This window comes from Bubalus bubalis, chromosome X, assembly GCF_019923935.1.
Source record: "Bubalus bubalis isolate 160015118507 breed Murrah chromosome X, NDDB_SH_1, whole genome shotgun sequence".
NCBI lineage: Eukaryota > Metazoa > Chordata > Mammalia > Artiodactyla > Bovidae > Bubalus > Bubalus bubalis.
This window is the reverse complement of record NC_059181.1, coordinates 66229078-66805793: the sequence shown is the minus strand read 5'-3', so window position 1 is coordinate 66805793 and position 576716 is coordinate 66229078. Positions and strand designations below refer to the sequence as shown.

At 38.4% G+C, this 576716-nt stretch overlaps 3 protein-coding genes, 1 non-coding gene and 2 pseudogenes across 8 annotated transcripts; 3 read left to right on the top strand and 3 right to left on the bottom strand.

Moving 5' to 3' along the window:
- The first annotated feature begins 4934 nt into the window (after positions 1–4934).
- On the top strand, positions 4935–167233 carry ABCB7 (ATP binding cassette subfamily B member 7). Of its 2 annotated transcripts, XM_025276884.2 has the most exons (17): positions 4935–5143; positions 100693–100770; positions 102813–102899; positions 115892–116011; positions 134657–134789; positions 136128–136396; positions 136950–137038; positions 137131–137218; positions 138035–138209; positions 139121–139278; positions 140397–140560; positions 140719–140848; positions 144116–144287; positions 146421–146524; positions 155695–155802; positions 165559–165571; positions 166849–166973. In XM_025276884.2, the coding sequence occupies exons 1-17, from the start codon at positions 4976–4978 to the stop codon at positions 166851–166853; spliced, it is 2061 nt and encodes a 686-aa protein (XP_025132669.1). In that variant the 5' UTR covers positions 4935–4975; the 3' UTR covers positions 166854–166973. The 2 variants fall into 2 exon arrangements, with proteins under 2 accessions (XP_025132669.1, XP_006068330.1); XM_006068268.3 differs by lacking the exon at positions 165559–165571 and having other exon boundaries at positions 166849–167233.
- On the bottom strand, positions 156589–156854 carry LOC112582277 (annotated as a pseudogene).
- A 92375-nt stretch (positions 167234–259608) lies between the features above and the next one.
- NEXMIF (neurite extension and migration factor) lies at positions 259609–476329 on the top strand. Its single transcript, XM_025275865.3, has 4 exons — positions 259609–260164; positions 464844–464969; positions 465668–470039; positions 470638–476329. The coding sequence occupies exons 2-4, from the start codon at positions 464891–464893 to the stop codon at positions 470729–470731; spliced, it is 4545 nt and encodes a 1514-aa protein (XP_025131650.2). The 5' UTR covers positions 259609–260164; positions 464844–464890; the 3' UTR covers positions 470732–476329.
- Positions 307605–308106, bottom strand: LOC123331718 (annotated as a pseudogene).
- Positions 476330–502907: 26578 nt separating the features above from the next.
- LOC112582458 lies at positions 502908–503013 on the bottom strand. The gene has a single exon (XR_003106988.1). It is a non-coding gene; the product is annotated as a U6 spliceosomal RNA (small nuclear RNA).
- Positions 503014–546490: 43477 nt separating this feature from the next.
- On the top strand, positions 546491–571049 carry RLIM (ring finger protein, LIM domain interacting). 4 transcript variants are annotated; one of them, XM_006043099.3, is made up of 6 exons: positions 546491–546675; positions 548479–548541; positions 548922–549035; positions 561820–562012; positions 562861–562944; positions 564157–571049. In XM_006043099.3, exons 4-6 carry the CDS (start codon positions 561844–561846, stop codon positions 565737–565739), a joined length of 1836 nt encoding a protein of 611 aa, XP_006043161.1. In that variant the 5' UTR covers positions 546491–546675; positions 548479–548541; positions 548922–549035; positions 561820–561843; the 3' UTR covers positions 565740–571049. The 4 variants fall into 4 exon arrangements, with proteins under 4 accessions (XP_006043161.1, XP_006043162.1, XP_006043163.1 ...); XM_006043100.3 differs by lacking the exon at positions 548922–549035; XM_006043101.3 differs by lacking the exons at positions 548479–548541; positions 548922–549035 and having other exon boundaries at positions 546492–546675.
- Positions 571050–576716: the final 5667 nt, after the last annotated feature.

The following is a 576716-nucleotide window of genomic DNA, read 5'->3' as shown; positions in this document are numbered from 1 at the left end:
TCGAACCTGCATCTGCTGTGTCTCCTGCATTGCAGGCGATTCTTTATGCACTGAGCCATCAGGGAAGCCACTGCAGAGGGCTCCCGTTCAATCTCTGGTGGGGGAACTAAGATCTAGTCTTAAAACTGACATATAATTTTCTTGTACAATCCTTGTCCATGGTAAAGGGGCTTGTATTTCATTCTAAGAAGTTAATGCTTGATCCTATAGCAAGTGAATGGTTTTAATCAGGAAAGAAACATGATTAGATTTGTATGTTCATTAAACCACTGTATTAAGTATATACACACTTCATAAAAAATGTAAGACATCATGATAATCATGGTGAATTATTCAAATCTATTTGTCTCCTTCTTTCCAAACTACATCAAAGTAACATAAAGGAATAAAACAGGAATAAATCTACATGGACAAAGAGACTAGGGCTAGAGAGGGCTAACACAGGCGTCTTCACTAAACTATTCTTTTCAAAATATAAAGCAAATATAGTAAAATGTTAGTATATGACTAAGCCAGGTTACAGGTATGTGGGTGTCCATTATCTTTCCCTTCACAATCTTCAGTTATGATGAAATATTTCTTAACATTAAAAATTCACAAAATCAAGTTAGTTTCAGAAAGTGATATGTGCTTCTCAAATTTTAATGTGCATATGAATAAACTGGGGAATTCTTATTAAAATGCAGATTCTGAATCATTAGTCTGGGGGGGGGACGGCTGAGATTCGGCATTTCTTACTGACATCCTGGATGATGCCAATGCTAGTGGTCTGTGGAACACTCTTAGAATAGCAAGATTTTAGAGCAAAAAAACCCCAAAAAACCACAAAACCAAAGCAATGATAGAGAGTGGTAGGATCAGGGGGTGACTTCTTTAGATAAGATGCTTTTGAAAAGCTTCTCTAAACAGGTGATATTTGAGTCATTAAAAAGCCTCCAGGAAGGAAAAAGTTCCAGGTAGAGGGGAAAGTTCCAGGTAGATCAGATCAGATCAGATCAGTTGCTCAGTCGTGTCCGACTCTTTGCGACCCCATGACAGCACGCCAGGCCTCCCTGTCCATCACCAACTCCCGGAGTTCACTGAGACTCATGTCCATCGAGTCAGCGATGCCATCCAGCCATTTCATCCTCTGTCGTCCCCTTCTCCTCCTGCCCCCAATCCCTCCCAGCACCAGAGTCTTTTCCATGAGTCAACTCTTCACATGAGGTGGACAAAGTACTGGAGCTTCAGCTTTAGCATCATTCCTTCCAAAGAAATCCCAGGGCTGATCTCCTTCAGAATGGACTGGTTGGATCTCCTTGCAGTCCAAGGGACTCTCAAGAGTCTTCTCCAACACTACAGTTCAAAACCATCAATTCTTCGGCACTCAGCCTTCTTCACAGTCCAACTCTCACATCTATACATGACCACAGTGGGAAAGCAAATGCAAAGGCACTGAGGTAGGAATAAGTTTTGGCATTTTCTAGAACTAGAAAAGACTACTGTGGCGTTCTTGAAGTACTCAAGTGTTTCTTCCACATTTCAGGTGTAATTAAGTGAAAAGAGCACCGTATTCAGAGTCATGAAACCTAGGTTTGGTCTTTGTCCCATTAACTCTGTGACCTCTATCAAATTACAACCTGACCCAGCCTGTTTCCTCATAAATATGGGAATATGAATAACTAATACATATTCTGCAGGCTTGATGTGAGAATTAATAAGGTATGAATTTCAACAGCTATTTATAGTGAGTTTTATTGTGTATTCCTCTCTCTAGTTTATTTCCAACACATATGTGTCAAGTTGCTGCAGGCCAAGTTGGCCTATTGCTGCAGTTCTCCCCAGTGCACAACTCTTGTTATGCTTCATGTTCTATTTCTGGGTGCACTGGAAATTTTCTTTGGTTTATTTGGCTCATATTTGATTCACTTTAGCTCATCAGAGAGTAACTACTTTCTTATTTCAATGTTATTTACATTTCTTAATCAGAGGAGTTGACTTACAATAAAACTACTTTGATAAAAATGTTGTGACTCCAGTCAAAAACCTTACAACTGTTGCTCCATGACAATAATGCCTTAGGTGATTGTAATGAAACATCTCAACACTCCTGAGAAATCATCTGTAGGATCAGATGTTTCAGACTTCTGAGATTATGCCTTATTTAAAATCTGAGAATTCTATATGGCCCATAGAGACTTTCAATTAAATCTTGCATTTGAGTGTGGGTAACATCTTTAGTGTAAAAAACAGTGGAATAGTAGTTTGAATACCACGGTTCTAGTTCTGACTCTAACACAACATGGCCCTGGTGTTCTTTATCTACTAGCAACAAGAAATACCCACAAAAATGTTACTAAGATCCAGAAAGATAATGTGTGTGAGTGTTTCCAAAAGTACATAAATTTAAGATATTATCTTGTCACATTATATCTGACAGACTATCACAAAATATATATTGTATAGGTTCGCACAGTTTTAATTTTTTTTTGCCTCCACCCTGAAGCATGCCTGATCTTAATTCCCTGACCAGAGATCAAACCCATGCCCTTTGAAGTAGAAGCACAGAGCCCTAACAACTGAACCACCAGGGAATGTCTAGGTTCCTGAATTTTTTTTTTTTTTTAAATTAGAGCATTATTGGACAATACTTTACTTGGGTAGAAATATTCAGTAACAATACTCAGCTATTATAGAAATCATTGGTAGAATCTAGGGCTTCTCTAGTGTACAGTGTTGTTAACACAGAATGCTGCTGCTAAGTCGCTTCAGTCGTGTCCGACTCTGCGTGACCCCATAGACGGCCTCCTACCAGGCTCCTCTGTCCCTGGGATTCTCCAGGCAAGAACACTGGAGTGGGTTGCCATTTCCTTCTCCAATGCAGGAAAGTGAAAAGTGAAAGTGAAGTCACTCAGTCGTGCCCAACTCTTCACGACCCCATGGACTGCAGCCCACCAGGCTCCTCCGTCCATGGGATTTTCCAGGCAAGAGTACTGGAGTGGGTTGCCATTGCCTTCTCCGGTTAACCCAGAATAGATGCTGAATAAATGTTTATTAATTATGATTTAGGTAGACATTAATGAAAGAAGCCACTGTTGATTTGTCAACTAGACAACGAGCAGCCAGAAATATCAAATTAGTCACTAAGTTCTGTCAATTCTATCTCCATAATATCTCTGGAATTGACCTACTGCCCTTGCTACTGCCAGGTTCAGGCCTTTATTTTATGACAATTGCCTTAAATTCATGACTCCAGTTTGAACTCCCTCCAGTACAACCTTACTAAGCCAGAGTGGTTTAATGAACATATAAATCTAATCATGTTACATTCCCAATTAAGGGCTTCCCTTGTGGCTCAGCTGGTAAAGAATATGCCTGCAATGTTGGAAACCTGGGTTCAATCCCTGGGTTGGGAAGATCCCCTGGAGAAGGGAAAGGCTACCCACTCCAGTATTCTGGGCCGGAGAATTCCATGGGCTATATAGTCCATGGAGTCGGAAAGAGTCAGACAGGACTGAGCACCTTTCACTTTCTTACTGATTAAAACCATTCACTCATATAGAATCAAGCATTAACTTCTTAGAATGAAATACAAGCCCCTTTACCATCTCTGCTCACCCAGGCCCATCTCTTACTACTCTGCCACATACTCCCTAGACTCCCAAACCTGGAGATGTTTTCTCATGCCTTCTTGCTGTTAAACATGCTATTTCCTTCACATGGAATTCCTTTCAACTGGAAACTTCAGTCTTAAACAATTCCTTTAGTCTGTAAATAATTCCTTTCAAGCATCTTCTTCTCTGGAAACCTGGAGTGTAATATGAATCCTGAAACAAAGTAAAGCTAACTGCACGGGTCATGCATATTTTTTGTCTTTATCAGACTTACCATTAGTCCACGGTGCCTCTTCATAGCTAGTTCATAATTATTTGCCTGTCTTGTGCGAAAGTTTGAGAATGCAGCAGTGAATAGAATATTGCAAACCACACTACCGTCTCCAGGGTTTCAGGTAGCATTTATGCTTAGAAATATAGTTTCCTAGATAACCATAAACATATTTCAACATCATTTTGTGGATGATAGTGGTGACAAAAGAATATAAATGCGTCTTTAAACATGAACTTCTCTGCATACATTTTCATTTTACCATCCTTCAGCAAATCTAGCTGCTTCACAATAATTAGATACTGCAGAAACCAAAAGGAAGAGGCACAGAGGCAAATTAGCAGAGTAAAGGGGTGTGTGTGTTCGTGCGTATAAAACCCTCCCAAGAGCAACAGAAAACCAACGGAAAACTGCTCCAAAGTTTGTGCGAACAACGATCAGCCAAATGAAAGCGCTTACAACACCGCAGGGAGAAAGAAACGGCAACCCACTCCAGTATTATTGCTTGGAAAATCCCATGGACAGAGGAGCCTGGCGAACTACAGTCCATGGGGTCACAAAAGAGTCGGACACGACTTAGCGACTAAACAACAACAACACAGCAAGTGAATCTCACAGTGTATCTCACAGATGAAGCTTCTCCCTGGGGACATCAATATCTGTAGTTTAATCTGCCCTAAGCAGTAGTACACAGGAGAGTGATGAGACTATTTAGAGGGAAAATGGAGAGAGGGGATCTCGGCACCGAGTTGGAGTCGGCAGAAGAGTGAGATGACTGACAAGATATGGTTGCTGGATTTAGCAAATACGGTTTTGGGACCTAACTATACTAAGAAATGATCCACTGTTTATCTGAAACTCAAATTTAACTGCGCATCCTGTGTTTTATCTGACAAATCGAAGCTAAGAAAAGCAATGTTATTCCGATATTCCCGGCTGCGTAAGAAAAACACTCGAAAACCTTACGCTAAAGTGGCTGAATCTTCACAGAGAAGCTATTTCCTGTCTCCGCCTGGGAGGGAGAGAGGGAGGGGGAGAAGGATGAAGGTAGCGAGTTCCGACCGCCAGAGTCCCACAATCCTCTACTTCGGTTCCTCTTTCCTCGCTCAAGATGGCGCTGCTCGCGATACATTCCTGGCGCTGGGCAGCTGCGGCGGTTGCTTTCGAAAAGCGCCGGCACGCCGTCAATCGGATTCGGCCTCTAGTCTCTTTCCGGAGCCCAGGTCCGCAGTGGGGGTCACATCAGCTCCACGGCTCGGGAACTGCTGGAATCTCTCAGGTGAGATGCCCTTCACTTGGAATGTGTAGGGTGAAGGACAAGGGGACCTATAGGGAAAAGATTGCTCTTGTATCTTTGAGTCAGAGACAGTACAAAGAAGAAAGGTCAGGGCTGACTTGGAGCAGCATTAGTGAAGGAAATTAGGGTTAGAAATGTGAGGAGAGGGTGAAGAAAATCTTTAGGGTACAGTAAGTGGGAACGGGACATAAGGTTTCGGGCAGAGGGCACCTGGAGCACTAGTGACGCTCATAATTTCCAGTTTTTCCTCTGAATTTAAGAGGCAGGGTAAACACCATCATAGTCTTCCCTAGTGCCTCAGACGGTAAAGAGTCTGCCTGCAATGCGGGAGACCAGGGTTTAATTCCTGGGTGGGGAAGATACCCAGGAGAAGCGAAATGGCTACCCACTCCAGTATTCTGGCCTGGACAGTCCCACGGACGGAGGAGCCTGGCTGGCCCCAATCCATGGGGTCGCAAAGAGTCGGACATGGTTGAGCGACTACCACACACACACTGAGACACCACTCCCAGGCAGCTTACTTTTCTAAATGCAAGGAAAACTGGGCTACTTTCCAAAGTTAGTAATAGAGTTTGGGACCAATTTGCCAATGGTTGAGATTTTACTCAGCGGGAAGTAGTAATTTGGAAGGCGCTGGAAGATTACAAGCTACCTATAAACAAGCGGCAAATTGAATTAGCTCCAGTTAGCTCCCTTGCTGACAGTGCTCCTTGATAGGCTCAAACCGTAATTATCTCTGTCTCCAAAACATAGACCGCCCTAAATTTATATGTAAACACCTTTATCCTTTGATCTGAAAATGGTGTTCCTATGTGTACACAGGTCATTTTGGAAGCCATAATCTTATCTTTAGCTAATGAATGTAGCTGTGGCTACAGTGCTTCTTAATATTTGTATTCATTATTATCTCTCATTTTAGAATAGTTTTTTAAATTGTTATTTTTATAAGCTTGTACTTCAGTATATCTTTTTATTGCCTATAATTGACAAAAGCTTAATTGGCACCCCTTGTTCATCTGGATCATGAACAGTCTTATGGACTCTGTGGGAGAGGGAGAGGGTGAGAAGATTTGGGAGAATGGCATTGAAACATGTAAAATATCATGTATGAAACGAGGTGCCAGTCCAGGTTCGATGCAGGATACTGGATGCTTGGGGCTGGTGCACTGGGACGACCCAGAGGGATGGTATGGGGAGGGAGGAGGGAGGAGTGTTCAGGATGGGGAACACATGTATACCTGTGGCAGATTCATTTTGATGTTTGGCAAAACTAATATAATTATGTAAAGTTTAAAAATAAAATAAAATTTAAAAAAATGTTGTCAGCTTTATATGATAAGCAACCTCTTAAGTTTTTATTCTTTGTCAATAAATATTTAAAACAGTTATAATACAGTAGTGCAATGATGGGGAAGGTACAAAGTACTGGAAGAATATACATGAGAGGCATCAAAACTAATCTTGAGGTGGAGAAAATTGCCTTGAGTAACTGATATCTAAGCCAAGATCTGAAAAATTAGAAGTTAGTTAAAGAGGGAATAGCATGTGCAAAGGCCCACAGGTGAGAGAGCATGAACCGGAGTTCATAATAGGAGATGGCAGATTGGGCTAGAGAAGCAAATCACATCCTTTTAGTAAAGTTTTTTTAAAAGCATTTTGTAGTTGAAATGTGTAACATGTGATCTCTTGGGAACCAGTCTTGTTCTCTAGTCCTCTAATAAGCCAGATGAAGTTAAGATTAAATTTGTAGGACTTTCAGGCTCCCAGAATGAGGGGGAAGGAGAAGTCATTAAGAATTTCAGAGGAAGTAATGGCAATAAAAAAGTTAGCTTTCTCTTTACGTGAACACTATCCCCACAGTTTCCTCCACTCTCTCCTCTATATCCTGCCATTTCCTTTGGTTACCATTTCTGAAGTGTAAAAAGCAAGGAAAAGATGTTATCATTGTTTTCTACTTAAAGGCATGCAACTCTTGCCTCTTGTTTGAAAATGTGGGTTTAACAGGGAAATGAATGATAATAAGGCTTTTAAAGTGGACCCTGATAGAACCTGAGGCAAATTTTCAGATTAATTAGTTACTTGTGGTTAAGATTACAAAATAAACACTGAGTGCATAATTTTAGAACAAATCATTAGTATGTATAGTGTATTTTAGAGCTGAAAGGAACCTTAGTGCTGTGTTATGAAGTCATATTAGTGGTTGGATCAGCACTGTTTTTAAATGAAATTTAGTAGAATAGGAAAGAAAATATCAATGCTTTATATGTATTTAGGAAAGTATTGTTTTATGAGTGTATGTGTGTCATTCCTGGGGCTTAGTAGGTGGTGCTAGTGGTAAAGAACCCACCTGCCAGTGCAGAAGACTTAAGAGATGCGGGTTTGATCCTTGGGTGGGGAAGATCCCTTGGAGGAGTGCATGGCTACCCACTTCAGTGTTCTTGCCTGGAGAATCCCATGGACAGAGGAACCTGGCAGGCTACAGTCGATAGGGTTACAAAGCTTCAGACACGACTGAAGTAACTTAGCACACATGCATGCATGATCTCATAGCTTTGTCCATTCATCCATTGATGGACACTTAGGTTGTTTCCATGTCTTGGCTATTGTAAGTGATGCTACTATGAACATGGGGGTGCAGATATTTTTGGAGTTAGTATTTACATTTCCTTTGTATATATTCCCAGAAATGGAATTGCTAGATCATATGGGAGTTCTTTTTTTTTTTTTTAAGCCGAGCCATGCACACTCATGCATATTCCCACCTGTATGTGGTTACAGTGATGTATTGGGAAACATATTTTTCACACAGGATTATGCCCTAGAGCTGTGCTGTATAGTGTGGTAGTTGCTAGCTTCATGTGGCTGTTTAAATTAAAAATCTAATTCCTCAGTTGCATTAGTTACATTTTAAAGACTGAGTAGCCATATAGATATGGAATGTTTCCATTGTAGAAATTTCTATTGAATGGTACTACTATAGAAAAGATCATATCCAGGCCTTCTAATTTTGCAGATGAGGAGACTAAGTTCTAGTATAGATAAATGACAGCCATTAAGGCCATTCATTTGTTTATTGCCTTTTGTGTGTTAGATATTTATATAAGGGTAATTAAGACTGTGACAGACACTACTCACACAGTGAATGTGTGTTGAGTCATAAAGATACTTATCTAATAATTGTTTAGTCACTGAGTTGTTTCCAACTCTTTCAGTCCCATGGACTGTAGCCCACGAAGCTCCTCTGTCCATGGAATTCTCCAGGCAAGAATACTGGAGTGGGTTGCCATTTCCTTTACCAGGGGATCTTTCTGACCCAGGGATTGAACCTGCATCTCCTGCTTGGCAGGCAGATTCTTTACCACCAAGCCACCTGGGAAACCCATTATCTAATTATTATACTAGACCACTATTCATAGAGGGAAATGCTTAAAAGTTTTTTCTTAAAATGGGAACATTTCATATGATAAGACCTAAATTATAATGATTATTATACACTTGCCTCTCTACTATACTAATTAATATTAAAGAACTTAAGAATTTTGAATGATAGAATTTTATATTTATTTCATTAATATTGATATGTTAGAAATTGCATCATATACTTAATTTATAGTGCCTTTTTTCTGTTTAACGAGTCCTTGACTCTCGGTCCTGACACTGATACTTTCTTCATTTTTAAAAAATAGTTTTTTATTGAAGTATAGTTGATTTACAATGTTGTGTTAGTTTCTGCTGTACAACAAAGTGAATCAGTTATACATATACATATATCTATTATTTTTAGATTCTATTCCCATATAGGTCATTACAATATTGAGTAGAGTTCCCTGTACTATATAATAGGTTATTAGTTGTCTATTTTATTTTTTTAAGCTTTTTATTTTATATTGGAGTATAGCTGATTAACAGTGTTGTGATAGTTTCAAGTGGACTGCAAAGGGATTCAGCCATGCATATATGTATCCATTCTTCCCCAAATTCCCTTCCTATCCAGGATGCCATATAACATTGAGCAGAGTTCCCTGTGCTATACAGTAGGTCCTTGTTGGTTATCCATTTTAAATATAGCAGTTTGTACATGTCAGTCCCAATCTCCCAGTTTATGCCTACCTTCTTCTCCCCTAGTAACCATAAGTTTGCTTTCTACATCTGTGACTCTATTTCCTTTTCGTAAATAGGTTCATTTGTATCATTTTTTTAGATTCCACATATAAGCAGTATCACATGGTATTTGTCTTTCTCTGACTTCCTTCACTCAGTATGACAGTGTCTAGGTCTATCCATGTTGCTGCAAATGGCATTATTTTGTTCTTTTTTATGGATGAGTAATAGTCCCTTGTATATATGTACCACATCTTCTTTATTCATTCCTTTGTTGATGGACCTTTAGGTTGCTTCCATGTCCTGGCTATTGTAAATAGTGCTGCAATGAATATTGGGGTACATGTATCTTTTTGAATTATGTTTTTTCCTGAATATTTGCCCAGGAGCAGGACTGAAGGGTCATATAGTAGCTTTTTTTAAGTTAAGGAACCTCCATACTGTTCTCCACAGCAGCTGTTAACAATTTACATTCCCAGTTAATTTAATTAATTTTAATTTTAATTATTTTAATTATTAATTTAATTAATTTTAATTAGTTAATTAAAATTAATTAATTTTTGGTTGAGCTGGGTCTTTGTTGCTGCGTGCAGGCTTTCTCTAGTTGTGGCGAGTGGGGGCTACTCTTTGTTGCAGTGGCTTCTCATTGCAGTGGCTTCTCTTGCTGCAGAGCACAGACTCTACGTGCAAGGGCTTCAGTAGTTGTGGCGTGTGGACTCAGTAGTTGTGGCTCGTGGACCCCAGAGCATACAGGCTTCAGTAGTTGTGGTGCTGGCTTGCAGGCTCTAGTGCGTGGGCTCAGTAGTTGTGGTGCATGGGCTTGGTTGCTCCACTGCATGTGGAATCTTCCCATACAAGGAATTGAACTCGTGTCTCCTGCATTGGCAGGCAGACTCCCATCCACTGTACCACAAGGGAAGTCCTCTCCAGCATTTATTGTTTGTAGATCTTTTGATAATGGCCATTCTGACTGATGTGAGGTGAAACCTCATTGTAGTTTTGATTCTCCTTTCTCTAATAATTAGTGATGTTGAATATTTTTTCATGTGCCTCTTAGCCATCTGTATGTCTTCTTTGGAGAAATGTCTATTTAGGTCTTCCACCCATATTTTCATTGTTTTTTTTTTTCTATTGAGCTGCATGAGCTGTTTGTATATTTTGGAGATTAATTCCTTGTCTGTCACATCTCATTCTGTGTTTTGTTCATGGTTTCTGTTCCTGTGCAAAAAGCTTTTAACTAGGTCCCGTTTGTTAATTTTTATTCTCATTACTCTAGGAAGTGTATCAAAAAAGATCTTGCTGTGATTTATGTCAGAGTGTTCTGGCTATCCTATCCTCTAAGATAAGAGTTTTAGCGTGTCTGGCCTTACATTTAGGTATTTAATCCATTTTGAGTTTATTATTATTTATTTGAGTTTATTTATTAAGAAAAAGTTTTTTCTTAAAATGGAAAGATTTCATATGATAAGACCTAAATTATAATGATTATTATACAGTTGCCTCTCTATTATACTAATTCATATTAAAAAGACTTAACAAGTTTTGAAAGAATTTTGGATTTATTTCATTAATATTGATGTGGTAGAAACTGAGGCATCATATACGTAATCCATAGTGCTTTTTAAATCTATGTTTAATGAGTTCTTAACTCTTGATCCTGACACTGATAATGTACTTTCTTCATTTTTTTTAAAACATCTTTATTGGGATTAGTTCACACATCTAAAAGTCACCCACTTAAAGTGTACAATTCAATGGGTTTATTATATTCAATGGGTTTTAGTATATTCAGCAATACATACCACCATCACCACAGTCAGTTTTACATTTTCATTACCTCAGAAAGAAACCTTTTGGCTATCACCCTCATTCCCCCTTCCCCACCAGGCCTATACAACATTAATCTATGTTCAGTCTCTATAGATTTGTCCATTCTGGACATTTCACATAAATGGAATCTTTTAATATTTGGTCTTGAGACTGGCTTCTTAGCATTATGTTTTCAAGGTTCATCCATGTTATGGCATTCATTAAATACTTCATTTCTTTTTATAGCTGAATAATATTTGATGATATGGATGTAAGATTATTCATTCATCAGTTGATAGTCATTCAGGTTGTTTCCATCTTTTGTCTGATATGAATAATGGTGCTTAATATTTATGTACAAGTTTTATATGGACATAATATTTTCATTTCTCTTGGGTGTATACATAAGAGTAGATTTGTAGGGTCATATGGTAATTCTATGTTTAATTCTTTATGAAGCTGCCAAACTGGTTTTCAGAGTGACTACAGGATTTTACATTATTGTCAGAAGTGTCTGAGGGTACCAATTTTTCTATATCCTAGCTATTAGTTGTTATCTGACTTTTTTAGTCTAGCCATTTTGGTGGGTGTGAAGTCATGTCTCCTTGTGGTTTTGATTTGTATTTCTTTGATAACTAAAGATGTTGAACAACTATCCATGTGCTTATTGGCCATTTGTATGTATTCTTTGGAGAAATGTCAATTCATGTCCTTTACCCAATGTTTAATTGGATTATTGTTCTTTTTATTATTGAGATATGAGAGTCCTTATTCTATATTCAAGTCCCTTATCAGATAGATGACTTGCAAATATTTTCTCTCATTGTGTAGATTGTCTCTTTCTTCCTTGATAGTGTACTTTGAAGCACAGAAGTTTTTCATTTTGTTGAAGTCAAATTTATCTATTTTTTTTCTTTTATTGCTCATACTTTTCGTGTTATAGCTAAAAATCCATTGCCAAATCTGAGGTAATGAAGATTTACCCTTAGGTTTTCTTCTAAGTATTTTATAACTTAATTCTAGGAGAAGGCAATGGCACCCCACTCCAGTACTCTTGCCTGGAAAATCCCATGGATGAAGGACCCTGGTAGGCTGTAGTCCACAGGGTCGCTAAGAGTCGGACACGACTGAGTGACTTCACTTTCACTTTTCACTTTCATGCACCAGAGAAGGAAATGGCAACCCACTCCAGTGTTCTTGCCTGGAGAATCCTAGGGACCAGGGAGCCTGGTGGGCTTCCGTTTATGGGGTCGCACAGAGTTGGACATGACTGAAGAGACTTAGCAGCAGCAGCAGCAGTGAGTTATAGAAACATTACTTTTGCATAGTTCTGGTTCCTTCCCCCACTTTGTTGCTTTACTTCTCTATATATTACATCTATAAATGTTACGGTCCTAACAATATATTGTGATAATTGTGACTTTATAAAATTTTATGACTTTTAAAGAAGTTGAGATAAGAAAGGAGGGTAAATAAATATTTATGGCGTTTGTTATTTTAACCTTCATATTTATCATTTCTGGTTCCTTTCATTTGTTCTCTTGTGTTTGAGTTATTTGGATTCATTCCTTAGCCCAATACAGCTATGCTGCCACCCATTTCCTTTGTGCTGTTATTGGCAAGTGTATTGCATCTCTCTATGTGATAGGCTCAAAGGCAATGGCACCCCACTCCAGTACTCTTGCCTGGAAAATCCATGGACAGAGGAGCCTGGTAGGCTGCAGTCCATGGGGTCGCTAAGAGTTGGACATGACTGAGCGACTTCACTTTCACTTTTCTCTTTCATGCATTGGAGAAGGAAATGGCACCCCACTCCAGTATTCTTGCCTGGAGAATCCCAGGGACAGCGGAGCCTGGTGGGCTGCCGTCTATGGGGTCGCACAGAGTCAGACACGACTGAAGCGACTTAGCATAGCATAGCAAACATTATATAAATATTTTTGTATGATTGCTTTTTAAATCAGTACAAAGAAGAAAATAGAAAAAATGTACATTTATATAGTGTAATGATACAATGAACCATGCCATGTAAGGCCAGCCAAGATGGACAGGGCATGGTGGAGAGTTCTGACAAAATGTGGTCTGCTGGATAAGGGAATGGCAAATCATTTCAGTATTCTTGCCTTGAGAACCCCATGAACAGTATGAAAAGGCAAAAAGATAGGACACTGAAAGATGAACTCCCCAGGTCAGTAAGTGCCGAATATGCTACTGGAAATCAGTGGAGAACTAACTCCAGAAAGAATGAAGGGATGGAGCCAAAGCAAAAACAATACCCAGTTGTGGATGTGACTGGTGATGGAAGCAGGGTCCGATGCTGCAAAGAGCAGTATTGTATAGGAACCTGGAATGTCAGGTCCATGAATCAAGGCAAATTGGAAGTGATCAAACAGGAGATGGCAAGAGTGAACATCCACATTCTAGGAATCAGTGAACTAAGATGGACTGGAATGGGTGGATTTAACTCAGATAACCATTATATCTACTACAGTGGGCAAGAATCCCTTAGAAGAAATGGAGTAGCCATCATAGTCAACAAAGAGTCCAAAATGCAGTACTTGGCTGCAATCTCAAAAACGACAGAATGATCTCTGTTTGTTTCCAAGGCAAACCATTCAATATCATGGTTATCCAAGTCTGTGCCCCTACCAGTAATGCTGAAGAAGCTGAAGTTGAATGGTTCTGTGAAGACCTACAAGACCTTCTAGAACTAACACCCCCCAAAAGATGTCCTTTTCATTATAGCGGACTGGAATGCAAAAGTAGGAAGTCAAATACCTGGAGTAACAGGCAAATTTGGCCTTGGAACACAGAATGAAGCAGGGCAAAGGCTAATAGAGTTTTGCCAATACAATGCATAGCAAACACCCTCTTCCAACAACACAAGAGAAGACTCTACATACGGACATCACCAGATGTTCAACACCAATATCAGACTGATTATATTCTTTGCAGCCAAAGATGGAGAAGCTCTATACAGTCAGCAAAAACAAGAACAGGAGCTGACTGTGGCTCAGATCATGAACTGCTTATTGCCAAATTCAGACTGAAGAAAGTGGGGGAAACCACTAGACCATTCAGGTATGACCTAAATCAAATCCCTTATGATTATACAGTGGAAGTGAGAAATAGATTTAAGGGCCTAGATCTGATAGATAGAGTGCCTGATGAACTATGAATGGAGGTTTGTGACACTGTACAGGACACAGGGAGCAAGACCATCCCCAAGAAAAAGAAATGCATAAAAGCAAAATGGCTGTCTGGGGAGGCCTTACAAATGGCTGTGAAAAGAAGAGAAGTGAAAAGCAAAGGAGAAAAGGAAAGATATACCCATTTGAATGCAGGGTTCCAAAGAATAGCAAGGAAAGACAAAAAAAGCCTTCCTCAGTGATCAATGCAAAGAAATAGAGGAAAACAATAGAATGGGAAAGACTGGGGATCTCTTCAAGAAAATTAGAGATACCAAGAGAACATTTCATGCAAAGTTGGGCTCAATAAAGGACAGAAATGGTATGGACCTAACAGAAGTTAGAAGATATTAAGAAGAGGTGGCAAGAAAACAGAAGAACTGTACAAAAAAGGTCTTCACGACCAAGATAATCACGATGGTGTGATTGCTCACCTAGAGCCATACATCCTGGAATGTGAAGTCAAGTGGGCCTTAGAAAACATCACTACAAACAAAGCTAGTGGAGGTGATGGAATTCCAGTTGATCTATTTCAAATCCTGGAAGATGATGCTGTGAAAGTGCTGCACTCAATATGCCAGCAAATTTGGAAAACTCAGCAGTGCCCACAGGACTGGAAAAAGTCAGCTTTCATTCCAATCCCAAAGAAAGGCAATGCCAAAGAATGCTCAAACTACTGAACAATTGCACTCATCTCACACACTATTAAAATAATGCTCAAAATTCTCCAAGCCAGGCTTCAACAATACGTGAACCGTGAACTTCCAGATGTTCAAGCTGGTTTTAGAAAAGGCAGAGGAACCAGAGATCAAATTGCCAACATCCACTGGATCATTGAAAAAGCAAGAAAGTTCCAGAAAAACATCTATTTCTGCTTTATTGACTATGCCAAAGCCTTTGACTGTGTGGATCACAAGAAACTGTGGGAAATTCTGAAAGATATGGGAATACCAGACCACCTGACCTGCCTCTTGAGAAACCTATATGCAGGTCAGGAAGCAAGAGTTAGAACTGGACATGGAACAATGGACTGTTTCCAGATAGGAAAAGGAGTATGTCAAGGCTGTATCGGAGAAGGCAATGACAACCCACTCCAGTACTCTTCCCTGGAAAATCCCATGGGTGGAGGAACCTGGTAGGCTGCAGTCCATGGGGTCGCGAAGAGTTGGACACAACTGAGCAATTTCACTTTTCACTTTCATGCATTGGAGAAGGCAATGGCAACCCACTCCAGTGTTCTTGCCTGGAGAATTCCAGGGACGGGGGAGCCTGGTGGGCTGCCATCTATGAGGTCGCAGAGTCGGACACGACTGAAGCGACTTAGCAGCAGCAAGGCTGTATATTGTCACACCCTGTTTATTTAACTTATATGCAGAATACATCATGTGAAAACGCTTGGCTTGAGGAAGCACAATCTGGAATCAGGATTGCCGGGAGAAATATCAATAACCTCAGATATGCAGATGACACCACCCTTATGGCAGAAAGTGAAGAAGAACTAAAGAGCCTCTTGATGAAAGTGAAAGAGGAGAGTGAAAAAGTTGGCTTAAAGCTCAACACTCAGAAAACTAAGATCATGGCATCCAATCCCATCACTTCTTGGGAAATAGATGGGGAAACAGTGGCTGACTTTATTTTTCCGGGCTCCAAAATCACTGCAAATGGTGACTACAGCCATGAGATTAAAAGACACTTACTCCTTGGAAGGAAAGTTATGACCAACCTATACAGCATATTAAACAGCGGAGACATTACTTTGCCAACAAAGGTCCGTCTAGTCAAGGCTATGGTTTTTCCAGTGGTCATGTATGGATGTGAGAGTTGGACTATAAAGAAAGCTGAGCACAGAAGAATTGATGCTTTTGAACTGTGGTGTTGGAGAAGACTCTTAAGAGTCCCTTGGACTGAAAGGAGATCCAATCATTCCATCCTAAAGGAGATCAGTCCTGGGTATGCATTGGAAGGACTGATATTGAGGCTGAAACTCCGATACTTTGGCCACCTGATGTAAAGAACTGGCTCATTTGAGAAGACCCTGATGCTGCGAAAGATTGAGGGCAGAAGGAGAAGGGGACAACAGGATAAGATGGTTGGATGGCATCACCAACTCAATGGACATGAGTTTGAGTAAACTCTGGGAATTGCTGATGGACAGGGACTCCTGGTATGCTGCAGTTCATGGGGTCACAAAGAATCGGACTCAACTGAGCAACTGTACTGAACTGAACTTTCAAGATTTTCCTCCTTTTTTTTGACTTTCATTATTTTTACTGTAATGTGTCTATGGATCTCTTTGCAGGTTTCTGTTGACTAAAAAAGATGCAGTCATGGGAATTGCCAGTTAAGTTTTATTTGGGGCAAAATGAGGACTGCAGATGGCGAGTAAGCACCGCAGATAGCTCTGAGAGACTTCTCGAGTGAGGCAGAGAGGAAAGGTAAATATATAAGATTTTTCTGAAGGGGGAGTTCAGTGCAATCACGCACTCATTTTGCAAAAGGTTTTCTGCTAGTCACGAGGAGCTGATGTCATCATGAAGGGATTTAGTGCTTTTCTAGATATGAGGAGATGCAAAGATTGGGGTCTTGAAACCAGTTCCTGAAAATATCTGTCTATAGAGACGTTCTACCGGTTTTCCTGGAGGACAGCGTGCCTCACTCTCCACCCTGAATTCTCTTCAGGGAGTGTCAGAGGTCAGAAGCTGCAGCAGCACAGGTGGATGGCAAATGTCCTTCTTCTTGTTCATTTGATGGTGAATGCACTTGGCAAGTGCCAATTTGTAGTTGACAGGCAAATGCTAATTTGTAGTTGACAAGGCCTCCTGATGGTAATAAATTTGACCATACTTTGGGAGGCATTTCATGACCATTTTGTCCCGCATTTCTAGCAAGGCTCATTCCTAGTTCTCGAGAAGATTTTGCTGATAGGTCACTCAATGTGGTATTACTGGACTAGGTTTTAATAGTCAAAGATCTCTGGACACCTGTCTTCTAGTTATGGTTCAGGAAAATAGTCCCTCTCATTACATCCTCCCATATCTAAAGCTACACTGTTACAGTCATTGATCACATATTGGGCTAAACATTTGATCGACTGCCTCAAGTCTAGTCATCATCATTTTTGTTAGAGGCTCAATTATACACTTGGTAATACAAGAATCAGTATATATATTATCTTGTAAAACAGGCAAGATACAAATAATATAATTAATAACATTAATGGAATTATAAGTAAATGTTTCAGTCATGAGCCTCCCACACCAAATCAGTTTTTTTTAAAAGATGATCAAGACTAGGGAAAGGGTCACTCAAGGCAGAGGTCTGATTTTTTGTGTGGTTCATCAGATGTGTTACATTTGAATCCTAGAGGATTCATCAGGTATGAAAACACAGCATTCAGTTTGAACTATGGCACAGGTGCCTCCCTAAGATGCTGTAAGGATGTCAAGGGCCATGCAGTTTTGTAGCATTGCCTTCATTATCATAGAGACCTCAGAGTTCAGTAGGCTAATAGCCTGGTTGCTATTGTTTAAAGCTTGTTGAGTGAAAGTTGTTAAGGCTTCAGTGTGGTCAATTACATTTTCCAGTCCTATTGAAGGCACAAAAAATAGCTGCTAAATGGTCATACCGGTAGAATACAGATCTCTTGACTCATCAGACTCGTATCAATGGTAGATTATCTGAGGTTACCTCTAATTTGTTTTGTATATAACTTTGAGTTCAGGGGAATCCCAGACTACACCTTCCTATCCATCCCAGTCGAAGCCAAGGCCATAAATTAGTACCACAATCCACCAAGTTCCATTAGATGCAATCCAGTGAATTCCTGATCGCCTGACCTTGTCAGTTCCATACCGATCACTGTCTCTAAGGTAATAAGGCACCAGCCTAGTTTCATAATGTTACTAACTTGATCATTCTTAGTATGATTTAATTGTTTCCAACATAGAAGAGCTTTTAAACTTAAATGACCATAGCCTGGTGTTAACTATGTAGATTCATCCTATAATTGTGAGTGTTTTCCTTTTAGTAGGTGAGAGGTTACAGTTTTTGATTGAGACTTAGCTTGTTGCTCTGATTGACTTTGACTGACCCTAAGAGAAAACTTAAATCTATGGCCAGGGTCAGAGCAGATATTATTAATTGGCCAGGTGACAGGATGCTATCTAGTAATATCATAAGTAGACAGAACAGGACTGAACTGTCTTCTGAAATAAATTTCCTAGGGGCAATCCAGTCAGAGCTTTGAAGAGGGGAAATCCACCAAGGTAACCCAGAAGTACTAGACATATATAATTGGCCATAAACCCAGTAATTGGATTGAGTTTTAAAATTAGCATAGTCTTATGTCCAAGAGAAGGTAATGGCACCCCACTCCAATACCTTGCCTGGAACATCCCATGAATGGAGGAGCCTGGTAGGCTGCAGTCCATTGGGTCACTAAGAGTAGGACATGACTGAGCGATTTCACTTTCACTTTTCACTTACATGCATTGGAGAAGGAAATGGCAACCCACTCCAGTGTTCTTGCCTAGAGAATCCCAGGGATGGGGGAGCCTGGTGGGCTGTCGTCTGTGGGGTCACATAGAGTCGGACACGACTGAAGTGACTTAGCAGCAGCAGCAGCAGCAGCAGCAGTCTCATGTCCATGATAGAAAAGATTTGATTTATAAGCAAAGGTTCAAGAAGTCAAGAAAACATTATAAATGATCATATGAATCAAGGCCAGCATTTTGGGCAAGCTCTCTCCTTCTGATATTGTTGTCTTCTTGTCCTGGTGTAAGTGTAGCTCCTCCTCTATTCAAGTGTGATTTTAAAGTGAGTTTGAGATCAGCAGGCCTCTCTACAGTCCAGTTTTGTGTCTGGGCCCTTTTAAAGTGTGAAATATGAACCCAAGAATCCGTTTCCCTTCAGTTTCACTGTGCATGAGGTAGTTAAGAGTACTTGATAAAAAGTCTTTCCATCCGGGTTGGAGACAGTCCCTTAAATTATGTCATTTTCTAGTCCTAGTTGCAGGTTGTGAGGCATTTGATCTTCATCCAAAGATAGATTGCTGAGATAAGCTTCAAAAACAAACTTAGGATGTCCTTTAATAAGTCAATTAAGTGTTATGTTAGTATACCATAACAGCAAAGAAATGTCCAGGAAATGAGTCTTAGCAGATACAGACCTCCATTAATTGGAATTTAATGCTAATTGAAACAGCTTTTTCCACCTAAAATTATCATTGTTTTTACCAAATATAACCAAATTAAAACTAGTTTGTTTGTGAAATAAATCTGGGTTCAGTAAACTTTGCCTAATGATTTTATAACCATAATTGATCACAGACTTCCTTTTTTTGCTTTGCTAAAACTTTTATAGTTTGTGGATACCTTATCTTTGACAAAGGAGGCAAAAATATACAATGGAGAAAAGACAGTCTCTTTAACAAGTGGTGCTGGGAAAACTGGTCAACCATGTGTAAAAGAATGAAATTAGAACACTTTCTAACGCCGTACACAAAAACAAACTCAAAATGGATTAAAGATCTAAATGTAGGAACAGAAACTATAAAACTCTTAGAGGGAAACATAGGCAGAACACTCTCTGACATAAATCACAGCAAGATCCTCTATAACTCTCCTCCCAGAGTAATGGAAATAAAAACAAAAATAAACAAATGGAACCTAATTAAACTTAAAAGCTTTTACACAACAAAGGAAACTATAAGCAAGATGAAAAGGTAGCCTTATAGGATGGGACAAGATAATAGCAAATGAAGCAACTGACAAAGACTTAGTATCCAAAATATTCAGGCAGCTCATGCAGCTCAATACCAGAATAATGAACAGCCCAATCAAAAAGTGTGCCAAAGAAGGAAACAAACGTTTCTCCAAAAAAGACATACAGATGGCTAATAAACACGAGAAGATGCTCAACAACACTCATTATTAGAGAAATGCAAATCAAACCACAATGAAGTATCATCTCATGCTGATCAGAATGGCTGCCATCAAAAAGTCTACAAACAATAAATGCTGGAGAGGGTGTGGAGAAAAGGAAACTCTCTACACTGCTGATGGGAATGCAAATTGGTACTGCCACAAGGGAGTACAGTGTGGAGATTCTTTAAAAAACTGGAAATAGAACTGCCGTACAACACAGCAATCCCACTGCTGAGCATACATGCCGAGAAAACCAGAATTGAAAGAGACACACGTACTCCAATGTTCATTGCAATACCGTTTACAATAGCTAGGACATAGAAGCAACTTAGATGTCCACTGGCCAACAAATGGATAAGGAAGTTGTGGTACATATACACAATGGAATATTACTCAGCTATAAAAAGAAACGCATTTGAGTCTGTTCTAATGAGGTGGATGAAATGAGCCTATTATACAATCAGAAAGAGAAACACCAATACAGTATATTAACGCATATATATGGAATTAGAAAAATGGTAATGATCCTATATGCAAGGCAGCAAAAGAGACAGATATAAAGAACAGACTTTTGGACTCTGTGGGAGAAGGTGAGGGTGGGATGATTCGAGAGAGTAGCATTGAAACGTGTATTACCATATGTAAAATAGATGACCAGTGCAAGCATGAAGCAGGGCACTCAAAGCTGGTGCTCTGGGACAACCCAGAGGGATGGGGTGGGGAGGGAGATGGGAGGGGCGTTCAGGATGGGGGGACACATAGGCACGCATGGTTGATTCATGTTGGTCGATGTATAGTAAAAACCATCACAATATTGTAAAGTAATTATCCTCCAATTAAATTAATTAAGAAAAAGAATCTCAGACTGAACTTGTTTTTTTTTTTTTTTAAATCCTCTCAGGGCTAGGAAAGTCACACCAAAGGCTTATCACAGATTTTGCTTGACAGATCTAGGTGAATTCCTCCCTTCTCAAGGTCTCCAAAGTTTCTTGAGCTTTCTGTACCTGTTAGTGAGATAGCCTTCCTAAGTTATCTGATAAAGGTACAGGAAACCTAAGAGTTTCCAATCTCTGGAGGGATCAGATAGAGAGAAAATATAATGTTTCAATTTTGCTTACAAAAATGTCATTTTACCAAATTGCTGTAAGTCATAATCAGTTTGAGGGGAAGGTTTCCTTATACCTGGAAAACACAGATTCAAATCAGTAACTTTTCAGGTAGAAGCCATAAAAGTTATAAGCATATTCACCAGTTCATTCAGTCCTTTTGTTAATCTTTGTGAAGCCATCAGGTTTCCCGTGAGAATCCTTTAATGTCTTACCCAGTTCAGAAACTTGAATTTATCCAAAAGTCCTTTCTGTAAATCTTCTTGAAAGGAAGCAGTATTTTGAAAGTTGGTTAGTGCTGTGACAAAACTTTAAGATATAACTAGAATTATGACTGATAATATTTTACCGGACATATCAGAATTTTAGGAACTCCATATAATTTCTAGGATATCAGTAACATTTACTATCTAATATAACCTGAGATTTATTACTCATTTGACAATACTTCCCATGTAATTCAACATACCAAATGAACCTAATTGGTTTAATCTCTCTGGGATGTTTCAGGGGCCCTCTGAAACATCCCAAAGTTAGCTAGAATTCAAAAGTGCTTCATTAGAATTTGATTTAGGAAGTTTTGTCAATAAATATCCAAAGCGTTTAGAACACTCAGTCAGATAGGATCATAGGTCATTCTGAAACAATAGCTATTCACTTAGCCAACGTAACAATAAAGGATTGCAAAAGTAAATACAGAACAGATCATTTAAGAGGAAAAGAAATGTAAATTTATTATCAAAGGCAGTTCACCATCTGAAGAAAGTGTGTACTCTTAACAGGTAGAAAAGCCAAATTCAAGTTTTTACACCAGCTTACTTTTAAATTCATTTAAAAGTAAACTTAATTACATTTATTTTTTCAGAGTTTTAAATTTTCATTTATTTTTTAAAACAACAGAGGTCAACCACAGATGTGGACCTCCAGCAATAAAAACAGGATTTCAAGTGCCAGATACTGAGCATATTAGGTGTCCTACATAAATCACAGGATAATAGTTCTAAATATCTATAATGTGATCCAAAACCCTAAAAACAGCTGGCACAAAACCATCATGAATAACGTCCTCTCTGGATATAAATTTAAAAAAATACTATTACAGTATCATAGCCCCAACTAACAACAACTGGGGTATATATTACCATGTCTTGTGAAATTAAGTGTATTTATTCTCTTGACCAGTAGCAAATGCTATTAAACTTAATACTGACCATGCACGGAACTCTTTTCTCAGGGTCCACTTTCCACAAAAATTATTACTTTCTGTACCCATTACTCCATTAGTTTGCTTTCCCCTCCTGAAACAGCCAAGTGTAAGTCACACCTACTTCCTTTTCCCTTCATAAAATGCAATTCCATTCCTCATGCCATACTGAAAAGACACATTCTACTTTCCTTAAGCAACCATGAATTGTCATTTATATTAGCATTCTGTAGATTGGTGAACATAAATATCAGTGATAATTTATTATTATTTTTTTTGTTTGTTTGTTTTTTTAATTTTATTTTATTTTTAAACTTTACATAATTGTATTAGTTTTGCCAAATATCAAAGAAGACACTAACAGATGGAGAAGTATACCATGTTCATGGATTGGAAGAATCAATATAGTGAAAATCAGTATACTACCCAAAGCAATCTATAGATTCAATGCAATCCCTATCAAGCTACCAACAGCATTCTTCACAGAGCTAGAACAAATAATTTCACAATTTGTATGGAAATACAAAAAACCTCGAATAGCCAAAGCAATCTTGAGAAAAAAGAATGGAACTGGAGGAATCAACCTACCTGACTTCAGGCTCTACTACAAAGCCACAGTCATCAAGACAGTATGGTACTGGCACAAAGACAGAAATATAGATCAATGGAACAAAATAGAAAGCCCAGAGATAAATCCACGCACATATGGACACCTTATCTTTGATAATTTATTTTTTAAAACATTTATTTAATTGGAGGATAATTGCTTTACAATATTGTAAAGCATAGGTTTTTGTCATACATCAATATGGTTGATGTTGGTACCAACTTTATAGATTCTGTATATATGCATTAATATATGGTATTTGTCTTTTTCTTACTTCACTCTGTATAATAGGCTCTAGGTTCATCCACCTCATTAGAGCTGACTCAAATGCATTCCCTTTTATAGCTGAGTAATATTCCATTGTGTATAGGTATAAAAACTTTCTTATCCATTCATTCGCTGATGGACATCTAGGTTGCTTCCATGTCCTAGCTATTGATAGAGCTGCAATAAACTTTGGGGTGCGTGTGTCTTTTTCAGTTGTTGTTTCCTCAGGTTATATGCCCAGTAGTGGGATTTCTGGGTCATAAGATTTTTTTTATTCCTAGCGTTTTAAGGAATCTCCATACTGTTCTCCATAGTGGCTATATCAATTTGCATTCTCACCAACAGTGCTAAAGGGTTCCCTTTTCTCCACACCTTCTCCAGGATTTATTGTTTGTAGACTTTTTGATGATGACGGTTCTTACCAGTGTGAGATGATACCTCATTGTGGTTTTGATTTCCATTTCTCTAATAAGTGATTTTGAGCATCTTTTCATGTGATTATTAGCCATCTGGATGTCGTCTTTAGTGAAATGTCTGTTTAGATCTTCTGGCCCCTTTTTGATTGGGTTCTTTGCTGCTGCTGCTGCTAAGTCGCTTCAGTCGTGTCCGACTCTGCGACCCCGTAGACGGCAGCCCACCAGGCTCCGCCGTCCTTGGGATTCTCCAGGCAAGAACACTGGAGTGAGTTGCCATTTCCTTCTCCGATGCATGAAAGTGAAAAGTGAAAGTGAAGTTGCTCAGTCGTGTCCAACTCTCAGCAACCCCATGGACTGCAGCCCACCAGTCTCCTCTGTCCATGGGATTTTCCAGGCAAGAGTACTGGAGTGGGGTGCCATCGCCTTCTCTGGATTGGGTTCTTTACTTTACTGGTATTGAGCTGCATGAGCTGCTTGAATATTTTGGAGATTAATTCTCAGTTGTGCTCTGGAGAGGGAGGGGCACTGCAAACACTACTGGCGTATGTGTGGAGCACTCGCAGTGACTGAAGCACATGGGCGTTGCCACAGCCCAAGGTGAGCATGCACCTCCCAGTGAAAAGCCACTTGGGCTCCCGGGTGAGCTGCAAGGGCATAGTCCCAGGTGGACCATGTGTCTCCTCAGAGGAGCTGGTCTTAGGTTGTGACATTCCTGACTCCTGGTAGATCTGAGCTGTCCAAGATCCCGGGAAGACATGGGTAGCAACTAACGATCTGCTTACAGCTTGGTGGCAGATGCCATCTCTGGGGCTGAGATTGCAGCCACCCTTTGCCTTCTGCCTCTGGCTGTTGTGCGCCTGCCTCTCTGCCTCTGAGGCCGTAAATGGCAGCCAGCTTTCCCCCCTTCAGTATTGACTAGGGTGCGATCCTTTGTTCTGTGAGCGTGCCAGGAGTCAGAGTGTGGTGTTAGAGCCTTCCTTTGGTAGTGGTCCTTTGTTTCTCTGGCGATCCCACAGTTTTCCCCTTTCTGTCTGTGGTATGTCACATTAGCCCCCTCTGAGTGTTCTCATGGCATTCAACCCTGGTCCTTTCCCTGAGGACCGACGATGCAGCCCACTCCTCCACACGCAGACCCCACTTGATATGGGTGGACATGAGTGTGTGAGCCACTTTTCAACTGTTAATTGCCATTTGGCACAATTTCTGTGGTGAAGTTTCTCAGTTATGCTTCCCTCTGTGGTTACTAAGTTCCCCACTGACCCTGCCTGTGAAAGGGTTTCCTATTGTTTGGAAACTTCTCCTTCATGACTCCCTCCCCAGGATGGACCTCCGTCCTGAAATCCTTTGTCTCCCTTTCTGTCTTTATCCTTTGCCCTACCTCATTCTGAGGAGATTGGTTTGCCTTTCTGGGATCCTCTGCCAGCATTTAGAAGTTGTCCTGTGGGAGTTGCTGCACATGCAATGATCTTTTGATGTATTTGTGGGGGAAAAAGTGGTCTCCCTGACCTATTCCTCTGCCATCTTGGGACTGCCCTGCCAGTGATAATTTCTAAAACAAACAAACAAACAAAAAATCTCATTTTCTTTCTTATAGGAAACATCTCAGGATGGCACCAAACATTATTCATTAATAGTCCAAAATCTCTTTAGTTTCTCTGTAAGAGGAAATTAGTTTTCAGTAGTCACTGTTTCAGAATCTTATTTTGTTTGGAAATAACCTAGCTATTCAATAAACTTTCATCACTTAGTTTAGCACACCACTAGAAATTGAGGCTACCAAAATCTGGACAGAGTATTTTAGACAAACATTCCTAAAGTGTAATTATTCTTAATAGAGTTTATCTCAAAGCTCTTATATCATTTACATTTTCTTTCCTTGGATAAGAAAGCTGTGGTACATGTACACAATGGAGTACTACTCAGCCATTAAAAAGAACACATTTGAATCAGTTCTAATGAGGTGGATGAAACTGGAGCCTATTATACAGAGTGAAGTAAGCCAGAAAGAAAAACACCAATACAGTATACTAACACATATATATGGAATTTAGAAAGATGGTAACAATAACCCTGTGTACGAGACAGCAAAAGAGACACGGATGTATAGAACAGTCTTATGGACTCTGTGGGAGAGGGAGAGGGTGGGAAGATTTGGGAGAATGGCATTGAAACATGTGTAATATCATGTATGAAACGAGTTGCTAGTCCAGGTTCGATGCACGATACTGGATGCTTAGGGCTGGGGCACTGGGACGACCCGGAGGGATGGTGTAGGGAGGGAGGAGGGAGGAGGGTTTGGGATGGGGAGCGTATGTATACCTGTGGTGGATTCGTTTTGATGTTTGGCAAAACTAATACAGTGTTTCAGGTTTAAAAATAAAATTAAATTAAATTAAAAAAAAAAAGTTTCTTCACTTGAGTTACTTTCCTTGCTGACATATTTGTATATTAAACCTAGGCACAATGAAAATATTGTGCTTAAAATGTTAATAATTCTTAGACCTGTCTATATTAGTTAGATCAGCAAATAAACATTAATAAGTTATTCATTTAATACTGAATATTTCCCAGTTCACGTGAATCTAAAACTCATTTACGTTGGTTTCTCTTGTATTAAGAGTTGTTTGGTTTGTAACTGCTTACTTTTCTTTAGGCCAATAATATTATTAGAACTCATTTACAAATTAACCTCAGCAATATTATCCAAAGACAAAAACACATACTGAGACATACACATATCCTGGCAAGCACACTGCAAGATTGAGCTTCATCTTGTAAACTTAGTCATAAATCAGGTATCACAATATAAAACCCACTAATTGTAAATAATGAGACGGTTGGATGGCATCACTGACTTGATGGACATGCGTTTGAGCAAGCTCTGGGAGTTGGTGATGGACAGGGAAGCCTGGCATGCTGTAGTCCATGGGGTTGCAAAGAGTTGGGCATGACTGAGCAACTGAGCTGAATTGTAAATAACAGCTGGAATAGGAAAATTTTAAAAAGGCTTTGTTCCCTTTTTTCCCTTCAGTCTAAGGAATTCAGAGATGGTCTAAATAAGCTAAGTGATTCAGAGAGCTCTGGTCCTCAAGGTATAATAGGAGTTATTCTCTTAGGGCAGGAGTTTTAAAGAGATAATTTTTCCTTCAAGCTTTCTCTGGAGTCTAAAGAATATTGTGACCACACTGTCAAAAATCATCTTTATTTTTCTGTAGTCATAGGTTCATAACCAAAATTTAGGCCAGATAGTGCTCAAATTGTCCTTGAGAGTAAGGGTGGACTGGTCCCAGCAGGGATTGCCCCTATGGGCAAGTGGAAGTCTTAGTTTGAGCAGCCCTAGACTGTTGACTATAGGAGAAGAGTCCTGGACATAAGGGAACTTTAGTCCATTTTCCCATCCTGTGGCAATAAAGATCTGATAATTTTAGGTGATTTTTCTTAGTCATGCGATCATAGCTATAGGTTGACCAGTCATTTAAATTTTTTCCCAAAGAGGTCCGGGGTGTGGCGTGGAACCTTACAGGAAGTGCTTCCATTTTATCTCGAGCAATTTGTACCTGATATCTGTACAGTAACCAAACCAAACCAAACCAGAACCTTACCACCGGAAGTCACACTCTGTCGAGACCAGCTCAACAAACAGGTGAAAGTGCAGTATGGTGAGAGAATGAGAAACGAGACACAAGAATTCAGAGAAAAGCGAGGATCAGGGGAGCAACACTGCTCCAAGGTGAAGGTGCTGAAACTGAATCCAAGCCAGCTTTATTATACTTTCAGCCATGAATGAAAGAATATATGGGGAGTTAAACTATAACTCATGTGGCTTTCAGGGCCAAAGAACAAAATGATCATTAACCATTGAGCAATTAGGAAACAGTAACAAATCAGTAACTAAGACTGATATTCTTATCTATAGATTTTCCACCAGATACGTAAAACATGTGACTCTGAGATGCCAGTTTAGAAACAGTCAGGGGTAGGTTTTCCGACTCCAGAATCATATCTTGTTTTCAAGATAATGAACTGTTCCCTCTGGACTTGTTCCGAGAGTCTCATGCCATATAACATCCAGCTTATCAATAATTATAAATTTCTTTTGTGGCCCTTGCTGTGGCCTGCTTTTCTTTTATTCCTCCTGTCTCCTGCTGCTGCTGCTGCTAAGTCACTTCAGTCATGTCTGACTCTGTGCGACCCCATAGACGGAAGCCCACCCAGGCTCCCCCGTCCCTAGGATTCTCCAGGCAAGAACAATGGAGTGGGTTGCCATTTCCTTCTTCAATGCATGAAAGTGAAAAGTGAAAGTGAAGTTGCTCAGTCGTCTCCGACTCTTCGTGACCCCATGGACTGCAGCCTACCAGGCTCCTCCGTCCATGGGATTTTCCAGGCAAGAGTACTGGAGTGGGGTGCTATTGCCTTCTCCGTCCTGTCTCCAATTAGAACAAAAGGCAAAGAGATGCCCCAAAGTCAAAAGCCTAACAGAACAAACAGCAAAGTGATGTTCAGAAACCAAAAGCCAAATGACAATTCCCCAAGAGGATGGCAAAGAGATGCCCAGAAGTCAAAAACCAAATGGCATAAATTCCCCAAATGTGAGTTCCCAGTCCCACTACACCTGTGACCTGGCAGAGTTAGTGATAGTGGCCTTTTTTAGCTCCAGTGTAGTTTCAAGCAATTTCTTCTTGGTTTCCTGAAAAGAAGTTACTCTGTTGTTTCCTCTTTCAGAACCTTCTAGATAGCAAAGTAAGCAATCCATTCAGTATGTTTGATCTTACAGCTGGCTTTTTCTAATGGTGCCTGTAAAAATAGCAATTGTGGAATATCCTGCTGCTGCTGCTAAGTCGCGTCAGTTGTGTCCAACTCCATGCGACCCCATAGACGGCAGCCTACCAGGCTCCTCTGTCCCTGGGATTCTCCAGGCAAGAACACTGGAGTGGGTTGCCATTTCCTTCTCCTTGGAATATCATAAGAATCCCAATTTGGACATTTTAGGTTGAGATTTCCTTTAGTATAATTTCCCCAATTAACTAGGTACTTGCAAGTATAAGTTTTGTATGCACATAATGCTGGGATTCCCTGATAGCTCAGTTGGTAAAGAATTTGCCTTCAATGCAGGAGACCCCGGTTTTATTCCTGGGTCAGGAAGATCCCCTGAAGAAGGGAAAGGCTACCCACTCCAGTATTCTGGCCTGGAGAATTCCATGAACTTAGAACTAAGTTCTAAGTCCGTGGGGTCACAAAGAGTTGGACACGACTGAGCAACTTTCACTTCATTAACCCTGGCTGGAGTGTTAGAAGCTGCTTTCTGATGCCCCTTGTTTCTGTATTTGAGAGGATCTATTTCCCATTTTAAATTGGATTTGTCATGGATAAAATTCACCTTTCACTTTTATCCTGACAAATTATATTAATGCAGCCAAACTGAGGAAAAGCATTACATCAGTCTGTTACCTGGCATGCAAACTACTCAGCATAGACCATTCAGTCTCCTCCAACTGAGCAACCTTGGTATCTTTCAACTAGCGCCTCCCCCTCAGTACCTTTCCACTGGGTGGGTATTCCCTGGTATCTTTCAACCAGCACTCCCCCAGCCCCGTGGTGTCTTTCATCCCGACCCTCCCCACCAAGTATCTTTCAGCTACACAGGTATTTCTCAGTATATTTCAACTGATCCCCACTCCGAGCCCCACTTTGCATGTGGACCTTGAGTAGGTATGCCCTGGTATATTTCAACTGCCCTTCCCCTGCAAGTATCTTTTGCCTGGGAGGGGACAGGTAACCTGCTCCACCACCAAGTAAAATTAAGGATCTCAACTAATATGGGAGATACGAGAACCAGGCAAGTCTTACCCAAATTCGTCTGCACTCCCTGGGGCATCAGATGGGTGCAAGAGGCTGCTGGTGGTACCAATGCTCTGATTCCTCATGGAGTTCAGGTGAAAGAGGAAAGTCCACTCTGGGTCCCTTCATCAGTCGCCATAACTGTCGACTAAAAAGATGCACAAATGAGGACAAGAGCTTGGGAGACAGCACCTCAGATAGCTCTGAGAAACTGCTCCAAAGAGGCAACAGAGGAAGGTCAATACGTAAGATTGGTGAAGAGGGAGTTTAATGCAGTCAAACACTCATTTTACAAAAGGTTTTCTGCTGGTGACAAGGAGCTGATGAGCGACTGAACTGACTGACTGATCCCTTTGAATATATACTACCTTTACTTTGTGAGCCCAGTTTATTACTGGTAGTAGTTTTCTAGGAACAACATAGGCTATATTGAAGTTCACATGAATTTTTAATGGGGTAAAACTGTATTCTTCTGATACTACTTATTGATCTAAGTATAGGAGTAGGAGAACTGAGATTGATGCTGAGTGTAGTATTTTCCAGTGTTGGGGAGATGGAATTAGAGTGGAGGAAAAGTCAGCTAGGTTCTAAAATCATCTGGGAAGGTAGAAAAGGTTCTAAGGAAGTGGTGGAGAATAGCAGCATTTCTATAAAAATTTTTATAAAATAACGCATATATATGGAATTTAGAAAGATGGTAATGACAACACTGTATGCGAGACAGCAGAAAGAGACACAGATGTATTGAACAGTCTTTTGGACTCTGTGGGAGAGGGAGTGGGGGATGATTTGGGAGAATGGCATTAAAACATGTATAATATCATATAAGAAGCGAATCGCCAGTCCAGGTTCGATGCAAGATAAGAGGATGCTTGGGGCTGGTGCACTGGGATGACCCAGAGGGATGGTATGGGGAGGGAGGTGGGAGGAGGGTTCAGGATGGGGAACACGTGTACACCCGTGGTGGATGCATGTTGATGTATGGCAAAACCAGTACAGTATTGTAAAGTAAAAAAAAAATAATAATAATAAAAAATTTAAAAAATAAAAAAAATATTTTTTTTTGAACTACACACACACACACAAAGATGAAGCTTAAACATGGACTGTGAATGATAGGAGTGGAAATAAAAACGTCTTAAAACCTTACTAGGTCTAAAGGTCTTCTGCCACTTGCAGAAGTGGCACTGGGGATTGAGAAGAGGAATTCAGAGGACCCCTCATTTTGAAATAGTTGAATAAATAACATTGTCTAAACCATTGACATAATGATTTGAATTGGTAATTAATAGTAGGGGGGATAAAAGTTCATAATAGTGGTTCTTTGAGAATCTAATAGGTCCTTTGAGAATCTAATAAAGGCTATGAACTTCCCCTCTAGGAAAATGCACAGATGCATAAAATCCTGTTTTTATTAAATGGAAGATACAGTAATACATTGATATTCAGTGTTGTGATCTTTTTTTTTAAAAAAAACTTTACAATATTGTATTGGTTCTGCCATATATCGAAATGAATCCGCCACAGGCATACATGTGTTCCCCATCCTGAACCCTCCTCCCTCCTCCCTCCCCATACCATCCCTCTGGGTCGTCCCAGTGTGCCAGCCCCAAGCATCCAGTATCGTGCATCGAACCTGGACTGGCGACTCGTTTCATATATGATATACATATTTCAATGCCTTTCTCCCAAATCATCCCACCCTCTCCCTCTACCACAGAGTCCAAAAGTCTCTCTTTTCTGTCTCATATACAGGGTTTTTGTTACCATCTTTCTAAATTCCATATATATGCATTAGTATACTGTATTGTTGTTTTTCTTTCTGGCATACTTCACTCTGTATAATAGGCTCCAGTTTCATCCACCTCATTAGAACTGATTCAAATGTATTCTTTTTAATGGCTGAGTAATACTCCATTGTGTATATGTACCACAGCTTTCTTATCCATTCATCTGCTGATGGACATCTAGGTTGCTTCCATGTCCTGGCTATTATAAACAGTGCTGCGATGAACATTGGGGTACATGTGTCTTTCAATTCTGGTTTCCTTAGTGTGTATGCCCAGTAGTGGGATTGCTGGGTCATAAGGCAGTTCTATTTCCAGTTTTTTAAGGAATCTCCACACTCTTCTCCATAGTGGCTGTACTAGTTTGCAGTCCCACCAACAATGTAAGAGGGTTCTCTTTTCTCCACACCCTCTCCAGCATTTATTACTTGTAGACTTTTGGATTGCAGCCATTCTGACTGGTGTGAAATGGTACCTCACAGTGGTTTTGATTTGCATTTCTCTGATAATGAGTGATGTTGAGCATCTTTTCATGTGTTTGTTAGCCATCTGTATGTCTTTGGAGAAATGTCTATTTAGTTCTTTGGCTCATTTTTTGATTGGGTCATTTATTTTTCTGGAATTGAGCTGTAGGAGTTGCTTGTATATTTTTGAGATTAGTTGTTTGTCTGTTGCTTCATTTGCTATTATTTTCTCCCATTCTGAAGGCTGTCTTTTCACCTTGCTTATAGTTTCCTTTGTTGTGCAGAAGCTTTTAAGTTTAATTAGGTCCCATTTGTTTATTTTTACTTTTATTTCCAATATTCTGGGAGGTGGGTCACAGAGGATCCTGCTGTGATGTATGTCAGAGACTGTTTTGCCTATGTTCTCCTCTAGGAGTTTTATAGTTTCTGGTCTTATGTTTAGATCTTTAATCCATTTTGAGTTTATTTTTGTCTATGGTGTTAGAAAGTGTTTCTAGTTTCATTCTTTTACAAGTGGTTGACCAGTTTTCCCAGCACCACTTGTTAAAGAGATTGTCTTTAATCCATTGTATATTCTTGCCTCCTTTGTCAAAGATAAGGTGTCCATATGTGCGTGGACTTATCTCTGGGCTTTCTATTTTGTTCCATTGATCTATATTCCTGTCTTTGTGCCAGTACCATACTGTCTTGATGACTGTGGCTTTGTAGTAGAGCCTGAAGTCAGGCAGGTTGATTCCTCCAGTTCCATTCTTCTTTCTCAAGATAGTTTGGCTATTCGAGGTTTTCTGTATTTCCATACAAATTGTGAAATTATTTGTTCTAGCTCTGAAGAATACCATTGGTAGCTTGATAGGGATCGCATTGAATCTATAAATTGCTTTGGGTAGTATACTCATTTTCACTATATTGATTCTTCCAATCCATGAACATGGTATATTTCTCCATCTATTTGTGACCTCTTTGATTTCTTTAATCAGTGTTTTATAGTTTTCTATATATAGGTCTTTTGTTTCCTTAGGTAGATATATTCCTAAATATTTTATTCTTTTCGTTGCAATGGAGAATGGAGTTGTTTCCTTAATTTCTCTTTCTGTTTTCTCATTGTTAGTGTATAGGAATGCAAGGGATTTCTGTGTGTTGATTTTATATCCTGCCACTTTACTATATTCATTGATTACCTCTAGTATTTTTCTGGTGGCGTCTTTAGGGTTTTCTATGTAGAGGATCATGTCATCTGCAAACAGTGAGAGTTTTATTCTTCTTTTCCAATCTGGATTCCTTTTATTTCTTTTTCTGCTCTGATTGCTGTGGCCAAAACTTCCAAAACTATGTTGAATAGTAGTGGTGAGAGTATGCACCCTTGTCTTGTTCCTGACTTTAGGGGAAATGCTTTCAATTTTTCACCATTGAGGATAATGTTTCCTCTTGGTTTCTCATATATAGCTTCTATTATGTTGAGGTGTATTCCTTATTTTCCTGCTTTCTGGAGGGTTTTTATCAAAAATAAATGTTGAATTTTGTCAAAGACTTTCTCTGCATCTATTGAGATAATCATATGGTTTTTATCTTTCAATGTGTTCATCTGGTGTATTATGTTGATTGATTTGCAGATATTGAATCCTGCATCCCTGGGATAAAGATATATGATCTTTTTAATGTGTTTTTGGATTCTGTTTGCTAGAATTTTGTTAAGGATTTTGGCATCTATGTTCATCAGTGATATTGGCCTGTAGTTTTCTCTTTTTGTGGGATCTTTGTCACGTTTTGGTATTAGGGTGATGGTGGCCTCATAGAATGAGTTTGGAAGTTTACCATCCTCTGCAATTTTCTGGAAGAGTTTGAGCAGGATAGGTGTTAGCTCTTCTCTAAATTTTTGGTAGAATTCAGCTGTGAAGCCGTCTGGTCCTGGGCTTTTGTTTGCTGGAAGATTTCTGATTACTCATTCAATTTCCATGCTTGTGATGGGTCTGTTAAGATTTTCTATTTCTTCCTGGTTCAGTTTTGGAAACTTGTACTTTTCTAAGAATTTGTCCGTTTCTTCCAAGTTGTCCATTTTATTGACATATAATTGCTGATAGTAGTCTCTTATGATCCTTTGTATTTCTGTGTTGTTTGTTGTGATCTCTCCATTTTCATTTCTAATTCTCTTGATTTGATTTTTCTCCCTTTGTTTCTTGATGAGTCTGGCTAATGGTTTGACAATTTTATTTATCCTTTCAAAGAACCAGCTTTTGGCTTTGTTGATTTTTCTATGGTCTCTTTTGTTTCTTTTGCATTTATTTCTGCCCAAATTTTTAAGATTTCTTTCTTTCTAATAACACTGGGGTTCTTCATTTCTGCCTTTTCTAGTTGCTTTAGGTGTAGAGTTAGGTTATTTATTTGGCTTTTTTCTTGTTTCTTGAGGTATGCCTGTATTGCTATGAACTTTCCCCTGAGGACTGCTTTTACAGTGTCCCACAGGTTTTGGGTTGTTGTGTTTTCATTTTCATTCGTTTCTATGCAAATTTTGATTTCTTTTTTGATTTCTTCTGTGATTTGTTGGTTATTCAGCAGCGTGTTGTTCAGCCTCCATATGTTGGAACTTTTAATAGTTTTTCTCCTGTAATTGAGATCTAATCTTACTGCATTGTGGTCAGAAAAGATGCTTGGAATGATTTCAATTTTTTTGAATTTACCAAGGCTAGATTTATGGCCCAGGATGTGATCTATCCTGGAGAAGGTTCCATGTACGCTTGAGAAAAAGGTGAAATTCATTGTTTTGGGATGAAATGTCCTATAGATATCAATTAGGTCTAACTGGTCTATTGTATTGTTTAAAGTTTGTGTTTCCTTGTTAATTTTCTGTTTAGTTGATCTATCCATAGGTGTGAGTGGGGTATTAAAGTCTCCCACTATTATTGTGTTATTGTTAATTTCTCCTTTCATACTTGGTAGCATTTGCCTTACATATTGCGGTGCTCCCGTGTTGGGTGCATATATATTTATAATTGTTATATCTTCTTCTTGGATTGATCCTTTGATCATTATGTAGTTACCGTCTTTGTCTCTTTTCACAGCCTTTGTTTTAAAGTCTGTTTTGTCTGATATGAGTATTGCTACTCCTGCTTTCTTTTGGTCCCTATTTGCATGGAAAATCTTTTTCCAGCCCTTCACTTTCAGTCTGTATGTATCCCCTGTTTTGAGGTGGGTCTCTTGTAGACAGCATACGTAGGGGTCTTGTTTTTGTATCCATTCAGCCAGTCTTTGTGTTTTGGTTGGGGCATTCAACCCATTTACGTTTAAGGTAATTACTGATAAGTATGATCCCGTTGCCATTTATTGTTTTGGGTTCGAATTTATACACTGTTTTTGTGTTTCCTGTCTAGAGAATATCCTTTAATATTTGTTGGAGAGCTGGTTTGGTGGTGCTGAATTCTCTCAGCTTTTGCTTGTCTGTAAAGCTTTTGATTTCTCCTTCATACTTGAATGAGATCCTTGCTGGGTACAATAATCTGGGCTGTAGGTTATTTTCTTGCATCACTTTAAGTACGTCTTGCCATTCCCTCCTGGCTTGGAGAGTTTCTGTTGAACGATCAGCTGTTATCCTTATGGGAATTCCCTTGTGTGTTATTGGTGGTTTTTCCCTTGCTGCTTTTAATATTTGTTCTTTGTGTTTGATCTTTGTTAATTTGATTACTATGTGTCTTGGGGTGTTTCGCCTTGGGTTTATCCTGTTTGGGACTCTCTGGGTTTCTTGGGCTTGAGTGATTATTTCCTTCCCCATTTTAGGGAAGTTTTCAACTATTATCTCCTCAAGTATTTTCTCATGGTCTTTCTTTTTGTCTTCTTCTTCTGGGACCCTTATGATTCGAATGTTGTAGCATTTAATATTGTCCTGGAGGTCTCTGAGATTGTCCTCATTTCTTTTAATTCGTTTTTCTTTTATCCTCTCTGATTCATTTATTTCTACCATTCTATCTTCTAATTCACTAATCCTATCTTCTGCCTCTGTTATTCTACTATTTGTTGCCTCCAGGGTGTTTTTGATTTCATTTATTGCATTATTCATTATATATTGACTCTTTTTTATTTCTTCTAGGTCTTTGTTAAACCTTTCTTGCATCTTCTCAATCCTTGTCTCCAGGCTATTAATCTGTGATTCCATTTTGATTTCAAGATTTTGGATCAATTTCACTATCATTATTCGGAATTCTTTATCAGGTAGATTCCCTATCTCTTCCTCTTTGGTTTGGTTTGGTGGCATTTATCCTGTTCCTTTATCTGCTGGCTATTCTTCTGTCTCTTTATCTTGTTTAAATTGCTGAGTTTGGGGTGTCTTTTCTGTATTCTGGCAGTTTGTGGAGTTGTCTTTATTGTGGCATTTCCTCGCTGTGTGTGGGTTTGTACACATGGCTTGTCAAGGTTTCTTTGTTAGGGAAGCTTGTGTCGGTGTTCTGGTGGGTGGAGCTGTATTTCTTCTCTCTGGAGTGCAATGAAGTGTCCAGTAATGAGTTATGAGATGTCTATGGTTTGGGGTGACTTTGGGCAGCCTGTATCTTGGAGCTCAGGGCTGTGTTCCTTTGTTGCTGGAGAATTTTCTTGGTATGTCTTGCCCTGGAACTTGTTGGCCCTTATGTGGTTCTTGGTTTCAGTGTAGGTATGGAGGTGTTTGATGAGCTTCTATCAATTAATGTTCCCTGGAGTCAGGAGTTCCCTGGAGTCAGGGTTTGGACTTAAGCCTCCTGCTTCCAGTTATAGGTCTTATTTTTACAGTAGTTTCAAAACTTCTCCTTCTATACAGCACCATTGATAAAACATCTACGTTAAAAATGATAAGTTTCTGAACCGTGAGGGTCACCCAGAGAGGTTCACAGCATTACATGGAGAAGAGAAGAGGGAGGAGGGAGTTAGAGGTGACCCAAATGAGATGAGGTGGAATCAATAGAGGAGAGAGCGGGCTAGCCAGTAATCACTTCCTTATGTGCACTCCACAATTGGACCACTCAGAGATGTTCACGGAGTTATACAGAGAAAAGAAGGAGGAAGGAGATAGAGGTGGCCAGGAGGATAAAAGGGGGGGATGAAAAGGAGGAAGACAGTTCCAGCCAGTAATCAGTTCCCTAAGTGTTCTCCACCATCTGGAACATACAGAAATTCACAGAGTTGGGTAGAGTAGAGAGGGGTTAGGGAGGAGACACAGGTGACCTGGTGGATAAAAAGGAGAGTCCAAAGTGGGAGAGAGCAGCCAAGCCAGTAATCTCGCTCCCTAGTGAAAAATGGGTCCTGAAGATTGGGTTCTTAAAGGTACAAAATTGGTCACAAATACATAAAAGCAAAATATTAAAAATCTAGAGTAGAGTTTGGAATTTCAAAAATACAATGTTCAAGAAAAGAAGAAGGAAAAGAAATAGAAAAAAAACAAAGTCACAAAAAGTATAAAGAAAATATAGGTATAAAATTGATAACAAATACCAATAATCAAAAGTTAAAAATCTAGAGTAGAATCTGGAATTTCAAAAATACAATGTTAAAAAGAAGAAGAAGAAATAGAAAGAGAGAAAAAACAAAAACAAACCAAGTCACAAAAATTATAAAGAAAATATAGGTAGAAAATTGATAACAAATACTAAAAAGCATAAATTAAAAATGTAGAGTAGAGTTTGGAATTGCAGATATACAATGTTATATAAAAGAAGAGAAGGAAATAGAGAGAGAAAAAAAAGTCACAAAAATTATTAAAAAAAATATAGGTACAAAATTGATAACAAATACCAAAAAGCTAAAATTAAAAATCTAGATAGAGTTTGGAATTTCAAAAATACAATGTTAAAGAAAAGAAGAAAATAAAAACAAGGTCACAAAAATTAAAAAAATATATATATATGAAGTTTGCTTTTAAAAAAAATAGGGTCTTTTTTTTTTTTCAAAGTAATAGTAGGTTATAAAAGTGAAAATTAAAGGAATAAAAGAGGACTTAAAATTTTTTAAAAAAATTAAAAAAAAGAAAGAAAGAATGATCATAAAAATAGTAAAAATATATCTAGGACTTTCTCTGATTTTGTAGTGGGTATTGTGGGGTCAGTTCATTTTCGGCTAGTTCCGTGGTCTGACTTACATTTCTCAAGATCTATAGGCCCCTTCCTATGTATTCAGTACTAACCACAGGGTTTTAATCTATTGCCTGTAGCTTCCAAGGCGGTTCCCTCTGTTATAGCTTCTTCTGTTTGCTGGTCTCTTCAGTGTCTGGTTTCCGCCCTGACACAAAGGGGACAGTGGTGGACACTTTTTTTTTTTTTTTTTTTTTTAGGCTCACTTGTTCAGTCGTGCTGTGGGGAGGGAGGGACGCTGCAAACAAATAACACTGGCGTGTGCTCGCAGTGCCTCAACCACACTGGGCCTGTCCCTGCTCACCGCCCGTGTAGCCTCCCTGCCCACACTGTTCAGGCTCTAGGTTGCTCCACCGGGAACCATCTGCAGCCGGCCCTGGGCTGCTTGCAACTCCCATGTCTAAGCCGCTCAGGTTCAGGCACTCAGGTAGTCCTCAGAGGCGCAGACTTGGTTGGGCCTGCGTTTTGTGCCCTTCCCAGGTCCGAGCAGCTCAGGCGGTTATCTAGGTGTTCAACCAGCGACCTTCTCAGGCGGATGTTGACCGTCCAGACCCCCAAGAAGTCTTTGTTAGCAAAGAAGCCTGCTTTCAGTTTTGTAGATAATGTCTCTGGGGCAGCGATTGCCCCCTTCCAGTTCTGGCTGCCTGTCACCAGAGGGGGACAGTCTGCAGCAGGCTATCTCTGTACAGTCCTTTGTTCCGTGCATGGGCCTGGCGGTGTCTTAGGTTAGGGCTGGCTTTTCACGTGGTAGATATCCCACAGTCTGGTTTGCTAGCCCAAATTATTTTGCTCAGATAGCGCTTGGGGTATTCAGTCCAGATCCTTACTCTAAGCGATGCAGCCCGCGCCGCGCCTCCCTGGCCAGGCCCCACTTGCTAGTGGCGTGTGCATGCGTCTGCGCTGGGGGAGTTACCGTAGGGCTTGTAATCTGCGGGTTTTAATTGTTTATTTATTTTTCCTCCCTGTTATGTTGCCCTCTGTGCTTCCAAGGCTCAGCACAGATTCGGCAGTGAGAAGGTTTCCTGGTGTTTGGAAACTTCTCTCTTTTTAAGACTCCCTTCCCCGGACGGAGCTCCGTCCGTCCCTCTTTTATCTCTTTTTTTGTCTTATATCTTTTTTCCTACCTCCTTTCGAAGACAATGGGTTGCTTTTCTGGGTGCCTGATGTCCTCTGCCGGCATTCAGAAGTTGTTTTGTGGAATTTACTCGGCGTTTAAATTTTCTTTTGATGAATTTGTGGGGGAGAAAGTGTTCTCCCCATCCTACTCGTCCGCCATCCTAGCTCCTCCCCCTCCAGTGTTGTGATCTTAAAGTTGTTGGTTTTTCAAAGGAGTGTGGAGTGTGTTCTTGCCGTGTTATAAAATAGACTATATAATAGAGGCAATGTTGTCTGTTCTGTATGTGATTCTTATAATTTTCCTTTTTTATTTTATTTATACATTTCTGTTTTTAACTGTATAAAATCACATCTAATAGAAACATGAGAAAAATACCCACAGTCTCTCTTCTTATTTTCCATTTTCCCCTCGAATTCCAGTTCTTACATGTATATAATTTATATATTGCTGAGACAACAAATTTTAGATCCTGTTTCTTTTTACTTATAGGCATTATTTTCCTTAGTACTCAGTCTTTACCAAAATTAAGTCTTTTAATCATTTTTTTCCCTCCTCCTTTTTCTAAAATCTCCCTAAAGTCTTCTTTTCTTCTCTCCACACCATTGTAAGGTTTGTCACTAGTGAGCAAATAAACTTTTCAAATATTTTATTATATCCTTTGGTCTTCGCAGTAGCCCTGTGAGGTAGGTGAATACTTCATTGTAGTAGCAATGGCCTATTCTGTCCTTTTCAGTCTCTCAACTTCTGCCCTAGTTTTAGGTCTGTGTAAGTTTATGCATGACTTTCCTCACTACCTATAGGCATTCATCCTTTCATCCCATCCCACATAAAAAACATCCAGATTATTCTTTCTGAAACATGACTCTGTTAAGTATCACGTCCCTGCTTGTGGACTTCAGTGGACTGTACACCTTAGCCTGCTCTTCAAGGCCCTAAAGAATTTTCACCTAACTAGCTTGCTGGCCATATTATTAACTATTTCCCTATAAATACCCTGCCCCTCCAACCACCCTGGATTGTTCACTGTTCCTTGAACCTTGTGCTCTTTTGTTTTTGTTCCTTCATTTATATCATACCCTCTGTCTGAAATGTCCTCTCTCTAACTCCTTTCTTTTGTTCAAATCTTAGCTCAAGGACCAATTTATGCCAATAGAACCATTCCTTATAAGCTTGTAAGACATTGATTTTTTCCTTCTCTGAATTCCTATAACACCTTTTTCTACTAATACAGTTATCATGTGTGTCTTGTGGAGAAGATAAGATTTTATGCACCTAAAAGACAGGTACATTCCAATCACCTTGTTTTATCTTCCTCACAACAGGGCATAGTGTCTCACATGTAGCAAGCACTCAGAGAATACTAATGAAATGAGTGATTAAACCCTATAACCAAATCAAAACGAAGTCTAACATGGAATAAATAATGTTTGCTTTAGTACCATACATTGGAACAGAAGGCTCATTTCTATGTAAAGGGTATATTTCAGCACCATGCATCAGAATAGAAGGCTCATTTCTACATAAAGTGTATATTTCAGCAAAATTGTAATCAGATTGTGAAATTATTAAACTTGAGGGCAACCTATTAAGTTTGTCCATTGCATTTCTGTCACTAGGTGGTACTGTGGTACGGTAGCATCACTGAATGTTAGTGTTTGCTTGATAACCAAAGCATATATGCTTTTTAAATTTTTGAGTTACTTTTGCTTAAAAAATGACTTACAAGATGGAGTTCTTTGAGGGATAAGATATATAAGATTTTACTGCTTGGAGTAATTTTAACTGCAGGCTATTTATTAGTTTATTGGTTCTTTAAGTTTTCTTTACCACATCCAGGGATGAGAGATGTTAAAGTAGAGAAACTATATCCTAAGAGTGTAGGCTTTTTAAAATTAACTTATCATGCTTTTAATTTTTTTTTCATGCTTTTAAAAGCATACTAGAAAAGAGAAGTTGAAGCTTCTATTGGTTTACTTATCAAATTACTTTTAACTGATCTTGAGTAACTTGTCATTGTAATATATACATATTTTTAAGTATACAAATATCTGCCAAGTGTGAACTCTTTCTTCAGCCTCTCTTAACTGTGGTGGCTTAACAGCTGTCTGTATGCATGTGTTTGCTAGGGCTGCTGTAACAAAGTGATCTCGGGTGGCCTCAGCTTGCCATGGCTTGGAGCGGGGCTGGATTACTAGCCAGAGATTGGGCTGGGTCAAGGAAGTGAAAGCACCAGATCCTAGCCACAAGACTGGTGGTCAGTGACAAGGGCCCTGGATCTTCGGCTTTTAAAAAAAATAATTCCCATGAAGATGGAAAGCAGTGAAGCAAGTTAAGTATTTATTAAGAGGAAAAGAGTACAATCTGTGTGGATAGGCACATGGGCACTCAGAGGGGGAGTCCCTTAGTCGTGCCCTGATGGCAGTTTGAATTACTTTTATGGGGTATTTTTTCCAGGTTTCCTTTGGCCAATCATTTTGATTTGCCTGGTTCACAGTCCATATGTGGTGTATCTCAGGATCCTGTGTGGTTGGGATCACATCTTTTAGCCAAGAGGGATTTTACCGAAAAGGCATATGGGTAGGGAACATCCCTTGACATAACTCCCCTTTGGCCTCCAAGGAACTTTTCTGTGGTTGGGGAGGGCTCCTGACTTTGAGAATGAGAAATACGTGGTCTGGGCAGGGCCCAGCCTTCTCCCTTAATTGTCCTGCTATTGTCTTGGAGTTTTGATCCATAGGGAATGAATCTCTAGTTGCTTTACCCTAGGGCGATCCATGTGCCTCCTGCCTCAAAAGTACCATAGACTAGGTGGCTCAAACAATAGAAATTTATTTTCTCACAATTCTGGAGGCTAGAAGTCTGAGATAAGGTGTTGGTGGGGTTGATTTCTTCTGAGACGTTTCTCCTTGCTGTGTTAGATGGCTGCCTTCTATTTCCTCACAAGGTCTTTCTTCTGTGCATGTCTGTGTCTTAATCTCTTCTCATAAGTATACCAGTCATATATTAGGGTCCACCCTAATGACTCTGTTTAATCTTAATTAACCTCTTTAAAGGTCCTATTTCCATATACAGTCACATTTGAGATACTGGGAGTTAGAACTTGAACAGGAATTTGGAGGAGACACAATTCAGTCCATGATAGCATGTGTGTATGTAAATACATAAAAAGCTGGAATAGTATACTGCAAACATACTTCTGGAGAGGAGATAGATTGGGAGGCCAAAGGACAGTAAAAAGGAACTTTCACTTGTTCTAGTTCGGCATTTAGTAAACTTGTTTTTATAATTACAAAATTTTCATATTTAAATTTTTCAGTTGGTGCTCTGATCTTTTTGATAGGTTGTATTAATATCTTTATATGAACTCTGTTTTGTCTACTAGTAATGCATTTTATTTTAGCATTCTTGCATATGACTTAATGATTAATTTTTAACATGTAAAACAGTCTTTAACAAGTTTAAGAAGCTTTCCTGGAAATATTCTGTAGCTTTTAAATTTAGCCAGTTTTGATTATCACTTTACTAGGCAATTGGAGGTTTATTGAATATTGTTTCCCAGTATTTCCTCTTCATTTCAGCAGTTTCTTCAATTTGTGTAACATAGGTATTCTACATATTTGATGCTGCCTAATAAAGATGTATAACTTCCCTGGTAGCTCAGATGGTAAAGTGTCTACCTACAATGTGGGAGGCTCAGGTTCAATTCCTGGGCTGGGAAGGTCCTCTGGAGAAGGAAATGGCAACCCACTCTGGTATTCTTGCCTAGAAAATACCATGGATGGAGGAGTGTGGTAGGCTACAGTCCATGGGGTCACAAAGAGTTGGACACGACTGAGCGACTTCACTTCACTTCAGTAAAGATCTATACTCATGCTTCTTTTTTCAAAATAAAGTTCTTGTATTTACAAAAAAAAATTACCAAAATAGTACATACCAGCTACTGAAAGATTAGAAAACATAGAGGGAAAAAAAGAAAAAAGAAAAAGGCAGCTATTCTCTAACACTTTAGTATAACCTATTTATTTATTCATTGGTCTTCACCAGGATCAGAAAAAAAAGGGATTCCTAATTGCTTAGAGCTGTACTTTCAATACAGTAGACATTAGCCACATGTGGCTATTTAAATTTCAATTAAAATTAAATAAAATTTAAAACTTAGTAGCTTAGTCACATAAGACATATCTTAAGTGTTCAATAGCCACATGTGTCCGGGTGGCTATTTGACCACATAGATACAGAACATTTCCATAATCACAGCAAGTTCTGCTGGACATGGCTGGCCTAGAAAATAATTTGAAGTAGGGATGATATGATCAAATTTGTTTTAGGGATATGGTTCTGCTTGCAGTTTGAAGGACATATTGGAAATAGACAGGGATTGGAGATAGGGACATCAGTTAGGAGGATATTGAAGTAATATAGAAGAGAAATGATAAGGGCCTGCACTGCCTTTCATGAGGAAGAGTTGTCAGGATTTGTCACCAAGCAGTCTAATGTCATGAAACGATTCTGAAAGGTTTTGAAGGATTATGAAAGATTTTGAAGCATGAGAGTATTACTTTGTCTTAGCTACTTTACCTTAGTCTCAATGTTTTTAGGCTATATGATGGACATTTGAATAAAACTTACCTATCACCCACTATTCTGGGGAGAATCAAGTGAAATGATAGCTATGAAAGCAGTTTGTGAATTGTAAAGTGCTTTAAATTTTGCTGTTGCTATTTTGACTTATGGTTCTGTAATAAAACATTATTTTTGGTAATGGATTTTGTGAGGACTACCTATACAGCTCATGTGGTTAGGCTACTATCATAGTTTCTTTTTTGAATGCTGCTTAAAGTCCAGCTAATAAGTGACACTACAACCCAAGTCCTTTCACTCATCTCTTTCCCCTTCATCTTGCTAGCTCTATTTTCCACAACTCAAACTGATAAATTTTACTTCTTATTTAGGACCTTTTGTGTAACTATAATCTATTGCTTTAATGAATAGCATTTAAATAAGCCTACTGTAAAACTATCTTTTAAATGAATTCTTATATGTTAGTATTACTAGCTTAGAATATTGTCATACATACAAAAGTAGCAAAATCATACTAATGTTTCTAGAGTTTATTACTGCGTATTACAGCTTTACATTTACAAAAAGAACATTATACCATCTTCAGCCAGTCTTAACAAACATTTATTGCTTACCTGCCATTTGTCAGACATTGTACTAGGTACTGGAGCTACAACTATGAACAAGGCATAGCCTTTGCCCTCCAGGAAATCACAATTTAGAGGAGAAAACAGGTAACTAGCTGTTTAAAATAAAGCATGTTAAGTGCTTTAGTAGAGGTATGTGTAGGGTTTTTGACGGGAACCACTCTCAGTCTAAAGAAGTCAGGGAAAACTTTCTAAATAAAGAATTATGAATGAGTATTGAAGGCTGTGTAGGTAGATACTGGTCTGGTTGATGAAAGAGAAGAGGGTATTTCAGGGAAAAAGATATTAAACAACATGTCTTCTTTGTAAAAGCTGTAGTTTGGAGTGTGGATTGAAAATGGACAAGATTGAAGGTAGGGAGACACTTGACTTGATGGAACTTCAGAGAATTTAATGGTAATATTGGAGAGAAGGAATGAGAATCTCAAGGGAGATTATGACAGTGTTTATAGAGTTATTTAGAAGGTAAAATGGGCCGGAGTTACTGTGTGATTCAATACAGAGAGTAAAGAAAAAAATAAAGAGTATACTTCCTGGGTATCTGGCTTAGGCAGCAAGATGGATAGTGATGCTATTAACTAAGATGTGAAGCAGCAAATTTGAGAAGTTGGAGAAAATGGTGATTTCAGCTTGGGGTATGTGGAGTTGAAGCTATCTAGGAGACATCATGATGAAAATGTCTAACAAACAGTTGTATATATGGGGTAGGTACTCTAGAAAGAGATTTAGACTTGCAGTAAAGTTTGAGAATCATCATGGAGGTAATTTTTTTATAGCGGCCATGGATAACTTCTGCAGACTATGTAGAAGGAGAAAAAAATAGAGGGCTAAGGAAGACACTCATAAGACTGCCAAAATTTAAATGAAAGAATAGACCAACAAGGAGAATATGCAGTGGCCAGAGACATTAAAGGAATAGGGATTGATTGGTATGCTAGAAGCCAAGAAGTGAGAGTGTTTTATCAATAGAAAGGAGGGGGGACTTCCCTGGCAGTCCAGTGGTTAAGAATTTACCTTCCCCTGCAGAGGGTTGTATGTTGAATCCCTGGTTGGGGAGCTAAGAAACCACATGCCTAGCAGCCAAAAAACCAGAACATAATCAACAGAAGCAATATTGTAACAAATTCAATAAAGACTTTAAAAATGGTCCACATGAAAGAAAATCTAAAAAAAAAAAAAAAAAAAAAGAAAACAGAAAAGAGGGAATGGTCAATAGTATTATATGACAGAGAGGGTAGGTATGTAAGATGAATATGCAAAGTGTTACTGAATTTAGCAATTAGCAGCTCATTTAGTATTTATGGTGATATAGTGGTAGAAGCCATATTACAGTGTCTTAAGCAGTAAAACATGCTATGTCCTTTTCACTGCATCATATCAGGTCAGTTTTCATTCCAGTCCCAAAGAAGGGCAATGCCAAAGAATGTTCAAACTACCCCACAATTGCATTCATTTCACATGCTAGCAAAGTAATGCTCAAAATTCCCCAAGCTAGGCTTCAACAGTACATGAACTGAGAACTCCCAGATGTTCAAGCTGGATTTAGAAAAGGCAGAGGAACCAGAGATCAAATTGCCAACATCTGTTGGATCATAGAAAAAGCAAGAGAGTTCCAGAAAAACATCTATTTCTGCTTCATTGACTACGCTAAAGCCTTTGACTGTGTGGATCATAACAAACTATGGAAAATTCTTAAAGAGATGGGAATACCTGACCACTTGACCTGCCTCCTGAGAAACCTGTATGCAGGTCAAGAAGCAACAGTTAGAAGTGGACATGGAACAACAGAATGGTTCCTAATTGGGAAAGGAGTACATCTAGGCTGTATATTGTCATCCTGCTTATTTAACTTATATGCAGAGTACATCAGGAGAAATATCAGACTGGATGAAACACAAGCTGGAATCAAGATTGCCGGGAGAAATATCAATGACCTCAGATATGCAGGTGACACCACCCTTATGTTTGAAAGCAAAGAGGAACTAAAAAGCCTCTTGATGAGGGTGAAAGAGGAGAGTGAAAAAGCTGGCTTAAAGTTCAACATTCAAAAGACGAAAATCATGGCATCCAGTCCCATCACTTCATGGCAAAGAGATGGAGAAACAATGGAAACAGTGACATTATTTTCTTGGGTTCTCAAATCACTGTAGATGGTGACTGCAGCCATGAAATTAAAAGACACTTGCTCCTTTGGAAGAAAAGCCATGACAAATCACCTAGACAGCATATTAAAAAGCCGAGACATTACTTTGCTGACAGATGTCTGTCTAGTCAAAGCTATGGTTTTTCCAGTAGTCATGTATGGATGTGAGAGTTGGACCATAAAGAAGACTGAGGGCCAAAGAACTGGTGCTTTTGAGAAGACTTTTTGGTGTTTGAGAAGACTTTTGAGAATCCCTCGGACTGAAAGGAGATCAAACCAGTCAATCCTAAAGGAGATCAACCCTCAATATTCATTAGAAGGACTGATGCTGAAGCCAAATCTCCAGTACTTTGGCCACCTGATGTGAAGAGCCTACTGATTAGAAAAGACCCTGATGCTGGGAAGGATTGAAGGCGGGAGGAGAAGGGGACGATAAGACAAGATAATTGAATTGTATCACTGACTCAGTGGACATGAGTTTGAGCAAGCTCCGGGAGATGGTGAAGGACAGGGAAGCCTGGCGTGCTGCAGTCTATGGGGTTCGCGATGAGTCAGACACGACTGAGCGACTGAACAACAACAAGAATATCAGAGGATACATGGTATTGATATGTCTTATTACTGGTGATATTAACCTCCATTGCATGATTAAGGTGATGTCTACTGGGTTTCTCCTGTGAGAAGTACTATTTTCTCCTTTGTAATTAAAAAACACCTTGAGGTATATTCTTTGAGAATATGCAAATACCATGTTTCTCTTTAAACTTTCACCAGGTACTGTTAGCGTACCTACAACAGTTATTACTGTGATGTTCAGCTAATAAATACACTGTTTTTTTGTTTCCTCATTTTACAATTGTTAATGGGACATCTTTTGTAAAGAAGAGCTGTTCCCTTTTCCCTCATTTAGTTATTCACTTATTTATATCAGGGTGAACTCACAGATGTTAATAAAGTATATTCTATGGACTATAATTTAATAATCTCAACTTTTATTTTGTTGCTCTAGTTGTCCTAGCTCTGGGCCACTAGAAGCTCCTTTAGATTGGCTCTTGTTTGTCCTTTGGAACAACCTCCATCCTTTTTCATTGCTTCATTACTTTCTGACACCACTCAGTGTCCAAATTCATCTTGTATTTTCCCTGACCTGGTGTTGAAATCATCCATTTCTGCCAGGAATCTTGTGCCTTTTATTGGAAAATGGTATGTAGAAATGAAGATCTAGATGCTAGATGACTGTGTATTTTAAAAAAGTAATCAGTTCTAAGTTCTAGGGACTGCCAGGATCCACAAATAAACATATTTACTGGTTTTGATGACAAAGCTAGGAATGGTAATTAATTTCATGTAAGACTGGGAAAACCATTTAATTGTGATTATTATTTTATTTGATAAACTATCTTCAGAAGTGTGTGTCCAGCTTTTCATTTGTTACTTCTGATTAAATGCCCTTAATATAATTCCATATTTGATTACTTTTAAAAAATTACTAGGTGATATTTGTATAATATGAAAATAATCATTTTAAATTCAATAATTCAGTGACATTTAATACGTTTACAGTGTAGTACAGCCATCACCTTTAACTCTGAAGCATTTCCATTGCTCCAAAGTAAAACTCCTTATCTGTTAAGTAGTTTTCCCCATTCCTACCACCCACCAGGCCCCATCAGTCTGTATCCTGTCTCTTGATTTATCTGTTCTAGATATTTCATATGAATCGGATCATACAATATGTGACCTTCTAGGTCTGGCTTCTTTTCACTTAGCATAATAGTTCAGATATTCATCTATATTGTAGAATGTGTCAGTATTTCATCCCTTTAATGGCTGGATATTATTTCTTTGTATATGCATGCATATACCACAATTTTAATCCATTCATCTGTTGAGGACCTTTGGGCCATTTCTACCTGTTGACTATTGTGAATCGTGCTGTTATAGACAAGAATGTACATGTATTATACTTGTTTGAGTTCCTGTTTTCAATTTTTTCTTCTTCAGATTTATTGAGATATAATTGGCATATAACAGTATTAAAGATATAAAACAATTATTTGATATATGTATATATTGTGAAATGAGTAGCACAATTAGTTAACATCCGTCACCTCACATAGTGTTTTTTTCTTGTGATAAACACTTTCAAATTTACTCTCTTAGCAACTCTCAAATATACACTTGACCCTTGAACAATGTAGGGGCTGGAGGAACCAACCATCTGCACAGTTCAAAATCTGCAGGTAACATACAGTAGGGTTTCTGTATAGGCAGTTCCTCCATATCCATGGTTTGGCATCTGTGGATTCAACCAACCACAGATTGTGTAAGTGTACCCTCACAGTTCAGACCCTTGTTGTTTAAGTTAATATTATATAATACAATATTATTATATAGTCACTATGCTCTATTTTTTGTTTCTTCCGATCAGTCTTGGTAGATTTAATGTTTCTAGGAGTTTATCCATTTTTCTAGGTTGTCCAATTGGATTGGTTGGTGTATAACTCTTAAGATCTTTTGTATTTTTGTGATATCAGTGATAATGTCTCTTCATTTCTGGTTTTGTTTATTTGGAGTCTCTTTTTCTTGGCTAGTTAGCTGAAGGTTTATCAATTTTGTTTTGGATTCAAAGAACCAATTTTTAATTTTGTTAATCTTTCCTATTGTTCTCTTCTTCTCTATTCATTTTTGCTCTAATTTGTATTGTTTCCTTCTTTCTGCTAAGTTTGGTCTTAGTTTCTGATTTTTTTAGTTGCTTTAGGTGTACAGTTATGTTGATTATTTCAGTTGTTTCTTTTCCCCAAATGTGTATTACTGTAAACTTGCCTTAGAACTACTTTCACTGCAGCCCATAAGTTTTAGTATGTTGTGTTTTCACTTTTGTCTCAAAGTATTTTTTAATTTTTAAAATTGAAGTATATTTGCTTTACACTGCTGTGTTAGTTTCTGCTGTACAGCAAAGTAACTCAGCCATACATATACATATATCCCTTCTTTTTTGGATTTCTTTCCCATTTAGATCACCATAGAGCATCAAGTAGAGTTTCCTGTGCCATACAGTAGGTTCTCATTAGCTATTTGTTTTATGCAGTGTACTGTATGTATGTCAATCCCAGTCTTCCAATTCATCTGACTTATGCCCTCCCCCATCCCCGTTTGCCTTTGGTATTTGTATGTTTGTTCTCTGTGTCCCTAGTTCTCCTTTGCAAATAAGATAATCTATACCATCTTTCTATATACAACATGTGTTAATCTATGATATTTTTCTTTTTCTGACTTGCTTCACTTTGTATGTCAGTGTCTAGGTCTATCCACATCTCTGCAGATGACACAGTTTCATTCCTTTTTATAGCTGAATGATATTCCATTGTGTATATGTACCATACGTTCTTTATCCCATTCCTCTGTTGATGGACATTCAAATTGCTTCCAAGTCCTGTCTATTGTAAATAGTGCTGCAGTGAACATTGGGATGCATATATCTTTTTGAATTATGATTTTCTTTGGTATATGCCCAATAGTGGGATTACTTGATCATATGGTAGTTTTATCCATAGTCTTCTCCATAGTGTTCTGCATAAGGTTCTCCATAGTGGCTGTATCAATTTACATTCCCATCAGCAGCATAAGAGGGTTCTCTTTTCTCTACACTCTCTCCAATTTTTGTTGTTTGATGATGGCCATTCAGACCACCATGAGATAATTCATTGTAGTTTTGATTTGTTTTCTCTGATAATTAGTGATGTTGAGCATCTTTTCATGTGTTTGTTGGCTATCTGTATGTCTTCTCTGAAGAAGTGTCTATATAGGTCTTGGGCCCATTTTTTTATTGGGCTGTTGCTTTTTTTGATATTGAGCTGTGTGACCTGTTGGCATATTTTGGAGGTTAATCCTTTGTCAATTGCTTCATTTGCAGATATTTTCTCTCATTTTGAGGGTTGCCTTTTCATTCTTCTTTGTGATTTCCTTTGCTGCACAAAAGCTTTTAAGTTTAATTAGGTCCCATTTATTTATTTTTGTTTTTATGTTCATTACTCTAGGAGGTGGGTCAAAAAAGATCTTGTTGTGATTTATGTCAGAGAGTCTTTTGCCTATGTTTTCCTCTAAGAGTTTTATAGTGTCTGGCATTACATTTAGGTCTTTAATCCCTTTTGAGTTCATTTTGCTTCCTTAGGAAGGTTAATTTTTAGGTATTTTTGTTGTTGTTGCAGTGGGATTGTTTCCTTAATTTCTCTTTCTAAACATTCATTGTTAGTGTACAGGAATGCAAGGTATTTATATGTATTAATTTTGTATCCTTCAGCTTTGCTAAATTCATTGATTAGCTGTAGTAGTTTTCTGATGGGATCTTTAGGATTTTGTTTGCAGAGAATCATGTCATCTGCAAACAGTGAGAGTTTTTACTACTTCTCTCCCATTCTGGATTCCTTTTATTTCTTTTTCTTCTCTGATTGTTGTGGTTAGGACTTCCAAAACTACATTGAATAATAGTGGTGAGAGTGGGCACCCTTGTCTTGTTCTGATGTTAGAGGGAATGCTTTCATTTTTTCACCATTGATAATGATATTTGCTGTGAGTTTGTTACATATGATTTTTATTGTGTTGAGGTCAGATCCCTCTATGCCCACTTTCTGGGATTTTTTTTTTTATCATAAATAGGGGTTGGATTTTGTCAGAAGTTTTTTCTGCATCTATTGAGATGATCATATGGTTTTTCTTTAATTTGTTAATATAGTGTAACACATTGATTGATTTGCATATACTGAAGAATCCTTGCATCCCTGGGATAAACCCTACTTGATCAGGGTGTATGGTCCTTTTAATGTGTTGTTGGGTTCGGTTTTGCTAGTATTTTGTTGAGGCTTTTTGCATCTATGTTCATCAGTGATACTGTCTTGTAATCTTTTTTGTGATGTGTGTCAGGTTTTGGCATCAGGGTGATGGTGGCTTCATGGAATGAATTTGGGAGTGTTCCATCTCCTGCAATTTTTTGGAAGAGTTTGAGAAGAGTAGGTGTTAACTCTTCTCTGAATATTTGATAAAATTCACCAGTGATGCCATCTGGTCATGAACTTGTGTTGGTTGGAAGATTTTAATCACGGTTTCAATTTCAGTGCTTGTGGTTGGTTTGTTCATAATTTTTATTTCTTCCTGGTTCGGTCTTGGAAGGTTGTACTTTTCTAAGAATTTGTCCATTTCTTCCAGGTTGTCTGTTTTATTGAAATATAGTTGCTTGTAGTAGTCTCTTATGATCCCTTTGTATTTCTGTGGTGTCTGTTGTAACTTCTTTTTCATTTCTAATTTTATTGATTCACGTCTCCTCTCTTTTCCTTTTCTTAATGAGTCTTACTAAAGATTGATCAATTTTGTTTATCTCCTCAAAAAACTAACTTTTAGTTTCATTGATCTTTTGTTGTTATTGTTTTATTTCTATTTCATTTATTTCTGCTCTGGTCTTTTTTATTTCTTCTGCTAACTTTTTTTTTTTTTTTTTGGTTCTTCATTTTCTTGGTTGCTTTAGGTGTGAAGATAGTATGAGATTTTTCTTGTTTCTTGAGGTAGTATTGTATTGTTATAAATGTACCTCTTAAAAGTGCTTTTGCTGTATTGCATAGATTTTGCATTATCAAAAACGACCTTTTGTTTCTAGGTATTTTTTGATTTCTTCTTTGGTTTCTTAAGTGACCTTTTGGTTATTTAGTGTCATACTGTTTGGCCTCTATATGTCTTATTTTTTTTTTTTTTTACAGTTTTTTTTTTCTTGTAATTTCTAATTTTACACTGTTGTGGTCAGAAACTATGTTTAATATGATTGTAATTTTCTTAAATTTATGGAGGCTGGATTTGTGTCCTAAGATTGATCTATCCTGGAGAATATTTCTTGTGAAGTTGAGAAGAACGTTTATTTTGCTCTTTTTGCATAGAATGTTCTATAAATATCAGTTAAGTCTACCTGTTCTAATATGTCTTTTAACACTTGTGTTTCCTTAATTTTTTGTCTAATCTATCCATTGGTATAAGTGGACTGTTTATGTCCTCCACTATTATTGTGTTACTATAGATTTCCTCTTTTTTGGCTGTTAGTATTTGCCTTACATATTGATATAATTCTATTGTGGGTGCATAAATATTTAAATTTGTTCTATTTCTTCTTGGAGTGGTACCTTGATCATTATGTAGTATCCTTCCTTGTCTCTTGTCATAGTCTTCATTTTAAAGTATTTTATCTGATATGCAAATTGCTACTCCAGCTTTCTTTTGATTTTCATTTGCATGAAAGGATCTTTTTTCTGTACCCTTACTTTCCATCTGTATGTGTCCCTATGTCTGAAGTGGGTCTCTTGTAGACAGTGTATAAACAGTTTTTGTGTGTGTGTGTGAGCATTCAGCCAGTCTGTGTCTTCCTGTTAGAACATTTAATCCATTTATATTTAAGATGATTAATGATAATGTATGTTCCTGTTGTTGTTCACTTGCTAAGTCATGTCCAACAGTTCGACATCATGGACTATAGCATGTCAGGATCCTCAGTCCTCCATTGTCTCAGAGTTTGCTCAAATTCATGTCTGTTGAGTTGGTGATGCTATCTAACCATCTCATTCTCTGTTGCCCTCTTCTCCATCACCTTTAGTCTTTCCAAGCATCAGGGTCTTTCCCAGTGAGCTGACAGTTTGCATCAGGTGGCTGAAGTAATAGGGCTTCAGCTTCAGCAGCAGACCTTCCAATGAATATTCAGGGTTGATATCCTTTAGGGTTGACTAGTTTAATCTCCTTGCAGTCCAAGGTACTCTCAAGCACAATTTGAAAGCATCAGTTCTTTGGCATTCACCCTTCTTTATGGTCCAACTGTCACATCCGTACATGATTACTGGAAAAACCATAGCTTTGACTCTACGGACCCTTACCAGCAAAGTGTCTCTGCTTTTTTAATACACTGTCTAGGTTTGTCATAGCTTTTGTTCCAAGGAGCAAGCATCTTTTAATTTCATGCCTGTAGTCACTGTCCACACTGATTTTGGAGCGAAAGAAAAATAAAATCTCACTGCTTCCACTTTTTCCCCCTTCTATTTGCCATGAAGTGATGGGACAGGATGCCATGATCTTAGTTTTTTGAATGTTGAATTCCAAGCCTGCTTTTTCAATCTCCTTTTTATCCTCATCAAGAGGCTCTTTAGTTTCTCTTCACATTCTATCATTAGAGTAGTATCATCTGTTGATACTTCTGGCAATCTTGATTCCAGCTTTTGATTCATCCAGCCCTGCATCTCAAATGATGTACTCTGCATTATAGGGATTCCCAGGTGGTGTTAGTTGTAAAGAATCTGCCTGCAAATAAAGGGGATGTAAAAGACATGGGTTTGATCCCTGGGTCAGGAAGATCCTCTGAAAGAGGGCATGGCAACCCACTCCAGTATTCTTGCCTGGAGAATCCCCAAGGACAGAGGAGCATGGTGGGCTACAGTCCATAGGGTCATAAAGAATTGGACATGACTGAAGCAACTTAGCATGCACTCTGCATATAAATTAAATAAGCAAGGTGACAATATACAACATTGTTGTACTCATTTCCCAATTTTGAACCAGTCAGTTTTTCCAAGCTCGTTTCTGTTGCTTCTTGACCCCTATACATGTTACTCAGGGACTGGTAACATGTTCTGGATACTCCCATCACTTTATGAATGTTCCCCGGTTTCTTGTGATCCACACAATAAAAGGCTTTAGCATAGTCAATGAAACAGAAGTAGATGCTTTTCTGCAACTCCTTTGTTTTCTTCATGAACCAGCGAATGTTGGCAATGCGGTCTCTGGTTCCTCTATCTTTTCAAAACCCAGCTTGTACATCTGTAAGTTCTTGGTTCAAGTATTGATGAAATGTAGCTTGAAGGATTTTCCTATTACAATTTTCTTTTTTTTAATTTATTTATTTTAATTGGAGGCTAATTACTTTACAATATTGTATAGGTTTTGCCATACATCAGCATGAATCCACCACGGGTGTACACATGTTTCCCATCCTGAACCCCCCCTCCCACCTCCCTCCCCATCCCATCCCTCTGGGTCATCCCAGTGCACCAGCCCCGAGCATCCTGTATCATACATCGAACCTGGACTGGCAATTTGTTTCACATATGATATTATACATGTTTCAATGCCATTCTCCCAAATCATCCCACCCTTGCCCTCTCCCACAGAGTCCATAAGACTGTTCTATACCTCTGTGTCTCTTTTGCTGTCTCGCATACAGGGTTATTGTTACCATCTTTCTAAATTCCATATATATGGGTTAGTATACTGTATTGGTGTTTTTCTTTCTGGCTTACTTCACTCTGTATAATAGGCTCCAGTTTCATCCACCTCATTTGAACTGATTCAAATGCATTCTTTTTAATAACTGAGTAATATTCCATTGTGTATATGTACCACAACTTTCTTATCCATTCATCTGTGGATGGACATCTAGTTTGCTTCCATGTCCTAGCTGTTGTAAACAGTGCTGTGATGAACATTGGGGTACACATGTCTCTTTCAATTCTGGTTTCCTCAGTTTGTATGCCCAGCAGTGGGATTGCTGGGTTTTATGGCAGTTCTATTTTCAGTTTTTTAACGAATCTCCACGCTGTTCTCCATAGTGTCTGTACTATGCTGGATTCCCACCAACAGTGTAAGAGGATTCCCTTCTTTCCACACCCTATCCAACATTTATTGTTTGTAGACTTTTTGATAGCAGCCATTCTGACCGGCATGAGATGGTACTTCATTGTGATTTTGATTTGCATCTCTCTGGTAATAAATGATGTTGATCATTTTTTCATGTGTTTGTTAGCCATCTGTCCATCCTCTTTGGAGAAATATCTGTTTAGTTCTTTGGCCCATTTTTTGATTGGGTCATTTATTTTTTTGGTATTGAGCAGCATGACCTGTTTGTATATATTTGAGATTAATTCTTTGTCAGTTGCTTCGTTTGCTATTATTTTTTCCCACTCTGAAGGATGTCTTCACCTTGCTTATAGTTTCCTTCGTTGGGCAAAAGCTTTTAAGTTTAATTTGTTCCCATTTGTTTATTTTTGTTTTTATTTCCATTACTCTGAGAGGTGGGTCATACAGGATCTTGTGCTTTATGTCACAGAGGGTTCTACCTATGTTTTCCTTTAGCAGTTTTATAGTTTCTGGTCTTACATATAGATCTTTAATCCATTTTATTTTTGTGTATAGTGTTAGAACGTGTTCTAGTTTCATTCTTTTACAAGTGGTTGACCAGTTTTCCCAGCACCACTTGTTAAAGACATTGTCTTTTCTCCATTGTGTATTTTTGCCTCCTTTGTCAAAGATAAGGTGTCCATAGGCGTGTGGATTTATCTCTGCTAAGTTGCTTCAGTCATGTCCGACTCTGTGCAACCCCATAGACGGCAGCCCACCAGGCTCCCCCATCCCTGGGATTTTCCAGGCAAGAACACTGGAGTGGTTTGCCATTTCCTTCTCCAATGCATGAAAGTGAAAAGTGAAAGTGAAGTCGCTCAGTCGTGTCCGACTCTTAGCAACCCCACGGACTGCAGCCTACCAGGTTCCTCTGTCCATGGGATTTTCCAGGCAAGAGTACCGGAGTGGGGTGCCATTGCCTTCTCTGTGGATTTATCTCTGGCCTTTCTATTTTGTCCCATTGATCTATATTTCTGTCTTTGTCCCAGTACCATACTGTCTTGATGAGTGTAGCTTTGTAGTAGAGCCTGAAGTCAAGCAGGTTGATTCCTCCAGTTCCATTCTTCTTTGTTAAGATTGCTTTGGGTGTTCAAGGTTTTTTGTATTTCCATACAAATTGTGAAATTATTTCTTCTAGCTCTGTGAAAAATACCGTTGGTAGCTTGATAGGGATTGCATTGAATCTGTAGACTGCTTTGAGTAGTTTACTCATTTTCACTATATTGATTCTTCCAATCCATGAACATGGTACATTTCTCCATGTATTGGTGTCATCTTTGATTTTTTTCATTAGTGTTTTATAGTTTTCTATATAGGTCTTTTGTTCCTTTAGGTAGATTTTACTCCTAAGTATTGTATTCTTTTCGTCACAATGTTGAATGGGATTGTTTCCTTAATTTTTCTTTCTGTTTTCTCACTGTTAGTGTATATGTAAGGGATTTCTGTGTATTAATTTTATATACTTCAACTTTAGTATAGTCATTGTTTTGGGGTGAAATGTCCTATAGATATCAATTAAGTCTAACTGGTCCATTGTATCATTTAAAGTTTGTGTTTCCTTGCTAATTTTCTGTTTGGTTGATCTATCCATAGGTGTGAGTAGGGTATTAGTCTCCCACTATTACTGTGTTACTGTTAATTTCCCCTTTAATACATGTTGGCATTTGCCTGACATATTGTGGTGCTCCTATGTTGGGTGCATATATATTTATAATTGTTATATCTTCTTCTTGGATTGATCCTTTGGTCATTATGTAGTGTCCTTCTTTGTCTCTTTTCATGGTCTTTATTTCAAAGTCTATTTTATCTGATATGAGTATTGCTAATCCTGCTTTCTTTCTTTTCATCTCCATTTGCATGAAATACCTTTTTCCAGCCCTTCACTTTCAGTCTGTATGTGTCTCTTGGTTTGAGATGGGTCTCTTGTAGACAACATATATAGGGCTCTTGTTTTTGTATCCGTTCAGCCAGTCTTTGTCTTTTGGTTGGGGCATTCAACCCATTTACATTTAAGGTAATTATTGATAAGTATGATCCCATTGCCATTTACTTTGTTGTTTTGTGTTCGAGTTTATAAACCTTTTTTGTGTTTCCTGTCTAGAGAAGATCCTTTAGCATTGGCTGAAGAGCTAGTTGGGTGGTGCTAAATTCTCTCAGCTTTTGCTTGTCTGTAAAGCTTTTGATTTCTCATTCATATTTGAATGAGATCCTTCCTGGGTATAGTAATCTGGGTTGTCGGTTTTTCTCTTCCATCACTTTCTAAGTATGTTCTGCCATTCCCTTCTGGTCTGAAGAGTTTCTATCGAAGGATCAGCTGTTATCCTTATGGGGATAATATTATGGTTGTATCAGGTGGTGTGTTTTCGGGTGTCTGTGAGCCTAGTGTGACTTCAGGCAGCCTATCTGCTGATGAGTGCTTGTTTTGAATGAGGTATGCAGTGCTAGAATATGCAGGGTCTTTGGTAGAACTGAATCTTTGTGTTGAGATGAACACTTCCAGGAGACTGTTCACTAATTAATATTTCCTGGGTCTGGGAATTGTTTGTTGGTACAGTGTCCTGGATTTGGCAGCCCTCCTCCAGAGGACCAGACCCCATGCCTGGGCAGGGAACTAAGAGTGCAGAAGTGCACTGTGACTACAGGAAAAAAGAAAAGGAAAATGTAACACAAACAAAACCCATGACAAATAGCAAGAAGAAAAAGAAACAACAGTATACACAAAAACAAAAGAATAAAAGTAAGAGAAACCCAACCCAAGACAAATGATAAAAACAAAACCAAAGAGGAACAAAGAAGCAGACAGAAAGGAAAAAAAGAACAAACAAATGAAAGGACTCAAAAATTAAAACAAGGACTAAACTATCAAAAACAAAACATGAAAAAACAAAAATACAAAGCAGACTAAGGAGAAACAATCAATTTTGTACCTATATTTTCTTTATAATTTTTGCGACTTTGTTTTTGTTTTTTTTCCCTCTCTTTCTTTTCCTTATTCTTTTCTTTAACATTGCATTTTTGAAATTCCAAACTCTACTCTAGATTTTTAATTTTTGCTTTTATGTATTTGTTACCAATTTTGTACCTTTAAGAACCCAATCTTCAGGACCCATTTTTCACTAGGGAGCGAGATTACTGGCTTGACTGCTCTCTCTCCCTTTGGACTCTCCGTTTTATCCAATGGATCACCTGTGTCTCCTCCCTAACCCCTCTCTACTCTACCCAACTCTGTGAATTTCTGTGTGTTCCAGACGGTGGAGAACACTTAGGGAACTGATTACTGGCTGGATCTGTCTCCCTCCTTTTCATCCCCCTCTTTTATTCCTCCTGGCCACCTCTATCTCCTTCCTCCTTCTTCTCTTCTCTGTATAACTCCATGAAATTCTCTGAGCGGTCCAGTTGTGGAGTGCACATAAGGAAGTGATTACTGGCTAGCCCACTCTCTCCTCTATTGATTCCACCTCATCTCATTTGGGTCACCTCTAACTCCCTCCTCCCTCTTCTCCTCTCCATGTAACGCTGTGAACCTCTCTGGGTGACCCTCACGGTTGAGAAACTTTTCATCTTTAACGTAAATGTTTTATCAATGGTGCTGTATAGAAGGAGAAGTTTTGAAACTACTGTAAAAGTAAGACCGATAACTGGAAGTAGGAGGCTTAAGTCCAAACCCTGACTCCAGGGAACTCCTGACTCCAGGTATCATTAATTGACAGGAGCTCATCAAACGCCTCCATACCTACACTGAAACCAAGCACCACACAAGGGCCAACAAGTTCCAGGGCAAGACATACCAAGCAAATTCTCCAGCAACAAAGGAACACAGCCCTGAGCTTCAAGATACAGGCTGCCCAAAGTCACCCCAAAACCATAGACATCTCATAACTCATTACTGAACACTTCATTTCACTCCAGAGAGAAGAAATACAGCTCCACCCACCAGAACACCGACACAAGCTTCCCTAACAAAGAAACCTTGACAAGCCACCTGTACAAACCCACACACAGCGAGGAAACGCCACAAAAAAGAGAACTCCACAAACTGCCAGAATACAGAAAGGACACCCCAAACTCAGCAATTTAAACAAGATGAAGAGACAGAGGAATACCCAGCAGATAAAGGAACAGGATAAATGCCCACCAAACCAAACAGAAGAGGAAGAGATAGGGAATCTACCTGATAAAGAATTCCAAATAATGATAGTGAAATTGATCCAAAATCTTGAAATCAAAATGGAATCACAGATAAATAGCCTGGAGACAAGGATTGAGAAGATGCAAGAAAGGTTTAACAAGGACTTAGAAGAAATAAAAAAGAGTCAATATATAATGAATAATGCAATAAATGAAATCAAAAACACCCTGGAGGCAACAAATAGTAGAATAACAGAGGCAGAAGATAGGATTAGTGAATTAGAAGATAGAATGGTAGAAATAAATGAATCAGAGAGGATAAAAGAAAAACGAATTAAAAGAAATGAGGACAATCTCAGAGACCTCCAGGACAATATTAGACGCTACAAGATTCAAATCATAGGGGTCCCAGAAGAAGAAGACAAAAAGAAAGACCATGAGAAAATACTTGAGGAGATAATAGTTGAAAACTTCCCTAAAATGGGAAGGAAATAATCTCTCAAGTCCCAAGAAACCCAGAGAGTCCCAAACAGGATAAACCCAAGGCGAAACACCCCAAGACACATATTAATCAAATTAACAAAGATCAAACACAAAGAACAAATATTAAAAGCAGCAAGGGAAAAACAACAAATAACACACAAGGGAATACCCATAAGGATAACAGCTGATCTTTCAATAGAAACTCTCCAAGCCAGGAGGGAATGGCAAGACATACTTAAAATGATGCAAGAAAATAACCTACAGCCCAGATTATTGTACCCAGCAAGGATCTCATTCAAATATGAAGGAGAAATCAAAAGCTTTTCAGACAAGCAAAAGCTGAGAGAATTCAGCATCACCAAACCAGCTCTCCAACAAATACTAAAGGATATTCTCTAGACAGGAAACACAAAAACGGTGTATAAATTCGAACCCAAAACAATAAAGTAAATGGCAACGGGATCATACTTATCAGTAATTACCTTAAACATAAATGGGTTGAATGCCTCAACCAAAAGACAAAGACTGGCTGAATGGATACAAAAACAAGACCCCTACGTATGCTGTCTACAAGAGACCCACCTCAAAACAGGGGACACATACAGACTGAAAGTGAAGGGCTGGAAAAACATTTTCCATGCAAATAGGGACCAAAAGAAAGCAGGAGTAGCAATACTCATATCAGATAAAATAGACTTTAAAACAAAGGCTGTAAAGAGAGACAAAGATGGTCACTACATAATGATCAAAGGATCAATCCAAGAAGAAGATATAACAATTATAAATATATATGCACCCAACATGGGAGCACCGCAATATGTAAGATAAATGCTAACAAGTATGAAAGGAGAAATTAACAATAACACAATAATAGTGGGAGACTTTAGTACCCCACTCACACCTATGGATAGATCAACTAAACAGAAAATTAACAAGGAAACACAAACTTTAAATGATACAATAGACCAGTTAGACCTAATTGATATCTATAGGACATTTCATCCCAAAACAATGAATTTCACCTTTTTCTCAAGCGCACATGGAACCTTCTCCAGGATAGATCACATCCTGGCCATAAATCTAGCCTTGGTAAATTCAAAAAAATAGAAATCATTCCAAGCATCTTTTCTGACCGCAATGCAGTAAGATTAGATCTCAATTACAGGAGAAAAACTATTAAAAATTCAAACATATGGAGGCTGATCAACACGCTGCTGAATAACCAACAAATCACAGAAGAAATCAAGAAAGAAATCAAAATTTGCATAGAAACGAATGCAAATGAAAACACAACAACCGAAAACCTGTGGGATACTGTAAAAGCAGTCCCAAGGGTAACGTTCATAGCAATACAGGCATACTTCAAGAAACAAGAAAAAAGTCAAATAAATAATCTAACTCTACACCTAATGCAACTAGAAAAGGAAGAAATGAAGAACCCCAGGGTTAGTAGAAGGAAAGAAATCTTAAAAATTAGGGCAGAAATAAATGCAAAAGAAAGAAAAGAGACCATAGAAAAATCAACAAAGCCAAAAGCTGATTCTTTGAATAAATAAAATTGAAAACCATTAGCCAGACTCATCAAGAAACAAAGGGAGAAAAATCAAATCAATAAAATTAGAAATGAAAATGGAGAGATCACAGCAGTCAACACAGAAATACAAAGGATCATAAGAGACTATTATCAACAATTATATGCCAATAAAATGGACAACGTGGAAGCAATGGACAAATTCTTAGAAAAGTACAACTTTCCAAAACCGGACCAGGAAGAAATAGAAAATCTTAACAGACCCATCACAAGCACGGAAATTGAAACTGTAATCAAAAATCTTCCAGCAAACAAAAGCCCAGGTCCAGACGGCTTCACAGCTGAATTCTATCAAAAATTTAGAGAAGAGCTAACACCTATCCTACTCAAACTCTTCCAGAACATTGCAGAGGAAGGTAAACTTCCAAACTCATTCTATGAGGCCACCATCACCCTAATACCAAAACCTGACAAAGATACCACAAAAAAAGAAAACTACAGGCCAATATCACTGATGAACATAGATGCAAAAATCCTTAACAAAATTCTAGCAATCAGAATCCAACACATTAAAAAGATCATACACCATGACCAAGTAGGCTTTATCCCAGGGATGCAAGGATTCTTCAATATCTGCAAATCAATCAATGTAATACACTACGTTAACAAATTGAAAAATAAAAACCATATGATTATCTCAATAGATGCAGAGAAAGCCTTTGACAAAATTCAACATCCATGTATGATAAAAACTCTCCAGAAAGCGGGAATAGAAGAAACATACCTCAACATATTAAAAGCTATGTATGAGAAACCCACAGCAAACATTATCCTTAGTGGTGAAAAATTGAAAGCATTTCCTCTAAACTCAGGAACAAGACAAGGGTGCCCACTCTCACCATTACTATTCAACATAGTTTTGGAAGTTTTGGCCACAGCAATCAGAGCAGAAAAAGAAATAAAAGGAATCCAAATTGGAAAAGAAGAAGTAAAACTCTCACTGTTTGCAGATGACATGATCCTCTACATAGAAAACCCTAAAGACTCCACCAGAAAATTACTAGAACTAATCAATGACTATAGTAAATTTGCAGGATATAAAATCAGCACACAGAAATCCCTTGCATTCCTATACACTAATAATGAGAAAACAGAAAGAGAAATTAAGGAAACAATTCCATTCACCATTGCAACGGAAAGAATAAAATACTTAGGAATATGTCTACCTAAAGAAACCAAAGGCCTATATATAGAAAACTATAAAACACTGGTGAAAGAAATCAAAGAGGACACTAACAGATGGAGAAATATACCATGTTCATGGATTGGAAGAATCAATATAGTGAAAATGAGTATACTACCCAAAGCAATCTATAGATTCAATGCAATCCCTATCAAGCTACCAACAGTATTCTTCACAGAGCTAGAACAAATAATTTCACAATTTGTATGGAAATACAAAAAACCTCGAATAGCCAAAGCCATCTTGAGAAAGAAGAATGGAACTGGAGGAATCAACCTACCTGACTTCAGGCTCTACTACAAAGCCACAGTCATCAAGACAGTATGGTACTGGCACAAAGACAGGAATATAGATCAATGGAACAAAATAGAAAGCCCAGAGATAAGTCCATGCACATATGGACACCTTATCTTTGACAAAGGAGGCAAGAATATACAATGGATTAAAGACAATCTCTTTAACAAGTGGTGCTGGGAAAACTGGTCAACCACTTGTAAAAGAATGAAACTAGAACACTTTCTAACACCATACACAAAAATAAACTCAAAATGGATTAAAGATCTAAATGTAAGACCAGAAACTATAAAACTCCTAGAGGAGAACATAGGCAAAACAGTCTCCGACATACATCACAGCAGGATCCTCTGTGACCCACCTCCCAGAATATTGGAAATAAAAGCAAAAATAAACAAATGGGACCTAATTAAACTTAAAAGCTTCTGCACAACAAAGGAAACTATAAGCAAGGTGAAAAGACAGCCTTCAGAATGGGAGAAAATAACAGCAAATGAAGCAACTGACAAATAACTAATCTCAAAAATATACAAGCAATTCCTACAGCTCAATTCCAGAAAAATAAATGACCCAATCAAAAATGGGCCAAAGAACTAAATAGACATTTCACCAAAGAAGACATACAGAGGGCTAACAAACACATGAAAAGATGTTCAACATCACTCATTATCAGAGAAATGCATATCAAAACCACAATGAGGTACCATTTCACGCCAGTCAGAATGGCTGCTATCCAAAAGTCTACAAGCAATAAATGTTGGTGAGGGTGTGGAGAAAAGGGAACCCTCTTACACTGTTGGTGGGAATGCAAACTAGTACAGCCACTATGGAGAACAGTGTGGAGATTCCTTAAAAAACTGGAAATACAACTGCCTTATGATCCAGCAATCCCACTGCTGGGCATACACACTGAGGTAACCAGAATTGAAAGAGACACATGTACCCCAATGTTCATCGCAGCACTGTTTATAATAGCCAGGACATCGAAGCAACCTAAATGTCCATCAGCAGATGAATGGATAAGAAAGCTGTGGTACATATACACAATGGAGTATTACTCAGCCATTAAAAAGAATACATTTGAATCAGTTCTAATGAGGTGGATGAACCTGGAGCCGATTATACAGAGTGAAGTAAGCCAGAAAGAAAAACACCAATTAAGTATACTAATGCGTATATATGGAATTTAGAAAGATGGTAACAATAACCCTGTATATGAGACAGCAAAAGAGACACTGATGTGTAGAACAGTCTTTTGGACTCTGTGGGAGAGTGCTAGGGTGGGATGATTTGGGAGAATGTCATTGAAATACATATAATATCATATATGAAATGAGTCGCCAGTCCGGGTTCGATTGAAGATACTGGATGCTTGGGGCTGGTGCACTGGGACGACCCGGAGGGATGGTATGGGGAGGGAGGAGGGAGGAGGGTTCAGGATGGGGAACACATGTATACCTGTGGCGGATTCATTTCGATATTTGGCAAAACCAGTACAATATTGTAAAGTTTAAAAATAAAATAAAATCAAAAAGGAAAAAAAAAGGAGAAACACACAAAAAAACCCCCTAAAAGAAACAGAAAAATAAAGAACAGAAACAGTAAAAACACTAAACAACAGAAAAACAGTCAAAATGGAAGAAAATTTTTTAATTAAAAAAAATGAAGTGGTACCAACAAAATCAGCTTCTTCTAGGGATACCAATTTCTTCTTTGATTCATTTTTTCTTTTTTTCATACTACCTGGTTGCAAGGAGATTTTTCTTGTCTTTTTAAGTGTGTCTTACACTAATATTAAGCAGGTGCTTTGTGAGAAAGATTTTGTTTGTAGACATATTCTTTATGTGCTTTTGAGAAGAGATGAATTCTTCATCCTCCTATTCTGCCAACTTGACTGCTGTATTTTCTAATTTCGCTTTTAATATTTTTCTTTTCATCTATTGGTTGTGTAGGAATATTTTAGTTTCTATGTATTTTTGAGTTTTCCAGTTGTCTTCTTGATATTAATTTCTAGTGTTATACCGTTGTTGTATGTGAAGATACTTGTTATGATTTCAGTATTCTTAACATTTGCTAATATTAATTTTGTGGCCTAATATATGATTTATCCTAGAAAGTGGTCTGTGTGCACTTGTAAAGTATATCTGGGTGAAACAGCTATTATTGTATCACTATTTCTTTCTCCTAGTTCCGTTTGTTTTTGCCTTATACATTTCAGTGCTCCTGTTTTCAGTTCTTTTGTGTACATATCGAGGAGTGTAATTACAGGGTCATATGGTAATTCTGTGTTTAAATATTTTTAATACCTGCAAAACTGTTATCTGCAGCAGTTGAATCAATTTGTATTTCTACTAGCAATGTGAGAAGGTTTCAGTTTCCTCATATTTATTTTAACATGTCTTATTTTCTGTCATTTTTTTGGGGGGGGCAGATTTTTAGTATAGCAATCCTAATGAATGTGAAGTCATACTGAATTGTGGTTTTGATTTGCCTTTCTTTAAATGACTGATGAGGTTAAGAACCTTTTCATGTATTTATTGGCTACTAGTGTTTCTATTGCCTAATCTGAAGTAATGACGATTTCCCTCTATATTTTCTTCTGAGTTTTATGGTTTTAGGTCTTCTTTTTCTATATGATTGAGGTAGGAGTGGAGTTTCATCCTTTTACATGTGGATATTCAGTTGTTACAGTATCATTCTTTGAGACTTTTTTTCCCTCATGAAATGCACTTGACTCCCTTTAAAAAATTAGTTTCCATCAGTGTATGGGTATATTTCTGGACTCTGAATTCTATTCCACTAGTGTGTATGTCTATCCTTATGTCAGTCCTGCACTTTCAATTATTGTAAGTTTACAGTTGGTGTTGAAATGTGTGTCCTCTAACTTTCTCCATCCTCAACCATCTTTTTTATCTTTCCTAAATTGCTTTGGTTAGAACTTTCTGTACAGTATTGAGTAGCAGTAGTTAAAAGCTGTCATCCATGTTTAAGGAGAACACTCAGTTCACCACAAAGTATGATGTTAGCTGTCATTTTTACATGGTTTATCATGCTGAAGCAGTTTCCTTCTGTTCACAGTTCTCTGAATGTTTTTATCACAAAAAGGTGTTGGGTATGTTAGCTGTTTTTCTGTATCAGTTGTGATGATCAAGTGTTTCTTTCCCCTTTATTGTATTAATGTGGTGTAGTATGTTTGTTGATTTTCTTGTGTTGAACCACTGGCTTTTCTGGGGTAAATCCTACCTGAATATTGTATGTAATCTTTTTAACATACTTTTTGACTCAGTTTGCTAGTATTTTGTTTAGACTATTTACCTCTATATTAATAAGGGATTTTGGTATTTAGTTTTCTTCTAATGGGCTTCCCAGATGGCTCAGTGGTAAACAATCTGCCTGCCAATGCAGGAAACAGAGAAGACGCAGGTTTGATTTCTGGGATGGGAAGATGTTCTGGAGGAGAAATTGGCAATCCACTCCAGTATTCTTGCCTGGGAGATCCCATGAACAGTGGAACCTGGTGTACTATGGTCTATGGGGTCATAAAGTGTCAGACACAACTGAGCACACACGCATCTGAGTAATGTTAGTTTTAAGAATGAGATCGAAAGTCTTCCTTCCCTTTCAGTTTTTGGGGAAGAGTTTGAGGAGGATTTAAATTATTTCTTTTTAAAGTGCTTGGTGGAAGTCACCTGCAGAGTGATATAGTCTAGGATTTTCTTTGTTGGAAAATTTTGTATTACTGATTCAGTGTTTTTATTTGTTGTGAATCTCCTCATATTTTGTGTTTCTTCTTGGAGTAATTTATGTTGGGTAATTTTTATTATGAGAGGAGTTTGTCCTCATTATCCAGGTTGTCTAATTTGTTGGCATACAATTATTTATCCTTGTTATTTCTGTAAGGCCTGTAGTAATGTTTTGACTTTCATTTCTAATTTTAGTTACTTGTCTCTCTCCTTGTCATTCTGACTAAAAGTTTGTCAATTTCATTGCTGTTTTCAAAGAACCTACTTTTGCTTTTGTTGATTCTCTGTTTTTTTTTGTTGTTGTTGTTTTTTGTTTTTTTCTTTATCTCCACTTGAATTTTTACTATTTCCTTCTGGTATCCTTAGGTTTTTACTCTTCTTTTTATAGTTACTTAAGGTGTAAAGTTAGGTTATTTATTTGATATCTTTTTTCATTTTTAAAATAATTGTACTTTTTTAATTTAGTTGCACTGGTTCTTTGTAGCTGTGTGGCAGACTTTCTCTATTTGCAGTGAGCAGGGGCTACTCTTTATTGTGGTGCGCAGGCTTCTCATTGTGTTAGCTTTTCTGGTTGTGGAGAGTGGGCTCAGTAGCAGCTCTCAGGCTCTAGAGAGCAGGATCAGTAGTTGTGGTGCACGATCTTAGTTGCTCAGCAGTACATGGACTTTTCCCAGACCTGGGATCAAATCTGTGTCCTGTGCATTGGCAAGCCAATTCTTATCTACTGTATCACATGCGAAGTCCCTTTCTTCATTTTTAATGTATATTTAGTGCTATAGCTTTCTTTCTGAGAACTGTTTTCACTCTATCCTATAAATTCTGGTATTTTTAAAAAATGTGCTTCTTTTGTACTTCCCTGGTGGTCCAGCATTTAAGACTCCACAGTTCCACTGCAAGGGGCACAAGTTCGATTCCTGGTCAGAGAACTAAGATCCCATGTGTTGCATGGTGTAGCTCCCCCCTCCAGTTGTTTTTGGTTATTTTTTGTGGTTAAATATATGTAACATTAAGTTTACCACTGTGACCATATTGAAATGTGCACAGTTCTGTTCCATTTAGTATATTCATATTGTTGTGCAGTAATTACCACCATCCATCTCCAGAACTTTTTCATGTTCCCCAACTGATACTCTGTACCCACTGACTACAAACTAACCCCCTATTCTCCCCGTTTTCCTGCCTCTGAAAGTGAAAGTCGTTCAGTCATGCTCAACTCTTTGCAACCCCATGGACTATAGAGTCCATGGAATTCTCCAGGCCAGAATACTGGAATGGGTAGCCGTCCCCTTCTCCAGGGGATTTTCCCAACCCAGGGTTGGAACCTAGGTCACTTGCATTGCAGGCAGATCTTTACCAACTTAGCCACCAGGGAAGCCCTTTCCTACCTCTGGCAAGTACTATTCTATCGGCATACCTTGAAGATACAGCAGGTTTGGTTCCAGATCACCACAATAAAGCAAATATCAAAAAAGCGAGTCACATGAATTTTTTATTTTCTCAATGCATATAAAAGTTATTATTTACACTATAGTCTGTTAAGTGTACAATAACATTAAGTGTTAAAAACATATATGTCTTAATTTTAGAAATAATTTATTGCCCAAAATCCTAACCGTCATCTGTGCCTTCAGTGTGTCATAACTTTTTTGTTGGTGGAGGGTTTGAAATGTTGTGAGAATTACCAGTGTGCGACACAGACAAACAAAGTGAGCAAATGCTGTTGGAAAAATGGTGCCTGTAAGAGTTGCTCAATACTGGATTGCCACAAACCTTCAATTTTTTTTTTTTTTATTCTGTGAAGTGCAACAAAACAACATGTGCTTGTGCTTTCTGTCTCTGACTACTCTAGGTACCTCATATAAGTAGAATCATAGACTATTTATATTGTCTTATTGTGACTGGTGTTTTTTTACTTGGTATAATGTCTATGGTTCATTCATGTTGTAACATGTGTCAGAATTTCCTTCCTGTTTAAGGCTGAATAACACTCTACTTTATGCACATACTACATTTTGTTTATCCATTCGTCAATCAGTGGACACTTAGGTCGCTTCCACCGTTTGGCTGTTGTGAGTAATAATGCTATAAAAATGGATGTACAAATGCCTGAGTCCCTGCTTTGAATTGTTTTAATTGTATACCCAGAAGTGGAACAGCTGGATTATATAGGAACCCTGTTTTTAATTTCTTGAGAAATTGCCATAGCATTTTCATCAGTGACTGCACCATTTGACACTCTCAGCAATAATGCACAAGGATTTCAATTTCTCATTGTCCTTCCAACAGTGGTTATTTTCTCGGTTTTGTTTGTTTGGTTTCTGTTTGCTTGGTTTTTGATAATAGCCACCCTAAGGGGTGTGAAGTGGTATCTAATGGTGATTTTCATTTACATTCCTCTAATATTTCCTGATGTTGAGCATCTGTTCATATGCTTATTGCCCATTTGTGTATCTTCTTTGAATAAATGTCTGTTGATGTCTTTTACTTAGATTTTGATTGAGGTGTTTGGTTTTGTTGTTGTTGCTAACTTGTAGGATTTCTTTATTCATGATATTAAACCTCATCACATATATGATTTACAAATATTTTCTCAGTTTGTTTATTTTTTCTAAGTAAAAAATTCTTTGGCCACCCCATGTGGCCCCAACCAGGGATTGAATCTGGGCCCCTGGCAGTGAGAGACCTGAGTCCTAACCACTGGCAGCCAGGGAATTCACTCTATTAAAAAAAAATGTTCTCTATTTTATTTATTTCTGCTCAAGTCTTCATTATTTCCTTCTTTCTGCTATTTTTGGACTTAGTTTTTTCTTTGTCAACCCTTGAAGTGAAAATTAAGGTTGTTTATTTGAGGTTGTCTGAGTTGAGGCTGCTCTAATAAAATACCATAGATTAATGGCTTATAAGGAACAGAAATTTATTTTTCACACTTCTGAAGTCTGGAAAGTCTAAGATCAAGGTACCCAAAAATTCACTGTTTGTTGAGGGAGGGCCCACTTCCTGATTCATAAATAACTGTCTTCTCATTGTATCCTTATATGGTAGATAGGCCTAAGGAACTCTCTGGAGTCTTTTTCATAAGGCTATTAATTCCATTAATGAGCACCTATATCTGAGTAATCACCATATCAGTGTTTATTAATCCCTTAATGTTAAATTTGATATTTTAGTTTAAGTTGGCACATATGATAGAAAAACTCTGAATAGCAAGTGATAATGGTTTTTTTAGAGCTAGTGTGATTTTTAAATGATTATTCAGAGCACATACTATCTTAATACATTTTATTTCATTATATGATACAAAAATATGTGTAACTATGTAACGTAGTAGTAGTTCAGTTGCTCAGTTGTGTCCAGCTCTTTGTGACCCATGGACTGCAGCACACCACCACCAACACTTGGAGCTTACTCAAACGCAAGTCCATCACGTTGGTGATGCCATCCAACCATCTCATCCTCTGTCATCCCCTTCTCCTCCTGGCTTCAGTCTTTTCCAGCAGCAGGGTCTTTCCCAAAGAGTTGGTTCTTCACATCAGGTGGCCAAAGATTTGGAGTTTCAGCCTCAGCATCAGTCCTTCCAATGAATATTCATGACTGATTTCCTTTAGGATGGACTGGTTGGATTTCCTTGTAATCCAAGGGACTCTCAAGAGTCTTCTCCAACACCACAGCTCAAAAGCATAAATTCTTCAGTGCGCAGCTTTCTTTATAGTCCAATTCTCACACCCATGCTTGACTACTAGAAAAACCATAGCCTTGACCAAATGGACCTTTGTTGGCAAAGTAATATCTCTGCTTTTTAATATGCTGTCTAGGTTGGTCATAACCTACGGAGCAAGCATCTTTTAATTTCATGGCTGTGGTCACCATCTGCAGTGATTTTGGAGCCCCCAAAAATAAAGTCTGTCACTGTTTGCACTGTTTCCCCATGTATTTTCCATGAAGTGATGGGATTGGATGCCATGATCTAGTTTTCTGAATGTTGAGTTATAAGCCAACTTTTTCTCTCTCCTCTTTCACTTTCATCGAGGCCCTTTAGTTCTTCACTTTCTGCCATAAGTGTGGTGTTATCTTCGTATCTGAGATTATTGATATTTCTCCTGGCAATTTTGATTCCAGCTTGTGCTTTCCAGCCCAGCATTTCATGATGTACTCTGCACATCATGGCTCAGACGGTAAAGCATCTGCCTACAATGTGGTAGACCCAGATTCGATCCCTGGGTTGGGAAGATCCTCTGGAGACGGAAATGGCAACCCACTCCAGTATTCTTGCCTGGAAAATCCTATGGACGGAGGAACCTGGTAGGCTACCGTCCACAGGGTCGCAAAGAGTTGGACACGACTGGGCGACTTCACTTTCACTTTCACTCTGGATATGAGTTAAATAAGCAGGGTGATAATATACACCCTTGATGTACTCCTTTCCTGATTTGGAACCAGTATGTTATTCCATGTCCTGTTCTAACTGTTGCTTCTCGACTGTTGTCCATAATGGCTGAATCAGTTTGCACTCACACCAACATTGTAGGAGGGTTCCCTTTTCTCCACATCCTCTCTAGCATTTATTGTTTGTAGAATTTTGATGATGGCTATTCTGACTGGTGTGAGGTGATACCTCATTCTAGTTTTGATTTGCATTTCTCTAATAATCAATGATGTTGAGCATCTTTTCATGTGTTTATTGGCTCTCTTTATATCTTCTTTGGAGAAATGTCTCTTTAGGTATTCTGCTCGTTTTTTGATTTGGCTGTTTTTTTTTTTTTTTTTTTTTCCTGGTTTTGAGCTGCATGATCTGCTTATATATTCTGGAGATTAATCCTGTTAGTTGTTTCATTTCTAGTGATTTTCTCTCATTCTGAGTGTTGTCTTTTAATCTTATTTACTGTTTGCTTTGCTTTGCAAAAGCTTTTAAGTTTAATTAGGTCCCATTTGTTTATTTTTCTTTCTATTTCCATTACTCTAGGAGGTGGGTCACAGAGGATCTTGGTGTGATTTATGTCATGGAGCATAATGCCTGTGTTTTCCTCTAAGAGCCTTGTAGTTCTGACCTGACATTTAATTCTTTAATCCATCTTGAGTTTATTTTTGTATGTGGTGTTAGGAAGTGTTCTAGTTTCATTCTTTTGCACATGGCTGTCCAGTTTCCCAGCACCATTTATTGAAGAGGCTATCTTCTCCATGGTGTATTCTTCCCTCCTTTGTCAAACATAAGATGCCCATAGGTGAATGGGTTTATATCTGGGCTTTCTATGTTGTTCAGTTCAGTTCAGTTCAGTCGCTCAGTTGAGTCTGACTCTTTGCGACCCCATGAATGGCAGCACTCCAGGCCTCACTGTCCATCACAAATTCCCAGAGTTCACTCAAACTCAAGTCCATCAAGTCAGTGATGCCATCCATCCATCTCATCCTCTGTCGTCCCCTTCTCCTCCTGCCCTGAATCCCTCCAAGCATCAGAGTCTTTCCCAATGAGTCAACTCTTTGCATGAGGTGGCCAAAGTACTGGACTTTCAGCTTTAGCATTAGTCCTTCCAATGAACACCCAGGACTGATCTCCTTTAGAATGGACTGGTTGGATCTCCTTGCAGTCCAAGGGACTCTCAAGAGTCTTCTCCAACACCACAGCTCAAAAGCATCAATTCTTCGGTGCTCAGCTTTCTTCACAGTTCAACTCTCACATCCATACATGACCACTGGAAAAACCATAGCCTTGACTAGATGGACCTTTGTTGGCAAAGTAATGTCTCTGCTTTTGAATATGCTATCTAGGTTGGTCATAACTTTCCTTCCAAGGAGTAAGCATCTTTTAATTTCATGGCTGCAGTCACCATCTGCAGTGATTTTGGAGCCTCAAAAAATAAAGTCTGACACTGTTTCCACTGTTTCCCCATCTATTTCCCATGAAGTGATGGGACTGAATGCCATGATCTTTGTTTTCTGAATGTTGAGCTTTAAGCCAATGTTTTCACTCTCCTCTTTCACTTTCATCAAGAGGCTTTTTAGTTTCTCTTCACTTTCTGCCATAAGGGTGGTGTCATCTGCACATCTGAGTTTATTGATATTTCTCCCAGCAATCTTGATTCCAGCTTGTGCTTCTTCCAGCCCAGCGTTTCTCATGATGTACTCTGCATATAAGTTAAATAAGCAGGGTGACAATATACAGCCTTGATATATTCCTTTTCCTATATGGAACCAGTCTGTTGTTCCATGTCCAGTTCTAACTGTTGCTTCCTGACCTGCATACAGATTTCTCAAGAGGCAGGTCAGGTGGTCTGGTATTCCCATCTCTTTCAGAATTTTCCACAGTTTATTGTGATCCACACAGTCAAAGGCTTTGGCATAGTCAATAAAGCAGAAATAGATGTTTTTCTGGAACTCTCTCGCTTTTTCAATGATCCAGTAGATGTTGGCAATTTGATCTCTGGTTCCTCTGCCTTTTCTAAAACCAGCTTGCACATCTGGAAGTTCACAGTTCACATATTGCTGAAGCCTGGCTTTGAGAATTTTGATCATTAATTTACTAGCATGTGAGATGAGTGCAATTGTGTGGTAGTTTGAGCATTCTTCAGTTTATATTTCTGTTTTCCTGCTAGTACAATATTGTCTTATTTTAAAATTTGTTTTATTTAGACAATAATTATTTTACAGTATTCTAATGGCCTCTACCATACATCAACGTGAATTGGCCATAGGCATACATGTGTCCCCTTTCTCCTGGATTCCCTCCCACCTCCCACCCCACCCTATCCCCCAAGATTGTCACAGAGTACCAGCTTTGGGTTCCCTGTGTCATATATCAAACTCCCACTATATATCAAACTCCAACTGACTATCTGTTTTAGATATGGTAATGTATATGTTTCAATGCCATTCTCCCAAATCATCCCACCCTTTCCTTCTCCCAGTGTGTCCAGATGTCTGTTCTGTATGTCTGTGTCTACTTTGCTGCCCTGCACATAGGATCATTGGTACTATCTTTCTAGATTCCATATATATGTGTTAATATATGATTTTTGCCTTTCTCTTTCTGACTTAACTTTATTATGTATAATAGACTCTAAGTTTGTCGACCTTGTTAGAACTGACTCAAATGCATTCCTTTTTATAGCTGAGTAATAGACTATTGTGTATAAATAATATGTACCACAGCTTCCTTATCCGTTTATCTGCTGATGGACATCTAGGTTGCTTCCATGTCCTAGGTATTGTAAACAGTGCTGCAATGGACATTGGGGTACATGTGTCTTTTTTCAGTTATGGTTTCCTCAGGGTATATGCCCAGTAGTGCAATTGCTGAGTCATATGGTAGTTTTATCCCTAGTGTTTTAAGGAATCTTCATACTATTCTCCATAGTGTTTGTATCAGTTTGCATTCCCAGCAACAGTGTAAGAGGCTTCCCTTTCTTCCACACCCTTTCCAGTATTTATTGTTTGTAGACTTTTTGATGATGGCCATTCTAACTAGTGTGAGGCGATACCTGATTGTGCTTTTGATTTGCATTTCTCTAATAATGAACAATGTTACACATCTTTTCATGTGTTTACTAGTCATCTGTATGTGTTCTTTGGAGAAATGTCTGTTTAAGTCATCTGTCCACTTTTTGATTGAGCCTATTTTGGAGATTAATCCTTTGTTAGTTGTTTCACTTTCTACTATTGTCTCCTATTCTGACAGTTGTCTTTTCATGTTGCTTATAGTTTCGTTTGTGCAAAAGCTTTTAAGTTTAATTAGGCACCATTTGTTTCCTTTTGTTCTTATTTATGTTACTCCTGGGAGAAGGCAATGGCACCCCACTCCAGTACTCTTGCCTGGAAAATCCCATGGACCAGAGGAGCCTGGTGTGCTGTAGTCCATTGGGTTGCTAGGAGTCGGACATGACTGAGCAACTTCACTTTCACTTTTCACTTTCATGCATTGGAGAAGGAAATGGCAACCCACTCCAGTGTTCTTGCCTGGAGAATCCCAGGGACGGGGGAGCCTGGTGGGCTGCCGTCTATGGGGTCGCACAGAGTCGGACACGACTGACGTGACTTAGCAGCAGCAGCAGCAGCATGTCACTCCTGGAGGTGGGTCATAGAGGATCTTGCTGTGATTTGTGTCAGAAAGCGTTCTGCCTCTGTTTTCCTCCAAGAGTTTTTATAGTTTCTGGCCTTAGTTTAGGTCTTTAATTCATATTGAGTTTATTTTTCTGTATGGTGTTAGGAAGTGTTCTAATTTCATTTTTTTACATGTAGTTGACCAGTTTTCCCAGTGCCATTTGTTGAAGAGAATGTGCTTTCTCCATTGTGTATTTTTGCCTCCTTTGTCAAAGATAAGGTGTCCATAGTGAAAGTGAAAGTCACTCAGTTGTGTCTGACCCTTTGGGACCCCATGGACTGTCTAGTCCATGGAATTATCCAGGCCAGAATACTGAAGTGGGTAGCCTTTCCCTTCTCCGGGGGATCTTCCCAACCCGGGGATTGAACCCAAGTCTCCCGCATTGCAGGCAAATTCTTTACCAGCTAAGCCATAAGGGAAGCCGAAGAATACTGGAGTGGGTAGCCTATCCCTTCTCCAGTGGTTCTTCCCAACCCAAGAATCGAACTTGGGTCTCTTGCATTGAAGGTGGATTCTTTACCAACTGAGCTATGAGGGAAGCCCCCAAGATGTCCATAGGTTTGTGTATTTATCTCTGGGTTTTGTATCTTGTTCCACTGGCCTATATTTCTGTTTTTGTGCCAGTACCATACTGTCTTGGTAACTGTAGCTTTGTACTAGTCTGAAGTCAGGAATTGACTTCCATCAGCAGTCACATCCACAACTGGGTGTTGTTTTTGCTTTGGCTCTGTCTGTTCATTCTTTCTGGACTTACTTCTTCACTGATATCCAGTAGCATGTTGGGCACCTACCAACCTGGGGAGTTCATCTTTCAGTGTCCTATCTTTTTGCTTTTTCATACTGTTCATGGGGTTCTCAAGGCAAGAATATAGAAGTGGTTTTCCATTGCCTTCTCCAGTAGACCACGTTTTGTCAGAACTCTCCACCATGACCTGACCATCTTGGGTGGCCGTACACGGAGTGGCTCATAGTTTCATTGAGTTAGATAAGGCTGTGGTCCATGTCATTAGATTGGTTAGTTTTCTGTGATTGTGGTTACATTCTGTCTGCCCTCTTATGGAGACAGAGAACAGGCTTATGGAAGTTTCCTGATGGGAGAGACTGCCTTAGGGGAAAACTGGGTCTTGTTCTGATGGGCGGGGCCATGCTCAGTCAATCTTTAATCCAATTTTCTGCTGATGGGTGGGACTGTGTTCCCTCCCTGTTGTTTGACCTAGGGCCAAAATATGGTGGAGGTAATGAAGATTCAAAAGGTCCCATGAAGGCACTGGTGCACTCAGTGCCCCCAACCCTGCAGCAGGCCACCGCCGACCCATGCCTCTGCCGGAGACTCCTTGACACTCACAGGCAAGTCTGCGTCACTCTCTTGTAGGATCACTGCTCCTTTCTCCTGAGACCTGGTGTGCACAAGGTTTTGTTTGTGCGCTCCAACAGCGTATTTCCCCAGCTCTGGCGGGGGTGTTCTGATGGCTCTGTGGTGGGGTTAATGGCGACCTCCTCCAAGAGGGCTTATCCCATACCCAGGTCTAATTCATCCAGAGGCCCTGCCACTGCAGCAGTCCACTGCTGACCGGTACCTCCATAGGAGACATGCAAACAGTTCTGGCTCAGTCTCTGTGGGGTCTATGGGTCCTGGTGTGCACATGGTTTGTTTGAGCCCTCTGAGCATCTCTGGCGGCTTTGGGGTTTGATTCTCAATGTGATTTTGCCCCTCCTACCATCTTGCTTTTCTTTTTTTTTTTTTTTTCCATGGGGATGGTCTTGATCCCTGTCTCCTATACAATGTCACGAACCTCCATCCATAGTTCATCAAGCACTCTATCTATCAGATCTAGGCCCTTAAATCTATTTCTCACTTCCACTGTATAATCATAAGGGATTTGATTTAGGTTATACCTGAATGGTCTAGTGGTTTTCCCCACTTTCTTCAATTTAAGTCTGAATTTGGCAATAAGGAGTTCATGATCTGAGCCACAGTCAGCTCCTGGTCTTGTTTTTGCGGACTGTATAGAGCTTCTCCATCTTTTGCTGCAAAGAATATAATCAATCTGATTTCGGTGTTGACCATCTGGTGATGTCCATGTATAGAGTCTTCTCTTGTGTTGTTGGAAGAGGGTGTTTGTTATGACCAGTGCATTTTCTTGGCAAAACTCTATTAGTCTTTGCCCTGCTTCATTCCGTATTCCAAGGCCAAATTTGCCTGTTACTCCAGGTGTTTCTTGACTTCCTACTTTTGCATTCCAGTCCCCTATAATGAAAAGGACATCTTTTTTGGGTGTTCTAAAAGGTCTTGTAGGTCTTCATAGAAGCGTTCAACTTCAGCTTCTTCAGTGTTACTGGTTGGGGCATAGACTTGGATTACTGTGATATTGAATGGTTTGCCTTGGAAACGAACAGAGATCATTCTGTCATTTTTGAGATTGCATCCAAGTACTGCATTTCGGACTCTTTTGTTGACCATGATGGCTACTCCATTTCTTCTGAGGGAGTCCTGCCTGCAGTAGTAGATATAATGGTCATCTGAGTTAAACTCACCCATTCCAGTCCATTTTAGTTTGCTGATTCTTGAATGTCAACATTCACTCTTGCCATCTGTCGTTTGACCACTTCCAATTTGCCTTGATTCATGGACCTGACATTCCAGGTTCCTATGCAATATTGCTCTTTACAGCATCAGACCTTGCTTCTATCACCAGTCACATCCACAGCTGGGTATTGTTTTTGCTTTGGCTCCATCCCTTCATTCTTTCTGGAGTTATTTCTCCATTGATCTCCAGTAGCATATTGGGCACCTACTGACCTGGGGAGTTCCTCTTTCAGTATCCTGTCATTTTGCCTTTTCATACTGTTCGTGGGGTTCTCAAGGCAAGAATACTGAAGTGGTTTGCCATTCCCTTCTCCAGTGGACCACATTCTGTCAGATCTCTCCATCATGACCCGCCCATCTTAGGTTGCTCCAAGGAGCCGTGGCTGCGCGGGCACAGGAGGGCCTAGAGGAGCTATCCCACATTGAAGGTCAGGAAGGGCAGCGGTGAGGAGATACCCCTCGTCCAAGGTAAGGAGCAATGGCTGCACTTTGCTGGAGCAGCCATGAAGAGATATCCCACGCCCTAGGTAAGAGAAACCCAAGTAAGACGGTAGGTGTTGCAAGAGGGCATCAGAGGGCAAACACACTGAAACCATACTCACAGAAAACTTGTCAATCTAATCACACTAGGACCACAGCCTTGTCTAACTCAACTGCACCATACTTGATACTTTACTAAGGCTTGATTTGTGACCCAAGATGTGATCTATCTGGAGAAAGTTCCAGGTGCACTTGAGAAGAAAGTGTATTCTTCTTCATTTGGATGGAATGTCTTGAATATACCAGTTGGGTTCATCTTGTCTAATGTGTCATTTAGTGCTTGTGTTTCCTTATTAATTTTCTGTTTTGATGATCTGCCACTGGTATGAGGTGTTCAATGTCTGTTAGTGTTTTTCATATGAATTGAGGTATTCCTATATTGGGTGCATAAATATTTATAATTGCTTTGTCTTCTTGGTTTGATACCTTGATCATTGTGTAGTGTCCTTCCTTATCTTGTGTAATAGTTTTTATTTTAAAATCTATTTTTTCTGATATAAGTATTGCTGCTCCCACCTTCTTTTGGTACCCATTTGCATAGAATATCTTTTTCTATCCCCTGACTTTCAGTCTGTATGTGTCATTACATCTGAAGTGAGTCCCCTGGAGGCAGCATGTGCACAGATCTTGTTTTTGTATACATTCAGCCAGTCAGTGTCTTTTGGTTGGAGCATTTATTTATTTACATTTAATGTTATTATTGATATGTGTGTTCCTATTGCCATTTTTCTTAATTGTTTAGGGTTTTGTGGATCTGTTTCTTCTCTTGTGTTTCCTGCTAGAGAATTTCCTTTAGCATTTGTTGTAAGACTGATTTGGTGGTGCTGAATTCTTTTTCTTTTTTTGTGATGAATTCATTTAAATTTTGTTTTTCTATAAAGCTTTTTATTTCACCTTCAAATCTGAATAAGGTCCTTGCTAGGTAGAGTAATCTTGGCTGTAGGTTTTCTCTTTCATCACTTTAAATATATCCTGCCACTGCCTTCTGGCCTGCAGAGTTCTGCTGAAAAATGAGCTGTTGGCCTTTTCAGGACTCCTTTGTATGTTATTTTTGCTTTTCAATGTGTGGAGGGGAGTCCTGGATGGTGGAGGGCCAGTCCAGCAGGCAGACAGGGCCTCTGGAAGGGTGAAGGGACCTGAAGAGGATGGAGACCTAGGAGGTGGGAGGAAACCAGAGAATAGAGGGGGACCCTGGGGCTGGGGATCCCAAATGGCAAAGGACTGGGCTTGGAGGAGGGCCCTGGAGCGGGGAGGTGGTCCAGAAGGGCAGAGGGCTCAGCCTGGGGGTTAGGAGGCTCCCCAGGGCTGAGTTAGGAGATACTAGGCAGTTCCCTGCTCCTGCAACCCTGCCAGCAGGCATTTTTCTCTCCTTGCAGGAGCCTCCCCGGTGGAGAGGTCCCTGAAGAGTGTAGTATGCCCCAGAGGGCAAAGGGCTCTGCAGGTGAATAGAGAGGGCCCTGGAGGGCAGATGTTCAAGCCCCTGGGCTCCAGAATGCATCCCAGGGCCAAATGAAAGGGAAACCCCATGGGCTTACCCAGTGGATCTTTCTATCCCTTCAGAGATCTCTCTCTCCCAGTGGAGCAGATACATCTCTCTCAGTACCTAGAAGCTTCCAAACTGCTTCTGGTGCCAGAACTTCTCCCCCTTCCCCAGCAGCCCCTCAGTCACAGCAAAGTTAAAGGGGAACCCAGGAGCTTTTCCCAGTGGATACTCCAATCCCCAAGGATCCCAACCTCTCCCAGGCGAGCAGGCACACTGCTCCTAGTGTCCAAAGGTGCCCAAACTGCCCCTGGCACCCAAAACACTTATGACATCAACACTACTCCCCTTCCCCAGCAGCCTCTCACTCCTGCAAAGTGAAAGCTGGAACCCTTGGGCTTTTCCCAGTAGATCTTCAATCCCCAAGGATACAACCCTTCCCAGGTGAGCAGACAGCCTGCTTCCAGGGCCCAAAGGTGCCCAAACTACCCCAGGCACCCAAATTTCTTTCAGTACCAAAACTGCTCGCCCTCCTCCAGTGGCTCTTCAATCACTGGTCCCCAGGCCTCTAGCTTCTCCACTTCCTCCTACCTGGTACCTGTTCTCCCTGGGTCTCTTCTTGTCCACTTATCTGCAGGAAGTTCCCCACTGGTGCCTGTTAGGTATCCTAGGTGTGGCACAGATTCCGTGTCTTCCCTCACTGACATCTTGGCTCCGCCCATCTGTTGATTTTCATATGAAATTACTTTGGCTGAGATTTTATTTATTTTTTTAATTTATTTTAATTGGAGGCTAATTACTTTACAGTATTGTATTGGGTTTTGCCATATATTGACATAAATCAGCCATGGGTGTACATGTGTTCCCCATCCTGAACCTCCCTCCCCATCCCATCCCTCAGGGTCATCCCAGTGCACAAGCCCTGAGCACCCTGTCTCATGCATCGAACCTGGACTGGCAATCTGTTTCACATATGATAATATACATGTTTCAATGCTATTCTCTCAGATCATCCCACCCTCGCCCTCTTGCATAGAGTCCAAAAGACTGTTTTATACATTGTCTCTTTTGCTGTCTCGCATATAGGGTTATCATTACCATCTCTCTAAATTGCATATATATGCATTAGTATACTGTATTGGTGTTTTTCTGACATCCTTCACTCTGTATAATAGGCTCCAGTTTCATCCACTTCATTAGAACTGATTCAAATATATTCTTTTTAATGGGTGAGTAATATTCCATTGTGTATATGTACCACAGCTTTCTTATCCATTCGTCTGCTGATGGACATCTAGGTAGCTTCCATGTCCTGGCTATTATAAACAGTGCTGCGATGAACATTGGGGTACACGTGTCTCTTTAAATTCTGGTTTCCTCGGTGTGTTTGCCCAGTAGTGGGATTGCTGGTTCTATGGCAGTTCTATTTCCAGTTTTTTAAGGAATATCCACACTGTTCCGGCTGAGATTTTAGAAGGAAGTTTGGTTCAACTAGCTTTTCTAACTTTGTGGAGCTTTTTAAAATTTTTTTCACCTTTTTTTTTTTTTTTTTTTGGTAATATTTGGTCTCTCCCATTGTTACCTTTGTCTGGGTCTTCTTTTCCTTTCTGTCTTAGTCCTGCTCAATTTTAATTCCACTTCATGCAGTTTGTCCTCAATGTGTCTTTTTTTTAATTTATTTTTTATTTATTTGGACTGCACTGGGTCTTTGTTGCTGCATGCGGGCTTTCTCTAATTGTGGTGAACAGGGGCTGCTCTCTAGTTGTGGCACGCAGGCTTCTCATTGTAATGGCTACTCTTGTTTCAGAGCACAGATTGTAGGGCATGCCAGCTACAGTAGTTGCAGGCACATGGGCTCAGTAATTGTGCCTTGTGGGCTCTAGAGTGTGGGCTCAGTAGTTGTGGCACACAGCTTAGTTCTCTTGCATCATGGAGAATCTTTCTGGACCAGGAATAAAACGTGGGTCCCCTGCATTTGCAGGTGGATTCTTAACCACTGGACCACCAGGGTTAAGAATTGTGTCTTCAAAAGGAGCCTTTGTTGGTCAGTTTTTAGCATTCATGGGATTAGGCTGTTCCACCTCCTTTAGAGCTTATTATCAGATACTCTTTGCATTCATCCACTAGTGGAATGGACCAAAGCCCTTCCAGTTTCACCTATTGTTCCTTATTTGGCTGATGTGTTTTCTGGTGAGTACTGTATGGTATTTTCCTGGTCTCAGGTCTGCATATGGTATTTGCTTATTGCAATAGAATTGCCATTACCATGCAGATCATGTTGCTGAACCAAACTCTCCTTGTGGTTGTGTTATGAGGTGCAAGGGGACTTTACTGTGTCCTAGTTTTGTTGTGTATTTTGTTCACAAGTTATGTTCTTTGTTTTGTATAGTTATCTGTTTGTAATATGAGAATTCAAGATGAAAATATTATGCCTCTACTGCGTTGTCGTCTCCTCCATAAGTTTTTAAACTATTTTTTTCTCTATCGTGATTTAAAAAAAAAGACATGTAGACTGAGATCTACCCTCTTAAAAAATTTTTAGGTATGTGGTACAGTACTGTTAATTTTAATTGCACTCTTTTATGAGAAATCTCTAGGACTTTTTCATTTTGCATAACTTAAACTATGTGTATTGAGCATCAACTTTCCATTTCCCACTTCTCCCTGTCCATGATAACCACATTACTTTCTGCTTTTGTGAGTTTGACTACTTTAGATACTTCATATAAGGAGTATTATGCAGTATTAGTCATTCTGCAACTGGCTTATTTTACTTAGCATGATATCTTCCAGGTTCATTCATGTCATCACATATGACAAGATACCTTTTCCCTTTTTTTTGGCCATGCTACATGACTTCTATGATCTTAGTACCCCAACTGTGGATTGAACCCAGGCATGAGGCAGTGAAAACATGGATTCTTAACGAATGGACTGCTAGGGAATTCCCAATTTCTTTTTTAATGATGAAAAATACTACACTGTTTGAATATATCATATTTTCTTTATCTGGTTATCTATCTATGAATATTTAGATAGCTTCCAGAATTTTGGCAATACTGAAAATGCTGAAGTGAATATGGGCATGCAAATATAACTTCAAGTACCTGATTTCAATTCTTATGGATGAATATTCAGATCTGGGATTGGTGGATCATATGGTGGTTTAATTTTGAATTTTTTGAGAAACCTCCATATAGTGTTCTGTAGCAGCTGCACCATTTTACAGTCTTGTCAGAAGTCCACAGAGTTCCAGTTTCTCCACATCTTCACCAACACTTGTTTTTTTGTTTGTTTTGTTTTTCTATAATGACCATTCCTAACAGGTGTAAAGTGATTTTACTGTGGTTTCTATTTGTATTTTCCTTCTCCTATTAATTTCTAATTTCAGTTTATTTAGAACAGAGAAGATATTTTGTATGATTTTAATCTTCTTAAATTTGTTAAGATCTGTCTTTTGACCTAATATGTGGTTATCCTGGAGAATGTTCTTTGTGCAGTTGAGAAGAATGTCTGTTCTGCTACTGTTAGGTGGAACAATTTCATTTGTCAGTCAGGTCCATCTGGTCTGTGGTAGTGTTCACATTCCCTCATTTCATGTTGAATATATGTATGTTTATCAGTTATTGAAAGTGTGATATTAAAATCTACTGTTAATATGTTACTATGTATTTCTCCCTTTATTTCTGTGAAAGTTTGCTTTATGTATTTAGGTGCTCTAATGTTGGGTGTGTATATATATATATATTTATATTTATAACTGTTACATGTTCCTGCTGAATTGAAACTTTTATTATTATTATATTATGTCTTGCTTTGTCTCCCATGACAGTTTTTGGGTAAAAGTTTATTTGGTCTGATACAGTTACCATTTTCATGGAATATATTTTTTTCTGTCCTTTCACTTTTAGCCTAAATATGTCTTTAAGTCTAAAGTGAGTATCTAGTAAGACAGCATATAGTTAGATACTGATTTTTTAATCCATTTAGCCATTCTATGTCTTTTGGTTGGAGAATGTCTATTAAAATTTAAAGTAGTTACTGATAGATAAGAACTTAACCATTGCCATTTTTGTCAATTGTGTTCTGTCTTAAAGCTCATTTGTCCCACTTTCCTTGTTTCCTTTGTGTTTGGTTGGTTGCTTTGTTTTTTGTAGTAATATTTTTTGATCCTTGTTTTCTTTTATGTATATTCTATAGGCATTTTCTTTGTAGTTATCATGAACTTTCATTAAACATAGCAGTATATTTTATGCTAATAACAACTTCACGTTGATCATTTATAAAAGCTAGTTTTACCATCTCCCACATACTTTATATTTTTGATATCAGAATTATATCTTTTTATAGTTATTGTCTATGTTTTTTTTTAACTCAAATACTAGAAAAAGTGATCTTTGTACCACTTTTACATTGTTGTAGCATTTCTTTGTCTATGTCTTTACTTTTCCCAGCCGGCTTCATAGTTTCACATGTTTTTATGTTGTTGCTTAGTGTCCTTTTGTTTGAACTTGAAGAATTCCCTTATGATAACTTATATCAGGTCTAGCATTGACAAATGCTCTCAGTTTTTGTTTATCTGTAAGTCTTTATCTCTCATTTTTTGAAGTAGAGTTTTACTGGGTATAGTATTCTTGGTGGGCATTTTTTTTTTCTTTTCATCAATTTGAATACATCATTTCACTCCCTTCTGGTCTGTGAAGTTTCTGATGAGAAGTCTGCTATAAGTCCTGTTGGGGCTCCCTTTTATGTGATTAGTCACTTTAATTTTTCTGTGTTTAAAATTCTCACTTTGGAAAAAATTCTCTTTGTCCTTGACTTTTGATAGTTTGATTATAATGTCGTGATGTGAACTTCTTTGGATTCTTCTTTGGATTCATCTTTAGTGGTCCTTTTTAGGCTTCTTGAGTCTGGTTGTCCATTTCCATTTCCAGATTTGGGAAGTTTTCAGCTCTTATCCTTTAAATAATCCCTTTATGTATCTTTCTCTCTCTCTTCTAGTTCTGAGATTCCCATAATATGAAGGGTGATTCATTTTATGTGGTCATTTAAGTTCCTTAATCCTTCTGTGTTCTTTTTCATTCTTTTTCATTTTTAATCTGACTGGATAATTTCAAATGACCTTTCTTCATATTGGCTGATTCTTCTATATGGTCAAATCTGATCATATATACTGCGTATTGCATATATTGTTGAACCCAGGCATTGAATTTTTTAGTTCAGTTTTTGTATTAAATATCTCCAAGTTTACTTTATTTTTTATATTTTCTCTCTTGATAGTCTCATTCATCCGTAATTTTCCCAACCTCATTGAGCAATTTTTTCATTGAGCATTTTTATGACAGTTATCTTGAACTTTTTGTCAGGATAGTCATACACCTTGATTTCATTAGTATCAGTTTCTGGAGCTTTATTTTGTCCCTTTGATTGGACCTTATTCCCCTCTTTTTGTGTTCCTTTTAGCTTTGTATTGATATCTGCACCTTTGAAGAAATAGCCATGTCATCTAGTCTTTATGTGCTGGCACTGACAGGGAAAGACCTACACCAATCATCCCAGCTCAAAATTCTGGCAACCTGTGTTTGTAGATTTCTAATTAGAGTGATTTGTTGGTTTCTCTTTTCAGAACCTCATAATCTCTTGCTTGCTCTGGTATCTGTATGCTGTATTGCTGGTTCTCTGAAACAGTTGTATATCATCAAGGTAGTTTTTTTGTTTTTAGCTGTACCAGGTATCTATTATATGCCAGGTCTAATCTACACTCTGAGTTGGTCAAGACAGAAAGCAGTCTCTAGGACAGCCCCCTGAAAAATCAGAATATTGGATGTAGGGTCCAGTCCTTTCTCTCCCTTCAAAAGTAGAAGCCTCAAGTTGTGAACCTTCTAATAAAGCTGAGTATGCTACCCACAGCACACTGCTTTTCCACTTTCCATCATTCTCAGCATTTGCCAGGAATCCAAACTAGGCTGGTTCTGTCAGAGCTTCAAATGAGGGGAGATAGAAACTAGTTTCTTGGGCAGCACTCTGAAAGTTGTATATTGAACACATGTTTCTTGCACTCCTCCTTCACTGTCAGAAGGGAAGCCTCAGGATGCATGCCTCCTTCCAATTACACAAAGCCATGCCAGGTTTCCTATGTTCATAGCTGCCTGCAAGCATCTAAACTGTTCTGGTCCATCAGCATTCTGAGTAAGCTGAGAGAGAATCCAATACCTTGGGCAGCACTCTATAGTTCTGAGATGTGGGTGACAGGTTGCACGCCCTCTTTTCCCCTGAAGGAGAAGTTGCAAGTCTGAGTAATCTGTCTTGGCACTGAGCTCTGCTGGGTTGGGGGAGGGGCTCATGTAGATAAAGTGAATTTGGTCATTTTGTTTCATTGCATTGTTCTTGACTTTGTCCTTGTTGGGGGTTACTTCAGCTTCTTCATTGTACTATGGAATTCTCATAAAAGTGTTTTGGTCAATGTTGTTGTTCAGTCACTCAGTTGTGTCTGACTCTGCAACCCCACGGACTGCAGGCTTCCCTGTCCTCCACTATCTCCTGGAGGATGCTCAAACTCATGTCCATTGAGTTGATGATGCCATCCAACCATTGCATCCTCTGTCGTCCCCTTCTCCTCCTGTGTTTAATCTTTCCCAGCAACAAGGTTTTTTCCCATGAGTCAGCTCTTTGCATCAGGTGGCCAAAGTATTGGAGCTTCAGCTTCAGCATCAGTCCTTCAATGGACATTCAGGGTTGATTTCCTTTAGGATTGATTTGTTTGATCTCCTCATAGTCCAGGGGACTCACAAGAGTCTTTTCCAGCACCACAGTTCAAAATCATCAATTCTTTAGCAGCCAGCTTTCTACATGTGATCTTAGCCAAAAGGCCGATAAGCAATCAGCCTTCTTTTTGGTCCAGCTCTCACATCCATACATGACCGCTGGAAAAGCCATAGCTATTACTATATGGACCTTTGTTGGCAAAGTAATGTCTCTGCTGTTTAGTGTGCTGTCTAGGTTTGTCATAGCGTTTCTTCCAAGGAACAAGCATCTTTTAATTTTATGGCTGCAGTCACTATCCACATCATATTAAATAATGTTAATATACTTTTGTGTTCCTTTATTTATCTTTCATTACTTTTTTAAAAATATAACATTTCTACTCTTAAGAAGTCCTTATTTTCCCATGTACCTCCTGCCCCAGACTCTCTTCCTAGACTTATATTCTTTCTCCTGCTTGCCCCATTATCTCTTGCTCCAGGCATCTGCAGCTAGTATGTGTATTTTATATACTTTACAATAAACAACATTAAACACTTCCAACCCTAAGAGAGTTCTGAAGGATGCGCAACAAGGTAAGCCCCTGAGCAAGCTGCCAGACAGTTTAAAAAACACATCCACAATTATTTGAGCAAGGAGCCTCACATTTCAACCTCTGGTAGCAGCCAGCCATACGAGGAATGAGAGATACCTCTGATCTGGGGAATGGGATATGGTAGGTGAGTATGCACAAATGTCATAATGTTCTCAGCTGAAATTTAGCAATTTCTTTCCTCATTATGCAATTCCCTACTTGCTGTACATTTTTTGGTTGATATCCAGAAGTTTTAGAAAAATTGTTTTTGTCAGTTTTTGACAGCTTAATCATTGTTTTAGTGCACGTACACTTTTGTGAAGTTTCATATTCTGCCACTTTTGGTGATGTTGCCCTTTATGTTTAACACACAGTTGTGTTGATATTTTTTACTGAAAAAAAGCAAACAAACAATGGAATGTCTTCCTTGTTAACAACAGAAAAATTAACCTAGGCATTTCAAAGCGTTATCCATCAGGAAGAGTAAATTCAGTTCAGTTCAGTTCAGTCGCTCATTCATGTCTGACTCTGTGACACTATGGACTGCAGCACGCCAGGCTTCCCTGTCCATCACCAACTCCCGGAGCTTACTCAAACTCATGTCCATCGAGTCGGTGGTACTATCCAACCATCTCATCCTCTGTTGTCCCCTTCTCTTCCTGCCTTGAGTCTTTTCCAGCCTCAGGGTCTTTTCCAATGAGTCAGTTTTTTGCATCAAGTGGGCAAAGTATTGGAGCTTCAGCTTCAGCATCAGACCTTCCAAAGAATATTCAGGACTGATTTCCTTTAGGATAGACTGGTTGGATCTCCTTTCAGTCCAAGGGACTCTCAAGAGTCTTCTTCAACACCACAGTTCAAAAGCATCAATTCTTCAGCACTCAGCTTTCTTTATAGTCCAACTCTCACATGGATACATGACTACTGGAAAAACCATAGCTTTGACTAGACAGACCTTTGTCAGGAAACTAATATGTCTGCTTTTTAATATGCTGTCTAGGTTGGTCATAACTTCCCTTCCAAGGAGTAAGCATCTTTTAATTTCATGGCTGCAGTCACAATCTGCAGTGATTTTGGAGCCCAAGTAAATAAAGTCTGTCATTGTTTCCATTGTTTCCCCATCGATTTGACATGAAGCGATGGGACTGGATGCCATGATCTTTGTTTTTTCAATGTTGAGTTTTAAGCCAGCTTTTTCACATTCCTCTTTCACTTTCATCAAGAGGCTCTTTAGTTCTTTTTCACTTTCTGCCATAAGGGTGGTGTCATCTGCATATCTGAAGTTATTGATATCTCTCTCAGCAATCTTGATTCCAGCTTGTGCTTCATTCAGCCTAGCATTTCTCATGATGTACTCTGCATATAAGTTAAATAAACAGGGTGACAATATACAGCCTTGATGTACTCCTTTCACAATTTGGAACCAATCTGTAGTTCATGCCCAGTTAAAACTGTTGCATCTTGACCTGCATAAAGATTTCTCAGGAGACAATAAGATGGTCTGGTATGTCCATTGCTCTAAGAATTTTCCACAGTTTGTTGTGATTCACACAGAGGCTTTGGTATAGTCAATAAAGTAAAAGTAGATGTTTTTCTGGAATTTCTTGCTTTTCCCATGATCTAGAGTAAACTCACTAGATCCAATGACAATGTTGATATTGTTAATATTGATAATGTTAGAAATGTCCATCTCCATTCCACCACTTACTAGCTGTATGCATTTGAGCATGGTAGTCTTTCAGAGCCTCAGTATCTAGTTGGTATAATGGGAATAGTAATAATAGTCGATACCCTGTAGGATTATCAGTTCAGTTCAGTTAAGTTGCTCAGTCGTGTCCGACTCATTGCGACTGCATGAATTGCAGCACGCCAGGCCTCCCTGTCCCTCAACAACTCCTGTAGTTCACCCAAACTCTTGTCCATCGAGTTGGTGATGCCATCTAGCCATCTCATCCTCTGTCATCCCCTTCTCCTCCTGCCGCCAATCCCTCCCAGCATCAGAGTCTTTTCCAATGAGTCAACGCTTCGCATGAGGTGGCCAAAGTATTGGAGTTTCAGCTTCAGCATCAGTCCCTCCAATGAACACCCAAGACTGAGCTCCTTTAGAATGGACTGGTTGGATCTCCTTGCAGTCCAAGGGACTCTCAAGAGTCTTCTCCAACACCACAGTTCAAAAGCATCAATTCTTCGGCGCTCAGCCTTCTTCACAGTCCAACTCTCACATCCATACATGATCACAGGAAAAACCATAGCCTTGACTAGATGGACCTTTGTTGGCAAAGTAATGTCTCTGCTTTTTAATATGCTATCTAGGTTGGTCATAACTTTCCTTCCAAGGAGTAAGTGTCTTTTAGTTTCATGGCTGCAATCACCATCTGCAGTGATTTTGGAGCCCAAAAAATAAAGTCTAACACTGTTTCCACTGTTTCACCATCTATTTGCCATGAAGTGATGGGACCAGATGCCATGATCTTAGTTTTCTGAATGTTGAGCTTTAAGCCAACTTTTTCACTCTCCTCTTTCACTTTTATCTAGAGGCTTTTTAGTTCCTTTTCACTTTCTGCCATAAGGGTGGTGTCATCTGCATATCTGAGTTTATTGATATTTCTCCCGGCAATCTTGATTCCAGCTTGTGCTTCATCCAGCCCAGCGTTTCTCATGATGTACTCTGCATAGAAGTTAAATAAGCAGGGTGACAATATACAGCCTTGACGTACTCCTTTTCCTATTTGGAGCCAGTCTGTTGTTCCATGTCCAGTTCTAACTGTTGCTTCCTGGCCTGCATACAGGTTTCTCAAGGGGCAAGTCAGGTGGTCTGGTATTCCCATCTCTTTCAGACTTTTCCACAGTTTCTTGTGATCCACACAGTCAAAGGCTTTGGCATAGTCAATAAAGCAGAAATAGATGTTTTTCTGGAACTCTCTTGCTTTTTCAATGATCCAGCAGATGTTGGCAGTTTGATCTCTGGTTCCTCTGCCTTTTCTAAAACCAGCTTGAACATCTGCAAGTTCACAGTTCATGTATTGCTGAAGCCGGGCTTGAGCATTACTTTACTAGCGTGTGAGATAAGAGCAATTGTGCGGTAGTTTGAGCATTCTTTGGCATTGCCTTTCTTTGGGATTGGAATGAAAACTCACCTTTTCCAGTCCTGTGGCCACTGCTGAGCTTTCCAAATTTGCTGGCATATTGAGTGCAGCACTTTCTCAGCATCATCTTCCAGGATTTGAAATAGCTCAACTGGAATTCCATCACCTCCACTAGCTTTGTTTGAAGTGATGCTTCCTAAGGCCCACTTGACTTCACATTCCAGGATGTGTGGCTCTAGGTGAGTGATCACACCATCGTGATTACCTTGGTCGTGAAGATCTTTTCTGTACAGTTCTTCTGTGTATTCTTGCCACTTCTTAATATCTTCTGCTTCTGTTAGGTCCATACCATTTCTGTCCTTTATCGAGAGCATCTTTGCATGAAATGTTCCCTTGGTATCTCTGATTTTCTTGAAGAGATCTCTAGTCTTTCCCATTCTGTTGTTTTCCTCTATTTCTTTGCATTGATCGCTGAGGAAGGCTTTCTTATGTCTCTTTGCTGTTCTTTGGAACTCTGCATTCAGATGGTTATATCTTTCCTTTTCTCCTTTGCTTTTCACTTACCTTCTTTTCACAGCTGTTTGTAAGGCCTCCCCAGACAGCCATTTTGCTTTTTTGCATTTCTTTTCCATGGGGATGGTCTTGATCCCTGTCTCCTGTACAATGTCTTGAACCTCTGTCCATAGTTCATCAGGCACTCTTATCTATCAGATCTAGTCCCTTAAATCTATTTCTCAATTCCACTGTTTAATCATAAGGAGTTTGATTTAGGTCATAACTGAATGGTCTAGTGGCTTTCCCTACTTTCTTCAATTTAACTCTGAATTTGGCAATAAGGAGTTCATGATCTGAACCAGTCAGCTCCTAGTCTTGTTTTTGCTGACTGTATAGAGCTTCTCCGTCTTTAGCTGCAAAGAATATAATCAGTCTGATTTCAGTGTTGACCATCTGGTGATGTCCACGTAGTGAGAATTAAATGAGATAATGTAGTATTAGGCATAAGGCCAGCCAAATAATGATTGTTTAGTTAATGGTAGCTGTTGTGGTTCTTATTATGGTTATAGTTAAGATTATACTATAATGGTTATAGTAAAGCTCCTTCTCCCATCCAAGTACTGTCCAGGCAGACCCTGCTTAGCTTCCAATATCAGACAAGATCAGGTGAAATCAGGGTGGTATGGCTGTAGACTGTATAGCTGCTTATAATCCATGTTGCTTCATAATGCAAAAGTATCTCAGCAAACAAATCCAAATTAAAATACAAAAAGGGGTAAAATGCTAAGTACTCTGGCCTTCAGCTAATCTGCTGTTCTGTTCTGTGCTAAGCATCTTAAGGAATGAACTAAAATTTAAGGGTGTTTTTGGGTGAATGATGGTGGAAAGGTGATCAAGCTATATCCTACCTTTGCATTGGTTTTTCTGTGATATTTGTGCCTGCATCTGTTAGCTTTAGCTTATAAACTTCGAAAACGTAATGAACACTTATTTAAATTTGTTGTGTACAGTGTGTAAGATAAAAACCTTTTTGTATTGCAACTGTGTATCTAATTTAAGAATGTTAATATGGCAATTTAGAGCAAGATTTGTTTACTCTTGAAACAGTTTTAAAGTGACGTTAATGCTCTAGGTTGCTTCTCTTGAAGACATTTGGAAAAATACAGCCCATAAAATACTTGTAAGAGTGCTGTTAGTTTCTTCCTGACATTATATGAGAATAAATGTTCTAGCCATTGTATGAATTATGGTCACCTTATGAATTTTCAAAGTGCAAGTGAGAAGAAGAGTGGATAGTTTTAGAAAAAAACTCTAACAGTTTTCAGGGCTCAAAGAGAGAAATGAAAGACAGCAAAATTAAGAAGTTTTTGTGTATGTATTTTTGAAGGGGTGAAGTATCTTTTGAAAAGGTTCATTTTTTTTCTTTTGTGAAACTAAGTTTTCTTGTACAATATTTTTGTTATCAGAAATATCACAGTTGTGTTCTCCATCTTGTCTCTGTTCAATAAGACCATGAGGAGATAATGGAGTAGAGGCTAGCAACCTTCTCAGGTTTGAGTGCCACGAGAAGAACTAAACTAACAGTTAACAAAATAGGCAAATAGAAGAGAAAGAAAAATCTACTAGCACATTATAAGAGAGAAAAAAAGAGGTAGCAAAATGATAAAGAGGAGACACCTAAGTTGAAGGGAATGGCAGATTGCTATCAGCCCCAACTGTGTGTGTTTACCAACCTCTATAGTAGAACTTAACTTTTAGCATGCAAGAAAGAAACTAAATATGAATAAATCTAAAGGGATTTAAAATACACAAAACCAAATACCTTCCTTAAAATACCCTTTTCACCTAGTGGTCATCTGAAGCTTTTTAGGTATCATTTATATGTCTTGGAGTTGGTTTTATGTTTATATCAATATTTTAAATCTTTACCTATGTTATAAGCAAAGATTATGTCTTTTCTACCAAAGGACTGCCTGTTATTAGATTTTTTTGGAATGCATATAAAGAAAACTATTTTGGATACGACCTGCATAAGTGAGCCTTGCAGAATGATGCAAGTAAATGAAAACTCTATCCTGTATGAGTTTTGTGTAATTTCCCCAGGTAATTTGCTCACCAGTGGCAATCTGATATATCGGTAAAAAGCAGCAAACATAATGAGAGCATTTATACAAAAATATTACTAAACGAAAGTGTCAGATTTGCTAGTGATTCAGATTGTCCACAATGAAACTTAGAGTTAAGAAATGTACTTCAGAATTTTCTCCAAAGTCCATATTAATAAATATAAAACAATGGAAGTTGAAACTGTAAAGTAGCAAAAAATAGGTCCAATTCTACTTTCTCAACTTCTTTCATATTATCTCAGCATTCCAGCTGCACTGTGTGTAGTAATGTCTCCATTCTGTGCACAAACACAATAGGGCTAGGAATCTTAGAAGCACAGAGATTTATACCAGTTTCCTAAAGTTCTTGGAAGTCAGCCCAGTGAAATAATCCACTAATTAAATGTCTCTAAAATATGCCCTTGGTGAATTACTTTTAATATGATAAGGTTCTCTTTGTGTATTTTCTCCCTAATTTCATGATTTAAAAATGAACTGGTTCTGAAGTTTTGTGTGTTTTTTTTTGTGTGTGTTTTTTTTTTTACCTTTTAACATTGAGTCATTAGGTTTTATTGCCCTGAATTTGGCAAATGCCTTGTAATTCTTTATTACTTTATTAGTAAACAGCATGGAATTTCCCATCACTTAGATGAAACATATGAAACAGTTAACAGGTTTTGTGATGACAAAGAGTTTCTTATATGAACGGGGAATGAAGTCTAAACTTTCTTCACAGAAGTTGCCTAAACAAATATATGAAGAATTTTGTGCAAACTACTAAATAGGCCTGCTGCTGATGTTATGCCCTCAGAGATGTAAAAATTGGTAGACAAAAAGGAAAATTGATTAAAAAAAAGGGAAATTCTGTAGATAATTTTTGTTCGTGAGTTTATTTTTTATGATAGTGATTTTTTTGTGGAAGTGTTTTGTTTTGCTGTGTCATTGTGAGAATCCTTAGAAGCTGCAGGGATTTTAGAAATCGAATTTTAGAAATCGTCAAGAGCAGGTTATCAGCAGTTAATGGCCATTGGGCCAAGTCCAGTATGCCATCTATGTTTGAAAGGCCTCTGTGCTAAGAATTTTTTTTAACATTTGTTAATGGTTGGGAATACCAGGCCACCTGACCTGCCTCTTGAGATACCTATATGCAAGTCAGGAAGCAACAGTTAGAACTGGACATGGAACAACAGACTGGTTCCAAATAGGAAAAGGAGTACGTCAAGGCTGTATATTGTCACCCTGCTTATTTAACTTCTATGCAGAGTACATCATGAGAAACGCTGGGCTGGATGAAGCACAAGCTGGAATCAAGATTGCCGGGATAAATATCAATAACCTCAGATATGCAGATGACACCACCCTTATGGCAGAAAGTGAAGAGGAACTAAAAAGCCTCTTGATGAAAGTGAAAGAGGAGAGTGAAAATGTTGGCTTAAAGCTCAACATTCAGAAAACGAAGATCATGGCATCTGGTCCCATCACTTCATGGCAGATAGATGGGGAAACAGTGGAAACAGTGTTAGACTTTATTTTTCTGGCCTCCAAAATCACTGCAGATGCTGATTGCAGACATGAAATTAAAAGACGCTTACTCCTTGGAAGGAAACTTATGATCAACCTTGATAGCATATTCAAAAGGAGAGACATTACTTTGCCAACAAAGGTCCATCTAGTCAAGGCTATGGTTTTTCCTGTGATCATGTATGGATGTGAGAGTTGGACTGTGAAGAAAGCTGAGCACCAAAGAATTGATGCTTTTGAACTGTGGTGTTGGAGAAGACTCTTGAGAGTCTCTTGGACTGCAAGGAGATCCAACCAGTCCATTCTAAAGGCGACCAGTCCTGGGTGTTCTTTGAAAGGAGAGATACTAAAGCTGAAACTCCAGTACTTTGGCCACCTCATGCAAAGAGTTGACTCATTGGAAAAGACTCTGATGCTGCCAGGGATTCGGGGCAGGAGGAGAAGGGGAGACAGACGATGAGATGGCTAGGTGGCATCACTGACTCGATGGACGTGAGTCTGAGTGAACTCCAGGAGTTGGTGATGGACAGGGAGGCCTGGCGTGCTGCAATTCATGGGGTCGCAAAGAGTCGGACATGACTGAGCGACTGAACTGAACTGAATGGTTGGGAAAACAATCAAAAGAAGAATAATTTTTTTTGACAGATGACAATGATTTGAAATTCACATTTCAGTGTCCATAAATAAAGTTTTATTTGAACATAGCCACACGTTTATTTGTGTATTATTTTTAGCTGTTTTTATGCTACAGTGAGAGAGTTGAGTAGTTATGAAACAGATGGTATGCCTGCAAACCCCAAAATATTTGCTCTCTGGGCCTTTAGAGAGAAAAAAAAAAATTGATAACCCCTGTTCTAGAGTCATCAAATTTTACAGTGATGTAGTTCGATGATTTTGTGGTTTAATGAATGAATACTTAGGTGATATGAGCTGCCCGTAATCCTTGAGCTATGTTGCCATTTATTCATTCATTTAACACACATTTATTCAGTATCTAACATAATGAAGGAAATTCTTTATTCTTCAACTTACAGTTGAGAAATATAACTACAAAATCTAAAAAGTCAGTCTAACATTTTCTTTCCTCTTCTTCTATTCTTACCCCTCAAGCCCTTCACCCACCTCTCTACTTCCTTCTCTCCTTTTCTTCATCCACCCCTGCCCCCTGCCACTCCCAGCTAGTTTTGAAGAAATTGGGAAGAAAACCAAGTTCAAATAGTATTTATCTCAGACTTTTAAACTTTTAAAGTGAGATAAATGTAATTTTAAATTATGATAGTTTCTCTTAAAATATATTGAGAGCTTAATTTTAAATGTTTGATGTTTTTAATGATCAAATGATAACAGTATTCATGCATGATTATTTGATATTGTTAAGCCATATATGCATCATGGATGGATAGTTGTAAACTTAGTTTTGTTTCTAATTGACAATTTATACATTGCTCTTTAACCTATTATTAGGTAATTCTTAAAGTTCCAGTCATTCAAGCTGGTTTTAGAAAAAGCAGAGGAACCAGAGATCAAATTGCTAACATCCGCTGGATCATAAAAAAAGCAAGAGAGTTCCAGAAAAACCTCTATTTCTGCTTTATTGACTATACCAAAGCCTTTGACTGTGTGGATCACAAGAAACTGTGGAAAATTCTGAAAGAGATGGGAATACCAGACCACCTGACCTGCCTCTTGAGAAATTTGTATGCAGGTCAGCAAGCAACAGTTAGAACCAGACATGGAACAACAGCCTGGTTCCAAATAGGGAAAGGAGTACGTCAAGGCTGTATATTGTCACCCTGCTTATTTAACTTCTATGCAGAGTACATCATGAGAAACACTGGACTGGAAGAAGCACAAGCTGGAATCAAGATTGCTGGGAGAAATATCAATAACCTCAGATATGCAGGTGACACCACCCTTATGGCAGAAAGTGAAGAGGAACTAAAAAGCCTCTAGATGAAAGTGAAAGAGGAGAGTGAAAAAGGTGGCTTAAAATTCAGCATTCAGAAAATGAAGATCATGGCATCCGGTCCCATCACTTCATGGGAATTAGATGGGGAAACAGTGTCAGACTTTATTTTTCTGGGCTCCAAAATCACTGCAGATGGTGACTGCAGCCATGAAATTAAAAGACGTTTACTCCTTGGAAGGAAAGTTATGACCAACCTAGATAGCATATTGAAAAGCAGAGACATTACTTTGCCAACAAAGGTTTGTCTAGTCAAGGCTATGGTTTTTCCAGTGGTCATGTATGGATGTGAAAGTTGGACTGTGAAGAAAGCTGAGCACCGAAGAATCGATGCTTTTGAACTGTGGTGTTGGAGAAGACTCTTGAGAGTCCCTTGGACTGCAAGGAGTTCCAACCAGTCCATTCTGAAGGAGATCAGCCCTGGGAGTTCTTTGGAAGGAATGATGCTAAAGCTGAAACTCCAGTACTTTGGCCACCTCATGCAAAGAGTTGACTTGTTGGAAAAGACTCTGATGCTGGGAGGGATTGGGGGCAGGAGGAGAAGGGGACGACAGAGAATGAGATGGCTGGATGGCATCGCTGACTCGATGGACGTGAGTCTGGGTGAACTCCGGGAGTTGGCAATGGACAGGGAGGCCTGGTGTGCTGCGATTCATGGGGTCGCAAAGAGTCGGACACGACTGAGCGACTGAACTGAACTGAAAGTGCCATAAACACTGAACATAACTTGTATTATGAAAAATAACTATTCTAAAAAGGATACATTTGGGCTTTCCTGGGGACTCAATGGTAAAGAATGATCATACCCAGGTGTCCTGTCAATGTGATCCCTGATTGGGATAGATATCACATGCTGTGGAGCTATTTAACCTGTGCACCACAACTATTGAACCTGTGCTCTAGAACTCAGGAGCCACAACTGCTGAGCCCATGTGCTGCAACTACTGAAGCCTGAGCACTCTAGAGCCCATGCTCTGCAACAAAAAAAAACACTGCAATGATAAGTATGCATACCACAACTAGAGAGGAACCCCCATTCACTGCAACTAAAGACTGTGCAGCAAATAAATAAAAAGGATACAGTCATATTTAATAGTCACTAAAAACATTATATAATAGGATTATTATTTTTATTTAATTAATTAATTTAATTTTTCACTGTGGTGGGTCTCCATTGCTGCATTGGCTTTTCTCTAGTTGCAGTGAGCAGGGGATACTCTCTGGTTGTGGAGCGCAAGCTTCTCATTTAAGTGGCTTTTCTCTTGCTGAGCTTGTTCTCTAGGGCAAGTGGGTTTCAGTAGTTGTGGCACGATGACCTCTAGAGCAGGGGCTCAGTAGTTGTGGCTCTCAGGCTCTAGAGCACAGGCTCAGTAGTTGTGGTGCATGGGCTTAGATGCTTCACGGCTGTGGTATCTCTCCAGATCAGGGATTGAACCTGTGTCTCCTGCATTGGCAGGGGGATTCTTTACCACTGAGCCACCAGGGAAGCCCAATAGGATTATTTTTTAGTAAAATGTAATTTTTATCTTAAAGGAAAAATGTAATTGGAATAGGTTTGCTTGCTTGAGTCTTAGTCTCATTATGTGGAGGTAGTTCTGTCTACTAGGTTGATGGTTTTAGTGTTGATTATATTTTTGTAAGTAATAATTGAACGTCTACACATAGTAAAATATTGTGCCTATGCAACTATCAAAGATTAGTATTTATATTAATTAGTGGACAAATAGTGCTGATCAAAATGAGAGCATACATTATTATGCTTGGATGCCACAGAATCTTTGACTTTTAGGCTCTGCCAGAATTTCTTCTTTTTTAGGTAAAATAAACATGACTCTACAGTGTTTTAACCTGTCTGCCTCTTCAAACAGACTGGCAGATTGTTATTTCCAGTATACTGCATTTGTATAGTGTCTGTGTACATTGGTCATGTCTATTATTTTCAGTAATATATGGTTTATTTTTGTGTGTATCTTTTTAGGGGTGAGGTTATAAATAAAATCAGATGCTAGATTTGTTGAAGAAATAAGTATAATCCTAGTTAAGCTTTTTAAAATTCAGTTAATAACTGCAGCATTATCATTTTATTCCATAAAAATCACAGAATTTTAGAGTTAAAAGGGACCTTAGAGCATCTAGTTCAACCCTCTAATTTTCTAATCAAGTTTTAAAGAATTAATCATCTTGTTTTCTCTTGTTGCCCTTCTTCATTTTTTGACTTTTTAAAAGATTTATTTAATTTTTAATTGAAGGATAATTGCTTTACAGAATTGTGTTGGTTTCTGCCAAACATCAACCTGAATCAGCCATATGTATACATATGTCCCCTCTTTCGCCTTCTCCATTTTTAAGTAATTTTTTTGCTTTAAACTCTTTTCTCCAGCGTTTTAATAGTAGAAAGTGAAAGTGAAGTTACTCAGTTGTGTCCGACTCATTGCGACCCCATGGACTGTAGCCTACCAGGCTCCTCTGTCCATGGGATTTTCCAGACAATAGAACTGGAGTGGATTGCCATTTCCTTCTCCAGGGGATCTTCCCAACCCAGGGATCGAACCCGGGTCTCCCACATTGTAGACAGACGCTTAACCATCTGAGCCACCAGGGAAGTCCTTTTAATAGTAGAGGTAATCCCTAACTTACAAATACATTGTTTCAGAAGTGTTTGTAAGTCTGTTTGGAAATCAGAGCATTTTTTTGTAGAAATTATATTTTAAATAGTGATGGGACTAGCCCTCAAAAGGAGTTAACACATTATGTGACTGTTGTTTTTGCTTTTGCAATGAATGATGTTTTAAATGTTTTTCTCTGGGGATCAGGAAAGAGATGACATTGTAGAGGAGCATGTCAAGGTCTTTCTTTTTATCTGTTATTTCTTAGGTGGGGTAGTGAATACATATTGTATTCATTATTTTCCGAGCTTTTTATATGCCTGAAATAGTTCATAATTTTACAATGCTATCTTAGTATGAAGTTCTTTGTGAATATGGACATTTAGAAAGTATTTACATTGAATCCTGATGCATAAGGGAAATATGGTTTGATTAGAGAAAGATAGATAGCTAGAAAATTTGAAGGGATTTTATGGGTACTTTCAGGGGCTTACTTAGATTTTATGGTAAATTTTCTTTATTTTGACTAATGTCACTTTAGAAAGTATGTTTTTGTTGTTAATTTGAGTGTATCAGCAACATTTATCTTTTGCTTATTGACAATATAGAGGCAATGTTTTGAGAGAGAATAAAGAAGATAGATAGTCATCATGAGATAATGGGGCAAATTTTGAAAGGCAAAGAAGATTAAATTGTATATGCATGTGTAAACATGTGTGATATCTTACTTGATTTATAGTTACTTGAACTGGGGGGTTATGAAAAATAGGACAATGAGGGAGTAAAGCTTGTTTGAGGTCTTAGCATGGTAAAAAGCTGTAAGGAGAACAATTGACATAAGCACCAGAAAGGCATCATTGACAATAGAAGTCTTGTACAGATTTGAGGGTACATCGCATGTTGTAGGAGCTTGGGATTGGCAAGACAGTGCAAATAGCTATTAGTATTTTTGAAATTTTTATAATTTAGGGAATGCCTATATATTTACAAGTATGTGCTCAGTTGTGTCCAACTCTTTGCGACCCCCCGGACTGTAGCCTGCCAGGCTGCTCTGTCTGTGGATTTTCCAGGCAAGAATATTGGAGTGGGTAGCCATGCCCTCCTCCAGCGGATCTTCCTGACCCAGGGGTTGAACCTTTTCTTTTGCATCTCCTGCATTGGCAGGCAGATTCTTTACCACTGCACCACCTGTGAAGTCCCTATTTACAAGTATACATAAACAGAAACTGCTCCTACTGGTTACATTCTAGAAAGCAACTAATTTTCTCAATAATTTGATTAGCTTTTTTGTGTGTGTATGGAGGTTGTTTTTTTGGTTGATTTAATTTTTGCTCTTTTGCAGTGTACAGCATTGACTTTTATATGAAAACAATCATTTCTACAACTCATTTATAGCTTAGGGAAAGCCCACGTATTACCTGCTTTTTGGGAGATTCTTAACCTAAGATGCAAATTTTTCTTCACTAAATTGATGGTGCATTTTAGAAGGATGTATGTCCATTTGGGGCTTCCCTGGTGGCTCAGATGGTAAAGCGTCTGCCTGCAATGCAGGGGACCCAGGTTCAATTTCTGGATCGGGAAGATCCCCTGGAGAAGGAAATGTCAATCCACTCCAGCACTTTTGCCTGGAAAATCCCATGGACGGAGGAGCCTGGTAGGCTACAGTTCATGGGGTCGCAAAGAGTCGGACATGACTGAGCGACTTCACTTTCTTTTCACTTTCACTTTCATGTCCGTTTTAGAGATGTCTATTTTTTTCTGCTTTCTTTCAACTCCACTTTTGGAGTATTATCAACACAACAGATTGGCCCAAGAGTCTATCACCTGGTTATAAACCTTAACAAAACTGATCATATGACCATTATCTAAATTTAGCATTCAGAATTAAGACTAAAGAAGGAGCACATAATAAAGTTCAGTAAAGGGAGGAGTGTTTGATAAGGGCAGAGAAACCATTTAAGAAATGGGTTTGAAGACTTCAGAGGCTTTCAGAAACAAAGAGAAACCTAGGGAGAAAGAGGGCAAATGGAAAGTACAATTTGATACTTTTAATGGGTAATATAATTTACTTTATATCTGGACCACATATTTTTTGCCATTTTAGATATGTGTTAGAAGCATTTTTCTCATATTGGCTATGGTTTTAGTTTATGCATGTTTATGAACAGTAATCCCCATGGACAGAGGAGCCTGGTAGGCTACAGTCCTTGGGGTCATAAAGAGTTGGACATGACTAAGCGACTAAGCACAGCACAGCACCTGGACTATAAAAGAAATATTTGAATATTAACTGTCCACTCTGAAATTTCTGACCTCTTTTTTTATTCTCTTCTGCAGATCTCAGAGTTATTAAGACATACTACATGGCGGAGACTAGGAAAAGACAATTCAAGAGAGTTATTAGATGCTACAAGGGTAAGATGAAGCAGACATTTCTTCTACATATAGCTAGGAAAAATGTGTAAGCCCTTTGAGCATTTTCTAATTTATATTACATATTTTTCAAGTAATTTTCCTTTTCATTTTTTTTCTAAATACTGGCAAGATGAATAACAAGATATATTTCTGCTACTGGAAATGGAGAAAGAAAGCCTGATATTTTTCTACCCCTGGAGAGATATATTTGAATCTTTCGAGATCAATGCCAACAAGAGTAACGCTTTTAGAAAACTTTTATAAATGTAATGGCAGCTTGTTGATGCTTAAATTTATCCTGGTAATTTGTATGTGATGTATGGAATGCTGTACATTTTTTAAGTGAGTAATGTTTCTTTTTACCTTAGAAGATGTTCACATAGCAGAATATCAAGGGACTCTAAGCTTATTAGAGTCCGTGGGATAGGTAATGCTGAGTTTACATGTTAATGAGGGTTGGTTTTCATTGCTAATGTAAGTGAAAGACACCTTTAAAAATTCTCAGTGCTTTAAAATGAGACAAATAAATCTCTTAAGATAGAAAGACAAGAAAATTAGAAGACGGTCTAGCTCCTGAGTAGTACTTCCTTTATTTTTTTCTTTCTGTTTAACAGTTATTTCCCATTCAGGTACAAGGCATTGTTCTGATTTATGCAGAAGCTGTAGATATGAATTAGGTTTTCCATTATTAAAGTTTTAAGTTAAGAGAGAATGTGCTCGATCTTCTCATTGTTTATGATACTACTGTTTATTTTTATTTTATAAATATATAGAATATTTTGCTTTGTTGATGACCTCATTATCTTGTGAGTTATTTACCAGACCCCTTGATATAGCTTATTAGCCTTTTAAAGGGAAAAAAGGTCACAAAATTACATTGTCACAGTAAATATTACTTTTTGATGTTTTTCCTTTAAAAATGCTTTGCGATTGTTGATCCAAAAATCAATGACCCATTTATGGCAATTACTTTTTGGGTCTCAACTGATGAGAACAAGAAGGTACTTTTGATTTCTGTAATTCCACTTTCATAGCTTGGCCCTGAGCTGATACCCTTAGGATTCAGTATTGATACAGAGTTGTGATTGTAAAGAATTATGCCCTTGTTCACTAATTATTATTATGGCTACTGAAGAAGCATTATTATATCCGTGTACTTTATTAAGTATTTTTTTGAGGAAACACTTTCAAATTAGCAAGCCTAAAATTTTAAAAAGCTTAATCTTTACTATCTTTTCAACTATTGTATATTTTCCAAATGATTAAAAATTTTTTTAGACTGATAAGTAATCTAGGGTTTTTTAAAAAATTATAAAAGGTAAGATGTTTGGATATTTTCAAGACTAGTTGAGAAATTTGTAGATAGGTTTGTTTTATAAACTAATTCAACAAGCACATCTGCAAGACACAGATGCGTGGTATGGTGGTATGGGCCATAGGAGATATAAGGATATGAGAGAATATCCGTAGTCTTAAGAAATTTACCATGTAGGAGTAAAAACAAAAGATTTATACAAATTACTGTAACATAAGATAGACTGTGATGTAGTTAAAGATACTTTGTTTCTATATATATATGCAAGTCAGAATAATAAAAATGAGTTATAAAGAATCAACTATATTGAATTATAAAGCAAAAATGTTATACACATGGAAAGCACATGGGATACAGTTAATTAACTTTATTATATACTTGGCCAGTGATAAGAGTTAAGGATTACACAGTATTTAGTAGCAAATGACAATAAGAAAGCTGGTATAAATCAAATAGAAGTACATTACAAGTTAAATCTTTTAAATATTAATTTCAAAAACTAGAGAAAGTAACTTCTGTATGAGTAATTTGTTATATCTCAATATTCTTTGCGTAAGTGTATCTGTAAGCTTATTATGAAGGTATTTTACTTAGCTATGCTAGGCTCAAAGCTATGCCTCTGAATTTGTTGGGGGGACATTCATCAGATTAGACTGCCTAAGTCAAATTTTTAAAGATCTGAGATTCTTTAATAGCTAATGGATGGCTTGGTATTATCTTCAACTAGGCTCTCCAGGCATGGCCACTGATAGAAAAGAGGACATGTTGGCATGGTCATGCAGGAGGAGGACTCCACACAGACCCGAAAGAAGGGGTAAGAGACAGTAACAAGTACCTGAAAATTCTTATAGCTGATTGGAAGATAGCTATAATTTTATATATATATATATCTATAATTATTATATTCCAGAATATTTTGATTGACTCATGTAACTGCAGATTTTCTAATACAAAACCATATGGTTATGTAGATGAGTTTTTCTCAGGCTTAAGACAAAAAATGTCATGATTGACTAAAAAATAAAAAAGTTAGTTACCAAACTAAACATTTTAGTTCTTTATTTTAAGTAGTATTTGTTGAGGTTATGTGTTATTATCATCTATCCTTATGAGATAAATTATGTTTAGCTCTTACAAGTTGTGTGTGTGTGTTTTAATGATAACATTTTCCCTTCTATATTCTTGGTTTAGAAAGATTCTAGAATTTCCCCTAGCTTCATGGAAAATACTCCATTTACACCATCCATTTATTTAATTATCCATGTTCTTTATCATTATCATTATACAGACAAGATTAAACAGTAAGTTCACTGAAATCAAAAGATTGAAAGTGCACTACACTTTTTCTAAGTGAGTGGAACTGTCATTGGAATACTGTTATACAATTCTCCATCTGACCTTCTTTCTCTAAGTTTGCCTTTATTTTCTTCTCTAGCTTCACCCAACCAGTATATACATGGTATCTCTTAAGCAGAAATGATATTTTCAGGGTTAGTGGCAAGTGAACAAATTTTATGTAAAAGCGCTCTCTAAATTTCAGAGAAGTAAATAAATTTTAGTATTTTATTGGTGGGAGGTGATTGGTAAGAAAACCTTTCTGGTGCTTTTCTCCCTGTTTCTTTAATCCCCCATGTAGCTTCTCTCACAGAATTTAAAACACATCACATTCATGTTTCTTTCACATTCATGTTTCTTTCCCATTTTTACATATTAACATTTGTCCTGATTGTCATTTTTTTAAAATATAAATTTATTTAATTGGAGGCTAATTACTTTACAATATTGTATTGGTTTTGCCATACATCAACATGAATCCGCCATGGGTGTACACGTGTTCCCCATCCTGAACCCCCCTCCCACCTCCCTCCCCATATCATCCCTCTGGGTCATCCCAGTTATCCCAGTGCACCAGCCCCGAGCATCCTGTATCATGCATCGAACCTGGACTGGCGATTCGTTTCACATATGATATTATACATGTTTCAATGCCATTTAGAATTTTAAAAAATAATATAAATACTGAAATTTGTTTAACATATATTATTGATATATGGATATGGCATGACACCATATTGTTTGCATCAGTCTGTCAGCTTTCAGGATTGTCAGCAAGGCCTCTTAAGGATATTTATAAGTAATGCTCTAAACATACCAAAAATATGTTGAATAATACAGGAAAAGCAGTCATGTCTCTTAGACTCAAGCAATGTAGACTTCAAGATAGATTCTTTATTCTCCAATAAAGTAAAAGCAAAGCAAAACTCATTGTAAATCTTTATATTTGGTCTCTTTTTCCTTTGTTCCCTGCCCTCTTTGTGTTACTTCAGCCTCATTAGCTAAAAGTAATCAGAGAACAATAAAGCACGAAGGCACACCAGAAAAGAGGCAGTGTTATTGTTGTTGATCAGTCACTAGGTTGTGTCTGACTCTGCAACCCCACAGACTGCAGCTCGCCAGGCTCCGCTGTCCTTCACTATCTCCAGAGCTTGTTCAAACTCATGTCAGAAGAGGTAGTATGGAGTTTTACTTAACAGCCTGAGCTGGAGAGACTGACTGCCTAGATTTGAATCTTGACTCCATCACTTCCTACTGGAAAGACTTTGAGCAAGTTACTTAATCTCTGTATGTATCAGTTTCTTCATCTTTAAAATGGGGATGATAAACACAGCAAAGGGAATTTGGATGATTCACACCATTCAAAGCTCTTGAATAGTGCCTGTCACAGGAAATGTTCAGTAAATATTACCTGCTGTTACTACAATGTGAGATTATTAGAAGTCCTATACTCTACTATTATTCATTCATTTTAGATGTATGTATTATTGAATACCTGCCTTGTGCATAACTATGTTAAGTAACTGGAGATACAATAATGAAGAAGACTTAGTCCCTGCTATTGAGAAACTCAAAAGTTTATTTTTTAATTTATTATGTATTTATTTTTGTCTGTGCTGAGTCTTCATTGTGGTGCATGGGCTCTTTGTTGCTGCTTGCTGGCTTTCTCTGGTTCCAACAAGTGGTGGCTACTCTCTAGTTGTGGTGCATAGGCTTCTCATTGCAATGGCTTCTCTTGTTGCGGAGCATGGGCTGTAGGGTGTGAGGGCTTCAGTAGTTGTTGCACACGGGCTCAGTTACGCCATAGCATGTGGAACCAGGGATTGAACCTGTATCCCCTGCATCAGCAGATGGATTCTTAACCACTGGACCACCAGGGAAGTCCCCAGAAACTTAACAGTTTAGATGGCAGAATATCTAAAGTACCACATAGAAATTTTATCACTTTACAAATTATAGATTTTACCTTATAACCAACTGAAATTTTTATCACTTTACTTTCTGTGCATTTGTACTTATATGTTCCAAACTTTTAATAAGCATTAATTATTCTGCTCAGAAGGCATTTAAATCATTTGTTTACCCATTATGGCTATAGTAAAGGGGTTGTGAAAAAAGAGTGGCAGTTTCACTATTTGGAAGCTCCTCTTTTTTAAATAGATGAATTAAAGAATTGCTTGTTTTATAATAGAATCGTCAAATTTTTAAAGGATTTTTGGGACTTTACCTCTGCATTTAAACTTTTTTATGTCCCTCTTTTAAAGAGGCATCTATTAGTATATTTAGATAATCTTATTAGTATATTTAGATAGTATTTAGATTATTAGTATATTTAGATAATCCTATACTAATTTAGGGGCTTCCCTCATAGCTTAGTCGATAAAGAATCTGCCTGCAATGCAGGAGACCTGGGTTCAATTCCTGAGTCAGGAAGATCCCCTGGAAAAGGAAATGGCAATCCACTCCAGTATTCTTGCCTGGAAAATCCCATGGACAGAGGAGCCTGGCGAGCTACAGTCCATGGGGTCACAAGAGTCGGACATGACTTAGCAACTAAACCACCATACTAATTTAGGTATCTAAATTAGTATATTTAGATATATACTAGATACTAGTATATTTAGATAAAGAAGCATCTATCAGTATATTTATTTTTATAATCCTGTGCATTCATGCTCAGTCATGTACGACTCTTTGCAACCCTGTGGACTATAGCCTGCCAGGCTCTTCTGTCCATGGATTCTCCAGGCAAGAATACTGGAGTGAGTTGCCATTTCTACTCCAGGAAGATAATCCTGTACTAATAAATATATCCTCAAGAAAAAGAAATGCAGAAAAGCAAAATGGCTGTCTGAGGAGGCCTTAAAAAAGAAGAGAAGCAAAAAGCAAAGGAGAAAAGGAAAGATATACCCATTTGAATGCAGAGTTCCGAAGAATAGCAAGGAGAGATAAGAAAGCCTTTCTTAGCGATCAATGCAAAGAAATAGAGGCAAACAACAGAATGGGAAAGACTAGAGATCTCTTTAAGAAAATTAGAGATACCAAGGAAACATTTCATGCAAAGTTGGGCTCAATAAAGGACATAAATGGTATGAGAAGAGGTGTCAAGAATACACAGAAGAACTGTACAAAAAAGATCTTCACGACCCAGATTGCCAGAGTCCAGCTCCAGCAGCCAGGGATTCAACCTGAAGGGAGGGACGGTGTCGGCAAGTAACGACACAGCCTCTCAATTTTCTTGGACTGCACATTTATTTCAAGTTTAAGATTTTCTTTTATACTTTAACAAAAGCATTAGGTCAGATGTTTGACATTTTCAGTTCCCCCTCACCCAGATTTGTTATCTTCATAAATCACTGTTGCCCTTCAAACAGAGTTCCTGCTTCAGCGATTCTCTCGGAATCAGCTTTACCATCTAATATCTACTTCTTCTTATGTGTCCTGTAGTTAACTTGTGATTACATTGTAACTCATGCTACATTCCTCACTTTATTTCTTATCTTTCTAAATCCTGTTTGCCCCTAACATCCTGAGCTCACTATCTCTTAAATGGCTTCTAGCTATTAGTATCTCTAAAATTCCTAACCTCTATACGCTATAGTAAAATATGCTAACATTACAACATTGCTTAAATCTTTAACTTCTAACTATTTTAATTATTTCTGAGCCCTAAATTCAGTAAACTCCTTTGCCATAAGCATGTTCCTCACAAATAGGCTTCAGAACCCTCCCATGGCCTCAAGCTGTGGCTTATGTGCTCCTCCTGAAACACTCTTTTGTAAAAGTCCTTAAACAAATGTCAATGATTAACTTTATAAATTATTCTCTGAGCACAGCTGCAGAAGGCTTTGTGCCTTCTCATGCTCCTCTCAAGAACAATAAGCACCTTAATACTCCTTTTCAGTCAACTCAGCGGAGGAGAGGAAAAAAAAAAGTCAGAATCACAAGGCCTAACTCCTTCATCCTGGGTCTGTGCCTCTGGGACAAAAAGAGGGGGTTGGGACCATGCCTCCATTTTGTCAGTAATGCCTAACACGGCACCTGACACCAGATAATCACAATGGTATGAATACTCACCTAGAGCCAGACATCCTGGAATGTGAAGTCAAGTGGATCTTAGGAAGCATCACTACAAACGAAGCTAGTGGAGGTGATGGAATGCCAGTTGAGCTATTTCAAATCCTAAAAGATAATGCTGTGGAAGTGCTGCACTCAATACGCCAGCAAATTTGGAAAACTCAGCAGTGGCCACAGAACTGGAAAAGGTCAGTTTTCATTCCAATCACAAACAAAAGCAATGCCAAATACTGCTCAAACTACCATACAGTTGCACTCATCTCACATGCTAGTAAAGTAATGCTCAAAATTCTCCAAGTCAGGCTTCAGCAATATGTGAACTGTGAACTTCCAGATGTTCAAGCTGATTTTAGAAAAGGCAGAGGAACCAGAGATCAAATTGCCAACATGTGCTGGATCATTGAAAAAGCAAGAGAGTTCCAGAAAAACATCTATTTCTGCTTTATTGACTATGCCAAAGCCTTTGTGCGGATCACAAGAAACTGTGGAAAATTCTGAAAGATTTGGGAATACCAGACCACCTGACCTGCCTCTTGAGAAACCTGTATGCAGGTCAGGAAGCAACAGTTAGAACTAGACATGGAACAACAGACTGGTTCCAAATAGGAAAAGGAGTACGTCAAGGCTGTATATTGTCACCCTGCTTATTTAACTTCTATGCAGAGTACATCATGAGAAATGCTGGGCTGGAAGAAGCACAAGCTGGAATCAAGATTGCCAGGAGAAATATCAATAACCTCAGATATGCAGATGATACCACCCTTACGGCAGAAACTGAAGAAGAACTAAAGAGCCTCTTGATGAAAGTGAAAGAGGAGAGTGAAAAAGTTGGCTTAAAACTCAACATTCAGAAAACAAAGATCATGGCATCTGGTCCCATTACTTCATGGCAAATAGATGGGAAAACAGTGGCTGACTTTATTTTTGGGAGCTCCAAAATCACTGAAGATGGTGACTGCAGCCATGAATATAAACGACGCTTACTCCCTGGAAGGAAAGTTATGACCAACCTAGACAGCATATTAAAAATCAGAGACATTACTTTGCCAACAAAGGTCCATCTAGTCCAGGCTATGGTTTTTCCTGTGATCATGTATGGATGTGAGAGTTGAACTATAAATAAAGCTGAGCGCCAAAGAATTGATGCTTTTGAATTGTGGTGTTGGAGAAGACTTTTGCGAGTCTCTTGGACTGCAAGGAGATCCAACCAGTCCATCCTAAAGGAGATCAGACCTGGGTGTTCATTGGAAGGACTGATGTTGAAGCTGAAACTCCAGTACTTTGGCCACCTCATGCAAAGAGCTGACTCATTTGAAAAGACCCTGATCCTGGGAAAGATTGAGGGCAGCAGGAGAAGGGGATGACAGAAGTTGAGATGGTTGGATGGCATCACCAACTCAATGGACATGAGTTTGGATGGACTCCGGAAGTTGGTGATGGACAGGGAGGCCTGGAATGCTGCAGTTCATGGGGTCACAAAGGTCAGGCACAACTGAGCTACTAAACTGAACTGAATAAATAAGTGAATAATGCAGAACTTAATATTAAGGGCTACTTCCCAGATTTTCCTTGACATTTTATCCCTAATAATGTGGGAAAAGTCTTCTAGTTACTTTGTAAATTTTTCCATTTGATATCTGCTCAGCTTTTTCTTTTCTTTTGACCTAGCTTTTTATCAAGCTACTGTTATCCCTGACAGTGAAAGCATTATCTCATTTTTAAGTGTAAAGATATCTTCATTGATTAAATACTGTCAGAAGCTAGTAGTATTAAAAGAGAGATGAGCATTTACTAGAGCAGTCAGAGGCTTTGATATAAATATTGGTATAATCAAGTGAAATAGCAACTTAGGATATTAAAAAATTGAAGATTGGGGAGAGACTGGAATAGTAAGCCCTCAAACTTGTTAAAATGAGTTGACACACAGACCAGTGTACAGGAATACCTGGATCACATGGAGAGGCTGTTTTGCAGTTCTGATAGCATCCATCATCAAGCAGCCTTGTGATCTTTATTTGATTTCTCAAATTGACCTCCTTTTGGGATAGAGTTTTCACTGACTGGCCATTGAGAATATAATTCAACTTCATAGTTTTTTTTTTTTTTTTAATTATAACTATTAAATTGACTTGGGTACCACTCCATCTCATAGAATAAGCCATTTTTTCCCTGGGGCCTTTTCACTGCCAGATAAGTTCTTCATTGCAGCTTCAGACCAACAGAGCCTAGAAAACAAACCTTAAGGTGTAGAGAAAGTAACATTAATGCAAAGCTTTTCCTGACAATTAATATATCTTCCTCCTCCACCCATAAATTCATTATACTTATATCTCCAATAATGTGGGGAAAGTTTTCCATGTACTTTCTAGTTTTTTCTGTTAAATATCTACTCAAGTTTCTTATCTTTTGCCTGGCTTTTATCAAGCTACTGTTATCCCTGAGATTATTGAAGTAGTGGTTAAAATTATTCCTTTAATTGCAGTTAGTTATCTTTAGCTTGGATTGAAAAGAGTTCTTTGGACAGTTTGCTTATCCTTAAAATTGTGGGCATTTCCAAATTCTCAGCTTAATTAGTTTTTATGGAGAAAACATCCAGCCTATGACTCACATTTATACAAAACAAATAGCATCCAGAATTTTTTGGTATATTTTTCTTCCTTTCCATAAGTTTTACCCTAACTAGTTTCCTTCTAAATAAATGCCCTTGATTCTGTAAGAATATTTCTTGCTATTGAAATTTAGGAGTGTCTCTAAAACTAGAATTCGTATATAAATTCATCAGCTAAAGAAAAAGTGATTCTGCTATCTTTATCAACAGATCATTTTCTCTTTTCTTACTCTTTCATTTTCCTATCAAAGACCAGATTGCTCCACTCCCTTTAAATGAATGGACTTTTGGTAGAAAAAAATGCTCTTGCTTCAGTGCTGGACAGCCTTATCTGGTGAGAAATAAGAAGTTAATGACTTGAGAAGCAAAATGTATTCAATATATCAATATACAGTTATCTTTAATATCTGAAAATTCTTCCAGGTGAGCTACTCCAGATGTGTTTTAATTTTTTTAATTGTCCTTTTTGTGTCCTGTCTACATGATTGTTAGCTGTAGGTATTCACTTACAAGAGATTCCCTGATAGCTCAGTTGGTAAAGAATCCGCCTGCAATGCAGGAGACCCTGGTTCAGTTCCTGGGCCAGGAAGATCTGCTGGAGAAGGGATAGTCTACTCACTGGAGTATTCTTGGGCTTCCTTTGTGGCTCAGCTGGTAAACAATCTGCCTGCATTGCAGGAGACCTGGGTTTGATCCCTGGGTTGGGAAGATTCCCTAGAGAAGGGAAAGGCTACCCACTCCAGTATTCTGGCCTGGACATTTCCATGGACTGTGTAGTCCATGGGGTCGCAAAGAGTTGGACACGACTGAGCGACTTTCACACATGAACATTCACTTACAACACTTATGACTGTTAGCAACTGTATCTTTCCCTCAGGTCATCCTGTTGAATTGAGCACTGCTGCATATAAGCAGTACAATTTGTGGCTTTCTAGTTATACCCTATTGGGTCAGGTGCTTCTGATGTTATGTTCATATTTGTTTTTGGCTTACCGTGCTATGATTGCAGTTTCAGCTCCCTCTGTACAAGTAGATATTCCTTTTATTATTTTTCTTATCTGCTCAGCCACATGAAGCTTATTAAACTGTATATTAATGCCAAATAAGTAAATATTTGTAAATCTGTGCAAAGTTGTGATAACTTAATAAAACATTTAGGTATTCAAAATTTTCAGATATTAAAGATAACTGTATATTGATAAATTGAATACGGTTAGGTATTCCTCTTAGAACTTGTCCTCATGTGTTTAAGAACAGTTAATTCATTAGTTAAATATTTATGGACATTGTTTCTATTATTAATTAAACTTCTTTCTCTGACACCTGCTGTTTTCTTTTTGTCCAGCTTGTTTTCACTTACTTTCATCTCTTCTTTGACAGCTTTTTGATGTCTCCAAACCTTTTCTTCCAAAAATGCTTTCTAGGGGAAAAAAAAGGTACAATTTTGTTACCATTCAAAGATCTTAGTGAGCCAGTTTGAATTCCTTTTTTAGTTACTCTTGTGGTTTTATTCTGAATCTAATTGTTTCCCTCTATTATGGCTAGCTAATTCCAGTATATAATTGCTGCTGCTGCTGCTAAGTCACTTCAGTCGTGTCTGACTCTGTGCTACCCCATAGATGGCAGCCCATCAGGCTCCCCCGTCCCTGGGATTCTCCAGGCAAGAACATTGGAGTGGGTTGCCATTTCCTTCTCCAATGCATGAAAGTGAAAAGTGAAAGTGAAGTTGCTCAGTCGTATCTGACTCTTCGTGACCTCATGGACTGTAGCCTACCAAGCTCTTCCACCCATGGGATTTTCCAGACAAGAGTACTGCAGTGGGTTGCCACTGCCTTCTCTGAGTATATAGTTGAGACATTTCTAAAAACTTTTATTCCTCATACTAATATAGTAGTAGTTTTCTAGTTTAATGGGACTTAAAATATCGGGTTCGTGTTTTGAATTTGAGGCTATCTAGCTATGGCAGGAAGGCCACATTGCATATATTAGCAGGGTAAGAAAGCAGATTGACTGCTACTTTTACAGGCCTTTTTAATGATATTTCTTTAGCGTTCATTTTGGAGAACTTTTGTTGTCTGATATGTAGTTATCATGGTTATGTATTTTAAATGACTTTTAAATGGTATTTATTGTGAAAATTATAAACACAAAAGGTAAAGAATTTCATAAAATTTCATATTTTCTGTTTATGTGTAAACAAGGCTTAAAGAAAAACTATGTTGATTACTTCAGGAATTTTTACCCTGAGAAAGAATTTTCTTTTCTTAAGAAAATTTGACTTTTTCCCCCATGCTATAATTACACCTCAGATGGTGTGTTCTCAGATAATTCAATTTCTTGTCATTCTTGACCATTTCCTACCTTTTTCACATTTCTTTAATAATGTGATCTTAAAATGGTATATATGGTATTTGTGTTGCTCAGTCTGAAGTGAAAAGATTAGTTGATGTGAAGATTATATCTGATTCAGTCTCTAAGCTGTGACTAATCTTTTTTTAGCTTAGATAATCTTTTGTCTTTCAAGATTACCATTGGGTGTCCAGTATGAATTAACTGTGGTAATTTTGAAAGGTGGTGTATTTCAGGATCTATATTGAGGCCTTCAGTTTTATTTTACTCTTGTGCAGCAGTAATAAGTTGGTTTAAAATACTTTAAAAATGTGCCTCAGTCTCTGAAATGGCTGTTTGAATTGGCCTGTCCTTAAAAAAAGACATTATTTTCCAAACTTTGTAGTTGATTATCTACACTGCAACTGAAAGGCATGTACTTATAGCCTAATGGACTCATAATGCACGATTACACAACTTCAGAACCCATTTTGTTGAATGAAGTGGTGACATTTTATGCACTATTAAGCCAACTAGGATAATTTTCTTGCTCTTAGCCATAACTTCTCTGTGTCCTTATTGAAGAAATTTTGGGGTGTGTTGTAGAAGGTTTTTGACAGGAAAGAGTGTTTCTAAATATATGTGGAAACAAGGCCTTTTTTCCATTATTCCAGCAAGAAAAATACGACAGATGAAACTTGTGAAATGGGAGAGTGGTTGAAATGTCCAGGTTGTGTTATAAAACATTAAATTATTTTTATTTAGTAATAGTTCAATTCAAAACATGAATTTTGAAATTACAGCCTTATTCCATTTTTTAAAATACCCTACCAGTTATGAAAGCTCATATGTGTGATTATATGTGTGTATAAAATAAAGCATTAAGAATTATACTCTCAGCATTTCCTGTCTTTGTAATCCAGTTTATTTAAACCAGCTCAAGAAGGTAGTCTTGTTTTCAATAAATATGGACAGTTTTGTTTCTTTTACTATTTACTCCATAAACTGAATAAAAGAGACTAGAAAAGTAGTATACTGAGCCTTGGATAAAATAACTATAATATAAAAACTGCCCTGTATAATATGTTGTCCTGGGTTTATGTTGACAGTTTCCCTTGATTCTTTGCTGTGCAGATCTACTTGAAATTATCTAACTCTTCCCTCTCAAAATGAATTGCATTTTCTTCTTATTGTATGTGATCTACAGAAAACAAGAAAGCAAAAACAATATAAAAAAATCATCAATGATTCCATCTACTCAAGCTACTAATGTTAACACTTTAAGGGTATTGCTTTCCAGACCCACTTGTATGCATGTGTAAAACTCATACACATATAACATTTTTTCCACTGAAAATACATTTCGTACTCTGGTTTTTTCACTTAACACGTTTCTGTGTCACTGTATATATTTCTGAATGGCTATGTTTTGCTGTATGCATTCACTGTGACTTATTTACATAATTCCCCATTGTGATTGTTTAGTCTAAACCCAGTTTTTTCCCTATCAAAGCAGCATGGAAATAAACATCCTTATAGCTAAATTTTCATGTCTTTATTGAATAAATATTCACTGACTGCCTACTGTGTATCAGCCATTGTATATAGTATTGAGTTACAACACTGAGCAGGAGGAGAAGAGGGTGACAGATGATGAGATGGTTGGGTGGCATCATCAAGTCAATGGACTTGAGTTTGAGCAAACTCTGGGAGACAGTGAAGGACAGGGAAGCCTGGTGTGCTGTGGTCCATGGGGTCACAAAAAGTCAGATGCAACTGAGCGACTGAACAACAACAACAGTGAGCACAAAGCACAAAGTTACTACTCATGTGGAATTTACATTCTAGCAGGAGAGCAGTTAATCAGGTAATCACATTGCTATATATGTAGTTTATAACTGAAATGGATTCTCTGAAAGAAAAGGAATACTGTTCTGTGAGAGAATAGAGCCAAGGATCCTGACTGGGATTAAGGAAGAAGACCTCATTGAGGAAGTGCTGCATGAGTTGGCAGTTTTCACTAGTTGGAAGGAGTTGAGGGTGAGTTAGTATTACAGAGAGAGAGAAAGAGATTATTGTAGACAAAGTGAAAAGTATTGTGCAAAGGCCCCATGGCAGGACAGATTATAGTCTATTTTGGGAGCTGAAAGAAAGGTATAATGTGGCATGAACACTGAAATCAGTTGTATAAGATATGACTAAAGAGGTAGCTAGGGGCCAGGCCAAAGCCATGTTATGGACTTTGATCTTAATCCTAAGAGTGATAGGATGCCATTGAAAAGTTTTAAACTGAGAATATTTCTTTGCAGGCTGAACTAATTGGACAAGGAGCAGAGTGGATGGGAGGAGATCAGTTAGGAGATTGTTGCAGTGGTTTGTGTGAGAAATGGTGATAGATTATGTTTGTGGTGGAAATAGAAAGAACTAGACAAATTCAAGAGATTTTCAGGAAGTAAGATTGATTCATCTTGGAGAATATTCATATATTTTTTTAAAGCATTAAGTTCCCAGAATTCTTGACATAAAGGGCAGAATTATTTTCAAAGCTTAATGACAGATATCAAATTACTTTGTGGAAAGATTATTTCAGTGCACTCTCCCATTAACAGTTATTAGAGTACCTATTTCCATACACTTTCACCAACAATGAGTATTAACTTACTTTTATTTTTTAATATGTTTTCGAGAAATTGAGTAGATACCTCAAGTTTTAAAATGGGGATTATTTCACCAACTAAAATAATATAGTAGTTTGAGAGAGTGTGTGTGTGTGTTGGCTTTGGAAAGTGTGATTTTGATTCTTAATATTCTGTTTCCAAATGCTGAAACTAAAATAAAAAGATTTATTAATGGGAACGTTTCCTTGGGAACTTGGGAAAAAGAAAAATGTACAATAGGTTTAAGTCAGATTAAGTATGATTGGAAAAATATGGTTTTGTTGAAATTTTTAAATAACCCTAACCCAACTTCTGTTCTATATAGTCAATCCCAAGACTCATACTTTACTAAACACTGTAACTCTGCTCTATCATGAGTTTGGATTTAGGGTTCCAAAATATTTTATATAAACATATAAAGAGTGTGTGTGTGTATGTATGTATGTGTGTGTATACCTAAAGTTTTGACCATGAAGATGAAAATATAGAAATATTTCTTAAATTTTATATAATATTTTGATAGCTTAGTAGATAAGAAATAAATGTACAGTACATGAATAACTTTCTGGCAATATGAGGATGGATATAGCTGAAAGTAAGAAATAAAGAGAAATAAGTAGCTTTTTCAAATCTATTGAATTAGTTTCAGTTTAAAGGATATTGACCTTAGATTCAGAATAAAAGTTATATTTGTAATGTTTTTTGTATTTTCTTCAAATATTTATATAATCCTACATTACTAAACTATACTTATATTTGAATGACATGTTATACTCTCTGCTTTGTTCTCTCTTCCAACAGTTAAAAGATGTTGATACTCGGAAAATCATAAAAGCAATGCTCTCTTATGTATGGCCCAAAGACAGACCAGATCTGCGAGCTAGAGTTGCCATTTCCTTGGGATTTTTAGGTGGAGCAAAGGTAAGAATAAGAAGAATTATGTTTCATTTATTGCTATAGCTATGAAATACCATGACATTTTCTAATAATGAAACTCAGGCTGATATAAGCCACTTTTGGAGTAGTATTTTCAATATTTAGGACCCTAATTTATGTAACTCTTCTGTGCATTCAGCAGAAAATTATATGATAGTGTTTGATTTATCTATGGATCAGACTTATAACAGCCTCATCTTAATGGAATTCACTCCTGAAACCAGTGTAAGATGCAGGATCATTGGATGTAACAAAGCAAAATAAACTATAAAAGAAGCTCATCAGAGTCCTTTGGCTCTTATTGATACATATTTCTGGTAAGCTTAATTCTCAGTTCCTAGTAAATTGCAAAGAGGATGAAGACATTTTAGGTACATTGATAGTCATAAGTGATAAATAGCAGTGTGACATGAAGGGGGGGGAAGGAAAAAAAAATAGGAAAATTTTGGTACAAGACCTTGATGCAAGGAATGATCGAGGGCAGGAGGAGAAGGGGAAAACAGAGGATGAGATGGTTGCATGGCATCACCAACTCAATGGACATAACTTTGAGCAAGCTCCATGAGATGGTGAAGGACAGGGAACCCTGGCGTACTACAGTCCATGCGGTCGCAAAGAGTTGGACAGGACTTAGCAAATGAACAATAGCAAGCCACCTCAGTTCATCACTGTGCAGTAAAACATTTTAATAAGGCAAAGTTAGGATAAAGTTAGGATAATGACTGGGTTTTTAAGAAGAACTCTTTTCAATTAATTCAGATTTTAAACTCAGTGAAGTCTATTATCTTTAGGTACAATAATAGTCATTTGTTGTTCAGTCTCTGATTAGTGTCTGACTCTTTACAACCCCAAGACTGCAGCATGCCAGGCTTCCACGTCCTTCGCTATCTCCCAGAGTTTTGCTCAAACTCATGTCCACTGAGTCGGTGATGCCATCCAACCATCTCATCCTCTGTGGTCCCCTTCTCCTCCTGCCTTCAATCTTTTCCAATTTCAGGGTCTTTTCTAATAAGTCAGCTCTTCGCAGTAGGTGGTCAAAGTATTGGAGCTTCAGCATCAGTCCTTTCAATGAGTATTCAAGGTTGGTTTCCTTTAGGATAGACTGGTTTGATTACCTTGCAGTCCATGGAATCCAAGTCTTCTCTAGCAAAGTAGTTCAAAAGCATCAGTTCTTTGGCCCTCTCTATGGTTCAGCTCTCACAACCATACATGACTACTGGAAATACCATAGCTTTGACTAGATGGACCTACGTCAGCAAAGTAATGTCTCTGCTGTTTAATACGCTGTCTAGGTTTCTCTTAGCTTTTCCTCCAAGGAGCAAGTGTCTTTTAACTTCATGGCTGCAGTCACCATCTGCAGTGATTTTGGAGCCCCCCCAAAATAAAGTGTCTCACTGTTTCTATTGTTTCCCCCTCTATTTGCCATGAAGTGATAGGACCAGAGGCCATAATCTTGGTTTTTTGAATGTTGAGCTTTAAGCCAACTTTTTCACTCTCCACTTTCACTTTCATCAAGAGGCTCTTTAGTTCCTCTTTACTTTCTGCCATAAGGGTGGTGTCATCTGCATATCTGAAGTTATTGATATTTCTTCCAGCAATCTTGATTCCAGCTTGTGCTTCATCCAGCCTGGCATTTTGCATGATGTACTCTTCGTATAAGTTAAATAAACACGGTGACAATATATAGCCTTGACGTACTCCTTTCCCAATTTTGAACCAGTCTTTTGTTCCAGGTCCAGTTGTAACTGTTGCTTCTTGACCTGCATATCAGTTCCTCAGGAGGCAGTTAAGGTGGTCTGGTATTCTCATCTCTTTTTCCACCATTTGTTCTGATCCACAGAGTCAAAGGCTTTAGTGTAGTCAGTGAAGCAGAAGTCGATGTTTTCTAGAATTCCCCTGCTTTTTCTATAATCCAGTGGATGTTGGCAATTTGTTCTCTGGTTCCTCTGCCGTTTACAAATCCACCTTGAGTGTATGGGAATTCTCAGTTCATGTACTGTTGAAGCCTCACTTGGAGAGTTTTGAGCATTACTTTGCTAGCGTGTGAAATGACTGCAGTTGTGTGGTAGTTCGAACATTCTTTGGCATTGCCTCTCTTTGGGATTGGAATGAATACTGACTTCTTCCAGTCCTATAGCCACTGCTGCATTTTCCAAATTTGTTGGCATATTGAGTGTTGCACTTTCACAGCATCATCTTTTTGGATTTTAATTAGCCCAGCTTGAATTCCATCACCTCCACTAGCTTTGTTCATAGTGATGCTTCCCTAAGGCCCACTTGATTTTGTACTCCAGGATATCTGGCTCTAGGTGAGTGATCACACCATCGTGTTTATCTGGGTCAATAAGATCTTTTTTGTATAGTTCTTCTATGTAATCTTGCCACCTCTTAACATCTTCTGCTTCTGTTAGGTTCATACTATTTCTGTCCTTTATTGTGCCCATCTTTGCATGAAATGTTCTCTTGGTATCTCTAATTTTCTTGAAGAGATCTCTAGTCTTTCCCATTCTGTTGTTTTCCTCTATTTCTTTGCATTGATCACTTAAGAAGACTTTCTCATCTCTCCTTGCTATTCTTTGGAAGTCTGCATTCAGATAGGTATTATCTTTCCTTTTCTCCTTTGCCTTTTGCTTCTCTTTTTTCTCAGCTGTTTGTAGGGCCTCCTCAGACAACCATTTTGCCTATTTGCATTTCTTTTCTTGGGAATGGTTTTGATAACTGCCTTCTGTACAGTGCCATGAATCTCTATACATAGTTCTTCAGGCACTCTGAATATCAGAGCTAATCCCTTGAATCTATTTGTCACTTCTACTATATAATTGTAAGGGATTTGATTTAGGTCATACCTGAATGGGCTGGTGGTTTTCCCTACTTTCTTCAATTTAGGCCTGAATTTGGCAATAAGGAGCTTATGATCTGAGCCACAGTCAGCTCCTGGTCTTGTTTTTGATGACTGTATACAGCTTCTCCATCTTTGGCTGCAAAGAATATAATCAGTCTGATTTTGGTATTCACCATCTAATGATGCCCATGTGTAGAGTTGTCTCTTGTGTTGTTGGAAGAGGTTGTTTGCAGTGACCAGTGTGTTCTCTTGGCAAAACTCTGTTAGCTTTTGCCCTGCTTCATTATGTACTCCAAAGCTAAGTTTGCCTGTTACTCCAGCTATCTCTTGGCTTCCTGCTTTTGCATTCCAGTCCCCTCTGATGAAAAGGATATCTTTTTTGGGTGTTAGTTCTAGAATGTGTTGTCGGTCTTCATAGAACTGTTCAACTTCAGCTTCTTCGCCATTAGAAGTTTGGGCATAGACTTGGATTACTGTGATATTGAATGGTTTGCCTTATCTGTCATCTTTGACATTGCACCTTTGACCATTGTTTATGGTGATTTTACTTTTTTCTTAACTTTGTTCTTCCATGTCCGAAATTGTACCTTTGGATGTTAAAATTAAATGATTTCAATTCCCTAATGATATACCAGTCTCTGTGAAAATTCAGGAGTTTAGCAGGTTATTTATATATATATAACTTCAAATTTTTCATCTAGAAAAGAAAAAAGTTTGTGAGAATAAGTTCCTTTATTTCTCTTGAACTTAAATTCATGGATACTTTGCAGTTATTCCATATTCATTTGTCATATAGTTATAATTTAGTAAAAATAACGAGTTTCTTAATATGAAAGTTCATATTTAGTCACTTTTTATGAAATACAATATCATCTAGCTTTATTTTTAGATAACTCCAGCCCCTAAGGGAGCTGGATGTAGTGTGACCTGTGATACTGGCTTTATTTTTAGTATACATGCAATAAAATATCCTCTGTTTGATTTGTAGATCTATGATTTTTAACAGATGTATATTTGTATAATTACTATCACAGTATGGCCCAGAAAAGTGTTATCATTCCAAAAAACCTCCTTTTTGCAACCCATTGGTAGATATATCCTCTCTAGACCTCTTTTGTTCAGTTCACTTCAGTCGCTCAGTCGTGTCCATCTCTTTACAACCCTATGAATTGCAGCATGCCAGGCCTCCCTGTGCATCACCATCTCCTGGAGTTCACTCAAACTCATGTCCATCGAGTCGGTGATGCCATCCAGCCATCTTGTCCTCTGTCGTCCCCTTCTCCTCCGGCCCCCAATCCCTCCCAGCATCAGGGTCTTTTCCAGTGAGTCAACTCTTCGCATCAGGTGGCCAAAGTATTGGAGTTTCAGCTTCAGCATCAGTCCTTCCAATGAACACCCAGGACTGATCTCCTTTAGAATGGACTGGTTGAATCTCCTTGCAGTCCAAGGGACTCTCAAGAGTCTTCTCCAATACCACAGTTCAAAAGCATCAATTCTTCTGTGCTCAGCTTTCTTCACAGTCCAACTCTCGCATCCATACATGACCACTGGAAAAACCATAGCCTTGGCTAGATGGAGCTTTGTTGGCAAAGTAATATCTCTGCATTTTAATATGCTGTCTAGGTTGGTCATAACTTTTCTTCCAAGGAGTAAGCATCTTTTAATTTCATGGCTGCAGTCACCATCTGCAGTGATTTAGGAGCCCAAAAAAATAAAGTCTGATGCTGTTTCCACTGTTTCCCCATCTATTTCCCATTAAGTGATGGGACCAGATGCCATGCTCTTAGTTTTCTGAATGTTGAGCTTTAAGCCAACTTTTTCACTCTCCTCTTTCACTTTCATCAAGAGGCTTTTAGTTCCTCTTCACTTTCTGCCATAGGGTGGTATCTACATATCCGAGGTTGATATTTCTCCCGGCAATCTTGATTCCAGCTTGTGCTTCTTCCAGCCCAGCATTTCTCATGATGTACTCTGCATAGAAGTTAAACACGCAGGGTGACAATATACAGCCTTGACATACTCCTTTTCCTATTTGGAACCAGTCTGTTGTTCCATGTCCAGTTCTAACTGTTGCTTCCTGGCCTGCATATAGGTTTCTCAAGAGGCAGGTCAGGTGGTCTGGTATTCCCATCTCTTTCAGAATTGTCCACAGTTTCTTGTGATCCACACAGTCAAAGGCTTTGGCATAGTCAATAAAGCAGAAATAGATGTTTTTCTGGAACTCTTGCTTTTTCCATGATCCAGTGGATGTTGGCAATTTGATCTCTGGTTCTGCCTTTCCTAAAACCAGCTTGAACATCTGGAAGTTCATGGTTCACGTATTGCTGAAGCCTGGCTTGGAGAGTTTTGAGCATTACTTTACTAGCGTGTGAGATGAGTGCAGTTGTGTGGTAGTCAGAGCATTCTTTGGCATTGTCTTTCTTTGGGATTGGGATGAAAACTGACCTTTACCAGTCCTGTGGCCACTGCTGAGTTTTCCAAATATGCTGGCATATTGAGTGCAGCACTTTCACAGCATCATCTTTCAGGATTTGAAATAGCTCAACTGGAATTCCATCACCTCCACTAGCTTTGTTCATAGTGATGCTTCCTAAGGCCCATTTGACTTCACATTCCAGGATGTCTGGCTCTACGTAAGTGATCACACCATCGTGATTATCTGGGTCGTGAAGATCTTTTTTTTACAGTTCTTCTCTGTATTCTTGCCACCTCTTCTTAATATCTTCTGCATCCATTAGGTTCATACCATTTCTGTCCTTTATCGAGCCCATCTTTGCATGAAATGTTCCCTTGGTATCTCTAATTTTCTTGAAGAGATCTCTAGTCTTTTCCATTCTGTTGTTTGCCTCTATTTCTTTGCATTGATCGCTGAGGAAGGCTTTCTTATGTCTCCTTGCTATTCTTTGGAACTCTGCATTCAAATGGTTATATCTTTCCTTTTCTCCTTTGCTTTTCACATCTCTTCTTTTCACAGCTCTTTGTAAGGCCTCCTCAGGCAGCCATTTTGCTTTTTTGCATTTCTTTTTCTTGGGGATGGTCCTGATCCCTGTCTCCTGTACAATGTCACGAACCTCTGTCCATAGTTCATCAGGCACTCTGTCTGTCAGATCTAGTCCCTTAAATCTATTTCTCACTTCCACTGTATAATCATAAGGGATTTGATTTAGGTCATTCCTGAATGGTCTAGTGGTTTTCCCCACTTTTTTCAGTTTAAGTCTGAATTTGGCAATAAGCAGTTCATGATATGAGCCACAGTCAGCTCCTGGTCTTTTTTTGCTGACTGTATAGAGCTTCTTCATCTTTGGCTGCAAAGAACATAATCAGTCTGATTTCGGTGTTGATCATCTGGTGATGTCCATGTGTAGAGTCTTCTCTTCCGATAACATATCACTTCCTGTTTATTTTATATTTACTTTTAACTCTGGAAATGATGTTAGACAAAAGTCAAATTGAAGTGATTTTCTTATTCAAGTTCAAAATGAGCTGTAAAGCAGCAGAGAGTTCAAAACATCAACACCGGGTTTGGCCCACGAACACCGAATGAAGGTACAGTGCAGTGGTGGTTCAAGAAGTTTTTGCAAAGGAAACAAGAGCCTTGAAGATGAGGAGCATAGTGGCCGGCCATTGAAAATTAACAATGGCCAGTTGATAGCCGTCATTGAAGCTGATCGTTTTACAACTACATGAAAAGTTGTTGAAGAACTCAGTGTCGACCATTCTGCAGTCGTTTGGCATTTGAAACAAATTGGAGAGGTGAGAAAGCTCAATAAGTGGATGCCTCATGAGGTTACCAGAAAATCAAAAAAAGTTGTCATTTTGCAGTGTCGTTTTCTGTTATTCTGTGTAACAACAATGAACCATATCTTGATCAAACTATGACACGTGATGAAAAGTGGATTTTATATGACAACTGATGATGACCAGCTCAGTGGTTGAACCAAGAAGCAGCTCCAAAGCATTTCCCAATGCCAAACTTGCACCAAAATGAGGTCATGGTCACTGTTTGGTGTTCTTCTGCTAGTCTGATCCACTACAGCTTTCTGAATCCTGACAAAACTATTACATCTGAGAAATATGCTCAGCAAATCAGTGAGATGCACCAAAAACTGCAATGCCTGCAGCCAGCATTGGTCAACAGAAAGAGCCCAAGTCTTCTCCATGACAAAGGAGAAGACTGACTGTATGTTGCACAACCAGTGCTTCAAAGGTTGAATGAATATGGTTACAAAGTTATGCCTCGTCCATCATATTCACCTGACCTCTCATCAACTGATTACCACTTCTTCAAGTATTTTGACACCATTTTTGCAGGGAAAATGATTCCACAACCAGCAGGTGCAGAAAATACTTTCCAAAAAGTTTGTTGAATCCTGAAGCACAGATTTTTATGGTATAAGAATGAAGAAACTAATTTCTCATTGGCAAAAATGTATTAATTGTAATGGTTCTTATTTTGATTAATAAAGATGTATTTGAGCCTAGTTATAATGATTTATAAAGTTCATGGTCTAAAACTGTGATTACGTTTGCACAAACCTAGTACTACCCTTGGTATCATCAGGCATAGTGCTTTCTTGTGGATTTAATATACATTTCTCTAATGGCTAATGATGTTGAATATCTTTGCTTGTGCTTTGTTGCCATCCATATGTCCACTTTGATGAAGTGTCTGTACAAATGTTTCTACTGTTGAGTTTAGTGAGTTATTTATATATTCTGTATGAGACCTTTCTCAGATATATAATTTGCAAATATTTTCTCCCAGTGTATAGCTTGTTTTTCAGTTCCCTTAATAGTATCTTCTATAGAATAAATGTTTTAAATTTTAATAGATTTCAGTTCATCATTTTTTTCTTTATGGATTATGTTTTGGTTGTTATATCTAAGAACTGTTTGCCTAACTTAAGGTCATTAAGATTTTCCCCTGTGTTTTCATCTTAAAGTTATATTTACATTTAGATCTGTGCTCCATTTTGCATCAATTATTGTTTTGTATTTAAGTGAAGTTTCATAGTTTTGTCTGGTTGTTCCTACATGAAGGCTCTCTTCTCCCCATTGAATTTTCTTTGTTTCCTATTGCTGCTATAACAACTTTTCAAAAATTTAGTACTTAGACAACACAAATTTGTTGTCTTATGTTTCTAAAGGTCAGGAGTCCAAAATTAGATTTCACTGGATCAAAATAAAGGTATTTAGCAGGATTGTGCTCCCTCCAGAGTCTCTTGGGAGAGGATCAGTTTCCTTGCCTTTTCCAGCTTCTGGGCTTCTCTGATAGCTCAGTTGGTAAAGAATCTGCCTGCAATGCAAAAGACCCCCATTCAATTCCTGGGTTGGGAAGATCTGCTGGAGAAGGAATAGGCTACCCACTCGAGTATTCTTGGGGCTTCCCTTAGGGCTCAGCTGGTAAAGAATCCACTGCAGTGTGGGAGACCCAGTTTTGATCCTTGAGTTGGGAAGATCCCCTGGAGAAGGGAAAGGCTACCCACTCCAGTATTCTGGCCTGGAGAATTCCATGAACTGTATAGTCCATTGGGTCCCAGAGTCGGACACAACTGAACAACTTTCACTTTCACTTCCAGCTTCTAGAAGTCACCTGATCGTTTGGCTTGAGGCCCCTTCCTCCATCTTAAAGCTAAGAGCAACTTCAGTCTTCTTGACTCTTAACTGTTGGATTCTGTAGTCATATCATTTTTTTCTTCATTTTGGCCCTCCTACTTCCCACTTATAAGGACCTTTTTGATTATATGTAGCCCACCTAGATAATCCAGTGCCGGGGTCCAGCCCCGGCTGATCCAGGGTATTCGAAGGGGAGATGGCGTCAGCGACTATTTAAATATTCATTAAAGATATAAAGAGTAATAGAATGAGGATAGCTCAGTAGGAAAATTCAGTGGAGAAAAGAGGCTGAGTAGCTTGGTTTACGCAGGAGACCAATAAAACTTCAAGACAAGAAGTTTGCACCACTTACGTAGGCTGCAGGCATCCTTCTGTTCTCCCGAAGGAGAGGAGACACTGAGGCCTCCCCGGTTGGATCTTAGAAGCCCAGGCATAATTAGTAAGCATGGTGGGTTCCGCGCTCCAGATGGAGACTCAGCCAGAGTTTGAGAAAGAGCACGACATGGGGAGACCAGTCTTTCAAGGAACTGATCCCAATTCTTTATTTTCCAGGGTCTGTTTTTATACACGGAGGTGTTATACAAAAGTCACGCGGGGACAGCAGTCCTGACTTTTATTAAAGTCAGGTGCTTCATACAAATGTTTACAGAGGTCTTAGGGGTGTTACATCATCTTCTGGCCAGGGGGCCTGCTGACAATTTATGACCCTCTCCTTGTGACAGTGGTCAGTCAACCAGAACATTTTTTTCTCCAAGGGTGATTATTCTTAAAACAGACACCACCCAAATAAAGTTACATTCCTATAGGGTGAGGGTGTAGTGGGTTTTAGTTAAAGAAAGAATTTACTTAGCCTAAGGTCTAATGTGATTTATATCAAAGGTTAATACTTATTTCTTCTATATATTCATTAATGTGTGTAAGGGCAGGGGATGTGGAGTCTTAGCAACAAACATTGGCTCAACAAATGAAAAACCCTTCACCAATACAATTTCTAATCAGCCCACTATACTTATACTAATGGTTTTCTAACTTCTCTAAAGAACCTGTTTTTAGAAGGTTTAAAGCATCTTGTGCCTCTCATGGTTGGGAGGCTGTGAGCAATCACATGTGGCCGGACAAGCCTGTCAGGCAGGCTAGAGAACCTTCAGAGGAGTTTTTAAGTTTGAAACACTCCTGTCACACCCAGGAATTATTATTAACTGGAGCTCTAAGTTAACTCCTTCTCTGAAAGAGGTGGTGGGGGACAGCCCCCCGTAAAGTCAGAGGTATAGGTGAGAGCACAAAGTAGTAAAGTAGGCAGACTCTGGTTTTGGGGGTAGATGCTCGAGAATTTCCAGGGGGACTCCTGAGGCTCGATCCCGCCTTTGCATATGTCGAGCCTCCTTCCTCATGACCTTTGCCATGGGCGGAGTGCCTCACGCCGGCCCCCAACAATCCAGAATACTCTCCCCAGCTCATATTCTTTCATCACATCTGCAAAGTCCATTTTACCATGTAAGGTATCATCTTCTAGGTTCTGGATATTAATACATGGAAGTATTTAGGGAGCCACTATTCTTTCTCAGATAGATAGTTGGATGTCATCATTTTCTGAATTCTGTTTCTTTGATCTATGTGTCTCTCCATTCATCAACACCACAATGCCTTCCGTATTGTAGTTTTATAGTACATCTTAAAGAGAGGTAGTATGGTTCTTCTGATTTTTTTTCCAAAATTATTTTGGCTTTTCTAGTTTCTTTTCTTCAGTCTTTGCTACAAACAAGCTGGATGGGACTCTTAAATGGATTTTTAATAAATCTCTAGACCAATTTGGGGAAAATTGATGCCCCTTACTATGTTGATTCTTACAGTTGATGAACACAGTATGTCTCCCCATTTATTTAGATCGTCTGTAATTTATTTCATATGTATTTGTAGCTTTCAGCATATAGATACTGTACATATTTGATTAGATCAGTGGTTCCCAATTAGGGGTGATTTAGCCCTTCAGGGGACATTTGGCAGTATCTAGGGCTTCCCTGGTAGCTCAGACAATAAAGAATCTGCCTGCAGTGCAGGAGACCCAGGTTCAATCCCTGGGTCAGGAAGATCCCCTGGAGAAGGGAATGGCAACCCACACCAGTGTTTTTGCCTGGAGAATTCCATGAACAGAGAAGCCTGGTGGGCTACAGTCCATGGGTCACAAAGAGTTGGACATAACTAAGCAACTAACACTTTAACACTTTCAATTCAGTTCAGTCGCTCAGTCATGTCCGACTCTTTGCGACCCCATGAATCGCAGCACGCCAGGCCTCCCTGTCCATCACCAACTCCTGGAGTTCACCCAGACTCACGTCCATAGAGTCAGTGATGCCATCCAGCCATCTCATCCTCTGTCGTCCACTTCTCCTGCCCCCAATCCCTCCCAGCATCGGAGTCTTTTCCAATGAGTCAACTCTTTGCATGAGGTGGCCAGAGTACTGGAGTTTCAGCTTTAACATCATTCCTTCCAAAGAAATCCCAGGGCTGATCTCCTTCAGAATGGACAGGTTGGATCTCCTTGCAGTCCAAGGGACTCTAAAGAGTCTTCCTTCTCCAACACCACAGTTCAAAAGCATCAATTCTTCGTTGCTCAGCCTTCTTCACAGTCCAACTCTCACATCCATACATGACCACAGGAAAAACCATAGCCTTGACTAGATGGACCTTTGTTGGCAAAGTAATGTCTCTGCTTTTCAATATGCTATCTAGGTTGGTCATAACTTTCCTTCCAAGGAGTAAGCGTCTTTTAATTTCATTGCTGCAGTCACCATCTGTAGTGATTTTGGAGCCCAGAAAAATAAAGTCTGACACTGTTTCCACTGTTTCCCCGTCTATTTCCCATGAAGTGATGGGACCAGATACCATGATCTTCGTTTTCTGAATGTTGAGCTTTAAGCCAACTTCTTCACTCTCCACTTTCACTGTCATCAAGAGGCTTTTTAGTTCCTCTTCACTTTCTACCATAAGGGTGGTGTCACCTGCATATCTGAGGTTATTGATATTTCTCCCAGCAATCTTGATTCCAGCTTGTGTTTCCTCCAGTCCAGCGTTTCTCATGATGTACTCTGTATATAAGTTAAATAAGCAGGGTGACAATATACAGCCTTGACATACTCCTTTTCCTATTTGGAACCAGTCTGTTGTTCCATGTCCAGTTCTAACTGTTGCTTCCTGACCTGCATACAGATTTCTCAAGAGGCAGGTCTGGTATTCCCGTCTCTTTTATTGGTCACATTTGCTCAGTGCTGGGGAGTGCTACTAGCTTGTGGTCAGTAGAGGTTAGACACTAAACATCCTGAAGTACATAGAACAACCCCTCCTATAAGAAAAAATTATCTAAATGTTAGTAGTGAAGGATGAGAAACCCTGGGTTTATACTTAAGGATTTGTTTTTGTGGGAAGGGGTGTTGTAAATTTTTAAAAATGTTGGTTTCTAGTCGTTCATTGCTTGTTTATTGATACATTAATAATTGTCTATTTATATTGCTCATTATAATGATAATTGTCTTGGTAATTACTGATGTATTTGGAGTTTGGGCTACCATTTTATTTTTGAGAGCTGACCTGAGTTGAGTTTGTATATCTTAATTTATTTATTTTTAATTGGAGAATAATTGCTTTACAATATTACATTGGTTACTGCCATATATCAACATGAATGAACCATAGGTGTACATATTTCCCCTTCCTCTTAACCTTCCCTCCCACATCCCACTCCATTCTCCCTCCACCTGCTGCCCCGCGCCCCGCCCCGCCCCGCCCCACAAATAGAGAGCACCAGATTTGAACTGCTTCCTTGGGAACAGGGAATTCCCTCCAGATATCTGTTTTATATGTGGTAATGCATATGTTTCAATGTTGCTCTCTCTCTTTGTCTCACCCTCTTCTTCCCCCAGTGTCCACAAATCTGTTCTCTTATGTCTGCATGTCTATTACTCCCCTGAAAATAGGTTCATCAGTACCATTTTTCTAGATTCCATATATATGCATTAATACACGGTATTTGTTTTTCTCTTACTGAATTACTTCACTCTGTAAAATAGGCTCTAGGTTCATCCACCTCGTTAGGACTGACTCAAATGTGTTCCTTTTTATGGCTGAGTAATATTCCATTGCATATATATACAATGACTTCTTTATCCATTCATCTGTCGATGAACAACTAGGTTCCTTCCATGTCCTAGCTATTGAAAATAGTGGTCTTCTATTTTATTATTTGTTTTCTGCTAGTTGTCTGTTTATTTTGTTGCTTTGTTTCACCTTTCCTACCATATTTTGCATTATTTGAACAGGTTTTACTATCCCATTTTTTTTTTTTCTAATTAATTAATTTTATTTTATTTTTAAACTTTACATAACTGTATTAGATTTGCCAAATATCAAAATGAATCTGCCACAGGTTTACATGTGTTCCCCATCCTGAACCCTCCTCCCTCCTCCCTCCCCATTCCATCCCTCTGGGTCGTCCCAGTGCACCAGCCCCAAGCATCCAGTATCGTGCATCGAACCTGGACTGGCAACTCATTTCATACATGATATTTTATATGTTTCAATGCCATTCTCCCAAATCTTCCCACCCTCTCCCTCTCCCACAGAGTCCATAAGACTGTTCTATACATCAGTGTCTCTTTTGCTGTCTCGTACACAGGGTTATTGTTACCATCTTTCTAAATTCCATATATATGTGTTAGTATACTGTATTGGTGTTTTTCTTTCTGGCTTACTTCACTATCCCATTTTATCTCTTGTGCCTTTTGCTCTATCTCTTTGTATAAGTTTTTAGTAGTTGCTTTAGGAATTATAATATACTTTTCACCGTCTACTCAGAATCAGTACATTATTGCTTCAAGTGAAATGTAAAAACCTTACCACCCTCTAAGACCCCCTTTATGTTTACAAATCATTTTATGTGTTACATCTGCATACATTGAAAAACCCATTAGTCAGTGTTTTAATTTTTGCTCTAAACCATCAAATGTATTTTATAGAACTTAAGAATATGCTACTATATTTGCTTAGATATTTACCATTTCTGTTACTTTTCCTTCAGTCCTAATGTTCTGGGATTCATACTGCTTCTATTAGCATTTCTCTGAATATGAAGAATTTCCTTTAGCATTTCTTTTAGAGCAGGTCTGCTGTTAATTAATTCTTCTTAGTTTTCTTTACTCTGAGAAGGTGTTGCTATTCCCTTCATTTCTGAAGGCTAATTTGTGGTGATAGGATTTTGGTTGACAGTTCTTTTACCACATGAAAAATGCCACTTCCTGCTAGCCTCCCTGGAAATCTTCTGTCTTCAAATTGTTTTTCTCTTGTACTTAATGTTTTATTTGTGTCTAGATCTTTTAGTAGTTTTTTGTCTTTAACTTTCAGAAGTTTAATTTTGATGTGTCTAAGTGTGGATTTCTTTGGATTTATCCCTATTTATGGTTGCTCAGCTTCTTGAATTCTTGGGTTTGTCTTTGCCAAATTAGAGGAGTTTTTGTTTATTTGAATACATTTTCTAGTTTCACACTTTTTCTCTTATTCTTCTGGCACTCTGAAAAGGAATGCTAGATCTTTTCTTATGGTCCCTTAGGCTTCTGGGTCTTGTTTACTGTTTGTTTGTTTGTTTGTTTTTATTCTATTTTCTCTCTGTTGTTCATATTCAGTAATTTCTATTGTTCTATCTTTAAGTTTACATATTCTTTCCTTTGTCCTCTTCATTCTGCCATGGATCCCATCCATTCAAGCTTTTTTACTTCAGTTATATTTTTCAGTTTCAGATTTTTTCATTTGCTTCTTTCATCTCTATTTGCTGAAGCATTCTATTTTTGTTGATTTAAGCATGTTTATAAATGTTCCTTGAAGTACTTTCATGATAGCTACTCTGAAATTCCAGTCAGGTAGTTCTGATATTTCTGTCTATTGTATTTTCTTATTCAAGTTGCTATCTTAGGCATTCTTGGGATGATGAGTGATTTTTTAATCGAAACCTGGGCATTTGGGGTACTGTTAGACTGAATCTCATTTAAATCTTTCTATTTAGCAGGCCTCTCATGGCACTGCTCTGCAAATGGGTTTGAAAGTCCAAGGAAAGTCTTACCTTGGCCTCCATTGTTTCCTAGGGAAAGGGACTCATGACTCTAGGTGGGTAGGAATTCAGGTGCCTCAGTAAGATGAAAGACAAGCTATGTACTGGAAGAAAATATTTACAAATCACATAACCAACAGAGGGCTATATCTAGAATATAAAGAATTCCTAAAATTTCAGTAGCAAAAAACAATCGAATATAGAATGCACAAAAGACACCAACATATTTTATCAGAGAGGATATATGAATCACAGAGTACATGCAAAGATGTTCAACATCTTTGCTGTTATGCAAACGCAAATTTAAACCACAATGAAATATCACTATACACCTATTAAAATAGTTTCAAAATTTTTAAAAACTGTGATGATACCAAATGTTGGTGAGGATGCACAGGAATTGGATCATTCATACTTTACTGGTAGTAATATAAAGTGGTACCAGCCACTTTGAAAGAGTATGGCAGTTTGTTAAAAAGTTCAGTGTAGGCTTACTGTATGATTTAGCAATTACCCACTTGGGCATTTATCATAGAGAAATGAAAACATATGACCACCTGTATGAAAATGTTCATTACATCTTTATTAATAATAGCCCCAAACTAGAAACAACCATAATATCCTTCAGATATGAGTGAGTGGTTGAATAAATTCTGCTACATCCATGGACTAGTACGCAGCAGTAAAAAGAGATGAGCTGTTGATAGATGTATCATCTTTGATGAAGGAATATAAATAAGTAGCATAAGGAAGTTCTTTTGTGGTGATGGTACAGTTCTATGTCTTGATTGTTGTGATGATTACATGGATCTGAACATGGGATAAAATTGCATAGAACCATATAGATAACACATACAAACCACACACACACACTAATACACATTTAAAAATGATGAAAACTGAATGAGTTCTATAGCCTAGTTAACAGCAATGTGCCAATGTACATTTTTGGTTTTGATACTGAACTGCAGCTATATAATAGATGCCATCATTAGGAGATGCTGGGTGAAGGGTTATGAGTCTCTGTACTACTTCTGCAACTTTCTGTCAGCCTATAATTATTTCAAAATGAACAGTTAAAAAATCACAGTTGTCTGAGATGATTTAAGCCTAGTTCTGCTGAAGGCAGAATATTAGGTGGAAATCAGTATTTGCCACCACCACCACCCCCAGTCTCAGAATCCACCCGTCAAAGAAGGAGACCTGAGACGTGGATTTGATCCCTGGGTCAGGAAAACTCCCAGAGTAGGGAATGGCAATCCACTCCAGTATTCCTGCCTGGAAAATTCCATGGACTGAGGAGCCTAGCACAGTCCATGGGGCCACAGAGTCAGACATGACTGAGCAACTGAACACATCTTCAAAATATCACAAGATCAGTGGAAACCACATGTAATGGTATACTAATGGTCTACATGTAGATAACATCTACCTGTAATCTTTTCCATTTCTTTGGTGTTTTTCCTTTTCTTTTAAAAATTACTTTTATGGGGAAACTGACAGTAATTAACAATTATCATTACAGGTGGTGTATGTTCTTAGCACCATGCTAACTACAGACAGATGACATTCAAATTCTTTATATGCTTATAAGGATGCTCTCAATTTGACCAAATGTAAATACATTTTCAAAAAACATAAAATTGCACAATTTTCTTGGTGATACATTAGTTTCAATGACAATTTACTCTAAGTATGGCAAAGATATAATGGGCTATGCATTGTGAGAATTGCATGCTAGCTGTAACTATTACTTTTTCTTGCACTCAAAAGTGTGGTGGTGTTTTAGTTGCTATGTCATGACTGATTCTTACAACCCCATGAACTGTAGCCTGCCAGGCTCCTCTGTCCATTTGATTTCTCAGGCAAGAATGCTGGAGTAGGTTGCCATTTTCTTCTCCAGGGGAAGTTCCTGACCCAGGGATTGAAGCCGTGTCTCTTGCATTGCAGGCAGATTCTTTATCATTGAGCCACCAAAGAGTCCCTGGTATACTGGAATGCAAGTGATGGGATTTAGCCTTATTATACAGAAAACCTGGAATCTGTTGAAATTTATTTAAATTACTTGTGCAAATTTATTTAAATACTTTTCAGCTGTTACCTGCTGTAACTGGTTTAAGTATTACACTTAAGAGTATCCATTTAGGATGGTGGTGGTGGTGGTGGTTTTGTCACTAAGTCGTGTCCGACTCTTGTGACCCCATGGACTGTAGCCTGCCAGGCTCCTCTGTCCATGGGATTCTTCAGGCAAGAATACTGGAGTAGGTTGCCATTTCCTTCTCCAGCCATTTTAAGGTACAAAAGTAATTAAATACTATTGGCCCTGCCTTATAAGCTGCTGATATGGTTATGGTATACTGGAAAAAATTCTGAATTTCAAAGTAGACCTGGATTTTAATTCCAGCCCCGCTGCTTACTAAACAAGTCATTAAAAATCATAGAACCTGAGTTTTCTCAGTTTTAGAGGTAATACCCATTTCATTCAGCTCTCACCTTTGTGATAGGTACCTAGGCACCATTGCTACTCCTATAGCTATTTTTACAAAATATTTGTTTGTTGCAGAAGGTTTCCACTGATACACATGCACCTGGAGATAAAGTGAGTGATAAATATATGATAAAAATTATAAATGCTGTGCTTTAAACTATAAAAAAAAGAAAGGTTAGAAAACAGAAAGTGCCAAAAGGGCTGCAGATTTTAGAGAAGGCGTCAACGATAGGAATGAGATTAAAAGTGGGTTTTGAAGAACAAAGTGGAGAGGTAAATTGAGCAGGGAGACCATTTCAAGTAGAAGCAAAATGCCTAAGAATATATGATTATATGGGAATCAGAATTTAGAAATTTTTATGTTACTTGAAACCAACTATTTATTAGATTATATTTGGGAAGTTGTAAATCTTAAAGTTTTAAGCAATTTTTTCCATAGCATTGAGTTTTACAAATATTCCAACATCTGCTGTCTATTTTAATGATATTAAATGTTACAGTACCTACTTGGTTGCTAAGACATTTTTATACATTTGAAATCTTGATTGGTAAGGTTTACGTAGTTCCTGTCAGTTGTAGGTAATCTTAGATTTATTGACCATATTCTTTCTGTTTATCAAAGATGAATGATATAATAATGGAACTAACGAGAACTGGGATTTCATTGTTTTTGTTAAGTCTTATAAAATAGTTTTCACATTATTAATCTATATGAATTTAATTTCTTCAAAGAAAACGGCCAGCTTTACCAACTTCCTTTTTCTAAATGATGGTTAGTGTTTTTAACAGTATAACTTTATAGAAAATGTGAAATGTGAGTAAGTGATTGACTAACTTATCTTGAATATATGAAAGCATTGTACCCCTAATTTTTTTTTTTTTTGGTGTATTCTCATGGAGAAATAGGTTGGTGTTTGAAAGCTTAATTTGGTATTCATTGGGTTTTGCTTTATATGGTATTGGAGCAAAGGGATTTTTTCTGGGGCAAATGTATCCATCAGTGTTGTTTCTTTTTCCCCTGCCAGTGGTGAATGAATCAGCCACAGATACTTAAAATTTATCTGCTTTTGAGATCCTTTTTGCTGTGTAATTTTGGTTTTACCATTATTTTGGTGAATAAATAATTTTACACATATTTATTGAACACCTTCTACCTACAAAGCATTGTACTCTTATGGGACAGAAAGAGGAATATGATACAGAATGTCAAGAATCTGGTAGAAAAGAAAAATATATACACAAGTAACTATAACATAAGGCAATTTGCTGTCATGAGCTCTGTAGGATTTTAGATAACAAAGAAAGAATTTTTGAGTGGATGATGGGGTGATTTCATGGAGGCAGGAGCATTTGACTAATGCACGTAGCTTGTAAATGAATATTAACATGGCAGTCAGTGTGAGGTAGGAATCCTGAAATGACAGCTCTCCTACTGCCAAAGATTTTGTCTTTATAAACTAGGAAAAATGATTCCATGGTAAATGGTTAATATCTAAACATTCCCATAAATGCTAGTTTAAGGTAAATATTTGTACTTTTGTAAAAAAATAATTTGTATATGATGGATAATTGCTACTTTTATGTTTTTAGGCCATGAATATTGTGGTTCCCTTCATGTTTAAATATGCTGTAGACAGCCTCAACCAGATGTCGGGAAACATGCTGAACCTGAGTGATGCACCAAATACAGTTGCAACCATGGCAACAGCAGTTCTGATTGGCTGTATGTGTGGTTCTTTAATCTGTCTACAGGTGTTGACTTTCTTCAAGAGGGTTTTATCATACTTGAGCATATGACCTTTTACCACAAACATAACTTAGCATTTTAGATATTTGTGTTATGTGCAATTTTTTTTGATATGTGATTTTTAAATGTTCTTTGTACTATATACTTTCCAAAAATTATATAATAAAAGTTTCTAAGTTCTAGAAAACAGTAACATGAAATAAGACATTAAATTCATAACAGCCACTTCTAATAGACTCCTTATAAGATATCTTTTTAGTAAGACTATAGTTATATTCTTGCTGTTGTTGTTAGCTGTTAAACAGGAAATGGCTAAATAATGATATATGTATTCGGAGAAGGCAATGGCACCCCACTCCAGTACTCTTGCCTGGAAAATCCCATGGATGGAGGAGCCTGCTAGGCTGCAGTCCATGGGGTTGCTAGGAGTCAGACACGACTGAGCGACTTCCCTTTCACTTTCCACTTTCATGCATTGGAGAAGGAAATGGCAAGCCACTCCAGTGTTCTTGCCTGGAGAATCCCAGGGACGGAGGAGCCTGGTGGGCTGCCGTCTATGGGGTCACACAAAGTCGGACACAACTTACGTGACTTAGCAGTAGCAGTATATTAATATGTTTTTAAATTATATTCAGTAGCCATGACACAGATCTGCAATTTATAAAGAATATAATGCTTTGTGTCCCCATGCCGTAGAAAGGATACTCTGTGAGATTCAGACCTGAGTTGGGGCATGCTTAGTCAAAGCACTTGGATTTTTCAGGATATCAATTTTATCATTTGTTTCTTGGAAGAATTGAATTAGATCATAAAACCTCAACAGATACTGTGCATTTATCTATAATAAGACCTTATGGGCTCAGTTCAGTTCAGTCGCTCAGTCATGTCCGACTCTTTGCAACCCCATGGACTGCAGCACACTAGTCCATCACCAACTCCCAGGGCCTACTCAAACTCATGTTCATTGAGTCGGTGATGCCATCCAACCATCTCATCCTCTGTTGTCCCCTTCTCCTCCTTCCTTCAATCTTTCCCAGCATCAGGGTCTTTTGGGTTGCTATTTAGTAAAAGTATTTACTTGGAAAAAAATCTTTCAACATCTGGGACCTTATGGGGGTAAATAACAATGAAGGATTTTCATAGTAGTGGGAAAATTAATACTCACTAGGCTAGATGTTTTCTAGGTTTCTTTTAGTGTAAGTATTCTGTGATATGCTCATTCATTGTACAAACATTTTCTGAGCCCTTGCTGTTTTTTGCACTGCAACAATTCTAATGTTTTTGCACCCCATTTTTTCTTGAATGTATTGTTAGATGGTGTATCAAGAGCGGGAGCTGCCTTTTTTAATGAAGTTCGAAATGCAGTATTTGGCAAGGTAGCCCAAAATTCAATCCGAAGAATCGCCAAAAATGTCTTTCTCCATCTTCATAACCTGGATCTGGCTTTCCACTTGAGCAGACAGACAGGAGCTTTATCAAAGGCTATTGACAGAGGGACAAGGGGTATCAGTTTTGTCCTGAGTGCTTTAGTATTTAATCTTCTTCCCATCATGTTTGAGGTGACTCTTGTCAGTGGTGTTTTGGTAAGTAAAACATTTTTCATGACAACCTTTTATCATACATTCTTGTTAGTAGATGTTTAGTACTTGAAGCTTTTGTACTGTTGCATGCTGATGATTTTAAAGCAAAATTCCATGATGCCAGAAGGATTATGCAGTTTAATTATTTTGCCACAAACTTCAAAGGACTGTAGCTAAAGTCTTTTATCATGTTGTTGTTGTAAAGAGTTGTTCAGTTCTACACGTAGATCAGTCATTTAGCTAATGCTTGCAGTTTTTTTGTTGTTAGCAGACATTATGGTGTATGACTTTGGACTGGTATGCTCAGATTATCTAGGTTTCTTGCTATTCACCATTCATAACATTTTAGGCATAATTATTCACCGATTCATATTTTATAATTAAAAGATGTGTATAACTTAAAGTTGGTTTTCTAAGGTATTTGTTTTCTTACTTAGTTTTTCATATATACAACTTTATACCAACATATTTTTAATCTTTGAGGTTTGCTATTATATATTATAAACTATTTGATAGAAATAATGACTAAGCTCATTTCTTTTTTTGTCTTTTCCAGTATTATAGATGTGGTGCCCAGTTTGCATTGGTGACCCTTGGGACACTTGGTGCATACACAGCATTCACAGTTGCCATCACACAGTGGAGGTAAGGTATTCCCCAGAGGTCAGTCAAGGTGAAGAAATTAGTTATGCTTCTATAGCAGACATTCCATACCTATGCACATCTTTGTCTTACAGAACTAAATTTAGAATAGAAATGAACAAAGCAGATAATGATGCAGGCAATGCTGCCATAGACTCACTGCTGAATTATGAAACTGTGAAGGTAACACGTTTAATTTGACTTTTTCTTCCTTTCACACTATACTAAGATTTGTTCTGCCATTTAATATTATAGGTGCTGTAAGTTAGAGCTGCAGATTAGGATAGGATCTCTTGGTATGATGAAATAATAGTACTTTATTGTTTTTTCTTTTATTTAGGAGTTGCCCTTTCTTTCCACTTCATTTTTTGTGTGGCACGATCAGAACTTTACCTTCTAAATTAATTTATAAGTGGTGGTGCAGTTTAGTTAGCATTTGATTCAGAATGCACACTGAGTTTTGACTCTCTATCCTTCATAGTGCCTAGCATAGTGCTTTTCACTAATTCTTTCATTTATTTGTTCATTTTTCCATTTAACAAATATTACTGAATGCCTCTTGTGTGCAAAGCACTATGCTAAGTCCTGTAATGAGGAGGGCAGTAAAATCAATGATTGCTGTTTAATCCTTGCCCTCCCAGAATTTGCTAAGCATTGGGAGAGTTAAAGTATGCAAGTGATGACACAAGAAGGCATAATGTGGTGGGGGCAATGAAATTGTGAATTCGGAGAGTCTCAGGGGATCAAGGGAAGGCTTTATGAAGGAAGTCCCTTGACACCTTTTTATAGATCTTGATTTAAATTAACTAGGCATTCTTTAAATATTTTGGGGATGAATTTTATGGACTTTTAAAATACTGTCCATAGTGGAAAACTGCAGGTGTCCGATGTATTGAAAGTTAGTTTTTAAAATTTCCTGTGCAGTACAAAATTGTATCCATAGATGAAGTCTGATTCCAATTATACTTGTATATAATTAATATTTTATGTATTTTGTAGTATTTTAATAATGAAAATTATGAAGCACAAAGATATGATGGATTTTTGAAGACATATGAAGCTGCTTCATTGAAAAGTACCTCTACTCTGGCTATGCTGAACTTTGGTCAAAGTGCTATTTTCAGTGTTGGCTTAACAGCCATAATGGTGCTCGCCAGTCAGGGAATTGTGACAGGTAATAGAACTGTGGTTTTCACGTTTGTCAGTGTTTTATTTAACCTTTATAAATAAATATTAATGAAAGGAATATGTATTTTAGTCTTAAATATAAAGCATTTTTAATAAGATACTATAAAATCCTTGGAGTACTTTCATTTTTGTATCACAATATGTTTTCTTGATGGTATGTTGTTTTCTTTTGTTTAACGCTACAAATTTAGCACTAATTTTCTCATTGATTGGGATTGCTCTTTGTGGGTCTACAATCTGATTCTTTTAGGAGTAACATACTTTTTAGCATCTAATATTTCTAATTTCTCTTGTGGACCTGGAAAGAAGTGTAATTAACTTAGTGTTTAGTCCAAAGGACTAAAGTGCAAGCGGTCTTATTACTAGTAACCCTTTTATCTATTAGCTGTTCATTTGTAAAACATTTCAAAAATAAACAATATCCTTACCTCTTTTCTGTAACTTGCTTGCTGAGTTAGGATTCTTTCATTCACTATGAACTTAATATATGGTTTATCATTCCCAATCATGATATCCATTTGCTCCAATGTTTTAATTTATACTTTTAAAAAATTCTACTTTATATTATGCTAGTATCTTAGGAAGAAAGGAAAGATTTTCAGCCTTCCATTTCTGTCTGCATTTTTAAACCGTTCTTTCTGTTTTTTAAACCATTCTTTTTTCTTATATATCATGTGTAGGGTATGGGTAGGCTTTTCCCATTCCACTTAGCACATATCTAATTCCCTATATTTCTAAATTATGGGTTAAAATGCTTTGGAATTAGATTAGGCCTTACCGTTGCTGATTATGTATGTTTTCAACTGTATTCCACAGTAATAAACTGTAAACTTCTCTTAAACTGGAAAGTTCATGACATCTAAAGTATTTTTTTTTCTCTACCAACTGCATATTAAGGTACCCTTACTGTTGGAGATTTAGTAATGGTGAATGGACTGCTTTTTCAGCTTTCATTACCTCTTAACTTTCTGGGAACTGTATACAGAGAGACTAGACAAGCACTTATAGATATGAACACCTTGTTTACTCTACTCAAGGTAGACACCCGAATTAAAGTAAGTAATGTATTTAATACCTTTTTAAAAGCATATAAGCATCATCCCATAGTGGGATAACAGTCTTATATCACCATGTTAGCAAACTAATTTGTCTTTTGCAGGAATTGGGACTATAATGTGTATTAAAAGGCTGTTACAGCTTTGACTTCTATGTTTAGAAACCTTACAACATTAGCAAAGAATATTATACCTAGACACTAAATTTTGTTAACTTCAATTATTTGTACTTGCACTTGATTTACTTTTGCTAATAATGATACAAAATGTTTTTGCCTCTCCTTATATTCTCAACCTCCTTTCTCCCCTGCCCACCATCTCTCTTCCTCCCCAAAACAAATTGATCAGAAATCAGAGCATTCAAGATTTTTGCCCTTAGCAGTGAGGGAAAAAACAGATCTTTAAAAGCATGCATAGAAGTGGTCTAACTCCACTTATAAACTTTCTCCTTTCCCATTATTTTCTTTTTTATCTCTGTGAGTTAGAAAATAAGAAAGCTATGGTACATATACACAATGGAGTATTACTCAGCCATTAAAAAGAATACATTTGAATCAGTTCTAATGAGGTGGATGAAACTGGAGCCGATTATACAGAGTGAAGTAAGCCAGAAAGAAAAACACCAATACAGTATACTAACGCATATATATGGAATTTAGAAAGATGGTAACAATAACCCTGTGTACGAGACAGCAAAAGAGACACTGATGTATAGAACAGTCTTATGGACTCTGTGGGAGAGGGAGAGGGTGGGAAGATTTGGGAGAATGGCATTGAAACATGTAAAATATCATGTATGAAACGAGTTGCCAGTCCAGGTTCGATGCACGATACTGGATGCTTGGGGCTGGTGCACTGGGAGGACCCAGAGGGATGGTATGGGGAGGGAGGAGGGAGGAGGGTTCAGGATGGGGAACACATGTATACCTGTGGCGGATTCATTTTGATATTTGGCAAAACTAATACAATTATGTAAAATTTAAAAATAAAATAAAATTTAAAAAAATGCTCTCAAATAAAAGTCACTATGATAAAACAAAAAAGAAAAAAAAAATTATCTGCATAGCAATACTCTCGGCAGTGTATAAAGTGGCTTTTTTTTTTTTCTTCCCTGCTAGGACAAAACGATGGCATCTCCCCTTCAGATCACACCACAGACAGCTACGGTGGCCTTTGATAATGTGCATTTTGAGTACATTGAGGGGCAGAAAGTCCTTAATGGAATATCTTTTGAAGTCCCTGCAGGAAAGAAAGTGGCTATTGTAGGAGGTAGTGGGTCAGGGTGGGTAATTTAGTTGTTTATAAAATTTTGCATCATTGATTGATGATTCCCAATGTAATATTTTTTATTTGTCATAATAAAATGATGACTATAATTTAAAATTGGGGTTCCTTAATGCCAGTTGGAGCTATATAACCTTTCCTTGTTTTCTATTTCAGGAAAAGCACAATAGTGAGGCTATTGTTTCGCTTCTATGAGCCTCAAAAGGGTAACATTTACCTTGCTGGTCAAAATATACAAGATGTGAGCCTGGAAAGCCTTCGGAGGGCAGTGGGAGTGGTACCTCAGGTATTTAAAAAAGGAAAAAACCTATTTGGGGGAAGATTTGTTGGCTTGCTGAATCTTTTACTAGAATAATTTGGATCCAAGGAGTCAGTATATGTTAATTAAGTTGGAAGCGTTAGGCCCTACAGGCCATATTCTGTTACCAAAAAACATGAATTTAAAAATCTTCATGATGGGAAGATTTTTTTTAAGCCTTAGGAAGAAAACATAACATAGAGGAAAGAGCTCAGACTGGAGTCAGACAGAACTGATTCTAAGCCCAGCTTTAACCCTTATATGTTGTATAGTTGTAAGCCTCAGTTTCCTCATCTGTAAAATAAGGATACCATTTTTCTTATGGGACAGGATTAATATGGATTAGAGATATATGTGTAAAGCACCAAGTACAGTGTCCCTCACATAACTGTTCAGTAAATGAAAACTATTATTTGAGCAGTTTTTGACATAGTAAATCTATAAAAATTATAAAACAGTTGGGCTGCCAACTTCAAGTTGGTATGCCTTGTCCCCAAGTACCAAGCACAGTGCCTGACCCATAGTGAGCATTTAACAAGTATTTGCTGAGTGACTGTAGGGGGAAACAAGTTCAGAGTAAGCTCTGAGAAGATAAGGAGATAGCCCTATAGGTTATAAGTTTTTCTTATGCTGAAAGCCTATAGAGAGACCTGGGACTTAGTTGTAGCATAGGTGGTTTAGTTGCTAAGTCATGTTCAACTCTTTGCGACCCCATGGACTGTAGCCTGCCAGGCTTCTCTGTCCATGTTATATAGCTTGTAAAAGGTCCTCAACTGATCTGACGCATGCCACTCTGCCCTGTCCTCCCTTTCACTGAGAATCCCAAATTTGGAGTGCATGAGTCACCTAGGGAGATTTTTGAAATTCCAACTCCCTTTCACACACTGTTTATGAGGGCAGTGTGGGCCCCAGAAACCTGCGTTTGTGAATATGCCTCCTAGGTGTTTTTGATTTAGGTGATTTGTAGACTATATGTTCAATTATATTGAAAAATAAAGCATTTTATTCACTAAGGAAAAATATACATGGTCAATAAATGAAAGAAAAGATGCTCATCCTCATTAGAAATCTTAGTAATTAAATCAACAATGGTATTCCACTTTTCACCCATCAGACCGGTAAAGATTTAAAAATTCATGATGTCTAGTTTGGGTAAGGCTATGTGAAATGGCCAGTCTCTTGCTGGAGGAAGCATACAGCTTTCCTGATGAGCAAATTGGCAGTATATAACAAGAGTCTGAAAAATATTTAGTCTTTATTACAGTAATTCTGCCTCTAGGAAGTTTTAGTAAGGAAATAAACAGAGAAGTGAACAGATCTTTATATGCTAAGCTGTTCATTATCGTTTGTTTATAATAGCAGAAGTTAGGAACAATATAAATATCATGTTTATAAAGAATATTGAGTATCATGGAAAAATACTCAGCTACAAAGTTTGTTGAAAAAGAATTTCCAAACAAAATGTAATATCTCCATTTTATAATATTTAATAAACACATGTAACAGAAAAAAATTGGAGAAAATACACCAACATGTTAATAGTAGTTATTGCTGGTTGGTGGGATTATGGATTATTTAATTAACTTTTATTTTACCATACATTTTGTATTTTTAACATTTCCAGTTACCATTTATTTTAATTTTTTTTCCAAATAGAAAATATTTAAAAATAAGTATTTTCTCTTTGCAGAACTTTAAACTCATTGGATTGAACTATCACCTCCATACAAGAAAAGTTTATATTAGTATTAGGTGTCAGATCAGATCAGATCAGTCGCTCAGTCGTGTCCGACTCTTTGCGACCCCATGAATCGCAGCACGCCAGGCCTCCCTGTCCATCACCAACTCCCGGAGTTCACTCAGACTCATGTCCATCGAGTCAGTGATGCCATCCAGCCATCTCATCCTCTGTCGTCCCTTTCTCCTCTTGCCCCCAATCCCTCCCAGCATCAGAGTCTTTTCCAATGAGTCAACTCTTCGCATGAGGTGGCCAAAGTACTGGAGTTTCAGCTTTAGCATCATTCCTTCCAAAGAAATCCCAGGGCTGATCTCCTTTAGAATGGACTGGTTGGATCTCCTTGCAGTCTAAGGGACTCTCAAGAATCTTCTCCGACACCACAGTTCAAAAGCATCAATTCTTCAGCGCTCAGCCTTCTTCACAGTCCAACTTTCACATCCATACATGTATTAGGTGTAAAAGTTATTAAAATATGATTTGAAATAATATCTGTAACTCTAGGGCTGATTATGATATTAAAGATCTTAATTGAGTGTACTGGTTAATGTTAATCAATAGAATCATTTTGTTTCATCTTACTATTGCCTTACAACATTGGATACTGAAAGAAAAGTGGGAGGTAGATACTTGCATTAAGTAAATTAGCTTTAGTGTGCCATGTCAGAATAAATTGAAATATCAAATGAATGCTTGCAGTGAACTTTCTCCCCCAAAAAATCTATAATGCATAAATTCTTTGTTTTCTGTGTTTTAAGTCCAATTTAAAAGCTTCTGAGATATTAATATATGAAATATATTCAATTTCATTAGTAATAAGAGAAATGCCAATTTAAACAAAAACCACATTTTACCCTTAAAAGTACCAACAATGAAAACTTATTAATATCCAGGGTTGTTGAGGATATGGGGACCTGGCACCCTCATACATTGTTGGTTGGAATATATGCTGTTGGAACATTTTTGGAAGACAGTTGGGCCATACTATCCAAGGGTAAATGTATGCTTGTAACCCAACAGTCTGCTTCTGGGAATCTTTCTTACAGAAATACATGGGTGTGTATAAGTCATTATATAATGATATTTTATTTCAACATTGTTTACAGTAGCAAAAGTTTTAATTAATATCCATCAGTATAGGAATGGATAAGATAAATATGATACATCCTTAGTATCACAAAACTGTTAAAAAGAATGAGGTAGGTTTCTGTTATTGACATGAACAATCCCCAGTTGTGTTAAGTGAAAAAAGCAACTTATATAGTATGGCCCCACTTTTGTTGGGAAAAAAAAAAGGTGTATGTTTAAGCATATAAATGTATCAGAAAAAGTTTGGAATGATACACAACAAATGGTTCATGGTGATTGGCTCTGGGAAGGGAAATGAAGCAGGCATGAGGGATGATATTAATAAAAGACCCCTTTTATCACATTTTACTCTTTATGTCTTTACTATTGTTTGAATTTTTAAAATATGAAACATGCGTATCTATGTGTGTATATATATAAATCTGGTCCAGGATGCTGTCCTCTTCCATAATACCATTTACTACAACCTCTTATATGGAAACATCAGTGCTTCACCTGAGGAAGTATATGCAGTGGCAAAATTAGCTGGACTCCATGATGCAATTCTTCGAATGCCACATGGATATGACACCCAAGTAGGGGAACGAGGACTCAAGCTTTCAGGTAATCAAAGATTTTAGACCTGGCCCCCACTTATATTCACCCTTCAAACATTAATTTGTCAGAACCATTTACTAGAAAATGTAATGACAGAGTACAAACCTAATGCTTATCTAGTCTCTTTTGGCAAAGTTCCCAGTTTCCTGTCTATCTCTGTAAACAATTCAACATGCTAGAAGTAACTGTTCTGAAATCATGCAGGTCTCTTTTTTTTTTCCACTCACAGCTGCAAACACTGTAAGTGCTTAATAGGAAGTTACTGATACATGGTGAGATCAGTGTTAACTTCTTACCTTAAAGGAAAGCCAAGATCATCATTCATACGGGAAAGAAGTAAGAGTAGAGACAAGTAATTTGATAGTAAATAGTGTATCTTCTCATAGCTCAGCTGGTAAAGAATCTTCCTACAATGCAAGAGACCCCAGTTCAATTCCTTGCCCACTCCAGTGTTCATGGGCTTCCCTGGTGGCTCAGATGGTAAAGAATCCACCTGCAGTGTGGGAGACCTGGGTTTGATCCCTGGGTTGGGAAGATCATGGAGGAGGGCCTGGGAACCCACTCCAGTATTCTTGCAAGGAGAATCCCCATGGACAGAGGAGCCTGGCATGCTACAGCCCATGGGGTTGCAAAGAGTCAGACATGACTGAGCAACTAAGCACAGCAGTGTATCTCCTTATAATTTCTTAGATTATTATGGAATGTTTTCGATAACTTTAGACTTCCTTATACTTGGTATACTTCTTTATAGCCAGCTTCATTTTCCTGTCTTTGTTGGTTCAGTGACCAAGTAAATTTCAGGGCTTCTGCATTTTAAGTGTTTAATTATGAGATGATTATTAAGTTTTATAATGGATTATCCTAAAATGATTGAATTTTCTTGAGGATTCATAAAAATGTTTCTTTGCCCTGAATTATTTGAATTCTGAAAGTATGGTGATAACTAGTGCCTGAAAGTGTTAATGTAACTTATATAAACATGCTACACTCTTTGCATTTACTCTTCATTCTAGTTTAGTTTGGGGGGGAGCTTTATAGATTATGAATGAGGGTAAGAAAAAGAGAATGAAGAATATCCACATGAATTTTAATGAATCTTATTTCTCATTATAAACCAGCATCACAACATTGACTAGGTACATACTGTGTGCTAGCAGCTTGCAAGAATACTGGAGTGGGTAGCCATTCACTTCTCCAGGGGATCTTCCCAACTCAGGGATTGAACCCTGGTCTCCTGCATTGCAGACCAATTCTTTACTGTCTGAGCCACCAGGGAATCTTTTATACTTCCAACCAAAGTTTTATGTAAGATTGATGGCCTTAGACCTATGAGAGTCCCAATGAAGAAAGAAAGGTTGCTTTCTTTTCTTTAGAGTATATTTAGGAATAATTGTGGGTTTGTACATTGTGAAAGAAAAAGCATTGGACTGGGAATTAGTCGAGTCTTGTTAGATTCTGCCAGAACTTGCTCTGTGACCTCGAGCAAATCACTTAACTTTTCTGGGCCTCTGTAGTCTTTCTGTTTTAAAATTCTGCTGTGCTAAAGCCCTATAGCAAAGAACTAAGGTGAAATAAGAGGTCCTAGGATACAGGCTTAACATTGACGAGTGCTGTGAAAATAATAGCTTTCTGTAAAAAAAAAAAATCTTTCAGAATACTGGCTAAATGGTACTTTGTTATATTAAGAAATAAATTTAGATATTCGTAGTTTCATGTCTTTAAGTTTTCAGACTTCATATATTGAATTTGTTTTTGGCTTTGTGGATTCTGTCATATTGGAATTTTTCTACCTGAAGTCATTGTTCATTGGGAAGTAATATAAAGTACATATAAAATAATGTATGTCATGAGCATATTTTTGGTGAGAGAAGTAATTCTAGAATCAAAATTATCACCTCCCCTCTTTGTTCTTTTCACCTGCCATGAAGTCAGAATCCAGAATTACATTAATGTTCCAGGGAATATAGTTTGTCAAGGGATATTATATATGAACATAGACTCTTAAAACTGGGTAAAATGAACAATAATCAAGAGTAAAACTAAATATTGAAGGTATTACTTGTTGGTTATGATTAATGGAAATACTAGAATTATAAAATATGTCTTTATGTTATACTATCTTAAAATTTTCTTTACCAGGAGGAGAAAAGCAAAGAGTAGCAATTGCAAGAGCCATTTTGAAGAACCCCCCAGTCATTCTCTATGATGAAGCTACTTCATCATTAGATTCAATTACTGAAGAGGTAAATGATGGTGAAAACATAAAACTCTTCAATTCTCATTGCTTAACTTTTTTCCATGGGAATTTCAGTAAGTAGCTACATTCTTTCGTATTTTGAATGAGCTTCAAAAGGAGGTGCTTAGCCCTTTTCTCCAATAAAGGAAGTATTGATAGTAAGAATGCCAGTTTGCATTACATTATCACATATTTTAAGTCTGTTTGCAAATATATGTTTGAAATTATGTGGCACCTTTTGTTCTTATTGTATAATGTTTGCATCTTGCAAAGCTCTGGGAATCACCTAATCTGCCACATAATACACATTGAAACAAGTCATGTAAATGGTTCTGATACAATACATGTTCATTTTACAACAAGTATTGTGAAGCTCTAAGATGTTATAAAATTGATGTCATGGTACTACCCAGAAGCCACAGTAGACTTCATAACATCTTTGTAGTAGACTAAAGACTTGACAGCAATCATAATATCATAAATGAATCCCCTTAATCTAGAACTGAAGATTGTGTCCATGGGATTTCCCAGGGAAGAATATTGGAGTGGGTTGCCATTTCCTTCTCCAAGTACTAAAGATAAGAGTGATGTAATTTGTCAGTTGCCTCCATTCACCTACATTTTACTTGAATATATAGTAAAACCATGTTGTTGAAGGATAGGGCTGAATTCAGCTTCACAACATGTATGACATATATTGATATTTGCATATGGAGTTAAGGTTCAGGGGATGCTAATTGTTCTGCCATATGTTTAAAACAGCTTAGTTTCTAAGTTGTTTAGCATGAGGATTTGTTCTATTTATTTATTTTAAAAATTTGAAATTTTATTTATATATTTTTTAATGGAATGACTTTTCTAAAAATTATTTATTTTTGGCTGCACTGGGTCTTTGTTGTGATGTGCAGGCTTTCACTAGTTGTGGCAAGCAGGGGCTGCTCTTCAGTGTGGTGCTCGGGCTTCTCTTACTGTGGAGCATAGGCTCTAGGCACCTGGGCTCAGTAACTGCAGCTCACAGGCCCTCGAGCTCAGTATTTGTGGCATGCAGGCTCAGTAGTTGTAGTGCACAGGCTTAGTTGCTCCATGGCATGTGAAATCTTCCCGGACCAGGGATCAAACTAATATCTCCTGCGTTGGTAGGCAAATTCCTATCCACTGTACCACCAGGGACGTCTGACATTTTGTTTTAAATATAGCATTGTATACATGTCAATCCCAAACTCCCAATCTAACCCTCCCCCCATTCTGCATATAAATATCATATGATGTTTATCTTTCTCTCACTTACTTCACTTAGTATAATAATCTTCAGGTTGATCCACATTGCTGAAAATGGCATTATTTCATTCTTTTTAGTGGCTGAATGATATTCCATTGTGTGTATATATACCATATCTTCTTTATCCATTCATCTGTCAATAGACATTTAGGCTGCTTCAGGCCATGACTGGTGTGTAAGCAGTGCCGTAATGAACACTGGGGTACATATATCCTTTTGAACCATTTTATTTTCCAGATTATAGGATGGAGTGAGATGGCTGGATCATATTGTAGCTCTGTTTTTAGGTTTTGAGGGAACCTCTATACTGTTGACCATAGTGGCTGTACCGTTTTACATTCCTACCAGCAGTGTACGAAGATTCTCCTTTCACCACATCCTCTCCAGCATTTATTGTTTCTAGACTTTTTGATGGTGGCCATATTCTAACTATTGTGAGGTGATACCTCATTGTAGTTTTGATTTGCATAATTGATGATGTCAAGAATCTTTTCATGTGCCTCTTGGCCATCAGTCTCCTTTGTAGAAATGTCTCTTTATGTCTTCTGTCCATTTTTTGATTCAGTTGTTTGTTTTTTTATATTGAGCTGCATGAGCTGTTTGTAAATTTTGGAGACTAATCCCTTGTCAGTAACATAATTTGCAAATATTTTCTCTCTCCTGTGGGTTGTCTTTTCATTTTGTTTATGGTTTCCTTTGTTGTGCAGAAGCTTTTGTGTTTAGTTAGGTCTCATTTATTTTTGTTTTTATTTCTATTACTCTGTGAGATGGATCAAAAGAGAGATTGCTGCAATTTGTGTCAGCGTGTTCTGTTTATGTTTTCCTCTAAGAGTTTTATAGTATCTGATCTTAAATTTGGGTCTTTAATCCATTTTGAGTTTATTTTTATGTATGGTATTAAAGAATGTTCTAATTTCATTTTTTTACATATAGCTGTCCAATTTTCCCAGCACCATTTATTGAAGAGGCTATCTTTGCCCCATTGTATATTCTTGCCTCCTTTGTCAAAAATAAGGTATCCATAGATGCGTGGGTTTATCTCTGGGTTCTCTGTCTTGTTCCATTGGTCTGTATTTCTGTTTTTGTGCCAGTACCATAACTGTTTTGATGACTGTAGCTTTGTAGTATAGTCTGAAGCCAGGGAGCCCAGTTCCTCCAGCTCCATTTTTCTTTCTCAAGTTAGCTTAGTCTATTCAGGGATTTTTGTGGCTCCATACAAATTTTAAGATTTTTTTGTCTAATTCTACGAAAAATGCCATTGATAATCTGATAGGGCTTGCACTGAATCTCTACATTGCCTTGGGTAGTATAAACATTTTGAAAATATTCTTTCAGTCCAAGAACTTGACCTCTCTCCATCTGTTTTTGTCATCTTTGATTTCCTTCATCATTATAGTTTTCTGCATATAGGTCTTTTGCCTTCTTGCTGCTGCTGCTGCTGCTAAGTCGCTTCAGTCATGTCCGACTCTGTGCAACCCCATAGACAACAGCCCAACAGGCTCTCCCATCCCTGGGATTCTCCAGGCAAGAACACTGGAGTGGGTTGCCATTTCCTTCTCCAATGCATGAAAGTGAAAAGTGAAAGTGAAGTCGCTCAGTCATATCCAACTCTTTGCGACCCCAGGGACTGCAGCCTACCAGGCTCCTCTGTCCATGGGATTTTCCAGGCAAGAGTACTAGAGTGGGGTGCCATTGCCTTTGCCTTCTTAGGTATGTTTATTCCTAGGTATTCTTTTTTTACAGTGGTAAATGGGATTGTCACCTTAATTTCTTTTTCTGATCTTCCATTGTTAGTATATAGGAATGCAAGAGATTTCTGTATCCTGCAACTTGACTAAATTCTTTGATTAGCTCTAGTAGTTTTCTGATTGCATCTTTAGGATTTTCAATGTATAAAATCATGTTATCTGCAAACAGTGACAGTTTTACTTCTTTTTCCATTTGAATTCCTTTTATTTATTTTTCTTCTCTGATTGCCATGGCTTGAACTTCCAAATAATGGAATAATTCAGTAATTATTGAATAATAATGGTGAATGTGGACACCTTTGTCTTGTTCCTGATCTTAACAGAAATGCTTTCAGTTTTTCACCATTGAGAATGATGTTTGCTCTGGGTTTGTCATATATGGCCTTTATTGTGTTGAGGATATGTTCCCTCTATGCTCATTTTCTGGAGAGTTTTTTTTAAATCATAAATGGGTATTGAATTTTGTGGAAATCTTTATCTGCATCTATTGAGATGACCATATGGTTTTTATTCTTCAGTTTGTTAATATGGTGTATCACAGTGATTGATTTGCATATATTGAAGAATCCTTAAATCACTGAGATAAATTCAGTTTGATCATGTTGTATGATCCTTTCAATATGTTGTTGGATTAGGCTTGCTAGAATTTTGTTGGGAATTTATGGATGTATTTTCATGAGTGATATTGGCCTGTAATTTTCTTTTTTTCTGATATGTTTGTCTGGTTTTGGTATCAGGATGATGGTGCCTTGTAGAATGAGCTTGGGGATGTTCCTCTCTCTGCAATTTTTGAAAGGTTTTGAGAAGGATAGATGTTAGCTTTTCTCTAAATATTTAATAGAATTTGTCTGTGAAGCCATCTGGCCCTGGGCTTTGGTTTGTTTGTTAGAATATGTTTAATCACAGTTTAAATTCCAGTGCTTGTGATTGGTCTGTTCATATTTTCTATTTTTTCCTGGTTCAGTCTTGGAAGGTTATACTTTTCTAAGAATTTGTCCATTTCTTCCATGTTGTCCATTTTATTGGCATATAGTTGCTTGTAGTAGTTTCTTTGGAGAAGGAAATGGCAACCACTCCAGTACTCTTGCCTGGAAAATCCCATGGATGGAGGAACCTGGTGGGCTGCAGTTCATGGGGTCATGAGGAGTCAGACACGACTGAGCGACTTCACTTTCACTTTTCACTTTCATGCATTGGAGAAGGAAATGACAACCCACTCCAGTGTTCTTGCCTGGAGAATCCCAGGGACAGGGGAGCCTGGTGGGCTGCCGTCTATGGGGTCGCACAGAGTCGGCCACAACTGAAGTAACTTAGCAGCAGTAGCAGCAGCATTAGTTTCTTATGATCCTTTGTGTTTCTGTAGTGTTGTAACTTCTTTTTCATTTCTAATGTTATTGATTCAAATCTTCTCCCTTTTTTTTTTCCTTGAGTCTGGCTAAAGGTTTATCAATTTTGTTGATCACTCAAAGAACTAACTTTTAGTTTCATTGATCTTTGTTACTGTTTTCTTCATTTCTAATTCATTTATTTCTGCTCTGATGTTTATGATTTCTTTCCGTCTACTACTAAAGGGTTTTTTGTTATTCTTTCTCTAGCTTCTTTAGGTGTAAGTTTAGGTTGTTTATTTGATATTTTTCTTGTGTCTTGAGGTAGGATTGAATTGCTGTGTAAACTCTCTCTGAACTGCTTTTGCTGTATCCCAAAGGTTTTGGGTCATCATGTCTTCATTGTCATTTGTTTCTAGATATTGTTTGGTTTCCTTTTTTATTTCTTCAGTGACCTCTTGGTTATTTAGTAACATGTATTTTAGCCTCTGGGTGTTTTGGTTTTTTACAGTTTTTTTTTTCTTTTTGTAATTGATTTCTAATCTCATAGTGTGGTCAGAAAAGATGCTTGATATGATTTCAGTTTTCTCAAATTTACTGAGGCTTGATTTGTGGCCCAAAATGTGATCTGTCCTGATGAATGTTCCTTGTGCACTAAAGAGGAAAGTATTTTCTGCTGCTTTCAGATGGAATGTCATGTAAATCTCAGTTAAGTCTGTCTTGAAGCTTGTATTTTCTTATTAATTTTCTGTCTGGATGTTCTGTCCACTGATGAGAGTGGGATGTTAAAAGTCACCCCACTATTATTGTGTTAATGTTGATTTGTCCTTTTTATGGCTCTTAGTATTTGCCTTATATATTGTGGTGCTCGTATATTGGATGCATATATATTTATAATTATTATATATTCTTCTTGGATTGATTCCTTGATCACTATGTAGTATCCTTCTTTGTCTCTTGTAACAGTCTTTATTTTACAGTCTGCTTCTTCTGATAGGAGTATGGCTACTCCAGCTTTCTTTTGTTTTTTATTTGCATGGAATACCTTTTTCCATCCCCTCACTTTCAGTCTGTATGTGTTCCTAGGTCTGAAATTGGTCTCTCACAAACAGCATATGGAGCGGTCTTATTTTTGTATCTATTCAGCTAGTCTATGTCTTTTGGTTGGAGCATTTAATCCATTCATATTTGAGGTAATTATCAATATATATATCCTTATTGCCATTTGTTCACTGTTTTGATTGTTTTGGATTTTTTTTTGTAGGTCTTTTTTCTTTTCTTCCTCTTTTGTTCTCTTGTGAATTGATGACTAACTTTAGTGTTGTGTTTGGATTCCTTTTTGTATGTGTATCTGTTAATATTTTAGATTTGTGGTATGTAGTTACCATGAGGTTTTGGTATGTGTCATGCTCAGTTGCTTCAGTTGTATCCAACTTTTTGTGATCCCATGGACCATAGCCCACTAGACTCCTCTGTCCATGGGATTCTCCAGGCAGAAATACTGGAGTGGGTTGCCATTTCCTTCTCAAGGGGATCTTTCCAACCCAGGGACTGAGCCCAGGTCTCTTGTGTCTCCTGCATTGTAGACGGATTGTTTACTGTTGTGTCACCAGGGAAGCCTGGTTTTGATAAAGCAGTCTTTATATTAGCAAGATTGTTTTAAGTTGTGGGTCTTTTAATTTCAAATTTGTTCCCAATACCCTGCATTGTGCTCTCCTCTTCTCACAGTTGCTGACTTTGATATCATATTTTTGTGTAGATTGTTTCCTTCCTTTAATTATATTTGCCTTTACGAGTGAGTTTTTCCATTCATAATGTTCCTGTTTCTATTTGTGGCCTTTTCTTTTCTGCTTAGAGAAGTAATTTAAGTAATTGTTGCAAAGCCAGTCTAGTGATATTGAATTCTCTTAGCTTTAACTTTTCTGCAAAGCTTTTGATTTCTCCATCAAATGTGAATGAGAACCTTGCTGGGTAGAGTATTCTTAGTTGTAGGTTATTCCCTTTCATCGCTTTAAATATATTGTGCCAATCCCTTCTGAACTGCAGAGTTTCTATTGAGAAATAACTGATAACCGTAAAGAGTTCCCTTGTATGTTATTTGTTGCTTTTAGTATTTTTTTGTCTTTAATTTTTGTCAAGTTGAATACTATGTGTCTCAGTATATCCCTCCTTGGTTCCCTGTGCTTCCTGGACTTAGATGACTGTTTCCTTTCCCATGTCGGGGAAGTTTTCAGCTATTGTCTCTTGAAAATGTTTTCTCACGTCCTTTTTCTCTCTTGTCCTTCTGGGACTCCTATAATGTGAATATTGTTATGTTTAATATTGGCCCAGAAGTCTCTTAGACTGACTTCATTTCTTTTCCATTTTTTTTTCTTTACTCTGTTCCACATCAGTGATTTCTACCATTCTGTCTTTCTGGTCACTTATCTCTTCTTCTGCCTCAGTTATTCTGCTGTTGATTCTTTCCAATGTATTTTTCATTTCAGTTACTGTATTATTCATCTCTGTTCTTTAGTTCCTTTGGGTCTTTGTTAAACCTTTCTTGCATTTTCTCAATCTTTGGTCTTTTTTTTTTTTCCTCAAGATCTTGGATCATCTGAGTTATTTTTCCAGTAGGTGTCTATCTCCACTTAGCTTTTCTCCTGGGGTTTTATCTTGTTCTCTCATCTAGGACATATTCCTCTGCCATCTCATTTTATCTAACTTTCTGTGATTGTGGTTTCTGTTCTGCAAGCTGCAGGATTGTAGTTCATATTGCTTCTGCTCTTTGGTGGATACGGCTGTCTAAGGAGCTTGTGTAGGCTTCCTGATGGGAGGGGCTAGTTCCTGCCCTGTGATGAGTGGATCTGGGTCTTGTCCCTCTGGTGGGCAGGGCCATGCTCATGGAGACTTGAAGCCACTTGTATGTGGTGGGGTGGGGTTAATGGTGGCCTCCTGGTAGGCTCACGTCAATGAGTACTCCACAGATCTGCCACTGCCAGTGTCTTCATCCCCATAGTGAACCACAGCTGCCACCTGCCTCTGCAGGAGACCCTCTAGTATTAGCAGGTAGGTCTTGCATAGTATCTTATGAAGTCACTGCTTTTTTATCCTGGGTCCTGGTGTGCGCACAACCTTGTGTCTGTCCTCCAAGAGTGGCATTTCTGCTTTCCCCATCTCTTTGGAACTAGGCTGGGAAGCCTGGCGTGAAACTTAGGACTTTCACTCCTGTGGAAGAACTTCTGTGGTATAATTTTTATTATGTTGTGCCCCTCCTACCATCTTGTTGTGTCTTCTTTGCCTTTGGATGTAGGGTATCTTTTTTGCTAGGCTCAAGATTTTTTTTTTTGCCTTTGGTTGTTCATCAGTTGGTTGTGATTTTGGTGTTTATGTAAGAGTGAGCTCATGTCTTTCTACTCTGCCATCTTGAGCTAATTTGAGAATTTGTTATATTTAAAGAGAACCTTAAGCTGCATTAGACCCCATTCATGAGCAGACTAGAATCTGCTTACAAGAACTTTAAATCTCAAAATGTGTCATCCACATCTATCGCAAATTTGGAGTCCCCACAACAGTCATTATTTGAGTCACATACCTTTATTATCTCAAGGAGCATAATCCATTAATTGCCAGCAGAGAAGAGGGAATGAGTTATCAGAAGATTAGTAAAGTTGAATCGACCTTTTAAAAAGGTCCAGAGCATCATTAGGATAGCAGTTTAAGTTCTTGAGTGTAAAGATAGAGGAGTTGCCTCAAGCATCATAGTTTTTCTTAGAAGATTTTCAGTCAGCACTTGATTTTCAGTCTGTCATAGTAAAGTTTAAGGTCTTCTTTTCCTGGGTAACCATCTACTCAGGTAATTTTATTCCTTTAATAAATATAGTGATTAGAGATGCCTATAGGAAGACATTGGTCCTATCCCCATCCCCCATGTTGCTATTTCCATCTAGCTAGTTGTACTTAGACCCAGGTTTCCAAGTATAGCTGAATATATATACAGCTGCCTTACTTTTTTGTTATTTTTGTTTATTGGCTAAGTCGTGTCTCTTTTGTGACACCATGGACTGTAGCCCACTAGGCTCTTCTGTCCAAGGGATTTCCCAGGCAAGAATTCTGGAGTGGGTTACCATTTACTTCTCCAGGGAATTGTGCCAACCCAGGTGTCAAACCTGTGTCTCCTGCCTTGCAGGTGGATTCTTTACCACTGAGCTACCAGGGAAGCTCTCTCTTACATTTTACAGACAGTAAGCAAAAAAAAAAAAAAAGTGTATTTTCCAGAATACCTTAAGAAGTCAGAATACTTCTGAAAAAGAAGTTTCTTCAAGTTAAACATGAACAGTTGTCCTTGTCAATCTTTCTGTCCTCTGAGTTAGAACTAAGGAAAAGCAAATGCTCCTGTGTTCTTTGAGTCTTCTATCTTTTCTTGATTTTTTAAAATTTCTCTGCATCCTATCGCTTGGTTGCCTCCTTATTTTGTTTTTGCTCTCATTGGTCAGATAAACATCATATCTGACTGTGCTCCTGCCATCAGTGGATTCATTTTATTTGTTTGTTTTTAAGTATGGGAAATCTCCACCTTATCCCAAACTAATTTAAAGAAGTGGTTGCCTATCTTAAAGCTAACTTTTTCCATGATAATGTGGTCATATTTGCCTTCCCTGTCTGATTGATTTAGTTTCTTCTTCGTAACTATTAGATTGGGTAGAATATTTGGTAGTGGTATAAAGTTTATATAACAAAATTAACTGGCATTTTATATGTTCTTTTAAGAAATATATGGTTCTTTTAATTTACATTTACCTAATAGATAAATCTCCCCCGCTTACTATTCTTGTCAAACTTGCAGACTATTCTTGGTGCCATGAGGGATGCAGTGAAACATAGAACTTCTATTTTCATTGCACACAGATTGTCAACAGTGGTTGATGCAGATGAAATTATTGTCTTGAACCAGGTAAGATATTTAACTTCAAAGTTCAGTGTTTGAAGTACATTAGAAATTGTTGCAAACACAAGCAACTTACATTGTTTCTAAAGAAATTTTTAGAATTTGTGTTCTTTGAATAAGATTGAATCCTGATAGGATTCCATTTTTACCTCCATTGATAGGAACAACCTATGCCACTTACAAAAATGAATAAAATGTATTAATTCACTCTTTTTTTTTTTGCTGAGACATGCAGGGAATTTTTATTTATCACATTTGTTAATACTTAAGTTTTACTTGTAGAACAGTCACCAATAGAAGAGCAGGCTGTTAGTAGGTATTAGTAGGGTTCAGTCAGGGATCTAGCATAGCATCTAGGAAGTACACAGGAGGTGGTTTAATAGGGAGATGGTTCAATAGAGAGGGGTCATAGCTCTCAAATGCCAACTTTTGTTACAGTAAGCTGTCAGTCACTGTTTATTTAGATGCTTTGGTTAGTTGATACACTACATATTTTTCAATTAGGGATTACTTTTGTTGTTGTTTTTTGTTTGTTTTTAAAATTTTTTTTCAGTTATCTTTAGAGGTTAGGTGTTGGGGCCCATCCCCCAACAACAGAATAGTATTATTAGAAGTTCCTGCTGCTGCTGCTGCTAAGTCACTTCAGTTGTGTCTGACTCCGTGCGACCCCATAGATGGCAGCCCACCAGGCTCCCCCATCCCTGGCATTCTCCAGGCTTCCTAAGACTGGCAGTTCCAGCATGTGAAGTGTGATAGGACATAGCCAGGAAGATGAGAAATTGAAGTCATCATCTAGAGGTTATATAGTCCATCCCTGTTGCTCCTTGCAGCCTGCAGGTCCTCTTAGCCACCCTCTCCATTAAACCCATTAACATGCAGGATCCTCATTTACTTCACAATGGTGCTTTTACCAGATTCAGCAGCAGCAGCAGATGGTGGTGCATGGTCCGGTAGACCTGCTTGTCCTTCTGCAGCTGCTTCTTAATCTTGTTGGCCTCACGCTGCTCCTTCTCCTCATTGTGCTGGTCCTCAGTCTTTCTGTTTTCAAGACAGCCCATGGCAGCGGGGCCAAGAGGGCTGGGGCAGCACCAGCCAGGCAGGCGAGCCGAGTGCAAACTTGGCTCCTCTAGGAGGAGCACCAAGGGAGGGCGGTGTTTCTGTGGTCGAGCGGAGCTAGTGGCTCCCAGCCCATCGAGCTGGAGTGCAGGGGTCTAATGGCTGCCACGGAGTGAGATGGACTTGAGCTGGAGCTGCGGGCGCTGCTGCCACCACCGCCACCACTCTTATTGCCAGAGCTCTTCAGCGGGTGCAGGGAAGGGGAGGTGGAGGCTGCAAAGGGGGTGGAAGGAGGAGAAGGAAGAGGGATGAGGAGCTTAATTCACACTTTATTAACATTTTAAAAGCGAAGTTAGATGAGGAAAGCTTTAAATCCTAATATGTTAGAAACAGTTTTAAAGGTTTTGTATTTAAAACAATTTTTCTGCATTCATTTTTGCTCTGTACAGAATATTTGCTTAATGTCTTCAGTGTATTTCATATTTTCATTTTCCTAATACCTGCACACACCCTTGATGTTTAAAAGAAAATTACCATAAAATAAAGTGGTCATTTTCAAACATGGCCATTTTTATTTTGTATTTTTCCTCATGAAGAAACTAAGAAAAATGACAGCCTACTTTATTTCTCTGAGGGAATTACTATAAGAGTGTACTCTCTAAATATTCTGAACAGATCAGAGTGCCACTATTGCAATTAGTAGATTTGAAAATTGTAATAGTTTTACTTTTTTCCTCTCTGTAGGGCTATTTTATCTCCACCCACCTTTGTACTTGATTATTTCTAATGATGTTCTCTATGTTTATTTTTACTGTCTAACAAGTAAACCTTCAATTCTTTATCATTTTGAAAGCATAAGTACTGGGAGTTGAGAGCAAAAGCATTCTCCTCTACATTCTGTACTGAGAGAATTTTTTGCATCACTAAAATTTCTTATAGGATGTTTACTTTCATGTTATGTATATTGTTTCTTTTTTATGTTACCACTTGCTCAAAAATGCTAATATTCACTAAAGAGTAAACTGATTTTTTTCAGTAGGATTGTCCAGAATGTCTCAAGTGGGAAGATTTATAAATATACTTTATTATCTCATTGATGTTTAAGTATCTGAAGTAAAATCTGCTCTTGTGCTTTTTACTAAACTTTTCAATTGTATGCCATCATGTACATAGAGCCTTTTCTTATAAATATAAAACATTAAAAGTACCTTAACAAGTGTAAGCCATAGGACTGGAAAATGTAAGTTTTCATTCCAGTGCCAAAGATTGTTAAACTACTGTACAGTTGAGCTCACTTCACGTGCTAGTAAGGTTATACTCAGCATCTTTCAAGCTAGGTCTCAGCAGTATGTGAACCGAGAACTTCCAGATGTACAAGCTTCATTTAGAAAAGGCAGAGGAACCAGAGATCAAATTGCCAACATTCACTGAATCATGCAGAAAGCAAGGGAGTTATAGAAAAACATCGACCTCTGCTTCATTGACTACACTGAAGTCTTTGACTATGTGGATCACAGCAAACTGGAAAATTCTTAAAGTGATAGGAATACCAGACCACCTTACCTGTCTCCTGAGAAACCTGTATGTGGGTCAAGAAGCATACAAGACATGGAACAACTGACTGGTTCAAAATTGGGAAAGGAATATGACAGGCTGTATATTGTCACCCTGTTTATTTAACTTATATGCAGAGTACATCATGAGAAATGACAGGCTGGATAAATCACAAGCTGGAATCAAGACTGCCAGGAAAAATATCAACACCCTCAGATATGCATATGATACCACTCTAATGGCAGAAAGTGAAGAGGCCCTAAAGAGCCTCTTGATGAGGGTGAAAGAGGAGAGTGAAAAAAACTGCATTTAAAAATATATATGAATTTAAAGCAAATGAAAAGAAGTAAAACTATCTGCATAAAGAATTGATAACATAACCATGCAGAAGAAAAAGAGAATGCAGAACTAACCCAAATAATAACTTTTGCACACATTACTCTTATTTTTTAGCCTTAGTAGAATATAAGGATAAAGATAACTCAGATTTGAACTTAGTAAGTTTGTTGTTGGTAGTATGGGAGTAGCTATTTTGAAACTGTTTTCTGTATATCATAAGACTGAGCATATGAGTTAATATATTGATGTTGTTGAGAAATAAAGGTCTTATTTGTGAGAAGAAAGATAGAGATATGGAATAGGAGAACGGGAGGAAGAACCTTTTGATGTTATATTGGAACAGAATTATCAATATTAGTTTATGATGAAAAAAAAGTTCCTAACTCTGTTCAGGGAAAGAAAAGGTCTAGAAGCAATGAAATCCCAGAAGTAATGAGTATAACTAGCACCTAGATCTTACACAAAATGCTGTTCCTCAACAAAAAAGAATCAAGGAGCATTTTGAGTGGATTCCCATTGGCCAAATGTGGGATAATATGAACATTAAAAAAAATGATACTTGTGAATTACAACACACTGAATAAAAAGAAAATCTATAATTCTATAGTAATGCTTAGGGAAAGCTCTTCTTTAAAAATGAAATCTTGCCACTTACAACAACATTAATGGACCTGGAGTGTATTATGCCAAGCCAAATGAAAATACATCAGAGAAAAATATATACCATATGATTTTACTCATATGTGGAGTCTAAAAAAAACTGAGCAAATGAACAAACAACAGAAACAGACCCATAGATACAGAGAACACACTGGTGATTGCCAGAGGGGAGAGAGTGGGGAGATAGATGTAATAGGTGAAGGGTATTAAGAGGTACAAACTAAGTCATAGGGACGTAATTTACACATAAGGAATATAGTCAATAATAACTTTGTATGCTGACAGATGGTAACTGAACTTGGGTGATCATTTCATAATATATAAAAACAATCACTGTGTTATACATCTAAAACTTACATTGTATGCTTTCTTTTGTTTTAATTGGGGTGTAGTTGCTTTACAAAGTTGTACAACAAAGTGAATTAGCTGTATGTATACATATATCCTAGATTGGATAGATAGAGTGCCTGATGAACTATGGAATGAGGCTCGTGACATTGTACAGGAGACAGGGAACAAGACCATCCCCTTGGAAAAGAAATGCAAAAAGGCTAAATGGCTGTCTGGGGAGGCCTTACAAATAGCTGTGAAAAGAAGAGAAGTGAAAGGCAAAGGAGAAAAGGAAAGATATAAATATCTGACTGCAGAGTTCCAAAGAATAGCAAGAAGAGGAGAACATAGGCAAAACACTCTCTGACATACATCACAGCAGGATCCTCTATGACCCACCTCCCAGAATATTGGAAATAAAAGCAAAAATAAACAAATGGGACCTAATTAACCTTAAAAGCTTCTGCACATCAAAGGAAACTATTAGCAAGGTGAAAAGACAGCCTTCAGAATGGGAGAAGATAATAGCAAATGAAGCAACTGACAAACAACTAATCTCGAGAATATACAAGCAACTCCTACAGCTCAACTCCAGAAAAATAAATGACCCAATCAAAAAATGGGCCAAAGAACTAAATAGACATTTCTCCAAAGAAGACATACAGATGGCTCACAAACACATGAAAAGATGCTCAACATCACTCATTATCAGAGAAATGCAAATCAAAACCACTATGAGGTACCATTTCACACCAGTCAGAATGGCTGCGATCCAAAAGCCTACAAGTAATAAATACTGGAGAGGGTGTGGAGAAAAGGGAACCCTCTTACACTGTTGGTGGGAATGCAAACTAGTACAGCCACTATGGAGAACAGTGTGAAGATTCCTTAAAAAACTGGAAATAGACCTGCCTTATGATCCAGCAATCCCACTGCTGGGCATACACACTGAGGAAACCAGAAGGGAAAGAGACACGTGTACCCCAATGTTCATCGCAGCACTGTTTATAATAGCCAGGACATGGAAGCAACCTAGATGTCCATCAGCAGATGAATGGATAAGAAAGCGGTGGTACATACGCACAATGGAGTATTATTCAGCCATTAAAAAGAATACATTTGAATCAGTTCTAATGAGGTGGATGAAACTGGAACCTATTATCCAGAGTGAAGTAAGCCAGAAAGAAAAACACCAATACAGTATACTAACGCATATATATGGAATTTAGAAAGATGGTAACAATAACCCTGTGTACGAGACAGCAAAAGAGACACTGATGTATAGAACAGTCTTATGGACTCTGTGAGAGAGGGAGAGGGTGGGAAGATTTGGGAGAATGGCATTGAAACATGTAAAATATCATGTATGAAACGGGTTGCCAGTCCAGGTTCGATGCACGATACTGGATGCTTGGGGCTGGTGCACTGGGACGACCCAGAGGGATGGAATGGGGAGGGAGGAGGGAGGGGGGTTCGGGATGGGGAACACATGTATACCTGTGGCAGATTCATTTTGATATTTGGCAAAACTAGTACAGTTATGTAAAGTTTAAAAATAAAATAAAATTAAAAAAAAAAAAAAAGAAAGCCTTCTTCAGCAATCAATGCAAAGAAATAGAGGAAAACAACAGAATGGGAAAGACTAGGGATCTCTTCAAGAAAATCAGAGATACCAAAGGAACATTTCATGCAAAGGTGGGCTCGATAAAGGACAGAAATGGTATGGACCTAACAGAAGCAGAAGGTACTAAGAAGAGATGACAAGAATACACAGAAAAACTGTACAAAAAAAGATCTTCACAACCCAGATAATCACGATGGTGTGATCACTGACCTAGAGCAAGACATTCTAGAATGTGAAGTCACGTGGGCCTTAGAAAGGATCACTACGAACAAAGCTAGTGGAAGTGATGGAATTCCAGTTGAGCTATTCCAAATCCTGAAAGATGATGCTGTGAAAGTGCTGCACTCAATATGCCAGCACATTTGGAAAACTCAGCAGTGGCCACAGGACTGGAAAAGGTCAGTTTTCATTCCAATTCCAAAAAAAAGGCAATGCCAAAGAATGCTCAAACTACCACACAGTTGCACTCATCTTACATGCTAGTAAAGTAATGCTCAAAATTCTCCAAGCCAGGCTTCAGCAATATGTGAACCATGAACTTCCTGATGTTCAATCTGCTTTTAGAAAAGGCAGAGGAATCAGAGATCAAATTGCCAACATCCGCTGGATCATGGAAAAAGCAAGAGAGTTCCAGAAAAAACATCTATTTCTGCTTTATTGACTATGCCAAAGCCTTTGACTGTGTGGATCACAAGAAACTGTGGAAAATTCTGAAAGAGATGGGAATACCAGACCACCTGATCTGCCTGTTGAGAAATTTGTATGCAGGTCAGGAAGCAACAGTTAGAACTGGACATGGAACAACAGACTGGTTCCAAATAGGAAAAGGAGTACATCAAGGCTGTATATTGTCACCCTGTTTATTTAACTTAGATGCAGAGTACATCATGAGAAACGCTGAACTGGAAGAAACACAAGCTGGAATCAAGATTGCTGGGAGAAATATCAATAACCTCAGATATGCAGATGACACCATCCTTATGGCAGAAAGTGAAGAGGAACTAAAAAGCCTCTTGATGGAAGTGAAAGTGGAGAGTGAAAAAGTTGGCTTAAAGCTCAACATTCAGAAAACGAAGATCATGGCATCCGGTCCCATCACTTCATGGGAAATAGATGGGGAAACAGTGGAAACAGTGTCAGACTTTATTTTTCTGGGCTCCAAAATCACTGCAGATGGGGACTGCAGCCATGAAATTAAAAGGCGCTTACTCCTTGGAAGGAAAGTTATGACCAACCTAGATAGCATATTGAAAAGCAGAGACATTACTTTGCCAACAAAGGTTCGTCTAGTCAAGGCTCTGGTTTTTCCAGTGGTCATGTATGGATGTGAGAGTTGGACTGTGAAGAAGGCTGAGCACCAAAGAATTGATGCTTTTGAACTGTGGTGTTGGAGAAGACTCTTGAGAGTCTCTTGGACTGCAAGGAGATCCAACCAGTCCATTCTGAAGGAGATCAGCCCTGGGATTTCTTTGGAAGGAATGATGCTAAAGCTGAAACTCCCTACTTTGGCCACCTGATGCGAAGAGTTGACTCATTGGAAAAGATTCTGATGCTGGAAGGGATTGGGGGCAAGAGGAGAAGGGGAAGACAGAGAATGAGATGGCTGGATGGCATCACTGACTCGATGGACGTGAGTCTGAGTGAACTCCGGGAGTTGGTGATGGACAGGGAGGCCTGGCGTGCTGTGATTCATGGGGTCGCAAAGAGTCGGACACGACTGATCGACTGGTCTGATCTGATACATATATCCTCTCCTTCAAGGCCCTCCATCCCACCCAATACTGTATGGTAATTGTAACGCATTAAAAAAAAAAAAAAAGAATGTTAACACACACATGTAAGGAATGGTACGTTTAGAAAATAATTTTACAGCCACCATTATGGTAAAAGATTTAGGTAAATATCATCGTTGGCTAAAACCATATGGTGAAAAACTATTGGGGAATAGAATAGTCACTTAACCCATAGATTACTTTTCTATTACAAAGAAAAAAATACCTTTAAAATAGAGAAATCTGGTAGACACTGCCTTAAAGAAATGATCACTTAATATCATTCATTATGGAGGAAACTGATATCATATATCTCCTAATATGATACACTGAGGACATATCATCACCTATATTGTATTTCAGCAACAATGTTTAGCCTAGATCTAAGAATCAGGAAAAACTAGAGAAATACAACTTGAAGTGCATTTTTAGAAAATAAGCCTGGATATTTTAGAAATGTTATTGTCACTCACACAGACTAGAAAACTTACAAATTCAACATGTTGATCCTGATTGAATCCTGGATGGGAAAAAAAAAATATATATATATATATAATATTATTGGGATCATTGGTAAAATCTGAATATGGACTATAAATTAGATGAATTTCTTGGATGTGATATAGTTGTATTCCAGTCATATAGGAGAATGTCCTTGTTTTCAGGTGTGTGTGTGTACATGCTCAGTCATGTCCAACTTTTTGTGACCCCATGGACTGCAGCCTGCCAGGCTTCTCTGTCCATGGAATTTTCCAGGCAAGAATACTGGAGCAGGTTGCCATTTCCTTCTTCAGGGGATCTTCCCAACCCAAGGATCAAACCTTTCATCTCCTGCATTGGCAGGCGGATTCTTTACCACTAGTGCCACCTGGGAAGCCCTTTCAGGAGATACATGCTAATGAAATACTTAGGGGTGAAATGTTATGATATCCACAATTCATTCTTAAATAATTTAGCAAAAAGTAGTATAAATTTAGAGATAGGATCAAGTGAGAGAAAGCAAATGTGGAAAAAGTAACAGTTGCTAACCCAGGAGAAGCATATATAGGTGTTTATTTTTACCATTCTTGCATCATTTCAAATTTGAAATGGGGTGGTAAATAAATAAGAAACAATTGGAGAACAAGAGATTTTGGAAATCAAAACTGTCATTGCTGAAATAAAGTCAAGGAAATTTCTAAAGAGTAAAACAGAAAGAGAGAAAATAGAGGAAAGATTTGAAAACAAGAAAATTAGTCTAAGAGGTCCAACATTTGACTAGTGGTGGTTCTAGCAAAAGGGAGTCAGAAAAAGGAAGAATATAACCAAAGACTAATATCCCCCAAATGTCCAGAACTTCAGAGCATAAGTTTTCAGATTAAAAGGGCCTAGCAAGTACCCACCACAATAAACAGAAGGAGGAAAAAGAATACACAAATTATAAAATTTCAGAATTGAGGATAAGGAAAACAGCTTAAAAGCTGTGAGAGAAATATCTTCCAGTGGGGGTGCTAAATAATAGATTACATAACATAGTCGATAATGAGAAAAACACTGTTCAGGCAGACTTAAAGTTTAGAGTGAATTAGTGACGTAGAACGGAGAAGGCAATGGCATCCCACTCCAGTACTCTTGCCTGGAAAATCCCACAGACGGAGGAGCCTGGTAGGCTGCAGTCCATGGGGTCGCTAAGAGTCTGACACGACTGAGCGACTTCATTTTCACTTTTCACTTTCATGCATTGGAGAAGGAAATGGCAACCCACTCCAGTGTTCTTGCCTGGAGAATCCCAGGGACGGGGGAGCCTGGTGCGCTGCCGCCTATGGGGTCACACAGAGTCGGACACGACTGAAGGGACTTAGCAGCAGCAGCAGCAGTGACATAGAAAACTAAGCAAATGGAAAAACAAGGCAATTACTAAGTCCAGGAAGAATAAGAAATTAGGAGAAAATATATATAAAGTCCTAGTACCTGACAACAGGTAATACTTACATAGTTATGATAAAGCAAACATTGTATATTAAATAACATTTATTATACAACCAATATTATTAGGAGAGTGAATTTGAGGCATGGGAAAGTGGAATAGTTGAAAGTGTTGGATCTCATTAATATGTATCTGTGTATGTAAATGCCAGAATAAATAGCTACAAATTGGGGGATAAGAAGGAGGTATTCAAGGGTAGAGAAGGCGGAGACAAAAGAATGTACTATTTATCAGCTTTGCAATTATTTTTAAGCTATGTACATTTATGCTTTAATACAAGTAAAAATAATTTAAACTACACAATTTTACTACAGGATAAATTTTTGTAATTTATTTCATTAGTTGTCTGCAAAAATAGTTCCCATTCTTTCTAATACTTTTTGATGCAGCTTTCATAGAAGATTTTTTTAATTGATGTACAATGTTGTGTTAGTGATTCAGGTTTTGTTTTTTTTTTTCAGATTATATTCCATTGTAAGTTACTATAAGATATTGAATACAATTCTCTGTGAGTGAAAGGAAAGTGTTAGTCGCTCAGTCATGTCTGACTCTTTGTGACCCCATGGAATGTAGCCTGCCAGGCTCCTCTGTCCATGGAATTCTCCAGGCAAGAATACTGGAGTGGGTAGCCATTCCCTTCTCCAGGGGATCTTCTCAACCCAGGGATTGAACCTGGGTCTTGTGCACTACTGGCGGATTCTTTACTGTCTGAGCCACCAGGGAAGTCCCTGTGCTATTAAGTAAATCCTTTTTGCTTATGTATTTTATATATAGTAGTTTGTATCTATTAACTCCATACTCCTACTGTCCTTTTCCCCTCCATGTCCCCTTTAGTAACCATAAATTTATTTTCTGTATCTGTGCATTGATAATTTTATTTTGTTTTTTTTTTACAGTGGTAAATAAAAAAGTATAAAATATGTAACCATGGGAACTTTTATGCCAATGAAGTTGTCCACACACCTTGGGATTGAGGACTACATACAGGATCCAGAGGAATTCAAATAGCAGAGCAAAATAATTCTTAGACTCTCCAGCCAGAAATCAAGGAGATGCTTAAATTAACCACTCAGAAGTGGGCACATACAAATTTCAGTTATTTAGCTTAAGGTTATATTTTTAAGGGTCGTATCACCAGGAACACCACTGAAAGTGACAAAATTACTTTTGTCTTCCAGTATGTTTAACAGTATCTCTCAAGAGACAAATTAATTGTAGATATAAGAGTTTGGCATCAATACCAAAACCTATGCAGTGTTAAGTTTAATAGCTATTGTTAAGAAAAATAGCTACTGGAAGAAATAAACATCATGGAGAAATCTTGTTTATTTCAAAGTACACATAGGGTTTTGGCATATTATTTTTAAATCCTTTAAATCTCTGTATAACAGTGCTTTTGATTTAAATTTGATTTACTGATTACAGAAAATACCACTTTTAGAAAATCTTCACCTTCCTTTTCTGCTCTTCAAAATCAAAAATAAAACATTCAGACTGTATTTTCTTTAAGTGAAATACTTTATGTTATATAGAATTTCATAGCTTTTTGGTTTTTTATCATACTGATAGCTCAACAGTAATGAAGGCATTCCTACCTTGATTTTTCCCACATATACTGTAATTAAAAAATTGGGGAAAGTATTTTAATGAATGCAGTCTTTCAAAATTCTTACTTGGAAAGTATTATGTGTTTTCAATTATTATGCTAGTTATATGACTTTGTCTATGTTTCTTTTATTTTTGCTTATTAGGGTAAGGTAGCTGAACGTGGTACCCACCATGATTTGCTTGCTAACCCTAGCAGTATCTATTCAGAAATGTGGCATACACAGAGCAGCCGTGTGCAGAACCATGATAACCCCAAATGGGATGCAAAGAAAGAAAATGTGTCCAAAGAGGAAGAAAGGAAGAGACTACAAGAAGAAATTGTCAACAGTGTCAAAGGCTGTGGAAACTGTTCCTGCTAAGTCACATGAAATATTTTCTTTTCTTCTTTTCTTCCTTTCTTCCTTCGTCCTTCCCTTACTCACTCCCTCCCTCCCTCTCTCCTTTCTTTCCTTCCTTCCTTCCTCTTTTTACCTTGACTACACATTTGCACTGAAGCAGAATTGTTTTATTAAAAATCAGACATTCCCATTTTCTATAGTCCTTCTTTTAGATAAGATTTATTTGAAAAGGGAATTGAGTTTTACATCTTTCACAATCTATTTGATGTGGCATCTATATTTATCTCCTAATTATTTTCTTGTTACTGCCTTAGTTGTGGTCAAAGCATAATTGTTGTTACTACTTGACTTTACCCCATTTCCATTTTTGAGGCCTGACAGTCATTTGATATCCATAACCAGATAAATCAGATTGGCTTCCAAATTTTTCTAGTTTTTCAAACCTCCTTTATGCTGACACTTTAGATGAAAAGTATCTATTTCTTTTTTAAAAAGTGTAGATTTTCTTTCTCCATTGAAATACATGAATGATAAATAATAATACTTAAAATTTTAGAAATATTTACCACCATATATCTTTAAGAGGAAAAACCTTGATTGTTGGTATATAGAATGTTCATCATTAACCAGCATTGTAACCGTCATGTAGTGCTGGGAATTTTATTTTTCCACCAAATGAGATGTAGCTTTTGTTTTGGACAAAAATTCATAATTTTTCTTTAAAGACTTGCAAACCTTGATATAATTTGAGACTTACTATACTGGGAGTGATCTAAAAAGCTTAGGATGTTAATTGAGTTTTCTGTTTCCATCTTAAATGCACTGCTTTTGCTATCTGAAGTTATACAAAGAAACAACCGAATGGGATGTGTGCATACACACATGTGTATAAAGCAAAATCTAACAATTATTAATAACCTTTAGACAAATAGAGGATTACAAAAATATTTAGATGATCAAGCCTCTAATCTGTGTTGATACTTCAGAATTACTTTATTACCAGATCTTCTCTTCCTTTTTCAGTAGTTTAATGAGTTTAAGCTTGAAATAACAAGGAGGAGCCCAAGCAAGATAATTAAGTTTTACTGGCTAGAAATAATTAATAAAATGTTGGTATGTATTCACTTAGAAAGTTCCTTTCCTTTTCCAACTTGAATTTGCTTTAATTTGTTTGGTAGTAATCATTCAGCTTGAAAAACTTGTGTATCTCATGAACAGCAACATAACTGTATATAATGAGGCTTTGTTTCTCAGAAAAGGTGTTAAAATATTTATTTTATTGGTCTGTGGTTTTATTGTGTTTTAAATGATAATTTGGCATGGAAGAGACTAATTTTTTTTTCCGATTTATATTGTTGTCATTAGTAGGTAGATATCTAAGCTTATCTAAGTCTAGTCTCCAGTTTTGTTATATAAAGGTGATTAGAAAAGTAGCTTGAAGCTAGTAGTTATGGTTAGTCTTTGATACCAGAGCAAGTGGTAGGATCTTGCTTTGGGAGTTGAAATTAACACTGAGATGCTTAATCAGCTGCAATATGAGGGGAGGTTTGGGACATTTCTCACTCTCAAACCATGGATGTGATTGCTTTTCTGAGGAACAACAGCCAAAAAAACATGTCCTTTGAATAACCCAGCTGCATTACTAGAAATAATGGTTAGTCTAGATAGAAATTCTGCTTCTGTTAATTCCTTCTGTACATTTTTAATGTTGCTGATAGAAAATATTTAACTTTTTTGCATAATCAAGCAGGTAAAATTGAAATAATCATTAGTAATATTCATTTTGAATGTGAATAGTGGTATTCAATGTAAGTGATTCTGTGATATGGGAAACATATAGTCAAAGAAGGACAGGAGTGTTTTTAGGGTGGGGATAATTTCCCCACTAAGAAATTTGAAAGTACTTTCATATGATTGGAGGTGGTCTCTAGACCATTGGGTCACTGTGGTCATTAACCAGTATTTTCAGCTAATACAAACTTAAATTACCTGAAAAATACAGTTACTCTAGGGGCTACAACTAAGTCTTAAATTTTTTTCTCTTAACTCCATCTTGTTAAGGTGGTTCTATACACTGACATAATAGGCAAATTAAAATGAAAGAAAAATTTGGCAAAACTAATACAATTATGTAAAATTTAAAAATAAAATAAAATTAAAAAAAATAATAATAAAAAATAAATAAATAAAAAATAAAATGAAAGAAAGGCTTCCTAGGATGATTCACTCAGAGGAGGTTCCAAGAAAGGGACATTTATCATAATGTACTAGTTTTACATTAGAATATTCCACACAAAAGTACAAATTTCTAAGTTAATGTCACAAAATAATATATTTTTTTAATGTCTTGGGATGAATAAGCTACAATTTTGGCATATGGATTCTGAAAATGGAGCAGGGGATAGGGTTTTGCTTCTTAATATCCCTTTATTTTTAAGATTGAAATCTTCCTAAGGGAATCCCAGTTTACAAAGATTACATTGAAACCAAGGTAATTTGGGATCATAAAAACTGGGCCAGATGCCTTCCTGAAGGTTTTAACATAGAAATATTTTGGTGAGGAGATGGGCTCCTTTGGAAATTTTTGAACAGTTCAAGTCTGATGGTCACTTTTGAGAATCAGAAAGAGGCCTTAGCATTTGGATAAACTCAAAATATGCATTTACTTTTCCTCTGCAGGGGTTTGAACCTTTTCTATACCTTTAGTTAAATATTTTGCCTTTTCTCTTAGATGCTGACAAAGCTCAGTTTGTGAAGATGGTTAGTTTAAAAATATGTTTTGCTTTTAAAGGCAACATATTTAAAATTAATATGATTCCTTATTTCTGGATCACTTTGCACACACTGCCATCTCGCTCCTATCCTTCTTTATTGCTGGATGTTTCAGGAAATGCAACTTTGACCAGTAGATACTCATAATTCTCTTACCTTGTAACTTCATCATAGGATATTCTTCTGTGTATTGGTAGTTGAAAGCATTTAAATATGTTTACAAAGGCAGCTTTCTTATAGAAAGGTCCCTTCTCTCCTGCTTTGAGTATATAGATTTTGAATGTAAACTGTATAATAAATGACAGTATGAAGTCAAATCAGCTGGTTAAAATTGGTTAAGATAAAATAACTCAATGCGGAAGCTTATTTACCACAGATTTATTGTTGTAACAATCTGTGCAGATAATCAATACTAAATAAACTATGTCTTTGTGGCTCGAAATGGGTGTCCCATTGAAGCAACTCTTCTGCAGTGCATAGGGAGAATTAATATTTTGCTATTCACACGCTCCAAATAAGTACAGATTTAATAGACACTCTGGGAGTATGGCCTTAGAGCCTCATGCAAAAAGTGAAAACTTGAAATTGTCTCAAAGAGAAAGTAATTGTTTCCAGTGCTCATAATATGGGCAAAATGGTAGCAAACTATAGTGCTTTCACTTAGCATTAAGCTGTCATATTTTTAATGACCAGTCAGTGAAAGGCAACTTTCTATTGCCCCCAGTTTCTCAGTTCTAATGACTAAGAAGGAAACCTTTAGGGTAGAAAAATGCCTTAACTGCAAACCATGCATTAAATTTAGTATTTTGATTAGCTAGGTAGAATTGGAAATGTACTAGCTTTAATTAGAAATAGATCGGAACATTTTTGGTTTAAAACAAAGGCAATGGATTGTTTGCATATTTCCTGTTCTCACACAGCTACACTAGAATGTTTTTCACTGATGACTTTCTGTTTTATAATATCATTGGATTTTAGAGCTGGAAGGAATTTAGAGGTCCTTTAATAAAAATTTCTTCATTCTTTAAATGAGGAAACTGTATTTCAGGAGAAGTCGCTGAACTTACTATTAGTCAAGTTGATGAAAATTCTGAGTCCTGACATCCAGTCCATTTCTTTGTTGTTGTTGTTGTTGTTGTTGTTGTTCAGTCGCTCAGTTGTGTGCGACTGTTTGTGACCCCATGGACTGCACACACCAGGTTTCCCTGTCCTTCATCATCTCCCGGAGTTTGCTCAAACTCATGTCCATTTAGTCAGTGATACCATCCAACCATCTTGTCCTCTGTTGTCCCCTTCTCCTACTGCCTTCAATCTTTCCCAGCATCAAGATTTTTTCTTATGAGTCAGCTCTTCTCATCAGGTGGCCAAAAAGTATTGGAACTTCAGCTTCAGCATCAGTCTTTCCAATGAATATTCGGGGTTGATTCCCTTTAGGATTGATTGGTTTGTTCTCCTTGCAGTCCAAGGGACTCAATAGTCTTTTCCAACACCACAATTCAAAAGCATCAACCTTCAGTGCTTTTTGCTGAACCACATTTCCACCCAGAAGTTATGTTCAAAAATATATTGAGGTTGAGACATCCAGCATGGTAAAGTAAGGGGTTCTGTAGACCCTCTTCAACAAAACAACAGCTTTTCTGATAAAAAATATTTAAAAAAAAAATCATTTGAAGTATCTAGAAATTATCCAAAGGGCATAAAGCAAATGGAGAAACATTCATTTGAGAAACTTATTAGGTCTCAGTAAGAACAGCAAGAGTCTGGCAGTTGAGGAATTACCCACATACTCTCCACTTCACCAGGTCTTTGTTACAGAAGCTCTTCCCTCAGTGCTCTATTCTTTTCAAGTGTGGTGAAGATGTTAGGGAGAGATAGGGCTCCTCTTTCCCCAACTCCTACTGTAGGGCTACCGTTTTACCCTGCAAGGTAATTGCCTGCATTTCTCATTTTCCCAACCCTGTATTGCAAAAAATGTATTCCAGGCAAGCACAAGCAAGAGGACTGGAGATCCTTTCTACCACCCAACCCCCACTCTTAGGGTGGAAGCACTCCATGCACAGATTGAGAATACTGGGACCCTGATTTTTTCCACCTCAGCTAACTCATAGGTTTCACTCAAGGAGCGAAAAATCAAGAGTACCATGGACTGCCACCATGTCCTGGTGCCTTTTCATAGAGTGGTGGTTTCACTCAGGGCCCTCTGCTGCCAGCTCTGGTTCACTGATGCAGAGGTTCTTTCCAAAGGTGAAGGCATTCAATGAATACAAAAAGTTCCACAGGTCTACCTGAGGGTACTGACTTCATTGAAACAATGCATGGAGAACTCCATCCCTAAGGGCATTGTCAAAAACAATGGAGATCTTGGTGGAGAGCTACTAGGAGGAGCTGGTGCAAGCAAATCCATAGAGCAGCCAGAAGTTAAACCAGAGGGAGCCCAGAAGTGCCTCCTGGGAACACAAGCAACTCTGAGAATTGAAAAGTCTGAGTGCATGTGCTGGGCTGCACTCACTCAGGATAGTCAGAATGGAACATGGGACAGACTTAAAAGTATTTTGCAACACGTGCAGACCATCAACACATGGGAGAAGATGGACTGGCACATGGAACTAGACAAAATACTGACTGAGCAAAAAGTTGCTCTCACCCAGATATGACTCCTAGGAATGCAGGCTTAAAAATAAAACTGCACACATTCCTGGCAATCTGAAACACTGTATGTCCAAGACTGTGCCCACTCAGAACAGAAAAGGAACCTTCAAGTACTAGTACCTGGCTGAACATAGGTCAAAAGTAAACTATATACTATGGTAGCACCCTCCAAGCACACACACATCCAATGGTAAAGGGTAAAAATCTTACTGACCACTAATTGCTTTATGCCAACCCAGGGGCAACCCTTGGGTGCCTAGACTAAAAGAGAAAGATAATATCAGACTGCACACTGCAGGGAAAATAACCAAGCAGATAACAGTCCCCCAGAGGAGGTGGATCATTATCCACAGATATTACAAGATACTATATAAAATGTCCAGTTTTATGCAAAGAAAACAAAGTCACCCATTTGCACAAGGGAGGAGGGGGCAGGGAGCAGGCCATAAACGTTGCCTTAGAAAGGACCCAGATGGTGGATGTAGCAAAGATTTGTCAGTAAAGAAATAGGGGAAAAAACTAGAAATTATGAAGTTGAGAAGTACAATAAATAAATTTACTAGAGCTCAGTGCAGTATGTCTTCTACATATGAACAAGTTCCATTCCAAGAGCACATCCATAAGTCCAATTTGTTCAAATATACTGTCTATAGGAGAAATACTCCATAAAGATACAAACAAGCCAAAAATAAAAAGATGGAAATATATATATATACCATGCAAGCACCAACCATAAACTTTTTAGAGTGTCTATACTAATATCAGATGGAATAAACCTTAAATAAATGTTATTAAAGATAAAAATACTTTGGCCACCTGATGCGAAGAACCAACTCATTGGAAAAGACCCTGGTGCTGGGAAAGATTGAAGATGAGAGAAGGGGACAACAGGATGAGATGGTTGTATGGCATCACTGACACGATGGACATGAGTTTGAGTAAACTCCGGGAGTTGGTGATGTACTGGGAAGACTGGTGTGCTGCAGTCCATGGGGTCACAAAGAGTTGGACATGACTGAGTGACTGAACTGAACTGTAAGATAAAAATGGATATTTCACAATGATTAAAGATTCAATCTGTCAGGAAGATATAACAATTTTAAACATGTATGCACCTAAGAACCTGTCAAAATAGATGAAACAAAAGCTTGACAGACTTAGAAGGAGAAACAGACATTTCAACAATTATAGTGGAAGATTTCAAGACCCTACTTAATAATGGATAGAACAACTAGAGAGAAGATCAAAAAGGAAATAAAAGTGAAGAATGCAATTTGCTGAAGTGTACATGGAACAGTCTTCATAGACCATATGCTGTGCTTATGGTCTTATGAATCAAGCTTCAATAAGTTTTAAAAGATTGAAATCATATAAAGAGTGTTCCCTGACCACTATATATTAGAAATCAGTAATAAAGGAAAAAAAACTTGGGGACGTCAGAAGGCAATCAGACACTTTAAATATGGGTCAAAAAATTAAAAGGGAAATTAGAAAATACTTGGAGATGAATGAAAATGAAAACACAATAAAAACATGGGATGCAGCTAAAATTTTTGTTAGAGATCAGTTTATAGCTGTAAATATCTATATTTAAAAAAGGAACATCTCAAATCAATAAACTTCTGCCTTAAACTAGAAAAAGAAGACCAAACAACCTAAAGGGAGATGAAAAATAATATAAAATTAATAGGGAAAATTAACAAAATCACAAACTTGTTCTTTGGAAAGATCAACACAATTGTTAACTAGACTGACCAGTAAGAAATACTGAAGATTCATAATAGTAAAAAAATGAAAGAGTGGATATCACTACTAATCTTACAGAAATAAAAAGACTGTAAAAGACTATGAAAAATTGTATGACAGCAAAGTAGATAACTTAGAGGAAATGGGCAAATTCTTAAACTGAAGAAGAAATAGCCAAGCTGAATAGATTTATAAGCAGTAAAGAGATTAAATTACTAATCCAAAACTAATCGAAAAGCCTAGGCCCAGATTGCTTCATCACTGAATTCTGCCAGAGAGTTAAGAAAAGATTAATACCAATACCTCACAAACCTCCCCCCACCCCCCAAAAAAAAGTAGAGGAGGGAATTATTTTGAACTCATTCTGTGAGACTTATATCATCCTGATACTGAAATAAAAGACATCACAAGAAAACTAGAGAACAATATCCCTTATGTGTATAGATACTAAAATCCTCAAAAAATACTGGTAAACAATCCAACAACTGTACAGCTTAGCCAAGTGGGAGTTACCCTAAGCATACGAGATTAATAAAACTTCCACAAATCAATGTAATACATCATCATAATAAAGAGCAAAAACCATATGATCATCTCATTAGATGCAGAAAAAGCATTTGACAAAATCCAATACCCTCATGACAAAAATGCTTGATAAACTAGACATTCAAGGAAACTTCGTCAACTATGAAAAACAGCTAACATTATACTTAATAGTGAAAGACTGAATGCTGTCCTCCTAACAATAGGAATGAGACAAGAATGTTTGGTCTTTCCACTTCTATTCACTGTTGCACTGGAGGTTCTAATCAGGGCAATTAGGTAATAAAAACAAAGCTAGAGGACTCAACTTCCAAATTGTAAAACTTACTCCAAAGCTACAGTAATCAAGATGTATATAGTACTGACCTAAGGCTAGAAATACAAATCAGTGGAGTAGAACTGAGAGTCCAGAAATAAACCATTATATTTACAGCCAACTGATTTCTGACAAAGGGTGCCAAGATGATTCAATAAAGACTGAACATTCTCTTCAACAAATGGAACTTCAACAACTGGATATCCACATGGAAAACAATGAACATAAACTGCTTTACAGATATATAAAAATTAAGTCAAAAGTAGTTCATAAACCTGAATGTAAGAAAACTGAAACTCTTAGAAGAAAACATAATATATCTTCATAACCTTGGATTAAGCAATTGTTTCTTAGATGAGACCTAAACAGCACAAGTAATATAAGAGAGAATAGATGAATTGAACATCATCAAATCAGCAACTCAACAACTCAACTTTTGTGCTTCAAATGATACCATGAAGAAACTTACCATTAGAATGGGACATAATATTTACAAATCATATCTGATAAGCGGCTATATCCAGAATATATAAAGAATATAATTACAACTCAATAATTTAAAAATCCAATAACCCAATTAAAAATGAGCAGAAGAGCTGGATAGAAATTTTCCAAAGAAGATATACAAATGTCTAATAAAAACATGAAAAGATAGTCATTAGAGAAATGCATATCAAAACCACAAAGAGATACCACTTCACACTGACTATAATCAAAAAGAAAATAATAATGTTGCAAAAATGTGGAGAAACTGAAACTCGCATACATTGCTAGTAGGAATGTAAAATGGTGTGGCTGCTATGGAAAACAGTCTGACAGTTCCTTAGTAACTTAAACAGAGTTACTGTATGACCCAGAAGTTCTACTTCTAGATATATTACCCAAGAGAATTGAAAATATATGTTCACACAAAAACTCATACATGAGCATTCATAGTAACATCATTCCTAACAACAAAAAATGTAAAAACTCAAATATACACCAATTGATGAATGGTAAATATAATATTTTCTACCCAAACCATGGAATATTTTTATTGTCATAAAAAAGAACAAATCCGTGTTACTTATGGATGCTTCCCACATATTGTATGCTTTCATTTTAGAACGTGCAAATCTATAAAAATAGAAGGTAGATTAATAGTTGTTCAAGCTGGTTTTAGAAAAGGCAGAGGAACCAGAGATCAAATTGCCAACATCCGCTGGATCACGGAAAAAGCAAGAGAGTTCCAGAAAAGCATCTATTTCTGCTTTATTGACTATGCCAAAGCCTTTGACTGTGGGGATCACAATCAACTGTGGAAAATTCTGAAAGAGATGGGAATACCAGAACACCTGACCTGCCTCTTGAGAAATTTGTATGCAGGTCAGGAAGCAACAGTTAGAACTGGACATGGAACAACAGACTGGTTCCAAATCGGGAAAGGAGTTTGTCAAGGCTGTATATTGTCACCCTGTTTGTTTAACTTATATGCAGAGTGCATCATAAGAAGTGCTGGACTGGAAGAAGCTGGAATCAAGATTGCCAGGAGAAATATCAATAACCTCAGATATGCAGATGACACCACCCTTATGGCAGAAAGTGAAGAGGAACTAAAAAACCTCTTGATGAAAGTGAAAGTAGAGAGTGAAAAAGTTGGCTTAAAGCTCAACATTCAGAAAACGAAGATCATGGCATCCGGTCCCACCACTTCATGGGAAATAGATGGGGAAACAGTGGAAACAGTGTCAGACTTTATTTTTCTGGGCTCCAAAATCACTACAGATGGTGACTGCAGCCATGAAATTAAAAGACGCTTACTCCTTGGAAGGAAAGTTATGACCAACCTAGACAGCATATTCAAAAGCAGAGACATTACTTTGCCAACAAAGGTCCGTCTAGTCAAGGCTATGGTTTTTCCTGTGGTCATGTATGGATAGGAGAGTTGGACTGTGAAGAAGGCTGAGCACCGAAGAATTGATGCTTTTGAACTGTGGTGTTGGAGAAGACTCTTGAGAATCCCTTGGACTGCACGGAGATCCAACCAGTCCATTCAGAAGGAGATCAGCCCTGGGATTTCTTTGGAAGGGGTGATGGTAAAGCTGAAACTCCAGTACTTTGGCCACCTCATGCGAAGAGTTGACTCATTGGAAAAGATTCTGATGCTGGGAGGGATTGGGGGCAAGAGGAGAAGGGGACGACAGAGGATGAGATGGCTAGATGGCATCACTGACTCGATGGATGTGAGTCTGAGTGAACCCCGGGAGTTGGTGATGGACAGGGAGGCCTGGCATGCTGCGATTCATGGGGTCACAAAGAGTCGGACACGACTGAGCGACTGATCTGATCTGAGAGATACTGTGGTGGGGGTGTAAATGGGAAGTTACTGATAACGGATACAGGATAAGTGTATTGACTATAGCCTGTGTTGTGTGGTTCATGACACAGATGTGTTTTGTACATATGCTGACCCTGTAGTATATTGCTAGTGTTTTACTTCTGTATTTCAAGAGGTGCATTGAAGTAAGAAATCAGTAGCCTCAGTTTTTCTTCTGGTCTCAGTTATACAAATCTTCAACTGCTATTTCCAAAGGTTCATTTACCTACTTAAAATATTGATGATATATATATTTTTAAAAAAACCTCTAGTATCATGCATCAAACCTGGACTGGCAACTCGTTTCATATATGATATTATACATGTTTCAGCTGGTGCACTGGGACGACCCAGAGGAATGGTACGGGGAGGGAGGAGGGTTCAGGATGGGGAACATGTGTATACCTGTGGCGGATTCATGTTGATATATGGCAAAACCAATACAATATTGAAAAGTTAAAAAATAAAAAATAATAATAATAAAGCATCAAAAATATTTCAAAAAAAAAAGCCTCTACAGATGCTGCCTTTAACAGTACTCATGAAACATTAAAAACAAACCCTTCTCCCACCAGTAATATTATATGCCAGGTTGTCTATAAAAAAAGCCACAACATAAATTAGAATCTGTAAGTTTAAAAATAGGATGCAATTATAGTTAATACTTTCAAAATTAATAGTCTCACAGTTATATAGATTATCAGAATTTGATGAAATCTCAGGTGGTTTAGTCCAGAGTTCATCAAACTTTTCCTGAAAAGGCAGTATCTAAATATGCCACACTCCTGAAATTTTCTGATTTTTTCCCATGTTTGACTCCTGTAATTTAGTTCATAGGTTTTCTAGCCTTATATGTTCCCACCTTGTGTTTATTTTTCTTTTAATGCAACACATCACTCATTTGTACAATAAATAACTGCCACTAGAACAGTGAACCTCAGGGTGGTCAGGAATTGTCATAAATACATGAAATTCATAAAAAAATTTAAGTCCCATTTCAATTTCCTATCTACCACCAGATTTATTAACATATGAAAATCAGTTGCTTATCCTTTCTTTTATCTCACTTTAGCCTAGTGATAATGGGGGGGGGGGGGATGACAAAATGACCAAAGGTCCAATACACAAAGGAAGCAGAAAGTTTAGGCATTGATAATCTGAGAATAAAATTTTCAGCTATAGAATAATTAGGAATTAACTAATTGAGTACTTAGTTGAGCCAGTTGTTCTCCCAACTGACTTCCCTTCCTGTTAAAACTCTGGTGTTAAGGCTTTTGTAAGCAGAGTACTCAATGAAAAGAACAGGTTTCTAGACTTGTTGCTGAGTGTCCTTTTCAAAAATAATATTTCACTACAGGATTTTGGTTTCCCTAAGGAAAAAGCAAGAGATTTCCAGAAAAACATCTATTTCTGCTTTATTGACTATGCCAAAGCCTTTGAGTGTGTGGATCACAATAAACTGTGGAACATTCTGAAAGAGATGGGAATACCAGACCACCTGACCTGCCTCTTGAGAAACCTATATGCAGGTCAGGAAGCAACAGTTAGAACTGGACATGGAACAACAGACTGGTTCCAAATAGGAAAAGGAGTACATCAAGGCTGTATATTGTCCCCCTGTTTATTTAACTTATACGCAGAGTACATCATGAGAAATGCTGGGCTGGAAGAAGCACAAGCTGGAATCAAGATTTCCAGGGGAAATATCAGTAACCTCAGATATGCAGATGACACCACCCTTATGGCAGAAAGTGAAGAGGAACTAAAGAGCCTCTTGGTGAAAGTGAAAGAGGAGAGTGAAAAAGTTGGCTTAAAGCTCAACATTCAGAAAACGAAGATCATGGCATCTGGTCCCATCACTTCATGGCAGATAGATGGGGAAACAGTGTCAAACTTTATTTTCTGAGGCTCCAAAATCACTGCAGATGGTGATTGCAGCCATGAAATTAAAAGATGCTTACTCCTTGGAAGGAAAGTTATGACCAACTTATATAGTATATTGAAAAGCAGAGATTACTTTGCCAACAAAGGTCCGTCTAGTCAAGGCTATGGTTTTTCCTGTGGTCATGTATGGATGTGAGAGTTGGACTGTGAAGAAAGCTGAGCGCCAAAGAATTGATGCTTTTGAACTGTGGTGTTGGAGAAGACTCTTGAGAATCCCTTGGACTGCAAGGAGATCCAACCAGTCCATCCTAAAGGATATCAGGCCTGGGTGTTCATTGAAGGGATTGATGCTGAAGCTGAAACTCCAATATTTTGGCCACCTGATGTGAAGAGCTGACTCATTGGAAAAGACCCTGATGCTGGGAGGGATTGGGGGCAGGAGGAGAAGGGGATGACAGAGGATGAGATGGCTGGATGGCATCACCAATTCGATGAACATGAGTTTGAGTGAACTCTGGGAGTTGGTGATGGACAGGGAGGTTTGGCATGCTGCAATTCATGGGGTCACAAAGAGTCAGACACGACTGAGCAACTGAACTGAACTGAACTGAAGGTCCTGCCATTTCTATCTGCATTTAAAAAAAAAGAAAAAAATGAAAAGTGTAATAATATCAAGTGAAGCTTTCATAATAATTTCAAGTGGTCATGCCCTCTGTAAGGTCTCAGAGGTATTAACACTATTCTTCATATTTTAAGATCACATGAAATCTATTAGTGTATCATTTAACCTCTAGCTCAGAATACATCTTGTTTGTGTGGTCTCTGCCTCCATTTGTGTAGCCATCCTAATTTAATGTTTAAAATTATAGTTAATGTTCTAAGATGATTAACATAACCAGCTCTAACACAAGTGTGGTAAAGTGTTTTAATAAACTCCTCCTGGTTAACAATGAAAAGTTTTCAGGCCCTGGTAAATAGGGTTTGTGTGAATATCACTCATTCATTAAATATGGCAGAAAAATGTGAAAACGTGAGGACAGACACAAGGAGAACATAGCCATTTGATGACAGAGGCAGAGATTAGAGTGATGGCACCTGCATGCCAAATAATGCCCAAGGCTACCAGAAACTGGAAAAGGCAAGACAGAATCCTTCCTCAGAGGTTTGGGAAGGACCATGACACTGCTAACACCTTGGTTTTGGACATCAAGCCTCCAGAACTATGATGAATTTGAGATCTTGAATCACTGAGCAACAAGCCCAGAGTTAGCCAACTGAAAACAAACAGAGCTAGAATCTGCTCCACATCAGTTCAGTTCAGTTCAGTCACTCAGTTGTGACCCCATGAACTGCAGCACACCAGGCCTCCCTATCCATCACCAACTGCCGGAGTCTACCAAAACCTGTGTCTATTGAGTCGATGATGCCATCCAACCATCTCATCCTCTGTCGTCCCCTTCTCCTCCTGCCCTCAACCTTTCCCAGCATCAGGGTCTTTTCAAATGAGTCAGCTCTTCGCATCAGGTGGCCAAAGTATTGGAGTTTCAGCTTCAGCATCAGTCCCTCCAGTGAACACCCAGGCCTGATCTCCTTTAGAATGGACTGGTTGGATCTCCTTGCAGTTCAAGGGACTCTTGAGAGTCTTCTCCAACACCACAGTTCAAAAGCATCAATTCTTCAGCACTCAGCTTTCTTTATAGTCCAACTCTCACATCCATACATTACCACTGGAAAAACCATAGCCTTGACTAGATGGACCTTTGTTGACAAACTAATCCACATCAAATGATCCGCAAAGGCTATTCAATTATGTTGGAGTCAATGAGTGGTTCTCAACTCCTTCAATCCTGGATACATATCTGAAGAACCTAGGACAAATAGGTGAGAATTTCCAAGGACGGGGTCAAAGTATGAGCAGAAACCACTGGGGAATTCTGTTTTCAGTACATTCAGAAAGCATCATACTGCAAAATTAACTAGGGTTTTTTCACAGAAGTAGAATAATGCTAAAATTTGTATGGGTCCACAAAAGACCCTGAATAGCAAAAACAATTGACAAAGAATAAAACTGGAGGCTTTTCCTGATTTTAAAGCACCACTCCAGTACACTTGCCTGGAAAATCCCATGGATGGAGGAGCCTGGTGGGCTGCAGTCCATGGGGTCGCTAGGAGTCAGACACGACTGAGCGACTTCACTTTCTCTTTTCACTTTCATGCACTGGAGAAGGAAATGACAACCCACTCCAGTGTTCTTGCCTGGAGAATCCCAGAGACAGGGAAGCCTGGTGTGCTGCCATCTCTGGGGTCACACAGAGTCGGACACGACTGAAGTGACTTAGCATAGCATAAAAACAAACATGTAGACCAATGGAACAGAATACAGAGCCCAGAAACATACCCAAGCATATATGATCAACTGATTTTCAACAAGGATGCTAAGAATACACCATGAAGAAAGAGCACTCCCTTTAATGTTAATAAATGGTGCTGGGAAAGCTGGATAGCCACATGCAAAAGAGTGAAATTAGACCCATATCTTACACCATACACAATAATAACTACAAAATGGATCAAATACTTAAGTGTAAGACCTGAAATCATAAAACTCTTAAAAGATAACATAAGGAAAAATCTTGACATTGGTCTTGGCAATGATTTTTTGTATGTGGCTATCCAGTTTTCCCAGCTTTATTCTTTCTCAATTGTTTTTGCTATTCAGGGTCTTTTGTGGACCCATACAAATTTTAGGATTGTTCTATTTCTGTGAAAAAATGCTGTAAGAATTTGTTAGGGATTACACTGAATCTGTAGATTGCTTTGGGTAGTATGGACATTTTAACAATATTAATTCTTCTAGTGCCTGAAAACAGATACCTTTACATTTATTTGTGCCTTCTTCAGTTTTGTCACCAATGTTTTTTGGTTGAGAGTGCACAGATATTTCACCTCCTTAGTTAAATTTTTTCCTAAGCTTTTTGTTTATTTTTTTGGATGCTATTTAAATGGGATTTTCTTCCTTTTCAGATTGATCACTGTTGGGTTAAAGAAATCCAACAGATTTTTATATGTTGACTTTTTATCCTATGACTTTACTGAATTGGTTTCTTAGTTTTAAGAGTTTTTAATGGAGTCTTTAGGGTTTTCTATATATATAGGATTATGTCATCTGCAAACAGATAATTTTCCTTCTTCTTTTCCAATTTTGATGCCTTTTATTTCTTCTTTTTTTTTTGTCTGATTGCTCTGCTGGTACTTTCAGTACTATATTGAATGGAGAGTGGGCATCTTTACTTTCTGATTTTCCCTAATTATGATGTGAGGTTTTCATAAATAGCTTTTATTGTATTGAGGTAAGTTCCTTACATACCTATTTTTTGTGTGCGAGCTTTTACCATGAATGGATGTTGAAATGTGTCAAATAATTTTGCTGAACCTATTGAGATGATCATGTAGTTTTGATTCCACTAATGTAATGTATCTTACTGATTGATTTGCATGTGTTAAACCAACCTTGCATCTCAGGGTTAAATCCTACTTGGTCTTTTTTGATGTGCTATTGAATTTAGTTTGCTAGTATTTTATTGAGAACTTTTCCATCTACATTCATTTTTTTAAATGTGGACCATTTTTAAAGTCATTATTGAATTTGTTACAATATTGCTTCTGCTCTGTGTTTTGGTTTTTTTTACTGCAAAGCGAGTGGGTTCTTAGCTCCCTGACTCAGGATCAAACCTGCAGTCCCTGCATTTGGAAGGCAAAGTCCCAACCACTGGACTACTAGAGAAGTCTTTCTTCTTTTTTAATGTAGGCATTTTTCACCATAAAATTCCCCCTTTGTACTGCTTTTGCTGCATCTGATACATGTTGGTATCCTGCATTTTTATTTTTGTCTCAAAATCATTTTTAACCTTTTGATTTCCTACTTGACCCAGTGGTTCTTTAAGAGTATGTCATTTAGCTTCCAAATATTCATGAATTTTTCCATTTCTTACTGTTACTGATTTCTAGTTACATTCTACTGTGGCTGGAAAAGATACTTGGTATGATTTCAATATTCTTAAACTTATTAAGACTTGTTTTGTGGCATAACATGATCTATCCTGGAGATGTTTCATGTGCACTTCAAAAGAATGTATTCTGCTGTTCGGTAGAAAGTTTTATATACATCTGTGATGTCCATTTAGTCTATAGTGTTGTTTAGGTCAACTGTTTATTTTCTGTCTGGATATTCTATTCATTATTGAAAGTGAGTTATTGAAATCTACTATAATTGCATTGCTGTCAATTTCTCCTTTCAGATCTGTCAATATTGCCATAAATACTTAGGTGCTCTGATGTTTGGTGCATATATTTATATTTGCAATATTTTCATTTTGAATTGACCCTTTTATCATTATATATTGACCTTTGTCTCTAGAGACAATTTTTGACTTAAAATATTTTGTCTGCTGTAATTGTAGTCACTCCTGCTCTCTTTTTCTTACCATTTGCTAAGAATATTATTTTCATTCCATTTAATTTCAGCCTATGTGTGTTCTTGAATCTAAAGTAAGTTTCTTGTAAGCAACATACAGTGAGATCTTGGTTTTTTAGTCCATGTAATCACTCTGTATCTTTTTATTAGGTATTTTAGTCCATTTACATTTAAAGTAATTATTGATAGGAAAGGATTTACTATTGCCATTTTGTTTTGTTAACTGTTTTCTGATTGTATTGTAGTTCTTTTATCCCTCTTTTTCTCTTTGCTGCCTTCCTTTGTGTTTTTTTAGTTTGTTTCATTGTCATTGTTTTTGTTTTTGTACTGATAGGTTTTGATTCTTTTCTCTTTTTCTTTGTGTAACTTCTATAGGTATTTTCTTTACAGTTACCAAGAAGCAGTAGTAAAAATATTTTAATTGTTCAAGACACATAAGGATATTTTTTCAATAATTATTTTCCTGTTTCAGAAGCTAATTTGTTAAGGAGAAAGGAGGGAAGGATTGGGAACTGTTGCTTGGGGAGAAAATGTACAGGCTACCTTTTCTATGACTGCTCTGTTCTCAATACTTTACTTTTGACTGGAGAAGTCATATTACCAAATTTGAAGTGAATCATAATCATGATGTAATGGGAAATAAGTAAACTTAGGGAGGATTATGAATAATTATTCTGTTAATCATTTGTCTTCCTATTTGAGAATTGTAAGCAATTTCAGAAAGTCACCCAGTCTAAATTTCCTTCATCTTGCAAGAAAACATGTAGAAATTGATTAATTGAATGGCTCCATGTCATATTGGAAAGTGGGAAATCTAGATCAGAGAGTCTCAGAATGTGGTCTGAGGGTTCATGAGATTCTTCAGAGTCTGTGAGGTCAAGGCAGTTTTCATCATTATATTCATGATACTGACTAGGCTTCTTGGCCTTCCCCAATCAATAGAAATTCACTACAAGCCAGACAAGAAATTCAGGCAAGGCTTTATTGGGGTTCCTGCTGCAGCAGTGGGGAGTGAGAACAAGTGAGAGGTTCCCTTGCTTGCTTCCTTGCTGAGTGGAGCTTGTTCCTTATATGGAGTAAGTGTAGGGGTGTGTCCAGGAGTTGGGACAGAAGGATAGCATAGGTGGCTTGCCAACCTCTCTGGTGGTGTTGTGTGTAGGGGGCATGATCAGTACCTTGCTTTTGCCCCCAAAACCCTTGCTCCAGGCTGTTCAGAAGTGGCATCTGTGTTTTTTGGTCTCTTTGTATCTTTTGTCCAGAATTTGCCCTAACTCTGTATGCATGCTGTTATTTTCAGTCCTTTAGAGTTTCTTTGTATTTTGTTGCTCCAGGAGAGTTATGTCAAGGTACAAAGATTATAGCACTGCAGCAAAGGGCCCCAGGTCCCAATCTGTCTCATCCCCCCTTAGAGACTCTACACCCTTATTCTTAAGGGGTTAAGGGGCTGAAGGTCTATTCTGAAACTTATTCCTGCTGGATAAGTGCCATAGACCCTGGCCTACCCTAGAAGTATAGAAGTCCCTCATTGGTTATGCCAAGGACCTATAGGGATTTGGGCCATCCTCCACTGGAATTGGTTGAATTCTTTGAGCCATCCTGAGCCTACTTCAAACTGTTGGAGCCTAAAAGACATAAACTTAACCAAACTTAACCATGTGGGCTAAAAATGAGAAGAACAACAATAGCCACTAAAGGGCCTATAAAGGAAAGGAACCAGGGTAACTTTGGGAGCGCTTCCTTAACTGTTGATCAAACAGGGGAGTCAATGTCGCCCCTGCCAGGAAGCCATTCTGCTTCAGAATATATTTTTACTAATCTGAGGGTTAAAGTTTAACATGTTTCTCTATTTTTAGAATGGAAGGTCTGGATTTGTTGGTCCTAGGTCTCCTTCTTGATAGCATCACCAACTCAATGGACATAAGTTTGAGTAAACTCCAGGCCTGGTGTGCTGTAGTCCATGGGGTCACAAAGAGTCAGATATGACTAAGTGACTTAACTGAACTGAACTGGTTTCTTTCTTGGACCAAAAAGTGTTGGTCACAGGTTTACAATAGTAGGGAAAACAAGAGAGCACTAGACAAAATATAGCATAAATCATGGTGACTAAAGAGAAAAGGGCTATAAGAAAATGAAAATCTCCTGCCAGAAAGTTTTTTATACCTTGTGGGATCCAAGAGAACAAACCAGAGAACTAGTTTTTAATTTCCCCACCCATAATGAATAGTGACTTCCTTGGTGGCTCTAATGGTAAAGAATGTGCTGGCAATGCCAGAGACCCGGATTTGATCCCTGTGTTTGGAAGAACCCCTGGAGAAGGAAATGGCAACCCATTCCAGTATTCTTGCCTGGAGAATTCATGGATAGAGGAGCCTGGTGGGCTACAGTCCATGGGGTCACAAAGAGTCAGACACGACTGAGTGACTAACATCAATGAATAGTAAGGATTGGTTAATTAAGGATTAATTGTCTGCTGAAGCCAAATGGCTCATTGTTGAATTTTATCCATGTTGTTTTCTACCTGCTATGGGCAATATTGCCTCCCAATCTGCCCTGTTGTTCCTTTGGGTAATTTGAGAATTTTCTTTTTGGTGCCCATGGCAGTGAATGACTGCTAGTAGTTTTGGCTTTTTGAGTTGCTTCTGGGAGATGTAAAATCTCAGCCCCATACAGAGGAATTTTTTGCATTTAAAAGTCCTCTCTCTTTCCGGATATCTTCATAAGCATGTAAAACAAAGAAGGTATATTTTGAGTCTATATATATATATATATATGTTTATAATTTTCTTTTCCTCCAAGGTTAAAGCTCAAGTTACAGTTATTAGCTCAGTACTCTGGTCTGAAGAGTTATGTGGCAGAAGTTTTGCTTCTGTAATGCTATAAGCACTCAGAATAGCATACCCTGCCCTTCTGACTCCATCTTTAATGAAACTACTGCCATCAGTAAACCATTCTTCCTCAGGCTTTTCTCTGGCCTAATCTGTTATGTCAGGCCTCTAGGCTTCAAACTCGTCTAGGATTTCAAGGAATGTGTTAGTTCTGGGCTTTCCAGAGGCATTAGTTTAGCTGGGTTGAGGGTGTGGCAAATTTTGAGGGTTACCTCTGAGGATTCAAGAAGTAAAGCCTGATACTTATTAAGTCAGTCTCCAGTTAGCCAGTGGTGGCCTTTAATCTCCAGAATCCTTTGGAAGTCTGGACTTCCAGTGGCTGTCCAAAGGTAAGCTTGTTAGCTTCTTCCACTAATAAAGCAATGGCAGCTACTGCCTGGAGACAACCAGACCAGCTTGGACCATGGAATCTAGCTGTTTGCAAAAATAGCCTATAGACTGAGGAACTTCTAGCAGCTTTTGTACAATGATCCCTAAGACTGTCCCAAGTTTTTCAGCCATATACCAAATAAATTATTTTAAATTGGGGAGACCTAGAACAGGAGCTCTGGTGAGGGCCTGTTTGATATTATTTAAAGCCTTTTCTTGTTCTCCAGTCCAAAGTAATGGTTCTGTATCTAGGCCTTAAGTGGATTCATATAGAAGCTTAGCCATTAGTCTGAATCCTGGAATCCAAATTCTGCAAAATCCTGCCATGCCTAAGAAAGTATGAAGGGTATTTTTTTTAGGTCTACAGGGCACTTGGGCCTAATATAGCTTGTTTTCTATCTGAAGATGACTGTCAGGGTTTATAATATATCCCAGATATTTAACTTGTGGCTTTGAGATCTTGTGCTTTTTTTCTGGGAGATCCTATAGCCCTGGGCCTCAAGGATATTAAGAACTTGAATGGTATTCTGATCTAAGGCCTCCATGGTGGGACTACATAATAATATGTTATCTCCATACTATGTACATCTACATACCCTTTCTTTTATTTGAGTTCTTTTCTTAGGGCCTCGACAAACAAGTGTGGGCTGTCCTGAAACCCTTGAAGCAATAATACTATCCAGGTATATTGTTGCATTTGGCCTGAGTCAGGGTTAGTCCACTCAAAGGCAAACAGATACTGAGATGAGGGATAAACTGGTATGCAAAAGAAGGCACCCTTGAGGCCAAGCACAGTTAAAGCATTTGGCATCTCCAGGAATCTGGACTAATATAAGCGTTAGCCATAACAGGATGTATAGGGACCACTGCTTCATTTACTGCTCTAAGGTCTTATACCATTTGATATTCTATATTTGGCTTAACAACTGGTAGAATAGAGGTATTGCATGGAGACTGCTGCTGCTGCTGCTGCTGTTGCTAAGTTGCTTCAGTCGTTCTGACTCTGTGCGACCCCACAGATGGCAGCCCACCAGGCCCTGCCATCCCTGGGATTCTCCAGGCAAGAACACTGGAGTGGGTTGCCATTTCCTTCTCCAATGCATGAAAGTGAAAAGTGAAAGTGAAGTCGCTCAGTCATGTCTGACTCTTCACGACCCCATGGACTGCAGCCTACCAGGCTCCTCTGTCCATGGGATTTTCCAGGCAAGAGTACTGGAGTGGGTTGCCATTGCCTTCTCTGGCATGGAGACTGACAAGGCACTAAAAGAACATGTTGTAAGAATTTTTCTATGAGGGTTTTCAAACCTTTGTTTGATTCCAACTTTATGGGGTACTGTCTCTTGTTAGGACAAGCGAGTTCTGGCTTAAGGTTAATTTTTACAGATTGGGCACTTATGGCCCTTCTGGGAATTCTTTTGTCCCAAACTGCAGGGTTTACTGGGTGTAGAATATGACTAGGAATAAAACCTTGCTCTTCTAGCTTATTTATCTTAGAGTCAAGAAAAGGGGCTGCTTTGGAGCTTCCTAATTATAATATGGCTCTGAGGGAGTCCAGAAGGTCTCTCCCCACTAGTGGGGTAGGACATTCAGGCACAACTAAAAAGACATGTGAGATCAAACACTCTTTAAACTCGCAAGTGAAGAAATGAATGTGAGGTTTTCTGTCAACACCTGTCACAGTACAACTTTTGGAGGAAAGAGGCTCAGTGAGAAAGATCAGGACAGAATAGGTAACTCCTGAATCAATTAGAAAAGCTGATTATCCTACCAGCCACATCCAGGACCACCTGGAGCTCCTCAGTGGAGATAGACATCTCATTGGTGGGAGCCACCAGAATCCCTTGGCCACCTCAGTCATCCAGCATGGCTATCTTAGGAGTGGAAGCCCCTCTTCCCTTTGGGACTGAGGACATTTTCCACTTCCAATGACCTGTTTGTTGGTAGAGTGGGCATGGACAGGAGTCTCTTTCTGGCATTTTCATCTCAGTGGCCAGTTGACGTACATTTGAAGCATTCCCCTTTTCTGGTTTATCTCTAAGCAAATGGTTAAAACTTCCCTGGCCTCCCTGGGTTGTCCTGAGGTTGCAAGGCATGGATGACAGCTATGGCCATCAGTTTAGCTTAAGCCCTGGCCTGCCTGTTTTCATGTCAGTTTCTCTCTTCCTCCTCAGCTTGATCTCAATTATTAAATACCCCAAAGGCCACCTCTAGGAGTTGGTGCATTGGGGTTTGTGGGCCTGATTGTAACTTTTGGAGTTTCCGCCTAATATCAAGGGCAGAGTGGCTGATAAAATGTTGTCCCAGCATGGATTGATCCTTGGGAATGAACTGGTCAATGTTAGTAAATTTTCTAAAAGCTTCCACAAGTTGTCCCTAAAAGATGGCTAAATTTTCTTTTTCTTTTGGGTCACTCCTTTAACCTTATAGTTAACTGGCTTTTTGATATACTTTCTTGTCCCTTCTAATACACATTGGATCATGTGCTTCCTGGCTTCTGTTCTCTCCCAGGAATTATAATTCCAATTAGGCTCCTGAAGTGGGATTGTATCTCTACCCATAAAGCAATATTTGGATTAGTCCTTGGTGAGTTGGTCAGCGTACTCCTGGGCTGCGGCCAAAATTCTCTGTTTTTCCTCAGGTTACAGCAAGTAGATGGGACTATTTGGATATCCTTTCAATTTAAATCAAAGGCCAGAGTTAGGATCTGAAACCCTTCAGCAAACTTACGAGGGTCTTCAGAAAACTTGCCCAGACTCTGTTTGCATTGGGCTAAATCAATTAAAAGGAAGGGCATATGAACATACTCTGATTGTCCCTTCTCCATTTGCCACTTCCTTAAGATAGCATACTTTTCCTGATCCTGGGTGACAGGAAGTTCTGCTAAGAGTTAACCCTGGAGGAACTAGTCCCTCCCTTCTGGGGTAACAGATAAATCCATTTACCTAATTAAATATAATCCAACCTTAGAAAATCCTGACCATATACCTAACTCTTTTCTCAATGTTCCTCTTCCACAAACCTTCTGCAACTTTGAAGCCATACTTTGTCCCTTATTCTTTCCACTTAGAAATAACTGGCTTTAGGACAAAATCACCCTTTTTTTTCCCTTTAACAAAATACTTTTCCATTCCTCGTTTCTGAAAACACAATTCTACTTTTCTTAAGCAACTATGAACTATCTTTTTCATTAGTATCCTATAGATTGGTGGAGAACATGAACTATCTTTTTCATTAGTATCCTATAGATTGGTGGAGAACATCTCAAGGTGGCACAAAACAGCTTAATTTCTCTCTCACAAGAAGACAAAAGTAGGTAAATTTAGACCTGTTAATAATTAAAGTTCCAGTATTTTATCTTATTGAAATGGCCTGGATATTTAATGCATTACTATCATTTTAACTTAGCTTCGATTTACCAAGATTTGGAGAGACTGTTTTAGATGGGCAGTTCCAAAATGTAATTATTGCTCTAGAGTTTACCAAAAAGTTTTTATCCTAGTTACATTTACTGCCAGTCCAAGTTCGATGCATGATGCTGGATGCTTGGGGCTAGAGCACTGGGATGATCCAGAGGGATGGTATGGGGAGGGAGGAGGGTTCAGGATGGGGAACACATGTATACCTGTGGCGGATTCATTTTGATATATGGCAAAACCAATACAATATTGTAAAGTTAAATAAAATAAAATTTAAAAAATGTAATATCAGGTTATTTTCCCTGTTGACAAATTTCATAACAAAAATAATGTGCACTTACTGACTTTCAGTAATCATAGGTATAATAAAAGTATTATACTTAATGTTGATGACTCTTAAGACAGGCCTGTATTAAACCCACAAGCTTAAGCTAGCTCTAATACCAGATATTTATTAAATATTGAATATTTACCAGTTCACATGAACACAGAATATATTCTGGTGAGCCTCCTTTATATTTCTGAAAATGTATATAAACACTCATTTCCTTTCCAGTTAAATACATGTCATTTACAAGTTAATTTTTACATAAGGACAGAAAGAATCAGAGATCTCATAGTTATCCCACTTGAATTTGAAATGACCCTTTTCCCCTCCTCAATCTGGGGACCACATATGAATTAGGTAGTTCCTGAGAGCCCAGGCAGAATAGTTACACTGCAGAAGCAGAAGAGAGAGATACAAGCTCCTGGAGCCCAGGTAGAACAGTTATTAATACATTGTAAAAGCCAAGGAGGGAAAAATGCAAGCTCTTTCTTTTCTATTTATTCTTTAAAATCCTACCAAGCAACCCAAGGCTAGAATCTCAGGCAATGTGAAGTGCTTTTGTATTTCAAGGTTTAAATGCTCCACTATGCCCACAACTGTGGCAGAGATTTTCGGGAGCAGTTGGACAGACAAAACTACATAAAAGAAAGAAACCAGGACAGAAAGAGGAGAAGATAGAGAAGAAGCAGATTTTAGCAGAGGGCAAAGGACAGGAGGAGGGAGAAGTATTGCCTAGATGAGGGTACTGAGGCCACCAGGAGCCAAGAAAGTAGACTTATCAAATGTGGTGATGTTGAAACAAGGGGTTCAGATGTCACCATGGGGAAGCTGCATTCAGTGCTGCTGGAGGTGGCTAAATTCTTTTCCCAGAAGGGGACATCTGCCTCATGGTGGGTGCCATAAATCAGATACTGGCCAGGGTTTTTGGCTGTCCCCAATCAATAGAAATCAACTAGAGGCCAGACAGGAAATTCAGGCAAGGTTTTATTGAGGTCCCTGCTGAAGCACTAGGGAGTAAGAACAAGTAACAGTTTCCCTTGCTCACTTGCTAATGGGGAGTATGTGCTTATGTGGGAAGAGGGTAGGGGTGTCTTCAGGGGTAAGGCTAGAAGAATGGCTTAGGTGGTTTGCTCACCCCTCGGGTGGGTTGAATACAGGGGTCATGCTCAATACCTTGATTTTACTCAAATACCCTGTTTTAGCACCAGGCTCTTCAGAAGTGGCAGTAGGGTTTTTTGGTCTCGTTGCACATGCATGACATTATTTTTAGTCCCATATAGTTTCTTTTTATTTTGTTGCTCCAGGAGAGTTATGTCCAGGTGCAGGCATTGCAGCAGTGCAGCAAAGTATGCCAGGTCCCGGTTTATCTCACTCAGACATTATTTGCCTTTTTCATTTTCATCCTCTCCTAAGTATAGTGTTTTCCAGAGTGTACATGATATACAATGACATAATTGTTCAGATAGTTAATGTGTATTTTATTGTGTTTTATAGAATTTTCTAAGGTAGTAGGTTTAGGATACAAATATGATTATGTTGATTTGGTATTTATGTTGGTATTATTTGATATTTATGTTTATCAGTCAGTTCACTCGCTCAGTCATGTCCAACTCTTTGCGACCCCATGAACCGCAGCATGCCAAGCCTCCCTGTCCATCATCAACTCCCGGAGTTTACCCAAACTCATGTCCATTGAGTTGGTGATGCCATCCAACCATCTCATCCTCTGCCGTCCCCTTCTCCTCCTGCCTTCAATCTTTCCCAGCATCAGGGTCTTTTCAAATGATTCAGCTCTTTGCATCAGGTGACCAAAATATTGGAGTTTCAGCTTCAACATCAGTCCTTCCAGTGAATACCCAGGACTGATCTCCTTTAGGATAGACTGGTTGGATCTCCTTGCAGTCCAAGGGACTCTCAAGAGTCTTCTCCAACACCACAGTTCAAAAGCATCAATTCTTTGGTGCTCAGCTTTCTTCACAGTCCAACTCTCACATCCATACATGACCACTGGAATAACCAGAACCTTGACTAGATGGACCTTTGTTAACAAAGTAATATCTCTGCTTTTTAATATGCTGTCTAGGTTGGTCATGACTTTCCTTCCAAGGAGTAAGCATCTTTTAGTTTCATGGCAGCAATCACCATCTGCAGTGATTTTGGAGCCCCCCAAAATAAAATCTGACACTGTTTCCACTGTTTCCCCATCTATTTCCCATGAAGTGATGGGACCAGATGCCATGATCTTCATTTTCTGAATGTTGAGCTTTAAGCCAACGTTTTCACTCTCCTCTTTCACTTTGATCAAGAGGCTCTTTAGTTCCTCTTCATTTTCTGCCATAAGCGTGGTGTCATCTGCATATCTGAGGTTATTGATATTTCTCCCGGCAATCTTGATTCCACCTTGTGCTTCATCCAGCCCAGTGTTTCTCATGATGTACTCTGCATATAAGTTAAATAAGCATGGTGACAATATACAGCCCTGATGTACTCCTTTTCCTATTTGGAATCAGTTCAGTTCAGTTCAGTCACTCAGTCGTGTCCAACTCTTTGCGACCATGTGAATCACAGCATGCCAGGCCTCCCTGTCCATCACCAACTCCTGGAGTTCACTCAAACTCACGCCCATCGAGTTGGTGATGCCATCCAGCCATCTGATCCTCTGTCGTCCCCTTCTCCTCCTGCCCCCAATCCCCCCAAGCATCAGGGTCTTTTCCAATGAGTCAAGTCTTCGCATGAGGTGGCTAAAGTATTGGAGTTTCAGCTTCAGCATCAGTCCTTCCAATGAACACCCAGGACTGATCTCCTTTAGTATGGACTGGTTGAATCTCCTTGCAGTCCAAGGGACTCTCAAGAGTCTTCTCCAACACCACAGTTCAAAAGCATCAATTCTTCGGTGCTCAGCTTTCTTCACAGTCCAACTCTCACATCCATACATGACCACAGGAAAAACCATAGACTTGACTAGACGGACCTTGTTGGCAAAGTAATATCTCTGCTTTTCAATATATTATCTAGGTTGGTCATAACTTTCCTTCCAAGGAGTAAGCATCTTTTAATTTCATGGCTGCAGTCACCATCTGCAGTGATTTTGGAGCCCCCCAAAATAAAATCTGACACTGTTTCCACTCTTTCCCCATCTATTTCCCATGAAGTGGTGGGACCAGATGCCATGATCTTCGTTTTCTGAATGTTGAGCTTTAAGCCAACGTTTTCACTCTCCTCTTTCACTTTCATCAAGAAGCTTTTTATTTCCTCTTCACTTTCTGCCATAAGGGTGGTGTCATCTGCATATCTGAGGTTATTGATATTTCTCCCGGCAATCTTGATTCCACCTTGTGCTTCTTCCAGCCCAGCATTTCTCATGATGTACTCTGCATATAAGTTAAATAAGTAGGGTGACAATATACAGCCTTGACGTACTCCTTTTCCTATTTGGAACCAGTCTGTTGTTCCGTGTCCAGTTCTAACTGTTGCTTCCTGACCTGCATATAGGTTTCTCAAGAGGCAGGTCAGGTGATCTGGTATTCCCATCTCTTTCAGAATTTCCCACAGTTTATTGTGATCCCCACACTCAAAGGCTTTGGCATAGTCAATAAAGCAGAAATAGATGTTTTTCTGGAACTCTCTTGCTTTTTCCATGATACAGCAGATGTTGGCAATTTCATCTCTGGTTCCTCTGCCTTTTCTAAAACCAGCTTGAACATCTGGAAGTTCATGGTTCACGTATTGCTGAAGCCTGGTTTGGAGAATTTTGAGCATTACTTTAATAGAGTGTGAGAAGAGTGTATCAGTCTGTTACAAATAATTCAGTTTGTTCTCATTCCTTATACTGTTTCTTACTGGCCATCTGTGGTTATGTGCTCAGTGCTCAGTTGTTTCCAACTCTTTGTCACCCAATGGACCTATGGACTATAGCCCTCCAAGCTCCTCTGCCCATGGAATTTTCCAGACAAGAATACTGGAATGAGGTGCCATTTCCTACTGAAGGGGATCTTCCCAACCCAGGAATCAAACCTGCATCTCTTGTATCTCCTGCATTGGCAGGTGGATTCTTTAGCCCTATTGCCACCTGGGAAGCCTAACTATGGTTATACCTTCAAAAATCTCTGTAATCTCCTTATTATCCACCAAATAGTGATTTAAAAATTCTAAAGATTCCCCAATACTTATGTGGAAGCACAAAAAGGAAGTACACTTTCTTTTGTGCAACTAAATTTTTTTAAACTTTCAAAACCGTCTAAATTTTTACATTTTATCTAAAGCGTATTATAGAATGTAATAATATTTATACTATTGGAGAAGGCAATGGCACCCCACTCCAGTACTCTTGCCTGGGAAATCCCATGGACGGAGGAGCCTGGTAGGCTGCAGTCCACGGGGTCACTAAGAGTCAGAAACTACTGAGCAACTTCACTTTCACTTTTCACTTTCATGCATTGGAGAAGGAAATGGCAACCCACTCCAGTGTTCTTACCTGGAGAATCCCAGGGACGGGGCAGCCTAGCGGGCTGCTGCTGTCTATGGGGTCACACAGAGTCTGACATGACTGAAGCGACTTAGCAGCAGCATACTATTAGAAAGTCATATTTATATTTTTCTTAGTGATGGATCATTGACTTATAATAAGGAGCCTAGTGAAATCACTTTCTCAACCTATAGCTGCTCCAACCATTTCTAGAGATATTGAAAATATTTTTATCTTGAAACTGACATCACAATTGAGTTATAGAGTTTTTTGAGTCAAGGAAGTGAGGACTATACTCCAAAGAAACTAGGTGAAACTGTAAATTAAATATGATGAAAACTGTTTCTCTTGGCATCAGTTCAGTTCAGTTCAGTCGTTCAGTCGTGTCTGACTCTTTGCGACCCCATGAAATGCAGCACGCCAGGCCTCCCTGTCCATCACCAACTCCTGGAGCCTACTCAAACTCATGTCCATCATGTTGGTCATGCCATCCAACTATCTCATCCTCTGTCGTCCCCTTCTCCCGCCTTCAATCTTTCCCAGCATCAGCGTCTTTTCCAATGAGTCAGTTCTTCACATCAGGTGGCCAAAGTATTGGAGTTTCAGCTTCAACATCAGTCCTTCCAATGAATATTCAGGACTGATTTCCTTTAGGATTGACTGGTTTGATCTCCTTGCAGTTATCATAAACTGACTAGCAAAACACACACAGTAACTAAGAGACTAATTAAGCCTTGTACGGTTGACATTGCTTAATGAATGCCTACTAAATGAAAAGTCAGTAAAAGAAATAGTGGTGCAGACACTTTCCAATGATACAGTAAGCCTGCTTATTTATTGCCTTAAAAATGCCTGAATCTAAATGTGGCTGAAGTTGATGAAAATTCATGGAAACGCATACAAGTATTGATAATATGGAAGTGCTGCATGACTTTTTTTTTTTTTTTTTTTTTGCTGCAAAAGCTTTTTGAATCTCATGGTTTATCCTAGAACAACCATGTTGACATTTGTCCTGATGGTGCAGCAGCATTAGGAGGTAAAACTGCCAGTCCCTCAGCATGAATCAAGACAGTGGCACCAAACTATACCTAGACATTGTATTCTTCATCATGTGCTGAAATAAATGTGCTAGTTTCATTTCAGAATATCCTTAATAAAGTAGTAAAAGTCAGTTTATTAACTCAACCCTTGAGCACAAGTTTTAAAAATATTCTTTAGGATGAAATGGAGAGTATACACAAAGCACTTTCAGTGTACATTGGAGCGTGATAGTTGTCTCCAAGAAAAGCACTTTAACACTTATTTGAACTGAGAGACAAATTAGCCACTTTTTTTCCATGAAACACCATGTTTACTTGAAAGAAGGACTGGTAGAATTATGGTTATTAGATTTGAGCATTTGACAGATGTTTTCTTGAAAATTAATAAAGTGATCAAGGAAAGCAGTGAACCATATTTATTACCAGTGATAAATTTTGAGTTTTCACGAAAAAATTAGAATTAAAAAAAATTGTATCTACCACTCTAAACCTGACAGCTTCCCAATACTTAGTGACTTTTTTGATGAGATCAATGGTGATACTAACAAATGTGATATTTTGGATGTTTTTTAATGGAATGTATCAATGTTTAGAATACATGCATAATTCAGTGAACTGATAATTAATATTTTCCATATGAGTGATATAACAAAATCACACATAGGAAAAAGATACATTCAAAGGGCAAGATAGACCAATGGATTTCAGTGTAACTGAGTCTAAATTCATCTATATGGTTTGAGATTCTACAATGTCAACTCGAAGAAACTTCTGGGCTTCCCTGGTGGCTTAGTGGTAAAGAATCTGCTCGCCAATGCAGGAAACATGGGTTTGATCCCTGGTCCAAAAAGATCCCATGTGCTACAGAGCAACTAAGCCCATGTACCACCACTGTTGAGCCTGTGCTCTAGTGCCCTTGAGCCACAACTACTGAGCTCACGCACAGCTACTGAAGCACACACACCGTAGAGCCCATACTCCACAATAAGAGAAGCCACCACAATAAGCCCATGCACAGCAACTAGAGAGAAGCCCCCAGTCACGGCAACTAGAGAAAAGCCCACACAGCAATGAAATCACATCACAGCCAAAAATAAATAAAATTATTTTTTAAAAAGGAAACTACCACTGGTCAAATTTTGTTGTAGAATCAAAAAAGAATATCCACAATTATCTGGAAAAGCTGTTAAAATACTCCCCCCTTTTCCAGCTGTATCTCTGAGTAAGGCTGAATTTTCTTCAAAACAGCATATCACAGTAGATTGAATACAGAGCAGATAGGAGAATACAGCTGTCTTCTGTTAAGCCAGACGTTAAATAAATTTGCAAAGCTGTAAAACTGTGCCACCCTTCTCACTAATTTGTTGTAAACTATATTTTTCACTACAATGTTATATTATTTCTGTCATGTGATAAGTTTATCATTTTAAAATAAATGAGTAAACATATATTGCATTTTTCTCAGATTTAATTTCCAATACAGTAAATATTGATAAATATAACCAATATGAATAAAAGCTATTTGGAGTCCTCTGTACTTTTGAGTTCTAAAGTGGTACCGAGACCAAAATATTTGAGAAGTGTTCTACATATAGAATTTTGATTTATGACTTGAAGCTCCAAGCATTATTAGAAATGTGATCTCTTGTCAAGGAAATTGGTTGACTTGGAGTGAGCTATATGAACTCTGTGCAAAATAAGTTAATCCTTGAAAATAAGTGTGGGAAAACAAATTTGTGGCATGTGCTGTCTTTGGACAAAGCATATACTCAACATTTTTTACAGTGTTTTGTCATTAGCAAAGCATTTTCACCCTCATATCTTTCCTTCAAGATTAAAAGTGTTTTTAAAATCAAATCCCAGACTTTCACTTTTATAGATGAAAAAACTCAGGCCCAAGAAGAGAGGTGATTTACCTCAAGTCACACAGTAATGTTTGTTCACCATCGTATCCCCAATAACTAGCACAATGTAGACACTCAACATGGGCTTCCCTGATAGTTCAGTTGATAAAGAATTTGCCTGCAATGCAGGAGACCCCAGTTCGATTCCTAGGTCAGGAAGATCTGCTGGAGAAGGGATAGGCTACCCACTCCAGTATTCTTGGGCTTCCCTGTGGCTGAGCTGGGAAAGAATCCACCTGCACTGTGGGAGACCTGGCTTTGATCCCTGGGTTGGGAAGATCCCCTGGAGAAGGGAAAGGCTACCCACTCCTGTATTCTGGCCTGGAGAATTCCATGGGCTGTATAGTCCATGGGGTCACAAAGAGTCAAACATGACTGAGCGACTTTCACTCAGACACTCAATATATATTTGCTGTATGCATATCTGAATGAATGAATGAATGAATAAATGGCAAAGCCTGTAAAGGCCAGGACTCATGAGTTCCTCCTTTTCTAAATTTTGCATGAAGTGAAGTGAAGTGAAGTAGCTCAATCATGTCCAACTCTTTGCAACCCTGTGGACTGTAGCCCACAAGGCTCCTCCGTCTATGGGATTCTCCAGACAAGAATACTGGAGTGGGTTGCCATTTCCTTCTCCAGGGGATCTTCCTGACCCAGGGATCAATCCCAGGTCTCCCGCATTGCAGGCAGATGCTTTAACCTCTGAAACTTTTGCATAGCCCCTCATAATATTATTCAGAACAAGAGTTAATGTATATTACTGCAGGAACGACTTAGATTATTCATAGCAAAGAACTTTTTGGCAATTTAAGACTCTTCCTAGACTTTTATCTCAATCAAGATATGGAGTATACCCCCACAACTTTTATGAATAGGAGAATTTGTATTTTATCCTCCTGGAAACCCTACTGGTGTATGTATATGTATTTCCTGGTGGCTCAGACAGTAAAGAATTTGCCTGCAATGCAAGAGGCCCAGCTTCAATCCCAGGTTGGGAAGATCCCCTGGAGAAGGGAATGGCTAACCACTCCAATATTCCTGCCTGGAAAATTCCATGGACAGAGGAGCATGGCGGGTCCATGGGATCGCCAAGAGTCGGACACGACTGAACAACTACCACTTTCACTTTCACATATGTGTATGTGTATATACATAGTGTGTATACACACACACACATACACACACACAAATTGTAACCATCCACACACCACATTCAAGAACTTACAGTCAAAGAAGAACTGTTTGGTAACCAGATCTAGATTTCCAATTTCTCTTTGTTTACAGGTGTCCTGACTTGGTAAATGGTGAAATTCTAATTTATGTCATGCCTAGCACATAATAGGAAACTCAATGTGTTGACTGACTAATCTTATAGGGATAAGATTTAAACAGGCATCTGGGAAGTAGTAATTACCATATCAAAGTGGGCTCCAGTTTTTAAGGGAAAGCAGCTGCCAAGCTCAGTTTTTGCCCTTCTCCTTGGTGAATTCACAGGGAATATCACACACCTCAGGCTTATAAAGTCCCTATTAATGGTGGGATTTATTGGGAATTCAGTCTATAGACACTTCCAAGTCTGCCTAGACTTAAAAATCCATCTCCAATAAATTCCAGTGCAATGTTTTTAATATATTTACAGGGACTAAGATTTAGAGTGAGCAAAAATGTCATAAACAAAATATAGTTGCGTGTGTGCTAAGTCATGTCTGACTCTTTGCAACCCTCTGGACTGTAGCATGCAGGCTCCTCTCTCTATGGGATTTTTTCAAGCAAGACTACTGGAGTGGATTGCCATTTCCTACTCCAGGGGATCTTCCCAACCCAGGAATTGAACCTGTGTCTCTTGTGTCTCCTGCATTGGCAGGCAGATTCTTTACCACTTTGTCACTTGCTGCTGCTACTGCTGCTGCCAAGTCGCTTCAGTCGTGTCCAACTCTGTGTGACCCCATGGACAACAGCCCACCAGGCTCCTCTGTCCATGGGATTCTCTAGGCAAGAATACTGGAGTGGGTTGCCATGTCCCTCTCTAGGTATTCATAGTATTCTCATAATCTTTTTTTTTTTCAGTGAGATAGATAGCAGTGTTCCCCTTTCATTCCTGATTATAGTAATTTGAGTCTTCTCTCTTTTTTTCCTTAGTCTATCTAAAGTGTTGTCAGTATTTTGGATCTTTTTAAATAACCAACTTTTGGTTTTATTTTCTCTATTGTTTTTCTATTCTCTGTTTCAGTTATCTCTAATCTTTATTATTGCTTTTCTTATGCTAGCTTTGTGTTTAATTGCCTCTTCTTTTTCTAGTACTTTAAGGTGTAAATTTACATATTACTTTTAGATTTTTTTTTAAGACATGGGCTATTTGTTTTTGTTTTGTTTGTGCCTTAAGGCTTGCTGGATCTCAGTTCCCCAACCAGGGACTGAATCCACACCCTTGAGAGTGAAAGCCTGGGATCCTAACCATTAGGCAACCAGGGAATTGCCTGAGATCTGTTATTAATGCAGGGATTTGTAGCAATAGATTTCCCTTGGAGTACTGCTTTTTCAGCATCCTCTAAGTATGGGTATGTTGTGTTTTTGTTTTCATTCACTAAAATACATTTTCTAGTTTCCTTTGTTATTTATTCTTTAACCCATCGATTAAGAATGTGCTGTTTAATATACACATACCTGTAAATTTTCCAGTTTTATTTCTGTTACTGATTTCTAGTTTAATTCCATTGTTGTTGGAGCACATACTTTGTGTGGTTTCAGTCTTTTGAAATTTATTCAGACTTATTTTGTAAGTATGGTCTACCCAGAGGAATTTTCATTTACACTTGAGAATAAACATGTATTCTGCTGTTGTTTAGAATATTCTGTATTTGTCCATGTCTATTAGGTTGACTTATAGTGTTGCTTAAGTCTATTATTTACTTATTATCGTATGTCTAGTTTTTCTATCCATTACTGAAAATGGATTATTGAAGTCTTCAAATACTATTGTAGAAATGTCTATTTTGCCCTTCAATTTTGTCAATTTTATTTTATTTTATTTTTAAATTATTATTATTATTATTTTTTACTTTACAATATTGTATTGGTTTTGCCATACATCAGCATGAATCCGCCACGGGCGTACACGTGTTCCCCATCCTGAACCCCCCTCCCACCTCCCTCCCCATCCCATCCCTCTGGGTCATCCCAGTGCACCAGCCCCAAGCTTCCTGTATCCTGCATCAAACCTGGACTGGCGATTTGTTTCTTATATGATATTATACATGTTTTAATGCCATTCTCCCAAATCATCCCACCCTCTCCCTCTCCCACAGAGTCCAAAAGACTGTTCTATACACCTGTGTCTCTTGCTGTCTCGCATACAGGGTTGTCGTTACCATCATTCTAAATTCCATATATATGCGTTAGTATACTGTATTGGTGTTTTTCTTTCTGGCTTACTTCACTCTGTATAATAGGCCCCAGTTTCATCCACCTCGTTAGAACTGATTCAAATGTATTCTTTTTTAATGGCTGAGTAATACTCCATTGTGTATATGTACCATGGCTTTCTTATCCATTCATCTACTGATGGACATCTAGGTTGCTTCCATGTCCTGGCTATTATAAACAGTGCTGCGATGAACATTGGGGTACACGTGTCTCTTTCCCTTCTGGTTTCCTCAGTGTGTATGCCCAGCAGTGGGATTGCTGGGTCGTAAGGCGATGGCACCCCACTCCAGTACTCTTGCCTGGAAAATCCCATGGATGGAAGAGCCTGGTGGGCTGCAAGTCCATGGGGTCGCAAAGAGTTGAACACGACTGAGCGGCTTCACTTTCACTTTTCACTTTCCTACATTGGAGAAGGAAATGGCAACCCACTCCAGTGTTCTTGCCTGGAGAATCCCAGGGACGGGGGAGCCTGGTGGGCTGCCGTCTATGGGGTCGCACAAAGTCGGACACGACTGAAACGACAGCAGCAGCAGCAGCATGGCAGTTCTATTTCCAGTTTTTTAAGGAATCTCCACACTGTGCTCCATAGTGGCTGTACTAATTTGCATTCCCACCAACAGTGTAAGAGGGTTCCCATTTTTTGTCAATTTTAGTTTCATATATTTGAGGTCTCTCTTGTTAGCTATGTGTATATTTATAATTGTTATACTTTCTTTATTGATTTATCCTTTCATCAACATATAATGTCCTTCTTTCTCTCTTATAACAAATTTTCACTTAAAGTCTATTTTTTCTGACTTTGCTATGGCCACCCCAACCCTCTTTTGGTTACTGTTTGCATCAGATATCTTTTTCCAATTTTTCACTTTCAACCTATTTATGTTTTTGACTTTAAGTGAGTTTCTTGTAGGCAGTGTATAGTTAGTTGGCTCATGTTTCTTCCTTTTTAACTGGAAAGATTAATCTATTTACATTTAAAATAACTACTGATAAGGAAGGACTTACTTCTGCCATTTTGCTCTTTGTTTTCTGTGTCTTATGCCTTTTTTTTATTCATTGACTTCAACACTGTCTTCTCCTGTATTTAACTGATTTTTGTTTTGTATTGTAACTTTGATTCCCTTCTCTTTTCCTTTCATGTGCTTTTAGTTATTTTCTTAATTATTACCCTGAAGATTACAATCAATTTCTTAAATTTATCACAATCTAGTTTTAGTTGATACAAACTTTGCTTCAGTCCTACACAAAATTCTCCTCCTATACCACTTCTTCCATCCACATTTATGTTGTTATTGTCACAAACTGGGGCTTCCCTGGTGGCTCTGATGGTAAAGAATCCACCTGCAATGCAGGAGACCTGGGTTCGATCCCTCGGTTGGGAAGATCCTCTGGAGGAGGGCATGGCAACCCACTCCAGTATTCTTGCAAGGAAAATCCCCATAAACAGAGGAGCCTGTTTGGCTATGGTCCATGGGGTCATAAAGAGTTGGACACAACTGAGCGACTAAGCACACAGCACATTGTGTTTGCCTATTAACATAGATTTATAATTATTGCTTCATACGTTTTCCTATTTAATCATATAATGGGGAAAATTCAGTTTGAATTTTAATGTTCATAACACACACAATTCTTGGGTAGCATGTCTGTATTCTAAATAGTACCTTGCACATTCAAGTCATTGTCAAGTATCACAGTGTCCTTGTCTAGAACATTTGTCAAATCTAAGTTCTTAACACATTTCATACTGATCTGAATAACTTGTTTAGATCTTCCAAAACTATTACAGTTGTTTCTGATCTCTTTTGTGTCAAGCACACATAGAAAAATTCTAATATTTTCACAGCTTCCTGAGATATGTGACCAAGACAGCTCATAGCTTGAGTCCACTAAGCTTACAGGCTCATTCACCCCAGACTCTGATTTATCTTGCCAAAGACTGAAGGCATCAATATCTGACCTTACATATTACCTGTTCATGCCATATCAATTGAGAAGTTATGATATATTAATACTTCAGCCTTCATTCTGGATGGAGAATAAGGCATTCAAGGGAAATTAGAAAGAAAAAGTGTGTCCTGTTGTAGGTGGGATTATAAAATATCCCTCAAGATTTCCCTCTCCCTGGTGTTCATGTCCTGAATAGTCCCAAGGACTGTGAAAATGATGCATTTTATGCCTATGATTAGGTTATATCCTATGGCATACTTGATCTTAAATAGGGAGATTATATAGTGGGCCTGTCCTAATCACATGAGCACTTTTAAAAGTAGAAAGTTTTCTCCAAGGAAGAAGTCAGAGAGTGAACTCCAACTTGTCTGGAATAAAGCAAACATCCATGTTGTGAACTGCCAATGGAGAGGGGCAGCTTCTAGTAGCTAAGAGGATTCCCCAGCCAATAGCTAGGAGGAAAATAGGGACTTCTGTCCTATAGCTTCAAGGAAATAAATTCTCCAACAACCTGAATGAGTTTGGAAGCAAATTCTTTGCTCAAGTCTCCTGCCAAGATCATAATTTCAGTCTTGTGAGCCTTTGAGCAGAGAACACTGCTACACTATGTGTGGACTTCTATAGAACTGTGAGGTAATAAATGAATGTTTCTTCACCTAAGTTTGTGGTAATTTGTTACACAGCCATAGAAAAATCATATAGTCCTTTCCCCCAAGTTCACACTTTTGTCTGTAAGAGAAGACCCTCTTACAGACAAATACGTGAGAACATGCCATATAACTCTAAGTGATGTTATGGTTACTTTGTGGGATTCTGTAGCAAGAGATCTTAAGGCTTTATGGTACTGCCACAAGCATACCTTGGAGATATTGTAGGTTCCATTCCAGATGACAGCAGAAAAGTGATTATCGCAATAAGGTGTGTCACACCAATTTTTTGTTTTCCAGGGCATATAAAAGTTATGTTTACCCTATACCATAGCTCATTAAGTGTGCAAAACAGTATGTCTAAAAAGCAATGTGCATACCTTAATTTTTTAAATGTTTAATTGCTTAAAAAATGCTAACCATCATCTGACAGTACAGGAATGGCAAAACCTTTCGTTTGTAAAAACTGATATCTGCAAAGCAGTAAAGCAAAGTGTAATAAAATGATGACAGCTTACGGTGAGCGATGTCGGATTCATGATCTCTGAAGATTTAGCTTCAAGACCAGGGACCAGGTTCGATCACTCAAGAGCTTTTGTGTGAAAGTGAAGATGAAAGTCACTCAGTCGTGTCAGACTCTTTGCGACCCCATGGGCTATAGAGTCAATGGAATTCTCCAGGCCAGAAAACAGGAGTGGGTAGCCTTTCCCTTCTCCAGAGTATCTTCCCAACCCATGGTTCAAACCCAGGTCTCCCACATTGCAGGCAGATTCTTTACCAGCTGAGCCTGTGTAGCAGAGTTTTATTAAAGTGAAAAGGGTTAGAGAAAGCTTCTGACATAGCATAAGGGGGATGGAGAGTACCCCACTTGCTAGTCTTAGAAGGGAAGTTATATGGTTTTCTAATTGATTATTACAATAAATCAAAAGAATGTCTCAAGGTTGTAAAAATTTTGCCAGACCCACTCCCACAATTTACATTTTAAGATGACAGGATTAGAACTAACTAGAAAGATCTTACCAGACCCATTCCCATAATATACATTTTAAGATAAAAGGATTAGTCAGAAGGTTTTCAAAAAGGAGAAACAGTCCTCAAACAGGATACATTGTTGTTATATAATCCTTAGTACAGAGTTTAAACAGTTGTTTTGTTGTGTAATCATCAGCTCAGGGCTTAAAGAAAAAAAAAAATTATGTGACTAAGACAAAGGACTATAGGGGTGAAAAAAAGATGTTTGTCCCTTTCTCCTCCTTGAGAATTCCAGAACCCTATCTCCTCTTCAAGAGCCCCAGACCCCTCTCTCCTCCTCAGGGACCCTGGACTTCTTATCAACCTACCTAGAAATTGACTCTCAGTGAGGTGTGCTTATATATTATTGTTCAGGGTCTCACCTGAAGGATGAGAATACTAGTTGTTTTAGTCACCAATCAGTTGTGGATATAATGTTAGATGGGAAACTATAACTGAGGCCATATAGGCTTGAGGGTGTGGGGTACTTGATGGAAGAAAGGAAAGAAATAGGTAACAGGAAATATAGTGACACTTGCCATATGGAGACTTGGAGGGTGAGTAAATAGTCAAGGTATCTAGGAGTTGTGGTAACCACTGTCTAGACACTTAAGCACAAGTAGCTAAGGAGACAGAATAAAGCATGGGGTATGGCTTAAGAGCCTTGTAAGCAAGTTAAGTCAGTTCAGTTCAGTCACTCAGTCATGTCCAACTCTTTGTGACCCCATGGACTGCAGCATGCCAGGCTTCCCTGTCCATCACCAACTCCCGGAGCTTATTCAAATTCATGTCCATTGAGTGGGTGGATTTAAAAACAAGTTTTTTGGAAGCTTGATTTTTTTGAGTGTATGTTTTGTGCTTCTTTATTTTTCTTGTGTTCTCCCTTAATTTTTTTTTTTTGTCTTTTAAAAATTTCAGCCTTTTATAGCTGTGCTAAGAGAAACCAAGCAAAGAGAAAATTTTTCACACTTGTACCAGAGACTAATGAGAAAACAGTGTTCCTCTGGAGGTCAGACATGGCAGTTTGATCTGGAAGAGGGATTTCAAGAGAGTATTTCCTAACAGAGGCCACTTCAGAGAGGTTAAAATTTAGTTAAAACTGAACACTCCTGGTGTGACTGACTATAAAAGGGTAGCACAAGGGAACTTATTTCTGGTGATGGAAGGTTTTTGTATCCTGATGGTAGTGGTAATTTTCATGCGTAAGATTTCACTTAAAAATATCCAAATAAATGAATGCATGTAAAATTTGATGAAATCTGAATAAAGCATGTATGTAGTTTATAATATTGTGCCAATGTCATTTTTCTAGTTTTGATAATGTACTATGGTTATATAGTATGTTATCATTGGGGAAAGCTGGATGTAGAGTACATGGGAACTCTATATTTTTGCAATTTCTTATAAGCCTACATATTTCAAAATTTAAAATGTTTAATTGAAAAAAACCACCCTTGGATTTCTGACACCAGCCAGAACTTGCTTCCTGACATTGCTAGCCTGATCCAGACTATTAATCAAATGAATAGTGTTTTTAAAAAATTCTAACAACCATGTGACACCCACTAAACCCCAGCCTATGACAGAATCACAAAGCACCTGGATATAAGAGACTCTGCCTAAGACTGCTCTGTCAATATCAAGGCTATGAACACATTCTAAAGAAATAATAACCATGTTTCTCAATTGTCTGACTTGCCCTTCACCTTCCATCCCTAAACAAGCCAATTCTCCTATGGGAATTAATACCAAAAATGAAGGGCAGAGGAGGTTAAGCAAAGGCCAACAACACCGTTATTGACCTGATTTCAAGCAAAGCCCTCAGGCCTCTGATTTACTGTCCTGCATTAGTATGTTATACACCAAATTGCTTTGCTTATTGTCATCTCTCTTGTATCTCTATGTGACTCGATAATATGATACACTGTCTCAAAAGCTAATACTTGACATAGAAACATTGAGAGACCCAAGTAGCAGAAAGCTTTCTATGCACTAAGCACCTGTTCATCATGGCTACCTCCCTCCACTGAGAGAATGCAGGCACCTAACACATTAGCTTCTTGTTTTACCATCCAAGTGAACCAGTTTTTGTAGATGTCTCTATTTTCTTTCTCTCCATTTCTTTTTATATCTTTAAAAAATATTTATCCTTGCTCTTCTTTAAATCCAGGCTTGAAGATCCCTCAAAACTATGACATTCACCCCTGATTCAAAACAAAGGGAAAAGAAAATGCATTTTAAAGGAAGACAGCAGTGATATAATATCACCCCTTTGCTTAGACTAGTATTGGTTTAAGGTAGTTTAAAAAAAAAAAAACAGCTTGCATTCTAAACTTAACCAGATGGAAATATGTGCCTGCTGAGAGTTGGACCTAATTAAAAAAAAAAGATGGTTAGCCAATAGACAATCCAGTTTAGATCAGAATGTGCCAAAAATGGTCAATCAAGTTGTCCCAAGTGTGACTCCCCCAGAGCAGATGTCACACTGTCTCTGAAGGCTTTTGAGTGTCATCATCCTTTAGCAAGAGGTGGTTTTATATGTGCACACATACACATAAATAAAGCTTAGGCCTGTAGCTACCCTCTATTTTATTTTACTGTGGTCCCATCACTCTATCAAAAAAAAGTGAAAGCCCTCTCCTTCTCTTCTGGCTTTTAAATGAATAGAAATGTTGCAACTCAAACAAAAGCTATGAACATACACAATTAATTCCAAGCAACTATCTTTACTTTTCTCATTTTTATAGTTTTCTATTGTAATAACAGCAGAAATCTGAGACCATAATTGCCTACTTTCTCATCACCTAATAAAAGTCAATGTTTTTATTTGTCCACATTGGCTATTCCTTCCCTTCTGCTTATTCAGTTCTGACATTTTCAATTTTCTTTCATATGGATCATGAATGGAAACTTGCCCTCCTAAAAACAGGAAGGCTCTGCTTCCCCAAATCTGGACAGTAAAGGGATACCCAAAATGCAATGATGACCTTGTGAAAACCTGTAGTAAAATATCTTAGTCTGTGCATGGAGTAGGAGTTGTTCAGTGGATTGGTTCTATGTTGTGAACTGCTTAAATCTGCATTTGCTACTGTGCTAATAAACAATATTAAAACAAAAATGTACCTAATGTTTCAAAAAGCCCATTCACATCCATTGCTTCATTACATCCTTATGATAAGCTTGAAAGGCAGACAGGACTCATTGTTGTTTAGTTGCTAAGTCACGTTAGACTCTTTTGGGACCCCATGGACTGTAGCCCACCAGGTTCCTCTGTCTATGGGATTTCCCAAGAAAGAATACTGGAGTGGGTAGCCATTCCCTTCTCCAGGAGATCTTCTCAACCCAGGGATCAAACCCAGGTCTCCCACATTGCAGGCAGATTCTTTACTAGCTGAGTCACCAGGGAAGCATAAAATGAAGAAGTTGGACTATTTAATTTCTAAAGCCCTTCACATCTTCAACACTATTTATCATCATCATCTTCTTGCCCCCTCCTGTACTATGCTAACAAAAAAACCCACCTCTGAGATGGTGGGAATTTTGGCTTTTTATAAAAAGAGAAATCAGAAAAAGTGATCACCGGGTCCTAAAATATTTCATCCAGATGAGTAAACTGCAAGTGTTTAAATGAGAACCTGCAAGCTTTCTTTAGATATTCACAGCCCCATTGTGATAAAAAAAAATCAATTTGGATGAGAAATCCCAATAATTGTAAAGATGCTCTGGACTGGAGGAAGACCAACTTGCTTTCAAAAACAAAATGACTCCCCAAACCACATGCACACAATTGTGTAGATTATGAAACACTTTCACATTTCAGCCTCACACCAACTCTGTGAGATTATTGTTACTAGCCCCATTTTTACAGATGAAGAAATGAAGACATAGAGAAGAAAATGATTTTTACAAGGTCACACAGCTGGTTAGTAGTAGAGTTAGTACTCAAACCTGGCTCTCTACTATTGTTACCACCACAGATCACTATGTCCACTACATCAATAAGAGATCTAGCAACCAATTAATTTGCTCAGTTTAATTTGAAGAGGCAGATGGTACCTGCCAGAGAAATGGCAGCCCATTTGGCTCTCTGTAATTATACCAATAATGATAGTGACAACAGAGCTTTGTGAGAAAGCAGTTGCAACAATTACCAAAAAAGTGAGATCTTTTGCTAATGTGGGAACTTTCTGCCCTTCTCAATTTGCTTGGAAAATTGAAGGTGGACCTAAGCTCTGTTTGTGTTGAGAACAAGTAGATAGAAGCAAGATTCTGGGTCTTCAGTTAAAATGCATGGATTAATATTTTAAATGAATAAAGAATACTTGCTATGTCAAGAGATAATGTTTCAAGGTATTAGGAGAAATTGACCACACTTTGTGCTAATCTATTTGCATTCAGCACGCTGAATCTTGCTTTTAAACTTATGTTTTCTAAGTATAGGCCAATATTTTTAATGAATATAGATGCAAAAATTCTCAACAAAATATTAGCAAACTAAATCAAGCAACACATAAAAAAGATCATACACTATGAGCAAGTGAGAATCATCCCAAGTTCACAAGGATGGTTCAATATACACAAATCAATCAATGTGATATACCACATCAAAAGAAGTAAAACCACATGATCATCTCAACAGATGCAGAAAAAGCACTTGACAAAATTGAACATACATTCATTATATTAAAAAAAAAAAACTTACCAAAGTGGGTATAGCAGGAACATAACACAATAAAAGCTATTTATGACAAACCCACAGCCAATAGAATACTCAACCATGAAAAGTTCAAAGCCTTCTTGCTAAAATCTGGAACAAGGATGCCCACTTACCACTTCTCTTCAATATAGTATTAGAAGTCTTAGTCACAGTAATCAGATAGGAAAAAGAAATAAATCGTATCCAAATTGGAAGGAAAAAGGTAAAACTGTCATTATATCCAGATGACATGATACTATATACAAAAAAAACCTAAAGACTTCACACAAAAACTATTAGAACTGATAAATGAATTCAACAAGGTAGCAGGATACAAGATTAAATACAGAAAGCAGTTGCATTTCTTTATACCAATAATTAAATATCAGAAAAATAATGTGTATATATATATATCTTTTAAAATCACATGAAAAAATATCTAGGAATAAACCTGACCAAGGTGGACAAAGATTTATATGCCAAGAACTGTAAAACATTAATAAAGGAAATTAAAGATTATTCAAAGAAATAGAAAGATATCCTATGCTCTTGGATTAGGATGATTAATATTATTAAGATGGCCTGGTGAGAAGTTATATATTACAGGGAGCCCAACCTGGTGCTCTGTGATGAGCTAGAGTGGTGGGATAGGAGATGGGAGGGAGGCTCAAAAGGGAAGGGATATATGTATAATTATGGCTGATTCATGATGTTGTATGGTAGAAACCAACACAACATTGTAAAGCAATTTTCCTGCAATTAAAAAGTAATTCAGAAAAAAAGATGAACATACTACCCAAAGCAATGTACAGATTTAGCTCTATCAAATTACCCATGACACTTTTCACAGAACTAAAACAAATAATCCTAAAATTCATATTAAACCATAAAAGGAAAAAAGAACAAAGCAGGAGGCAGAACTCTCCTGGACTTCAGACAATACTACAAAGTTACAGTAATCAAAACAGTGTGGTACTGGCACAAAAACGGACATACAGATTAATGGAAAAGAACAGAGAGCCCAGAAATAAACTCACATATCTATGGTCAATCTTTGACAAAGGAGGCAAGAATATAAAATGGGGAAAAGCCTCTTCAGCAAGGGATGCTGGGAAAGTTGGACAGCTGCCTGTAAATCAATGAAGTTAGAACACACCCTCACACCGTGTACAACAATACACTCAAAATGGTGTAAAGACTTACACATAAGACATGACACCATTAAACTGCTAAAAGAGATCCTAGGCAAAACATTCTCTGACAGAAACCTTACCAATGTTTTCTTAACTCAATTTCCCAATGAGATAGAAATGAAAACAAAAATAAACAAATGGGACTAATCAAACTTACATGCTTTTTGCACAGCAAACTGTAAACAAAATGAAAAGATAATCTACAGAATGAGAGAAAATATTTGCAAACAATGTGACTGACAAGGGCTTATTTTCCAAAATAAACAAATGGCTCATATAACTCAACAACATTAAAAAAAAAAAAACTGAAAAATGAGCAGAAGACCTAAATAGACATTTTTACAAAGAAGATATACAGATGGCTAATAGGCATATGGAAAGATGCTCAACATCGCTAATTATTAAGGAAATGCAAATCAAAGTACAATGAGGTAACACCTCACACAAGTCAGAATGGCCATCATCAAAAAGTCTACAAATAACAGCTGGAGAGGGTATAGGGAAAAGGAAACCTTCCTACACTGTTGGTGGGATTGTAAGTTGATGTAGCCACTATGGAAAACAGTATGGAGACTTCTCAGAAAACTAAAAATAGAGTTACCATATGATCCAGCAATTGCACTCCTGGGCATATATCTGAACAAAGCTATGACTCAAACTATACACACACCTCTAGGCTCATAGCAGCACTATTCACAATAGCCAAGACATGCGTCCATACTAAGTCATCGCAGTCATGTCTGACTCTGTGCAACCCCATGTACTGTAGCCTGCCAGGCTCCTCTGTCCATGGGATTCTCCAGGCAAGAATACTGGAGTGGCTTGCCATTTTCTCCTCCAACCAACACATGGAAATCACCTAAATGTCCATTCACAGATGAATTGGATAAAGAAGATGTTATATATATATATATATATATATATATAACAATGGAATACTACTCAGCCATAAAAATAATGAAATAATGACATTTGCAGCAACATGGATGCAACTAGAGATTATCATATTAAGTGAAATAAGACAGAAAGAAAAACATACAATATAATATCACTTATATGTGTAATCTGAAATGTGACACAAATTAACCTAATCTATGAAGCAGAAACAGGCTCACAGAGAACAGACTTGTGGTTGCCAAGGTGGGGGTAGGGTGAGGGTGGAGAAAGGGTGGACTGGGAGTTTGGAGTTAGTAGAGGCAAACTATTACATATAGGATGGATAAACAACAAGGTTTTACTGTATAGCACAGAGAACTATATTCAATATTCTATGATAAACCATAATGGAAAAGAATATAAAAAAGAATGTGTGTGTATATATATATATATGTATGTGTATATATATATATATATATATATATATATATATACACACACACACACACACACACTCATATATAACTTAGTCACTTTGTTGTACAGCAGAAATTAACATACATTGTAAATCAACTATGCATGCTAAGTCACTTCAGTCATCTCCGACTCTTTGCAACCCTATGGACTGTAGCCTGCCAGGCTCCTCTGTCAGTTGGATTCTCCAGACAAGAATACTGGAGTGGGTAGTCACTCCCTTCTCCAGGGGATCTTCCCAACCCAGGGATCAAACCTGCATCTCTTATGTCTCTTATGTCTCCTGCCTTGGCAGATGGGTTCTTTACCAATACTGCCACTTGCAAAGGCCAACAATACTTCATTTTAAAACAGTTATGTTTTCTTACCTCATCCACAGAATTGTAAGCTCCCCAAAAGCAAAGAGGGCATCTTCCTCATCTGGGTTCCCTATAGTGGGAATTTGCCTTGAACTTTGCACATTAGAGACACTAGATAAGTAATTACTTATTCAACAAATCAATCTGCTCTTTTTGTTGGCTACAACTTAGTCAGTGATTTTCATCCTGTTTCCTATTTTTGTGAAGTGAAATGAAAGGCCATCTTGTTCCCTTCCACATTGAAAAAAATCATTGAGTGAAATTGTTTGAACTCCACTTGCGTGTGTGCTCAGTCGCACCTCTTTGCAACCCTATGGCCTGTAGCCTGCAGGCTCCTCTATCAATGGGATTTTTCCAAGCAAGAATACTGGAGTTGGTTGCCATTTCCTACTCCAGGAGATCTTCTCAACCAAGGGATTGAACCTGCATCTCTTGTGTCTCCTGCATTGGCAGGCAGGTTCTTTACCACTGTGCCACCTGGGAAGCCCCTTATAAATCCAAGTGAACAGCTAAAATCTCTAGCCACCCTCACAGGCTCACATTTGTAGTCTTTAAAAGTTCCTGCCCCTTTTTTGTTTCTCTCTTTATGTAAGAAAAATAAAACAAAGTTTTATGAAAAGGTAAAAACAAACAAAAAAGGAAGATATGTTTAATTGAGAAAGCCCTACAAAATGAAGACTCAAGCAGCTCTAAATGACAATGATCATTTGCGAGCTGCACCCTAATAATACCAACCATTATTGATCATTTATTATTGGAAGAAAGTTATCTCACCTAATCCTTATTACAACCCATTTTATAACTAGTAAAACTTTACTTCAGTTCATAAGGAGCTAACCTAAGGTTATAAGAGATCTGAATCCCCAAGACTGATACCAGAACCAGTGACCTTGACTATGCTATATTCCTCTCAAAGCCTTGCTGGAGGTTTTCTACAACTAGAGGAAAGCCATCAGGTGGGAAAATTAACCCTAAAAGAAATCACAAGATAATTGTTTTAAAAGATGAATATATCCTGTGTATCAAAAAGATTGTAACTTTAAATTATAAGCAGCTCAAAAATATTAATTAAATAAAAAATAGTTCAATAGTTTGCTATTTTAAAAGGATTTACTAGAGGTAGGTAATTTCTGACCTTATGCTAATTTTTCTAATGCAAGATACTATTTGTACTGAGTAGTACTATTAATACTTTATCAGAAAATGACCTTTCCCTCCCCCCTTTAACTGTCACTTGAAAAGACTTCTTGCATTCTTGAGTGTGTGTTTTTAAAATTATCATTTGGTCCCAATTTTCCCTATTATGAAAGTCCATCTCTGGTTTTGTAATGAAAGACATACAAATGTGCTTTGTAGTAAAGCAGTTTTTATTTAAAGTAAATATATTTAAATCACAGGCTAAGAAGACTTTGTTTCATGGAACTATAAAATATTGGCAATGGAAGGAAATAAGGGAAGGGAATGGAAGGGAAATAAGAGGTCATTGAGACCAACCCTCTATCTGTCTGATTCATGAATCAGATTATTAACTACAACATCGTGACATTTTTCATGGAAAAATGTTTTCTTGTTGTTTGCTATAGTATTAACACAGGTTCTGCAACTCAGCAGTAGATGTAGGCTTCATTTTATAAGGTACACACCAAGACACTCTGAAGTAATGACATATTTTTCCTCTTTTCAGATTGATTTTGCACCTACATAAGGAAACTAAGTGATGAAATTTTTTTTATTTGCTATGGCTAATTGAAGCAGGTACTTGTGAGGTCACTAGCAGACAAGTCATCTACTATTCAACAGGTTAATCATGAATATTGGTGTTATTTTTTGCCAGACTGTATTAAAAAAGAGAATTAAGGTGTTTTATTTCAACAAAAACAACCATATTTTTTCCCTTTGCTAAAACACATGTAATTATTTTAATACAATGTGAATATGAACTCTCAAATTGCTTATTTAATGATTAGTGTGTGTGTGTAATTAAGCATAATTTTATTTTTTTTGCATTTTTATATTTTCAATTCCATTTTTAAAATTAACTTACTTTATTTTTTATTTTTATTTATTTTCCGATTTATCATTTATTTATTATTATTATTATTATTATTTTACTTTAGAGTATTGTATTGGTTTTGCCATACATCAACATGAATCTGCCACGGGTGTACACATGTTCCCCAACCTGAAGCCCCCTCCCACCTCCCTCCCTGTACCATCCCTCTGGTTCATTCATCCCAGTGCACCAGCCCCAAGCATCCTTTATCCTACATTGAATCTGGACTGGTGGCTCGTTTCATTTTTGATATTATACATGCTTCAATACCATTCTCCCAAATCATCCCACCCTCTCCCTCTCCCACAGAGTCCAAAAGACTGTTCTATACATCTGTGTCTCTTTTGCTCTCTCACATACAGAGTTATCGTTACCATCTGTCTAAATTCCATATATATGTGTTAGTATACTGTATTGGTATTTTTCTTTCTGGCTTACTTCACCCTGTATAATAGGCCCCAGTTTCATCCACCTCATTAGAACTGATTCAAAAGTATTCTTTATAATGGCTGAGTAATATTCCATTGTGCATATGTACCACAGCTTTCTTATCCATTCATCTGCTGATGGACATCTAGGTTGCTTCCATGTCCTGGCTACTATAAACAGTGCTGCGATGAACATTGGGGTACACGTATCTCTTTCCCTTCTGGTTTCCCCGGTGTGTATGCCCAGCAGTGGGATTGCTGGGTCGTATGGCAGTTCTATTTCCAGTTTTTTAAGGAATCTCCACACTGTTCTCCATAGTGGCTGAACTAGTTTGCATTCCCACTAACAGTGTAAGAGGGTTCCCTTTTCTCCACACCCTCTCCAGCATTTACTGCTTATAGACTTTTGGATCGCAGCCATTCTGACTGGTGTGAAATGGTACCTCATTGTGGTTTTGATTTGCATTTCTCTGATAAGGAGTGATGTTGAGCATCTTTTCATGTGTTTGCTAGCCATCTGTATGTCTTCTTTGGAGAAATGTCTATTTAGTTCTTTGGCCCATTTTTTGATTGGGTCATTTATTTTTCTGGAATTGAGCTATAGGAGTTGCTTGTATATTCTCGAGATTAGTTGTTTGTCAGTTGCTTCATTTGCTATTATTTTCTCCCATTCTGAAGGCTGTCTTTTCACCTTGCTCATAGTTTCCTTTGTTGTGCAGAAGCTTTTTCGTTTTAATTAGGTCCCATTTGTTTATTTTTGCTTTTATTTCCAGTATTCTGGGAGGTGGGTCATAGAGGATCCTGCTGTGATTTATGTCCGAGAGTGTTTTGCCTATGTTCTCCTCTAGGAGTTTTATAGTTCCTGGTCTTATGTTTAGATCTTTAATCCATTTTGAGTTAATTTTTGTGTATGGTGTTAGAAAGTGTTCTAGTTTCATTCTTTTACAAATGGTTGACCAGTTTTCACAGCACCACTTGTTAAAGAGTTTGTCTTTTCTCCATTGTATACTCTTGCCTCCTTTGTCAAAGATAAGGTGTCCATAGGTGCATGGATTTATCTCTGGCTTTCTATTTTGTTCCATTGATCTATATTTCTGTCTTTGTGCCAGTACCATACTGTCTTGATGACTGTGGCTTTGTAGTAGGGCCTGAAGTCAAGCAGCTTGATTCCTCCAGTTCCATTCTTCTTTATTAAGATTGCTTTGGCTAATTAAGATTGCTTTGGCTATTCGAGATTTTTTGTATTTCCATACAAATTGTGAAATTATTTTAATTGGAGGCTAATTACTTTACAATATTGTAGTGGTTTTTGCCATACACTGACATGAATCAGCCATGGGTGTACATGTGTCCCCCATCCTGAACCCCCCTTCCACCTCCCTCCCCATCCCATCCCTCAGGATCATCCCAGTGCACCACCCCTGAGCACCCTGTCTCACACATCGAACCTGGACTGGTGATCTATTTCACATGTGGTAATATACATGTGTCAATGCTATTTTCTCAAATCATCCCACCCTCACCTTCTCTCACAGAGTCCAAAAGTCTGTTTTTTACATCTGTGTCTCTTTTGCTGTTGCTCATATAGAGTTATTGTTACCATCTTTCTAAATTCCATATATATGTGTTAATATACTGTATTGGTGTTTTTCTTTCTGACTTACTTCACTCTGTATAATAGGCTCCAGTTTCATCCACCTCATTAGAACTGATTCAAATGCTTTCTTTTTAATAACTGAGTAATATTCCATTGTGTATATGTACTACAGCTTTCTCATCCATTTGTCTGCCAATGAACATCTAGGTTGCTTCCAAACATAATTTTAAATAAAGTCCCTTTCCATCCAAGAGACTGAAAGTATTTTCTGAAATGAATACAGTTTTCATCTTTAGCTTCCTATTTGTTCACACGTGTGAAATCCTAATATTCTTTTTAAATATTTTTAAAAATTCTTCTCAAAAATAAATTTGTCTAGTGGGAGAAAATGCCTTTTTATCTGTAGAAGAAGCTTTCTGGTACTAAAATCTAGATCTATCACTGTGAGCATCTGAATCCAGGTGTTCATGAGGTTTCTATCTATTTGCTAATGTGACTTTGCTGAAAGCCCCAATAATAAGACCATACTGTTTGTTGAAGGATTGACTGTTGACAAAGATGTTCTTAATGTCTGCTTTGTACCAAGTGCTGTGCTAGAGGCTGGGGATGTAAAGATGATTCCAATCTACACCCAATTTCCACCACTGAGTTTAGTGGAGAGTCAGAGATGTTAGAAAAGCAATTATAACACCATGTGCTTATAACAGTGAATTGTACATGATATAGAGAACTAACTGATTACCTCAGGCTTGAAAAGTCCTCACAAAAGAAGTGACTTGTGAACTAGACTGATAGATAAATATGAGTTCACCAGGCAGAGACCATGGGAAGGAGATGAAATAAGATGTACAGAGGGGAGGAGCCAAGATGGCCAAGGAGTAGGACAGGGAGAACACTTTCTCCCCCACAAATTCATCAAAAGAGCATTTAAACGTCGAGTAAATTCCACAAAACAACTTCTGAATGCCGGCAGAGGACATCAGGCACCCAGAAAAGCAACCCAACTCTTCGAAAGGAGGTAAGAAAAAATATAAAAGACAAAAAAAGAGACAAAAGAGGGAGGGACGCAGTTCCGTCCGGGAAGGGAGTCTTAAAAAGAGAGAAGTTTCCAAACACCAGGAAACCTTCTCACTGCCGAATCTGTGCCGAGCTTTGGAAGCACAGAGGGCAACATAAAAGGGAGAAAAAAAATAAAGAATTAAAAATCGCAGATTGTGAGCCCTACAATAACTCCCCCAGTGGAGAAGCAGCGCAGACGCCTGCACACGGCATTAGCAAGTGGGGGCTGGGCAGGGAAGCGCGGCGCGGGCTGTGTCCCTTAGAGTAAGAATCGGGCCCGAATGTCCTGAGCGCTATCTGAGCGAAATAATTTGGACTAGCAAACCAGACTGTGGGATATCTACCACGCAAAAAGCCAGCCCTAACCTAAGACACCGCTAGGCCCGCGCACAGAACAAAGGACTGAACAGAGATAGCCGGCTGCAGACCTTCCCCCTCCGGTGACAGGCAGCCAGAGCCGGAAGGGGGCAATCGCAGCCCCAGAGAGACACTATCTATAAAACTGTAAGCAGGCTTCTTTGCTAACTAAAACTTCTTGGGGGTCTGGACGGTCAACATCCGCCTGAGAAGGTGCGCCGGTTTTACACCCAGATAACCGAGTGGCGGGGAGGCGATAAGTCACAGCATTGGCGCTCACCAAACACCTCATCACCTGAGCTGCTCGGACCTGGGAAGAGCACAAAACACAGGCCCAACCGAGTCTGCGCCTCTGAGGACTACCCGAGTGCCTGAACCTGAGCGGCTTGGACCTGGGAGCTCAGCCCAGGGCCGGCCTCTGATTGTTCCCGGCGGAACAACCTAGAGCCCGAGCAGTGTGGGCAGGGAGGCTACATGCGCCATGAGCGGGGGCAGACCCAGTGTGGCTGAGGCACTGCGAGCGCACGCCAGTGTTATCTGTTTGCAGCATCCCTCCCTCCCTCCCCACAGCGCGGCTGAACAAGTGAGCCTTAAAAAAAAAAAAAAAAAAGTGTCCTCCACCGTCCCCTTTGTGTCAGGGAGGAAACCAGACACAGAAGAGCCCAGCAAACAGAAGAAGCTATAACAGAGGGAAACGCCTTGGAAGCTACAGGCCATAGATTAAAACCCTGTGGTTACTACGGACTACATAGGAAGGGGCCTATAGATCTTGAGAAATATAAGTCAGACCAAGTAACTAGCCAAAAATGAACTGAACCCACAATACTCACAACAAAACCAGAGAAAGACCTAGATATATTTTTACTATTTTTACGATCAATCTTTCTTTCTTTTTTTTTAAATTTTTTTTTTAAATTTTAAGTCCTCTATTGTCCTTTAATTTTCACTTTTATAACCTATTACTTTGCAAAAAAAAAAAAAAAAGACCCTATTTTTTTTTCTTCTTCAGCAAACTTCATATATATATTTTATAATTTTTTGACTGTGTTTTTTTTTTTTCTTTTTCTTTTTTTCTTTAACATTGTATTTTTGAAATTCCAAACTCTACTCAATTTTTAATTTTAGCCTTTTGGTATATGTTATCAATTTTATACCTATAGTTTTTTTTTTATAATTTCTGTGACTTTTTTCCCCCCCTCTATTTCTTTCTCTTCTTCTTTTATATAACATCATATATCTGCAATTCCAAACTCTACTCAAGATTTTTAATTTATGCTTTTTGGTATTTGATATCAATTTTGTACCTGTATTTTCTTTATAATTTTTGCGATATTGTTTTTGTTGGTTTGTTTGTTTTTTCTCTTTATTTTTCTTCTTCTTTTTTTAACATTGTATTTTTGAAATTCCAAACTCTACTCTAGATTTTTACTTTTTGCTTTTTGGTATTAGTTATCAATTTTGTACCTGTAGTTTCTTTATAATTTTCGCGACCTTGTTTGTTTTTCTTTGTTCGTTTTTTTCTCTCTTTCTTTTCCTTCTTCTTTTCTTTAACATCATATTTTTGAAATTCCAAACTCTACTCTAGATTTTTAATTTTAGCCTTTTGGTATATGTTATCAATTTTGTACCTATAGTTTTTTTTATAATTTCTGTGACTTTTTTTTTCTTTTTCTTTTTTTCCCCTCTGTTTCTTTCTCTTCTTCTTTTATATAACATCGTATATCTGCAATTCCAAACTCTACTCAAGATTTTTAATTTATGCTTTTTGGTATTTGATATCAATTTTGTACCTGTATTTTCTTTATAATTTTTGTGACATTGTTTGTGTTGGTTTGTTTGTTTTCTCTCTTTATTTTTCTTCTTCTTCTTTTTTTTTTTTAACATTGTATTTTTGAAATTCCAAACTCTACTCTAGAGTTTTAATTTTGGCTTTTTGGTATTAGTTATCAATTATATACCTGTAGTTTCTTTATAATTTTCGCGACCTTGTTTGTTTTTCTTTGTTCGTTTTTTCTTTCTCTCTTTTCCTTCTTCTTTTCATTAACATCGCATTTTTGAAATTCCAACCTCTACTCTAGATTTTTAATTTTTGCTTTTATGTATTTGTTACCAATTTTGTACCTTTAAGAACCCAATCTTCAGGACCCATTTATCACTAGGGAGCGAGATTACTGGCTTGACTGCTCTCTCTCCCTTTGGACTCTCCGTTTTCTCCACCAGGTCTCCTGTATCCCCTCCCTAACCCCTCTCTACTCTACCCAACTCTGTGAATTTCTGTATGTTCCAGACGGTGGAGAACACTTAGGGAACTGATTACTGGCTGGGTCTGTCTCCCTCCTTTTCATTTCCCCCTTTTATCCTTCTGGCCACCTCTGTCTCCTGCCTCCTTCTTCTCTTCCCTGTATAACTCCGTGAACATCTCTGAGCGGTCCAGTTGTGGAGTGCACATAAGGAAGTGACTACTGGCTAGCCCACTCTCTCCACTATTGATTCCACCTCATCTCATTTGGGTCACCTCTAACTCCCTCCTCCCTCTTCTCTTCTCCATGTAATGCTGTGAACCTCTCTGAGTGACCCTCACAATAGAGAAACTTTAAATCTTTAACGTAGATGTTTTATCAATGGTGCTGTATAGAAAGAGAAGTTTTGAAACTACTGTAAAAATAAGACCGATAACTGGAAGTAGGAGGCTTAAGTCCAAACCCTGACTCCAGGGAACTCCTGACTCCAAGGAACATTAATTGACAGGAGCTCATCAAACGCCTCCATACCGACACTGAAACCAAGCACCACACAAGGGCCAACAAGTTCCAGGGCAAGACATACCAAGCAAATTCTCCAGCAACAAAGGAACACAGCCCTGAGCTTCAAGATACAGGCTGCCCAAAGTCACCCCCAAACCAGAGACATCTCATAACTCATTACTGGACATTTCATTACACTCCAGAGAGAAGAAATACAGCTCCATCCACCAGAACATCGACACAAGCTTCCCTAACCAGGAAACCGTGACAAGCCACCTGTTCAAACCCAGACACAGTGAGGAAAGGCCACAATAAAGAACTCCACAAACTGCCAGAATACAGAAAGGACACCCCAAACTCAGCAATTTAAACAAGATGAAGAGACAGAGGAATACCCAGCAGATAAAGGAACAGGATAAATGCCCACCAAACCAAACCAAAGAGGAAGAGATAGGGAATCTACCTGATAAAGAATTCCGAATAATGATAGTGAAATTGATCCAAAATCTTGAAATTAAAATGGAATCACAGATAAATAGCCTGGAGGCAAGGATTGAGAAGCTGCAAGAAAGGTTTAACACGGACTTAGAAGAAATAAAAGAGTCAATATATAATGAATAATGCAATAAGTGAATTTAAAAACACTCTGGAGGCAACAAATAGTAGAATAACAGAGGTAGAAGATAGGATTAGTGAATTAGAAGATAGAATGGTAGAAATAAATGAATCAGAGAGGATAAAAGAAAAACGAATTAAAAGAAATGAGGACAATCTCAGAGACCTCCAGGACAATATTAAACGCTACAACATTCGAATCATAGGGGTCCCAGAAGAAGAAGACAAAAAGAAAGACCATGAGAAAATACTTGAGGATTTAATAGTTGAAAACTTCCCTAAAATGGGGAAGGAAATAATCACCCAAGTCCAAGAAACCCAGAGAGTCCCAAACAGGATAAACCCAAGGCGAAACACCCCAAGACACATAGTAATCAAATTAACAAAGATCAAACACAAAGAACAAATATTAAAAGCAGCAAGGGAAAAACAACAAATAACACACAAGGGAATACCCATAAGGATAACAGCTGACCTTTCAATAGAAACTCTTCAAGCTAGGAGGGAATGGCAAGACATACTTAAAATGATGAAAGAAAATAACCTACAGCCCAGATTATTGTACCCAGCAAGGATCCCATTCAAGTATGAAGGAGAAATCAAAAGCTTTTCAGACAAGCAAAAGCTGAGAGAATTCTGCACCACCAAACCAGCTCTCCAACAAATACTAAAGGATATTCTCTAGACAGGAAACACAAAAACGGTGTATAAATTTGAACCCAAAACAATAAAGTAAATGGCAATGGGATCATACTTATCAGTAATTACCTTAAACGTAAATGGGTTGAATGCCCCAACCAAAAGACAAAGACTGGCTGAATGGATACAAAAACAAGACCCCCATATGTGTTGTCTGCAAGAGACCCACCTCAAAACAAGGACACATATAGACTGAAAGTGAAGGGCTGGAAAAAGATATTCCATGCAAACAGAGACCAAAAGAAAGCAGGAGTAGCAATACTCATATCAGATAAAATAGACTTTAAAACAAAGGCTGTGAAAAGAGACAAAGAAGGTCACTACATAATGATGAAAGGATCAATCCAAGAAGAAGATATAACAATTATAAATATATATGCACCCAACACGGGACCACCGCAGTATGTAAGACAAATGCTAACAAGTATGAAAGGAGAAATTAACAATAACACAATAATAGTGGGAGACTTTAATACCACACTCACACCTATGGATAGATCAACTAAACAGAAAATTAACAAGGAAACACAAACTTTAAATGATACAATAGACCAGTTAGACCTAATAGATATCTATAGGACATTTCATCCCAAAACAATGAATTTCACCTTTTTCTCAAGTGCACATGGAACCTTCTCCAGGATAGATCACATCCTGGGCCATAAAGCTAGCCTTGGTAAATTCAAAAAAATAGAAATCATTCCAAGCATCTTTTCTGACCACAATGCAGTAAGATTAGATCTCAATTACAGGAGAAAAACTATTAAAAATTCCAACATATGGAGGCTGAACAACACACTGCTGAATAACCAACAAATCACAGAAGAAATCAAAAAAGAAATCAAAGTTTGCATAGAAACGAATGAAAATGAAAACACAACAACCCAAAACCTGTGGGACACGGTAAAAGCAGTCCTAAGGGGAAAGTTCATAGCAATACAGGCACACCTCAAAAAACAAGAAAAAAGTCAAATAAATAACCTAACTCTACACCTAAAGCAATTAGAAAAGGAAGAAATGAAGAACCCCAGGGTTAGTAGAAGGAAAGAAATCTTAAAACTTAGAGCACAAATAAATGCAAAAGAAACAAAAGAGATCATAGCAAAAATCATCAAAACCAAAAGCTGGTTTTTTGAAAGGATAAATAAAATTGACAAACCATTAGCCAGACTCATCAAGAAACAAAGGGAGAAAAATCAAATCAATAAAATTAGAAATGAAAATGGAGAGATCACAACAGACAACACAGAAATACAAAGGATCATAAGAGAGTACTATCAACAATTATATGCCAATAAAATGGACAACGTGGAAGAAATGGACAAAGTCTTAGAAAAGTACAACTTTCCAAAACTCGACCAGGAAGAAATAGAAAATCTTAACAGACCCATCACAAGCACGGAAATTGAAACTGTAATCAAAAATCTTCCAGCAAACAAAAGCCCAGGTCCAGACGGCTTCACAGCTGAATTCTACCAAAAATTTAGAGAAGAGCTAACACCTATCCTGCTCAAACTCTTCCAGAAAATTGCAGAGGATGGTAAACTTCCAAACTCATTCTATGAGGCCACCATTACCCTAATACCAAAACCTGACAAAGATCCCACAAAAAAAGAAAACTACAGGCCAATATCACTGATGAACATAGATGCAAAAATCCTTAACAAAATTCTAGCAATCAGAATCCAACAACACATTAAAAAGATCATACACCATGACCAAGTGGGCTTTATCCCAGGGATGCAAGGATTCTTCAATATCCGCAAATCAATCAATGTAATACACCACATTAACAAATTGAAAAATAAAAACCATATGATTATCTCAATAGATGCAGAGAAAGCCTTGGACAAAATTCAACATCCATTTATGATAAAAACTCTCCAGAAAGCAGGAATAGAAGGAACATACCTCAACATAATCAAAGCTATATATGACAAACCCACAGCAAACATTATCCTCAATGGTGAAAAATTGAAAGCATTTCCTCTAAAGTCAGGAACAAGACAAGGGTGCCCACTTTCACCATTACTATTCAACATAGTTTTGGAAGTTTTGGCCACAGCAATCAGAGCAGAAAAAGAAATAAAAGAAATCCAAACTGGAAAAGAAGAAGTAAAGCTCTCACTGTTTGCAGATGACATGATCCTCTACATAGAAAACCCTAAAGACTCCACCAGAAAATTACTAGAACTAATCAATGACTATAGTAAAGTTGCAGGATATAAAATCAACACACAGAAATCCCTTGCATTCCTATACACTAATAATGAGAAAACAGAAAGAGAAATTAAGGAAACAATTCCATTCACCATTGCAACGGAAAGAATAAAATACTTAGGAATATGTCTACCTAAAGAAACCAAAGACCTATATATAGAAAACTATAAAACACTGGTGAAAGAAATCAAAGAGGACACTAACAGATGGAGAAATATACCATGTTCATGGATTGGAAGAATCAATATAGTGAAAATGAGTATACTACCCAAAGCAATCTATAGATTCAATGCAATCCGTATCAAGCTACCAACAGCATTCTTCACAGAGCTAGAACAAATAATTTCACGATTTGTATGGAAATACAAAAAACCTCGAATAGCCAAAGCGATCTTGAGAAAGAAGAATGGAACTGGAGGAATCAACCTACCTGACTTCAGGCTCTACTCCAAAGCCACAGTTATCAAGACAGCATGGTACTGGCACAAAGACAGAAATATAGATCAATGGAACAAAATAGAAAGCCCAGAGATAAATCCATGCACCTATGGACACCTTATCTTTGACAAAGGAGGCAAGAATATACAATGGATTAAAGATAATCTCTTTAACAAGTGGTGCTGGGAAATCTGGTCAACCACTTGTAAAAGAATGAAACTAGAACACTTTCTAACACCATACACAAAAATAAACTCAAAATGGATTAAAGATCTAAATGTAAGACCAGGAACTATAAAACTCCTAGAGGAGAACATAGGCAAAACACTCTCTGACATACATCACAGCAGGATCCTCTATGACCCATCTCCTAGAATATTGGAAATAAAAGCAAAAATAAACAAATGGGACCTGATTAACCTTAAAAGCTTCTGCACATCAAAGGAAACTATTAGCAAGGTGAAAAGACAGCCTTCAGAATGGGAGAAGATAATAGCAAATGAAGCAACTGACAAACAACTAATCTCGAGAATATACAAGCAACTCCCACAGCTCAACTCCAGAAAAATCAATGACCCAATCAAAAAATGGGCCAAAGAACTAAATAGACATTTCTCCAAAGAAGACATACAGATGGCTAACAAACACATGAAAAGATGCTCAACATCACTCATTATCAGAGAAATGCAAATCAAAACCACTATGAGGTACCATTTCACACCAGTCAGAATGGCTGCGATCCAAAAGTCTATAAGTAATAAATGCTGGAGAGGGTGTGGAGAAAAGGGAACCCTCTTACACTGTTGGTGGGAATGCAAACTAGTACAGCCACTATGGAGAACAGTGTGGAGATTCCTTAAAAAACTGGAAATAGAACTGCCTTATGATCCAGCAATCCCACTGCTGGGCATACACACTGAGGAAGCCAGAAGGGAAAGAGACACATGTACCCCAATGTTCATCGCAGCACTGTTTATAATAGCCAGGACATGGAAGCAACCTAGGTGTCCATCAGCAGATGAATGGATAAGAAAGCTATGGCACATATACACAATGGAGTATTACTCAGCCATTAAAAAGAATACATTTGAATCAGTTCTAATGAGGTGGATGAAACTGGAGCCTATTATACAGAGTGAAGTAAGCCAGAAAGAAAAACACCAATACAGTATACTAAAGCATATATATGGAATTTAGAAAGATGGTAACAATAACCCTGTGTACAAGACAGCAAAAGAGACACTGATGTATAGAACAGTCTTATGGACTCTGTGGGAGAGGGAGAGGGTGGTAAGATTTGTGAGAATGGCATTGAAACATGTAAAATATCATGTATGAAACGAGTTGCCAGTCTAGGTTCGATGCACGATACTGGATGCTTGGGGCTGGCGCACTGGGACGACCCAGAGGGATGGAATGGGGAGGGAGGAGGGAGGAGGGTTCAGGATGGGGAACACATGTATACTTGTGGCGGATTCATTTTGATATTAGGCAAAACTAATACAATTATGTAAAGTTTAAAAAATAAAAAAAAAAAAAAAGATGTATATAAAAAAAAAAAGATGTAGCATATTAGGAAAATTTAAGAAGGTTGGTGTGGGGAGAGAGCAAATTAGCCAAGACGGCGTGTTCAGGCTCGTTTGCCCCACGTTTTGTAAATAGTGACTAACAACTGAGATCATCTGTAGCACTGCACATGTGTGTAATGAGGTACTCGAGCTTGGTCACGAGCTACTTTGTTCTGTAGGGATATGTGAGCTCCAGCCATAAATCAGCGACATTACTGCTGTGTCACGGTTGTGTCCATTGGGTCAGCCACAAGAAAAGAGATTATAGTGTGTCTACTTCTACAGCTGCTGCATCAGCCAGGAGAGAATACTGTTATGGCTGCTGTGTCAGCCAGGGAGAGGTTGTGTTCTGTTAGGTTATGCTATGGCTGCTGCTACTGCTGCTGCCTCAGCCAGGAGAGAATAAACGTGTCTGCAGTTCTATGGCTCCTCCAGCCTTCTTCCAGCCTCTTAGCTCATGCCTTGCCTACCGCGGGTTCAGCTAACACTGTGGACAGTGTGAACAGCAAGACAATTGGCATCACGAACAGGATGATCAGCAATACAGTTGATATGACTGGAGGGTATACATGTGGGAATTAAGTGGTAAGGAGAAGAGGTGCTGAAAAGATAGCTAAGATATAGGTCATGTAAAGCTTTGTATGCTAAAGATGTAAGGATGCTTTTACTGTCAGCATTGAAATGCCATTAATGGTTTTTAAACAAGGGAATGATAGGATGAGTTTTACATTTTTAAAAATACCATGCCAGCTGTGATATGGAAAATCACATAAGGTCAACAAAAGCAAAATAGCAAAACTGATGAGGTTTCTATAATAGTCCAGAATCAAGGTCTGACCTAGGGCAGTGGCTGTAGGAACAAAAAGAAGGCGGGAGGTGTGGGGCAGGGAGCATATTCAATAGAGACTGCTGAGGTAGAATAGATTTGGATGCAGGCAAAAAGGAAGACAAGGATGACTCTGACGTTTCTAGGGGACAGGGTAGAATTGTAGAGAAAGTAACATTCATTTTGAAGTACCTGTAAGATAGCTAGGTAGAGAGGGCATGTTGGCACATTTATGCAGTTCAGAGATATATTTCAGATAGTCTTATGGCAGGATACTTGCTAGACATTTATGTCAGAGTCTCTCTTTCAGTTTTGGCTAGGACCAACTACTGAAAATTCTGAGAGATAGAGCCACATGCTCTAGTATGAAGGTTTTTTGTAAACTTTTGAGACCTATTGATTTGCTGAGAAAACTTTTCTAAACTGTTTTACTCTGGCTCAACTGGTAAAGAACTTGCCTGCTAGTGCAGGAGCCACAAGAGTTGTGGGTTTGATTTGTGGGTGGGGAAGATCCCCTGGAGAAGGAAATGGCAACCTGCTGCAGTATTCGTGCCTGAGAAATCCCATGGACAGAGGGGCCTGGTGGGCTAAAGTCCACAGGGTTGTCAAGAGTCAGACACGACTGGATGCCCACATGCACACACAACCCCAATTTGTTCTACAGGTCCCTATGAAAATCCAAGCTGGATTCTTTAGAAAAATTGACAAGCTGATCGTAAAATTCACATGTAAATTCAATGAACCAAGAATAGCCAAAACATTCTTGAGAAAGAGCAAAAGTTGGAGGATTCACACTTTGCAATTTAAAAACTTAGTACAAAGATACAGTATTCAAGACAATGAGGTACTGGCTTAACGACAGAAATGTAGATCTGTGGAATTCATTTGAAAGCCCAGAAACAAAAACATTTACACTCACTTGACTTTCAATAAGGGTACCAAGACAATTGAATGGGGTGGGGAATAATGGTGTTTTCAGTACATGGTACTGGGACAAACAACTTGGGTATCCTCCTACAAAAGAATGAGGTTGGAACTCACCTCACACCATATAAAAACATTAACTTAAAATTGAGCAGAGATCTAAAAGTAGGTGCTAAAACTATAAAACCCTTAGAAGAAAATATGAATAAATCTTCATGACCTTAAATTAGACAGTAGTTTCTGAGATAAGACATCAAAAGCACAAGTGATGATGGAAAAAATAGATAAATTGAACTTCATCAAAATTAAAATCTTTTGTGTTTCAAAGGACATCATTAAGAAACGGAAATGAAAACCAAAAGAATGAGAAAATACTTGCAAACCACATTTTACATAGAGAAATCTTACAACACAATTATAAAGTCATATAACTCAATTAAAAATGGGGAAAGGATCTGAATAAAGCTTTTTCCAGAGAAAATATACAAGTTACCAATAAGTTCATTAAAAGATGTTCAATGTCATTAGCCATTAGGGAAACAAAATAAAAACTACAATGATATACCATTTCACAGTCTCTAGGATGGCTATTGGCTTCCCAGGTGGTGCTGGTGGTAAAGAACCCGCCTGCCAATGCAGGAGATATAAGAGATGTAGGTTCAGTCCTTGGGTTGGGAAGATCCCCTGGAGGAGGGCATGGCAACCTACTCCAGTATTCTTGCCTAGAGAATCCCATGGACAGAGGAGCCTTGTGGGCTGCAGCCTGTAGGGTCACAAAGAGTCAGACACGATAGAAGCAACTTAGCACAGCACAGCACAGCATGGCTATAATCAAAAAGACAAATAACAAGTGTTGGTGAGAATGTGGAGAAATTAGACCCTTCATATATTCCTGGCGGTAATGTAAAATGGTACAGGTTCTTTGGAAAACAGTCTGGTAGCTATTCCAAAGATGTAATATAACCATATATAACCCAGAAACTGTTCTTCCAGATATATACATAAGATAAATGAAAACAAAAACTAGTCTGAATGTTTATAGCAGTATTATTCATAGCAGCCCCAAAATGGAAAAACCTAAATGTCCATCAATTGATGAATGGATAAATAAAGATAAATATCTATACAATGGAATATTATTTATCAACTAAAAGGAATGAAGCTCTGATACATGGTACAGCATGAATGGATTTTGAAAACATTATAGTAAGTGAAAGAAGGCAGTCACACATTGTATGACCCATTTAGTTATATGAAATGTTCAGAATAAGCAAATCTATAGTGACAAAATAGATGAGTGGTTGTGTAGGCTCAGGGGGAGATACGGGGAAATGGAACATTACTGCTGATGGGTACAGAATTTCTTGTTTCTTCTGTGGGCAATGATAATGTTCCAAAAGTGATTTACATCTCTGTGAATATACTAAAACCACTCAGTTGTACACTTTAAAATGGAGAATTGTTGAGGGACTTCCTGGAAGTCCAATGGTTAAGACTCCTTGCGCCCCCTGCAGGGTATGCAGGTTTGATCCCTGGTTGGGAAAGTAAAATCTGACATGTTGTGTGGTGTGGCCAAAAACAAAATGATCAATTGTTATGTTACTTATATCTCAATAAAGCTAATAACCGGTTGAAGACATTTCTCCAAGGAAGATATACAGATGGCTAACAAACAAATGAAAAGATGCTCAACACAGCTCATCATTGCTGCTGCTGCTGCTAAGTTGCTTCAGTTGTGTCCGACTCTGTGCGACCCCATAGATGGAAGCCCACCAGGCTCCCCCGTCCCTGGGATTCTCCAGGCAAGAACAGTGGAGTGGGTTGCCATTTCCTTCTCCAATGCATGAAAGTGAAAAGTGAAAGGAAGTCGCTCAGTCGTGTCTGACTCTTAGCGACCCCATGGACTACAGCCTACCAGGCTCCTCCATCCATGGGATTTTGCAGGCAAGAGTACTGGAGTGGGGTGCCATTGCCTTCTCCGAGCTCATCATTAGAGAAATGCAAATCAAAAGCACAATGAGATATCACCTCACACCAGTCAGAATGGCCATGATCAAAAAGTCTACAAACAATAAATGCTGGAGAGGGTGTGAAGAAAAGGGAACACTCTTGCACTGTTGGTGGGAATGCAAATTGATACAGCCACTATGGAAGACAGTATGGAGATTCCTTAAAAAAACTAGGAATAAAACCACCATATGACCCAGCAGTCCCACTTCTAGGCATATACCCTGAGGAAACCAAAATTTAAAAAAACAAAAAACATGTATCCCATTGTTCATTGCAGCACTCTTTACAATAGCTAGAACACGGAAGCAATCTAGATGTACATCGACAGATGAATGGATAAAGAAGCTGTGGTACATATACACAATGGAATATTACCCAGCCATAAAAGGAACACTTTTGAGTCCGTTCTGATGAGGTGGATGAACCTAAAATCTATTATACAGAGTGAAGCAAGAGTCAGAAAGAGATAAATATTGTATTCTAACACATATATATGGAATCTAGAAAAATGGTACTGAAGAATTTATTTACAGGTAAACAATGGAGAAACGGACATAAAGAATAGACTTACGGACATGGGGAGAGGGGAGGAGAAGGTGAGATGTATGGAAAGAGTAACATGGGAACTTACATTACCATATGTAAAATAGATAGCCAACGGGAATTTGCTGTATGGCTCAGGAAACTCAACAGGGGCAGAGGGGTAGGATGGGGTGGGAGATGGGAGGGAGGTTTAAAAGGGAGGGTATATATGTATACCTATGGCTGATTCCTGTTGAGCTTTGACAGAAAACAACAAAATTCTGTAAAGCAATTATCCTTCAATAAAAAATTATATATAAAAAAAAACACAATCAGTTGAAAGCATGGAAGGAGAGAGATGTGAATGTTGCTGAAAATTGCTGGCATGACTGGGGCAACTGAGGCTAAATTGTCCCTGGTTATTACCAAAAGAAACAGAACATCCTAGACTTGGCAAAATAAATTCTACAAACTAAATTACTAGATAGGGATTAGAATATTGTAACCTAATTGTGTTTAGATGTTGCCAAGAAATGTGCTCACAAACACCGTCCTTTCAGTTGAAACTTATCTCCACCATTTTCTTCTTCCTCAGGGGACTTAAACTGCAGGCATCTTATATTCCAGAGCTGCTGCAGCCGCTGCTGGCATCCCTGTCACCACAGCCAATGTCTGCCAAAGATGGTGCTGCCACCAGGAGCTGATGTTAAGGACCTTATTTTCTGCACCATGAGTCTTCTTTTTTTTTTAAATATATATATTTTATTGAAGTATAGTTGACTTACAATGTTTCAGGTGCACAGCAAGGTGATTCAGTTATACAAAGATAAATATATTATTTTGAAATAATTTTCTATCATAGGCTATTACAAGATATTGACTATAGTTCCCTATGCTATACAGAAAATCTTTGTTGCTTGTTGCATATCTATTTTTTAATTAGAAATCTAACATTCTATTCATACTAAGTCAAACAAGTGGACTCAAAAATGTCATCAATTTTTTTAGTTAGGCAAAAATTCATAAGTTTTCTAAAATATATATATATATATATATATATATATATATATATATACACAAAAGCTTTTCTATTACACCTGATAAAGGCTTGAGAAAGAACATCAAAAAAAAAAAGAGATTTAGACATTGGAGAACATAAACCAAATGAAATGGGAGCACTGAATAGAAAATAGAAAAAGTGAAACAAGCTAGATATAAAAGTAAACAATCATCATATAGTCCAGTTTTTTAAAACATGACTGCTCATTAGAAACATATCTGGAGCTTTGGAGAAAAAAGCAATACCTGAGAATTTGTATTGTTCAACTAATATGCATCTGGATTTTTAAAAGTGATTACAGGTTTTTCTATTAGATCCTAGTTTTGGTGATATAAAGTTCTATTATTTTTCTGTTGATGAATCGTGATACAATGGTGTTAAGTGAGTAATAGTTACATAATCACAATAGTAAAAGATGTTTATCAGTTTTTACAATCAATAGCCAGGAAAAAAAGACAGATAACTGCAATTGCAAGCCATTATGGGAACATGATTAACTTAACAATATAAAACAATAACATACAATTTGTGGGGGTGGGTAAAGCAGAGTGATATGGTAAGTGGAAGTACATACATGCACATGTTTTCATCCACCCAGTCAGTCTATGTCTTTCAGTTGGTGCATTTAATCCATTTACATTTAAGGTAATTATCTATATGTATGATCCTATAAGGTCTTTCCCTTCTCTTGTGTTCCCTCCCTAGAGAAGTGCCTTTAGCATTTGTTGTAAAGCTAGTTTGGTGGTGTTGAATTCTCTTAACCTTTGCGTGTCTGAAAAACTTTTGATTTCTCCATCAAATCTGAGGGAGAGTCTTGCTGTGTAGTATATTCTTGGTAGTAAGTTCTTACCTTTCATCACTTTAAATATATCATGCCATTCCCTTCTGGCTTGTAGAGTTTCTGTTGAGAAATCAGCTGATAGCCTGATGGGAGTTCCCTTGTGTGTTATTTGTTGTTTTTCCCTCGTTGCTTTTAATATTTTATCTCTGTCTTTAATTTTCATCAGTTTGATTACTATGTGTCTCAGTGTGTTCCTTCTTGGGTTTATCTTTCCTGGGACTCTCTCTGCTTCTAGGACTTGATTAACTATTTTCTTTCCCATGTTTGGGAAGTTTTCAGCTATTATCTCTTCAAATATTTTCTCAGGTCCTTTCTCCCTTTCTTCTCCTTCTGGGACCCCTATAATGCGAATGTTGGTGGGTTTAGTGTTGTCCCAGAGGTCTCTTAGGCTGTCTTCATTTCTTTTCATTCTTTTTTCTATATTCTGTTTTATGGCAGTGACTTCCACCATTCTGTCATCCAGGTCATTTAATCATTCTTCTGCCTCAGTTATTCTATTCTTGATTCCTTCTAGTGTATTATTCACCTCTGTTTGTTTGTTCTTTAATTCTTCTAGGTCTTTGTAAACATTTCTTGCATCTTCTCAATCTTGCCTCCATTGTTTTCCTGAGATCCTGGATCACCTTCACTATCATTATTCTGAATTCTTTTTCTGGAAGGTTGCCTATCTCCTCTCCATTTATGTTTTTTGGTTTTTGTGTTTTTTTCTTTTTTCTGGGATTTTATCTTGTCCCTTCATCTGGGACATAATTATCTGCTTTTTCATCATGATTAACTTTGGTTTTTGTTTTAGCTGCTGTGAGACAGTACTTCTTGCTTATTCTGTCTGCCCTCTGATGGATGAGGCTAAGAAGCTTGTGTAAGCTTCTTGATGGGAGGGACTGGTGATGGGAGAAACTGGGTCTTGCTCTGGTGAGCAGGGCCTTGCTCAGTAAAGCTTTAATCCAATTATCTGCTGATGAGTGGGGTTTCATTCCTCTCTGGTAGTTGTTTGGCCTGAGGCGACCCAGCCCTGGGGAGTCTACAGGCTCTACAGGTTAATGGCAAACTCCAAGAGGGTTTACGCCAAGGGGGACCTTCCAGTGCCCCCATCCCTGTGGTGAGCCCCTGCCAACCCACTCCTCCACAGGAGGCCCTCCAACACTAGCAGGTTTTGGTTCAGTCTCCTGTGGTGCCACTGCTCCTCTCCTCTGGGTCTTGGTGCATGCAAAATTCTGTTTGTGCCCTCCAAGCCTGGAATCTCTGTTTCCCTCAGTCCTTTGGAAGACTTATAATCAAATCCCACTGGCCTTCAAGGTCAGATTCCCTGGTGATTCCCAGTCCATTTGTCGGATTTCCAGGCTGGGAAGCCTTGCATGGGGTTCAGAATCTTCACAACAGTGGGAGAATTTTTTTTGGTATTATTGTTCTCCAGTCTGTGGGTCATCCACCAGGTGGGTATGGGATTTGATTTTATCATGATTGTGCCCCTCTTACCATCTTACTGTGGCTTCTTCTTTGTTTTTGGACATAGGGTGTCTTTTTTTTGTGGGTTCCAGCATCCTCTTGTCGATGGTTGTTCAATAGCTAGTTACAATTTTGATGCTCTTGCAGGAGGATATGAGTTCATTTCCTTCTACTCTGCCATCTTGAACTGGAAGCCACCATGGGTCTTCTTGTAGCTCCATGTTTAGGCTATATTTAATAAGAAAGCTCCCAAAGCAGGGCTACACCATGTTTTTAAAATCTGCTGTTTTTGGCAAAAGAGCTGTCACTGGTTTTCCTCCCATCACACACTTGTTAAAACTCAGGCTTGAGTGTCCCAAGACCTGGGACAAAGAGCAAACTAAGTGGTGGACACTGCAACTAATGTTCTATTCAGTTTTACCTTTCTCATGCTATCTGTCCAACCTTGTCAGCTTCCATTCTGTTTTTCCTTAGGCTGAATTATTTCCCAGAAGTCTCAATCCCTCATCTAAATAGATCACTATTTATTTATTATTTAGTTTTAGTCTAAAAATACTAATCCACCACTCCTCTAGACATGTCTGAATTCTATGCTAAACAGTAAATGCTTAAATTGAGGCCCTCTGTTCCATTCCATAACTGACACAACTTCCATTCAGTCATTCATACCTTATTTACTAAGCTCCTCTTATGTGTCAGGCTCTACTATAGATACTAAGGATATAGAGGTGAACACAGTGTAATCTTTGCCGACATGGAGTGTCTGTCTTGAGAGGGACAGACAACAAATAAGATAGAATTTGTTATTTAATTAATTGCAAGTGTGTTCTATAGGAAAAGCATAGGCTGTAGTAACAAGATTTGATAGGGTGATACAACCAACATTAAGGCAGCAGGAAATCTTACTTGAGGAAGTGATACTTCTGCTGCATTCTAGAGGTTGTGGAGGAGGTGGAGACATATAGATGAGATTTTTCATACAGAGGGAGCAACAGTCATCATTCAATCATTCATTCATCCCTTCCTTTGTTCAATAAATAATTATTGTAGACTCACAGACATAGAGGACAGACTTGTGGTTGCCAAAGGGGGTGGGGGAAGGATGGATTGGGAGTTTGGGGTTAGAAGATACAAACTATTATTCACAGGATGGATAAACAAGGTCGTACTGTATAGCAGAGGGAACTATATTCAATATCATATGATAAGCCATAACGGAAAAGAATGTATACATAAACTGAATCACTTTGCTGTACAGCAGAAACTAATACAGCATTATAAATCAACTATGTGTCAATAAAAAATAAATAAGTAAAGGTAACCATCATACACAAAAAAATAGTTATTGAACACCTATATATATCGGGCAAGATGTTCCAGGTGCTGGGATACAAGAGTGAAATCAGACAAACAAACTTCATTCTCATATTGCTTATATTCTAAAGAGAGAGGGACCAAAAAACCCCATAAACATGTAAAACAATTAGTATTAGTAAGTGCTATGGAGGTCAAAAAACAACAAGGCATGATAAGGAGTGCTCATGATAGGTATTGGGGTGGAGGGCAGAGTACAGCTTACAAAGATCAAAGGTAGGGAAGCCCCTACAGAAACTGAAAGTAGGCAAGAATGGCTGTCAGGCCAAGAGTGGATGCTTCTACTGCTCTTACTACTATCTTCTATTTATATATCACTTTGTTTTCACGTACATCATTTCACATACTGCCCAGTCTTGCCCAGTCCTAGGTAACACAGCACAGTTGACCCTTCTTCACCAAGAGCTTTGATTCAGTGTGTTGTGGGGACAGTTTCCATGGAAACATGCTGTTAACTTTATAATGGAAGTCAATAGAGAATTAGAATTTTCTTCACAGAAATGTGTTTTTAACCAACTTTGCTGGGTTATAAGTGTGTTTGTGGAAATTAATATTTTAGAGCTTTAGATTCTAGGTGATTAGGCCAGATAAAAGTGAAAGCATGTTGGCAGGATGACCAAATGTGCAAAGAAAGAGACTTCTGATTTCTGGAGGAAGACAATATTCGATGACTTCTGCAAAGCAGGAAGTGGTAGATCTAGCTTTCATAGAAGGTGATAGATATGTAGGTGAATGTTCAGAGTCATGTCTCCTCTAACAAGTAGGCTCAAAATCCATCAGCATATCTGTAGAGAATGCATCTATATTGCATTTCCAGAATGAGTTTCTGGCACACCTGACACATTGCATGGCATTCAATGAAAAGCACTGAGAAACAGTGCAGGTATTAGGGTTTAAAGTGGAGGAGAAGAGGGACACATTAAAGCTACTGAGAAAACACCTTTTAGTCTGGGCTCTGTCATTTACTACCTATAGGAGTCTAAAAAAGCCTGGGCCTCAGTTTTCTTAACTGTAAAATGAGAATGGAATACACGTTTCACAAGATGCTGTGAAAAATAAATGAGATGGTAAGTGTAGAAAGTATTTTAGGATAACAATAGGTAATTTTTTTTGAGATCTTAGTATCTACCAGAAGCAATTTTAAGCATTTGACATAAATTAACTCAATTAATCCTCACAACAACCCTAGGACATTCGTACTATTTTTATTCCTCCCACTTTTGAAATGGGGAAACTAGGGCTCTGAAATGTTAGGTTACACAATAAACCAGGTTTAAAATTCCAGAGACCATGCTTCTACCTCTTATATTGTACTTCCTAGGTAGCACTTCAAAGGGTGACAGAGTTAATTCTCAGAAAGAGGATGTAAAATCCAGCTGGTAATGGCAGAACTAGGGTTCAAACCTTGATTTGTCTCTGAAGCCTGTGTTTTTTCACTATGCAGCCTCCTGAAAGCACATAATAATAGTAGCTATCATTTGTTGACCTCCTATTTACCAAGCACTTTATGTATAGCACCACTAATCTTTGTAAGGTAAATAATCTTTCAAAGTAGATATCATTCTCATCTTAAATATGAGGAAAATGAGCCTCAGAGAGTTGTTCTATGCCCAAAGTCACACATCTCAGGGCTTGAATATATATTTGCCTCACACCAAGAGCCTATGTCAACTGTACCTTGCTACTATTCTTGTAAAGTGTAAAGGGCACAGGTGCTCATTGTTAGAGTGCATGACTAGAATTCAATGGATATCATTTTACATGAGGATGGCACAATTAGCTAATACCTAAAACATCCATCATCTGATTTAAGGTGGCACATCTGCTTATTTCTGTTACCCCTCCTTCCTAGCTCTTTCTCCCCCCACCCCATCTTTCCCTCCTTGTCTTCTTTCTCTCTCCTTCCCTACTGTCCTTTTTGCTCTTCCTATTTCCTCTTCTAATCTCCCCTCCCTCTCTATGGCCATTTGACTTCAGGAAAGGAGACATGAGGGCATCTTCTATGGGATGGGTTATCTTTAGGGTCACACCAACCCTGGAACTTTACCTCTTGTAGAGACAGTGGTCCTGGTCAGGGTGACCTCATATTGAATGAGGAGCCGGCAATTAGCCCAGCCTCATCTGGTTGTTGATACACATGTTTACCAAACTAGGCTCAAAAGAGAATCAACAGTTCTTTGGAAAAATCCATTAGGAGCACTCATCTGTGTGGCCATGGTTGGTATAAAAGTATGCATAAAGTCTTCAGCTCATTCACTAATTTAAACATTTTATTCCACAAATATATGCCTGAAGAATGGAGAGACAAAGAGAAGGAAGCAAGTTTCCTGCCCTTAAGGAGATAGGAATTCTCAGTTCAGTGTGAGAGTGGACACTTGCCCAAATATTTGTAATATACATTTTGCATGGTAGCAAGGTAATGCTCCAAATCCTTCAAGCTAGGCTTCAACAGTACATGAAATGAGAACTTCCAGATGTACAAGCTGGATTTAGAAAAGGCAGAGAAACCAGAGATCAAATTGCCAACATCTGTTGTATCGTAGAAAAAGCAGGGAAATTCCAGAAAAACATTTACATCTGCTTCATTGACTACACTTAAGCCTTTGACTGTGGGATCACAACAAACTGTGAAAAATTCTTAAAGAGATGGGAATACCAGACCACCTTACCTGTCTCCTGAGAAACCCATATGCAGGCCAAGAAGCAACAGTTAGAACTGGACATGGGACAAGGAACTGGCTCACAGTCGGGAAAGGTGTATGTCAAGGCTGTATAGTGTCACCCTGGTAATTTAACGTATATGCAGAGTACATAATGCAGAATGCCAGGCTGGATGAATCACAAGCTGGAATCAAGATTGCTGGAAGAAATATCAACAACCTCAGATATGCAGATGACACCACCTTAATGGTAGAAAGCAAAGAGGAACTAAAGAGACTCTTGATAAGGGTGAAAAAGAAGAGTGAAAAAGCTGGCTTGAAACTCAACATTCAAAAAATGAAGATATGGCATTCAGTCCCATCAACTCATGACAAACAGATGGCAGAAAAGTGGAAACAGTGACAGATTTTATTTTCTTGGACTCCAAAATCACTGCAGATGTTGACTGCAGCCATGAAATTAAAAAATACTTGCTCCTTGGAAGAAAAGCTATGACAAACCTAGACAGCATATTAAAAAGCAGAGACATCACTTTGCTGACAAAGGTCCGTATAGTCAAAGCTATGGTTTTTTCCAGTAGTCATGTACAGATGTGAGATTTGGGTCATAAAGACCACTGAGATCCAAAGAATTGATGCCTTCAAACTGTGGTGCTAGAGAAGACTCTTGAGAGTCCCTTGGACAGCAAGGAGATCAAAGTAGTCAATCCTAAAGGAAATCGGCCCTGAATATTCACTGGAAGGACTGATGCTGAAGCTCCAATGTTTTGGCCATCTGATGCCAAGAGCCAACTCACTGCAAAAGACCTTGTTACTGGGAAAGATTGAGGGCATGGGGAGAACAGAGAGACAGACAGTGAGATGGCTGGATGGCATCACTGACTTCAGTTCAGGTCAGTCACTCAGTTGTGTCCGACCCTTTACGATCCCATGAACCAACTCCTGATATCCATCACCAACTCCCGGAGTCCACCCAAACTCATGTCCATTGAGTCGGTGATGCCATCCAACCATCTCATCCTCTGTCATCCCCTTTTCGTCCTGCTCTCAATCTTTTCCAGCATCAGGGTCTTTTCCAATGAGTCAGCTCTTCGCATCAAGTGCCCAAAGTATTGGAGTTTCAGCTTCAGCATCAGTCCTTCCAATGAACACCCAGGACTGATCTCCTTTAGATCAGTCCTGGACTGGTTGGATCTCCTTGCAGTCCAAGGGACTCTCAAAAGTCTTCTCCAACACCACAGTTCAAAATCATCAATTCTTCAGTGCTCAGCTTTCTTTATTGTCCAACTCTCACATATATACATGACTACTGAAAAAACCATAGACTTGACTAGACAGACCTTTGTTGACACAGTAATGTCTCTGCTTTTTAATATGCTGTCTAGTTTGGTCATGACTTTCCTTCCAAGGAGTAAGCATCTTTTAGTTTCATGGCTGCTATCACCATCTGTAGTGATTTTGGAGCCCCCAAAAAGAAAGTCAGCCACTGTTTCCACTGTTTCCCCATCTATTTGCTATGAGGTGATGGGACCAGATGCCATGATCTTAGTTTTCTGAAGGTTGAGCTTTAAGCCAACTTTTTCACTCTCCTCTTTCACTTTCATCAAGAGGTTCTTTAGTTCTTCTTCACTGTCTTCCATAGGAGTGGTGTCATCTGCACATCTGAGCTTATTGCTATTTCTCCTGGCAATCTTGATTCCAGCTTGTGCTTCCAGCCCAGTGTTTCTCATGATGTACTCTGCATATAAGTTAAATAAGCAGGGTAACAATATACAGCCTTGATGTACTGCTTTTCCTATTGGGAACCAGTCTGTTGTTACATGTCCAGTTCTAACTGTTGCTTCCTGACCTGCGTACAGATTTCTCAAGAGGCAGGTCAGGTGGTCTGGTTTTCCCATCTCTTTCAGAATTTCCCACAGTTTATTGTGATCCACACAGCCAAAGGCTTTGGCATAGTCAATAAAGCAGAAATAGATGTTTTTCTGGAACTCTCTTGCTTTTTGCTGCTGCTGCTAAGTCGCTTCAGTTGTGTCTGACTCTGTGCGATCCCAGAGACGGCAGCCCACCAGGCTCCCCCGTCCCTGGGATTCTCCAGGCAAGAACACTGGAGTGAGTTGCCATTTCCTTCTCCAATGCATGAAAGTGAAAAGTGAAAGTGAAGTCTGCTCAGTCGTATCCGACTCTTAGCGACCCCATGGACTGCAGCCTACCAGGCTCCTCCGTCCATGGGATTTGCCAGGCAAGAGTACTGGAGTGGGGTGCCATTGCCTTCTCCGCTCTTGCTTTTTTTTTTTTTTTAATTTTTTTTTTATTTTTTTTTAAATTTTATTTTATTTTTAAACTTTACATAACTGTATTAGATTTGCCAAATATCAAAATGAATCTGCCACAGGTTTACATGTGTTCCCCATCCTGAACCCTCCTCCCTCCTCCCTCCCCATTCCATCCCTCTGGGTTGTCCCAGTGCACCAGCCCCAAGCATCCAGTATCGTGCATCGAACCTGGACTGGCAACTCGTTTCATACATGATATTTTACATGTTTCAATGCCATTCTCCCAAATCTTCCCACCTTCTCCCTCTCCCACAGAGTCCATAAGACTGTTCTATACATCAGTGTCTCTTTTGCTGTCTCGTACACAGGGTTATTGTTACCATCTTTCTAAATTCCATATATATGCGTTAGTATACTGTATTGGTGTTTTTCTTTCTGGCTTACTTCACTCTGGATAATAGGCTCCAGTTTCATCCACCTCATTAGAACTGATTCAAATGTATTCTTTTTAATGGCTGAATAATACTCCATTGTGTATATGTACCACAGCTTTCTTATCCATTCATCTGCTGATGGACATCTAGGTTGCTTCCATGTCCTGGCTATTATAAACAGTGCTGCGATGAACATTGGGGTACTCGTGTCTCTTTCCCTTCTGGTTTTCTCAGTGTGTATGCCCAGCAGTGGGATTGCTGGATCATAAGGCAGTTCTATTTCCAGTTTTTTAAGGAATCTCCACACTGTTCTCCATAGTGGCTGTACTAGTTTGCATTCCCACCAACAGTGTAAGAGGGTTCCCTTTTCTCCACACCCTCTCCAGCATTTATTACTTGTAGACTTTTGGATTGCAGCCATTCTGACTGGTGTGAAATGGTACCTCATAGTGGTTTTGATTTGCATTTCTCTGATAATGAGTGATGTTGAGCATCTTTTCATGTGTTTGTTAGCCATCTGTATGTCTTCTTTGGAGAAATGTCTATTTAGTTCTTTGGCCCATTTTTTGATTGGGTCATTTATTTTTCTGGAGTTGAGCTGTAGGAGTTGCTTGTATATCCTCGAGATTAGTTGTTTGTCAGTTGCTTCATTTGCTATTATCTTCTCCCATTCTGAAGGCTGTCTTTTCACCTTGCTAATAGTTTCCTTTGATGTGCAGAAGCTTTTAAGGTTAATTAGGTCCCATTTGTTTATTTTTGCTTTTATTTCCAATATTCTGGGAGGTGGGTCATAGAGGATCCTGCTGTGATGTATGTCAGAGAGTGTTTTGCCTATGTTCTCCTCTAGGAGTTTTAGAGTTTCTGGTCTTACGTTTAGATCTTTAATCCATTTTGAGTTTATTTTTGTGTATGGTGTTAGAAAGTGTTCTAGTTTCATTCTTTTACAAGTGGTTGACCAGAGTTCCCAGCACCACTTGTTAAAGAGATTGTCTTTAATCCATTGTATATTCTTGCCTCCTTTGTCGAAGATAAGGTGTCCATATGTGCGTGGATTTATCTCTGGGCTTTCTATTTTGTTCCATTGATCTATATTTCTGTCTTTGTGCCAGTACCATACTGTCTTGATAACTGTGGCTTTGTAGTAGAGCCTGAAGTCAGGTAGGTTGATTCCTCCAGTTCCATTCTTCTTTCTCAAGATCGCTTTGGCTATTCGAGGTTTTTTGTTTTTCCATACAAATTGTGAAATTATTTGTTCTAGCTCTGTGAAGAATGCTGTTGGTAGCTTGATACGGATTGCATTGAATCTATAGATTGCTTTGGGTAGTATACTCATTTTCACTACATTGATTCTTCCAATCCATGAACATGGTATATTTCTCCATCTGTTAGTGTCCTCTTTGATTTCTTTCACCAGTGTTTTATAGTTTTCTATATATAGGTCTTTAGATTCTTTAGGTAGATATATTCCTAAGTATTTTATTCTTTCCGTTGCAATGGTGAATGGAATTGTTTCCTTAATTTCTCTTTCTGTTTTCTCATTATTAGTGTATAGGAATGCAAGGGATTTCTGTGTGTTGATTTTATATCCTGCAACTTTACTATAGTCATTGATTAGTTCTAGTAATTTTCTGGTGGAGTCTTTAGGGTTTTCTATGTAGAGGATCATGTCATCTGCAAACAGTGAGAGCTTTACTTCTTCTTTTCCAATTTGGATTCCTTTTGTTTCTTTTTCTGCTCTGATTGCTGTGGCCAAAACTTCCAAAGCTATGTTGAATAGTAATGGTGAAAGTGGGCACCCTTGTCTTGTTCCTGACTTTAGAGGAAATGCTTCCAATTTTTCACCATTGAGGATAATGTTTGCTGTGGGTTTGTCATATATAGCTTTGATTATGTTGAGGTATGTTCCTTCTATTCCTGCTTTCTGGAGAGTTTTTATCATAAATGGATGTTGAATTTTGTCCAAGGCTTTCTCTGCATCTATTGAGATAATCATATGGTTTTTATTTTTCAATTTGTTAATGTGGTGTATTACATTGATTGATTTGCGGATATTGAAGAATCCTTGCATCCCTGGGATAAAGCCCACTTGGTCATGGTGTATGATCTTTTTAATGTGTTGTTGGATTCTGATTGCTAGAATTTTGTTAAGGATTTTTGCATCTATGTTCATCAGTGATATTGGCCTGTAGTTTTCTTTTTTTGTGGGATCTTTGTCAGGTTTTGGTATTAGGGTGATGGTGGCCTCATAGAATGAGTTTGGAAGTTTACCATCCTCTGCAATTTTCTGGAAGAGTTTGAGCAGGATAGGTGTTAGCTCTTCTCTAAATTTTTGGTAGAATTCAGCTGTGAAGCCGTCTGGACCTGGGCTTTTGTTTGCTGGAAGATTTTTGATTACAGTTTCAATTTCCGTGCTTGTGATGGGTCTGTTAAGATTTTCTATTTCTTCCTGGTCGAGTTTTGGAAAGTTGTACTTTTCTAAGAATTTGTCCATTTCTTCCCTGTTTTCCATTTTATTGGCATATAATTGTTGATAGTAGTCTCTTATGATCCTTTGTATTTCTGTGTTGTCTGTTGTGATCTCTCCATTTTCATTTCTAATTTTATTGATTTGATTTTTCTCCCTTTGTTTCTTGATGAGTCTGGCTAATGGTTTGTCAATTTTATTTATCCTTTCAAAGAACCAGCTTTTGGTTTTGTTGATTTTTGCTATGGTCTCTTTTGTTTCTTTTGCATTTATTTCTGCTCTAATTTTTAAGATTTCTTTCCTTCTACTAACCCTGGGGTTCTTCATTTCTTCCTTTTCTAGTTGCTTTAGGTGTAGAGTTAGGTTATTTATTTGACTTTTTTCTTGTTTCTTGAGGTGTGCCTGTATTGCTATGAACTTTCCCCTTAGGACTGCTTTTACCGTGTCCCACAGGTTTTGGGTTGTTGTGTTTTCATTTGCATTCGTTTCTATGCAAATTTTGATTTCTTTTTTGATTTCTTCTGTGATTTGTTGGTTATTCAGCAGCGTGTTGTTCAGCCTCCATATGTTGGAATTTTTAATAGTTTTTCTCCTGTAATTGAGATCTAATCTTACTGCATTGTGGTCAGAAAAGATGCTTGGAATGATTTCTATTTTTTTGAATTTACCAAGGCTAGCTTTATGGCCCAGGATGTGATCTATCCTGGAGAAGGTTCCATGTGCGCTTGAGAAGAAGGTGAAATTCATTGTTTTGGGATGAAATGTCCTATAGATATCAATTAGGTCTAACTGGTCTATTGTATCGTTTAAAGTTTGTGTTTCCTTGTTAATTTTCTGTTTAGTTGATCTATCCATAGGTGTGAGTGGGGTATTAAAGTCTCCCACTATTATTGTGTTATTGTTAATTTCTTCTTTCATAATTGTTAGCATTTGTCTTACATACTGCGGTGCTCCCGTGTTGGGTGCATATATATTTATAATTGTTATATCTTCTTCTTGGATTGATCCTTTCATCATTATGTAGTGACCATCTTTGTCTCTTTTCACAGTCTTTGTTTTAAAGTCTATTTTATCTGATATGAGTATTGCTACTCCTGCTTTCTTTTGGTCCCTATTCGCATGGAAAATCTTTTTCCAGCCCTTCACTTTCAGTCTGTATGTGTCCCCTGTTTTGAGGTGGGTCTCTTGTAGACAACATATGCAGGGGTCTTGTTTTTGTATCCATTCAGCCAGTCTTTGTCTTTTGGTTGGGGCATTCAACCCATTTACGTTTAAGGTAATTACTGATAAGTATGATCCCGTTGCCATTTACTTTATTGTTTTGGGTTCGAATTTATACACCGTTTTTGTGTTTCCTGTCTAGAGAATATCCTTTAGTATTTGTTGGAGAGCTGGTTTGGTGGTGCAGAATTCTCTCAGCTTTTGCTTGTCTGAAAAGCTTTTGATTTCTCCTTCATACTTGAATGAGATCCTTGCTGGGTACACTAATCTGGGCTGTAGGTTATTTTCTTTCATCATTTTAAGTATGTCTTGCCATTCCCTCCTGGCTTGAAGAGTTTCTATTGAAAGATCAGCTGTTATCCTTATGGGAATTCCCTTGTGTGTTATTTGTTGTTTTTCCCTTGCTGCTTTTAATATTTGTTCTTTGTGTTTGATCTTTGTTAATTTGATTACTATGTGTCTTGGGGTGTTTCGCCTTGGGTTTATCCTGTTTGGGACTCTCTGGGTTTCTTGGACTTGGGTGATTATTTTCTTCCCCATTTTAGGGAAGTTTTCAACTATTATCTCCTCAAGTATTTTCTCATGGTCTTTCTTTTTGTCTTCTTCTTCTGGGACCCCTATGATTCGAATGTTGTAGCGTTTAATATTGTCCTGGAGGTCTCTGAGATTGTCCTCATTTCTTTTAATTCGTTTTTCTTTTATCCTCTCTGATTCATTTATTTCTACCATTCTATCTTCTAATTCACTAATCCTATCTTCTGCCTCTGTTATTCTACTATTTGTTGCCTCCAGAGTGTTTTTAATTTCACTTATTGCATTATTCATTATATATTGACTCTTTTTTATTTCTTCTAAGTCCTTGTTAAACCTTTCTTGCATCTTCTCAATCCTTGCCTCCAGGCTATTTATCTGTGATTCCATTTTAATTTCAAGATTTTGGATCAATTTCACTATCATTATTCGGAATTCTTTATCAGGTAGATTCCCTATCTCTTCCTCTTTTGTTTGGTTTGGTGGGCATTTATCCTGTTCCTTTATCTGCTGGCTATTCCTCTGTCTCTTCATCTTGTTTAAATTGCTGAGTTTGGGGTGTCCTTTCTGTATTCTGGCAGTTTGTGGAGTTCTCTTTATTGTGGCATTTCCTCGCTGTGTGTGGGTTTGTACAGGTGGCTTGTCAAGGTTTCCTGGTTAGGGAAGCTTGTGTTGATGTTCTGGTGGATGGAGCTGTATTTCTTCTCTCTGGAGTGTAATGAAATGTCCAGTAATGAGTTATGAGATGTCTATGGTTTTGGGGTGACTTTGGGCAGCCTGTATCTTGAAGCTCAGGGCTGTGTTCCTTTGTTGCTGGAGAATTTGCTTGTTATGTCTTTCCCTGGAACTTGTTGGCCCTTGTGTGGTGCTTGGTTTCAGTGTCGGTATGGACGTGTTTGATGAGCTCCTGTCAATTAATGTTCCTTGGAGTCAGGAGTTCCCTGGAGTCAGGGATTGGACTTAAGCCTCCTACTTCCAGTTATCGGTCTTAATTTTACAGTAGTTTCAAAACTTCTCCTTCTATACAGCACCACTGATAAAACATCTACGTTAAAGATGAAAAGTTTCTCTACTGTGAGGGTCACTCAGAGAGGTTCACAGCGTTACATGGAGAAGAGAAGAGGGAGGAGGGAGTTAGAGGTGACCCAAATGAGATGAGGTGGAATCAATAGTGGAGAGAGTGGGCTAGCCAGTAGTCACTTCCTTATGTGCACTCCACAACTGGACCACTCAGAGATGTTCACGGAGTTATACAGGGAAGAGAAGAAGGAGGCAGGAGACAGAGGTGGCCAGAAGGATAAAAGGGGGAAATGAAAAGGCGGGAGACAGATCCAGCCAGTAATCAGTTCCTTAAGTGTTCTCCACCGTTTGGAACACAAAGAAATTCACAGAGTTGGGTAGAGTAGAGAGGGGTTAGGGAGGAGATACAGGTGACCTGGTGGAGAAAATGGAGAGTCCAAAGGGAGAGAGAGCAGTCAAGCCAGTAATCTCGTACACTAGTGAAAAATGGGTCCTGAAGATTGGGTTCTTAAAGGTACAAAATTGGTAACAAATACATAAAAACAAAAATTAGAAATCTAGAGTAGAGTTTGGAATTTCAAAAATGCGATGTTAATGAAAAGGAGAAGGAAAAGAAAGAGAGAAAAAACGAACAAAGAAAAACAAACAAGGTCATGAAAGTAATAAAGAAACTACAGGTACAAAATTGATAACTAATACCAAACAGCAAAAATTAAAAATCTAGAGTAGAGTTTGGAATTTCAAAAATACAACGTTAAAAAAAAAAAAAAAGAAGAAGAAGAAGAAAAATAAAGAGAGAAAACAAACAAACCAACAAAAACAATGTCGCAAAAATTATAAAGAAAATACAGGTACAAAATTGATATCAAATACCAAAAAGCATAAATTAAAAATCTTGAGTAGAGTTTGGAATTGCAGATATACGATGTTATATAAAAGAAGAAGAGAAAGAAACAGAGGAAAAAAAAGTCACAGCAATTATGAAAAAAACTATAGGTACAAAATTGATAACATATATCAAAAGGCTAAAATTAAAAATCTAGAGTAGAGTTTGGAATTTCAAAAATGCAATGTTAAAGAAAAGAAGAAAAAGAAAAAAGAAAAAAAGAAAAAAAAAAAAAACCACGGTCAAAAAATTATAAAATATATATATGAAGTTTGCTGAAGAAGAAAAAAAAAAAATAGGGTCTTTTTTTTTTTTTTTTGCAAAGTAATAGTTATAAAAGTGAAAATTAAAGGACAATAGAGGACTTAAAAAAATTTTTTTTAATTAAAAAAAAAAAGAAAGAAAGAAAGATTGATCGTAAAAATAGTAAAAATATATCTAGGTCTTTCTCTGGTTTTGTTGTGAGTATTGTGGGTTCAGTTCATTTTTGGCAGTTCCTTAGTCCGACTTATATTTCTCAAGATCTATAGGCCCCTTCCTATGTAGTCCGTAGTAACCACAGGGTTTTAATCTATGGCCTGTAGCTTCCAAGGCGTTTCCCTCTGTTATAGCTTCTTCTGTTTGCTGGTCTCTTCAGTGTCTGGTTCCCGCCCTGACACAAAGGGGACGGTGGAGGACCCTATTTTTTTTTTTTTTTTATAATTTAGGCTCACTTGTTCAGCCGCACTGTGGGGAGGGAGGGAGGGATGCTGCAAACAGATAACACTGGCGTGCGCTCGCAGTGTCTTGGCCACACTGGGTCTGCCCCCGCTCACGGCGCGTGTAACCTCCCTGCCTACACTGCTCGGGCTCTAGGTTGTTCCGCCGGGAACAATCAGAGGCTGGCCCTGGACTGAGCTCCCAGGTCCAAGCCGCTCAGGTTCAGGCACTCGGGTAGTCCTCAGAGGCGCAGACTCGGTTGGGCCTGCGTTTTGTGTTCTTCCCAGGTCGAGCAGCTCAGGTGATGAGGTGTTTGGCGGGCGCCAATGCTGCGACTTATCGCCTCCCCGCCACTCGGTTATCTGGGTGTAAAACCGGCGCACCTTCTCAGGCAGATGTTGACCGTCCAGACCCCCAAGAAGTTTTAGTTAGCAAAGACGCCTGCTTACAGTTTTATAGATAGTGTCTCTCTGGGGCTGCGATTGCCCCCTTCCGGCTCTGGCTGCCTGTCACCGGAGGGGGAAGGTCTGCAGCCGGCTATCTCTGTTCAGTCCTTTGTTCTGTGCGCGGGCCTGGCGGTGTCTTAGGTTAGGGCTGGCTTTTCGCGTGGTAGATATCCCACAGTCTGGTTTGCTAGCCCAAATTATTTCGCTCAGATAGCGCTCAGGACATTCGGCCCGATTCTTACTCTAAGGGACACAGCCCGTGCCCCACTTCCCTGCCCAGCCCCCGCTTGCTAATGCCGTGTGCAGGCGTCTGCGCTGCTTCTCCGCTGGGGGAGTTACCGTAGGGCTCACAATCCGCGATTTTTAATTGTTTATTTTTTTTTCCCCTCCCTTTTATGTTGCCCTCTGTGCTTCCAAAGCTCGGCACAGATTCGGCAGTGAGAGGGTTTCCTGGTGTTTGGAAACTTCTCTCTTTTTAAGACTCCCTTCCCGGGACGGAACTCCGTCCCTCCCTCTTTTGTCTCTTTCTTTGTCTTTTATATTTTTTCCTACCTCCTTTCGAAGAGTTGGGCTGCTTTTCTGGGTGCCTGATGTCCTCTGCCGGCATTCAGAAGTTGTTTTGTGGAATTTACTCGACGTTTAAATGCTCTTTTGATGAATTTGTGGGGGAGAAAGTGTTCTCCCCATCCTACTCCTCCGCCATCTTGGCTCCTCCCCTCCGTTCTTGCTTTTAATGGACATGAATTTGAGCAAACTCCGGGAGATAGTGAAGGACAGGGAAACCTGATATGCTGCAGTCCATGGGGGTTCAAGGAGTTGGATACAACTGAGCAACTGAACAACAACAACAACAAAATGACTTCTCACTTATCTTTGACAGTAGTCCCTCAGTCACACCTATCTGCAGATGCTTATATCTGACCTCATAAATGTCATATGTGTATATGTTTCCTTTCTGGATAGACACTAAGCTCATAAAGGGAAATATGTATATCTTGTGGATTTATGTATCTCTGTGTCATGCCTAGCATAACAATTGGCACATAGTCGGTCAGTTAAATATGCTAAAGGAGAAAGTATAGTTTGAATTGGTAATTCTAAAGAAATTCTTGCTGCTTGGATTATAATACTGCAAGGAATAACAACTGCCTCCTGGAGATGGGGGAGCCAATACTTTTCTAGAGGCACTTACTCTACATCATAACTCTGATAAATAGTACTTTATTGCTCCAGCCTGCCTTCCACAGCTGCTTCCCTCTATTCCAGAAGTAAAATGTTGACCATTTAAAAATGTTGACAATAACCAACTGAACATCAACTATATGTCAGGCATTGGGATAAGTGATGACTTACACAGAGATGAATAAGACATAGTCCCTGGCATTGCAAAATTTGCCCCCAGGTCAGAGAGACAGAATTCTATTCACAAACCTCTAATATATATTACAGAATATGCTGTATAAGGTCAAAAGAAAGGTATATTGATTTAGTCTTGGAGGATGTAGTTGGTTGAATGGTGACCTCCTCAAAAAGACATACCCAAGTCATAATCCCCTCAAACCCGTAGATGTGAATTTATGTGGAAAAGGGTCTTAAGTGATGACGTATCTCTCAATGACATCATCCTGGATTGACTGGATAGGATCTAAATCCAATGACAGGTGTCCATATAAGAAGATGAGCAATACAGAGATACAGGTAAGAAGGTCACATGAAGATGAAGGCAGAAATTATGGTCATGCTGCCACAAATGAAGGAATACCAGGAATGCCAGAAATTGGAAGAAGCAAGAAAAGATACTCCCTTAGACCTTTGAAGGGAGCATGGCCCTGCAGACAACTTGATTTTGGAATTCTGGCTTCTACTGTGAAACAATGAATTTATGTCATATTAAACCACCAAATTTGTGGTAATGTGTTGCAGCAGTCCTAGGAAAATAATACAAGGGGATTTAAGAAAGACATTAGATAGGACATGACACTTCAAGGACCCTAAAGGAAGAGAAGGATTTTGATGTGCAGAAGTGCAGAAAGGGCATTCAAGGCTGAGAGAAAAGTATGAACAAAGATATGGACATATTAAATGGAAGATGTTCTTGTGATTGCAGCACCAGCTACATAGAACTGGAAAGATATTGGAACTGTTTCATGGCTATCATCCTAGGGATTTTGACATTTTATTATTCAAACTTTAGGAAGCAATTGAAGATTTTGAAGGTTTGAAGTAACAAGAGAGAATACCCTGTTTTTTTTTTTTAAACAAAGGTGAGGACACTCACTGACTGCTCTGGGTGTGTATTGACTCCATATTTCCTAGATGCCAATTGATTGGTTTGTATTTAGCCAAAAAGAGTGCTCAGGGAGCATTTGTGTTAGATGGGTGGGAACATCTCTTTTTTTGCATTATTCTGCACTTACTCTTTTGAAACACATCTTCCATTCTGGGCAGGATCTACTTAGACAACACATTTTGCTGCATAATCCCCAGTGCAATGTCCTTGGGGATTTGACATGATTGCCTATATGGATGGACCTGGATAGGTTAGTTCAGGGAAGGTCAGGGTTCAATCTCAACCAGAGCTAGTTTCCTTCCTAGCTTCTCTCACTCTCCCTTTATCTGTATCATTTGTCCCATGATCTGAGGCAGTCATTATTTACCACATTGTACTATCACCATCATCATCTCACCATCATCAACATCAACAAGACTATTAGCTAATAACAGAGTAAAAGGAAGATACAATAGGAGCTACTAGTGTAGACAGAAGGAAACTCATAACTTCATCAGTGACTTAGGAAAGATTTACTGCAGAAAGGGAGATTTCAGGAACTTCTAGAATACGTGCACAAGCAGACACATTTATTTTATCCTTGTATATGCCAAGCCTTACTCATAAACTTCTTTCTGTGAGGTAGAGATTATAATTGTTATCTCCTTTTTACAAATGAAGAGATTGTGGCTTTGAGAAGATTCTGTAAACTGTCCAGGATTATATCAGTAAGGGTCAGAACTCGAGGTCATTTGTTTCAAGTTTAGTGTTTTTCTACTATAACACAGCTCACTTTGCTTTCTTCTTCCTGGGTTGGTGGCAGTTGGGGAATGAGGCAAACTCTGGAGTACTGGATTTTATATAAAGAGGAGTCCTTCAGGGTCCTTTCTTTAAAGGAGAAGAGGGAACCATGTCCAAGAAGCCCTGAATCAGATGTTTCTAGGGTTTCTTGAGCTCAGTCTGGCTCGTCTTCTTATTCTAGGACTACTGTTCAAACCACAAGACTACATTGAAGTTTCCAACAGTGTACAGTTGACACTACTAATACCTCCCACACTAAATAAGGCCTGTGAGCCTGTCCTGAGAGGGAGATCACACTGTACAGGGCACTCCGATGGTGCCCAACACAAGGAAGCCCAAAACCCACATCACACATTCCATACATTATCCACAGAACACAGAATGTACAGCCGCATGACGGAGGGCTGCATTTCACTGTGGGATCTGGTTAAAGATGCCTGCTGATCTCTGTCCATGGTCCTGTTCTAAGTCTGGACACTTCCTCACCACTCACCGATACCCCTGTGCTGTGCTGTGCTGTGCTGTGCTAAGTTGTTTCAGTCATGTCCGACTCTTTGTGATGCTATGGACAGTAGCCCGCCAGGCTCCTCTGTCTGTGAGATTCTCCAGGTGACAATACTGGAGTGGGTTGCCATGCCCTCCTCCAGGAGATCTTCCCAACCCAGAGATTAGACCTGTCTCTTTCGTCTCCTGCATTGACAGGTTTCTTTACCACTAGCATCACCTGGGAAGCCCCCACCTTACTTAGGGCCTATGGTTTCATCTAGGGCTTCTCCAGTGGCCCATGGCAACTGAAGATGGAAATGGTTTTCTACAAACCTCAGTTCTCTAACGTTAAGTCACTCAGCCTGTCTTAGCATATTTCAAAGGCTTATCCTGAGAAAGCGCTCAGTGGGAGAAGTTGTCATTGCTTAGGCTGGCTTTGAATACAACAGCCAAGGCATCTGAGCATGCTGGGAAAGTGGGGCAGGACAACCTAGATACACTTGATTGGAATCAGTACTTCACTCATTTGGCTTTGATTTGTGAGCCCAGATGTTACAACCCAGCTCTACCTTTGAAGAACAATGAACTCAATCAACAGGTTTTGTTTGTTCATTTTAAGGCTTCAAAGAGGGGAATGTCCACAGTGGGGCACTGTTTTTTTTAATAGATTGTCATGAAAGAATGACATGATATATGTCATTATGATGAAAGTCCATCATAAATCACAAATGTTTACCATTGCTATAATCTGAACACTAAGGTTCAGTGCCTCATCTAGCTACCTAATGTGTGACCACGATCTTTATTTTCCACATTTATTCAGTATAAAGTAGAGAACAAGAATTCAAGGGTAAAATGCTGTACAATTCCAAAGCCTCCCCAATTTGGACCCATTCAACACATCCAAATTTGGCTTCCTCCTTAGAACAATCCCTGTCCATGATGGACATGTCACTGGCTCCCAAATACACTGTTGACCATTCCTCCTTGGCACTTCCTCATGCTCTTCTCCTCACTGCCTAGCACAGTCCTTCTTCTCTCTCAGGGTCACCCCTACCTGGCACATGCCCAGGGACCTTCAAACCTCTTTGGTTTCATGACCAAAAAGGCCCTGACTTATTCTCATCTCTCTCTCAGCGCTCATTCTGCATTGTCTGGGCTGGATGAAGCACAAACTGGAATCAAGATTGCCCAAAGAGATAACAACCTCAGATATGTGGATGATACTACTCTAATGGCAGAAAGTGAAGAGGAGTTAAAGAACCTCTTAATGAAAGTGAAAGAGGAGCATGAAAGAGCTGGCTTGAAACTCAACATTAAAAAAACTAAGATCATGGGATTCAATCCCATCACTTCATGGCAAATAGAAGGGGGGAAAGTGGCAGCAGTGGCCTATTTTATTTTCTTGGGCTCCAAAATCACTGCAGACAGTGACTGCAGCCATGAAACTAAAAGACACTTGCTCCTTGGAAGGAAAGTTATGACAAACCTTTGTTGTTCAGTTGCTCAGTAGTGTCTGACTCTTTGCGACCCCATGGACTGCAGCATGCCAGGCTTTCTTGTCCTTCACCATTTCCCGGAGCTTGCTCAAACTCATGTCCATTGAGTCAGTGATGCCATCTAACCATCTTGTCCTCTGTTGTTGCTTTCTCCTTCTCCCTTCAATCTTTCCCAGCATCGGGGCAATGAGTCAGTTCTTCGCATCAGGTGGCCAAAATATTGGAGCTTCAGCTTCAGCATCAGTCTTTCTAATGAATATTCATGATTGATTTCCTTTAGGATTGACTGGTTTGATCTCCTTGCAGTCCAAGGGACTCTCAAGAACCCTTCTAGGGAAAGGAAAAAAAGGGACACATCTGTCTATTGTCAGGATGGAGAAAGCTATCGTTTCTTAAAGCTGTTTAGGACAAAGGAAGGAAGTACTGAGGAAATTTGTCAGTTCCATTATATTTAATGGGAGCCCTTAATGTGCTGGGTGCTGCCCCTCAAACAAGAGGAACAGCTAATGTTGGTTTTAACTCACTGCTCTCTCAAATTTGGACCCCCTGAGTTCCTTTGGGCCATTCTTTGGAATTCATCAGGGAAAGGTGCCATAAAGTCCCAGCCAGAGTCTGTTATTATGATTGTTACATAGTCTCTGGGCACAATGGTGATACATTATATGAAAAGTAATAAGGTATTTTCTGCCCTTGTATATGCATGTGATACTATGATAATGTTATTCTGTCCTTTACCTTATTTTATCCCTATGGTAGAACACAAATTTGAGTTGAAAAACATCCTATGTCTTTCCTCAGCATGATGGAAAGAAACTTTCTGGGTCCAACTCCAGTATAGAAACCCCTCTTATGTCTCCAAAGTTTCCAGGCACTATAGTTCCCTTCACTGCTTCACTGGGAATAGGTTGAATTGTGGAACTTTTAGGGAGTATGGCAAGCTGAAAAACCTTAATACTCATGGCACTTGCTTGGCATTGAAAGGGCTTGTGGCCATTTTGGAACACCAGTTCCAGAGGCTAAGAGTCATCCAAGCATGCAACATGGAAATAATGGAAGAAGTAAATATTTTTCCTAAAGAGAAACTCCAGTAAATACTCTTTAATTTTTGTTATCAAGCTCTATTAGCTGGTGAATAAAGAGATTACGCTCTATATATTTCCCCCATGGAGAAATTGAAGGTCAGAGAGGTTCAGTGACTTGCTGAATACCATGGTCTGTCAACAGCAAAATTAAGGTCAAAACCTGAGGTCTAGGTCCTAGTTTCCTTCATTACTCCACTTTGTCCCAATGGACATGTTACAATTGACTGTTAAATGGCAGAGGCTAGTTGTTCCCAAATGACACCTTCCTGCATTGAAGTCTTATGGTGATTCTTTTAGATCTACCATACAGGGAGAATACTATGTAAGAGATCTTTTGTTACTTTTTTCAGTCAATAAAACCCCAGAGAAAGGGGCAATGTGAGCTAAGACAAGATAGCTACTTTGACCTGAGTTCCACTCCAGACAAAGCAAAGAATGCACTGAAAATCCAATGAATACCTTTATATGCAGAACTTCTATTGTGCTGGGCACTGTGATAAGACATGGACACCAAAGTTACAAGTATCTGATTTCAAGTGAAATTAGTATCTTGAAGATATCCATGTTCATTTCAAAGAAACAGCCTAAATATCTGTCAATGGATGATTGGATAAATAAAATGTCACACACACACACACACACACACACACATTCACAATGGAATATTATTTAACCTTACCAAAGAAAGAAATCCTGCCACTTGTGACAACATGGATAAACCTAGAGGACATTATCCTAAGTGAAATAAGCCAGAAACTGAAAGACAAATACTCCATGATCTCATTTATATGTGGAAACTAAGAACATTGAACTCAAAAATGTGTTTAGTAGGGGCTGAGTATGGTGGAAATGGGGAGCTGTTGATCAAAGGGTATAAAGTTTCAGTTATGCAGGATGAATACGTTCTTAAAATCTAATGTACAGCACAGTAACTGTAGTTAATAATACTGTATTTTATACTTGAACTTTGTTAAGAGACTTGATATTGTGTTCTCACCATATCAAAAAAAAAATCATAACTATGTGAGGTAATGGACGTGTTCATTCAGTTCAGTCGCTCAGTCATGTCCAACTCTTTGCAACCCCATAGACTGCAGCATGCCAGGCTTCCCTGTCCATCACCAACTCCCGGAGCATGCTCAGACTCATGTCCATTGAGTAGGTGATGCCATCCAACCATTTTGTCCTCTGTCATCCCCTTCTCCTCCTGTCCTCAATCTTTCCCAGCATCAGGCTCTTTTCCAATGAGTCAGTTCTTCGCATCAGGTGGCCAAAGTATTGAAGTTTCAGCTTCAGCATCAGTCATTCCAATGAATATTCAGTACTCATTTCCTTTAGGATTGACTGGTATGATCATTGACTGGTTAATGGATGTGTTAATTAGCTTGATTGTGGTAATCATTTCAAAATATATACATGTATCAAAATATAACATTGTACACTTAAATATATAGAATTTTTATTTGTAAATTTTAAAAGTACCTACTCTCCCCTTTATAACTGAACAGTATATAAAGGGAAGAAGACACATAAGCAGATAGCATCAGTATCGTACTTTGAGTATAGTGATTAAGGTAAACATAGGCATAGAGGAGGACACCTAGGCTAGCCTACAGGTAAGAACGGGGCCTCTGAAGTTTTTTTTGGAGACTACAGCTAACAATAGTGCCTGGCCCACTGAAAGCACTCAGTGAAAGTTATCTGTTATTACTATGGCAATAGACAGTATCCCTGTCTTCAGGGAAGTTATAGTCCAGTAAGAGAGAGTGTATCAACACCTGCTGCTGCTAAGTCGCTTCAGTTATGTCGGACTCTGTGCGACCCCATAGGCGGCAGCCCACCAGGCTTCACCGTCCCTGGGATTCTCCAGGCAGGAACACTGGAGTGGGTTGCCATTTCCTTCTCCAGTGCATGAAAGTGAAAAGTGAAAGTGAAGTCGCTCAGTCGTGTCTGACTCTTCGTGACCCCATGGATTGCAGCCTACCAGGCTCCTCCACCCATGGGATTTTCCAGGCAAGAGTACTGGAGTGGGATGCCATTGCCTTCTCCGGTATCAACACCTAACTACATGTAATTCATGCTAAATGGTATGTTGGAGAAGAAATAAATGGATAATAGCCCATATTCAATGAATGCTGCTTGTGTTGCAAGCCCTGTTCTAAGAACATTATGTATATTCCTCTGTTTATAGTTCCCACAACTATTCTATGTTTAATTTCCTTCAAGCATAGGTAAGACAACTGAGGCACAGAGAAGTAACTTGCCTAAGGCCAAGTTAGTTACAACTAATGAATGGTGTTAAGTAGTCACATATGAGAAAGGAAAAAAAGCAGCTCTTGATGTCTGAAAGCTGGCCTAGCACTCCCAGGTAGGCACAGGTAGGCCATGTTGTTCTCCTGCTGGATGTAAACAATCTCACAAAATACCCACATCAGACAGTGTTACCCTGAGAACATGATACAATGAGAGAAAGCAAATCTGCTTCATCATTTAGTCTAAGCACAGACAAAGACAAGGTCACTGTGCCACCCACAAAAGATTAGTTCTCACTTTAATCTCACTATAATCACCTTCCCTATAGATAAGATATATTAAGGTGCACAATCATAGAATTGCCCTTGCTTTCTTATAGCATTCAATATAGAATGAACCCCTACTTTCTTAGACTGCCAAATCACCCAACCAAAGCCCAAATCCTGTAATAAGTCCTTTCTACCACTGCTTTACGAAGACATCTCGTAGTTTCATATCGTATTAGTCTGCTAGGACAGTCATAACAAAATACCACAGACAAAGTGGTTTAAATTTTTTATCACAGTTCTATGGTGGCTAGAAGTCCAAGATCAAGGTGCTGGCATATTTGGTTTTTCCTGAGGCTTCTTTCTTTGCCTTGCGGATGGCTGCCTTCTTGCTGTGTCTGCACACGATCTTTTCTCTGTACTCATGTGCCCCTAGTGTCTCTTTGTATGTCCAAATTTTCTCCTCTTATAAGGGCACCAGTCATATTGGATTTGGGCTCACCCTAGCCACTTCATTTTAGCTTAATCACCTCTTTGAAGATCCAACTCCAAATACATTCTGAGGTATTTGGGAGTTAGGGCTCAACATATGAATTTGGAAGGGGAAACACTTCAGCCCATAACATCTATGGTGTGCATTCTCCCTCACCATAACAAGTAGTAAACCTAACTTGTTCAACTTTGGGTGTGTTCCTGGTACTCTCTAGGTGAAAGTCATTGACACAAATTAGAACTGGTAACTAAAAAGTGACTAATTCTAAAAGGAAAACTAGCATATGCGGTTAATACAGGTGAAAATAACATGCTTTCCAACAATGGGAAAATAGCAATCCATTGTGGCCACTGAGATCCAGCCAATAGAGAGGCGGCATTTCACATGTTTAACCTTTTTGTTTGTTTTTGAGGGAAGAGGCCAAATCTTATTTTTCTTCACATTTACCCCGGTGCCTGAAAGATGCAAATATATTCTCACAGTGCCTGGCAATGCAAGATAAAGAAGATATTCTTTTTATTCTCAAGATACGTATATGTACCTTCTTTGTGACTCAATTTTCTCATCTGTAAAATGGGAGTAATAAAATTGTGTTTGTTGTGAGGCTTAAAATAATTCATGTAAATTGCTTAGCATAGAATCTGGTACATATTAGGAGCTCAATAATTATCAATTACTTGTAGATAAGCTATTATTTATGGATGATTTTAACAGATATAAAATGATAGGGAGAAAGGACAAGAGTGTTCCAAGCAGGTGGAATGGCAGAACCCAAGGCATGGAGATGAGGAATTGTAAAAGGACTCCCTGTGTTCAGACTCTTTACTTCTCAGTGAAAAAAGACTCATGGAGAGTGCCCCAGACTAGAAAAGGTAACCCAGACCTTGTTGGCAATGGGATATCTAGAACATTTGTCTTTCCTGCTTTGCCAGGGAAAGGGAAACAGACCCTCCCAATCTGTGCTTTTCTGAGGAAGGGTTGTGTGACAGGTCATAGAGGTTCTACTGAGGGTGATGGTGAGAGTTGCATATATAAGGTCTCAAAGCCTGAACCTTGGCAGCAAAATGAGGTTGCAGCTGTGGCAGCAAATACATCTGAAATTGGGCCCTGCCAGATAGGAGAAACTGTGCTTTGGTAAAGGCTTGCTAGAATAAGTGCACAGAAAGTAGCTTAGTTTTGTACCTTCTGTTCTAGCACTTAACCTTTCCATCATTTGCCCTGGTTCTTAGTGATGATGACTCAGGGGCTTAGGCCCCAACCTTACACTCAGGGTTCCAGGAGTGCTGAATGGTCCCTTCTAAGTTGCTCTCGAACCGCTGGCTTTTCCTGTTGGGTTCCCATGAATTCCGATGGTAAATGACCACCTAAGGGATTTCTCTAGGACAGCAGTCAGGTACATCCCATTTCCTTCCAGGCATATTCATGTTCCCTCCTTCTCTTCTTCTTTATTACGAAACACAAAAACAAAAAACAACAAATACCCCAGCCATCTCCAGTTCTCTGGAAAATGGCCCTCCATCCAGCCCTTCCAACACAACCCACCCTCCTGAGGGCCTAGACTCTGAAGTTAAGGGTAGGTAGAGGTTGAATGGTTAGACGCTTGGTGGGAGAAGCGTCTCCTTTGAACATTGAAATATTCTTCCCCAAACTTCAGAGCGCCCTCTCTGTACACATAACTACCCTAAAAGGCGTGGAAGAGTGATGTCCAGCTGTGTGTCTGCCAGGGAAGAACGCGCCACTGGCGCGGTGGACTGGACTGGCTGCGAGAATAAAAGTGGGGGGCGGGGTGGGGGTGGGGAAGGGGGTGCGCGCCCTTTATGACAGGTGGCCGCGCAGTGCGCGCTCCCGGGTGCCTGAGGGGAGGGAGGGACAGACGGACAAAGTGGGAGGGGGCACATGGGAAGGGACTGTAGAGAGGGTAAAGAGAGCGCGGGAGGAAAAAGGAGAGCTGTGGTAGGCAAGGGAGGTAGAGGGGGGAACGGGTCCAGCAAGAACAGCGGTGTTGGAGGAAACAATGGCAGGGGCAATAGCGATGGTGGCAGCCGAGGCAATCCCACTCTGGGCACCTTTCTGAATGGGCAGAGGCAGCTCACGGAGAAGAGACCAGGCAGCGCCCGCAGAGGCTCTGAGAAAAGCGGCGAGGGAGGAGAAGGGGGAGGAGGAGGAGGTGGAGAAAGTGAGCGGGGTGGGGGGGGGGGGAGGAGTGGGGAAGAGGCAGGGGGAGAACCCGGGAAGGAAAACCAGTAGCATCAGCAGCAGCAGCAGCAGCAGCCGCCGCCACAGCAGTGGCAGTAGCGACAGTAGCAGCATTTAGCAATAGCTTTAACAGCGATAGCGGCAGTAGCAGCCGCCCTCCTCTCTCCCTCCTGCGGACGGCCGCAGCCACGGTACTCAGCAGGCTCCAGCGCCGTGCGCGCAGCCCACTGGTGAGATAGCCCGGGCCGGAGCAGGCGGCGGTGCACTACAAGAGCGGACCTCAGGAGCAGCCGGCGGCCACTGAGGCGCTGAGTTTTAGGGCCATAACCAGACAGCTCTGAAACCATCCAGCACCGCCGCGGCGGCGGCGCCTGAGGGAGAGAGGCGCGTCCACCTGGCGGGCCCGGCGCATGGAGCTGAGGCAGAGGCGGCGGCGGCGGCGGCAGCAGTAGCAACAGCGGCGGCGGGGACAGCTTGAGCAGCTGCGGCGACGGCAGCAGCCCAGCCTTGACTGCGGCCGCGCTAGCCCCAGCGCCAGCTGCCTGAGTCCGCCGGCGACGCGTGTCTCCGGAGTCGGCCTGGGAGGTGAGTACAAGCGCTGCCATCCAGCCCCCGGCCTTTCTCGCCGGCTTCCCGGTTGACGCGGGGTGGCGGCGGCAGGGGGTGGAACGCGTTGGGGGAAGCCGAGCGAGAAGAGGAAGAAGGGGAAACAGAAGGGAGGACGTCTGTGTGAGAATGGCGTGCGTGTGTCTGTCTGTATATGAGGGAGTGAGGCCGCGAGGGCGAGAGATCCCGGTTAGCCCCGACAGGCACTGTAATCTAGGAAAGGCCTGTGTGCTTGCGCCGGGGGAGGGGGTGGCGGCGAGGGGGAGGGGAAGCGAGCGGGCCGGAGCCTCAGCGCTCAGAGCGGGGCGGCGGGGACCAGCTGAGTGCCGCCTCCTTGCGGGCCGGCGCCGGGAAGATCCTGGCTGGGGAACGGGCAGTAACACTGCACTCTCCGGTGTCAGCGGGCAAACCCACGAGGTGGCCGCGACCAAGAGTCAGGGCCAAAGGTGAGAAGCGCCGTAGCCGACACCTTCCGTGCCCACTGGGCTGCACTGGCGACCACAGAGCGCCACTGAACACTCGCCACCGGACCAGGGCCGTGGGCAGGTCTAAGTTGGGAGCCCTATAGAGCCCCACGCGGCATGTCACCTTTGCGTAATTGGCCCATTGCCCCTTCCCGCTCTCGGTGGCAGTCGAATCGACGCTTTCCTGCGTGGCTTCTGGCGTTTCACTCTGCCGCTCCCGGCAGCACACCGCCACTCCGCTCTCTCACACCCGGTGGGGCGGGGAGGCCTCGAGCCCACACGGGGAGCCGGGCCAGGCTCTGGGAAAGTGTGGAAAACGCGCCGCTGAGTTGGCGCCGTTCTGCTGAGGAATCCAATGGTTTCAGCATGACTGCTTCTGTCTGATCCATGAGGGATCGAATAACCCGCCCAAGGTTTTCTGTCTTTTTTCTAAGAGGAAAAAAAAAAAAAATGGCATCCCCATTTCGACACCAACACATTTGATTTTCTTCGAGCTTCTGTTTGCATTTTGGAATAAGTGGGTTTGGTATTTTGCTTCTGGGTTTCGGCTCCCAGCATATTGTTGAATTCTATGCACAGCAATATACTTAGCTCTGTGGCCTTTTCCTAGCGTTCCATTTTCTACACTGTTATCTGCAAAGACATGATTTGTGTGTAGGCCTCCCAGGGCTGTTTTTAAAAAGCATCTAAAACACTTTACCCTGGGATTTGAATATCTCTTCTGTTGTTTTTGATCGTGGAGAAGAGTGTGCTGATAGTTGTTGAGATATTTTGCTTGGTGAGAGAATGTGCTCCAATGGTCTTCTCTGAACTATAGAGACCATTCGGGTTTCGAGGGATGAATCTCTCTTACATCTTTTACACATAGGTTAACATGACCAAACGTTTTACTTACAGCCATGAAATTCTCATGGCTGAGGAGAATTTATACTTATTTAAAATATATTTTTAGAAGGTAACAAAAAAGCCCTAAGTAACTGTCATTTTACATATTAACTGGGAAACCGGCTAATCAAATAAAACTGGCTGAGTGTCTGAAACTCTATCCCAGTGAAATATGTGGCTGTGAATATAATTAACCATCTGTCTAGTGAGCAATTTAAATTTGGGCTGGTACATTTTTATTACAGTGTCTAATTTCTGGAAGACTTGTACATTTTACCCAACAGTAACAACACAAACGTATTTGCTTACTAGGTCAGAGATTCACTTGTGTGATGGTGGGATTTCCCTTCCTCCCTCCCACACCTCATCTTTACTAGTCCCCACGCTTCTTGACCTGGGAGGTCAAAACAAGCCTCTTGCCTTTGCAGTTGGCATATTTACAGTAGAGGAACTCAAACTAGGCATGGCAGCTAGTGATTAAACATTATTGTTTCTTGGAAATACCTTCTAATATTTTACCTCCCACAGAACCTAGATAAACTGAATGCATTTGAGTTGAAAAAATATAATTCTTTCTGCACATGTATTCAGATGGAGAAGGGTGATTCAACAAAATTTGTTTTGAAATTTGATTCCATTTACTTTCTCTTATTTTAATTACCCACCTAGCTCTCCCATTGCTGTTCCAACTGCTTTTCCACACCCCACAGACACACATCCTCAACACACACACATTCATACTTTTTGTCCTTATAGCCAGTTTTTTAGGTTATTAATATTCAGATCTGTGATTTTAGCAGAATGTTGAGAAACTGCATTTTTTCTGGAAATCAAAAGTGTAAAATAGCATAATATGAAAAAGCATTATACATAGTTTTTAAATGTTCCCTATGATGTGATTTTTAACCAGAAATTTATTACAAGGGGAAAAAGAAATAGATTTTGGGTGGAGATGAAATGGCCCTGGAAGATGAAATTTCAGAGACCTCCACCAAATAGCTGTTGTTAACATAATGTAACATAACATTACATAATTAAAATGAACCATGGATTGATTGTGCAGTGGGCTAGAGAAAGTCATTTAAAGGAAAATGCTTTTAAAACAAATATTTGGCTAAATAACAGCTCTGATAAATGGGTAACAATTATGTAAGCACATGGTAGAATCTGACATATATCAAGTCTGTTAAATAATCAACCTGTTCAGTGAATAAATATTCGATGCATCAATGCTTTTTGAAACACACACACACACACACACACACACAAGCAAACCTATTACACCCTGTTGCCAAAGTCAAACAAGTACAGCACACTGCTGCTTTCTCTCCGTTTTATTCAGTCTGACTCTCTTCCCTTTTTCTTTTTTTCACAATTGTCTGATTACCTGTAAACTACTCAGTGAACAGAGACAGCTAAAGATGTGGTGGTGTTGCCTGTGTTTAGGAGGTGAGAGAAGAGAGATGAAAAAAGTGATAAGGGCTGGGTTTTAAACATACATGCTCATGACTTTCTGACACAATCACTGGTAGAGATCCCAGTTGCACAGAAGAATTTGCTTAGGAGAGGTACCAGCCTAACCAAAGAACCATTGATTGCAGTTTCTGTGTTCCTAAGTCCAGTTCTAGTGAATACTTTGTTTTGCTCCAAACCCTTAGTAAAGGGATAAAAGGAGATTCTAATTGGCCTTTGATTCTGTTATATTATCTTTAAACTTATTTATCTGGTGGCACATATATGGTTTAGGTGTTCCTTCTTGCAGTAAGCAAAAGGAGAGAAGAACCAAAGTAGATGATAGCGAAGGGAAATGATATACTAAGGAATAGGTCATCTGGCTTTCCTACTTTTCCTATCATAAAAACTTCAGAGTTGGACATTTTCTTTTTTTTCCCCCCCATTGCCTCCTCTGAAAAGTTGCCCATCAGCTAGCTCCCTAATTGACAGTTTCTCAACCAGAAAACACCTTTTCAAACCCAATGTCATATGGTTAGACACAAAGAACTTGGTTGGGCTCTTCATGCCACTTCTCCAAGGCTGCTTGGAAACAAAACAAAGGGGACTGGACAAAACAGTATCACTCGAGGCTACCTTTAACCTCAGACCTTTTCTCTCTCCCAGAAAATTTCATTTTAGATGGAGGTGAACTTTCCTCTCTTCTCAAACAACACTGTCCTTGTGTCACAGTAGCACATTAAATGTTGGGAAATGTGGTCTGGGGTGGGCTCAACCAGGAAAGTGGAGTGTGGGAGGAAGCTGCCTTTTACTGATGGTAAGGCCTTTTCTGGGCCAGCTACAGTTGAGGGTGAGGCCAGTCCCTCATTGCCTACTGTGGTTTGCAGGCCTCTGCTAAGGAATGTGTTCCTTTTGGTCTCATTTTCTGTAGATAAGCACTGTGGCTCAATGTCTTTCCCTCTCTTGTTCTCCTGTGGAAAAAGGACTGATGTCTTCAGGATCCTACTATGAAAATAATTTTAATTTTTCTAAAAGGAATTTCAATAAGTCATTTCTCCATCTTCAGTAGGGTGATTTTGATATAGTTAATTATTTACAATTTTCTCAAAAACCCCAAAATCCCATTTAAAAGTTATACCTCTCTCCCTCAATAGCCTATCTTAAGTTTTATGTGGCTAGCCTAAACAAGAAGTTGCTCCTAATGTTTAACCTGGGGAGGTTTAGAGGTTAGAGAACAAGATTATACTGTGGACATGACTACTAGAGTAGTGTTAAGCCATCCTCCATTGACAACAAGGAATAGAGATTCATTTTGTTGAGGGTAAGTTAAAGCCTTTCTTCTATGGAAGACTGTAAGTAGGGTGGCCATATGTTGTTGATTATACCTGGTTGTCCCAGCATACTTATTTTACTCTCAAGTGTCCCATTTTGGACAAAAAGTTTCTATGGTCACCCTAACTGTAGGTCACTCTTAAATCAAATATGCTTCTTGATTTAGGGAGGTGGTTATATTTGTAAAATCTGAATGAGCTTTGAAAATGTCATAATCCCTTAACTAGTTCAGTCTGTCTTTTTCCTAGCTAAGAAGTCTGTCTGGAGGATAAGAATACAAGAAATAATTCAAGCTTTGGGCTTGATGGAATTAGATTATTGGGTCTAAAGATATCCCTCCAAAATGCATTTGTGCATGTACATACACACACATGCACACACAAACAGGTGTTGTCTGCTCGCTAGAGAGTGGCTGTTCTTTCATGAAAGACTGGTAATAGTTTATAGGCTTAAAGCATATCAGAAGGCATTTAGGTTTAGAAAGATCATCCTGACCATAGTATGAATAGTTGCAAGACAAAAGAGGGTGGTAGCAACTGAGGTGTGAATTCTTCTTTTCTAAATATTTATTTAGCCCTCCCTGTAGCATGTAGCATCTTAGTTCCCTGACCAGGGATCGAAACCAGGGCCCTGCAGTGAAATCATGAAATTTCCTGAATTCTTCTTTTTTAAAAAAATTTTTTTGAATTGGAGTATAGTTGATTTACAGTGTTGTGTTAGTTTCTTTTTAGAACATGTTTTGAGAAGTTCACAGGTACTTCTGTGTCCAGAATAGTTTGCCAAATATTGGTCTTGCCAAATATACAAATATATGAATGAAATATATATATATTACATATATTATGTATATTTCCATTTGTTTTTTCTGTAATGGACAAGATGACTTTTTAAACTGCCTTCCAGTCTTAAGTATCTATGATTGGTTTTCATTGATCTAGGGCCAGAGTCAAAAGAGACTATAGCCCACAGGCCAAATCTGGCTTGCTATGGAAAAAGAAATAATGTAGACAAGAAGAAAATGTGAAGCCATTTAGAGTTGCTTTTGCAAATGTTTACAAGCTTTCCCTTCATAATTGAGCTTTACCTAGGCCACTGTCAAAATGAGTCCACATTTCCTGAACACATACCTATCAGCTAATATCTAGGGCTTGGGAGACTGTCCAGAACGTGGTGAGGTGGCAGGAGGATGATCCCAAAGGTGAAATCCACATGTGAATTTGAGTTGAAATGTCAATAATGATCTTTTCTTTCCTGCCTATTGCAGTAACTTAAATTTTGTGGTGCTAATGAATTCTCCCCATCTTCCTTTCCAATATTTTCCACGTCATTCTAGGCATCCATGTGATTTATTCACCCAGAGACCAGGTCTCTGCAACTTGCTTGAACAGAGACCCTCTGTCTCTTTATTTACTAAGTTACTAGAACACATTCTAAAGAAGAGTTTTACTAAGTAGGGGAGTAGAAAAAATGGGCCATTACTGTCTAGCTCAGTGGTTCCTAACCTTTTTTTTGGCATGAACCCTTTTGAAAATTTGATGAATGTCAAGGATACACTCTTCAGAATTGTGCTAATTTAAAGATATGACACTTTCAGGTGTTTTCAGGGAGTCCAACCATACATTGTGAGTTAAAAACCTTTGCACTAGCCTTTGCCCTGTTGTTACACGAATTCCTGTTGCATGACTGTCATTGTCAAGGTAACTTGAAAGGGGAGACATGAAGACGACTTTTTCAAAAAAGCCTGTTATTAGTATACTTGTGGTTCACAGCTCTCAGCTACCGTTATAAGCATGTTTCTGATTAGCCTTCACAGGCATTTTTTTATTATGAAAAAGAGTCACTTATTACTCATTCTGCCATTACTGTTCTCACCAAAGGCAAGTCAGGGCTAGTTTCTCCAAATCTTTGACTTTTTAACTTTCAGATTTTGTTCAACACTCAACCTCTGCAAGTTCATTATTAATATATAAAATACATTACATAAAAGCTCATTCACACTTACTTGCCTCCATTGCTCTCTCTTCAGTTCTCTATCTCTATATATTTCTCTTAGCCAAAGAGAAATTTTATCTTGACAAAAATAGGAAACTCTTGCTAGCACTGATTGTTAAGTGTGTTGATGGAGCCAGAGAGGGAGGTGGTGTCCAGATATCTTCATAAGGACCGTTGGGACTCATGGGCCTTTTGCAATGTTAGCCATCCTGGAAATCTAATGTTATATATTAAAGGCAATGCTCCTTAATCTCTGCAAGCATGCCACATGTGTGCTATGCAAATGCAGTGGTAAGAATACATGGTATTCCTATCTATGAATAAATGTTTCTTGCCTGTCCCTTTGTTTCTATTCTTAGCAGTTTGGAGTATGGCAGAGTATGAAGACTAATGGAATTCTAAATCTGAAAGGATCCATTAATGATCATTTCTAATTCAATTCAGCAAACATTTATCGAGCATCTACTACATGCTAAGCACTAGGATACTGAGGAAGAGAAAAGAATGAAACAGATTCTCCTGTCTTATAAAAAATTAGCTTTGTTTCTGCTGAGTTTTTTTTTTTTTTACCAACTTTATTAACCCCATCCTTTTTCTAACTTAATGCATTTTTTCTATGATTTCTATATTCCCCCTGTTAGAAAATAAGTATAAATGCCCTCTTTACTAACACAGGAGAAAATTCTCTGACAAATAAATAGTTAACCTCTAGCTAATTGCCAACATCCGCTGGATCATCGAAAAAGCAAGAGAGTTCCAGAAAAACATCTATTTCTGCTTTATTGACTATGCCAAAGCCTTTGACTGTGTGGATCACAATAAACTGTGGAAAAGTCTGAAAGAGATGGGAATACCAGACCACCTGACCTGCCTCTTGAGAAACCTATATGCAGGTCAGGAAGCAACAGTTACAACTGGATATGGAACAACAGACTGGTTCCAAATAGGAAAAGGAGTACGTCAAGGCTGTATATTGTCACCCTGCTTATTTCACTTATATGCAGAGTACATCATGAGAAATGCTGGGCTGGAAGAAGCACAAGCTGGAATCAAGATTGCTGGGAGAAATATCAATAACCTCAGATATGCAGATGACACCACCTTTATGGCAGAAAGTGAAGAGGAACTAAAAAGCCTCTTGTTGGAAGTGAAAGAGGAGAGTGAAAAGTTGGCTTAAAGCTCAACATTCAGAAAACTAAGATCATGGTATCTGGTCCCATCACTTCATGGGAAATAGATGGGGAAACAGCAGAAACAGTATCAGACTTTATTTTCTGAGGCTCCAAAATCACTGCAGATGGTGATTGCAGCCATGAAATTAAAAGATGCTTACTCCTTGGAAGGAAAGTTATGACCAACCTAGATAGTATATTGAAAAGCAGAGATATTACTTTGCCAACAAAGGTCCGTCTAGTCAAGGCTATGGTTTTTCCAGTGGTCATGTATGGATGTGAGAGTTGGACTGTGAAGAAAGCTGAGTGCCAAAGAATTGATGCTTTTGAACTGTGGTGTTGGAGAAGACTCTTGAGAGTCCCTTGGACTGCAAGGAGATTCAACCAGTCCATGCTAAAGGAAATCAGTCCTGGGTGTTCATTGGAAGGACTGATGCTGAAGCTGAAACTCCAATACTTTGGCCACCTCACACGAAGAGTTGACTCATTGGAAAAGACCCTGATGCTGGGAGGGATTGAGGGCAGGAGGAGAAGGGGATGACAGAGGATGAGATGGCTGGATGGCATCACCGACTCTATGGACATGAGTTTGGGTGAACTCCGGGAGTTGGTGATGGACAGGGAGGCCTGGCATGCTGTGATTCACAGGGTCGCAAAGAGTCGAACACAACTGAACAACTGAACTGAAGTGAACTGAAACTGAAACAAGATTTCCAGCCTCCATGGCACAAATACTTCTATTCTTAGGTTTGCATTGGCTTAGCAGGCCCCACTTAATAAGGAATAACATGTTTCTTTTCCCTGCAATTCTGAGGCAAGATTTGTATTATTGATATCATTGGTGATGTGGAATTGCAGATTGCATTAGCCATGGTATATAGCCATGGTCAATATATATAATATATACAACTGAAGATTACAATATATATAACTCAAGATTACAGTCCTTAGTTATTGACTTCTGACTAATGAATTGAATGTACTCTGCAAAAAGCCATCTTTGAGTGGGTTAGTTTTTAACTCCTAGTTGGTGATTGTATTAGTTTTCTGTAGCTACTGTAACAAATTACCAAAAGCTCAGTGGTTTAGAACAACATAAATTTATTATCTTACAATTCTAGAGGTCAAGAATCTGCAATAGGTCTCACTGGGCTAAAATTAAGGTATGAGCAGGGCTGTATTCCTTTCTGGAGGCTGTAAGGGAGACTCCATTTCCTTGTCTTCCAGCTTCTAGATTCTGCCTACATTTCTTGTTTCATGGCTTCCATACATTCTCAAAGTCAGCAATAATGAATTGATTCCTTACATTGCATCACTTCAATCTTGCTTCCATTGTCATGTCTCCTTCTCTGACAGCTCACTCTCCTGCCTCCCTCTTCTACTTTTAAAGACCTTGGTAATTACATTGAGTCTACGTGGATGAATGCTGCTGCTGCTGCTAAGTCACTTCAGTCGTGTCCGACTCTGTGCGACCGCATAGACGGCAGCCCACCAGGCTCCCCCATCCCCGGGATTCTCCGGGCAAGAATCCTGGAGTGGGTTGCCATTTCCTTCTCCAATGCATGAAAGTGAAAAGTGAAAGTGAAGTCACTCAGTCGTGTGCGACTCTGTGTGACCCCTTGGACTGCAGCCTACCAGGCTCCTCCATCCGTGGGATTATCCAGGCAAGAGTACTGGAGTGGGTTGCCATTGCCTTCTCCGACTTTGATGAATAGTACAGAATTATTTCCCCATCTCAAGGTTAGTTGATTTGCAAACTTAATTCCACGTGCAACCTTAATTCCCCTGTGCCATATAACCTGGTATATTCACAGGTTATAGTAGTGACAGTGACTTGATTTTTTTCTTTCCATTTTGAAATAATAGATTCACAGGAAGTTTCAAGGACAGAGAGGTCCTATGTACCTTTCACCTAGTTCCACCAATAGTTAAATCTTACCTAACTATAGTATAAGACCAAAACCTTGAACTTGATGTTAGAACAACAGGTTTGTTTAGTTCTATGTCATTTTATCACATGTAGACTTGTGTACCACTAACATCATCAATATAAAGTACTATTCCATCACCAAAAAAGATCTGTCTTGTGCTACCTAATTTTTTTTAACAGTCACATTCACCCACTCATGCCCTCTATCCCCAAATCCTGGCAGTCACTAATATTTTTTAAAAAATGAATCTATAGTTATGTCATTTAAAAAATGATAGAGTCATGGAGTATGTGACCTTTTCAGGTTCGCTTTTTTCACTCAGTATAATGCCCTTGAGATCTAAGTTGTCTTGCATATAAATGGTACATTTCTTTATACTGTTGAGCAGTATTCCATGGTATGCATATATTGCTGTTTGTTTAACCATTTACCTGTTAGGAACATTTTGGTTGTGTCCAGTTTTTGGCTATTGCAAAGAAAGCTGTACAGGTTGCATGTATGTGTACTCAGTCACTCAGTTGTGTCCAACTCTTTGTGACCCCATAGACTACAGCCCACCAGTCTCTCTGTCCAGGGGATTCTTCATGCATAAATACTGGTAAATACTGGAGTGGGTTGCCATTTCCTTCTCCAAGGGATCTTCCCGACCCAGGGATCAAATCTGGGTCTCTTTTGTTTCCTGTATTGGCAGGTGGATTCTTTACCACTGAGCTACCTTGAAACCTGTTTGTTTAATCATTTACCTGAGGAACATTTTGGTTGTGTCCAGTTTTGGGCTATTACAAAGAAAGCTGTACAGGTTAGTGTAAAGTTTTTTGTATGAACATGTTTTCATTTCTCTGGGGAAAATGCCAAAGGGTATGATTACTAGGTCATATGGTAAGTGTATGTTTAGTTTTTTAAGAAACTGCAAAACTGTTTTCCAGAATTCCATTACCTAACTTATCACGGTCTACTAGTATCAACATTTTACCTGCTTAAATAAACCTTACCTCTCTTTAAGTCCTTGTATCCTCCCTCACTGATAATATTATAGTCCTAGATATTTCCTTTATATATATTTAGAACTACATCAGACAGTGTCATGATTTTTGCTTCAACTGTCAAACATAATTGTGAGAACTCAACAGGAGAAGCAGTCAATTGTATTTACTCTTACTTTTACTCTTTCTGTTGTCCTATCTTCCTTCTTGAGGTTTCAAGATTCCTTCTTTATATTTTTATTTCTGTTTAGAGACCTTCCTTTAGTCATTCTTTTAGTGCAGGTTTGTTAGCAACACATTCTCTTGGTTTTCCTTCATCTTAGATTTCTTGGTTTCCCCTGTGTTCCTGAAGGATATTTTCACTGCATATACTCTTAGCTTCCTGAATCTGTAGGTTTATGTCTTTTGCCAAGTTTGGAAAGTTTTCAGCCATTATTTCTTTGAATACTTTTTCTGTCCTGCCTTCTTTATCCTGTTGTTCCAGGCCTCCTTTAATGACAGGAAAGTTAGATATTTCTTTATAGTCCCACAGAGACCCTGTTCATTATTTTTCAATTTGAGTTTCTTTGTTCAGATTGCATAATTTCTATCATTTGGTCTTCAAGTTAGCTAATTCTTTCCTTAGTCCTCTTCATTATATTTTAGAGCCCATATATTGATATTTTTTAGAATTTTGGTTATTGTGTTTTTAATTTCTAAAAATTCTAATTGGTCCTTAAATATGCATCTTATATTTCTTTGCTGAGACTTTGTATTTTTCATTTGTTTTAAGAGTATTTGTAATTTATTACTGAAGCATTTTTATCATGGCTATTTTAAAATCGTTGCTAGTTAATTCTAATATCTGTCATCTTAGCTTTGACATCTATTTACTTCCTTTTTTCATTCAGCTTGAAATATTTCTGGTTCTTGGTATGATGAGTGATTTTTAATAGAAACCTGGATGTTTTTGTATTACATTATGAGACTCAGGATCTTATTCAAACCTTCTGTTCTGCTAGCTTTTTCTGACATTGCTTCAGCAGGGGAAGGGAGTATGATGCCTTTGTTACTGCCAGGTGAAAGTGGAAGTTCAGGTTCCCCCCTTAGACTCTGTAGACACTTGGAGGGCAGGGCTTCTCATTACTTCTGGTGAGGGGTTGGAATTCAGTCCCATTTCAAGTGCTTAATAAGCATATGTGGTTAGTGGCTACCATACTGAACAATACATACATAGATGGCTGTCATAGGAAGACCAGAGGTGAGGAAGGAAGGTTGGTTCTATAACAGTTGAGGTTTGGTGTGAGATACTGTGGCATAGGTAGACTACAACAAGGACCTAGTTATTGGATTTGAGGTCTGTGGCTGGGGTTTGTTTCCAAAGCCTGTGGTGCTATGAATACTACAAAGATATGTGTACAAGGAACTCAACTGGACATTATCAATATAGTAGAGTTGATAGATGGTGAAACAGTGGAAACAGTGGCTGATTTTATTTTGGGGGGCTCCAAAATCACTGCAGATGGTGATTGCAGCCACGAAATTAAAAGATGCTTACTCCTTGGAAGGAAAGTTATGAACAACCTAGATAGCATATTCAAAAGCAGAGACATTACTGTGTCAACAAAGGTCCATCTAGTCAAGGCTATGGTTTTTCCAGTGGTCATGTATGGATGTGAGAGTTGGACTATAAAGAAAGCTGAGCGCCAAAGACTTTATGCTTTTGAACTGTGGTTTTGGAGAAGACTCTTGAGAGTCCATTGGGCTGCAAGGAGATACAACCAGTCCATCCTAAAGGAGATCAGTCCTGGGTGTTCATTGGTAGGACTGATTTTGAAGCTGAAACTCCGATACTTTGGCCACCTTATGCGAAGAACTGACTCATTTGAAAAGACCCCGATGCTGGGAAGATTGAGGGCGGGAGGAGAAGGGGACGACAGAGGATGAGATAGTTGGATGGCATCACCGACTCAATGTACATGAGTTTCGGTATGCTCTGGGAGCTGGTGATGGAGAGGGAGGCCTGGCGTGCTGCAGTTCATGGGGTTGCAAAGAGTCGGACATGACTGAGCGACTGAACTGAACTGAACTGAGAGTTGATAGAAACTATACCAAGTATTAAATATGTTTCTTCCTCTCAATCTTTGTAAGAGAGGTGGAGTAACATGTTGCAGATTCCTGTCGCACTTCATTTTGTTAAAGGGAAATTCTCTCCTATTGGGGAGAAGTTTGTTTATTCATAGCAACAAACTTCATGTCTATGGCTGAAGTAACTGTTGATTGAGGAAATATTAACAGAAAAGAGTAGGTTATGAAAAGGGCATTCTGTTGATTTGTAGAATCTAGGGTTTATTTGGCATCTTGGTGGCCCCTGTTATGTCATTTATCTCCAGCATGCTTAGCCAGTTTGTGTTGGGGTGACATTTGTGACAGAGCTCTGTCTTTTACAGAGCTGTGTTGACTTGTTGGCACTTTTTTGTCCAAGGCCCAGAGAGTCAGTAGACCCTGTTACACAGCTTCTTTGCACACTGTTGCCTTCTCAAATCTCTCTTTGCTTAGATTTGTAGGAGTTTCCTTAACGTGGAGTCAGTGTTCTCAGTTTCCTCTTGGGGTAGTTCAGTAACATTTTCCCTTCTTGGATCTCTATATTTGTGAGTACATCTTCAGGTGTTTGCGTAGGGCTGCCTATGTACTTTACATCTCAGTAAGAGAAGAGGTGCACCCATTGTCTATTTAATGTATGTCATATGTAGAGTCTATAAGTCACATTGCGTTTTCCCGTAACAAATCCTATATGTGTAAAGTTGTGGCCTTGGTATGTTAAGATGTTTCATAAATGACATAGTCAAATTCATTTGGCTAAATAAGTGAAAGAAAAGGGAATTATTCAGTGCTACAATGAGTTTTTTCAGATTTATGTGGTTTGACTTAAAGCTAAACAAAAAGACAGTCATCTGAGGAAGAAACAGTTTGAAAGTTACACTGTGAAAACAGAGAGGTAGGCATACTTGATAACACAAGATCAAGGTGTAGGTTGTAAATCCAGGACCATGGCTCACCTAGATCCTTCCATATGTGCATTTGTGGGGAAGAGGTGAGTATTCCCGGTCTGTTACTCAGACATATGGAAATAATACAGTAGGAGCAACCAGAATCCAAATTTATCATGCTGTCTCTCAAGGAGGCTGCAAATACACCAGTTAATTTTGAAGACAGTGGTCACTGGTTAAGCAGAGGGGCCAGGATCAGGATATTGCTATATAAATCTGGGAAGAGAACCTAGAGTTAGCCTTCCTTGTCATTTATCTCACCCTTTCCTATAAGCCACTGTTTTTTTGCTCTATTTCAATAATGCTTTGGTTGCTACATGTATATATATTTAGCACTTGAATAAATGGAAAAGCCCATTTGTTTATTGTACAGATAAGTTGGTAATGTCATGATATTGCTGACCCTGATAACTCATGATTCATAAGGGACAAGTCACTTTTAGCCAACTACTGAAAGATGCTGAAAAGCAGGTAGGTGGACTAATCTCTCCTTTTTGATTCTCACCTCTGCCATTCGACTCTCAGATATGACTTTTATATCTTCCAGTACTGAGCATCGTTGGTTAATAGAGGCCTAAAGTGGATGCAGCTAATGCCAGGAATGGGGTTCTTTTATTTTCTGAAAAATCAGCTTATTATACTTAAGAATCCAGAATTCTGAGTCACACAGCCAGGCCATGTACTAGAGAGGAACACCCTTAAATTACTCTTTTAAATGAAGAGCCACTTTGGCATAGTATGCACTGAAAGAAAAAGTGTGATCCTAGGTATGCTTTTTATTTTTCCCTCTGTCCTTTTGGTTTTCTTCAGCCTTTCTCTGATTTGCATGGCTCTGTTCTGACTCCCAGGATCCTTCTAAAGGCCCATTATAATGAGCGTCTCCCTTCTCCATGTGTCCTGCTTATGGCACGGAAATGCTGGATGTCACACGATGTAAGGCAGTATTGGCTACAGTGAGTTCAGAGGAGGACTCTGGGGCTACCAGTTGTTTCCAGACTGTCAGATAGAAGGAATGCTCAAGCAGCTGGGATAGTTTGAGGTGGTAGAAGCAGCAGTGGATAATAGGGCAGAGAGCTGTTTTTTGCAATTGTTGCTGAGATGGCCAGCTGAGAGAGACAGCTGTGTGTTCAGTGGTCCTGAGGAAGTTAAAACTAAGATTGGTGTGTCTTCATTCAGAAGATAGTTATGTTAAGGGACCAAAGGCACTAAGGCTGCCAAAAATAACACCTTAGAATTCTATAGCCCCTGTCTTCTCGAGGATTAAAAGGGCTCCTATGTTTTATTTCATGTGACCTCACAAACAACCTTATGGAGTTAAGAAAAGTAAATATTGAAGACCACATAGGACAAGTTGCTTCCCTTTCCTGGGCCTGAGTTTTCAAACTGTGAAATGAGGGCTTGGTCTAGAGCTAATCACTAAGATCTTTTCCCACAGCAACAATTTTCATGATGGTAACATTTTCCAGATGGGGGAATTGAGTCTCTGGCACTTTAAAGTGAATTTCACAAAGCCATACTGTAAATCAGGGACAGAGTGATTACTATAGACCAAGCCCTGATCCCTTCCCTTAGATTGCCCTGTCAGTGGTCTCTGAATTGTGAGGTAAGAGGGACTATCACTTCTGAACACATGAAGCCTGTGTTCATCCATTCCATTTAACTCTTCCTCGCCTTCATAGCCTACCCTCTTCACTTATCAGCAGGGCCTTCAACCTTCCACTTGATGTTGCCCATGATCCATATCTCCTTTGGCTATCGCTGCTTTCCTGGCATATTGTGTGGCTGGATGCAAGGTCACTGCTACCCTTAGAGAGTTAAGTCTGGAACCAGCACTTCAGTTACATCAACTAAGAGCTATGGCTCCTACGTGTAGCAGAAGGTCAGGATAGGAAGAGCCATTCAAAAATATCATATTGTGAGGTGCCCACGGAAAGCAAGGAGGGCTAGGGGGAAAGAGCTGACAAAAGGGCCATGGGAGAAATCAAGAGACAGTAAATTGATAAAAGCAAATGGATCAAATTGTCAATCAGTAGGCAGCAAAGAACCAAGATGACTGAAATTTCTTCAGAGTTGTAGGATAAAATGGCATTTCTGACTATGAGGGGGATTTAGCTTGGGGAAGGACAATAGAGGAAAAAGGAAAAGCTTTTATCTTCAGCAGGTTCAACTTTTACAGTAAGACATTTCGTTTAAAAAATATTGTGAGCTGAGTACTGTGAGGGAATAAATTTAGAAAGTCATATTCCCCATATGATTTCTGGAAATCAGTAGGAGTTTGGCTCAAGAAAGGATGGCAGAAGGTGATTTGTGGTGTTGTAGCAGCCGCCTTGGAAGGCAAGATGGAAATTTTGTCCCTGAAAGGCTAGGTAATTGGAGGAGACTCACTGGAAGTTTCTGTCTGCAGAAAATCAATGAGACAGAGTGGGGTTTTAAATACGTATGGTAAGGGGTGGGGGATGGAACACCCAAAAGCCCCCATCTTGCAATAGGTCCGTTTGTTAAATCTTTGGCTTATGGAGTTTGTTGGTTACTTTTGGGCCAAAAGTTCCTGAGGCTCCCAGGGCTTCTCTGTATCTCATTCTGGTGACCCCTTCTTTCATTTTTCTTTGTCCCATTACTTTTTTCTCTTTTCCATTTCCCTAGTTTTGAGATTAAATTAATTTACCATATATCAAAATAATCCGTGAACATTTAACAGATTTTGAAAAATACGGAAAAGAAATAATCAACCTTTTGCTTTTAAAAATGGCATGTTTTATTTTGAGTGATTAGAAAAATACTGGAAAACATTGAGAATCAATAATATAATAAACACACCTGGATCTTGACTCAGAATTGACAAACTTAACATTTTTTTTTATTGTGGTAAGAACACTTAACATGTCTACCCACTTAACAAATCTTTAAGTGTACAGTATTGTTAACTCTAAGCACTATGTTGTATAGCTGATCTCCAAACCTTATTCATGTTGCACAACTGTTAGCATTTTCAATGCAAGGTTTGCTTTAGATCTTTTCCCAGTGGGAGAAATAACACATTATAGACAAGTCAAATTCAATCCCCTATTCCTCTCCATTCATTCCCAGAGGCAAAGATTAATTTGGTATGTATTCTTCCATATAATTTATATATCCATATGGGCTTCCCTGGTGGCTCAGATGATAAAGAATCTACCTGCAATGCAAGAGACCCAGGTTCGATCCCTGAGTTAGGAAGATCACCTGGGAGAAGGGAATGGCTACCTACTCCAGTATTCTTGCCTGGAGAATTCCATGGATAGGGGAGCCTGGTGGGCTACAGTCCATGGGGTGACAAGGAGTCAGACATGACTGAGGGACTAAAGAGAGAGAGTGAGAAGCAATATATAGAATTGTCCTGTGTGTCTTTCTTAATTTACATAAATAATAATATCCTAATGTATGTGTTATTCTGCAGCTAGCTTTCTTTTCCTTCACTCAACATCTTGTTTAGGGATGTATTCCATTTTCTTTTTTACATTTCTTTTTCCCATTCTAGCTGTATTGTAGAGTCAATTACATGTACCTTACTTTTTCATGATATTTTTCATTATAAAGTGATACCTAATTACATTACAGGAAAATTGGAGAATCCAACTAATTGATAGCTCTTAGGACCAGAGAACAATTTGCAAAGGCTTTAGGCAGCTCAGCCAGCTCAGTGATTTTGGCTATAAAACACTGAAGAGCAAAATTGGAAGGGTCTCTAGGGATACTGCCTTGTCAGTCACCTACCTCATGTTTTGAAGGAGTAATAGAAGCCCAGAGAAGGAAAATTACTTAACAAGGCCACATGTCCATTTAATTTAATTGAGACCCCTGACTCCATATCCTGTACATGAAACCTTTCCATGGTGAAAAAAAAGAAAACAGAAACCTAAAACTGAAATCATTGGTTATAAAAATTCCATTTTAATAAGGTGTGGGAAATATGGAAGAGTGTAAAAATGAAGAAATCAAGGACTGCTCAATTTAATATTTTTATCTTCTGAACTTTTTTTCCTGTGTGTTTTTAATGTTTCTGTGGTTGTACCTTGCTTTTTTCCCCACTTAACATTATAATGTCATAATGCACAGTTTTCGAAAGACAGATTTGTACATTGAAATCTAGCCAATGAATAATTTTTAAGGCACACTTTTGCTATATAACCATTAAAATATTGATAGCATAGGGAAGGACTTATGCAGAGAAGAAACAAGGACCATGCTATATTCCCCAGCAAGATGGTTCCTGTCCCTTGACTAGATCTTGTTCTTCTACACAACAACAACAACAAGATCTAGGTTGACATTTTCAGGGCTCCTGCTCCTGAATTACTCATACATAACACTTAGAATGTGTTCAGAAATTTGGAGTGTGACCAAGAGATACCCTGACACACCCCTCCACCTCCAAGGGTAGGCAGTGCCCCTCAGGCCCATGAGGAGTGAATTCTCAGGCTTCCAGGCTCAGAAGAAGCCACCCCAAGGAAGAGATAGTGATTGTTTTCCCTGTTCTATGAGGGTGAGGTCAGGTGTTGAATTTTTCCAAGCTGCAGAACGTACAGGACAATAGTGTTTAAAACTTCCTCAGCTTTTATGTGAGAGGGGGCTCCATCCCTGACTAAGCCACATCACTTCTACACACATGCACATACATGATTAGAATTGTTGAGTACAATTTTGGTTGCACTCATTGTTGTATACGCAAAACTACATTCAACTATCAAGACCTGCAGGAAGAGAGGTGATGGTTTGTCACTCTAGACAGTTAGTGTGTTTGAACCAATGAAGCACCGAAAGATTAAGCTACTCACTCAAGGTTACACAGCAAAAAAAAAAAAAAAAAAAAAAAAAAAAAAAAAAAAAAAAATCAGAATGCTGAGATTACAAAATAAAATAAAGTTAAATGGAAGCACAGTTATTCCTGGTCGTCTTGGGTCTTAGAAAGTCAGACCTTAGCTCAATGAAGCTCACCATGCTTCTGCTTTAATCAGTTTAGTTCATTGCTAACTTACCCTTGCTGCCTGTGATTTTCTTTAGGTGGGCCAAATGTCAATTCACAGTAGTTGTTCAGAAGCACTTGACAGGTTCAATTTTTCAGTTCCAGGCTCTATTCTTTCACACAGGGCTGGAAAGACAGGAGTCATGCTAGTGGCTAACTGCATTTCTGCCTCAAGCTCACGCAGGGCTGGTGTGTGTATGTGTGTGTGTGTGTAAGTGTCTGTGTGTGTTCATGAGTGAGTGTATGCTTGCAAATTAGTGAAGACTGCAGGATTAAAAATGTTCAAGATTTTAAATTGAAATAATTAAGCAAATTCCTCTAAAAAGAGCCCTTTCCCCTGCCAAAAGATTTTCTTTTTAAAGATACTTATTTCTGCAGTTGATTGAGGTTTAGAAATAGGCAGGACGAGACTCAGCAAATGTGTATTTTGCTAGGACATAGGGTGCTCTTGTTTCCAGGTTATAGAAGCCAGTGTTGGACCACGTCCCAGCTGTGTTTACCCCCAGATTCAAGTTTCAATTCAAGGGAGCTTCTTTCCACACCTCTCTCCCCTCCCCCCAGCAAAAGCTGCAGAGCTAAAGCTGCCTTTATAACAAGGAGTGGCTTTAGGCACTGAGGAGCTTTTCTCCTTCAAACTGGGCAGACAACTTCTCTGTGGGAGTCTGAACCTGCTACACCTATCAAAGGCTTTGGGAAATGTGAAGTGGCACTTACAGCATCTAAACTGCAGCGAACTTGCCTGTATGCTGACCAGCTTGGCTATGGGAAATCTTGCCTTTTATTGCCTATGTAAAGCCCCCCACTTTACCAATCAGGTCTGAATGTGTGGGTGTAGGGGACATAGGAGGTTGCAGAAACATCACAGCTGTCCTCAGACCCAAAGAGGGTGGCAGACCAAGAAGTCCGTTATTAGTCTGTTTCCAGTGTCTCAGTTAGGTGAAGACTGTAGTCTTCACTAGGAAAGATAAGAGAGGCAAGTAGATATGGGACCTGGAAGAGTTGCAAGGGACCTCAGCCACAGATCAGTACTTCCCAATGTTTTCAAGCCCTCCCAAACCCTTTTCTAATCATTTTTCATAAGGCCTAGTGCTTCAAAGAGGTTGTTATTTCTTCTGAAAATGTTACATTTATTAAATAATAGTTCTCTGTGTTCATATACAACACATATGTGTATGTCAGAGCTTCTAATCAGCATAAATAAGCAATATTATTGTGCTTGGTTGCTGTAATTCCAGGGAAAAGCAATGAAATTTGGCGTTTAGGTAACTGGGGCAGCTGTATGACAGTTAAGTACTCTGTTTTCTTTAAAGGTTTGAAATATTAAAAATGACTTGAGGATCCCGATGATTACTGTTGTGGTCTGTTAAGACCAGGGACCTCAGGTTGGGAACCACTGATTTAGTTAATTACTACCTTCCCATTTTTGAGTTAGCAAGTAAGGCTTTGGCCAAATAGAAAGTTAATCTTTGACCTGAAATTAAAACTCACCCAATTGGAGATAGGTTTGTATCTGTATACTCGGCTTCCCTTATGAGTCTTCTGGCCTGTAACTTTGAATCATTTATGATTAAATATTTTAAATGTCATGAAGGGGACTTTTGGTCAAAATCTGTATTAGTCAGGATTCTCCAGAGAGAAAGAATCAATAGTGTGTGTGTGTGTGTGTGTGTGTGTGTGTGTGTGTGTGTACATACAAAATAAGTAATTGGCTCATGTGATTATAGAGGCTGAGAAGTCCCAAAAAATTCTGTCTGCAAACTGGAGACCCGGTAAAGCCAACAGTGTACTTCCAGTCTGAATTCAAAGGCCTAAGAACCGAGAAAGCCAATTGTGTAAGTTCCAGTCCTAGGACTTGAGAAGACTAATATCCAAACTCAACAGTTAGGCAGAGAGAGGCCTTAATATACATTAAAGGCACTTATGGTGGTTTGGAACTGCCTTGATATTTGAGACAGGCCCTTAACTTCTGGGAGGGGTATTAAAGGGGCTTTTTCATTCCATTTATTTGAAGTTCAAAGTCATTCATAGATATTATATACTTAAAGAATACCTACTAAGTATAGGATACTGTAGCTGGGACAAGGGAGGTGGTAGGAGTAATAATGGAGTGGTAGGTGAGTAAAATATCCCCACATTTCAGGGAAATTGTGTTTTACTAGGGGAGAGCTATGTGTACAGGACTATTTCTAAGACTGGGTATAAGATAGTTGTGCTCTGGGGGTTATAAATTGCATATGTAATACTTTCTTCAGCAGGATTCCCTGGGACTGAAAGGTGTATAATGGAATCAGGTAAACCAACAATTGCATAATTTCTAACTGCCTGCTAACAGAAGACAAGTATAAGTTGTGCCTCACTGGTGCTTGTGCAGCAAATCACATTTAGAAGCACTACCACCCTGGACATTTGTATGTTTACTCATTAAACCTTACATTGACATCTTGGCCACAATTTTTTTTGCCTCTTGGAAATAACTAGGAAGTCATCTAAATAATTTTTACTTGCTACATTAATTATTTTTTCTAGATTACCTTGCCTAGATGTATCTACAGGCAGGTAACTGCTCCCAAAGGCAGTCCATTCCAGATGCTCATTCTTTTTATTTTATTATTTTTAATTGTGGCAAAATACACATTACAAAAATGTGCCATCTTAACCATTTTCAAGTATACAGTTCTGTGGAGTTAAGTACATTCACATATACAACCATCACCACCATCCATCTCTAGACCTCTTTTCATCTTGTAAACTAAAACTCTGTATCCATTGAACAATAGCTCTCCATTTCTACCCTCTCCCCAGACCCTGGCAATCACCATTATACTTTTTGTCTCTATGAATTAGACTATTCAAGGTTTCTCACGGAAGTGGAGTCCTGTAGTATTCATTTGTCCTTTTGTAACTGGCTTATTTCACTTAGCATGAAGTCCTCGAGATTCATCCATGTTGTACCATGTGTCAGAATTTACTTCCTTTTAAACGTTGAATAATATTCCATTGTATGTTTATATCACATTTTGTTTATCCATTCATCTGTCAATGGACATTTGACTTGCTTCACTTTTTGGCTATTTTGAATAATGTTGCTGTGAATAAATACTGCTTTCAATTTTCTTCAGTATGTACCCAGAAATGAACTTGCTAGATTATATGGTAATTCTATTTTTAATTTTTTTAAGAATTGCAATACTGTTTTCCATAGCAGCTGAATCATTTTACATTCCCACAAACAGTAAGAGTTCCAAATTTTCTATATCTTTGTCAACATTTATTATTCTCAATTTTTTTATAGTAGCCATCCTAATGTTTGTGAGGTGGTATCTTGTGGTTTTAATGAGCATTTTTCTGATGATTAGTTACATTGAACATCTTTTCATGGGCTTATTGGCTAAATTATAAGGGTTCTTAATTTATTATGGATATGAATACTTCTTCAGATTATATGATTAGCAAATATTTTTGGCCATTCCATGAATTTTGTTTTTACTTTGTTGGTAGTTTCCTTTGATCCACAAAAGTTTTTAATATAGTCTAAGTTATTTTTTTTTTCTTTTCTTGTCTGCTTTTGATATCATGTCCAAGAAATCATTGCCCGGTCAAACATTATGACACTTTCCTCCTATGTTTTCTTCTAAGTATTTTATAGTTTTAGCTCTTACAATGATCCATTTTGAGTTAATTTTTGTATATGATATAAGATAAGGGTGCAACTTCCTTTCTATGTGGATATCCAGTTTTCCCAACACAATCTATTGTAAAGACTTCCCTTTTCCCATTGAATGGTCTTGGCACCCTTCTTGAAAATCTTTTAACCATATAGTGAAAGCTTATTTCTGGGCTCTCTGTTCTATTCCATTGGTTTATATGTCTGTCCTCATCCCAGTACCATGTTTTTTTTTTTTTTAATTACTGTAGCTTCGTAGTAAGTTTTGAAACCAGTAAGTGTGATGCTGCCAGCTTTGTTATTCTTTTCGAGATTGTTTAGGCTATTTGAAATTCCACATGAATTCTAGGATGAATTTTTCTGTTTCTGCAAAAAATGTTATTGGGTTTTTAAAAAATATAAATTGAATTGAATCTATAGATTGCTTTGAGTGGTTTTGATATGTTGACAATATTAAGTCTTATAATCCTTGAACATGAATGTCTTTCTGTTTATTAGTGTCTTTAGTTTCCTTCAGCAACATTTTGTTCTTTTCGGTGTGCAAGTTTTTCACCTCCTTGGTTAAGTTTATTCATAAATATTTTATTCTTCTTGATGCTAGTATAAATGGGATAATTTTCTTAATTTGTTTTTTGGCTTGTTCATTTTTAGTATATAGAAATGCAAGTTTTGCATGTTGGTTTTGTGTCTTGAAACTTTGCTGAATTTGTTTATTAGTTCTAGCAGGTTTTTTGTGGAATCTTTAGGTTTTTCTTCAGGACTTTCCTGGTGGCTCAGACGGTAAAGCATCTGCCTATAATGCAGGAGACCCAGGTTCAATCCTTGGGTCGGGAAGATCTCCTGGAGAAGGAAATGGCAACCCACTCCAGTATTCTTGCCTGGAAAATCCCATGGACGGAGAAGCCTGGTAGGCTACAGTCCATGGGGTCGCAAGAGTCGGACATGACTTCATTTTCACTTTCACTTTAGGTTTTTCTATATATATAATCACATCATCTGTGTATGAGGATAAATTTATTTCTTCCTTTCCAATTTGGATGCCTTTTATTTTTTTCAGAAAGCCTGTTCTTAAATTGAACTGAAATATGTTTTCTTGTAGCTTTCCCTGTTTTTCTTTACAACAGTTTTAGAGCTACAGAATAATTGTGATGAGAGTAGAGAGTTCCCATATAGTGAACACCCAGTTTCACCTGTTATTAATATCTTCCATGACTATGGCACATTTGTCATAATTAACAAACCAATGTTCCTACATTATTATTAACAAAAGTCTATATTTGTATTTTCTTAGTATCCTCATCCTTTTTTTGTTCCAGTACCCCATTCAAGATACCACATTACATTTAGTCATCATGTCTCCTTTGTTCCTCTTGACTGTGACAACTTCTCACACTTTTCCTTAACAGTTTTTAAAAAATTATTTATTTATTTTTAGTTGGAGGATAATTACAATACTGTGATGGTTTTTGCCATGCATCAATATGAATCCGCCATAGGTATACATTGTCCCCTCCATCCTGAACCCCCCCTCACACCTCCCTCCTCACCCCTTTTGGACTCAGTAGGAGAAGGAAAGCATGGGATTATTTGAGAGAATAGCATTGAAACATATACATTACCATATGTAAAATAGATGAACAGTGCAAGTTTGATGTATGATGCAGGGAACCCAAAGCTGGTGCTCCCTTAACAGTTTTGAAGATTCGTGGTTATGTATTCTGTAGAATGCCCCTCAGTTGGGATTTGTCTGATGTTTTTATCATGGTTAGATTGGGATACTGAGTTTTTGAGAGGAAGACCACAGAGGTAAAATACTGTTCTCATCACATCATATCAACATACTATCAACATGATTTATCACTGCTGATGCATGATTACCTGGCCAAGACAGTGTTTGTTAGGTTTCTCCAGAGTCAATTTACTTTTTCCTTATTTCCATTATGTACTGTTTAGAAGGAATTACTTTGGGCAGTCTACACTTTAAGACTGGGGCATTATGCACCACTTCCATGAGGATGGAATGTCTACATAAATTATTTGAAATTTTTATGCACTGGAGATGTGCTATTCTCTCTCATTTATTTATTAATTTATTTATTCAGCCACTTATTTGTATCAGTATTGGCTCATGAATATTTATTTTAAACTTTGGGTTATATTCCAATACTACTTTATTTGTTTCTCAAATTGTTCCAACTTTGGCCATTGGGAGCTTTTTCAGTTGACTCCTGTGCCCCTTTGACATATTTCCATCATGTGGGTTAATTTTTTACATTTTGAGCCTGGTTGATTTTTGGTCTGCCTTCCACTATGAAAAAACTTAATCTCTCTTGTGTGTGATAGGCCTTTAGATTTTTTTAAACAGTCATCATTAGTTCCTGTAGTCTGCTCCAGACTAAACATTTCCCACGCATTCCTTCAGACATTCTTCATGTGGCAGATTTATTGACTCCTTTCTCTCCTAGTTGCTTTCTTCTGGAAACATTCCATTTTGTCAGTTACTTGAACTACCTCCTCCCACTCTTCTTACCCTTCAAAACTTTGCATTATAAAATTTGAGAGAGGGAGTTCCCTGGAGGTCCAGTGGTTAGGACTCGATGCTTTCACTTCCATGGCCACAGGTTCAATCCCTTGTCAGGGAACTGAGATTTCAGCTTGGCAAAAAAAAAATATATATATATATATATTTGTATAAGAAAAAAAAAACTTTTAGAGAAATTGAAAGTAGTTCCACTTCTGGAATCTATTTGTGATACTACATAGTACACAGACTTTATCACTGAATGAATAAATGACCCTGTATAAGAATGAAGACGCTTATGGGAAATATAATGCTTCTGCTTTGAGCATAGCTTAATATTTTTCAAAGTCATTTAGAAAGTAGTTTCTTTGATCCTTCTAATCCCTTTGTGAAGCAGGTAAGGCATGTAGTTGTATACCCAGAAAAGAAAGTCTCAAAGAGAGGGAGCCTTATCCAAAGTTGCCATATGAGTTAGACCCAGTTCTCTTGACTCTTACTCCAGTAACCTTTTGTTTAAACTTTGACTGTATAGGCTAACATTTGTTTGTCAGACCTTCATCCTTAATCAGAATTGTCTGTACATTTTCATATGGGCTGAACTTAGCTTCTTGATATAAAATGAAATATGAAAACTAAGTCTGAAAGGTGAACGTTTATTAAATACTTTTTTAAAAAATAATTTTTGTCTGCTAGTACATGTCAATTAGGTGGTCAAGCCAAAACCTAGAAAGCATATGGTTAGTTTGGGAATAGAAGTATGAACAGGACAAAAATGAATGTTTTCTAATTGTCCTTGCTTGCCACAGATATTAGGCAGCTAGCTTTGTCTCTTTTTCACCAACTATCAAATTCTAATGGAAAGGTGCTGAGGTGCAGCTAATCCCAAATAGTATATAACCCCCAAATAATTTATACAGCAATATTTTGTCACACCTACACACTCCAGTGCCCAGTTCCTGTTCTTCTATTTTGAAGGTTTCAGAGATTGTACTGGGAGACTTGGCAAAAGGCACCAACTTTTATTCCTAGGATATTTCTGTTCATTCATGAACAAGGCAAGAAGATATTAATAGTAAGTCTTGTCATGCAGGCTAGAACTGATGTGGAGAAAAAAGAAAGCAAGAACACTTTCCATGTTTCTACCTGATCACTCCCTTAATCTTAAAATCGTTTGTACAAACCAGAAATTGTGCTTTTTACAGAGTATTTCAGATCATAACTCTCCAGAATCAACTTGCCATACCCAAAGAGCCTGCTGCCAAGGAGTTGAAGAGTGAGCTAACTGTCTGCAGCGCCACCTAATGGCCTTGATGGGCTGAAGAAAGTTGTTCAGTCACCAAGTTGTCAAACTGTTTGCTATCCTGTGAACTGTAGCACACCAGGCTCCTGTGTCCTCCACTATCTCCCACAGTTTGCTCAAATTCATGTCCACTGAGTCAGTGATGCTATCTAACCATTTTATCCTCTGCCACCCCTTCTTTTGCCTTCAGTCTTTCCCAGCATCAGGGTCTTTTCCAATGAGTCAGTTCTTCACATCAGGTGGTATTGGAGCTTCAGCGTCAGTCCTTCTCATGCTGAAATAAATTCAGGGTTAGGATTGACTGGTTTGATCTCCTTGCAATCCAGGAGATTCTCAAGAGTTCTCCAGCACCACAATTTGAAAGCATCATTTCTTCATGGTCCAACTCTCACATCCGTACATGAATACTGGAAAAACCATAGCTTTGACTATATGGACATTTGTCAGCATAGTGATGTCTTGGCTTCTTAAGACACTATCTAGCTTTGTCATCAGAGAAGGCAATGGCACCCCACTCCAGTACTCCTGCCTGGAAAATCCCATGGATGGAGGAGCCTGGTAGGCTGCAGTCCATGGGGTTGCGAAGAGTGGGACACAACTAAGCGACTTCACTTTCACTTTCATGCATTGGAGAAGGAAATGGCAACCCACTCCAGTGTTCTTGCCTGGAGAATCCCAGGGACGGGGGAGCCTGATGGGCTGCCGTCTATGGGGTCGCACAGAGTCGGACACGACTGAAGTGACTTAGCAGCAGTAGCAGCAGCTTTGTCATAGCTTTCCTTCCAAGGAGAAAGTGTCTTTTAATTTCATGGCTGCAGTCACCATCCTCAGTTATTTTGGAGCCTAAGGAAAGAAAATCTGTCACTGCTTCCACTTTTTCCCCTTCTATTTGCCATGAAATGATGGGATCGGATGCCATCATCCTAGGTTTTTGAATGTTGAATTTCAAGCCTTCTCTTTCACTCTCTTTCACCTTCAAGAGACTTTTCAGTTTCTCTTCACTTTCTGCCATTAAAGTGGTATCTAATATCTGAGGTTGTTGATATTTCTCCCGGCAATATAGTTTCCAGCTTGTGATTGATCCAGCCCAGCATTTCACATGATGTATTCTGTGTAGAAGTTAAATAAACAGGGTGACAATATACAGCCTTGATGTACTCCCTTCTCAATTTTGAACCAGTCAGTTGTTCCATGTCCAGTTCTAACTGTTTCTTTTTGACCTGCACATAGGCTTTTTTCAGGAGACAGGTAAGGTGGTCTGGTTTTCCCATCTCTTTAAGAATTTTCCACAGTTTGTTGTGATCCACACAGTCCAAGGCTTTAGTGTAGTCAGTGAAGCGGAAGTAGATGATTTTCTAGAACTCCCTTGCTTTCTCAAATGTTGGCAATTTGATCTCTGATTCCTCTGCCTTTTCTAAACCTAGCTTGTACATCTGGTTCTTGGTTCACGTACTGCTGAAGCCTAGCTTGAAGGATTTCAAGCATAACCTTGCTAGCATGTGAAATGAGCACAATTGTGCGATCGTTTGAACATTCTTTGGCACTGCCCTTCTTTGGGATTGGAATTAAAACTGATCTTTCCAGTCCTGTGGCCACTGCTGAGTTTTCCAAATTGGCTGGCATATTGAGTGAAACACTTTAACAGCATCATCTTTTAGGATTTCAAATAGCTCATCTGGGATTCTATCACCCCCACTCACTTTTTTCATAGTAATGCTTCCTAAGAGCTTCCCTGATAGCTCAGCTGGTAAAGAATCCACCTGCAATGCAGGAGATCTGGGTTAGATCCCTGGGTTGGGAAGATCCCCTGGAAAAGGGAAAGGTTACCCACTCCAGTATTCTGGCCTGGAGAATTCCATGGACTGTATAGTTCATGGTGTCTCAAAGAGTCAGACATGACTGAGTGACTTTCACTTTCACTTTCAAGGCCCACTTGACTTCACACTCTAAGATGTTTGGCAGTAGGTGACATCATGGTTATCCAGGTCATTAAGACCTTTCTTGTATAGTTTTGTGTATTCTTGCCACCTCTTCTTAATCTTTTCTGTTTCTGTTAGGTCCTTACTGTTTCTGTCCCTTATCATGACCATCCTTGCATGAAATATTCCCTTGGTATCTCCAATTTTATTGAAGAGATCTCTAGTCTTTTTCTTCTATTGTTTTCCTCTACTTGTTTGCATTGTTCATTTAAGAAGGTCTTCTTTTCTCTTCCTGCTATTCTCTGGAACTATGCAGTCAGTTGGGTGTATCTTTCCCTTTCTCCCTTGCTTTTTGCTTCTCTTCTTTCCTCAACTATTTGTAAAGCCTCCTCAGACAACCCGTTTGCCTTCTTGCTTTTCTTTTTCTTTGAGATAGTTTTGGTCACTGCCTCCTGTACAATGTTATGAACCTCTATCCACAGTTCTTCAGGCACTCTGTCTACCAGATCTAATCCATTGAATCTATTCATCACCTCCACTGTATAATCATAAAAAAATTTGATTTGGGCTTCCCAGGTGGTGCTAGTTGTAAAGAACCTGCCTGCCAATGCAGGAGACGTAGGAGACGTGGTTTTGATCCTTGGGTCAGGAAGATCCCCTGCAGAAGGAAATGGCAACCCGCTCCAGTATTCTTGCCTGGGAAATCCCATGGACAGAGGGGCCTGGCAGGCTAAAGTCTATGGAGTCGCAAAGAGTTGGACACGACTTAGCACCTAAACATACCCGAATGCTCTAGTGGTTTTCCTTACTTTCTTAATTTAAGCCTGAATTTTGCAGTAAGGAGTATTTGAAAGGAAGTGGTTTTAGGTTTGGCTGGCAAATGGGAAAGGCTGAGTTTCAGGACTGAGGGCGGGTGAGTACCCAGAGAAGGAGGAGGGTAGCAAAGGGACTGAGAATTAGACTTTTCAACTCTGGTGATAAAGGATGGGGCAGGGAGTAAGTGGGCTTAGACACAAATACCTACTCCAAGTGTAGAGAGGTTGGTGAGAAAGTTCTCTTAGCTTTAATATTTTATGGATCTCTGAGATGGAGGGATGATGGAGGAACCTGGAAGCATGACTGAGTAGTTGAATCAACTATAGTAAAAGGGGAGCTGGGACTGGCTTTTAATTATTTGAACCTATGAACTTTACTTCTTTGCTATCTGCAAGAGGTTCTGAGGTGAACTGAGTGAGGATTGTGAATTCTGCTGATTCTTTTTACTTAAAGAAAAGCTAAGTCTTTTGGAAACTTGAACTTTTAAAATTCTCCTTTTCCACCCAAAGTATTAGTCAATGTAAATGCAATCAATATGCTCCTTCCCTAGATAAGGGTATCTAAGTTAATGACAGAGCCAGGTAATGACTCCAGGTCCACATGGCCCTGACTGACCCTGGTGGCTGGGCAACTTTGAATAAATGTAGGAGATATGAATTTTTGCAAAGGGTCTGATGAGCCTAAGTTAAGACTTCGAGGAAAAGCTTCCACACCATCCATAGATGTTATCTGATTATGTGTACATGGGTGCTGGATAAATTTAAAATCTTCCAACTTATCTGAACCCAGTATTCCCACTTCCATCTTGGGTGCCATATCTCCTCATTCTCTCATCTCTTCTCTCTCTCTGTGTTTGTTGAATGCACAAGATTAAGTGTAATAATGTTGCTACATAGAACAAAATGGCTTGCTTAGCTGTGACTTTAAGGCCACACATAAGATAGTCTGTGTAAGTCTTAGCTCCCTCATTAGATGAGTGCTTTAAGTCTTTTAAAAAAAAATGTGAGGGTGAGAAACAAGAAAACTTTTAGATTGTTATTCTTCCATTTGTTTTGCAGCCTGAGGATTTAGAACTCAATGGTAAAGATAGATACTAAACTTTTAAAAAAGCCAAGCCCTTTTATTTGGACTCTTGTTTCTTCATCCTTCCACTGTTCACTGTCACTTCTCCCAAAATATACGTACATGTGTATTAATGTTGTTAGTCACTCAGTCATATCTGACTCTGCGACCCCATGAACTATAGCCTGCCAGGCTCCTCTGTCCATGTAATTTTCCAGGCAAGAATACTGGAATGGGTTGACATTCCCTTCTCCAGAAGATCTTCCCAACCCAGGGATTGAACCTGGGTCACCTGCATTGCAGGCAGATTCTTTACCGGCTGAGCCACCAGGGAAGCTGTATGTGTGTGTGTGTGTGTGTGTGTGTGTGTGTGTGTGTGTATATATTTCTGATTCCAACAGAAGAGCAGTGCCAGGCTTAGACATGTAGGGGAAAAACAGAAAAATGTAGGGGCAAAAATCAGTCCACTTTCTAATACTTCCTTGACACCTAAATCACCATATATAAAAAATTATTTTATAATAAAATAAAAACTATATGTATATTCTCTCCTTTTCCCTCTCCTCTTCTACCCTCCCTCCTCAGCAAATCTGGTGGACAGAGTAGTCTGACACCTCACAAATACTCTAATTCTAAAAAAGAAACTAAATTCTGTCTCTGACATTCCATTTCCCCTATGATTTTGATTAGGTATAAATTCTCCTATGCTTGCTTTGAAACATGCCTCAGGATCTTAGTGAGATGGCAGGCAGATGGGGTATTAATTCAGGGTGATGTTTCTCACTTCATGGTGCCCATGCAACATTTATTGTCATTAAAGTAGTGTCATTCAAATGAGGTGGCTGATGTTGGAAAATAAATGCAAAGTTGATCATTGTTCTGTGGATTTAAGCTTTGATGAAGCTGAATTAGAGGCAGCACTTCAATTCTGCTTATGCAGTATGCATCTGTATCACTCAGTAGTAAAACTCTGGAGACTCTGACAGGAGAACAAACCCTCTAAGGTATATTAGGGTGGTGGAGAATATCTACTTCTCCTATTTTAATAGGCTATGAAGAGGATGAAGAATATACTATGTGCACAGTAACCTGAGTGCCCAGAAAGAAAAATGTAGATGTTTTGTTAGTCCTGTGTAAAATCTTTGGTTAATTCCGCAGAGCCCTGTAGAATCCTGAAAGCCTTGTAACCAATTTCTCTTTTCCCTCCTCAGGATTTTGTTTTCCCCTGGTGCCCAAGTTAAAAGAAAAATTGATTCCTTTCTATCTTATGTTTAGCTTTTGTCCCTCTGCATTGAGGCTTTGAAATCTGAAAACCTCCTTGGTATGGCTGTCTACTGATGGTTAGGCTTAAACATTAAACAACCTTACAGAACTAATTAGGTTTTATGGCCTATGGCCCAGTCAACTAATTTTGCTTCATAGAATTTCTGAGGAAAAAAAAATACACATTTAGGACTTAGTAAAACTTCCCTCAAGATAGCTCCTTGTACATGCAAGTGTTGCTGACCCTGGGGAAATGTTTTGTACTAGCCCAGCTTGTGAACATGCAGGTTTCTGTGCTATTCTTCACCATGTCACTCCAGGTTGGGCTTTGGAAGGTGAGGGGAACAGCAGCCATTTTTGAGAATTAGAATAATTTAATCAAATTTCTAAAGAACACAGCTTGATTAATTCAAAATGGAAGCCCTAGACTCCCTAGACTCCCCAGTCTTATGCGTCACATCAATAATTTCTCTTTGGCCAGAGACCTAAGCATCTGTGTCCAAATGTCATACTGTTTCCTGGACAGATTCATCAAGTCAAACTTTGAATTGCTTGTTTTTTTCCTGCATCATCCCCTATTTAAGTTAAGCTTAAGCTTTAAAATGAGAGCTATTAAATAGTAAAAACAAACAAACACACAACAATAATAGAACATTATGTCCTGGCCCTCAGAGGTCAATTTAATGTGATTAACGGCGTAAAACTTCACAAAGGCTTTTGCTGGAGGATTACCAGAAACAGCATCATTCAGTATGTTGCCACACACTGCCATTCTTCCACGTTGGCATTATTTACTGATGTAGAAGAAGTACAATATTTGTACCTATTAAACCTTTTAGTTTCCTTTCAGCTTTTTCTAAGTAAAAGTGGAAATGCACCATTATTGTTAAAACCCTTCTAAAGGCCAAAAAACCTCCTGAATATTGTTTACATCCCTGGTTACAGAGGCAAGTACTGAGGCAGAGCTGCTCTGTCTGCTTTGATTCATATCAAGGGCAACACTATGTGTGCGTGTACGTGTGTGTGTGTGTGTGTTCATGAAGGAGTGGGTAGTGAATGGAGCAAGAGTTTTAAGGAAGGAGGAAGAGGGGGCTGGAAGGAAAAAAAACTCAATGAGTCGAAGCTGCATAATGAAAAGATTCTGAAATTTAATTTACAAAAATGGCTGTGTTTTTTCTCTCACCTCCTCCTCTCTCTCCTTTCTTCCTCCCCACTCTGCCCAAAAGTACTGAAGTAAAATGAGACTGTCGGATTGAAGCCACACACCCACTCTAGGTCTGTTTTGAGAAAGGGATTTTTTTTCCCTCTCTCTTTATTTACTTTGTGGCTCTGGCAGAAAGGATACTGCAAGATTCAGTTTCGGTGTGTAGATTTGCCACTGTTTGGCTTGTTCCCCTACCCTGTGCTGCTCTTTGGTCTGGCAAGCAGGGTCAAAGCTTAAAAAGCTGGCTATGGCCACATTTCTCACCATCTCTTGTGGCTTCACAGTTAGCCACTGAGTATTCAGTCACTGTCCCTCTGCCATATGGCCTGAAAGAGTTGAACATTTAGTTTCCAAATTTGGAAATCCTCAAATGTTGCAATGGAAGATGAGTTTGTCCTTGTGGCTGGAGGTTCTGTTGAGAATTTTTGGAAAAGGAATAAAATGTCTTTCTAATCTAGTAATCAAGAATAAGTTTGTGAACATGTACATAATTCAACTGATGTGTTTTCAGGAACAGCCACATTATTTAATATTGGGGTTTCCCTTTTTAATGTTTGTCTGGGACTCTTTAGAGTTCCTGCATTTGACTCCACTCATGTTTTTTTCAGGCTAGTTGCCAATTTCCAACTGCTGTAAAATGTAGATTCTGGATTTTCTTGGTCTCGCTTGGCTTCTATTCTTCTATAGTTTGTGTTCTTTCCTCAAAATAAAATTGCACCTAATTAAAAAGGTAGATGGGTATTCACTTTTAATACTGTTCATGAAACCCTATATCCTATACCTACTCTGTTAGGAATATCTTCCTCACATGCAACATATACCTCTCCTGTGAAGTACAGGAGAGACATATAGGTCTAGGATCTAAGACCTAGGATTGGATCAAGTCATCTGGCATGCAACTAGATGGGGGCAGGAAGCTATGGGACAAGAACTTGAATGTGTAGTATAGTGAGCTGAGGAACAGAGGAGGAAACTGAGTCCACCTTTGGTAGAAGAAGAGAAAAATGAGTCAGAAAGGACCTGCAGCAGGCAGAAAGTGAGAAGGAAACTGAAGCAGACTCAAGAGCAGTGTGTCTTTGGTTATAGCTGTACATTGAACACTCCTTGTTGCTCCCTCAGTTCTTATTGTTATCCTTCTGCTTTCTCTGATTTGTACATAACATAGATCTTTCAACTCATTCTTTTAATGAATTTCATCACATTCGTTGTCTTTTTTAGCTCTGTCTTTTTCATGGCCTTTGGGAGCCCAGAACTAGATGTGCTACCTTAGGAAAAATTTGATCAGTGGTCTGGGAAGATGGATTCATCATTCTGGCTTGTATTTTTATACATGCTTTCACATGTATGCTCAGCAATCACTTTACTGACTCTCTTTCTTTCTAGTCCATTTTGATTCTGAAATCCTTTGAGTGTTACATTTCTCAGTCTGATCTTGCCAAAAGACAGAAAGAAAGAAAGATAGATTTAGAGATAGGGTTCTCAGGTCAGATATGTTAAAGGATATAATGGGTTAAACAAAATAGAACAATCTCTTTACTACATATCTTCCCAGTCCTTCTGTTTATGTATACTGTGACTCTATAGTTGAAACTTCTCCTAAACTCATTTGCTGAAAACATCTATTAGTATTCATATTTTGAGAAATACTTGTGTTTCAAGGCACACAGTTTGAGAAAGAATGTTTTTTGAAATTTAGAGGACTTAAAGTTTTAAGTAAAATGATGTTTGCTTTATAATTTTGCTTCCCATGCCCATTTGATATTTAAAATTTCTGTGCCCTAACTACAGGAAATCTTTTACCATCTGATGTTAGTACTTGGCATATACCCATCTCACTGTGGATTTCATTTTCAAAGCCCAATAAGTTGTTTTCCCATCCCATTCTTTTCTACCTTTCCACTATGGCCCTGGGAATTAGAATATCCAATCCTGCCTCATGAGAGCTTATTTCTTCCTCTCAGTTTTGCAAACCTGGAAATTAGTGGAAATAATAAACATAATTGTATGGGGCTTTGTATTTTCAAGGTACTTTCACATTCATTATCTCATTTGATCCTCTCTACACCTCAGTAGATAAGCAGAGCGTGGATTATTAGCCCATTCTAGTTCATGACCGAACAGCTAGCTGAAGATAGACCAGTAATGTTTTTTAGATAAATAAGCTCCACTACACTTAACTCATCATCAGTTCTTTTTTCTAAAAAGCTTCATTTAGATATAAAACACATACTATACCAGTCAGTCATTTAAAGTATACAGTGGCTGTTAGTATATTTACAGAGAAGTGCAACTATCAGCTCAGTCCATTTTAATAGCTAGAAATTTCTTTTAAAGAATCTTTTTTCATGAAATTTGAACAAAACCTGTACTTTAGTTAATAATACTGTATCACGTGTTCATTTTCTAGTTTTTACAGCATAGTATTTCTTTATATTCTCAGAATTAGAAGTTTCAAGCCTCATTCAATTTTTTTTTATCACTAAGAAGAATTTTCTAGACATTTAGCAGTAATACTAAGTGCCAGAATACATAGAACTATGTCAAAGTTTTGAGTGAATATAAATTAGAAATCTGGCATTCTGTTCATGCTAAGTCAAACAAGTGGAATCAAAATGTCATGAATTTTATTGCTAGGTAAAAACTCATAACTTTCTAAAATACGCATATTATATATAATACATATGTGTATGCAAAAGCTTTTCTATTATGCTTGATAAAGGCTTGAGAAAGAACAAAAACAACAAAAAAGAGAGAGAAATTGGAAAACATAAACTAGATGAAATGGAAGCACTGAATATGAAATAAAAAAGTGAAACAAACCAGATGAAAGTAAAACATCATCATATAGTCCAGTTGTTTTTAAACATGATTGCTCATTAGAAATATATCTGGAGCCTTGGAGAAAAAAAGCAATACTTGGGTATTTGTTTGCATTATTCAAAAAATTCCAAGATAATTCTCTTATGCATTTGGATTTTAAAAAGTGATTACAAGTTTTTCTATTAAATAATTATTTTTTAGTGATATAGAATTCTATTATCTTCTGTTGACCAATCCTGATACAATGGTAATAAGTGAATAAGAGTTACATAATCATACTAGTAAGAGATGTTTATCAGTTTTCACAATCAATAGCTAGACCAAAAAAAAAAAAATAGATAATTATAACTGCAAGCCATAATGGAAACATATTTAACCTAACGGTATAAAATAATTACATACAATTTGGGGGGTTAAGTAGAGTGATGTGGTAAGTGGAAGTGCATACATACAACCATTCTCATCCACCCAGCCAATTTATGTCTTTTGGTTGGTGCATTTAATGCATTTACAGTTGAGGTAATTATCCATATATATGATCCTATTACCATCTTCTTTTTTTTATGAATTTTTTTTTTCAGATTTTCTCAGGATCCTAATTTAGTTTTTTTTTCCCCCTGTGATTTTATTTTATTTTTTATTCATTTTTTTTTTACTTTACAATATTGTATTGGTTTTGCCATACATCAACATGCATCCGCCACGGGTGTACATGTGTTCCCCATCCTGAACCCCCCTCCCACCTCCCTCCCCATACCATCCCTCTGGGTCATCCCAGTGCACCAGCCCCAAGCTTCCTATATCCTGCATCAAACCTGGACTGGTGATTCGTTTCTTATATGATATTATACATGTTTTAATGTCATTCTCCCAAATCATCCCCCCCGCTCTCCCACAGAGTCCAAAAGACTGTTCTATACATCTGTGTCTCTTTTGCTGTCTCGCATACAAGGTTGTCGTTACCATCTTTCTAAATTCCATATATATGCATTAGTATACTGTATTGGTGTTTTCCTTTCTGGCTTACTTCACTCTGTATAATAGGCTCCAGTTTCATCCACCTCATTAGAACTGACTCAAATGCATTCTTTTTAATGGCTGAGTAATACTCCATTGTGTATATGTACCACAGCTTTCTTATCCATTCATCTGCTGATGGACATCTAGGTTGCTTCCATGTCCTGGCTATTATAAACAGTGCTGTGATGAACATTGAGGTACATGTGTCTCTTTCAATTCTGGTTTCCTCAGTGTGTATGCCCAGCAGTGGGATTGCTGGGTCGTATGGCAGTTCTATTTCCAGTTTTTTAAGGAATCTCCACACTGTTCTCCATAGTGGCTATACTAGTTTGCATTCCCACCAACAGTGTAAGAGGGTTCCCTTTTCTCCACACCCATCCAATTTATGTCTTTTGGTTGGTGCATTTAATGCATTTACAGTTAAGGTAATTATCCATATATATGATCCTATTACCATCTTCTTTTTTTATGAATTAAAAAAAATTTTTTTTCTTCTTAATTGTTTGGGGTTTATTTTGGGTAAGATCATTTCCTTGTCTTGATTCCTGCCTAGAGAAGTTCTTTTACCATTTGTTGTAAAGCTGGTTTAGTGGTGCTGAATTCTCTTAACTTTTGCTTGTCTGGAAAGCTTTTGATTTCTCTGTCAAATCTGAACAAGAGTTTTGCTGGGTAGAGTATTCTTGGTTGTAGGTTCTTCCCTTTCATCACTTTAAATATATCCTGCCATTCATTCCCTCTGGCTTGTAGAGTTTCTGTTGAAAAATCAGAATGATTATCAGCTGATAACATTATGGGAGTTCCCTTGTATGTTATTTGTCATTTTTCCTGTGTTGCTTTTAGTATTTTATCTCTGTCTTTAATTTTTGTCAGTTGGATTATTATGTGTCTTGGTGTGTTCCTCCTTGGGTTTATCCTGCTTGGGACTCTCTGTGCTTCCTGGACTTGGTAGACTATTTCTTTTCCCATGTTAGGTAAGTTTTCAGCTATTATCTCTTCAAACATTTTCTCGAATCCTTTTTCTCTCTTTTCTCCTTCTGGGACCCCTATAATGCAAATGTTGGTGCATTTAATGTTGTCCCAGAGGTCTCTTAGACTGTCTTCATTTTTTTTTTCATTCTTTTGTCTATAATCTGTTTTGTAGCAGTGATTTCCACCATTCTCTCCTCCCAGGTACTTGTCGATTCTTCTGCCTCAATTATTCTGCTATTGATTCCTTCCTGTGTATTGTTCATCTCTGTTTGTTTATTCTTTAGTTCCTGTAGGTCTTTGGCAAATATTTCTTGCATCTTCTCAATGTTTGCCTCCATTCTTTTTCTGAAACCCTGGATCATCTTCATTATCATTATTATGAATTCTTTTTCTGGAAGGTTGCCTATCTTCACTTCACTTGGTTGTTTTTCTGGGGGTTTTATCTTGTCCTTTCATCTGGATATAACTCTCTGCTTTTTCATTCTAATTAACTTTCTGTGATGTGGTTTTCATTCTAGCTGCTGTTGGATTGTGTTTCTTCTTGCTTCTGTCTGCCTTCTGGTGGATGAAGCTAAGAGCCTTCTGTAAGCTTTCTGATGGGAGGGACTGATGGTGGGAAAAACTGGGCAGGGCTCAGTAAAGCTCTAATCCAATTATCTGCTGATGGATGGGGTTGTGCTCCCTCCATGTTAGTTGTTTGGCCTGAGGTAACCCAACCCTGGAGTCTGCCAGATCTATAGAAAGGTTAATGGTGACCTGCAAGAGGACTTACACCAAGGGGCCCCTTCCAGGACTGCTGATGCCAGTTCCTCCATCCCATGGGGAGCCACTGCTGACCCATGCCTCCCAAGAGACCCTTCAAAACTATCAGGTAGGTCTGGTTCAGTGTCCTGTGGGTCACTGCTCCTTTCTCCTGGTCTTTGTCCACTCATGATTTTGTTTGTGCCCTCCTAGAGTGGAGTTTCTGTGCCCCCCAGTCCTGTAGAAGTCCTGAAATCAAATCCCACTGACCTGCAAAGTCAGATTCCCTGGAGAGTTCTCAGGCCCTTTGCTGGTTCCCCAGGCTGGGAAGCCTGACGTGAGGCTCAGAACCTTCACAATAGTGAGAGAACTTTCTTGATATTATTGTTCTCTAGCTTGTGCTTCACCCACCTGATGTGTAAGGGATATGATTTATTATGATTGCACCCCTCATACCATGTCGTTGCAGCTTCTTTGTCTTTGGACATGGGATATATTTTTTTGGTGGGTTCCAGTGTCCTCCTGTTTATGGTTATTCAATAGCTAGTTGTGATTTTTGTTGTTCTCACAGGAGGACCACGTCTTTCTTCTCCACCATCTTGAACCAGAAGCCCATCAGTTCTCTAGTCTAATTCCTTTCCTGTTATTTTTGGAAATGGAAATATATACATATATATATATATATATATATTCACATCTATATGAATTTGCTTGACAAATATGAAAATTTGATGACAGAGCAATTGTGGAAAATTATTTGGCAAGAAATCACATGTGGAGAGGCCCACTGGGTCACTTGGTGCTTGAACACTATGTGGGAAGTTGTCAGAAGAAAGCCAAGACAATCTTAGAATAGGCTGTCATAGAGGAGGCTCATTACTAGGTGGCAGGGATACTTTCTTTTTGTTGAAAGGGACTTCTGGTTATGAAAATCTCTAACCTCCCTGACTCTGCTAAAAGTATTGACTAGTTAATCCTGCATATATTTTTGTAATGTGGCAATTTGTGCACTGGTTGGAGCCATGCTGGGCAAACCCTTTTGGTCTAAGTTGGTGATCTTCAAGAGGAAAAATTTGCCATTTCAGACATTTAGCAATGTCTCAAGACATTTCTGGTCATAACTTGGAGGAGGGGTTGCTACTGGCATCTAATGGGAACAGGGCAGGGATGCTTCTAAACCTTATACAATTGATGAGAGAGCCTTGCCATTGCCACCCACTCCCCCTTCCCATGACAAAAGATTATCTGGCTCATGATATTAGCAGTGGCCATCTTGAGAAACTCTAATCTAGGTGAAGAGCCTGGGTCTGATAGAAGTTGTTTTGATTTGGTCTCTGCTTTTTTCCCCGGTACTTGCTGTCTGTCTTTCTCTTTGTGTATGTGCATGCAGACACACATGTACTATACATGTGTGTATGTTGGGGGTTATCCATGGAAGTAAATATAGGAAAGACTCTCAGAGCACCTGAATAGTATCACTATACTGTGAAGAAATGAGTGTGCATCACGTTGAACTTAAAGGGACATTCACTCGAGGTACTGGGTTCCTCTGGGTTTGTAGATACAGTGCACACCTGAGGACCAGAATTACCTGCCAATGCTTGCCTGGATATGTCTCTTTGTCTCTGTCTCACTTTTGACTAGTGATTCCCAGACTTCATATGCCTCAATTCCTACTTGTAGAGCAGGCATCAGGGGCTGCTGTCAGTTTTAGGATACAAATCTGGCTGGAAGTGCCTAGAAGCTGTCTTAAGAGGTGCTCCTGGGATTTTAGGAAAGATTGGATTCTTTCTCTTAGATTGAGCTGAGAGGAAAAGTGGGGGGTGGCACTTGTGATGATTGCCTAGGCTTTCCCCCAACAGTCTTACACATAAAAAGATACTGTGATGAACCCAGGCACTGCAGTTGTGCACACACAGGATTCAAGGAGAGAGCAGTGCACATTGGAGGAAGGAGTGCAGCCATTTGGTGTACAGAAGGGATGCCAGAGCATCTGGGTATGTGTTTGTCATTTTGTATGTGGGCTTCAATTCAGAGCCCTTTCATTTGTGTGATAGATAAGTTCCTATCTGCTCCTTATTTCCATTGACTAATGGTGATTAACCTTTTCGATTTTGACATTATAGGTAATGAATGAAGCTCATTCTTTTAGGCTTTACCACAGTGCTGATGTTTGAGTAGAAACAAAGACTGGAGTAAGAATTCCTTTGGTGTAGCCCTGAACGGATTGCAAATTCTTGTAAAACCTCTACCTACAGTGTGCAAAAGGCTAAGATTTGTAACACAGGAATGGGGCTCTGGGAATGACCAAATATTGTACCAAGAGCAAGTGTTGGAAAGTCCTGGAAACCTGGCCCTTTTCAGTTTCCCTCCTTTTCTCTTCTCTTAGGCCACCTTCATTATGTCAGATGAGATTCATGGATGGCACAATGCTGAATTCTGAGTTCTGCTGATGGAAGTGGGAGTTTAGTCTGTGGACTTCCTTGGGAAGTTATGTTTGATTTCCATTCTTCCTCCTTTGCTGCCCCTCTGAGTTTGTGTGGGGTTTCTGCATTGGGAGGGCACTTAAGTTCCTGAAGGTCAGGAGTTGTAGTTGAGCCTTCAGCCATTAACATATATGATACAGTTCAACGGTGATGCATAATGTTGAAGATATTTTCTTGGTTTGATAAAAGAGAATCCATTTGAATATCAATATATGGTTGTTTCTCTATTATCTATGACAAAGGAGAAAAGTGATGGAACAAGTAATCCCAAGTATCATATGATTTATATGTTTTTTCTGTTGAGTTATAATATATTATTGTGTTTTTTTTTAAAAAATGAGCTTCACCTACATGTCATTAGATTATGGGAAGTCAGAGTGGGATTAAAAAGAAGATGAAATATCCAATAATTGTGCAAGGGGAACAACTATGGATGACCAATAGTTCAATTATGTAGTCTATAGATATTATGACCAATGTTCAGCAATGGCTCAATATCAGACCACTATTCTAAACGCCACTACATTCTTGAAATGGGAGTGTTCTTTACTGTATATTCTTTATATGGCTTTCCTGAAATTTACTTCCCTGATTTTTTCACATACTAAATACTACAGCCCTGATCTTTGAGTGATAAACAATCATCTAAAATTCTAACTTTTTTCCCCTGGATTTTCTCTTCCCTTTTTTCTCACTAGCCTTTCCCCTCCCATTTCTATGCCAACATCTAAATAAAATAATCCTGATGAATTTATCATAGGTGTATAATATGTCTAGCTGCAGAGCTCTTTGAGTCTATCCTACTTGGAATTTGTGAGCTTTTTGGATGTGTTGATTAACGTTTCTCATCAAATTTGGAAAGATTTTGGCCAATATTTCTTCAAATATTCTCTCTGCCCCCTTTGTACTGTCTTTTCTTCTGGGGCTCCCATCATGTGTATATTGGTGTCTCTCAGGTCTGTAAGGCTCTGTTCATTTTTCTTCATTTTTTGATCTTTCTTTTCCTTAGACATGTTAATCAAAAATTAACCTATTTTCAAGTTCATTGCGGAGAAGGCAATGGCACCCCACTCTAGTACTCTTGCCTGGAAAATCCCATGGACAGAGAAGCCTGTAGGCTGTGGTCCATGGGGTCACTAAGAGTTGGACATGACTGAGCAACTTCACTTTCACTTTTCACTTTCATGCATTGAAGAAGGAAATGGCAACCCCCTTCAGTGTTCTTGCCTGGAGAATCCCAGGGACAGGGGAGCCTGGTGTGCTGCCATCTATGGGGTCACACAGAATTGGACACAACTGAAGCAACTTAGCAGCAGCAGTAAGTTCATTGATTCTTTCTTCTGCTTGCTCAAATGTGCAATCTTGCTCTTCTAGTGAACTTTACACTTCATTTTTAGTTTTCAGTTTCAGAATTTCTGTTTGGTTCATTTCATAATTTTTATGTCTATATTGACATTCTCTATTTGGTGAGATATTGTTCTCATACTTTCCTTTAGTTGCCTAGATATTATTTACTTTAGTTCATGAAAAATACTTTTAATAACCAATTTAAAGTCTAGTAAATTCAACATTTGAGCTGCCTCAGGAACAGTTTCTATTGATTGCTTTACTTTTTATCCTGTGTATGGGTCATACTTTCTTAGCTTTTGGTAATGATTTTTTTGTTGTTGTTGAAACTGGATGTTTTAAGTAATACAGTGGTGTATCTGGAAATCATATCCTCTACTACCTTCTCAGGGTTTGTTGTAGTTGTTTATTTTCTGAATTAATCTGTAGAGTCTGTATTCTTTTTTGTACTTGGGCACTTAAGTCTCTGATTGGCTAGCTTAATGCTGAGCTAATGATTGGACTGAGATTTCCTTTAAAAAATTTTTTTATTGGAATAAAATTGCTTTACAATGTTGTGTTAACTTCTGCTGTACAACAGTGTGAACCAGCCATATGTATACACACCTCTTCTCTATCTTGAGTCTCCCTCCCATCCCTGCCATTCCACCCCTCTAGGTCATCACAGAGCCCTGAGCTGAGCTCCCTATGCTTTCTAGCAGCTTCCCACTAGCTATGTATTTTACACATTGTAGTATACATATGTCAATGCTGCTTTTTCAGTTTGTCCCACCCTCTTTTTACCCCAATGTGTCCACAAGTTCATTCTCTATATCTGTGTCTCTATTATTCCCCTGCAAATAGGTTCATCAGTACCATTTTTCTAGATTCCATATATATGCATTAATATATGACATTTGTTTTTCTCTTTCTGACATACTTTACTCTGTATGACAGGCTGTAGGTTCATCCACATCACTATAACTGACTCAATTTCATCCCTTTTTTATGACTGGGTAATATTCCATTGTATATATGTACCACCACTTCTTTATCCATTCATCTGTTGATGGATGTCTAGGTTGCTACTTGGAACCAGTAAATCTCCCAGTCTTTGCTAAGGGGCTCTTTGTGTGTGTTGGGGGCATGTCTTCAACACTTAAGCAGGTAGTTGACATCTTTACTTTAGCTTTCACTCCCTGCTTGTATAGAGGCTCAAGGTCAGCCAGATGTGAGAGCTGAGACCCTTCTCAGGTATTTCCTGAGCATGCACATAGCCCTGGGCATGATCACAGCTCTACACATGAACATGGCCATTGAGATTCCCAGGAATATGTCAGAGTTGTTCAAACGCCCATAGATATTTCCCCAGATTTTCCTTTTAAGCTTTTTCATTAGCCTATTGTTTGCCCCATGTGTTACCCACTGCCTTAGAGAACTATGATGTTAAACAACTGCCACAGATTGTTTTCAACAAATGCCCCTGGGGAAAAGGACATTTGTACTGGGAGAGATCTCAGTCAGCTTAAATAAAAACAAGGCTTGTGAGTGGGATATTACAGGGAATCAATAAGTCAAATAATGGTAATTATCTGAAAATGGAGCTTTGAAAAAGCTCCAATCCCATTCTACACTCTCCTGTGACTGCTGGTTTTCACTATAATTGTGGGCTCTTAGTTTTTAAGACTAGTTTGGAGTTGGGGATGGGGATGGGAATAGGGAAAATTTAAAAACTACCAAATCTCAATCTTACTAAGATACAACCATTTTTCTTGAATAAATGTTTGCTGGATTTTCATTTCTACCTCTTTTTTTAAAAAATTGAAGTATAGTTGATTTACAATGTTATGTTAGTTTCAGGTATACAGCACAGTGATATATACATATATAATTATTTTTCAGATTCTTTTCCCTTATAGGTTATTACAAAATATTAAGTCTGGTTCCCTGTCCTTGTTGCTTATCTATTTTATATATAGTACTATGTATATGTTAATCCCAACCTCCTAATTTATCTCTTCCCCCTTTCCCCTTTGGTAGCCAGAAGATTGTTTTCTATGCCTGTGTGTCTATTTCTGTTTTGTAAATAGGTTCATTTGTATCTTTTTCTTAGGTTCCACATATAAGCAATATCATATTTGTCTCCCTTTGCTGTCCACCTGAAACTATCACAGCACTGTTAATCAGCTATACTCCAACACAAAATTAAAAATGTAATTTAAAAAAGATATTGTTTTTCTATGTGTGGCTTACTTCATTTAGTATGATAATCTCTAGATCATCCATGTTACTGCAGATGATCTTGTTTCATTCTTTTTTATGGCTGAGTAATATTCCATTATACATATATGTGTGTGTTTGTGTGTGTATGTATATGTATGTGTGTGTGTATATATATATATATACACACACCACATTTTTGCCTGTTCATCTATTGATGAATGTTTAGTTTGCATCCATGTCTTGGCTATTGTAAACAGTGCTGCAGTGAACATTGGGGTGCATGTTTCTTTTCAAATTATAGTTTTCTCTGGATATATACCCAGGAGTGAGATTTAAGGATCGCATGGTAACTCTATTTTTAGCTTTTTAAATAACACTTCCTGGATTGCTGCAAGCCTTTGGTTAATTTTCCAAGTTTCAAAAATCTTAATTAATAACAGTGTTTGCCAGTGATCTCATTGGTTGGATGAAGGAAGGGATTTTTCTGAGATCTTTATCATTCCTGCTGATACCACTTTGAATTCCTCAATATATGACTTTTCTGTTGTTGATGGAGAAGTGAATAGTCCTTTTAAATAATTTCAAGTTTATAGAAATTTTGCAAAAAATAACACAAAGAATACCTGTATATCCTTTGTCCAGATTCGCTTATTGTTAATATTTTGCCTCACTTTATTTATCACTTTTTCTCATGTATGTGCATAATCTTTTTCCATTTTAGAATAATTTGCATACATCATGTCTCCTTAACCTAGCTACTTTAGTGTATGTTTCCAAAGAATAAAAAAATTCTCTTAAATAATCACAGTTCAGTAAACTTAACATTGAGATAATATTTTATCTTCTGTATTTCTATTTTGTCAATTGACCCAGTAATATCCATTACTTTTTTTTTTCTAATTCAGGATCCATTCTAGGTTCATGTACTACATTCAGCTGTGATATCTCTTTTGTCTCTTAAATGGATCCCCCTATTTGCTTGCAAGTTCATAAGAAAGAAGAGCCATAGTAATTTTTCTAGGAATAATATTTCAAACGATCGACTTAAATGGTAGCCTAGAAAACTCTCTATTTCTTCATTCTGAAACCTCCCACCCCAGATCCAAAAAAGTCATCAGGTTAGCAAAAAGAGAGATATGTAGCCCTCAGGATTCAGGTATATTCAGAGAATCTTCCTAGTCAATGGCATTCTCCTGTTTCTCTCCTTTAGTTTAATATCTCAAACCCATCTCCTTCCTCTTCTGACTGCTATCCCTTTGGTAATAAACACATGACAGATACCATTTGCTCAGGTTTAATTTGTCACAGCATACCTGAGTGAGGAGCTTCATAAAATAGCTGGGGACCACAGTGAGCTTTCCTTCTAAGAGATGTTAATTAAATTTTGTATAAAGGAGCCCAGGTGCACTAGCAAAGATCTTTTCTTTCCAAGCCAAAATGTAGCAGACATTTCCCAAAGAGACCTCATCTATGCACTTCTTTGTGAAAATCAATTAGTGTTATGAATGTCTGATAACTTTCCTAAAACAAAAATCTGTCTTGATGGTAAAGTCTATGAGACAGATCTTTCTACTTTCATTCCTTTGGCCCTCAGTTATCTTCTTGAATATTCCACTCCCCAAATATTAATTGGAAGTGGTTATTTTCTAGCACATCAGACCATTTGCCAGTGCTGTAACCTAGCCCTCCCAATGTTTTTTCCACCCTTCATTGTCTTACCTGCCTCCCCCAAGTATGCACACACATTTATGGTCTGAAGCTTATGACTTCCTTGGGTATGGAGTCTTCCATAATCTACTTACCTATGGTACCATAACCTACCTGTCCCTTTGTAAATTATCTTAACCAGTAAAAATCTGGTTATAATTGGTCCATTTTTTATTTGTGTAAAAATGCCTTTTAAAACTAATTTTAATTCTTATCTAATTTTAGTTTATTCAATACAAATTTGCTATCTAACAGAATTCTGTAGCTTTTTTTTCTGTAGCTTTGACTTAGTGTTTTTCAGCACTATATCCGTTGTACTTTAGAGATCTAACAGATTAGGTGTTTCAGTTTGAAGCCTTTCAGTTTTATAACACTTCTAAATGGTTAAATGTCACATATCCTGCTTTTGGATGACTTGTTCTTCATTTGTTATGTTCTTGCCTTTTTCTGCCTCTTCCCTTCCCCCCAGGTCCATACTATTCTATCCATCTGTGAACTACTCATCTTTCACCTCTGACTAATGAAATCTTTACTATTCTTATCCTCATTAACCAAATTATACATGCTGAGAAGATAGAGACCTTGTTTTGTTTCTTTTGAAATCTTACATAGCACTAAGCAATGGTGCCTTGATACTTACTGTTAGGTGCTAAATGATACATGCCTAGATATTAACTGAATTGTATTGAAAAACTGAACTGTACTTCCATGAAGCTTTCCTTGGTAATGTGAACAATGATGTCCTTGTTTGTCTAAATGTCTATTTCCCTGTTACCTCTCAAGGTACTATATCACAGGCTGTATTGAACTATATGTATACATGTATATACTTGAATTTTTTTCCTGAAATCCTAAATCCATAAGGTTAAAAGTCATCTGGAATGAGTCTTCATTAAAATTATAAAACTTTTATAGCAAATATATATAAATGAAACGGACAGTACCTTTTTAATTAGTTGACATGCCTATAGATCAGTATTAATTATTGCCAGAGCATGACAGGCTTGGCATTAGTTTTCTTTCTTTCTTTCTTTCTTTTTTACACAGAAAAAGAAACTTTTATTATCTTGAATGCTGGTGCATAACCAAAAAACAAACTTAATTAGAGGAGGAGACAGAGGGAAACTTCAGATACTGAGGTGGATTTCTGGGCAGATTAAAAACTTTTAAGGGTTGTTCATAGTGTCTTTTTTAGATGTAGGGCTTTCCTTTTACTGGACAATTTTCACTTAACAGTTATTATATTATGAAGTTCAACCAGAGTCTTTTGTCTGTAAAGTTAAATGAAAAAAAGAGCAAGTGAAACAGAAAATTCTCTAGTATATACTGATATTTGAAATAGTTTGTGTTCTTTATACTTTCATGTACATTTTACTGTCTAAATTTGAAATTTTATTAATGGTGTCTTAAGTTTTGACTTTTAAAAATGTTCAAGGCAATGATTTTTCTTGAATTAAAGATTACAGTAACTTTAAAAATGATCAAGATACATGTACAAACAAAATCTCAGTTGTTCTTGGAAACACATTTCAAGATATAGCACACATGACACACACTTCTTTTGGGACTTTATTATTCTTTGGGATACTGAAGAATAGTTGGTAGAAGATTTATTTTACACTAAAAATTTACCCTTTGATAACCACAGCTTGGATAGATCACAAAGTTGAATCTTTAAAGTTTTCTCAATATTCTTTCAGTCCAAATAACTCAAAGACATCTCATGTCCTAAGGTGGATAAATCAGTTACTTTTTCTCATATAATTAATATCAGTGGGCTCTTGTACTGGAAGTCTGTCTTGGTCATAACATTCTTGCAAAGCTATTCCTTACAGTGAAACATGAAAGATATTTCCCTCAATGCAAAGAAATTAATCTGAATAAACAACAACATCAAAGCCTTAAGTGTCTCAGGACATTCTTCAAAACAGGATTCAACAGTACTAAGATACTTTTCTTTAACAATTTTCTTCCTTTTTCTTAACTGTGCAGTCACTACCTTATTATACTCTGCAAAAAAAAAAAAAAAAAAGATCAAGTTTTTCATTGTCATGGAACTACTTGGAATGAACCCAAAAGATAGTGGAATGCTGGCTCTCTCCTCAAGCAGCGTCCTTCTCTCTTAACAGCATTTAACTATTCTCTATCAATAGTCTCACTACAACCGAGTTCTTTGGTCAGACGATTGACAACCATAAGTGAAAGAAGCTCTTTGATATCACCAATTGATCAAACGGGGTCTTCTCATTATGCATCTGAAACCCGCCATCCAGAGCTGCTTCTCTGGCTCTGGAGGTTCTCAGAAACAGCTTGTTGGCTTCTTCAAGTGCTGCTGATACTCTGTAGCCCACACCACTGAGCGGCTTCTCTTCCTGATAGTCATCGCTCTCGAAATCAGTGCCCGTGATCTCGCCTGGCTGCTCCCCAGGGCTGGGCCGGCTAGCTAGGCCTTGGGGCCCCTGTGGCTCCCTTATTGGCTGGGCTGCCTCCTCCTGCATTGGGCCTTCCTCCGAAGGGGTTCGGGGATAGCTTCCGGCTCCCTCCGCTTATGTGGAAGGTCGCTCTGGCCAGGCATCACATCCATCTGCAGGTCGTTGCTCTCCTTATAGAGCTCGGACAGCTCATTCATTTCAGACATAGTGCAAGCAGCTCAACCTCCCTGCAAGGCGTTCGTTTTCCACCTCTTTATGTTTTTTTAGATATAAATGATCACAATCTTGCTTGTGTAATGGAATGGGAATGGAAATTTTGTTTATCATTGTTACCCAATTCTTTGATCTCCTTTCAAGTTATTTGCCACAAATTACAATGGTCTATTATCAAAAATTATTTTAATGATTTATAAGCTGAACATTCTGCTTTAATTTTGCTCAAAGAATTGGATGCTATCTGCCTTGCAAAACTATGTTTTGCCCAGTTAATAGAATAATTGACTTTTTTAGCATCTACACCAATATTTGGAATTATTCCTTTATTTAGTGCCTTCGAGATTTTTATACCATGGGACTTTGTGCACAGGTAAGAAGTATGCATTTCTTTAGTAAAGATGGGGAAGGGCCCATAGTTAGAGATCTTTTTTTTTTAGATTCTCAGGCAGTTCAGATTTATGAAAGAATACAGATGGATATTTAAGATCTTCCAGTGGATTCCCTTGAAACTATCATTGTTTCCTTATTCACTGAAAAATCTTCATGATACAGGCTACAGTTTTAAGACCACTGCTCTATAGCATTTAGCACATTCCTGTGTTTTCTGAATATTCAAAAAAAAAGTAAATGGGTGGCAACACTAATTAGAACTGTGGAATGGACATATTAGTACTAGTGAGTCATAATCATCAAGGTGGGTCGAAGATACCCCACCTTAACCCCAAGTGGATGAGAGTATCACTTGTTTTTAAAGATATCTCTGGATCAAAGATGCCTTGCCTTCTTCTTGCTTTCCATACTTATGCCTAGCATCTTTTATTCTCAAGATAATATCTCATTGAAAGTCTATAGTTTTATAGGCTTATCTTTTTTTAATTTTTTTTTATTTTTATTTTTTTATAGGCTTATCTTTATTGTTTTGAAATGGTGACACTCCTAGTTGTACTATCTTTATAGGCAGATGTAACTGAAAAGATAAATTTTGTGCCTATTTGTATATTCAACTATTATCTCTATTGTCTTGGTAAGCATATTAACAACCACTACTATTTTTTACATATTCAGTTTTTCTAACAAAATCTTCCTTATTAGTTTTTTAGCTATTTTGAAATTTTTATGAGATGTTAATGTGTCTTTATTTTTTTTTGACTGTGTCTTTCTTTTTTTATTTAAATTTATTTATTTTAACTAGAGGCTAATTACTTTACAATATTGTATTGGTTTTGCCTTACATCAACATGAATCTGCCATGGGTGTACATGCATTGATCATTATAGTGGGTTAAATGGTACCCCTCAAGAAGATAATTTATTAATAATACCCTTAATCCCCAGAACCTGTTAAAGTTACCTTATTTGAAAAAAAGAGTCTTTGTAGATGCAATTAAGAATCTCAAAATGAGGCCATCACCCTGGATTATCTGGATGGGCCCTAAATGCCATCACATGTGTCCTTACAAGAAAGAAGCAAGGGAAGATAGCACAAGCACACAGAAGGAAAGAGACATGTGGAGAAGTTAATGTGAAGATGGAGCAGAGAAAGATGCAACCATAAGCCAAGGAATGGCATCAGCCACCAGAAGCTGCAAGGAATGGACTCTCCCCTGGAGCCTCCAAAGGAGAGTATGCCCTGGTGACAACTTGATTTTATACTTCTTGAACTGTGAGGGAGTGAATTGCTGTTGTTTTATGCCACTCCTCCTTTTGTGGTAATTTGTTATAGCAGCTACATTAAACTAATACAATTATTAACATGGTTCAAGTCCATGGTACTTTGAGGAAATGGGACCAATATTAAACATCTGACTTCTTTGCTGACTTGGATTTGGTTTGTTTATCATGGGGGAGTAGGTCATTTGTATTAATTACATTCCCAACCAGTAGTTTCCCTAAAGGTAATTATCAATTTTTAAATAAATAATGACACTTTTTTTTTTACCACAGGAGAAAAATAAGACATAGAGAATAATCCTAACCTTTGAATGTTATTCAGAAGGAAAGGCTTCTGTCTATGGGAATGCAGAATAACATTGGTAAATAAGCAGTCCAGACTTGACATGAGCTGTTATCAATGACTAAAGGCAAAGAAATAATTCAGCCTTAGAACTGAGCAGTTCAGGTAGAGGAATGGGGAAGTGTTAGTTAAGCCTCTAACTGAGTTGCCTGACCATTCAGTTCACTAAAGAGGCATTTAATGCATAGGATGAATCTATATGCTCAGCAAATGTCGTATATAAAATATGTATTCTAACTTTAATTTTATATTTGTTATTCTTATTACTATTATTATTATTACTATTTAACTCATAACCTTCAGTTCACATGGATGTCTTTTAAGATCTATGAAGAAGGTGTTAACATACTGTGCAAACTGCCACCTTGAAAAGTGTCCTTGCCAAGAAGCACTTGTAATTGAGGTCAAGAGACAAGATATATGGGCCGTGGTTATAAAGTAATCAAGGGGCTTCCTTGGTGATCCAGTGGTTAAGAATCTGCCTTGTGGAGTAGAAGGACGTGCGCTCATCTTCTCCTGCAAGAGCACCAAAATCACAACTAGTTGTGAAACAACCATCAACAGGAGGATGCAGGAATCCACCAGAAAAAGATACTCTGTGTCCAAAGACAAAGAAGAATCAGCAACAAGATGGTTGGAGAGGTGCAAACAGGATAAAATCAAATCCCATACCCACCAAGTGAGTGACCCACAATCTAGAGAACAATAATACCAAAGAAGTTCCCCCACTCCCCCACTGTTGTGAAGATTCTGGGCCTCACATCAGGCTTCCCAGCCTGAGGATCTGGCAAAGGGACTGGGAATCCCCAGAGAATCTGACTTTGCCGGCCAGTGGGATTTGATTTCAGGACTTCCACAGGACTGGGGGAAACAGAGATTCCACCCTAGGAGGGCACAAACAAAACCTTGTGTGCACCAATATGTAGGGGAAAGGAGCAGTGACTCCACAGGGGACTGAATGAGACATACCTGCTGGTTTTGGAGAGTCACCTGTGGAGGTGTGGGTTGGCAGTGCCTCCCCACAGGGATGGAGGCCCTGGCAGCAGCAGTCCTGGAAGGGGCCCCTGGCATAAGTCCCCTTGGAGGTCAGCATTAACCCTACTATAGAGCCTGTAGACCCCAGGGTGGGGACACCTCAGACCAAACAACTAACAGGGAGAGAGCACAACCCCATCCATCAGCAAATAATTGGATTAAAGTTTTATTGAACATGGCCCTGCCCACCAGAGTAAGACTCAGTTTTTCCCACTATCGGTCCCTCCAATTAGGAAGCTTATAGAAGCCCCTTAGCCTCATGAACTAGAGATCAGACATAAGAAGCAAGAAGAAACATAATCCAACAGCAGCTAGAATGAAAACCACATCACAGAAAGTTAATCAGAATGAAAAAGCAGAGGGTTTTTGTCCCAGATGAAGGAACAAGATAAAACTCTAGAAAAACAACCAAATGAAGTGGAGATAGGCAACCTTCTAGAAAAAGAATTCATAATAATGGTAGTGAAGATGATCCAGGGTCTCAGAAAAAGAATGGAGGCAAACATTGAGAAGATGCAAGAAATGTTTGCCAAAAGACATAGAGGAACTAAAGAACAAACAGAGATGAACAATACACTGCTGCTGCTGCTGCTAAGTTGCTTCAGTCGTGTCCGACTGTGCGACCCCATAGATGGCAGCACACCAGGCTCCACCATCCTTGGAATTCTCCAGGCAAGAACACTGGAATGGGTTGCCCTTTCCTTCTCCAATGCATGAAGTGAAAAGTGAAAGTGAAGTCCCTCAGTTGTGTCTGACTCTTCGTGACCCCATGGACTGCAGCCTACCAGGCTCCCCCATCCATGGGATTTTCCAGGCAAGAGTACTGGAGTGGGGTGCCATTGCCTTCTCCAAACAATACACTAGAAGGAATCAATAGCAGAATAATTGAGGCAGAAGAATGGACAAGTAACTGGGAGGACAGAATGGTGGAAATCACTGCCACAGAACAGAATATAGATAAAATAATGAAAAAAATGAAGACAGCCTGAGAGACCTCTGGGACAACATTAAATGCACCAACATTCACATTATAGGGGGTCCCAGAAGGAGAAGAGAGAGAGAAAGGACCCAAGAAAATGTTTGAAGAGATAATAGCTGAAAACTTCCCTAACATGGAAAAGGAAATAGTCAACTAAGTTCAGGAAGTGCAGAGTCCTGGGCAAGATAGACCCAAGGAAGAACATACTAAGACACATGGTAATCAAAATGACAAAAATTAAAAACTAACATAAAATATTAAAAGCAACAAAGAAAAGTGACAAATAATATACAAGAGAACTCCCATAATGTTATCAGCTGATTTCTCAGCAGAAACACTACAAGCCAGAAGGGAATGGCAGGACATATTTAGAGATGAAAGGGAAGAACTTACAAGCAAGAATGCTATTCCCAGCAAGACTCTCATTCAGATTTGACAGAGAAATCAAAAGCTTTATAGACAAGCAAAAATTAAGAGAATTCACCACCACCAAACCAGCTTTACAACATGTACTCAAGGAACTTCTCCAGGCAGGAAACACAAGAGAAAGAAAAGGCCTACACAAAATAAACCCCAAAGAACTAAGAAAATGGTAATAGGAACATATATATGAATAATTACCTTAACTGTAAATGGATTAAATGCACCAACCTAAAGACATAGACTGGCTGGATGAATAGAAGTATTTGCATATATGCCCATCCACTTACCACATGACTCTACTTAACCCCCCAAATTGTAAAATGTAAGTATTCTATATTGTTAGATTAAACATATTTCCATTATTGCTTGCAATTGTAATTATCTTTTTTCTTGGTCTGGCTATTGATTATGAAAACTGATAAACATCTTTTACTATTGTGATTATGTGATTTTACATATTTTATTTGATTTTACTATTGTGATTATGTAGTTATTAATTACTATTAATTAAGTGAATACACTTAATACCACTGTATCATGATTGGTCAACAGAGGATAATATAATTCTATATCACTAAAATTACCATTTAATAGAAAAAATTGTAATCACTTTTAAAATACAGATGCATAAGAGAATTTTTATGCATCTTGGAATTTTTTTTAAATGCAAATAAATGCCCAAGTATTGCTTTTTTCTTCCAAAGTTCCAGATGTGTTTCTAATGAACAATCATGTTTAAAAACAACTATACTATATGATGATGTTTTACTTTTATCTAGCTTGCTTCACTGTTTCTATTTCATATTTAGTGCTCCCATTTCAGTTAGTTTATGTTTTCCAATTTCTCTGTTTTTGTTGTTGTTTTTTCTCAAGCCTTTATCGAGCACATAGAAAAGCTTTTGTGTGTATATGTATGTGTGTGTGTGTGTGTGTGTATATATATATATATATAATGTGTATTATATTTTAGAAAATCTATTAATTTTTGCCTAGTGAAAAAATTTATGACATTTTGATTCCACTTGTTTGACTTAGTATGAATAGAATGTTAGATTTCTAATTTATATTCACTCAACTTTGATATAGTTCCATGTATTTGGGCATCTCGTATTACTGCTAAAAGTCTAGGAAATTGGGCTTCCCTGGTGGCTTAGTGGAGAGGAGTCTGCCTGCCAGTGCAGGAGACACAGGTTCGATCCCTGATCTGGGAGGATCCCATGTGCCCTGGAGTGACTGAGCCCATGGGCCACAACAATTGAGCCTGTGTTCTAGAGCCCACAAGCCACAACTACTGAGCCCACTGGACACAACTACTGAAGCCCATGAACTTAGAGCCTGTGCTCCACAGCAAGAGAAGCCACAGTGCTGAGAAGCCTTCACACCTCAACTAGAGAGTAGCCCCTCTGCAGAGAGAACTAGAGAAAACCCATGTGCAGCAATGAAGACCCAGAGCAGCCAATTAATTAAATTGTATAAAAATAAAATAACAAAGTATCAGATTTTCATTAAAATATTTTAAAAATAATCAATATTTTCTTTAAAAAATCAACAATTACATATGTAAATACATCTTTCCCCTTTCAAATCGGTCACTTTAGGAAACATTATTCTCAAAAAACTGACATTGCTTAAGTATTTTGTGCACTTCTCCCTAGAGATTGTCTCCAGAGCCTGCAGCATGTTGCTGAGAATCTACCCTAAGGTGACAGGCCCTCATCCTTTGACAGTGGAGCAGCTTCATCATTTGGAACCAAGTTCAAGTTTTCTAGGGTGATTTCTTTGAAAGTCAGATGGTGACTACAGCCATGAAATTAAAAGACGCTTGCTCCTTGGAAGGAGAGCTATGACAAATCTAGAAAGTGCATTAAAAAGCAAAGACTTCTCTTTGCCAACCAAGGTCTGTGTAGTCAAAGCTATGGTTTTTCCAGTAGTCATGTATAGATGTGAGAGTTGTACCATAAAGAAGGCTGAGTGCTGAAGAATTGACACTTTCAAATTGTAGTGCTGGAGGACTTTTGAGAGTCCTCTGGACTGCAAGATCAAACCAGTCAATCCTAAAGGAAATCAACCCTGAATATTCGTTGGAAAGACTGATGTTGAAGCTGAAGCTCCAATGCTTTGGCCACCTGATGCAAAGAGCTGACTCATTGAAAAAGACCCAGATACTGGGCAAGATTGAAGACAAAAGGAGACAGGGATGACAGAGGATGAGATGGTTGATGGTATCATTGACACAATGTACATAAATTTGAGCAAACTTCGGGGGATAGTGAAGGACAGGGAAGACTGGCATGCTATAGTCCGTGGGTTTGCAAAGGGTCGGACATGATTTAGTGACTGAACAACAATGACAATCATGCTATACACATGAAACTAAGTATATCAACTTGTCTTCCATTAAAAAAAGAAAAAATGAAGATGGTTTTGCCCTATAAAGCTAGGAGTATAAAGCTAGCAGTTGAAGCAATTGAAGGTGGCTGGGAGAATCTATGGTTTTGGCAAAGTAGAGCCTTTAGCTTTGGGAAAGAAGATGCTAATTACAATGGGGGCTAATTGTTTCTATTTGAAAATTCTGAAAGCAGGATTTCTGAAAACACATTAAGTAAGCCTTAGGTGGATAACTAAATTGCTGTCAGGAAAGAATCTTCTCTACAACTTGTGCAGAAAGATTCAGTTGTGAAATGAAATAAGCTCGATGCCTCCTCTTCTTTTACACTGTTCTTGTTTGTTTAGTCGCTAACTTGTGTCTGATCCTTTTTGCGACCCTTTGGACTATAGTCCACCAGGCTCCTCTGTCCATGGGATTTCCCATGCAAGTATACTGGAGTGGGTTGCCATTACTTTCTCCATGGGATTTTCCTGACCCAGGATTGAACCCATGGCTCCTACATGGGCAGGCAGGTTCTTTACCACTGAGCCACATGGGAAGCCCTGTACTGTTCCTGGGAGCTGCTAATTGAAAATGTTTTGAGAAAGAAGGGTTTAGAGGATTTTGTATATAGTTTTTTTCCCCTTTGAATTGTTATTGTTTATTTTTAAAGCATATTATGTCACATTTAAGTAGAAACTCAGTTTTTGTCAGTGGTCAAATATATTGTCCACTTGAATTCTTGAATTACATCACAAGTGAGTTTGTATAATGTTGGAATAGCTCTGTGTATACTGGAAACAGTAGAACTTGATTCATTTGTTAGCTAGCTAGCCATATAGTCCCATATGCTTAGCATCTTCACTTTTCCTTCCTCTCTACTATCTCCTTCATTCCTACACCCCTTCAATATACCTTGAGCTTTTGATCTATATTTGTTGTATACTATAATGTTTGAATCTTTATTGGGGTTTCTAGCACTTACCCCAAACAAGGGGGAGAATGTGAATTATTTGAACAGTGTCTCAATTGAGAATTTGCCTTTTTTGGGGGGATGCAGCAATTTTATTTTTTAATTTGATCCATGTGTATCCTCACAGAGATTCCTGAAGGAGGGAAACAAGGCATAGTATATTAGTGGTAGAGCAAGGGGGTGTGGCCTCTATTTTATATCATAGGGAAAATTATGATTGGATCATCCTTATTTATCATTGCATCTACCTCTCTTAGTAATTCCTCCCCTTCAGCACCAATTACCAAGTCATGCACATAGGAGATATTAATAAGTTAATAAATAAGGTCTAATTAAGATCTGATTCAGGGATTCTATTTCCTGTAGTCAGGGGGCACTTAATTACTTGATAGTTAACAATAGTTAATAATAGATTACCATTAATTATCTTTGCAAATAATTGTCCTGGTGGGGTTTATTTATTTATTTAGCTACCCCAATTGTTATATCTGCAAATCTCTAACCAACCAGGACAATCCCTGGCCCATTTAAAGCATTCATATCCAACTGTTTTTTTCTGAAAAAAATGGTGCAGGATATATTACTAGGTACAGTTAAGGTGGTATCCTAGTCTCTTGTGTTTGTATTCCTTCTTATCTCACCTTGTACATAGGAGGCATTCTGAAAATGCTTGTTGAATTACTGAGTTGAATCACAGATCTAATAACTCTCAAATTATTCTCTTCCAAAATATTTTGGAGCTTTGATATAGTTACAGCCAAAAGTATAGAAAAGCTATTTTGGTTTAGATGAGTAACCAAGCTTCCTTAGTTCACTTAAAGAGAGATCAGGCAAATCATCTGTGAATGAGAAATTTCCTCAGTCTCTCCTCTCTAGCCCTGCTGTATTAGGTGTTCATGAGGCTCGCCAGAGGAGTTAAGGAGCTTTACTGCAAGCCACTATTCTTTGTTGTCTTGAGGCAAGTGGTGTAGGAAGGAAGGAGACTTAGGGGATGGGAGAAAGTATTGAAAACCCAAAACAGGACCCATAAGTTTTGAGAGCTTTCATTAATATTGATGATTTAAAGTCCTAGATAGAGCAATTAAAAATGCTACACAATTACAGTTAGAACTGTACTCTGTGGTACTGCCTCAGTGGTACTGCCCAAAGAAGAGTCTGGGGCTGGGACTGTTCTCACAGATCCCTAGGAGAAGACCCAAAAGGTTATTCTTAACTGGCATTGAATACTTAGTATGTGAAAAGCTCTGTGGGGAATGCAAGATAAATTGCCACCTAGTTGCATCTTGCCACCACCAAGTTTTTAGTCTAATTAGGTTAAGAGAAATAAAGAACAATGCGAGGCAAATTATGTTAACTGTTATAATGGCACAAAGTGCTGAGAAGAGATGAATGATCTATAATAACTTAGTGAGTGAGATTATCACAGGGTAGGGAATATATATTTACTTTTCCCAGATAATTATTTTTAATGACAAATGGACTTAGTTCATAGTGACAACAGACTGCACTCTTTGAAGAAAAGGAGGAGAATTATTTATATCTCAAGTAAGGCTTGAGCAGGTTACTAGAATTCTGTCACAAACCTATACAGAAGAATTAAAAATTTAGGTTTATACTTATACATATTTACAGGTTTTTAATTAAATTTTTGCTGTCCATATTCTCTTTATACCATAATTATATGTGAACGTGTGTGTGCTCAGTTGTGTCCGACTCTTTGTGACCTCCTCCGTCCATGGAATTTTCCAGGCAAGAATACTGGAGTGGGTTGCCATTTCCTACTCCAGGGGATCTTCCCGACCCAGGGATCGAACCAGGGTTTCGTGTTTCCTGCATTGGTAGGCAGATTCTTTATCACTGTGCCACCTGGGAAGCTAGTAATTATATGTGAGGATGATACTGAATGACGTATGAAAACCCTGTTTTCTTTATACCCAGGTATGTTAGGATGTGGGCTTCCCTGGTAGCTCAGCTGGTAAAGAATCCACCTGCAATGCCAGAGACCAGGGTTCGATTCCTGGGTTGGGAAGATCCCCTGGAGAAGGGATAGGCTACCCACTCCAATATTCTTGGGCTTCCCTGGTGGCTTAGACAGTAAAGACTTCACCTGCAATGTGGGAGACCTGGGTTTGATCCCTGGATTGGGAAGATCCCCTGGAGGAGGACATGGCAACCTACTCCAGTATTCTTGCCTAGAGAATCCCCATGGACAGAGGAGCCTGACAGGCTACAGTTCATGGGGTCACAAAGAGTCGGACATGACTGAACGACTGAGCACAGCCCAGCACAGCATGGTAGGATGCAGTTTATTGGGGAGAACTCTTCAGTTTCAGCATGACTGAGAGCTTAAGGCAGAGCTTATTGATGCTTTTGAACTGTGGTGTTGGAGAAGACTCTTGAGAGTCCCTTGAACTGCAAGGAAGTCCAACCAGTCCATCCTAAAGGAGATCAGTCCTGGGTGTTCATTGGAAGGACTGATGCTGAAGCTGAAACTCCAATACTTTGGCCACCTCATGCAAAGAGTTGACTCATTGGAAAAGACTCTGATGCTGGGAGGGATTGAGGGCAGGAGGAGAAGGGGACGACAGAGGATGAGATGGCTGGATGGCATCACTGACTCGATGGACGTGAGTCTGAGTGAACTCTGGGAGTTGGTGATGGACAGGGAGGCCCGGCGTGCTGTGATTCATGTGGTTGCAAAGAGTCAGGCTTGACTGAGCGACTGAACTGAACTGAAAGAAAAGTAAGGATCCTGAAGCAGAACAAAAGTTGTGCTCTGTCTAGAGCTTTCAAAGTACACCCACGCATTGTTGCCGTATGTTGTTAATAGCACCTATTGACTTCCCCTTCACTTTTCACTTTCATGCGTTGGAGAAGGAAATGGCAACCCATTCCAGTGTTCTTGCCTGGAGAATCCCAGGGACGGGGGAGCCTGGTGGGCTGCCGTCTATGGGGTCACACAGAGTTGGACAAGACTTAGCAGCAGCAGCAAGGAACAGCCTATTGGCAAATTGGCTGTTGGGCATGACCATTTCAGATATAAAGAGTCATCGGGAACATAGTAATATGTTAATCAAAAGATATTATTACATGTTTTCAAAACTTGCTTTGGAAAACAAATTTAAGGTAAAATTACTCCACTTTGATTCTGTTGTTTTAAACAAATTTTATTTATTTTATTTATTTATTTATTTTTTTTTTGGTAGTCATTTTTTTTAAATTTTATTTTATTTTAAAAATTTATATAATTGTATTAGTTTTGCCAAATATCAAAATGAATCTGCCACAAGTATACATGTGTTCCCCATCCTGAACCCTCCTCCCTCCCCATACCATCCCTCTGGGTCGTCTCAGTGCACCAGCCCCAAGCATCCAGTATCGTGCATCGAACCTGGACTGGCAACTCATTTCATACATGATATTTTACATGTTTCAATGCCATTCTCCCAAATCTTCCCACCCTCTCCCTCTCCCACAGAGTCCATAAGACTGTTCTATACATCAGTGTCTCTTTTGCTGTCTTGTACACAGGGTTATTGTTACCATCTTTCTAAATTCCATATATATGCGTTAGTATACTGTATTGGTGTTTTTCTTTCTGGCTTACTTCACTCTGTATAATAGGCTCCAGTTTCATCCACCTCATTAGAACTGATTCAAATGTATTCTTTTTAATGGCTGAGTAATACTCCATTGTGTATATGTGCCATAGCTTTCTTATCCATTCATCTGCTGATGGACATCTAGGTTGCTTCCATGTCCTGGCTATTATAAACAGTGCTGCGATGAACATTGGGGTACACGTGTCTCTTTCCCTTCTGGTTTCCTCAGTGTGTATGCCCAGCAGTGGGATTGCTGGATCATAAAGCAGTTCTATTTCCAGTTTTTAAAGGAATCTCCACACTGTTCTCCATAGTGGCTGTACTAGTTTGCATTCCCACCAACAGTGTAAGAGGGTTCCCTTTTCTCCACACCCTCTCCAGCATTTATTACTTGTAGACTTTTGGATCGCAGCCATTCTGACTGGTGTGAAATGGTACCTCATAGTGGTTTTGATTTGCCTTTCTCTGATAATGAGTGATGTTGAGCATCTCTTCATGTGTTTGTTAGCCATCTGTATGTCTTCTTTGGAGAAATGTCTATTTAGTTCTTTGGCCCATTTTTTGATTGGGTCATTGATTTTTCTGGAGTTGAGCTGTAGGAGTTGCTTGTATAGTCTCGAGATTAGTTGTTTTTCAGTTGCTTCATTTGCTATATCTTCTCCCATTCTGAAGGCTGTCTTTTCACCTTGCTAATAGTTTCCTTTGATGTGCAGAAGCTTTTAAGGCTAATTAGGTCCCATTTGTTTATTTTTGCTTTTATTTCCAATATTCTGAAAGGTGGGTCATAGAGGATCCTGCTGTGATGTATGTCGGAGAGTGTTTTGCCTATGTTCTCCTCTAGGAGTTTTATAGTTTCTGGTCTTACATTTAGATCTTTAATCCATTTTGAGTTTATTTTTGTGTATGGTGTTAGAAAGTGTTCTAGTTTCATTCTTTTACAAGTGGTTGACCAGATTTCCCAGCACCACTTGTTAAAGAAATTGTCTTTAATCCATTGTATATTCTTGCCTCCTTTGTCAAAGATAAGGTGTCCATAAGTGCGTGGATTTATCTCTGGGCTTTCTATTTTGTTCCATTGATCTATATTTCTGTCTTTGTGCCAGTACCATACTGTCCTGATGACTGTGGCTTTGTAGTAGAGCCTGAAGTCAGGCAGGTTGATTCCTCCAGTTCCATTCTTCTTTCTCAAGATCGCTTTGGCTATTCGAGGTTTTTTGTATTTCCATACAAATTGTGAACTTATTTGTTCTAGCTCTGTGAAGAATACTGTTGGTAGCTTGATAGGGATTGCATTGAATCTATAAATTGCTTTGGGTAGTATACTCATTTTCACTGTATTGATTCTTCCAATCCATGAACATGGTATATTTCTCCATCTGTTAGTGTCCTCTTTGATTTCTTTCGCCAGTGTTTTATAGTTTTCTATATATAGGTCTTTTGTTTCTTTAAGTAGATATATTCCTAAGTATTTTATTCTTTCCATTGCAATGGTGAATGGAATTGTTTCCTTAATTTCTCTTTGTTTTCTCATTAATAGTGTATAGGAATGCAAGGGATTTCTGTGTGTTGACTTTATATCCTGCAACTTTACTATAGTCATTGATTAGTTCTAGTAATTTTCTGGTAGAGTCTTTAGGATTTTCTATGTAGAAGATCATGTCATCTGCAAACAGTGAGAGCTTTACTTCTTCTTCTCCAGTTTGGATTCCTTTTATTTCTTTTTCTGCTCTGATTGCTGTGGCCAAAACTTCCAAAACTATGTTGAATAGTAATGGTGAAAGTGGGCACCCTTGTCTTGTTCCTGACTTTAGAGGAAATGCTTTCAATTTTTCATCATTGAGGATAATGTTTGCTGTGGGTTTGTCATATATAGCTTTTATTATGTTGAGGTATGTTCCTTCTATTCCTGCTTTCTGGAGAGTTTTTATCATAAATGGATGTTGAATTTTGTCCAAGGCTTTCTCTGCATCTATTGAGATAATCATATGGTTTTTATTTTTCAATTTGTTAATGTGGTGTATTACATTGATTGATTTGCGGATATTGAAGAATCCTTGCATCCCTGGGATAAAGCCCACTTGGTCATGGTGTATGATCTTTTTAATGTGTTGTTGGATTCTGATTGCTAGAATTTTGTTAAGGATTTTTGCATCTATGTTCATCAGTGATATTGGCCTGTAGTTTTCTTTTTTTGTGGCATCTTTGTCAGGTTTTGGTATTAGGGTGATGGTGGCCTCATAGAATGAGTTTGGAAGTTTACCATCCTCTGCAGTTTTCTGGAAGAGTTTGAGCAGGATAGGTGTTAGCTCTTCTCTAAATTTTTGGTAGAATTCAGCTGTGAAGCCGTCTGGACCTGGGCTTTTGTTTGCTGGAAGATTTTTGATTACAGTTTCAATTTCCGTGCTTGTGATGGGTCTGTTAAGATTTTCTATTTCTTCCTGGTCGAGTTTTGGAAAGTTGTACTTTTCTAAGACTTTGTCCATTTCTTCCACGTTGTCCATTTTATTGGCATATAATTGTTGATAGTACTCTCTTATGATCCTTTGTATTTCTGTGTTGTCTGTTGTGATCTCTCCATTTTCATTTCTAATTTTATTGATTTTATTTTTCTCCCTTTGTTTCTTGATGAGTCTGGCTAATGGTTTGTCAATTTTATTTATCCTTTGAAAAAACCAACTTTTGATTTTGTTGATTTTTGCTAGGATCTCTTTTGTTTCTTTTGCATTTATTTGTGCTCTAAGTTTTAAGATTTCTTTCCTTCTACTAACCCTGGGGTTCTTCATTTCTTCCTTTTCTAGTTGCTTTAGGTGTAGAGTTAGTTTATTTATTTGACTTTTTTCTTGTTTCTTGAGGTGTGCCTGTATTGCTATGAACTTTCCCCTTAGGACTGCTTTTACCGTGTCCCACAGGTTTTGGGTTGTTGTGTTTTCATTTGCATTCGTTTCTATGCAAATTTTGATTTCTTTTTTGATTTCTTCTGTGATTTGTTGGTTATTCAGCAGCGTGTTGTTCAGCCTCCATATGTTGGAATTTTTAATAGTTTTTCTCCTGTAATTGAGATCTAATCTTACTGCATTGTGGTCAGAAAAGATGCTTGGAATGATTTCTATTTTTTTGAATTTACCAAGGCTAGCTTTATGGCCCAGGATGTGATCTATCCTGGAGAAGGTTCCATGTGCGCTTGAGAAAAAGGTGAAATTCATTGTTTTGGGATGAAATGTCCTATAGATATCTATTAGGTCTAACTGGTCTATTGTATCGTTTAAAGTTTGTGTTTCCTTGTTAATTTTCTGTTTAGTTGATCTATCCATAGGTGTGAGTGGGGTATTAAAGTCTCCCACTATTATTGTGTTATTGTTAATTTCTCCTTTCATACTTGTTAGCATTTGTCTTACATACTGCGGTGGTCCCGTGTTGGGTGCATATATATTTATAATTGTTATATCTTCTTCTTGGATTGATCCTTTCATCATTATGTAGTGACCTTCTTTGTCTCTTTTCACAGCCTTTGTTTTAAAGTCTATTTTATCTGATATGAGTATTGCTACTCCTGCTTTCTTTTGGTCCCTATTTGCATGGAAAATCTTTTTCCAGCCCTTCACTTTCAGTCTGTATGTGTCCCCTGTTTTGAGGTGGGTCTCTTGTAGACAACATATATAGGGGCCTTGTTTTTGTATCCATTCAGCCAGTCTTTGTCTTTTGGTTGGGGCATTCAACCCATTTACATTTAAGGTAATTACTGATAAGTATGATCCCGTTGCCATTTACTTTATTGTTTTGGGTTCGAATTTATACACCGTTTTTGTGTTTCCTGTCTAGAGAATATCCTTTAGTATTTGTTGGAGAGCTGGTTTGGTGGTGCAGAATTCTCTCAGCTTTTGCTTGTCTGAAAAGCTTTTGATTTCTCCTTCATACTTGAATGAGATCCTTGCTGGGTACAATAATCTGGGCTGTAGGTTATTTTCTTTCATCATTTTAAGTATGTCTTGCCATTCCCTCCTGGCTTGAAGAGTTTCTGTTGAAAGATCAGCTGTTATCCTTATGGGTATTCCCTTGTGTGTTATTTGTTGTTTTTCCCTTGCTGCTTTTAATATTTGTTCTGTGTGTTTGATCTTTGTTAATTTGATTACTATGTGTCTTGGGGTGTTTCGCCTTGGGTTTATCCTGTTTGGGACTCTCTGGGTTTCTTGGACTTGGGTGATTATTTCCTTCCCCATTTTAGGGAAGTTTTCAACTATTATCTCCTCAAGTATTTTCTCATGGTCTTTTTGTCTTCTTCTTCTGGGACCCCTATGATTCGAACATTGTAGCGTTTAATATTGTCCTGGAGGTCTCTGAGATTGTCCTCATTTCTTTTAATTCGTTTTTCTTTTATCCTCTCTGATTCATTTATTTCTACCATTCTATCTTCTAATTCACTAATCCTATCGTCTGCCTCTGTTATTCTACTATTTGTTGCCTCCAGAGTGTTTTTAATTTCACTTATTGCATTATTCATTATATATTGACTCTTTTTTATTTCTTCTAAGTCCTTGTTAAACCTTTCTTGCATCTTCTCAATCCTTGCCTCCAGGCTATTTATCTGTGATTCCATTTTAATTTCAAGATTTTGGATCAATTTCACTATCATTATTCGGAATTCTTTATCAGGTAGATTCCCTATCTCTTCCTCTTTTGTTTGGTTTGGTGGGCATTTATCCTGTTCCTTTATCTGCTGGGTATTCCTCTGTCTCTTCATCTTGTTTAAATTGCTGAGTTTTGGGTGTCCTTTCTGTATTCTGGCAGTTTGTGGAGTTCTCTTTATTGTGGCGTTTCCTTGCTGTGTGTGGGTTTGTACAGGTGGCTTGTCAAGGTTTCCTGGTTAGTAAACAAATTTTATATTTAACTTAATATCTAGTATTATAAGGCTTTCCTTTATAGAATAGCTTTTAAATTTAAAAGTATTTCTTTTTTAATTAATTAATTTATTCATTTATTTGCTTTTCCCATGTTTAATCTGGTTAGTTATTACTCAGATTGTAGGTACTGTATTCCTCCATATTCAGGTTTTAACACATTGTGCATACACATGCACCTATATCAAAACATCAGAGCTTTCTGGGTTCCACTTTTCATTATTTTTAATTAAAATTTATACTTACTCATATTCCAGTTCATTCTGGACTAAAACTAGTTTTTTACAGGGCCGAAGTTGGTATTTGCTACTTGGGACCTGTTTTCATTACTTCTTCCATCTACAGTGATTACCACTCTCTTCTTTTTCATCAGTTATTTGGAAGACACACAAACATATACATATACATACACATACATACTTATAGACTCTATATATGTGCTATGCCATTTAAATAAGAAATCGCTGTGTCTTTCTCATAAGCTCAGAATTTATTTTTTCCTCTCAGTGTTTCACTTAAACATTTTGTTATGTTCCCAATGAAGATTTCCCTTCTGCTTATAAAAAATTAAGTGGATAGTTACATATAATCCTTGTCCTCATGGATGACTACTCTGATAATCCGACCCTTTCATTTTCAGACCTGCACTGTTACTCTTGGTTTGTTTTCTTCACAGTAGTTCACAATCCTTCCCTGGTGTTTGCATTTTTACCTTTGTAGATGGAAGAGTACTTTTTAAAAAATGCACAAGTGGTGGGAAAAAGGAGGGCAGGAAAAGACAGTGAAGAAATTCTTCTTCTGTTCATTATCTTTCTGTTGCATTGGCTGAACTGTGGAATGTGAGAAAAGCAGGAAACAGAACAATTATGATTATATAGTCTGTTTGTATAAGGATGTAATTAATATGTATTAATACTTCCCTCTTAGGTAGCCACAATGAGAATCTTGTCAGTGTAAGGGAGATTAAAAAGACAGTTCTTGCGTTTGCTGGCATGTAGGACTATTGGAATGTGTATAAGATTGGGGGGAAATTAATTTCTGTCCTGTCTAAAACTATCATGTGTGCCTTTTCTAGATGATTGTGCAAGGTGGATTCTCAGTATGTGCAGGTGTGGTAAATCATGAGCTGTTTTAATTTTAGATACATAGGAGAAATCATGGCCCCTAATGGGGACTGTTGGCTATTGACTCCATTAACACTGATAAGGAAAGAGAAGACTAGAAGGGGGACAATTTCAGGGGCTGTGATAAAGATGAGATTTTCCACTTCTTTGTAAGGCTAGGATGACAAAAACCTTAATGTAACACTTTTTCTACAGTGGTTTGTTGCCCTAAGTGACTTCAGTTTAATTTATTATGTCACAGTTGCCTGGTAGGCAAGAAAATCACTAAAATCAGGAGTAATAATAACCCATTTTATCCTTGAGATGGAGGGTATTACTATAATTTAAAGTCTGCTATTTTGGAGAAGACATCAGATGTCAATAAACGAGAAACTGACCTGAAATTGCACAGCAAGTTAGTAGCATTCATTTTATAATAATACCAATCTAGACTTCCATTTCCTTTCCTACTCTTTCTTTAAACATATTTTTTGGCCATGCTATGCTACTTATGGGATCTTAGTTCCCCAACCAGGGATTGAATCCGGGCCATTGGAGTGAAAGTATGGAGTCCAAACCCCTCGAGTGCCAGGGAATTCCCTCCTTTCCTACTCTTGAAAGCCTAGAGTAGGTTAGTTATATGGTCAATTATATGGTTATCAGCATAACTGTTTTAACTTCTACTGGATACCTGGAGCACAGCAACAAAATAGGAGTCTTTGAAATGATGTAGTACTTGGAAATTTGCATGGTGCATACTGTATTCCTACAACCATTCTGTCATCTCTTTCAACATAGTACCTCAAATACCTTCCACTGCAGTTTAAGCTTCATTTTCTTTTTCTGTCCTCATTGGAGATTATTAGGTAGTCACACTTCTCCTCCTTTTATCTCCTCCAAAACAGGTTAAAAATCTTTCCTATTAAAGAATGATTTTCCTTTCTACAAACCCACTCCCTTTCTTTCTCTACTCTACAACATTCTCTTTTGCAAGCTGAAAGATACAAGTAACTTAAACCTGTCTCCAACCCTTGTTTTCATCATTTTCTTTGTGGGTTTTTTTTTTTTCCTGTAATTTTGTCTTCTCACTAAAAATGTAGTAGGGGACATACTATTTTCTTCCTTATGTAATTAAGAAACTACATGCATCAATTGTATGGGATATCTCTTTGTTTTAATCCGCCTTTTGTGTTGTCTACCCATGAAGGAAACAAGACAAAATGTCTTGGGAATGATTTTCTTTCCCTTGGGAGTGGAGTGGGGTGGAGAGGAATCTGTTTGAATTTATTTCCAGCCTATATCCAGTGGTGTGTTGGAGCTGGCTTGAATCAGCTCTTGACAACCATTTGTGCACATTGCTTCCCAGTTCCAAGCTTATGTTAGTGACAAGTTCATGTACAGTGATTGGTAGCTTGAAATTAGCTAGAGTGGAGGTATTTGTCCCATGGAAATCAGCAAAGGCAACAAATTAGTCCTCCTCACACCTCAAAATGGTAGTTAAACATTTACCAGTATATGACTACCTGTTTCATAATCATTCTTGATCAAAAAGTTTATCAAAGTACCTGTCTGCCTCTAGTACTTTGTGAACATGGTAAAAAAAGTAGTTTCTGGAAGCCACATATCATTATCTGTATATCTGCCTATCTATTTGCATATTTGAGTCTGGAAGATATAAAACAGGCCTAAGAAATCAGGCAAGTAAGCATTATAATGTGAGTAGGAAAGATCATCTACAACTCTAACACTTTATCTTTAAAACGACATTAGTAGTTTCGGTGGGCCTAGGATAGCTACTGTTTAATCGAGCAGATAGGTATTAGATAACAAGAATGAGTTAGATGTTTATAAGAGCCTTTTTAAGGTAAATGAGCCATTTGAGGTGCTCCATATTTGGATACAAAAGATAATATTGGGAAGAATTAAACTGATTCTATTTTGACAGCATTTATCTTCAAATTACAGATTATATATGACAGGCAAACATGTCCAGAACACATTCTAATTCTGATGTATGTATTATTGTCTCTAACATAAGCAGCTCCTCTGCAAGCAATTTCAGGTTGCAACAGTATTCTTCAGAGCAAATATATTTTTTTCTTCCAGTTTTATTGAGATATAATTGACATTTAACTCAACATTCAAAAAACTAAGATCATGGCATGCGATCCCATCACTTCATGGCAAATAGATGGGAAAACAATGGAAACGGCGAGAGGCTTTATTTTCTTGGGCTCCAAAATCACTGCAGATGGTGACTGCAGCCATGAAATTAAAAGACGCTTACTGCTCGGAAGAAAAGCTATGACCAACCTAGACAGCATATTAAAAAGCAGAGACATTACTTTGCTAATGAAGGTCCGTCCAGTCAAAGCTATGGTTTTTCCAGTAGTCATGTATGGATGTGAGAGTTGGACTGTAAAGAAAGCTGAGTGCTGAAGAATTGATGCTTTTGAACTATGGTTTTGGAGAAGACTCTTGAGAGTCCCGTGGACTGCAAGGAGATCCAACCAGTCCCTTCTAAAGGAAATCAGTTCTGAATATTCATTGGAAGGACTGATGCTGAAGCTGAAACTGTAATGCTTTGGCCACCTGATGTGAAGAGCTGACTCATTGGAAAAGACCCTGATGCTGTGAAAGATTGAAGGCAGGAGGAGAGGGGACGACAGAGGATGAGATGGTTGGATGGCATCACTGATTCGATGGACATGAGTTTGAGCAATCTCCAGGAGTTGGTGAGGGATAGGGAAGCCAAGCCTGGCGTGCTACAGTCTGTGGAGTTGCAAAGAGTCAGACACAACTGATCGACTGATCTGAACTGAATGTTATAGAAGTTTGAGGTGTACCATGTGATGATTTGATAGATAGATGTATATATTGCAAAATGATTGCTGCAATAAGTTTAATTAACACATCCATCACCTCACATAATTATCATTTCTTTTATGTGATGAGAACATTTAAGATCTACTCTTTTAGCAACTTTCAAGTGTATAATACAGTATCATTAACTATAATCACTATGCTGTACATTAGACCTTTAGAATTTTTCATCTTATAACACTAAGTTTGTATCTTTGATCAACATCTCCCTATTTTCTCTACCCAGACTCCTGACAACCATCATTCTACTCTAATTCTATGAGTTCGACTTTTTCAGTTCCCAGATATAAGTGCCTCCTGAAACCTACAAAAGGACAAACTCACCTGACTTTTAAAATTTAGAACCAGTGAAGGTAAATATCACAAATAATTTAAATGTTCTTCATGTTGCATGATGGCCAGTTACAGAATAAAGAAGAAAGGAGAAGGAGAGAAAGAAGATAATGTTGGATAAGGAATGATGGAGGTATATGAAGAAAAGGCAGAATAGGGTTCTTAAAAGAAGTAGTTGTTTTCTACCAAAGCACAGAGATTAAAGTTACCTTTTCTACTGTGTAACATCACCTAAGACTAAAGAAATCAGGGTTATTATTATTAAGAAAGTGGAGTTATAGAAAAGACTAAAGGAGTAAGGTTGTTTACCTTAAAAAAAAGAGAAAATTGGAAAGAGGTGGCATGATTTCTGTATTTATATATATCAAAGGCTTGAAAGACAGAGGAATTAGATGTCTATTATATGGCCGAAGCTATAAGGAAAGAAAGTTTGTCTCAACATACATGAGCATCGGAGAAGGCAATGGCACCCCACTCCAGTACTCTTGCCTGGAAAATCCCATGGATGGAGGAGCCTGGTGGGCTGCAGTCCATGGGGTCGCTAAGAGTCGGACACGACTGAGCGACTTCACTTTCACTTTTTCACTTTCATGCATTGGAGAAGGAAATAGCAACCCACTCCAGTTTTCTTGCCTGGAGAATCCCAGGGGCAGGAGAGCCTGGTGGGCTGACGTCTATGGGGTCACGCAGAGTCGGACTTAACAGCAACAGCAACATGAGCATGGAATTTGATAACTACTTTCAGAAGATAGTGAGCATACTCTTCAATGGAAGTACATCAGCATCAGATAGGGCTTTAATTCAGGTAGACTTTTGAGGTTTACCTGACCAGCAGTATGTGGACTGTTAAAGGAATCTGGTGTATTTTCTTTCACTATTCATAAAAGATGGTGTGGGAAGGTTTTATTGTCTTGCTTTAGTCTTCTGGAATGTGGACCATGATATATAAACTGTGTGATGACTAGTGTAATGTGGGGCTTCTTTAGTAGGAACTGATAGTTTAAGACCAGCCATAGCCTTGATGGTACTTTAATCTTCCATTCTTTTGAGTCTGTTTGTAATGGCTAAAGACTAAGAATAAAAATAGCAAATTGATGTATTGAATTACTGTTTAGCTTTCTATTCCAAACAGTAATTATTTGTTTCACTGAGGGCTTTGCCTAGATTAGAAACCTAACTAAATAAAATATCTCTGAATCTCTCAAGTTTTTATATTTCACAACAGTGAATAAAATATACTTTCATATTCTAATGGTACAAGAATAATTTGAAATGAAATGATAAAGAATAATTTAGGTGGATAAATCAGATTTCAAATTGGGCTTAAGAGGTCTACATACAAAAATATATTTTAATGTCTTAATGCTTACAGATTTAATTATATTATCATTTAAGTTCTTGGGAGAGTTTAATAGGTCACAGCAGATGCTATGCTATGTCAAATTCATTTTCGTACCAAGTCCTCAACTGCTGGAGAAAAGGAGTTACTTGGATATTTTGCTGTCATCCCTTCATATAAAAGTAAGAAATTTCAGGGTTAGGGACAACTCATTAGAAATTTATGTTTACTGATGAGGTTTTAAAGAAAGTCATACCAAGTGGAGAGGAACACACTTAAAGCAGGAGGATTATCAAAAACCATTAAAATGTTAATCTAGCTTTTAAAAGCAGTGCTTTTATCTCTAAGTATAGAATATTTGTTTATTCATTATATATTAATTATAAATAGAGTAAACCATTTGGGAATTAAAAAGCAGGAATTCATTTTTTCCGATCCATAAAGGAAGAGGCTGAAAAATTAGCTACAAAAGGCAATATTTTAAGTTATTCTAATATTCATGGTACTTGAATTTCTTAAAAAAAAAACAAACCTTACCTTAGATTTTTAAGATTCAAAGATATGTTCACTTAATTTAACACATAGATGACTTTGCTCTAAGTAAAGATAGCCTAAATGCTTCTTGTTTGGTGAGAAACAATCAACAAAATGAAAAGGCAACCTATAGAATGAGAAAAGATATTTGCAAATCATATATCTGGTAAGGGGTTAATCCCCAAAATATATAATGTACTGACAGAACTCAATAGTTAAAAAATAAAATCCAATTTTAAAATGAGCAAAAAAACCTGACTAGATATTTTCCCAGAGATGTTCAAATGACCAATAGATACATGAAAATATGCTCATCATAACTAATCATCAGGGACATGCAAATCAAAGCCACAGTGAGATGCCACCTGACACCTGTTAGAATCAGTTCAGTTTAGTTCAGTTGCTCAGTCGTGTCCGACTCTTTGCAACCCCATGAACTGCAACATGCTAGGCTTCCCTGTCCATCACCAACTCCCTGAGTCTACCCAAACTCATGTCTATTGAGTTGGTGATGCCATCCAACCATCTCATCCTCTGTCGTCCCCTTCTCCTCCTGCTCTCAGTCTTTCCCAGCATCAGGGTCTTTTCCACTGAGTCAGCTCTTCGCATCAGGTGGCCAAAGTATTGGAGTTTCAGCTTTAGCATCATTCCTTCCAAAGAACACCCAGGACTGATCTCCTTTAGAATGGATTGGTTGGATCTCCTTGCAGTCCAAGGGACTCTCAAGAGTCTTTTCCAAGTTCAAAAGCATCAATTCTTCGGCACTCAGCTTTCTTTATAGTCCAATTCTCACATCCATACATGACTACTGGAAAAACCATAGCCTTGACTAGACAGACCTTTGTTGGCAAAGTAATGTCTCTGCTTTTTAATATGCTATCTAGATTGATCATAACTTTCCTTCCAAGGAGTAAGCATCTTTTAATTTCATGGCTGTAGTCACCATCCGCAGTGATTTTGGAGCCCCCCAAAATGTCCAAAACACAAAAAGTGACAATTCTTGTTGAAGCTGTGGAAGTAAGGGAACCAGTGTGCACTGTTGGTGGGAGAGTAAATTCGTTCAGCCACTATGGAAAACAGTATGGAAGTTCCTAAAAGAATTAAAAATATAACTACCCTTTGATCCAGCAGTCACACTTCTGGGTATATATCCAAAGGAAATAAAATCAGATAAAATCTGAAGTAAAATCAGAGTCTTGAAGAGATATCTATCTGCATTCCCATGGTCATTACAGCATTATTCACAATAGCCAAGATATGGGAACAATGTGTGTCTGTTAACACTGATGGATAAAGATGTTGTGTGTGTGTGTGTGTGTGTGTGTGTGTGTGTGTGCTGTGCTCAGTTGTGACTGACTCTTTGTGACACTATGGACTGTAGCCCACCAGGCTTCTCTGTCCATGGGATTCTCCAGGCAAGGATATTGGAGTGGGTTGCCCTTTCCTCTTCCAGGGAGTTTTCCCAACCCAGGGATCGAACCCATGTCCCCTATATCTCCTGCACTGCAGGTAGATTATTTACCCGCTGAGCCATCTGGGATTCCTGCCATTTGGAACAACATGGGTAGACTTGAGGGCATTATGCTAAGTGAAGTAAGTCACACAAAGACAAATATTGTATGATCTCACTTATATGTGGAATCTGAACAAGATAAACTCATAAAACAGAGAGTAGGATGGTGGTTTTGAGGGGCTGGGTGGGGGGCAAGGGGGGGGGGAGAATGGAAGATGTTGGTCAAAGAATAAAAAATTCCAGTTATAAGATGAACGAGCTCTGGAGATCTAATGTAAAGCACGGTGATTATAGTTAATGATTTTGTATTATACACTTGAACTTTGCTAGGAGAGTAGATCTTTAATGTTCTCACCACAAAAAGAAATGGTAGGATGGCAGAGTAGAAGGATGTGTGCTCACATCCTCCTGCAAGAGTAGCAAAACCACAAGTAGCTACTGAACAACCATCGACAGGTGGACACTGGAACCCACCAAGAAAAGATACCCCACATCCAAAGACAAAGGAGAAGCCACAGTGAGACAAGTAGGAGGGTGCAATCATGATAAAATCAAATCCCATACCTGTTGGGTGGGTGGCCCACAAACTGGAGAACAGTAATACAAAAGAAGTTCTTCCATGCTTGTGAAAGTTCTGAGCCCCATATCAGGCTTCCCAGCCTGGGGATCCAGCCAAGGGACTAGGAATCCCCAAGCAATCTGACTTTGAAAGACAGTGGGATTTGATTACAGGAATTCCACAGGACTGGGGGAAACAGAGGCTCCAGTCTTGGAGGGCATAAACAAAACCTTGTGCCTACCAAGACATAGGGTAAAGAATCAGTGACCTCACAGGAGACTGAACCAGACCTACCTGCTAGTTTCAGAGGGTCCTCTGTGGAGGCATGGATCAGCAGTGACTCACCATGGAGATGGGGATGGGGACCCTGGCAACAGCAGTCCTGGAAGGTCCCCCTTGGTGTAAACCCTCTTGGAGGTCATCATTAACTCTACCATAGAGCCTGTAGACTCCAGGGCTGGGTTGTTTCAGCCCAACAAACTAACAGGGAGGGAGCACAACCACACCCATCAGCAGAAAGTCAGATTAAAGTTTTACTGAGCATGGCCCTCCCCTCCAGAGCAAGACCCAGTTTTCCCCACTGCCAGTTCCTCCCATCAGGAAGCTTACCCACAAAGGGCAGACAGAAGGAAGCAAGATGAACTACAGTCTCACAGGGGCCAGAACAAAAACCACATTACAGAAAGTTAATAAAAATAAAAAGGTGGAGGATTATTTTGCAGATAAAGGGACAAGATAAAACACCAGAAAAACAATTAAATGAAGGGAAGATAGGCAATCTTTCAGAAAAATAATTCAAATAATGATAGTGAATATGATCTAGGATCTTGGAAAAAGAATGTAGAAAATGCAAGAAATGTTTACCAAAGACCTAGAAGAACTAAAGAACAAACAGCAATGAACAATATACTAGAAGGAATCAATAGCAAAATAACCTAGGCAGAAGAATAGATAACTGACCTGGAAAACAATGTTGGAAATCACTGCTGCAAAACACAATATAGTAAAAAGAATGAAAAAAATTAAGACAACCTAAGAGACCTCTGGGACAACATTAAACACACCAATAGTCACATTATAGGAGTCCCAGAAGGACAAGAAAGGAAGAACCCTAGTAAATATTTGAAGAGATAATAGGTAAAAACGTGCCTAACATGGGAAAGGAAATAGTCAACCAAGTCCAGGAAGCACAGAGAATCCCAGGCAGGATAAACCCAAGGAGAAACACACTGAGACACATAGTAATCAAACTGACAAAATTTAAAGACAGAGATAAATGTTGATGTATGGCAAAACCAATACAATATTGTAAAGTAAAAAAAAATAATAATAATTTAAAAATTTTTAAAAATAAAGACAGATAAAATATTAATAGCAGCAAGGGAAAAATGACAAATAATATACAAGGCAACTCCCATAAGATTACCAGCTGATTTCTCACAGAAACTACAAGCCAGAAGGGAATGGCATGACATATTTAAAGTGATGAAAGGGAAGAACCTACAACCAAGAATACTCTACCCAGGAAGACTCTCATTCAAATTTGACAGAGAAATCAAAAACTTTTCAGACAAGCAAAAGTTAAGAGAATTCAGCACCACCAACCCAGCTTTACAAGGAACTTCTCTAGGCAGGAAACACAAGAGAAGGAAAAGATCTAACCAAAATAGATTCAAAACAATGAAGAAAATGGTAATAGGATCATAATAGTTAAAGTGTTAGTCTCTCAGTCGTGTCCGACTCTTTGCGACCCCATGGACTGTAGCCTGCCTGGCTTCTCTTGTCCATGGAATTCTCCAGGCAAGAATACTGGAGTGGGTTGCCATTATCTTCTCCAGGGGATCTTCCTGACCCAGGGATCGATCTTGGGTCTCCCGCATTGCAGGCAAATTCTTTACTGTCTGAGCCACCAGGGAAGCCCAAAGTGTTAGTTGCTCAGTTGTGTCCAACTCTTTGTGACCCCATGGACTGTAGCCTGCCAGGCTCCTCTGTCCATGCCTCAGGCAAGAATACTGGAGTGGGTTGCTGTTTCCTTCTGCAGGGGATCTTCCCAACCCAGGGATCAAACACCTGTCTCCTGCATTGTGACCAATTCTTTACCATCTGATATATATGGATTAAATGCACCAACCAAAAGACATAAACTGACTAAGTGAATGACAGTATCTGTATGTATGCACGTCCACTTACTATATCACTCTACTTAACCCCCAAAATTGTATGTAATTACTTTATCAGTTCAGTTCAATTGCTCAGTCGTGTCCGACTCTTTGTGACCCCATGGGCTGCAGCACAAGACTTCCCTGTCCATCACCAACTCCTGGAGATTGCTCAAACTCATGTCCATTGAGTTGGTGATGCCACCCAACCATCTCATCCTCTGTTGTCCACTTCTCCTCCTGCCTTCAATCTTTCCCAGCTTTGGGGTCTGTTCCAATGAATCAGTTCTTCGCATCAGGTGGTCAAAGTATTGGAGTTTCAGCTTCAGCATCAGTCCTTCCAGTGAATATTCAGAACTGATTTCCTTTAGGATGGACTGGTTGAATCTCCAAAATAAAAATTACTTTATACTGTTAGGGTAAACATGTTTCCATTATGGCTTGCAATTCCAATTATCTTTTATTTTCTGTCTGGCTATTGATTGTGAAAACTGATAAACATCTTTTACTACTGTGATTATGTACCTATTATTTGCTTAATACTGTTGTGTTATGATTGGTCAACAGAAGATAAGAGAATTCTATAATGCTAAAACTACCATTTTATAGAAAAACCTGTAATCACTTTTCAAAATCCAGATGTGCATTAGAATTTTCTTGGAATTTTTTTGAAAAATAAAAATACCCAAGTACTGTTTTTTTTCTCCAAAGCTGCAGATGTGATTCTAATGAGCAGCCATGTATAAAAACAACTGCACTCTATGATATATTTTACATTTATCTAGTTTGTTTCACCTTTTCTATTTCATATTCGGTGCTTTCACACCAGTCAGAATGGCTGCGATCCAAAAGTCTACAAGCAATAAATGCTGGAGAGGGTGTGGAGAAAAGGGAACCCTCTTATACTGTTGGTGGGAATTCAAACTAGTACAGCCACTATGGAGAACAGTGTGGAGATTCCTTAAAGAACTGGAAATAGAAAAGCTTTTGTATACATACATATATTGTATGTACAATATCATATAAGGAGAGATAAGAAAGCCTTCCTCAGCGATCAATGCAAAGAAATAAAGGAAAAGAATAGAATGGGAAAGACTAGAGATCCCTTCAAGAAAATTTGAGACACCAAGGGGACATTTCATGCTAAGATGGGCTCAATAAAAGACAGAAATGGTAGGGACCTAACAGAAGCAGAAGATATTAAGAAGAGGTGGCGATAATACAGAGAAGAACTGTACAAAAAAGATCTTCATGGCCCAGATAACCACGATGGTGTGATCACTGACCTAGAGCCAGACATCCTGGAATGTGAAGTCAAGTGGACCTTAGGAAGCATCACTATTAACAAAGCTAGTGGAGGTGATGGAATGCCAATTGAGCTATTTCAAATCCTGAAAGATGATGCTGTGAAAGTGCTGCACGCAATATGGCAGCAAATTTGGAAAACTCAGCAGTGGCCACAGGACTGGAAAAGGTCAGTTTTCATTCCAATCCCAAAGAAAGGCAATGCCAAAGAATGCTCAAACTTCCACGCATTTGCACTCATCTCACACGCTGGCAAAGTAATGCTCAAAATTCTCCAAGCCGGGCTTCAGCAATATGTGAACTGTGAACTTCCAGATGTTCAAGCTGGTTTTAGAAAAGGCAGAGGAACCAAAGATCAAATTGCCAACATCCGCTGGATCATGGAAAAAGCAAGAGAGTTCCAAAAAAAACATCTATTTCTGCTTTATTGACTACGCCAACGCCTTTGACTGTGTGAATCACAATAAACTGGAAAATTCTGAAAGAGATGGGAATACCAGACCACCTGACCTGCCTCTTGAGAAACCTATATGCAGGTCAGGAAGCAACAGTTAGAACTGGACATGGAACAACAGACTGGTTCCAAATAACAAAAGGAATGTGTCAAGGCTGTATATTGTCACCCTGCTTATTTAACATATGCAGAGTACATCATGAGAAATGCCAGGCTGGATGAAGTAGAAGCTGGAATCAAGATTGCCGGGAGAAATATCAATGACCTCACATATGCAGATGACACCACCCTTATGGCAGAGAGCAAAGAGTAATTGAAGAGCCTCTTGATGAAAGTGAAAGAGGCAAGGGGGAAAGTTGGCTTAAAGCTCAACATTTGAAAAACTTAGATCATGGCATCTGGTCCCATCACTTCATGGGACCTCAATAGATGGAGAAACAGTGGAAACAGTGACACACTTTATTTTCTTGGGCTCAAAATCATTGCAGATGGTGACTGCAGCTATGAAATTAAAAGATGCTTGCTCCTTGGAAGAAAAGCTATGACCAACCTAGATAGCATATTAAAAAGCAGTGACATTACTTTCCTGACAAACGTCTGTCTAGTCAAAGCTATGGTTTTTCCAGTAGTCATGTATGGATGTGAGAGTTGGACCATAAAGAAAGCTGAATGCCAAATAATTGATGCTTTTTGAACTGTGGTGTTGGAGAAGACTCTTGAGAGTCCCTTGGACTGCAAGAAGATCCAACCAGTCCATCCTAAAGGAAATCAGTCCTGAATATTCATTGGAAGGATTGAGGCTGAGACTGAAGCTCCAATACTTTGGCCACCTGATGTCAAGAGCCGACTCATTGGAAAAGACCCTAATGCTGGGAAAGATTGAAGGTGGGAGGAGAAGTGGACAACAGGATGAGATGGTTGGATGGCATCACCAACTCAATGGACATGAGTTTGTGGAAGCTCTGGCAGTTGGTGATGGACAGGGAAGCCTGGTGTGCTGCAGTCCATGGGTTCACAAAGAGTCGGACATCTGAGTGGCTGAGCTGAACTGATGCTGCAAATAAATAGGAAATTAACAAATGATGCATTCTACATTGTATTCAGTTGCATTGAGCAGCTTCAGCTGTGTGCAACAAACTCTGATAAATTTTCTTTTCATTTTATTCTGTTACAAATAGTTTCTAATTTTCCTTGTTATGGCTTCTTAGATACACCCATCATTTTAATTACCAAATACATGGATTTTTTAAGTGTATCCTTGATATTAATTTCTCATTAATGTGCTTTCTTCTCTGCAGTCACCCTCTGTGTTTTTTCAGTCTTTTAGTTTTATTGAGGGTTTCAATGGCTAAGTCAAATATCTCTCTTGGTAAATGTCACATTGCACTTGAAAATATATGGGTTGTTTTCAAATATCTTTTGATGCTGATTCATAACATAATTCCACAGTGATAAGAGAATAGACTCTGTATTATTTCAATGGCTTTAGACCATGAAATTTTTTGCACCTCGTTTTATGTCCCAGGATATGTTCCAGTATCTCCTGGTTTATAGTCTATGGGAACTGCAATAGAATTTGTATCCTGTTGTTGTGTGAAAAATGTATAATTCTTAATTATGTTGAATTGGTTCTTAGTGCCTTTCATGTCTACTATATCTGTCTACTTTTCTGTCTATTCATACTATTCATTTTTGAGAGTTTGATATTGAAACTACAACTAAAAATCTTAATTTATCTACTTAAAATAACTGTAATATATAGTAGAACTATATGTAACTTTCTTCTGTATGTTTCAAGTCTCCTATAAATGTGTTATCATGCTTTCATAATTAAAGAAATAAAAAAAAAACGAATGGTAGTTATGTGAGGTTTTTGAAGTGTTAACTAACGCTACTATGGTTAATCATTTGAAAATATATTATAAATAAGTGAATTAAATCAACACATTGAACACCTTAAACTTCCACAATGTTATATGTCAGTTATGTCTCAATAAATCTGGGGAAAAGTTTTAAACAGATAAATTTTAAAAGTAAGAAAAATGTAATTGTGAGCTAAAGTATTGAAGAAAACTTTTTGAAAAAGATAAGACTTGAACATGATGGGCTTCCTGGGTGGCGCTAGTGGTAAAGATCCTGCCTGCCAATGCAAGAGACGTAAGAGATGCAGGTTCAATTCCTGGGCCGGGAAGATTCCATAGAGGAGGGCATGGCAGCCCACTCCAGTATTCTTGTCTGGAAAATCCTATGAACAGAGGAGCTGGGTGGGCTACAGTCTGTAGGGTCACAAAGAGTTGGACACAACTGAAGTGACTCAGCAAGCACACACAAGACTTGAACATGATAGTGAAGGACATATGCTACTCAAGGAAAAGAATGGAATTCTCTCTATTGTCAATGAATAGTGTTAAGGTGCTGAGACAGAAATGGAAATACTGTCACATGGGGGGAGGTAGTAAGTGCAACAATTGTTTTGGGGGCAAGAATTTCATATTAGGGTGTAGTGGTTGAGAATGTTGAAATGCACTAGGTTTAGATCATAAAGCTCCTTAATACCAAGCTAAAGTCACTGTGAGAATTGGGGAACCACTGATGGTTTTTGAGTGAGGAGACGAGGACATGTGCAAAGGGATATTTTTCAAGAGAATGTTTTGCTAGCAGTGTAGAAAATGTTTTCAAGGCAAAGAGGGCATCTAGAAACCTCTTGCCTTAACCCAACTTTGAGGAAACAAGGTCTTACTATTGGGCACTATTAGCACTGATAATGCTTGATAGAGATTAGATTTGGTGACTCTGGTAGATTTTAGGGCATAGGAATGGCTCCAAGTCACTCAGATTTGAAACCCTGAGAGGATCATGCCTTTGACACTAATAAGATAGTGGCCTTCAGTTCAGTTCAGTCGCTTCGTTGTGTCTGACTCTTTGCGACCCCATGAACCGCAGCACGCAAAGCCTCCCTGTCCATTACCAACTCCCAGAGTTTACTCAAACTCACGTCCATCTAGTCGGTGGTGCCATCCAGCCATCTCATCCTCTATTGTCCCCTTCTCCTCCTGCCCCCAATCCCTCGCAGCCTCAGGGTCTTTTTCCATGAGTCAGCTCTTCGCATCAGGTGGCCAAAGTATTGGAGTTTCAGCTTCAACATCAGTCCTTCCAATGAATACCCAGGACTGATCTCCTTTAGGATGGACTGGTTGGATCTCCTTGCAGTCCAAGGGACTCTCAAGAGTCTTCTCCAACATCACAGTTCAAAAGCATCAATTCTTCGGTGCTCAGCTTTCTTTATGGTCCAACTCTCACATCCATACCTGACCAATGGAAAAACCATAGCCTTAACTAGACAGACCTTTGTTGGCAAAGTAATGTCTCTGCTTTTCAATATGCTATCTAGGTTGGTCATAACTACTTCCATCCAAGGAGTAAGTGTCTTTTAATTTCATGGCTGCAATCACCATCTGCAGTCATTTTGGAGACCCCCAAAATAAAGTCTGACACTGTTTCCACTGTTTCCCCATCTATTTCCCATGAAGTGATGGGACCAGAGGCCATGATCTTCGTTTTATGAATGTTGAGCTTTAAGCCAACTTTTTCACTCTCCACTGTCACTTTCATCAAGAGGCTCTTTAGTTCTTCTTCACTTTTAGCCATAAGGGTGGTGTCATCTGCGTATCTGAGGTTATTCATATTTCTCCTGGCAATCTTGATTCCAGCTTGTGCTTCATCCAGCCCAACTTTTCTCATGATGTCCTCTGCATAGAAGTTAAATAAGCCGGGTGACAATATACAACCTTGACGTACTCCTTTTCCTATTTGGAACCAGTCTGTTATTCAATGTCCAGTTCTAACTGTTGCTTTCTGATAGTGGCCTTAATTCCAGATATTTCCAAATGATCATGTAAGAATTTATTTCAGTTACCTTTGATGCATAAAATTAAAAGTTCATCATTCAGTTTCATGATGAAGCTGAAAATTAATCTTAAAAATGTAACATATAAATCACTGCTTTAATTGCATACCTACATATCTTCTAAAAATAAATCCTGCATCTGAATTGTAAAGAAATATGTATTAGGATTAAGGAAGTATGCATTCTTTATAGAAATATTGATTAAACTGACTCTTCCTGATTAGTGATTTAAATTGACACAATTCATACCATTGATGTAAAGATTCTGTGCCCTCTAGGAGCCTCTCTGGAAATGTGAGGCAACTCACTAACATTAGGAACTGGAACATTGTCAAACCAGCCCCAGAGCTCAGCCCACTTTATCTAGAAATTAAAGCAAACAGAAAATTTCCTGAGGTTCCATAATAACACAAAAATGTATGGGGTGTCATTTATGAACCAACATAGAGTTAAAAGCAGGAAGTTAATTATATATTTAGTCTTAATTGTTCTGTAATTGTCTCATGCCAATTATATATTCAGTCATGTAATGTTGGCTTTGTGTCAGTTATACAGTCTACCTTCTATTATTGTCAAATTGTTAGTTTCACGTGCATCAGACACAGCTTTCCTAGATAAACTAGAAGCTCCCCAGGGACAGGGACTATGCTTCTCTTTTGCCTGCTCCCACTCCCACCCACTCTTATCCTTATCCATCAGAGGGCAGACAGAATGAAAACCACAATCACAGAAAACTAATCAAATTGATCACATGGACCACAGTCTTGTTTAATTCAATGAAACTATGAGCCATGCTGTGTAGGGCCACCCAAGACAGATAGGTAATGGTGGATAGTTCTGACAAAACGTGGTCCACTGGAGAAGGGAATGGCAAACCCCTTCAGTATTCTTGCCTTGAGAACCCTATGAACAGTATGAAAAGGCAAAAAGATAAGACACTGAAAGATGAACTCCCCAGGTCAGTAGGTGTCCAATATGCTGTTGGAAGACACTGGAGAAATAACTCCAGAAGAATGAAGAGACAGAGCCAAAGCAAAAACAACACCCAGTTGTGGATGTAACTGGTGATGGAAGTAAAGTCTGATGCTGTAAAGAACAATATTGCATAGGAACCTGAAATGTTAGGTCCATGAATCAAGATAAATTGGAAGTGGTCAAAAAGCAGATGGCAAGTGTGAACATCGGCATTTTAGGAATCAGTGAACTAAAATGGACTGGAATAGGTGTATTTAACTCAGATGACCATTATATCTACTACTGTGGGCAAGAATCCCTTAGAAGAAATGGAGTAGCCCTCACTGTCAACAAGAGTCTGAAATGCAGTACTTGGGTGTCTCAAAAAAGACAGAATGATCTCTATTCGTTTCCAAGGCAAACCATTCAATATCACAATAATCTAAGACTATGCCCCAACCAGTAATGCTGAAAAAGCTGAAGTTGAACAGTTCTATGAAGACCTACAAGCTCTTCTAGAAGTAACACCTAAAAGAGATGTCCTTTTCATTATAGGGGACAACAGAATGGGAAAGACTAGAGATCTCTTCAAGAAAACTAGATATACCAAGGGAACATTTCACACAAAGATGGGCTTGATAAAGGACAGAAATGGTATAGACCTAACAGAAGCAGAAGATATTAAGAAGAGGTGGCAAGAATATACAGAAGAACTGTACAAAAATGATCTTAAAGACCAAGATAATCACGATGGTGTGATCACCCACCTAGAGCCCAACATCCTGGAATGTGAAGTCAAGTGGGCCTTAGAAAGCATCACTACAAACAAAGCTAGTGGAGGTAATGGAATTCCAGTTGAGCTATTTCAAATCCTGAAAGATGATGCTGTGAAAGTGCTGCACGCAATATGGCAGCAAATTTGGAAAACTCAGCAATGGCCACAGGACTGGGAAAGGTCTGTTTTCATTCCAATCCCAAAGAAAGGCAATGCCAAAGAATGCTCAAACTACCGCACAATTGCACTCATCTCACACGCTAGTAAAGTAATGCTCAAAATTCTCCAAGCCAGGCTTCAGCAATACGTGAACCATGAACTTGCAGATGTTCAAGCTGGTTTTAGAAAAGGCAGAGGAACCAGAGATCAAATTGCCAACATCCGCTGGATCATCGAGAAAGCAAGAGAGTTCCAGAAAAACATCTATTTCTGCTTTATTGACTATGCCAAAGCCCTTGACTGTGTGGATCACAAGAAACTGTGGAAAATTCTTCAAGAGATGGGAGTACCAGACCACCTGACCTGCCTCTTGAGAAACTTATATGCAGGTCAGGAAGCAACAGTTAGAACTGGACATGGAACAACAGACTGGTTCCAAATAGGAAAAGCAGTACGTCAAGGCTGTATATTGTCACCCTGCTTATTTAACTTATATGCAGAGGACATCATGAGAAACGCTGGGCTGGAAGAAGCACAAGCTGGAATCAAGATTGCTGGGAGAAATATCAATAACCTCAGATATGTAGATGACACCACCCTTATGGCTAAAAGTGAAGAAGAACTAAAGAGCCTCTTGATGAAAGTGACAGTGGAGAGTGAAAAAGTTGGCTTAAAGCTCAACAGTCAGAAAACGAAGATCATGGCATCTGGTCCCATCACTTCATGGGAAATAAATGGGGCAACAGTGGAAACAGTGTCAGACTTTATTTTCTGGGGCTCCAAAATGACTGCAGATGGTGATTGCAGCCATGAAATTAAAAGACGCTTACTCCTTTGAAGAAAAGTTATGACCAACCTAGATAGCATATTGAAAAGCAGAGACATTACTTTGCCAACAAAGGTCCGTCTAGTCAAGGCTATGATTTTTCCATTGGTCATGTATGGATGTGAGAGTTGGACTGTGAAGAAGGCTGAGCACCAAAGAATTGATGCTTTTGAACTGTGGTGTTGGAGAAGACTCTTGAGAGTCCCTTGGACTGCAAGGAGATCAGCCCTGGGATTTCTTTGGAAGGAATGATGCTAAAGCTGAAACTCCAGTACTTTGGCCACCACATGCGAAGAGTTGACTCATTGGAAAAGACTCCGATGTTGGGAGGGATTGGGGGCAGGAGGAGAAGGGGATGACAGAGGATGAGATGGCTGGATGGCATCACTGACTCGATGGACGTGAGTCTGAGTGAACTCCAGGAGTTGGTGATGGACAGGGAGGCCTGGCATGCTGGGATTCATGGGGTCTCAAAGAGTGGGACATGACTGAGTGACTGAACTGAACTGAACTGAAATACAAAAGCAGGAAGTCAAGAGATACCTGGAGTACCAGGCAAACTTGGCCTTGGAGTACAAAATGAAGCAGGGCAAATGCTAACAGAGTTTTGCCAAAAGAAAGCACTGGTCATAGAAAACACCCTCTTCCAACAACAGAAGAGAAGACTACACACAGACATCACCATATGGTCAATACTGAAATCAGACTGATTATATTCTTTGCAGCCAAAGATGGAGAAGCTCTAAACAGTCAGCAAAAACAAGACCAGGAGCTGACTATGGCTCAGATCATGAACTCCTTATTGCCAAATTCAGACTAAAATTGAAGAAAGTAGGGGAAACCACTCGACTATTAGGGCATAACCTAAATCCAATCCCTTACAATTATACAGTGGAAGTGACAAACAGGTTCAAGGATTAGATCTGATAGACAGTGTGCCTGAAGAACTATGGTTAGAGGTTCATGACATTGTACAGGAAGCAGTTATCAAGACCATCCCCAAGAAAAAGAAATGCAAAAAGGCAAAATGGTTGTCTGAGGAGGCCTTACAAATAGATGAGAAAAGAAGAGAAGCTAAAGGAAAAGGAGAAAAGGAAAGATACCCATTTGAATGCAGAGTTCCAAAGAATAGAAAGGAGAGATAAGAAAGCCTTCCTAAGTGATCAATGCAAAGAAATAGAGGAAAACAATAGAATGGGAAAGACTAGAGATCTCTTCAAGAAAATTAGAGACACCAAGGGAATATTTCATGCAAAGATGGGCACAAGAAAGGACAGAAACAGTGTAGACCTAACAGAAGTAGAAGACATTAAGAAGAGGTGGCAATACATAGATCAACTATACAAAAAAAAAAAAAAATCTTCATGACCCAGATAACCACGATTGTGTGATTACTCACCTAGAGCCAGACATCCTGGAATGCGAAGTCAAGTGGGCCTTAGAAAGCATCACTACGAACAAAGCTAGTAGAGGTGATGGAATTCCAATTGAGCTATTTCAAATCCTGAAAGATGATGCTGTGAAAATGCTGCACTCAATATGCCAGCAAATTTGGAAAACTCAGCAGTGGCCATAGGACTGGAAAAGGTCAGTTTTCTTCCAATCCCTAAGAAAGTCAATGCCAAAGAATGTTCAAAGTACCACACATTTGCACTCATCTCACACACTAGCAAAGTAATGCTCAAAGTTCTCCAAACCAGGCTTCAACAGTACATGAACTATGAAATTCCAGATTTTTAAGCTGCATTTAGAAAAGGCAGAGGAACCGGAGATCAAATTGCGAACATCCGTTGGATCATCGAAAAAGGAAGAGAGTTCCAGAAAAACATCTATTTCTGCTTTATTGGCTATGCCAAAGCCTTTTACTGTGTGGATCACAACAAACTGTGGAAAATTCTAAGAGATGGGAATACTAGACCACCTTACCTGCTTCCTGAGAAATCTGTATGCAAGTCAAGAAGCAACAGTTGGAAATTGACATGGAACAACAGACTGGTTCCAAATCGTGAAAGGAGTACATCAAGGCTGTATATTGTCACCCTGCTTATTTAACTTATATACAGAGTACATCATGTGAAATGTTGGGCTGGATGAAGCACAAGCTGGAATCAAGGTTGCCGGGAGAACTATCAATAAGCTCAGATATGCAGATGACACCACCCTTATGATACAAAGCAAAGAACTAAAACGACTCTTGATGAAAGTGAGAGAGGAGAGTGAAAAGGTTCGCTTAAAACTCAACATTCAGAAAACTAAGATCATGGCATCTGGTCCCATCACTTCATGGCAAATACTTGGGGAAACAATGGAAACAGTGACGGACTTTATTTTTGGGGGGCTCAAAAATCACTGCAGATGGTGATTGCAGCCATGAAATTAAAAGATGCTTGCTTCTTGGAAGAAAAGCTATGACCAACCTAGGAAGCATTAAAAAGCAGAGACATTACTTTGCTGACAAAGGTCCATCCAGCCAAAGCTATCGTTTTTTCCAGTAGTCATGTATGGATGTGAGAATTGGACTATAAAGAAAGCTGAGTCCTGAAGAATTGATGCTTTTGAACTGTGGTGTTGGAGAAGACTCTTGAGAGTCCCTTGGACTGCAAGGAGATCCAACCAGTTCATCCTAAAGGAGATCAGTCCTGAGTATTCATTGGAAGGACTGATAATGAAGCTGAAACTCCAATACTTCGGCCCCCTGATGCAAAGAACTGACTCATTGGAAAAGACCCTGATGCTGGGAAAGATTGAAGGCAAAAACAGAAGGGGACGACAGAGGATGAGATAGTTGGATGGCATCACTGACTTGATGGACATGTGTTTGAGTAAATTCTGGGAGTTGGTGATGGACAGAGAAAACTGGTGTGCTGCCGTCTATGGGGTCGCAAAGTGTCAGACACAACTGAGCGACTGAACTGAACTCCCACACAGTAAATAGCATGAGACCTGGCACATGGCTGAGTATTGAAGTAGAATAAGTGTTTCACAATATTTAAGCCTGGATCTGTATACTACTATGAGCCTCTATAACACTTCGGATTCCACAACAGTACTGTGAATGTAGACTTAACACCATAAAGATGACTATATGCCTTTTAGAGTTGTTCCCATAGCTACTGTTCATGTGCAATCTTGCAGGTTACAAAGTACAAAGTTGAAATGTATCAGATCAGATCAGTCGCTCAGTCGTGTCTGACTGTGCGACCCCATGAATCGCAGCATGCCAGGCCTCCCTGTCCATCACCAACTCACGGAGTTCACTCAGACTCAAATCCATCGAGTCAGTGATGCCATCCAGCCATCTCATCCTCTGTGGTCCCCTTCTCCTCCTGCCCCCAATCCCTCCCAGCATCACAGTCTTTTCCAATGAGTCAACTCTTCGCATGAGGTGGCCAAAGTACTGGAGTTTCAGCTTTAGCATCATTCCTTCCAAAGAAATCCCAGGGCTGATCTCCTTCAGAATGGACTGGTTGGATCTGCTTGCAGTCCATGGGACTCTCAAGAGTCTTCTCCAACACCACAGTTCAAAAGCATCAATTCTTCAGCGCTCAGCCTTCTTCACAGTCCAACTCTCACATCCATACATGACCACAGGAAAAACCATAGCCTTGACTAGACGAACCTTTGTTGGCAAAGTAATGCCTCTGCTTTTGAACATGCTGTCTAGGTTGGTCATAACTTTCCTTCCAAGGAGTAAGCGTCTTTTAATTTCATGGCTGCAGTCACCATCTGCAGTGATTTTGGAGCCCAGAAAAATAAAGTCTGACACTGTTTCCACTGTTTCCCCATCTATTTCCCATGAAGTGGTGGGACAATGTATACTTATCTGTAAAAAGAAGGGATCTGACTGATTAATGGTTGGTTCTTGGCTTTTACCTTTGGGTCTGCCAATTAAACTTGCTGAGCTCAGCGTTTTCCTACCTGCAAAATAGGACAATAATTTCTGCCTTGGCAACTGGTCGTGATGATTAAATACAATAATATGTCAATATCCTGGCGGCACCATTTCCTTGGAGTAAGAATGGGCAGCCCATTGTCCATCTTGTTGAGATGTGCTACAGGGATGACAATAAATTTCTCTTATAACAAATCGACTCAGAAATTCTGATTCTGAGTAGCAGTGTCCACAACCAACGCTAAGGTACTGTTAAGCTTTGAAATGTTGTGATTATAATAATTCCAGTTGTGATATAGCTTCTAATTCTGATGTAGCTACTAGCTATGTGAAAGAAAAAATGTAAGTGTGTTTATATTCATGTATGTACATATTCTTACTTAGATGCTTTCAGAAGAACCTATTGTCTTGAATAGAATACTGGTTTAATCTCACCTATTGTCAAAGTTTATAGAACTTGCCTTTATTTTTATATAAATTTATTTATTTTAATTGGAGGCTAATTACTTTACAATATTTTATTGGTTTTGCCATACATCAACATGAATCTGCCATGGGTATACACGTGTTCCCCATCCTGAACCCCCCTCCCACCTCCCTCCCCGTACCATCCCTCTGGGTCATCCCAGTGCACCAGCCCCAAGCATCCTGTATCATGCATCGAACCTGGACTGGCCTTTAAAATGCATAGAGTTTCTCTAGTCTCTGGTGGCACCTTTGGACAGCACTTGGTTAAAAAATGCTTTGTCTCAAGGAGGGACCTTGGAACAGTTATTTACAATATGAGTTTTTTCTGCATGTTATTTTACCCATCTACCTTTCATTTTGCTTTCTGTTTTGTTTAAATTTTGAATTTAATGCAGAGTAATGTGGAGACTGAATTGTTTGCTTTTTGTCTCTATTGCAGCTCCTTAAAGAATCTCAATAGAATGAAATAATTCTTTTCTAAGTGCTTTCTCACTTCTATTCTTTAGCCTCACATCCTCCGTGAGAATTTTGGGCCTGTTGTTATGATTGCTGTTTGACAGTAGGAGGAACTAAAGTATAAAGAACATAAATAGGTAGACCAGTATTCTCTGGGAGTAAAAAGCAGTGTTACTCTTAGACTTGTGATCTGTTCGTTAGAGTAGGTTTTCCTAACTCAGCTTCCGGAGATCAGTCACACCAGGAGAGAAAGCTACAGTTGTGATGCACTTGGAGTCAAAATACTTACCTTAAAATACTTGGCCTCTGGTCCTAGTTTTGCCTCTTTTATGACCTTAGACAAGCAGTTAAACTCTCTGTGTTTCTGAAAAAGTAAGGAAATAATGATAGGCTTTTCTTGAATCTTTACCTTTAGATATCTTTCTCTAATCTTATCTTCTTTCCTTTGATTTTCTTTTACTCTCAACTTTTCTTAATTCTATTTCTTGTCCTCCTGAGACTTGTTCTGTCTCTTGTAGCCCTGACTCTGATCTTTAGCCTTCCTCTTCTCCTCTTAGTGTCATATTGCCCTATTTAATGTTTAGCTGATCAGTTGCTTGAATGAAGAGAAAGCTAGCTTAATTTGGCATCTTTATAAAGGATATGATATCTTAACTCATTACTTGTCAAAAACTATGAAATATTAAACACAGTGAAGATTAAAGATTCTAAATAACTTGATAAATATCTTTTTTAAGAAGTTAACAAAGAAGTTTGTTTAAATATATTTTTTATTTATTTATTTTTTTAAGCTATTAAGCTAGGGAAACTATATATTAATTTGGTGTGAGGGGATGCATGTACATGGTACACAATTTTACTTAAGTTTGGAAGTTGTTTGGATCGTACATGTCAATTGTATGTACCAAATGAATTATTGTTAGTGATTATTAATAATAGTGAATAGAATAGCTTCTGAGATGTGTTAGTCACTATTTATTGAGGCAGAATGCTAGAAACACTGACAGCATGAAATTCTACCTCCTAATTATTTCCCAGGTCCAATTCTGAACTCTATCTAATCTTCACTAAATCATTGCAGCATGTTTTTCAGCAAATTATGATTAGTTATATAGTTGAAAGGGGAGGGATTAATTGAATCACGTAAATGTTTTCTTTGAAGCTAAAATTTTCCTTCTCTTATGTTCAAATGGGTATTTGTCATACTAACCCAACCCCTTACTTACAGATTTTTCTTAATTCCTAGAAAGCAAGGGCAAGCAACGCAGAGGTTTTATTCCTACATAACTCAGGAGTTTAGTATCCTGGAACCCTATGAGGAAACTGATAATCCTGTTACTGTGCTGTGGGTAGCCAACAAAGTGGGAAACTGACTGTATGATACTGCTCATTCCCCCTCCAAGTTTGTGGAGGGGGGCAGAGGTGGGTTCAAAGAATCTAACTAGCTTACAGGCTCAGAGTGATGGCTAGGTGACCCTAACTACCTTGCTGAGAGAAGGAGATAACTTTTGCTGACAGCATGTAAACGCAAACATTCTTACCTCTGACTGCTTGTCTCCTGAATCTAGGCTATGTTAAAACTGTATGGCAAAACCAATACAATATTGTAAAGTAATTAGCCTCCAATTAAAATAAATAAATTTATATTAAAATTTTTTAAATAATAAATTAATAAATAGATAAAACTGAAAAAAAGAAAGCTGAAAAAAATAACTGCTACTAGCTAAGGAACAGAGCTGTAAGTGAATACATGAAACCGGTAGAGTGCTTGGATTTGTCTATAAATTTACTATGCTAAATATATAAATTGCAGTTTTTAATACCAGACATAGGAGAATGTTATCAACAATGAGAACCTGACATGCAGACGGCTTCTATTTTAAGTAGAATACTTTTTTATGCACTAATGGGAAGGAACCAATCCCATGGCACATGAACTACCTGTGATATATGGAAGAAAAGGGAAAATGAAAGGGGAAGTCATATTGGGAGATGATACTGGAAAGGTAAACTGTGTAAGCCTTATCTTGGAAGACCATGGGTGCCAGGATGAGAGATCTTAAATGTATTGTTTATATATACAATTATAGCAAGGCTTTTTGTGGTCTGGACTATATGGAGGTAGAAGAGTATATCCTAAGCTTTTGAACATAAGTTGCTTTGAATTCTTCTTTGTTATGCTTACTATGGGACCATAGCTATATTGCTGCTTCTTTAATGTGCCTCACTATTTTGCTTTGTAGAATATGGATAATAGTACTTTCTCTTGCATAGTTGATAATATTTTTATTACTAATAGACTTTATTTAGAAGAAAATGCAATATATAATTTTTGGCTTCTTTTATATACATATCAATTTTTATGCATATTTAATTTATATTTACATTACTTCTACATGACATTTGGAATTTTTGACAATATATTTCTTTTGAAAATTCCCCTCTCCTTTGTTTCACATGAACTTATTTTCCTTTCCTAGGCTCTTTTCTTCTGGACCATCATCTTTTATAAAGTTTATTTATTTTAATTGGAGGATAATTGTTTTACAATATTGTGTTGGTATCTGCCATACATTAACATGAATCAGCCATAGGTATATATATGTCCCCTCCCTCCTGAACTTCTCTCCCACCTGCCACCCAATTCCATCCCTCTAGGCTGTCACAAAGCACTGGGTATGGATTCCCTGTGTCATACAGGAAATTCCCACTGGCTATAAAGCTGAAACTCCAGTACTTTGGCCACCTCATGCGAAGAGTTGACTCACTGGAAAAGACTCTGATGCTGGAAGGGAGTGGGGGCAGGAGGAGAAGGGGACGACAGAGAATGAGATGGCTGGATGGCATCACTGACTCGATGGACGTGGGTCTGAGTAAACTCCGGGAGTTGGAGATGGACAGGGAGGCCTGGTGTGCTGCGATTCATGGGGTCGCAAAGAGTTGGACACGACTGAGCGACTGAACTGATCTGAACTGATCTATTTTACATATGGTAATGTATATGTTTCAGTGCTACTCTCTCAATTCGTCCTACCCTCTCCTTCCCTGACCATGTCCAAAAGTCTGTTTTCTATGTCGGTGTCTCCATTGCTGCCCAGCAAATAGGTTCACTAGTGTCATTTGGTATATGTATATAGTGTCATTCTGTATATATGTGTTAATGCATGATGTTTATTTTTCTTGTTATGACTTACTTCACTTTGTATAATAGGCTATAGGTTCATTCACCTCATTAGAGCTGACTCAAGTGTGTTCCCTTTTATGGTTGAGTATTTTCCATTGTATATATGTATCACAACTTCTTTATCCATTCATCTGTCGGTGGACATCTAGGTTGCTTCCATGTCCTCAGTTCAGTTCAGTTCAGTCGCTCGGTCATGTCCGACTCTTTGCGACCCCATGAATTGCAGCACACCAAGCCTCCGTGTCCATCACCATCTCTCAGAGTTCACTCAAACTCATGTCCATCCAGTCGGTGATGCCATCCAGCCATCTCATCCTCTGTTGTCCCCTTCTCGTGCCCCCAATCCCTCCCAGCATCAGAGTCTTTTCCAATGAGTCAATTCTTCGCATGAGGTGGCCAAAGTATTGGAGTTTCAGCTTTAGCATCATTCCTTCCAAAGAACACCCAGGGCTGATCTCCTTTAGAATGGACTGGTTGGATCTCCTTGCAGTCCAAGGGACTGTCAAGAGTCTTCTCCAACACCACAGTTCTGTGGGAGAGGGAGAGGGGGGATGATTTGGGAGAATGGCATTAAAACATGTATAATATCATATAAGAAACAAATCGCCAGTCCAGTTTCCATGCAGGATACAGAAGGCTTGGGGCTGGTGCACTGGGATGACCCAGAGGGATGGTATGGGGAGGGAGGTGGGAGGGGGGTTCAGGATGGGGAACACGTGTACACCCATGGCGGATGCATGTTGATGTATGGCAAAACCAATACAATATTGTAAAGTAAAAAAAAAATTATAAATTTTTTTTTTAAAAAAGCATTAATTCTTTGGCACTCAGCTTTCTTCACAGTCCAACTCTCACATCCGTACATGACCACTGGAAAAACCAGAGCCTTGACTAGATGGACCTTTGTTGGCAAAGTAATGTCTCTGCTTTTCAATATGCTATCTAGGTTGGTCATAACTTTCCTTCCAAGGAGTAAGCATCTTTTAATTTCATGGCTGCAGTCACCATCTGCAGTGATTTTGGAGCCCCAAAAAATAAAGTCTGACACTGTTTCCCCATCTATTTCCCATGAAGTGATGGGACTGGATGCCATGATCTTCATTTTCTGAATGTTGAGCTTTAAGCCAACTTTTTCACTCTCCTCTTTCACTTTCATCAAGAGGGTCTTTAGCTCTTCACTTTCATCAAGAGGGTCTTTAGCTCTTCACTTTCTGCCATAAGGGTGGTGTCATCTGCATATCTGAGGTTATTGATATTTCTCCCAGCAATCTTGATTCCAGCTTGTGCTTCTTCCAGCCCAGCATTTCTCATGATGTCCTCTGCATATAAGTTAAATAAGCAGGGTGACAATATACAGCCTTGACGTACTGCTTTTCCTATTTGGAATCAGTCTGTTGTTCCATGTCCAGTTCTAACTGTTGCTTCCTGACCTGCATATAGGTTTCTCAAGAGGCAGGTCAGGTAGTCTGGTATTCCCATCTCTTGAAGAATTTTCCACAGTTTCTTGTGATCCACAGTCAAAGGCTTTGGCATAGTCAATAAAGCAGAAATAGATGTTTTTCTGGAACTCGCTTGCTTTTTCGATGATCCAGCAGATGTTGGCAATTTGATCTCTGGTTCCTCTGCCTTTTCTAAAACCAGCTTGAACATCTAGCTGTTGTAAATAATGCTGCAGTGAGCATTGGGGTACACGTGCTTTTTCAATTATGTTTTCCTTAGCATATATGCCCAATAGTGTGATTGTTGGGTCATATAGTAGTTTGAGTTTTAGTTTTTAAGGAATCTCCATTCTGTCCTCCACAGTGACAGTACCAATTTGCATTCCCACTAACAGTGCAAGAGGGTTCCCTTTTCTCCACACCCTTTTCAGCACTTATTATTTCTAGATTTTTTTATGATGGCCATTTTGATCATTGTGAAGTGACACCTCATTGTAGTTTTGATCCACATTTTTCTAATAATGAGTGATATTGAGCATCTTTTCATGTGTTTATTAGCCATCTTTATTTCTTAGAACAATATCTGTTTAGATCTTCTGCCCATTTTTTTTTTTTTTTTTGTGAAGCCCAATTTTTGATTGGGTTGTTTGTTTTTCTGGTATTGATCTGGTTGTATATTTTGGAGATTAATCCTTTGTCAATTGTTTCATTTCCTATAATTTTCTCCCATTCTGAGGATTGTCTTTTCACCTTTCCTATAGTTTCCTTTGCTGTGCAAAAGCTTGCAAGTTTCATTAAGTCCCATTTGTTTATTTTTGTTTTTATTTCCATTACTCTAGGAGATGGATCATAGAGGATCTTGCTGTGATTTATGTCAAGGAGTGTACTGACTATGTTTTCCTCTAAGAGCTTTATTATTTCAAAAAGGCTTACATTTAAAATTTAATCCATTTTGAATTTATTTTTGTGTATGGTATTAGAAGGTGTTCTAGTTTCATTCTTTTACCTGTAGCTGTACACTTTTCCCAGCACCATTTATTGAAGAGACAGTCTTTTCTCCATTGTATATTCTTGCCTCCTTTGTGGAAGATAAGGTGCCCATAGGTGCATGGGTTTATCTCTGGGCTTTCTATCTTGTTCCATTGGTCAATATTTCTATTTTTATGCCAGTACCATCCTGTCTTGATGACTGTAACTTTGTAGTATAGTCTGAAGTCATGAAAGTTGATTCATTCAGCTCTGTTTTTCTTTCTCAAGATTGCTTTGGCTCTTTGGGGTCTTTTGTGTTTCCATACAAATTGTGGAATTTTTTGTTGTAGTTTTGTGAAAAATACCATTGGCAGTTTCATAGAGATTGTATTGAACCTGTAGATTGCTTTCAGTAGCATAGTCACTTTCACAATATTGATTCTTCCAATCCACAAACATGGTATATCTCTTCAACTGTTTATGTCATCTTTGATTTCCTTCATCAGTGTCTTATACTTTTCTGCATACAGGTTTTTTTTGTCTCTTTAGGTAGGTTTATTCCTAGCTATTTTATTCTTTTTTTTGCAATGGTGAATGTTTCCTTAATTTCTCTTTCCAATTTTTCATTATTAGTGTATAGGCATAAGGGATTTCTGTGTATTGATTTTATATCTGCAACTTTCCTATATTCATTGATTAGCTCTAGTAGTTTTCTGGTGGCATCTTTAGGGTTTTCTATGTATAGTATCATGTCATCTGCAAACAGTGAGAGTTTTACTTCTTTTCCAATCTGGATTCCTTTTATTTTTCTTCTCTGATTGCTGTGACTAGGACTTCCAAAACTATGTTGAGTAATAGTGGTGAAAGTGGGCACCCTTGTCTTGTTCCTGATCTTAGGAGAAATGCTTTCAGTTTTTCACTGTTGAGAATAATGTTTGCAGTAGTTTTGTCATATGTGGTCTTTAATATGTGGAGGTGTATTCCTCTATGCCTACCTTCTGGAGAATTTTTTATCATAAATGGATGTTGAATTTTGTCAAAGCTTTCTCTACATCTGTTGGTTTTTATTTTATAAAAACCATCATATGGTTTTATTTTTCAATTTGTTAATATGGTGAATCACATTGATGAATTTGTGTGTAGTGAAGAATGCTTGCATCCCTGGGATAAAGCCTACTTGATCATGATGTATGATCCTTTTAATGTGTTGTTGGATTCTGTTTGCTAGAATTTATTGAGAATTTTTGCATGTATTGGCATCAGTAATATTGGTCTGTAATTTTCTTTTTTTGTGGCATCTTTGTCTGCTTTTGGTATCAGGGTGATGGTGGCCTCATAGAAGGAGTTTGGGATTTTTTTCCTCCTCTGAAATTTTTTGGAAGAGTTTGACCAGGATAGGTGTTAGTTCTTCTCTAAACTTTTCATAAAATTCAATTGTGAAGCCATCTGGCCTTGAGCATTTGTTGAGAGATTCTTTATTACAGTTTCAGATTCTGTGCTTGTGATTAGACTGTTCATATTTTCTATTTCTTCCTGTTTCAGTTTTAGAAAGTTATACTTTCTATTATATTGGCATAAAGTTGCAGGTAGTAGTCTCTTATGATTCTTTCTATTCCTGTGTTGTCTTTTGTGACTTTTCCATTTTCATTTTTAATTTTATTGATTTGAGTCTTCTCCCTTTTGTTTTCTTGATGAGTCTAGCTAATGATTTGTTGATTTTGTTTAGTTTTATTGATTGTTGGTATTGTCTCCTTCATTTCTTTTTCATTTATTTCTGCTCTGGTCTTTACGATATCTTAAAAACATCTACTTTTGCCTCATTGACTATGCTAAAGTCTTTGATTGTGTGGATCATAGCAAACTGTGGAAATTTTTTAAAGATATGGGAATACCAGACCACCTACCTGTCTTCTGAGAAACCTGTATGCAGGTCAAAAAGCAGCAGTTAGAACCAGATGTGGAACAATGTACTGCTTCAAAATTGGGACAGGAGTACAATAAGGCTGTATATAGTTACCCTGCTTATTTAACTAACATGCAGAGTACATCATGCAAAATGCTAGGCTGGATGAATCACAAGCTGGGATCAAGATTGCTGGGTAAAATATCAACAACCTTAGATATGCAGATGACACCACTGTAATAGGAAAAAGTGAAGAGCAACTAAAGAGCCTCTTGACAAGGGTGAAATAGAGTGAAAAAGCAGGCTTGAAACTCAACATTCAAAAAATTAAGATCACAACATCTGGTTCTATCACTTCATGGCAAATAGATGGAGAAATAGTGGAAGATTTTCTTTTCTTGGGTTCCAGAATAACTGCAGATGGTGACTGCAGCCACGAAATTAAAAGACGCTTGCTCCTTGGAAGAAAAGCTTTGACAAACCTAGAGAGCATACTAAAGAACAGAGATATCACTTTGCCAACAAACATCCGTTAAGTCCAAGCTATGGTTTTTCCAATAGTCATGTATGGATGTGAGAGTTGGACCACAGAGCAGGCTGAGCACTAAAGAATTGATACTTTTGAACTGTGGTGCTGGAGAAGACTCTTGAGAGTCCCTTGAACAGACAGCAAGGAGATCAAACCAGTCAATCCTAAAGGAAATCAACTGTGAGTATTCATTGGAATGAGTGATGCTGAAGGTGAGGCTCCAATATTTTGGCCACCTGATGTGAAGAGCCCACTCATTGGAAAAGACCCTGATGCTGGGAAAGATTGAGGGCAGGAGGAGAAGGTGGTGACAGAGAATGAGGTGATTTGATGACATCACCAACTCAATTGACTTAAGTTTGAGCAAACTCCGGGAGATGGTGAAGAACAGGGAAGCCTTGGCGTGCTGCAGTCCATGGGGTTGCAAATAGACACAACTTAGCAACTGAACAACAACTAACTTTAGGGTTTTTGGTTCTTCTTTTTCTAGTTTCTTTAGGTGTAGGGTTAGGTTGTTTATTTGATGTTTCTCTTGTTTCTTGAGGTAGGCTTGTATTGTTAAATACTTCCCTCTTAGCACTGCTTTTACAGCACCCCAAGGTCTTGAGTTGTCATATTTTCTTTCTCATTTGTTTCCAGGTATTTTTTTTAATTTCCTCTTTGATTTCTTCATTGACCTTTTGGTTATTCAGAAGCATATTGTTTAGCATCCACGTGTTTGTGGGGTTTTTTTTAATAGTTTGTTTCCTATAGCTGGTATCTAATCTTATATTTTTGTGGTCAGAAAAGATCCTTGAAATGATTTCAATTTTTCTGAATTTACCAAGTCTTGATTTGTGGCTCAAGATATGATCTATTCTGGAGAATGTTCCTGTGCACTTGAGAAAAAAGTGAAATCTACTGTTTTGGGTTGGAATGTGCTGTAGATGTCAATTAGGTCCAAGTGGTCCAGTGTATCATTTAAAGCTTGTGTTTCCTTATTCACTTTCTGTCTGAATGATTTATCCATTGGTGTGAGTGGGTTTCCCTCTATTATTGTGTTACTGTCAATTTCCCCTTTCATAGTTGTTAGTCTTAGGTATTGAGGTATTTCTATGTTGAGTGCATATATATTTATAGTTATTATATCTTCTTCTTGGATTGATCTTTTTGTCATTATATAGTGTCCTTCCTTGTCTCTTGTAATGTACTTTATTTTAAAGTCTATTTTATTTGATATAAGTATTTGTTCTCCTGACTTTTTTGATTTCTATTTGCATGGAATATCTTTTCCCAGCCCTTCACTTTCAGTCTTTGTGTGTCTCTAGGTCTGAGAGTCTCTTGTAGACAACAATATAGGGGTCTTGTTTATATATCCATTCTCTAGTGTTTCCTGTCTAAAGCAATTCCTTTAGCATTTGCTGTAAAGCTAGTTTGTTACAGCTGAATTCTCTTAGCTTTTGCTTGTCTGTAAAACCTTTGTTTTCTCCTTCAAATCTAAATGAGATCCTTGTTGAATAGAGTAATCTTGGTTGTACCTTCTTTCCTTTCATTATTTTAAGTATACAATGCCACTCCCCTCTGGCCTGCAAAGCTTCTGTTGAAAGATCAACTGTTTGCCTTATGGGGATCCTCTTGTATGTTATTTGTTGCTTTTCCCTCACTGCTTCTAATATTTTTCACTGTGTTTAATTTGCATTAATTTGAATAATATCTTTCTTGGCATATTTCTCCTTCTGTTTATCCTGTATGAGACTCTATGGGCTTCCTGGACTTGGGTGGTTATTTCTTTTTCCATGTTAGGGAAGTTTTTGACTGTAATTACCTCAAATATTTTCTCATACCCGTTCTTTTGTTCTTCTCTTGGACCCCTATAATTCAGTTGTTAGTGTGCTTTATGTTGTCCCAGGAGTCTCTGAGACTGTCCTTATTTCTTTTTATTCTTTTTCCTTTATTCTTCTCTGCTTCAGTTATTTCCACCATTCTGTCTTCCAGCTCACTTATCCATTCTTCTGCCTCAGTTATTGTGCTATTGATTCCCTGTAGTGTAAAATCCCATGGATGGAGGAGCCTGGAAGGCTGCAGTCCATGGGGTCACTGAGGGTCGGACACGACTGAGTGACTTCACTTTCACTTTTCACTTTCATGCATTGGAGAAGGAAATGGCAACCCACTCCAGTGTTCTTGCCTGGAGAATCCCAGGGACGGGGGAGCCTGGTGGGCTGCCGTCTATGGGGTCACACAGAGTCGGACACGACTGAAGTGACTTAGCAGCAGCAGCAGCAGTGGTTGTTTACCATGTTCCTTCATCTGATGCATATTTCTCTGTCTTTTCATTTTGTTTAATTTTCTGTGTTTGAGGTTTCCTTTCTGCAGACTTGAAGGTCATAGTTCTCTTATTTGTGGGGTCTGCCTGCCATGGGTGGGGTTGGACCAGTGCCTTGTGATGGTTTCCTGGTTGGGGAGACTTGTGCTTGTGTTATGGTGGATGGAGCTGGATCTTGTCTATCTAAATGGCAGTTCTGTTTCCAGTAGTGTGTTTTGTGGTTTCTATGGGCTTGATATGGCTTTGGGCAGCCTGTCTGATAATGGGAAGGTTTGTGTTCCTGTTTTACTGAAGGTTTCACGTGAGGCATCTGGCATTGGAGCTTGCTGGCCTCTGGGTGGGGCTTAGTGTTGAGATGGGAGCGTTTGGGAGAGCTCTCTCTGATTAATGTTCCATGGGATTGGGAGATCTCTGGTGGTCCAAAGTCCTGAATTTAGGTCTCCCACATCAGGAGTTCAGGCTTTACCCCATAGCACTGAGACCTCACAGGCAGAGAAGACAAAACCCCAAGACTAATGGTGAAAGTAATGCTCAACAGCCCAGAAGAGCCAAATAAACTCACACACTTATAAGGAGAAAAGAAAAGATAAAAAAGAGGAAAAAAGATAAAAACAGGAATGAAAAGAGAAGAGAGAAATCAAACCAATGAACAAACTCAAAAGTGAAAATGAATACTAAAAACTAAACTAGCAAGAATACAACATCAAAAACACGGAAAAAATGCAATATAACTAAAGAGTACTGTAAAAATAGGAAACAAAATGAATTTATTTAAAAATAAGATATTTTTTAAAAGGAAAAAGGTTATAAAAATTAAAGTAAAAATACAGAAAGAACAACATTAGAATAATGTGACCAAAAAAAAAAAAAAAAAAAAAAAACAGAGTCGTAGTAAGACAGTGTCCTTACTACAGTTTGCTCCAGTCAATCTGCCTACACAGAAAGTTCTCCAGTATTTCTAGGAAGGTCTGTGGACCTGTTGTGGGCAGTGTGGTGTCAGCTCAGTCTCAGATCTTGCCTTACTCCAGCTTGTACTTGCTCCCAAAGTCCACAATTGCCCCAAAGCCCATAGTCTCAGGCTAATTGCGGGGATTTAATCCACTGCGCCTGCAATTTCCCTGTCTCTCCTTTGCTCACACAGTCTCCCTGTTAGTCCACTTTGGTTTTGGCCCTGCCTCTGCTTGTAGGCCACCCTCCTGTGTCTGTTGCCTGCCCAGGCAGGAGGGGGTGAAAGTAGCAGCTTATTGGGGCTCACTTAGTTGAGCTGGGGAGAGGGAAAGGTACAGCAGACATAGTTGGGATATGTGGGGAGTGCCTACCACAGCGGAGACCTGCAGGAAGTCACCACAGTCTGAGGCGGGTTGTGTGCTTCTCCAGGGCAGGGTTGGCCCTGGGTTGTGGGTTCCTTGGCAAAACTAAGCTGCTCAGGTTCCCAGGAAGGTATGGACAGTGACCCATGCCTCTCACAGGTTGATGGCAGCTGAGACCCCTGGGGTTGGGACCATAGCGGCCTCCTGTCCTCCGCCCCTGGCACCCATGCCAGCTCTGGCACTTAAGCAGCTTGTGTTCCCTGCTCTGGCATCACAAACTGCAGTTGTGCTAGCTTTTCTACCTCTGGAGTCATAGACCACAGCCAGGTCATCCCACCTTTGGCACTCAGGAAGGCGGGGTCCTGCCATCTGTGAGTGTGGAAAGTTAGAGGGTCCCCGTGACAATGATCTCTTGCTTCTCAGGTGGGTTTTGTCTGGACTCCCTCAGCTGTGTTGTATTAGCCCCCTGAGAATATCTTCACAGTAGTCAACTCTGGTTCTCTCCCTGGGGTCTAACCCCCCACCTCAATGCTTGAACCTCAGTGCCCAGCCCCCATTGGCTGCAGTGGGCACATAAACTGCTTCTTGGCTAAGAAGTGCTGTTAACTTCTCTGTGGTGAGTTATCTCCATTTTGCCTTCCAAGCACCTGTTGTTGCATTCCCCTCTGTGGTTCTGAAACTCTCCCCATCCCTGCCTGTGAGTGGTGTGTGTGTGGAAACTTTTCCTCCTTCATGACTCCCTCCCTGAGGCACAGGTCCCCATACCAAATCCTTCGTCTCTTATTTTATCTTTATCTTTTTCCCTACCTCATTCTGAGAAGGTTGGCTTGCCTTTTTAGAAGTCTGGGGTCTTCTGCCAGTGTTCAGAAGTTGTTCTGTAGGAGTTGTTACACTTGCAGATGAATTTTTGATATATTTGTGCAAGGAAGGGGGGAAGGTATTCTCCCTGTCTTATTCCTCCACCATCTTGAATGTCTTATTGTTAATGTCTTAGTTGTTAATATTAAATGTTGTAAATATTATGTGAGATAATGTATATAAAGTTCAGTGCTTGGCCTAAGTACTTAATAAATATTAGCTGTTATGAGTAATCCTTGGACTTTGTGTTACAGTCCTTTGATTCCAGTTTGATCATTGGAAGAACAATCCAGTTTGAGTTTTGGAAGAAGTAAATGAGGTTGCTCTGCTGAGACATTATGTCACTTCTAATTCGTAGAGCAGTTGATAAACTTTATTTGTGTTATTTCATTTGATCCTCACATTGACCCTTAGAAGTTGTTAAGACCATTTTAGACATGAAAAAACTAAGGCCTAAAGGAGAAATGAATTGCCTAAGGTGACATAATAATGTCCTAGATAGGACTACAACCCAGAGCCACTAATGCTCAATTTAGTGCTCTTTTATTGCACCATACTCCACCAAACTCAAGCTTAGGTTACTTTTATTTTGATCTGTTTCTGCCAAGGCTATGGTAGACCATATTGCGTAGGTTTTAAAGTTAGAGCTATATGATTGGCACAAGATTAAGCAAGAACAGTAATTTACATACTAATGTATGGTATTTAATGTAAACCCACTAGAAAGCCTCCACCCCCACATCTCTCCCCATTTTATCCTTGAAGTCTAGCATTTATTAAAAATTAAAATAAATTAAAAGGACTCTTATCCTTGAGACAAGCTTTCTGTAATTGTAATTTTCTTTAAAATCCTAATTACAAAGGAATGCAGTTTTCAAGTAGTACAAAGATGATTCAGTTTATAAATTGCACTCATTATCTTTCTCTGTCTAGAGAAGAAAGCACACTGAAATTTTCTTCTTTTCAAAATACCAAAGTGATGTCGATATATTTTCTTTCTTCCTCTTGATAGAGCCTCCTCTTGTAGAATTATTTTGTAATCCTGTTTAAAAACCAGTTCCCCAAAGCTGGCTTTGATTTTCCTGGGTTCCACTCTGATTTCTGCTCCTTCAGTAGTAAACTGAACACCCTCATCATTCGGCCAAACAGTGAGTACCTACTGTGTGATAAACTCTGCATGAGATGAAAGTGTGATTGGTACTAGAAAGTCTTGAAACGTAGGCACTGTGTGTATGGATATTGAGGAGGACTGCAAAAGCAGTGTGTATTATACTACAGTAGAAAGAACAATGGATTTGGCATCAGGAAACCTGAGTTCAAGCTCCAGCATGTTAATAGGAATCATTTCTTTATCTGTTAAATGAGGCCACTGAACTAAGGTCTCTGCTTAGTGTTCAGTGTTGACCCAAAATTTCTGGTTGGATATTTTAGGCTGTTGAACTATTAAGCTGGGGGTGACTAGCTCCTCTGAAGTTTCCACAAATAAAGGAAAAAAAATGTAAATTCAGTTCTGTGACTTTTCTGGTGATTTTCTGTTCAGATTTCTTGTGTAACAGAGTTCCATGTTTCATAGGTTCCAAGTCATACCCTGAAGTGAACAGTTGCCTCTGCCCCATCTGAGCACAGGAAAGGTCCTACAATTTTAATTATATTATTACTTTTATTTTTGCATTTTATTCCTACTAGAAATAATGTTACAGATGTGACAGAAAAGTGTTAGAACCTTTTTTAGAAGGCAGAAATGTACTCCCTCCTCCAACAACAAGAAAGCTCCTTTCTATTTCATTTGAAGGGGTCATCTTTGTTTAGAGATTAGAGAGCCATGGAATGCCATATGTAAAAGGTAATAGAGCCTATATAGCTATTGAAGAAATAGAATCAATAATTTACCTTCCTAAACAGAAAACACCAGGACCATATTGGTTCACTGATGAATATAACCAAACATTTAAGGAAGAAACTGTACAATCTCTTCCAGAAAACTGAAGTAGGGGGAATACTTACTAAGCCATTTTATAAGGCCAGCATTATCCTAATACCAAAACCAGACAAAGACCAAGAAAGGAAAGCTATATACCAGTATCTCTCATGGACATAGATGTAGGAATCCTCAAAAATATTAGCAAATCAATCCAATAATGTATACAAAGAATTATACAACACAACCAAGTAGGTTTTATTCCAAGTATACAAGGCTTTTTCAACATTTGAAATACAATTAATGTACTCCATCACAGGCTAGAACATCCATGAACAGGTTAGAGAAGAGAAATCATATGATCACACCAATAGGTGATGAAAAAGCATTTATCAAAATCTAACACTGTTTTTTGATTAAAAAAAAAAACTTTTAGTAAATTAAGAATAGAGGGTAATTCCTTAATTTGATAAACAACAACTACTGAAAATCTACAGCTAATATCACAGCTAATGGTGACAAACTAGATGTTTTCCTGCTAAAATGGAGAACAAGAGAAGCCACATGTCCACTCTCACCAGTTCTATTAAACTTTTTACTGAAAAGTTCTAGATAATACAGTAAGACAAGAAAAGAAAATAAAAGGCATTAGGAAGGAAGAAATAAAACTATCTTTGTTCACAGATGACTTGATTGTTTATGTAGAAAATCCCAAAGAATCAATAATGACAAAAAACCTTCTTGGAAATAATGAGTGATTATAGCATGGCTATAGAATACAAGGCTAATATACAAAAGTTAACTGCTTCCTTATATACCAGCAATAAAAAGCTAGAACTTGAATTTTAAAATACAATTTAAATTAGCACCAAAAAATGAAATACTTATGTATAAACCTAACAAAATATGTACAATATATAAAATATAATCTATATGAAGTGAAGTGAAAGTCACTCAGTCGTGTCCGACTCTTTGTGACCCATGGACTGTACAGTCCATGGAATTCTCCATGCCAGAATACTGAAGTGGGTAGCCATTCCCTTCTCCAGAGGATCTTCCCAACCCAGGGATTGAACCCAGGTCTCCCGCATTGCAGGTGGATTCTTTACCAGGTGAACTATTAGGGAAGCCTGATCTATATGAGGAAAATAACAAAGATACAGTGAAAGAAATCAAATATCTAAATAAATGGAGAGATATTCCATGTGTATGGACAGAAAGCCTCAATAATATCAAGATGTTGGTTCTTCCTAACTTATGTATAGAGTTAACCCAATCTCAGTCAAATCTCAGTAAGTTATTTGGTGATATCAACAAACACTCTAAAGTTTATATGGGAAGGTAAAAGACATAGAATAGCCAACACATTATTGAAGGAGAAGAACAAAGCTGGAAGACTGACACTATCCAACTTTAAGGCCTACTATAAGGTTACAGTAGTCAAGACAGTGTGGTATTGGCACAGAATGCACACACACAAATACAGCCTACTGATCTTTTACAAAGAAGCAAAGGCAATTCAATGGAGAAAGGATAGTCTTTTCAACAACTGCTGGTGGGACAATTGGACATCCATGTGCAAAAAAGTTAATCTAGACACAGGCATTACATCTTTTTCCAAAATTAACTGAAAATGTATTATAGACCAAAAAGTAAAATGCAACTATTAAACTTCTAGATGACAACAAAGGAGAAACAATAGGTAACATTGTTTGGTGATGACTTTTTAGATACAACACCAAAAGCATGAACCGTTAAAGAAAAGTTAGTAAGTTGGGCTTTATTAAAACTTAGAACTTCTGCTTTGTGGAAGACACTATTAAGAAAATAAAAAGACAAACCATGGACTGGGAAGAAATGTTTTCTTTTAAAGGACCAGTGTCCAAAATATATAAAGAATTTTAAAAACTAAACAATAAGAAAACATACAACTTAATTTAAAAACAGGTAAAAGATCCGAACAGAATATATACCAATGGCAAATAAGCATATGAAAAGATGCCAAATATTTTATATCATGAAGGAATTGCAAAATAAAACATCAGTGTGCACATCCATGTTCAGAACAGTACTATTCACAATAGCCAAGAGGTAGAAGCAACCCAAATGTCCATCAATGGATGAATGAATAAGCAAAATGTGGTATATACATGCAATGTAATACTATACATCATATAAAAAGGAAGGAAATTCCATCACATGCTACAACATTGATGAATCTTGACAGGAAAGTGAAATAAGCCAGTCACAAAAAGACAATACTGTTTAAGTACAATTATACAAAATATCTACAATAGTCAAATTCATAGATATAGAAAATAGAATGATAGTTGCCAGGGGCTGGGGGAATGGAGCAAAGAGAAGTTGTTGTTTAATGAGTATAGAGTTTCAGTTCTGCAAGGGTCTGGAGATCAGTTTCACAACAGTGTAAATATACTTGACACTACTGAAATGCACTTAAAATGGTTTATATGGTAATCTTTTGGATATGTGTTTCTTACTACAAAAAAGATCAGCTTTTAAAAAACAACAATGAGATAGCAGTATATAATATAATAGATACACCTATTAGAATGGCAAAAATCCAAAACATTGACAACACCAAATGCTGGCTAGGATGTGGAGCAACAGGAGTTCATTGCTTATGGGATTGAAAAATAGCACAACCACTTTGGAAGACAGTTTGACAGTTTAAACTAAGCATATTCTTACCATATGATCCAGTAATTATGCTACTTTGTATTTATCAAAGTGAGCTGAAAACTTACGTCCATACAAAAACTTGCACACAAGTGTTTATAGCAGATTTATTTATAATTGCCAAAACTTAGAAGCAACCAAGATGTCCCTCAATAGGTGAAGAATAAACACACCATGGTACATCCACACAATAGAATATTATTCGGCAATAAAAATAAATGAGCTATCAAGCCATGAAAATTGCTGAATACCAAGTTAAAAAATAAAAGGAGCTTCTATGGAAAGTACTAGAGGGAAGAAAGTAAGACTCATTTGAGGATTTGGTGCTCTCAAAAGAAGAAACCTTTTATATGACACTTATGCAAGCCAGTTGCTTGAGATTTGCACATCGGTCTATGAGGAAGACTCATAAATGCCTCAGCAAACCCCTTAAATGTCTATTTCTAGGTGAAAGAAGTCAACTTGAGAAGAATATGTGCTCTAGTATTCTAACTATATTCTGGAAAAGTAAAAACTATGGAAATAGTAAAAAGGTCAGTGATTGCCAGAAATTCGAGGTGAGGGAAGGAAGAATGAACAGGTGGAGCACAGGAAATTTTTAGGGCAGTGAAACTATTCTGTATGATATTGTAATGGTGGATCCATATTGTTATACATTTGCCAAAATCCATAGAATGTACAACAAAGAGTGAACCCTAATGTAAACTATGGACTTCAGCTAATAATGTATCAACACTGACTCATAAAAAAGAAGAAAAACTATGTTAAAATATTATTTGTCTTCAAAGAACGATAGTACTGGCCTTATTTACATGTCAGAATGTGGGGAGGTACTAATGAGATTGAGGAGTGTTTTAGATTTGAGTTTGAATTCTTCCTCTGCTGCAATAATTATTGTGCTGTGTGCTCAGTTGCTTCAGTCATGTCCAACTCTTTAAGACCCTATGGACTGTAGTCTGCCAGGCTATTCTGTCCATGGGATTCTCCAGGCAAGAATACTGGTCAGTAATTTTCATGGCTTGATAGCTTATTTATTTTTATTGCTGAATAATATTCTATGTTGAAGCTGAAACTCCAATACTTTGGCCACCTGATGCGAAGAGCTGACTCATTTGAAAAGACCCTGATGCTGGGAAAGATTGAGGGCAGGAGGAGAAGGGGACGACAGAGATGTTTGGTTGGCACCGACTCAATGGACATGGGTTTGGGTGGACTCCGGTAGTTGGTGATGGACAGGGAGGCCTGGCGTGCTGCAGTTCATGGGGTCGCAAAGAGTTGGACACGACTGAGTGACTGAACTGAAATGAATATTCTCTTGTGTAGATGTACCATGATGTGTTTATTCTTCACCTATTGGGGGACATCTTGGTTGCTTCTAAGTTTTGGCAATTATAAATAAATCTGCTATAAACACTTGTGTACAAGTTTTTGTATGGACATAAGTTTTCAGCTCACTTTGATAAATACAAAGTAGCGTAATTACTGGATCATATGGTAAGAATATGTTCAATTTAAACTGTCTTCCAAAGTGGTTTGATCTTCCTGACCCAGGGATCAAACCCAGGTCTCCTGTGTCTTCTGCTTTGCAGACAGATTCTTTACCACTGAGCCACTGGGCAAGCCCATAATGATTATTGGCTGTGTGATATGGACAAGTTATTTAACTTCTGGTGAGATGGGTTTGTGTTTTTTGTTTGTTTGTTTTAGAAAAGCAGAGTTAATTGTGGGTACCTTGCAACATTATGGGGATGATTATAAACAGGAATGGATAAAGGAAATTTATTTATAGCATGGGGCCTGGCACAGAGTAAGTGTTCAACATCTGAAAGCCTTTGAAGCAAAATATTGGAAACAATTAAAATGTCTGTTCGCAGGGGATCAGCTAAATAAATTCTACTATATGATCTATTTTTGCAATAAGTATTTTGTAACTGTAAAGAGGATAAGACATTCTGAAAAAGACAAATCCATAGGGACAGAAAACAGATCTGTTGTTACCAGGGATTAGGGAAGGATTGCCTCCAAAGGGAGAGCACAAGGCAATTTCTTGAGTGATGGAACTGTTCAGTATCTTAATTGTTGTGGTAGTGGGTATATCACTATGTGTGTTTATCCAAACTCATTGAACTGTAGAAGAAAAGTGATTTTCACTGTTTATAATTTTTAATTAATTATTTTTAATCAGAGGATAATTACTTTACAATATTGTGATGGTTTTTGCCATACATCAACATGAATCAACCACAGGTATACATATGTCCCCCCATCCTGAATCCCCCTCCCCATCTCCCTCCCCATCGTATCCCTCTGGGTTGTCCCAGAGTACCAGCTGCTTCATGTATCAAACTTGCAATGGCCATCTGTTTTACATATGGTAATGTACATGTTTCAGTGCTATTCTCTCAAATCATCCCACCCTGGCCTTTTCCCCACTGAGTCCAATTCTAAAAAGTAAATAAGAACAGGATGAGGAATTTTTTTTCAAGTTTTTAGAAAAGCTAATAATAGCTTTACAATTGTGAAAGTTCTCAGAGCACTCAGGGTATTGCTTTCAGTGAACAAATATTTCACTTACAATCAAATTTTCCATGATAAAAGGGTCCTTAAAGATCATTAAGCTACCCCCTCCTTCCACTGGGGGCCAGAAAGATGGGATTTTATCAAGGTCACCTGCAAATTAGTGGCAGGCTAGGTTGGGAACTAGGTTGAGTCCCAATTCAGGACTTTTTCTCCTACATTTTTATCTGTAACAGTTTGCCTAATTGGTTTTGAGTCTGTTCAGCAATGTAAGCAGGGGGAGTTTCATTCCAAACTCTTTCCTGAAATTCAGTAAGCTGTGAAAATTTTAAAAGCTGAATTTTTCACTGTTTTAAAAAATTGAGGTAAAATTAATATAGCATAAAATTCACCATTTTAAAGTGTATGGTTCAGTGGTATTTAATATGAACATTCACAGTGTTGTGCAACCTTCACCACTTTCTAGTTCTAGACATTTTTATTACCCCAGAATGAAACATCATGCCCATTAAGCAGTCACTCCTTATTTCCCCTTCTCCTCAGGCCCTGGCAACCACTAATCTGCTTTCTGTCTCTATGGATTTCCCTATTCTGGATATTTTATGTTGGTAGAATCATACAACAAATGGCCTTTTGTGGCTGACCTCTTTCACTTAGGGGCTTTCCTAGTGGCACCGTGATAAAGAATCTGTCTGCCAATGTAGGAGACACATGTTCACCCTGGGTTGGGAAGATTCCTTGGACTAGGAAATGACAACCCACTCCAGTATTCTTGCCTGGGAAACCCCTTGGACAGAGGATCCTGGTGGGCTATAGTCCACAGTGTCACAAACAGTTGGACACAACTTAATGACTAAACAATAACAAATCTTTCACTTATAATATTATCAAGGTTTATTCATGTTAAAGCTTGTATGAGTACTTCATCCCTTTTTGTGGTTAAATGATATCCCACTGAATGGATAAACCACACAGTATTCATTCATTAATTGATTACCTTGGGGTTATTTTCACCTTTTGGCTACTGTGAATAGTGCTGCTATGAATATTCATGTACAAATTTTTATTTGAACACTGCTTTTGATTCTTTTAGGTATACACCTAAGAGTGGAATTACAGGATTGTTTGGTAATTCTATGTCTAACTTTTTGAGGAACTGCCAAACTGTTTTCTATAGAGACTGCAGTGTTTTACATTCTCACCAGCACTGTGTCAGTATTCGAATTTCTCTATCCTCAACAACACTTGTCATTTTCCTTTTAAAAATTACAGCCATCCTAGTGGGTGTGAAGTGGTATCTCACTGTAGTTTTCATTTGCATTCCTCTAATGACAAATGACATAGAGCATCTTTTCATTTGCTTGTTGACAGTTTGTAGCTCTTCTTTGGAAAAATATCTGTTCAGGTCCTTTGCCCAAGATTGATTGTCTTTTTGTTGTTTACTTGTAAGAGTTCTTTATATATTCTGGATACTAGACTTGATATATGATTTTCATATATTTCTTTCCATTTTGTGGATTGTATTTTCACTTTCTTGATAGTGCCCATTGAGGCACAAAAGTCTTTAATTTTGATGAAATCCAATTCATCTATTTTTTTTTCTTTTGTTACTTATACTTTTGGTGTTATCTAAGAAACCAATGTCAAACCCAAGGTCATGAAGATTTATGCCTTTCGTTTTCATCTAAGAGTTTTATAGGTTTGGGTCTTACATTTAGGTTTTTGATTTATTTTCATTACAATTTTTATATGGTGTGGAGGTAAGGGTACATCTTCATTCTTTTGCATGTGACTCTCCAGTTGTCCCAGCAGCATTTGTTGAAGAGACTATTTCCTCATTGAATGGCCTCAGCACCCCTGTTGAACTCTAATACATCTATGGGTTTATTTCTGAACTCTAAATTATATTCCTTTAATCTATATTTCTTTCCTCATGCCAGTATCACACTATTTCATTTACTGTTGCTTTGCAGTAAGTTTAGAAATTGGAAAGTGTGAATCCTCCAAATTTGTCATTCTTTTAAAATATTATTTTAGCTATTCTGAGTCCCTTACTATTACATATGAATTTTAAAATTACTTCTATATTTCTGCAAAAAGGTCACTGGGATTTTTACGAGGGTTGCATTGATTCTTTAGATCTTATCAATATTGCTATTTTAACCATATTAAATCTTCCCACACAGGAACACAGGATATCTTTCTATTTACTTAGGTCTTATTTAATTTCTTTAAATGTTGTTTTGTAGTTTTCAGTGTACAAGTCTTGCACTTCCTTGGTTAAATTCATTCATAAGTATTTTATTGTTCTTGATACTATTGTAAATGAAATTGTTTCTTTTTTGTTCATCACAGTATCCTGATTTTAAAAATTGGCAAGTTAACTTATGTTATAAAGAAATAAACATACTGTAGTCTATTCAAAGGATAGAATTTTTTCTATTTAACAATGAGAGGATAAAAATCTCTTGAAACATTAATAAGTGCAAAATCTTAGGTACACTAAAATAATTTTACAATGCATGTATCATTCAACAAATACAATTAATTAACATGAAATTGTTTTTTAATTTCCTTTTAGAATTGCTCATTAAGAACATAGCTGGAAGGGAGGTTCAGGAGGGAGGGGACATGAGTGTACATATAGCTGATTCTTAATGATGTATGACAGAAACCTACAAAATTCTGTAAAGCAAATATCCTTCAATTTAAAAAATAAAGTGGAAAAAAAGAATACAGCTGATTTTTGTGTGTTGATTTTGTATCCTGAAACTTTCCTGAATTTGCTTATTAACTCTACTGGTGTTTTGGAAGATTTTTAGGATTTTCTGTATAAACAGTCTTGTTTTCTATCAGTGGAGATAGTTTCCTCCTTTGCAGCTTGGCTGCCTTTTTATTTTTCTTACCTAATTTCTCAGGCTAAAGCTTTTAGTACAATGCTGAATAGAAGCTGTGAAAGTGGACATTCTCATCTTATTCCTAATCTTAGGGGGACAGCTTTTGGTCTCTCACCATTGAGTTTGGTACTCTATGGATTTTTCATAAAACTCCTTTACTATAGAAGAAATTCTTTTCTGTTCCTAGTTTATTGAGTGTTTTTTTTAAATCACAAAACTTGTTGGATTTTGCCAAATAACTTTTGGCATCCATTGAGATGATCGTGTGATGTTTTTTCCTTCGTTCTATTTATGTGGTATATTATATTGATGGATTTTTGTATGTTGAACCACACTTTCATTCCTGGAATAAATCCCACTTGGTCATGATGTGTAATCCTTTTAATATGAAGCTGGATTCTGTTTGCTTGAAGATTTTTGCAGCTATATTTCTAAGCAATATTGTTCTGCAGTTTTCCAGTCACACCTTTGGCTTTGGTATCAGAGTAATGCTGACCTCATAGAATGAGTTAGGAAATGTTCCCTCCTCTTCCTTTTTTGGAAGAGTTTGAGGATAATTGGTGTTAAATAACTCTTCTCTAAATGTTTGATAGAATTCAGCACTGAAGCTGAATTCTCTTTTAGGAGTGTTTTGAATACTGATCCATTCACTTATGAAATTAAAAGATGCTTGCTCCTTGGAAGAAAAGCAATGACAAACCTAGACAGCATATAAAAAGCAGAGACATTACTTTGCCTACAAAGATCCATGTAGTCAAAGCTATGGTTTTTCCAGTAGTCATATATGGATGTGAGAGCTGGACAATAAAAAAGGCTGAGCACTGAAGAATTGGAGCTGGAGAAGGCTCTTGAGAGTCCCTTGAACAGCACGGAGATCAAACCAGTCAATCCTAAAGGTAATCAACCCTGAATATTCATTGGAAGGACTAATGCTGAAGCTGAAGCTCCAATACTTTCGCCACCTGGTGAAAAGGGCAGATTGATTAGAAAAGACCCTGATGCTGGGAAAGATTGAAAGCAGGAGGAGAAGGGGACGACAGAGGATGAGATGGTTGGATGGCATCACCGACTTGATGGACATGAGTTTGAGCAAACTCCAGGAGATGGTGAAGGACATGGAAGGCTAGCATGCTGCAGTCCATGAGGTTGCAGAGTTGGACACAACTGAGCGACTGAACAACGACAACAGTTTTGGTAGTTTTGTATGTTTCTAGGAATTTGTCCTTTTTATATAGCTTATCTACTCTGTTGGAATACAATTATTCATATTATTTCTTATGGTGCTTTTCATTTCTGTTAAGGCTTGTAGTAACGTCTCTACTCTCATTTCTGATTTTAGTAATTTGAGTCTTATCTTTTTTCCTTATCAGTCTAGCCAATGATCTGTAAATATTGTTGATCTTTTCAAAGAACTAACTTACAGTTTTGTTGATTCTCTTTCTCCATTCTCTCTTTAATTTACCTGTACTCTAATGTTGATTATTTCTTTCACTCTACTCTCTTTGGGCTCAGTTTGCTATTCTTTTTCTAGCTCTTTAAGTTATTGATTTGAAATCTTTCTCAAGGATTTACATATAGGCATATATAGCTATAAACTACCCTGTAAGCACCATTTTCACTGCATCACATAGCTTTTGATATGTATTTTTTTCATCTTAATTTCTTTTTTGTCCTATTGGTTTTTAAAACATGTGTTGTTTAATATCTACTTTTGTGAATTTCTAGTTTTCTATTTTTGATTTCTATTTTGGAAAAGATACTTTGTATGATCGTCATCTTTTTGAGTTTATCAAGACTTGTTTTATGGCCTAACATATAGCCTAGTTGGAGAGTGTTCCATGTACACTTGAGAAAAATGTATTCTGCTGTCGTTGGGTCTAGCATTCTTTATGTTTCTGTTAGGCCTTAAGGGTTTATGGCTTTGTTCAAGTCTTCTATATCTTCATTGATCTTCTGTTTAGTTGCTATATCCATTATTGAAAGTGGGATACTGGATTCTCCAAATATTATTATAGAAATGTGTAGTTCTCCCTTCAATTGTCAAGTTTTGCTTCATATATTTTGGGATTCTGATGTTATGTGTGTACATATTTATAACTAGTATATTTTCCTGATAAATAGATTCTTTTATCAATATATGATGTTCTTTTACTGGGTTTTATGAGTTCATTATTGTTTTGGGCCCCCTAAATCCCCAAATTTAAGGAAGTGTTTGTGTGTGTGTGTGTGTGTGTGTGCATGCACATGTGCTACTGGCCAGTGGGGTAAATAGCAGTGGGGAGAGGGGGCCACTTGACCTTTAATTCTGTGAAAGATTGAAAGCATTTTCTGTTGGGAGTTCTGAAACCAGTTTGAATTTGTATCATTAACTACCTGCTTTAATAAAATCCTATAGCTGGGTTGAAAATGAGTCAGTGGCTTTTTCAATTCTGGTTTCCTCGGTGTGTATGCCCAGCAGTGGGATTGTTGGGTCATAAGGCAGTTCTATTTCTAGTTTTTTTTTTTTTTAATAGAACAGTCTTTTGGACTCTGTGGGAGAGGGAGAGGGTTGGATGATTTGGGTGAATGGCATTGAAACATGTATAATATTATATATGAAACGAATCGCCAGTCCAAGTTCGATGCATGATACTGGTTGCTTGGGGCTAGTGCACTGGAACGACCCAGAGGGATGGTACGGGGAGGGAGGAGGGAGGAGGGTTTGGGATGGGGAACATGTGTATACCTGTGGCGGATTCATGTTGATGTATGGCAAAACCAATACAATATTGTAAAGTAATTAACATCCAATTAAAATTAAAAAAAAAAAAAAGAAAATGAGTCAGTGGACTTATTGTGAAGGAGACCCAGGCCTTCATCTGGCCTTTGTGAAAATCTCCCTCTATGCAAAAATAGCAGTTGGAATCCAATCTGTTTCATACCCAGCAACAAATGTTCTTAGGTCTACAGTATAGCTACTCAATAAAGTTAAAAAGCAGTGGCATGTTGAGGCTTTTCTTCATTGCTTTATTGTCTCACTATCATCTTTTTCCTTTACTTCTTTTTTCTTCTGTTTTTCAGCTATTTTATTTCCCTTTTTTCTTTCCATCTTTCCTTGTTTTTCTTCTCCACTTTCCCTTTTCTTTGCCCTTCTCTCCCATGGAACTTTCTCTCTGATTTCTCCTTTTCTCTATTATTCCATTTATCCTGAGAATGTTCCATTATTGAACACTGGCCATGAGACTATGTATTTTAAGTTAGCTTCAATGGGGATATGTTAATAGAAGGAATAACCATAATTTTGTTTCTTTGTGGGGAAAATTGTAGAAATTAAGATTAAAAAAACCTGTACTCTATTGTTATCTAACTGGCGCTTCTGTGTTGGCAGCAAATGTACTGGGGTAAAAAGCGTTAAAAAAGTTTTTTTACCTGGTAAGAAAATTATAGTAACTGGGCCCAAATATTCCCCTTGCTCTTTACAGAAATTCTCTAAATACAAAGAAGGAAGCAAGATGCTACTCTAAGAACACCTTCTGCGGAAAGCCCTTTTCACTTCAAAACCATGAATTTCAGGCAAAACCCAGTGTTTCTCAGGTTGTTTGTCACACTGGCTATTGGGCTCTTGAAAGTGCTGATTAAGGGAATAATGAAATATAAAAGCAGCTATTATGTTTAAGCACAGTGGTGGTGGCAGAATAGCCTTGTGTTCCTATACAAGTGAGGCACTCCTTACTTCTCTTGCAGGTTGATAAGATTTGGAAATGATCCAAAATCTTGAAATCAAAATGGAATCACAGATAAATAGCTTGGAGACAAGGATTGAGAGGATGCAAGAAAGGTTTAACAAGGACCTAGAAGAAGTAAAAAAGAGTCAATATATAATGAATAATGCAATAAATGAGATAAAAAACACTCTGGAGGCAACAAATAGTAGAATAACAGAGGCAGAAGAGAGGATTAGTGAATTAGAAGATAGAATGGTAGAAATAAATGAATCAGAGAGGAAAAAAGAAAAACAAATTAAAAGAAATGAGGACAATCTCAGAGACCTCCAGGACAGTGTTAAATGCCCCAACATTTGAATCATAGGAGTCCCAGAAGAAGAAGAAGACAAAAAGAAAGACCATGAGAAAATACTTGAGGAGATAATAGTTGAAAACTTCCCTAAAATGGGGAAGGAAATAATCACCCAAGTCCAAGAAACCCAGAGAGTCCCAAACAGGATAAACCCAAGGTGAAACACCCCAAGACATATTAATCAAATTAACAAAGATCAAACACAAAGAACAAATATTAAAAGCACCAAGGGAAAAACAACAAATAAAACACAAGGGGATTCCCATAAGGATAACAGCTGATCTTTCAATAGAAACTCTTCAAGCCAGGAGGGAATGGCAAGACATTTCAAGACATTTCATCACATTTCATCCTTATTCCCATAAGGATAACAGCTGATCTTTCAATAGAAACTCTTCAAGCCAGGAGGGAATGGCAAGACATTTCAAGACATTTCATCACATTTCATCACATTAAAGTGATGAAAGAAAATAACCTACAGCCCAGATTACTGTACCCAGCAAGGATCTCATTCAAATAATAAGGAGAAATCAAAAGATTTACAGACAAGCAAAAGTTGAGAGAATTCAGCACCACCAAACCAGCTCTCCAACAAATGCTAAAGGATATTCTCTAGACAGAAAACACAAAAAGGGTGTATAAACTCGAACCCAAAACAATAAAGTAAATGGCAACGGGATCATGCTGCTGCTGCTGCTGCTAAGTTGCTTCAGTCGTGTCTGACTCTGTGTGACCCCATAGATGGCAGCCCACCAGGCTCCCTTGTCCCTGGGATTCTCCAGGCAAGAATACTGGAGTGGGTTGCCATTATCAATAATTACTTTAAACGTAAATGGGTTGAATGCCCCAACCAAAAGACAAAGACTGGCTGAATGGATACAAAAACAAGGCCCCTATATATGTTGTCTACAAGAGACCCACCTCAAAACAGGGGACACATACAAACTGAAAGTGAAGGGCTGGAAAAAGATTTTCCATGCAAATAGAGACCAAAAGAAAGCAGGAGTAGCAATACTCATATCAGATAATATAGACTTTAAAACAAAAGCTGTGAAAAGAGACAAAGGACACTACATAATGATCAAAGGATCAATCCAAGAAGAAGATATAATAATTATAAATATATATGCACCCAACATAGGAGCACCACAATATGTAAGACAAATGCTAACAAATATGAAAGGGGAAATTAACAATAACACAATAATAGTGGGAGACTTTAATACCCCACTCACACCTATGGATAGATCAACTAAACAGAAAATTAACAAGGAAACACAAACTTTAAATGATAAAATAGACCAGTTAGACCTAATTGTTATCTATAGGACATTTCACCCCAAAACAATGAATTTCACCTTTTTTTCAAGCGCACACGGAACCTTCTCCAGGATAGAGCACATCCTGGGCCGTAAATCTAGCTTTGGTAAATTCAAAAAAATTGAAATCATTCCAAGCATCTTTTCTGACCAAAATGCAGTAAGATTAGATCTCAATTACAGGAGATAATTAAAATGCCAATATATGGAGGCTGAACAACACACTGCTGAATAACCAACAAATCACAGAGGAAATCAAAAAAGAAATCAAAATATGCATAGAAATGAGTGAAAATGAAAACACAACAACCCAAAACCTGTGGGACACTGTAAAAGCAGTCCTCAGGGGAAAGTTCATAGCAATACAGGCATACCTCAAGAAACAAGAAAAAAGTCAAATAAATAACCTAACTCTACACCTAAAGCAACCAGAAAAGGAATAAATGAAGAACCCCAGGGTTAGTGAAGGAAAGAAATCTTAAAATTTGGAAATCTCCATTGAATTTTATTTTCCACCTCTAATATTTTTAATCTTCCCTCAGGCTGTAGTCAGTCTAGAATGGGCTAGGAAGACTTTTGGCAGTTTAAATCTTTTATAAGATGGTGATATGGCCCTTTAGTTTTGAGATTGGTATACTATGTGTGAATATATATATATATATATATATATGCACACACACACACATATATATGGCATAAAAATATGACATAAAAAGAGACAAAGGATTTCAGGACAGGAACTTGTGCCTCAAATGAGGGAGGGAGTTGTGAAGGTGTACTGTGTGTGAATATATATATATATATGAAAATATATATATTTATCACACAGAGTCACTATCTTTGAAAGTCACTATCTTTGCACCCTCAGGTGCACAGCTTTTTCAGCCATCTCTTTCCTACAAAGCCTTTGAAGTGATGTCAAAGTATGAAGCTAGCACATTCTGGTTCTTGGGAATTAACTGTTATTTCCTTGAAGAGTCAAGCCTGACAAATGGCCTTCAAGAGCAGGGATAATAGTATTATGATTGCCCTGAGTGACTCCAACTCTCCTTGGGAGGTAAGCATTACTCGCTTTCAAATATTACCTCTCCATATCTAGTGAGCAGAAAGAGTGATATTTTGAAGGCACTTTGGTTTGCTGGCAACATGTTCTTCTTAGCCAGTGTGATTGAGTGGCTATGGCTTAACAAGAAGCAACATGTATTTTAACCATAGAAATATAAGTTTTGGTTCATTCTCCCTTTTTAAAAACACTACATATAGATGGGTTTCACATTACCTTCATTTCTTGTAGAACATAGAACTCTACCCAGAAAGGAGGCTTATGTGGTTTCATCCTGCTTTGTACTGAACCCATCTCTATGGGATTTCTGGTGATTGGAACTCACGTGGAACATTCTTCTTTGAGCTTGTGTTTGGTAAAACAGCTGGTATTGTAAAGCAAACCCAAGGGAAGCTCTTAGGCTGTGTTCCTGCCTTTCACACAGCTAAAAAGGAGCTCAGAATGGGTAGATCTGAAAGGACATTTGGAGACCATCTTGTTCAACCCTTCATGGTACAGATGGAAAATTCAAGCCCCGAGTTGAAGAAAGGAGCTTCCTTAAGGTCACACAGTAAGATAATGGTGGGCCTCTGCCTTCAGAAGGCTGTTATTCCTCCTTGGTCGTATGTTAAGGAGGAATCTGACTGGTGTATCTATTTAAACTAATTCTCTCTGTGTGAAAACATTTTCACATACTCCATGTGGTTTAACTTTAAAATTTTTATTTTAAATTAAATTTATATTTACAGAAAAGTTGCAATAATAGTACAGGGAGTTTCCATACACTCACTCAGTTTCTGATAATGTTATTATCTTATATTACTGTGGTATATTTACCAAAACTTACACTGGTGAGATGGAAGAAGATGGCAGAGGGGTAAGTTGGGGATATCACCTGCCTCCCTACAAGTATATCAAAAATTCATCAGAATTTGGAACAACTCCTGCAGAACAACTTCTGAACAACAGAAAAACACCTGAAACCTCCAAAAAGGCAAGTCAGTCTCCTTAGAACAAGATAGGACAAAGGATAAAGACATAAAAAGAGACAAAGGATTTCAGGACAGGAACTTGTGCCTCAAGTGAGGGAGGGAGTTGTGAAGGAGGAAAAGTTTCCATGCATTAGAAAACCCCTTCACAGGTGGGGCCAAGGGGGAACTACCAAACCTCAGAGTGCCATGCAACAGTGCCAACTCAGAGGGCAAAACACAGAGAAAATTCACAGAAATCACTGCTGCTGTCAAACACCTTTTCTTAGCTGATAAGCAGCTCACAAGACTCAGCCCAGACCAGAGGCTGAGGGCAGGAAGCCAAGAGAAGTGGCTAGCAAGACTCAGCCTACATCAGAGGGTGAGGGCAGGGGGGCAGAGGCTCCAGCAAAGGTTCCAAGGAGAGGTCGGGGGCTGGTGGCCATGAGGATATTCTGAGAAGACTACTTCCACACAATTGGGGAATTAGATGTGACTGCCAATGCCAAAGCCTGAGGGAGGAAATAAAACATTGCTGACGCAGTCCTGACCCCAAAGTTGTCAGCTACCACCAGGCTGTGAGTAGGCACAGGTTACTGCCTGCACCTTGATGGTAGCTTAAACAGCTGAGCTATTTCTAGGGACCCCCAGCCTGGGGCTTTTTCCTCTGGGGAACTCACAACCTGCCTCATACTGTAATAGCATCCAACAGGTCTCTATGGCCTCAGGCACTCCCCAGTACATTCCAGTTGTGGCTGCTATACCCTCCCCTCTCCCCAGCCCAAGAAAGCAAGAGCCCTGACAAGCCTCATCCTTCACCCCCTCATGCCCAGGAGGAAACAGACTGTGGACTTTAGGGGCAACTGTGAACTTTAGGAGCAAGTACAAGCTGGAATAAGGCCAGAACTGAGACTGAACTAACACCGTGGTGCCCACCCACAACAGGCCCAGAAACCTCTTAGAAATATTAGAGGATTTTTTGTGTAAGTCTTGCTGGATGTTCTTAGCTGCTGAATGTTGGGGACTTGTCTTCTGTGCTGTGTGGCTTGTGAGATCTTGGACTACAGAGGGGTAGAGCCTGAAACCCTGAGGTGGGAGACCCGAGCCCAAGACTTTGCTCCCCCAGATAAATGATGACACCAGGGAACATTAATAGGTGACAGCCTTCCCAAAGGCCCCCATCTCCACACCATAACCAAGCCCACCACCCAAGGACCAGCAAGCTCAGTGCCTTGATGCCCCACACCAGTGCTTCAACAAAACAGAAACACAGTGCTGTGCATTAGCAGACAGGCTGCCAAAGCCATACCAAGCATACCAAATACATAGACACCCCAAAACTCACTACTCGACATGGCACTGCCTTTCAGAGAGACAAGATCCAGCTCCATCCACCAGAACACAAGCACAAGCCCCCCCGCCCCCAACCAGGAAACCACTACACACTGGTCCAACCTCACTCATGGGGGGCAGACTTCAAAATTAAGAGGAACTATGACCTCCCAGCCTGCAGAAAGGAGACCCCCAAGCACAGTAAACTAATCAAAAGGAAAAGACAGAGAAATATGCAGCGGGTGAAGGAACAAGGTAAAAACCCACCAGACCAAACAAGTGAGGAGGAAATAAGGAAAGAGAATTCTACCTGAAAGAGAATTCAGAATAATGATAGTAAAGATGATCCAAAACCTTGAAAACAAAATGGAAGCACGGTTAAATAGACTGGAGGCATGGATCAAGAAGATGCAATAAATGTTTAACAAAGGCCTAGAAGAATTAAATAATAATCAACAATGAAAAAATGTAATAACTGAGATTAGAAATACACTAGAGGGAACCAACAGTAGAGTAACTGAGGCAGAAGAATGGATAAGTGAGCTGGAAGACAGAGTGGTGGAAATAAATGAAGCAGAGCAGATAAAGAGAAAAGAATAAAAAGAAATGAGGACAGCCTCAGAGACTCCTGGGACAACATTAAGGTGCCCCAACATTCGAATCATAGTTGTCCCAGAAGAAGACAGAAGGAAAGGGCATGATAAAATATTTGAGGAGATTATAGCTGAAAACTTCCCTAATGTATGGAAGGAAATAGCCACCCAAGTCCAGGAAGCCCAGAGAGTCCAAAACAGGATAAACCCAGGAAGAAATATGCTAAAACACATATTAATCAAACTAACAAATATTAAACACAAAGGACAAATATTAAAAGCAGCAAAGGAAAAGCAACAAATAACATACAAAGGGATCCCCATAAGGATAACAGCTTATCTTTCAACAGAAACTCTGCAGCACAGAGGGAAAGGCAGATATATTTAAAGTAATGAGAAGGAAAAACCTACAAACAAGATTATGCTATGCAGCAAAGATCTTATTCAGATTCTAAGGAGAATTCAAAAGCTTTACAGACAAGCAGCAGCTAAAAGAATTCAGAATCACCAAACAAGCTCTTCAACAAATGTTAAAGGAACTTCTCTAGACAGGAAACACAGAAAAGGCCTATAAAACAGACCCCAAATAATGAAGTAAATGGTAACAGGATCATACATATCAATAATTACCTTAAATGAAAATGGGCTAAATGCTCCAACCAGAAGACATAGACTGGGTGAATGGATACAAAAAAAGACCCCTACATATACTGTCTACAAGAGACCCACCTCAAACCTAAGGACACATACAGACTGTAAGTGAGGGGCTAGAAAAATATATTCCATGCAAATAGATATCAGAAGAAAGTAGGAGTAACAATACTCATATCAGATAAAATAGACTTTAAATAAAAACCAATACAAGAGACAAAGAAGGACACTACATAATGATTAATCCAAGAAGACATAACAATTATAAATATATATTCACCCAACATAGGACCAGCTCAATACATAAGGCAAATGCTAACAACTATTAGAAGGGAAATTGACAGTAACACAATAATATCTAGGGACTTTCATACCCCACTCACACAATGGACAGATCATTCAGACAGAAAATTGATAAGGAAACACAAACTTCAAACAATACAATGGACCAGCTGAATCTAATGGATATATATAGGGCACTTCACCAAAAAACAATAGACTTCAATATTTTCTCAAGTGCACATGGAACATTCTCCAGGATAGATCACATTCTGGGCCACAAATCTAGCCTTGGTAATTTAAAAAAGTTGAAATCATTTCAAGCATATTTTCTGATCAAAACTCTGTAAGTTTAGATATTAACTACGGGGGGGGGGGGGACTATAAAAAACACGAACACATGGAGGCTAAACAATACACTTCTGAATAACCAACAGATCGCTGATGGGAAGTCAAACTATGCCTAAAAATAACTGGCTGAAAACATGACAAGTCAGAACCTATGGAATGCAGTAAAAGCAGTGCTAAGAGGGAAAGTTATAGCAATATAAACCTACCTCAAGAAACAAGAAAGATATCAAATAAATAACCTAACCTTACACATAAAGCAACTAGAAAAAGAATGAACAAACAAACAAGAAAACCCAGAGCTAGTAGAAAGAAATAAAGATCAGAGAAGAAATAAATGAAAAAGAAATGGAGACTATAGCACAGATCAATAAAACTAAAAGCTGGTTCTTTGAGAAGATAAACAAAATTGACAAACCATTAGTCAGAATCATCAAGAAATCAAGGGAGAAGACTCAATAAAATTAGAAATGAAAAAGGAGAAGTTACAACAGACAACAAAGAAATACAAAGGATCATAAGAGACTACTATGGGCAACCATATGCCAATAAAATGGACAACTTGAAAGAAATTGACAAATTCTTAGAAAAGTAAAACCTTCTAAAACTGAACCAGGAAGAAATAGAAAATATGAACAGACCAATCACAAGAACAGAAATTCAAACTGTAGTAAAAAAAATCTTCCAACAAACAAAATCCCAGGGCCAGATGGCTTCACAGACAAATTATACCAGAACTTTAGAGAAGACCTGACACCTATCTTGCTCAAACTCCTCCAGAATATTGCAGAGGAAGGAAAAATCCAAAACTCATTCTACAAAGCCACCATAACTCTGATACCAAAAGCAGACAAAGATGCCACACACAAGAAGGAAAGAAAATTACAGGCCAATATCACTGATGAACATACATGCAAAGATTCTCAATAAATTCTAGCAAACAGAACCCAACAACACATTAAAAAGATCATACATCATGATCAAGTAGGCTTTATCCCAGGGATGTGAGTATTTTTCAGTATACACAAATCCATCAATATGATTCACCATATTAACAAACTAAAAGACAAAAACTACATGATCATCTCAATAGATGGAGAGAAAACCTTTGATAAAATTCAGCACCCATTTATGATAAAAATTCTCCAGCAAGCAGGCACAGAAGAAACATACCTCTATACAATAAAGGCCACAAACAAAGAACCCACAGCAAACCTTATCCTCAATGGTGAAAGAGTTAAAGCATTTCCTCTAAATTCAGGAATAAGGCAGGGGTGCCCACTTTCACCACTGGTATTCAACATAGTTTTGGAAGTCCTAGTGACAGCAATCATAGGAGAAAAAGAAATAAAAGGAATCCAGATTGGAAAAGAAAAACTAAAACTCTCACTGTTTGCAAATGGCATGATTATCTACATATAAAATCCTAAAGATACCATCAGAAAATTACTTAGTGCTAATCAATGAATATAGGAAAGTTGTCGTATATGAAATGAATACATAGAACTCCCTTAGGTAGATATATTCCTAAGTATTTTATTCTTTCCGTTGCAATGGTGAATGGAATTGTTTCCTTAATTTCTCTTTCTGTTTTCTCATTATCAGTGTATAGGAATGCAAGGGATTTCTGTGTGTTGATTTTATATCCTGCAACTTTACTATAGTCATTAATTAGTTCTAGTAATTTTCTGGTGGAGTCTTTAGGGTTTTCTATGTAGAGGATCATGTCATCTGCAAACAGTGAGAGCTTTACTTCTTCTTTTCCAATTTGGATTCCTTTTATTTCTTTTTCTGCTCTGATTGCTGTGCCAAAACTTCCAAAACTATGTTGAATAGTAATGGTGAAAGTGGGCACCCTTGTCTTGTTCCTGACTTTAGAGGAAATGCTTTCAATTTTTCACCATTGAGGATAATGTTTGCTGTGGGTTTGTCATATATAGCTTTGATTATGTTGAGGTATGTTCCTTCTATTCCTGCTTTCTGGAGAGTTTTTATCATAAATGGATGTTGAATTTTGTCCAAGGCTTTCTCTGCATCTACTGAGATGATCATATGGTTTTTATTTTTCAATTTGTTAATGTGGTGTATTACATTGATTGATTTGCGGATATTGAAGAATCCTTGCATCCCTGGGATAAAGCCCACTTGGTCATGGTGTATGATCTTTTTAATGTGTTGTTGGATTCTGATTGCTAGAATTTTGTTAAGGATTTTTGCATCTATGTTCATCAGTGATATTGGCCTGTAGTTTTCTTTTTTTGTGGGATCTTTGTCAGGTTTTGGTATTAGGGTGATGGTGGCCTCATAGAATGAGTTTGGAAGTTTACCATCCTCTGCAGTTTTCTGGAAGAGTTTGAGCAGGATAGGTGTTAGCTCTTCTCTAAATTTTTGGTAGAATTCAGCTGTGAAGCCGTCTGGACCTGGGCTTTTGTTTGCTGGAAGATTTTTGATTACAGTTTCAATTTCCGTGCTTGTGATGGGTCTGTTAAGATTTTCTATTTCTTCCTGGTCGAGTTTTGGAAAGTTGTACTTTTCTAAGACTTTGTCCATTTCTTCCACGTTGTCCATTTTATTGGCATATAATTGTTGATAGTAGTCTCTTATGATCCTTTGGAAGAATCAATATAGTGAAAATGAGTATACTACCCAAAGCAATCTATAGATTCAATGCAATCCCTATCAAGCTACCAACAGCATTCTTCACAGAGCTAGAACAAATAATTTCACAATTTGTATGGAAATACAAAAAACCTCGAATAGCCAGAGCTATCTTGAGAAAGAAGAATGGAACTGGAGGAATCAACCTACCTGACTTCAGGCTCTACTACAAAGCCACAGTTATCAAGACAGTATGGTACTGGCACAAAGACAGAAATATAGATCAATGGAACAAAATAGAAAGCCCAGAGATAAATCCATGCACATATGGACACCTTATCTTTGACAAAGGAGGCAAGAATATACAATGGATTAAGGACAATCTCTTTAACAAGTGGTGCTGGGAAATCTGGTCAACCACTTGTAAAAGAATGAAACTAGACCACTTTCTAACACCATACACAAAAATAAACTCAAAATGGATTAAAGATCTCAACGTAAGACCAGAAACTATAAAACTCCTAGAGGAGAACATAGGCAAAACATTCTCTGACATACATCACAGCAGGATCCTCTATGACCCACCTCCCAGAATATTGGAAATAAAAGCAAAAATAAACAAATGGGACCTAATTAACCTTAAAAGCTTCTGCACATCAAAGGAAACTATTAGCAAGGTGAAAAGACAGCCTTCAGAATGGGAGAAGATAATAGCAAATGAAGCAACTGACAAACAACTAATCTCGAGAATATACAAGCAACTCCTAAAGCTCAACTCCAGAAAAATAAATGACCCAATCAAAAAATGGGCCAAAGAACTAAATAGATATTTCTCCAAAGAAGACATACAGATGGCTAACAAACACATGAAAAGATGCTCAACATCACTCATTATCAGAGAAATGCAAATCAAAACCACTATGAGGTACCATTTCACACCAGTCAGAATGGCTGCGATCCAAAAGTCTACAAGTAATAAATGCTGGAGAGGGTGTGGAGAAAAGGGAACCCTCTTACACTGTTGGTGGGAATGCAAACTAGTACAGCCACTATGGAGAACAGTGTGGAGATTCCTTAAAAAACTGGAAATAGACCTGCCTTATGATCCAGCAATCCCACTGCTGGGCATACACACTGAGGAAACCAGAAGGGAAAGAGACACGTGTACCCCAATGTTCATCGCAGCACTGTTTATAATAGCCAGGACATGGAAGCAACCTAGATGTCCATCAGCAGATGAATGGATAAGAAAGCTGTGGCACATATACACAATGGAGTATTACTCAGCCATTAAAAAGAATACATTTGAATCAGTTCTAATGAGGTGGATGAAACTGGAGCCTATTATACAGAGTGAAGTAAGCCAGAAAGAAAAACACCAATACAGTATACTAACGCATATATATGGAATTTAGAAAGATGGTAACAATAACCCTGTGTACGAGACAGCAAAAGAGACACTTATGTATAGAACAGTCTTATGGACTCTGTGAGAGAGGGAGAGGTGGGAAGATTTGGGAGAATGGCATTGAAACATGTAAAATATCATGTATGAAACGAGTTGCCAGTCCAGGTTCGATGCACGATACTGGATGCTTGGGGCTGGTGCACTGGAACGACCTAGAGGGATGGAATGGGGAGGGAGGAGGGAGGAGGGTTCAGGATGGGGAACATATGTATACCTGTGGCGGATTCATTTTGATATTTGGCAAAACTAATACAGTTATGTAAAGTTTAAAAATAAAATAAAATTAAAAAAAAAATAGAACTCCCTTGCATTCCTATACACTAACAATGAAAAATCAGAAAGAGAAATTAAGGAAACAATCTTATTCACCATTGTGACAAAAATAATCAAATACTTAGGAATAAATTTATCTAAAGAGACAAAAGACCTATATGCAGATACCTATAAGTCACTGATGAAAGAAATCAAAGATGACACAAAAAGATGGAGAGATATACCAAGTTATTGGATAGGAAGAATCAATATAGTGAAAATGACTATACTACCAAAAGCAATATATAGATTCAATGCAATCCTTATCAAACTACCAACAGTACTTTTCACAGAACTCAGTTCAGTTCAGTTCATTAACTCAGTCATGTCTGACTCTTTGTGACCCCATGGACTGCAGCAAACCAGGCCTCCCTGTCCATCACCAACACCCGGAGCTTGCTCAAACTCATATCCACTGAGTTGGTAATGCCATCGAACCATCTTATCCTCTGTCGTCCCTTTCCCCTCCTGTCTTCAATCTTTCCCAGCAACAGGGTCTTTGCCAATGAGTCAGTTCTTCACATCAGGTGGCCAAAGTATTGGAGTTTCAGCTTCATCATCAGTCCTTCCAATGAATATTCATGACTGATTTCCTTTTGGATTGACTGGTTTGATCTCAGTGCAGTCCAAGGGACTCTCAAGAGTCTTCTCCAACACCGCAGTTTAAAAGCATTAATTCTTTGTCACTCAGATTTCTTTATAGTCCTACTCTCACATCCATACAGGACTACTGGAAAAACCATAGCTTTGACTAGATGGACTTTTGTCAACAAAGTAATGTCTCTGCTTTTTAATATGCTGTCTAGGTTGGTCATAGCTTTTCTTCCAAGAAGCAAGCATCTTGTAACTTTGTGGCTGCAGTCACCATCTTCGGTGATTTTGAAGCCCAAGAAAATAAAATCTGTCACTGTTTCCATTGTTTCCCCATCTATTTGCCATGAAGTGATGGGACCAGATGATATGATCTTCATTTTTTGAATGTTGAGTTTTAAGCCAACTTTTTCACTCTTCTCTTTCACTTTCATCAAGAGGCTCTTTAGTTCTTCACTTTCTGCTATAAGGGTGGCATCACCTATGTATCTGAGGTTATTGATATTTCTCCCAGCAATCTTGATTCCAGCTTGTGCTTCATCCAGCCCAACATTTCTCATGATGTACTCTGCATATAAGTTAAATAAGCAGGGTGACAATATAAAGCCTTGACATACTCCTTTCCCAATTTGCAACCAGTCTGTTGTTCCACGTGTGGTTCTAACTGTTGCTTCTTGACCTGCATACAGAACTAGAACAAATAACTTCACAATTTTCAGGGAAACACAAATGACCCTGAATAGCCAAAGCAATCTTGAGAAAATAGAATGGAACTGGAGGAGTTAACTTTCCTGACCTCAGACTACACTACAAAGCTACAGTCATCAGGACAGTGTGGTTAAAGCACAAAAACAGAAGTATAGACCAATGGAACAAGATAGAAAGCCCAGAGATAAATCCATGCAGCTATGGGAACAATATCTTTGACAAAGGAGGCAAAAATATACAATGGAGAAAAGACAATTTCTTCAACAAGTGGTGGTAGGAAAACTGGTCAACTATGTGTAAAAGAATGAAATTAGAAATTAGAACACCATACACAAAAATAAAATGGATTAAAATTTAAATGTAAGGCCAGAAACAATAAAGCTCTTACATAAACTCTCTTACATAAACCACAGCAAGATCCTCTGTAACCCACATCCTAGAATAATGGAAATAACAAGAATAAGAAAATGGGACCTAATTAAGATTCAAAGCTTTTGTGCAACAAAGGAAACTATAAGCAAGGTGAAAAGACAACCCCAAGAATGGTAGAAATTAACAGCAAATGAAACAACTGACAAAGAATCAATCACCAAAATATACAAGCAGGTCATGTAGCTCAAGCAGGTCATTTAAACAAACAACCCTATCAAAAACTGCCAGAAGACCTAAACAGACATTTCTGCAAAGAATTCATACAGATGCTCAATAAACACATGAAAAGATGCTCAACACCACTCATTATTCAGTTCAGTCACTCAGTCTTGTCTAACTCTTTGTGACCCCATGGACTGCAGCATGCCAGGCTTCCCTGTCCATCTCCTGTCTCATCTCCTGTCCCATCTCCAACTCCTGGAGCTTGCTCAAACTCATGTCCATCGAGTTGGTGATGCCATCCAACCATCCCATTCTCTGTCATCCCCTCTCCTCCTGCCTTCAATCTTTCCCAGCATCAGCATCTTTTCCAATGAGTCAGTTCTTCACATCACTCAGTATTAGAAAAATTCAAATCAAAACCACGGTGAGGTATCATCTCACACTGGTCAGAATGGCCATCATCAAAAAATATACAAACGGTAAATGCTGGAGAGAGTGTGGAGAAAGGGGAACCCTCTTACACTTTTAGTGGAAATGCAAATTGATACAGCTACTATGGAGAATAGAACTTTTAAAAAAACCTAGGAATAAAGCTTCTTCTCCAGGGGATCTTCCTGACCCAGGGATCGAACCCACGTCTCCCGCATTGCAGGCAGACACTTTAACCTCTGAGCCACCAGGGAAGCCCTTTCTTTCTTTTCTTTCAGGAATAAAGCTACTATACAACCCAGCAATCCCACTACTGGGCATATACCCTGAGAAAACCATAACTGAAAAAGACCCATGTACTCCAATGTTCATTGCAGCAGTATTTACAATAGCTAAGACATGGAAGCAACCTAGATATCCATTGTCAGATGAATGGACAAGGAGGTTGTGGTACATATACACAATGGAATATTACTCGACTATAGAGAGGAATACATTTGAGTCAGTTCTAGTGAGGTGGATGAACCTAGAGCCTATTATACAGAGTGAAGTAAATCAGAAGGAGAAAGTCAAATACTGTACATGAATGCAGATATATAGAATCTAGAAAGATAGTACTGATGATCCTATTTTCAGGGCAGCAAAGGAGACAAACATTTTGGATACAATTAGGGAAGGAGAGGGTGAGATGAGATGAGAGAATAGCATTGAAACATACACATTACCATATGTAAAATAGATATCCTGTGGGAGTTAGATGTATGACAGAGGGAACCCAAAGCCACATAGGGGTGTTAACACGTAGAGGTTTGGGATGGGGAGTGGGTGGGACAGGAGTTCAAGAGGAAGGGGGCATGCATATACCTAATGATGATTCATGTTGATGTATGGCAAAATCATTACAGTATTTAATGTAATTATCCTCTAATTAAAAAAAAACTTAAATTGGTATATTACTACTAATTTCACCAGTTTTCCTATTAATGTCCTTTTTTAAAAAGTACTAGAATCCAGTCCAAGGTTTAATCAGTCCATTGCATTTAATCATCATGTGTTGTTACTCATCTCTGATCTGTGGCACTTTCTCAGTTTTTCCTTTTTTTTTTTTCTTTTTCATAACTCTAACATTTTTGTAGAGTACTGGTTAGAAGTTTTGTAGAAGGCCTCTCAATTTCTGTAAGTCTGATGTTTTTTTCATGAGCACACTGGGGTTATTGGTTTTGTAGAGGACTGTTGTTATCGTTGTTCAGCCACTAAGTCATGTCCAACTCTTTTGTGACCCCATGGACTATAGCCCAATAGGCTCCTCTGTCCATGGTATTTCCTAGGCAAAAGTACTGTAATGGGTTGCCATTTCCTTCTCCAGGAGATCTTCCCAACTCAGGGATTGAACTCATGTTGCCTGCATTGGCAGGCAGAGTCTTTACCAAGAAGCCCCTAAGGAAGACCTTTTGGAGAAGACTACCACAGAAGTAAAGTGCCATTTTTATCATATTATATCAAGGAGGGTACATAATATCCCCTTCATGGATCACAGCCTTGTTGTGACTAAGAGGCTTGCATAAATCAATGAACCTATGAGCAATGCCATGCAGGGACATCCAAGACAGATGGATCATAATGAAGAGTTCTGACAAAACGTGGTCCACTGGAGGAGAAAATGGCAAACCACTCTGGCTGTGAGAATCTCATGAACAATATGAAAAGACAGAACGATTTGATATTGGAAGATGAGCCTCCCAGGTCAGAAGGTATTCAAATGCTACTGGGGAAGAGTTCAGGCAATTACTAATAGCTCCAGAAAGAATGAAGCAACTAGGCCAAAACAAAAATGATGCTCAGTTGTGGATGTGTCTGGTGGTGAAAGTAAAGTCCAATGCTTTAAAAAAAACGACATTGGATAGGAACCTGGAATTAGGTCCATCGATCAAGGAAAATTGAACGTCATCAAGCAGGAGATGTTAAGATTGAACATCAGCATCTTAGGAATCAGTGAACTAAAATGGACGGGAATGGGCAAATTTAATTCAGATGACTATTATGTCTAATACTGTGGGCAAGAATCCCTTTGAAGAATAAAGTAGCCCTCATATTCAACAAAGGAGTCTGAAATGCAGTACTTGGGTGCAGTCTCAAAACACGACAGAATGATCTCAGTTCATTTCCAAGGCAAACCATTCAACGTCACAGTAATCCAAGTCTATGCCCCAATCAGTAATGCCAAAGAAGCTGAAGTTGACAGGTTCTATGAAGACCTATAAGAACTTCTAGAACTAACACCAAAAAAAAAAAAAAAAGTTCACTTCATCACAGGGGATTGGAATGCAAAGGTAGGAAGTCAAGAGATACCTGGAGTAACAGACAAGTTTGGCCTTGAAGTACAAAACGAAGTAGGGCAAAGGTTAACAGAGTTTTGTCAAGAGAACACCCTTTTCCAACAACACAATAGACAATTCTACACACGGACATTACCAAAGGATCAATACAGAAATCAGATTGATTATATTCTTTGCTGCTAAAGATGGAGAAGCTCTATACAGTCAGCAAAAACAATACCTGGAGCTGACTGTAGCACAGATCATCAATTCCCTATTGCAAAATTCAGGCTTAAATTGAAGTAAGTAGGAAAAACCACTAGGCAATTTAGGTATGACCTAAATCAAATCCCTGACACTTATACAGTAGAAATGATGAATAGAATCAAGGGATTAGATCTGGTTGACAGAGTGCTTGAAGAACTATGGACAGGGGTTCCTAATATTGTGCAGGAGGCAATAACCAAAATCATCCCAAGCAAAAAGAAATGCAAGAGGCAAAATGGTTGTCTGAGGAGGCTTTATAAATAGCTGAGGAAAGAAGAGAAGTGAAAGACAAGGGAGAAAGGGAAAGATATACCCAACTGAATGCAGAGTTCCAGAGAATAGCAAAGAAAGATAAGAAAGCCTTCTTATGTGAATGATGCAAAGAAATAGGGGGAAACAATACAATGGGAAAGACTAGAGATCTATTTTAAAATATTGGAGATATCAAGGGAATATTTCATGTAGAGATGGGCACAATAAGGAACAGAAATGGTAAGGACCTAACAGAAGCAAAAGCGACTAGGAAGAAGGGGCAAGAATACAGAGACGAACTACAGAAAAACAGTCTTAATGACCCAGATAACCACAATGGTGTAGTCACTCACCTAGAGCTGGACATCCTGGAGTGCAAAGTCAAGTGGGCCTTAGAAGGCAATGCTATAAGCAAAGGTAGCGGAGGTGATGGAATTCCAGCTGAGCTATTTCAAATCCTAAATGATGCTGTTGTTAAAGTGCTGCACTCAATGTCATCAAATTTGGAAAGCCTAGCAGTGGCCACAGGACTGGAAAGGTCAATTTTTATTCCAATCCCAAAGAAGAGCAATACCAAAGAATGTTCAAACTACCATATAATTGCACTCATTTCACATGCTAGTAAGATTATGTCAAAAGGCTTCAAGCTCGGCTTCATCAGTACACGAACCAAGAACTTCCAGATGTAAAAGCTAGATTTTTAAAAGGCAGAAGAACCAGAGATCAAATTACTAACACTCATTGGATCATGGAGAAAGTAAAGGAGTTCCAGAAAAACATCTACTTCTTTTTCATTGATTACACTATTCATTGACTGTTTTAATGACTATGCTGTTGACTACACTATTCGTACACTGCTTCACTGACTACACTAAAGCCTTTGACCATGTGGATCACAAAAGACTGAAAAGTTCTTAAAGTGATGGGAATGCCAGACCACCTTACCTGTCTCCTGAGAAACCTGTATGCTGGTTAAGAAACAACAGTTAGAACTGAACATGGAACAACTGACTGGTTCAAAATTTGGAAAGGAGTAGGACAAGGCTGTAGATTGTCACCATCTGTATTTAACTTCTGTGCAGAGTACATCATGTGAAACACTGGGCTGGATGAATCACAAGCTGGAATCAAGATTGCCAGGAGAAATACCATCAACCTCAGGTATGCAGATGATGCCACTTTAATGGCAGAAAGTGAAGAGGAACTAAAGAGCCTCTTGTTGAGGGTGAAAGAGGAGGTGAAAAAGCTGGCTTAAAGCTCAACATTCAGAAAACAAAGATCATGTCATCTGGTCCCATCACTTCATGGCAAACAGAAGGGGAAAAAGTGGAAGCAGTGACTGATTTTATTTTCTGGGCTCCAAAATCACTGTGGATGGTGACTGCAGCAATGGAATTAAGACACTTGCTCCTTAGAAGGAAAGCTATGACAAACCTAGACATTGCATTAAAAAGCAGAGATATCACTTTGCTGAAAAAGTTCCATCTAGTCAAAACTATGGTTTTTCTAGTAGTCATATATGGATGTGACATTTGGACCATAAAGAAGGCTGAGTGCTGAAGAAGTGATGCTTTCAAATTGTGGTGCTGGAGAAGACTATTGAGAGTCCCTTGGACTGCAAGGAGAACAAACCAGTCAATCTTAAAGAAAATCAACCCTGAATATTCATTGGAAGGACTAATGCTGTAGCTCCAGTACTTTGGCCACATAATGTGAAGAACTGACTCAGTGGAAAAGACCCTGATACTGGGAAGGATTGAAGGCAAAAGGAGAAGGGGGTGGAAGAGAATGAGATGTTAGATAGCATCACAGACTTAATGGAGATGAATTCGAGCAAACTCCAGGGGATAGTGAAGGACAGGGGAGCCTGAAATGCTACAGTCCATGAGTTCACAAAGAATCAAACACAACTTAGTGACTTAACAACAACAATAACATATATCAACAAGATGTATCACTAATATCACTACTTAACTTTGATCACTTTGTTAACCTAATATTTGCCATTTTTATCCAAAGTAAAGTTTCTTTTTTTTTGCCTTTCCATTCTCTATTCTTTGGAAGTAGCTCACTAAGTGTAGCCCCCACTGAAGCTTGTCCTTCAGGAAGGGAGAAAGATATTATATACATATTATTTGGAATCATCCATAAGGAATATATGTATCTTTTATACCTTAATTTATTCTTACATTTATATGTGTATGAACTCACATATATTTATTTTATACTTTGAGTTTTAATCCAATATTACCTCATTTATTTTGTTGCTCAAAATTCTCACAGCTCTGTCCATCAGGAATTCTTTGAGTTTGGCTCCTGTGGCCCTTTGAAATGTCCCCTTCATGTTATCTTTTCAGTACTGCCTTATTTTCTGGTACTACAAGATACTTCAGGCTTATTTGGTATTTTACTTTCCCTAGTCCTAGAATTCACCAATTCTTCAAAGAACCCTAGTTCCTTTTATTGGAAAATTGTATTTAAAAATGAAGGTATGGGAGCTAAAGAACTCTTAAGAAAGACGAAAGCTGAAAGTGTTATGACTTCTGACTTTATACTGCAAAGCTACAGTAATCAAAAAAGTATGGTACTGGGACAAAAACAGACACATAAATCAATGGAATAGAATAGAGAGGCCAGCAATAAACTCAAGCTTAAATGGTCAATTAACATTCAATGAAAGAGGCAAGAATATGTAATATATATACAGATATGTGTATATATGATACAATTATATTCAGTAAATGGTATTGGGAAAACTTGACAGCTATATTAAAAAGAATCAAAGTGGACTACTTTCTCACATTACACAAAATAAATTCAAAATGGGTAGAAGATGTAAACGTAAGACTTGAAACCATAAATCTGCAAGAAATATAGACAGTACATTTTTAACATTAATCTTAGTGATATTTTTTTATCTGTCTACTCAGGCAAAGGCAACAAAAGAAAACCTAAATAAATGGGACTACATCAAATTAAAAATCTTTTGTACAGTGGAGGAGACAATCAACAAAATGAAACAGCAGCCTACTGAATGGGAGAAGATAGTTGCAAATGATATATCTCATAAAGGGTTAATATCCAGATTATATAGGGAACTCATTTAACTCAACCAAAAAAAAAAAAAAATGAGCAGAGACCCTTGACAGACATTTTTTCCAAAGAAGACATGCATATGGCAAAGAGTCATAAGAAAAAATGCTCAACATGACTACTCATCAGGGAAATGTACAGCAAAACCACAATGAAATATCACTGCACAACTGTCAGATTGGCTACTATCAAAAACACAATAAATAACAAATAATTATCAGAGTATGGAGAAAAGAGTACCCTTTGTGCACTATTCATAGGATTGTAAATTGTTGCACTCATTTTGGAAAACAGTATGGGAGTTCCTCAAAACATAGAAAATAGAACAGCCATAGATCCAGGGATTTCACTTCTGAGTATTTACCTCAAGAAAACAAAAGCACAAATTAAGAAAAATACAAGTACACCAGTGTTTATGGCAGCATTACTTACAATAGCCAGAGTATGGAAGCAACCCAAGTGTTAATCAATAGATGAATGAATAAAGAATGTGTAACATATGTATATATTGTTATTGTTGTTCAGTTGCTAAATCGTGTCCAACTCTTTGCAATCCCATGAACTTCAGCAGGCTAAGCTTCCCTGTCCTTCACCATCTCCTGGAGCTTACTCAAACTCATGGCCATTGAATCGATGATGCAATACAACCATCTGTTGTCCCCTCATCCTCCAGCCTTCAAGCTTTCCCAGCAGCAGGGTCTTTTCCAATGAGTCAGTTCTTCCCATCAGGTGGTCAAAGTCCTGGAGCTTCAGTACCAGTCCTTCCAATGACTATTCAGGACTGATTTCCTTTAGGATTGATTGGTTTGATCTCCTTGCAGTCCAAGGGACTCACAAGAATCTTTTGCAGCACCACAGTTCGAAAGCATCAATTCTTTGTCACTCAGCCTTCTTTATGGTCCATCTCTCACATCTGCACATGACTACTGGATAAACCATAACTTTGACTATACAGATCTTTGTCAGAAAAGTGATATCTCTGCTTTTTAATATACTGTCTAGGTTTGTCATAGCTTTTCTTCCAAGGAGCAAGCGTCTTTTAATTTCATGGCTGCAGTCACCCTCCGCAGTGATTTTGGAACCCAAGAAAATAAAATAGGTCACTGTTTCCACTTTTTCCCTATTTGTCTGCCATGAAGTGATGGGACCAGATGCCATGATCTTCATTTTTTGAATGTTGACTTTTAAGCCTGCTTTATCACTCACCTCTTTCACCTTTATCAAGAGGCGATTTAGTTCCTCTTTGCTTTCTGCCATTAGAGTGGTATCATTTGGATACTTGAGGTTATTGATATTTCTCCTGGAAATCTTGATTCCAGCTTGTGATTCATCCCACCTGGCATTTTGTATGATGTACTCTGCATAGAAGTTAAATAAGCAGTGTGACAATATACAACACTGACGTAGTCCTTTCCCAATTTCGAACCAGTCAGTTATTCCATGTCTGATTCTAACTGTTGCTTCTTGTCTTGCATACAGGTAAGGTGGTCTGGTACTCCCATCTCTAAGAATTTTCCACAGTCTGTTGTTATCCACGTGGTCAAAGACCTTAGCATAGACAATGAAGCAGAAGTAGTTGTTTTTCTGGAATTCCCTTGCTTTTTATGTGACTCAGCAGATATTGGCAATTTGATCTCTGGTTCCTCTGCCTTTTTATAATCCAGCTTGTACATCTGGAATTTGTTGGTTCATATACTGCTGAAGCCTAGCTTGAAGGATTTTGAGCATAATCTTGCTAGCATGGTGACTGAACTGAACTGAACTTGCTAACATGTGAAATGAGCACAGTTATATGGCAATTTGAACATTTTTGGCATTGCCTTTCTTTGGGGTTGGAATGGAAACTGACCTTTTTCAGTCCTATAACCACATGGAAATACCAGACCACCTGACCTGCCTCTTGAGAAACCTGATTGCAGGTCAGTCAGTCAGTTTAATCACTCAGTCGTGTCCGACTCTTTGCGACCCCATGAACCGCAGCACGCCAGGCTTCCCTGTCCATTACCAACGCTCAGAATCCACCCAAACCCATGTCCATTGAGTTGGTGATGCCATCCAACCATCTCATCCTCTGGCATCCCCTTCTCTTCCTGCTCTCAATTTTTCCAAGCATCAGAGTCTTTTCCAGTGAGTCAGCTCTTCGCCTCAGGTGGCCAAAGTATTGGAGTTTCGACTTCAACATCACTCCTTCCAATGAACACCCAGGACTGATCTCCTTTAGGATGGACTGGCTGGATCTCCTTGCAGTCCAAGGGACTCTCAGGAGTCTTCTCCAACACCACAGTTCAAAAGCATCAATTCTTCAGCACTCAGCTTTCTTTATAGTCCAACTCTCACATCCATACATGGCCACTGGAAAAACCATACCCTTGACTAGATGGACCTTTGTTGACAAAGTAATGTCTCTGCTTTTTAATATGCTGTCTAGGTTGGTCATAACTATCCTTTCAAGGAGTAAGTGTCTTTTAATTTCATGGCTGCAGTCACCATCTGCAGTGATTTTGGAGCCCAGAAAAATGAAGTCAGCCACTGTTTCCACTGTTTCCCCATCTATTTCCCATGAAGTGATGGGACTGGATGCCATGATCTTAGTTTTCTGAGTGTTGAGCTTAAGCCAACTTTTTCACCCTGCTCTTTCACTTTCGTCAAGGGGCTCTTTAGTTCTTCTTCATTTTCTGCCATAAGGGTGCTGTCATCTGCATATCTAAGGTTATTGGTATTTCTCCTGGCAATCTTGATGCCAGCTTGTGCTTCTTCCAGCCCAGCGTTTCTCATGATGTACTCTGCATAGAAGTTAAATAAGCAGGGTGACAATATACAGCCTTGACGTATTCCTTTTCCTATTTGGAACCAGTCTGTTGTTCCATGTCCAGTTCTAACTGTTGCTTCCTGACCTGCATACAAATTTCTCAAGAGGCAGATCAGGTGGTCTGGTATTCCCATCTCTTTCAGACTTTTCCACAGTTTCTTGTGATCCACACAGTCAAAGGCTTTGGCATAGTCAATAAAGCAGAAATAGATGTTTTTCTGGAACTCTCTTGCTTTTTCAATGATCCAGCGGATGTTGGCAATTTGATCTCTGGTTCCTCTGCGTTTTCTAAATCCAGATTGAACATCTGGAAGTTCATGGTTCACGTATTGCTGAAGCCAGGCTTGGAGAATTTTGAGCATTACTTTACTAGCATGTGAGATGAGTGCAATTGTGCAGTAGTTTGAGCATTCTTTGGCATTGCCTTTCTTTGGGACTGGAATGAAAATTGACCTTTTCCAGTCCTGTGGCCACTGCTGAGTTTTCCAAGTGTGCTGGCATATTGAGTGCAGCACTTTCACAGCATCATCTTTCAGGATTTGAAATAGCTCAACTGGAGTTCCATCACCCCCACTAGCTTTGTTCATAGTGATGCTTCCTAAGGCTCACTTGACTTCACATTCCAGGATGTCCAGCTCTAGGTGAGTGTGAATGATCACACCATTGTGATTATCTGGGTCGTGAAGATCTTTTTTGTACCATTCTTCTGTTTATTCTTACCACCTCTTATTAATATTTTCTGCCTCTCTTAGGTCCATACCACTTCTGTTATTTATTGAGCCCATCTTCACATGAAATGTTCCCTTGGTGTCTCTAATTTTCTTGAAGAGATCTGTAGTCTTTCTCATTCCATTCTTTTGCTCTATTTCTTTGCATTGATCACTGAGGAAGGCTTTCTTATCTCTCCTTGCTATTCTTTGAAACTCTGCATTCAAATGGGTATGTCTTTCCTTTTCTCTTATGCTTTTCGCTTCTCTTTTTTTCATAGCTATTTGTAAGGCCTCCTCAGACAGCCATTTTGCTTTTTTGCATTTCTTTTTCTTGGGGATGGTCTTGATTCCTGTCTCCTGTACAATGTCAGGAAGCAATAGTTAGAACTGGACATGGAACAACAGTCTGGTTCCAAATAGGAAAAGGAGTATATCAAGGCTGTATACCGTTACCCTGCTTATTTAACTTATATGCAGAGTACATCATGAAAAATGCTGGGCTGGATGAAGCACAAGCTGGAATCAAGATTGCCAGGAGAAATATCAATAACGTCAGATATGCAGATGACACCACACTTATGGCAGAACATGAAGAAGAACTAAAGAGCCTCTTGATGAAAGTGAAAGAGGAGAGTGAAAAAGTTGGCTTAAAGCTCAACATTCAGAAAGCTAAAATCATGGCATCCGGTCCCATCACTTCATGGGAAATAGATGGGGAAACAGTGGAAACAGTGGCTGACTTCATTTTTCTGGGCTCCAAAATCACTGCAGATGGTGATTGCAGCCATGAAATTAAAAGACACTTACTCCTTGGAAGGATAGTTATGACCAACCTAGACAGCATATTAAAAAGCAGAGACATTACTTTGTCAACAAAGGTCCATCTAGTCAAGGGTATGGTTTTTCCAGTGGCCATGTATGGATGTGAGAGTTGGACTATAAAGAAAGCTGAGCGCTGAAGAATTGATGCTTTTGAACTGTGGTGTTGGAGAAGACTCTTGAGAGTCCCTTGGACTGCAAGGAGATCCAGCCAGTCCATCCTAAAGGAGATCAGTCCTGGGTGTTCATTGGAAGGACTGATTTTGAAGCTGAAATTCCAATACTTTGGCCACCTGATGTGAAGAACTGAGTCACTGGGAAAGACCCTGATGCTGGGAAAGATTGAAGGCAGGAGGAGAAGGGGATGCCAGAGGATGAGATGTTTGGATGGCATCACCGATTCAGTGGACATGAGTTATGTAGTCTCCGGGAGTTGGTGATGGAGAGGGAGGCCTGGCATGCTGCGGTTCATGGGGTTGCAAAGAGTCGGACACGACTGAGCGACTGAACGGAACTGAACTGACCACTGCTGAGTTTTCCAAATTTGCTGGCATATGAGTGCAGTGTGTGTATATATATATATTAATATATATATATATATTAATATATATATATATAATTAATACACATACAATGGAATTTTTCTCAGCTGTAACAAAGAATGAAAGCTAAGCATCCCATAGTTAAAGCAATCTATCATGCATTGAAACCAATGTGAGTTAAATTGGATTAAAAAAACAGCTCTAAACAACACCTTTCCCCTATATTATTGATGCCACGAATTTTATATTTTAAATCTTGTAGAAAATATTAATAAAATGTAGAGTTAGAAATAAAAATTTCAAAAATACTGGTTTAAACATTTGCTCACTAGTTTAACTTTGTTAAAGGTCTTTATGTCTTTATATGGCTCTGAGTTACTTTGAGTTTTGACCTTTATTTTCAACCTGAGAAACTCCCCTTGGGATTTCCTGTAGGGTGGGTTAGTGATAATGAATGTCCTCAGCTTTTGTCTTTCTGCTGTTTTAGTTTCCAGTCAAAACAGGATTTTCCAAAGTTAAGGCACATATCCTCACCTAGTGCAGTTATTTCACACATTTGTAACAGAGATTCCTTTGTCACAGTCTTCATTCCATCCTTTATCTCTTGACATCCTGGTTGAACTTTTAATGTGCATACCCTAAGGCTCATTATCTATGAATTATGGATTTATAGATTTTGACAAATGCATAGTATCATGTATTCATGACCCCCAAAACCACAAAGAAGAGTTCTGTCACTCTGAGAATTCTTCTGTGTATCCCCTTGGTTATCAACTACCCTTTTTCCTGACACCCAGAAACTACTGATGAGAATCCCATCCCTATGGTTTTACCTTTTCCAGAGTGTCATATGAATATAATCATAAAATATGTAACTTTTATGTGTGCTTTCTGTCTCTTAGCAAAATGTATTTAAGAGTTATCCATGTTGTTGCACCTGACAGTAGTTCTTTCAAATAGTTTTTAAATAGTTCCTCTTTATCATTAAATAATATTCCATTGTAAAGATGTTTATCCATTCTCTTATTGAAAGAAACCTTGATTGTTTATAGGTTTTAGAAATTATGAATAAAGTTTCTATAAACATCACGTGCAGGTTGTTGTGTGGACAAAAGTTCACTTGGGTATATACCTTGGAGTGCTTTTGCTGCTATGATTAAACTATATTTAATTCAATCTCTTTCCAAGAAGTCTGACTGGAAAATGTGTGTATGATGCAGTAGGGTATCTGATACTGAGCTTTATTGGAATAGTGATCACTCTTATACCATATTGCCTATGGAAGGAAAATGGAATATAGCCAAAGGATGTTTCCTCTCACGGGTACCAGAAAGATGAAGTTTCTATAAATGACCACTAGATGGCAGGGTACTTGCTAGCCCCATGGGAGTCAGAAGTCTTCGGAAGTTTCTGGGAGACTATTAAAATTGTATCATCTTCTCCTCTTTTCTTAGTAAAGGGATATGTGAGTCAAAATCAGGAAATATAATCAATATTTATGTGTCACAGCATGTACCTCACTACTAATTCAGGAAACTAGGCTTGGGTTTCATGTTGGCTAGTATTTCAACAAATAAACTTGTGTAATTATAAACTTTGGGTTAGATAATGAGTTTTGACCTGGAAAGGAGTATGCAGCATCTCATCATGTTCGTGTCCCTTGCTGTATGTGTGTGAGCTCAGTCATGTCTGACTCTGCGACCCCGTGGACTGTAGCCCACCAGGCTCTTCTGTCCATGAAATTTTCCAAGCAAGAATACTGGAGTGGGTTGTCATTTCCTACTCCAGAGGATCTTCCTGATCCAGGAATCAAAGCCATGTCTTTTGTGTCTCTTGAATTAGGAAGCAGATTCTTTACCACTAGTGCCACTTCCTCTACAAAGCAGAGGAAGCTTGGAACATTGATACCTGTATTCTAATGCCAGCTATCTAGTGCTCAGCCTCTCCTAGCCTTCTATCCATGACATCTGTAAAATGAGGACAACACCAACCCATTCACATGTAGAGTTATTGCTAGGGATCAACATAAGATGAACAATATGAAATATATTAGTACATTATAAATTTATCACACAAATGTGAATTATTAAATTTTAATAATCATATTAGACAGAATATACAATGATACATATATTAGATGGTATCATACATTTAAAAATTAGTCTTGGGGACTTCCCTGGTGGCCCAGTGGCTAGGGCTTCACGCTCCCAATGCAGGGGCCTGGGTTCAATACCTGGTCAGGAAACTAGATCCCATATGCTGTAACTGAGTTCACATGCTGCAACTAAATATCCAGTGCAATCAAATAAATAAATAGGAGACTTCCCTGGTGGTCCAGTGGTTAAGAGTCTGCCTTGCAATGCAAGGGGCATGGGATTGATCCCTTGTCAGGGAACTAAGATCCCACATGCTACAGAGCAACTAAACCCACACACTGCAACTGGAGAGATGGTATGCTGCAACCACTGAACCTGCATGCCTCAACTAGAGAGTCCTGTGCTCTGGAACAAAGGGTCCCACATGATGCAATGAAGATTTCATGTACTGCAACTAAAACCAAAACATCCAAATAAATAACAAATGAATAAAACACAAAAATAAGTAAATATTCTTTAAAAGAAAATAAAGTAAAATAAAACTCAGTCTTGAAGACATGATCTGTTTTTCCTGCATCAGGACAGGTAGATATTTAGTTATTAAAGTGACCCAGTATTTTAAAATTTTTCTTTTTGCTTTAGCAGTGTTGAAAATGCATCAACTTGGAGAAAAAAAAGAAAAGAAAATACATCAGCTTCATTTCAAGTGGAGCTAATTTTATAGCTTCCTTACCCTCACAAAATCAATACTACTTCAGTTTACAAAGTAAATATTGGCATATTCAGTACATATTACTGTTTGGGGTTTCATATGGAATTCTTGATTGACTTTGGTACTGTGGGCTAGGTTGTTCCCTTATAACCCAGAGTATCAGTATTGGCCTTGGAGTACAAAACGAAGAGAACATAATGGTCATAGCAAACACCCTCTTCTAACAACACAAGAAACGACTCTACACATGCACATCACAAGATGGTCAATACCGAAATCAGATTGATTATATTCTTTGCAGCCAAAGATGGAAAAGCTCTATACAGTCAGCATCAACTCTTTATTGCCAAATACAGACTGAAATTGAAGAAAGTAGGGAAGAACCACAGAGAAGGCAATGGCAACCCACTCCAGGACTCTTGCCTGGCAAATCCCATGGATGGAGGAGCCTAGTAGGCTGCAGTCCATGGGGTCGCACAGAGTCAGACACAACTGAAGCGACTTAGCAGTAGCAGCAGCAGGGGGAAACGACTAGACTATTCAGGTATGACCTAAATCAAATCCCTTATGATTATACAGTGGAAATGACAAATAGACTCATGGGATTAGATCTGATAGAGTGCCTGAGAACTATGGACAGAGGTTCATGACATTGTATGGGAAGCTGTGATCAAAACCATCCTAAAGAAAAAGAAATGCAAAAAGGCAAAATGGTTGTCTGAGGAGGCCTTACAAATAGGTGAGAGAAGAGAAGCAAAAAGCAAAGGAGAAAAGGAAAGATATATCCATCTGAATGCAGAGTTCCAAAGAATAGCAAGGAGAGATTTAAAAAAGCCTTCCTCAGTGATCAATACAAAGAAATAGAGGAAAGCAACAGAATGGGAAAAACTAGAGATCTCTTCAAGAAAATTAGACATAGCAAGGGAACACTTTATGCAAAGATGGGCACAATAAAGGACAGAAACAGTATGGACCTAACAGAAGCAGATGTTGAGAAGAGGTGGTGAGAATACATAGAAGAACTATAGAAAAATTATCTTTATGACCCAGATAACCAGGATGGTGTGATCACTCACCTAGAGCTGATATCCTGGAGTGTGAAGTCAAGTGGGCCTTACAAAGCATCACTATGAACAAAGCTAGTGGAGGTGATGGAATTCCAGCTGAGCTATTTCAAATCCTGAAAGATGATGCTGTGAAAGTGCTGCACTCAATATGCCAGCAAATTTGGAAAACTCAGCAGTGGCCACAGGACTGGAAAAGGTCAGTTTTCATTCCAATCCCAAAGAAAGCAGTGCCAAAGAATGATCAAACTACCGCACAATTGCACTCATTTCACACACTAGCAAAGTAATGCTCAAAATTCTTCAAGCTGGACTTCAACAGTACATGAACCAAGACCTTCCAAATGTTTAAGCTGGATTTAGAAAAAGCAGAGGAACCAGAGATCAAATTTCCAACATCTGTTGGATCATAGAAAAAGCATGAGAATTCCAGGAAAACATCTACTTCTTCATTGACTATGCTATAAGCCTTTGACTGTTTGGATCACAATAAACTGTGGAAAATTCTTAAAGAGATGGGGAAACTAGACCACCTTACCTGCCTCCTGAGAAACCTGTATGCAGGTCAAGAAGCAACAGTTAGAACCGGACATGGAACAATGGACTGGCCCAAAGTTAGGAAAGAAGTATGTCAAGTCTTTATATGGTCCCCCTGCTTATTTAACTTATATGCAGAGTACATCATGTGAAATGCCAGGCTGGGTGAAGCACAAACTGGAATCAAGATTGCTAGGAGAAATATCAATAACCTGAGATATGCAGGTGACACCACCTTTATGGCAGAAAGTGAAGAAGAACTAAAGAGCCTCTTGATGAAAATGAAAGAGGAGAGTGAAAAAGTTGGCTTGATGGACATGAGTTTGAGTAAGCTCTGGTAGTTGGTGATGGACAGGGAAGCCTGGTGGGCTGCAGTTCATGGGGTTGCAAAGAGTCGGACACAGCTGAGCTATTGAACTGAACTGATGCAGATGATGCCACCCTTATGGCAGAAAGCAAGCAGGAACTAAATAGCCTCTTGATGAAGGTGAAAGAAGAGAGTAAAAAAAAAAAAAGCTGGCTTAAGATTCAACATTCAAAAAATGAAGATCATGGCATCTGGTCCCATCACATCTTGGCAAACAGATGCGGAAACAATGGAAACTGTGACAGACTTTATTTTCTTGGGCTCAAAATCACTGTAGAAGATGACTGCAGCTGTGAAATGGAAAGACGCTTGCTCCTTGGAAGAAAAGCTGTGACCAACCTAGACAGCATATTAAAAAGCAGAGACATTACTTTGCCAACGAAAGTTCATATAGTCAAAGCTATGGTTTTTCCTGTAGTCATGTATGGATGTGAAAGTTGGACCATATAGAAGGCTAAGTGCTGAAGAATTGATGCTTTTGAACTGTGCTGTTGGAGAAGACTCTTGAGAGTCCCTTGGACTGGAAGGAGATCAAACCACTCAATCCTAAAGGAAATCAACCCTGAGTATTCATTGGAAGGACTGATGCTGAAGCTGAAGCTCCAATACTTTGACCACCTGATGCGAAGAGCCAACTCTTTGGAAAAGACCCTAATGCTGGGAAAGATTAAAGGCAGGAGGAGAAGGGGATGGCCGAGGGTGAGATGGTTGGGTGGCATCACCGACTCAATGGACATGAGTTTGAGCAAGCTCCGGGAGATGGTGAAGGACAGGGAAGCCTGGTGTGCTGAAGTCCATAGGGTTGCAAAGAGTTGGACATGACTGAGTGACTGAACAACAACAGCAACAACAAGGGTCCACACTGTACAACTAACTCAACATTCTCCACATAGACAAACAGACTTCTTTTCTTCATGATATAAATCTGTGAAGATCCCCAAACATTGTAATGAAAATGGACTTGCCAACGCCAAAATCAGAGCAGCAAGATCCTTTAGTAAAGATCCTTTATCCAAAGATAAACATTGATTGTTACACAGGTGGGTGTCTTCCCATTTTTCCTGTTCAGTGGAAAATCTTGCAGAGCATTACAAAGCAAAGCTCAGCCCAGGTTTTTGAAACTCACCCAATGATATTTTAATATTGGGGATAGAAGCAAGATTGCAGCCTAATTTATTCATTTACTTTATTGTTCTCTTTAAAATATATATCATATTTTATAAATATTAAGTTTCACGAAAGGGCAGGGGAATTCAATGGCAGTCCAGTGGTTAGGATTCTGAGCTTTCACTGCTGGGAACCCTAGCTTGATCCCTGGTTGGAGAACTAAGATCCCACAAGCCTCACAGCATGCCCCCCCCAAAAAAAAATCCAAAATAAGAATTTCATGAAAGGAGATATATTTCATAAGTTTTATATTTTATTCCATGTAGGCACAATCTCCTCCCCCACCATTTGCAGAACACACAGATATAGTTAGTGAGACAGACTACACAGATGTGTATGTCCTTTGGGAATTTAGAGCAAGGCAACATTATGCTGGCATATCAGGTCAGAGAAGGCTATAAACTTTCCCTTCCATTCAGGTTTCCCTGGTGGCTCAGATGGTAAAGAATCTGCTTGCAATGGGGGAGACCTGGGTTCGATCCTTGGGTTAGGACATGGCAACCCACTCCAGTATTCTGGCCTGAAGAATTCCATGGACTTTATAGTCCATGGGTTCTCAAAGAGTCAAACACGACTAAGTGACTTTCACTTACCCTAATAGTGATACTGAACAAATCTAGCCAGGGTCTTTCTCGTATCCATGTGTACAGTTTTATTTATCAAGGATTAGACAAAACATCTGGGGGAAGTATGCATAGCAGAACTAGTCATTCTTTAAAGTATAGTATTTTCCTTGCCCGTGAATTCTTGTAGACTGTCAGTAGAGCCTCGGACACTCTAGGACAGAAATGATGTGTGCAATATGGGGATAGAAAGAGATGACCTGAAAAAACTTTGAATTTCAAAAGTTGTATGGTGCTGACACAAAGATAGAAATATAGATCAATGGAACAAAATAGAAAGCCCAGAGATAAATCCACACACCTATGGAAACCTTATGGACACCTTATCTTTGACAAAGGAAGCAAGAATATACAATGGAGAAAAGACAATCTCTTTTACAAGTGGTGCTTGGAAAACTGGTCAACCAGTTGTAAAAGAATGAAATGAACACTTTCTAACACCATACACAAAAATAAACTCAAAATGGATTAAAGATCTGAATGTAAGACCAGAAACTATAAAACTCCTAGAGGTAAATATAGACAAAACACTCTCTGAAATAAATCACAGCAGGATCCTCTATGACCCACCTCCCAGAGTAATGGAAATAAAAACAAAAATAAACAAATGGGACCTAATTACACTTAAAAACTTTTGCACAACGAAGGAATCTATAAGCAAGGTGAAAAGACAGCCTTCAGAATGGGAGAAAATAATAGCAAATGAAGCAGCTGACAAAGAATTAATCTCAAAAATATACAAACAGCTCATGCATCTCATTTCCAGAAAAATAAACTACCCAATCAAAAAATGGGCCAAATAACTAAACAGACATTTCTCCAAAGACATACAGATGGCTAACAAACACATGAAAAGATGCTCAACACCACTCATTATCAGAGAAATGCAAATCAAAACCACAATGAGGTACCATCTCATGCCAGTCAGAATGGCTGCTATCAAGAAGTCTACTAACAATAAATGCTGGAGAGGGTGCAGAGATAAAGGAACCCTCTTAACACTGTTGGTGGGAAGGCAAACTACTAAAGCCACTATGGAGAACAGTGTGGTGATTCCTTAAAAAACTGGAAATAGAACTGCCATATGACTCAGCAATCCCATTGCTGGGCATACACAGTGAGGAAACCAGAATTGAAAGAGACACATGCACCCCAATGTTCATCACAGAACTGTTTACAACTGCCAGGACATGGAAGCAAACTAGATGTCTGTCAGCAGATGAATGGATAAGAAAGCTGTGCTACACGATGGAATATTACTCAGCTATTAAAAAGAACGTATTTGACTCAGTTCTAATGAAGTGGATAAAACTGGAACCTATTATACAGAGTGAAGTAAGTCAGAAAGAAAGACACCAATACAGTATATTAACACATACATATGGAATTTAGAAAGATGGTAATGATGACCCTATATGTGAGACAGCAAAAGAGACACAGATATAAAGAACAGACTTTTGGACTCTGTGGGAGAAGGCAAGGGTGGGATGTTTTGAGAGAATAGTGTTGAAACATGTATATTAGCATATGTGAAGTAGATGACCAGTCCAAGTTCAATGCATGAAACAGGGCACTCAAAGCTGGACAATTCTGAGGGATGGGATGTGGAGGGAGGTGGGAGGGGGGTTCAGGATGGGGGACACATGTACACCCATAGCTGATTCATGTCAATGTATGGCAAAAACCACCACAATATTGTAAAGTAATTAGCCTCCAATTAAAAATAAATAAATTAATTTTTTAAAAGTTGTACTTCTTTTTTTATGTAGGCTTCTGAATATACAGTTATGGGCTGTCAGAGCTGAAAGATACCTGATACCATTTTATCTACCTCTCCAAGTTCAACAAAATTTACTTAGGGGAGAGTTTAGTGTCGTAGGGAAAGAAAGAGATTTGGAGAGAATAGTTTTCTAGTTTCAGCTCAAGCACTAACCACTCTTGAAGAAGTCTTTTGATTTCTCTGAAACTCAGTTTCCTTATATGTAAAATGCAAGTGATAATCCTCGTGACATTGTAAGATTGTATTGTTGAATTCCAAGTTCACCCCTAGATTCACTGGTGTGCTAGAAGGATTTGCAGGACTCAGAAGTCATTATAGTGAGGCTACAGTTCATTTCAGCAAAGGGATTAAAAGAAGGATCAGTAAAGGAAAATGGTAGATCAGACACAAGTTGGAGCATACCAGGCAGAAGCTTCCAAGAGTCCTCTCCTAGTGGATTCACACAGGACATACTAAATCCCCCAGCAATGAACTTCAGAAATACATGCAAACTTTTTTTCCAGGGAAGTTTTATTTTGCCTAATAGTCTAGGGTTTTTATTTGGGTAACTCTAGTGCTGATTGTAGTTACCAAAACTTCAGAACAACCCCTACCCCAAAGAAAGAAAACAGATGTTCAGCATAAATTACATTTTTTACACAAACTATCCACACAAGTTGGTATAATGTGGTTCAAGACTTCAGGCATGCACAGCGCCCTAATCAGTAGCATAGGGAACATTCTAAGACCTCAGTTCCTAGGAGCCAGCCAAAGTCTAGTCATACAAGTAGGCCCTTCTGAGAATGTATACAATTTGAGTAATGCAGGCCTGCTGGGTTAATTCTTTACTTCACAGATAGGTATTAAATTATTGTCAATGTAATGTACTGTGTATACATGTATGATAAAGCAGTATATTATAAAATACATACATTAAATTATAATTAAATATAAATATATATAAGGGCTTCCTTATATAATAAATATATAAGGGATTAAAAAATATTTATTTATATAAATAAATATATAAGGGCTTCCTTTGTGCTCAGATGGTAAAGAATCTGCCTACAATGCAGGCAGACCTGGGTTTGATCCCTTCAGTAAGATCCCATGGAGACGGAAATGGCACCCACTCCAGTATTTTTGCCTGAAGAGTTCCATGGACAGAGGAGCCTGATGGGCTACAGTCCATGGGATTGCAAAGAGTCAGACATGACTGTGTGACTAATTTCACTTCATATATGTTATATGATACACATGATAAACAGTACCTTAAATGCAAGGTATTATTACAAATAAGTAATGAAGACTCAAGTAATGAAGGCTAGAGCTGTCCCTAATGTCTGAGGAGAGTAATAATGGACATTTGCAAGGTAACTCTTCAGAGCAGTAAATGGAAGGCTGTGAAAAAAATTCCAAATTGAGGGGTTTTTGTTTGTAATAGAGAAATATTTTGTCCCTCTTCAGTTTGACACTATATGTTCTCATCATTAGCTATATATTTCTTGAGGAGGGGTGCACAAGCCAAATTTTTCCACCACCCACGAAGGACTTTTGGCAAGTATCTGACCCTTCCAAGGAAGGTGTAGATTCGAAAGTCTGGAAAAAGGCATAGGCAGGTGGTTCCGAACAAACCCTGAGCACAGCCCAGTAAAAGACTATCAGTTCGGTTCAGTTCAGTTCAGTCGCTCAGTCGTGTCTGACTCTTTACGACCCCATGAATCACAGCACGCCAGGCCTCCCTGTCCATCACCAACTCCCGGAGTTCACGCAGACTCACGTCCATCGAGTCAGTGATGCCATCCACCATCTCATCCTCTGTTGTCCCCTTCTCCTCCTGCCCCCAACCTCCCAGCATCAGAGTCTTTTCCAATGAGTCAACTCTTCGCATGAGGTGGCCAAAGTACTGGAGTTTCAGCTTTAGCATAATTCCTTCCAAAGAAATCCCAGGGCTGATCTCCTTCAGAATGGACTGGGTGGATCTCCTTGCAGTCGAAGGGACTCTCAAGAGTCTTCTCCAACACCACAGTTCAAAAGCATCAATTCTTTGGCACTCAGCTTTCTTCATTGAAGTCCAACTCTCACATCCATACATGACCACAGGAAAAACCATAGTCTTGACTAGACAGACCTTTGTTGACAAAGTAATGTCTCTGCTTTTCAATATGCTATCTAGGTTGGTCATAACTTTTCTTCCAAGGAGTAAGCATCTTTTAATTTCATGGCTGCAGTCACCATCTGCAGTGATTTTGGAGCCCCAAAAAATAAAGTCTGACACTGTTTCCACTGTTTCCCCATCTACTTCCCATGAAGTGATGGGACCAGATGCCATAATCTTCGTTTTCTGAATGTTGAGCTTTAAGCCAACTTTTTCACTCTCTTCTTTCACTTTCATCAAGAGGCTTTTGAGTTACTCTTCACTTTCTGCCATAAGGGTGGTGTCATCTGCATATCTGACGATATTGATATTTCTCCCGGCAATCTTGATTCCAGCTTGTGCTTCTTCCAGCCCAGCGTTTCTCATGATGTACTCTGCATAGAAGTTAAATAAGCAGGGTGACAATATACAGCCCTAACGTACTCCTTTTCCTATTTGGAACCAGACTGTTGTTCCATGTCCAGTTCTAACTGTTGCTTCCTGACCTGCATACAGGTTTCTCAAGAGGCAGGTCAGATGGTCTGGTATTCCCATCTCTTTCAGAATTGTCCGCAGTTTATTGTGATCCACACAGTCAAAGGCTTTGGCATAGTCAATAAAGCAGAAATAGATGTTTTTCTGGAACTCTCTTGCTTTTTTGATGATCCAGCAGTTGTTGGCAATTTAATCTCTGGTTCCTCTGCCTTTTCTAAAACTAGCTTGAACATCTGGAAGTTCATGGTTCACGTATTGCTGAAGCTTGGCTTAGAGCATTTTGAGCATTACTTTGCTAGCATGTGAGATGAGTGCAATTGTGCGGTAGTTTGAACATTCTTTGGCATTGCCTTTCTTTGGGATTGGAATGAAAATTGACCTTTTCCAGTCCTGTGGCCACTGCTGAGTTTTCCGAATTTGCTGGCATATTGAGTGCAGCACTTTCACAGCATCATCTTTCAGGATTTGAAATAGCTCAACTGGAATTCCATCACCTCCACTAGCTTTGTTCATAGTGATGCTTTCTAAGGCCCACCTGACTTCACATTCCAGGATGTTGGGCTCTAAGTGGGTAATCACACCATCGTGATTATCGTGGTCTTGAAGATCTTTTGTGTACAGTTCTTCTGTGTATCCTTCCACCTCTTCTTAATATCTTCTGCTTCTGTTAGGTCCATACCATTTCTGTCCTTTATCGAGCCCATCTTTGCATGAAATGTTCCCTTGGTATCTCTAATTTTCTTGAAGAGATCTCTAGTCTTTCCCATTCTGTTGTTTTCCTCTATTTCTTTACATTGATCAATGAGGAAGACTTTCTTATCTCTCCTTACTATTCTTTGGAACTCTGCATTCAGATGCTTATATCTTTCCTTTTCTCCTTTGCTTTTCGCTTCTCTTCTTTTCACAGCTATTTGTAAGGCCTCCTCAGACAGCCATTTTGCTTTAATGCATTTTTTTCCCATGGGGATGGTCTTGATCCCTGTCTCCTGTACAATGTCATGAACCTCAGTCCATAGTTCATCAGGCACTCTATCTATCAGATCTAGTCCCTTAAATCTGAAAGAGGAACTCCCCAGATTGTTAGGTGCCCAATATGCTACTGGAGATCAGTGGAGAAATAACTCCAGAAAGAATGAAGGGATGGAGCCAAAGCAAAAACAATACCCAGTTGTGGATGTGACTGGTGATATAAGCAAGGTCCGATGCTGTAAAGAGCAATATTGCATAGGAACCTGGAATGTCAGGTCCATGAATCAAGGCAAATTGGAAGTGGTCAAACAAGAGATGGCAAGAGTGAATGTCAACATTCTAGGAATCAGTGAACTAAAATGGACTGGAATGGGTGAATTTAACTCAGATGACCATTATATCTACTACTGTGGGTAGGAATCCTTTAGAAGAAATGGAGTAGCCATCATGGTCAACAGAAGAATCTGAAATGCAGTACTTGGATGCAATCTCAAAAATGGCAGAATGATCTCTGTTCATTTCCAAGGCAAACCACTCCGTATCACAGTGATCCAAGTCTATGCCCCAACCAGTAATGCCAAAGAAGCTGAAGTTGAATGGTTCTATGAAGACCTACAAGACCTTTTAGAACTAACACTCAAAAAGGATGTCCTTTTCATTATAGGGGACTGGAATGTAAAAGTAGGAAGTCAAGAAACACCTGGAGTAACAGGCAAATTTGGCCTTGGAATACAGAATGAAGCAGGGCAAAGACCAATAGAGTTTTGCCAAGAAAATGCACTGGTCATAGCAAACACCCTCTTCCAACAACACAAGAGAAGACTTTACACATGGACATCACCATGTGTAGAGATTGATTATATTCTTTGCAGCCAAAGATGGAGAAGCTCTATACAATCAACAAGAACAAGACCAGGAGCTGACTGTGGCTCAGAGCATGAACTCCTTATTGCCAAATTCAGACTTAAATTGAAGAAAGTAGGGAAAACCACTAGACCATTCAGGTATGACCTAAATCAAATCCCTTATGATTATACAGTGTAAGTAAAAGACTATAATTAATAATAAAACTAATACCAGTGGTGAATTTGTGTCTGAATGGAATTTAATTTAGATGAGTTTATATGAACCTAGATACTGTTGGAATATCATTTTGAGCTAAATATTGGACTAGATGGCCAGCCAAACCTTGTTCCCCCCCCCAAAAAAAATGTCCTCTAAGGATGAAGAAAAAGACTATGGAAGTGAAATTTAGCATTGTATATTAGAATGATTTCTTTGTGTAGAGGGGAAGAAGGAAGGTCATCCTGAGGAGGCACACACATACTCATACCTAAAACTGCTGAAAGCATTTACCAAAGGATGGTCTGTATTGTCTGAACCCAGTTGGTGGTTGCAACCAGTAGATTGGAGAACCACTTGGAGGAGGGAGGATCTTACTGATGGACAACAAGCCTCTTGCTGGAACTTTGGTGAGAGAGTACATGTATTCAGAGTATTTCAGCTGCTGTCAGATTCCTCCTCTGCTTTATACCTATGTAGCTGCTGTAGTGCCCCCCCCCCCCCACCAACTGCTTAACAGTGGGGCCTGAGACAGTTGCCCTTATCCTGAATATAAGATTAAAAACCAGCTCATTCATATTGCTGGTATGTTCTTGGAGGTATGTGGGGCATAGCAGTGCTTCTCTTCAAATTGGCCATCTGCTGCCAGTTACTGAGCATTATTTGAGGCTCTTTCTGAGTCCCCTGCTGCAGGTGGCTCTGGAAAGTTTTCATGGACTACAATGTAATGTAGGCTCTTTTGTGTGCTGGCAGAAAGGGCAACTCTGACATCAAGGGAGCCCATTGCTTCTTCTGAACAAAAGTATTTGGCAGGTTGTAATAAGGGACTGAAGCACTCGTTGCTCCACTTTATCATTCCTTGGAACAGCTTCTCTTCCCACTCACCCCAGTTAAAATACTACTGGCCCTTGCATTTGTATGGCATTTTTCTATGTATTGTTTCCTAACACTTTCCTATATATTTTTTGATCCTTAGAATACTTTTGGAGAAGGCAATGGTACCCCACCCCAGTACTCCTGCCTGGAAAATCCCATGGACGGAGGAGCCTGGAGGGCTGCAGTCCATGGGGTCGCTGAGGGTTGGACACAACTGAGCGACTTCATTTTAACTTTTCACTTTCATGCATTGGAGAAGGAAATGGCAACCCACTCCAGTGTTCTTGCCTGGGGAATCCCAGGGACGGGGGAGCCTGGTGGGCTGCCGTCTATGGGGTCACACAGAGTTGGACACGACTGAAGTGATTTAGCAGCAGCAGCAGAATACCTTTGTTCATGCAAGTTCCAATGCTATTTTCTACATAGAGAAATGCAAACTTCCTCTAACCTCTTGAGGAACTTTCTATGACGCTCTCTTAATATTTAACCACTTTTCCTATTTTGACTTCTAATTGTTTATATACACATCTCATTTAGTAGACTGTAAAATCCTTAATGGAAAGATTTAGATAAGATTCAACAATAAGCATAGGGTAGACAAGTAATGAATAATGGAGTAGAAATATAATAAAATACAAATAATTGAAGTTTAGATAACATTGCCAAAGTCATTTACTCTATTTACTGGCAAACCTGCAACTTGAATTCAAAATTTCTCCTAATCTTCTAGTACTATTTTAAATTCTCCATCACACTGCTTCCATTATCCTTACTACAGATCACATTTACTCTTCAGATATGAGGGAGATCAACCAAGTGTCTAATAGTCAGGAAAGACTTCAAGGAGGAGATGGACTTTGGCATATGGGTATAATTTCACTGGGTGAGATACAGAGGAAAGGGTGTTCAGATAGAGCTATCAATGACAGCACATAGGAAGATAGGAGAAAGAGCATGTCTGTGGAGTAATAAAGCCAAACCTAATAACCAGGGCAGCAGGAATTGTTTGGAGGTAGGTCTTGAAAGCCATGTAGAAATGTTGGGACATGATATGGTAGGAAATAAGGCCCATGTAGGTGGCCTCGTATTGGGGAATGGTATATAGTAGGGGGACTTAGGGTTTTCTGGTTTCTGTGGACACTTGGATTTAGAAATGATGGCCCCTTCTGCCTTCTGGCTTGTTCAACTCTGAATATGAAATTTATTTTATCAAAATATTCTAAATTACTAAGTAGTATAATATGTTAGTTGACAAATTTCCAAACCTAAGCTCAGAAGGAGTCCTCTTCTGGACTCCTTGAAACTCCTTGAAACTCTTTGAAAGAGTTTCAGAATTCTTTGTCATAGTAATAAGGATTTTGCCCTCCTAGGAGATGCTGCCAGCTCCTAGAGACCTCTCTCTGGCATCGTAAATTAGAAGAATTTAAAGTAAATGGAGCTACTGAGGGAGAGATGCATCCTTAAGCCACTTTCCCTTCTCTTGACCTTTTTAATCTCTGGATTTAGCAGAAAATGGGGTTCCCTGGTGGCTCAACAGTAAAGAATCCACCTGCCAACGCAGGAGATGCAGGTTCGAAGAAGTTGAAAAGATACCCTAGAGAAGGAAATGGCAACCCGCTCCAGTATTCTTGCCTGAGAATCCCATGGACAGAGTGGTGTGGTGGGCTATAGTCCTTAGGGCCGCAAAAGAGTTGGCCGTGACTGAGCCACTAAGCGGTGGCAGCACTGTCATTTAGCCACCATTTTGGTTCAGGGCACTCAAGTTCTTACCTACTGTTACACTTTACAGACTTTCGGATATTCATGTCACTTTGTTGGTTCCCTATATTGCGAAGACTTACAAAATTCTCAATTAGTCCGTCCCTGCCTTGTCATCAAGGACAAGTATCAATAAACCACTGGCCTCCATGAACAGAGCTGTACTATATCCTGGTAAGAGAGTAAATCTTAGTATAAATTTCATATACACTAAACCTAAGATTTCTCTCTTGTTCTCTCTCCCTCTTTTCCTCCTCTACCTCTTTTTCCATGTACTCTTCCTTTGACTCTCTCTTCCAAACATACTTCTTTATAGTTTTCTATTTGGTAATTTGGTAATGGACCAAAATACAAAGTTCCTGCTCTCATATGTTCACACCACTAACTTCCTGATTTGGTTGTCTCTGCATGAGACCCTAGCATCCTCTCCCAATATTCCTTTCCAACTAATGTGCTCTTATTCTTTGTCTGGAGCCATAGGGCTTCAGCAAAGTCTCTTCTGTAGCTATTTCAGAAGGTGGGCTCTGAGCACCAAAGAGAGAAGAGACAGAAGGTGGTAAGTGGGAACTGGATCCTTGCAACAGAATTGTAGGAAAAGGAACATTAGGTGTGAAGACTTTGGGACTTAGTTTTCTATTAACTAACAGTTGTCTAGACTTTATATATATTTCTCACACATTTATGCGCCTGTAGGGTAGGACTGTGGTTCATATTTGTGTCATCTGACAGTACCTAGCACACAGCTGATGTTCAGCTAAAGTTACCAAGCACCTCTTGTGCTTCACTGTCCCTTCCCCACCCAGTTTCTCTGCACATAGGTTTAGGCCTTGTTTCTTTCTTCTCCTGGCTCAAGGCCTTTCTTAACTTTTCTGACTCTGAATTTGTTTTACCTTACACAAAAGAGAGATAATATCTGTTTTATAGTTTTATTACAGAGATCAAACAAAATAACAGACATGGAATATTTTATAACCTATAAACTATTGTGAAAATGTAAGACAGTTTTATCAGATTGCTCAAGAAATGTTGAAAGCACACAATTTTTTTTTTTTTTTTTTTTTTTTTTTTTTTTTTATGTTAAATATTTTGAGCATCCATTTCTTTTTTTTTTTTTTTTTTTTTTTTTTTTTTTTTTTTTTTTAATTTTTTTTTATTTTTAAACTTTACATAACTGTATTAGATTTGCCAAATATCAAAATGAATCCGCCACAGGTTTACATGTGTTCCCCATCCTGAACCCTCCTCCCTCCTCCCTCCCCATTCCATCCCTCTGGGTCGTCCCAGTGCACCAGCCCCAAGCATCCAGTATCGTGCATCGAACCTGGACTGGCAACTCATTTCATACATGATATTTTACATGTTTCAATGCCATTCTCCCAAATCTTCCCACCCTCTCCCTCTCCCACAGAGTCCATAAGACTGTTCTATACATCAGTGTCTCTTTTGCTGTCTCGTACACAGGGTTATTGTTACCATCTTTCTAAATTCCATATATATGCGTTAGTATACTGTATTGGTGTTTTTCTTTCTGGCTTACTTCACTCTGTATAATAGGCTCCAGTTTCATCCACCTCATTAGAACTGATTCAAATGTATTCTTTTTAATGGCTGAATAATACTCCATTGTGTATATGTACCACAGCTTTCTTATCCATTCATCTGCTGATGGACATCTAGGTTGCTTCCATGTCCTGGCTATTATAAACAGTGCTGCGATGAACATTGGGGTACTCGTGTCTCTTTCCCTTCTGGTTTTTTCAGTGTGTATGCCCAGCAGTGGGATTGCTGGATCATAAGGCATGTCTATTTCCAGTTTTTTAAGGAATCTCCACACTGTTCTCCATAGTGGCTGTACTAGTTTGCATTCCCACCAACAGTGTAAGAGGGTTCCCTTTTCTCCACACCCTCTCCAGCATTTATTACTTGTAGACTTTTGGATCGCAGCCATTCTGACTGGCGTGAAATGGTACCTCATAGTGGTTTTGATTTGCATTTCTCTGATAATGAGTGATGCTGAGCATCTTTTCATGTGTTTGTTAGCCATCTGTATGTCTTCTTTGGAGAAATGTCTATTTAGTTCTTTGGCCCATTTTTTGATTGGGTCATTTATTTTTCTGGAGTTGAGCTGTAGGAGTTGCTTGTATATTCTCGAGATTAGTTGTTTGTCAGTTGCTTCATTTGCTATTATCTTCTCCCATTCTGAAGGCTGTCTTTTCACCTTGCTAATAGTTTCCTTTGATGTGCAGAAGCTTTTAAGGTTAATTAGGTCCCATTTGTTTATTTTTGCTTTTATTTCCAATATTCTGGGAGGTGGGTCATAGAGGATCCTGCTGTGATGTATGTCAGAGAGTGTTTTGCCTATGTTCTCCTCTAGGAGTTTTATAGTTTCTGGTCTTACGTTTAGATCTTTAATCCATTTTGAGTTTATTTTTGTGTATGGTGTTAGAAAGTGTTCTAGTTTCATTCTTTTACAAGTGGTTGACCAGAGTTCCCAGCACCACTTGTTAAAGAGATTGTCTTTAATCCATTGTATATTCTTGCCTCCTTTGTCGAAGATAAGGTGTCCATATGTGCGTGGATTTATCTCTGGGCTTTCTATTTTGTTCCATTGATCTATATTTCTGTCTTTGTGCCAGTACCATACTGTCTTGATGACTGTGGCTTTGTAGTAGAGCCTGAAGTCAGGTAGGTTGATTCCTCCCGTTCCATTCTTCTTTCTCAAGATCGCTTTGGCTATTCGAGGTTTTTTGTTTTTCCATACAAATTGTGAAATTATTTGTTCTAGCTCTGTGAAGAATGCTGTTGGTAGCTTGATAGGGATTGCATTGAATCTATAGATTGCTTTGGGTAGTATACTCATTTTCACTACATTGATTCTTCCAATCCATGAACATGGTATATTTCTCCATCTGTTAGTGTCCTCTTTGATTTCTTTCACCAGTGTTTTATAGTTTTCTATATATAGGTCTTTAGTTTCTTTAGGTAGATATATTCCTAAGTATTTTATTCTTTCCGTTGCAATGGTGAATGGAATTGTTTCCTTAATTTCTCTTTCTGTTTTCTCATTATTAGTGTATAGGAATGCAAGGGATTTCTGTGTGTTGATTTTATATCCTGCAACTTTACTATAGTCATTGATTAGTTCTAGTAATTTTCTGGTGGAGTCTTTAGGGTTTTCTATGTAGAGGATCATGTCATCTGCAAACAGTGAGAGCTTTACTTCTTCTTTTCCAATTTGGATTCCTTTTATTTCTTTTTCTGCTCTGATTGCTGTGGCCAAAACTTCCAAAACTATGTTGAATAGTAATGGTGAAAGTGGGCACCCTTGTCTTGTTCCTGACTTTAGAGGAAATGCTTTCAATTTTTCACCATTGAGGATAATGTTTGCTGTGGGTTTGTCATATATAGCTTTGATTATGTTGAGGTATGTTCCTTCTATTCCTGCTTTCTGGAGAGTTTTGATCATAAATGGATGTTGAATTTTGTCAAAGGCTTTCTCTGCATCTATTGAGATAATCATATGGTTTTTATTTTTCAATTTGTTAATGTGGTGTATTACATTGATTGATTTGCGGATATTGAAGAATCCTTGCATCCCTGGGATAAAGCCCACTTGGTCATGGTGTATGATCTTTTTAATGTGTTGTTGGATTCTGATTGCTAGAATTTTGTTAAGGATTTTTGCATCTATGTTCATCAGTGATATTGGCCTGTAGTTTTCTTTTTTTGTGGGATCTTTGTCAGGTTTTGGTATTAGGGTGATGGTGGCCTCATAGAATGAGTTTGGAAGTTTACCATCCTCTGCAATTTTCTGGAAGAGTTTGAGCAGGATAGGTGTTAGCTCTTCTCTAAATTTTTGGTAGAATTCAGCTGTGAAGCCGTCTGGACCTGGGCTTTTGTTTGCTGGAAGATTTTTGATTACAGTTTCAATTTCCGTGCTTGTGATGGGTCTGTTAAGATTTTCTATTTCTTCCTGATCGAGTTTTGGAAAGTTGTACTTTTCTAAGAATTTGTCCATTTCTTCCTCGTTGTCCATTTTATTGGCATATAATTGTTGATAGTAGTCTCTTATGATCCTTTGTATTTCTGTGTTGTCTGTTGTGATCTCTCCATTTTCATTTCTAATTTTATTGATTTGATTTTTCTCCCTTTGTTTCTTGATGAGTCTGGCTAATGGTTTGTCAATTTTATTTATCCTTTCAAAGAACCAGCTTTTGGCTTTGTTGATTTTTGCTATGGTCTCTTTTGTTTCTTTTGCTTTTATTTCTGCTCTAATTTTTAAGATTTCTTTCCTTCTACTAACCCTGGGGTTCTTCATTTCTTCCTTTTCTAGTTGCTTTAGGTGTAGAGTTAGGTTATTTATTTGACTTTTTTCTTGTTTCTTCAGGTGTGCCTGTATTGCTATGAACTTTCCCCTTAGGACTGCTTTTACGGTGTCCCACAGGTTTTGGGTTGTTGTGTTTTCATTTTCATTCGTTTCTATGCAAATTTTGATTTCTTTTTTGATTTCTTCTGTGATTTGTTGGTTATTCAGCAGCGTGTTGTTCAGCCTCCATATGTTGGATTTTTTAATAGTTTTTCTCCTGTAATTGAGATCTAATCTTACTGCATTGTGGTCAGAAAAGATGCTTGGAATGATTTCTATTTTTTTGAATGAAAGCACACAATTTTATCACATATGTGAATCATGCTTCCAATTAGATTATGTTATAGAATTCCAGGCCTTATTATATGCCCACATTTGCTTAGGTTTAGCTCATTTGTACACTTTAATTAAAGTTAACATTAAGAAAGAAAAAAATTCAACCTTTATCTGTGTTTGATACAAAGGCCAATGGCGATTACATCATTTAAATGTAGTTAGATTTCATTTTCCTTTGGTATCTTGGTGGAATTCCCTAAAGAATGCCCAGGAATAATTAAAGGAGACTGACTCTGGTGGAGGAAGTACATTAAAGGGAATTAGTAAAATGTAACAAACAGATCAAAACTGAGTCTATCTTCTCCCAGACATTTCCAAGTATAAACTATATAAATCTGTGTTCTAAATTCCCCAAAGGAAATATTTTTTTGGAATCAAGCAGCGAGGATCTAGTGATTCCTGTTGCATACCCAGAACTGTGTACGGGTATGGTATGGCAGTAGATGTAAAATCCTGAAAACCTGCTTTCAGGAGTACAAATTCTGGTTGGGTCCACAAAACATAAGGGAAGAAAAAGGTTTTATTGTTAGTGGTCTGGGCCTTGGAAGGTGGAATTTAGAGAGGCAGAAAGGAAAAATGCAAGGAAACCTTGTGTATATTGGGACAGTAAGCATGTCGAGTGCTGTGCACAGTGCTAGGTATGGCTGCTGAGGTATGGTGGAGCCAGATTATGGAAATCCTTGAAAGCCTTGTAGAGGTGACTGGATTTGATATAATAAGAGGTGATGATTCATTTTGAGCAATTGAGCCAGGATATTGATGAATAGTTTGGTTGGAAACAATGTGCAGGGTGAATTAAAGTAGAGATAGGCACCTACTATCAAAAATGCATTTGTTAGCTCCCCTTGTAGGATGATGATGATAGACATGAAGAATGACTATTGAAAACAATATATTGGCTAAAAAATAAAATAAAAAGAACAAGAACAATGGGCCATAATAAAAGTCAGGTTGTGTCTCAGTTAAAACTCTGACATCATAGGTGACTTTTGTGGGGGAAAGAAAGTGTCTGTTCCTTTATAAATACATTTTAACAATAAATGATTATTTCACCTATAGGCTGAAAATATAGTGCATTCCCAGAGTCGAATCAATGAGTGGTTTCTGCAACTGACCTGTTTCCAGCAGCAAGCATGGGCAAGAATCTTTTCTAGGCTTTCTTAGAGCTGGAAGACTCAGCATTTATGTTTGTGTGCCTGGATTAAAATGAAGGACTCTTTCATCTCTGAAAAGAAATTAAGCAAGTTCCAAAGACAAACTGAACACTAGCACAAAAAGGCTGGAAACGGAGGGGAAATTAAATGAAGATAAGAGAAAAACATTGAAGTAGCAATGTCCTTAGTTACTTAGCAAAGTATTGTTCACTTTTACACACACATACACATCTCTCCCTGCTATTAAAATTTCTGTATGTGGCCTGAACATATTGTCTTAGCACCAGTAATAGGCTGTGTGCATTTGAGCAAATTACCTTAAACTCTTTTAGAAGCTTCAGTTTTCTAATTTATAAAATAACAATGTTAATTCCTTCTTACTTCACAGGGCTTTTATAAGGGTTAAATGCAAATAATATCAACCTTCTAGTATACAGTAAGTGATGGATAAATATTAATACCCTTATCATTAGTCATCATAAGGTGATAAGTCATCTTAGTTTTTTGGACTCCCTTGCATTCATCTGAAAGTAGTCAAAGTATTCTCCAGCCTGCTCTTTAAGCAGTTGCAAATGTGTGGAATTTAACTCAGTCCTATCAGTAGCTGCTTAAATAGCAGCTTGGGTTTCAGTTCATATAATTTCCTGCAGTTGGGTTGGGATTGTGTTGGGAGAGTGGTCAGCAGCTAGTAATCTGATGTATAACTTCTCCAGGGTAAATACTATATTTTTAACCTTAAAAAGTTGACTTGTTCATCATATATAAGTTAATCTTGAAGAAAAAAAGTGTTAGTCGCTCAGTCGTATCTGACTCTATGTGATCCTATGAGTCTGATCCTGTAATCAGACTCCTCTGTCCATGGGATTCTCCAGGTAAGAATCCTGGATCGGGTTGCCATTTCCTTCTCCAGGGGATCTTCCTGATCCAGGGATGGAACCTGGGTCTCCCGCATTGCAGGCAGACTCTTTACCATATGAGCCACCAAGGAAGCCGGGTCCACAAGGAAGAGTAAGTTAATCATACTCTATGAATAAAGTGAGGCCACTCCTAAGGGTAATGTGATTCCAGTTTAACTGGTTCAAAATCTACCTCCCTGTATTTCCTCATGAGCCTTGACTATGGTGTAGCTTCACTTGGAAGAGCTCAAGAAAAAATGAAAGAAAGCATATGAGAGATGTTGGCAGCAAGAGCTGTTTATTGCCATTCACCTGTGAGTGCTGTCTGTACCACCTAGTCAGGCATACTAGAACAAAAACACCCTCTATTTATCTGCAGTACATGATGAATTTTTTGCATGTTCATATTTTTTGAGAAATTCCCCTTCTGCTTGAATGGGTTTCCTTCTCTGTTCAATAGGGCCAGGATTTTATCTAAGATAGTACAAATGCTTCCAGGCCATTTCCAGGTAAAGTATCCTGTACATCTTGTCCCCTGGTCCTTGATCACTTTTATGGTTAAATAAATAAATAAGCCAAGTAAGTCCATGCAAGCATGCTAAGTCGCTTCAGTCATGTCTGACTCTGCAGTGCTATGGACCATAGCCCATCAAGCTCCTCTGTCCATGGGATTCTCCAGGCAAGAATACTGGAGTGGGTTGCCATCCTCTCCTCCAGGGGTTCCTCCTGACCTAGGGATGGAACTTGTGTCTCTTAACGTCTTCTGAATTGACAGATGCATTCTTTACCATTAGCGCCACCTGTAAGTAAATAAATATATAAAGTATGTGTTCAGTATAAATCTACAGAAAAATACCAAAGAAATCACTTAGCTGTAATTAAATATTTGGAAATCATTGGCTCTAAAGTATTACATAATTCTCCATAGTAATTTAGCAGATATTACAATTCTAAGGCTACTGTGGCTTCTCCATCGAAATGGAATAAAATCACAAATTGCCTTATCACTCCAAAGCTTCTTGATGACAAATGGATTACAGCAGAGGTTTAGATAGTGTCAGCAGCTAGACCTGCCACCATAAGGTAACAGGATTGAGCCCTAGTATATCCAAGCTGGGGGCAGAGGTAAGAAGTAGCAACAGACTTTGTCATGTTAACCTACTGAAAAAATTTTCAACTCTCCATACCCATTGAATGGAAAACTCCAACTCCTTGTCTCAATTCTTTATATTTCAGGAACCCAAGAATACCTCTCTGGCAGAGAAAGCTCAGTAATGAGCAAGGCATGAGCAAAATGACAGACTCTAAACTGATTCTGTGTTGTATTTGCAAACAGCAAAGTGCCTTTTATTAGGTAGTATCAGTGGGAGTTCTGAACTGTTAATAACTTGAACACATTTCAGACACTGTCTTTATAATACTGGCTTTCACCTTTTCAAGCCCTAGTATTCTGGCAGAAAAGAACCCACAAATTCAGACAAATTGTAAGGGAGGATGTGGAGTTACCCTATCTGAATGTGAACAATTATTTCAGAACTATTATAAATATTTTGGAACATTTTGTGACCAGAAGAGGTGAATGATAGCACAAAACTGGTTGAAACAAGAAAATTGGGAAGATAGACCAAAAGTGAAAGGGGGCCAGTAAGAGGTGGAGCAAGAAGAGGGGAATAAAGAAAACACGGGTTAAAATAACAATCTCCTTTCTCTCCCCCAACACCTTGTCATAGATGCCAAGATGCTGCTGCTTGTCTATAGCCCACAGGCAAGCCTAATATTGGACTTGTTGGTCTAAGACTTTTATCTAGGTATGTTATGAAAGTTAATTAAGCTGTCTGTGTACTGGGAAAAAATTAAAATGTAAGATTTACTTCCTCTTCATCCTACACCCCGTGATGGCAGATGTTAGGAGGCATTATGCTATCTGTCTCTCTCCTGTGATTCATAAGCTTGCTCTGCGTGCCTTCTTGCATATACCTTAATCTTTAAATGAGGCTGCTTCCTTTGGATCCTAGTGAGTTCTGAGGAAACTCAGGTTAGGTAAAGAGGTAGCCAGATGAGAGTCAGCAATTCTATCACATTCATCATATTCTTAATTCAATAAAGGTACCTAATTCAAAACAACAATGAGATATCACCTCATACCTGTCAGAATGGCTATTATCAAAAAGAACACAAATAAAAATGTTGGTGAGGATGTGGAGAAAAGGGAACCTTTATACACTATTGGTGTGAGTGGAAATTGGTACAGCCACTATGGTAAACAGTATAGAGGTTTCTCAAACAACTAAAAATAAAGCTACCATATGATACGTGAACCGTGAACTTCCTGATGTTCAAGCTGGTTTTAGAAAAGGCAGAGGAACCAGAGATCAAATTGCCAACATCCGCTGGATCATAGAAAAAGCAAGAAAGTTCCAGAAAAACATCTATTTCTGTTTTATTGACTATGCCAAAGCCTTTGACTGTGTGGATCACAATAAACTGTGGGAAATTCTAAAAGAGATGGGAATACCAGGCCACCTGACATGCCTCTTGAGAAATCTGTATGCAGGTCAGGAAGCAACATTTAGAACTGGACATGAAACAACAGACTGGTTCCAAATAGGAAAAGGGGTATGTCAAGGCTGTATATTGTCACCCTGCTTATTTAACTTATATGCAGAGTACATCATGAGAAACGCTGGACTGAAAGAAACATATATATAATGGAATACTACTCAGCCACAAAAAGGAACAGAATTTTGCCATTTGCAGCAACATGTATAGACAGAGGATATTGTGTGAAGTGAAACAAAGTGTTTCACTTTTGAAAGTGTCTCTTTCTCAGACAGAGAAAGACAAATAATGTAGGATATCACTTATATGTGGAATCTAAAAAAATAATGCAAATGAATGTATATAGCAAAACAGAAACAGACTCACAGATGTAGAAAACAAACTGATGTTTACCAAAGGGGAGAGAGAAGAGGGCAGGGACAAAGTAGAGGTATAAGATTAACAGTTACAAAGTACAATGTGTAAAATAGAAAAGCAATTAGGATATATTGTATAGCACAGGGAATTACAGGCACTGTCTTGTAATAAGCTATCAGGTGTGCATGGATGCTCAGTCATGTCCGACTTTTTGCAACCCCATGGACTGTAGCCCGCCAGGCTTCTCTGTCCATGAGATTTTAAAAGCAAGAATACTGAAGCAGGCTGCCATTTCCTCCTCCAGGGGATCTTCCTGACCCAAGGATCAAGCCCATATCTCCTGCATTAGCAGGCATATTCTTTACCACCTGGGAAAGGCTGTAATAGGCTATAATGGAATGTAATCTGTAAAAATACTGATTGCTATGCTGTACTCCTGAAGCTAATGTAATATTGTAAATCAACTTTGTTGTTGTTGTTGTTCAGTCGTTAAGTCATGTCTGACTCTGCAGCCCCATAAGCCATAGCATGCCAGGCTCCTCTATCCTCCACTTTCTCCCAGAGTTTGCTCAATTTCGTGTCCATTGAGTCAGTGATGCTATCTAACCATGTTATTCTCTGCTGCCCTCTTCTCCTATTGTCTTCAGTCTTTCCCAGGATCAGAGCCTTTTCCAATGAATCAGCTCTTCACATCTGGTGGCCAAAGTATTAGAGTTTTAGCTTCAGCATCAGTCCTTCCAATGAATATTCAGGATTGATTTCGTTTAAGATTGACTGTTTGATCTCCTTGCAGTCCAAGGGACTCTCAAGAGTCTTCTCCAGCACCACAATTCAAAGGGATCAGTTCTTCCATGCTCAGCCTTCTTTATGGTCCAACTCTCACATCCATCCGTATCCGACTACTGGAAAAAACATAGCTTTGACTATATGGACATTTGTCTGCAAAAGTGATGTCTTTGCTTTTTACTATGCTGTCTAGGTTTGTCATAGCTTTTCTTTCAAGGAGCAAGCATCTTTTAATTTTGTGGCTGTAGTCACCATCTGCAGTGATTTTGGAGCCCACGAATATGAAATCTGTCACTGCTTCCACTTTTTCCCCTTCTGTTTGCCATGAAATGATGGGACCAGATGCCATGATCTTAGTTTTATGAATGTTGAGTTTTAAGCCAACTTTTTCACTCTCCTCTTTCACCCTTTTTCATCAAGAAGCTCTTTAGTTCCTCTTCATTTTCTGTCATTAGAATGGTATCATCTGCATATCTGATGTTGATATTTCTCCTGATAATCTTGATTCCAGCTTGTGCTTCATCCAGCCCAGCATTTCACATGATATATTCTGTGTTAAATAAATAAGGTGACAATATATAGCCTTGTTGTACTCCTTTCCCAATTTTGAACCAGTCAGTTGATCCCTGTCTGGTTCTAACTGTTGCTTCCTGACCAGCATACAGGTTTCTCAAGCGACAGGTAAGGTGGTCTGGTACTCCCAAGTATATCAAATATCCTTCAATTTTAAAAAGTACCTAAACTATCCAAAAGCTTAGAGCATATTTTTAGGTCTTATTTCTTCACTAAGAATGTTTTAGATTGTCATGACTGTGTACTTAGGTACCATAAGTGACAACAGAATGAATGATCCTCCAGAAATATTTATTAAAAACTGACTAATTTCTCTAGTCACCAAGGATCTGATGACATATTCAGCAAATTTATATCCATTATTTCTCTCATTTGAGTCCCCAAGAGTCCTGTAAAAGAAAAATGGCAGGGAGATTTATCTTCCTTTTGCACTTTCACAGGTTAATAAAGGTGATAAAACTATGACTAGAACCCAGAGCCCCTGGCTTCTGGTCCAACATTCCTCTCTGCTACAGCTCTAACTCTCATAATTCGTCCTGAGTTGACTACTATTAAAATATGATGTTGATCATGTCACTCCCCTACTTAAAACTGTACTGAATAAACAATAGCATTCACGACTTCAGGGCCCATCCTGCCCCATCTCAACAACTTTATGTTATTACTTCCCTGGTCCTTAGTTTTCTCATCTGTAAACAGAGATGATGATGCTTATTTTCCTGACTCACTGGGTGGTAATTTTCAGGATATTATTTTTGTAATAATTGCATGAAACTGTCAAGTCCTCTATAGCCCCATTGTCATATTCACTTAATTCCTTCAGTTTAATTAGGACTGGTCATGGAAAAATAGTATATATTAATTTCTTAGCTGTGAAAAAGTCTGTTCTTGTTAAGACACTATTGTGCTGGGGGTCTTTTGGTAAGTCTGACCTAAAAAAAACCTTCAAATGAGTGCTGGTTCTTGATTTCAGGTATTTTTCAAATTGGGAACCTGGTGCAACCTCTTCTCTCCTTTCCTTCTTTATTTCCTTCCAAGGAATGTTTTATATGTAGAGTTCAAGTGGATTGTTTATAGCAGCATGTTACTGAATTAAAGCTATCTTATCAGTCTCAGGGTGAGTTAGTCCGCTTTTATGGTCCCACCAAAGACTGAACCCTAGCCCTCAGCCCAGGCATCTTGGAAGAAGCCTGTGATGAGTGGAAGGACTGTGAGCTTTGGAGAAACTCAGTGCTAGGTTTGAATCCTGATTCCCTTCCTGCTAGCTAGGTGGGCCTGTAAGAGTTAACTTTCTTCTGTGTCTCAATTTTCTTATATACTAAAGAGATTATAATATATATCTCACAAGACTGTTTGCTGCTGCTGCTAAGTCGCTTCAGTCGTGTCCGACTCTTTGCGACCCCATAGACAGCCTCCTACCAGGCTCCTCTGTCCCTGGGATTCTCCAGGCAAGAACACTGGAGTGGGTTGCCATTTCCTTCTCCAATGCATGAAAGTGAAAAGTGAAAGTGAAAGTGAAGTCGTGTCCGACTCTTAGCGACCCCATGGACTGCAGCCCACCTGGCTCCTCCATCCATGGGATTTTCCAGGCAAGAGTACTGGAGTGGGGTGCCATTGCCTTCTCCACACAAGACTGTTTAAATTAGGATAATAAATATATTTATAGTACTTGGCAGAATTCCACTAAATAAATGTTAGTTTCTTTCCCTTCCTATACTGTGGATATAGAGTAACCCAGTGAGGTTGTAGATGGATCAGTGTAGAATCTCCCAGTCTTGGAGAAAGTCCTTCTGAGTGCATATCTTAGAGATGGGGAGCGTTCTCAGCATCATATCTGAATACTAATAACAGCATTATTATAGATACACATGCACAACAAAAACATCATCTTTAACAGCTGTGTTTAGTTAAGTATCAGATTTAGAAAGTAAAGACTTTAATCTATGTTTTCTCCTTGGATTTGATTACCATCTGATTTGTTTTTTTCTGACTAAAAAATGTAATTGTAACTTGACCCCTCCCATTCCCCCTCCTCCAACACACACATACCAGTCAGAATGGCATTGAAACATGTATAATATCATATAAGAAACGAATTGCCAGTCCAGGTTCGATGCAGGATACAGGAAGCTTGGGGCTGGTGCACTGGGATGACCCAGAGGGATGGTATGGGGAGGGAGGTGGGAGGGGGGTTCAGGATTGGGAACACGTGTACACCCATGGCAGATTCATGTTGATGTATGGCACAACCAATACAATATTGTAAAGTAATAAGCCTCTAATTAAAATAAATAAATTTAAATTAAAAAAAATAAAAATAAAAAAACTCAATTAGCATTTGGAAAACAGGAGGTAGTCGATACCTGAGGAAATAAGGAGTTAAGGACTTTGGAATGAAAGCTTTAATGGCATGTTTGTTTGTTTTCCCCAGAAGGTCCTGTTTCCTTCATATCTGTTGGGAACAGATACTATATCAAAGCTTGATGGATAACTAGGTGAGGCAATAAGCAAGATAGAAATTGTCATTGAATGTAAGAAGTTCAGTAGAGGTGTGAGTGTGTGCTAAGTCGTCTCAGTCATATTGGACTCTTTGCCACCCTATGGACTGTAGCCCACCAGGCTCCTCTGTCCATGGGGATTCTCCAGGCAAGAATACTGGAGTGGGTTGCCATTTCCTCCTCGAGGTGGTCTTCATATTCGGGGATCAATCCCACCTCTCTTAAGTCTCCTTCTCAGCAGAGGCAGGTAACGTAAATAGAGGGTTTTCTTTTTCCCCAAGGAGAGGTTGGAAGGGAAAGGTAACAGAGGCTTTTGTCATCAACTTTCTGGAGGCAAAACCCTCTTTCCTCCCTCCACCTAAATTCCCAAATGGTTTCTGGATTCTACCTCAGGCTGTTTTGAGATTAACAGCATCAGCTTCTCAGGACATGGGGGAAAGGCAAGATTCAGTCACCAGGATAGCACTAGTAGGGAGGGGAAGGGGGGAATAAAAAGTAGAATTATACTAAATCAATGTAAAACCATCCAGTCTACAGCCATGGGGGAGCTCAGTTGCATGGCAGAGGGCAAAGTTTTTAAATTTATCTTAAACCATGTCACATCAGGTTCTAAAGCACTCCCCAACTTAGGAATACTTTTCAGGCACCAAAAAGATCGATCATAGGAACTTCATCATTCCCATTGCTCTAAGTACCACAAAATATCTAAGAGATCAACAGGAAAGATAAAGGACCAGACTGCCCCATTTAGGTAGTTCTCTTCCAACCTGTTGAGTTGCTTCAAAGCTGGTTTCTGTGCCTCCTGCCTTGAATTACCCCCAAAGATCCTGGGGATTTCACCTACCAACTTAAGAGTATACTGCCAGAATTTTTTTAAATAGTACTCTGGGCTGAGGAGGGAGAAGAAGATAACTATACTTTTGAGGACCCACTGTGAACCAGGTGCTGTGCTACTTTATGTATATTCATAAACCAGTTAACTCTCACATTAACCCTATGAGGTAACTATTACATGTATCCCTCACTTTTTGAAAATTTGCTTTCTACCACTTCACTTTTATGAAAGACCTACATTAGTACCTGTTTCCACAAACTGAAGTAAATCAGAAGACGGTTTTCACTTTTACTGGAAAAAAAAAAAAAAAAGAAAATCAAAAATAGTGTTCAGTGTTTGTTTGCAGAGAGATATTACAAGAGGCGGTGTGCACCCAGATCAGTAAGAGTGGCACTACCAAGCTCCTTTCCAGGAACTACACTCAGTATTTCAACATCACACCACCATAGTGTTGAACTGTGTCTGTGAGCATCTGTGCTTTATCTTTATTTTGTGTATCAATTAGCAAGATGTGTGCGAAGGTAATTGCTTCTTCCTTTTACCCCATTTTGACTTACAAAAGGTTCTCTAGGAGTACTCTTCTTTCAGATAGCAGGGAAACCTGTACTCTTGTTTCACAGATGAGTAAACTGGAGCTTGGCAGGTTTAAATGATGTCCCCAGAATTACATAGCTGAGACTAGCAGCCAGCCTACTAACTTCATTCAATACTGATTAATTTATTTTCCCCACCCCTACTTTTATCCATCTCTGAAGGAAGATAGCACTAATTAAGTATTAGCTATTATTATTATCATGTACCACCTGCCTCTGGAACTGAAATAGGTGTAGAGAGAAAGAAGGAGAAAAAGAAACTGATATTTACTAAGCCCTAGTCTAGTAAGCCCTGGGCTTACTAGGCACTGAGGGGATGTATAACAGTAACTGGTAACTACTTTCGGACTATAGCCTTTAAGGTTGATTTGGGATCTTTGATTCCACAGATGGGATTTATTGAAATAAATCTGATCTGTGTAATCAGGGATTTCAAACTAACCAATTCTGATGCTAGAAACTACCACCATACTGGAGCAATTCCCTAGGCCATAAAAAAAAATTCCACAGATGGGATTTATTGAAATAAATCTGATCTGTGTAATCAGGGATTTCAAACTAACCAATTCTGATGCTAGAAACTACCACCATACTGGAGCAATTTCCTAGGCCATAAAGTGTCTTTTGTCCTGTCAACACACAGATGAGACCTAAAGATTGTGAATAGTCATCTTTACTGGGTGGCTAGGGCAAAGTATGTTTGTTGTTTTGGAAAACTAGAGCAACCATGTGTCACTAAATAAAATTTATGAAAGCTATGTTGGCACCTTCATTATAAATGTGCTAAAACATAAACAATTTGATAAAGATATAGAGTATGCAGATGTGGGAGATGATGGAATATTATATAACAGGACTGGGACTGAATTGCTAGGCTAAAAGCACGTTCATGTATCTGTCTTTATTCAACACTTCTGAAGAAGCTGTGAGTTTCTTTTCATTGTATTGACATTTGGTTTTCATTTTCAGGATATGTTTGTACTTAACTGGCAATGCAACAGGTTTCCTGCATGTTGTGTGCCTTCTGCAAACCTTGATTATAATCAAGTCTGGGCTAGAAGGGAAACTGAAGAGTACAGCAGGCAATAAAATCCAGCCAAGTGGAGTGTCATGTCATTGAGCTTTCAAACTCTGGGCAGAGCCCTGGAAAAATGTGTCAAGGCCTTCCTGGAGAAAACACTTTTTTTTTAGGTTGGGAGAGGAAGTAGTGCCAATGTATTGAAGGCAAGAATCCTTATCTACCTAGGCCAATTTGCATGTATACTAATTGCTTTGGAAAAACTGTCATGACTTTGGCTGAGGAAAAAAAACTATAGATTGGTTCTTTAAGACTTCATTTTTTAATAGCATTTCTCCAGTACCCAAAGCTCCGTGTTCCTGAGAGACTCTCTCTGTGCTTTATAAAAACTTGACTCAATATGGCTTGAGTCCATGGACAGGCCATGGTCCTTGCTGCTATGGGCCCATATCCAAGGTGGTATTGGTGTCAGAGTGTGGGAATGTCTTCTGTTATTCTCTTTCTCACACATATTATGGAGTAGCTTGAGTAGGACCCAATTTTATTGGCTTTGCTGTATTTTTTTATATATCTTTAACAGCTCATTGAATTTGTTTCTGCTGCTGCTGCTAAGTCACTTCAGTCATGTCCGACTCTGTGTGACCCCATAGATGGCAGCCCACCAGGCTCCCCCGTCCCTGGGATTCTCCAGGCAAGAACACTGGAGTGGGTTGTCATTTCCTTCTCCAATGCACGAAAGTGAAGTCGCTCAGTCGTGTCCGACTCTTAGCAACCCAGTGGACTGCAGCCTACCAGGCTCCTCCGTCCATGAGATTTTCCAGGCAAGAGTACTGGAGTGGTGAATTTGTTTCAGATTTGTGCAAATGATTTTCTTGCTATCACATTGAATTATAAAGTATTCAAATCATCTAGTCCAGCTTCTCCATCCAATACTCAGATCTGTTCTTTAATATTGCTGAATTTTTGCCTGGCCTCTGCTTGAATACAGCCACTGAGCTCACTCTTTCTCCTGTGCTCCTCCCTCAACACCCATTTTGTCTCTGGACATCTCTGTTTATTCATATGTTGAACTACAGTCTTCCTCCCTCAAGTTACTTCCCACTGTGGTCTGACTAAATGAATCTAGCAGATGCAAACTATTATACATAGGGTAGATAAACAACAAGGTCCTACTGTATAGCACAGGGGACTTATTCAATATCTTGTGATAAACCATAGTGAAAAAGAATATATATAGAATCCGCCAGCAATGTGGGAGACCTGGGTTTGATACTTGGGTTGGGAAGATCCCCTGGAGGAGGAAATGGCAACCACTCCAGTATTCTTGTCTGGAGAATCCCCTTGGACAGAGGAGCCTGGCAGGCTGCAGTCTGTAGGGTCGCAGAGTCAGACACAACTGAGCCACTAAGCACACACAGCACATGTATGTAAAACTGAGTCACTTTGGTGTACAGCAGAATTTAAATACAACATTGTAAATCAACAATACTTCAATAAAAATTTTAAAAAGACATCTGAATGCCACTGGGTAGGAAATAGGGAAAAAAATCACAAATTTAGTTTCACTTTTTTGTGATTGGTCTTCAAGCATTGGAAGACAGAAAACGCATCTTGAATTTTCTTCTCTGAGTTCCATCAGTTTTCTTCCATCAGTTTTGGATCCCCTTGTCCTGGACTTTTTCCTCTAAATGAGTTCCTGTTTGTTTCATCCCTTATCAAAGATGATTAGAACATATTTTTGTTCCCTTTCTGCCACCATATTGACATCAGGTATCCCCTGTTCAATTCTTTCTTTGTATCTCTATAGAGTAATCATTTTTTAAATGATAGGTCATTAATACTGAAAGATGATTTTAATTAAAGCACATACCTACAACCTCTCTTTCCCACCAATCCTCCTTCCTACCCAGGAGACAAACATTCTAATTTGACATGACATTATCTGGCCTAATAATGCCTGGCATATGAAGTGTCTAAAATGTCATCTTGCATTGTTTTAGCCTTCTGGAGTAGTTGAATTAAGTTCAAACTCAGGATGATTTTGAAATCTTAAATCTCTCTGGAGATGTTTTCCATAATATCTTCAAACTGGATAACACTACAATAAATGAAGTATGCTGCATTGAATTGAAAGGTTATTTCCCTAGTGTGTCAGGCTAACACAAAGCATGAACCGTCCTACTAGGTGCTGACTGTCTCTGGCTATCAGTGCAGCAATCCTGTGTCCTGTTAGGTTTCTAACCCCCACTGCTCAGTGAAAACTTTAGCCAGGAAACTGCCTATTGAACTGAATCTTGAGTGACAGCAAGGCAAAGAAAAGGAGTTACAGGAAGACTCAGAAATAAACAGAAGAGATAAGGAACGTAACATGAGTCCAGGTAATAGGAACCAAAGACTAATGAAAAAAACATTTCAAATCAAGAATAGGGAAGAAACCTCCTATAAGACAAGAGCCAAGCAAAAAATGGACAGTGACCATTAACAGGCAAAAAGGAATACCAGTAAGTTACACTATTGAAGGGTAGGACAAGAGTGTGTTCCAGAGAGTGAAGATGCCCACAATTAAAAGTGAGGTCATATATTCAAGTTACAAGTATTTTTTATATGATTTTCTTTGAAGAGGTTCTGTGAGCCAGGAATTTCTGCCAGGAGTTCTATAAAATGCTAAGACAGGCATCCTACTGTGCTGTGCTAAGTTGCTTCAGTCATGTCTGACTCTTTGCCACCCTATGAGCTGTAGCCTGCCAGTCCATGGGATTCTCCAGGCAAGAATTTTACCACTAGAGCCACCTAGGAAGCCCAAGCCAGGAATCTTAGATTTTATAATTATAATGAGAGCAAATAGGTTAAATGTGATGGGTGACTACCATAGAGCATTATGCAGCAGATAAAAACAACAGATTAGATATACATATAGAAGTATGGATGAATCTTAAAAACATGATTCATAGTAAAATTAAAATAATGAACTCTATAGCATGGTATCATTTTAATAAAATTTTATAATATACACATAAAACAGTATGTTCTTTAAAAAGAACACATACAAAAATAGACATTTACCACATTCCAATGATTAACTATGGAAGAGTGTAGGAATAAATGAAGAATGACAAAAAAGAAGCTTTATTTTGATTACTGATGAATTGAGGAATATGATGAGATCAATTCTTTTTTGTGAGACCAATAAGATAAATAAAATGCTAAAAATTTATTTAGAACGTGACTAGATGATTGGGGAGTAAGGATAACAGTTCTATCTTGTAGAATTTTCTTTGATAATGAAAATGTTCTGTATTTGTGCTGTCCAATATGGTAACCAGTAGCCACATATGATTACTTAGCACTTGAAATATGACTCATGTGACTAGGGGACTGAAATTTTAATTTTATTTAATTTGTATTTTGATTTAAATAACTACATGTGACTAGTAGCTACTGTATTGGATGGCTCAGGTTAGAAGTTGCACATGAGCCCAGATATTGGCATAGAAGAGATAAATAGTTGCTGTCATTTCAGACAACAGTCCTTCTGAAAAACACTTGACCCTGCCAGTAGATGAGGAGATAGCAAAGGAACCTAAGAAAGGATCACTAGGAAAGAACAGCACTTATCCTTGCCTTTTCCAGGACCTGGGTTTCTCATCAGTAGGTGAACCTCCAGAACGTCTGGCCCTGGGGGGTTCTTCCCTGCTGTTGACTTGGCTGCTGGAACTGGGACAAGTCTTACAGAGCTGACTGCTGCTGCTTAGCAAATGTAGGCTTTGGAACTGCACATGCAGTGTGGTGCTTCCTATTTAGACTTTAATGAGCACAGTGTCCCAGAATGCCATCTTTACAGCTTTATCCAGGATTGGCTTGAGCTGAGTGCTATTTCACAGATTCTGTTGCTATGAGGGCTTTTTTGCTGCCTTGGCTATGGGTTACAGTAATGCATTTCCAGAGGCCAGACTAGAGAGATAATAGTGATAGATGATTGCTAGGCTGTTGTTGCAGAACTCCAACTAGAATGGCAACATATGTATTCTTAGATTCAACCCCTCTTCTTTTGTGATGTATCCCCACCTTGTACACCTATCCTTTCTATTGTTCCCTTGGATAATCTTTCCTGGCCCCATGTAGAAAATTAAAAGAATATGACAAAAATCCTTCTGATTGGAAAGAGGTGTGTAGTCTGTGAATATATGGCATTGGATTGCTGGGTGCTTTTCTGGGGTTATTGGAATTTTTCCTTCCTGTGCTGAGTAAAACTATAGCAGTTATAAAAATGCTATTGTAAATGGTCAAACTCATCTTAAAGTATTTTTCTCTACATATAAGTAACTATACAAAGAGACACTCTGGTGGAGTCTACTTACTGGTGAAGGATGTCTGGGACCTCTGACCTTTGGTAGTGACAGATCTTCTGGTTGTGAAAAAATCCAGCCATTTACCAGCCTATCAGTTTGAGAGTGAGTGTCAAGCTCTGCCTACTACAAGCATATGTGCAAAAGGACTGTGAGGAGGGTGGGGTGGGATTTGAAACAGTAGTCTCACCACTTGCTAAGGGTTGCCTGGCAGCTGTGTATTTAACAAGAACAAGTCCAGAGTCAAGTGGGAAGCTGCACCTATCTTCATGGAGGGATCCAAGATGGATCATTTTTCTAAGCCTTGGGCATATGGATCAGGGGGAAATTTTCCCCCTTAGTGAAGAAAATATTAGTTGGACCAATATCTGAAAGACCTATCATGGAGATTAATAAGGCTAGCAGAATAGTTTGAGAGTAAAGTCAACATAGAGAAGTAAATATTTGAGCCAATCTAAGAGTAATCATGTCTTCTGCATGGCTAAGATGGTAAAGAATTTGCCTGCAATGCGGAGACCTGGGTTCAATCCCTGGGTTGGGAAAATCCCCTGGAGAAAGGAATAGCAATCCACTCCAGTATTCTTTCCTGGAGAATTCCATGGAAGAGGAACCTGGTGGGTTACAGTCCATGGGGTCACAAAGAGTCATACACAACTGAGTGACTAACACTTTCGCTTTTCAAGATTTATCACACTGAGAGATACCTGCTATACCAAGTATACTCCTACATCTCCTAGACTATAAGTGGCTGGGCAGTAGATTTTGTGCTTCTCACTTCTCTTTTTCTCATGGTATAGTCTAACATATAAAACAGGTATTTAACAGTTGTGTAAGTGGCTAGCATATGTTCACACTTGTGACAGTCCCAGCCTTCCAACCAGCTGTTTGTTCTAGTTTCCACATAGCCAAAAGACACAAGGAAGTAGGTACTCAACGAAGCCCCAGATCCATAGATATTCATCAGTGCTGAACTATACTGTTCTTCACTGGTTAGAATAGAGGACAGGTACCCCTTTTTCAAGTATACATACTGGGAAAGCCTTAAAACTATCTCTGAAATTAGGAAGGAAGGCCAGAGATTTTATCATTGGTAAAAGTAAAGAACCCAGTTAGCTATAACAGCTAGCTCATCATCTCATGGGATGACTCCAGTAGGACCATGATTGATTCCAAATTCCTGGGCCAGGTTAGTGGTATCACTTTAGCGTATGGGATGTTTTGTATTTGGTTATGTGTTGTCTTCAATTTACTTGGAACCATTTATAGATGAGTGACTGAGCACACATACTTGTCTACTTACTAAAAATCACTATCTATCCGAAAATGAGTAGATTTGTAATTCCTTAGGGGTTCTAAATAAACATAATAGTTGATTTAATGTTTATATTCTTGTTATCTGCTTTGGGGATTAAGATGCTGTAAAAGATAAGTAAAAGACTATGATCACTTGGGACTTTTTCAAAAGCCTTTTTACTTGTCTGGTATCTCTGGTCCCTCAAATCCACATATAAAATTTCAACTGGTGTTTTGACTAGGTATTATTAAGTAGTTGAGTTTATCTCAGCACTTTCAGATCAAATGAATTCCCACCTCTGCATATCTTCCAACTCTAGTTTAATATGCAGCATTATACTTTTACAATGAGAAAAGACACAATGATTTTTTCTGAATATACATGAACATTGTGTGTGTGTGTGTGAGAGAGAGAGAGAGAGAGAGAGAGAGAGAGAGAGAGAGAGAGATGTTTCTGGAAATGTTATACCTATACAAAGCCCTAGAATCCAGAGGTTGGAAGACCAGTGCTTCCTTCCCAGATGGGTTTGGGGTTTGGCTTTTTCTCCACTCCCTTCCACTCCCCACCTTGGGATAAGCAAAGGCATTTTTCTTATTTGTGACAGTATTCCCACTAGTAAAGACAAAAAGTTGGTAGTCCTCTGATTGGTGGTTATTTTTATTTATAAGGTATATCTTACCTTATATGTAACATGGTGCCATGGGGATTTTTCAAAGAATGTTTTGTGTTACCAACTCACCATGTGACATTGACTGAGAAGTTTCTCCTTTGTGGGACTTGGTTACCCCATTGTAAAATGAGGATTTAGGGATTTGACTGTCTTCTAAGATCTTTTCAGCTCTGTGTTTCGATGATTATATTTCTTAAAATAATTTAATAATAGTTTTAAAATTCCTTTAACAGTCTAGATTAGTAATAAGAAAAGATATTATAAACCATACAGAGAAAGTTAAAAGATAATTCAGCCTACAATTATTGTACTCAAGCTTTAAATGTAACTTAGTGCAGCCTGGCAATGAAGGACACAATTCTTATAAAAACACAATTCTTGTATAAACACAATTCTTCTATTCTCACAAACTGCCAAGCTACAGTGGAACAGTTCTTTCAAAGATTCACCATTTTTTACACATCAATGGGTGTTCCAGGTTAGTCTCCCTGTAATTAATGTGCCATTACACTTCCTGTATGGGTCTGACAACAAGAAGAAAGGGACTCTTTGAAAATAAGAGTAAAGAGTAAATAAATATACTGACAAACAGTGCCTGGGCTTCTTTACTACTTGTTCCTTGTACTTGAGAGAGAGAGAGATCAGGCAGAAGTCTTGAAAATATAATTATTTCACAAAAGTAAAGGAACTCTGAGCTGTGCCAGTAGAGTTGAGCTACCTATGGCCTAAAAGTTTATGAGTTAAGAGGACTCAAGATGGCAGGGGTGTAGGAGGTCATGGAGTTTACCTCGTCCCACATGTGCATCAAGAATACATCTACATAAGAAAATGGCAATAGGAACACACACACACACACACACACACCAATAATTACTTTAAATGTAAATGGATTAAATGCACCAACCAAAAGACACTGACTGGCTGAATGGACACAGAAACAAGACCCATATGTATGCTGTCTACAAAAACCCACTTCAGACCTAAAGACACATATAGACTGAAAGTGAGAGGATGGAAAATATATTCCATGCAAATGGGAAGAAAAAAAAGCTGGAGTAGCAATCTTCATATCAGACAAAATAGACCTTAAATAAGATTACAAGAGATAAGGAAGGACACTACATAATGATCCAGGGATCAATCCAAGAGGAAGACATGACAACTGTAAATATCTATGCACCCAGAATAGGAGCACCTCAATACATAAGACTGACACTAACAGACATAAAAGGAGAAATTGACAGTAACACAATAATAGTAGGAGACTTTAACACCCCACTCACACCAAAGGACAGATCATCAAAATAGAAAATTAATAAGGAAACACAAGTCCTAAATGATGCATTAGATGAGATGGATCTCATTGATATCTTCAGGACATTCCATCCAACTGCAGAAGAATACACCTTCTCAAGTGCACATGGAACATTCCCCAGGACAGACCACATCTTGGGTCACAAATCAAACCTCAGTAAATTTAAGAAAATGGAAATCATGTCAAGCATCTTCCCTGACCACAACACTATGAGACTAGATATTAATTACAAGAAAAAAACTGTTAGAAACACAAACACATAGAGATTAAATAACACGTTTCCAAATAACCAACAGGCTACTGAAGAAATCAAAAGGAAAATCAAAAAATTTCTAGTAACAAATGACAATGAAAACATGACAACTCAAAATCTATAGGATGAGGCAAAAGCAGTCCTAAGAGGGAATTTTATATCAAAACAATCATACCTCAAGAAACAAGAAAAACATTGAATAGACAACCTAACCTACCTTCACACCTAAAACAACTGGATAAAGAAGAAGAACAACAACAACAACAAAAATTAATAGAAGGAAAGAAATCATAAAGATCCAAGCAAAAGTAAATGAAAACGAAATGAAAGAAACAGTAAAAATTAATAAAACCAAAAGCTGATTCTTTGAGAAGATAAACAAAATGGACAAACCTTTAACCAGACTCATCAAGAAAAAAAGGGAGAAGAATCAAATCAACAAAATTAGAAATGATAAAGGAGAGGTTACAACAGACAGTACAGAAATACAAAGAATTATAAGAGACTATTATGAACAACTATATGCCAATAAAATGGATAACCTGGAAGAAATGGACAGATTCTTAGAAAAATTCAATCTTACAAGACTGAAACAGGAAGAAATATAAATTATGAACAACCCAATTACAAGCACTGAAATTGAAGCTGTGATCAAAAATCTCCCCGAAAACAAAAGCCCAGGACCAGATGGCTTCACAGGAGAATTCTATCAAACATTTAGAGAAGAGCTAATGCCTATCCTTCTAAAACTCTTTTCAGAAACTTGCAGAGGAAGGAACACTTCCAAACTCATTCTATGAGGCCACCATCGCCCTGATACCAAAGCCAGACAAAGACAACACACAAAAAGAAAACTATAGGCCAATATCACTGATGAACATAGATGCAAAAATCCTCAACAAAATTTTACCAAACAGAATTCAGCAACACATCAACAAGGTCATACTAGTGTTGGTTATCACTAGTTATCAAGTTGGTTTTATTCCAGAAATGCAAGGATTCTTCAATATATGCAAATCAATCAGTGTGATATACCGTATTAACAAATTGAAAGGTAAAAACCATATGATAATTTCAATAGATGCAGAAAAGGCTTTGACAAAATTCAGCACCCATTTATGATTAAAACTCTTCAAAAAATGGGCATAGAATGAACCTACCTCAACATAATAAAGGCCATATATGATAAGCCCACAGCAAACATTACTCTCAATGGTGAAAAACTGAAAGCATTCCCACTAAGATCAGGAACAAGACAAGGGCATCCACTTTCATCACTGTTATTCAACATAGTTCTGGAAGTCCTAGCTACAGCAATCAGAGAAGAAAAGGAAACAGAAGGAATCCAGGTCAGAAAAAAATCTTAAACGTAGTATCAGAAAATTGCTAGAGCTAATCAGTGAATTTAGCAAAGTTTCAGGATATAAAATCAATACACAGAAATCGCTTGCATTTCTATATACTAACAATGAAAAATCAGAAAGAGAAATTAAAGAATCAATCCCATCCACCATTGCAACAAAAAGAATTAAATATCTAAGAATAAACTTACCTAAGGAGACAAAAGAACTGTACACAGAAAATTATAAGACACTGATGAAAGAAATCAAGATGACATAAACAGATGGAGAGATATTCCATGTTCCTGGGTAGAAAGAATCAATATTGTGAAAGTGACATACTACCAAATGCAATCTACAGATTCAATGCTATCCCTTTCAAATTACCAATGGCATTTCTCACAGAAATATAACAAAAAAATTCACAATTCATATGGAAACAGAAAAGACCCTGAATAGCCAAAGCAATCTTGAGAAACAATAATAGAGCTGGAGGAATCAACCTTCCTGACTTCAGGTTATACTACAAAGTCACAGTCATCAAGACAGTATGGTACTGGCACAAAAACAGAAATATAGACCAATGGAACAAGTTAGAAAGCCCAGAAATACACCATGCACCTCTGAGTACCTTCTTTTTGACAAAAGAGGAAAGAATATACAATGGGGGCAAAGACAGCCTCTTCAATAAATGGTGCTGGGAAAACTGGACAGCTACATGTAAGAGAATGAAATTAGAGCACTTCTTAACACCATACACAAAGATAAACTCAAAATGGATTAAAGACCTAAATGTAAGACCAGAAACTATAAAACTCATAGAGGAAACCATAGGCAGAACATTCGATGACATAAATCAAAGCAAGATCCTCTATGACCCACCTCCTAGAGTAATGGAAATAAAAACAAAAGTAAACAAGTGGGACCTGATTAAACGTAAAAGCTTTTGCACATCAAAAGAAACTATAAGCAAGGTGAAAAGACAACCCTCAGAATGGGAGAAAATAATAGCAAATGAAACAACTGACAAAGGGTTAATTTCCAAAATATACAAGCAGCTCATACAACTCAAGGCCATAAAAACAAACAACCCAATCAAAAAGTAGGGAAAAAACCTAAACAGACATTTCTCCAAAGAAGACATACAGATGGCTAACAAACACATGAAAAGTTGCTCAACATCACTCATTATAAGAGAAATGCAAACCAAAACCACAATGAGCTATCACCTCACACCGGTCAGAATGGCCATCATCAAAAAGTCTGCAAACTGTAAATGCTGGAGAAAGTGTGGAGAAAAGGGAACACTCTTGCACTGTTAGTGTGAATGTAAATTGACACAGCCACTATGGAAGACGGTATTGAGATTCCTTAAAAATCTAGAAATAAAACCACCATAGAGGAGAGTGAAAAAAGTTGGCTTAAAGCTCAACATTCAGAAAACTAATATCATGGCATCTGGTCCCATCACTTCATGGCAAATAGATGGGGAAACAGTGTCAGACTTTATTTTTGGGGGCTCCAAAATCACTGCAGATGGTGAATGCAGCCAGGAAATTAAAAGATACTTACTCCTTGGAAGGAAAGTTATGACCAACCTAGATAGCATATTGAAAAGCAGAGACATTGCCAACAAAGGTTCGTCTAGTCAAGGCTATGGTTTTTCCAGTGGTCATGTATGGATGTGAGAGTTGAACTGTGAAGAAAGCTGAGCGCCGAAGAACTGATGCTTTTGAACTGTGGTGTTGGAGAAGACTCTTGAGAGTCCCTTGGACTGCAAGGAGATCCAGCCAGTCCATCCTAAAGGAGATCAGTCCTGGGCATTCATTGGAAGGACTGATGCTGAGGCTGAAACTCCAATACTTTGGCCACCTCATGCAAAGAGTTGACTCGTTGGAAAAGACCCTGCTGCTGGGAGGGATTTGGGGCAGGAGAAGGGGACGACAGAAGATGAGATGGCTGGATGGCATCACCGACTCGATGGACATGAGTTTGAGTGAACTCTGGGACATGGAGAGGGGAGGAGAGGGTGAGATGTATGGAAAGAGTAACATGGAAACTTACATTACCATATGTAAAGTAGATGGCTAACAGGAATTTGCTGTATGGCTCAGGAATCTCAAACAGGTGCTCTGTATCTACCTAGAGGGGTGGGATGGGGAGGGAAATGGGAGGGAGTTTCAAAAGGGAGGGGATATATGTACACCTATGGCTAATTCATGTTGAGGTTTGACAGAAAACAACAAAATTCTGTTAAGCAATTGTCCTTCATTAAAAAAAAAAAAAGAAAAAAAAAAGAATACATCTATGAATGGAACAATTCTCTGTAAGCACCTGCTAAACACTACCAGAGGACCTCAGACACCTAAAAGCAAGACAGATCTCTGTGTAACCAGGTAGAGTGAAGGAAACCAGAAAGGAAAAGGAAGAGGAGAGGAAGTGGGATGGAACCTGTGCCCCTGGGGGGTTGCTGAGGAAGAGGCTAGGTTCCTGCATCTGGGGAAACCCCCTCACCAGTGGGGAGATTGCTATAACAGAAGGGGAGCTTCAGGGGCTCAGAGGAAAGCCCAGCTACCGGTCTGAGGCATGCAGGACAGTGAGACCTATGCAAATGGTCTGCCACAGCCATGTGCTCCCCAGCCTAACATGTGTGTCTGCCAGTGCAGATGGGGAATAGGTACTGGAAAATTGGGTTTGGAGAGAAGACCTGGGGAGGGGACTACTGTTGGCTATGAGAAGACAGCCTTAGGGGATAGTAGTGAGGAGCTCTGTAATGAGGATTGCTCGTGAAAGAAGCCTGGACCACCGTGAAATTGAAGCACCATTGAGTGACATGCAAAAGGAAGGGCCACCATTGCAGCCTCTCTCCCTGTGTGCTAGCCCCTGCATACCCAAGCATTAAGAAGCACTCCTGCTGGGACAGACTCTCACACCCCCAACTGCCATGTCCTCCTCTGTGCCCAATCCCCCAAAGGATGGGCTCTTGTACCCCAGTCACCACCTCCTCTACACCTGGTCCTGTCCGGATGGGCTCTCGTGCTCTTGGCTGCCACCTCCTCCTTCACATCCCCTCCTCATATGCTCCAGGGCAGCCTCAGGAGCAGATACCTGTGGGTAGCCCACAGAAAGAAGTGGGGCTTAATAATTAATTAAGCTGAACCCCAAGAACCTTGCAACCAAGGAAAAAGCTGCACAAACTGCAAATTTATACCTTCACAAACTGCAAATTTATACCTCATGGCTGCACAAACTGCAAATTTATACCCCTGCAACTGACTTGGTAAACTCAGCACCTGCAGAACATCTGAATGGACAATGAGTGCTCCCACAGCCAAGACAAATCTGGCTTTAGCAACTGTGAATTTTATGGGCATGTGCACGTGGGGGTTGGCCATGCCAGAGTGTGAGCCCAATAGTGCCCACAGCAGGTCCTGTTCCACACTTAATGCAATCCTGGGACCTGAATTCAGTGGATCAATGCTGGTGGCCTGGTGAAAATAACACCTGAGAGACACCAGGGCCAGTTGCCAGCATATACACTGTTAAAGTCGGGCTGAGAGCAGTGCCACCAACCTTGTAATCTGAGAGCTCACACAGTGGGTGAAAGGTGACACAACAGAGCACACTCACAGGTGAACAGCTCTAGAGAAGGAATACTCAGTGACTTCTTTTCCAGTGGGAGTGCTCCAATCCCACCTACCTCACACTGCAGTGACTCAGTGTGACTCACTACCACACACAGGCAGTGACAACCACAGCACAACAGAGATGCCATGCTCAATACCCAGTGCAGGCTGTGGTCTCCACATCAGTCACACCTCCTATCAAGGGAATAATGATCAGAATACACCACGGACAGTGGTGGCAGATATCTAAAAAACAGTTTTTGCACCAAAAAATATCAAACCCACACAGAACATGTGTCCCCACATAAAAATAGTCCCCCAAGGAAGTCTGAGGGTCTGGCATCAAGAGGTAAAACCCTGAAAGCACTTAGCCTTGAAGCAAGTGGGGCTTGAGTGCAGGAGCTCCACAGGGTTGGGGGAAACAGAGACTCCACTCTTGGAGGGTGCACCACAAGGTCTCACATGCACTGGGACCCAGCGCAAAGCAGTATCTTCATATGAACCTGGGCTACACCAAACTAGAGGTTTTGGAAGATCTCTTGGGAAGGCAAGGGTTAGATATAGCTCACTTGTGGGGGCAAAGACACTGGTAGCAGAGGCCCCAACAAATAGTAATTGGTGTGAGGTCTCCATTTCAGCAAGAAGACCCAGGCACACCCAAGAACCTACAGACTCCAGTGCTGTAAAGCTTCAGGCCAAACAACAAATAAGATAGGAACACTGTCTCAACTATTAGAAGACAGGCTGCCTAAAGTCATACTGAGCTCATAGCCACCTCAAAACTTACCTCTTGATGTGGCCCTGCCCACCAAAGGGAAAAGACTCAGCCTCACCCATCAGAAGGCAGGCACCAGTCCCTCCAACCAAGAAGCCTACACAAGCTCCTGGTCCAACCTCACCCACTGGGGGCAGACACCAGAAGCAAGAGAAACTACAAGAGTGCAGACTGCAGAAAGGAGGCCACGAGAACAGAAAGTTAGACAAAATGAGACAACAGAGAAACACGTTACAGTTGAAGGAACAAGGTAAAAAACCCACAAGAACAGCTAGACAAATAGGAGATAGGAATTCTACCTGGAAAAAAATTCAGAGTAATTATAGTAAGGATTACTCAAAATCTCAGAAAAAGAATGGAGGCACAGTTTGAGAATATACAAGAAATGCTTAAAAAAGAGATAGAAGATTTGAAGAACAAGCAAACAGAGGTACAGAGATGAACAACACAATCACTGAAATACAAAATACACTATAAGGAACCAGTAGAAGAATAACTGAGGCAGAAGAAAGAATAAGTGAGCTGGAAGGCAGAGTGGTGGAAATCACTACCATGGAACACAATAAAGAAAAAAAGAATGAAAAGAAAAGACAGTTTCAGAGACCTCTGTGACAACATTAAATGCACTAACATTCATATTATAGGGGGCCCCAGAAGAAGAACAGAAAGGGAGAGGGTCTGAGAAAATAATTGAAGACTTTATAGCCAAAAATTTCCCTGACATGGAAAGGAAACAGCCATCCAAGCTCAGGAAGTACTGAGAGTTCCCAGGAATGCTGGAGTGGGTAGCCTATTCCTTCTCCACCAGATCTTCCCAACCCAGGAATCAAACAGGGGTCTCCTGCATTGCAGGTGGATTCTTTAACAACTGAGTTATCAAGAAAGCCCACTGAGAGTTCCAGGCAGGATAAACCCAAGGAGGAACATGCTGAGACACATATTAATCAAACTGACAAAAATGAAATACAAAGAAAAATATTAAAAATAACAAGGGAAAAGCAAATATAATATACAAAGCAATCCCCATAAGGTTATCAGCTGATTTTTCGGCAGAAACCATGCAGGCCAGAAGACAGTGGTATGATATATTTAAAGTGATGAAAGGGAAAAACCTATAACCAAGAATATTCCACCTGAAAAGAAAAAAAAAAAACACCCTATACCCAGCAAAGCTGTCATTCAGATTTGATGGAGAAATCAAAAGCTTTACAGACAAGCAAAAGCTAAGATAATGTAGCACCACAAAACCAGCCTTACAACAAATGCTAAAGGAACTTCTCTAGGCAGAGGGGGAAAGAGGCCACAACTAGAAACAAGAAAATTATAAATAGGAAAACTCATTAGTCAAAGCAAACATGAAAAAATAATATTAGGAAATCATCGGTGCATAAATATGATATCAAAACCAGCAACCATGAGAAGAGGAGAATACAAACGTAAGAAATGCACATTGCATTTGAAATTAAGAGACCAGCAAATTAAAACAACCCTGTACATATATAGACTGCTATATCAAAACATCATAGAACCTGCAAACCAAAAAACTAGATACACACACACAAAAGAAAATGCAGCCCAAACACAACACTAAAGATAGTTATAAAACAGATAGACAAGAGAACAAAAGAAGGGAAGAAAGAACAACAAAAACAAATCCAAAAAATTAAGAAAATGGCCATCAGTTCAGTTCAGTCACTCGTCGTGTCTAACTCTTTGTGACCCCATGAATCGCAGCACGCCAGGCCTCCTTGTCCATCACCAGCTCCCGGAGTTCACTCAAACTCATGTCCATCGAGTCGGTGATGCCATCCAGCCATCTCATCCTCTGTCATCTCCTTTTCCTCCTTCCCCCAATCCCTCCCAGCATCAGAGTCTTTTCCAATAAGTCAACTTTTCGCATGAGGTGGACAAAGGACTGGAGTTTCAGCTTTAGCATCATTCCTTCCAAAGAAATCCCAGGGCTGATCTTCTTTAGGATGGACTAGCTGGATCTCCTTGCAGTCCAAGGGACTCTCAAGAGTCTTCTCCAACACCACAGTTCAAAAGCATCAATTCTTCGGCGCTCAGCTTTCTTCACAGTCCAACTCTCACATCCATACATGACCACTGGAAAAACCATAGCCTTGACTAGACAGACCTTTGTTGGCAAAGTAATGTCTCTGCTTTTCAATATGCTATCTAGGTTGGTCATAACTTTCCTTCCAAGGAGTAAGCGTCTTTTAATTTCATGGCTGCATTCACCATCTGCAGTGATTTTGGAGCCCGGAAAAATAAAGTCTGACACTGTTTCCACTGTTTCCCCATCTATTTCCCATGAAGTGATGGGACCAGATCTTCATTTTCTGAATGTTGAGCTTTAAGCCAACTTTTTCACTCTCCACTTTCACTTTCATCAAGAGGCTTTTTAGTTCCTCTTCACTTTCTGCCATAAGGGTGGTGTCATCTGCGTATCTGAGGTTATTGATATTTCTCCCAGAAATCTTGATTCCAGCTTGTGCTTCTTCCAGCCCAGCGTTTCTCATGATGTACTCTGCATAGAAGTTAAATAAGCAGGGTGACAATATACAGCCTTGATGTACTCCTTTTCCTATTTGGAACCAGTCTGTTGTTCCGTGTCCAGTTCTAACTGTTGCCTCCTGACCTGCATATAAGTTTCTCAAGAGGCAGGTCAGGTGGTCTGGTATTCCCATCTCTTGAAGAATTGTCCACAGTTTATTGTGATCCACACAGTCAAAGGCTTTGGCATAGTCAATAAAGCAGAAATAGATGTTTTTCTGGAACTCTCTTGCTTTTTCCATGATCCAGCGGATGTTGGCAATATGATCTCTGGTTCCTCTGCCTTTTCTAAAACCAGCTTGAACATCAGGAAGTTCACGGTTCACATATTGCTGAAGCCTGGCTTGGAGAATTTTGAGCATTACTTTACTAGCATGTGAGATGAGTGCAACTGTGCGGTAGTTTGAGCATTGTTTGGCATTGCCTTTCTTTGGGATTGGAATGAAAACTGACCTTTTCCAGTCCTGTGGGCACTACTGAGTTTTCCAAATTTGCTGGCATATTGAGTGCAGCACTTTCACAGCATCATCTTTCAGGATTTGAAATAGCTCAACTGGAATTCCATAGAAGCATACATATTGATAATTACCTGACATGTAAATGGATTAAATGTTCCAACCAAAAGATGTAGACTGGCTGAATGGATCCAAAAATAAGACACAGATATACACTGTCTACAAGAGACCAACACCAGACCTAGGGACACATACAGACTGAAAGTAAGGGAATAGAAAAAGATATCCCATGCAAATGGAAATCAAAAGAAACTGGGTAGCAATATTCATATCAAACAAAACAGACATTAAAGACTGTTACAGGAAGCAAGGAAGTACACTACATAATGATCAAGGCATCAACCCAAGAAGAAGATATAGCATTTGTGAACATATATGCACCAAACATAGGACACCCCAACATATAAGGCACATACTAACAGCCATAAAAGGGGAAATCAACAGTAACACAATAACAGTAGGGGACTTTAAAACCCTACCTTCATCAACGGACAGGTCATCCAGACAGAAAATCAGTAAAGAAACACAGACTTAAATGACACATTAAACTGGATGGACATAACTGATATCTATAGGGCATTCCATCTTAAAGAAGCAGAATATATTTTTTTCTCACATGAACATGGAAAATTCTCCAGGATAGATCACATCTTGGGCCACAAAACAAACCTCAGTAAGTTTAAGAAAATAAAAATCATATCAAGAATCTTTTCCAACCAAAACACTGTGAGAGTAGAAGTAAATTACAGGGGAAAAAAACTGTAAAAAAAAAAAAAACTACCACAAACATGTAGAGGCTAAACAATATGTTAATGAATACCCAATGGATCATTGAAGAAATCAAAGAGGACATTAAAAAAGTACCTAGAGACAAATAACAATGAAAGCCAATGGTCCAAAGCCTAAGAGATGCAGCAAAAGCAATTCTAAGAGGGAAGTTTATAACAAAACAGCCTTACATCACAAAACAAGAAAAACCTTTAATAAGCAACATAACCTTACATCTAAAACAACTGGAGAAAGAAGAACAAACAAAGCTAGTAAAAGGAAAGAAATCATAAAGATTAGAGCAGAAATAATAAAATTGAGATGAAGAAAACAATAGCAAAGATCAATGAAACTAAAAGCTGTTTTTTTTGTGAAGATAAACAAAATTAATAAAACTTAGACACATTAAGACAAAAGGTAGAGAACTTAAATCAATAAAATTATAAATGAAAAAAACAGTTACAACAGACACCACAGAAATACAAAGTATCATAAAAGAATACTACAAGCAACTATATGCCAATAAAATGGACAAACTAGAAGAAATGGACAAATTCTTTGAAAGGTACAACCTTCCAAGACTGAACCAGGAAGAAATAGAAAATACGAACAGACCAATCACAAGTTTCGGGGCTTCCCTGGTAGCTCAGCTGGTAAAGAATCCACCTATAATGCAGGAGACCCCGGTTCAATTCCTGGGTTGGGAAGATCTGCTGGAGAAGGGATAGGCTACCCACTCCAGTATTCTTTGGCTTCCCTGGATCAGCTGGTAAAAACTCCACCTGCAATGCAGGAGACCTGGGTTCAATCCCTGAGTTGGGAAGATCCCTTGGAGAAGGGAACATCTACCCACTTCAGTATTCTGGCCTGGAGAATTCCATGGACTGTATATAGTCCATGGGGTCGTAAAGAGTTGGAGACAACTGAGGGACTTTCACTTTCACAATCATAAGTACTGAAATTGAAACTGATTAAAATATTTCAATGAACAAAAGTCCAGGACTAGATGGCTTCACAGGCAAATTCTATCAAACATTTAGAGGAGTTAACACCTACCCTTCTGAAACTCTTGAAAAAATTGCAGAGGAAGGAACACTCCTAAGCTCATTCTATGAGGCCAACATCACCCTGATACCAAAAACAAAGATATCACACAGAAAAAGAGAATTGCAGGCCAGTATCACTGATGAACATATACACAGAATACTCAACAAAATATGAGAAGACTGAATCCAAAAACACATTAAAAGGATCATACACCATGATCAGGTTGGAGTTATCCCAGGAATGCAAGATTTTTTCCACATCTGCAAATCAATCAGTATGGTATACCACATCAACATATTGAAGAATAAAAACCATATGATCATCTCAATAGATGCAGAAAATGTCCATTTATGATTTTTTAAAAAACTCTTCAGTAAGTGGGCATAGAGGGAACCTACCTTAACATAATAAGAGCCATATACCACAAACCCACAGTAAACATCATTCTTAATGGTGAAAAACTGGAAGCATTTTCTCTAAGATCAGGAACAAATCAATGATGTCCACTCTTGCCACTATCATTCAATGTAATTTTGGAAATCCTCACCATGGCAATCAGAGAAGAAAAATAAATAAGAGGAATCCCAAAGGGAAAAGAAGTAAAACTGTCATTGTTTGCAGATGATATGATACTATACACAGAAAATCCTAAAGATGCTATTAGAAAACTACTAGAACTCTTCAATGAATTAAGTAAAGTTGCAGCATACAAAATAAACACACAGAAATCTCTCGTATTCCTATACACTAACAATGAAAAATCAGAAAGAGAAATCAAGGGGAAAAAAAATCACATTTACCACTGCATCAAAAAGAATAAAATACCTGGGACTAAATCTACCTAAGGAGGCAAAAGACCTATATTCAGAAAACTATAAGATAACTGATGAAAGGAATAAAAGATGACACAAACAGATGGAGAGACATACCATGTTCTTGGATTGGGAGAGTCGATATTGTGAAAATGACTATACCACCCAAAGCAATCTACAGATTCAATGAAATCCCTGTCAAATAACCAAGGGCATTTTCTCAGAACTAGAACAAAAAGTTTTACAATTAGTATGGAAACAAAAGGGACCTCAAATAGTCCAAGCAATCTTGAGAAAGAAAAACAGAGCTGGAGGAATAAGGCTCCCTGACTTCAGACTGTACTACAAAGTTACAGTAATCGAAACAGTATGGTACTGGCACAAAAAGAGAAATATATATCAATGGAACAAGATAAAAAGTCTGGAGATACAGCCATGCACCTATGATCACCTAATCTATGACAAAGGAGGCAAAAATGTACAATGGAGAAGAGACAATATCGTCAATAAGTGGTACTGTAAAAACTGGAGAGCTACATGTAAAAGAATGAAATTAGATCACTGTCTAAAATCATACACAAAAATCAACTCAAAATTAATTAAAGAGCTCAATGTAAGGCTGGATACTATAAAATTCTTAGACAAAAATGTGGGCAAAACACTCTGACATAAATCACAGCAATATATCTTTTTGATCCACTTCCTAGAGTAATGAAAATAAAACCAAAGTAAACAAATGGGACCTAATCAAACTTACAAGCTTCTGGAGAGCAAAGAAAATAATAAACAAAATGAACAGATGACCCACAGAGTGGGAGAAAACATTGGCAAATGAAGTACCTGACAAGGGATTAATCTCCAAAGTATACAAACAGCTCATGCAAGTCAATATAAAAAAAGCAAAAAAATCAGTCAAAAATTGGGCAGAAGATCTAAATAGACATTTCTCCTAAGAAGAAATACAGATGGCCAAAAAGCACATGAAGAGATGCTCAACATCACTAATAGAGAAATGCAAATCAAAACTACAGGTGAGGTATCACCTCACACTGCTCAGAATGGCCATCATCAAAAAGTCTAAAAACAATAAATGCTGGAGAGGGTATGGAGAGAAGGGGACCCTCCTACGCTGTTGGTGGGAATGTAAATTGATAAAACCACTATGGAGAACAGTATGAATGTTCTTTAAAAACTAAAAATACAGTTATCATATGATCCAATAATCCCATTCCTAGGAATATATCTAGAGAAAACCATAGTCTGAAAGGATATATGTACCCCAATGTTCACTGCAGCACTATTTACAATAGCCAACACATGGAAGCAACCTAAATGTCCATTGATAGAGGAATGGATAAAGGTGTGGTATGTATATACAATGGAATATTACTCAACCATTAAAAAGAATGAAATAATGTCCTTTGCAGCAACATGAATGGACCTAGAGATTGTCATACTGAGTGAAGTAAGTCAGGCAGAGAAAGATAAATATCATATGATATTGCTTATATATGGAATCTAAAAAAATGATACAATTGAACTTACTTACAAAACAGAAAACGATTCACAGACATAGAAAACAACCTTACAGTTTACAAAGCGGAAATGAGGGGAGGGATAAATTAGGATTTGGGGATTCAAATGTACATACTACTATATATAAAACAGATAACTAACCTACTGTATAGCACAGGGAACTCAACTCAAAGGAACTCTACTCAATACTCTGTAATGGGAAAAGAACCTAAAAAAGAGTGGATATAAGTATATATGTATATAACTAATTCACTTTGCTGTACACCTGAAACTAGCACACATTGTAAATAAACAGTACTCCAATATAAAATTTTAAATATGTATTTATTTATTTATTTTTGGCTGTGCTGGGTCTTTGTTGCTGCACGTGGGCTTTCTCCAGTTGGGGCAAGCGGGGGCTACTCTTTAGTTGCAGTGCATGGGCTTCCCACTGAGATAGCTTCTCTTGTTGCAGAGTATGGGCTCTAGGGTGCGCAGGCTCAGTAGTTGTGGCACATGGGCTTAGCTGCCCCATGGCATGCGGAATCTTCCTGGACCAGGGATTGAGCCTGTGTCCCCTGAATTGGCAGGTTCATCCCCAACTACTGAACAACCAGGGAAGTCCCATTAAATTTTTTTTAAGAATTAAAAATAAAATAATAAAGTTTATAAGTCTAGTGGGGAGTCTGGCCATTCCCAACTTGAGCCTATGAATGCCTCTGCTTGTTTCTGTCCACTTCTAATTCACATCTTATTGAATATAAGGTTTTCTAGCATCTGTGTAGTGCTTTAACATGGACAATGCATTTTCACATACTTTCTCATTGATTTATGATCCTATGAACTTGTTCTTCCTGTGAATTTCTTTACAATGATATCAGAAAGGATGGTGCAGATAATAGTGAGGGAGGGAAAAATAAGAGGAATGGAGATCCAAATATTGAACCACTGAGCTACGCCAAAATGCAGCCACTATAGTTGCTGCCCAGGAACCTAACAGCAAAGACTTATGTCTTAGATTTATGTCTGCCAAAAATCAAAGTAGATGGAACATGCAGAGCTTTGTTACCCAGCTAGTTAGTGGTTGTGTTTCATCCATCCTATTATATCAGTTCTTACATGAGTTTTTGTGCATATCTTTTGAATTTTGGACTATTAATCATGAAAGACAACATAGAATTATACCATACTTCTGAGATATATATAATTTTTTAGTGTTTTACTGTGATCATCTTTTTTTGATGTCTTTCTTATCCTTAATATTTAAAAAACTTGTATGACTCCTCATTTAAGCATGTTTTCTTAAAAGCATCACATCTCCATATATCTAACCTAGTATCTTGAAATCCTGGTAGATGTTAGAAAGTTGAATTAGTCAAGTAGCATTATGGATAACTATGTACTCTCTGTACTAATGCTGATTCTGTCATCTGTCAGCTGACTGGAGTTGAACTGGGAAGATTTAGACTAGATAGATCTTGGCTAGGCTAACCTGGAGAACTTCTGTGGACCTGTTTACTACAACAGTCTCATTTCATTGATCCATTTCAGTTCCTAACCAAACCCGTAGTTTCTCCATCCATATCAGCTTGCTGGTCAGTTGCCTACTTTCCAGCTAAGACCTTTTTCAGCTTCATTATATATGTTTGACCTGATGATCAGGCTTATTACTCATCTTGCTTTATTCTCATAAACATCCTGGCACTTGTGTTTCTGAGGTTACTCTGGTCTGGAATCCAACCACTCCTAATGCTCCTTTTACAATCATTTAATAACTCTTTGAGAGCTTCCCTGGTGGCTCAGTGGTAAAGAATCTGCCTGCCAATACAAGAGATGCAGGTTCAATCCCTGGTCCAGGAAGAGCCCCTGGAGGAGGGCATGGCAACCCACTCCAGTATTCTTGCCTAGAGAACCCCATGAACAGAGGAGCCTGGCAGCTTACAGTCTATAGGATTGCAAAGAGTCAGACATAACTTAGTGACTGCTGCTGCTGCTGCTAAGTCACTTCAGTCGTGTCCGACTCTGTGCGACCCCAGAGACGGCAGCCCACCAGGCTCCGCCATCCCTGGGATTCTCCAGGCAAGAACACTGGAGTGGGTTGCCATTTCCTTCTCCAAACTTAGTGACTAAACAACAATAAATTAATTCTTTGACCTCTCTCCTCTCCATATGCCAACTCCTGCTCCCTCATCTGCCACATCTAAATCATTTTTCAAACTCTACAGCATACCTCTGCAATTTACTCAAATCTAAAATCTTTCCATTTTTATTTCCTCTGCCCTAATTCTAATCTTCTTGACCGCTCACCCTTGAACATTGTCTCCTAACATATTTTCTTACCTCTGATTCTCCCTCTCTCACTGGTGCTAATGTTCTAATAATAGTATTTCCCTGCTCAAAACCCTTCAGTGTTTTCTTTAAGATTTTTGGCCTCCACAGTATAGTTCTCATCTTTTCAACCATAGCTCCTTATATGTACCTGATGTTTAAAAAAAAAAAACAAAACACTATTATTCCCCAAATTCTCCCCCATCATTTTCTATCATTCAACATCATCTTCTAGTCAACTTTGACAGAGTATATACCATATTCTAAACACTATTTGAGCTAAGCCCTATGGAGATGAAGGGTGCATAGTCTTTTGAGGGTATCAGATATAAAGAAGTAATGTTTATATAAGATGATAAACACGGAGAAGAGCAAAGTTCTTTGGGAACAGAGAGAAGGGAAAAAATTAATTTTGTTTGTGGTACGGAGAATCAAGGAAAGTGTCAGGAAATTTTGAGTGGGGAATAGGAGAGGGAAATGAAACAAAAGCTGGAAAGGGAGGAGGGGAAGAATAGAGGAAGGAGAAAGAATAGGGAGAGATGTTCCAGGCACAGAGAATATCAAGCAAGATACCTGGAAGCAAAAAGTGGTCTAGAATATTAAGTAAAAATATTTTGGAGTATATGGTAGAGCTGAAGAGAATGAAAGTGAGTATTGATTGAAAAGGGTATTCTCAATGGTCAGAATGGCCATCATCAAAAAATCTGCAAACAATAGATGCTGGAGAGGGTGTGGAGAAAAGGGGACCTTCTTACACTGTTGGTGGAAATGCAAACTGGTACACCATTATGGAGAACAGTGTGTATATTACTTTTAAAAACTGGGAATAGACCTGCCATATGACCCAGCAGTCCCACTGCTGGGACTATATGCTGAGGAAATCAGAATTGAAAGAGACACATGTACCCCAATGTTCACTGTGGCACTATGTATGTTAGCTAGGACATGGAAGCCAAATTCAGACTTAAATTGAAGAAAGTGGGGGAAACCACTAGACCATTCACGTATGACCTAAATCAAATACCTTATGATTATACAGTGGAAGTGAGAAATAGATTTAAGGGACTAGATCCGATAGACAGAGTGCCTGATGAACTATGGATGGAGTTTCGTAACATTGTACAGGAGACGGAGTAAGACCATCCCCAAGAAAAAGAAATGCAAAAAAGCAAAATGGCTGTCTGAGGAGGCCTTACAAATAGCTGTGAAAAGAAGAGAGTCGAAAAGCAAAGGAGAAAAGGAAAGATAGAAGCATCTGAATGCAGAGTTCCAAAGAATAGCAAGGAGAGATAAGAAAGCCTTCCTCAGTGATCAATGCAAAGAAATAGAGGAAAACAATAGAATGGGAAAGACTAGAGATCTCTTCAAGAAAATCAGAGATACCAAGGGAACATTTCATGCAAAGATGGCCACAATAAAGGACAGAAATGGTATGGACCTAACAGAAGCAGAAGATATTAAGAAGAGGTGGCAGGAATACACAGAAGAAATATACACAAAAGATCTTCATGACCCAGATAATAACAAAATGTGATCACTCACATCACCTAGAGCTGGACATCCTGGAATGTGAAGTCAGGTGGGCCTTAGGAAGCATCACTACGAACAAAGCTAGTGGAGGTGATGGAATTCCAGTTGAGCTATTTCAAATCCTAAAATATGATGCTGTGAAAGTGCTGCACTCAATATGTCAGCAAATTTGGAATACTCAGCAGTGGCCACAGGACTGGAAAAGGTCCGTTTTCATTCCAATCCCAAAGAAAGGCAATGCCAAAGAATGCTCAAACTACCGCACAATTGCACTCATCTCACATGCTAGTAAAGGAATGCTCAAAATTCTCCAAGCCTGGCTTCAGCAAAACGTGAACCATGAACTTCCAAATGTTCAAGCTGGCTTTAGAAAAGGCAGAGGAACCAGAGATCAAATTGCCAACATCTGCTGGATCATGGAAAAAGCAAGAGAGTTCCAGAAAAGCATCTATTTCTGCTTTATTGACTATGCCAAAACCTTTGACTGTGTAGATCACAATAAACTGTGGACAATTCTGAAAGAGACGGGAATACCAGACCACCTGACCAGCCTCTTGAGAAACCTGTATGCAGGTCAGGAAGCAACAGTTAGACTGGACATGGAACAATGGACTGGTTCCAAATAGGAAAAAGTACGACAAGGCTGTATATTGTCACCCTGCTTATTTAACTTCTATGCAGAGTACATCATGAGAAACGCTGGGCTGGAAGAAGCACAAGCTGGAATCAAGATTGCCGGGAGAAATATCAATAACCTCAGATATGCAATGACACCACCCTCATGGCAGAAAGTGAAGAAGAACTAAAGAGCCTATTGATGAAAGTGAAAGAAGACAGTGAAAAAGTTGGCTTAAAGCTCAACATTCAGAAAACTAAGATCATAGCATCTGATCCCATCACTTCATGGCAAATAGATGGGGAAACAGTGGCTGACTTTATTTTGGGGGGCTCCAAAATAACTTCAGATGGTGATTGCAGCCATAAAATTAAAAGACGCTTACTCCTTGGAAGGAAAGTTATGACCAAACTAGATAGCATATTAAAAAGCAGAGACATTACTTTGCCAACAAAGGTCCATCTAGTCAAGGCTATGGTTTTTCCAGTAGTCATGTATGGATGTGAGAGTTGGACTATAAAGAAAGCTGAGCACCAAAGAATTGATGCTTTTGAACTGTGGTGTTGCAGAAGACTCTTGAGAGTTCCTTGGACTGCAAGGAGATCCAGCCAGTCCATCCTAAAGGAGATCAGTCCTGGGTGTTCATTGGAGGGACTGATGCTGAAGCTGAAACTCCAATATTTTGGCCACCGGATGAGGAGAGCTAACTCATTTGAAAAGACCCTGATGCTGGGAAAGATTGAGGGCAGGAGGAGAAGGGGACAACAGAGGATGAGATGGTTGGATGGCATCACCGACACAATGGACATGGGTTTGGGTGGACTCCGGAAGTTTATGATGGACAGGAAGGCCTGGCATGCTGGAGTTCATGGGGTTGCAAAGAGTCAGACATGACTGAGCGGCTGAACTGAACTGAACTGAGGACATGGAAGCAACTTAGATGTACATCATCAGATGAATGGATAAGGAAGTTGTGGTACATATACACAATGGAATATTGCTCAGCTATAAAAAGAAATGAGTTTGAATCAGTTCTAATGAGATGGAACCTATTATACAGAGTGAAGTAAGTCAGAAAGAGAAAGACAAATATATATTAACACGTATATATGAAATTTAGAAATCTGGTGCCAATGATCCTACATGCAGGCAGCAAGGGAAACACAGATATAAATAACAGACTTTTGGAATCAGTGGGAGAAGACAAGGGTGGAATGATTTGAAAGAAGAGCTTTGAAACATGTACAGTACCATATGTAAAATAGATGACCAGTGCAAGTTCAGGGCATGAAGCAGGGCATTGGTGCTCTGGGAAAACCTAGAGGGATAGGGTGGGGAGGGGGGTGGGAGGGGGCTTCAGGGTGGGGGTATACATGTATACCTATGGCCAATTAATGTTGATTTATGGCAAAAAAAAAAAAAACAACCCATCACAATCTTTTAAAGTAATTATCTTCCAATTAAAATACATTAATTAATAATTTAAAAAGAGGCTTCCAGTTCAAGATGGTGGAGTAAAAGGACGTGCACTCATCTCCTCCTGCAAGAGCACCAAAATCACAGCTAGCTGTTGAACAACAACCAACAGGAGACTGCTTGAACCTACCAAAAAAAAAAAAAAAAAAAGATACGCCACATCCAAAGACAAAAATGAAGCTGCAGAAAGAAGGTAGGAGGGGCACAATTACAATAAAATCAAATCCCATACCCACTGGGTGGGTCATCCACAAACTGGAGAACAATAATACCAAAAAAGTTATCCCACTGTTGTGAAGGTTCAGAGCCCTACATCAGGCTCCCCACCCTGGAGACCCAACAAATGGACTGGGAATCCCCAGAGAATCTGACCTTGAAGGCCAGGGGAATTTGATTATAAGACTTCCACGGGACAGGGGAAACAAAGACTCCAGTCTTGGAGGGCACAAATAAATCCTTGCACACACCAAGACTCAGAGGAAAAGAACAGTGAATCCACTGAAACCAAACCAGAACTACCTGCTAGTGTTAGAGGGTCTCCTGTGGAGGCATGGGTTGGCAGGGGCTCACCACAGGGATTGGTCAGGACTCGCAGTAACTGTCTGGAAAGATCCCCTTTGGGGTAAACCTTCTTGGAGGTCACCATTGACCCAACCATAGAGCACATAGACAAGAGAAGACAACACAAGAGAAGACTCTACACATGTATATCACCAGATGGTCAATACCAAAATCAGATTGATTATATTCTTTGCAGCCAAAGATGGAGAAGCTCTATACAGTCAGCAAAAACAAGACTGGGAGCTGACTGTGACTCAGATCATCAACTCCTTATTGCCAAATTCAGACTGAAATTAAAGAAAGTAGGGAAAACCACATGACCATTCAGGTATGACCTAAATCAAATCCCTTACAATTATACAGTGGAAGTGAGAAATAGATTCAAGGGATTATATCTGATAGACAGTGTGCCTGAAGAACTATGGACAGAGGTTCGTGACATTGTACAGGAGGCAGTGATTAAGACCATCCCCAAGAAAAAGAAATGCCAAAAGGCAAAATGGCTGTCTGAGGAGGCCTTACAAATAGCTGTGAAAAGAAGAGAGTCGAAAAGCAAAGGAGAAAAGGAAAGATATAAGCATCTGAATGCAGAGTTCCAAAGAATAGAAAGGAGAAATAAGAAAGCCTTCCTCAGCAATCAATGCAAAGAAATAGAGGAAAACAACAGAATGGGAAAGACTAGAGATCTCTTCAAGAAAATTAGAGATACCAAGGGAACATTTCATGCAAAGATGGCCACAATTAAGGACAGAAATGGTACGGACCTAACAAAAGCACAAGATATTAAGAAGAAGTGGCAATAATACACAGAAGAACTATACAAAAAAGATCTTAAAGATCCAGATAACAATGATGGTGTAATCACTCAACTAGAGCCAGATATCCTGGAATGTGAAGTCAAGTGGGCCTTAGGAAACATCACTACGAACAAAGCTAGTGGAGGTGATGGAATTCCAGTTGAGCTATTTCAAATCCTAAAAGATGATGCTGTGAAAGTGCTGCACTCAATATGCCAGCAAATTTGGAAAACTCAGCAGTGGCCACAGGACTGGAAAAGGTCAGTTTTCATTCCAATCCCAAAGAAAGGCAATGCCAAAGAATGCTCAAACTACCGCACAATTGCACTCATCTCAAACGCTAGTAAAGTAATGCTCCAAATTCTCCAAGACAGGCTTCAATAGTATGTGAACTGTGAACTTCCAGATGTTAAAGCTGGATTTATAAAAGGCAGAGGAACCAGAGATCAAATTGCCAACATACACTGGATCATCAAAAAAGCATGAGAATTCCAGAAAAACATCTATTTCTGCTTTATTGACTATGCCAAAGCCTTTGATTGTGTGGATCACAACAAACTATGGAAAATTCTTAAAAAGATGGGAATACCAGACCACCTACCTGCCTCCTGGGAAATCTGTATGCAGGTAAAGAAGCAACTAGAACTGTACATAGAACAACATAACTCATTCCAAATCGGGAAAGGAGTAGGTCAATGCTGTATAATGTCACCCTGCTTATTTAACTTATATGCAGAGGACATCATACAAAATGCCAGGCTGGATGAAGCACAGGCTGGCATCAAGATTTCTGGGAGAAATATCAATAATCTCAAATATGCAGGTGACATCACCCTTATGGCAGAAAGTGAAGAAGAACTGAAGAGCCTCTTGATGAAAGTGAAAGAGGAGAGTGAAAATGTCAGCTTAAAACTCACCATTCAGAAAATTAAGATCATGGCATCCAGTCCCATCACTTCATGACAAATAGATGGGGAAATGATGGAAACAGTGACAAACTTTATTTTGGGGGGTTCCAAAATCACTGCATATGGTGACTGCAGCCATGAAATTAAAAGACGCCTGCTCCTTGGAAAAAAGCTATGACCAACCTAGACAGCATATTAAAAAGCAGAGCCATTACTTTGCCAACAAAAGTCCATCTATTCAAAACTATGGTTTTTCCAGTAGCCATGTATGGATGTGAGAGTTGGACTATAAAGAAAGCTGAGCACCAAAATATTCATGATTTTGAACTGTGGTGTTGGAGAAGACTCTTGAGAGTCCCTTGGACTGCAAGGAGATCCAATCAGCCCATCCTAAAGGAGATCAGTCCTGGGTGTTCATTGGAGGGACTGATGCTGAAGCTGAAACTCCAGTACTTTGGCCATCTGATGCGAAGAACTGACTCATTCGAAAAGACCCTGTTGCTGGGAAAGATTGAAGGCAGGAGGAGAAGGGGACAACAGAGGATGAAATGGTTGAATGGCATCACCGATTTGATGGACATGAGTTTGAGTAAGCTCCAGGAGTTGGTGATGGACAGAGGAGCCTGGCGTGCTGCAGTCCATGGGGTTACAAAGAGTCGGACACGACTGAGCGACTGAACTGAACTGAACTGAGCAGAGCCCTACCCACCAGAGCAAGACCCAGTTTTTCCCACCAGTAGTCCCTCCCATCAAGAAGCTTACACAAGCATTTTAGCCTCCTCCATCAGAAGGCAGGCAGAAGAAGCAAGAAGAACCAAAATCCAGCTGCGACTAAAACAAAGGCACATTACAGAACGTTAATCAGCATGAAAAAGCAGAAAGTTATGTCCCAGAGGAAGGGACAATATAAACCCCAGCAAAACAACTAAAGAAGTGGAGATAGGCAACCTTCCAGAAAAAGAATTCAAGATAATGATAGTGAAGATGATTCAGGATCTCAGAAAAAGAATGGAGGCAAAGATTGAGAAGATACAAGAAATGTTTACCAAAGACCTAGAAGAACTAAAGAACAAACAAATAAATGAATAATACACTAGAAGGAATCCATAGCAGAATAACTGAAGCAGAAGTACGGATAAATGACCTGGAGGACAGAAATGTTGGAAATTACTGCCACAGAACAGAACATAGAAAAAAGTATGAAAAGAAATGAAGAGAGCCTAAGAGACCTCTGGGACAACATTAAACACACCAACATTCACATTATTCGGGACCCAGAAGGAGAAGAGAGAGAGAAAGGACCTGAGAAAATACTTGAAGAGGTCATAGCTGAAACTTCCCTAACATGGGAAAGGAAATAACCAACCAAGTCCAGGAAGCACAGAGAGTCCCAGGCAGGATAAACCCAAGGAGGAACACACAAAGACACAATCAAATTGACAAAAATTAAAGACAGAGATAAAATATTAAAAGCAACAAGGGGAAAATGACAATATACAAGGGAACTCCCATCAGGCTATCAGCTGATTTCTCAACAGAAACTCTACAAGCCAGGAGGGGATGGCATGATATATTTAAAGTAATGAAAGGGAAGAACCTACAACCAAGAATATTCTACCCAGGAAGACTCTCCTTCAGATTTGATGGAGAAATCAAAAGCTTTCCAGACAAGCAAAAGTTAAGAGAATTCAGCACTACCAAACCAGCTTTACAACAAGTGCTAAAGGAACTTCTCTAGGCAGAAAACAAGAGAAGGAAAAGCCCTACCTACAGAAAATAAACCCAAAACAATGATAATAGGATCATGAAAGTGAAAGTGAAAGTGTTAGTCACTCAGTCATATCTGACTCTTTGCTACCCCATGGACTTTAGCCTGCCCGGCTCCTCTGTCCATGGAATTCTCCAGGCAAGAATACTGGAGTGGGTTGCCATTCCCTTCTCCAGGGGAATAGGATCATACATATCGATTATTACCTTAACTGTAAATGTATTAAATGCACCAACCAAAAGACATAGATTGACTGAGCAGATGAAAACATGTGCATGTATGCACTTCCACTTACTACATTACTCTGCTTGACCCCCCAAATTGTATGTAATTATTTTATATTGTTAGGTTAATCATGTTCCCATTATGGTTTGCAATTGTAATCATCTTTTATTTTTGGTCTGACTATTGATTGTGAAAACTGATAAATATCTTTTACTATTGTGATTATGTAAGTATTACTCACTTAATACCATTGTATCATGATTGATCAACAGAAAAATTATATAATTCTATATCACCAAAACTAGCATTTAATAGAAAAATCTGTAATCACTGTTTAAAATCCAGATGCATATCAGAATTATCTTGGAATTTTTTGAAAAATACAAATGCCCAGGTATTTTTTTTTTTTTTACCAGAGCTCCAGATATGTTTCTATGGAGCAGCCATGTTTAAAAACAACTGGACTATATGAGGATCTTTTACCTTTATCTAGTTTGTTTCATTTTTCTATCTCATAGTCAGTGCTCCCATTTCATTTAGTTTATGTTTTCCAATTTCTCCATCTCTTCTTTTTTTCTTTGATGTTCTTTCTCAAGCCTTTATCAATCATAGTAGAAAGGCTTTTGTATACATATATATATGTATAACTTATGAATATATATGTAAACTTATGAATTTTTGTCTAAAAAAATGACATTTTGATTCCACTTATTTGACTTAGTATAAATAGAATGCTATATTTCTAATTTTTTAAAAATAGATATGCAACAAGCAACAGAGGTTTACTATATAGCACAGGGAACCATAGTCAATGTCTTATAATAACCTATAACAGAAAATAATTTCAAAAATAATATATGTGCTTATATATAAAACTGAATCACACATAAAAAAGAATTATATTTTTTGAAATTTAGTCATGTTTATCTTTTTACCAGTTTTTCTAAATGTCCTATGGACATCTAATAACAACTTATGAAATACAAAATTTTGAATATATTTGTGTAGTATATGATTAATATAAATTAATTAAATGTAAATCTAGTATATTTAGATTATTAATGACATCATTCAAGATGCTTCTATTCTTGTTTTTTCTGCACTTGGTAAAATAGTCTCTGAGCAATGTTAATATGTCTCACTATGATTATATATTTTTTCTTTTCACTTATATTTCTTCTGATTTTTGCTTTTGTATCTTTGTTTCTTTGTTGTTAAGGTTGCTTTGCTGTTAATGATTTATGATGTCTATCTTCTTGGTGAATTGTACCTTTTATTATAAAAATATTCATCTTTGTTTCATTTAAAATAAATTAATTTTTAAAAAAGAACAATGGAAAAAATAAGGAAAAGGGTGTTATATGCAAGGAAAGTGTCAGGCCTATGATTCTGTTGCAGTTGTTTAGGCTGACTGGAGTAGGGAGAGACTCATGGCAACTCATGAAGTTCCTGAAGCCTAGAATGCCTTTCTCTCCTCTATTATTCCCCATTCCTACTCCCTGGAACAGCATCCTTCAAGGTCCAAATCAAATGCTGCTATTAGTGAATCCTTCACTGATTTACCTCCTTTCTAGAAGTGGAATAATTTCTCTCTATTTTGAACTCCTATAGAAACTTTTTCCCTCTATTTCAGTGAATAAAATATATTTATTAGTATTTGTCTATGACTTGCTTTCTCCCATAAATTCTGAGCACCTTGAGAGCAAGGATCTGGTCTCAGTAAACTAGCTTTTCCACTGCAGTTTTTGGTACACCACCATGACCACAGGTAGTACATGGTAAATTTGTTGAATTAATTTAAACTGGTATCCCAGAGATTAGCACTACTCATCCGAAAGGCTATGTTGTCCCAGATCCATAGGCAGAAACATGAATTACTTTCTTGCCTTATTTTTTCCCAGTTGGGAAAGGCCAAGGACAGCTCCCAACACAATCATAGGCATGGGTCATCTAGACTCTGAGACCTGAGCCCTAAAGGCCTTTGGGGAAGAGCATAGCAATCTACTAGGACAAGATCTGTGAGCCTTCTTCAGACCCAACTGAGGGAAGATCAAGTAGGAGAGGTTGCTTTTCCACTTTAACTGAGCATTTTCTTGCTTCAAAATACCTGTCTCCATGCTAATGTTATATCAGTGCCATTACACTGCATGATTTACCATGATCAGCAAAGCAGCTTGTACATTATTCCAAACGTGCTAATCAATTTCAGCTCAAAATAGATTTTAATCACCCCATAAAATTTGTTATCCTAAAATGCTGATCGACAGGGAAGAGTTAAACAAGTGCAGAGATGTTTGTATTGCAGGCATAAAAAATTATAATCCTTCTCCCAAATCTTTTTTTATAAACAGCCAAGGTATAAATTAAAATGTGCGAAAATACATGCCCTTAAGTTGTGTCATTTAGAGCTGAGATTTAAAAAGTCATAGGAATGGACTAAAGGATTTTCTGCTCGGGGTTTAGCCTTCTGATTCTGTAGGGGGAAAAAGGCCCAAATAATTGATAATCATTGTTAATATCTATGATAGTATCTCTATTAGTATCTAAGCCAGTATCTATGATACTCAGTTTGCCCTTTTGAAAAAAATTAAGGGAATAAGGGAGCTCCCTGGTGGTCTAGAGCTTAGGATTCAGTGCTTTCACTGCCATGGTCCAGATTCAATCCCTAGTGGGGAAACTGAGATCCCAGAAGCTGCGTGGCATGGCCCAGAAAAAGAAAACAAATAAGAACCTAGTAGAGCCAAAATTACAAGGTGATTATAAGTACAAAATGAGAGAACTTCTGTAACTGTATCCAGCCTAGCACCTAGTGCTCCCTTCCTCTCCCCTTCCCAACTTATCAAACTCCCATACCAGTCTCCACCTCTTCTTTTGCCAAAGCATATTATCTCTATTCTCAACACTTTTTTTTTGCATTTAATTCAGAGCAATGAATCCTGGGTGCTTGGTCAGATTTTTTCTGAGGAGAAATTTATGTTCTCAGGAAAACAGCATCCCAGAGTAAAGTTACAGTGGCACTTATATGTTCCATGATTCTTGTTGGAGTATACTTGTTCCAGTATTCTTGTTGTATCTGACAAGATTAGATAATTCTTGATAATTAAGTGCATTGCTCCTGTATATATTTCATGATACATTAATTTTTGCTAGTAATATTTGCCTGAAGCAGCTGTTCTTTATTTCATTACTTGAAAGGGGATATAAGTATAGATCAGTCATCTGTGGAAACATTTTTGTAGCCTTGTTTTGGCTAGGGGTTGGAAGTGGTTAAATGTGTTACTATCTGAAAGAAGATGTAAGTTTGCCTGCTTCCTCAGACTTCTGTTTTAATAGTATGGTAGCCAAGAGGGGATAGAAGGATCTAGAATGTATGAATGAAGTGTGAATTTCCAAACTGACTTATATGGTATGTATAAGCTATGAAACAAAACAATAGTGGCTATGAAGCCAGTCTGGAAACAGGTAAATTCCAGTAAAGCTTTTAAGACCTCTCTAGCTGAAATAACCTTAAAACAGAGAAAAAATTTAGTGACTGATATTGTTATGTATTTGAAATGTGCAGGTTGGACAGCATTTGGACTTGGAATGAAACAATAAGAGGTCCCATTCATGGATAACCAACAAGATAAGGCTATTGTTGCCTCAACCAACGGAGAAAACACTATGATTAATGGGGTCAAGGAAAATGGTAAGGGAATTTAATTATAGTATGCATTAGCTCTCCCAGTAGTACTTTGTTATTGCTATAGATTTTCAGTATCCACAGAGCAGGGGCAAGTTAAGTCTAGGATACATCTGAGATAGGTGTTAATCCTAAACTTTATCCCACCAAATCTGTAACTAGACTAGAAGGGTCTCAAGGAGGTATCTAATCCAACCCCTTTGCTCTCTGAAATCATCTCTATCAAATGAATACTTAGGTTCCCCTACATTCGTAGTGAATTAGAAATCTGCTTTGATGTGAAGTTTGAAATGTCTAGATTCCGTAGAAGCTTCCAAAACAGAGGTAAGTCTGAAGGATAGGAATATGCCTTAGAGAATTTAAAAATCGTGAATATATACCATCTGAGCATTTTCCCACCCTGAAAGCTTTGACTTTCCAATTGATCAAGCAATCCATTTTCCCCTCATTTCTGAGGAGAGTGTTGTGTGTGTCTGAAGAAAAAGCTGAATGTAAAGAAATAATTACTTTTCACTCTCATAAATGTTCAGTACAAAATCAGGGTCATTCTTTAACTTTGTAGTTTCTAGTTCTAAAGTTAGAGAAGCTGAAGCTTACCTTTTATACATTAAGATCAAGTACCAGAAACTGATCAAGGGGAAGAGTTAATGAGTCTGGTCTAAGATCTTTAACTTTATTTCTGTCATTTTCCCCCTTTTCTCTAGATTCAGAGGACCAGGATGTGGCAATGAAGTCATTTGCAGCTCTAGAAGCTGCTGCACCAATCCAGTCTATACCAGTGGCTCAAAAAGAGAACCTGATGTACCCCAGAGGTCTCCTGCCTCTGCCCTCTAAGAAGCCCTGTATGCAGAGCCCTCCCTCTCCTTTGGGCCTGATTGAAGCACCTGAGCATGCTGCTAATAGTGCTTCTGTGAATGCCATCTCCCTTACATCTGGTGTTGCAAAGGGCCTGAACACATGGTCATTGCCCAATGAGTGTGAGAAAGCTCCATTTGCCATAATGGAGCCTGCAGGCATGTCAGCTCTGAATGGGGACTGCCTCATGCAGCCAAGCCGGACTTGCTTGGGCTGCTTCATGGAATCCAAGGATTCAGTAGATCCTGAGCCAGGGATCAGTCTAAAAGTCAGTGATCTAAACAGGGATTATGAAACCTGTGCAGTCTCTGATATAGGGATTCAGTGTATTAATGCTGGAGAAAACATGAAATATGGAGAACAGCTTCTCTCAGATCAGCTCCTAGGCTTCCCCTTGCACAAATCAAGGGCAGGAGATAGACGAGAAGCTGAGAAACCTGACATTGACTTGGAGGACCCAGGTCAGAAAAGTTATTATGAGGCATTACTGTTAGATAAGTGCAATACAGAAGAGGCTTTGCTGGCAAATTCCAATCAGGATTGGGGTTACTTTGAGACTTTCATCAGTGAGAGTAAAATCGAACTACTTGACCTCTGTTCCAAGAATGAGCTATCTGTCAACCTGTTCTCTGAAGAAGATGTGGATAACTACATGTTTGATGATGATGAGTCAACACTGGGAAGTGATGTCTGCTCCCTGAAAATTCGATATGAGTCCTTCCAGGACAATGTTCGAGACAAGACCACCCTTTTGATGCAGGAAGATGCCCAGTTCAACTTTTTTCCCAGTGTCTTTACTACCTGCCCCAAGCGGGAGTCTAAGACTGGGGCCCTGAAGCAAAGTAGCGATTTTTCCCAATTCAAGGCCCCTGATGTGAGCATTATCTGGGGGGAGGAAGATAAAAACCTGGACAAGAAGAAAGGCAAAGAAGAAGGCCAGGAAGAAAAAGGTGCAGAGAAAAAAGATGGGAAGGATAATGATGAAAAATCTGCCTTAAATAAACCATGCAGTGGAACTGAAGTAGGGCAATTTAAGAATCTAAAGCAAGGCCATCTTGCCAATTCCTTGGAGGCATCAGGGAATTTCAGTGATGGTAGTTCCTTCATTGAGGTCTCATTTGATACCATGGGGGAGATCAAGGACTGTAGCCGCTATATGGCTCGGGACACTAATTCTGGCAGCTCCTCCTCCCAGCAGAACTATGGGCTACGAGCCAAGAGAAAAGTCAGGTATAGTGAAGATTATCTGTATGATGTTGACTCATTAGAGGGTGAAAAAGTAAATGAGAGGAAGGAATGGCTGCCAGGTGGTTCTATAGAAGAAGATGATGATGAATGGTGTCCCAAAAAGAGAAGAAAAGTAACCCGTAAGGAGCCCCCTGTTATTATCAAATATATTATCATCAACCGTTTTAAAGGTGAGAAAAACATGCTGGTGAAGTTGGGTAGAGTGGATGCCAGTGAAACAACAGTTAATTTGAGTGAAAATCAGCTCAACAAATATGCCAAGCTGGCTCCCTTGAAGGGCTTCTGGCAGAAGAAGAAAAAGCAGAGAAACAGCAATGCAGACTCCAGCAAAACATCCTTATGCCAAAAGCAAAGCTTTGAACCAGGTAGCTTTGAGATGTCATTTCTGCCACCTGCTCGCAAACGAAAATCTAAACTTGGCAACAGGCACAGGATTCAAAGAATTCCATCCATAGAAACGTCAGCAAGTGGTAAGCAGGTTTCATTCTGCAATGATGAAAGGCAAGCTAATAATCGTAAAGAAGATGGAGGCCTGAAAGGCACACTGAAGTCAGCACCTCTGGCTGCCCCCAGCTGTGCAAATGGATCACATTTAAATGACATCACAGGTCCTGACTCAGAGAAAGTCAAAGCCCAAGATGGTCAGTTTAAGGCACCAGAGAGGAAAGTGCTTAACAAAATCAAATTTAAAAGTGAAGCCAGGTTAAAATCCAAAAAAATCAAAGCTGGGCAAGAAAGCAAGCCAGTTGTTCAAATGAGCCCTCTTTTGGAAAACCAATCCTCCAAGGCTAATTCAAAGAATGAACCTATTGCTGGGACCTCAAACAGTTCTCATCTATCTGAATTTCATGAGACAAAGGTTGCTAAGAATTCTACGTTCCTACCAACCAGCTGCTCTTCTGAAATGCCTCTATCATCTGCTCATGTTGCCAACAATATACCTGTTATTCCTGGAGGGTATCTACAGACATTGTTAGATGCTTCAGACTTGTCAAATAATACTGGTATCTCATACTTCAATCATCATTCTCCAGAGCAAAATGAAGACAGGCTCCCTCAAACAGAAAAATCATTTGTACCTCTCCAACCCTCCCAGGACTGTGTGCTTTCCTCACCTTCTGAGTCTGAGCTGCTTCAGTCATCCCAAAACTTCAAAATGGAATCAAGCAGCTATGGAGATGTGTGGCACAACAAACCTACTTCTGGCTCCCAGGAATTCATGGCTGAAGTCTCAAGGGAGATAGCTCCAACCCAGTCCAGTGAATTTGGAGTCTCCCAAGTAGTCTCCATGGAAAATAGCCTCACAGCTACAACATACAATTCAATCTGTCTCAATAGTGGTGGCAGTAGTTGCAACAAGGTCATATATACCTCTGTGCAAGACACCCCGCTCTCATCTGATGACTCTTACCAATTATGTCACTTTAATAATGGAGAGGTCTGCTTTCCTTTCCAGCAGGGTCCAGTCAATATGGACAATGTGCGGCTCTTTAGCTTTGATTCCATTGCCCCTCTCTCTGTCAACTCAAGCAATTATTGCTCCTTAAGCTTGAAATCTTGTGAAAAGGATGGTGATGATGATATTGCTGATGACTTCTTGGCCCACTGCAGCCCCAAGCTGGTGATACAGCAGAGCATTGATGAGATAGCACCACTAAAGGAGTCCACTGACCTCCTGGATATCTCCAACTTCACTCCTGACAAATTCCGCCACTCTTCCCTCTCAGAGATATCTCCACCTGATACTCCCAGTCTTTCCCCTCAAATTACCAGATGTGAGAATATCAAGACACTAGGAACACTAAAAGGATTTCAAGAGGGTGTCCCAGGAACACTGGGCAATATGGAGAAAATCAAGTGGGACTGCAGTACCCTTTCACAGCAGGTTCAAGTGGATGATGGATTTACTTTACATAACCATCAGTTTCAGTTCCATATGTTCAATGATGAGGATTCTGTCAGCCTGCTCCAGAAAGCCCCTTGCTTATCAACATTTAATGATCCATCTAGTCAAATAAGTACCAGCAACAAGGTGTCAAAATCAAGAAAGAAAAGTTCATCCAGCAAGAGTGGGGCTATGAACCAAAGCTCTTCTCAGAAAAACAACAGGAAAAAATCCCCCAAAAGCAACAACAAAGGGATGGAAAAACCACCTGGCAAAACCTCCCGCCAGGTCCCTAAGTCAGCAAAGAAAGGGAAATTCATGGCTGCAATCAATGGAGAGAAAATGCAAATTGGCATCAGTCGTGGAGGAGGCCAAATCAACAGCATATCCTCCACAGGGAAGACATTGGCTGAATGTATCCAACATGGCCCTGTGGCCTCTATGAAGATGCCAAGTCAGAAGGGGCTTTCTGGAGACTGGTCTTTGGGGAAGGAGAGCAGCCCAGGCTGGAATGACATGAACATGGGCACCAGCACCAACAACCTTTTGGATGATGACCAACGGGAATTTCAGGAGCCTTCATATATCTTGTCCAACATTGCCTCTGGTATGGCAGATGTGCAGAGGTTCATGATGGCCTCCATAGAACCCCTTTGGGAACCCATGGAGCACCATGGGGACCCTAATATATTCTACTCCCCTGAGTCCAATAGTCTAAAATTAAAAACCCTCAAAATATTGGCTGGGACACCACAGGAATCTAAGAAAAAGGTCAACAGTGGCTCTCCAGGAGCCACTAAGAATCACAGGTCTATCAAGGGTGTGAGTAAAAGCAATGGGAAAGCAGCAATAGGTGATCCTGGTCGTGCAAGCATGTCTGGTTATAATGAGGACTCTCGCTCTGCCTTCTTTGATAAAAAGCTTAATAACCTGAGCACTTTAGGCAATAATGTACCGACACACAAAAAGTTATATCGTCACAAAACCAGCTCCAAGGCCCTGAGAGAAGAGAAGTGTAAGGGAAAGCGTATGGAGCGAGAACAGGTCCACAAGGATGAGGCTGGGACAGCTTCTTTTGAAAAACTGAGGTAATACTGCACCAAAATGGCTGAGATGATGCACCTTAGCTTTCCTACTCTGCTAAGCCCACAGTCCCTCATTTTTTCCCTCTTGAAAGCAAAAGTTTGCATGAAAGAAACTGTCCCATTCCTTTCTTTTTCAAATTAAAACAAAAAGAAAAACGTGCATGAAAATCTCTATACCTCTAAGCCACCAAAAAGATTGGGCAATTTTGTTGTGGCTTGACTAGGGATAAATTTTGACAAGGCTACTTTTTCTGCTAGTCAGCATTAATTTTTACTTACTGAGAAAATACAACTAAAATATGCTTTTGGATGATTTGGGGAAGGGAAGGGCTTTGCAGTAAGAAAAATTTTGACCAACAGAATTTAAAAGTTATATAGACCAAAAAACCAAGATGATTTAAACAAAAAGAGCATAATTTGGAAAACAAAAATCTCATCATAAGGCAATTAGGAGTGCTTTCTAGTGCCCCCTGCTATTGGTATCTTTTTCTGCATCATACGGCATCTAGTATGATGTAAACAAATTTAGATTGTATGATCCCTTTGTGGGACATACACTAAATCTAACTAAGATGGCATAAATTGTTTGGTTTTTCTGCAGGGATTCCGACTACAATCTCCTAAATGCAGAAACAACATTTTGGGTTTTACCTGTGTTTGAAGAAGAGACTCTCATTTTCCAGAAAGACATTTGATGTTTGTGTTTTATTTCTTTCAAAATATGCCTTGTGGTATGTATGTTGACATGTAAGTGCTTAAAGAAAAGAATTTTAAAGTGTGGGAATAAGTCTTTAGAAGCAAACTTTAATCTGATGTTCTATGTAAAAGACTTTAGAAGTCATACAGTTGCACAAGTAGTTTATGCACTATTTATCCAAGGGGAAATAAAGGAAAACATTGTGCCAAACTACAAACAGGTGACTGTATTGTATATATTTTTACTTCTATATCAACATTTGGTTGTGAGTATTTGGGGAACTTGTCCCTGTTAATTTACTAGAAACATTCCAGTGATTATTGCTATTAACCACCCCCACTTATGTGGATAGCACCTGTAGATCACAGTGGAAAAATATGTTGTGTTACACAATTTACCAAAACTTAAAGGATACTGTTTGAAATGTGCCAAATTTCCTTACCTCATCTTACATATTCACCCCCACAGTTTAAAGCTCATTAATTAATTTAAAATATAAGAATACATACCTTATTTTTAAAATTAAAATTCTACTGTCCTGTGTGGAAACATGAACCATTAAATAAGGCACAATAAAGGTTTGTTTGTTCCATTGTCTAAGGGTTAAAGTGTTGGAAAAGTCTGAAAGTCACAACAGCTAAGTCCATCAGGGACCCAAGTATATGCATTTACAGAAACTTTTACAAGGAAACAAAGCAGCTGCTTTAAAGTTTGTTTTCTAAAAGGAAAATCTGTATCTGAAAATTATTTAAAGTGCAAAGTTATATTGCTGATACTTTATATCTCAGTTTTATATATTTTATAATAGTCTGGGATAAATTATAAAATAGCTATAAAATCAAGACTACGATAAATGAAATACATAGATTGCTTTTAAGTAGTTTCATAAATGTTTTATTCCAGTTTTGTCAGAAATGCACTCATATCATGGCTTTAGTGTTAAGTGTTTAATCTTGCAATGCCAATGTCATTTAAAGAAAATGTTAAGGTATCTCAGTTTGATGCCTATGAATCACATACATATATTTGATAAACTGAATAATTTGTAACAACTAATTGGGGCCATATATACTTAGTTTGAGGATAACTAGAGTATCTGATGCCACACACTAAACTTAAATCTCAATCTTTTATATACATTTTTGAAATCACATTTTTTATTTAGCCCTTTCCCTTTTTAAAAAATTTCACAGCCCCAACATCCCTCACAACTAGCTTTTTCTTCCCTTTTATTCACCACTTGACTTCTAACATTTGATCTCTTTTCCTTGCACAGTTGAAGGCCTGTGTGTCTGATGACTGATGCATTATGGCACAGATGAGATAATGGATATGAAAGCGCTTTGTAGATCGTAAAGTGCTATACAGATATAGGGGATTAATATTATTAATGTTGTTGGTTGTTGTTGTTGTTACTCTTACTATTCTTACTAATATTGTTACTAACCTATTAACTTGTGGATATATAGGCTGTGGGTGGGAGGGTGGAGAATAGGTGGGTGGGGGAAAAGGGGATTTTAAAAAAGGGAATATATTTCAAAAGGAAAATTTTAAGCAAAATATGAACCTACCTAGTCATTGCCACCTAAATATATTCACAAACAGAGAAGCAACATTTGAAAGTAGTCAGAGAGAAATGGAAGGAAGCCTGTCACATATATAAGTATACACACTTGTCCATGATTCCTTTTACCAGCCAGCTCTACTACTTACAACTAGGTAGTAAAATGAACCAACTTTTCTTCTTGATGGTGTGATTGTGTATGTCTGTGGGGAATGAGTGGGTGAAGAGCATTTCGTGAGGCTGCTTCAGGCCTATTCCTAGGTTTTGACACTAGTGTGTGGTGAGTCCTGGAAAATTACTTAATGGAAAAGTACCAGATGTGACATGTCTCCTGCTCTTCAGCAGCCATTCAAAAGGAAAAATAATCAAATGGGAACATTTTCTTCTATTTCTCCACTCTGATAGCTAGCTGTTTTTGCTAAATGCTATGGCTGGTTCCTCGGAACTGGTCTTTGTTTTGTTTTTATTTTTCTATTTTCCAGCTGAATTTAGTTCGGAATCACCAACTCTGCCTGTATTCTGATCCCCAAGACTCCAAATCTCAAAGTCACCAGCTTACAGGAATGGAGTGCTCTCTATGTAATCTAATGGTGGCAATGAAAGAAGGAATAAAGAAAATGTTCCATGAGTACAGTATGTTTTATAAAAATAAATATGGGAGCAGTTGTCCCACTTTTCCTCAGTATCAGTTCAGCTTTGGCAAATAGGGTGAGGTGGGGTAGAAGGACAGCCTAAAACTGTTGGAAATAATTTCCTTGTCAGAACTTGCTATCATGAATCCTTTGGAATGGATACTCTTTCAGTCGCTCCTATGGAGCCCATTAGGAGCCTAATCTAGGACATGGTTTATCCCTTTCTCCGAAGAGAACTGCCATTTTAAAGTACCTTTTTTCTTGGCCTACAGTTAATTCTATGCCTTTAAGGTTAAATTAGTGGCTTATAACCAATTGTTTTGTACTGAAACATGAAAAGGAACCGAGTCTGAGAAATGAAAAATGGGATTAGGCAGAAGATAATTGTTCTCTAAATTGCATTCTATTTCCCTCTCAGTATATCATGTTCTGAGGTCTTCAGTTTGGGAAGCTTTGTTGGTCTTGTCTCTGCTCTCGCAATCCTTTGCTCCCTCTAACAACATAATAGGCCTGACTTTTGGAGATTCCTTATTTAACCAGCTGCCTTAGTGGAGTGAGGACCAGTAACAGAAAGGTAGTGTTTTTACCCTATCATAGATATCCGAAATTAGCTATATGGAATTTTCCTTGGTCTGAATTTCCTGATTGCCACTCCCTTCTCTCTTCTAAGAAGCTTCTTCTTATAATTCCTCCCCCAACAGAATCCCCTTTAATCTTTTCTTTCCTGGGAGTGATATTCTCCATTATTCTCCTTACTTAATTTCAGTTCTTGATCTTAAAAATGTTCTTCTTTTATAACCTTATATTCCACCTCCCTAAGGTGTCAGACTATAAGAACTTTAGCCAGGCTACTTTCTTATGGAAGTTCAAAGGGAAACTTTCATACACTTAATTACTTTTCATTGCCTTGGCTACTTTCAAATCTAGTTTTAAATGCAGATACACATGCACACACACGCAGAATTATATTACATGACTAAGGAAAGTTGGAAACTCCTTTTCCTTGAAGATCTATAAGGAAAGATCTGATCCCTTTCTGCCCTGGTTAGTTGTTGGACTATGAGGAGCAGGGTGCTGAAATAGTGGCCTTGACCAATGTTCTTTGAGACTCTCAGTGTTATGTTTGGTCTTTGATAACTGACTTGAACCCATGGCCTCTCCAGTGTCTCATATACCAGCTTCCTCACAGCTCTCTCTTCTGACTTGTTACTTTGTGTAGTTATGTGTTAAGGCCTTACCTTTTCCTCAATGTTTTCAAAACTCCGGCACTACCTTGACCATTACTTCTTTAGCCATCTTCCTGAAGTCCTTGGTGCTAGATGGACTTTCGTGACAACTTTCACCTTCTCTGACCTTTTTCCTTGCTTCTTAAGAAGCATCTGCATGTGTGCAGGCAGGATAGGGAGGGGGCAAGTGTGCATAAAAAAGAGAGAGGTATAAAGGATGCTCACAAGCTGTAAACAACTCTGGCTAGCATCCTTTGTCCTGTTATGTGAGATTCTGCAGTTCTAGTAAATTTCCATTTTAGTGAGTTCTAATTAGCAGTTATTGCCTAAAGGAGAAAACCCATATCCAAGAACCTCTTAACCAAGCTTGGTCTTACCAAGCTGAACCAGTCTGATGCAGATCTGCCACATCTTCAATTCACAGATGCTCTCAGAACAGTTCCAAGAATGAAAGAGAGCTAAGTTTCTGTGCTGAAGAGAATGAAGCATTAGCTAGTCCTAACTGGTGCTAGAACTAGAAGTATTGGTTTTCTCCTGTATTATTGAGAAATTGTCCAATTTAAGGAGTTTTTGTTTTCATTTAGAGATTTTTAAGTGACTACCCATCACTACAGGAATATGTCCTTTTTATGAAATAAAACTAACATGAGATTGACTTTCTAATAATAAAATTCACTAAGCCCATCATTGTGTTTGGAAGACTTAGTACCAAAATCAAGTATTTTTAGTAACAAATAGGAATCTTGTCAACAAAGTGTAGCCCAGGAATTTTGTAAAGGTTTCTCAAGGAACAAAATAAGATAGAAAAAACTTTAGGTGGGCTGTGTAACTTGGGAAACAGTATCAGCTTGAAGGTCCTCAGCCAGCACGGGCTTATTTTGATGGCAGTACTCAGGCTACCCTTTAAGGTACATTTTTTTTCTCAGAATACTAAACAGTAGCTACAGTCGTGAAGCAGAGCTCCCTATGCAGCTACATGATACTTGAGATGTACTCTTGATTTCAGAATAATAACTAAGAGATAAAGCATTGGAGAAGGATAATGTAAAAGAAAGAGGTTTAGTTCAAAGTTTACGGTGTGAATGAGGCTTTTAAAATTGGTATCTGAGTAAATAGATATTAAAGATACTAAAGAAGCACTCATCAACATGATATGGAAAGGATGTCTGTCCATCTAACAAGCTCGGTGATTTCTGAGTCTGAGAAAGACACCCCCTTCACAAAGAAGAAAGGAGATATTTAAATCATTTTGCCTCTTTGAGAGATGCCTAGTTTTACAGCACAAAAGAAAAGGCTTAGAATGAAAACTATAAGAGGCTTTTTGTTTTTGACTCCCAGTAAGAATGAGAGAAAGCTTGAGATGCTCTACTGGGATTCCTGTAGCACTGATTAGAGTTTGCTGCCTACAGAGTTTTGAATGTACTAGTCCTTAATTTAATTTCCATAAAACTGAATGCACCTCTTTAGTAAGTTACTGATTTATGGTGCTAAATAAAATGATTATCCCCATTTTTTCTCCTCTCCCAAGCCCCTTAAGCATTTAAGAAAATTTAAAAGTGTTAAAGGCCCTTTTTATGAATGTAACCTAAGTTTCTGTTTGACATATGACACTGCAACTTTAAAATGTTAGGAAATTATTTGCCTTTTTCTTTTAGAGTTAAACTTTATAAATAATCTGTAGAGTCAATCGAAGAATAAAGCTTAGGGATCACTCTTAAGACGCCTACAAAATCTTGTATATTTTTAAGTGTGCCAATTTGTAACATATTTTGTAAGTGTATATTTTTCTTAGAAAAGTGCTGTGAAGTGTCTGTATGTGAGAATTTTCCTTTTTCTGCACCACTAGGTGCTAATAAAAGGATATTTACTTCAAAGTTTCTGGTTTTAGAAACCACAATACAAAGAAAAAATACACTTTTGTTGGGAATTTTGTAACACAAAACATGTTGTGAACGAGTGTAGTGATATTGTGCAAAAGAAAATGAACATTTGTGAGCTTCTTGCTGTTTTATAGATTTTCTTGTAAATTATTCTTGTAACACCTCTGGTTTTGTTGTTCTTGTTGCAAAGGTTTTAAATATTTGTGATTGAGTGTATGGTGAAACTGTCATAATGTTACTTAGCTGAGTTTTGTTATTGTTTATGGAATAAATAAAAAAGAAAAGTTTAAAATACTGCTTTAGAATCATATGTAACAGAAACCAACCATTTCTAATTAAATTCTATGTCCCAAATAAAAAGTTCTTCATTGTCTAGATCAATGTTTCTCAAACTGTCTGTGATGAAGGACCAATGTTTTCCTCCAATCCATTAAAAACTAATACTATTATAAAACACAATAAGAGTGAATTTTTAAAAGTAAAATTTAAAATGATATGCAAAATAAAAGCTCTAATATATTCAATTCAATATGTAAAATTACATTTCAAAACAAACATAATGTAGGAGAAAAGGAAAGAATTGCAAAAAATTGGTACCATATTTGAGACAAGTCCACTGTGTGTGAAAGTTGCTTAGTCGTGTCCAACTCTTTGTGACCCCATGGACTATACACACAGTCCATGGAATTCTCTAGGCCAGAATACTGGAGTGTGTAGCCTTTCCCTTCTCCAGGGGATCTTCCCAACCCAGGGATCGAACCTAGGTCTCCTGCATTGTAGATGGATTCTTTACTAGCTGAGCCACAAGGGAAGCCTAAGAATACTGGAATGGGCAGCCTATCCCTTCTCCAGTGGATCTTCCCAACCCAGGAATCAAACAGTGATCTCCTACATTGCAGGCAGATTATTTATCAACTGAGCTATCAGGGAAGCCCGACAAGTCTACTGATCAATGTCAAATTGCCATCGAAGGTTCTAACCATGCTTTGAGTAACACTTTGAATAGGAATAGGAGTATCACCATCATCTGAGAACTCGCCAGGAATGATGAATTCCAGGCTCTACAACAATTCTACTGAATCAGAATCTCAATTTTAACAAGATTCCTAGGTGATTTGTGTTCATGTTAAAATTTGAGGAGCACTGGGTAAGTTTTGTGCAGAGGGGTTTTTCTACCCCTTGAGTTGGGGAATCATTTTCTAATGTGTCTAGTCTTCAAAGGAACAAATGATGTCCTTATTTTCTGATCCAGATGGATTTTACAGAGATACAGTCATCTCAAAGTATCAAAGCTGTTTATTGGAAAGTAATACATGTTAATTTGCCTGGTACCCAAAAGATATCAGATTTTTCGTAATTCTTTTAAACTGAGACTTTCTTAAGTTCTTGTCCCATGGTGCTCAGTATATTAATATAGGCTATGTCTAGAAAACGACTTTGCTTCCAAGTGCCCAGTCCATGTGAGCCACCTATGAGAGCCTAGAGCTCTGGATAACCACAAGGTCATTGTGGCACATACAGCCAACAGCCACTTCATTGGTTTTAAATATACTCAAGGAAATTGTGAAAAAAAAATGTGTATGAGAAAGTGACCCTCTATTCTCACTTAAGGATCTCATCCACTTCTACCACTTGAACTATCACTTAGATTCCCTCAAATCTCTCCTGCATTCCCATCCTATATTTCCAGTTGTAGGCTGGTTATATCCACTTGGACATTCTACAAGTTCTTCAGACTTATGTATTCAAGATCATTTCATTATCCGTATATCCCCTGAGTATGTTCTTGCTCAGTGAATGGTGCTGCCATTCATCTAGTTAGTGACCCAAGCCAGAGAGCAAGGTTCACTAGCAATTCTTTTCTCTTCTATCCTCATATCCAATTGGCCACCCTCAATTCTCCTGCCTTTCTATCCCCCTGCTCAGTGACACTGCATTAATTCAAGCTTTCATGGTATTTCACCTGGACTATTGCAACATTGTCTTAATTCAATGGTTTCCAGACTTAGATTTCAGATTTGGGAAATTTTTAAATAAGGAAAAAGAGATGGAGGGGGAGTCTTTATAGTTACCAACTTTTTATTTTGGTAAGTAAAGACATTTAAAATAAAACTAGTCATTATCAATTCACAGAAGATCATTTTAACACCAAAAGACAATCAGGCAATCCTTTATTTAAATGCACTATATTGTCTTTTTTCTCTTCATCAGAACTATGAAAGACTGAAACCAAGGTCCCAAGCCATTGCTTTAAAGAACAAAAAGAGATTTTGAGATTCCATACCAAGCAAGTGGGGGAGGATAGAGAATGAGGGACAGAGTAAGTAAAGCCCCCACAATTGGGCCCCTCTAATATTCTGAGTCTTTGCTTTTCCCAATTCCTATGAGTTTCCTATGTGATGGATATCACAAATGTATATTCTTCACTCTGTGCAGGATTCAGAGGTGTATTCTGGTGACTATGGCCCTAGAGAAAGATTCCTCTTGAACTAAACTAACGGCATGGTTGTAGTGAATAAGTGGTTCTATTCTTTTCCCAGTGATTTCACATCCTTTTCTTCCCAACTCCTGATCAAAGTTGAGACAGTACCAGAGCTCATGGGGAAGATGGCAAGTCCTTTGTCTAAAGACATTTGATACATCTTGTAGTTGAGCTTTTAATGGACTTAATTTGGGGGAGAGTGATTATCACACTCCTTTTATACAGTAGTCTATTTAAAATAATTGGAGCTGTAGTTAATAAATATTTCAGGCCACATACCACTTTAAGAATCTAATGAAATCAATGGGCCTTTGCCCCCTGAAAATGAACATACTCAAAAGTTTTCATAGAATTTCAGAGGATTCACAGGTTAGGAACACCCATATTAGGGGCATGAATTCTCCAAAATATCTTCCCCACAGTATAATGGAGTTTTAGTCTATCTCCTCCTCTGCACTGACGCAAGATAATAGCTATTATTTATTGTCTATTATGTGCAAAGCACTTTAATGAATTACTATTTCTCACAACAACTCTGCAAAAGAGGCATTTTCTCCATTTTACATTTAAGAAAATTGGAACATGGAGAGGTATAGTAAACTTCCTCAAGATCATACAATGAATAGTCTTTAAAGATTTTTCACCCAAGCTGACAACACACTCTGTGCTTGTCCCATCCAAGCCCATGTCTCTAACTCAAGACATTTATTTCTAGCATAAACTGTATTGCCTATACCACTTCAAAAATATGATTATAAGTATTAATACTGAAAATTATTCAATAAATATTCAGCTATGCCACATATTGTGCTAGATAGTAAAAAAAGAAAAGTTTAAATACACTTGACCCTTGAACAACATAAATTTGAACTGTGCAAGTCCCCTTATATCCAGACTTTTTCCAGTAGGAGATACTACAATACTATAGGGTCTGAGATTGGTTGAGTCCACAAATGCAGAACTGAAGATACAGAGTGCCCACTGTAAAGTTACATGTGGATTTTCAACGGGGCAGAGGGTCAGTTCCTCAAGTCCTGTGTCAACTGCATAAAGCACATGCCTTGCCTTCTAGGAGCTCACACATACAGCAGAGGTATAATTTAATAAGAAAAACACCCACTGGTCAGTTTAATAATGTCACATAAAGTTACTACAGGTATATACTTCAGAGATATTGCAGGCTTAGTTCCAGACCACTACAATAAAGCAAATATCACACTAAAGCAAGTCACATGAATGTTTTGGCTTCTCAGTGCATATAAGTTATGTTTAACTATACTGCAGTCTATTTAAAGTGTCCAATAGCATTATGTCTACCAAAAAAAGTACATATCTTAATTTTAAAATACTTTATTGCTAAAAAAAAAAGTGCTAACCATCACCTGAGCCTTCAGTGAGTCGTAAGAGTAACAATAATGATCACAGATCACCATAACAAAAATAATAATGAAAAGGGTTGAAATATTGCAAGAATTACCAAAATGTGACACAGAGACATGGAGTGAACAAATGCTGTTGGGAAAATTGTGCCACTAGACTTACTCTATGCAGGGTTGCCCCAACTCTTCAATTTGTAAAAAATGCAGTATCTTCCAAGTAAGCTGAATAAAATGAGATCTACCTATAGTGATTTGCTGCGCATAAGTACCTGAGCGGGGGGTGTGGGGAACCTTCCATTCATTGTTATGGAGGAATAATGTCACAAAATGCCACTCCCAGTAATCAATATCTAATCTTCCACTCTACCCCCTATTTTGGAATCAGTTGAGAATGAGCCTAGATTCATTTAATAATTGCGAAATTTGTGATAAGTTACTTTGATAGCTCTGTATCCCAGAGTCTCTGCTTAAACAAAAAACAAACTAGTATAACAAGATTCGGAGAAGGCAATGGCACCCCACTCCAGTACTCTTGCCTGGCAAATCCCATGGACGGAGGAGCCTGGTAGGCTGCAGTCCATGGGGTTGCTAGGAGTCAGACACGACTGAGCGACTTCACTTTCACTTTTCACTTTCATGCATTGGAGAAGGAAATGGCAACCCACTCCAGTGTTCTTGCCTGGAGAATCTCAGGGATGGTGGAGCCTGTTGGGCTGCCGTCTCTGGGGTCATACAGAGTTGGACAAGACTGAAGCGATTTAGCAGCAGCAGCAGCAGCATAACAAGATTATTGTTCCCATAGACTTATTGTGAATTAAAGATCACACTTGTGAAGTCTTGGAACCAAGTGGGCAGTCAGGTAATACTTAACACTTGCTATTGTTTAACAGGTAGGTATAGGTGTTTTCTTAAAAGTTCTTATTTTGGATTCTTAGAAATCACTCCAGCGTCTTACCCTCAAGTATTTGTCTTTTTATTAGGCTAAAAACTAAGAAAATTAGTAAACTAGCTCAAAAAACTTTTGATCTTTATTTGGAGAAAGATGCCATCTTTAAAGATGAAATTGAAAGAGTCATTATATTAAACATAATAATATGTTTTATAATTGCATATGTGTAATGGTTCTGTCAGAGTTAATTTATTATCAGTAGCAGAATGAAGTAGTTAAATGTTATAAATTACTAATCAAGATACCTTGGTTCTATTCCTGGTTTTGCCACTAAATTCAGTGTAAGAACTTAGACAAGTCACTTCCCTTCTTGGCCTCCATTTTCCATCTGGAAAATGAAGAGGTTTGGTTAGATGGCTTAGCATTTAAGAGCATGGAGTGTGAAGTAGAATGCCTGGAATTGAATTCAGTATTCCCTTCTTGTTAACAGTAAGGCTTACCTCAATTTCTCTATCAGTAAAATGGGAATAATTATGGTGCCAATCTCACAGAATTTGGGAAATGAGATAGCTATTAAAAACAGCACATTTGAATCACTTCTAATGAGGTGGATGAAACTGGAGCCTATTATACAGAGTGAAGTAAGTCAGAAAGAAAAACATCAATACAGTATATTAACACATATATATGGAATTTAGAAAGATGGTAATGACGACCCTATATGCGAGACAGCAAAAAAGACACAGATATAAAGAACAGATTTTTGGACTCTGTGGGAGAAGGCAAGCATGGAATGATATAGCATTGAAACATGTATATTATCATATGTAAAATAGATGACCGATACAAGTTTGATGCATGAAACAGGGCACTCAAAGCCAGTGCATTGGGACAACCCAGAGGGATGGGGTGGGGAGGGAGGTGGGAGAGGGGTTTAGGATGGGGGACACATGTACACTGGTGGCTGAATCATGTAAACATATGGCAAAAACCACCACCATATTGTAAATTAATTAGCCTCCAATTAAAATAAATAAATTAATTTTAAAAAGGAATTTAAAGTAGTGGCTGGTACATATATAGGATACTCCATACATATCAGCTATTATTATATTGAGCTGCTGTGGCAAAATTAGAGATTACTGAAGCAACTATGGATACTTGTTCATTAATCAATTAAACATTATTTTGAGCACCTACTATGCCCTAGGAACTAGGCTAGGTACTGAGAATACTGATGGTGAGCAAAATTGGACTTTGACTTTCTCCTCATAAAACTTACACTAGTTTTTAAAAATCACTTTAATTATGAACATATGATTTCAAACTGATATAAGAGCTCTGAAGGAAAGGAACATAGTTTTATGAGAACCACTAATAAAGAAACCTGACCTGATACTTGGACTTGCACACCAAGGATAAGTAGGATTGACCTAGGTGAAGAGGAATATGGAAATGAGAGTAGGGAACTTCCCAGAAACACCACATACAAAGATCCTTTGGCAGAGAGAAATGTGCAGTACTTTAGGAGCTAGAAGACAGCTAGTATGGCTGGAAAGGAGTAGAGAGATGAGATCAGAGAGCAATGCTTCATGTTTTCCAATTTGATGACATTTTATAGTAATTTTAATTATGAAAATTTGAGATAGTACAATACAAAATATTGAGAGTTTGACGATGTGCAGCTTTTGAAATAGTTCAAATTTAAAAATTATCAGAAAGACCATAATTAGTTTCAAAATGGGCAAGTATGTGAAATAATCTGTTATGCTACTGTAACATTTTTATATTATTTTAGCCATTAAATAGAAATTCTTTCCATCTTTAGTCAGAATTATACCAACTTTGAATTAACCACCCTTTCATGAACATACACATAAAATGAAGACATACCTCACTTTGTCTTTGGGTTTGATCTTTTTTTAGACCCCACATATAAGTGCCCACTGGCTATTGTAAACAACACTGCCATGAACATTGAGGTGCATGTATATTTCCAAATTAGCACTTTAAAAAAAAAAAAAAAATATATATATATATATATATATATATATATATACCCAGGAATGGAATTGGTAAATCAAATGGTCATTCTATTTTTCTATTTTGAGGAACTTCCATACTGTTTTCCACAATGGCCACACCAATTCATAATCCCACCAACAGTGTACAAGGGTTCTCTTCTCTCCATATTCTTGAAAACATTTCTTGCTTGTGGACTTTATGATGATAGCCATTCTGACAGTTGTGAGGTGGTAGCCCATTATGGTTTGGATCTGTATTTCTCTGATGGTTAACAAAGTTGAGCATCTTTTCGTATGGCTGTTGACCATCTGTATATCTTCTTTGTAAAAATGTCTATTCAGGTCTTCTACCCATTTTTTAACCTTAGAGTTAGCACTCTAATATATTTTTAGTTTTTTTTTTAATTGGAGGATAATTGCTTAACAGTGTTCTGTTGGTTTCTGCCATATGACAATGTGAATCAGCCATAAGTATATGCCTCCCTCCCACTCTCCCTTAATCCCACCCCTCTAGGTGATCACAGAGCACAGGACAGGGCTGCCTGTATTATATAGCAGCTTTCCATTAGCTATTTTACATATGGTAGTATGTACATATGTCAATGCTACTCTCCTGACTTGTCCCACTCTTTCCTTCTGCTGCTGTGTCTGCAAGACTGTCCTCTATGTCTGCATCTCCTTTCCCCCCTGCAAATATGTTCATCAGTACCATTTTTTCTAGATTCCATATATATACATTAACATACAGTGTTTGTTTTTCTCTGATTTACTTCACTCTGTATAATACGCTCTAGGTTCATCCCCCTCATTTTAACTTACTTAAATTCATTCCTTGCTACAGCTGAGTAAATATTCCATTGTATATGTGTACATTGTATATGTATACATTTTTATCCATTCATCTGTCGATGGACATCTAGGTTGCTTCCATGTCCTGGTGATTGCAAATAGTGGTACAATGGACATTGGGATACATATGTCTTTTTGAATTATGATTTTCTCCAGGGTATATACCCAGTAGTGGGCTTTCAGGGTCATATGATAGTTTTATTCCTAGTTTTCGCCCATTTTTTCATTTGGTTGTTTGATTTTTTTGATATTGAGTTGTATGAACTGTTTATATGTGTTGTATTAATATATTAACCCCTATAGGTCATATAATTTACAAATGTTTTTTCCCACTCAGTAGATTGTCTTTTTGTTTTGTCAATAGTTTTCTTTTCTGTGCAAAAGCTTTTAAGTGTAATTAGGTCCCATTTGTTATTTTTGCTTTTATTTCTCTTGCTTTAGGAGACAGATCAAAAAATTATTGTAATGATTTATGTCAAAGAGTGATCCACCTATGTTTTCTTCTAAGAGTTTTATGATTTCAGGTTTTCAGTTCAGTTCAGTTCAGTTGCTCAGTTGTGTCCGACTCTTTGCAACCCCATGAACTGCAGCATGCCAGGCCTCCCTGTCCATCACCAACTCCCAAACTCATGTCCATTGAGTTGGTGATACCATCCAACCATCTCATCCTCTGTCGTCCTCTTCTCCTCCTGCCCTCAATCTTTCCCGGCATCAGGGTCTTTGCAAATGAGTCAGCTCTTCGCATCAGGTGGCCAAAGTATTGGAGTTTTGACTTCAACATCAGTCCCTCCAATGAATACCCAGGACTGATCTCCTTTAGGATGGACTGGCTAGATCTCCTTGCAGTCCAAGGGACTCTCAAGAGTCTTCTCCAACACCACAGTTCAAAAGCATCAAGTCTTCGGTGCTCAGCTTTCTTTATAGTCCAACTCTCACATCCATACATGACTGATGGAAAAACCATAGCCTTGACTAGATGGACCTTTGTTGACAAAGTAATGTCTCTGCTTTTTAATATGCTGTTTAGGTTGGCCATAACTTTCCTTCCAAGGAGCAAGCATCTTTTAATTTCATGGCTGCAATCACCATCTGCAGTGATTTTGGAGTCCAAAAAAATAAAGTCAGCCACTGTTTCCCCATCTATTTGCCATGAAGTGATGGGAGTGGATGCCATGATGTTAGTTTTCTGAATGTTGAGCTTTAAGCCAATTTTTTCACTCTCCTCTTTCACTTTCATCAAGAGGCTCTTAGTTTCAGGTTTTACATTTAGGTATTTATTTTTAGTTTATTTTTGTATATGGTGTGAGGAAATATTCTAATTTTTTTTACATGTAACTGTCCAATTTTCCCACTACCATGTACCAAAGAGACTGTCTTTTCTCCATTGTATATTCTTGCATCCTTTGTCATAGACTAATTGATCATAGTGTGTGGGTTTATTTCTGGGCTGTCAAGTCTGTTCCATTAATCTATGTGTTTGTTTTGTGCCAGCACTATGTGGTTTGATTACTGTAGCTTTGTAGTATGATCTGACTTCTGGGAACATAATACTTCTAACCTAGTTCTTTTTTCTCAAGATTACTTTGGCAATTGGGGTTTTTTGTGGTTCTATATGAACTTCAGGATTATTTGTTCTAGTTCTGTGAAAAATGTCATGGATATTTTGATAGAATTGCATTAAATCTGTTTGTTGCCCTGGGCAGTATGGACATTTTAACAATATTAATTCTTCTGATTCAAGGGATACCTTTCCATATCTTTGTATCAACTTCAGTTTCCTTCATCAGTATTTTATAGTTTTGAAAGTGTAGGTCTCTCCTTAACACAATTATAAATGGAATTGTTTTCTTGCTTTCTCTTTCTGATAGTTCATTATTGGTATATAGAAAAGCAACAGATTTTTCTGTGTTAATTGCATCTTTCAACTTTTCTAAATTCATTTATTAGTTCTAGTAGTTTTCTGATGGAGTCTTTGGGGTTTTCTGTATGTAGTATCATGTCATCTGCAAATGGTGTCAGTTTTTCTTCTTTTGCAATTTTGATACCTTTTATTTCTATTACTTGTCTAATTCCTTTCCACTTAGAAGTTCATTCCACAGTTTATTTCTCTATGCATTAATCATAAACAGAAAAGAGAAACCAGGACCTTTCTTTTGTACTTTGCTTGGAAATCTCAACTAAATCTCCAAGTTCACTACTTGCAAGTTTACTTTCTGTCCAAAGTCAGAACATGATTCAGACAAGCTTTTTGACACTTTATAACAACAATCACCTTTCCTTCAGTGTTCAATAACTTGTTCATTATTTCCTTCTGATTCCTTACAAGAAGTACCTTTAATGTTCATATTACTACCAACTGTCTATTCAATGCAATCTAGGTTGTTTTTTTTTTAAATCAAGCACCTCAAAATTCCTCCAACCTCTATCTATTACCCAATTTCAAAGCCATTTCTACATATTTAGGTAATTTTCACTGCAGCACCTCACTTCCCACTACCAAAATCTGTATCAGTTTCCTAAGGCACAGTAACAAAGTACCACAAATTGTATGGCTTATGAAAACAAAAATGTAATATCTAACAGTTCTTTTTTTTTAATATAAATTTACTTATTTTAATTGGAGGCTAATTACTTTACAATATTGTATTGGTTTTGCCATACATCAACATGAATCCACCACGGGTGTACACGTGTTCCCCATCCTGAACCCCCCTCCCACCTCTCTCCCCATACCATCCCTCTGGGTCATCCCAGTGCACCAGCCCCGAGCATCCTGTATCATGCATCAAAACTGGACTGGCGATCTAACAGTTCTGAAGGCAGGGACATGCTCCAAAATCAAGGTGTTGACAGGGACATGCTCCTTCTGAAACCTAAGGGAGAGAATCCTGCCTTTCCTCTCCCTAGTTATTGGTGATTTGTTGACAATCTTTGGCAATACTTGGCAATACTTGTAGCTGTTAAGTGCTTCAATCCCTGCTGTCATCATTATGTGGATCTTTCCTTGTGTGTGTCTCTGTTTCTTTGTCTCTTCTATTTTTATAAGGACACCAGTCAGATTGGATTAAGGGTCCAGCCTACTCTGGTATGGCCTCATCTGCAATGACCCTATTTCTGAATAGGGTCACATTCTGAGAAGCTAAGTGGTATTATTTTAACATATCTTTTGAGGAAGCACAATTCAATGCATATCAGACATGATGATTGAAACAAAAAATTAAAACTCCATCTGATACTCAAAACAATAATATTTTAAAATTAGGAGGCTACAAGAACCTAAATGGAAGTAAGATTTCCACATCACAATTGAGATGTGATATCACCAGACTGTAATAAGTCGTGTATGGATAGTGTAATATCCAGAGCAACCACTAAGAAAGCTATAGAAAATAATACACCCCAGAGAACTACACATAAATAAATATAAAATTGTAAAATTTGGTCAAATAACTCACAGGAAGGCAATAAGAGAAAGACAGTGGAATAAAAAACAGTGGAAATGAACAGGAAATAAAGAATAAAATGATAAACTTAAGTATTAACAAATTAATGATCATCTTAAATTTAAATGGTCTAAACACATTTAAATGGTCTAAACTATTCAAAAGGCAAAGATTGGGCAAGTAAATTAAAAAAAAATAAAATAAAATACAGCCCAACTATGTACTGGTTATAAGAAACTCACTTCAACTTTAATGATATAGATAGTTGGGGGAAAAGAGATGGAGAGAGATATACCATGTAAACATAAATTAAAAAGAGCAGAAGTGCCTACATAATGTCAGATAAAGTAGACTTCAGAGAAAAGACTATTACTAGATACAAATAAAACCTTTAAATAGAATAAAAAGGTAAATCCTCCCAGATTTAATAATCCTAAATGTGTACACATCAAAAACCTAAGTCCAAGAATTCACAAAGCAAAAATTTATAGAGCCAAAATACGAAATAGACAAATCAACCATTAGAAACTCCCATATCTCACTCTCAGCAACTGATAGATCTACTTACTACACAGAAAGTCAGTAAGGATATAGAAGTACCCATCAACCAACAGTATCTAATTAGGATATATAAGACACCCCACCCAAAAATAGCAGAAATTTTTTAAGAGCTTATGGAACATTCATCAGGCTTCCCTGATAGCTCAGTTGGTAGAGAATCTGCCTGCAATGCAGGAGACCCCGGTTTGATTCCTGGGTTGGGAAGATCTGCTGGAGAAGGGATAGGCTACCCACTCCAGTATTCTTTGGCTTACCTGGCTCAGCTGGTAAAGACTCCGACTGCAATGCAGGAGACCTGGGTGCAATCCCTGGGTTGGGAAGATCCCCTAGAGAAGGGAAAGTCTACCCACTCCAGTATTCTGGCCTGGAGAATTCTATGGACTGTATAGTCCATGGGGTCACAAAGAGTCAGACAGGACTGAGCAACTTGCACTTCACTATGGAACATTCATCAGGGTAGACCATACCATGAAACAAACTTCAATAAATTTAAAAGAATTGAAATCCTACAGAATGTGTTCTCTGACCACAATGGAGTCAAATTTGAAGTCAATAATAGAAAGACAGGGAAATCATGAAATGTGGAAATTAGACTTCTAAATAATTCATCAGTCAAAAAGGAAGTCTTGAAAGGAAAAAAAAATAGCTAAATGTAAATGGAAATACAAAATACCAAAATATGTGCAATGGCAGTTAAAGTGCTAAGAGGGAAATTTATAGCACTAACTGCTTACATTGGAAAACAGGAAAGGTCTCAGAGCAGTAATCCTACTTCTAACTCAAGATACTAGAAAAAGAAAAGCAAAACAAAGCCAGAGTAAGAAGGAAGGAAATAATAAAGAGCCAAAATCAACAATATTGAAAACCTGAGCAAAATCTAGGTAAGAGAAAAGATCAATAAAACTAAATCTATATTGCACTTGAAAATGTGTAGGTTATTTTCAAATATCCATTTTTTAATTAAATTTATTTATTTTTAAATGAAACACATAGAAATATTTGTAATGATAAAAGGTACAATTCACAAAAGAGATGGACATCATAAACCATTAGACACCTAACAAAGAAACAAAGATACATAAAGCAAAAATCAGAAGAACTATCAGGGAAAAGAAAAAATATATAATCATAGTGAGACATATTAACATTTCTCTGAGAATACTTTATCAAGTGCAGAAAAACAAGAATAGGAGGATCTTGAATCATGTCACCAATACTTTAAAAATAATAGATTTCTATTTAACTAATTTATATTAATCATATGCTACACAAATATATTTAAAATTTTGTATCTCATACATTGTTATTAGATTTTCATAGGACATTTAGAAAAACTGATGAAAAGATAAGCATTACTAAATTTCAAAAAATAGAATTATTTTTTGTGTGTGATACAGTTTTATATATAAGCACATATATTATTTTTGAAATTACTTTTCATTGACTATAGTTCCCTGTGTTAGACAGTAAATCTTTGTTGCTTGTTGCACATCTGTTTTATTAATTAGAAATCTGGCATTCTATTTATATTAAGTCAAACAAGTGGAATCAAAATGTCATAAAATTTTTAGCTAGGCAAAAATTCATAAGTTTTCTGAAATACGTATATTATACACATTATGTATATATATATATACAAGAGCTTTTCTACCATGTGTGATAAAGGCTTGAGAAAGAACATCAAAAAAAAAGAAGATATGGAGAAATTGGAAAACATAAACTAAATGAAATGGGAGCACTGAATGTGAAATAGAAAAAGTGAAACAAACCAGATAAAAGTAAAAGATCCTCATAGAGTCCAGTTGTTTTTAAACATGACTGCTCATTAGGAACGTATCTGGAGTGCTGGTGAATAAAATGCAATTCCTGGGCATTTGTATTTTTCAAAAAATTCCAAGATGATTCTGATATACATCTAGATTTTTAAAAGTGATTACAGGTTTTTCTATTAAATGGTAGTTTTGGTCATATAGAGTTCTATTATTTTTCTGTTAACCAACACAATGGTATTAAGTGAGTAATAGTTACCTAATCACAATAGTAAATGATGTTTATCAGTTTTCACAATCAATAACCAGACAAAAAATTAAAGATGATTACAACTGAAAGCCATAACGGGAACGTGACTAACCTAACAATATAAAATAATTACTTACAATTTTGGGGGTCAAGCAGAGTGATGTGGAAGTACATACATGCACATGTTTTCATCTGCTCAGCCAGTCTATGTCTTTTGGTCAGAGCATTTAGTTCATTTACATTTAAGGTTATTATCCATATGTATGATCCTATTATCATTTTCTTAATTGTTTTGGGTTTATTTTCTGTAGGTAGGGTTTTTCCTTCTCTTGTTTTCTGCCTAGAGAAGTTCCTTTAGCATTTATTGTAAAGCTGGTTTGGTGGTGCTGAATTCTCTTAACTTTTGCTTTTCTGGAAAGCTTTTGATTTCTCCATCAAATCTGAAGGAGAATCTTGCTGGGTAGAGTATTCTTGGTTGTAGGTTCTTCTCTTTCATCACTTTAAATATATCATGCCATTCCCTTCTGGCTTGTAGAGTTTCTGTTGGGAAATCAGCTGATAGCCTGATGGGGGTTCCCTTGTATATTGTCATTTTCCCCTTGTTGCTTTTAATATTTTATCTCTGTCTTTAATTTTTGTCAGTTTGATTACTATGTGTCTTTGTGTGTTCCTCCTTCGGTTTATCCTGCCTGGGACTATCTGTGCTTCCTGGACTTGGTTGACTGTTTCCTTTCCCATGTTATGGAATTTTTCAGCTAAGATCTCTTCAAGTATTTTCTCAGGTCCTTTCTCTCTTTCTTCTCCTTCTGGGACCCCTATAATGTAGGGGACAGCACTTAATGTTGCCCCAGATGTCTCTTAGGCTGTCTTAATTTCTTTTAATCATTTTTTCTACTTTCTGTTCTGCAGCAGTGATTTCCACCATTCTGTCTTCCAGGTCACTTATCAGTGCCTCTGCTTCAGTTATTCTGCTATGGATTCCCTCTAGTGTACTATTCATCTGTTTGTTTGTTCTTTAGTTCTTATAGGTTTTTGGTAAACATTTCTTGCATCTTCCCCATTGTTTTCCTGAGATCCTGAATCTTCACTATCATTATTCTGAATTCTTTTTCTGGAAGGTTGCCTATCTCCACTTCAATTAGTTGTTTTTCTGGGCTTTTAACTTGTCCCTTCATCTGGGACATAACTTTCTGCTTTTTAATGCTGATAACTTTCTGTAATGTGATTTTTGTTTTAGTTGTTGTGAGACTGTGGTTGTTCTTGTTTCTTCTGTCTGCTCTCTGATGGAGAAGGCTAAGTGGCTTGTGTAAGCTTCCTGATGAGAGGGACTGCTAGTGGGAAAAACTGGGTCTTGCCTTAGTAAAGTTTTAATCCAATTATCTGCTCATGTGTGGGGTTGCACTCCTTCCCTGGTAGTGTTTTGACCATAAGTGACCCAGACCTCGCATCTACTGGCTCTGTGATTGGGTTAATGGTGACCTCCAAGAGAGTTTACACCATGAGGGATATTTCAGGACTGCTGCTGCCTGTGCCCCCATCCCTCTGGTGAGCCCCTGCCCACCCACACTTTCACAGGAGACCCTCCAACACTAGCAGGTAGTTTTTGTTCATTCTCCTGTGGGGTCACTGTTCCTTTCCTCTGAGTCTTGGTGCATGCAAGGTTTTGTTTGTGCCCTCCAAGACTGAAGTATCTGTTTCCCCTAGTCCTGTGGAAGTCTTGTAATCAAATCCCACTGGCCTTCAAGGTCAGATTCCCTGGGGATTCTCAGTCCTTTTGTCAGATTCCCAGGCTAGGAAGCCTTACATGGGGTTGAGAACCTTCACAACAGTGGGAGAACTTCTTTGGTATTATTGTTCTCCAGTTTGTGGGTCACCCACCTGGTGGGTATGGGATTTGATTTTATTGTGATTGTGCCCCTCCAACCATCTTGCTGCAGTTTCTTCTTTGTCTTTGAACATGGGGTATACTTTTTTGGTGAGTTCCAGTGTTGATGGTTGTTCAACAGCTAGTTGTGATTTTGGTGCTCTTGCAGGAGGAGATGAGCGCACAACCTTCTACTCTGCCATCTTGAACCAGAATGATTATTTTCAAATATCTTTTGATATTGATTCCTAACGTAACTCCACAGTGATAAGAGAACAGACTCTATAGTTTCAATACCTTTAGACCATGAAACTTTTGCACCTTGTTTCATGTCCCTGGATATGTTCCAGTGTTTCCTGGTTTATAATCTATGGGGACTTGAATAGAATTTGTATCATGTGGTTGTGTGAAAATTGTTTAAATCTTAATTATGTTGAATTGGTTCATAGTGCTTTTCAGATCTGTATCTTCCTACTTTTCTGTCTATTCGTTCTATTAATTGAGTTTGATATTGAAACTCTAATGAAAAATCTTAACTTATCTACTTAAAAAATAATTGTAATATATTGTGGAACTATAAAAAAAACTGTGAATCTACACTATCTAAAAATGAAACTTTAATAAATAAAAATAATAAAGAAATAATTTTAAACAGTAAAAAGGCATAAACTATTATTGGAAACATAAATGATACTCAAATGCCACCTTTCCTAAACATCTTATTTAAAATTGCACCTGCACAATTACATCAGTCAAGGTTCCTCAGGGAAACATAGTATATATGTTTATATATATAATTTTATTTTAAGGAATTAGAACATGTGATCATGTGATTGTGATTGTGGGGCCTGGCAAATCTGAAATCTGTAGACCAGGCCAGCAGGCTGCAAACTCAAGAAGAGTTGATGCTGCAGTCTTGAGTGGGATCTAGGGCAAACCCCGCAGGATGGAAATTAGGCAGAATGTGACACCTCAGCCTTGAGGCAGAATTTCTTCCTCCAGGAAATCTCAGTTTTTTCTCTTATATCCTACAACTAATTGATGAAGCTCACTCACATTATCAAATGTAATCTTTACTTCAAGTCAACTGATTGCATATTTTAACTACATCTAGCATACACCATCACCTATGTAAGTGCTTGATTAAATAACTGAATACAATAAACTAGCCAAGTTGATACATAAAATGAACTATCACAGTCCCACTCTTGTCCAGTGGGTGTCCATACACATATCTCTAAATAAATACAATAACAAAGTCATTTACAACTGAAAAATGTGCTAACTTTTTCACCATAAGAGTATGCAAAGTCTTTGAGTCACTCCTCTCCTTGATATCCTGTAACTCAAATACTATGATGTAAATTTAATTATCGTTAATGCATCTCATGTTCTATGAGGAGATAATGGAGGGAGAAAGGCATTTGACATAAATATACACCCAAATATATTCATAAAAATAAGGATTATGTATTATAACAATTATAGCCATTTTTCCTGCAACTGGTCACATGGTCATAACTGGTGTTCATAACTACCTCATTCCACTTCTTAGTCCATATTCCTTTTGACCTTGGCAAGCACCTTAGCTGACTGTGGTTCTATGCCTGATGAAGCCATTCAAACCTTCATTCCTGAAAGGTTTAAGCCATTAGTAGTCCCACCGAATTGAGTTATTATAGCTTTACATTGATTTTAATCACAAGGATAGTAGTATTAAGAGATGCCTTAAGGTACCTAATGTATTCCATACAAGCTCTTCCTTACCTCCATTGTGTTGTAGAGTTCAGTTTCTCCTTAGTAATCAGGATCAATCACTTTAGCCAATAAAGTATCTCCCTTCATTGTCTGTTGATTCAAAGGCATGAGGAGCCCAAAGTGGCAAGGTGACACTCTTAACTACAAATACAATGAAGTCACTGTTGTGTCTCCTGGTGGAAGCATTCCAGTCTTTGGAACTAAGACCTGTAGATCTGCAGAGCATAAGGCTGCAGAAACAGAAAGCCAAATTTATGCTATTGGATAACTATGGTAATAGTAGTGGTGCCACTCCCATTTCCACCCCTTGGGTCCTAGACCCATAAATTTTGGCTATAGGAGGAACAGTACCATGTATTGGATGCTGATTTAAGGTATGTACAAATTCCTGGAGAACATGCCTCAGCCCTGCAAATATTGTCACCCAGATGGTACTGTAATTGAGCCTTCATACAGCCATTCCATGGTTCTATCAACCCAGCTGCTTCAGGATGAGGGGAAACATGGTAAGACTAGTGAATTCCATGAGCATGGCCCTGTTGCCACACTTCAAGTACTATGAAATGAGATCCATGATCAGAAGCAATGCTGTTTGAAATACATGGTAGTGGGTAAGGTATTCTGTAAGTCCACAGAGTGTATTTTGGGCAGAAGAACTGAATGGTGGGAAGACAAGTCCATATCTAATGCATTTGTTCCAGTAAAACTAAAGGGCTGTCCCCTCTATGATAGAGGTGGTCAAATGTATTAATAAGCCACCTGCCACCAAATAACTGGCTTGATCACCCCTGGAAATTGTGTCTGATCAGAGACAAAGCAATGGTTTCTGCTGCTAACAGACTGAGCACTGAGCAGTGGGTGGAGACAAGTTGTCCTTGATGAGTGGAACTTGATGTTTCTAAGCCCATGCATAAATTCCATCCCTATCACCATGGCCACTTTGTTCATGAGTCTCTTGAGCAATGACAGGAGTGGCTGAGGAAAGTGGCTCATGGCTATCCAGGGAACAGATCATCTTCTCCACTTGATTATAAAAATCCTCCTCTGCTGATGTCACTCTTTGGTGAGCATTCACATTGGATGCAAATATCCAGTTTTGTGAAGGGTTTTGCCCATTCAAAGAGACTTACCCACATACGTCTTCCCTGGACCTCTTCATCACCAATTTTCCAATCATGTTCCTTCCAAGCCCCTGCTTACCCATCTAAATCATTGGCTACAGTCTATGAATTGGTATATACACACTCATACCTCTGACCATTTCTGTTTCAAAGTAAAAATGAACAAGCATGTTCACTGCTCAAAGTTCTGAACAATGGAAAGATTTCACTTCATCACTGTCCTTCAGGGATGTCCCACAAAGAGGTTGTAGTGGTGGAACAGTCTACTTTTAAGTGTTGCATGCATATCAAGCAGAACCATCTTGATATACATGTATATCAAGCAGGCCCAAGTTTTCTCTTCTTCAGTCAACTGATTATAGAGAACTCCCCATGAGGCAATAGATATAGGTTGAGAAAAAGGAGGTAATATAGGACTTCCCTGGTGGCTCAGACGGTAAAGCATCTGTCTACAATGTGGGAGACCCGGGTTCGAGCCCTGGGTCGGGAAGATCCCCTGGAGAAGGAAATGGCAATCCACTCCAGTACTATTGCCTGGAAAATCCCATGGACAGAGGAGCCTGGTAGGCTACAGTCTATGGGGTTGCAAAGGGTCAGACACGACTGAGCGACTTCACTTTCACTTTCATAGAAGTAGTAGGGGCCATAAGCATTTGAGACATTTATTTATTTAATTTACCTGTGCCTTCAGAGCCTGCTAAAGCATAATTTTATATACCACTTCTATTTGCTAGTGGAGTGCCAGTGTGCATAGCCAACATTATGGGTTTGTGGGGGAATCAATATCCACTTCATGATGAGCATCTCAGGTCTCATAGTAATTTTGTGGCTCATGGTTAAGTGTTCAGTCTCTACTAAAGCCCAATAGCAAGCAGCTAAAAGCTATTTCTCCAAAGGAGAGTGGTTATCTGCAGAGGCTCGCAGGGTTTTGCTTCAAAATCCTAAGTGCATACACTATGATTGACTTATAAGGTCCTACCAAAGGCCCCAAATAGAATCCCTATCTGCCACTGACAAATACCACTTCAAGTGACACTGGATCTGCTAGATCATATGGCCCAATGGCAGAGCTGTTTGTACAGCAGCCTGGACTTGTTGCAAAGCCTTCTCTTCTTCTGGGCTCCATGCAGAGATAGTGGTTTTTTAGATCACTTGGTAAATGGATCAGAGTAGCACATCCAAATGAGAAACATAACTTCAAAATCCAAAAAGTCCCACTTGGCATTTGGTCTATATTTTGGCTGTAGGAGGGGTCAGATGCAGCAACTTAGCCATCCTAGGGATATCTTCACATAATACCATTGAGCCCCTAGAAGTTTCACTGAGATAGAAGGCTTCAGAATTTTGTAGGATTTATATCCCACCCTCTGACACATAAATGTCTTTCCAGTAAGTTTAGAGTGGTTTCCACTTCTGGCTCACCAGGTCCAATCAGCACAATGTCATCAATGTAATGAAGTAGTATGGTGTCTTATAGAAGTAAAAGGCAAAGTAAAAGATCTCTATAAAGTATGAAAATTAGGAGTAGAGCAATGGATATACTTGCAACAAGACAGTATTGCTGCTTTGGAAGTTGAAAGCAAACTGCTTCTGGTGGTGTTTACTAACAGGCATTGATAAAAGGCATTTGCCAGATCAACAACTGAAATATCCCCAGATACCAAGGGATATATTAGTTTTCTCAAGCAAAGAAACCACATCTGGAATAGCAACAGCAATTGGTCTCAACATCTGGTTAAAGTTATGGTAATCCTTTGTCATTTTCTAAGGCACACCTGTCTTTTACATAAGCCAAATAGGCAAACTAAATGTGGGTGTGGTGGTAATTAACACCCCTTCATCTTTCAAGTCATTAATGGTGGCACTAATCTCTGCAGTTCCTCTAGGAATGTGGTGTTGCTTTTGTTTTCCTATTTTTCTGGTAGAAACAGTTCTAGTGGTTTCCTCTTGGCCTTTCCTACCATAATAGACCTCACTACATAGGTTAGGGAACCAATGAAAGGATTATGCCAGTTACTGACTATATCTATTCCAACTATGCATTCCAGATCAGAAAAATAACCACAAGACAGATTTGAGGACCCACTGTGTCCACTGTGAGATGGACCTGAGCTATCCATTATCACTTGACACGTGTGAGCCTTACTCTGACTAGTGGAGTATACTGTTCTTTTGGTTCTCCTAGAATTAATGTCATTTCAGAGCTCATGATCAATAATTCCTGAAAGTCTGATTATTTATTTTTCCCCAGTGCCTTCTTTACCACTTCTTTACCAATGTCATTACCAGAGTCAGTAATGTATTTAAACCTAATAGATTAGAGAAGCAATTCCAGAAACTCCAGAACCAACTCATAAAACTTATCCTTGGGAGTTCCCTGGTGATCCAGTGGTTAAGACTCTATGCTTCCACTACAGGGGGCACAGGTTCTATCCCTGGTCAGGGAACTGAGATCCCATGTGCTGTGTGGCATGGCCAAAACAACAACAATAATAAAAATGAAAATTTATCCTTAAGATTCTGTCTTCTCAAGCCAAACTGTACATTTGTCATGGTTCTTCAGATAAACAGAACAAATAGGACATAATTTATATATATATATATATATATATATATATATATATATATACAGTGCATTAATATATTTATAATAAGACATTTATCTTTAGGAACTGGCTCACACAATTGCAGGGACTGTCAGTCACAAATCCATAAAGCAAGTCATCAGGCAGGAAACTGCAAGAAGTGATGCTGCAATCTTGAGGTAGAATTCTTTATCCTCCAAGAAACTTCAGGTTTTCTCTTAAGACTTTCAACTGATTGGTGAGGTCCACCCACATTATTTAGGGCTTCCCAGGCGGCTCAGTGGTGAAGAATACATCTGTCAATGCAGGAGACATGATTTCAATCCCTGGGTCAGGAAGATCCCCTAGAGAAGGAAATGACAACCCACTCCAGTATTCTTGCCTGGAAAATGTCATGGACAGAGGAACCTGGCAGGCTAGAATTTCTGTTATTGCATCTTTGCTTATACAGAACTGAGCAACTGGGCATACACGCAAGCCCCCACATTAATTAGGGTAATCTTTAAGTCAACTAATTGTAGATGCTAACCACATCTGGTAAAATACCTTCACAGCAACATCTAGGTTAGTTCTATTAAAAAACTGGGTAGTATAGCCTAGCCAAGTTAACAATTAAGATTAACCACCATTGCACTCTATATTCACTTTCCCAGTCTTATTTTTTTCTAATTTATCTGATATAACACATTCTGCATTTTCTTTAGATATTTTGAGTTTTGTCTATCTCCCCCAACTTCAATGTACTCTTCAGAATGCAGGAGATTTTGTCTTCTTTGTTCACTCTTGTAACACAGCTCCTAGAATAGTGTCTGGCACATGTTGTGGAGTAAATAAATATTTGTGCACTGAACTAACTGCTATTCAGAAAGTGAGTCAATATTCAGTAAAATTGAAAATATGTACAAACCAGTGGTTATCAGTGGGGAGAAGTAAGCAGTGGGAGGAGCAATATAGGGATAAAGGATTAAGGGGTACAAACTATTGGGCATAAAATAAGCTACATGGATATAATGAACAACACCAGGAATATAACCAATATTTTATAATAACTATAAATAGAATATAACCTTTAAAATTGTGAATCACTATATTGTCCATCTGTAACATATAACATATAACATTATGATCAATAATACTTCGATTTAAAAATAGGATTAAAATGACCTGAAGCAAGCATGAAAAATGTCAACATTCAGTTAAGTCTAGATAATAAAAACATGGGTGTCTGATTTTTTGTCCTTTTGTGTATTTGAGATAATAACTGGTAATAAAAATATAATGGTAGAGAATGTCCAGTTTCAAATGGCAACAATAAAAACCCTCAGGACTTAAAAATATGAAACTTAAAAGATCTGTATGAAGAAATCTTTTATATACTTTTGACAATCACAGAGTCTTAAATTTTCTGTTACTGGATGGGACTACTCATAGTATAAAGATGTTCTTTCTTGTATGTATTACTACATAAGTTTAATTTGACCTTTTAAAGACAACAATAGAATTTTTTGAAACTGAAAAAACTGATTCTTAAGCTAATATAAAGAAAAGCTCATATCAAGAAAAGTAAGAAAAATTCTGGAAAAAATACTAATGAGGAGGAAATTGGTCTTCTGAGATATTAAAGTATATTATAAAGATACAGAAATTAAAAGAGCTGTGTGGTACTGATATATGAATTAAATGCCCAAATCTTACCTCATCTATGACCACTTTTCTCTATTCTGCAGTAACTTCCTATTCTAAGCCACTGTTACCTCTCACCTAGATGACTACAATATCCTTACTCCCTACTTGCACCCTGCACACTATCCCACCATACAGTCCATTCTCCACACAGCAGCCAAAATGATCTTTTGAAAGCATAGACTATGTCATTCCTCTGCTAGAAACCATGAAGAGATAGTCACATCAGTGGAAAAAAGAGTTTAGAAATAGGTTCAAATACATAAAAGAGATTGATATAAAGGTAAAATTTCTTATTTACCTTTTTTTTATTATTTATTTATTATTTAATTATAATAAATATTATATTATTATTTATTTATTTATTTATTATTTAATAAATGGTGTTGGGACAACTAACTAGTCATTTTAAAAAATAAAATGGGTTCCTGAATTCACTCTTTTCCCTAAAAAGGAGTTTTTGAATGTTATATTAAAAAATGAAACCTTATAAAACTAATTTACTACCTTGTGTGGGAAGGAACAGGTAGTGACTGTGTGGGAATACCATGGATACTGTTCATGTTCTATTTATTGATCTGGATGCTGGTTACAGGGAAGTATTCAGTTTACAAAAATTCACTGAACTACATTTATGACATGTGATAATAATCACTTTTATGTCCATTATATTTAATAAAAAAACTTAAAATAAGGAAAATAATGAAGTTACTAGAGAAAAGATTGATGAATTTGACTACATAAAAATCATGGGCTTTATTTCCTACATGGGAAAAATGCTATAAATAAAAATCAAAAGGCACATGAGAAACTGGGGAATAGTTTGTAACACATATAACAAACAATTTCCTTAATATATAGTTAATAAGGGAAATTACCAAAATCACTTAATAGAAAAATGGGCAAGGGAATCCCCCAATACTGCAGTTAGGACTCAGCACATTCACTGTCAAGGGCCTGGAACTAGGCTGGGTAACTAGAATCCCAAAGTCTCCAACAAAAAGAAAGAAAAATGGACAAAATATATGTTAATACTCATAGTAAAATATACAAATACGTTTTCTTTAAAACTTTTAATTTTGTATCGGAGTATAGCCCATTAACAATGTTGTGATAGTTTCAGATGAACAACAAAGAGACTCAGTCATGCATATGCATGTTTCCATTCTCCCTCAAACTCCCTACCCATCCAGCCTGCCACCTAGCATTGAGCAGAGTTCCCTGTGTTTACAGTAGGCCCTTGTTGGTCATCCATTTTAAATGTAGCAGTGTGTACGTGTCCATCCCAAACTCCCTCCCTTCCCCTCTTTCCCTTCCCCCAGCAACCACAAGTTTGTTCTCTAAGTCTGTGAGTCTGTTTCTGTTTCATAAATAGTTTGTTTGTATTAATTTTTTAGATTCCACACATGTCATATAATGTTTGTCTTTCTGTCTGGTTTACTTCACTCAGTATAACACTTCCTAGGTGTATCCATTTGCTGCAAGTGGTATTGTTTCATTCTTTTTATGGCTGAGTTATATTTCTCTAACTCTGTTTTTCTTTCTCAAGATTGCTTTGGCCATTCAGGGTCTGTTGTGTCGCCAAACAAATTTAAAAAATTTTTGTATACCTGTGGCGGATTCATTTTGATATTTGGCAAAACTAATACAGTTATGTAAATTTTAAAAATAAAATAAAATTAAAATTAACTAAAAAAAAAAATTTTTGTTCTAGTTCTGTGAAAAATGCCATTAGTAATTTGATAGGCATTGCATTGACTCTCTATATTGCCTTGGGTAGTATAGTCATTTTGAAAATATTCATTCTTCCAATCCATGAATATGATATATCTTTCCATCTGTTTGTGTTTTATTCGATTACTTTCATTAGCATCTTACATTTTCCAGAGTATGGGTCTTTTGTATTCTTCAGCAGGTTTATTCCTAGGTATTTTATTCTTTTTGATGATTAAATGTTTTTTATTTTTCAACTTGTTGATGTAGTGTATCACATTGATTGATTTGTGGATATTGAGAAATCCTTGCATCCCTGGGATAAATCCTACTTGATCATGGTATATGGTCTTTTTAATGTATTGTTGGATTCAAAACATTAGTAATGTGCAAAGGATTTTTGCATCTATGTTCATCAGGGATATTGGCCTGTAATTTTCTTCTTTTGTGTGTGGCATCTTTGGCTAGTTTTGGTATCAGCATGATGGTGGCCTCACAGAATACATTTGGAAGTTTTCCTTCTCTGCAATATTTTGGAACAGTTCCAGAAGGATAGGTGTTAATTCTCTAAATGCTTGATAGAATTCACCTGTGAAGCCATCAGGTCCTGGACTTTGGTTTTTTGGGAGTTTTTCATCACAGCTTCAATTCAGTGCTTGTGATTGGTCTTTTCATATTTTCTGTTTATTCCTGGTTCAGTCTTGGGAGACTGTATCTTTCTAAGAATTTGTCCATTTCTTCCAGGTTGTCCATTTTATTGGCATACAATTGCTTTCTTATGTTGTTTTCTATTTTTGTGGTGCAAGTTATAACTTCTGCTTTTTTGTTTCTAATTTTATTGATTTGGGCCCTCTCCCTTTTTTTCCTGATGAGTCTGGCTAAAGGTTTATAAATTATGTTTATCTTTTCAATGAAGCAACTTTTAGTTTCATTGATCTTTGCGATTGTTTTCTATGCCTCTATTACATCCATTTCTGCTCTGATCTTTATGATTTCTTTTCTTTCACTATCTTTAGGTTTGTTTTTGTTCTTCTTTGTCTAGTTGTTTTAGGTGTAAGGTTAGATTATCTATTAGAGATTTTTCTTGTTTCTTGAGGTAAGATTGTATTGTTATAAACTTTTCTCTTAGAATTGCTTTTGCTGAATCCCATAGATTTTGGACTGTTGTGCTTTCATTTACAAATATAAATGAAAATTACATTTTCATTTCCATTTTTCTATAGGTGTTTTCTGATTTTCTCTTTGATTTTGTCACTGATCCATTGCTAGTTTAGTAGTATATTGTTTACTTGCTACGTATTTGTGTACATATGTGTGTGTGTGTGTGTGTGTGTGTGTCACCCCATGAACTGTAGATGCCAACCTCCTCTGTCCCTGGGATTTCCCAGGCAGGAATACTTGAGTGGGATGTCATTTTATTCTCCAGGGGGTCCTCCCAACCCAGAGATTGAATCTGAGTCACATTGACAGGCAGATTCTTTACCGCTGAGCCATTTCATGAATCATAGCCTTATCATATCAAAGGGGCTTGTGTAACTCAAAAAAGCTATGAACCATGCTTCTCAGGGCCACCCAAGATGGATGGTTGAAAACGAAGAGTTCTGACAAAACATGGCCCACTGGAGAAGGAAACCACTCTAGTATTCTTGCCTGGAGAACACTTTGGATAGTATGAAAAGCAAAAAGATATTACACTGGAAGGTGAGCCCTCCAGGTCAGAAGGTGTCCAGTATGCTACTGGGGAAGAATGAAGGACAATTACTAATAGCTCCAGTAAGACTGAAGCAGCTGGGCCAAAGTGGGAAAAACACTCAGCTGTGGATGTGTCTGGTGGTGAAAGTAAAGTCTGATGCTATAAAGAACAATATTGCTTAAGAAACTGAAACGTTAGGTCCATGAATCAACGTAAATTGGATGTAGTCAACCAGGAGATGGCAAGGTTGAGTATCAACATCTTAGGAATCAGTGAACTAAAATGAAAAGGAATGTGTTCAATTCCTGGGTTGGAAAGATCCCCTGGAGAAGAGCATAGGCAACCCACTCCAGTATTCTCACCTGGAGAACGCTGGACAGAAGAGCCTGCTGAGCTACAGTCCATGGGGTTGCAAAGAGTTGGACACCATTGAGTGACTAACACTTACTTACTTACCAATCTAATGGCAAAAAGTGAATAGGAACTAAAGAGTCTCTTTTTAAAATTTTATTTTTAATTGAAGGGTACTTGGTTAAAAACATTGTGTTGGTTTCTGCCATACACCAACATGAATCAGTCATAGGTATACATATGTGCCCTCTCTCTTAAAACTTCCTCCCACTTTCCACCCCATTCCACCACTCTTAGGTTGTCACAGAGCCCTGGTTTGAGTTTCCTGAGTCATATAGCAAATTCCCACTGACTGTCTATTTTACATATGGTAGTAGATATTTTTCCATGCTACTCTCTCCATTCATCCTACCCTTTCCTTCCCCCACGCTGTGTCCACAAGTCTGTTCTCTATGTCTAAAAATATGGAATGCTTCAGAAATTTGTGTGTCATCCTTGCACAGGGGCCATGCTAATCTTCTCTGTACATTCCAAATTTAGTATTTGTGCTGCCAAAGTGAACACTAAAGACCCTCTTGATGAGGGTGAAAGAGGAGAGTGAAAAGCTGGCTTGAAACTCAACATTTAAAAAATTAAGATCATGGCATCCATCCCATCATGTCATGGCAAACATAAGGGGAAAATGTGGAAACAGTGACAGATTTTATTTTCTTCAGCTCCAAAATCACTGCAGATGTTGACTGCAGCTATGAAATTAAAAGATGCTTGCTCCTTGGAAGGAAAGCTATGTCAAACCAGACATCCGTACATGACTACTGGAAAAACCATAGCTTTGACTATATAGACCTTTTTTATTTATTTATTTTTTTTATTTTCATTATTCCAGGAGGTGCTTCAAAAAAGACCTTACTGTGATTTATGTCAAAGAGTGTTTTTCCTATGTTTTCCTCCAAGAGTTTTATAGTATCTGGTCTTACATTTGTTGTTGTTGCTGTTGTTCAATCACTAAGTCATGTCTGACTCTTTGTGACCCCATGGACTGCAGCAAGCCAGGCTTCTCTGTCCTTTACTATCTCCTGGAGTTTGCTCATGCTCATGTCCACTGAGTCGGTGATACCATCCAACCATCTCACCCTCTGTTGCCCACTTCTCCTCCTGTCCTCAATCTTTCCCATCATCAGGATCTTTTCCAGTGAGTCATCTCTTCCCATCAGGTGGCCAAAGTATTTGAGCTTCAGCTTCAGCATCAGTCCCTTCAATGAATATTCAGGGTTGATTTCCTTTAGGATTGACTGATTTGATCTCCTTGAAGTCTAAGGGACTCTCAAGAGTCTTCTCCAGAGCCACAGTTTGAAAGCATCAATTCTTGGGAAAGCATCAATTCCTTGGTGCTCAGCCTTCTTTATGGTCCAACTCTCACATCTGTACATGACTACTGGAAAAACCATAGCTTTGACTATGCAGGCCTTTTTAGGTCTTTAATCCATTTTGAGTTTATTTTTATGTATGGTGCTAGGTAGTGTTCTAATTTCATTCTTTTACATGTAGCTATCCAGATTTACCAGCCCCACTTATTGAAGATACTCTCTTTTTTCCATTGTTTATTCTTGCCTCCTTTGTTATAGATTAGGTGACCATAGGTACATGGGTTTGCTCTGGGCTTTCTATCCTGTACTATTGATTTATATTTCTGTTTTTGTGCCAGTACCATGCTGTTTTGATTACTATAGCTTTTTAGTATAATTTGAAGTTGGGGAGCCTGTTTCTTCCTGCTCCATTTTTCTTAAGAGTACTTTGACTCTTGGAGTCTTTTGTGTTTCCATACAAATGGTAAAAAAAAAAATCTGTTCTAATTCTGTAAAGAATGCCATTGGTAATTTGATAAGAATTATATTTAATCTGTAGATTTCTTTGGGTAATATATTCATTTTCACTATATTGATTCTTCCAGTCCAAGAACATGGTTTATTTCTCCATCCATTTGTGTCCTCTTTGATTTCTTTCATTGGAGTATTATAATTTTATAAGTATAGATCTTTTGCTTCCTTAGGTAGATTTATTCCTAGGCATTTTTTTTGTTGTGATGGTAAATGGGATTGTTTCCCTAATTTCTCTTTCTGCCTTTTTGTTAGTGTATAGGAATGCAAGAGATTTCATGCATTAGTTTTGTATCCTGCAAGTTTACCAAATTCACTGATTAGATCCAATAGTTTTCTGGTGGAATATTTAAGATTTTCTATGTATAATAACATGTCATCTGCAAACAGTGACAGTTTATGTGTCTTTTCTTTGGACATATCCTTTCTCTTTAATACAATGGAATTATTTTGGATACCATAGTTTGTTTCCCCCTTTTTTCATTCTGTCCCTCTGTCATGACTGTAAACTGAACTTTAGTGGGAGACAATTAGGCCTTTAAGTGTTTATAGTTGGTGCCATCTGCCCATATTATGTTGCTGCTTACCTTATTCTGTGTGACTTAGAGCCATACTTCTAAGGCTCTCTTTCCTGTTTCATAAGTTTGTGAATCCATTCTGGCTATCCCTCAGGTATACCATGATCCTTGTTGTTGACTTCAAAGACCCAAAGGACGGTAGACTTTGTTAGAAACCAAATCAAGAAGTGTGAAAGCCTTAAATACATGGAAGAATATGGCAGCTTTTACAATTAAGGTTGAAGGGGTGGAGGGTACAGTGAAATAAATTACCAAAAATTCAAAAGAAAAAGTCAGAACAAAAAAGCAATACACTAAAAGAGACTGTGGCAGTAATGCCTTGGCTTTGAGAATCTGGTTGGCACAGCAACAGCTTAAAGACATTGGCAGCAGGCAGAGAAAGTACAGCGTGTTGTAAATGAACAGAGAATCACAGCCTAGGAGACCATTTTAGATTTAGAAATGTCAGAAACCAAACCATAGGTTTATCAGGAAATGAAGATTGAGAAGCCTTAAGATCTTAGTGGTCAAATTTGACTTACATGAAAAGGAAAAGAAGGATAACCCCGCCCCCCAAATGTCCCCAGGCCTAAAAGCTTTTTGGTATAGAGTAGGAAAAAGGAGGGTATATGCTCTATTATTAGGTCAAGGAAGATAACTCAGGTCAAAGAGATTTAACAGAAAAAGAAAGATGAGAGTAAACTGGAATGACCTCTCATTGCCCCTCCTCTTCCCACAAACTATCCCAGGCCCAGAAAACTATTGAGGAGTCCTCTGAGTATTACAGACAAAGTGTCACTAATAAGAGCAGATTACAGTCCTTTTCATGACAGATTACAAGATATTCAGGGAAAAAAATCAAGAGAGAAAGACCACAAGATGGCAAAGGATACTTCAGGCATTATTTAGTGAATTTCAGGAGACACCACTTGTGATTGGGGACTCAGGTATAGTTTGGAGCAAAGAGGAAGATGCCCATAACACTTAGAGAGTTAGAGCTCTAAGGGAAGAGGAGAAAAGATGAAATCACTAAACTAGGATTTCAATATGTATGGATCTGGTGTAGGTTAGATATTGGAATGATGCAAAGATATCAGCTGAAAGAAATTCTTCTATTCATGGATGTGAAGATGGATAAGGTAGTTTTATTTGAACTGTGACTGCTTTCTGCAGACTTAGAACTTCTTTTCTTCTTTTTAATATTTATTTATTTTTAGCTGTGCTGGGTCTTCATTGTTGCAACCAGGCTTTGTCTAGTTGCAGTGAGTGGGGACTACTCTTAGTTGCAGTTCATGGGCTTCTTACTGTAGTGGCTTCTCTTATTGCAGAGTATGGGCTCTAGGGTGCATGGGCTCAGTAGTTGTGGTGCTGGGTTCAGTAGTTGTGGCTTGCGGGCTCAAGAGTGCTGGCTCGGTAGTTGTGGCATATGGGCTTACTTGCTCTATGGCATGCGGGCTCTTCCTGGAGCAGGGATCGAACCTGTATCCCCTGCACTGGGAGGCGCATTCTTAATCACTCCACCAGGGAAGCCCCTAGAACTTCTTTTCTTTACAGTTCTTACTGTGGGAGGAATCCCCTGAGGTAAAGCCTGGAGTATGTTAAGAAAACAAATGTCTAAAACACAAAAGAAAGAGAAGGGAAAGGAAAGACAAAAGACAATATGGTCCCACAAATAGTGTCAGCATTATGCATGGTAGGGGATGTACAGAACCTTAAGAAATAAATCGGGGAGAAATAGAAGGAAATAGAAATAGAAGCATATGCTACTACTTCTGGGGGTAGAGTGCAAAAGAATGTTATACTACAAGTTGTTTAAAAACCAAAGGGAACACAAGGTTTCAGGAAAGAAGACATGACAGCAGATACACTGGTACTCACTGAGTGGGTGACTGCCTTTGGAAGTTACCAACAGCAGCCCCTTTGGTTTAGGAATTTGTCGAGGGTGCTTTCCTTATTGGGTCATTTGTGAGAACAAGGGATGAACCTTCCTTAAAAGGCAGGTTTTGTAGTCTGAAGGAACCTGGAGCAGAGAGTGATAACAACAGTCACTGTGACACAGAGCAAAATCCTTGGTATCTTGCTGGGGACAGAGATGTATATATAGATGAGCAAGAGACGGATACTGTGAAGACTGTTAGGATATAAATTTCACTCAGAGAGCTATCTTTTATAAATGTAAGGTACCTTCTCATAACTGGAGGAGGGTATAGCAATCCACTCCAGTATTCTTGCACAGAGAATTCCATGGACAGAGGAACCTGGGATCATAAAGTGTCAGACATGACTAAAGCGACTTAGCATGCACCTTCTCAAACAGGAAGTAGATGAGATTGTTAAGAATAAAAGAGTCAAAGGGAAATGAAAATGAAAATACAGTTGACCCTTGAACAACACGAGGTTTAGCGGCACCAACACCCCTCAGTCAAAAAAACAGATATAAACTTACAGCTGGAACCAATTCCTTATCCATGGTTCTACATCTTTGGATTCAACCACCCTTGGATTGTATCATGTACTATATGCATGCATGCATGCTAAGTTGCTTCAGTCGTGTCCAACTCTTTGCAACCCCATGAACTGTAGCCTGCCAGGCTGCTCTGTCCATGGGATTCTTCAGTTAAGAATACTGGAGTAGGTTGCCATGCCCTTCTTCAGGGATCTTCCCAACCCAGGGATCAAATCCCCATCTCTTACATTGGCAGGTGGATTCTTTGCCCACTGAGCCACCTGGGAAGCCCATCAGGTACTATATCAGATCAGATCAGATCAGTCACTCAGTCATATCCGACTCTTTGCAACCCCATGAATCGCAGCATGCCAGGCCTCCCTGTCCATCACCAACTCCCAGAGTTCACTCAGACTCATGTCCATCGAGTCAGTGATGCCATCCAGCCATCTCATCCTCTGTCGTCCCCTTCTCCTCTTGTCCCCAATCCCTCCCAGCACCAGAGTCTTTTCCAATGAGTCAACTCTTCGCATGAGGTGGCCAAAGTACTGGAGTTTCAGCTTTAGCATCATTCCTTCCAAAGAAATCCCAGGGCTAATCTCCTTCAGAATGGACTGGTTGGATCTCCTTGCCATCCAAGGGACTCTCAAGAGTCTTCTCCAACACCACAGTTCAAAAGCATCAATTCTTCGGCGCTCAGCCTTCTTCACAGTCCAACTCTCACATCCATACATGACCACAGGAAAAACCATAGCCTTGACTAGACGGACCTTTGTTGGCAAAGTAATGTCTCTGCTTTTCAATATGCTATCTAGGTTGGTCATAACTTTCCTTCCAAGGAGTAAGCGTCTTTTGATTTCATGGCTGCAGTCACCATCTGCAGTGATTTTGGAGCCCAAAAAAATAAAGTCTGACACTGTTTCCACTGTTTCCCCATCTATTTCCCATGAAGTGATGGGACCAGATGCCATGATCTTCGTTTTCTGAATGTTGAGCTTTAAGCCAACTTTTTCACTCTCCACTTTCACTTTCATCAAGAGGCTCTTTAGTTCCTCTTCACTTTCTGCCATAAGAGTGGTGTCATCTGCATATCTGAGGTTATTGATATTTCTCCCGGCAATCTTGATTCCAGCTTGTGTTTCTTCCAGCCCAGCGTTTCTCATGATGTACTCTGCATAGAAGTTAAATAAACAGGGTGACAATATACAGCCTTGACGTACTCCTTTTCCTATTTGGAACCAGTCTGTTGTTCCATGTTCAGTTCTAACTGTTGCTTCCTGACCTGCATACAGATTTCTCAAGAGGCAGGTCAGGTGGTCTGGTATTCCCATCTCTTTCAGAATTTTCCACATTTTATTGTGATCCACACAGTCAAAGCTTTGGCATAGTCAATAAAGCAGAAATAGATGTTTTTCTGGAACTCTCTTGCTTTTTCCATGATCCAGTGGATGTTGGCAATATGATCTCTGGTTCCTCTGCCTTTTCTAAAACCAGCTTGAACATCTGGAAGTTCGCGGTTCACATATTGCTGAAGCCTGGCTTGGAGAATTTTGAGCATTACTTTACTAGCGTGTGAGATGAGTGCAATTGTGCGGTAGTTTGAGCATTCTTTGGCATTGCCTTTCTTTGGGATTGGAATGAAAACTGACCTTTTCCAGTCCTGTGGGCACTGCTGAGTTTTCCAAATTTGCTGGCATATTGAGTGTAGCACTTTCACAGCATCATCTTTCAGGATTTGGAAACTATATAGTACATGATAACTATTTATTTTTTAAAAACCATACATAAATGAGCTCATGCAATTCAAACCTGTGTTATTCAAAAGTTAACTGTATTTTAAATATGTAGGATGGATAATGAAGAAAAGGGGGGGCTTAGAAAGGATGTAGAAACTTGAGGGACCACTACAATGAATGTAATACTAAAAGAAGACAGAATGTGAGCCTGCTAAAACTTGTGTCCTTAAGATCCAATTATAGAAAATTTCCATCTATAAAAGAATTAGGACCATCTGATTCCCATGCTCTTATGGGGGTATCCACATATTGTACAGTTTCTTCTCACAGAGTGACAGTTAGCACAAAGTGAGAATAAAGAGAAGGATCACAGCTTCCTCACCTCTACTACCTCCCTCCAGAGGACCTAGTAATTTGAATGGATCCCTTGAGCTATGTTTGCTAGTGTGTTTAGGCTGGTCACTATGGATTAAAAGATCTTTCTCTTTAGTGTTTTTTTTTTCCTGCCATTCAGAGATATTAAAACACTAAGCCAGAGTCTCCTGGGTGCCCAACCATCTTGCTTTCCTGTGTCCTTCACTTGATATTTCATGTAGTTAAGAGTTCTTATCAATTCAGTGGTCAATTACTAAGGTTAAGACTTGGCAGGAGAATGTGAAGTCCTTTCTGGACCCTGAGCTGAGGTTATTTACTGAAACCTAGCTTTACAGAGAGCCCTGTACCAAAGTACTGGGCACTAACTCCACTAATCACAAAGTAATGTTTTAATTTCTATTTATCTTTGCACCCTGTGTATATCTTTCCTTTATGACCTTTGCATGGGTTAAGTCATATTCCTGAATCCCTGCCTGTAACACCAAATTACTATCATAAAAAATCTTATATTAGTACCTCGCTGGCAGGACTTATGGGATTGGGACTTATAGGACTGACCACATCCAACAGGATATGATGAAGAAACAGACTAGAAGTTAAATGAGGTTGGTCCCTGGAACCATCATTGCTAATACTTTATTTTATGATCTCTAGTTAAAACTTGCCATAGAATCCTTTTCATCTGTAGTTCACTCTTTTTATGACCAGCTCCATCTAAAAGCCCCTGTATCAATGAAATCCTGGTGGAAATGAAGTTAGCTTATTATCATTAAGCTGGTGAATCATTTGGGGATGGAGGGACAAAGTTAATTTCTCAGTAACTGGAAATAATGCTGCCTTTCTTTCGTATGTCTACTGTTTCTTGTGCTCTCTTGCTGTAGAGATGACAAGTGACTTATTTCTTTTTATATATTTCTCCACACTTCCCAAATTTTCCAAACTGTATGCTTACCACTTTGATAATCAGGGAAAAGAAAAAAAAAAAGGAAAGAAGGTTCCATAAATTTAAGAAATTGAATCAGAAGGGAAAAAGAAAGTTGCCTTTACCCATAATTTCAGTCTGGTCTTAGAAATAAAACTCATATCCCTCAGGGCAGAATGTCAGTATTGAAATTCCATGATAAGGGACGATGTTCATCATAATAAATGATAAATAATATACTATTTGTTCATTTAATTCTCATTTTGTCTTTAAATCTCAATGTGTCTTTAAATCATTTTTTATTACTCCTAAAACAACTGTTTTCTGCCTCAAAGAGTAAATATTCTCTGAAAAACAAAACCAATTATTAACATATCTTAGTATCACTCAGTCTTGATTGCCCTTTTTATAGGTGATTGGGTTAGGTAAAAAGTATTTTCAAATATCTTGTATGCCCTTAAAGCAAAACATGGCCATTAAAAGGTTGGTGAAAAATCTCAGATACTGATAAGGTACAGGGCCCTGATAATGTCAGAGTATAAAATAGGAATACTAACATTTTTGGAGGATAGTTGCTTTACAGTGTTGTGTTGGTTTCTTCTGTATGATAAAGTGAATCAGCTATAAGTATGTGTTGTGCCTCCCTGTTGTGCCTCCCTCCCTCTAACCCTAGCATCTTAATAGAGCAAGACTGATTCATTTTCAAAAAAAGAGATTTGATGTCTAGGAGTAAAAAAAAAAAGCCTTTTAGAATTTGTCCTATGAACATGGGCAGTATATATATATTTAGATGGCATCAGAGTAAATAATACCCAATATAAATTTGAAGGGTTTTGTTAGTCTGGCTAAGAATTGGTTAGTCTACATTGCATCCCTAGAAGACAGAGTCTCTGAGGTGGCCTCCAGATTCTTCAACTGAGTTTTGTCTTACACCAAGTAGAGATGAAGCAGCCCTGGTTCTCATCATTGAAGGCAAGATGGGCTCTCTGATTTTTATGAGGGTATGGGATGTGGGCTGCCTTGTTTTATCAATCACCTAAAATTTTGTTTTATGTCTACAGTTGAATCAGCACTGATATATACAGTCATATAACCACGACCCCAATCAAGATATAGAATTTCCCTAAATTGCTGCAGGCCTCATGATGGTCAACTTCCAGCGCTACGAAGCTATTGCTGTTTTCTGTAACTGTTGGTTAGTTTAATCTTTTCTAGAATTTCAGTATGTGAAATCATACAGTATATACTGTTTTGTTTGACTTCTTTAAATCAACAGATAGCTTTTTAGATTCAGCCAAACTATTAAATGCATTTGTGTTCATACTTTTTAAAAGCAGCTTTATTGGAGTATTATTTACATACCATGAAATAAATAAACAATGGTCTATCCTTTCAGTGGAATACTATAAAGCAATAAAAAATACTGAATTAAGAGGAGAGGTAATGTGCCAAGTCCCTCATGCCACAATTCTGAAAACCTAGCTTTATCTTGCTGCACATTTCATTTGTGTGTGTGTATGATCTGAAGTAGAGGTCATGGTTTGCCTTTTTCCCATACAGATATCCAATTACTTCAGCACTATTTATTGAAAATCCTATCAGTTCTCCATTGAATTGCCTTTGTACTTTTGTAAAAAAATCAGTTGAGAGAAGATATTGGCAAATCACATATTCAGTAAAGAATATATAACTAATTTTCTCAACTTAATAATAAACAAAGAACTCAGGGTTTTTTTTTAATGGGCCAAAGACCTGAACAGATTCTTCACCAAAGAAGATATACAGTTGGCAGCACATACAATAAAATCTACTAAATATTGATTTTAAAAAACAGTGAGAATCTCAAGTTCAATGACAGAAGCTCCACTGCAGACAGATGCATCCAAGAAGATGAAGATTTTCCCCAGGAGGGGTGGGAACCAGCATTTCTTATTGTCCCAAGACCTATTTTGAAGCTCTGTTTCATCTAAGCATGGTTGAGAGGATTGTGGCTCCCTTCCTCTAGCCAGCTTTAAATCATAGTATGGCAGCTCTAACCTAGGCATGTCAGGTCAAAAACACTTGTCCCCAGTCACCCTCACTCCAGCTGACTTATAGGCTATTTTCCACAGCAAGAGAGGCCAAGACACACTGTGCTTGTAAAGTAGGTGTTTCATTCTGAAACAGACCACTGATCCCAGTTCCAGCTCTGGAGTAGTGATACAGAGATTTTCCCCAGGGAGAAAGGTGATCCATAAGAACAGTGAATTCTGATGCTCTCCCCAGGGGAACTGAGTTTATTGAAACATAGTATGGGGAAGTTCAAGCCAAAGGGTGCTTTTGAAATGCTGGAGATTTTGGTAGTAAGCACATAAGAAGAGGCTAGTAGCTTCATGAGAATAAGCAAAACTAATCATAGACCAATTTACTAGAGAGAATGAGGGAAAGAAATAAGAAAAGTCCTCCTGTAGTCAGAACAAAACTCAAAGGCTGGCCTCAAAACCTACCTCTACAAAGGGGCACAAATTTAATTGGATTGGACTGAGGAGCAATATATGACACAGGGCAATCTCAAAAGCAGCAGGGTAATTACTTGGCAACTACTGATTTCTAATAGCTCTGTGTGTTACCAGCAGAGGTAGATAGCTTAACAGAGACATTAGAGAAAGAGAAAAAAAGATCTCTGCTAAAACCACTGTCATCTCAGGGTGACTGCATGCATGCCCAAAGCTGTGCTTTTTGAGGAATGACATTAATGGGGAACTGCACACTATAGGGGAAATAGACTTCATTAAAATAGTCTATCCATATCACTAAACAAAGAAGCAAACAACAACAATAAACCCTGAGTAAGGGAGGGTCAGTACACAAAGCTGCTATAATTAGACATGCAAAAAAGGAAAAACAGGAAATATAACTCATACATGGGTTTTTCCCATACATGGGAAAAAAAGAAGAAACTGAAACTGCCAGTGAGAGGGCCTAGATATCAGTTGAGAAGACGAATATTTCAGAATTGGTATTATAGTATATATGTTTAAAGAATTATATAAAACTTTACTTAAAAAATTAAAGAAAGGTGTGATGACAATGTTTCTCTTTTTGAAGTTTTAATTAAACTTTTTTAATAAATTTATTTATTTTAATTGGAGGCTAATTACAATATTGTATTGGTTTTGCCATACATTGACATGAATCCACCATGGGTGTACATGTGTTCCCCATCCTGAACCCTCCTCCCACCTCCCTCCCCATCCCATCCCTCTGGGTCATCCCAGTGCACCAGCCCCAAGAATCCTGTATCATGCATCGAACCTGGACTGGCGATTTGTTTCACATATGATAATATACATGTTTCAATGCCATTCTCCCAAATCTTCCCACCCTCGCCCTCTCCCACCAAGTCCAATAGACTGTTCTATACATCTTTGTTTCTTTTGCTGGATGACAACGTTTCAATAAAAAGAAAATATCATTAAAAATATAAATTAGTTTTAAAAATCAAAATTCTGGAGTTTAAAAGTATAATAACAAAATTAAAAACTCACTGTAAGAGATCTAGTAGGCTTCAAAGAGTGGACTTGAATTAGCAGAAGAAAAAAATGGTGAACTTGAAAATAGATCAATAGAGATTATGCAATCTTCATAATAAAGAGAAAAAAGAATAAAGAAATGTTAACAGAGCCTCAGAGATGTGTACAACAACATTAAATGCACCAAAATATGCACAAAGAGAATATCAGAAGGAGAAGAGAGAAGAAAAGGAGCAGAAAAATATTCAAATAAATAATGGCTGAAAATTTCTGAGTTTTGACGGAAAACATTAATCTACAATCTAAGAAGCTCAAAGAACTGCAAGTAGAATAAATGCAGAAATCAATACCAAGACACATCATGGTAAAAATATTAAAAGACAAAGACAAAATCTTGAGAGCAGCAAGAGAAAAATGACTCCTCACATGTAGGGAACCCCAGTAAGATGAACAGGTGACTACTAATCAAAAAGCATCGAAAGTAGAAGGGGAGAGTAGAATGATATATTCAAAGAGCTGAAAGAAAAATTCTGTCAATCAGTAATCATATATCCAGTAAAGCTGTCTTATAAGAATGAAAGCTAAATAAAAACATTCCCAAATAAGCAAGAGCTGAGAGAATTTGTTGCTAGCAGACCTACCTTATAAGAAATACTCAGAAAAATTCTTCAGACAGGAAGCAAGTGACCTCAGGAAAAAATAACTGGTCTGAATATCTCTTGTGACTGTAGATACAAAATCCTAAAAAACAAAACAAAACAAAACCCCTAGCAACTGAAAATTGGAATCCAGTGATATGTAGAAAGAATTATTTACCACAACCAAGAACGAAGTAGGACTTACCCCAAGAAATGAAAGTTTGTTTTAAATATGAGATTTAATCAATGTAAAATACTGTATTAATAAAACAAAGGACAAAACTACATGATCCTTTGAACTGGTATGGAAAAGCATTTGACAAAATCCAACACACTTTCATGACAAAAACAAACAAACAAACACCCAACTCATTAGAAGCAGGAGATTCCTCAATCTGATAGAGAATATCTACCAAAGTACCCATAGGTACTATTGTACATGATAGTGGAAGACCAAAAGATATCCCCCTAAGGTAAGGATCAAGACAAGGATGTCCCTTTTGTCATTTCAATGGAACATTGTACTGGAATTTCTAGCCAGGACAATTAGGAAAGAAAATTAAATAATAGACATGCAGACTGAAAAGGAAGAAGCAAAACTAACTCCATTTGCAGATGACACAATCTTGTATATAGAAAATACTAAAGAATCTCAAAAAAGAGAAGAAAAGAAAAGAAAAACCTATTCAAATGAATAAATAAGTTAAGCAATGTTGCAGGTCAATATACAAAGCCACTGTATTTCTCTACACTAGGAATGGACAATCTGAAAATGAAGTTAAGAAAACAATTCTTGTTACAATAGCATCAAAATAAATAAAATACTTAGAAATAAATTTAACAAGAAAATGCAAGACTTGTAAAATGAAAACTACAAAATGTTGTTGAAAGGAATTAAATAAGACCTAAATATAGTAAGACATCCAATATTTCTGAATTAAGACTTAAATATTAAGTGGCAGTGCAAAAACTGACCATATTGCAGAAATTGACAAGTGAATCCTAAAAAGTATGTGGCTGTTCAAGGGATTCACCATAGTCAAAATAATCTTGAAAAAAGGACAAAGTTGGAACACTCACTTTCCTAATTTCAAAACCTACTACAAACTTACAGTAGAGTAATCAAGACAGTGTGGTACTAGCATAAAGTTAAACAGATAGATCAATTGAGTAGAATTGAATGTCCAGAAATAAACTCTCAAATGTATGGATAGATGCTTTTTGACATGCAATCCAAGATAATCCAATTGGGGGAAAATATGTCTTTTCAACAAATAAACTTGGACTACTAGATATACACATGCAAAAGAATGAAGTTAGAGCCTTTCCTCACACCATACACAAAAAATAACTCAAAATGAATGAAAGAGCTAGATGTGGGAGATAAACCAATAAAGCTCTTAGAGAAAAATAGGAGTACATCTTTGTGATTGTGAGTTCAAAATTGGTTTCTTAGATGTGACACCAAAAGCACAAGCAACAAAGGAAAAAATAGATAATTAAGACAACAAAATTAAAAATTCCTCTGCTTCAAAGGACATAATTTAGAAAATGAAAAGATCTACCTAAATAACAGGATTAAATATTTGCAAATCATATATCTGATAAGGAACTGTACCCAGATATATAAAGGACCTTTTACAACTCAACAACAAATCAATTAAGAAACAGACAAATAATCTGAATAGATATTTCTCCAAAAGAGACATACAAATAGGTGATACACACAGGAAAAGTTGGTTGACATCTTTAGTTTTCAGGGAAATGTTAATAAAAACCACACTGAGATACTGCATCTCAACCACTAGGAATTCTATAGCAAAAAAAAAAAAAAAAAAAAGGTGGACAAGTGGTGGTGAGGATGTATAGAAATCTGAACCTTCATATATTTCTGTTGGTAATGTAAAATGATGTGGACACTTGGGAAAATTATTTGGCAGCTTTACATGCAGAGCACATCATGCAAAATGCTGGGCTGGATGAATCACAAGCTGGAATCAAGATTTCTGGGAAAAATAACAACAACCTCAGATATGCAAATGGTGCCACTCAGTCCATTCTGAAGGAGATCAGTCCTGGGTGTTCTTTGGAAGGAATGATGCTAAAGCTGAAACTCCAATACTTCGGCCACCTCATGCGCAGAGTTAACTCATTGGAAAAGACTCTGATGCTGGGAGGGATTGGGGGCAGGAGGAGAAGGGGACGACGGAGGATGAGATGGCTGGATGGCATCACCAACTTGATGGACGTGAGTTTGAGTGAACTCCGGGAGCTGGTGATGGACAGGGAGGCCTGGCGTGCTGCAATTCATGGGGTCGCAAAGAGTTGGACATGACTGAGAGACTGAACTGAACTGAATTGAATAGTAGAAAGTGAAGTTGAACTAAAGAGCCTCTTGATGAGGGTGAAAGAGGAGAGTGAAAAAGCTGGCTTAAAACTCAACATTCAAAAAATTAAGATCATGGCATCCGGTCTCATCACTTCATGGCAAATAGAAGGGGTAATACTGGAAACAGTGGCAGATTTTATTTTCTTGGGGTGCAAAATCACTGGAGACAGTGACTGCAGCCATGAAATTAAAAGATGCTTGCTCCTTGGAAGAAAAGCTATGACAAACGCAGACAGCATATGAAAAAGCAGAGACATAATTTTGCTGACAAAGATCCATATATATAGTCAAAGCTATGGTTTTTCCAGGTAGTCATGTACGGATGTGCGAGTTGGACCATAAAGAAGGCTGAGCTCCAAATAATGGATACTTTTGAATTGTGGTGCTGGAGAAGACTCTTGAGAGTCCCTTGGACAGCAAGGAGATCAAACCAGTCAATCATAAAGGAAACCAACTCTGAATATTCATTGGAAGGACTGATGCTGAAGCTTAAGCTCCAGTACTTTGGCCACCTGATGGAAAGATCTGACTCACTGGAAAAGACCCTGGTGATGGGAAAGACTGAGGGCAGGAGAAGAAAGGAGCAACAGAGGATGAGATGGTTGGATGGCATCAACGACTCCGTGGACATGAGTTTGAGCAAACTTTGGGAGATAGAGAAGGACAGGGAAGCCTGGCATGCTGCAGTCCATGGGATGGTAAAGAGTTGGACATGGCAGTGACTGAACAACAAAAACAACAAAAAGTAAAACAAAGGAATACCATCTGAACTGGCATTTCCAAGAGAAAGGAAATTCCAATAGAAACTAAGCATATGCCCACGAAAAATATCTACACAATGTTCACAGTAGCATTATTCATAATAGTGGGAAAAAATGAAAACACCTCTATTGTCTATCAACTGAAAAATGGATACATAATATGTAGTACATCTATACAATAGAATATTGTTCAGCTACAGAAATTGATAAAGTGCTGTATAAAGTCAGGGAGCCTGAAACCTCCAGCTCCATTTTTCTTTTTCAGTATTGCTTTGGCCGGCTTCCTTAGTGGCTCAGTAGTAAAGAATCCACCTGCCAGTGCAGGAGAGGCAAGAGACTTGGGTTCAATCCTTGATCCAGGAAGATTCCACATTCCACAGAGCAACTAAGCCTGTGTGCCACGACTATTGAGCCTGTGCCCTAAAGCCTTGGAACCACAACTACTGAAGCCCGAGCACCCTAGAGCCTGTGCTGTGCAACAAGAGGAGCCACTGCAATGAGAAGCCCTCGCACAACGGCTAGAGAGTAATACCCACTTGCCTCAACTAGAGAATGCCCACACAGCAACGAAGAACCAGCACAGCCATAAATAAATTAAAATTAAAAAAAAAAAAAGATTGCTCTGACTATTCGGGTTCTTTCGTGTCTCCATACAGATTTTGAAATTTTTTGTTCTATTTCTGTGAAAAATGTCATTGGTAATTTGATAGGGATTGTGTTGAACGAACTTGTAGATGCCTTGTGAAAGTGAAAGTTAGTCGCACAGTCCTGTCCAACTCTTTGCGATTCCATGGACTGCAGCCTGTCCTGCTCCTCTGTCCATGGAATTCTCCAGGCAAAGGTACTGGAGTGGGTTGCCATTTCCTTCTCCAGGGGATCTTCCTGATCCAGGGATTAAACCCAGGACTCCCTCATTGCATGTGGATTCTTTACCAGCTGAGCCACAAGGGAAGACCTGATTCCTTGTAGACTGCTTGGGTGCATCTATGCATGCTCAGTCACTTCAGTTGTGCCCAACTCTTTGCGACCCTATGGAATGTAGCCTGCCAGGCTCCTCTGTCCATGGTATTCTCTAGGCAAGAATACTGGAGTGGGTTGCCATGCCCTCCTCTAGGGGATCTTCCTGATCCAGGGATTGAACTCAAGTCTCCTGCATCTCCTGTATTGCAGGCAGATTCTTTACCACTGAGTCATGGGTTAGAAGTCCAGATTGCCTTGGGTAGTATAGTCATTTTGACAATATTGATTCTTCCAATCCATGAACATGGTATATCTTTCCATCTGTTTATGTCTTCTTCGATTTCTTTCATTAGTATCATATAATTTTCAGAGTACAAGTCTTTTGTCTCCTTACGTAGGTTTATTACTAGGTATTTTATTCTTTTTGATGCAATGGTAAATGGAATTGCTTCTTGAATTTCTCTTTCTGATCTTTAGTTGTTAGTATATAGAAATGCAACACAGTCATCAAAACAGTATGGTACTGGCACAAAAACAGAAATACAGATAAATGGAACAGGATAGAAAACCCAGAAATAAGCCCATGCACCTCAATTTTAATCTGTGACAAAGGAGGTGAGACTATGCAATGTTGGAAAGACAATCTCTTCAACAAATGGTGCTGGAAAAATTGGACAGCCACATGTAAGATAAAAAAAAAAGAAATTAGGTCACTCCTTAACTCCATACACAAAAATAAGTTTAAAATGGATTAAAGACCTAAATGTTAGACCAGACACTATAAAACTCCTAGAGAAAAAATGCTACTAGAGGAAAACATAGGCGAAACTCTCTCTGACATAAATGACAGCAACATATTTTTTAAACCACCTCCTAGAATAATGGAAATAAGAGCAAAAATAAACAAATGGGACCTACTTAAACACAAAAGCTTTTGCACAGCAAACGAAACAGTAAACAAAAGACAACCCACAGATTGGGAGAAAATATTTGCAAGTGATGTAACTGATAAGGGATTAGTCTCCAAAATTTACAAACAGCTTATGACAATTAATAGTATCAAAACAAACAACCCACTCAAAAAATGGGCAGAAGATCTGAATAGACATTTCTCTAAAGAGGACATACACAAGAATAGGCCATTCTTTTTAATGACTGAGTAATATTCCTATATACACCACATCTTTATCCACTGTTCATAGCCAATAGGCACATGAAAAGTTGTTTAAAATTGCTAGTTATTAGAGAAATGCAAATCAAAACTACAATGAGATATCACCTCACACAGCCAGAATGGCTATCAAAAAACCCACAAACAACAATGCTGGAGAGGGTATGGAGAGAAGGGAACCCTCCTGCACTGTTGGTGGGACTGTAAATTGGTACAGTCACTATGGAAAACAGTATGGAGGTTCCTTAAAAAAACTAAAAATAGAGCTACCATATGACCCTGCAATCCCACTCCTGGGCATATATCCAGAGAAAAACATGGCCCAAAAAGATACATACACCCCAGTGTTCATTGCTGCACTGTTTACAATAGCCAAGACATGTAAACAGCCTAAATGTCCATCGACAGAGGAATGGATAAATGGATAAAGAAGATGTGATGTATGTTTGTATGTATATGTATGTGTGTATATATATATGCTGCTACTGCTGCTAAGTCGCTTCAGTCATGTCCGACTCTATGTGACCCCATAGACAGCAGCCCACCAGGCTCCCCCGTCCCTTGGATTCTCCAGGCAAGAACACTGAAGTGGGTTGAGATACATATATATATATATATATATATATATATATATATATATATATAATGTAATATTACTCAGCCATTAAAAAGAATGAAATAAGGCCTTTTGCAGCAGCATGGATGGACATAGAGAGTGTCATATGGAGTGAAGTAAGTCAGATAGAGAAGGAGAAATATCATATGACATCCCTTATATGTGGAATCTAAAAAGAAATTATACAAATGAACTTACAAAACAGACTCACAGGCTTAGAAAATGAACTCATGGTTGCTGGAGGCAAGGGATAGTTAAGGACTTTTGGAAGGTCATGTACACACTGCTATATTTTAAATGGTTAACCAACAAAAACCTACTGCATAGCACATGGAACTCTGCTCAATGTTCTATGCCAGTCTGGATGGGAGGGGAGTTTATGGGAGAATGGATACATGAATATGTATGGCTGAGTCCCTTCACTGTTCACCTGAAACCATCACAACATTGTTAATCAGTTATACCCCAGTATAAAATGTTTTTTGTCCTTAAAGAAAAGTAAAAATAAAATTAGGATAAATGATAAAGTGCTGATGCATGCTACAAAATGGATGGACCTGGAAAACATGCTAAATGAAAGAATCCAGTCATGAAAGACCATGTGTTGTAGGAGTCCATGTACATTAAATGAGCAAGCAAATCCATGAAAACAGAAAGCAGATTAATGTTTGCCTAAGGCTGGAAAAAGGGAATGAGAGGAAAGTAGGAGGGAACATGCTAATTGGTATGAGGATATTTTATTGGGGTGATAAAAATGTTCTGGAATTAGTGGTGAAGGTTGCACAACTTTGTTAATGTACTAAAAACTACTGAAACTAAAAACTACTAAAAGGGTGAATTTTATGGTATGTGAATTTTATCTCAAGCTATTAAGAACACATACATAAAATGAAGTGTCAATTGTGGTAGGCTAAATAATGCTTCCTCTCCCACAATTTGCCTATGTCATAATCCCTGAAACCTGTGACTGTTATCTAACATTGTAAAAGGTGCTTTCCAGATACAAGCAAGTCAAGGATCTTGAGCTGGGGAGATCATCCAAGATTATCTGTATGGACCCAAAATAACCACCAGAATCTTGTTTAGGGAGAAGCTGGAGTATCTGTTGAAAGAAAGGGATGTGACAACAGAAACAAAGATTGGAATGATATGCTTTGGAGATGGAGAAAAAGGCCAGGCATGAGCCAAGGAATGTAGGTGGCCTCTAGAAGATGGAAAAGGCAAGGGAAAGGAGTTTCTCTTGCAGTTTCCAAAAGGAAAACAGTCTGTCTTGTGCTTTGATTTTAGTCTTATGATACTCATTTCAAACTTCAGGCTTTCAGAATTGTACGATAAATAAATTTCTGCTGTTTTAAGGCATTAAATTCATGTTAGTTTGTACAGCAGCAATAGGAAAATAATATAACATTTCATAGCCAATAGATAAATAAATGGCTAAAACAAAAAATGTTAACCACACTAAATGTTTTTTTATTGAAGAATAGCTGATGTACAATGTTATGTTTCAGGTGTACAACATAGTAATTTACAATTTTTAAAGGTTATACTCCATATATAGTTATTATAAAATATTGCCTATATTTCCCATGTTGTACAATATATCCTTGTAGCTTAATTATTTTATCATAGTAGCTTGCAGCTTTTAATCCCCTACCCCTAACTGGCCCCTCCTACCTTCCTTCTCTCCACTTGTAACCACTAGTTTGTTCTCTATATCTGTGAGTCTGCTTCATTTTTGTTATATTTAATAGTTTCTTTTAGTTTTAAAATTTCATATATAAGTGATATCACACAGTATTTTCTTTCTATGTCTGATTTATTTCACTTAGTGTAATACCCTTCAAGTCCTCAATGTTGTTGCAAATGCAAAATTTCATCCTTTTTATGACTGAGTAGTATTCCATATATACTGAGTTGGCCAATATACATATCACATTTTTTTTGGACTGAAGTGGTTTTTAAAACAAAAATACAATTGTTTTACAATGCTGTGTTAGTTTTAGCAAAGTGATCAGTTACACACATATATATATATATATATATTTTGAGATTCTTTTACCATGGAGTTTATTACAAACTATTAAGCATAGTACCCTGTGCTATACAGTAAGTTCTTGTTGGTTATCTGTTTTACATATAGTAAAGTGTATAAGTCAGTCCCAAACTCCTTATTTATCCCTCTCCCTTCCTCAACTTTTATAAATTTTATTGATTTATCTGTGTTGGATATTTGTTGCTGTGAGTGAGCTTTTTTTAGTTGCAGCAAGTGGGGGCTATACTCTATTTGCTGTACATAGGCTTCTCTTTGCAGTGACTTTTCTTGTTGTGGAGCATGGGCTCTAGGGCACGTGGGCTTCAATAGTTGTGGTGTATAGGCTCAGAAGTTGTGGTTCATGGGCTCTAGAGCACAGGCTCAGTGGTTATGGTGCACAGGCTTAGTTCCTCCATAGCATGTGGAATCTTTCCAGACCAGGGATTGAACCTGTGTCCCCTGAATTGGCAGATGGATTCTTAACCACTGGACCCCAGGGAAGTTCCCCCCTTCCCCTTTGATAAACATATTTGTTTTCTATGTTTATGAGTCTGTTTCTGCTTTGTATAGAAACTCATTCATATCAATTTTTTTTACATTCCACATATAAGTGATATAATATGATATTTGTCTTTCTCTGGCTTACTTCACCTAGTATGATAATCTCTAGGTCCATCCATATTGCTGCAAATGGCATTATTTCATTCTTTTTCTAGCTGAATAATATTCTATTAAATGATTATACCACACCTTCTTTATCCATTCCTCTGTTGATGGATATTTAGGTTGCTTGCATGTCTTGGCTATTGTAAATAGTGTTGCAATGAACACTGAGGTGCATGTATCTTTTCAAATTATAGTGTTGTCTGGATATATGCCCAGGAGTGGGATTGCAAGATCATATAGCAGCTCTGTTTTAAGTTTTTTAAAGAAACTCCACACTGTTCTCTGGGGCTTCCCTGGTGGCTTAGTGGTAAAGAATCTGCCTGCAATGCAGGAGACGCAGGAGGAATGGGTTAGATCTCTAGGTCGAGTTAGATGCCCTAGAGTTAGATGGGTTAGATGCCCTGGAGGAGGGAATGCCAACCCACTCCAGTATTCTTGCCAGGAAAATCCCACGGACAGAGGGGCCTGGCAGGCTACAGTCCATGGGGTTGCAAAGAGTCAGACACAACTGAAACAACTGAGCACAAACACAGCACACACACACAGTTCTTTACAGTATATCACATCTTCTTTATCCATTCATCTGTTGATGGACATTTAGATTGTTTCCATATATTGGCAATAGTGAATAACTAATGCTGCTATGAACGTTTGGGTGCATTTATCTTTTCAAACTAGTGTTGTTTTTGTTTTTTAAGATATATACTCAGGGGTGGAATTGATTGTTGGGTTAAATGGTAGTTCTGGGCTTCCCTGGTAGCTCAGCTGGTAAAGAATTCGCCTACAATACAGGAGATCCTAGTTCGATTCCTGGGTCAGGAAGATTCCCTGGAGGAGGACATGGCAACCCACTCCAGCGTTCTAGCTTGGAGAATCCCCATGGACAGAGGAGCCTGGTGGGCTACATACAGTCCACGGAGACACAAAGAGTTGGACACGACTGAGTGACTAAGCACCACACAGCATGGTAGTTCTATTTTTAGTTTTTTGAGAAACCTTCATACTGCTTTCCACAATGACTATACCAATTTACATTCCCTCTAACTGTGAATGAAGGTATCCTTTGCTCCACATTTTTGTTCTTTTTGCTATAGCCATTCTGACAGGTATAAGGTGATAGTTCACATGGTTTTGATTTGCATTTCCCTCATAATTAGTGATGTTGAGCATCTTTTCACGTGATTATTAGCCATCTGCAATTCCTCTTTGGAAAAATGTCTATTTGGGTCTTCTGCTCATCTTTAAATTGGGTTTGTATGATGGATGTATGCTGGATATTAACCTCTTATATATCATATACTTTGCATAAGTCTCCCATTCAGTAGATTGTCTTTTTTGGCAAGTTTCATTTGCTGTGCAAAAGCTTTAAGTTCTCCCACACTCTGGGAGGTAGTGCAGAACAGAGAAGCCTGGTGTGCTGCAGTCCATGGGGTCAAAAAGAATCAGACATGTTCAGTCGCTCAGTCGTGTCCGACTCTTTGCGACCCCATTGACTGCAGCATGCCAGGTTTCCCTGTCCATCACCAACTCCTGAAGCTTGCTCAAACTCATGTCCATCAAGTCGGTGATGCCATCCCACCATCGTCCCCTTCTCCACCTGCTGTCAATCTTTCCCAGCATCACGGTCTTTTCCAGTGAGTCAGCTCTTCGCATCAGGTGGCCAAAATATTGGAGCTTCAGCTTCAGCATCAGTCCTTCCAATGAATATTCAGGATTGATTTCTTTTAGGATTGACTGGTTAGATCTCCTTACAGTCCAAGGGACTCTCAAGAGTCTTCTCCAACACCACAGTTCAAAAGCATCAATTTTTTGGTGCTCAGCTTTCTTTATGGTCCAACTCTCACATCCATACATGACCATAGGAAAAACCATAGTTTTGACTGGATGGACCTCTGTTGGCAAAGTAATGTCTCTGCTTTTTAATATGCTGTCTAGATTGATCATAGCTTTTCTTCCAAGGAGCAAGCATCTTTTAATTTCATGGCTGCAATCACCATCTGCAGTGATTTTAGAGCCCCCCAAAAAATAAAGTCTGTCACTGTTTCCATTGTTTCCCCATCTATTTGTCATAAAGTGATGGGACTGGATGCCATGATCTTAGTTTTCTGAATGTTGAGTTTCAAGCCAACTTTTCCACTCTTCTCTTTCACTTTCATCTAGAGGCTCTTTAGTTCCTCACTTTCTGCCATAAGGGTGGTGTCATCTGAGTATCTGAGGTTATTGATATTTCTCCTGGCAACCTTAATTCCAGCTTGTGCTTCATCCAGCCTGGCATTTGGCATGATATACTCTGCATATAAGTTAAATAAGCAGGGTGACAATATACAACCTTGGAATACTCCTTTCCCTATTCGGAACCAGTCTATTGTTCCATGTCCAGTTCTAACTGTTGCTTCTTGACCTGCATACAGATTTCTCAGGAGGCAGGTAAGGCGGTTTGGTATTCCCATCTCTTGGAGAATTTTCCACAATTTGTTGTGATCTACATAGTCAAATGCTTTGGTGTAGTCAACAAAGCAGAAGCAGATGTTTTTCTGGAACTCTCTTGCTTTTTCAATGATCCAATGAATGTTGGCCATTTGATCTCTGGTTTCTCTGCCTTTTCTAAATCCAGCTTGAACATCTGGAATTTCTCAATTCACATACTGTTTAAGCCTGGCTTGGAGAATCTTGAACATTACTTTGCTAGCATGTGAGATGAGTGCAATTGTGTGGTAGTTTGAGCATTCTTTGGCATTGCCTTCTTTGGGACTGGAATGAAAACTGACTTTTTTCAGTACTGTGGCCACTGCTGAGTTTTCCAAATTTGCTGGCATATTGAGCACAGCACTTTCACAGCATCATCTTTTAGGATTTGAAATAGCTCAACTGGAATTCCATCACCTCCACTAGCTTTGTTCGTAGCAGTGCTTCCTAAGGCCCACTTGACTTCACATTCCAGGATGTCTGGCTCTAGGTGAGTGATCACACCATCGTGGTTATCTGAGTCATTAAGATCTTTTTTGTATAGTTTTTCTGTGTATTCTTGCCACCTCTTGTTAATATCTTCTGCTGAACAACAACATATTAATGTAGTAATCCTTGTGTCAATCTTTTCTCAGCAAAATATTTTTAATTACCAGTCCAGGTTCGATGCATGATACTGGATGCTTGGGGCTGGTGCACTGGGACGACCCAGAGGGATGGAATGGGGAGGGAGGAGGGATGAGGGTTCAGGATGGGGAACACATGTATACCTGTGGTGGATTCATTTTGATATTTGGCAAAACTAATACAATTATGTAAAGTTTAAAAATAAAATAAAATTAAAAAAAAATAAAATAAATTTAAATGACTGATATAACATAGCTCTACCTCTGGACCATTCTCAGGATTATGAGAATGACCTGCTTCTTTTTATTTTGCACCCAATGAACAGCAGTTATATCACGGTAACTGCCTGTTTGTGTTAACTCCTCCTCATCCTCCTGATATTTAATTCTCATTTAAGTTAGCTTTATATTTCTCAAGCTGAACTCTGGGTTCCCTAAGAAGAATTATTTGTTTCTCTGAATTTAGAGTGGAAACAATATCCTAATAATCAAAACATAAGGCAAGTCTTTGATAAATTCAAATATGTTAAGATTAAGGATTTCTATTCAATATGAAGTTCCATGCAGAAAACTAAAAGAGAGATGATAAGATTAGAAAAAAAATTTCAATGTCTGAAACTGATGAAGGAATACCTGAAGTACACAAGAACTGGCAAATCAACAAAAAGTCAGCAACTTCATGTTCTATATCTTGACTGTGCTATTGATTGGTTATATGACAGTGTACATTGACAAAACTCTATACACTGAAAAGTGCAAATTTCACTGTGTGTAAACTATAACTAAATAAGTTTATTTTTAAAGTAAAAAGATCAGCAACTTTAGTACAAAAAGAGGCAAATGATATTTATAAGCAATTTACATAACAGAAAGCCCAGAAGACTAATAAAGCATATGTAGATATACTGAAGCTCATTTGTAATCAGATAGATGTAAATTTTAAAAACAATGAAATATCACTTTGTACCTATTAAACTGATAAAAATGAGAAAGTAGGGTCATGCCAAATGCTGGGGGAGACCTTCTCATGAAGGTAAGAGTGTAGGTTTGTACTGTCACTCTGAAGAGTTAACTGGCAGGCAGTTAAATTTGCATGTCCCATGACCCAGCATTTTTTTCCTGAGTTGGTATCCCAGATTCTTACATGGGTTCATGCAGAGTTATGTTCACTGTAGTATGGTTTGTGGTAGTGGGAAGTTGAAGATGCTAGGAGAGTGAATACAGCAGATAAAAGCTATATGTTAGATGTACACATAGAAACATGAATGGAACTTTTAAATAATGTTAAGGAAGAAATGAGATATAGAACAGAATGCCACTAACATCAACCGAAAAAATATTCATATACACATTTTGAAAGAATACCTATAAGTGAAAAGATACACACTAAACAAGACCAGGAGCTGACTGTGGCTCAGATCATGAACTTCTTATTGCCAAATTCAGACTTAAATTGAAGAAAGTAGGGAAAACCACTAGACCATTCAGGTATGACCTAAATCAAATCCCTTATGATTATACAGTGGAAGTGAGAAATAGATTTAAGGGCCTAGATCTGATAGATAGAGTGCCTGATGAGCTATGGAATGAGGTTCATGACATTGTACAGGAGACAGAGATAAAGACCATCCCCATGGAAAAGAAATGCAAAAAAGCAAAATGCCTGTCTAGGGAGACCTTACAAATAGCTGTGAAAAGACAAGAAGCGAAAAGGAAAGATATAAGCATCTGAATGCAGAGTTCCAAAGAATAGCAAGAAGAGATAAGAAAGCCTTCCTCAGCAATCAATGCAAAGAAATAGAGGAAAACAACAGAATGGGAAAGACTAGAGATCTCTTCAAGAAAATTAGAGATACCAAGGGAACATTTCATGCAAAGATGGGTTCAATAAAGGGCAGGATGGTAGGGACCTAACAGAAGCAGAAGATATTAAGAAGAGGTGGCAAGAATACACAGAAGAACTGTACAAAAAAGATCTTCACTACCCAGATAATCATGATGGTGTGATCACTCACCTAGAGCCAGACATCCTGGAATGTGAAGTCAAGTGGGCCTTTGAAAGCATCTCTACGAACAAAGCTAGTGGAGGTGATGGAATGCCAGTTGAGCTATTTCAAATCCTGAAAGATGATGCTATGAAAGGGCTGCACTCAATATGCCAGCAAATTTGGAAAACTCAGCAGTGGCCACAGGATTGGAAAAGGTCCGTTTTCATTCCGATCCCAAAGAAAGGCAATGACAAAGAATGCTCAAACTACTGCACGATAGCACTCATGTCACACGCTAGTAAAGTAATGCTCAAAATTCTCCAAGCCAGGCTTCAGCAATACGTGAATCGTGAACTTCCAGATGTTCAAGCTGGTTTTAGAAAAGGCAGCGGATCCAGAGATCAAATTGCCAACATCCACTGGAACACTGAAAGAACAAGAGAGTTCCAGATAAACATCTATTTCTGCTTCATTGACTATGCCAAAGCCTTTGACTGTGTGGATCACAATAAAATGTGGAAAATTCTGAAAGAGATGGGAATACCAGACCACCTGACCTGCCTCTTGAGAAATCTGTATGCAGGTCAGGAAGCAACAGTTAGAACTGGACATGGAACAACAGACTGGTTCCAAATAGGAAAAGGAGTACGTCAAGGCTGTATATTGTCACCCGGCTTATTTAACTTCTATGCAGGGTACATCATGAGAAACGCTGGGCTGGAAGAAGCACAAGCTGGAATCAAGATTCCCGGGAGAAATATCAATAACCTCAGATATGCAGATGACACCACCCTTATGGCAGAAAGTGAAGAGGAACTCAAAAGCCTCTTGATGAAAGTGAAAGAGTAGAGTGAAAAAGTTGGTTTAAAGCTCAATATTCACCAGGTTTGATGCATGAGACAGGGTGCTCAGGGCTGGTGCACTGGGGTGACCCAGAGGGATGGGATGGGGAGGGAGGTGGGGGGTGTTCAGGATGGGGAACATGTGTACACTCGTGGCTGATTCATGTCAATGTATGGCAAAGACCACTACAATATTGTAAAGTAATTAGCCTCCAACTAAAATAAATAAAATTACAAAAAAAAAAAATAAATAAAAAAATAAAGCTCAATATTCAGAAAACAAAGATCATGGCATCTGGTCCCATGACTTCATGGGAAATAGATGGGGAAACAATGGAAACAGTTTCAGACTTTATTTTTTTGGGCTCCAAAATCACTGCAGATGGTGAATGCAGCCATGAAATTAAGAGATGCTTACTCCTTGGAAGGAAAGTTATGACCAACCTAGACAGCATATTCAAAAGTAGAGACATTACTTTGTCAACAAAGGTCTGTCTAGTCAAGGCTATGGTTTTTCCTGTGGTCATGTATGGATGTGAGAGTTGGACTGTGAAGAAAGCTGAGCTCCGAAGAATTGATGCTTTTGAACTGTGGTGTTGGAGAAGACTCTTGAGAGTCCCATGGACTGCAAGGAGATCCAACCAGTCCATTCTAAAGGAGATCAGTCCTGGGTGTTCTTTGGAAGGAAGGATGCTAAAGCTGAAACTCCAGTACTTTGGCCTCCTCATGCGAAGAGTTGACTCATTGGAAAAGGCTCTGATGCTAGGAGGGATGGGGGTAGGAGGAGAAGGGGACGACAGAGGATGAGATGGCTGGATGGCATCATGGACTCGATGGACGTGGGTTTGGGTGAACTCCGGGAGATGGTGATGGACAGGGAGGCCTGGCGTGCTGCGATTCATGGGGTTGCAGAGTCGGACACAACTGAACTGAACTGAACTGAACTGAAACTAAAGTTAGGATAATTGTATATGGAGAGTGGGAAAGTGAAACAGGAGTCTTATATGAGGATGAAGAGGAATAAACAAGGAATGGGCATTGGCTAGACCAATGACAACATGGAAACAAAATAACAGAATTTAAAAATATTCAGCTAGGAGGCAATAAAAGTAGCCAGTGTGCAGATTTCTACAAAGAACTGCAAAGGCCAGATTTCTGACCCTTCCAAAATCTGTAGGATATTTAAAAAAGGCAAAGTGAGTGGCTCAGCCTAGAAACTGAACTGCTAAAGAAAAATATCTAGAACTGATGCTCAGTGGTCAGTTTTAGACAATCTCTCTTTTCAAGGGTCTGCTCCCTACAACTGGTCACACATTTTATGATGGACTATATTTTGAAAGTTCATTCATACACAATTTAACACTACCAGGCATTTTAAAAATAAGACTTCTCTAGAGTCACTTATTTATTCATCGGGTGAAACTGAGGATGAGTCACTAAATTAGAGGCTGTGAGTATATTCTATAAGGGTACAGACCTTGCTGTGGTATAGAAGTTTCACAGGACAAGGGTGTGAGTGGGACCATAGCATCCTGAATTAGGAATGTGTTGCTTATAAACCTGTAATTCTCACTGACTCCTGTGCCAGTTCCCATGTTTTCATCAAAAGGGTACCCTCTGTATCTCCCCACAAAATGTCTGGTTGAGGGGCCTCAAAGTGGGTTAGGATTTTAATTATTCACAAATTAACACTTCCTGGTTAATTTGAAAGAGGAGTACATCTGGGTCACATGAGACCTCACTAGTGCTCTCTGCTATTAAATCTTTGCTGAGTGTAGGTATCCTACTGCCAGGTTTTGGGTGTGTGAGACTTATAGGGCTTGCTGATGAACAGAAAGAATATAGGGTCTGCTGAGTAGCACTTTGGATTTTCATAGGGACATTTTATACCTTGACAGTGCATTAAATATGTAAGAAGACAGTGGTATTAGTGTGTCCCCCAGATACAGCCTCCAATGGGTTAACATTGTTGTTGTTCAGCCTCCCAGTCATGTCCGACTCTCTGTGACCCCATGGACTGCAGCATACCAGGCCACCATCTCCTGAAGTTTGCCCAGGTTCATGTTCATTGCATCGGTGATGCCATCCAGCCTTCTCACCCTCTGACGACCTCTTCTCCTTCTGCCCTCAATCTTTTCCAGCATCAGGGACTTTTCAAATGAGTCAGCTGTTCACATCAGGTGACCAAAATACTAGAGCTTCAGCTTCAGCATCAGTCCTTCCAATGAGTAATCAGGGTTGATTTCCCTTAAGATCGACTGGTTTGATCCCCCTGCTGTCCAAGGGACTCTTGGGAGTCTTCTCCAGCATCACAGTTCGAAGGCATTAATTCTTCGGCGCTCTGCCATCTTTACAGTCCAGCTCTCACAACCATATGTGACCACTGGAAAGACCATAGCCTTGACTATATGGACCTTTGTCAGAAGAGTAATGTCTCTGCTAGGCAACACACTGTCTAGGTTTGTCATAGCTTTCCTGCCAAGAAGCAATCGTCTTCTGATTTCACGGCTGCTGTCACCCTCCGCAGTGATTTTAGAGCCCAAGAAGAGGAAATCTGTCACTTTGTCAAATCCCTATTTGCCATGCAGTAATGGGGCCAGATGCCATGATCTTAGTTTTTTTAATATTTAGTTTTAAGCCAGCTCTTTCACTCTCTTCCTTCACCCTCATCAGAGGCTCTTTATTTCCTCTTCACTTTCTGCCATGAGAGTGACATCATCTGCATTATCTGAAGCTGTTGATGTTTCTCCCGCCTATCTTGATTCCAGCTTGTAACTCATCCAGCCTTGCATTTCTTATGATGTGCTCAGTTTATAGATTAAACAAACGGGGCGACAGCAGACTGCCCTGTCGTACTCCTTTCTCAATCCTGAACCAATCAGTTGGTTCCATACAGGGTTCTAACTGTTACTTCTTGACCCACATACAGGTTTCACAGGGGACAGGTAAAATCGTCTGGTATTCCCATCTCTTTAAGACCTTTCCACAGTTTGTTATGATCCACACAGTCAAAGGCTTTATTGTAGTCCATGAAACTGAGGTAGATGTATCTGGGCTGTAACTCAGATACAGCCTCTAATGGGTAACCCATTAGAGGGCAGTAATGAGGCAGTATAAATTCACAGATGGTCCATCTGCTCAGATTTCTAAACTCCCACCTCTGTAGTCACCACTTCCCTGTGTAAAAACATCCTACAAGAGATTTCAGAATCAATAATTCTCTATCAGAGGATTAAAGAAAGCAGAAGTACTACCCAGTTACCAGCTGTGTCTCTGAGGAAAGGCCTGGGCCATGATTAGGCCCCAACCCAAGTACTAGGCTCAGCTACAGCTATAATTAAGGATAAACCACAATCTACCTTTAAAATGTCCGTCACATTCCAAGCCTTCCTTGCACAGTCATAACTATTAAAAAAAAAATCAAATCATCAAGGACTCAAATTGGGTCTTTATTCTGTCCTATTTCTAAGGTTAAATGTATAAATCCTTAAGCTCTGCTATCTGATTCTGCAGAACTTTAAGAAATCTTTTAAAATAATTTAGTGGTTTTAGGGATTTTAATATTAATTCTCTCTTGGGCACCTGCTGATAACCTAAAGCACAAACTTTGTACTCTTGTCTCAGTTTTGATATGGAATATGGAGTTTTGGCGATGAGAAATGAAATGTGACTAAAGACACATACACCTGTCCTGCTTACCAGCCTCCCAACAGCTCAAAGCCCATATCACTTCAGCTGATTTAACATTTGCTTATAACTAGGAGCCCAGAGTGGGTACAGATAGCCCACTTACCAGTTGGAGTTTTATTTAAATATTACAAATAAAATGCCCAGATAGACTAATTAGTAGAATTATAGAAAACTGGAACTAGAGCAAATATTATCCAAAGTGAGATAGCACACGCAAAAAAAATAACTGCTTGGGCTAAAACTGACAAGCTTCACTGGTATGCCCCCCAAATCTTTAATGGTCACTTTGTACTCATAGCTTGGCAAGTATTTTCTTTTCCCAACATATGGTGAAAAGTCAGTAGAACTATGGCACTTAAAAAACAAACAAACAAACAAAACCTGTCACTATTTTTCTCATTATTGATGAGAAAGAAGTTGGCATATTTATACATGCCCACATAGGTACACAGGCTTATATGTATGCACATGCATGAATGCAGTTAGTCAACATTTATTGAATGCAGAACTCTATATAGCAGGAAGAACCAAGGAAAATTAAAAAAAAAAACACACACACCTAATCTCTGCCCACATGATAGTTATACTCTAATAGACAATCTGAGATGCACAGGAAGATGAACAAAAATTGATTACTCTAGAGATAAAAACCTTTCTCTTCCATAACATTTACTTTTTCTTCCCTTCTGAGTACAAAAGTAATACACGTTTCTTGCAAAAACTTGGGGACATAATCACCTGTAATGCCAGTATCCAGAAATATGTATGTATACATTTAAATATATATCCTTCCAGGCTTGTTTTTCCTGTGCTTATAAAATGTCTTTAAAGGCTACATATGGTATGATTCCAACTATATTACATTCTGGAAAAGGAAAAACTATGGAGATAATAACAGGATAAGTGGTTTCCAGAGGTTGAGGGAGAAGGATGGAGGGATGAATAGAGCACAGAGAAGTCAGAGCACAGAGAATTTCAGGGAGTGAAAACACTTTTTATGATGCTATAACAATGGATACATGTCATTATACATTTGTCCAAAACCACAGCCTGTACAACATGAGAAGTGAATCCTAATGTAAACTATGCACTTCAGGTGATAATGATTTGTCAGTTCCAGTTCATCAATTATAACAAAAGTACGACTCTGGTGAGTGATGTTGAAGTGGAAAAGGTTAGCCATGTGTGCAGACAGGGGGGTATATGGGAAAGATTTATATCTTCCCCTAATTTTCCTATGAAACTAAAACTTCTCCAAAAAAGTAAACTCTTTTAAAAGCTTGTTTTACAGAAACAAAATCACAGACATAGAGAGCAGACTGTTGGTTGACAAGGGGGAGGGGGTTATGGGAGGGTTGGAGTGGGAGGTTGGAGATAGTAGATATAGGCTTTTATATGTAGAATGGATAAGCAGCAAGGTCCTACTGTATGGCACAGAGAACTATATTCATATCTTATGATAAAGCATAATGGAAAAGATTTTTTTTTTAAATGTATAGGACTTCCCTGGTGGTACAATAGTTAAGACTTCATGTTACCAATGCAGGGGGCATGGGTTCAATCCCTGGTTGGGAAAGATCCTGCACGTCATGTGGCATGGCCAAAAAGAAGAAAAAAGAATATATGTGTGTGTGTGTGTGTGTATCTAACTGAATCATTTTGTTGTACAGCAGTAATTAACATAACATTGTTAAATACTTCAATAAAAAATTGTTTTAAATGTCTTTAAAACAAAATAGAATCATATTACACATACCTTGCTATGAAATGATTTTTTTACCTGACATTATGTCACAAAGTTTTCCACGTCAATAATATTTCATAATAAAGTATGCCATAATTTATTAACAAATATCATAATTCACAACAATGTGAACATACTTAACACTACTAAACTATACACTTAAAAATAGTTAAGATGGTTAAAATAACTTTAAAAACAAACCAAAAAACCCTAATTATTGAAGAGAGGGTACTTTAATTTTTCATTATTATGAATAATTTCATAGTGAACAATCTTTGAGTGTTATTTTGGTGCATGTGCATATATCTCTGATTATTTCTATAAGAAAAATTCCTAGATTAGAACTGCTAAGCTAAAGGGTATGTGAAAAAATAGAAATATCTTTATTGTTTTTCCTAATTTTAAAAATAATTTGTGCTTGTCATTTTTTTCAGAAAATGTCCAAAAATATAAAAAAACAAAACAAGACAAAACTTACTTTTAATTCCACCATCCAGAGACAAAGACTATTAATATTTTGGAGACTATCTAGGCTTTTTCTTTGAATATATAACTATATATATTTTAAAATAAGCATATTGTATTTGGTAACCTGGATTTTCATATTATAACATATCATGTGTCTTTCCATACCAATAAATAGGCATAATCATATTTCATTCTTGAAATACATTTCACTGTACAAGTGTACCATAAGTTTTGTAACCAAACCATATCTCTGAATATTTTGTTTCTAGTTTTGCATTATTATTAACAGTGTTTTCTGAGAATTCTACAACTTTGTGCACTTATGTGATTATTTCCTCAAGATAAATTTCTAAATGCAGAATTGCTAAGTAAAAGTATTTGTAAGGTTTGGGGGATATAATGTCGAATTTTACTTCAAAAAGGATGGACCAATGTATACTTTCACTAATTGCATGTTTCACTTTTTTCAGGAGTTTCATTTTTTATACATAAAATGGTTTCATCCATACAGATATTATTTTTCTACCATTTTGTGCAAAGTTAATTGTCTCAAAATCACTGATTAAAAAGTAGTCTGTCATTCAGTTGATTTGAAATTCCATCTTTATCAGATATTTACTTGGAATATTTGCATATGGCTCAGGCTGTCTATACCCCCTACCCCAAACTTGTATCTGGCACTACTTTGAAATTCTCTTAATAAAATAATGTAATAAGAATATACCTGATTTGATTCCAATTAAATTCTTACTTAGGTACTGAAGTCTACAGAATTAACCTTGTCTGTAGTCACTGTGATTTGACAAATATCATCAAGCACTTCCATATGAAAATATCTTCCCCATCAACTTATTATTTCTCCCCCAAAAGACCTCTCTTTCAGTTATTCCAAAGTTCCCAAACAGGTTGCACATTCAAATTACTTATCTGGACTCCATCTTAGTTCTACTGGAATCAGACTCACCAGGGTAGGCTCTGGCCCCAATGATTTGGAGGTTTGGCAATCATAGGTTTCTAGAAAAAAGATAACAGTTATTTCAAGAAGGCAAGAGTTAAAACCCGTATGTATTATCTGGAGAGAATCTCTTCTAATCCTTCTCCTATGTTATAAATTGGTTTATTCAATTTGAGCTAATTATCCCCTTGGAATAGGCCACTAGAGGCTTGAGCCCTGAAAGGAAAAATATAGAACTGGCTTTTAATTTGGAAGGGAAGGAAGGAACATAATGCAGTAATAGCATCTGGACAGCATTGGGTTCCAGGCTAGGAATACCAGTCCATAGACAAAGTTTCTCTTGCTTATGTTAGTCAGCATATTAAATGCAATCTGCATGATCTTAGGTGATATTCAGGTGAACACTGTTTTACTAATTATGTACTGATTTTTCTGATTTTCTTCCATTTATAACAAGTGACACTGGTTTTCCATTTATAATAGTGATACAAAATATCTTTTAAATAAACATAATTTTAAAAGGTGGATAAGTTTAAAGGAAAATATCACTGATAGTAAGGGGATATAATAAACTTTTGACTATGATTAGAAATAACTGAAGTTCACTAAACTCTGACAATGAGATTCCTGGGATAGATGGTTGGAAATTTAGTTAGGGAGGAATGCCAAAGGGAAAACTAAAATGAACTTGTTTGTCTGGCAAGCTTTGCTCAGGGTTAGAGCTAATACCAACTGTATTGGTGTCTTTTAGGTAGGTTCCTTACCTCATCTTGTGCTGACTTTTACTATATTTACTCAACGGGCAACATGAACCAGTCAAACTGTACAATTCCAACTCTACACCAAGGGAAAGTGACCAGTCCAGCTACACTGCTGCCTAAGTCTGATATTTCAACCAAGCCCTGGAGCAAAGAAGCAGGTGAGCACTGTTCAGGCCTTCTTGAAGTCAGAAACTGCACTCTTTCTGTAGGTATTTCCAAGTGCTTTATGTCCTGCCAAAAAAATAAAAAACAAACAAAACCCACAAACACACACAAAACAAGGAATTAACCTAAGCCAAAGAAATATGTGACTACCTGATTTCTGCAATTATCTGTGAGGGCAGGGTGGAGGGAGATGAAAACTTTTATTTGAAAAGACCATTCCCATTTAATATCTTTAGTATTGTAAGATATATAGACCTTCTGGGGAATATGATTTCCAGCAAAGTTAGGTTTTCTGTCTTTTCAATCATCTTTAAGAACACATTTTTTAATGTATTATTCACTTGATCTCTGGTTTAGGAGCTTGGAGATCTGGGTTGTTAGAAGCAGCATGCACTTACATAGTACAAATCTATCTTCATTATTTACCAGCTGTGTGATCTCATGCAAATTTTGGTTTTGCTGCTTTAAGCTTCATTTCCCTCAACTATAAAATGCTCATAACATCTCTTAAGATTTTTTTTGGTAAAAGTTAAATGAGATAATGTGCATAATGTTCTTGGCACATATTAGGGACACAGTATTGTTTTAACTAAAGCCCATCTTCCAAACACTTCTCTGCAGATAACCTGCATCTGAATCTCCTAGAGAGTTTCTTTAAAATGAAGATTCCTTGGATAAAGATGTGATATATATATATATATATATATACACACACACACACACATATACGTATAATGGAGTATTACTCAGCCATAAAAAGGAATGAAATTGTGCCATTTGCAGATGTGGATGGACCTAGAGACTGTCATACAGAGTGAAGTAAGTCAGAAAGAGAAAAACAAATATTGTATAATATCGCTTATATGTGGAATATAGAAAAATGATATAGATGAACTTATTTGCAAAACAGAAAGAGACACAGATGTAGAGAACAAACATATGGATATCAAGGGGGAAGGTGGGGTAGGATGAATTGGGAGATTGGGATTGACATATATACACTACTATGTATTAATATAATATAGATAACTAATGAGAACCTACTGTATAGCATAGGGAACTCTACTTAATGCTCTGTGGTGACCTAAATGGGAAGGAAATTTTAAAAAAGAGGGGATATATGTATATATATATAGTTGACTAACTTTGCTGTATAGCAGTAACTAACACAATTATTGGAGTATAGTTGTAAATTCCAATAAAAATTAATAATAAATAAATAAAATGCAAAGTAATAAAATAAAATGAAGATTCTTGGGTTCTATCCTAAAATTTCTGAATCAGATTATTAGAGTGAGGCCTAGGAATCTGTATTTTATCTAAGTGCCCCTCCAAACTCTCCTTCTGGGTTTGAGATATAAAGGCTTTGTGAGGAAAAACAAGTCTGCACTTGGTTTTTTATTTCTCAGTGAGTCTGGAGGGGAGAGGAGGTCTTTTGGAAGCTGGCGCTTTTCAAAGTGCTGAGAAGGAGAGATCTTTCTATGAAAAGACTGAGAGAGCAGGGGAGTGTGTTAGTATTGAGTGTGCAGTCCCAGAGGGCTCCGTCGAAAGTGTTGAGAGGCTGTAAAACTGGACAGGTGGTAGTAGAAGTGTATTTACACCTGATCTCTATGGAAATGAAAGTTTAAATGGGTGTAGGACCAGACGAGCTTGAAGCTTTCATGATGACTGAAGAGGACAGAGATAAGCATGGACAGTCATCTCTCTAAACAGAAACTTGGTATAAAGTTGCTTGATGCCAGGGAAAGTGCATAGTCAGCTTCATCTATTTAAAATATTTAGTTATTTGCCATTTTAAATAATTGACCAAGTATTTATTAAAATAGATTAATAATTGGAGATAAGATGAGTATTTCTTCTCTAAATCCAAGCTTTCTGTCTTCTCTCTGCTATATTGCACTTGATTTGTTACAGGAAGATCAGTTCCTGGTTGTTTCTGGCATGAGCTGGAAAACTGCCCTGTGCTTTCTAAACCAGAACATCTGAAACACTGATGTTTCAGTACATAAGGTGCTTGATATTGCTTCCTTAGGCAGGTTATTTTTTATATCCCCCAAAAGCATAGAATGGAAAGGGAACTGTTTAATTGTTGCTGTAATAGCTGGGGAAAAAAGATAAACAGTGAGTCTACTGAGTTACCCCACTACTAATGTAATTAACCAGGCATTGGTACATATTTTATTTCTACTATGTTTGAATATTTGCAATAACACTTCTTATTTTTTTCTATAGTATATTTTACTGGAGGAGAACAACCTCACTTAATTAACTTACAGGGCATTGGTTGGAGAAATCATACACATCACTATATACCTTTTCAAAGAGATGAACTGAGTTTTAGAGCAACTAGGTCTTAAATAGCAGTGCTGGTATAAACATGGCATTGTGCTGCTAGGAATGAAACAATTGTAATCTTTTTAACTAGTCTAAGTCGAATATACAAGATGTTCTTAAGGTTTTTAGGTTAAAAATATCTTCCACAGATGGTAAGGAATAAAAGGGATTTACTCTTACACTTTTTGTGCTTTACTCTCTAATCTTTCATTTATTTTTAAGACCTCAAACACTCTATAAATACAAACTTGTGGCTGACTTCCTAAAAAGTGTTGCTGGGGCCCCTATAATGGAACCAACAGATCAGCTTTAGCTTCCACATATTGGCACAAAATGACTGCAGATTAAATATATCCTCCCAGGATGCCTTTCTTCTAGATTGTGAACTTTCTCAAGATAGAGACTATATCTTTTATATCTGTAGCCCCAAGACATAGCACAGTGCCATGGCACACAACAAATACTGTTGAATGAAAGACTAAACTGAATCAATGAATAAATGAATGAATGAGCTCAGCTGTCTCTTCCCAACCTGTTGCCCCTTTCTCAGGGCAAACTGAAGAAAACATTTAAAATCCATTCATGTTTTGAATATTATTATGAACTCCTAAAGGAATGAACTTAAGCAAAATGGAAGTGCTAAGAAGCAGATATTGGTTTTCTGGTTAATTGATTTTGTCCAGTAATTCCTGTGCAAAAAAATTTAACAAAGACATTAGAGGCAGTATCCAAACTAAATAAATAGATATTTGGGAGGATGCCACAAAGCCTGTTGAATTTCTTAAAAATAAAGGAGTTTGGACTCTTTAAATAGTAAATAAATCCACTATAAAGAAAATGCAAAAAATTAAAAAATTAACACATAGCAGCCATAAAGATTGCTTTTAAGTAATCTTTTTAAAACTCTTCAACAACTTTCCATTGCTCTGAGGATAAGATCCAAAATCTCTAATTTGGACTACAAGCTAATTCATTGATTTGGGCTTCCCTGGTGGCTTAGACTGTAAAGAATCTGCTCACAATGTGGGAGACATGGGTTCAATCCTTGGGTTGGGAAGATCCCCTGGAGGAGGGGATGGCAACCCACTCAGTTGGACACAACTGAGCAACTAAGCACAGCACAGCAATTCATTGATTCAGTCCAGAAATACTGATGAATGTCTATTATGTATTTCAGGCTTGGAAAATACAGTGGTGAAGGAGTTGGGCTAAGCCTCAGTTCCCACAGAACTTTACACTGGGAGCGGGCCAGTGGGAAGACTGACAGACTATAAACATAGAAATACAATCAGTAAACATCATAAGCAAATAGACAAGATAAATTCCAGTGTGATGAGTGCTATGAAGAAAACAGAATGATTTTCTAGAGAAAACAAGCTATTCTTTCAGTTTCCTAAGTTTCCATTGTCTGACCCCAGGTAATTTGTATAGGTTATTCCCTCCCTCAGGGCTCCTCCCTTATCTTCCTTCCCTCTTTAACCATCATTTTTCCTTCAGCTCAAGTCGGAGCTAAAAATGGCAACTTTTCTGGGTTAAACGTTCCTTTTATATATCCCTCCTATTGTACCCATATCTCCTTTGTAATGTTTATTCAGTTCAGTTCAGTCGCTCAGTTGTGTCCAGCTCTTTGCGACCCCATGAATCACAGCATGCCAGGCCTCCCTGTCCATCACCAACTCCCGGAGTTCACTCACACTCACTTCCATCGAGTCGGTGATGCCATCCAGCCATCTCATCCTCTGTCGTCCCCTTCTCCTCCTGCCCCCAATCCCCCCCAGCATCAGAGTCTTTTCCAATGAGTCAACTCTTCGCATGAGGTGGCCAAAATACTGGAGTTTCAGCTTTAGCATCATTCCTTCCAAAGAAATCCCAGGGCTGATCTCCTTCAGAATGGACTGGGTGGACGTCCTTGCAGTCCAAGGGACTCTCAAGAGTCTTCTCCAACACCACAGTTCAAAAGCATCAATTCTTCGGTGCTCAGCCTTCTTCACAGTCCAACTCTCACATCCATACATGACCACAGGAAAAACCATAGCCTTGACTAGATGGACCTTTGTTGACAAAGTAATGTCTCTGCTTTTTAATATGCTATTTAGGTTGGTCATAACTTTCCTTCCAAGGAGTAAGCATCTTTTAATTTCATGGCTGCAATCACCATCTGCAGTGATTTTGGAGCCCCCAAAAATAAAGTCTGACACTATTTCCACTGTTTCCCCATCTATTTCCCATGAAGTGATGGGACCGGATGCCATGATCTTCGTTTTCTGAATGTTGAGCTTTAAGCCAACTTCTTCACTCTCCACTTTCACTTTCATCAAGAGGCTTTTTAGTTCCTCTTCACTTTCTGCCATAATGGTGGTGTCATCTGCATATCTGAAGTTATTGATATTTCTCCCGGGAATCTTGATTCCAGCTTGTGCTTCTTCCAGCCCAGCGTTTCTCATGATGTACTCTGCATATAAGTTAAATAAGCAGAGTGACAATATACAGCCCTTTTGTACTCCTTTTCCAATTTTGAACAGATTGCCTTTCTATTTAAAAACATATTTCCATAGGCAAAACATAGGCAAAACACTCTCTGACATACATCACAGCAGGATCCTCTATGACCCACCTCCCAGAATATTGGAAATAAAAGCAAAAATAAACAAATGGGACCTAATTAACCTTAAAAGCTTCTGCACATCAAAGGAAACTATTAGCAAGGTGAAAAGACAGCCCTCAGAATGGGAGAAGATAATAGCAAATGAAGCAACTGACAAACAACTAATCTCGAGAATATACAAGCAACTCCTACAGCTCAACTCCAGAAAAATAAATGACCCAATCAAAAAATGGGCCAAAGAACTAAACAGACATTTCTCCAAAGAAGACATACAGATGGCTAACAAACACATGAAAAGATGCTCAACATCACTCATTATCAGAGAAATGCAAATCAAAACCACTATGAGGTACCATTTCACACCAGTCAGAATGGCTGCGATCCAAAAGTCTACAAGTAATAAATGCTGGAGAGGGTGTGGAGAAAAGGGAACCCTCTTACCCTGTTGGTGGGAATGCAAACTAGTACAGCCACTATGGAGAACAGTGTGGAGATTCCTTAAAAAACTGGAAATAGACCTGCCTTATGATCCAGCAATCCCACTGCTGGGCATACACACTGAGGAAACCAGAAGGGAAAGAGACACGTGTACCCCAATGTTCATCGCAGCACTGTTTATAATAGCCAGGACATGGAAGCAACCTAGATGTCCATCAGCAGATGAATGGATAAGAAAGCTGTGGTACATATACACAATGGAGTATTACTCAGCCATTAAAAAGAATACATTTGAATCAGTTCTAATGAGGTGGATGAAACTGGAGCCTATTATACAGAGTGAAGTAAGCCAGAAAGAAAAACACCAATACAGTATACTAACGCATATATATGGAATTTAGAAAGATGGTAACAATAACCCTGTGTACGAGACAGCAAAAGAGACACTGATGCATAGAACAGTCTTATGGACTCTGTGAGAGAGGGAGAGGGTGGGAAGATTTGGGAGAATGGCATTGAAACATGTAAAATATCATGTATGAAACGAGTTGCCAGTCCAGGTTCGATGCACGATACTGGATGCTTGGGGCTGGTGCACTGGGACAACCCAGAGGGATGGAATGGGGAGGGAGGAGGGAGGGGGGTTCGGGATGGGGAACACATGTATACCTGTGGCGGATTCATTTTGATATTTGGCAAAACTAATACAGTTATGTAAAGTCTAAAAATAAAATAAAATTAAAAAAAAATAAAAATAAAAAAATAAAAAAAATAAAACAGTAACTTAAAAAAAAATAAAAAAAAATAAAAACATATTTCCAGATCTATCCATTTTTTTAGCTACTCATTTCTAATAGCTATGTAGTAGTCCATTATGTGGATGTACTGTATTTAACTAATTATTGTTGAATAGTTATTTTTCTGATTTTTCAGTATTTCAATACTATACAATTAATCAAGATTAACATCTTTATATATTTAGTAGGTACATTTTTGCAAACTTGTCCACTTATTTTCCTTAAAATAAATTTCTATATGTGGACTTGTTGGTCAAACAATATGGATGTTGAGGCTTTTGATACATGTTGCCAGATTACCTTAAAATGGCTGTATCAATTTGTACCAATAGCATACAAGTGTGCCCATTTCATACTATCTTCATCCACACTTAATATTATAAAATGTTTAATCTTTGACATTCTGCTAGGCAAAAAAGGTATTGTTTTTATTTCTGATTACTCGTGAGGTTGATTACTCACTCTGATTACTATTATTGTTATGTTTATCAGCCAAATGTTTTCTCCTCATTTGAACTGAATTCATGTCTTTTGCATATTTTTTAATTGGAGCACTTACCTTTAAAAACATTTATAATAGCACTTCATAGACTACAGATCTTCCTCAATTTATGATGGGATTATGTCCCCAAAAAATCCATCCTAAGTAGAAAATATCCTAAGTGGAAAATGCATCTGATGCACATAACCTACCAAACAGCATAGTTTAACCTAGACTACCTCAAACACGCTCAGATAATTTACATTAGCCTACAATTCGGCAAAATCATCTAACAAAAAGTCTATTTTATCATAAAGTGATGAATATCTCATGTCATTTATTGAATACTGAAATACAGAATGGTTGTGTGGGTACAGAATTGTTACCAGTATCTGGGTTATTAACCCTCAAGATGTGGTTGACTGGGAACTGCAGCTCACTGCTGCTGCCCAGCATTACCAGCATATCACTGCCCAGCATATCGCTAGCCCAGAAAAAGATCAAAATTCAAAATTTGAAGTACTGAATAAGTATCACTTTATACTATCTTAAAGTAAAAAAAACTGTTTAAGTTGAACCATTATAAACTGGGCACTGTCTGTAGTAATATTAGCCATACATGCTTATCATATATTTATCATATATGCAGCATTTTTGCTAATTTCCCTTTTTATTATAAACCAGTACTAATCCTTAGCTATCATATTGAAATTATTTTTCTCAGTGTATCATTTGTCTTTTAATTTTATTAACATTGTGTGTTGATATTCAGAAGCTTTCATTTATGAAGTTGTATTTAACAATAATTCCTTTTGTGGATTTTGTGTCATATTTAGAAAGTCCTTCTACATCCCCAAAGCTATGGACATATACACTTATGTTTTCTACTTTTTTTATGATTTTATATTTTACATTAAGCCATGTTTGTCTCAAGAATATGTCAAGAAGTGGCTAATGTTATTGCCATAATCTCAATATCAAGCTTAACAGCAATTGCTGGCCACTGAAGAATTCACTTTACACTAGGTAAAAGTTCTAGTATATGATTATGCAATATAAGACACAAGCTGAGTAGACACACAGTATCTAATCCACATTCCCATACTGTCAAAAATGGTACTATTAATATGCTTGAAAGTTGAGCAGGTAAGTATGAGGGATATTGTTGTAACTGCTTGGAATGAAATACATGTCTGGGTGATGAAATGGCCATCATGCTGAGGCTGGCACTCTCTCAAATAATATTTGAGGGCCTACTATGAGCTTGTTGGGGATATAACAGTGAATAAGAGGCTTACTGTTAAGGGGGTGGGCATAAACAAATATTTTCAGATGAATTTCTTTAAAGAAAAGTAAGCTGGGAAGGGGATGTTGTTGTTGTTGAGTTGCTAAGTCGTGTCCAGCTCTTTGAGACCCCATGGACTGGAGCCCACCAGAGTCCCCCGTCCATGAGATTTCTCCAGAAAGAAAACTGGAGTCAGTTGCCATTTCCTTCTCCAGGGGAATCTTCCTGACCCAGGGATGGAACATGTGTCTCCTGCATCGGCAGGTAGCTTCTTTGCCATTAAGCCACCAGGGAAGCCCAGTAAGGGCATGGGGGAAGTTGTAATTTCAGATAGGGTGGTTAGGGAAGTGTTTTCTGGGGAGATGACAATTGAGAAAAGGTTTGGGTGATGAGAGCAAAGATATGAAGAGGAAAATGCCAGCCTAAGTAAAGTTGTAGAGGTGGGAACAAGTTTAGTTCGTTGGAAGAATACTAAGAAAGCCAGTGTAGCTGGACTGTTACCTGAAAACACAGAAAACAGAAAAATGAGAAAAGAAACGAGATAACACCCTAAAACTGTGGTTGTTTTTCTTAGCTGTGAAAACGAGAGTTGTTGCTTGCTAGCTCATACTGTACCTTCTTTCATGCATTACTATCTAAGAAAGGCCTTCCTCGGTGGTGGTGGTGGTGGTTTAGTCGCTAAGTCGTGTCCGACTCTTGGCGACCCCGTGGACTGTAGCCCGCCAGGCTCCTCTGTCTATGGGATTTTCCAGGCAAGGATACTGGAGTGAATTGCCATTTCCTTCTCCAGGGGATCTTCTTGACCCAGGAATCGAACCCAGGTCTCCTGCATTGCAAGCAGATTCTTTACCGACTGACCTATGAGGGGAAGTCCATGTAGTTGTTTTTCTTAACTGTGAAAACGACTTGCTAGCTCATACTGTACCTTCTTTCATGCATTACTATCTAAGAAAGGCCTTCCTTAACCGCCCTTAGATTCCAACGTTATCAAATTTTCCCACCCTTTTACAAACACCGCCCCTTCTCAAGAATTTCAGAATTACCGTTTGAGAGAGGCCACCTCGGACCACTCTTTTTAAAACTGCAATTCCCATTTGCCGCCACCGGGCTCTCTCCCACCCACCTTCCCTCGCCTTATTTTTCTCCCTAGCATTTATCATTAATTTTATATACTATAATTATTGTCCCTCCCCCCAAGAATATAAAGATACACAAGAACTGGGATTTTGGTCTGCTTTAATTTGCGCTGTATCCCCAAAATCTATACTAGTGTTTGACACCTACAGTTGGCATTCGATAAATGTATTCGAATAAAAGTAGGATGCTGTATTAACCGGTCCTGACTGTGTGAATCGACGTCAGGCTAGACTAATATCGCGTTTCTCACTCTCTGAAAAGGGCTTCCAGCAGTCATACGGTGACGTCCTCCAGTTTTCAAAATGGGAAAGGTTCTCACAGTTCTCAGAACGCGAATTTCTCGCCACAATTCAAAATGGCGGAGGAGGGTGGGGCCTGTCACATGGTGGGCGGCACAGCAGCTTTCCTTTTCCAGGCCGCGGCCCGCCCTGCCGCGTCGTCAGCCGGCCACCTCCTCCTCTCACCGAGGGTTTTTCGAGGAATCGCCTGGGATTGGATAAGCGGCTGGGAGTGGATAATCGGCTGCGGCTGCGGGGCCAGGACGCGGCATCATCACTTCCTGTTGTGGGCAGGCGTTTCCTGTCGCTGCTTGGTAACAATGGGGAAGATAATGGCTGCCTGAGCAACGTCTCCGAGCAGGCGCTGGACTAGAGGCGGGTCTCGACCAGCGACTCATCGGAGGCGGGCTTGAGAGCTGCGGCAGGGGAGGCGCGCAGGAGCCCCGGCGGCGGCGGCGGCGGCGGCGGCGGCCGAACCGACCGAGTCGGATCCCGACACCAAAACCGAGTAAGTGAAGCCTTGGGAAACGGATGGAGAGCGAGAGGAAGACAGCGAAGCCCCATCTGCTGCTTTCTCTCAAAATGGCCTGACTGGTGCATCGTGGTGGAGGCTTAGCGCCGCTTCCGGACCCCAGGCACCGGTTGCTGCGGGGGGCTCCGTGGCGTAGTCTCCGCTGCCATTTTAGTTGGGTGTATAGTCGACAGGCTTTTTGAAGAAGGGGAAGGAGGTAGGTAGTACTTCCTCTCCGTGGCCGCGCGAGCCGCAGCTGGGGCCCTCCAAAACCTTAAGAATTTGGGGGAGGCGATTTTCGAGTGTTGGCCTCAGGCATGAGAATCTTTGATCGTCTCAGGTTTTCCTCTCCTCAGTTCTCTGGAGACTTCCTTCTCCTCCTCCCCCTTTCTTTTACATGGCGGGCTTGGGTTTAGGAAATGGGGAAAAAATCAGGCTGCTCTAAGTTAGATGCTGGGAACTCTTGGGCCTTGAGATTTCCCAGGATTTGCAAAACCCCATTTTGAGCCTTCTGCTTCTACAGGGCACTATCAGTTAGGCGCCCCCTGAGGCCACGATGACATCTTCCCTGAGGATCTAAGACAAATGTGGTTTACTCCCTTGCTTGAATAACCCTTGCGTTTCCTTTGCCAGATACCACTGCACGGATTCCCCCCAAAAGGGAGGGAAAAGCCGTTGCGTGTTTGTTGTTTTTCCCTGGCTGAGGGTGGGAATTGGGCCAAATGATTTTGAAGTTAATTTCCGTTCAATCCGTGCACAACCCAACCCCTCCCCCCTCAAAAAATGCCTGAGGGTCTCGGCTTCTGCGGGCGGTACCTGCCACGTACGCCATAGCTTTAGTAACTAGTATTAACCGGTTGGGCTTCTGCTTCCTGAATACTCCGTCCCTTTTTCCCTTATGCTGATTAATTTCAAGATGGAGGAGACAGCCACGTTCCTTCCCTAGACAGTTTCACCATACTTATTCCACAGGTTAGTCCGGGAATCTGAGGCCTAGCAGGCTTGTCTATTTAGGTCGTTCTTTCGTTTTGCAGAAAGAGGAAGCATTTATATTAGGTTGTCATTCAGTCATAGCAAGGCCCCACAATAATTATTTTTTTGCTGGAAATAAGGAGTCCGCATTTCCTGAATCAGAATTAACCGCAGTGGCTTCGGATGATTGAAAGGAGGAAGAAATAAATTACTATTAGTCCTTTTTTAAAAAATTCTTGTCATTATTGAAGACAAAATACACTTATCACCCCATCAGGTATATTATGTCCCTCCTGGATGACTTGAGAGCAGGCAGGCACAGTTATCGCTGCCCCAGAATCAGTTTTCTAAGTTGTAGAAATAAAATATCCAGGAAGACCAATCTAAATATTTTTTAAATTTTGTTTTAGGATACTCTTCTCTTACTGAAAAAGTGTTTTTCTTTAGCCTAAGATGTCCTGATGATTTTTCGTATTTTAGTTCCTGCCTTAGGCTAGTGTAATGTACCAAATAAGTTCTTGAAAGTAACTGTGAGAATCTGAAAATAATTACTGATCTGATGCGTAAAAGTCCATTTTAAGTAAGTTTATATTAAAAGGTAGATGGGCTGTCAGCCTTTAAAAGATACCTTCTGTCTAACATATAAGATTGTTGGTTCCCTCTGACCTTAGTCTCACCAAATATCCTAATACTAATGTGGAATTAGGTTGAATTATGACGGGTGTGTATCTAAAATACATAGGATATGTAATTTTTAGGATGTGTCTGTTACAAAGAAAATGTCTATCTTATAAAAGAGGAAGAATAATGGATTCTTTTTTTTTCTAGAGCAGAGAGTGAAGAAAACTAAAATCCAGTTTATTGTATACAATACTATGTCATAACAGTCAGGTAATTTTATTTTTTGTTGCGTCTCCTGATGATTTATGTGTAGAATGCATGTTTTAAAATATTTATTCTGTTTTGGGGGCCCTGTAATTGAATGGGCTTCTTTGGTATATATTAGTTGGTGTCGGGCATTCTTAATGGTCAGAATGGGTGTTTTTCACTGGGAATTCAAAGGGTAGTGTTTCTGAGTAGCTGGAACCTCATTAGCGCTGTCAGTTTTCTTTTAAAATAATGTCTGAAATTTATCAGTACCTGTATAAAACAGAAAGAACAAAATAGAAATTTGCTTCCTTTAATCACTGTTGGAATGGGATGAGTATAAATAAATAATATTTAAATGTTTATTGAATAACTAAATGAACTAACAGTAGACTATATTACAGGAATATAATCTCAAGTTATTTTGTGTGACATTTGATATTTTTGCTTCAAGATCGGAGAAGTCATAATATATAATACTCTAATTGATATCAACCTCTTTCATCATCGTTGTTAAGGTAACCACACAATTTATTGCCCTAGCTACGATGCTTTTAAGAAAAAAAGGAACATTATTTTCCTGGACAACAGGTGCAAACCAGGATTGTCCCATGCAAACTAGGATGGGTAATTAGCCTAAATTCATAATTAATTTGGATTGAATACTTATGTGTTAGGTCCTGTGCTTCACATGTGTGATTTTGTAATCCTTACAGCCAAGCTTCATGAGGATGTTACCTGTTTTACAGAGTGAGACTCAGAGGAGAGATTAGATAATTTGTTCTCTATTAGATAATTTGTTCTCAGAAAGGTAATAAGTGGTAGGAGCCCCTATTTTAACCCAGGTCTGTCTGATGCCAAAATCAATAAACTTTTATGTCCTTAGAATTGTTATTAGATCAGAAATGCAAAAAAAATGAAAGGTTGTAATAAAAAATATCTATAGGTTAAGTTGCATCAAAAACTTCTGTTAACACTCGAAGGAAATTTGCTTTATGAAGCAAGTAAGACTTATCTAACGATTACACTCTCTTTTTCTGTCTGTCAGGGTTCTTTGTTTCAGCTGTTACTGCCTGTAATATAATTTGATAAACAATTTAAAATTAGAAGTGGTTTTAAGAAGTAGCTTAATAATGAAGTGATATCTAGAAGTGTTAGGCTGGTTGGATATATTTTTGATGTTAGTGAACATGTAGTGAGGCCTTATATACAGTAGATCAAATGGGACATTTGCATTTATCAAATTACAATGTGTGTATAAACATTTTGTAATACAGACATTTCCAAACCTTATAGCCCATTGATTTTTAAAAGTATCCAGTTTACATGATCCTTTGACATTTTGATACCCAGTGTAAGAAAGCAATAACACTTTTTTTTTTTCTTTTTTTTTTGAAATAGAAGTTTCCCAGATAAAGCAGTTTATTTTAGAGGTAAAAATCTTGACAATCTTAAACAGTTTGGGAGTATATTTGTGAACTTGTGGTTTTGCTCCTGAAATAGATATTTGATGTTTTTGCTGTACATAGTCTTATATTTGGGGTTTCCCTGGTGGCTCAGTGGTAAAAAAAAAAAAAAAAAATCTGCCTGCCAGTGAAGGAGAAGTGGTTCAATGCCTGGGTCTGGAAGATCCCCTGGAGAAGGAAATGCCCACTCCAGTATTCTTGCCTTGGAAATCCCACGGACAGGGGATCCTGGCGGGCTGCAGTCCATGGGGTTGCAGAAGAGTCGGACATGTCTTAGAGACTGAACAACAAATTCTTGTATTTTAGTGTTTCAACTCAAGGGTTTAATTTCATTAGTCAAAATATCACATACATATGTTTAGAAGACTAATATCTGTAGATAATACATGTGTGTATATAGATTTGTGGACTTACTGCAATAATTTCACAGCAGCAGTTTGGACTGCTATTACAGTATTTACATGATGATGAACATAATCCATTCTGTGGTGGGAAGGAGATATTGTGTTCGGTGTTTTCAGATTTTTCTGAAATGAAAAATAGTCTCTTTCCTCTTGCTCTACATTTGATTGTGTGAAGAAAGGGTTTAATTCATAATTACATTTTTCATTTTGTATTGACCAAAGTTCCTGTTAGTGTCAGTTACATTTGAGGTCACCTTATAATTTATCCAAACTGGGACACTTTTAAGAGTGAAAGAAGGCCATATTAATAATCACTATAGGACAGCAGTTGTAGACTGCTACTCATATGGACAAGCTGGGTATACACGGTCACCTTTGTCATCATCTCTCTGTAGGAGCACTGGTTCAGAAATCACAGTTGTCAATGTGTTTGGTTCTGTAACACAAAATTATTTTCCTCAGACAATATAGGAGTCATTTGTGTAGGTGATATTTTTCAGTCATGTGATTTTAAAATAGTTCATTTTTGGTGGGAAACTTATATCTTAAAAAATAGTACTTTATTTACTAACACCAGAATTGCCAGTAATCAATGACTTTTGCTTTAAAACGTTTTAAAAATAAGCGCATGAGCCTTTTGGGTTTTTGAGTCATTGACTTCTTGTGAATAATGAGAAATCAGAATTGAGTTAGTGTGCATAAGACCAAATTCTAATTTAGTGGCATAGCTTGATAGTAAAAGAACATGAACTGGGTAATCGAAGATTAAATTCCCTGTCTTAAGTACTTGAGTGAATCGAAATGTCATAATGGGTTCCTTTTTAAACTAACTTGTTCCTGTGAATTGGCAGCATTTGGCTTGGTCTCCATCCTTTGATTTGTTGACGTTCTTTTTTTTTTTTTTTTTTTTTTTTTAAATTTTATTTTATTTTTAAACTTTACAATATTGTATTAGTTTTGCCAAATATCAAAATGAATCCGCCACAGGTATACATGTGCTCCCCATCCTGAACCCTCCTCCCTCCCCATTCCATCCCTCTGGGTCCTCCCAGTGCACCAGCCCCAAGCATCCAGCATTGTGCATCGAACCTGGACTGGCAACTCGTTTCATACATGATATTTTACATGTTTCAATGCCATTCTCCCAAATCTTCCCACCCTCTCCCTCTCTCACAGAGTCCATAAGACTGTTCTATACATCGGTGTCTCTTTTGCTGTCTCGTACACAGGGCTATTGTTACCATCTTTCTAAATTCCATATATATGCGTTGACGTTCTTAATATTCTTTTGATTTAACTGTTTTAGAAGGTTGTTGTCATTAGAATTGTTTGTAAGCTGCACAACTCCTGCCTAGAGATTAAACACGTGCTGAATCCTTTTTTTTTCCTCATGTCCTTTTTTTTTTTTTAATTTTATTTTATTTTTTAAACTTTACATAATTGTATTAGTTTTGCCAAATATCAAAATGAATCCGCCACAGGTATACATGTGTTCCCCATCCTGAACCCTCCTCCCTCCTCCCTCCCCACACCATCCCTCATGTCCTTTTCAAGTGATAAAGATAGAATACAAGAGACATTGTATTCAATGTCTCTTGAATTTTGCCATGCAGATATTTTATAATCTCATACTGCTCTAGTAGTAGCAGCAGTGGCAGAAGTTTTAGTAGAATACAAAAGACATTGTGTAGAATACATTATAGAATACAAAAGACATTGTATTCAATGTCTCTCTGAATTATGCCATGCAGATATTTTGTAATCTCATACTGCTCTAGTAGTATCAGCAGTGGCAGAAGTTTTAGTACCATCCTCCAATAGGCCAATAATGGAAATAAATTGTGTGGCTGGTGAGAGGTACTGTGCAGTAAGGCAGTGAAACATAAAGCCTACCCTATTTTTTAAAGAGGAATGCTTTGTATTTGTTTTTTAAAAACAAGATAGTCATAAAAAGAGAAGTGTACGAGTGAAGTAGCAGTGAGAAAAGCGCAGCTTTTAAACTTACATCCTAGTTATTCATGTTTCTTGACCTTTATTTTTCCAGCCTATATTGTAATGTGATGTGGGTTATATCATAGTCTGGATTCATAGAATTGGAAAGGTATCTTGTAGATAGCTTAATCCAGTACACTAATACTGATGGAGATCCTGAGATGCAAAAGGTTAAATAATTGGCCAAATTCACGTAGTTAATCTTATAGCCAAGACTAGAACCTAGTATCTTCTCTTTTTTCATTTTCACAGAGCTGAATTCCACCCTGCTACTCAGTCAACCTTTGATTTGTTGGCTGCAAATGCTGTAAAGTTTTAATCATTCTGTATAGGAAAAATTCCCAACACTTCTGGTAACTACATATACAATGGTATTTTATATCCAGACCTCAAATTCAGTAGTTCTTTGTGACTTGGCTTTTTTTGTTGTTTTTAACTATATTAAGTATTTTTCATTTTGATGATGGTATTATTGACCTGACATTTTCTTTATATACAAGGCTTGCCTGTCATTAATTCTCATATGCTCTATGAGGTTCTTAATGAAGAAAGAAACTCTGTTGCAAACAGAAAACAGAATAATGCCTGCCCTTTTTTCAGTATGACACATTTTTATGTTGATACCTATGATTTTTTTTTTTTTTTGGTGTGTTGTACTTTAGGACACTATTGAATTTTGGAGCTTGTTTGAACACATCCAAAAGGTGATAATGCCCAAGATAACTTCAGTAGTTGGTTGACATTAGGTTATCTTGATTCCTCCCTCCTGTACTTTCTGATTTTTAAAAAGAAGTGATTTCTTCCAGACTTAATAGATGTGGTCTATTTTAAAACTGATACTCATACAACCTTTTGAATTTCAGAATTCATTTTTTTATGTCTGTTGTTTTTTTAACTCTATATTTTTGTGCCTTAAATCTTAATTGATGGAGTATGTCCATTGAATATAGTATGTTTGCTTACATTTAGCACCAGGTCTCCTGACCCATTAATACTGAACAGTATGTTTTAAGTGACTTTTTGCCCTAACAAAACAAAAATACATGTTTTAAAGATTACTGTACGTGGGTTAGAAGAATTAAATAATTATAGCAGTGGTCAGAAACGTGCATAATTTATATTAATATATGATAATTACTGTAGAATAATTGAAATCACTAAAAATGCTTTAAAATTCTCAAGGTGAATAAAATCTGCTTTAAACACCCTAATTATAGAATAAATCTCAAGTTTGGTTTTCTTGCTGGCTTTTCCTCCCCAGAATTAAATTTACCTGACACAGTCATACAGTTACTGACCAGATGAGTAGTTTTTGAAATGACTGGGCAAATTTTCTAATTTGGCTACTTACTTTCCAGGACTAGATTTGGCTGTATTGGCACACAGTACCCTGAAAGAAATAAGGATAATAACATATGCTATGCATCTGAGGGGCAACTGTATTTAAAACAAAAATACTAAAAGTTGACTTGTTTAAAAAGAAGCCCTGCTGGGTTCATACTGCTTATAAAAGATGTTTTGTCCTTTTGGAAGTTTTCATACCAGAAGTGAACATGAGCTAAGTGAAAGTAATGAAGTTGCTCAGTCATGTCCAACTCTTTGTGACCCTATGGACTGCAGCCTGCCAGGCTCCTCTGTCCATGCCTCAGGCAAGAATACTGGAGTGGGTTGCCATTTCCTTCTCCAGAGGATCTTCCCAACCTAGGGATCGAACCCGGGTCTCCCACATTGCAGAGAGACTCTTTGCCACCAGGGAAACCCCAAACATCAACTAAAAAGCTGATAGTGAGGTTGAATACATTGGACATGCCTGTTAGGATTGAAGGAATGTATTTTTAAGGTATATGGTCTTAGGATATATTGGGAGGCAGTTGACCATTTATTGAAAAGTTGACTGGATTTGGAATCAGGAGACCTGGATTTAATTGCTGGCTCTTTCCATTTACTAGCCTCATGGCCTTTGGTAAATCACTTCCTCTCTCTATGCTTCAGTTTCCTATCTGTAAAATAGAGTTTGTGATTCCTACTTCATAGAATTGTTGGAAGGCTTAAATGAAATATAGGTGAAAGGGCTGTATGAATAGGGCAATGGATATTACTTTTAACTAGGAAGAGACCTAAGTGATTTAAGAACAGTTACACGTTTTTTCTTTTACGTTTTATTGGTTAAGTTTTCCATAAAAATATTTAAGTTTAAAATTGACTGATGATAACCGTCTATTTAATCCAAAATTTCTGACTGTGCACATGAATATTATAACTCAATATAAGGTAACTGAATGAAAAGATTTAAAATTTTCTCATTTATGATGATAGAAGGAGCCCAGGGGGTATGGGGATTCTTTTTTTCTCATACCTAATTTAGACTGGAAATGTACCACAATGTTGTTCACCACAGAGTAGAATCTAGAGACCCATTTTATTAACATGATCTTTTCACACCAAAATGGAGAGAGATCTGTATTTGAATATTTGAACTGCAGTCTCCTGACATCTTTGGCATGTTTTAACTTTCCGAACTTGTGATTTAGAATTATTAACATTTTTTCATTTTTTTTCACCGCTTAGGTAGTGAAGGCACTGCTTAAAATGAGACCAGACTCACTGGGTGTATGTTCATAAGATGATTTTACAAGGCATTTGAAGGCATTGCTTACATTCAGGATTTCCTTTTTTTTTTTTTTTTTTTTTCCAAAATGTAATTAACTTCTAGTCCAGTGGACCTTGGCAGGTGTTAAAGCTGTAACTCTCTAAAGCTGTAACATCTGTCTTGCCAGTGCTGGAATCTCTTGACTTCCACTCCCAACCCAGGCAAATGTAGAATAAAGCAGAAAGAATGAATGCTTTGGGCAAAAGTAGGGAACCAAGTAGGCTTTTTCTCTCCCTGTGCCTTAATCAACTGCAAGAAACGAACAGCATTTTAAATGAAAGTCTATACCTTGGCAAAAAACATGGTGTGTTCTGTTTAATGAAGCCTTGCCAATTTGATTGCAATTTTGAAATAAATGAGTGTGTTGCAAGGATGCCATGTGGGGAAAATAATTTCCTTTATTTTCTCTGGTGTAGGTAGGGGGAAGGGAGAGCAGCATGTTACTATGGAAGTAATAGTAATTTGGATTTGTTTACGTGTTACTTTGTGTGTCTCATTGTTAAAATTTTGAATTAAATAATAAACCAAAATAAAAATCCCTCTTGAATAGAATAACCCAACTTCTAAACTCATCAGGCAGGAGCTATTTAGGATTTAGCAGTCTCCAAAATCACAGTGTTGAGAGGGTTTTGAACAGAGGTGTGATTTTTTTTTTTTTTTTGGTCTCTAGTTTCCATGTAGGAAATATTAGAATTTTTAGGTCAGGAGTGAACTTGAAGATTGGTGAGTGTAATTAAGAATCATCTATTCCATGTGTTTTTGTAGAGTATTCACCATTATCTTCCCTAGTGGCTCAGATGGTAAAGAGAGTCTGTTTGCAATGCAGGAGACCCAGGTTCGATCCCTGGGTGCGGAAGATCCCCTGGAGAAAGGAATGGCAACCCACTCCAGTATTCTTGCCTGGAAAATCCCGTGGATGGAGGAGCCTGACGGGCCCCAATCCATGGGGTCACAGAGAGTCGGATATGACTGAGTGACTAACCCTCACCTCACCGTCACCATTATTATTTTACTTTTGAAAAGCGTAAAGGGGATTCATAAATAGTGGGTTTATAGAGCAGAAACAGTATATTGGGAACACTTTAGAGCTGTTTCCGTATGTGGAGTTTCTCTACCTTACGAACAAATTCTTTAAAGCTGCATGCATTGTCCGATATGGTAACCTCTAAGCACATGTGGCTACTGGACACTTGAAATGTCATTAATTAACTGGAACTGAACTTTTACTTTTCTTTCATTTTAATTACGCTAAATAAACAATGTAAATTTTTTCCATGAAACATGACTTTTTTGTTTCATTAGGACTACATTTCACTTTAACCATTGAAAATTTAGCATCCAATTTGAGATGTGCTGTAAGTATAAAATAACATACCAAATTTCTGAGACTTAGAATTTTAAAAAAGAATATAATACATCTCAATAATTTTTATATTGATAATATGTTGAAATGATCTTTTGGATCTGTTGGGTAAATAAGATATGAATACAATTAGTATTTCAAAAACATAAAAGACCTTGTGAGGCAGGAAGTGACACTAGTGGCACAGGCAAATGCTGTGCAGAGACAGTTGAAAATAATTTACCTGAGGTAGGCAGTCATAGCTTCTCAGGTGGTAAGATTTCACTGAACCTTGAGGGGTGAGTGAAATGGGGAGAGACTAAACGGAGGGCTGAAGGGAGAGCATTAGAAGTGTGAAGGCAGTAAAGTACAAGATGTGTTGGAGGGAAAGGATGGGGCAATATAAAGTGGATTGGTCTTGTTAAGAAAATGTTATAACAAAATTGTGTCACTGGGAATATGTGGCTTAGTATGACCCTAGACCCAGACTAAGGAAACCAAGGGACTGTCTATCCTTAATGACATTTTAGTCCAAAGGGTCTTTTGAAATCAGTCTGTTCAAACTCCTACCTAATATCTAGCCTCTACTTGAATACTTGCAGAAATTGGTAGTAGCTTACTTCAAGAGACTGGTTGCATCTCTACTTTTGGACAGTCTTTATTTGTTTCACTTTTAAAAGACAGAATTATTTGCTTCATATTTTTTCCAACTCTAGGCTCTAATTTGACCCTGTGGTTTGCTGTCTTATATGTTATAACTCCAAATATTTGACGGTGGTAATCGTGTCCATTTTTAGTGTTGTCTTTGGGCATTTTCAAGTAATTCAGCCATTTATTTTATGGTATTCCCTGGCTTCTCACCATCTTAGTCACTCGAGATATTTTCTTGTGTTTGTCAGTGTCCTTTTGGATGTATTTTTAATGTTTCAAATACTCCACATAGAGTCTGAACAGCAAGTAGCATTGACACTACTACCTATTTTTATCTGAATACTGTGACCTAGGAAAGATTTGTCAACCTGTGACTCCAAGGTTTCTTAACGGTCAAGTCAAACATGCTTTTAACTGAGCTTTTGTTAACTAAAAACTTCAGGTCATCTTCATGTTGCCAGGACAGGTCCCCCTCTCCCCATCAGCTTGATAACCCTTAAAGTGTTTAAAGTAGCACATTTACCCTTAAAGTGTTTAAAGTAGCACATTTACCATCATTTTTGTTGATTTCCACTCATCCTCACAGCCCACTGAGAATTCAGGATTTGTTTTTTTTATTATATACATCTTCATTACTAACTCCCAGCGTTGAGTTGTCTATAGATTTGGCTGGCATGTCTTTGACTTGGTTCTTTTCAAAATGCTTAAGACTGGGCTCTTTGCAGGTTAACATTGCTCCATAATCTTTGAGAGTGGTATTCAGCAACTGTGAATCTGTTAAATTGTATTGTCATCAAGCTCCTTGCTACTCAAACTGATTCTAGGATTAACAGCATCAGCATTACGTGAAGGCTTATTTAAAATGCATGCTCTCAGGCCTCACCCCCAACCTACTTAATCAGAACCTGTATTTTTACAAGATTTCCAGGTGGTTCGTTTGTATGTTGGAAGTTTGAGAAGCATGGATCTAGCCTATATTTCTCCATAAAATAGGATGCAAAAATTTTTCAGACTCTGGACAAAAACCAAGCCAGGTGTTTCAGCAGTATTATCCTGATGCCTCTATCAAAAAGTTTCTCAACCCTGACTGTGCAATGGAATTACCTGCGGAATTTTTAAAATGTCGCTGTCTGATTGGCCCCAGAGAAAGCTCCTCAGGTGATTTTAATGTGAGAATCTTGTAAAGCAAGTTCTGTGTGAAAGAAGACTATGTAATGCAAATGAGGTTCATTTGACAGTGAATTCCACTTGTGGTGAACATGTTTTTCTACATGTTTGCAATATATCTGATAGTCTATAGCAGAATTCCATGCGCTCTCCCTCCCCAGGTTTTGTGCCAGATTTTGCTGTGTTAAAGCTTACAGACGTCACTTTCTTTGCAGATTAAGATCATCTGGTATGCCCTGTTCTCTGATTTCTCAAAGACGAAATTTTGCAGTTTGGATTTTGTTTTGTTTTGTGTTTTGTTTTGTTTTTTTTAGAAACTTGGTTTTTTCCACTACTTTCAGTTGGAAGATGATTCTCCTTGCTGAATAAGATAGAAGTTGAGTGCCTCTACCTACCATCTTCTATTAATATACCATCTGTATCAGAGGCTTAGTAAAAGATCTCATTCTTATTTCAGATTTGTTTTTCAAAGCCATTTAAAAGCTCTTTCCCATACTTTTGAAAGTTTCTGTTCCTTGTGGGCTTTAACCTCTGACGCTATTTTTAAGACTTTGTGCCATTCTTGCAACAGTCCTTGGTATGTGATTTTTCTGTTATCTTTGGTTCCTGTCCTTCAAATGTCAGAACTTATCAGAAATTTTTGCCTTCTTTGAAAGCTTTGCATTCTTAAAGCCTTTCAACCCTACTGAGTTTTCAGTTTTTAGAAATTTTCAGAACTATTTATTGATCAATTCCTTCATAAGTGGAATTGATCCTTTCATGTTACTACTATTCAGAATATTAACTGCTTAATATTAGCCTAGTGTGATTTTCTTTGGTTTGGGAAATTATGGCTGGACTTTCTTTGTGCTTTTCTATATTTTTTTTAATTAACTGTGTGCTATTTATTACCAATACTAAGTTGTAGAAAATTTTGGCTTGTTTTTTTTTCATTGCCTGGTCCATATAACGTTAATGGGTGTTTTATTTAACCTGTTGACTTCTAGTCTTACAGTTTCAAGTTATGTAAAAAACAGCATCTTTCAGAAATTTATATAGTTTAGTCTTACCAAAATTAAGAAATCTTAGTTATGAAATTAGGAAACTCCAAAAAATATTAAGGTCTTTCTCCCTTTCCCTTTCCTTGAGATAATTCATCTTGTTTGTTTAAAGAATGATAGACTAGTTCTAAGAATAATGATCTAAGAAAAACAGTGGAGAGCCAGATGTGCCCATGTATAGACTAAAATTTGTTTAGACTCATCAGCTAGACAGTCTTCTTTGTTTTTTTAATATCTGAAAGATGGCTTGTTTTTATTTTTCTCTAGTATTGACATAAACATCCAGATACTTGGTCTTTTGTGTGTGGGATTAAATTGTAGTACCAACATAGATTACTGCTTTTCCACAAATCAGATTTTCACATGTTTCTGAGTTAACTTTTATTTTGTCATTGTGAACTTGAGTCAATCTGGGGTTGGAAGGAAAAGAATATACTATATGTTTCCTAGGGCTGTACAAATAGTGAGTGGCAATTAAGTTTTGGCTAGTTTTATGTACTATACAGAGTAGGGGTTGACAAACTTTTTCTGTAAAAGGCCAGATAGTAATTTTTTTTTCACTTTGCTAATTAAAATTGAACATATTACGTAGTTATTTATATAAAAAGAAGCCAAATTTCCAGTTTTTCTTGATGTAATAATAAATGAGTACAATGTTTTATAATACAGGTCTACTAATGAGAAGAATGGTATTCTTTTTGGTAGGATAACATTTTGCTAAATTGGGGCTAAACATTCTTTATCATCAGAATCATTTGCAGATGTCCATTTAGTGTTTTCTGATTTGAAATGAGATTTTACATATTTCGTCGTTGAAAATATCTTCACACATTAAGTATGCTGTCTAATCAATATACAAACATATAATTTTAATTGTAAATTTGCCTGACTCAATATATTTTTGCTCTATGCATTTTTTTTTTAACCACCATTTCAGTTGTAACACATCTTCACAGATTCCACCTCAGGTTGTGCTGAATTAGTGTTTCTCAGCTTCTTTGAAAATGTTATCACCTGTAGTTAGTTGTTCCATGCAAACTATTCATAGAGACTACTGCTTTAGTTACTTCAAACTCCTCAAATAACTTGACTCCTTGAATAAGCAACTGAATAGTATCAGTTATATTTGTCAACTCCTCAAGAACCAAAGGGAACTACTCATTTGCTTCCTTGTTTTTCACTTGATGATTGATATATCCCAGTATTGTCATTTTTTGAGCACCTGTTCTCATTAAAAGGCTAATAATCTTAAACCAGTTTATTTCCTGTGGACTATTTGTTTAGCTTCTGCAGTCAAACGCAATTTAGCTAACACAACATTGATAAATGTCTTTCCTTGCTTAGCCAACAAATGAGCCACTTAGAAACTTACTCTGGTTGAAGCTTCATTTTTTATTTTTGTGAGGAAATATTTTGTGATCTTTGTTTTAAATTTTCTAGTTTTTCAGACCATTGCTTTCCTGTGAATTGGAAATACTATGATGAGTGCTTAGTCTAATAATATTAATGTATATTTTATTATTTTAGCACAGTTTCAGTGTCATTGCATTATAAATAAAATATTTGCCATCTACTCTAATAAAATAATCCATACTCCACTGTGCCTTTAGAGATGGTATTCAGTGTTCAGCAAGTTTTACTGGAATACAGCTGTACGCATCCATTTACATACTGCCTGTGGGCTGCTTTCTTCCTATAATGGCAGAGTTGAGTAGTTGTGACAGAGACTATGCGGCACCGTCACTCCTTTGCACTGGTGGTCTGTGCACTGCAAGTCACGGTGATGCAATTATAACTTGACAGCATTTCAAGTGCCATGCTCATCCTGTAACATTTTTCTAAATTACCAGTGCACACTCATCGTATTAAATGGAGAAAGTGGGCTTGACCATTAGCATTTTTAGAACTTCTGTTCTACATGGCATATCTCTGTGAGAGGCAGTAGAGCATAGAGAAACCTGAATTCAGATTGTCCGGGTTCAGCTTCTGGCCCTGTCACTTGTTAGTTGTGTAACCCTGATCAAGTTATATAACCTCTATACTTTAGTTTCTTCATCTGTAAAAAAGGAATAACAACAACAACAGTGTTTGTGCACAGTGTCATTGTGAGGACTAAAAAACAAAAGCAATTATAGTGCCAAGAATTCAGTAAGCTGCTTGGGTTTAACCTTGTTGAATAGACACCGTTCAATTCTTGCTACACTGCTGAATTCTTATCTGTATTTCTCTAACCAAACTTTTCTCTGGACAAGTAGCTAAGAATTTATTTATTGGATCTCATAATTTTCACACATCACAAAATATTCTCTTAGAAAAACATTTAAAAGTGTAATAATCATCCTTAGATCTCAAGGAGAAAAAATAGTCACCAGGGCTAAGTTTGGTCCATGGGCCATGGTTTGCCAACCCCTGACCTAGTCTTTTCCTAGTATGATAGTGCTTTTCAGTGTTTGTATTAGGAAGTTTGCATTCATATGAGGTCTTAAAATTCATGTCTCAAACTGAATTCTGGATTTTCACATAATTAAAACTGTTCTATAGAAGATATACTGACTTCTGTTTTCAAGAGTGATCTCCTTTCTCCTTTTAGGTAATTTTCCACTTGTTCATCAAGATGGAAAGCTCAGATTGTAACGATAAAGGAAGTGGTGATCAGTCTGCAGCACAGCGCAGAAGTCAGATGGACCGCTTGGATCGGGAAGAAGCTTTCTATCAATTTGTAAATAACCTCAGTGAAGAAGATTATAGGCTTATGAGGGATAACAATTTGCTAGGCACCCCAGGTATGCAATGTGTAGTTTAAAGATTTACATATATATAAATTGCTGGTCTTTAAAAAAACAACTGTTTTTTTAAAAAATGTTTTGTTTACCATTGTGAAGTGTGATTTTAATACCAGGGATAGAGAATGAAATTTACTGCTGTACTTACTACTTGATTTTGTTCACTCATATTTGCAATTATCCTATGTCAGGATTTATAGTGAGGAATTATATTATGAATTCATAGTAAGCTGAATTGAAAAGAGTGGAGCTGAACAATCTTTTTGTTATTTATCTTTATTTAACTACTAGACAATGGTCTGGAAGAGCTAATGGGAACTTTGGTTCTTAGGACAGACTTAACTCTGTTTTGTCATCTCTCATTCTCTGAATATGTCCCAATCATAATCAACCAGAGCTAGCCTTGGGTAAAATAGTCAGTTATTCAGAAATTTGTGCTTGGTTATTCTTTTTTGCCTCATTAGGTCCCATTTGATTCTAGTTAAAATTCATTATATCACTTTCTCCTCATTTCTGTTTAATTCTATTAACGTTTGAGCGATTGCTTAAATTTTAAAAGGTAAGGTGTTAGCATGGTTATTATATTAACAAATCATCTCACTCACTCTGAGTTTCTTTGTCTTAAATGCAGATAATATCTATCTCCCAGAGTTGCATTTTTAAAGAATGAGATATTGTATGCAAAAGCATATTGTAAACTGGAAAGGAATACAAATAAATATAAGTTGTAATGTCATGCTCTCAAATAGGTGAATTTTACTCAGGTTCCTACTCTTCGGTTGTCATCTCAGATGGATAAGTCATTGGATTTTATTTATAACTTCGCAAACATTTTAAACTGTTTTCAGGTGAAAGTACTGAGGAAGAGTTGCTGAGGAGACTTCAACAAATTAAAGAGGGCCCACCACCACAAAACTCAGATGAAAATAGAGGTAAGTTTTTCTTGGAAGAGGGGTGTAAAGGATGAAATGGATAAGGAGCTTCCTAATGATAAATGTCAGCCAAAGATAATCCAAATCAGTAGCACAAATTAATTTGGTGTTAAGTAACTGCTCATAAAAAGAACTGGCATTTTCTTGATATTTGGTGAGAATGTTAACTTTTTTTTTCCCTGCTTCACCTGTGGGATTTTTTTGAGTGTTAATTGGGATATAGGAATTATATATAATGTGATCTTAAATGTGATCATTTTTCTTGATTTTCCACCTTCATTGAAATTCCCCTGTACCCACTGAATTATTCCTTCCTTATAAACCTGATTTCCTTACCAGCAGGAAGGTTGCATTCTCTAATCTAGTGGTTCTCACTGGGGTATAATGTCTGGAGACATTTTTGGTTGGGAGTTTGCTGTTTGCTCTAGTGGGTGGAGGTGAGGGATGCTGCTAAACATCCTAAAATGCACAGCACAGCTCCCACAACAAAGAATTATTTGGCTCAAAATGTAAATAGTTGGACTGTTAAGAAATCTTGTTCTTACCTCAGGTCTGGTGTTTCTCCTTCAGTGTGAAATATGATAACAGTTAGGTTGTTGAATGTGCTGTATATGTACTGTGCTAGGTTCAGACTCTTTATTTGTTCTGATCTCTAATTTCATGTTAATTTAAAATCTTGGTAACATGAAGAAGTAACCTGTAAATCTTGTTTATATTTTTGCAATGTCTAAAGCAGTCCTGTAGTTTTTAAATGTCCTGTATTATCCAAGGCACTTAAGTTAAGAGCCCAAAGAAATGTTGTAGACTAATAAAAATCTAACCCAAAAAATGTAATTTGAACTAAAATACTAGCCCTGTACCTTAACTGGTGTTTTACCTTATTTGATTATGTTAATGTTTTGACAGTGGACTGAAAAAATGTCTTCTGACAGTCCCCAGTGGTACGCTAGGCTCTGTATACAATGCTAAAAATAGACTTCCTCCCAATTCCCTTTTTTTAAAAATGCTTTAAATTTCTCTAGGATTAGCTTGCTGTTTTAAAATGGAATTGAAAGTTTCCTGCTTTTACTTGCCAATCAGTGCAGTATAGTTTAAACAAAATCTGTAAATTGAAGTTTGTTCAGAATGTTTTTCTGCTAATAATATGAAGTTTCAGAGTATGGTTTCTTATTTTTAATAGTTCCTTTTCACCCCTCCCTTTTTAAAAAACAGGTGGAGACTCTTCAGATGATGTATCTAATGGTGACTCTATAATAGACTGGCTTAACTCAGTCAGACAAACTGGAAATACGACAAGAAGTGGGCAAAGAGGAAACCAATCTTGGAGAGCAGTGAGCCGGACTAATCCAAACAGTGGTGATTTCAGATTCAGTTTAGAGATCAATGTTAACCGTAATAATGGGAGCCAAAATCCAGAGAATGAAAATGAACCACCTACAAGACGTTCTAGTGGAGAAAGTATGGACAACAACAGCCAAAGACAAATGGAAAATCCACGATCTGAAACAACATCTTCAAGGCCACCCAGATCAGAACGAAATTCAACTGAAGCATTAACAGGAGAAGCCCCACCTACCAGAGGTCAGAGAAGGGCAAGAAGTAGGAGCCCAGACCATCGGAGAACCCGAGCAAGAGCTGAAAGAAGTAGATCACCTCTACATCCAATGAGTGAAATTCCACGAAGATCTCATCATAGTATCTCATCTCAGACTTTTGAGCATCCTTTGGTAAATGAGACTGAAGGAAGTTCTAGAACCCGGCACCATGTGACATTAAGACAGCAAATAAGTGGACCTGACTTACTAACTAGAGGTCTTTTTGCAGCTTCTGGAACAAGAAATGCCTCACAAGGAGCAGGATCTTCAGACACAACTGGCAATGGTGAATCTACAGGATCAGGCCAGAGACCTCCAACCATAGTCCTTGATCTTCAAGTAAGAAGAGTTCGTCCTGGAGAATATCGGCAGAGAGATAGCATAGCTAGCAGAACTCGGTCAAGGTCTCAGACGCCAAACAACACCGTCACTTATGAAAGTGAACGAGGAGGTTTTAGGCGTACGTTTTCACGTTCTGAGCGAGCAGGTGTGAGAACCTATGTCAGTACCATCAGAATTCCAATTCGTAGAATCTTGAATACTGGTTTAAGTGAGACTACATCTGTTGCAATTCAGACCATGTTAAGGCAGATAATGACAGGTTTTGGTGAGTTAAGCTACTTTATGTACAGTGATAGTGATTCAGAGCCTAGTGGCTCAGTCTCGAGTCGAAATATGGAAAGGTCAGAGTCACGGAATGGAAGAGGGGGTTCTGGTGGTAGTAGCAGTTCTGGTTCAAGTTCCAGTTCGAGTCCTAGTTCCAGTTCCAATGGTGAAAGTTCAGAGACTAGCTCAGAGGTATTTGAAGGCAGTAATGAAGGAAGCTCATCATCAGGCTCATCAGGTGCCAGGCGAGAGGGTCGACACAGGGCCCCAGTAACATTTGATGAAAGTGGCTCTCTGCCCTTCCTTAGTCTCGCTCAGTTTTTCCTCTTAAATGAGGATGATGATGACCAACCTAGAGGACTCACCAAAGAACAGATTGACAACTTGGCAATGAGAAGTTTTGGTGAAAACGATGCATTAAAAACCTGTAGTGTTTGCATTACAGAATACACAGAAGGCAACAAACTTCGTAAACTACCTTGTTCCCATGAGTACCATGTCCACTGCATCGATCGCTGGTTATCTGAGAATTCTACTTGTCCTATTTGTCGCAGAGCAGTCTTAGCTTCTGGTAACAGAGAAAGTGTTGTGTGATTAAGGTCTGAACTCTCAGCTATGTATCTGGTATAGTGATGGGCAAACAGGAATCACTTGCTTTCTGTCCACTTTTTGAGTGGTGCTTAAATGTAAAGTAGCAACCAGAATTGAGTCATTGCTTTCTGAATGAGTCATTGTCCTTTCTCTAATTTCTGTTCCCCCAAAAAGGAAATATTTAAAAAGCAACATGTTAGGACATAAAAATCTGACTTCAGTATCAGTAATTGTTATTACTGATGATTTATCATATACTTGTCAGTTTCTCCTTTGTTATCTTAAAAGGTCTGCCTTAGCAATGACTCTCACCTGTTTTCATATTGATCTTTAAAGTTTCATATGCCATAGCAAAGAGGGGTGAAGGAAATTCCCAGTTTAGACTCAGTTACAGTACATGTTTCCTAAGTGACTGCTTAAAGCTATACCGTTCCCAGTTATTAGTTGGCACACATTCAGCTACATTCTGAATATCATTTGTTCACCTTTCAGACAAGGTGATATTGGACTTATCAGTGTAAATAACACTAAGATTAGGATCTTCTAAGTGTATAACTGTCTTCTAAGCCCATCACTGTGGCACACTGTAGAGTGAGCTTATAGTTTAATTGAGATATTTATCTTGTGGAAATATTAAAAAAAAAAGCCTATGCTTGTGTAAGTGAAAAAATCACATTCATTTGTTTAAAAATGTAAAGCTATTTTGTAGAGGCTCAGTACTTTTTCCAATGCACTGTTGTATTAATGCATTAAAAATTGTAAAGTACCATGCTTAGAAATGAAAAAACTGCTTTTTGTGAGCCAACATAGTAAAAAAAATAGAAAACACACCAAACAAAGTACAAAGCTGCTTTTGTAAGTGTGTAGATGTAAGAGCAGAACATATCTATAATATTTAATGTATGTGAACAGCTACTGTGACCTGCAAAGGAAAGGACAGAGTATGGATTTAGGCAGGAAATGAAAGAGGGAGTATAGAGAAAACTGCTTGGAAGAACTTAAACTTTTCATGAAGACAGTAATTCCACAGATCCTTGGCACAGTATTCTACTTGAGTAGATGAAGCAAATTTGGCAGAGTTTTGGTTTAAGAAAAACAAGCCACTACCCCCTAGCACAAGTTACATTGATGTTTTTGCAAGTTTGCTTCTCAAGAAAAAAAATGGAGGAAAGAGACTGTAAACCACTTATTTAGCATAAGAAGTGAAGTTGGCACAGATGTGTATACTAGTAGGAAGTCTCAAATTTGCATTGTTTTTGGTATTTGTTATTCAAGGTACCAGTGCACACTTGTTACTATCTCTAATACAGACCTAATATCTCATATCTAAAGACAAGATGAAGAACTAAGGGAGTTTTATTTTTTGTGGAAAGTGAGTCATGTTGGGTTATTTGAAATTCAGATTTTAATTGTGCTGCCCATATTTGAAGATGAGAAGGCTGACTCACAATCTATGGGATATGCACTTTATGTTGTTTCCTTAGCTTTGTGAAGAACCCCAGTACTCTTGCCGACTTTCTTTTGAGGCTGGTTGGGGTTAGGATTAGTCTGACTGTGGAGGACTGTCTTTTTCTGGGAAACGCTAGTGGGCCCAAAGAGGGATTGAACACATCCTTGGCTCTTAACAAAGTGAGCTGATACCCAGGTGTATGTAGTCAGATGCTCTACACAATAAATAAGTCTGCTTTAGGAATTATCTGGCTACCTTAACTGTTACCAACTCAGCTGTACAGATTATTTCAAAGCTCATTCTTTTATATTTTCCTCTGGCTTTCAATCCTACCTAAGTATCAAGGAAATTGTAAATATGGTAGTTGTTTACTAAGGATATGTACTGCTCTTGCAAGAAAATAATGTCCAAACAAAGCTTCACTTATTTTTTTTTAATATAAGCAGATTTTACTGTTTATGGCGCTTATGTAATACATTTTATCTTTCTAAAAAAATTGTCCATGTAAAAGTCAGGATTTGTTTATATTTGTGAGCCTCCTTGTATCCTTTACTAAGGGTGTAATCTACAGTTTTCAGATCTGCAGGGTAGTCCTGATTGGCTAAAAACAAACTCATTTTCCTCTTGGTATAAAATGTCCCATTATAATAGGGGTGTTCATTTTAAATAGTTTAAAAACAACTGCATCACATTCTAAGCATAAAAGAAAATTATTAACAGGTACCTTCCTAACCTCCCAAGATGTATTATTACTCATTTGTGAAGTATTAAGAGGTAACTCATGCAGAATGCTGGTTATGAATGTAGATACTGAAGCTATTCATAAACACTGGAAATAGAATTTTAAGTTTTTAGCCTTCAGTGCACATATTGGACATGTGCATGTGAAAACCTTTTTCAATAGCACTCATTAATTTCCATTGGACTGTGTAGAATGGATACAAATATTTTAGTGGAATTTGCTACTTGATTATTTTTTTTTGCAAGGTCCATGACCAGTATGTACTTACTAGTATGGACATTGAAGACAAGGTCATTTGTAGGTGTCAGATGTACAATGGAGAACAAAAATCTTTTTTCCCACCTGCATCCAAACAACTGTTCTCTTGAGGGAGCATTTTCTTGCAAAAGACTTTACATTTCATTTTGTACCTTTGCACTTTTTCTTTATTACAGAAAGGTTCTGTCTTGAGGACCTAGTTTGAACTTCATGCAATAATAGGAACAAGAAAAAACAATGTTGGGGCATTACATTGTTCAAAGCATAGGGAAAAAGTACTAAAAATGACATTTCTTGATTATTTCAGATTATTTTAAAAAACTCATTTACTAGTCTGAAACGTTTGAGGTGTTTAACTGCAAGCAGCTGACGTGATTGAGATTTATTAGTACTAAAAACAAAATTGAACAAGTTAGCTTTAAAGTTTGCAGACTTTAGCAACCCTAGAAGATCAACCAAACTGTTAATTTGGAATATTTGCTCTAAAAAGAACACATTAGTTATACCTTAGTGGTGGTAATGGAGGGTGGGGATTGAGAAAAGTGTTCATGTTAGTGTTGGAGTATAAGTCATCAATTGTATAAACAATTCCAAAAAAACATTTAGCACCAGGATTATGTGTGTGTGTATACATGAAATCTCTAAAAACATGATCGTGGGAGTTCATCCAAAATTTAAGGTTAGGAAACTGTTACAAGTGTTACCTCAAGTAATCCTCGCCCCCCGCCCCCTGCCAAAAACATGTTCTTTCCCTGCCAAGTATTCTCTCCTAATGTCAATGTCTCAAATTATTTTTATGAAGGGTTATCACTTAATATGCTTTGTATTTAATCACCTGCTTCTCAAATGTCCATGACATGAAATGGGGCAGCATCAGCCCTAACTTTTCAGCAGTTCTCAAAATACCCACATAATCGGAAAGTGAATGTTGCAAAATGCTTTTTTAAAAAGCCATTTTTACAGCTTGGGAGAATACAGTGGCACCTTGTGGTGGTTTTTGATACTTTTAAAGATGGAGGATATTTTTATTCCCCCCCTTTACTCCACCCCTTTTCTTTGCTGTTTGTGAAAAAGAAATATTTGTAATCTTCCTTATTTGAGTTTTTAAGTTTTACCGGCTTCCCTGTCAAATATGTTACCAATACTAAATACATAGAAGCCACATTTGCGGGCACTTCTGTCTTATAATACTGTGCTGATTGCTACTTACTAAAGTATACTGTACCTTAGTAATGCAAGAGATTGATAAGGCACATGTTCAAATGTCAGGCATTTATTTTCCCTTAATATAATTCTTTAGTATGTGTAATATTCAATAATGGCTTCCCTGGTAGCTCTGTTGATAATGAATCCGCCTGCAATGCAGGAGACCCAGGTTTGATCCCTGGGTGGGGAAGATCCTTGGAGAAGGCAATGGCAACCCACTCCAGTATTCTTACCTGGAAAATCCTGTGGACTATTCAATAATTGTTATTCAGTAATATTCAGTAACTTGTAATTCATTTGGAAAGTTAAAATGCAAGGTCCAAGTAACTAGTATTTCATTTTTAAGTTAGATTTTTAGAAAGCACCTAAGAAACAGCTATGAGTTATATACCTACCCTTTACATTTTTAGCATTCTGAAAAGAGTGCTTAACTGGAACATTACTAAAATAGGAATATTGGAACAAGTAAGCAATCTCACTTGATTTGAGTAACTCCATTTTGTATCTAGAATGCAGTATATTTGAGCTGATGGAATGTTCAAGGAATAACAGCAGTTTATATCAGTTTTATGATTATTTTCATGTCTACATAGGTGTTCTAATTCAAATTTGAAGAAAATAGGCACACCCTCCCAACAGTCTCAAAATCACCAAAATACTTTTTTTTGGTTAGGATTTGTTTACTAAAGACCCCCAAGCTTAGATTGACATATCTTAAAGATACGCAGTGAAAGTGAACCCCATAATGAATGACTGTGCCTAGTTATTTGAGGGTTCCTCTATCAGTTCCTCATATTGCAGATTTTTCTTAATACCAAGATATGGCTGAACCAGCTGCCCAGCCTTAACTCTTTTCAATGCCCCTTTGCTAACATTCTTTGAACTGAGTGATTTGTATGTGTTTTAACGTCCAATGTTTGGATTTTACCTCTTTATAGCTCCATTTGTTCCTGGTGCTGCTTTTAAAGATGTAGGGCCATGTGATCCAGTATCAAGTTGAGTAGGTACGCAGTTGGCCTGATTATGTATCTGTGCCTGTTTTGTCTTCTCCCAAGAAGAGCTGCTTTGGTATAGACGTTTACTTAGATTCAGATAAAGAACTGGGCAGCAGTTTTGGAAAGCTTTCTGAAGCCTATAAGAATCTAAAGGGATATGGAGGGGGAACAGTAACAAAGGCGGCCTTTATGTCTTTCAACATGAAGCACATAAATGTATGTTCTGTAAAGACTATAGTGATTGTTAAACCAGGGCTTCCTGACCTCTGGGAGAGACTTTCAGAAAAGCAGAAAGGAGCACCAAAGTGAAATGAATTTGGTTGTCTTACTTTATCTGGTTTCTCATTTTCTTCAATTTAAAGCTGAACATAACACCCTTTTCCAATATCTATCCAGCAGACTCCTGGTTGGGAAGCCCTGTATTAAATTTTGAGAATGTACCCAGTTTCCTTTTTTTTTTTTTTTTTGTACAGTGCTTTCTTTACACCTGCTAAAAATTGTTTAAAGCAAAACAAGACCTTGAAAGGTCAGTCATATTAAAGCTGGTTTGATTATTAATAGTTATCTTTTAGGAAGAAGCTTTTTCCCTATGTAAGATGTCATACTGCAGATTTAAAATATAGACTATCAATAAAATGCATGAAGTGATCATTTGTGCTTGATCATCTCTCCTTGGGTTTTTCTTTTAAAAGAGGAATCTGATAAAGATTCTGTTGCTTCACACCAATGTCAGATAGACATGGTTTTAAAAATCATGTAGAATTAGAGTGCAACCTTGATTTTGATTCCCCTCACTGTTTGAGTGTGGGCAGGTACTGGTTTATGAAATATAACTTCTGTCCTGTATTGTGTAATGGCTTAATCTTTCAGTGGTAAAATAAAAGATTAAAGTCTATTCGTATATAAGAATCCTGGAAACATTTGTGTAAATGACATTTTAAGTAGGTGCATCTTTGACGTTTCTTGTATTACTATTGACCTGATGATTCCCTTGCTTGACCTCTGTAAGTATAAAGACTTGTCTAGGTGTGCATGTGTACTCAGACAGCTTTTGTCTTCCATTCCTACTTCCAACCTTTCACACATGTTGCTTAAACCCCTAAGAGTTTTGTTTCTAAGTAAGTCATCACATTCGGATATGTGGATTTGACTTCCCCTTGATACTGGTATTCATTTAACTAATGGTGAATTTTATCATAGCTTCATTTCTTCTAGTGCCTAACTACAGAACCCTATCATTGGCATAGGAACACGGTTCCTCGGAATAATTTTGGAGTGGTCAATGCTACTTTGCCTCATACCCTCCCAGGGTTTTACTTTTAGTGTTGTTCATGATTCTGTCTGTAGCTCAAGAATGCCACTGAAAAGTTCATATTCTAGATAACAAAGTAAGCCAGTACACAGGCATCTTATTGAGGGAAATTTAATGAAAAGGACCATTACCTAGAACAGAGAACCTGGTAGATCAGAGTGGATTATAAACTATGTTGTTATGAGAGCTTCCTTCATAGCTCAGTAGAGAATCCACCTGCAATGCAGAAGACCCTGGTTTGATCCCTGGGTTGGGTAGATCTGCTGGAGAAGGGATAGGCTACCCACTCCAGTATTCTTGGGCTTCCCTTGTGGCTCAGCTGGTAAAGAATCTACCCACTCTAGTATTCTGGCCTGGAGAATTCCATGGACTGTATAGTCCATGGGGGTCACAAAGAGTTGGACATGACTGAGTGACTTTCACTTTCTTATTGTTAATGATCATTTAAAAAACAGGAAAGCTAGGGTCCAGTTTCTTTGAAGTCTTTAAATTCATTCAATGTTTAAATCAGACTGCAAATGGATTACTAATAGCTATGATATTTTCTGATTGCTGTAAGGTATTTTATTAAGTGTTATAAATTAATCCTCACATTATTCTGAGGTATATTATTGCCACTCTATCTGATTATTTGCCCAAGGTCACATAGTGGCCGAGTATTTCCAAGTCAGATCTGATTTGAGAGCTTATTTTCACATTGTACTCTTAATTCTGCTGCCATATTACAGTCCCTAATTAGTTTTTTTTAAATATTTGTCTCAAGTCCTAGAGTATCTTTCGTCCTAGAGTATCTCAAGTTTTTTAAATACTTGTCTCAAGTCCTAAGTACACCTAGAGTATACTTATGAGGTATCATTTCTTAGAACAAACATTGGGGAAGTTTGCCAAGGAAAATTTAAAGGGCAAATCTGAGGAGGATTAAAGATCACATAGTGTAAATTCTGTAAATCACTTTGGGCACTGTGAGTATCAAGGGATTTCATTTCCAAAAGTTTGGAAGGAGGCAGGAATGTGTTTTACAAATTGTAATGTTAATGGTCATCTCAATCTCATTAAATGTGCTCTCGGCCCTAGTTACAACGATTTGAAATAGGAAATGACTGGAAAAAAATTGCAGCCTTTTCTCTTAGTATGCCAACTACTTGATTGGCATTGAAGTCAATGCCCTTTAAAGTTGCTTTGGGCAACCACAGGCATTCAAAGAATGTCATTGTTGCTCAGAAGATATTTGGAACTTGTGAGCAACTTAGAGAAGCAGCCCTTATTCAGGTTTGTTCATGTTACTTCTATCCTTGAGATGAATCTTGGCTGTTTTGAAGAATTCTTTTTCTCCATGGAGATTTGCCACCAATAAGCAAATTCAGAAGAATACTATATGTACTCTGAAAGCAACCATGAACATGGCATTTCGAGTACTAGATTTAGACTAAGTTGCTGCCAAGGTCAGTGCTTTAAAATTATGATCACGTCTCACTCAACATTTAAACATGGAGAAATAGGACCCCTACTCACAGTTCAGTTCAGTCGCTCAGCCGTGTCTGACTCTGCGACCCCATGGACTGCAGCATGCCAGGTCTCCCTGTCCATCACCAACTCCCAGAATTTACTCAAAACTCATGTCCATTGAATTGGTGATGCCATCCAACCATCTCATCTTCTGTCATCCCTTTCTGCCCTCAATCTTTCCCAGCATCAGGGTCTTTTCAAATGAGTCAGCTCTTTGCATCAGGTGGCCAAAGTATTGGAGTTTCAGCTTCAACATCACTCCTTCCAATGAATATTCAGGACTGATTTTCTTTAGGATGGACTGGTTGTACCTCCTTGCAGTCCAGGGGACACTCAAGAGTCTTCTCCAAAACCATAGTTGAAAAGCATCAATTCTTTGACACTTGGCTTTCTTTATAGTCCCAACTCTCAAATCCATACATGACAACTGGAAAAACCATAGCCTTGACTAGACAGAACTTTGTTGGCAAAGTAATGTCTCTGCTTTTTAATATGCTGTCTAGGTTGGTCATAACTTTTCTTCCAATGAGCAAGAGTCTTTTAATTTCATGGGTGCAGTCACCATCTGCAGTGATTTTCGAGCCCCCCAAAATAAAGTCTCTCACTGTTTCCACCGTTTCCCCATCTATTTGCCATGAAGTGATAGGATCAGATGCCATGATCTTAGTTTTCTGATCGTTGAGTTTTAAGTTTTTCACTCTCCTCTCACTTTCATCAAGAGGCTCTTTTGTTCTTTGCTTTCTGCCATATGGGTGGTGTCATCCACATATCTGAGGTTATTGATATTTCTCCCAGCAATCTTGATGCCAGCTTGTGCTTCATCCAACCTAGGATTTTGGATGATGTACTCTGCATATAAGTTAAATAAGCAGGGTAACAATATGCAGCCTTGACATAATCCTTTCCCGATTTGGAACCAGTCTGTTGTTCCATATACAGTTCTAACTTGCTTCCTAAACTGCATACAGATTTCTCAGGAGGCAGGTTGGGTGGTCTGGTATTCCCATCTCTTTAAGAATTTTCCACAGTTTCTTGTGATCCACACAGTCAAAGGCTTTGGCATAGTCAATAAAGCATAAATAGATGTTTTTCTGGAACTCTCTTGCCTTTCTGGTGATCCAGTGGATGTTGGCAATTTGATCTCTGGTTCCTCTGCCTTTTCTAAATCCAGCTTGAACATCTGGAGAATTTTGAGCATTACTTTGCTAGAGTGTGAGATTAGTGTAATTGTGCAGGAGTTTGAGCATTCTTTGGCATTGCCTTTCTTTGAGACTGTAATGAAAACTGACCTTTTCCAGTCCTGTGGCCACTGCTAAGTGTTCCAAATTTGCTGGCATATTGAGTGCAGCATGTTCACAGCATCATCTTTTAGGATTTGAAATAGCTCAACTGGAATTCCATCACCCCCACCAGCTTTGTTCATAGTGATGCTTCCTAAGGCCCATTTGATTTCGCATTCCAGGATGTCTGGCTCTAGGTGAGTGATCACACCTTCATGATTATCTGGGTGATGAAGATCTTTTTTGTATAGATCTGTGTATTCTTGCCACCTCTTCTTAATATCTTCTGCTTCTGTTAGGTCCATACCATTTCTGTCCTTCATTGTGCCCATCTTTGCATGAAATGTTCCCTTGGTATCTCTAATTTTCTTGAAGAGCTCTCTAGTCTTTCCCATTCTATTGTTTTCCTCTTTGCATTGATCACTGAGGAAGGCTTTCTTATCTCTCCTTGCTATTCTTTGGAACTCTGCATTCAAATGGGTATATCTTTCCTTTTCTCCTTTGGCTTTCACTTCTTTTTGGAGAAGGCAATGGCACCCCACTCCAGTACTCTTGCCTGGAAAATCCCATGGACGGAGGACCCTGGTATGCTGCAGTCCATGGGGTCGTGAAGAGTCGGACACGACTGAGCGACTTCACTTTCACTTTTCACTTGCATGCATTGGATAAGGAAATGGCAACCCACTCCAGTGTTCTTGCCTGGAGAATCCCAGGGACGGGGAGATTCCCAGTCTGGTGGGCTGCAGTCCATGGAGTCGCTAAGAGTCGGACACGACTGAGCGACTTCACTTTCACTTCTTTTCACAGCTATTTGTAAGGCCTCCTCAGACAACCATTTTGCCTTTTTGCGTTTCTTTTCCTTGGGGATGGTCTTGATCCCTGCCTCCTATACAATATCAGGAACCTCCGTCCATAGTCTTCAGGCACTCTATCAGATCTAATCCCTTGAATATATTTCTCACTTCCACTTCTACTCTGAAAGCAACCAAGAACATGGCATTTCAAGTACTAGATTTAGAATAAGTAAATTGCTGCCGAGGTGAGTGCTTTAAAATAATGATCACGTCTCATTCAACATTTAAACATGGAGAAATAGGATCCCTACTCACAAGAAGCAGGTATTTCAATGGGGAAACGTCAAGTATTACAAAAACCTTAAAAGATACACATAGCATAATTATCCATCCCCATGGCAAATGGTGTTAGAGGGGAGCATTGAGGAGTAATGAAGTGAACAAGGGCCCATCTGAATTTAGAATTTGTTTCCTCAGCTAATAGATAAATGTATGTTGTGCTCCCACTATGTACTAGGGATTGTGCTGGTCCGAGGTTTCTCTTCCCCTTGTTTTTGGCGGACCCAAAGCCTCTGAAATATTGTTGAATTTCTCAGTGGATAAGCTGACTGATACAAAAAATGCAGTTTCCCCTATCTATACCAAATGTTCTAAAATAGTGCTGTCTAGTGGGAATAAAATGCAAGTCACATGTAATTTAAAAATCTCTAGCAGCTACATTGTTGTTGTTTAGTTGCTAAGTCATGTCCAACTCTGACCCCATGACGCCCAGCTCCTCTGCCCATGAGATTTCTCAGGTAAGAATACTAGAGTGGGTTGCAATTTCCCTCTCCAGGGGATCTTCCTGACCCAGGGATTGAACCCATGTCTCCTGCATCGGCAGGCAGATTCTTCACCACTGAGCCACCTAGGAAGCTCCAGCAGCCATGTTACAAAAGAAATAAAGATAATAGTTGCAATTACTGTTAATACTTTTATTTCACCCATTAAATAAAAATATTTAAATGTGATCCATATAAAAATTAAGATACTTACATTGGGTTTTTTTCATAGTGAATCTTCAAAATCTGGTATTTTACACTTATAGTATGTCTCATTTTGGACAAGGCACATTCCAAATGCTCAACAGCAACAAGTGGATAGTGGCTACCATATTGAACAGTGCAGTTCTAGAACAATATGGGAGAGATTGATTAAAGTGCAAATGGTGTTAAGTTTTAAAAGTTCACCTATAGATATGCACACTTCATCTGCTCATCTATACTACCTTAGAACTAAACAGACATTATGCTGCTAATTGTGTATCAAAACTGTGGCTTAGAATGTCTATCCATGCTTACAAACTACCATCTTTCTCCTCCCCTTCTGGGGTTAAAAGAATACGCTGCCTACCAAAGCTTAGACATTAATAATTAGCAAAATGGACTTCCCCTGGTG

Coding starts and splice junctions, on each gene's coding strand:
- ABCB7 (XM_006068268.3), top strand. CDS start 4,976: ATGGCGCTGCTCGCGATACATTCCTGGCGCTGGGCAGCTGCGGCGGTT. Junction 100,771..102,812: donor AGTTATTAGATGCTACAAGG/GTAAGATGAAGC, acceptor ATCTTCAACTAG/GCTCTCCAGGCATGGCCACT. Junction 102,900..115,891: donor ACACAGACCCGAAAGAAGGG/GTAAGAGACAGT, acceptor CTCTTCCAACAG/TTAAAAGATGTTGATACTCG.
- RLIM (XM_006043100.3), top strand. CDS start 561,844: ATGGAAAGCTCAGATTGTAACGATAAAGGAAGTGGTGATCAGTCTGCA. Junction 562,013..562,860: donor CAATTTGCTAGGCACCCCAG/GTATGCAATGTG, acceptor AACTGTTTTCAG/GTGAAAGTACTGAGGAAGAG. Junction 562,945..564,156: donor AAACTCAGATGAAAATAGAG/GTAAGTTTTTCT, acceptor TTTAAAAAACAG/GTGGAGACTCTTCAGATGAT.
- NEXMIF (XM_025275865.3), top strand. CDS start 464,891: ATGGATAACCAACAAGATAAGGCTATTGTTGCCTCAACCAACGGAGAA. Junction 464,970..465,667: donor TAATGGGGTCAAGGAAAATG/GTAAGGGAATTT, acceptor CCTTTTCTCTAG/ATTCAGAGGACCAGGATGTG. Junction 470,040..470,637: donor GCTTCTTTTGAAAAACTGAG/GTAATACTGCAC, acceptor GTTTTTCTGCAG/GGATTCCGACTACAATCTCC.